This window comes from Elgaria multicarinata, chromosome 12 (assembly GCF_023053635.1).
Source record: "Elgaria multicarinata webbii isolate HBS135686 ecotype San Diego chromosome 12, rElgMul1.1.pri, whole genome shotgun sequence".
Classification (NCBI taxonomy): Eukaryota; Metazoa; Chordata; class Lepidosauria; order Squamata; family Anguidae; genus Elgaria; species Elgaria multicarinata.
The window spans coordinates 31855967-32429591 of NC_086182.1; the positions used below are offsets into that span (position 1 = coordinate 31855967).

Genomic DNA, 573625 nt, shown 5'->3' on the forward strand with positions numbered 1-573625 from the left:
AATGCACAAACACAACCTGAAATCATATACTAAGCCAATAATAAGAGATAGAAACACAGCACTGCTACCCACCCTAACTTTGGGGAACAACTGAAAAGATGTGGTGCAAGGGGATGAGCTCCCCTAGGGCATCCCATGTGGACGTGCCCTCGCTCTCTCCTGTACTTGGAGGGCCATCAGAGCCCTCCAAAGAGAATAACCCGGTGGAGCAATGCCTATCATGAGTTGAAGTGAGAGTTCTACTCCTCAGCTCTCGTGGTGAAGCAATGACTTTCATGAGTTGAACTGGCAGCTGCTTCCCCCTCCCCTGGGCACGTCCCCCTATTGCTGGTAAAAGACAGATATAGCCTTTTTAAAAAAGTTCTTCTTGTTGTTTATTCAGCAACACTGCTGCTTTTAATTCCAACCCTCCTTTGTTTATTTATTTATTTATTCCATTTTATATGCATTACTGGCTTATCCTTGGCTCACTTCCTTATGCCCCCAGAAATGTCTGCTGCCTGCCTGCCTTCCCTCTCTGCTCCCCTGCCCGCCTCGCAGGGATGTTGTGTGTGTCTGGCTTTGACTCAGGGGAGAAGTTCTTCCTGCGCTCACTTGGAGTTTTGGAAGTTCCAAATCCATTTTTCAAGTGTGGAAGAAGATTCATATAGGTTTATCTCTACTCCCCAATTCATGGCATGTTGGGATTTCCTTTGAAATGGCCCCATTGAGATGTCTGCAGGTTTAAGCCCCGCCAAAAAACAGGGGATGATGGGACTGCCTTGAGTCTGGGCGTGCGTGTGTATCCCTGGATAAGCTATCATGGTGGTGAGTTTGAGGTTTTTAACATGCAAATTGACGGAGCTATCGAAAGGGGTGTGAATGGGGTGTTGGATTTTCATAAATTCCCCAAAAATCAGGGGATGATGGGACTGCCTTGAGTCTGGGCATGCGTATGTATCCCTGGATAAGCTATCATGGTGGCGAGTTTGAGGTTTTTAACGTGCAAATTGACGGAGCTATCGAAAGGGGTGTGAATGGGGTGTTGGGTTTTCATAAATTCCCCAAAATTCAGGGGATGATGGGATTGCCTTGAGTCTTGGCATGCGTGTGTATACCTCCATGAGGTGTCATGGTGCCAAACGTGAGGTTTCTAAGCTTAATGCAAGCCTATGGGGGGGGGAAACGGAGCTCCGATCCGGATCCAGAGCTCTGCAGCGGAGCGGAGCGGACATAGGTGGAGCAGGGGCGGAGCGAAGCGGCCCAATCTGCAAATCGCGGATCTGGAAGTGAAGCAGAGTGGGGGGTCCGTGCACACCCCTATTGAGAACCACTGCCCTAGGTGATATACTTCCAGATGCACACAGAGGTCTAGAAACATGATTAGTCTTTCTGATGATGCCTCAGGACTCAAAAGAAGTGTGGGCTGCAACAAAGGAACACAGCCACCTGTTTGGAATACCAGCCCGAAAGGGAGCTGGCAGCTATCTTTAAAGCTTTGGGCAGCGCCTATAGAACCCAAGGCTTCCCCACCGTAATTGCCCTTGCTTATTTGTCCTCCTTTGCATCTTCTGCCTCCACTTGCTCTGAATCATTTGCAATTGAGCAAAACAAGGTGATGCATAAATAAGGAGGCCTGGCAGGTATTATTCCTGGCTACTTAAGAGGTGGAATGGGGAAGCAACAGGAATGGAGAACAGCAGATCCACCAAAAGTGGGTGAGAAAGACGCCTGCATGCCTTCCCTGGCCATTGCCTCACCTGAGATTCTGCAATCAGCCTCTGGCTGTCGTTGCCATGGCAAAGAACAAGAGACTCACCTGTATGTCATGAACTGGCCCTTGGCAATGTGAAGGGGGGGGTATCATAAATAGAATGGAAAATCACTCATTATGTAAACGAATCTAGAGGAAAAGTTAATGATCCGCCTCAAAGAATGAAGGGCTGATGGAGAGGTATAATTAAGCCTGGAGTGGAGTTATGGGGGTGGGGATGCTGCTGGTTTGGGAGATACTCTTGCCCCAGTAGGTTCTTTGGAGACAGGGTGGATATCTGGAAATCCACAGTGAAACGGTGGTTTTAATTTTCAAGCTGATACTGCTTTTGGGAAGGGCATCATCCTGTATGTGTGCATGCTGTGTTTATGTCATCCAGGGGTCAGTTACAACAGGCAACTGCCCATCCCACACTTTCAGCCTGGCCAGAGCTGCTGTGATGTCATGGAAATTCTGTGAGCGTTCCGGCTGCTCGGCTGGAAGTTGTCCTCAATAGAATGTTATCAAGTAGTGCAACTTCTGGAAAAGAGGAGGAGGAGCTCAGAAAAGGAAGGAGCCAACATTGGAGCTGCATTTGTAGAATATTGATCGCAGCTGGACCTGATAAACAGAAGAACAATATCTGGCTAAATATGGGGTGGCAGGAAGTCTTCTCCTGATGGACTTAGGTCCTATGACCTTTCACTGCAGGGTTGGTATCAGCCCATTCCAGTGCACTAGAAATAGCTGCAGGTTCCTGGTATGCAGCAGGAAGGAAGTTGAGTTCTTCTTTGGGTGCAAAAGTTGCTGGGTTTGATTTCCAGATAAGGCCTTGCACCAGTGAGAAGGATGGACCACACTTCTGAATAGTGTAGATGATGGCTAAGTTTGAAAAAGAAGTTAACTGTCTCTGAATAAGTCAACTTCCTACATTGCATATTTCTGAAAGAGTGGCAATAAATGTATGTGGTAATTTATCACCACTGCATGTTAAATGTGTTTTCTGAACATCAAAACCATCAGAGCCTCTCAGTTGCACTGGACAAGAACTGAAGCAAGAGAGATAGTCATCTTTATAGGGCCAAATGATGTTAAAAGACTGGAAATGAGTTTTAGTGTTCAAGTAACTTCCAGCATTAGCGCATGCTCAGGTATTGCCTTTTCGAGTTACATTTTAACCAAGATGTATCCTAATGAGAGTATTTTACCTGGGTTTGTGATATCTTTGGGGGTTTGGAGCTCTCACTTTTTTTTCTGGCAGAAGTCCTGTTCTTTTAACAGCTGTGTGACAGGTAGACATTCAGCAGGTGAAGCCATTAACAACTTTACATCTCAATCCCAGAGGAAAATGCTGGTGGGGGAGTAGCAAACCAAGAATTCACATGCAATTACTGTATTTTTTTATTTTAAAGAGTAGACCAACCTTCCATGCCATCTAGTGTCCTCCAGTTGTATTGGACTACAACTCCCATCAATGCCCATGCAGGGTGGGGATTATGGGACTATAGTCCAACATAACTAGAGGACGCCAGATTGGATATGTTCAACGTGACTTTAAACAGCCAATCAGGAACCACCCAGTCTGAATATTCCCTCTACTATGCACTCATAACAACCCTGTGAGGTAGGTCAGGAATTGCTTATTATCCATATATTGCACTGGGGGAGAGGGCAGGCTGAGAAAGATTGGTTTGCCTCCCTCCTCTTATAGCTAATTTCTCAGGCCTCCTTCTTTAATATACAAACATAAGAGCCTTGCTGGTATATCAAATCATAGTATATATAAAACATGAAAATCTTTTTTTTTAAAAAAACCCAACCTAAGAAAGTAGCAAAAACAAAGAAGCATTATATACAATAGGCTTAAACACATGAATGAAGAACAACATCTCAACCTGGCACATTAAAGTTTTTAAAGTTGGCACCAGATGAAACTCCTTGGGGAGGGGGGATGTATCCCAAAGCCAGGGCACCACCACTGAAAAGCACTCCACCCTTGTGACTTCACAGCACCTCTCTGGTGAGCAATACATTTGGAGCAGGTCTTCAGTAGACGTTCCGAGCAACGGTCTATGATCTAGTCCAACATCCTGTTTCCTGTTTCCGACAGTGGACAGCCAGGTCCCTCTGAGAAACCCCCATGCAGGACATGAAGGCAATAGCTCTCTCCAATTGTTGCTCCCCAGATATACTGCCTCCAAACATGGAGGTCCCATTTAGCTAATAGCCGCTGATCCTCCATGAATTTTTTAGTCACCAGAAAGCCATCTGAACCAGTGGTCATCTTGTAGAAGTGAACCACGTCAAGAAGTCCTTTGTCTTGCCTGTCCTAAATCTCCTGCCATCCAATTTCATTTAGTGATCCTAAATTCAAGTATTATGAGAGAGAGAGAGAGAGAGAGACAGAGAGAGAGAGAGAGAGACAGAGAGAGAAAGCAAGAACGTTCTGGGTCCACTTTTTCTCTGCCATACCTTTGTTTTCTAAAACTGGTTCATTCCACCACCACCACCCCCATAAACTTGTTTCATTTTCCTCCTAAACCAAATTATAATTAAATAATAGTACTAACCTACTTTACAGGATTGTTGGAAGCCAGCCATTCTCAACCTTGCACCTTCCATATGTGTTGGACTACAACTCCCACCATCCACAGCCATCGCCCCTGGAGGAAATGGGAGTTGTAGTCGTTCGGCACAACTGGAAGGCACCAGGATTGAGGAAGGCTGTTGTAATGCATGTACAGTTCTTTGAACACTATGCATGAAATAATATGTTTTTGGAATCTTCCATTCCTAGGCCTGGCTTTAAGAATGCTACATGCACAGACAAGATCATTCATGTCAACATCCATTTGTTTCCAGTCATCCCTTGTGTCTTGCTGCCCTAACTCAGACTGGGTCATTCAGGTGCTAAGCAGCACCTCCACACAGGAAGTACACACATCCAATGTGTCACCGCTATGAAACCTCCCACAGGTGAGGGTGTCAGAGAGACGAATTTGCATCATCCTGACAGTATAAATAGCTTGGCAAACAGCAGTCCCTCTTCAGATCTCCGGTGTAGGACTAGAAGTGAGTCTTGAACAGAAGCAATAAGAGGAGAAGCAAAAGGCTTGATCATGACTGCTGTCCAGTCCACGCTGCAGTTCCTCTTCCTTGGGGTGTTGTTGGTTTCGCCGGCATATCTTCAGCAGACACCTTGCGACATCGTCAAGAACACAGTCACACGAGGCTCTTTCAAGCTGGCAGTGGATCCTCCGTATTACAAGCCAGGTGCAATCTACACAGGTAAGTGGCAGCGCCTGCCTGGACTCAACCTTTTAAGATTTGTCTCGTTGGCTTCCTTGGCTCCTTGGCACACGGCTGTTTGCGTTCCGAGTTACGCTGTGTTCAGCTAAGTTCCGGCTTCGAAATTAACAAAAGCTTTGCTTCAGCTTCCATGTGGAGGATCCCAGCTCAGCCGATGGATGCAATGTTCGTTGAGATGTTAAACCTGTCTCTCTGAAGCAGAGCAGAGAAGCGCGGAAATAGGGCTGCCATGGCTTGAAGGATAAGAGAGTTTTTGGTGCATGCTGTTATGGGATGTTAAGACCTAGAGAAGGGGGATCTATTCTTCTCCAGACCGTGAGTAGGAGGGGGGTATTCTTCCCAGGGGCATTTCAGTTAGTTTTGGGCCGGATCTACACTACTGCTTTAAAGTGCTATAAAACTGTTATCAAGCGCTTTAAAGCAACAGTGTAGATCCGGCCTTAGTTACAGAAAGGCCAATTCTGAAGTAGCACAGCATGGTGCAATAGGGTCTCACTTGGACCCAAGTCGCTGACAATTGGCCTCAGTTTCCCATCTGTAACACGGGGAGATAATAACCTACCTCACAGGTATGTTGTTGTAAGGATGGATGATATGTGGTTTATAAAGGACTTGGCATAGGAGAAATGCTGTGCTCAAACAAATTGTAATGTTCTTATCAGTCAGTCACTTTTTTAAAGTTCCAGTCCTAGCGCTACTAGTTAAAACACATTTCTAGTGCATCTTTTCCTTCTTAACACATTTTCTGTGGAAAGAAAAAAAAAGATGGAAGAAGTGGTGGAAAGGCAAGAGAGGGTTACAAATGGAAGGCGGTGGTGTCTGGACCTCTTGTAAAATTCTGACAATGAGGCAGGGGGATTTCATGATAAAAGCTTAGTCTGGGAGCGCGCTCAACTCCGGTGGCAAAAGTCATATAAGTTTTGATGAAAACAAGCATAAAACTACAGTATGAACACCTGGAAGGATAAAATGGTATAAAACCCACGTGGACAGTATAGAAAGGGAACAAAATACTGACTTACACCTCCAGAGAATCGGGCCTAATAACATACCTATTGCATTATGCAGTGCCCAAAGAATTTCACAGCTTTGATTTTGCAGATCTGCACATACGAATTTGCCCAAGGTTTAACCGGCCGAGCAAGACATTTGAATCCGCTGCCAAATCCAATGTGCCATTATCCCTGCCATTTCCAATTTCCTTTTTTAAAAGTACTGCAGTTTTTAACCTCTTTGAATGGAAGCCTGACATTCACTGTTCAGGGCAGGACAGTTTGCTGACCAACTGATTGCTAGGTTGTGGGCCATCCTAGGTACAGAACTGGTCAGGGTAGTGCTGGGTTTCGTATATCAAGGCTGAGCCCTGAAACCTGTTTCTAACGCCAAAGCTTGGCATCATTGGAAGAGGTGATGCAATAGAGAGGATGCTTCTGAGCATGTGCAAAGTGTTTTCGACCGGGGCTCAAATCCTTGCTCTGCCACAAAGCTAACACTGTCACTATGGGGCATTCATTCTCTCTCTCTCTCATCTCACAAAAATGTTTTGAGTGTGCAATCCTACGCATGTTTAGACTTGAAAAAGTCCTGTAAAGTTGGGCTTCTTGCACAGGATTGCACCCTAAATAAATTTAATTAAGAGCCGCAGGCAGCAACTTCCTGAAATTCCCTCATTCCAAAGTTAAATACAAAGGTACTGAAAGAACATCATCATCAATGAAAAAGAACTCAAGGCTATTCAAAATTCATTCTGTACATTAAGACAGGTCAGTTTTATTATACCCATATTGCAGATACTGGAACTGAGGCCACCTAATAAGCTCATGGCAGAGGTTCAAACCAAGGGATGTTCCCATTCATAATAACTCACAATGCTACACCAGCTGTGTTTAGTCTGAGTCCAACTGGATCTCAATTGTTCCTTTTTGATGTTGTATACAAATGATGCTGAGTGGCCACTCATCCCATAACTATGCAGTGATTTTGCTTTAGCTGATTTCCAAAAGAACAAAAACACCCAAAAACAAACAAACATGATTTCCTGCCTTCCTTTTTCTACCTCCCCACCTCCCACCCCCCAGGATTCTTCTCCCAAACAGAGACCTACTGTGTTTTCCTGACTACCTGAACTTCTGTTCTCTTCCGCCTCCTAATTGCTACAGGGCTGCGTCTTCTCTCCAACCACTAATAGTTCTTCGTCAAATCCAGTGTTCTAGTTTGGGGATTAGCCATACCCTGTGAGTGAGATGCCCTCCCCACCTTCAAGGCCTATGGAAGGTGTGGGAGTCCAAACACATTTTAGGCTCTCTGGAATTTCCCTCCAGGATCTGAGCAGCTCATAGGTCTGCCACCCCACAAAGGCTATGCTGTCTGAGGGACGCTGGTGGCACAGCAGTCCAACATTTCTGGATGAGGCTAGAGTGAGGAAGGCCATCACAGGTCTTCTTCCCTGGAACATTTGACCATTTGCTCATTTCCCACTAAAAAGTACCTTTCTCTCACTCTTTCTTTCTCCAGTATCCATTACCGGGATAGAAAACGGCACCTCTGTTATCCTTCAAGCTGCGTCTTCCAAAAACAGTTCTGGCGGCCTGTGGGAAAGCGAAAATGAACCGTTGAGTTGCAGCGGCACCGAGAATCTCGCGCGGAAGAATATCTCCGGCAGTGGTACCCGAACCCGCTGGACGTCCCCCACCGATACTCATGTGACATCCGTGCTGATGAGGTGAGAACTCCAGCCGCTGTTGGAAGCGGTCATTTTGTAGACAGAAGGGTCCCTGCCTCGAGGATCCGGCAGCCTCACCCTTTAAATGTTCATTTCATTTATTTCATTTCTATATTGCTCAACAGTCTAAGTTTTCTGGGTAGTTTACAAAGATTGAAACCTTAAAAATACATCATAGAAAACCATACGCATACCAACATATAAGCAGACGACACACAGAGAGAAGCACATATATCTAAAACAATTTTAAACAATCAACAAGAATTCATTTTTATCTTTTTGTTTTTGCATCCTGCCCTTCCTCCAAGGTGTTCAAAATTGTGTACATGGGGTAGAATCAACTAAAGTCCTAGGGCTGGCCATTCCAGCCCAGTGGACTAGAGAGACCTAGAGCTATTGAACACAAGGCTGTTAACCGGCTGTTAATTGGCTATATCATCACAGAATTGAGATCTGAGCACTACACATGGAGCACTTTCTTTCCTCTTTTTCCTCTACATAACCACTAGGTGGCACAGAGCAAATACACACAGAGCAAAGAGGAAATCACACTTTCTTTTACTTTCACAATTCAATACTGCTTTTCCCAGCTTAAAAAACTCGCTGCAAGTGCTGCTTGGGGGAGGGGTCACAATGTCATATAAAGAAGCCATAACAAACTGTGCAAAGGGAATGCTGAGTGCATGATGAACGCCACATGTGGGGGGGGGGAAACACCTGGAGGGTTAGTGGGCTCTCCCTTGCTGGAAGTCTTCAAGCAGATGAAGAACATATATCTTTTGGGAGTGTGGTAGTGCTGGATTTCCAGCCAAGCTCCACTCCTTGGATAGCTCTTTTAGAGTTCTGACTGAAACCCAGATCAGATTCACCACCCCACTGGCATCAGAGCCACCAGCCTCCACTGAATTCTATGACTCATAAGCACAAAACATTTTTTTTAAAAAAAAAATTGCTGTGCAACACGTCGTTCTGTGTAACAAGAATGGTCTTTTCTAATGGTGCAGATGGCTGTCGTCCATCCAATAATTTTATGATTCATTTGTTTGTCTTTGCTCAACTGCAAGCCTAAAAACTGCTTTCCCTTGCTTCTCAGTGGCTGCAAAGAAACACAGTTAGTCCGTGGGTCAACATGCAAACATATTTACAAATAAATGTTATTGACGATCTCCCCCTTGGTCCTAGATGTAGAATGTTCCCGAAATAGAATGATATAGATATAGATAAAGAAGACATTGCTTTCCTAATGCCCCGATAAAATAGTTCATCATCACTATGCAGCAGTGGCCAGTACTCATGCTGGCTGGGATTATGGGGATTGTAGTTGAAGGAAGGCTGTTATAGCATCCACTTCCCCATCACTAAGAGTTGGCAGGGCTTGAGAGATGATTTCGGATTTCTCCCAGAATTCATGGCTTTCCTTGTTTCCCCAAAACAGAGCCTTCGTAACCTTTGCCAACGGAACAACCCTGCTGCAGACCTGGAGCCTGGCGAAAGGTAATTGGGCGAGGACACACCCGAGATCCTCTCCTCTCCCAGTTCATATCTTTCTCCCCCGCTCCCTCTCTTCCATATAAATAACCACAGGGAAAGAGAATGCGGGGAGCTGGTTGAAAATGTGATTCAGGGGACAATATGGCGGGGACACCCCGGGGCAGGGTCTGATGTAATTCCCCGTTAGCAATTGGAAAACAGGGAGCAGGCCTCTTACCCAATCAGACCTATGTCCACCTAGCCCACTACTGCCAACACTGTTGGCAATGGCTGTGAAGGGTTTCAGGCCGGAGTTTTTCCACCCCTACCTGGAGATGCCGCCAGGAACTGAACCTGGATAGGGTGACCATATGACCGGATTTGCCCGGATTTGGCCGGGTTTTCGGTGACAAATCCGGGAAGGGGAGGGGAAATCCGGATTTTTCCAGTCTTCCCCGGCCAAAGAGCAGCTCTAATGGGAATTAACAAAAATGCTTATAACTCCGTCATTTTTAAAGATAAAGACATGAAACTTGGCACGATGGTAGCTCTTAGGAAGGGCTTTAGTCATACCAAATTTGAAACAGATCCGTTCAGCCATTGATTTTTTTAGGAATTTTTTAATAATTGAGGTTTTAAATTATTATTTTTAAAATTGTCATTTTTAAAGATAAAGAGATGAAACTTTGCACCATGATAGGTTTTAGGTAGAGCTTTAGCCATGCCAAATTTGAAACAGATCTGTTCATCCATTGATTTTTTAGGAATTTTTTAATAACTGAGGTTTTAAAATTATTATTTTTAAAATTGTTATTTTTAAAGATAAAGAGATGAAACTTTGCACCATGATAGGTTTTAGGTAGAGCTTTAGCCATACCAAATTTAAAACAGATCCGTTCATCCATTTATTTTTTAGGAATTTTTTTTGTAGAACAGATTTATTATTATTATTATTATTATTATTATTATTATTATTATTATTATTATTTATATAGCACCATCAATGTACATGGTGTGTGCTGTAAAATCAGACATGAGACCAAGGCTATGTTTGGGTGGGCATGGCCCCCTTTGGGGGCCGACCATGTTGTCCTCCTTTTTGGTTTCCAGAATATGGTCACCCGAAACCTGGAGCCGTCTGCCTGCCAAGCAGGGCCTCTCTCACTGAGCATCAGCCTCTCCCCCACGAAGCCTGGAACACAGACATTTGTGCCAAACCATTTTGTGACAGTAACGCAGGCGCTGGGGCTTTGAAACCGCATCTCCCCCAAGTCCACCCCCAAACCCTTCTCTGCTAAACCCCAATGAGCTAATTGGATTTCCGTTTCGAATTCCAGATGTGACGACTTCCGTTGAGGCATCAACACTGCCCTCAGCCTCATCGCCTGCTGCCAGCAGTTCCCAGAAGCCGACAGTTCACAGCAACTCAGCCGACGGCCACGTCCTCCTCAACTCGTCGGCGTCCCACCACAACTTTGCTTCTTCCCACCAGTGGACAAAAGGCCCAACCGGCTCCGGCTCTGTGGCTCAAGCCAGCTCCTTCCTCCTAGCGGCCTTGCAGTTCCTCTCTGTGTCTCTCGGCTACAAGCTGCTCTTCTAAGATGAACCTTGTAAATAAATCTCCGCTGCTTCACGCATACTCCCAACTTCGCTTCCAACATGAAAAGTTGAGGGCTGATCTCTTCCTAGAAGGAAATATCCCCTCTCCCACCCACCACCCACCCTCTCTCTTTCCTTCCCTCTCCACTGCTAAGAAGTATGCATATTTATAATTGCACATTTCTTATATTCAGCCCTGCGTAGCCCAACTATCGGCACAAGAGATGTTACAGCAGGTAGCCATAGTGCGTGAGCCAAACACAGCACTGCGGTTTTAAAAAACGCCTCCAAACGGTGCCCCTTTTACCCCCCCACAGTGGTAAAACATAACAATAAACTAAGTACTCTACAAACGGCTGCTCCTAACTCAGTAATCTGAGCAGGCTGCCTCGATCTGCCTAACAGTAAGGCCGGCTCTGGATCCGATGGTGCTGCAATGGTTCAGTGGAAGAGGCAGGAACAGATTTTTTTAAAAAAATGTTTAATTTTATTTTATGAGATTGTAGATCAAAGAATAAAATACAGTCTTGGAAAAGGTTCCCCCCTAAATTTCCTTCTGCCCCCCAAAGTTCTCTGATTCTCTGAAGCGGAAGTAAGAAATGAGTCTATGCTTTGAGGATGTTTGATGTTTGAGCACATGGGGCGCACTAGAGAATGGGAGAAGAGGCTAAACATAGAAAGCGCTGCCATAGCCCACAGCCTGGAAGTGGAGCCAGCTTCCGTGGGGAGGTGTGTTGCAGAATTCCGTGCTCCAATTTAAACTCCGATTTGAACGTCTATGTGCCAAATGGTACCCTTTCCTCCCCTACCTAATCACCCGGAGATGCTCTGCAAAAGAATTTTGGGCAGCGGGGTGTGGGGAGAGAAATCCCTTCATTAACTTGAGCGGTTCACTTGTATTAACCCCTGCTGGCAGGGCATTCCCACCATGACTGTAAAATATTTCCGTTCCTCTAAAATGCCCAGCTAACTCTCAGTTCTCCCTGGAAAAGGTTGGACTTCCAAAAAGGGCTGGATTTGCTGCTGGTGGATTTTGTACAGACTGTGTTTCTTTGGGGAAAGTATTTTGGAAATCTATTTTATTCTAAAGACCCGAGTCCTAATAAAACTTCTTTGTAATGTCCCAAACAACTGTGGCCTCTCTATTTTGAGGGTGAGAACAACGGGGTGACCGCGTGAGTTCTTCGAAAAGGAACACGAGAATGTCTGAGGTTTGATTTTTCTCAAGGTCATGGAGGAAAGCGACCTCTGGAAAGAGCAAATGCGAAATTCCCTCCCCCCACCCTTTGTAATTATGCCTCTGTTCAAAGTCACAGACGTGACTTTGAATGGGTTTTTCCACCCTAAGGCTTCTGCTTGTTGCTCTCTCAATAACTACCTCCCATGCTAGTTCAAGCTAGAAAACCTCCCCGACCCGCTCTGTGTTGACATGCATCTAAATTTCAGAATAACAACTGGATTTATTGGCGCTGTGGAATGCCGGATCCATTTTAATGAGGACGACTATATTGCAGATCACTTGGGATCCCAAAGGAAATGGATACACGTCCCCTTGTGCTTTCAGTTCATCAGTCCATCACAATCAGGAAATACCAGTCACTGCTTACGAAATGGCTTTACCCCACTTATTAGATTTTTGAACGAGAAACAAGTTGTTATTGATTATTGGGTTTCATATTAATGCTCCCATCCCAAATCATCAGAATATCAGAAGAGCCCTGCTAGATCAGACCAAGGGTCCATCTAGTCCAGAACTCTGTTCACACAGTGGCCAAGCAACCGTCGGCCAGGGACCAACAAAGCAGGACATGGCGCAACAGCACCCTCCCACCCATGTTCCCCAGCAACTGGTGCATACAGGCTTACTGCCTCAAATACTGGAAATAGCACACAACCATCAGGGCTTGACACCATTGATAGCCTTCTCCTCCTCCAGGAATTTATCCAACTCCCCTTTTAAAGCCATCCAAATTGGTGGCCATCACTGCTTCTCGTGGTAGTGAGTTCCATAATTTAACTATGCACTATTTCCTTTGAAGCAATTCTGTTGGTTTTGATGGAATGCACTTTCAAGAAAGCCATTCTTGGGATTGTTTCGGACAGCCTTCTCCAACCGGAAGCTCTCCAGATGTGTTGGACTACAACTCCAGGGGTGGGTGGGGTGGGAGGATCGAACTTATTTCAGCCCAGGGGCCAGATTCCATTTCAGAGGAGCTCTTGGGGCCTGACATTCCAGTGATGGGTGTGGCCAAAGGCAAAGGAGGTGGAGCTAAAAACACCACCATATTGTAGCTTAAAACTCTTACTGCCGGTAACTAAGACTTCAGAGAAGCATTTCAAGCTTTTAGAATAGGGGGGTGGGGAGCACAAAAGCTGGGGAAATACCAAATTTTCCCAGCTTTTGTGCCCCCCAACCCCCAACCCCTATTCTATGGTCAGGGGATGGGGTGGGGCATCTAGAAAACCCCCAAAGGCCCAATTGGGATCCCAAGTGGGGCGGATTTGGCCAAGATCCAGGGTTTTGCACTTCTGCCTATGTGTAGAGTAACCCTTCTATGGATGGATCCAGAAGAGCTGGGTAATAACAGGGCTTGGAAAGCCAGACCTGGCCAAGTTACACATGAATTCTCCACTCCCAGCCCCAAACTATGCACGTTAATTCAATGCTTGTCCCATAACCATGGGTTTGCGGCCATAGAAAATTCACTGATGTCAGGCAGGGATTGAGGTGGTGGTGGGGAATCACTTCATCTCTACCACCCAATCTGATCACTACTTTCAACTAGAGGAAGCTGGTCCATTTCAATGAAGAACCTTCTGAGAGATTGTGCCCCAGATAAACATGGACATTTATTTATTATTTCATTTCCATATCACCCAATAGCTAAACCTCTCCAGCCAGTTCATAAGAATTAAAACCACAACGTGTAGCATAAAATGTGGAAGCTGAAAACCACAACCATGTACATTGATGGTGCTATATAAATAAATAAATAAATAAATAAATAAATAATAATAATAATAATAATAATAATAATAATAATAATAATAATAACATAAAAATTCGACCAGTATAAAACCGAGCAGCAGTGCAGAGAGTTAAAATACAGGCTGAAAACAGCAGAGATGAAAGACTAGGATGCTAAAATACTGGGGAAATAAAAAGGCCTTTATGTGGCACCGAAAGGAGTGCACAACGAATTCACACTGTCTCTCGCTCCGTCTCTCTTGCGCACACAGGTGTCGTTACTGGACAGGTAAACAACAGGGAGATGTTGCAAAACAGAGGATGAACAAGTGGGCTGGGACATTCCTTATCTTGCATTCCAATCTGGTGTCTTCATCAGCTTGGTCTGAAGTGAGTCAGGGAACAGCCCTTACCTCTGCTATTAAAGCCTATACCAGGGCTAAGGTGGTCACTTACCCACTGCCAAAAAAAGAGAGTAAAAGTTGGCACTGATCTGCATGAAATGCAGTGAAATCACGCCAGTCCATTTACAACTTCATTGGCTGCCAGTCCAGGTCCGGGCCAGATTCAACGTGCTGGTACTAACATTCAAAACCCTAAACGGTTTGGGGCCAGGTTATTTGAAGGAACGCCTCCTCCCATATGTACCTGCCCGGACCTTAAGATCATCCACAGGGGTCCTTCTCCGTGAGCTCCTGTCAAAGGAAGTGAGGCAGGTGGCTACTAGGAAGAGGGCCTTCTCTGCTGTGGCACCCCAGCTGTGGAACAAGCTCCCCAGAGAGGTTCAGCTGGCGCCTACACTGTATTCTTTCCGTCACCAGCTGAAGACCTTTTTATTTTCTATTAACTTAAATTTTAAACTTTGCTGTTTTAATTCCATATTTTAACCTATATCAATTTTTGCTGTGTGGTTTTATCCTGGTTGTGCTTTTTATATTGTATTTGTGTTTTTAGATTGTTGGTTGTTTTTATGCTCTTCATGGTTTTAATTTTTGTGAACCAACCAGAGAGCTTCGGCTATTGGGCGGTATAGAAATGAAATAAATAAATATATAAATAAATGTGCACATGTTAATTCATATGTATACCCACCAATTCAGGGATAATTGCTAACATGTCAATGGAAATACAATCCATTTCACTGTAGTGAGACGACCATAACTGACTAAAGGAGGCTAAGGGGAGACATGATAGAGGTGTACAAAATTATGCATGGCATGGAGAATGTGAACGGGGAGACATTTTTCTCCCTCTCTCAAAATACTAGAACCTGGGGTCATCCCATGAAACTGATTAGTGGGAGATCCAGGACAAATAAAAGGAAGGACTTCTTCACACAGCGCATAGTTAAATTATGGAACTCACTACTACAAGATGTAGTGATGGCCACCAATCTGGATGGCTTCAAAAGGGGGTTGGATAAATTCCTGGAGGCTAAGGCTATCAATGGCTACTAGCCCTGATGGTTGTGTGCTATCTCCAGTATTCGAGGCAATAAGCCTGTGTGCACCAGTTGCTGGGGAACATGGGTGGGAAGGTGCTATTGCACCATGTCCTGCTTGTTCATCCCTGGCCAATGGCTGGTTGGCCACTGTGTGAGCAGAGTGATGGACTAGATGGACCCTTGGTCTGATCCAGCATCAGGGCTCTTCTTATGTTCTTATGTAAGCTATGTATCTCAGTTCCAGGTGCTAACTGTGAATGAGCAACTCTGACACCTCTCTTGCTCTCCCTTCTTAGGGTTCTTTTATCTTTAAACCGGATGTGGACTGGACACTCCTACAAATGGAAGATGCCTTCAATTAAAGCCTTGGCCCCTAACAGCCCCACAAAGAGAGGACTGTCCTTCATGAAGTAGGGTGCACGTCCAACCTACTACAGGACAAGGGGGTCCTTGCCAAAGTGCCCCCTAGTGGTGTGCCCTTCAATCCCTCATTATCTAGGGTGACCATATTTGGGAAACCAAAAAAGAGGACACCTAGTGTGTGTGTGTGGGAAGCAGCTTTCTGAGTCCTGCAGAAAGTACGTTATTCCCCCGCCACCTTAAAGAACCCGATTGGAGTGGAGGAGGGGAAAGGATTTCATTCTGCACCACCACCATCCACTCCAATTGGGGCCTTTTCTATAATTTCCATGAATGACCCACTTTCCCCTTTAAGACCTCAATTGGAGCTCGGGGTGGGGGAATGATGTGCCTCAAGAAAGCATGTCATTCACTCCTGCCATGCTAATCACAGCCTTAAAGGGGAAGGTATGTCATTCCAGGACATTACTGAAAATTAAGGAAAATCCCCTGACACTATGGAAAGAACAAAAACCAGGACAAATCCGGGGAAATCCTGACAGTTGGTCACCCTATCATGATCTGGTTGATTTTGCCCAGTAGGCTGGAATCATCTTTCAAGAGAGAGCAAGCAACAGAACAACCAGCTTTTCGTGCAGAGGAGCAAAATAATAAACGTGGTCCCTTATTGCCTTGTAGAAGGTAAATTGTATTGATATATGTGCATGGTTGATGCGCAAGGGAATATGTACGGCACGTATTTTTGGTATCGGTTCTCCTCGCATTGTTATTGTAGGCCAATGGCATTCAGGATACAGGTTGAGTATGGGAAGGAGAACCCAGCGCCCTCAAGTTTTTCTATTTTTTTAAAAAAAAACTTTTTTTGAAGGGGGGAGGGAGCAAAGACTTGTGTGGGCACCACCGGAAGTGCCTGTGGGCGCCACGACACCCCTGGGTGCCACACTGGGGATCCCTGACCTAAAAGGTTGTGACACAGAAGAAGTCCATGACTTGCTCTTTCCCATCCGAGCCTGTAGGACACAAAATAACGTGCTTAAGTAACAGGAAGGAAGATTTCAGTTGAACATCAGGAAAAATGAGCTGAAGGTCACCGCAGTCAGACCACGGAACCAACTGCCTCAGGAGATGGCAGGCTCTCCGTCCCTGGATGTATTCAAGTAGAGTCCGGACAGCCAGCTCTCAGGGATGCTTGAGATTGGGTTCCTGCACTGAGCAAGGAGTTGGACTCGATGGCCTAAATGGCCCCTTCCAACTCTATGATGCTGTGGTCCCCAAAAAAGGTGTAGGGAAGGCACTCTGTTCATGCTCAGGGACACTACACCTTTATTATTACTGCAGATGTTTCCAGGACTATTTCTTTGGCTTTGGAAATGGGTTCTGGGGCTGAGGCCTGGCTCAGCTTAATCTCTGATAGAATCCCTTGCCTGTCCCATAAGCTTTTCTTACCTCCCCAATGCCCTGGGGCTTCTGCTCTGCCAACCCCTGCCCTCTCCATCAGAAGTTCTGATGCTTCTAAAGGGTTGCCCGTGATTTTGGCTGGAGGGAGGCTGCAGGCAGGCCCGTGGGTCAGCCACCAAGGGACCAAACTGCTTGGCCGGTGCTAACCTCCTTCAGGGTTGGTGGAACCTGTCCTGCAGCTCGCAGGGCTACTTCGTTAGCCTTAGTAGGAAGGAGCTTCTCTATCTACCACTGTATGATTTCGTCTCACGCGCTGTACGGTGCAGCCCTCTGATCCTGAGTGAAACCACGAGGCCTGCCTGGGCCTGCCGGCTGCATCCCAAACTGGTGATAGGGAGGGATGGGCAGGCAGGACTTGGAAGTACGATTAGCATCAGCTCATCTGCCTAGGGCAGGGCAGAACGGGACAGATGCCAGTCCGGTTCCACAGGCTTTGGGCTGATTGGAAAGTTACACTGGGTGGATCGATGACATAAGAATCAGATTAAAAGCACCACAAATACTATTTTAAAAAAAATAACGACATTCCACTACATTTAGGCTGCAATCCTATGCAGACTTCCCTGAGAGGAAACCCCACTGAACTCAGAGGGACTTACTTTTCAGTAGACAGGCAAAGAATAGCATTGTCAGAGGTTTTTAATGTGATACATTTTCCGCCCTCTCTTCCTGCAAGGAGCCCTGATTGGCATCAGGGACTCTCCCCACCATGCATATCTTATCCTTACAACACTCCTGTGAGGTAGAGAGTGACTGAGAGAGAGCGACAGGACCAATATCTCCCATGGAGCTTCAGGGACGAGTAGGGATTTGCCCCGGGGTCTCCACGTTGGCAGTCCATCATTCTCTCCACGGCACCAGGCTCCGTTTAGCTCTTGAGACCGTTAATACTAATAGTACCTGGGACGTTTCTTGTCCTTATCGTAAGCCCATGAAAGACTGTCCGACGCAGCACTTGGGCATCTCAGGAACGACAAAACGAAATGGGAGTGGGGAGTTAGTGTTGGCTTAATGCCTATAAAAGAAACCCCACCTTCCCTCCATGCCTGTCATCAACTGACTGCGTTGTGAAATTGCCGTTCCAGTCGCTGAACAAACCCACTAGCTGGATTGTCATCGTCTGGAGACAGGAGTAGAGAAGGTGATGCAACAAAAGCTTCTCCAAGTCTCCAAGCTTCTGCAGATGGAAACAGGGCCGCCTTTGCGATAACCTGTCGCGTACCACAGACCAAGCCTCGCCTCGCCACCCTTCCATGCCGCTGAAGGCGCTGCTCTTTGAATTGTGTCCATTTGCTCTGTGGTCGCCCGACCTACACAGAGTTAAAAACCAAGAGGGAGTTCAGTCTCTCCCTACTCAGAGAGACAAAGGGGGGGGGGGGGGCTGAGCCCTGAAGAAAGACACCTTGCTAGTAGCTCGAAGCAAGAAAAAGTAAATCAGGCAAATGCAGGGAGAGTGATCTATGAATGGCGGGGATGAGAAAAGACGAAAGAGGCCAGCCTTCTCCAACATGGTCTCCTCTGGAGATGTTGGACAGCAACTTCCATTGCTCCCAGGCAGCCTGGCCATTGATGGGAGTTGTAATCCAATGCACGTGAGGGACACAAAATTGGGGAAGACTGAAAAAGGGCTCTGCCTGATTTATTTATTTTAACTTTAAAAAGGGCAGCTTGAGCATAAGGAACAAAGTCACAGCTTTCCTGACCTCTGGGGAAGTATCATAAGAACATAAGAAAATCAGACCGAAGGACCATCTGGTCCAGGATTTTGTTCCCACATTGGCCAACAAGGTGGCACAATGGGAAGCCCAAAGGACCCTCCCGCCCAGGTTCCCCAGCCACTGGTAGACAGAGAGATACTGCCTCTTCTCTTAGAGGTAATATATCGCCATCACAACTAATAGTAGCAGCCATGGGGCTGAGGACACTCAGAGGCTGTACCTGCTGCTTCCCAGGAATGACATCAAGCCAAGGGGGAGACCGACCTGGTCCATCCATCAGCCAGAGAAGCAGCAGTTGCAAGGGGCTCACGTCCCCTTCTCTGCCAGAAAGAACACTCAGCTCTAACTGGTGCTTGCCGTGCTGGGACTGCAGAACTAAGGGGAAAGGACTCCAGCCCCATCCATTAAGGGCTCGACATCCACCCCCATCTATCGGCCTAAGGAAGAAGAGCCTCATTCAAGAAAGAGCACCAGCTAGGGAAGATCTGACCTGCCCAAAGTGCACTTAAACGCACACTTCTAGTTCATCACCCTTGCTTTGGCCTCAAAAGTGTGCATTATTATTATTATTATTATTATTATTATTATTATTATTATTATTATTATTATTTGTATCCCGCCTTTTGCCCAATACTTCCTTTTCCCTCCACACCCCTTCCCTTGTGTGCCTTGCCTTTTTAGCTGGTAGACCCGATGGGAGGGCCCACATCTCTCTCTTTCTCTTGCTGAAATCACACTAGACTTTTTATCCCGTAACTTAATGGTGCTTTTGCTTCCAGATCCTTTGCGGGACTAAGATCGGCTATTTTATGGGCTTTTATTCCAGGACTTAAATTGTCTGCAAACGCTACATGTTTCATTATACAGCCACTAGATAGCGATGCCATCTAGCGCAACTCCGTCATTACACAGTGCCAATATATTTTTTTTATTTATTTATTTATTTATTTATTTATTTATTACATTTTTATACCGCCCAATAGCCGAAGCTCTCTGGGCGGTTCACAAAATATATCAGATTAACGCTCCTTGCCACATTATTTCCAATCTTTTTAAAAGTGGGATAAAGGTCAAAATGCATGGGAGGTGCCCTGGAGATTGATGACATCATGTAAAGGACCCACATACTTCTGTGAGTGACCTATCACATTTGCGCAATAAAAGCATCATGTAGAAATGCTCTTATTGATTTGAGATGCTCTGGGAGACAACAACTATCTGAAAAGGAGGATAAAAATGCATCAAATAATCAATCAATCATGTTTGCTAGTTATATAAACTGGACTCCAATTCCACTCGCTAGGTCCAGGAGAGTCCCTCCCTGAAATCTCATAAGAACATAAAAACATATGAAGAGCCATGCTGGATCAAACCTAGGGTCTATCTAGCACTCTGTTCACACAGTGGCCAAACAGCTGTCAATCAGTGAATCTCAAGCAGGACATGGTGCAACAGCACCCTCCCACCCATGTTCCCCAGCAACTCATGTATACAGGCTCTCCTGTTTGTTTTCTAATGCCTCCTTCTCCTCTTTGATTCAGACCCAAAAAAGGGAGGCTAAAATCGTGGTGTTGACAGCTTTCCTTCCTCCTCCCAAGAGAATTCAACACCAGCATCGTTTGATCTGGATCACAAAAGACCCACGCACCACCTTGGCAAAAGACCCACCCCACCCAGACACCCACCTGCAGCTGGCTTGGCAGGTCTTCCCCTGCTCAGCGATTAGGAAAGTAAATCCCCAATCACAGCAACTGCCATTCATCTTCCTAACAGGTCTCTGGGGATCAGAAAATCCAGTTTGCCTTTTGCAATTTTATTTTATTTTATTTTATTTTAAAAAAGGGCTTTTTGTCTCTCCTGCATCACTTTTGCAAGGACCTCTAATGAGATGTCTAGAAAGCAGGAGTGACAGAGTCTTTTTAAAACCCGATGTTTGTTCAAAAACAGAGCGGCCTCTTTTATTCCGTTTACAAGCACAAAACATTCATCTGAATGTTGAAACGCTCTGGATCTTCCTTAAGGCCACGTCGATTCAAGTGTTTAAGGCTTTCTAGTACAGAAGACGGAGGGGGGGGGGAGATGACAGAGATGCATAGAATTACAAGCGGAGTGGAGAGGGAGGCATTTATTTCTCCTCCAGTTTATTAGAGCTCAGGGTCACCCACTAAAGCTGAAGGAAATCTAGGAGTGGCAAAAGGAAGCACTACTTTGCAAAACACATAATTAAGTTATGAAACGCGCTACAAGATGTGATGGCCCCTGGCTCAGATGGGGTTTTTCTTTTCTTTTAACTGATTCGGGGCTGGGAGGAGGGGGCAGACGTCAGCCTTGCAGAATCTCCTCTGTTATTGTTTTACTAGAACCCCGGGACCCACTGTGAACAAGACATGCGCTTTGAATGAAAGAATTCTGAGCCCAGGAATTTGTTTGGAGCACCAGGACTGAATGGAACTCACAGAACTTACTTACACACACACATACCCCACTTCTTCCGAGCTTCCTCCACTCCACCCCGGCTGCCTAATTTGAGGGAATTGTTTTGCTGCTGTTATTGGTACACAAAAGGCAGTCAGATATTTTCCCTGAGCTACTGCAAATCACCCCAGAGATCTACCGGGAGATCCAGAGCTTCCCTGTGGCCACTCCTTGGTTAGACCAACATGCATTCCCCAACCTGGCACCCTCCAAACATCTTGGGCATTCCCCAGCCAGCATGGCCATTGCATGGTAGCTGAATGGGACTTCAGCAGACTTCTCTAGTAGAAGCAGATGACAGGGGCGAGGAACAGGGCAGGGCCTTTCTCCTGCATGCTCTGGTTCTAAGCTCCTAAAGGAATCTGGCTGACCGCTATTGGAAACAGAATGTTAGACTCAAAGGACTCTGGTCTGAATCGTCAAGAGCAGTTCTTATGCTCTTCAGAATGGGGATGAACCAACAGGCGTGCATACAGATGGCAGGGCCAAGTAAACCTGTAGAGGATGCTCTTCCCCATATACCAGGGATGAGGAACCCCTGGCCCGTGGGCCGAATGTGGCTTGCGGAGATTTTGTATCCAGCCTGTGGAAATTTCTTTCTGAAGCACCGCCTCCTCCCCTGCTGTCTTTCTGCAGGGAGAGGGATCCCTGCTATCTCCAATCACTGTTTCCCTTTGTGGCTCCCTGCTGTCCAAATCAGGACATCAAGCAGTGCTCCAAGGAGGCACCTGGCTCAGCTGGCACCGAGAGGAGCCGCTCGTACAGATGGTGGCCAAGTGAGACGTCACATGCTGCTCACTGCCGTGATTGGGAGCCACGTGGCACACAAAGGAGGCACAAGCTGTGGACCGCTGTGTCTCTCTCTGCACGGAGGAAGGCAAGATGGGCTCGGGGTGGGGGTGGATGATGTCAGCAGGGGAGGCGGAGCTTCAAGGCAATACATTTCCATATGGAGAATTCTGCTCAGTCTGATGTCCAGGTGCTCCATATTAATGAGCAACATCAAGGCCCCTGCTCTTCTTTCCCTTCTGATGGTTCTTTGTCTTTAACCTGGACGTAGGGGGATTCTACACGTCGTACTGAGGGCGCTTGCATGCGCCCCCAGTGCGCCCCCAAAGCGATTGTGTAGCTTGCCTGTTCGAAGAGACGAGGAAGAGGCTTCCTTGCCGATGCCACCACTGATGCCACCCACCTACCTCCTCGCCCGCCGGGTCGGAGAGCTCAGCGGAAGAAGGCGGGGCGGAGAGCGGAAGAAGCCCTCCGACCCGGCTGACTCTTTCGCCGGCAGCAGGAGGCCAGCAGGGAGGTGGGCGGCAAGGACACGGCCGGATTCCCCAGCCGCCTCCTGCTCCGCCTCTTCCTCGTCTCTTCGAACAGGCAAGCTACACGATCGCTTTGGGGGCGCACTGGGGGCGCATGCAAGCGCCCTCAGTACGACGTGTAGAATCCCTCTTGGACTGAGCAACCCTTTAAATAGAAGACTGTTCTCTGTAAAGGTAGACATTGGGCCACCCTGGTACCATAAAGGTGAAGGGTGGTCTAAAGACATTTTTAATCAATAAATAAATTAAAGAGGCACAGGTGAAGTTCCTCCAGTGGAAAAGCAGCCTGCTTGCGCTCAGGAGATGCAAATACCTCAGTCTCTCTCATCAACCCAAGCTGCATGGTACTTCAGGAAACAGCGAGGATTTTTTTTTTTTTTTTATGCTTGGCAGAAACCACTGAAAGACAGTTAATTTGCCACAGAGTAATCATTTGCCGCAGGGCTACAGTGTCACTCTGACTACAACAAGCACAGCATTTTCCAGGGAAGGGGCCACTGGAACCTACAATTTGGCACTGTTTTTTGTTTTAAGAAGGCAGCTGACATGGTGTTCCACTTATGTTCCATTCATTTTAATGGGAATATTCTAAATATTCTAAAGCCTGTTACCCAGATATTGGAAGTCACCTGATGAGGAGACTGCATGCTGAAAACTGGGTTAAAAATATTTAAAATAAATATATAGTCCCAAAACTCAAAGTTTTTTTGAGGTAACCTTGGAGGTAACCTCCAAGTTAGATTACTGCAATGCGCTCTACGTAGGGCTGCCTTTGAAGATGGTTCGGAAGCTGCAGCTCGTGCAAAATGCAGCGACCAGACTGATTTCGGGAACCAGAAGGTTTGACCATATAACACCTGCTCTGGTCCGCTTGCATTGGCTGCCTGTATGTTTCCGAGCCCAATTCAAGGTGCTGGTTTTGACCTATAAAGCCTTAACACGGCTTGGGACCACAATACCTGACGGAACGCCTCTCCCGACGTGAATATACCCGGTCACTACGTTCAACATCTCAGGTCCTCCTCCGGGTGCCTACTCCGAGAGAGGCTCGGAGTATGGCAATGAGGGACAGGGCCTTTTCGGTGGTGGCCCCCAGACTGTGGAATGATCTCCCTGATGAGGCTCCCCTGGCACCAACGCTGCTATCTTTCCGGCGCCAAGTTAAGATGTTCCTCTTTGCCCAGGCATATGGCGGCACATTTTAATCACCCACATGTTTAGTTTTTTAATGGTTTTTAATGCTTTATGTGTGTAGGTTCTGTGTTTTAGAATTTTAAATTTTGTATTCTTGTTTTTATCTCAATTTTAGAATTTCTGTAAACCGCCCAGAGAGCCCTGGCTATGGGAGCGGTATATAAGTATAATAAATAAATAAAAATAAATAATAAATAAAGTCAATAATCTCAGCCATAAGTGCAACTAATTTTAGACTTGAAGAAATGGACCATGTGAATCCCGGTCGTATGTGTGAGGGAGATATGCCGAATTAACTGGCAAAAAAAGAAGAAGCAAAAAGTCATGGTCATTCAACTCGAAGTGAGTGCAGCTGCGAAATACGTTGTTTCAAGAATGAATCTACATCCGATTGGCCATTCTGCTGCTAATCATGTGATGACTTGTGAGTATATTTATTGGGGGGCCTTTGGGAGGGTTTCCATTTTTAGCCGTAGTTCAGCTCCCGACGGTTCATAAAAATGGAGTGCGTCGCAAAAAATAGCAAGCTGAATAATGCAGGCAAGATGACCTTCCTTTCGCGCACCGAAACCTTTGCAGCCGCCCATAGACTGAGCAGGTAAAGATGGGGCAGAAGGGTGGCAGGCTGTGGGATGTTTGGGAGAAATGTTTCAAATTTATAGGCACCCAGGTGACCAAGCGCCCTGGATTTTCCAGCCCTGGAACGAAGAGGGATGTAACTTGACGGCATACTGACTGTTCAGTGGACATTGTAATCCCTGATGCCTACCTAGCACATTGCCATAATTCTTTGGACGCATGGAAGCAGTTGGCCAAGATGGTTTCTCTGCCAACTGCAGCATTCAAAGGGTCAACGGGGAGCCAGAGTAAATTCTTAGCAGGCTTGGGGGGATTCCACACGTCGTACTCAGGGCGCTTCCATCCGCCCCCAGTGCACCCCGAAAACGATCGTGTAGCTTGCCTGGAAAAGAGACGAAGAAGAGGCGCCCTTGCCGCCGCCGCTGCAGCCACCCACCTTCCTCCTCACCGGCCGGCTTCTTCTGGAGTTTGCCTCTCCAAGGAGTTTGCCTCTCCAAGGAGCGCGCGGGGGAGATCCCCAGCCACACCAAGTGGCTGCGTGGAAGGGGGAGGCGGAGGAAGCAGGCTGGAGACACGCGCGCGCACACGCACACACGGACACACGAGGCAAACTGTTGCTGGCAGCGGAGGGCGAAGGGGAGGAAGAGGAGGAGGAGGCACGCGCTGCGTCAAGGCCTTTCCCGCGGGGAAGGATCTCTCTCTCTCTCTCTCTCTCTCCTGTCTTCCTTTGAATTTCGCGATCCATTGTCCTCCTCGCTCTCGCTCAGGGCTGCTCAGGTCACACACACACACACACACACACACACACTCCCACCGTGCCGGTTCCCCAGCTGCCACCTCCTCCACCTCTTCCTCCGTCTCTTCTTTCGCCGTCTACACCATCGTTTTGACGGTGCACTGGAGGCACACGCAAGCGCCTTCAGAACTACGTGTAGATTTGGCCTTGGTTTGAATGTTAAGAAAGGCTGAGTATATTTCAATCGTTCTCCACCCAACTTCAGGTAAGAGACCCATCTATAACCCTTTTTAAAAAAACGATGCAATCTAATGTTGAACTTGTTGATGCACTCCAGCTCTTCCCAGCATCCCTTCTCATTCCACCCCTCAACCACAGCGAGAGATAAAGACCCACATTTCGTTAAGCTGTGGGTTGTTGAGAATGAAGCAGGAGCAAACAAGCAGCCTAGCTCTTGCTAGTTCTAATTGCTTCTGCTATAGCCAGGTGGAGCTAAACAACCTAGAGATGTTTCATCCCTGGGTCGTTTATTGTGATGTCTGAACCTGGAATTCTGTGTTGTTGGGGGAGGAGGAACCAGGCTTGTAAATCACAATCTGCAATCCTGGCTTCAGATGCCAGAATAAACCCCAAGAACACAATGTCCCTGCTGATGCCTTCCAGAAGTTCTTGATTACAACTCCCATAATTCCTGACCATTGCCTTTGCTTATGGGACATGTAGTCAAAATACCTGCTTGCCTACCCTTGGTCTAAGAAGACTCAAAGGCTCTCTCATTGATTTCAGTAGGTTCCTGTTTTCAGTGAACTGAAAAGCTTCCTTCTCCATCCACTTCAGCCAACTGAAGAAAACTCAAGCAATGATCAACTGGTTAACCCAGGGGTGGGGAACCTTTGCCCTCCTCAATGTCATGGGACTCCAACTCCCGTCAGGCCCAGCCTGCATGGCCAATAGCCAGGCATAATGGGAGCTGTGGTCCAGCAACGAAGATAGGGGTTGGAGCAGGAAGACAGAGAGAAGGTCAAGAAGGTTGAAGAAGTGTAGATCATGTGTGAACGCTCTCTCACTAAGAACATTTATTAGTCTGAAACTGTTTGGCAGTAACATTAAAGGCAGGGATGTTTTGTGTAAAGGGAGGGTGATAGCCACAGAAGGAAAAGTGAGACTCTTCCATCCAAGTCAATCCTAAACGGGGGGGGAGCTGGATTCTGGGTAAGGCTGCCAAATGATGATGCTTTTCACGGCATAGAAATGAGCCTTATTACCTGCTAATACCTGCAGTTAAAGACATAGGACTAAGACTGATAGAAGGAAGTTGGCAACACTCGTTCTGGGGCAGAAAATGAATAAGAAATACTTTGCGTAGTCACAATGGTGCCCAGATCAGGGGTGGGGAACGTGTGGTCCTCCAGATGTTGTTCAACTTCAACTCCCATCAACTCTGAACACGGCCCATGCTGGCTGGGGTTGATGCAGTCCAACAACATCTGCAGGGCCACATTTTCGCCGCTTCTGCTCTAGACTGGAGCACCTGAGCCCAGGCTTGAAGGAAACACACGTCCACAATCATTGTTGTTCCCCGGTGTCTGGTATTTGCAGGGATACTGCCTCTGACCAGGGAAGCTCCATCTTTAGTGAGCACCGATGACGGCCCTCTCCTCCATGATTGCTTTGTGACGTTATATTGCTTTGCTTTTGCACCCCTCTGTGGATGGAGTTTCTATCTCACTGCCCAAAGTGTGAAAAGAAAGGGGGCTGGACATTTCTGTTGCTCTCCCTTGCTTGGCATTGGCTAATTCTTGTTGGCGGTTTTCTCTCTCCCCACACCCCTCTCTGCCTTCCAGCAAATCTCTGAATGAGGATGAGAACAGGAAGCTGTTTGGGAAATGCAATCAAAGCCATGGACACAACTATAAAGGTAAGGAGCGTGCCTACCAGAGGGCAATGCACACTGTCTCTGTATTAAGAGCAAAGCAAATCCCTATGCAGCTGAAGGTCCAGGGCAAGGGAAGTGCTTAAAAAGAGTTCCCCCCTTTCCAGTTCTGAGATCCCATTCAGGCTGGTGTTACGCACCCGAATGCTCTCTTATGGGGTGAGGGGAGACTCTGCATGTAGAAAACTAGTAGCATGTTACGCCAGCTGACCCTGACATGCTACTTTTCCCTGTGCAAGAAGCTGTTTTGTTGGGCGGGGCACGATCCAGGAAAAACATCAGCCACCCCACACCACCCCATCCAAGTCATGCCCGTCTTTTTCCTTATTGAAGAGGAGATGGGTTTTAGCTGGAGAAGGGATTTTTCCGACTCGTTGCTACCACCTCGTGGCACTGAAACGAGGATGCAGTCAATGCTGCTAACTACTTCTTGCCCGTATTTCCCCACCCCTTTGCTTTTCAGTGATAGTGACCATATGTGGAAAGGTAAGCATTTTTCTTCTTACCTCCTGTTTTATTTCGAAAACCACATTTTGTTTCTGGCCTTTGAGCCAGGCTGATGCCGCCGCCCACACGTAAAGCTTGCACAAAGAGGATGCCTCCCCTCCTGTCGCTTCTCTAGCAACGCTATGCAGAAGTATACTGCCTCTGTGAGAGGGGAGGGCGTCATTACCTCTATTACAGATGTTCAGGCTGTGAGTGTCAGTTCTTGTGTAGCCAAATTGGCACCAGAGAGAGAGAGAGAAGAGGGAGGTATCAGCAAGCTCAGAGAAACTTCCACCGGGTTGCAGGAATATAAAACATCTTTGTTAGAGGGTGGCTTTAACGGAGGGAAAAAAACCCTCCCAGACATCCCAGTTAGGACAATGGATTATTGGCAGGGGAGGCAGAAAACTGGGTAGGAAGGGAAATGGAGCACTGTGGAGCCAAGCAAGTTTGAATGACTGGAGCACTTAATAGGAGCACTTCACGCTACAACATTTTGTTGCTGATCCCATGTGTTAGCAAGCGGGGGAAAGGCTGTAACACTTACTTTGCATGCAGAAAGTCTCAGATTCAACCCCCAGCAACTCCAGGAATGGCTGGGAAAGATCTTGGACTGAAACCCTGGAAGGCCAGACAGTGTAGGCAGTGGTGAACTAGACAGATCATGGATCTCACTCAGTACAAAGTCACTGACAGATCTGTCCTTCATTGGGACGGTGTGGTGGTGCAGTTTAAGCCAAGCTAACAGCCATCATTGTGATATTTCCAAGGACTGGATTTAAGGGGGGGGGTGTCGTTTATTATTTTTAAAATACTCTTTTGCAGATTGACCCCATCAGTGGCATGTTCATGAATATTTACAAGCTTCAAGAATACATGCAGGTAATGGCTACAACAGCAAGAGATGACTTGCAAGCGTGCATGAGTCATGGCAGCCCTCCGTGGGTCACAATCCTGCCCTCCACAGTCCCTCCCCCCTTTCCTCCTGGCTAGAGCCCCTTCCCAGCAACCACCAATGGAGTCTTGTGGCTCTGATGCCAGTGGGGCGGTGAATCCGCCCCAGGTTTCAGTCAAAACTCTAAACGAGCTACCTAAGGAGCTATCAATCTCTACTGCTGGGCGGTTATTCAGCTCTTGTGCAGTCCCCCCCCCCCACACACACACACTCTAAAAGGTTAAGATGTCTCTCCTAAGGCTTAGCTACAGGCAGTAAGAGCTTTAAGCTACAATAGGCTGGAATTTTGGCCCCGACCACCAGTGGAATGCGGCCCCCAAGAGCTCCTGTGAAATGGAATCTGGCCCTCGGATTCAATGTGGTTCTGCACCCCTGTTGTATGTGGTCCTAATTCCAAACCTTAGGGGTTAGAATTTTTTTAGGGTTCTTTTGTCGGGGGGGGGGGAGAAAGAAAGAAAAAGACACCCATCTCCACTCTCCTCTTGTCTTCAGGAAGCCATCATGAAGCCACTTGATCACAAGAACCTGGACCAGGACGTGGATTATTTTGCCGATGTTATAAGGTGGGTACCTGGAAAGGGATAGTGCACGGGCCGCTCACACTCAGAACTGGTAAGCCTTGGCCAAGGAGGTGCTTGAGATCAGCAGTCAAATGAAAATGGACAGATAGAGGTAGAGCATGAAATACCATCTTCCCCAGTGGGAGGGCTCCATCCCCCCCCCCCAACACACACACACACACACACACACACACCATCATGGATTGTCAACTTCTGCTATTTCTAGCCTTGAGCCCCTTCTGGGACCCCTGGAGGCCCTTAAGCAAATAAATAGTGAAGAAAGAGCCTTGGGCTGTTTTAAAGATTTTGGCAGAATGTGGGCTGGTTATTATTTATTTATTTATTTATTTAAGGATTTTTATGCCGCCATTCAGCCAACAAAGGCTCTCACGGCGGCTTACAAAAGTATTTCTTGACAGTCCCTGCCCACAGGCTTAAAATCTAAAAGACATGACACAAAAGGAAAAGGGATTGGGAGGGAGGAGGAGGAGGGGGAAAAGGACAGCAAATTCAGGCACTACATTCTTAGTTGCAAAGTTCAGCAGTTACAGTTGATGGCAGGAGGGAGGGGGCTCTCAGCTGGAGCTGGACCCAGGCACGGTGGAGAGGTGCCTGGCTGCTGCTTCCTCCCTCATAGGTGGCCTCCCCAGAGACAGTTGGTAGCAGGAGGGAGGGGGGTCTCAGCTGGAGCTGGACCCAGGCACGGTGGAGAGGTGCCTGGCTGCTGCTTCCTCCCTCACTGGTGGCCTCCCCAGAGACAGTTGTTAGCAGGAGGGAGGGGGCTCTCAGCTGGAGCTGGACCCAGGCATGGTGGAGAGGTGCCTGGCTGCTGCTTCCTCCCTCACTTGTGGCCTCTCCAGAGACAGTTAGTAGCAGGAGGGAGGGGGCTCTCAGCTGGAGCTGGACCCAGGCATGATGGAGAGGTGCCTGGCTGCTGCTTCTTCCCTCACTGGTGGCCTCCCCAGAGACAGTTGGTAGCAGGAAGGAGGGGGCTCTCAGCTGGAGCTGGAGCCAGGCACGGTGGAGAGGTGCCTGGCTGCTGCTTCCTCCCTCACTGGTGGCCTCTGCAGTGACACTTGGTAGCAGGAGGGAGGGGGCACTGAGCTGGAGCTGGGCCCAGGCACGGTGGAGAGGTGCCTGGCTGCTGCTTCCTCCCTCACTGGTGGCCTCTCCAGAGACAGTTAGTAGCAGGAGGGAGGGGGCTCTCAGCTGGAGCTGCACCCAGGCATGATGGAGAGGTGCCTGGCTGCTGCTTCCTCCCTCACTGGTGGCCTCTCCAGAGACAGTTGACAGCAGGAGGGAGGGGGCTCTCAGCTGGAGCTGGACCCAGGCACGGTGGAGAGGGGCCTGGCTGCTGCTTCCTCCCTCACTCATCAAGTGCATATCTCCAGGGAGTGGAGTTTACAATTAAGGACAGTACAGACAGCCTATTCAAGCAATACATATCTAAGAGTGCAGGTCTTACTTTCATTTCCTGAAGCTTTTCCACATATTATTGCTTGTTATTGCTTGTTTTGGGGGTGGGGCGTGCTATTGTTTTACTGCTGGTAAACGATATGTGCCTGGCAGATTTCTTAGTTAACCTGGGTGGGGACAGGGGCATTTCCCAAGTTTTAGGAGTGCAGAGCAGCCTTCTCCAACCTGCTGCCCTTCCCGATTCTTTTTTGTACTACAGCTCCCAGCATTCCTGACCACTGGCCATGCTGGCTGGAGCGGTTGGGAGTTGGAAGTCCAAAATGTAACTCCTATTCCTTTCCTGTGACTAGTGGAATAAGTTATCCTAAATATTCGATGCAAAATATGTGTACACGATCGAGGTCTATCAGGAGTGAGAGTTGAAGCTAAATAAGCACCAAACAGCTATGGAAAGTCAGAGCAATTGATCTTTGCCCAGGGAACACATTGTTCAGACTGGAGAGCCAGGCCAGGGGCTTCTAGTTTAAAGGGCCAAGTGGAAACCCATTGGTCCCTTTGGGATCAGCTGGCTGCTGTTGAAGTAGAAGCTGCAAAGCCACCAACTGGCCCTGCTGCATCGTAAGTACTGAAGCCCGGTAAAGCTGACAGCTCCTCTTCCAGAGAAAGTACCTGGGTTGCCTTGTCAAAGTCCCAGCTTAGAGATACCAGGGGCCTGATCCACTTTTCCTGGCTCAGACAAAGGTTCCCTCAGCGCAAAATCTACACAGGCTTGATCTAAAGTCACACACAAGAAACGAGGTGCCCCTGCCGAGACAGATTTGTAAACGGTTCTGCTACCTATTTCATCGTCTGACGTCTCTTCCTATTCTTCGCCAACCTCTCTGCTCTTTCTTCAGCACCACAGAGAACGTAGCCGTGTACATCTGGAACAACCTTGAAAAAATCCTTCCAACTGGATGCCTGTACAAAGTCAAGGTCTACGAATCCGACAAAAACTTTATTGTATACAAGGGAAACTAAATATATATACACGTAGCAGGAGGAGGCACGGATAGGAGAGCTATTTCCCCATGTATCATATTAACGCTCATTGTGAGATCGAACTGACACTCCCCAATAAGACCCTTCAAACTATGCTGTGCCAATGGTAGGCAGATTACCAGGGGTGGGGCACAGTTATAGAGGCTAAACATAGCAGTGCAGATATATAGATATATTTAGCCTGGCAGTTAGACAGACCTGCAAAAACCACATCCCTGTAATCTTGCCTTTTGTTACAGCATTATGCAGCAAGGGGCCAGCTGTTTCCCCTAAGCCGAGCCACCTGGGCACGTACAATGCTTGTTGACTAGCCTTTCAATGTCTGGGCCTGCTCAGCTGTAAAGCATGGTGTGTGGAGGTTAAAGGATGCAAAAGTTCCACCTGCATTGTTATATCTGTGATTTGGGCAAAAGCCAGCAAAAAGGTCCTGCTCCGGTCACCGAGCCTCGTCCTTTTAAGGCAATCTGCCTTAATTAAGATGCATGCCTTGTACAGTTAATTGGGCTGTTTAGTAACACCAAGATTGTTAACACAATACGGACAACGCCAGAGGTTTTATGGAATTCTCCTTTATTTCTCATATTGAGACAGTAGCTAAATCCTGTCGTTTTTTCCTGTATAATATTGCCAGGATTCGATCATTTTTGTCTGTCTCTTCTGCCAAGACTCTTGTTCATGCATTGGTTATTTCTCAGTTGGACTACTGCAACCTTCTTCTCACTGGCCTTCCTTCTTCTCACATCAATCCGTTGGTTTCTGTTCACCACGCTGCCGCTAAGATCATCTTCTTGGCTCGCCGCTCTGACCATGTTACTCCACTTCTGAAATCTCTTCATTGGCTTCCAATTCACTTCAGAATCCAATATAAACTTCTCCTGTTGACCTACAAAGCTTTTCACGGTCTAGCTCCTTCCTATCTCTCCTCTCTCATCTCACACTATTGCCCCGCTCGTGCTCTTCACTCCTCTGATGCCATGTTTCTCACCTGCCCAAGGGTCTCTACTTCCCTTGCTCGGCTTCGTCCATTTTCTTCCGCTGCCCCTTACGCCTGGAACGCTCTTCCAGAACATTTGAGAACTACAAGTTCAATCACAGCTTTTAAAGCTCAGCTAAAAACCTTTCTTTTTCCTAAAGCTTTTAAAACTTGATTTTGCTCTGACTTTATACTGTTAGTTTTACCCTACCCTGTGCCTGTTTGGTGCATTCTCTTCCCCTCCTTATTGTTTTATTATGATTTTATTAGAATGTAAGCCTATGCGGCAGGGTCTTGCTATTTACTGTTTTATTCTGTACAGCACCATGTACATTGATGGTGCTATATAAATAAATAAATAACAATAATAATAAACAAAACTGAACACTGAATACTTTAAGCGCTTTTAAGCTCATGGATTCCAGCAGGCCTGGTCTCGTGGGAAACCATGAGGCGTGTAACACCAAGAAGGCATTTCCCCACCATCGTTGTGTCATATTACTTAATGAAGTGCATCGTTTTGCAATGCGGTTAACATCATGGCTAGAAAGAGGAGAGGAGTAACAAGTGCATGTAAATCAACCTATGCTTGGGCGGCAGCTCTAAATGAAAGGGGTTCAACATCCACGCCTTGAAATCCAAACATGCATCACGCTGGGCCTTAGCTTGTATTGCCAATAATCCACGCTAGCTCGGGGATCAACACCAGGGTGCTCAGTCTGAAAGATACACATCCATCATGAGATAACACACCCTGTTCGTTCCACATTATGCACATCACGTTTGGTCCTAATGGGCCAAACGAACCTAAGAAATCACTCACAAACAGCCACTACCTCTGCTATCGTGCATTGATCTATTTCATGTGCTTGGCTCTATGCATAACATCAGAGTGATGGAGCTTCTCCATAAGAGCAATTTATTGCACGCTTATGATTGGTCACTCGCAGAAGTTTGCAGGTCCTTTTCATGATGTCATCAACATCCAGTGCCTCTCCCACTGTTTTCAAGCGGGAATCCGCCATAAACCTTCGAAAAAGCAGCACTATCTGCTGGTGGTAAAATTGAAACATATTATGGGAATGAACTAGCAAAAACAGGGGAAGGGAGTACGTGTATTGTGACTATCCTTAAACCCACAAAGACTCCAGAAGTCAAAGTCCCGGTAAGTCTGCAGGATTTTTGCTAAATGTGGGTGAAGACTTAAGTCTGAAAGCTACACATCCACCATGAGAAAACAAATCCTGTTCTTTCACATTATGCAAGTCAAATTTTCCAGAAGAAGACCTCAGAAACCAATTACAAAGAGCCACAACCACTGCTACTTCAGACTTATTTATTTCGTGTGCTAGGCACTGTATTGCATCAGAGTGATGCAATCCTTGCTCGGAAGTTCATACAAATTAGTTTTCGGTGCATTTCATTCCATGTAGAGTGCACGGCATGTGGGTGTGTTTTTTCTTTCTGCAAAGTACATGCATAATAAAATTGCCTTGGGGGAGAAAATTTACCACAATTACTTACCTGTCGAGCAGACAATCCATATGTGTTCAATTAGTATCATCCTATGAGGATCAATGTTTCTCCACCACCATCACAGATTTTATACACAGGGAAGAGTGTCAGTAAGAACGACTCCGTGAGCACAGCTTACTTCCAAGTATAACCTGACGGGATTTGAACTAGCAATGACCAATCAAGAAAGAGACCTTGGGGTTGAGGTGGACAGCTCGACGAAAATGTCAACCCAGTGTGCGGCTGCTATAAAAAAGGCGAACACCACATTAGACATAGTTAGGAAAAGGACTGAGAATAAAACTGCCAATACCATACTGCTTTTGTATGAATCTACGGTGCGGCCACACTTGGAATACTGTGTACAGATCTAGTCTTGTCAAGCTGGAAAAAGTGCAGAAAAGAGCAACTAAAATGACCAAGGGACTGGAGTAACTCCCCTATGAGGAAAGGTTACAACAGCTGGGATTGTTTAGCTTGGAAATTTATTTATTTATTTATTTATTGCATTTATATACCACTCCCATAGCCAGGGCTCTCTAGGCGGTTTACAGAAATTCTAAAATCGAGGTAAAAACAAGTATACAAAATTTTAAACTCTAAAACACAGAACATACACACATAAAGCATTAAAAACCGATTAAAAACTAAACATGTGGGTAATTAGGATGTGCCGCCATATGCCTGGGTAAAGAGGAAAGTCTTAACCTGGCGCCGGAAAGATAGCAGCGTTGGCGCCAGGCGAGCCTCGTCAGGGAGATCATTCCACAGTCTGGGGGCCATCACCGAAAAGGCGGCTAAGGGGAGGCTAAGGGGAGACATGACAGAGGTGTGCAAAATTAGGCACAGTGTGGAGAATGCGGACAGGGAGACATTTTTCTAGTGATAAAAGGAAGGACTTTTTCACACAGTGCATAGTCAAACTATGGAATTAGCTACAAGATGTATTAAGGCTACCAATTTGCAGGACTTTAAAAGGAAGTTGAACAAATTCCTGGAGGAGAATGTGATCCATCGTGACTAGTCCTGATGGCTATAGGCTATCTCCGGCATCAAAGGCAGCCTGCCAGCATACACCAGTTACTGGGTGGGAGGGTGCTTTTGCACTCAAGTCTCGTTTGTGGGCTTCCCATTGGCAGGTGGCCGGCCGCTATGTGAACAGAACGCTGGACTAGATGGACCCTTGCTGTGATCTTGCATGGCTCTTCTTATGTTCTTATGCCCAAAGTCCATGGCAGAGCTATGAACCCAAGTACAGCTCCGAGGTGCAGCAACCACTTTTGTTGCTCCCTGTTTTACTGATATTAAGATTCTCAGTTATTTGGGTCAGAATGCAAAGATAAATATCAAGTGCAAGCAAGGAGGGCACCAGGCAGAAAGAAAGAAAGAGTGAGTCAGTATTCCTCCAGTTTGCTTGCATTTCCTTTCCTGAAAGCAGTATTTTCTCTCCCCAGACCACCAGCCAAGCTCTGTTCCCTTAACCTTATTATAGCACAATCTAGGACTTCCTCACCCACCACCCCAATCTTAGGTGAATGCATGCACACCCGTGTAGATGTTTAACTCTGCAGACTTATTTTGTGGGTGCTTTCACTGCAACCTCTTATGGTGGGGGATATCTAAACAGGGCTTTTACTCCGGTTCTACTGCGCCCCCAGGACACCGCTTACCGGAGCAAACCCAATTTCATGAAAATCCTGATGTGAACGGAATCGCCCCCAAAATTGGCTCTGTGTAGATTTGGCTGTGGTCTTTCAGACGAACATGGTGTGACAAACTCAACCTTTCCCTCCCCCTTACTGGGAATATCTCAGAACAAAGAAGATGCCCAGACATGACCAGGCATCTATAGGCACCCGAAATCTGCATTACTACACATCCCCTCTCCACACAACACCCATCACCCCTCCTTATTTTAAATAGGTACCTGCAGGAATTACCTGGGAGATGCACGATCAGTTCCTGCCAGGCCATTTAATTTCCCTCTCTTGAGAGCCTCCATGAAAATACCTTTGCTGATGAAATCTTCCTCTGTCCTTGAACGACTGACAGAGCCCAAAGAAACCCAAGCCACACTCTGGAGTCCCAAGTAGCCTCTTCCCTCCCCCCCCCCCACCTCAGAGCTTCTTTGGTGCGTTATTCTTGGGTTCCTCCGAAGTCTAAGTTGTCTAATTCTACGTCTCATTTTATTTTAAAATCAACCGACCATTTCTGAACACGTCTTTGCTTGGTTCTTTAATAAATACACCGAGTTGAAAACAGACGACGATTCCGTTATTTTTGCCTAGCCTGAAAGCTGGCCTTCTCCACATGCCGGGTTGCTTAGCAAACGTGCCATCAAACGGTCACATCGCTTCAACGCATGCTTTGCAACGGAGTCATGAGTGCACACATACAGGTGCCAGCATCAACGGAGTAGCAAGTCAGCATCGGTTACTTCCTGGCCAGAATCCTATACAAGACTTGCGTCCTTGCTTAACCCTAATGCTGTCTGGGAGCCCTGGAGTGCCGCAGGCAAGCTGCCCTCTTTAAGCCTTGTCAGGGGTAGGGATGACATCCTAATTCTCTCATACAGCCTCTGAACTTTTTGGGTGTTCCATGCAGAGTGAAATTGGGAAGGGGGGGAGATGTTGCCTCTGAACACACAGAAAAGCTGGCTTCGCACAACACGCTAATCCCTCACGGGTAGCATATGGTCAAGCTCACCTAGCAGCAGCTGGCACAGCTGGAACAAACCGATACCTGGCGCTGCGGCCACTGCAATGTGCAGCTGCAGCAGCAGGAGGGAAGGTGGTTACTGAGGGGGAAGGGAGGTTGGTTACTGAGGGGGAAGGGGGGTTGGTTACTGAGGGGGAAGGGGGGTTGAGGTAAAAATTTGTTCATTTCTGTATTTAAAAATTGCAAACTGCCTTAGTAGCCTTGGTAGAAAGGCAGTATAGAAATGTATTAAATAGGGCTGTGCTCCACTCCGATTCAGATTGCAAATTCGGAGCAGAGCGACCCAACCCAAGCCAAAAGCGGATCCGAATCAGATCGGGGGAGCTGCAGATCGAGGAGAAGCGGTTCACCTCCATCTGGAGCTCCGAATGCAGGTAAATGGGAGGGGGGGCTCACCTGGCAGCAGCAGCTGCACAGTCCATGTGGCGACGGTGGCAGAGCCAGGTAAGGGGGCAGTGCGGCTTACCTGTGTCTGTCGCGGTCTGGCGCAGTCTGGCCCAGGCCTCAGTTGAAGCACGCGATGGACTGCGACAGAAGCAGGTAAATGGGGGGGTGAGGGGGGGGCTTACCTGGCTCTGCCGTCGCAGTCCATGCGGCAAAGGCAGCGGAGCCAGGTAAGGGGGCAGGGGGGAAGGGGGCTTACCCGCCACGAAGTGGTTCGGGGGGTCCATGCGCAGCCCTAGTATTAAATAGATAAATAATAGCCATTTTCTACAAAAAATAAAATATTGGCCATCATCACACTTTGTGTCCTTTTCTTATTCTTATTTTCTCTTTCAAAAGAAGATTCCAAGACTATTAACAAAAACAACATTTAATGACTACTGGTCAGGAGAATTACATCTCAATGGAAACAACACACGACAATAATAATAAGTTACCATTTAGCTACAAATAGCAGTTAGCTTTACATATCTACTGGTCCATTCAACAACCCTACAAAGAAGGGTGAAATGATTCTCCCCGTATCGCAAGGGTGACGCTGAAAAGGTGGCTTGCCAAGGGACACTGACTGAGTTCATGGCAGAAGCAGTATCTTCAGATGAATTTTAAACCAAGAATTTTAAGTTTTGTTTTTGATATTGCATTGCTTTTATATGCTCTTTTAATTAATTTTATGTATTTGATTTTTATTATATTGTTGTACTAATATTGTTCCCCGCCTCGATCCAAAGGGAGAGGCAGGTAAGAAATTATATATTATTTATTATTATTATTATACATGTCTGATAGCCACACTTATCAGATATTCATTAATCCTCTGATTGATTGATTGATTGATTGGATTGACTGACTGGATTCTTCCTTCAACAATGGATCAACACACATCAAGAAACATTTCATTTCTTGTGAGTGCTCTCTTCTCCCTTGTAAACAACAATGTTCTTGTCTGTTTCGTACACTTTGACTTTATAAAGAGTTCCCTCAGGAAGGTGCTTCAGAAGGTTTTCCCAGATGAACACGGCAACGTTCTCAGTGGTACTGTTGAGAAAAACTGTGAGTTTAGCTATTCCGCCTTTCTAGTTACAGTTCTGACATCTACACCAAAACCAGCAATATGCCAAGGCTAGAGAGAGAAGCTGTTTATGCTCGATACAAGAGTTGCTTCGACTGATCATTACACAACCATCTGCAAAAGGCCTGTGCTGACATACACCAACATTTCCTTGAATTTTGCTCAGATTACTCTTGAGTTTCATAAAGTTAAAAGGTTTGGTGCTCATATGAGCATACAGGTATTTGCATAGTCATAAAAGAAATGCTTTTTGAAGTTAGCCCTCTCTGAGTACGGTGTGGTGTGTGATTAGGGCAGCATGGATACACAGACTAGGATAACTAAGAACCACCAGCTCAGAAAGGATATCAGAGCCTCAAAAAGTCCTCTAGAGAACTAAACACAGGCTTTGTTGGATTTAAAATAACCTTCTAGCCCTCCCCACTGACACAGGAAGTTTTACAAGTGTGTAGCCAATATGTGCCAGAAGTTATGAAATGAGAAGGAAAAACAGAGTAAACTTCTTTGTGGTTCTTCTGTTTTCATAAAGGGATTTACGCAAAAGGAAGGCAAATGACTTTAAAGGGCGCAAGCAACTTGGGTTTGAGTAAGAGAAACTCGACAGTCCCAGGTCAGCATCAGGAAGTGATCCTGCCAAGGGCAGGGACCTGAGAATCACCTACCTTACAACCTCAGCGAAGTAGGGGACATCCTTGTCCAGGTTCTTGTGGTCAAGGGGCTCCATGATGGCTTCCTAAAGGTGGAGAATTGGGCAGTTACATCCACAAACTTGTGCTCCAGAATGGAGGGAATGCCTGCTATGTTTGTAGGCCGTTGGTTCTTATTATACAGGTGTGACCATTTGCAGCCGTTTTAATGTTGTTGGAGACTTGTCTCGGGTACGAAGGCAGGAGAGAGGTATTTCCTTGCTTGAGTTGAAGACCCTGCCACTGCCATCACCATCATTTTGACAAAGGTTCAGAACACCGGTGCACTGTAGTTTCCAACTGAACCTTTTCCATTGGGAGGATTACCACACTCACATTTCAGATCTTGGAAGACAAGCAACTGGTCTGCCCTCCAACCCCCTAGCCTCAGTTTTGGAGGTTTCTGTATCTCCTGCCTCTTATCCTCCACCCCTTTGCTTCAAGAAGACACAAACACCTTCAGGTTGCACTTAACACCGTGTACATCCCCTCCATCATTAGATTTCTCTCTCATGGCAGCCTCCATGACACACTATTCCCCACCACAACCACAGGGCACCTTCGGCAAACACGACGACAACGCGGCGTTATTACCTCCATGTAGTCTTTAAGATCTGAAAGGTTGATCACCATCCCTGTAGTGGGGTCGATCTACAAGGCAAATACAAAACAGAGCCTGGGCTGCAGTCCTAAAAGCATCCTTGTTTGGAAGTCCCCAGTCACAAGGGTCAAGCTTAGCTAATGGTCCACAAGTTTGTGTAACAAGCCCACCCTCTGGAGAACATGAGGTGGAGCTGGTCTTCCTGCCAACCTTGGGATGAAACATCTGAAGGGCCTGTGAAGCCCAGACCAACTGCAGGAATGATCTCTGCACCTTGCCGAGTTTGAAAGCTGGTGACTCTTTGGGCACTGCTCTTCCAAGGCCATCTGAGTTTGGAACTGGGGAAGGGAGCGAAAGGTCCTTAAGAAAAAATCTTGGTTTGGCCACCAAGCCCAGCAAAACACAGTGAGCCCTTGCTTGGGATCCTCAGCGCCTAGTTTTACTGCAGTATGGCAGGCCAGGGTCCCCCCTGACCCCCTGAAAGGGGATGACCCGTTAGGTCCTTAGCCACAGTCACCATTTGCCACAGTGGTCTGCAGAATTAAAGGTTTGTCTGTGGACGACGAGTGAGTTGAGGCAGGTTCACCGCAAGAAGGTAGCAGTTGTGTGGAGAACACAGACTGCCACAAGCAGGTCCCCTGTTGTCAAAAAGTATGAATGTAACATGTATTGTTGATAAGAATTCACTGTATTTCATAGGAGTGCGCTTCACAATAACCTATGTATGCTAACTGCAAATTATTAGTAACAGTGTGATGCTATCTATGCTATAAGCTCACCATGAGTACTGGCAAGTATTCTTGGAAATGAGGCGAAGAACATTGCCACAAGTGGGTCAATTAATTCCAAGAAGTAAAAAACTAATGGCAAGATAAACTGTCACAAGGGTACTTCTAAAATCACCACTAAAACTTTAATGGTACATTAAGGAGAGGCCTTCCTGAGATCATGAGTAGAAGGTATGACTAAGTTCAAAAAGCCAAGAACCACAGATGTCTATTTAAAATTAAAGAACTAGCACTATTGTTAGGGTGAAATGGTAGAACTCGGAGTAGTGATATGACCACGTCCGAAACTTGGAATGAGGTCATCAACATAAGAGTTAGAAAAGTCAAGAGTTTGCTCCATTTTACTAAGAAATGTGCTAGCCATGGTGTTATGCTTTGAGTGATCCTAATTGCATTGTATGCTCTGCTTGTTTTAACATTTCAAAGTTGTTGTTTTTCTCTAATGCAGTTTTATTTTTATTTTTTAAAACCTTTCAGAGCAGGCGGCCTCCCACGGAAGCTTATGACCATACATAAAGCAGTATAGTTTGAGCAATAAATATATATATTTGTGGTTCCACTTTGTGTTATTTAGATTGAGAGAGGCTTCACGGACCACTTCAGGTCTCAGTCTAAATAAGGCACATATTTTGCTTTACTTCTCTTCTGATGGCCCCTGTTGAGAAACTAGCCCTGGCAGAAGGCCTGCTCACCTTCCTGAGACCCAAAACGTAATTATTTACGCACCCCACACTTTGTCACATAGGTTGGTAGGCAGTATATTGGAAAGGGCTGTGGTGTCCAGCAGCTGGTGAGAGAATAGGTAGTTCTACGTGCTGTGAACAGTGGAGATTTTGCACCCTGATGTATGAGAGATTCAGGGGAGGGATATGGGCAAGAGAATGGAAAGTTTCTCATGAAAGGCTCTTTTTCTTGCTCCTAAAACAAGGTTCTTCTTTCATGCATTTAATTTATGCTATTTGCTGCTCCCTACAAGTCACAGTTATAATTCTAACTGAAGACAAGATCCGTTCAAGGCTGGAGCATCAGGATGTTTCTTTCCGCACATTGGAATGAAATGTCTTCCTGATAAACATAACTGGATTTAAGAGGTCTAAGTTTAATGCCTGGTATTGCTTTTTAAGTTCTGAAAAGACAAAAACATCATGACTTTGGACGTGACTTTATCTTTGTGCCAAAAATGGGGAAACCCAGACATGTGGGCACCAAGAGGTCTACTCTTCCTTTTCATCATTATTATTTTTATTATTTATTTATATAGCACCATCAATGTACATGGTGCTGTGCAGAGTAAAACAAACCCCTTCATCACCTCTGATACAAAGCTGCCTTATACTGAGAAATTAGTTCATCTAGCCCAGTTTTGCCTACTCTGACTGGCAGGGTCTTTCCATTGCCTCCTACCAACAATCCTTCCACTGGAGATTGACTATGACAGGTGCTCTCTTAATGAGCCAGATAATAATTATTTATTTTATCTTATTTATTACATTTCTATCCCACCTTTTTTCCTCCAAGGAACCCAAATAATCCTCCTTGTCCTCTTCATTTTATTCTCACAACAACAACCCTGTGACGTAGGTTGGACTGAGAGTCTGCGACGGGCCGAAAGTCACCCAGTGGATTCCCATGGCCAAGTGGAGACTAGAACCCAGACCTCCCGACTCCCAGTCCAACACTTTAGCCACTACAGCACACTGGCTCGTCCCTTGTCTCCCTTATCTTTTCATCTCTGTGGTAACAACCAGCATGATACCAGTTTGTCAAATTTGAGTGATCAGGAAATAATTGCAAGCACCACAATATACAATATCTGTGATTGCAGCCTGCTTGGTGCAGAGGTAATCCACAGACTTCACCCAGCTGTTGTGGCAGATATTGGGTTTTGAGGTCGGGCATCACATCTTCAAAGCAAGGGAGAAATGGCCTGGATGTGTGCCATAACGTTTTGTGTTCAGATTTCAAAGAATCCAGAGTCCCAAGTACTCCCACCTCCACCAGTCATGACGGAAATCTCTTTAAATGTACTCAACACTAAGAACAACTTCCTCTTTCTAGGTCAAACTCCAAAAAAAAACCCAAAAGATGTTGAAAACTTTATTAGAGCTGATGAAAATTACACAAAACGAGGACTGGATAAAACCCTGGATAAAAACCTAGAAATCTGACATCTGAAACATATTTCAATCTCTGAGAACACCACACTTACCTCTCCACGTACAGTTACTTCAACTAGGAAAAGAAGAAGAAAAAACAGAAGCAGAAGTCATGAGATGGGCTTGAAGTTAAGATAACTAACTATGAACACACACACACAAGATACTGATCAACCTCAGCAAGGTCAATCTCTTTCCATTCATCTTCCTCTGTCCACGTTAATATATCATAGAATCATAGAATAGTAGAGTTGGAAGGGGCCTATAAGGCCATTGAGTCCAACACCCTGCTCGATGCAGGAATCCACCCTAAAGCATACCTGACAGATGGTTGTCCAGCTGAAAAGAATAGGTACCTGCCAATAAAAGGAAAACAAGTTCCCTTTGATTTGCTACTACTCTGAGGGGTAGGGGGAAGGCATGGAGACATAGAGTTGCTATTTCAGATAAAGTTCCTTTCTACAGAATTTAACTAGGGATGTATGTATTAGGATAAAGTATTAGGATTGTTGTGTTCTTTGTTTTCATTTTTTTGCAAGCATTCCCTTTGCATAAAAGCTATTGGCCTCTTGTGAGTACTCAAAAATGAATGAATGCACGCACAAGTGCGCACACACACAATTGCTTTCCCCTCCCCAACCAAAGGGCTCTTCCTGGGAAAACTGCTGGGGGGGGGGAGAGAATCCAATGAGAACATAAGAAGAGGCTTGGTGAATCAGAAGCCAACGAAAAGAGGACAACCATAAGGAATGCCACAAAGCCAAAAGCAAAGGAATAGACAAAAAGAATGCATTGGAAAGAAAAAGTTTTCAATGCATTTTGGACCACATGCAGGTCCTCCTTGAGGGAAATTTGTATAATGCAGTAAGTGTAGTTTTCCCTTCAGATGCCAGCCTCCTATGCTATGTCCATGAAGAAGGGAATATGTACAAACAAGTCCCAGCTTAGTAGAGTTTAAAGTCAGTATGTCTGGAGTCAAGTCCTATCCTAATGCTGCAAGTTTTAAAACCACACACCTCTGTGGCTGAACCTAAATGCTCAGGTTAGCCACTCCTCACCTCTGTAGTTGTGTCCATGTCCATTGGGGTTATTGCATTTCCCAAAAAGTTTCTGGTTTTCTTCATCACTCAGCAATTTGCTGTGGAGGCGAGAAAAATGCATTAAAATCACTGGCTGTTATTTCCACCAATTCAAGACGGAATTTGGCTGGGCAATACTGGGAGTTGTGGGGCTTTTTCTGTCTAAACATGCATAGGATTGCACCTTTAAACACGTAACTTAGCCCTCCGCAATGTAGTGCTCTCCAGATGTATTGGACTACCACTCCCATCGTTCCCAATTACCACAGCTAGCCATGCTTCTTGGGGCTACTGGGAGTTGTGATCCAACATACCTGGAGGACACTGTGTTGGGGAAGGCAGATGTGGCTCCTACACACACACCTACACACGAGTCACTGCTATGGCAGGACAACTTTGTCGTTGCTAGTTTTAAGGTTTAGCATAACACAAGTGAACTGCCCAGAGAGCTTTTGACTATTGGGCGGTATAGAAAGGTAATAAGTAAAATAAATAAGTTAATACAAGGGTTCTCCGACAGCCACTTTTAGCCTTATTTGAAAGATGGCCTTCATGAAAGATGAGGACAGGTTTCTTTTCTTTTGGCAAAAAAAGGTTTTCCTCCAGAAGTCCCTTTCCAACCATATTACTCTACAATGTTTAAATCACAGGGGTTCGGGCTAATTGTCAACCCACAAACATAGTGAAGAAAAAGAGAAAGCAATCAGGCTCTTTTAAATGACAAAAAAAATGCTGCTTGGCCAGCTGCAAAAATAATCTGGGGCACATTTTCACATTTAAGGCTTACATCCCCAACCTAAAGACTCAGAAGTAAGCCCCATGGACTATCGTCGAATATTTTTCAGTGGGGCGCAGGGACTGAAAGAGTGAATGCATCCGCACCCCTCTTCAGGGATAGGGGGAGGTATAAGTTCACCCCCCCTCCTCAGGCATTGGAAGGACATATGACTGAAAGTCACGGTTGGCTCCAGCTGGGACATTGTGCATTTTGAGACCAAAATCTCCGCCTTCACCCTTTTCTGTGTCTACCATGTACACAAGTGTATCTTCGTCACACTAGGAAAGTGAACAGACTGACTGCAGGCGCACAGTATTGAAGGGGGGGTGCATTCTGCACATGCTCAAACTCACTTTTCCTTCTCCTCAATGTCATGCTTCATGACTCACTTTGGGATTGCAGGAGATTCCAGGGCTCAGTTTTGGCATAAATGAAGTCCTAGGTAATTACCCCAACCCCAACGATTAAAAAAAACCCAGCAGCTTCATATTGTTCTGTAACAATGGGGTGGAATCGCTCTGCACATGCCCACAGGTACTTTCTGTTACCCTAAACTTCATAAAGCCAGCCCAGAGCTCACCTTTTCATAATGCAAAAATTCTGCAGTCCAGCCCAGACACTAACAAACCCCCGGATATTCATGCCCACCCCCACTCCAAGACACACACAGAGAGAAAAAGGAGGCAACCAATAATGTCTCTTTCTGATATGTATTGAGTACTACTTTGTAAACTAGAAAGCACTATTACGCACGCTTGGGGGTATTGTGTGGATAACCCACCCAAAACTCATTTAAGAATGTGTGTTGTTTAAACAGCGATTCCCTGTTGCTTATTTGCCCAGCACTCTACACATGTTCAGAGTCACTCTCTCCTTTATCATAGACTCCACGTGCCCAATGTCTTGCAAACACGACTCCCACTTGGGCTGAGACCACCCACACCCCCTGGAGCCCCGCGCATGCGCACAACTTTAACTCGCCCACCTCCCCAAATTTTGAGCGAGTGACCAAGCAGCCGGGGAGGGGGGGGTGTCTCCGTCCTTTCCACGCCCTCCCTTCACCTGTGGAGCCGGTGGGAGGCACTGAAGCAGAGGCAGCGTGACACTCTAGCCAGGCGGCTAGGCCCGGCGCAGCGCAGAGGCGGCGCCATAGCAACCCTCCGCTGGTTGAGCTCTCCTATCTCTTCTCCGCTGGGCCTAGTCATCAAGGTTCCGATTAAGCGGCACCGAGCATGCGCGAGACGCCTCGGAGCATGCTCAGTAGCAGCAACTGAAGCCTTTTCCTTCGCCTTCTCTCCACCCTTTGCCCTCTTGTGGAGAAAAGGAGGATTCTGTGGAGTGTTCCTTCACACAATCTAGAATATGTAGGGTGACCATATGGAAAGGAGGACAGGGCTCCTGTATCTTTTAACAGTTGTGTTGAAAAGGGAATTTCAGCAGGTGCCATTTGTATATATGGGGAACATGGGGGGAATTTCCTCTTCATCACAACATTTAAAGCTGCAGGTGCCCTGCCCTTTTTTAAATCTGGTCACTCTAGTATAGCTCCTGCAGCTTTCACTGTTGTGATGAAGAGGGAATTTCACCAGGTTCCCCATATATACAAATGACACCTCCTGAAATTCCCTTTTCAATACAACTGTTAAAGATACAGGAGCCCTGCCGTCCTTTTCATATGGTCGCCCTAATATGTAATTCTCTTCAGTGACTACTTACAAGAAAGCTACTGATCCTCCCATTTGTATCTAAATTAAGAGTTTTCATTAAAGAGTCTAGCTTCAATAGGAAGCTTTAACAGCTTAAAAATAAAGAAATTATGCACTAGTCATTTTAAATTAGGGTGACCATATGAAAAGGAGGACAGGGCTCCTGTATCTTTAACAGTTGCATAGAAAAGGGAATTTCAGCAGGTGTCATTTGTATATTTGGAGAACCTGGTGAAATTCCCTCTTCATCACAACAGTTATAGCTGCAGGAGCTATATTAGAGTGATCAGATTTAAAAGAGGGTGGGGCACCTGCAGCTTTAACTGTTGTGATGAAGAGGAAATTTCACCAGGTTCCCCATATATACAAATGACACCTGCTGAAATTTCCTTTTCAATACAACTGTTAAAGATACAGGAGCCCTGTCCTCCTTTTCATATGGTCACCCTATTTTAAATACATATATGTGCAGTTTTCTTTTGACCCAGTTTCCTCCCACAAGGCCATGTATTTGCTAGGGTTGCCACTTTTTTCTGGCAAGGCTCCTAAGCTTTTAGTAACTGGACTCAGTACTCCAGTTACATCAGAGAGTGATAAGCTTCAGAGAGTGGAACTGCAAATTTCCGTAATACAGATATTATATGCTTCCGTTAGCCTTTTTAGCAGCCGCATCACAGTGCTGGCTTATGTACCACTTGCAAAAAGAGAAGTCTTTCCTAGCCCTTGTTTTACCCGAGAACCTATTTGATTTCTATACTGCCCAATAGCCGAAGCACTTCTTTAAACTAGAGATGCCAGTGACTGACCTTTTAGCAGATCTAATTGGATTGAAACTCCCATCATCCCTCACAGTTAGCTATGCTGACTAGGGCTCATAGGAGCTGCAGTCCAACAACATCTGGAGGACCGCACATCCCCTACCCGACCTTTAGCATGCAAAGCATGTGCTTTATCACTACCCTCTGGGTAGATTGATTGGTTCCTCTCCCCATCCCGTGGTCTTGGCTTTCAGACTCTGGCATGCACGATTTTTCTCGGCTTGATCACATGGAGGGCAGCCTGTGTTTATTTATATTGTGGAGCCTGCACCACTATCATTAAGAGCATCTCTCCATCTCTCCCTGCCCTCCAACAACAGCTCAGCTTCGCTCTAGCAATGCAGACCCCGAGGGCTCCAGAACTTATGCTGGCGACCTCCCCTCTGAAGACAGCTGCCTTCTCCAGGATAGATACATTTAGTGCTTCCCACAAGCTGGCCTGGTAACATATTTCCTAATCTTTATTTATTTGCTTATTTACTGGCGACATTTATATCTTGCTTTTCTTCTCAGCAGCTCAAGGCAGCACACATAGTCCTGTCCCCCATTTTATCTTCAGGTAGGTTTGGCTATTATATCCACGGAGCTACATAGTTGAGTGGGGATTTGAACTTGGGTCTACCCAGTCCTAGTCGGACACTATCCACTACACCATGCCGGTTCTTTCACCTTTAGCAGTTTCTGACCATTGGAGGGATATATCTGGGATCCATAGCTATTGGCTGGAGCATTGGAATGGAGTGACTGAAAAGCTGAGGCCAAGGAATTTTGAAAATGAAAAATTGAAGGCTGGTGCTTTTAAAATTTGATGCCAGCATCTAGAAATTGGAAATACTATTCCCATCTGGATTGTAGTGGCAACAAGAAAAATAGCCTTAGCGAAGGTGCTTGTAGAAACGTTTGCTTGCTTGCTTGCTTGTTGTTTTTGTTGTTATGTTACACCATCAACAAACATGGCACTTTACGGAGTAGGATAAGCAAAGAAGAAAGATCTTTACTGCAAGGAGTGTACACTCTAGATTGCAATTGTGGGTTAGACAAGAAATAGGAAGAAAACAAATGGAGAAAAGGTGGAATGAAAGAGACAAGGGTTAAGAAGGTTGGCATGAGAGCCGGGGTGTCTATACAATGCTGCTTTGTAGGAATCCCCTCAAAACCCCACAGCACTGCTGCTGCGAGGTGTGAATGATAAATTTAGATGGCAGAAGGAAGCACGGACTATGCAGCTGGAAAAATCATAGCACCAGCAGCCATTCGGCTTGTCAAGCAAGCCCTTTGCCCCCTGCTCTGCATTCCCGTGCTTACCCTGGACTTGGATCAGTCCCCAGCAACACCCACTGGCTTAACCCAAACCGAGGCCACCACCGACATTCAGAGAAACAGCATAGTGACCTCAACACAACTAAAAAAGTCACGGTAAAACGATACCATGAAAAAACCCCGTTTCAGGAATAAAAGTCCATTGTGGCTGGGAGTTAGTGGCTGCGCAGCCACGACGGGGTAAATAGGCTGTATAGTTAGCTCTGTCTGCTGTTTTTCATTTTTACTCAAGAACGTTTCTTTCTCTTAAAGATGCCCTGCACTTTTCTCTTGCCTCCCAACATCAAATTACCTGTGAAATTGATTTTTGGAACAACGATAATATATACATAACATTTTACCCCATGCCCACTGTTTTGCTGGGGTATGGGAATACGTGCATCTCCTTCTGTTAAGTGAATGTATATGAACAGTGATGGAATGGCTTCGGCCCATTGGCACAGCCTTTGACTGGTCATTTGAAAAACTACCCATAAACCACCTGTGCTTGCCCAGTTCTTACGTGAGAACATTTTTTCCATGTGCTAAACAAACTGGCTCTTCATGATACCTCTTCAAAGTAAGCCACCCAAAGAAGCTACTGGTGGAATGTATAGCCCCCAGGAAGACCTGGCTAGGGCTGCTTGAAAGCAAAGACACCCCACCACCACTGATGTCTGTTCCTGGCCAATAGGTGTAATAGAAATTGCCCCATCTTAATTGTGACTCCACGTAGAGAGGTTGGGTGCTAGTCCTCAGCATCCTGAACTCCTTCAATGAATAATAGAGTTTGGGGGACAAGATGAAAATTCATAAGAGTAGGAAGGGACTTCTGAGGTCATCTAGGCCAACCCCCAGCAAAGGAGAATCCTCCACCGCCCGAGTCAATCTCTTCCATGGCTGAACAGCTCTCACTGGTAGGAAGTTTCTCCTCAAAATAAGCCCAAATCAGTTTCCCTGTAATTTCCACCCACTGGTTATAAACCTGCCCTCAGGAGCAAATAGAGTCTGCTTGGCTCCACTGAGGACTAGAAGTTTCTCTCCAAGGGTATCAAGAAGCAGCTGCTTCCACATTCACAGCAAGTTTTTCTCACAGAGGAGCTGAAAGGCTACATGAGTGGATGTCAGGCTCTTGACAGGCCTGTTGTAATGTGCAGCTGACATGTTGGGAGCTGCCAGTGCCAAGTGATGGAACACCTGTTTTTCTGCACGTTTAGTTGGGACCCCTCCAGGTGACAGAATTCTGTTTTCACTTGTTGCAGCAAAATAACCAAGTAAGGACTAAGTGCTTGGTTAGCAGGGCTGACTCTCATCTCATTCAATCACCAATCCTGCATCATTTTCCTTTCCAGCAAATCCTTGAGTGATGAAGAGAATAAGAAGCTGTTTGGACAAAGCAAACAGAGGCATGGGCACAATTATAAAGGTAAGGAACTGGACACCTTCACGTGCTCAGCTTACTTGCAATACCACCCAGTCGAAAAGGAATTGAGAATGGCTGCCTGAATTTCCACTGTCTGTTCATCTAACCACTGGTAGCCTTGTAGTCCTCTCCATCTGCAATGCAGACACAGAGTGGAGCAGCTGCAAATCCTAGTCGTCGTAGATGGCAAAAAGAAGTAGTGTTCTGAAAACCTAGAAAACCTCCAAGGAGATCACCATGCTGGCAGGATCGGTTTGTCTTGCTCTCAATTCTGCTATAGCATTATAGCATTTTTGGCACAAAAGCACAAATGTGCATTTCTCTCTATTGACACTGCAAGCTTATTTACTTATACTTTTACCAATTGTGAAATTGCACATTTCCCCCCATGACATCGCTGATCATTTCAATTTATTCCCATTAGGGAAATTGCTCATTTCCCACCATTGACACTGCTGATTTGTCTGCTAAGCGCTAAGCCAGCGAAGAGCAGAGTGGCAGCTATTTTGACCACTCATACTACACAGCTCTGTAACTGGCCAAAATAACCCACATTGACCGCCAGGTGACACAATAGCCCACAATGGGTTAAATAGATCTTACTGCAGACCATGGGTTATCAGAGTGGGTTATTTTGGCCAAATTATTATTGTTATTATTATTATTTATTTATATAGCACCATCAATGTACATGGTGCTGTACAGAGTAAAACAATAAAATAGCAAAACCCTGCCACATAAGCCATCGTGTGTTAAAAACAGATAACACAATAACCCACCATGGGTTCAACAAGCCACTGTGGCTTATTTAACCGAATGTGGGATGTTGTGATGTCCAAACCCAGTTTTAATCTGGAATAGCAGCAGGTGTCTGCAAATTCAAGCACGGTAGGAAAATTTGGGCTGGAACAGCAGTAGGCACTGTGAAGTCAGGATCAAGGTGCATGGTGGAAAAGTAGAATCCCGCAATATGGGGGAAATCCCAAGTTAAATAGTTGTCTGGGGGTGAAACTTGTATCTGTTCTTCCAGCCACCATCACGTCCATTGTCCATCCAGGTGCTGTGTTTGTTAGCAAACATGCTCCTGCAGTATCACCTTGATTTTCACTGTCCATCTTTTGTGCAAGTTTCCATTTTTACAGGCTTACCTTGAGATTGCAACTCTGTCCCATTCCAATACCTGCAAATAAGAACAAGTGAGCCAAGATGATCTGTAGGCCACACTGGTCTGGTGTGACTTGTTCTTTTCTTTCTCTCCTTCCTTCTAGTTGTGGTGACTGTCCATGGAGAAGTAAGTAAAGCAATGGGTGGGGTGGGACAAGGCCGATGGGTAGCTGGGTTGTAGTCTTCTAGACACAACTGGAGAGTTTAGTAATAACTCTTCTATAAAATATGTAGTGGAATTGTTTAGTAACACCTTTCTGATATTGTTGGTTGTAAATCCAGTTATCAAGTAAATTCAATTATAAATTAATACCAATTACAAATTGTATATAAAAATAATTAGTCCAGTGTATTGTGGCTGTTTCCTTGCACTTGTAGTGTACCTAAGAGCCCTCCAAAACATGGAGCCAGCACTGCTGGTCAGAGTGTCATGCAGAAGGCCCTTGAATTAATTGCAGAAGCCACTAGTCCTCATTCAGTGGGTCTTCCTTAGTCTTTGGGCTTTGCCCAGTTCATTTAACTTTAGTGCCTGCCGGCCCTCAGCCATTTCTCCTTGATAGCTGTAGAAATCTCCAGCAGCTGACTAGAACCCCAAGTGCAGTTTCTATTCTCCCAAATCTTCTGCCCACACATTGTTGAGATGCCCTCTGATCTTCTTTCTAGATAAATCCCATTTCTGGGATGGTGATAGACCTGATGGACTTGAAAGCATACATGACGGTAAAGACTCTAGACCTCCGGGGCACATGCATGGGAGTCTTGTGGCATAAAAATGTAAACGCACATGGGAGGTGGTCCTCTAGCCCATTTCTGCTCTGCATGTACCAGGTTTCACTGCTGAAAGGTGAATGAATGACTGTTATATATTAGAACTGGAATAGTAATCACAGAATTTGGCATTAATTTTGAGGGCAGATGGCAATTATGAAGGCTCTGCATTGACCTGCAAACCAACATCTGACAATTCTGAAATGCAAACTTAAATCTCTGCAAGATCAGACAGCATTGTAATGTGTCCCCCCCCTTGGGGAGATGGGATGGGAGGGAGAAATTAATATACAATTAGAACATAACTGCCCTTCTAGATCAGACCAAAAGCTTACTCCGTATACTCTCTGTCCCTATCCAGGAGGCGATCACAAAGCCCCTTGACAAAAGGGACCTGGATGAAGATGTCCCCTATTTTGCCAATGTTGTAAGGTAAGAAGATGGGATTCTTGGCTGCTGGAAATTTGCCAGTTGTCAGGCTTGGTCTGTATGAGTTAAATATAGTTGTGATAGTCATTTGCCCAAAGCTGAGCTGGTAATATTTTTGTACTACTGATCTGCAAGGCTGACTTGCAGTTCAAAATGTTTCCAGCGGTTAGTTCTTTCCTTCATTAAAACAGATTCACAAACCACTCAACACGTTCTCTTGTATTCCTTGAAGTCACATCCAAGAAAGATGCAGACAAGCCTAACATCTTGCTTTTGTCTCTGTCAAATCTCTAGTTCAACTGAGAATCTCGCTGTGTTCATCTGGGAAAACCTCCAGAAGCACTTGCCTGTGAAAACTCTTTATAAAATAAAAATCTACGAAACAGATGAGAGCAGTTTTGTCTATAAGGGAGAAGCAACAGCTCCATCAGCTTTCATGGATGCATGCACAGTGCCTGTGCTCCTAGCAGATGACCAAAGGAAGTTTTGAAAACAGTCCTAAAAAATCTGTCACCACCAACCATGACAGCACCCTCCCCACCAAGTGCTCAGTTTGAGTAGCTTTTTGGAAACTGTGGACCTGGGGGAAATTCACTGTTGCACTCACACTGCAGGCACTAATTTTTGTCTGTCTTGCTTTTTTGGGGGAGAGGCACTAACAAAGAAACAGGGTTGGGAATGGGGAGGGGACCAATGGCACTAGTATGCTTGAATAGACAGGAGTTGATATAATTTGCCGAGGCAGCTACAAACATCTTGTAAATAACTGTTCACCTGGCTAGGAAGCATTATCAAAATAGGGGATCCTTGCCCAAGGCCCTTCCCTAAACTGGAAGTGAACACTGGGAGTGGCCCAGCTTTGCTGGGAATGCTCCCTGTTGCAGCAAAGAGCTGGTTAGTGGGGATAGTAGAAAACCTATAGAGAAGGTAGACTCTGTTTTTTCAGCCTGCAGATGTCCTAATGATTTCCCCAAGAGCAACAGATTGAAGTTTGCAGCAAGGAAAAGGGAACTGAGGCATACAGTATCATCAACAAAACTTTCCAGAGGGGGCAGGATATTGAAGACAAGGCTGTTTCCTCTTTCCTCAACTTTATGCATTCAAAGTGATCATGATCAGATGCAAATGAGGATGACAGGGCTCTACCTTTAAGAGTTGGGTAACTGCACTTAAACAGGTGCAGTTTGTCACACAGGAGTAAGGAAAACTACATCTCACAACGTAAGAGCCTACTGGATCAGACCAAGGGTCCATCTAGTCCAGCATTCTGTCCCACAGCGGCCAACCAACTGCCCACAGGAAATCCAAAAGCGGGACTTGAGTGCAACTGGTGTACATAGGCATACTGCCTCTGCTACTGGAGTTAGTACATAGCCATTAGGACTAGTAGCCATCAATAGCCTTCTCCTCCAAGAATTTCTCTAACTCCTTTTTAAAGCCATCACTACATCTGGTGGTAGCAAAAACCATAGTTTGACTACGTGCTGTGTGAAACATGCCCTCTTATACGCAGCCCCTAGGAGGCCCACTGTTGCGCTTTGCATCTGTGCTCCTTCCAGATGAGCAGCTCCTGGCACTACTAATCATTGCTCTTCCCGTATAAGCTAGAAGCAGAATTGTAATCGGCTTTCCACACTTTCAAGCTCCTTGTATGGTTTCTGTTTATACCTCTCACGACGAGCAATTCATATGAGCACCCATTTAGAAAAAGAATCCAACCATTTTTTTTAATCAATGATTTAATGTGCTAAAATACTTATTAATTTAAGAATGATTACCTGATTATTGCCTGTGAAATGTAAAAAGAAGAAGAAGAATGAGAAGTGTTTGGCATTTAGATCAGAACTGTTTAATTAAGAAAAGCATGTGCTCACACTGCTAAAATGGCAGTGACCAGAAAGACCGGGGGTGGGGGGTTGTTATTATTAATTATTTTTGAAAAACAAAAGTAGCATCATAACACTCTGTCATTTAAGTGATATATCTTTGGAAAAGCATTTTGGTACTAATTAAAAGACTGGTTAAAAAATTCATGGGGTGATAAAATGGCATCCATCCACTTGAAAAGTTGTAGTGAAGGTGTGCTAAGTGTTGTATTTTTGCCAAACATCTTCCCTCAAAAAGTGCAAAACATTTGTTTTTACTGTAAAGTTTTTTAAAAAAATGCAGTAAATACCCAAAGGGCATTAATCACATTTATATAATTGAAGTATAACATATATAATTAATACAAAAATAAAGTCTACAAGATTAAAATTGCCAAAAATTTTGAATTTAAGCTTTATAATCTTTGAGTATCACTTAAAAAAAACCCCAAAACAACCTTTATATATGGTTAATATATATCTTATCCATCACATATATTTCCCCTCACAACATATCCGTGAATTTCAGCAAGCGTTAAGATTAAGAAACTTGCCCAAGGTCACAAAAGAGAAGTTTTAGGCACAGAGCGTCATGGAAATCCCATTTTAGTCTATGGTCACCAGCTAACAGTTTCTCAGCCTTTTGGCTAAGATCAAGTGTAGTGCAGTTAATGTGGAACAAACATGCCATGGAAGCCATAGGGGATTTGGACAGGAACTTCTGCCCGGGCCACTTCAGTGAAATTCTTAGCATCCAAAATGAGCAGGAAACTGCCTCGATTCTGAAACAAGAACAAAATCAAACAGCAATACTGAAGAACAGTGGTACTTTCCCACGCAAAACATTCCCTTACAATGCTCTTTTACATCGTTAACTTAGGAAGGTACAACATAGGGGAATATGGAAGCTATAGAATGAGTGGGCAACCGAAAGAACTCCAGATGTTGTTGGACTGCAGGCTCCATCAGCTCAAGCCAATATAACCAATGGTGAGAGGTGATAGGAATTGTGGTCCAACAACATCTGGACAGCCACCAGTTGCCCACCACTGCTATAGAAAGTCCTAACAATTTGCAGCAGAATATAGTATCCTAATCTATCCACATAGAATTCTGTGCATGCCACGGTTCACTATAGTAAAACTGGAGTTTAGAGGCCTTAAAATTAATTTTCAAACAACAGCCATTTACATAGACAGTGAGACTAAATTACCTGCTTGGGTGTGAGCACTATGGATAGAATGACTCCACTGTCTTCTGCAGCAGAGTTAGGTTCTGGAACAAACACTGGTTCAGAAGGGTACATTCCATCCTCTTTCCAAATCTAGCCAGCAAAAACAAGGGGTCAGAACAGACTTCATTGTGGCTTTTAGGGCTGGATTCCCCACTCCCAAACCAAAAATAACTGAGGTTACATTACAGAGAATCCCCATATCTATTCACCTTCATCTCCTTGGTTTCTATGTCAGTCTTGATCAATGAGTCTCCAACCATGTGTCCAAAGCCACAGCCATAGAAGAAACGGTATTTCTTCCCATTGCAACGAGCATAGTTAATTTGGGGGAATTCTAGCCCTCCTGCTTCCTTAAGGTTCTCGTTATGTAGACTTTCATGTGTGCACCAGATCTGGAAAAGAAATCAGCACATTGTAACTACACTGGAAGTTGCCTTATACCAGGTGAGACTATTTGTCTATCTAGTGCAGTGTTGTGATGGGCAGTTGTTGGATCTACTTGGGGGAGGGGGGCTTATAGGGAGAACCTCAGGACCCACCAACTACAAACAAGCACAAAAGACATACATGTAGAATTAAGGATCATGGTACCCCAGCACATTCTAAGCCTGTGGATTTGTTTTCAGTACCAGAACTGAACTGAGATCACACAAAAGTCCACTTCCTTAATTTCAGCAGCCAAATTTAGGTGGAAAATATAATTTTGTTGTGGCTATTATTAAACACCTGGAAATCAAAAACTTTTGCCAATCAAATGCAAATCACACAGAGATTCCCCTCTACGTTCTGCCCACCCCTGGACTACTCCAACTGGCAGTGGCAGTTCAGGGTTTCAGGCAGAGTGGACTTTCCCATCACCAGCTAACTGGTCTTTTGGAGATGCCAAGGAATGAACTTGGGACCTTCTGCAAGCAAGGCAGGTGCTCTACTATGGAAGTATGGTCCGTATCTGTAGGCGGTTTTCAGGTGAACTGAACTCAGTAACCTCATGTTCATCTTATCCAAAAGCAACATAAAAGGGCAGAAGAAAGGTGATGGGAAAACTTTGAAGTTTGTCCAGGTTTTCAGATTCACACTTCATTTCCACCAAGGCAATGATATGCCATCTTTGGTTTACAAGGGTCTTAAAAACAAGTTTCACCAAAGCCCCAAATGGTCCAGATTCTAGGCTCAGAATCAAGAATGCACAACAGGATGTTTGCAAATCTAGTTTGTTTGGTTTTTTTGGAAGAACTAAATGAAGACAAAAAAAATGATGAAGACAAAATGATAACTAAAAACTTCAGCACTCCACAAAGATTTCTTCTCATGAGAAAGACAGAAGCTCCCAGCAAGACATCCTTTCAGGAAGGTGACTGAAAGAGAACTGAGGATAAGGGCGGAACCCATGAGAGATGTACAGTGGATGGTGGGGATGGGTTCCCATCAAAAACATTTGCCTCAGCTAAGGGAGTTTCCCAAAATGAGTTCCGTACAGACGCAGAGCCCATATGTGTGATGCACAGAAACCACAAAGAAGAAATGGAAGATAGGCATATCAAAGGCTGTTTGCTGATTGACTTTGTTCACATGTGTAATTTTAAAACCTGTCAATAGGGTCTTTAGCCTAGTCACAGCATGCAACAGAACAAATTGGAATGCCGAAGTGGAGAAAAACAATAAATCTAAAACTGAGCTCTTTAAAGTGGGGAACCTGAGACAGACTAATTGTTTTGATGGGCAGGGTTGAGTGGGGAAAACGGGATAGTATTTCTGAGAATGAAAGATGAGGTAGTTTCTACTAATGTATTTGCAGTGTTCCACTATAGCACAGCACCACCTAGATGTTATGAAATGGAAAATGAGGAAAGGAAAAGCTCTTTGTGTAGAGCTGAGATCTCAACTCGGCGACGAAACCATAAGTAGCTACAGCAATTAAAACCTAGTACACCAAAGTTCAAAGTATTAGACCAGCCCAATGCAGCAGCCCCCAAAGCATCAATTGGGCACAGAGCACGTACCTTCCCATCAGCTTCTTTCACAGCGCTTGCTGACGTGTAGGCCAAGGGGCTGAGATTCTTTCCCACGGCTGTCTTGGGACTCACATTGATGGGCAGAACAAAGCGCCACGGATATGGCTTCGGTAATGAATTATACACCTGCCAAGGAGACAGGATGTCATTGCAAAAGGAAAAAAAAACTGTACTCTGCAGCTCTGGTGTGGAGATGGGGAGCAAAAACCAACCATTAGAGAGAAAACCTAGGCTTAATTCCACTAAAAGTATCTTTTCTTTCCCCAAACTGGAGCTTTGCAAATTCTCTTCCGGAAAAGCTGAACAGATGGCATAGCAAACACAAAGAATTTAAGGCTGCAATCCTATATATACTTACTTGGCAATGAGCCCTATTAAACACAGTGGGTCTTGCTTCGGAGTAAACAAGCCAGGACTGCACTGTAAATTTCATTAACAGGGCACCAAGAGAGGTGTCTCCAGGCACACTGATGCCTGCAGGCATCATGTTGGAGACTTCAGCTTTTCACAATGCTCCTGTCAGATTCCCTGCATTACCTTGAACACAGTGGCTGTTCCCTCATTAGAAAGTGGAGAAAAAGCACCCAAATCCCTGCCTTGATGACATTTTAATAGCCTGGCTGGTATGAGGATGCAGAAAATTCTCCGTATTGCATTTTAGAGAAAGAGTAGGAGGCGGCAGACAGAAATGTGAGAGACCATGTGTGCCTATTTTCATCTTCATACATGAATGCTGGCAAATGAGAAAGTGTGACTTGTAAGTCTTGAATACAACACCTCCAGATGTCGTATTTCCCACCTTTAATATGTCTTTTAACCAAATCTTGAATATAACATTGTCCGCAGAGCAGATTTACCTGGTCCAGAGCTTCCCCTGCTTTGTGGAGGTTCTGCAGGCGGTAGACGTCAACAGCGCTTCCATCTTCTTGACAGCAAAGATCAAGTACAATGCATCCTTGATCTTCAAAGGCATTGATTTGATGGAAAGACATGAGGGGCTTGCTGTGGTACTGCCCGGGCAACACCTGTATAAAGAACACAAAACATGCAAGTGAGAATCTCAGTCCTTCAGTGCCACCTAGAGAACATCCCACAGAATACTCCCACCGAAAATTTTCAATTATATTAATGCTGCTTGAAAGTATTTTAATACATGGGCAGAGCTGGGATATTGGCAAACCAGCCTCTTCTTTGCATCTTCCTCTTGCAGCAGGAAGTACCTTATGTACTTCTTTATTGGGGGTGGGGGAGACACAAAACAGTTGCCAATACTATGTGACAGGTATTTTGAAGCATCATAAACCTCACAAAAAGACAGCCAGGCAACTGCACATGAGGAACCTGGTTCCCCCAAAAACTCTAGCCAGAGTCTTACCGTGATTTAACCCTCAATGTTTGCAGAGTTTGTCCAGTGTAGTGATGGACAGCAACTGAACAGGGTTGCACTCCCCCTAAAGGATTGGGTCTGTAGTTTGGGGGTGCTCTTGGATCCAGAACTGTCACTTGAGGCACAGGTGAACTCAGTGGCAAAGAGCACCTTTTATCCGCTTAGGTTGATATACCAACTACGCCCTTATCTGGACAGAGATAGCCTAGCTACAGTTATCCATGCTCTGATAACCTCTCGTTTGGATTACTGCAATGCGCTATACGTGGGGCTGCCTTTGAAAACGGTCCGGAAGCTTCAGCTGGTACAAAACAGGGCAGCCCGTTTACTAACAGGGACTGTCTGGGCCCGATTCAAAGTGCTGGTATTGACATTTAAAGCCGTAAACGGTTTGGGCCAGGTTATTTGAAGGAACACCTCCTCCCATATGTACCTGCCTGGACCTTAAGATCATCTGTGGGGCCCTTCTCCGTGAGCCCCTGCCAAAGGAAGTGAGGCAGGTGGCTACTAGGAGGAGGGCTTTCTCCGCTGTGGCACCCCGGTTGTGGAATGAGCTCCCCAGAGAGGTCCGCCTGGCGCCTACACTGTACTCATTTCGTCGCCAGCTGAAGACCTTTTTATTCTCTCAGTATTTTAACACTTAATTTTAATTTTAATTTTACTGTTTTAACTCTGTATTTTAATTTTATATCAATTTTGCTGCGTGGTTTTTATCCTGGTTGTGCTTTTTACGCTTTTTATACTGTATTTTGTATTTGTGCTTTTAACCTGTTGGTGGTTTTATTATGGTTTTAATTTTTGTGAACCACCCAGAGAGCTTCGGTTATTGGGCAGTATAAAAATGTAATAAATAAATGAATTCAGTCCAATTGCTTTGCCAAAAATGGCAGATCTTGGCACTCTGGCAAGGGTTTGGCTTTTGGAGAGCTGTCTGCCAATCAACTAAAATATGGTTACGTTTGAAATGCCTTCCTAGCACTGTGTATCCAATGGGCAGCCAGAACCATCTGGAAACCCAGAAGTATGGCATGAAGGCAATTAGGTAATCCCCTGTTGTTTATTCTGAGAAGTACGTTTTGAAGCAACAACATTGCAACCATTTTTAAAAACAAAGCAGCATCATAAATAAATATACTCTGATGTGATTTTTTTCCTTCAGCACTCAAGAAGTTCACACTCTTGGCTACTGAGCGATTCTGCTACACCTGCTGCAGCAAAATCCAGCTTTGGTTGGCCTTGGGGGCTCTCTACAACAGGCACTAAGGAAAGTCCTAGATCATGAGTGGGTGAATGCAGAACACATACCTGCCCCGTGAGCTTGTTTATAATATGGAAGCGAGTGTTTTGCTGAGGCTCCCAGCTGATCCCATCCAAAAAGGATTTCCCAAGGCTCTTGCTTACAATAATCTTCCACAGGTTTATTTTGAGGGGCTGCTCAATAAAGATCACATAGTTTTCACTCATTCCTAGAAGCAGGAGATGACGAAGCTTTAGAATTCTTCTCATAGTGCTGCCAAGCCCTGCTACCTTACTTTCTGCTATGACTGCTTACCCGTGCTCCTCTGTGAATGCACACCTGCATTTCTTCATGCTGGCTTAATCATTCCTTGCCAAAATAATTTCAAATTATCCATCAGCCTCTATATAATGCCCAGCTTTTTTCATAAAAACAGAAGAGTAGCACAATTTCCACAGGTGTAGAGGCTGTTAACACTGTTCTTCCATCTTTGAAAAGGGGTGGAGTGTAAAACATGGCCAGTGACGTAATGGGAAAGTGAACCTATCTCACCTCAGCATATATTCATTCTAATACTTGCAGTGGGGACCATTTTATGATCCACTATATTCTCTTTGTATTGTTCTTTAAATTAGCACTAAAACTCTTCCCCAGCTATAATGTTTGTTTTACTGAAAGAGAGCTATAGCACTAGAACACCGTGATGCTAAAATGTTAATTTTTGAATGTTTTTTTTTAGAAACAACAACAAAACGTTCCTGTCATCGCCATTAATCATGTTGCTAAAATTATGGTGACTTGAAATCTTTTAAAATATCATTTTAAAAATATAGCATCATTATATCATACTGTTATAGCACTATAACACCATAATACAAAAAAATAAAATTACAGCTTTATGGTGATATCCATCTTTCATTTTCTAAAAGGAAATTTTAGTGAATGTGCTGTGCTTCAAATGTCTATCCACAGCAGCAGTGTGGACGGCACATAGAGGGATTTACGCTTAGAAAAAGGTACAATACTATTAACTCAATTGCAGTTCCTTTACAGCTCACATGAGGAGCAATGATTGTGTTGCACTAGAAGCCACCCACCTAGACCCAGCCTCAGAATGTTTTTTGTACAAGATATATATTATTTCTGCAACACAATATCCAATGTAATTAGTAAAGGAACTGACATGCTACATCAGACTAAATGTCCACTTGCTCCAGGACTCTATTTACAGATGTCTCTGGAAAGCTCACAAGCAATGTATGATGGTCGTGGCAATTATTCCTCACTGCCTCTGCAACTGACATTGAGCAATACACTGCCTCTAAACATGGAGGTTCCATTTAGCTATCATGCCTAATGCCAGCTGATAGACCTGGTCTCCCTGAATTTGTCTAATCATCCTAAACACTAATACTAATTTGGGTCTTCCCAGGCTTATGCTTATAAAACCAAAACTGCATAACCCATGCACAAGACAAAGGTATCAGCAGACTCAGGGGAAACTCAACATTTGCAGAATACCCAAAAGTCAGCAGGAAAAAAGCCCTAGGGGGGCTTGGAACCCATCCCACTTGGGAGCCCCATAACTCAATGACATGGAATGTTGAATGAGATGGGGAAAGACTGATAACTGGGCAGGAAAGGAGAATTGGAGAGCTGGAACAGAATTACACATGTGTGTGTGTGTGCGTGCACACGCACACACACACACACACACAAAGAACCATCTCATTATCGTGTTCTTATGACTTTGAATAGACATCTCTGATATTCTATCACAGGGAAAGTTGGGTAGCCCTCACCAAAGCTGTGGTAATAGGAGGGTTTCATCTTATTCTCTGGCTCAATGGTGCACAGCACTTTCGCACCCTGCAACGTGGCATCGTTGGAGCCAGGTGTCTGCGGGGGGACACAAATGATGTTATAGTTGGAGCCTGGAAGAGAGAAAGCACTTCTGTCAAGAACAATCCCACCAGCAGTCCAGTTGCAGATGGATTTTACGCATTAGTTCCATTCTTGGTGATGTGCATAGAGTCTTCAGAAATGACAGCCTGCTGTTAACATGCCTACATCTTAATAAATGAGAGTTGGAGTATGTGCACCTTCTGCCACCTTTTCAGACATGGCCACCAATACACCACAGGGTAGAAAAGGTGGACTGTCTGGGGAATATCCTATCTACTCCCTCCTGCCCCTACACAAAAAGGAGCAGCACAATGGCACCAGCAATTGCTACAGGCTCTCGAGACCTCATGTTGCAGCTTTTATATCCTGGAGCTAGAAAATGGCATAGATCCCCTGAGCTAGTGAACCGTGCAACTATTCCATCTTTCGCCTCTTGCACAATCCAGAAGGTTCACCCATCCATGCTGTCCTGTTTTGCCATCCTATTTTTTGTGAACCGCCCAGGGAGCTTCGCCTATTGGGCAGTATAAAAATGCAATAAATAAAAAATAATTTAAAAATAGTTCACACCCTGAGCCAAGTCACGAAGCACTTAGTCAATGAAGGTTTTCAGGGAGCAAAAAAAAAAGTACCTAAATTCCCATGCAGCTCAGATTGACTTAGTGATAATCTTTAACATCCTTGGGAGATGGGACCTTTATTTTTATTTTCCTTACGTCAGTCTTTAAACATCAGGCACAGCAATTTGGTTATATCAATCAATCGATTAATCATCAATGAGTTTAATTGCACTTGAGGCCCAGTTCTTTCTTCTTTCCTTTGTACCAAACCTCTGATTTGGAATACTTTAGGCAATAAATACAGATGAGAGCATCTCTGAGCATATGCGGAGTGCATTCTCCCCTTTACCACCACGTAGTCATCAGTCCACCTTCACACATGTGTGGCAGTCTTTCAGGCCAAGAGGTGTGTCTTGAAGACACGATTAAGCCTCACTTGTTTCCATCCTAGAAATCTGCTGTTGAATAATTGCATCCTATATTTATCCCAGTGGCAATTACAGATGCAACATTCCCAGAAACCTTTGCCCTCTTTAGAGGTGCAGAATTCCAAGAAACTTTATCACTGGTTCAGGCAACAAAAGCGTGGGCAATCAAAACATCAAAGGAGGCTGTGGGTATTGCACTCCCTCGCCTTGCCTCCAACCCCTGCCCCCGCCCCACCCCTCTTTGGAAAAGAGCGTCTTTGGAACAGACGCAGGGCAAATGGAACCAGGAAACATTGCAAACACTGATTATGTCTAAAACTGCACATGGAACTCATCATCCAGCCCTGGCACAGACACACAGGAATCTCATGCAGGTGTTAAGATGCTTCTCCAAGGAAGTCAGACAAGCCTGCCCTGAGCCATCTGGGGGTCTCACCATGTTTCCCAAACGAATTGCCCATGTTGTACGCTGTCCCATCTGGATCATAATGTGGGTGGGCAGTTGCACCATTCACTGCAATGTACTTTGTCCAATCCACCTGTAAGTGCAAAGATGTTTCTCTTTTCAGGGCCTGAGTGAAAACTATTGATTTAGAAATATTTTTCCAGCCCTGGCATAAACTGGCTGTGAACACTGTGAATTGAATATCTTTGCTAATCAAAATGTAGCAAATAGACCATTTAACTTCTTAACAGATGTATGTTGTGAAGAGTCCGTCCTGTTATCTCATATACACATACAGCAGACTGAGGCCCTTACTACACCTATGGGTGTAGAGGGAGGGAGGGGGGGTGATCCCGGACTTACCTGCTTCCAGGATCGTTGACATGTGTCTACATGGCTGCGCAACATCCTGGAAGTGGAGAGGGACGTCGTGCCCGTCATTTTTTTTAAAAAAAGAACAGGTCCCAGAGCGCACCTGCGCTTCAGCGAAAGTTAAGTAAAAAAGAAAAAAGCCCTGGCCCTGTTTCCCACCCCCACCCCCGATGTTCCTCAGCCTGGCTCCTTCCCTCTGCTGACACCTGCTACTTGGAGGGAGGAGGGAAGAAGCCGGGATGGGCACCCAAAATCTAGTCCAAAATCCTGTTTTGCAGTGGGGCCAGTCAGAGGCCTGTCAGAAGCACACAAGCAGGATATGAATGCAATAGCAGACTTCTGCTAGGGATGTTGGAAGAATCCATCCGGGGTGGGGGTGGAGCTTGCCAGGCTTTCATCAGCTCAGTCCCCTGGACTCCTGCTTGTTTCCCCTTGAGCTGGTCCGACTCAATCTGTATCGAGCCAAGCCAGTTCATGGAATTTCCATGGTCCCCCCTCCCCCTCCCCATAAATAGCAAGATCTGCAAATTGTGGCTGTAATGGCATCATCCGTGTAAATTCCAGCAAGAATTTGCAAAAATTACACAAATGTGACTGCAATTTGTTCAGCTTTCTATCCATGAGAAAGAAACTGGGGGGAAAACTTCTCAGATTTTGAAAAAAAAAGTGCCTCAGCTCAAATGCAAGCCAAGCCAGCTAGCAGAGGGGATCCCTCAGGCCCAAAAAGGTGTGGATTTGCAAACGACAAACATCCCTACCTTCTGCTCTTGTTCCCTAGCAACTGGTATACAGAGGTATGCCTTTTCTGAAACTGGAAGAAATACAGCTCAGGGGCAGAGCACATGCTTTGCATGCAGAAGGTCCCAGACTCAATCTCTGGCATCTCCAAAGCATCAAAAGGGTATGCTTGGACCACCTGGAGAGTGCTACCAGCCAGTAGCAGTGGTGTAGTGGAACCAACGCTTGCAAGGTCAAAGCCCCAGGACATTTTGATTAGCAGGATGATCATGTCATTTGCCACTATCACACATATCACAAGACTCGATGGCCTTGTAGGCCTATTCTATGATTCTATGATCCCCTTCAGATTTCCATGTTCCTTCTGAAGTTAGTGGTAATCCTCACATTAGCTAGGGCATACATGGATTTTCCCAGCAACACTATTGTGACATACCCCATGCATGCACATATACAAAATAGATACAGACATATGTAGATATGGATCAGCACAGCTACTTGCATTTTTGGACTCTCCTTGAGGGCATGACTAAGAGGATTGTCATAATGAGCTCCTGCACGTCAACGTTTACCATTACACCACTAGTCAGTATTAATACAATATTAAATGAGACTGACTACTAGTATGGCAGCTTTCTATGTTCTTTTACCTTCTCCTTTGTTTCAAGCGTTTCCAGATCCACCTTGTGCATTACGTTGGTCTCTGTGCTAACGTAATAGTCACCTTTGTAGATCACATAGTTCACATTGCAATTGTCTGTTGGTTCTACAACAACAAAAATACAGATTGACTTGATTTGTGGACATAGTACAAAACCCCCAGGCTCAGAGTGGCATAGATACATATAAATCACGCACTGAGCCTTCTGTGAGAAAGGAATTCCTGATGTTATCTCCAGTAACATTCACAGACTGCAAAACTGATCCTATAGGACACTATGAGAAGCTTGTGAACCTCCATACATTTTGGCCTATAACTCCCCCATCATCCCTCACCATGTTTTCTATTTGTGCAAGTCATTTATTTATTATTGTGCATTTATTTACTCTTATTTGAAAATTACCAAAGATGGAGCTCAAGGGCAGGCAATGAAAATATGGTCCGGGTCAGGTCAGGTTTGTATGACCTGACCTGGACCATCTCCAGCTCCCTGCAAGAGAAATAGCTGTACAATATTCCTTCAGCATTTCTCAAGAAAAACACCAGCATCAAATGCAGGATGAGGGTGGAGCTGATCTTAGAAAGATACTTACTTGGCATTTCAAATCTTGACATGAAACGCTCAAAAATGGTCTTGCAAGGGTCTGGCAAAGTTGTGGTTCCAAATTCAGAAACCATGATCCGGTTATTCTTGCTGTTAGTGACATAGGAATTGCTCCGTAGGAACTTGCTGCTGTATTTCACAACCCCATCCTCAATCTCAAACTGGTGCAGCAGAGCCATGCCATCAAACCAGTGGTTAAACCTTTGAAGGGAGAAGAGAAACCCAAATGAAGAAGAAGGAAGTGAGCTATCTAGACTCCCACTTTCCTTTTCCCAGGCTCAACGCCTGTCAATTTTTAAGCATCCAAGCACACCCATACAGCTCATTACAGATGATGAAAAGTATACATGAAGCAATGCCCAAATAAATTATACCATGAAGTAAAGGCAAGATCAGAAGCATGCTGCTTTCTACAATGGGCTTTGTTGAGGGCACACCCGTCTGTTCTCTTTCCAAGCAAAAAAGAGAAATACATCTCCCAAACTTGTGAATACAAGTTTAAATTGGGAGTTTTTTAAGGAGAGAAGCTTGCTTTTCTTCTTATTCCCTCCACCTAGACAAATTGGGGGCAGGGAGACTGTGGGGAGAGAAGAGCAAATGCATTTTCTAAGCTCTAAGGCAGGCGGAAACATCTTTCATCATGGGGGCCAAATTCAGTTTGGGAAAAGTTCTCCCCACCCCAATGCTGGGTGGGGCTCGAGGCGAAAGGGCCAGGGCCAAAATACCAGCCTATTTTGGCTTAAAGCTCTTTCTGCCAGTAGCTAAGCCTTGTAAGAGGCATTTCAACCTTTTAGAATGGGGGGGAAACTACACAAAAGCTGGGAAATCATGAAATGATTGGCAGTCGGGAGAAAGGGGATGAGGCAGAGGGAGGGATATGGCCACCTAGGAAACTCTAGAGAGCCAGATTGGGACCCCAAGAGCATGGGATTTGGCCCCCAAGCCTGAGGTTCCTCACCCCTTCCCTAAGGACAAGCCATGTCTGTTGTTAGTACCGCTAACATAGTTGCCAAAATGCCCTGTGCACCAGCCTTTTTAAATGCCACTTCACAGATCCCCCATGGCAATATTTGGTGGTCCTTCACAAACTATGGTTCTTTTCTTCCTAGGATACAACTGACTACCATACATATGGTAGAACTATTAACATGTGGCTTATCACTTTTTTTTTGGATAGCTTCTATGGGCCTGAGCCAGAAAGAGCTGCAGTCTTTGAGCTTTTCTACACAAGGCATTTATTGCGAGCTCATCATGCATGGTTGTTTACAGGTTCTTTAGACGGCATCATGACTCTCCAGTTTCGCTTCTGTTTGTAAACAGTACTATCGGTAAGTTTTTTTAAGAGCAGAGGGTTTTTTTAAGAGCATTCTTTCTGATGGTGAAAGAAAACACTGTTTCCACTTGCTTATTTGTACTACTCTGCTATACCACAGTGCCAATTAGAAATTATGTAGCAAAAAAGCAGGAAAGGAACTCTTCTTGTTTAGTGCTCCAAACTCAATGCTGTGACGAAACTGAAAGTAGATTCACCAGATTAATAGACTCATGTAAAATAACCCACTATCTTAAACAGGGCTGGGCAACTTGTGGTCCTCCAGATGGCCTATAACTCCTGTTAGCCCTCGTCAGCATAGCCAGTGATGAAGGGCTACGGGAGTTGTAGGCCAAAACATCTTGAGGGCCACAAGTTGACTACCCTAAGTAGAGAATTAATTAATGATCAACAAAGCATACAACAATAAAACAACAACAACAACAACAACAACAACAAGCCAAACAATCCTTACTTATCTTTTCCGAACTCAAACTTCCCCGGCCCATTCCTCAGCAGCTTGCCCTTGAGCCATTTGGGGACCTGCCCTTCTGCCTTTGTTGGGATAACTTGAGGAGTTTCTTCCACACTGGAGAAAAATGGTGATATACATTCCAAGCCCTTCCGGTGGCTAAAGGTGACTGGCTGCTGTTTCTGGTGCAACACCAGGCTCTCTAAAACTGTGGAGAGAATGCAAGAGGTCAGCAAACAGGGCATTTTGGCAACTATGTTAGCGGTACTAACAACAGACATGGCTTGTCCTTAGGGAAGGGGTGAGGAACCTCAGGCTTAGGGGCCAAATCCCATGCTCTTGGGGTCCCAATCTGGCTGTCTAGAGTTTCCTAGGTGGCCATATCCCTCCCTCTGCCTCATCCCCTTTCTCCCGACTGCCAATCATTTCATGATTTCCCAGCTTTTGTGTAGTTTCCCCCCCATTCTAAAAGGTTGAAATGCCTCTTATAAGGCTCAGCTACTGGCAGAAAGAGCTTTAAGCCAAAATAGGCTGGTATTTTGGCCCTGGCCCTTTCGCCTCGAGCCCCACCCAGCATTGTGTACAACCCAAGTGTTATCAGCGTTATAGTTCATATTATGCTTTCAATTCAACACACTTACAACAGTGGGAAACCATTCTAAAAATTGGATTTGTACAAGAGCGAATGGATTAATGTATGTCAAAGGGCATGATCAGATGAGCGTTTTATTGTACGTGCGTTACTGGGCACTCACCATTTCATTCCAAGGAGGAAATCTCCATAATTATTGTTAATTTACATTTCTCATCATATACGTAACTCATTCCAAGGTTCTTAATTCTGATAAGTACATTTATAGTACGCCCATGCTATCTTAACAACCATTAACTCTTGTCATTAAAGCTTAAATCCTTCAGTGATGTCTTTTGTCACTCTGGTAATCTAGCTCCTGAGGTAATGTTATTTTATGGCAGGCTTAACCATTGTTCTCTTCCGTCCCTAATTCTCTCCACTATTTGATTTATTTGTCCTTAAATAATTTCTCCTTTTACTCTACAGCAGGACTTTGAACCTTCTTTGTTCCAATACCAGTTGCTTCAGGGGAAGTCATATGAAAATATCACAAGGCAATTAAGAATTAGTTTAATTCCATGCACTGTTTCCCCAATCCTAGAGGCTGAGTCCAAGGACATCCTAATGATGACTTCTATGGATAGAAGAGCTAACTTAGTCCTGCCGTTAAGAGATAGGTACATAGGAATATAAGAAGCTGCCTCACACAGAGTCAGACCCTTGGTCCATCTAGCCCAGTATTGTCAACACTGACTGGCAGCAGCTCTCCAGGTTTTCAAGGAGGATTCTTTCCTAACCCTGCTTGGAGATGCTGGGGATCAAACCGAGGACCTTCTGTATGCAAAGCAGAGCCTCAACTACAGCACTCTGGTCCCTCCCGTAAGCAATATAATCTTACATCATATAGAACATGATGGCTTTTGAGAGTGGAAGCTGAAGAGAACTCTGGGGATTCATACAATACTGAATGAATTTGGGGAGGCAAAGAAGTATGGAATACTGTCCTTTCATGAAGACACATACAGAAGAAAAGCATGACCTCCTAATTTATTTATTATTTATTTATTACATTTTTATACCACCCAATAGCCGAAGCTCTCTGGGCGGTTCACAAAAAATCCAATTTGTCTCTCCTCACCTGGACAAGTAAGAAAATGGTGTCTTGTGCTTGAAGCTAAGAGTTGGTAAATATCCTTTACTCCTTAATTAAAACAAAAACAACTATTTTTCTAGATCAGTTATTATTGATTGTATATCAGCCTGAGAGGTTTTACTGATGGGTGGCCTAGAAATTATATATACAGTACATATAAACATACAACATCACACACACACACACACACACAAACACACAGAGAGAGAGAGAGAGAGAGAGAGAGACCACTTATGTGACTGAGTAGCTAAAGAGTTAAAGCAATTATCTCTTCAAAGTCTTCTCCTCTGCAAGTACAATTAGCTCCTGCCAAAATCCGATCTAATGCCCTGAATCCAGAGCACCTTTTGGTACAAGCATGATGGATTGGGAGGATGCAGCTTTAACATTCCTGGCATAGATAGCTAAAGGAATTAAAGTTAAAAGACCCAGTCCAGAGTATGTGAGTTGCAACTAATGTGCCATTCGTGACACTTAAACATGGGATTTTAAAATTTCTCCAGATTGGGACCAGAGTTTTTTTAGGTTTGACATATTTCGCTGGAGTTAGTCCAACAGTATGTGTGAAATTATATAACTTCATCATTTTGCTTTCTTGTTTTCAAAAGCACCCTCACCCTCTATGGCATGAATTCTTATTTCTTTGCAATTATCACTTTCTTTTATGAACAGAGTCATAGCAGCCTCAATGCATAATTGTCTTGTTGAGTGCAGCCTAGGCTAGTTCAATCGCCAAGCACACATTGCTCCAACAGAGAACAACGGTGAAATCCCTTCTTATATCTTTAAGGATCAAGAAGCTTGGAGAAAAAAATCCACTTGCAGGGTTAAAGCAATTATTCCTTCAGCAGCTAAGCTCTGGAGAAATATCTTTAAAGCAGAAAATATGATACCATGAATAATGATGGGAGGTGAAGCTGCCAATATAATCTAATAAACCATACAAGATACTTCGAAAGATTTCAGAACAATATATTTCAGATTTGCAACTTTGCATTTAAATTGGGCATTCTTCTCCCACAGGTTTTAAATAATGGGTTGGATCCTGATTTAGACATATTTAAAGTAGACCCATTGAAATCAATGGGACTTAAATTAGCCATTGATTTAATTGTTGGTCCCATTGATTTCAGAGTGGCTTACAAATATCAGTAATAAGACAGTAATATGCTTGCCACAATTCATCCAATCTTCAGATTTCTAAAGTATACCTTTTTGTTATGTATCTTAATTTGGAATAAATCCAAGAAGCAATAGTAGCATAATACCTTTATTAGGATCAGCTAAATGTTACAAAGAAGTGAGCAAGTTTTACTGAACTTTTCCTCAGTCTGAATGTTAAACAAGAAACAGGTGGGAGTGAAAAACACGTTGTTGATAAAGGACATGGTAGAAGGCTTGTCTACAATACTGAGAATAATTAGGAAGCAATTCGCAGAGTGATTTGGTTTGTGCCCAGTGCAAAAGATTTCAGATTACACCAAAGCATATTATGACAAAGAAGCAATGACCTTTGAAAATATAAAGGCCAGATTTATCTCTAGCATTAATCAGAATACAACCTTGTAATGGAGATAGCAGAAGTAAAGAAAAATATAGTAGTCCTTATAGTAGCAAAACTGGAGATTCACTTTAGGTATAAAAACTGAGAATGTTTGCATGACTAGAGTTTGGAGGAGGGGCATTTTATAAGAGAAAAGAAAAGTTTCAACAACTTCCAGAAACTCATTTGTTTCAAAAATTTGTAACATATGATAGTTATAGCTTTCCAGCAGTGTTTCCGTGTATGCATTGTTTTTGTTTGTTTTGGTGATCCAAATATACAAAAAGATGAAACAGCAAGTTTCCCCGAAAGGGTGAAAACTAAAGAAAAAAATAACTTGGTGAAGACTCACTTTTTAGATCATTTTTATGATTAAATGTTCCTTATCTCCAATGTAAATAATATTGCCGAGTTCTTGATCTCAAAAAACATTACACTGATGCTGAAGTAGAATCAGGCAAAACAATATAGAGGAAAATATATATATTGCTCAAAGCAGGCATTTGTCCTTATTTAAGCTTGCAACAATAGTAGTAGTGGACACTTACATAATAGCACCAAAGCTTGCTCTGAGCAGGCAAGCTGAATTCACTATCCATGGATAATTCCATAATCGCTTTCTCTCTCCATCCTGACAAAAATCTGACAGCAGGCAGCAATTTCACATCAGAACTCATCAACAAAAAGACACATTTGGTTGAGAAATCTGTCCCCAGTACTTTCAGCATAGCCCTTGGATAATAAGGCAACTACAGAAACCCCTGAATTCATCCCCTGTGATTCCAATGAGAAATGCATTACACATGCTTTTGACAGATCACTCCTTAAGGTATTTGTCCTGATATTTTCAGACTTCTGTGATGTGGAGTGTCATGGATTTACAATATGCTGGCCAAAACACCGACACGACTCTCAGGCAGCATTCACAAGCAAAAGCGCTTTAATTAGCAAGTCAGATACACCACCGCAGCGGAGCTCCTGTCCAACGTCTGGAGGGAGACTGAACTCCGCCTCAAAGCTCTCTATTTATAATGCCATACAAACAGCTACTCATCCTACCCCGAACCCCAGCCCCCTTGCATCTTAGTATGAAGGTATATACTAATGGTTGAGTTTCTTGAGAGACTCCTGTCTTCCTTATCAGGCCATAAAACCATTATGTCCTTCATTGCCACAGCAACACACATTTCTCTAGCTTGGAGAGGCCCCTTTTCTGTGCAACATCCCAGAAACTTCAACTACAAGTCCCATCTTAGAAATTCTACCACAGTTGTTAGTGTCAGGCACTATAACATAAAACAGTAGATTAAAATTCATTAAACATATTAAAATCCATTACAGGAGTATAGATAATAGTATTAGTTGAGTGTTATGTGTTTTGAACAGCTACACCCTTATAAAACAGTCTAGCAGCCTGGCTGCAGAGATCGCTGTTGGCAGCTGTTTACAAATGACATCCCAGTCACAAATCTGCATTTTCTGAATTAAAGAATCAGATATAATCAGTACATGCCCTCTGAAGAATATCTGGATCTTTCGCATAACATGCACTACCCCAGAGAGACCTCTACATCCAGTCCATCCAACAGTTTTGTTTAAAAACAATTCCTAGCAGGAGACGGGGAGAAAATGGAAATCTTACCTGGGATATATCGGAGCACAGACCAAAGAAAATGAGCCAAATTCTTAAACAGGAGGCTGATGAACAAAAGGATATGGGAAAGCATCTCTGTGATGTGGAACACAAATAAAGGCAGCAGATCCCAAATAATCTGCGTAAATTGTCTATGCCAAAGATGGCACAATGAATCTGGAACTGATGGGGAAACAGAGCAGGCTGGCTGAACACATCATTTCAGAATAAAAGCTTGGCTCAGCCTTTTCTGCACAGGGAGCAGGGATGAGGTTGCACAAAGCTGACAGAAGCGGTGATACCAGTATTTTATACAAGAACAGGCTACCGTGTTCCCTCTCTGCATGAAGGGCACACTGATGAAAGAATCATTCTCCTTTAGCAAGAAAAAAAGGACTAGCACATTTCAAATGATTTCAGAGTGATATATAAATAGAATCTCCTAATGAAATTTGCTATCGGTTAATTATTTCAAATAAAAAAATCTTACTGTGAGTTGTCTCAAAAAAGTTCAAATGTTCATCTTGTGGAAATTAGTAAGGAAGTAAGCTTTACTTTCTAGTTAATTTTCCTTTTATTTTTTTAGTGGGGCAAGTAGTCCAGTCCAGACACTAGGCTGCTATTGCTGCCTCTTCCTAGCTAACGTAAGGTAAACTTCAAAGAAATTTGGAATCAGTCTTGATTTAGAGGGGCAAGGGTGTAAATGGGGGGAGGTGGGGGGGGGAAAACAGGGTTCAAGCTCCCTCCAGATTTTTCTAGAAAGTCTCTGCCCCCTCCCTGAGCTGCCAGTGCAAGACAGAATTGGCAGAGTTATGCAGTGGGCCCAGTTCACTCTCTTTTTCATTTTCAACAACAGCTGCAGCAAAGGACGACATGGATCCATCAGGGTTGAAGTGGGGTCAGCATGAGTCGTCAATTCATTTTTAGGATTCTCCCTGTGACAAAATGAGGGTCTCCAATAAAATACAACTGTCTTCCTTGTCGTCAAACATAAATTAAAATCCATCCACTATTTAAAGAGATATTCATGACTTTGTGAATTTTAATAGTGGCCATCTTGATGACATCATCAAAATTACATGCCACACACCGTAGAGTTAAAACAATGGAAATTATATATCTAAAGGTAGTTTTGATCAAATCAAACCAATCACACATTTTTTTCAATAATTCTGCCACAAAATTACAATTGCTCCCCAACCAAAATGCCAGATACTGCTTACCAAATCTAAGAATCCAAGGGATAACTGAGAGCCAGGATACTGAAAAACCCAACTGTCATGCAACAACTGTGGGAATTTTTTGCTAATGGTCAGAGTAGCCACAATGGCCTGGTTCACACATAATGCTACTCATGGTTTGTTTAAACCATGGCTTGTTGCCCTAGCCAGGGTTTGTCAGGCAAATGATTGAACAAATTGTGGTTTCTCAGTCCCTGAGTCAGTTGGTTGTTTCCCTCCTCCTGCACCCACTCTTCCCTATATCACAAAAGTCTTAGTGGCACTGTAGTACTGGCATGTAGTGCAATCAGTTTTTTGGGGTTTTTTTTACCACTTCACACAATACAACAACCCACAAATCAACAAGTCATGGTTCAATTATAAGCCACTCTCAAACCATAGTCAACCCATACTCTGACTTGTCACGTTTTGTGAGTGCAGACAACCCATGATTTATACAACCCCACAACCCTAACAACTCTTTTTGGGTTGTTTATGGTTAACAAACTATGGTTTGTTAGTGTGGCTGGATTCGTACATCATGACAAACCAGAAATCAACAACCCATGAGTTAAATAAACCATGAGTCAGCAGGAGCTAGAGGCCTTATTAGAGAGTATTGTAATCTGCTGGGATGTGAAGTTTTTGAGCCAGTCAACAACTGTTTCTATTTAGTAAAGCTGCAGGTTAAACAATACGATGGAAAAGTTTAAATGGAAAAAGTAATTACCAGCTAAGATCTACTGGTCAGATGTGGCAGTTTTAATCCCAATTAATCTTCAATTCAAACCTCACCCACTAAAATAGGAAAGCGGATTACGGAAGGAAAAGTGATAGTCAGATCCTTCAGGAATTATATTTCTAAATGACAATGATAAACAGGTTTTAGGCAGTGTGACAGATGGAAATAACCACTTGTGGTTTAATAATATATCCCTACATATTGCATAAAATAATTTCCCCATTTTTAGAGACCAGTTTTGAAGATAATTAAGAAAACATGATTTTATTTGGGGACAAGCAAATCTGGCAAATAGTATGCAGAAGTAAAACAAGACAATTGTTTAGAAAACTCTTGTTTCCTTTCTATTTTCTTTTCAACGGCTGAGTCCCCCCTTCCAAATTCTATAAACTGGTAACAAAAAATACAAAATAATAAAATATACAGGAAGAAAAATCAGCATTTTAAAAACTATTAAGATGTGACAGGTATTTAGTCTTAAATGTGGATTTATCAAAATGTATTAAGCTCAAACCATCCAAAGTGAAACACTGTACAAAGATTCAATGTAACAAATGCATGTACATAACTCTCTTCTACTGAAAGCAAATGAGGCAAAAGTGCTCAATATGTGGTTGTGCCCACAGAATGGAAGCATCAGTCAAAATAAATCATTTTGTTGATAATATTTAGAATCAAACTGTGTAATGTACATAACTCTTTCATCCCTCTTTTTTACTGCACATTCTATTTAAATATACCAGAATTCTCTCCATTCTGTCCTAATATATGAGATTATCACTACTGGTCAGAGAAAAATCTACAACCAAACTTTTTTTAAAAAAAAAACAAAAACCTCTTATAGGCATGTGACTACTAGAAGAAACCCAATCCCAAGTAACTTCCCTAAATCAAATACCCTAATTACGATTTTATTGTAGCTACTGATTCTGTTTTTAAATAACACTATGCTGCTTTGAAAAGGGTTGGATAACGTAAATCAATTGAAGAATCAAGGCAGATAAAAGAGTGTTCCATTCTCAGGTATACAACTGTAAACATGCAGCCTGTGCCATAGATTTCAGTTAGATTTGTTAGATAGTCCATTTTCACTTTGTAGAGGGCCTGCAATCGCTGCAAACCTGTGCCTTAGATTCTCCCTTTTTAATTTCAAGTGATGTTCTACAGAAGAAGCTTCTTTCAGGATTCCTTGAAGCTCCTCTACAAACGATGCATCCATCGCTGCTCTCTCACTTTATTTACAAAAAAACAGAGAACACCTAGAGTTAAAATAGGTATCTGTAGATTTTTAATTTCTACTGAATTTGCTGATACCTACTCAGTTTGCAAGCATTTCAACAATCAAGTAGTTGGCTGTTAAAAAGCAAACAGAGCAGTATATTTTCTCAATGTTATGTCCATGTACCAAGTGCAAAATCAGAACACACTGAACTGAAGAATTCATTCCTGAAACTATACTGCCACATATCATAAATCTCAAATACAGCAGTTATTCCACTGAAAGTGTGTGTGTTTTTTAAAAAATGAGAAACAAATAGTTCATCTGTTTTGCTTTTTAATGAATAAAAGTGACATAAATACAATTTTGAAAATATCAAAATATCAGTTTACCTTATGGGTATAAATGCTGGAAATAAAATAAATAAAATAGTATACTTGCCTTAAAATATTAGCATATTTTGATAACAGAGCATTGATTTCTTTGCTTGTATCTGTTAATATAAATGTGTTTTAATTAAAACAAAGAGGCATGTGTCAATTGTAATATAGATAAGGATGGTTGATATTATTTTTAAAGCATCACCATTTAAAACTTTTTCCACAGCTTCAGTTTTATGAAGTGACTGGGAGCTTTCAGAAAGAGACAAGTCTGTTTTTTCAAAAGGAGACAACTGTGTTTTCTCTGAAACTTTGTTCTACAAATGGAAAACAAACAGCAAAACACTGGAATAATCTTTTCATCCTGTGCACACAGAACTCCACACCCACATATATTTGTATCTGTATATGCCTCAGAGGCTTAAAAACAACCAAACAACCAAAACTGAAATGGCAATAGCTGTAATTTTTAAAAATAAAAACACTGGCTAGCTCTCACCTTCCCTTCATTTTTACACTTACTTCTATTTTCATCAGATTTTACTGGGTTACTTGTCATTGTTATGTGGGAAATTTACTAAGTCCTTGAAGTACACAGACATAAGCAAAAGCTAGAAGTATCATTCTCTACTGAGAAAACTTGCACACCGCCATGCCTTGAAAAGAATAGCAACGACATTGAGCCTTGAAAGATCTAATGTGTATAAAATAACTGCTGTAACCACAGAACAGGGCTCATACTCCCTCGCTTGTATGGACTTGAGACAATTGCATAATAAACGCGTGGGTTTTTTTTTAATCTTACCCGCTTGTCCATCTCACATTGACTCTCAGCTGGACAACGAACTCCCTCCATAGGGAGAAGCAGTATTCCCGCTCTTACCAGTTACCTGATTTAAAAAAAATGCAGCAGCATGTTTGTTTATTTGTTTATTTACTGCATTTCTATACCGCCCAATAGCATAAGCTCTCCAAGCAGTTCACAAAAACTAAAAACATAAAGTACACTCACTCCCCAAAAACTGAAACAGAAGTTTTAGAAAAAGGTGACAAAATAACTTGTATAGTAGGAACAGAGAAATGTATTAAAAATGACTATCTATCCCATTATGTGAGCAATCAAGGACAGTATATAGCAGTCATGATTATTTTGTTACATTAATGGCACCAGTTGCATGAGTGTTTTCTAGAATCCCCCCAAACTGGAAATACTTACAGTTTGAACTACGGAGAAGTCCGAAATCAAGAAAAAAAAAAAACAATCGCAGGAAACAATGAAACAAACCTTATTTTGAAATAGGGCTGAGCAAGTTTATTTAACCTATCAATACTGATAATGAGATCTAACTCTAAACGCTACAGCACTTTCATATGTTCATCTGAACATACGTACAGTGGAGGGGGGATTAGGATTGCAGCAGCTGCCTTGCCTCCATCGTTCAGACCCATTTAATAGAAGTGTGACACTGTACATGTATATCCTTTATCTATGTGATTGGGGAACGTTTTGCACAGGGCTCATCTACACCAAGCAGGTTATTCCACTATGAAAGCGGTATGAAAGCAGTTTATAAAAGGCAGGATCCACTCAATTGCTTTATAGCAGTATTGAAGTGCACTGACAATTGGGGCCCATTGTCACATACCATATACCGCTTTTATAGTGTTATATCCCACTTAGTGTAGATGTGTCATGGGCCCCAACAGTTGTCAGTTCACTTCAATACCACTATAAAGCAGTAGTGTGGCTCCTGTCTTTTATATGCCGCTTTCATAGTGGAATATCCTGCTTGGTATAGATGAGCCCGGAGGCAGGGTCTGTGGTCATGCAGATATAGGCCACACACACACATAGTTTGTATGCATGTGGGCTCTTTCAAGAGTGTAGATCAGTGGTTCCCAAACTTTTTCAGCTAACTGCCCCCTTGGTTCCACAACCTCATGCCCAGTGCCCCCTCCTCAATCTACGCATCTATTAATACTGTTTAAGAAGAGTCCTTTTAATGGTGAATTGAAATGTTTCAAAAGCACCAAAACGCTAATAGAGACATACCCTGCTTGGTGTGCCCCACCTGCAAACAGACGCATTCGCTCTCTTTTCCCTCCCTCCCTCGGCAAGCCTGGGGCAGGTGCTTCTCATTTAAAGGGGCCGCACTCCTCTGGATCCTGCTGGTCTGGGCGCCCCAGCTGAGCAGCTGAGCTGAGGAGCTAAGAATGAAATGGGAAACACCCGCCACAGGTTTGCCAAAGGAGGGAGGGAAAAGAGAGCGAACGCCTCTGTTTTGCAGCCAGTGTGGCTCTTCATTATTTATTTAGAATATTTATATACCGCTCCCCATTGAAAAATTTCGGAGCGGTGTACAAGATAAAATGAAAATAAAAACAGAATAAAACAGTTAAAACAAAATTTAAAAGAAGCAAAAACAGAGATTCAAGGCTGCATATTAAGGAAAGGCTTCTTGGAATAAAGATGTTTTCAGGAGGCGCCAAAAGGTGTACAAGGTGTACCTTCAGAGGCAGGGAATTCCACAGGAGGGGCGCCACCACGCTGAAGGCTCTGCCCCTGGTGGATTCCAATCGGAGGACGGATCTACCGTATGTGGAACCATCAGGAGCAGGCCCCCAGATGACCTCAGTGACCGGGCAGGTTGGTAAGCGAGAAGGCGCTCTCTCAGGTATCCTGGTCCAAGTTGTTTAGCGTTTTGGTGCTTTTGAAACATTTCAATTCACCATTAAAAGGACTCTTCTTAAACGGTATTAATACATGTGTGGATTCTTCCCCTATATGGCTTCGGACCAAACTACCTTCTCCCATAAAAATGTCCCTGGGTTTTAAGACCTTCTGGAGAGGGGCTTCTCGGAAAAGACCACCTCGAGTGCCCCCCTGCCGCCCCTTTGCCTCTTAGCGCCCCCCTGCCACCCCCTTGCCTCTTAACGACCCCCCTATGCAATAGGGGGGACATTAAGAGGCAACCACTGGTGGTTGGGAACCACTGGTGTAGATAATGGTATTGATGGCCATGAGCGGGTACAATCTCACTCCATTCCTCAATGCATTCAGACGAGCATGTAAAAAGTGCTGACATCCCTTGAAAGAGGAGGATATCTCCAAAAGCAGCAGCAGGATACTTTTTTTCCTTGTGCATTTTCAAACAACTATTTGAGCCCTGTGGCTTTGACTGTCTATATTTTCGTGACGTGTAACCCAACTCTTGCCATCTTTGTGGCAAATTCTGGAAAATGTTGCTTACAGTCCAGCACCAGCCATTTATTTATTTATTTATTACATTTTTATACCGCCCAATAGCTGAAGCTCTCTGGGCGGTTCACAAAAATCAAAACCATGAGGAACATAATAAAGCAACCAACAATTTAAAAACCCAAATACAAAATACAATATAATCCCTACCAATCTTAGGATTTCTTTAAAACCACTACTATTCCCCCCCTCCTCCACTTCCCCTATTTTTTGCTATCTCCCAAGTTCTGGCTTTTGTATTCATTTTCGCCCAACCACAAAGCAAAGGGATGTCCCTTATTTCTCAATACCGCGGATTTGTAAAGAAGAGCAGAAGATCCCCTTTTCAAAAAATTGATCTTCAACACACCCACACCCTGCCCTGCGCAAACCACATAAAAAGGGGGAAAGTTTTAATAACAACCCCCAAAAAACTTCTTTGCACCCTTTACTTGGAACAAGCCTGAAAAGGGGGGGTGGGGAGGGATGACTCTTCTTAGCCAACTTACACCTTGCCCAATGAATACTCTTTGACTTTTAATATGTCCTTATGCGTTTGGTACTGAAAAGCTGAGCGAAGGAAGATAGATGCTTTTGAACTGTGGTGTTGGAGGAAAGTTCTGAGAGTGCCTTGGACTGCAAGAAGATCCAACCAGTCCATACTCCAGGAAATAAAGCCAGACTGCTCACTTGAGGGAATGGTATTAAAGGCAAAACTGAAGTACTTTGGCCACATAATGAGAAGACAGGAGACCCTGGAGAAGAGGCTGATGCTAGGGAAAGTGGAAGGCAAAAGGAAGAGGGGCCGACCAAGGGCAAGATCACTATGTGTGATTTTAAGGCAGCTTTAAAGACTAGCCTTTTCCGGCAGGCCTATCCAGATCAATGTTAAATCATGATTTTTTAAGGTGTATTGATTCCTGTTCTAATGTTGTTCCCCGCCTCGATCCAAAGGGAGAGGCAGATAAGAAATAAATTTATTATTGTTATTATTATTAAGATGGATGGATGATATTCTGGAGGTGACAGACTTGACCTTGGGGGAGCTAGGGGTGGCAACAGCCGACAGAAAGCTCTGGCATGGGCTGGTCCATGAAGTCAGGAAGAGTCGGAAGAGATTGTGGGAATGAAAATACAAGATACACCAAGTGTTGCATTACTCTCACTGCAAGAAGATTTTAAATGTAGTAAAGAAATTAAGGAATTGACAACGAATTTGTTGACAGCTGCAAGGTTAATCATAGCTAGGAACTGGAAGACTAAAGGTGATTTTTGTATTGAAGAATGGTATAAAGAAGTTTGGGATGTTGCTATTAATGATAAATTGACATGTAACATTAAAGTGAAAAGAGGTATAGCAAAAACGAATGATTTTGAGGGGATTTGGAAAAAGTTCCTAGTATTTGTGTTTTCTAAGGGAAGTGGGAAACCTCCAGCAGAAGAAACTATGAGTTTTTGGAAACAGGAATGAGATCCCGAGGTGGGGGATGCACTTTTATGTTGAGTATGATTATGTTGAATAGATTAAGCGTGAATATTTGATATGTTATTTTGAGTTTTTGTACTATGTATTGTTTTTTTTCTGTTAATGGTATTAAAATGTCAATAAATATTTTTTTTTTTTAAAAAGGAAGAGTCGGAAGCGACTGAACGAATAAACAACAACTGAAAAGACGGAGGGGAGGGTGTGAGTGTGCTCTCCCCATCACCTCACAGACACTTTCCTATTAGGCGCCACGTAACCCTATACGTCCTTTCTCTGACGTTTGGCAGGGCCACAACCCCACGTCCCAACTCTCCACGCCTTCGCCTTGTCTCGTGTGTGTGTGTGTATGTGTGTGCGCGTGCATATGACCTAGAAAGGTTTTTCATTGCCCTGGAAAGGTTTTCCGCCGTCCTTCCATCGCTTCACACACCTTCCTCGGTGTGGTGAAGGTGAGAAAGGCAGACGAAGGACGGCACAACATGCGCGCGCACACACACGCACGCACGCACGCACGCGGCAGTTGGATCGCGCGCGCGCCTCCTCACTCCCCTCCTTCTGCCCCCCGCCCCCCACCCGCCGGTGAGGCGACCGTTAACGGTCGTCTCGCGCTGAGGCAGTTCTGGCGGGAGAATGGAAAAGGTGGGGTGGGGGGAGGGGAGGCGCATCTTCCTTTTCTCCTCAGGTCCCGAGGTGGAGAGGTCGAAGCAGCGCAACCGGGCAAAGTCCCTTTGCGCTATATATTTGGGATATGAAATACACGTTTTTAACAAACAGTTGTGAACCCTTCCCTCAGAACAAGACAGGACTCCTTCTATTATTATTATTATTATTTATTTATTTGGGATATGAAATAAACGTTTTAACAAACAGTTGTGACCCCTTCCCTCAGAACAAGACAGGACTCCTATTATTTATTTATTTATTTATTTGGGATATGAAATAAACGTTTTAACAAACAGTTGTGAATCCTTCCCTCAGAACAAGACAGGACTCCTTTTATTTATTTATTTATTTGGGATATGAAATAAACGTTTTAACAAACAGTTGTGAACCCTTCCCTCAGAACAAGACAGGACTCCTATTTTTATTTATTTATTTATTTGGGATATGAAATAAACGTTTTAACAAACAGTTGTGACCCCTTCCCTCAGAACAAGACAGGACTCCTTCTATTATTTATTTATTTATTTATTTATTTATTTGGGATATGAAATAAACGATTTAACAAACAGTTGTGAACCCTTCACTCAGAACAAGACAGGACTCCTATTATTTATTTATTTATTTATTTATTTATGAATGGCGGCATAAAAATGCTTAAATAAATAAAATAAATAAATAAAAGGTGACCGCGCCCTGCGTCTATTGTCAGGTCTGCTACTTGCTCCCTGCACCGTGCTTGCAAGCAGTTAAATAAATCTATGTTTTGCCTCCACTCTTGTATGCTGGCTGATTCCTTAGGGCTTCAATCGGTCTTGCCCACAAGAGAAAGAACATGTTTTCTAACAGTTGTGAACCCTTCCCTCAGAACAAGATAGGACTCCTTCTATCCTGGAGTGTGATGTTACCTTGTATAAAGCTAGTTAAACACACACACACACACACACACACACACACACACACACACACAAGTAGTTTCATTTGAGATAGAGAGTCACAGTAAAATAATATAGTTTTGGAGCCAAATATATTCTGGGAACTTTGGGTCTAGTTCCCATCTAAGATTTTGACCCTACTGTTGTCCCTCAACCAGGGATTTAAAGGCCCGATTCCCCGGCGCGTTAGTAGCCAATCAAACACATGAGGCTGGAGAATACATTTAATCCATTTACTTCCAGATACTGCAGTATGGGGTGCTCTCCAGTTCCACAAAATGGAGGCACCCAGAACAAAGGAATCTCACAGTACATATAGGCCCTGACTGCAAGAGGGTGTTCGTCTCTTTCTAAGCTTTCTACTGGTCAGTTCTGGATTAGCAAATTAAGTTACATTCAATTTTCAAGTTAAAGTGCACAATCTCAATGAGTCATAGGTTACATTCGATGCTCTATTGGTCGAAAGTTTTTTCCTTTGTCTGCCAGGACACGATGTCCACCATTAAGGAATGTAAATCTAGCATGTAGCCACCCTTTGGCAAAGAGGCCATCTTTTAACCCTTGGCACATTACATTCATCAGAGAGATGAATGGTTCCTATCTAAGATAGCCCTACTGTGACTGAAGGAATATTTATATAATACCTAGGCTACCCTTGAGGGTGCAGAGCCAATAGCTGGGTAGCAAATTGTGGCTCAGCATCCACTGCTTCTATGTTTGTAAATAAAGCAAACATTGCAAACACATCATAGGTCTCTAGTGCTCTCTAAGGAGACGTTGCCCCTGGAGAGTCTCACTGCAGACGAAACAGGAGAACATCATATATATGAATAGCAAAGTCAATTCTTTTGAGTGCCAGAAACATCAGCAGGCTTGGGGGCACACACAAGTTTGCAGAAGTACAAATAAGGGAACCCCAAACTGCCCAATGAAGAGTAAGCATGCCCAATGGTTGCACAAAACACACTGACCAGGTTCGCACATAAGGACAAATCTTAGGTTAATTAAGCTAGATTAGCCGGACACAAGTGGGAGCCTCTTCCCGCTTCCACTTTCTGTAAACAACCTATCATCAGCCTGTTTGTAGGTTGCGAACATGCCATATGAACCCCGAGTGCTGGTTTACTGCAGGGTTACCCACTGGGTTGGAGTGTCTGGTGGGATGGGGGACAGAAAGTAGTATCCTGCAAAAGGTCATGGTCGGCTGGCACCCTGAATAGGAGTAGTCCACACTGCAACTGTTGTTGGAGGTCCCACTCATGTGATGCACAACTACGTTAACACAACCCCTATTTCCCCACTAGCACACCATATAACAAAGCTACACTCTTCTGTTCTATATTCATCAAGAAAACCATATAACAAAGCTACTTCTACTCAGCAATTCTATATTCATATTCACTAGAGCAGATTAGAATTTTCAACTGAGTCATGATCCAAAGCACATGAGTATCCCCAAACATGCTTTAACCACTCCTTTGTATTCATCACAAGTTGATTGTAAGCGCTGTAACAAGAAAGGATGATGATGATGATAGTGGAAATAAGCAAGCTTATGCATCATTGGTGAAGTGGGTATTCTTATCTGCATTAGTGACTGTGAGCTGAGAATCCATGGATTAATTATTCTAGATTAAGTCACACAAAGATTGAGAATATGATGTGTTATAACACCCAGTATCCAGGAGATCAGGTAAATAAAGCATGCAAGAGACAAATGACGTAGAAGAAAAGTAAATGGTGGAAGACAGAAGTATAAGCATACATTACAGGAATATACCTTAGTTTTAAATGTTACATATTTCTAATCAACAGGTATGACATCATTCCTAACGTTCCCCGATTAAAATATATTTGCTTAACATAGAATTGTTACAGTGTGGGAACACAACATAGATAAGACATATTTTAGCAGAGAAACAGTTTGAAACAATTTGAAAGAAACAGTGGTCACTACTTACTCCAAATGTATTAGAATACAAATATCCTTCAGACATATCCAGCTGAGTCTTAAATCCAGTGAGATCTTTTTGTTCCTTCTTATAAATGTTCCAGCGAAACTATTTTAGATTATTTTAGAGTATTTTAGATCTCATAATAGCTGAAAACAATCTTCTCATTTGCAACAGAAATATGCAGCCTTTGTAGGCAAAAGCTATTTATTTATTTCAGCAGTTTGCATCCTGCCTTTTCACACTGCAGATCACCCAAGTGGCCCACAACAACTAAACAAAACAACAGTAACCCTCCTTCCAAACATTACTATGAGCTCTCATCTAGCTTCTTCCTCCGCACACAGTGTGCACTAATTGTACTATCATAATAAGTTACTACCAGGCCAGCAACTAACATTTAGGATTGGGTTTACATCTGGAAAAGAAATAGGAGGGAAAACCAGAAATTGAATAAAAAATCAAGGCTTCTGCAGCCTAACAGAAAAATGGTCAAGCGACTCAGTCAGTAGGTCCTGAATAAGACCGGAGGACGTAACTACTTTATATGCTACAGACACTTCATCATATGGTAAGTGATGCTTGTTAAGATGTGAATATGAAAGCGGCATTTTAAACTAATTTGCAAACTTAATACAGTGGTAAAACAGCCCCCCTGGCATTTTAAAGATGCTTTCAAATGGATTTTTAATAGTCTCTCAGCTGAATAGTCTGCCACATTACTAATCTGTGGATAAAGTGTCCTCCTAGGAACCAATGCCAATATAATTATAATTGTAAATACAAATACTAAAGGGAAATTAAAATTTCCAGTAAGTGAGGTGAATATCTGGCATGAACTGCTATTATGGTGATCTGAACACAGACAGCAAATTCTCCCAACGCTATATTTTTTTCAAAGGAATTTCTTCGAAGGACAGTAATCTTAGAGACGAGGTTCACTGCTCCAGACAGACATTCCAGCTATAGGTTGATTACATCATAGTTTACAAATACAAAAGGGTTTATTGCTTATTGCCATTGAAAAACCATAATTTAAAAATCGCTATCAGTAAGACAAGGGAGTAGATACAAGGGTCTTTTATGAGACATGAGAAAACCATCCCTGTCTACAAATTCATTTACCACATTCCATTGCTGTCCAGAACATAGCGATACCTCCTGGATACAGAAAGACGGCAGTGTAAGCACACAAAACCAGCTACTTCCTCTCTTTCTTTCAGTTCCTTGTCAGAATGTTGTACCTTTGAAAACAACCTTGATTCCAGTAATATTCCCGCTCCTCCCCAATGACACAGGTCATATTAAAACACAATCACCCTGAGAACAATGATACATTGGCCCCGTTCAGACAACATGCTAAATCATGCTGCTTATTTTATTTTATTTATTTATTTATTTATTTATTACATTTCTATACCGCCCAATAGCCGGAGCTCTCTGGGCAGCATGGTTTTAGCGTGTTGTCTGAACGGGGCCAATATAACTTAATTTGACAGCCTAACCTGTTTAGCATCTGCAACTCCCATCACTGACACAAAGTCAGGAAATAAACAGTGAATTTAATAAGAAATGTGGATGTCTTTTCTTTAGTCGTATACTTTGAGATGCCCAAAGAACCAATACCCAACTTTCTTAGTACTTACCAGTTCATTTCTTCATGTAAAGTGAGTTGGAGATGCTAAATAGGTTAGACTATCAAAATAAGTTCTGGGACCAAACTGATACCTCTTATTTAAAGCATTTATTTATATGTACAGTCTGCCCTAGACCCCAGCAGGGCTCCAGGCAAATATTCACTTATATAGCAAAAGAATTAGAATTAATTGTTTTATGATGCACAATTTGAATTCAAAAGGTATATACAGAGTATAAATATACAGAGATAGGAAAGACTATATTTCTGCTAGTGATTTTGTGCAAATTCCCACTTGCTATCATGCTCTGCATATTCATGCATTGGTTATTTCTCGGTTGGACTACTGCAACCTTCTTCTCACTGGCCTTCCTTCTTCTCACATCCGTTTGTTGGTTTCTGTTCACCACTCTGCTGCTAAGATCATCTTCTTGGCTCGCCGCTCTGACCATGTTACTCCACTGCTGAAATCTCTTCATTGGCTTCCAATTCACCTCAGAATCCAATATAAACTTCTCTTGTTAACCTACAAAGCTTTTCACGGTCTAGTTCCTTCCTATCTCTCCTCTCTCATCTCACACTATTGCCCCGCTCGTGCTCTTCGCTCCTCTCATGCCATGTTTCTCACCTGCCCAAGGGTCTCTACTTCCCTTGCTCGGCTTCGTCCATTTTCTTCCGCTGCCCCTTACGCCTGGAATGCTCTTCCAGAACATTTGAGAACTACAAGTTCAATCGCAGCTTTTTAAGCTCAGCTAAAAACGTTTCTTTTTTCTAAAGCTTTTAAAACTTGATTTTGATCTGACTTTTATACTGTTAGTTTTACTGTTTGGTGCATTCTCTTCCTCTTCTTATTGTTTTATTATGATTTTATTAGAATGTAAGCCTATGCGGCAGGGTTTTGCTATTTTATTGTTTTACTCTGTACAGCACCATGTACATTGATGGTGCTATATAAATAAATAAATAAATAAATAATAATAATAAAGGTGATACGTAATACATCTATGGCCTTGCGGGGGCAGTACATGAACAAACTTAATTTTTCTCATAGAATTGCAAGGATTTGGGGGGGATTTAGAAAATACAACTCTGTTCACAGCATACTCTGTTCACTAATTTCAAAGAACAACTACCAGTAATGACTTCCATACTAATATCATTAAAATGTGTTCACATGTATGTAACCATTTTCCTGTTCTGGATAGGCATTTATGGATTAAGAAAATTCTAACTCCATTTAATTTGCCTGACTCTAAGTAAGAACCCCAAGGATGTTAAAATAAGGAATTATGGGCATTTAAAAATGCTGGTAAAGTAGAGAACTCTTTGTGTGTACTTAAGGGCAAATGCAGACATATGCTTTCTGTAACAGATTAAGAGAAAATGGAAGTTGACTGATGCTAGAATTAAATGTTATAGTAACCCAACGATGGAGACTAGGACTTCTCCACTGCTAATTCTGATATGTATTGACATCCTAGCTATTGTGTGACACCCTTGAGGTACCTGTATCTGCATACAGGAAAATAAATTCAGAAAGATATACAATCTGAACATGGAGAGACTTGTGAATGGAGAATTAAGAGATGCACTAAAGCCTGAACAATCACAAAAGCTATCAAAGAGTCACAGATCCAGGTTTGCCAACTGCTGTAGGAACTTTTCTAGTCAAGCTCCATCACCTCTCTTTTGAGAAATTAGCCACTCGTGATTTAATGATGAAAAAGATGAGCAGGGGGTAGATGTGTGTTCCAAGCAATCTGATCATCCAGTTTATGGATGAGGAGAGAAATCTGACGTCTGTGGGACCATCTGATGAGTAAACATTGATATTTATTTAATTTCTCCACACCATGTATAATTGTATACACCTCTATTATGTCTTCCCTTATTTACCTTTTTCCTAAGCTAAACAGTCCCAGACATAACTTTTCCTCACAGGGGAGTTGCTCCAACCCTTTGATCATTTTGGTTGCCCATTTTTGCAACTTTCCCAACCGGACAATATCCTTTTTTAGGTTCGGTACCTGGAACCGGACACAGTATTCCAAGCATGGTCACATCATAGATTTCATAGTGGCCAACTAGCTGTTGACCATGAACCCACACGCAGGACGAGGTGCAACAGCACCCTCCCGTGGAAAAAGGAGAGGGTGTATAAAGCAAAAGAGAGTGGGGAGAGAGCAGTAATAATGATAAAGTATATATTCCATCTCCCTGCACGCTAATGAAAGGAGTTTACATAAAAGGGTTGTGCTGAGCTGGGCTGGCTCCTCAAAATAAATATGGAAATAGAAAGCAAGTAAGCAGGCAAGCACGCCCAAGCCCACACACTTTCACTTCCTTCTCGCTCGCTCTCCCTCCCTTTTCCGCCTCTTTTTTAGGTCGGCTGTCCATCACAATTCCAAAACCTCGTTCTTGGCCAGTCACCGCTAGTTCTCAGATCCCATCGGTGGCGTAAAGCTGAAGCTGGGATGTTTTTGCCCCAGCGAGCATCGTTTATTCTTGACACTTGTTTACACTGAACCGCATCTGCCATTTGGATGTCCAGTCCCCCAGTTTGGAGAGATCCCTTTGGAGCTCTTTCCAAACCCCTCCCTTTTTTTTAACCACCCTAACTAATTTGGTGTCACCCACAAACTCGGCCAACTCACTGCTCACGCCTAATTCCAGATCCTTTATGAATAAGTTGAAAAGCACGGGTCCCCCTACAGATCCCTGTAGGACCCCACTGTTTGCATCCTTCCCTTGGGAGAATTCACCCTTCATGCCTACTCTCTGTCTTCGGTTATTTGGCCCGTTACTGATCCAGAAGAGGGATTAGCCCTGATCTATTCCAGGGCTGCTAAATTTGCTCAAGAGACTTTGGTCCGGCCCACACGCACAGTTATATTCCGAGGGAGGAGGAGGAGGAGGAGGCTGCAAGGCGTTCCAGGGGAGATCGCCTCGCCTCGCCACCCCAACCACACCCCAGCCTTGGGGGCGGAGATCGATCGCCAGCCAACCAGCCTGGGTGGGTCCCTCCCTGCAACGCCCCGCCAGCAGCGGGTTTCCCCTCGCCCAGCTGCTCACGCCGCATTCACACACTTCCCATTGCCAGTCGCCCGTCCTCGCTCGCCTGGAGCAGTTCCTGTCGGGTCTTCGCCTGCAGCAAGGGGCAAGTAGTAGGCTGGCGCCGCCACGTGTGTGATGTGTGTGATGCTGAGCCCGGCAGGAGGGCCTGGCTGGGCTGCCTTCTTGCGCGCAGCCCGGGGGCTGATTCTTGACCGCCGTGCGGGGTGGGTGGGGGTCGTCTCCGTGGCCAAAAAAAGAGGGGAAGGAGCTCTTTGACATTACTACAGCAGCAAACTACTCCCCCCCCCACGCACCCTCTTGGACAGGATCTACACTACTGCTTTAAAGCGCTTTATAATAGTTTTGACAACTGTTGGGGCCCAGGACACACTCCATATACAGTTTTCAAAACCTTTTCAAAGTGCTTCAAAGCGGTAGCGTAGATCGACTGTCCGGGCTCCTCATGAGCCTTCTCCATAGCTGCGCAAAGGTGTTCAGACTCGTTCTAGCTGCTTCGCAAGAAGTGGGTGCAATGCTGAACGCAGCTGGAGGCGCTGCATAAAAAGCAATGAGGAAAGATAAGAACGGAATTTTAAAATTCAAATAAGATTTATTTTTTAAAAAGTGAAATGTTAAATTCTTCTGAATAATATTAAAGAGTACTGGGTTTTGAATCATAACTAGGTTAATGTTCAATATTCTGGATATAAGCATGTTAATTCTACAATTCAGCTCTGCACTAAAAGTGCTTCTACCAAATACAGGAAGGCTTTTTTAAAAAAAGTAATTGAAAGGAAGAACCAATTTGATCAATTTCCAAAAATGAATATTGACAGTCTGCCTAACAAACACAGACATTTCATTTTCACCAGATGAAAAGAAATTGCTTTAGTCAGCCCAGTAACTATCAGACCTTGCTTCTTACCATCAGACCTGGGCATTTAATGTTTGCTAATTTTGTTTTTGTGAGCGTGGTTGGAAGGAAGTGAAAAGGAGCAACAATGGAAAGAAAAAGAGAAGACAAAATTGTCCAGTAGGCCTGTTCCTATATTCCCTATATTGCTGGCGGGTTATAAATGCTGTAATAAATATAAATAAATAAATACTGAAATTCACAAACTATTATAGGTGCTGGCCAGAAAACCCTCTATGGTAACATTTTAAAGAAATTGACTCAATGGGTTAAGTGGGGTGGGGGGAGAGGAAGAAAGAAGCATATACAAAGAGATGCAAGAACTGTGTAAATAATATTCTATTTAGTTGTAACTTACCATAGCTTAGTGGTCAGATTTGCACCACTGTTTAGGAAATGTATGAAGAACTTTCAATAAGAATCCTTATTTTAAAGCACCTTAATTTAAATCAGCTCACCATGATAACCAGACTATGAATCTGTTCCCCAAATCCAAGAAGTGCACTCCAGAATCCCTCACAAAGGATGCTCTAGGATATATCTTGGATTGTATATTGCTTCTTTGGCACGGATACAAATATAGGGTTCCCAAATATAGGCAGTCCCAAAGAACTGCTAGGATTCCTTGTGCAGTAATGCTGGCTCTGCAGTTCCAGGGAACACTATTGTCAAGCATTGGGGGTGGGGGCACAACTGGAACACTGGACAAGGAATTATGGGCAGTGTTAGAGATGTCCCATTTATTTATTTATTTATTTTATTTATTACGTTTTTATACCACCCAATAGCCGAAGCTCTCTGGGCGGTTCGCAAAAATTAAAACCATAATAAAACAACCAACAGGTTAAAAGCACAAATACAAAATACAGTATAAAAAGCACAACCAGGATAAAACCACGCAGCAAAATTGATATAAGATTAAAATACAAAGTTAGAACGTAGAATTTAAATTTAAGTTAAAATTAAGTGTTAAAATACTGAGAGAATAAAAAGGTCTTCAACGGGCGACAAAAGGAGTACAGTGTAGGCGCCCACCGAGGCATGGGCCCTGGATTTTCAGAACTGCCCCAGTTGCCATCATCTGCCTCAATACAAGCCATTTTCTTCCCTCTGAACTCACTAGCCTTGCAGTTACTAGGAGACCTTAGGACTCACTCCCTTAGCAAACTAATTTGGAATGCAGCATGAAGGCACCACCTATTATTATTCTTATTAATATTAATATTAGTATCCCGCCTTTTGCCCAATGATGGCAACTTTGTAAAATTAAAACATATACAGTTAAAACCTATAAATAGAAATATACAAAAGTTTAAAATATAATTAAATACGTTTCAATATTAAAACATTTAAAATACATAACAATTTTAAAGTCCTAGGCATAGATGGAGGTCCAGATTATTCGCCGAAGGTTTTGCCTGCCTCCAAACTAGAGGGGAGACTGCCGCCTTTCCTTTTAGAGTCTGCTCATTATTTTCATTGTCCAGAGTCCAAAATTGCCTAACAGCACCACTTTCTTGAAGCAATTGCACTGGGGAACATGGGTGGGAGGGTGCTGTTGCACTGTGTCCTGCTTGTGGTTCTCTGGTCAACAGCTCGTTGGCCCCTGTGTGAACAGAGTGCTGGACTAGATGGACCCTTGGTCTGATCCAGCAGGGCTCTTATATTCTTAAGTGGGTTTGCTTGCAAAAATGGTTTGAATTAGCAGCAATGTCTGAATTTGGGGCAAAGTAATGTATGAGTGCATGGCTTGCCCTGGTATGTTGGGTTGCTTGAGTGTGTCTGGAGCTCCTTGGTTCTGCAATCATCTTTCTGGAGGGTCTGTTTTTTGCATGCTCCATGTGACCTGATTCTGTTGGGTGCATGGTCCTCCTTGCCATCAGGGAGTTGCACTAGGCTAGAGAAAGGTGAATAGATGTGGGAGGAAGATGAGACTTGTCATTCTTTTTTGTTCAAAAGCCACAATATTTTGTGGCTTAAGCCACAATATTTTGTGGCTTAAAGACTAGCAAACTTACAGTGGTATAATAAGCTCATGAACAGGCAGCCACTGCACAGAAAGTTATTTTGAAAAAAAATGCTTTTCATATAACTGTCTGGCTTGGATCCATGTTATCCACATCTGGCTTTGCTACAAATTGGCACTTCCAACAAATTAAGATCCTGTCAGACTATTTTGAATCTCCCTGGTCAAAGGCCGTGACAAGCAAAATCAACTCAGTAGGGCTCTCATCTATGTTACTATCAAGGGATCTAGCAAGTGCCAAATCAATTGTGAATCAGAGGCTGCTCGACATAGGCCATGTCTAGGTGGGGCAATATCCCAGTGATTGCCCCAGGATCATCCCTGTGCATCCACATGATGCACAGGGCATCCTGGGAACAGGGAGGGACAATCCCTCCCTTGGCCCAGGATATCTCCCTACAGTTTAGTTCCAATTTTTCCGCGGTCTTGGGATGATCACAACAACTACCCTGTGAGGTGGATTGGGCTGAGAGTCTGTGACTGGCCCAAAGTCACCCAGCGGGGTTCCATGTCCAAGTGGGGAGTGGAACCTGGATCTCCCAAGTCCCAGTCCAACACTTTAGCCACTATACCACACTGGCTCTGCGTATACGTACACATATCATGTTCCTTGGTTGTGTATACCAGTAAATTCTGACAAATGGTCCAGTGAAGTCATAATAAAGAAGGAAACCTCTAAGCAGTCTGTGACAGAGAAGTGGGAAGTTAATTCTTTCTTGAGAAATATACAGCCACCACTTCCTAGTCATCTCCCTTCAATGTCCACATGTGTTGTCTGGGAAAAAAATATTTCTCACCAGAAGTTCTACCTTGAAGAAAGATGTGTGTATACTCACCAACAAATGTGCAATAACTTCGCATTTATTGCACAAGAGACCTGTCTGGGAAACGCCTAGCTCAAATAGATTTCTTGTATCTCTGACAGTTTTGTAATCAGAAATGATTGACAATCTATGCAAAGGCTTTTCTGCAATTTCCCTTCAAGATGGCATTGACCACAGGGCTGGAAATAAACAACTTTACTTCTGGCCTTATAAATGCTGTCAAAGGTGTCTAACAGTCCTGAGAACTCCTGCTCTCTTTCCATTGATCTGATTTAGTCTCTCTTCTTATTAAATAGTTGGGAGTCTAGAATCTTGGAGCTTGGGTATATTCTAAAGATATTGATGCTCAGCTGAGTGAAATAAAAGGAAGGGAGCAGAACTGGCCTAATGCTCCAGCCATGCCAGGGCCTTCCATACATTAGCCATAAATGTTATTTAAATATCCATGCACCACAAAAAGGAAGTACGTGTGAATTAGAAGCACCACTTATCTTTGGTTGCCAACATTTCTTTTTCCTATCAGCGCTTTCTTTTAATTGCTGCCTGATATTCAAAACTAAGTGGATAAAATTTCCCCCATCATTTTATCTTCATGCTAGGAAAAGCCTCATTAGCTAAAATTCTACATGTCAGCTACTGCTAAAAGCACAGGAGCAAGGCTAGTAAAATAGTTGGCAACCCTGCAAAGCAGGGAAGTGGGTATGATGACCTGCATCAATATTGGCCATATAATCCACAATCACAGCATTTCATCTCCTGAAATTCACAGTCAAATGATGTAGGTGTTACACCTTTCGGCAATTGTATCTACTGCCTTATTGCTATAGGATAGGGAAGCCATGTCTCTCCCAACATTGTTGGACTCCAACTGCCAGCAGCCACAACCAGCATGATTAATGGTCAGAGATGTTGACAGTTGTAGTCCAATAATACTGGTGAGTGGGGGGAGGACAGGTATCCTATCATTGCTGGACGGGATGCAGGAACCATCCTAGGATGAAGAAGCAAGGAAAACAACTGTCACAAGAGGTGTGGGCAGAAAGAAATCTGCATTCCACATCTCAAACGAATCCCAAATTGGGATAGTGCAAAAAGCAAACAAACACCACACCTGTCATCCTTTTATCCTAAGCTGTAAGATTCCATTTTAAAAAAGTTTTCCTTTCTCCAGGAACCCCAAAATAGAATCTTTGTGGGCATTGCATGTATTTAAATTTAATTTACTTATTACAATACATATCATTTGAAACACACACAAAAGTTGATCAGGGGAATTCTCTTTTAGTAGTTGACAGCCTTAGTACTAATTCTAGTTGTCCTGATTCTGTACAGCAGCCTCTCCCAAACCGGTGCCCTCCAGATGTTTTGGACTTCAGTTCCCATCAGCTCCAACCAGCACAGCTAATGGACAGGAATTCTGGGAGTTGTGGTCCAAAACAGATAAAGGGCTCTAGGTTGGGGAAGGCTGCTGTATAGTCTTCTCACTAGCTATGTCACAGGCGTTGTTGAGCATCTGTGAACCACCCAGAGAGCTTCAGCTATATGGCGATATAGAAATATAATAAATAAATACTAAATCTGAGCATCCAGTAGTGAAGTACGCTACATCTTCGGCCACTTTGGAGAGATCTGATATCTATTCCTCCTATCATATTCCTTCTCCCCACTTTCCTAGAGAGCAAAGATGAACGCTGATAGAGTTTGCATGTTTCCAGTGCATTTCGAAAATGGTGTGCTCTTCTTTTCTGAAGGTAGGTCAGGTAACTACTGGCTCTGCTGGTTTATTGAATTAGAGTCTGTGTCGGATGCAGTGACTTATCCTTCACCCTGTCATTTTGGTGGCACTGTACAAAATGGCATCCAACCACTGCTGCTCCCAGATATTGAGAATAGGATCCAGGCCTCTTGACACAGGCATTTTACACTGGTGCATTTGAACATTTGACATAGCCCTGAGAAGATCTGGTACCTAAATGCCTATCTATACCTATTACGAGGAACGTGGATGGGAGGATGCTATTGCACTCATGTCCTGCCTTTGGGTTTCCTGTGGGCAGTTGGTTGGCTACTGTGTGAACAAAATGCTGGAGTTTGATCTGATCCAGCATGGCTCTTCTTATGTTCTACACCAGGCATATTTGTACACCTTTCGTATGTCTCCCCTCGCTAAGGTGGGCTGATACCCTTGGAAGAATTGAGGGCAATATGAATAACATAACCAAATAAACAAAATAACCAATTTCCTGCCCATCGGCAAATGATTAGGGAGATGCTCTCCATTGCCCATGGATACTCAATCCATTTCTGTTGCTACTTGTTGCGCTTAGAAAAATGGTCTCACGCTTGTCATGAGTTAAGTTCCATGTCTGGCATTTCTGATTAAAGGATTTCAGGTAGTAGAACTGCAAACTAGGAGAGCTGGTGGTGATATTAGTACACATCACTGGAAATAGTCTGGGAATACCGTAGAAAGAGGAAGTTCTATTTCTGCCTTTGGTTGAAATGGGCTTTGTTTTACCCTCAGAGCCAGGAGGCTTAGAAATGTGCTTTGAAGAAATGAAAGCTAGCATGGAAGCAAGCCCTTTCCATTACTGATACAATTTCTTTGGGCTGCATATTTCTAAACCAAGTGGTGACAGGGAGGAAGAATGGAGAAGTGGATTCTTCCTTATTCTGGTGTGGGGTGGGGGGGATTAAGCTGGCCAGCAAATGATCACTTATCTGCAAGTAGCATTCTAACATCTTTTTTTCCTTTCTCTCACCCTCTCTGCACTGCTTGCATGGCTGGAACAAAGAGGACGAAGGTAAACATGAATCATCCTCTGCGACAACTTATGCCTTGATTGCTTGCCAGTTTTGACAAATCAGAGCTGTGTTAAGTTTTTAATGGTGTTCAATTTTTCTGTTAAAAAGTGTGGCTTCATAGGGCATTTTATCATCAAATCAGCAGAGTTCTCTGCAAATTTTGTGGAAAAGCAGTTCTTTTTAACACTGTGGATTGTACCATTCTTTCCATCATGTAGCAAACACGACGATGTTATAGTGCGATTTACAAGATGACGCAGTCACCAAACTTCCAGTCTATAAAATCACATAGGTCAGATTTATATACAGACTCTAGATACAATACTATCACTGAATATAGTGTTCTGTAACTAAAAAGACAGACAAAAATGAATAAAGCTTTACAAGAGGGGGGCTGAAAAATTTCCAAAGATGCCACATTAGCCCAGTTTAGATGTAATTATCTCAGCACCCCAACCCCAAACTATGATTTATTAGATGAGAACAAATGTTGTGCCTGCTTGCTCCATCCTCACTTACTCACTCAGCTTTGGCACGTCTATTGTGCTTTTATCAAACAGGGAAACTGGTTTAATCTCTGTAAGCAATCCAGGCCTGGTTCCTAGTTTCATATCCTGTATAATAATAAATTTCTAACTTGCCTCTCCATCCTGATCGAGGCGGGGAACAACAAGTATAAAATACATAAAATATTAATCAAAGCATAGTATACATTGTTAAAACTTCCTAAAAACATACTAAAAACATCTTAAAATTCCACTGGATAACCCTGCCGGAAGAGATCAGTCTTTATAGCTTTCTTAAATGCTAAAAGACTGTTACGTAAGCACACCTTAAACCATAGCTGCTGGTTTGAATGTAATGGGAAGTGTGGCTTAACAAGCCTGGGAAATTTTATACTATGGTGTACAAGAGAAGAGAAGGAAATACACCAGCACAATGCAAGTCTAAATAAAATATGGGTCACATGAGTCTAATAAACATGGTTTATTAACCCAAAGTTACTATGCTTAAACTGTGCACCTGAGAATAAATGAAAACAAAATGGAAAGAAGTAATCTCATTTCCACCTAGAATTAATCTCTGCTCATAATTTGCCCAGTTTTCAAAGGCATTCATGGATTATAAGAATCTACCGCCCACATTCTGACTTCATGTTTCATATATCTGTTCAAAGGTTTAGAAACTGATAGCTGGAGAAAATCTGCAAAATATGACAGCGCCCAAATCCTGCGAACCAAACAGAATGACATCCTCATAGCAAAGCCAGACGCGCATGCAGATTGCAAGGCAATATTTGAACCTATGACTGACCAAGAGATGCGAAATGGTACAGTAACTCTTCCACACCTCCCTGAAGTCTGAACAGATTTTATCTGTCCCACCCCAAATTTCCCCACGTTTCATGCATTTGAGAAACACATTTGGAACATTGATAACCGTAGTTTATTTATTACATTTCTATACTGCCCCATGGTTGAGCCGATGACCCTGCTAGCTGAGGATTATGGGCATTGCAGCCCCACCTCCTCACACAGCTGGAGGGTGCTAGTTTGGGGGATGCTCCGATAGCAGCTCACAAAACCCTCAATGGGAGTTTCACAAAATAGGTCACTGAGGACAGGGCAGAAAGCAAAGTTTTTAAACTATACAGATGAATAATGAGGTCATATCTCAGGAGGTAACTTCATAAGTATAAGAGCAGTTCAGTAATCAACCAAGGAGCCAAGGCGGTTGCAGAACCCCTTTCTTTGCAGAATTTCAAGCCAGCATAATTTAAGGAAGTGAATGCATTTGATAATCAACCAAGTATCTTAAACCTGCACATTTACTGGACAACCTGATAGTTAAGCACGCTAAAAGAGAGCTTTCAAGATACACCGGATTCTTCTTCAGATGCAGGTATTCACAGCTCCTGTCACCACACTCCCCTTGGCTTAATATGCATATATCAGATTGAGAAAAACAGTAACTTGATGCAGACATTTGAAGTCAGGCCCAATTCCACCTGAATCCACTTACCTCAAGCAAAGCACCACTGTGGTGTTGAATACATGCTCTGCCCCCCACTATAAAGTCCATCATCTAATCACATAAATGCCACATGTTATCTGTTGGCAGTCAAGGGCTTTTTTCAATCCCTGCTACAGGTGGACATAGTTGGAGATTTCTTGGTGCAGTAACGTTGGAGTGGGGGGCGGTTTGTATCCTAGAGGTCCAGGTAGGAAACCACAGGTGCAGAGGCCAAATCTAGCCCTTTAGGTTTCCCTAGAAAGCCATACCCCTTTCTTTGGCCCCAAACCCTGGACCATTGGGTGGTTTTCCTGGCTTTTCTGCAGGTTTTCTCCCATCCTAAAAGATTCTGTTACTGACAGTGAGTGCTTTAAGCTACAAAGTGCTGGTCACTTATTTTTGTACCCACCCATCACTGGAATGCAGCTCTCAAGAGCTTCTTCAAAATTGAATTTGGCCCCTACAGTGAAAGAGGTTTTCCCATCCTTGCTGTAGATCAAAGGAAGGGAGGGTGAATGATCTTGATAAGCAAAAACAAACAAGCAAAAAAATCAGCAAAAGTGGAGCAGTCCTAGGAGCCAAACTCCGGGCTTTGTTAGCTACTGCTAGATATTTTATGAAGAAAAGGAAGCCTGATCACTTGTCCTGTATATGCAGTACCTGGAATCAAATTCGACATCCACCGTTATGAAGACACCATGCCGAGAGGATTGCCAGTGGCCTTCACCACCATATGGGCCAATAAAACGTACTGCATGTGTGTCGTGAAAGGCAATAATAACATGAGGGTTGAATTTCAGGTAAGCCACTGCCAATTGCCATAAGCTCTGTTTTGAAGTACTGTAGTTTTGGGGTTCCTTCCCTCTTGACTCTAGTAGAAAATTCCACAGGTCAAGTATATAAACAAACAAACAAACAAAAACCTATCTACAACAATGTCTGAATTTCACTATTTGATTTTGTTAGTGAGCAATCAACTGTTCCATACTAATATTCTGTCCCACTTTGCTCACAATGTGTAAGGCGCCTTGAATGCTTTTGGAAAAGCCCAGTAAATTTTTTAAAATCAAATAATATCAGGTAGTCCCTATTGGTTCTATGTATGTGGTCATAATACACAGTGGTTTACATCCAGATTTAACCATGCTTAGAGTTGACCAACCATTCCTGAGAATTCATGAATGCTATCCCAAACAACAGCCTGAGAAAATGGAGCAACACCCAAACCATAATGTAACACCAAACTAGTTTGCCCAAATCAGTTTCTCAAATAAGGTTTCAGAGCTGGGTTTATTGGTCATCAAAAACCGTGGCTTGTCAGATGGCACTGGTTCAAGTATCACAACAAACCATGGTTTGGCATTACACCCAAACCATCTCAACGTATACACCAGACAGTCACAAGTATAGTCCATAGCAATATGGCTGCCATGGCCAATTGCTGTTAACTGAAGTGCTTAGTAAGCACAATACATTTCCATGTGAGTGTGTACCAAGGGATTGTCAAAACTGTTTGCATGGACAGGAACCTGCTTCTGAAACAATAGGCTTAATTTACAGAAATCAGGGGTAGAGAGTGTGGTTCACGGAGACATATTCCTCCTCCAAATTTTTAAATTAAAATAATATTTTTATGTTTTCTTATTAGCAGCAGGGATTGCAGCACAGCAAAACAGGAGCCTCTAGTTACTGCCACCTTAATTTCCCATGAAAGCTTCTGGACAGTTTATTTGCCCCTTGTGACTAGCCATGCACACCTATGGCAGCCATTTCATGGTTACCTCCACAACAGTTTCTCAAATTTCCAAATGTGCTCATGAGCCCAAAAGATTGCTTACTCCTGACAGAAATGCAGATGTAATTCAGACACTAAAATGCCCCCTTAACCATCAGATAAAGTACTTCATCAAACTGGCTGCTTAGCAAAGTCACGGAATGTGTTTGCTTTGAGAAGCATGCACTGCTGTGCCCCAGGTTAAATCGTCTGAGCCCTGTTTCAAGTGTTCTGTGATCCTGGCCTTCCCTTTTAGATAGCCAGACCAAGACTGTATTTCTCTCCTTTGCAGGAACGAGATGCTCCAAGACGCATTGACGGACCAACCAGCGATGTGATCTTCATCAAAACCCCATTTTCCGAAGGTGACGGGCAATACTTCATGTTTGAGACTGCACTGGAAAAAGGCTACTTCCTTGCCTTTGAGAAAAAAGAAAACGGCCATGCCAAAAGACTGATCGTAAAGAAAAAGGAAGCAATGGATGAAGTGGATGAATCCATAAAAATAAACCACTCCCCATTCCCCCTTCAAAGACAATGAAAATGGCAAATCGTAGTCAGGCCAATAATACAGAAAACTGAAATTTAAGAATATCACATGCTCAAGTGATTACTGATTATATATATATATATATATATATATATATATCAACCATGTCCACAAAACTTGAAAATAACAAGCTAACAATGTACAGAACCAAGTATAATATGGTTCGTATCCCTTCTCCCTATTACTTTTCTGTGTCGCTCTGGATGCTATGTATAATTTTGAGTTAATAAGCAATTTTGTATTAAGTATTTTGAAATACAATGTATTTCTTTCAGGGCCCAGAGAAGTGAGCGTAGGGAAATGTGTTGGACATTTTATAACTCTTATTAAACTTCCCTCTAGCTTCTCCAAGGACTTTGTCTCTCTTTTGGCTTGGTGGTGTTCTGGTGCAGTCTCATTTTTTCCGTATCCTTAATAGGCCAATATGAATGAATATAGGAGGAGCCACCATATACCAAATCAAATCACTCATCCATCTAATTCAGTTCCATCTCTTCTCCAAGGGCTCCACAACACACTAACCCATGATGGGTGGAACAACCCATGATGGGTTAGCGTGTTGTTTGTGGGATGTCTCCCCCACACGGTGGGTTATTTCCCCCCAATAAGCCACCCTGGGACCACACATTATGCAGTAAGGGTCATTTTACCTATGGTGGGCTAGCATGTTGTCTGTTGCGCAGTGTGGGTTATGGAGATCACCTGTAGAGCTGTTAGGCAAGAGTGCCCAAAAACTCTGACGCTGCTCTGCTCCTCTCAAACAATCTATATTCCCACCGCAAAGGAAGCTGGGATACTTGCCTGGCTGGGTGAGAGGAGTACAAGAGGAGCAAAGGGTGTGCGAAATAAACTACTCCGCTTGTTTGCCTGATCGTCTGATGAGAGCACAGTAAATTGTTTGTATAACCACCTACCCAGCATAGCTTGCCACCCACCATGGGTTAGTGTGTTGTGTGAACCCAACTATATTGTCCTTTCCTAGCCTAGTTACCTAAAATCCTTTTACTGGAGACAGAGCATATGGTGAAAGACCTAGGCTCAAACTACCACCCCCTATGGCCAATATTCCCTGCCCAGCTGCAGTGTCCGTTACAGAATTCCCCAAATACAGAACATGCTCTTAAGTATGGCACTTGGTATAAAAATGATTCACACACAGTTGCACATTCATCAAGCTGGGCGGAAGTGCTTTCTTATTGTAAACAACAGATATACTCCCAGTGACTCATGTATAACCCTGTTGCCTCACCCTTGAGAAGCGGGAAGGGAGAGTGACACTATAAAGCCACACAGAGCAAAGAAAATAGCACAGCTTCATAGCATGCTATGCCAAGCTTATTGCTTATGACTCAAGCTTATGACTAAGAACCATTCCAACAATCACGGTGAAGGAAGAGGCAAAGCAACACGCATATGAATGTAATGAAATAGCCCATTCAGCAAAAGCAACCGTCAACAGCAGGTCTTCTTCTGGAGAAAAATCAGCCCTGCAAAATTGATAGACTGGAAGTGCTTGGGCTGTTGTAAATCAATACACACTATTAGAACTCTGGCAAATAAGATGGGTTGATTTAAAATCGTGGTGGGAAACATGTATCTCTCCAGATGTTGTTGGACTCCAACCCCCAGGCAGCATATCCCATCGTGAGGGATGGGAATTGTAGTCCAACATTGCCACACATTGGTTTAAAAGTTATAAAGTTGTAGGATGACACGGCAGGCCTGGAAATTCCTCATGACAGCAAACTGTCTTTGGGATTAAGGGCTGGTCGTCGCAGCCTCGTTATCTCAGTATTGTCTGTTGTCTCGGAAGCAGTGCGTCCTGTTTAACTTCCAGATTAACCCGGGAACAAACATGAGAAAGCTAGCTTTGCACACAAAGGTGATAAAGAAAGTTGATTCAGCACGCAAACAGGACAATGGAAGTTAACTCATCAGAAGAGGAGGGGGAAGAGGAAAAGGGTATATAAACTCTCTGTATGTCATAATAAACTATGATTCTCATCACCTCCTGCCTCTCACTTCAGTGTGTGAGATTCCTTCATAAAGTAAAAAAATAATGATTTGAATCACAGAGCTGAATGGTTCCTATTTGAATGGCAATTAACTAATCACTAGTTAATTCTTATAAAAAGTTGGGGGGGGGTTCTAACCGGCTGTTATTGCCGCTTTGACATCTACCTGTCGTGTCTCTGGATCTTAGGCTGCCCTTTTATTCAGCAAAAACGTTTTGTTTAGTATCTATCAGACACTGCAACATAAGAGATTGCCTAATTTGGCTAATTGCTGGCGGTACAATGCTTATTTTAAATGTATGTTTTGGCAATGTTCAGTAGTTGCTTTTTGGGAGGTGGTTATTATACATAAAATTTTGTACTGCAACAGTCTTTAATATTCACTGATTTACATGTGTTGTGGAAATTAACAAATGGTCAACATAAATGGACTCTCCACACCCTTTTGACAGCTAAAAGTTTGATATTACAAAGTTGGAAGGAGAAACACTCAGCTCCTATAATACAATGGATTGAGGACATTACAATGCTTTCAGTATTTGAATGGGTGGCATATAGACACCACCTTCAAATGGACTTTTTTGGATGTTTAGTCCACTTCTGTTGAGGCTTATGTATAATTGCTTTCCATATGTATTCATTGCTATGGATATATACAAATCCATGTATGTATATTAAAAAAGGGGAGGGGGAAATGTGCAAGAAATTTTGTGGGTGCTTGTGGATGCCACATTGGGGATTCTTTCACAGGCACCAATGGAAATGCTCTTGGGTGCTATGGCGCCCATGGTCGCCCCACTGAGGATCCCTGCTCTAAAGATTCAATTTCATGCAACAGGTGGAAGAAATTATGACACCAACAAATTGGAATAACAATTAGCGCTTATCTAAAGGCAGCGTTGGAAATGATAGTCAACAACAATCCTGGGCCCATCCCTGGGCCCCGAATACAAAAGGGAGAGATTTGCAGTCAGGAACAAAGGTAAGTCAGCTATAAATTGAGGGTAAATGGGTGAATTAAGCAAATAAATGAAGTCAAAACAGAATTGCAATTCTAAGAAGCACTTGATACACATCCAGTGCAAATAAAACTTTCTATAAAGAGTTCTTGGCTCCCGGCACAAAATGTTCAGCGGACACCTCTAAACGTGAGGTTATTTATAAAGCAAGTTTCTAGACCTTGTGATCAAGGAGTTGTATGAAATGACAGACAGGCCAGAGGTTCAGTCTAAAGGTTCAGAGGTTTTTTGTGAACCGCCCAGAGAGCTCCGGCTATTGGGCAGTATAGAAATGTAATAAATAAATAAATAAAGCTCCATGCTGTATGTATGGTGATCCAGACATTACCAAAAGGAAGCGCTTTCTCATGTAGAGCTCAGCCAAGAGCATCAGAGCTGCTAGACCCAGGTGAACGTTGGGTGGGAGGAAGTTCTGTGGCTTTAATGGATGCATGGGCCACACGGATCTCGAGATAAAAATGGCATTGTTATCTTTGAAAGAGCTGAAGGATCAGGTAAACCACAAGCTATTTCCTGTATTGTAGACAGAGATGTTCTAATTTCCACAGCAGGCTGACTGCATCATTTTCAAGAGTTGAAAGTGTCTAAAAACGTGCAGTATTAGCCATAGATCATCATCTAGTGAATGTTTCAAACATTACTGAAAAGTTTGTTTGGCAGACACATTGCACCGAGCGCAACTAATCAAAGCAGGGTGCAGAACAAAAACAGACCAAGGGGTTGAACTGCCCACCGCCAGGCACAGCAGGCTGGATGATGCCAGTGGGCCATGCACAGGGATCCCCTCCCCACCCCTCCTTTTGCCTGAGTTCCAGGCCTCTCTCAGCATGGAGAAAAGGACTCGGCTGGTGCTGCACAGTGGCTGTTTATCCATTTCCAAGCTCAATTTAAACTGCTTTAATATCTCCTTTTAAAAATTTAACTCCATTATTTCAATTCAGGAGAACCAATTGAAAAACAAAAGGTGCTCTTAGCTCTCAGCCCTACCAATCAATCAACTAAAGTATTAGTTGATTAATCTATCCAATAAAGCTTGCAGCCCCTGCTTGCTCTGTTAGCTACCTAACGAGAAAGTGGTGATGTGTGTGTTTTTAAAAGGTGAGCAACAGTGACAGCTGAAGGAGTAAGAAATGGATTGCACAATCAAACAGGTGAGGGTTCTGTAAATTCTTTATTATACATAGATAAAACAACTCTTCCCTTTTGCACTGCAACTGTCTGAGTGCTGCATGAGATGCTGTGTACACGATTCACTAAATGCAACATCAGCACCCAAAATATGAGACAGTAAATCAAGATCAGTTTGAATCAAGCTGCCACTGGACTGGGAAAAGGCCAGCCACATCTAATGGCTGCCACTACAATCACTGTTGTGTTGCCCCCAATTAACGCTAGAGCATCCTCTGTGTGCTTTCTCCCCATTCTAGCCGGTCTCAAGAATCATTCTTATCCTGGTGAGAGATCCCTCGTGCTGTTCTGCAGCGTGGGACCCTTTGTGACGGTTTCTCCCTCATTCAATGACTTAGTAATAATACAATGAAGCAGAGGCAGCGGTGAACAATCGTCGTGTTTGGCCGGCAGGTTACGTTACATCTCAGAGGCTCCACAGCATGGCCACAGCCCTGCAGATGCCCACATCGTGGTAGTTGAAGTAACAGAGGCCAGCAAAGGTAATCGCTGAGAGCAGATAGAGGCCGCTGTTGGCCAGTTTAATAGATGTCTCTCCATGGACGTAGTCAGTCACAACCTGCCCAAGGCCCCTGCAAGGAAGAAAAGATATGAAAGAAGCAGGCTGAATATACAAACATCTGTGCTCTACAGACAGTTTCCGCAGGGAAGGAACTCTGGCTGAGCCTGAAGACAGCGTAACATTTGGTGACTTTTCAAGAGGAGTGTTTGCTGTCTTCACCACAGAAAAAGCCTCCTCCATTCCGCCATAGTCTTTGCATTTCTAATCGGACAGTTCATCATCACCACGCCTTTCCTAACAGTGAGCATTCCACAGACCGTGAAGGACAACACCACCACCCCCGGGAGCAGTTGCTTTAAGGCAGTGGTTCTCAACCTTCCTAATGCTGCAACCCTTTAATACAGTTCCTCATGTTGTGGTGACCCCCAACCATAAAATTATTTTCGTTCTTCTCTACACGATCCATTGTCATGGGATGGTTTGCTAATGAAAATAATACATAACAATAGCTTTAATAATACAAAAGATGGTACATGACATAGTTCAGTCAATACAGTTTCCTAAACCATCGGAAATATGTGTTTTCCGATGGTCTTAGGCGACCCCTGTGAAAGGGTCATTCGACCCCCAAAGGGGTCCCGATCCACAGGTTGAGAACCGCTGCTTTAAGGGATCAATTTCACTACTGGGGCAAAAGAATACTGGGGGTGGGGGGCTGACCAAGAGGTGAAAAGCTTACAATCGTCCATTTTCTTCTGCCGCCCCTTATGCCTGGAACGCTCTTCCAGAACATTTGAGAACTACAAGTTCAACCGCAGCTTTTAAAGCTCAGCTAAAAACTTTTCTTTTTCCTAAAGCTTTTAAAACTTGATTTTGTTCTGACTTTATACTGTTAGTTTTACCCTACCCAGTGCCTGTTTACCCTACCCTGTGCCTGTTTGCATTCTCTTCCCCTCCTTATTGTTTTATTATGATTTTATTAGAATGTAAGCCTATGCGGCAGGGTCTTGCCATTTACTGTTTTACTCTGTACAGCACCATGTACATTGATGGTGCTATATAAATAAATAAATAAATAATAATAATAATAATACAAACCCCTGGAATCCAGGCACTCACTACCAAGATGCCAAAGATGCAAAGCTTGCTTAGCGCAATCAAGCTAAGAGGCTTTTTTTTAAATAATCATTTCCCCAAAGTGATGTTCACAGAATCAGCTGGATTCATTTTTGGAAGTCAATATGCTGCTGGTTCTGAGTTTGGCGGGAAGATGGGAAACAAATGACAGGATTCCTCCCAAACGATGCCTTGAGTTAGGCTGGTGTGCTAGCCTTCAACAGCTGGTTTGTCCAGAATCATTACTTATGATGCAGCTGGGATGAAATGGGTCAAAGTGGCCAGGATGCAGTGTAATGCCTGGAGAACCCTGCCTTAGGGGGCTGGGGCATGGCTGCAGGGTGTGGACTGGCCAAGGTGATCATCATGTCTGGTCAAGCCTCGTGATCCTAAAATTATTGACCTGAGGTTGAGCATAGGTAGCTGCCTTATACTAAACCAGACTATTTGTTCCTGTGCCGTACTGCAACTGAGCCTGGAGCTGAACCTAAGCACATAGAAGAACACAACGTATTGCTGCCCTCTTACAGCTGTCTCCACTTCCTCTATACTTTCCCCGTCTCAACCTCCTCATCGCACCCACCTTTCTAGAAATGACTCTGAACAAAAAGCATGCCCAGACATGACCAGGCATCTATAGGCACCCGAAGTCGGCATCCTTTACACTTAGGCTGACCATTCTCCTTGCTCCATGACTTATGTTAAATAGGGACATGCTTGAAGCACCTGGAGCAGGGGTGAAGAACCTCAGGCACGGTGACCAGATCCAACTTCCCTGGGGTCATAATCTGTCCTCTGGGGCGGGGTGTGTGTGTCTCCTTTTCTGGGGGCCCACCCTGAACATATGTAGCATTTTCCTAGATTTTGTGCAATTCCTCCGCATTCTCAAAGGTTGAAATGCCTCTCTTAAGGCTTAGTCACTGGCAGTGAGAACTTTAAGTGAAAATAGGCTGTGTTATGCTGTATTTGGACCCAGCCCACCACTGGAAGGAGGCTCATAAAATGTATTTCAGCCCTCTGGCTGAAAGAGACTGAATACACCAACCTGGAAGATTCATGGGCAGGTCCTCCCAAGCCACTAATGGGTGAATTTGAGTTTTCTTCTCTGGGAGCTGCCCAACCTCTACAGAAATACCTGTGTTTAGGAAATCATTGATCTTCGATCAGCTGGCAAATATTAAAGACTGGACCTTGCCATGGTATGGAGCCCCAGGTAGGCCTACACATACACACACACACACACAGCTTTGGTGAGTTAAGCTTTAGTTAGAATTCTATGTTTCCTTGTATTTTAAAACCAACTGACCATTTCTGAACTACTCTCTGCTTGGTTCTTGAAATACACATACTCAATTGGAAACGGGAGTTGATTTAGTTCTTTTGCCTTGCTGGAATTCTGTTTCTGATTTGTTGCATTTCTATACCTCCCCATAGCCGATGCTCTTTGGATGGTTTGCAAAGATTAAAAGCCTTAAAAATACAGCAGAAATTTCAAAAACTGTTTACGTAAAAACACAGACAGTACACACAAAGATAACATATATCTAAAAACAACTTTAAGCAATCAGTCATAAAACAGACCCAGGACCTGATTAAAACTCATTGGATGCTGCCAAATTCCTGACAAATGAGAAAGGTCTTAACCTGGCACTGAAAAGATAACAGTGTGGGCACCAGGTGGGCCTTGCTGGGGAGATCACTCCATAAACCCTGAAGGTTAGATTTTAAAGAGTTTAAAGGAAGCTCTGGAAAAGGGAGCAATCTTTTTCCATAAATGCACCAGGCTGGATTCTGTACTGGATTCTGACGCGTCCAGTACATAACAGTTATTACTCACATAGGTGTACTTTGTAAATTACCATGTACACTGACAGAACTATACCTTTATTTATTTTGACATTTTCTATGCCACCCTTTCACCATACTACTACTAAACCAACCACAGTGTGCTTTGACGACTGCCGTCTCTCCAGGGACTCTGGCAGAAGGATTTCACTTCACCTGCTACACAATGCTTTTAGCTAGAGATACCCAGGGTCTGTAGCTAGGGCCTCCGGCATGGAAGCAGATGCTCTACCACTGAGCTACGGTGTCTCCCTGTCTCTGTGACCTAGAGATGAGCCATCTTGGTCAATCCTGTCTTTCAAGCCAAAAAGGGAAGTGAGAAAATCTCATTCACTTCTAATTTGATCTAGAGAAGTTGGGAAATAGGAGCAGCCAGAAGTTCAAATTCTGATTTCAAAAAACACAGCTATACGGACCAAGTTCCCTTTACAAACCACAGAAATTTCCCCTATAGACCATCACATGCATATCACCAGGATTCTAGGCTAGTCTGCTCCTACAAGCCGAGACTAGCCGAAGAGATTAGTCAGATGCATCAGACTTATTCAACATGTTATTTCGCCTTCAGAAAGAAAAGTCCCTACTCTGAGGGAGACACTTGTGGGGGTTTTCCCCCCAAAATGGCAGGCAGGAGATGATGAAATAGCAGTAACAGTCCAGTAACGAGAAAGTCCAGGAAATGATGTACACACACACAAAAAGTTAAACTCATGACCTGGATACTAGAAATCAGAGATGAGATGAAGCAAGTTAGTTCAGGCATTTGAGGTAATGAAAAAGGAATCTTGGATCATTACAAAAAAAACCCCAAAAAACAGCAACACCCACACCCACAGATCCTCCTGATGGATATAATTCAAAAGTGAATTTTCACACAGACTGCTGTCAGTCCAAGGCACGAGCCTAAATCATAAACGAAAAAATACTCATTTCCGGAGCAGTGGCCATGTTTGTTGCAGCAAAAAAAAAAAAAAAAAAAAAAAACTCCGGTAAAGAGCCTTGTGAAGCCTTAAAGATGAATACATTTATTCTGGCATACATTTTCGTGATTATAGCTCACTTCATCAGACCTGGAATACATTTGTGAACCACCCAGAGAGCTTTGACTATTGGGCGGTATAAAAATGCAATAAATAACAAATAAACAAATTTCCTCCTCTTCTGGGAGGCATGCTGGGGAATCATAGAATCATAGAATAGCAGAGTTGGAAGGGGCCTACAAGGCCATCGAGTCCAACCCCCTGCTCAATGCAGGAATCCACCCTAAAGCATCCCTGACAGATGCTTGTCCAGCTGCCTCTTGAAGGCCTCTAGTGTGGGAGAGCCCACAACCTCCCTAGGTAACTGATTCCATTGTCGTACTGCTCTAATAGTCAGGAAGTTTTTCCTGATGTCCAGATGGAATCTGGCTTCCTTTAACTTGAGCCCATCATGTATATCCAAGCCCTTCCCTGCAAATTCCTGTGAAATCCCCCCCTCCCCCGTTTTTGCCTCTACCAACATCAGAGCTATGCTGGAGAGGCAAAGGCCATGGAAAGGTCCATAGAGGCCAGGAGGGGAGATGCGAGGTTAGCTCTCCCCCCTCCAAGGTTGGACCCCTCTGGCTCTCTGCTCTCAGAAGGATAGATCCAAAGCATCCTATGACCCCTGAGACACCAGCCCAGGGACCAGAGGATTCTAGCCCAGGGCATGTTATAAAAAGATGCATTTCTAAAAGCAGAACATTTTTCCGGGTGAGGAGGGCGGGGTAGGATATATTAAAAGATATAGGATATATTAAAAGATAATCAGGTAGTGGAAGAGGCCTTGGACTGAGACTGAAAGAACTGGGCATGTTTAGCCTGGAGAAGAGAAGATTGAGGGGAGACATGATAGCACTCTTCAAATACTTAAAAGGTTATAACACAGAGGAGGGCCAGGATGTCTTCTCAATCCTCCCAGAGTGCAGGACACAGAATAACGGGCTCAAGTTAAAGGAAGCCAGATTCCAGCTGGACATCAGGAAAAACTCCTGACTGTTAGAGCAGTACGACAATGGAATCAGTTGCCTGGTGAGGTTGTGGGCTCTCCCACACTAGAGGCCTTCAAGAGGCAGCTGGACAAGCATCTGTCAGGGATGCTTTAGGGTGGATTCCTGCATTGAGCAGGGGGTTGGACTCGACGGCCTTGTAGGCCCCTTCCAACTCTGCTATTCTATGATTCTATGAGCCACTGGAAAGCTGCTGCCTGTCAGAATGGACAGGGCTTGCGAAGACGAATAGTCTGGGTTCAGCTTCCTATGTCTCCTACGAAGCATGGAGAACCCTGGGAAAAAGCACCTTGTGAGGTCTTGTGTGATGTATGGCGTCATTTTGCTCGCCTATGTTCAAGTAGCTTCAGGGGTTGCTGAAGCTAGAAATGCAACATTGGATGGGATGGACTAGAACCCCATCCAGGGGATAAGGGCTGTTGTTGTTTTAAATTGGAAGAGGAACATAATAGTTTCACCCCATCCTGTCCCGTTAGTTCCACAAGGCCCAGATTCACCAGAATACACAAGGAACCTGGAGACTCCTTCCCCCTCACTCTTATTTTATATCAAGCTTAAGCGAAAAAACAAAAAACAAAGCATAAATTTCTGCTGACACAATTGACAGAAGGCCCATTACTAACAAAAGGCATGAAATGACTTCCAGTTTCACATTTCTGGGGGGAAATTAACCCATTGTGGTGTAGTGGCTAGAGTGATGGACTGGAAATCGGGAGATCCGGGTTCTAGTCCCCACTCGGCCATGGAAGCTCACTGGGTGACTTTGGGCCAGTCACAGACTCTCAGCCTAACCTACCTCACAGGGTTGTTGTTGTGAGGATAAAAATCGAGAGGATTATGTACGCCGCTTTGAGTTCCTTGGGGGACAAAAGGCGAGATATAAATGCAATAACTAATAAATAACCCTTCAGAATTTCCACATTCTCTGGGCTGATGAACTTCAAGTCTGTCTCCTTCTTAAAGTTCCAGAGAATATAACAACTAGACAATTCTTCTAACAATTGTTCAGGATGGCAGGCGTACAGAACATGAACGGACCCGTTTTTCACCCCCTTGGAATGTTTCTTCAATTGATCCTTTCCAATGGATTTGGGCATTTTATTCTCATGAATCAGGACCACGTCATTCACCTGGAGCTCAGTGCTCTGCTTTGGGGAATTGATATAATGGGCAGATCTTAATTCCATGCCATATTCCCATCTCCAACTGTCCCAAAATAAATTCATCAAAGTTTGTTGCTCTTTCCACCCTGTGGAACATTTATCTAAAGTGCCATTTGCAGCCATGCCACTTTTGTTTTCTTGAAAAATAGTTTGTTAATCTCTGCCCATAAAAAAAATGACCTGGAGTCAGTGGGCATGGTCCTGGGACCCTTCCACCAAAGCTGGCTTTTTCTCAGGTCAACAGTCAATTGCCTTTGGGTATGGAGATAGAGGGACTGTCATCTCCTGCATGGTCCCAGCTTGAGGGACTTGCCAATTTCTGGATCTCAGTTACTCTGTTAGACCGTAAGGGTTTCCATTGCCTTGCAGTGGTGTGGATCCAGTGTAGGACTATCACAGAATCAGTCCACATTTCACCCTTTTATTTGAGAAGTTCTCTTCCATGCTTCACTAATCTTGCTCCAATCAGTGCTCCTATCAACTGAAGTCGTGGAAATGTCACCCTCTTAATGGAGCCACTCTGGATTTTGAAGTGACCCCACTTCTCCTTTTTCAGTCACATACCTTATGTGTTTTATATTCACTGTTGTTCCCCACCTTGATCCATTGGAGAGGCGGGTAAGAATATTATTATTATTATTATTATTATTATTATTATTATTATTATTATTACCACCACCACCTAAGGTAGACCACTGTGCTGTAAAGCCTTTTCACTGGCATCACAAAATGCATACAGCTGTAGCTTTAGTGGCTGTCTCATTACTGCAGCCAGAAAATACCATTTTCTGCTTAGTTTCTGCAATTTTGATCATTACATTTCTACACTACCTAAGAACTGGAGCTCTTTTCATAGAATCACAGAATAGTAGAGTTGGAAGGGGCCTATAAGGCCATCGAGTCCAACCCCCTGCTCAATGCAGGGATCCACCCTAAAGCATCCCTGACAGATGGTTGTCCAGCTGCCTCTTGAAGGCCTCTAGTGTGGGAGAGCCCACAACCTCCCTAGGTAACTGGTTCCATTGTCGTACTGCTCTGACAGTCAGGAATTTTTTCCTGACGTCCAGCCGGAATATCAGGAAAAACCTGGCTACTAAGTAGTTACCTGGCAGGTCGGGTCAGAATGGTTTCCATTATGGCCTCACTTCTTGTATCCCCCTTTCAGCTACAAGTTTGATCATTCCACACACCAGTGATTTCACTTTCAGGCCAAATCGTTTGGCAACACTTCATCCCATTTGAGACCTTCCTCCCACAGTTCCCGGAAAAAAACATTTCCCTCCGATCATAAATGGTGGCAAAAATCCAAAAGGGTCATTCTGCCAAAGCATTTGTAGTTCCATTTCCAGAAATCCATTCTGGCTCTGGTCTCCACATAAGCACTGTCAGTTCCTGATACGAAATCATCAACCTAAAGACATTCATCTGGCATTCTGCATGTCTGCCCTTTCCGAAGTTGCTCTTCTCACATGAGCCTTCCATGTGATCTGATCTTTATAACCCTGGTTATAATTCTGAATATGATTGAAGGGCAGACTAAAAATACTTAATTTAATCCAGCCCCAATACTAGCCACTACTCTTTAGGGCAGCAACAGAATTAACTCAGCCAGCCACACCAAGGAACCATTTCCCCCCCCAGGCGAAACTGAGGCTGCATGGAGACAGCACCTTCCAGACACCACTTCCTCTTATGTGGTTCCTCACTGCTGAAGAGTTGCTTTGCTTCTCCCTTTGCTAACACACAGCTGGGAAGCATCCTTTCAGAACTCCTCTGCTCCATCTCAGTCATCGGCCAAAGGATATCAAGGCATATCCATTACTGCGGCATCCACATCTGCCCTCCAGATGTGTTGGAATGCAATTCCTATCATTCCCCAGTCCAGCACTTCTGGAGGCCCACCAAGCTGAGGAAGGCTACCTTACTGCTTTTGTTAGAGTTGGCCAGCAGCCGGCATAGCCGGCCAACTAGAAAGAACACACAAGGATTTCTCTGTAATTCACACACACACAAGTAGCTGGGCACAGGCAGGGACTGCCAGAGTAGCACAGTGGTGAAGGGCATGAGGTGAGCGGTCCCTGGTTCAAATCACATCTCAGCCACACACTCACTAGCCTCTCTTTTTCTAGTCATGGGGCCACTCAACATGGGCCACAGAATTGCTAGTATTATTATTATTTTTAGGAAGAAGTTTAGACCAGCTTCTGAAAGGAGAGGTTTGGGGAAAGCAGCCTGCTGTGCCTTTGCCTTGTTCAGCTCCGGGGCCTGCAGAGCTTCCTCTTTGGAAGCAACACAGCCAGCCTGCCGCCTCTCTCAAGCTGCACATTTGCAAATGCAGATTTTTACAGAGATGCTTGTTGTCCCCCTTACAATGGAAACTGGCCCTGACCTTCCCATGGCTCAACAGAAGCGGGACAAAAACGAAGTGGAAAAGCAACACTTCCACCGATTGCGAAAGAGCACCGTCTTCCGTTGCTTGGAGCAAGAAAGTGCCCAGTGGAATTTAAACACAGAAAAGCCAAGAGGGGAAGTCTCGGTTTCTTCCCCACCGTTTTTAAGCATAAATGAATTGTTTTCGAAACTCTTACAACCTCAGCCTTGGCTGGCCAAGCAATAAAAAGTGACAAAACGCCACCTGAGTGAATCACCCACGCTTTGCGGCTGGAATACGTTGGACTTAGGTTAACCACCCACACAGAACAAAACTCCCTCCAACATACAGCAACCCATATAAGTTGCTGATGAGTCACCCTGAGAAGGGAAAAGCCCTCACTGGCCTGCCCCACAGTCAAGGCCTTCCCTTTGAACACACCTCATTTCCAAGAGAATTCTTCTCTTGTGGCGGCTGGGATAGTCGTGAGAAATTCACAAGGGCAGGAGAAGGCCTGGCTTGGAGATTCTTCTCCCCGCTACTCCCAAAGTGACTGGCGTGGCACTGTATGATGCTTTAAACTGTCCTATTTTGCAGTGTGACGTTTTGTTAGTCGCCATGGATGCCTGGGAACAGTCAGGGCGGCAGTATATAAATATTTTGTTTTAAATGTGTAAGTACATTCTGAGCCAAATTTGGTATTTCAAGAACGAAAGCACCCTCTAGCGTTGAACTAAAGAACTGACATGGAGAAGACTGGGTAAGAACGTAAGACCCAGTTGTCAAGCAGACAGCTCTGACAAGTCCACTAACAGGTCAGGAGCACAACACAACTCCTGCTGTAGCTCCTGAGCAATTGCCTCTGATATTGACCAGTAGCCTTTGATAGCCTTATCCTACATGGACATGCCGAATTCCTGGTACAAGGGGGGGGGATTCTCTCCCCCTTTCTCCATACCAGAGCCTCATATGGCGCAGAGTGGTAAGCAGCAGTTACTGCAGCCGAAACTCTCCCCACGGCCTGAGTTCAATCCCAGCGGAAGCTGGTTCTCAGGCAGCCGGCTCAGGTCGACTCAGCCTTCCATCCTCCCGAGGTTGGTAAAATGAGTACCCAGTTAGATGGGGGAAAGGTAATAACGGCCGGGGAAGGCAACGGCAAACCACCCCGCTATAAGGCCTGCCAGGAAAATGTCAGCGAAACCTGGCGTCCCTCCAAGAGTCAGTAATGACTCAAGTGCTTTGCACGAGAGGTTCCTTTCCTTTTCTCCATACCAGGTATAACTGTATACACCATTTTTTCTAAGCCAAAGAGCACTTTTAAGTGCTCTTTTAAGCATCTTTTCCAGCTCTAGAATATTCTGCTGGGAGATGAGGTGACTAGAACTGTATCACAGTATTCCAAACATGATCACTGTTCACAATGGGACAGTCACGGTCAGTACTTTCTGCACGGATTCCCCCCTCCTTAACCTCACTGTTTGCAATTCTCCCTTTCCCTATTATGTGTATTGCATATATAACTGAAACTCTCACTAATGCATCTGTTGGACTACAGTCCACAAAAGCTTATGCCATCATAAATTTGTTAGTTTTTAAAATGCCACAAGACTCTTCGTTGTTGTTTTCTCTGGAAAGACAGAACCTGAGGAGTTGTACACATCGGAAGAACTGCCTGTGGGATCCAATTAAGATCCTTGCTATTTCAGCATTCCAGTCAGATGTTCTGGGAAGCTCACAAGCAGAGCATGGGGCAAGACAGCTATTCCCTCTTTGCCCCTCAAGTATCTGGCAGTCAAGAGCCTGGTCCTTTCTGATAACCATGTTTCAGTCTAATTCCCGTTACATCCAAACTGGAATTATGGTTTAAACTCTACATTAACCAAGATCCAATCCTGGTTTCATATCCTGGTTAGTCAGCAGAAACTATGATTTTGTAGGAAAGCAGGTTACAAATATACTAAGTAATTAAAAGGAAACAATGCCATGGCCCATCTCTATGGAACTGAAACACAACCCTCTCTCAGGTTACAACCCAGGCTACTATTTACAGGCTCTTCCGATGAGCAACTTGGCAAGACCAAAAGCATCCGCAACCACGTCAAAGTACATTTTGAACTTACTACCATGTTTGAATGGCCTCTGGATCTCAAAAGGAACTCACTGGGTGGAGAAACCTCCAGAGTTATTATGTCAAGATTACACAGACACCAGGCTTGAAAAGCTAAGCTAATCAGGGCTTTGAACTAAGAAGACGACACACAGCAGTCCTGCCTGGCCATAGCTCAGTGGTAGAGCAGCTGCTTTGCATCCAGAAGGTCCCAGGTTTGATCCCCGGCTTCTCCAGGTAGGGCTAGGAAAGAATCCTGCCTGAAACTCTGCAGAGCTGATCCCAGTCAGTTTTGCCAATTCTAGGTTAGATGACCAAGGGTCTGATGCAGTAAAAGGCAGTTTCCCATATTCCTTCCCTCTTGACTTACCAGTGACCATGGAGTGTGAGAGCTGCAGCCAGTGAGTAGTCCACGGCTGGTCCGGGGTACAGGTAGGCTGCAGGCAGGAGCCCAAGCAGTAGGACACTGACTGCTCGCTCACCTGTCCAGTGCAGAGATGCAGCACTGGAACCAGCTACGGAGAAAGGAAGCATTTTTAATCTGGTGTTACTTGAGAGTGGGGAGTAAAAGTTATTTTTAATGGTTCAAAGTCTGCAAATGCAGGAAATATTGGAGAAAGCTAGAAGGACCTACAGGGTTCCCTCCATCCCTCCAAAAGGGGTGCTAAAAAATTTAACAGTGAGCTTTCTCATACCAAGCAGCAAATCACCTGAGCTTCCCCAAGTGGAAATGCTAACACTGTAAGGGCTGTCCCAGACGTGAGGCCAAACAAATTGATGGGGGAACGGGATAGGCGGTCCATATTGCCACAGAAAAACAACAACAGATTCCTGCAAAGAATAGGGAATGATTCTGTCCCCAGCTCCCATCATACAGGGAGGCACACAAAGCTATCTATGCCATGTTAATTGGGGTGGATGGGTAGAGACAATTCCTGTCTTCTAGTCCTTTTGAGACATACAGAAATTATCTGTTTCGGTACAGAAGTGTCCAAGATAGAGAACGGCAGGTATCTTGATGACCCCAAAAGCCTTCCCTTGCCCGTCCCCACCAAATTAAGAGCCCAAATTATGAAGGTTAATGTGATTTATGCAATTTGTTTTGCAATCATTTGCATGCGTTATTCTGAACCCAATAGTGGATATTTGCATACCTTTCTCTCTCTTTTTGGAGTTGTAGCAGGTTGGTGGCAGAAGCAAACATACAGGTAAGAGAGGGACAGTTGAGAGTGTCTTGGCAGAGGAACATGACTGGAGCTCAGAAAGGAGGGGCAGGTAGTCTTGGGAGGGGGAGTACACAAGCGTCACCCCCTGAGTAGCGAAACTTTTGCACACATGGCCTGCGTGTGCCCACTCACATCTCCACAACCATGAAGGCTAGAAACTTGCTTTTTAAAAATAAAATAAAAATGAGAAGCGAGATTTGAAAGAATCCAAGTTGCAAGCCAGATCACCAGATTTTATCTAGAATTCTGCAAACGGCAGGAGATAACAGCTTTACGGATGCAACAAGTGGAGGGATTTTGCCGCAACTACAACATATGGAACTCAAGAAGACACACTAGGAAAAATGCCAGCTTCATTCAAGACCGAGGATAAACCCTGCAGGAGTGTGGAGACCCCAAATGCGTACATTTTATTTGAGTTAATTGAGACACACACCACATAACGGACATGATTTACATTATACAACAGATCCTGAGTTTCCTGCCTCTTCCTCCCAATGGGAGACACAACATAATTTATACAAGAAAGACCTTGATTAAGATATCAGGTTTAATTACCAAATAAAACATCACATGGGACCTCAAAGAAGAGCAACATAAACCAGTGAGCCTCTAAAGAACTCCTCCAAAATGTACCCTTACATTAGCCTCGTTCACAGCATGGCTCTCGTGTAGCTCCCATTTATTTCAATCTACCTGGAATCCAAAAATCCACTTCCATGTCCCATCACAAACAGGTTGGAAACATCAAAGTTCATCACTGTCTATATACCTTTATGGTACACAAAGAAGTTGCACTGCCGTCAAGACGTACAAGTGTTTTTTTTTCTCAATCCAAAAGAGCACGCACGCACACACACACACACACACACACACACACACGCCTTTTTACAGAAGATGGCAGCTACCCAGCGCGTGGCTTGAACCTACAACCTTAGAGATTCAATTCAGTGCTCTGCATCTGTTCACCATTGGAGTTCAGAATAAAACGATGCAAATTAAGCAAAGTATGCATATTAATATTAGTGCAAATCATTTGTAATGCAATAGAAAACGCACACATTGGTGACAGGTTCGTTTTAGAAGAATCAGGATTTGTTAGTAACAACTGTGAAGCCTGAAGGCAAGGAAGGAATGGAAATTGGCAGGGAATGTTGTAGGGGATCAACATAGTCCAGGCAACGGATAGAAGAATGCTGAGAATTGGATTTCTACAAAGCTGTTCCCAACTTTCTGGTGTTTCAGGTGCTCCTTACCCATTCCCAAGCCGTCCTTTGCAGCTACGAGCCCACAACCCTAGCTGGGTGAGTAGCAGTGGAGTTTCTTAAGAACATCAGAGCCCTGCTGGATCAGAGCAAAGTCCTACCTAACCTAGCATCCTGTGCCCCAAAGTGACCAACCAGATGCCAGTGGGGAACCCAAAGCAGGACATCAGGGCAACAGCCCCCCCCCCCCACTGCTGATTCCCAGCCAGCGGCATTCAGGTAGGCTATAGTCATTGTGACAATTAGCCACTGATTCTTGTAATTATTGATCCAAAAGATGCTTTGATAATGCTATAATCAGCCCCAGACCAGGAAACGATAGAATAAACTCTACAATAAAAATGAAGTAAAACATTTGCCAGAACAAACATGACCTAGGAAACTAGAGAAACCGCTTTGTTCTCAGCATGCTTCAGGCTTCTTGTTGAAAGATGAGAAAAGTTATTGCAACGCCAGCAGCAAACAAGTTCGGCGCAGACACATGAAACAAAAAACACAGCAGGAACTCAAGGAAGACTTACCTAAACTCCTGGGGGATGTATGAATTTTGCACGCCAAAGTACGGTGCTCCTCGGTGGCAGCACAAGCAAATGCTGTCCTGGTCCACAGAACCTTTTTCAGGAAGACTGTGGGTAAAACAGAGGCATTTCACTTAAGAAAGGAGGGCTCTTTACTTTCCAGACTTTACTAAGTGTGCTAGATGCAATAAGAAGCACTAACAAAATGCTTACATGTTACAAAGAAAAGGGATTTTTTGAAGGGAGGCTCTTAGGAATAAAGGAAACAAACTCTGAATAGAACTTCTTAGAATAGAAGTATTTCTTCTATTCTAAGACACACTTTTTTCCCCATATAAACACCACACTGACAACAAAGATCCGCATAGTTAAAGCAATGGTATTCCCCGTAGCAACCTATGGCTGCGAGAGCTGGACCATAAGGAAAGCTGAGCGAAGCAAGATAGATGCTTTTGAACTGTGGTGGAGGAGGAAAATTCTGAGAGTGCCTTGGACTGCAAGAAGATCAAACCAGTCCATACTCCAGGAAATAAAGCCAGACTGCTCACTTGAGGGAATGGTATTAAAGGCAAAACTGAAGTACTTTGGCCACATAATGAGAAGACAGGATACCCTGGAGAAGAGGCTGATGCTAGGGAAAGTGGAGGGCAAAAGGAAGAGGGGCCGACCAAAGGCAAGATGGATGGATGATATTCTGGAGGTGAGAGACTTGACCTTGGGGGAGCTAGGGGTGGCAACGGCCGACAGAAGCTCTGGCGTGGGCTGGTCCATGAAGTCACGAAGAGTCGGAAGCGACTGAACGAATAAACAACAACAACAAAAACGGGATGCGTCTTAGAATCGCGGGTGTGTTTATTATTTCTTAGAATCAAAGCTTTTTTTCTGTTGGTGGTACTGAAATTAGTGTGCGTCTTACAATCGATGGCGTCTTACAATCGAAGAAATGCAGTAGGTCCACCAGAAGCACCAAGATGTCAAGAGGGCGAAGGGGTGTCCTCTCAGTGGCATGTAGTGCGGAGAAGAAGAGTCCCAGGATTTCCACATTCAAGTAATGAGCATGTAGGTGCTAGATGGGGTGCTAGATGTCTTTCAGATCCCACAATTTTACAGGAATTTTGGAAGCATTCCAAAGCCATAAGATATGACATCCGACATTACTGCATACTATACTACCAGAGGAGGGGGTGGATAATGTACCCATTGTGGAGGAGGGAATACCTCCCACAAGACATGATAACTCTTTGTGGATTACTCTCAAAAACAACCCATGGTGGGCTAATGTTATGTCTGAACCCAGCCAAAGAGAATGAATATGGTTAGGCCAGTCCACATCCAGTTTACATGCTCTTATTCCTACGCAATACAGTAATGCTACCTCCTTCTCCCATCACAAGCGTGGCCACTTTAGGGTAACAATTGTCAAGGAAGTGGCATGTCTTGGGGCAACAGAAGATCTGACAGGCTGATGTAAATTATCCTAAGTGTGAGTCACAAAATGTCTGCCAAGGCAGCAAGGACTTAATACTGTTTTTGCCTTGAGGCAGTCATGTTTTTAAGCCAATGACATGTAATTAGTAGAGCTGCATTTGCCAAAAATCTAGGTGTTTTTAGATCAAGTTGTTAAGCGCCACTCTCTCACATCTGTAGGAAAAAAACACGCTGTGTTGCCCTTATCTGCACAAGTCTGTTTGTCATTCATCCAATCGCCAATGAAAGAGGTGTTTTACTAACAGAGCAGAGAGAGATTTCCGCTTCTGTCCAAAGAACGCAATGCCATTCCTCTCCTGCTCCTTCAGGAAGCAGCATTACGTACCCTGCTCTAGAGGGGACCCCTCGGAAACCCCACCTGGAAGGTAGTGCAGATGGAGAGAAAGCAACGGGAAATGCAGCCACAAAACTGAAAGAGTCCGATCATAGCAAAATAAACAAACAAAAATCCACCAAACCCACAAAGATGGGAAAAGACTTCCTTAGGTGGGGAGAGAGAATGCCCCACCTGGACAACTCCTTCCAAAAAGCGAAGCTGCAGCCCCAAGCAGCAAAGCAAGCCTTTGGAAGCAAGAGCTGCAAACTGAGAGGAAGTTTGGAAAGGAGACCTGGAAAGAAGCTTCCTTGCCCCAAAGGTGATACATCAGGGCCAGGCCTATCATTAGGTAGAGTAAAGCAGCAGCCTCAGGCAGCTGATTCTGAGTATCGTGAAAAGGCAGCACAATGCGAGCTAGTTAATTTACTATCATTAGATTTTTATTGCCAGGGAGGAGGAGGAAATGCTTGTGGGATTTTCTGCCTCTTGTGCCAAAGTAACTTCACTGCCCTTGGGAACAATGCACTTTGACTTGTGTGGGTGTGTGCGTGATAGTTATTTGCTGCCTCATTTCTGTTAATTAAGGGCACCCTCTTAGGAACTTCCAACTCCAATCATGGATATTGGGGGGGGGGGAGCAGCAGGGTGACACTTAAATTAAGAAAAGCCACCAGAAGTCCTGCCTGTCCTGCTCTTAAGAGCTTATGTGATAGAGGATTGCTTGAGCTGCGGTTCCCCAACAGCAGAGCACATGTTGAGTGCACAAAAGATCCCGGGTTCAACTCCTGCCAGTGTTGCCAGCGTCTCCAGGTAGGGCCGGGAAAGTATCTCCCCGCCCCCTCCCTTCAGTCCCTGAATGGCCATGCTGGCTGGGAATGATGGGACCTGTAATCCAGCACACGTGCAAGGAGGGCACCGAACAGGAGGAGGCAGCTGTAGACAAGACTGCCCTAGAGGGGTCAAAGACCTGAGCTCAGTACAAGTCAGCTTGTTAGGAGAACCTGCTTCAGTCCTGGTGCAACCCAGAAAGTGGGGGTGGAGAAGGAAGGGGGAGGATTCCTGGGGCGCCACAATTAAGGCTCGAGCCTGCTTTAAGTGTGTGTGTGGGGGGGAGGGTGTCTGTGCTGCAACCAGGTGCAGGAGCTGCGCTTTCAGCAGTGGCTGCAGACTCACCCCCACCCCCCGCTCCTCTAAAAGTCACAAATGGGGAGGGGGAGAGAGAATAGCCCCTCCCTCCTTGCCGGGGGGGTGGAAGAAAGAGAAGACCCCCCACTCCTCACCCCACCCCGTCTTCAAGGGCGAAGATTGACAAGACGCCCCCCCCCCCCCGCCGCCAAGGACGTCCCGGAGTCCTTCCCGGGGGTGGGAATTGGGGGCGTGTCGGGCCCGGCCTCCCGCCCCGCGCCGCCCCGCCCCAGCAGCTGCCCGCAGCCTCTCCCTCACCGGCGCCCCCGCTTCGGGGCCTGCCCAGCCCGGCCCGCAACAGCAGCACCGCCGCGGCCATCTTGCCGAGGTTTCCCCCTCCTTCCTCTTCCTCCCGCGAGTGCCCCCTCCTCCGCCTCCGGGGGCCCCAAGGGCACGCCGCGACCCGGAAGCCCAACCCCGCGCCCCGCACTTCCGCTCGACGAGGCGGCGCTTCCGGTTGCGGGCTAAGAGGGAACCCGCCTCGCCTCGCCTCGCCTCGCCTGGCCGGCTGGGTGCGGCCCTGAGGAGACCCTCCGGAAGGGAAGCAGGCAGGCAAGCAGGCCGGCAGGACCCTTCGCCATGGAGGATGTGGGGAGGGAGGCCGACGTCTCCGAGCTGCAGCGCCTGGTGGCGGCCGAGGAGCAGCGGGCCCGGCTCACCGCCCAGGTAGACCCAGGCTTGGCGGCCATCCGCCTCCCCCAGCCCTGGCCCTGGCCCAGCCTCTCCGTGGGAAGCGGCGGACATCTTCTCCCTCTCTGCCCCACCCCCACCCCAGTCATACAGCTCCAGAACCCGCAGCAGCCCTTCCCAAGGGGGGACCTCTTGTCTGCCCACCCCTGTCATCCACCTCCAGAACCCGCAGCAGCCCTTCCCAAGGGGGGACCTCTTGTCTGCCCCCCCACCCCCCAGTCATCCACCTCCAGAACCCGCAGCAGCCCTTCCCAAGGGGGGACCTCTTGTCTGCCCCACCCTAAAAACCCGCAGCAGCCCTTCCCAAGGGGGGACCTCTTGTCTGCCCCACCCTAAAAACCCGCAGCAGCCCTTCCCAAGGGGGGACCTCTTGTCTGCCCCACCCTAAAAACCCGCAGCAGCCCTTCCCAAGGGGGGACCTCTTGTCTGCCCCACCCTAAAAACCCGCAGCAGCCCTTCCCAAGGGGGGACCTCTTGTCTGCCCCACCCTAAAAACCCGCAGCAGCCCTTCCCAAGGGGGGACCTCTTGTCTGCCCCCCCACCCCCCAGTCATCCACCTCAAGAACCCGCAGCAGCCCTTCCCAAGGGGGGACCTCTTGTCTGCCCCACCACCCCACCCCAAAAACCCGCAGCAGCACTTCCCAAGGGGGAACCTCTTGTTTGCCCCACCACCCCCCAGTCATCCACCTCCAGAACCCGCAGCAGCCCTTCCCAAGGGGGCCACGAGAACAGAAGCCTCCTTCTTGCAAACACTACCTCTGAAAAGAGCCTGTCAAACCTCCCCTTCTAGCTCCCTTTTAAGGATTGCCCCTCACCAGATCACATTAAGCTGCCAGTGGGCCTCCTTCCTTATTTAATTTTATTTATTATTGCATTTATATCCCGCCTGTTTTCCTGCAAGGAACCCAAGGCGGCATACATAATCCTCCTCCTCTTCTCCATTTTATCCTCACAACAACAACCCTGTGAAGTGGGTTGGGCTGAGAGTCTGGGACTGGCCCAAAGTCACCCAGTGGGTTTTGAGTGGGGACTAGAACCCGGATCTCCCCACTCTCAGTCCAACACTTTAGCCACTACACCACACTGGCTCTCTTTTTTGCCCTTTTCCTCCTCTCTGTAGACACCCCCCTATCCCTAAACAGAGCTCTCTTAACAGGTGATTTTAGACCCCTTAAATTGCAACAGAGGTAATATTGCCACGGTAATGGAAAAGACCCAAGAAATCTCTGTTGTTCCTCTTCTGATCAATCACCTTTGAAGGAATTGAGTATCAAATGACTCACACAAATCAAACTACCCGCCACTTACTGCCTTAATCAGGGGATCCACAAATGTTGGCTGCCCTTAATAGCCAAGCCAAAATTCTTGATAACCCAAGACCTGCTCCCGATTACAGATGCTTGTATTCATTCTTCCTTCCAGGTTCACAACTTCATGGAAGTTTGCTGGGATAAATGTGTCGACAAACCAGGCTCCAAGCTAGACTCCAGAACGGAAACCTGTCTGGCCAACTGCGTCAACCGCTTCATAGACACAACGCTGTCCATGACCAATCGCTTTGCACAGATAGTCCAGAAAGGAGGGCACTGACGACTGCAAAGAGGTCTATTTTATTTTAGTCAGCGGACTTAACAGTAACCCATCTTTCTTGGATCCCTGCTTGGTCAGAAGTTCTACCTCAGTGCAGAAATAGTTGACCAGCCACTTATGCAAGTCTGTAACTGTTCTTTCCTGAATGGCATTGAACTGGGTCATGTAGAACAACCTGCACTACATGCAGGCTAATAAACCGAGAAGAGTTGTCTAAGCACGTTGACTCCATTTAGCAGAAATTATGGCTGCTTTGCTTTCTTTCAACTGTAGGATAATAGGGATAAGATGTGTCCAAGAGGTAAATAGCTGGCTTTTAAAATTCAAAGTCAAAAGTATGTGTTTTCAGGAAACCATTGCAAACTATGGTTCATTGGAGTGTTTGCAAACTCACTGCTGAAGAAGCTGCCTTTTGGTCCCTATTTATTAACATACACATATAGACTGCCTATGTAGTCCTTCCTCTGGGTAAAGAATCAAAACTTGATTCACAGTTCAAAACTATCAAGTTAAAATTTGTACTTACTGTTGCTATGATTACAACCACATGCTAGATCTATTCAGGTGTGGCATTTCCATAGGCTGTAATCCTATAAGCCTCAATAAAATCAATGGGACTGACTTCTCAGAAGACATAGAATCATAGAATAGCAGAGTTGGAAGGGGCCTACAAGGCCATCGAGTCCAACCCCCTGCTCAATGCAGGAATCCACCCTAAAGCATCCCTGACAGATGTTTGTCCAGCTGCCTCTTGAAGGCCTCTAGTGTGGGAGAGGCCACAACCTCCCTAGGTAACTGGTTCCATTGTCGTACTGCTCTACACATGTATAGGATTGCACTGTAAGTCTATTTCAAAGGGACACAACTCTACTGAAACCAGATTCTTAATCAATACCAGTGAGCCTGTATAGCCCATTTCCACCCCTGCAAGCTGCACATTTTGGCCTAATACTGTGAGAGCATTTGGGGAGAGAGTTGGGGAATAGCATAACCACTGCCCGCCATATCACCACTATTTTCAGGCAGTGCTTTCTGGGTCTGTAGTAAGGGCCAATGACTATTCTGCAACTGGAGTTTTAAGATTTTCTGGCTTGCATTTGAAAGCCCCATAAGATCCACCCTTCCCTCGACTGGAACGTCTTTCCGGAACATTTATATTGCCCTGCTTCTCTCCAAATTCATTCTTTAAGACTGCTGGAACTCACAGTATTCACCACAAATGGGATGTAATCCTGAGCGCCTCCCCTTCATCCCCCAAATGTGTAAAAATTAGTAATGCTACAGCACATTCTCCACTTCGATGGCTGAAGTCAACACTGTTTATTCTTGCAGACCTGAACATATTCATGCCAGTATTTTGCACATATAAAAAAATAGTTCAATTTTGTACAAAGTACTTCCAATTGCCTTGCTTTTTATATCAACACATTACAGTTATTTTAAAAAATATGTTTTATATGCTGGTACCACAACACAGGACAGAAAACCTGGCATTCTGATCTTTGGAACATGATTCCACAGCCATGGAATGCCAGACAGTTGCCTTTACGGAGGGAGGCCGAGGGGTGGTTGGGTGGGAAGTGGTCAAAATGGCTGATAAAAAGTAAAGTTCCAGCAGCAAGTTACTGAGACAAGGAATATGATATGGGACCATTAAGGGTAAACAACTGGGGAGCCAGAAATAGGGAGGGAAAAGCCTGAGCCCCCATTCCAACCAGCCCATTATCCTGAGTTAGTGCCTTGTGTTTGCAACAGTCCCCTTTTGTAAAAGACAAAATATGGACATTATCAACTCTGCAAACAGCCGTTTTATAGCTGATTAATTGTCATGGCTTCCCCCAAAGTAGTCTGGGAATTGCATTTTGCGGAGAATGTGAAGAACTCAATGCTGAGCACCTGAGCTCTTTTGGGGAAGAGGGAATGACTGTTAACCAAGATAGGTCTGTGATGTACATATGCCACTGAGAGAACTAATGGGGGGAAGGGGGATTATGATTAATGTATGTTAGCTGTATGCTTGAGTGAATATCTCTGCAGCCACGAGGCTGTGTGGTGAGCTAAGCCAACCTTCTGAACAAATCCACCTCTCCTACTGCCTCCTCTAACACAAAGGTGGCATGTCTGCATTTGGAGGTTCGGAGGAGTTTTGCATGAAAGTCAACCCAGTCCTGACTAATTACACCATGGATCCTTCACGGATACAATTCTGTGTCCTAAGTTTAAATTTCCTAGAGAGGCATCCCACAAGGAAGGGCCAGACGGAGCAAGGTCCTGGCCTCTTCTGTGCTCTGAACTAAGAACTGCTGCTCCATCACTCCATCTGCTCTTATCATTCACTTCCTAACTTTTGCTTGGTAGTAGAATTCCTTGACTGCATGGCAAGAACTGCAAGAGAGAGCAGCTTGAACACGCACCAGTTCCCAGCAAAGACGACAACCATTTTTACAGACGGAATATAGCAGACAGTATCGAACACTTTCTTGCAGGGCCAGTGTGGCTCTGAGCTCCCATCTGTCCACAAGATGGCTAGCAGAGACAGTACACTGAAGCTCACGGTGGCGATTGTATGGTAGTTCTGCACCACAGTAGGTCTTACAGGAGCGTAGGGTGGCCACACGGCCCACGCTGCTTGCTCTCCGCTTGATCTGTGTACCTGTTGCCACGTCCTGTCCATGACCATCTGCTTCTCCACGCAAGTGACAAAAGGGTGTGTGGCAAATGTATGTTGGCAGCTTGGGGAAGCTTCTAACTTATTTCCTTCATTATTTATTGCAATTAGCTTTTACGCATTGGCCATTAAAAATACAGTCAGGTTTTTAAAAAGCAAAGGGGACCAAACGTCATCAAGTTCCCTTCTGTGCTGTCTCGAAGAGTAGCACTTTTTGATTTAAGAGTTCATACTGTTACGAACAGATGGGGTATCCAGACAGAATCTGGAGTGGACAAACAGGAGCTATCACTGAGAACTCTCACTTCCTGTCTAGTTTCTAATTGGCATGAAAGGCAAAGCTGTCCCTTGCAAGTTACCAAGGTTTGCAGAACTCGGATCTGAGAGTTGTTATGTGGCCAGTTCAGACTGCTGTTTGTTCCAAGGGGGCAGCAGTTGGGGGCCAGACCTGCTCTCTCCGAAAATAAGCCCCCCCCACAATCACAGAGCAAGCTGTTCCCTTTCTGTTAGTCCTCGTCCGAACTATCCTCGGAATTCTCATCAGCCGCCACTTTCCAGTTCTTCCTCTTGCTGCGCTTCTCCTGCACCCTCTCGCTGCATCTTTCTGACACAGACGTGTGACGTTTCCTCCTCTTTTTCTTCGGCTGCCTCTCCTGTTCCTCCTCTGGTTCGCTGTCTGCAGAGGTGCTAGAGGCACAGCTGTTTGCTTTGCTAGAGTCACTGCCTTGTCCTGAGGAAGAGGCCGGTGCCTTCGTGGAAGTCTTCCTGGCCTTTTTATGACGTTTCCGCTTCCTCTTCTCAGCGTCGCCCTCTGAACCTTCAGACTCCTGGGAAGAATCCGCTGCTGCACTCAATTGCTCCCGTTTCTTCTTCTTTCGCTTCTTGTGAGATTTCTTTTTCTGTTTCTTCTTATGTGACTTCTTGGCCTTTTTCCTTTTGGACAGCTCGAGAGAAGACTGCTTGCCAGGCTGAGATTTTCTTTTTCCGTTCACCGAGTTTTGTTCATCTTGCCCTTGGTCACTGTAAAACAACCAACATGATGAAAGCTTTGGGCTTTCTAAACCAGCCACCCACAAGTCATGGTCAGTGGCCGTGCTGTCTGGGGATGACGGGGGCTGTAGTCCCAATACATCTGGAGGTCACCAGGTTAGGGACGGCTGTCCCAAAGACTTGATGCCATTACTTTCCAAACTTCTAACAGCTCAACCAGTGTTGCTGAGAAGAGTTGCAAATGTTTGAGTGCATCTCGTCATTCTAATACAGCCAGGCATTTAGTTTCTTCGGTTGGGCTCAGTTTTAAACGGCGAAGGGATGGAGTGGGATGGAGTGGCTTCTTCAATTCAGCCATGGCGAATCTGGGGCGCCCTGCCCAATCCCTGCAGCCCTTTTTAACATATGAGAGGGGCTGCGGTTCAGTGCTTTGCATGCAGATGGTCTCAAGTTCAATACCTTACATCTCTGGGGTTCACTGCCGGGAAAGCCTCTCTGCCTCGGACCCAGAGAGCCACTGCCCATCGGAGGAGTCCAGGAATAAGGAGCCATTTTCAGCCTGAGCGCCGCATTCGTTTCTACATAACCTTCTGGGGGCCACATGCCAGAGATGGAAATGGCCAAAGCCGAAAGTGGGCATGGTCAAAGCAGGCTTTCCCCCCTCAGCCCCATCCCCCCCACTTCTCTCACTGATTGAACGCACACATGGTTTCCTCTCTGGGCACGGAGAAAGGGACTGTCTGTCTCTCAGTGCAGAGAGGAATGCAGGCGAACTGGCAATGGAGGGAAAGGCCAATATCTTCCTGCATCACCGGATCACTGGGAAAACATTGTCGAGGGGGCATGTCCTGGTGGGAGAGGTGATGGGTGAGTTGGGCAGGCAGGCTGGCTGGCTGTTCTCCACTGCTGGAGCAAACTGAGGTAGAAAGAGCAATGGTCTGACTCGACATAAGGCAATTACATAAGTTCACTCTATATTTCTATAGGCGCTTTAAACTTGGCCTCAGAGATGACCTAAAGAGATGTACCTTACTTATTTCGTAGCGCTGAAGTACAACCATGGCCCAGTTCAGGCATAGTCTGCCATCACGTGCACCAAGCCACTTTTAAGCCAACCAGAGTCCCTTGTTGCATACCAATTCCGTGAACCCAGGTTAGTGTGAACAAGCCAGAATCATAAACCATGGTTTGATCTTCACTTTTTGGAACAAACCATAGTTTACTCAGAGTTCCTCTGAGTTCTGACATAACTGGGGGACTCTGCTTAGTTTCGAAGCTTCTGATCTTGCAGCTGGGTCAGAGGAACTGAGGGCCAGGGGGAAGTCCAAGGCTTAATGCTGAACTACAGAGAAGCATTATGACTGAAAAGGCCTACTCGGGTTGTAGTTTCTTAGGAAGTCTATTTGCTTTACCTGTCTGTATCAAATTCTTCTGGATATAACTCTTTGTACCCGCTGTGGCCCCACCTGCAAGTAAACACCAAAACCGTCTAAGAGGGTCACAAACATACAAAGCACGTGAACAGAGAACCGAACAACACAGCAAAATCACATGATGCAACCTTTGTTGGACTCCCCAAAATCAGAATGTGTTTTAATGCCCCTGTTTTGCAAGATTGCTGTGGATGGCAAAACACTTTGTGGGACTCTGAAACCCTGTGGAGCTTCTGCCACTCGGTCAATGCAGCTAATTCTGAACTAGATAGGCCAGTAACCTGACTTGGCAGAAGACAGCTCCCCGTGTTCCTAAGGATATGTAACAGAACTTGCTCACATTCCTCTCTTGCTAGCCTTTCCAGCCCACCTCCTCAACACTGCAATTTAGATTGTAAACCCCTTATGCCAAAGGCCCGTCACCTAATTTTTCTCAGTAAAACACCACGCCCACTGATCGTGTTCTATTAACAATGATAAATAATCTTTTAAGACCTGTCTGGCATGTTAGCTTCACATTCATAGAGCTTCTTGTTCCAGTATCGGGCATGCCGAAGGTCATCTTCCATCGTCACTGACACAGGAGCCAAGTCCCTTGCCTTCCAGTTGGCTTGCTGGCTCTCCTCATCAAACCCATCACTGCGCATTCGGCTGCTGCGGAGACAAAGACAGTAGTCTTTTTACATTTCTAAGGAGAAAGCTTTCTATGAAACAAGGGTGGACTAATTGTGCCCCACCACCACCACCAGTTATTTTGGCCTACAACTCCTATCCTCCTGCATCATTGGCAATGCTGGCTAGAACTGATGGGAATTGTAGGCCAGAATATTTGGAGGGCTGTAGGAGGAATTCAAAATAGAGGCCAGAAATAGGGTCCTGCAGATGTTGAGCTTGAACTCCACACATGACCCTTGCCTTCTCAGAGATACATGCGTGGGTCACTCCATTTCTTCCTGCCCAGGGTGAATCCAAAGAGCTGTTCCACCATTGCAGCTTTCTCTCAAACAGTGCCATACTGAAGGGGAAACGTGCACCTCCCCAACTTCTCCCTGATGTAAAATTAATAAAGGATGAGATTGGGCAGTCTTTGCTAAAATAGTATTACCACTCCCAGGCCCAGGAATACCTGCAGTTTCTTTAAAAGTTCCTGTTTTAAGAGAAGCCTTGTCCCTTACTTGTCCACAATTCTGCCAGGGTCAGGCTGCCACGTCGTAGCACCTGGGACCAGCGCTTGGTGGGGAAAGGGAAGGGGTACTGAATAGCTAAAGGACCAAGAGGAGAGAAGAGTACAGCTAAGCATCTTCTAAGTCCCTAATGTTGATTCAAACAGGCACAGAGTCCTGAGCAATACAAGGTAGCCCCTAAATAAGAAGTAACAGTACCAATAGAAATGTCCCACCTGCTGCTAGAGAGAGGGGGAACATTTCCTGATAAATTGAAGTCCCACCTGGAACTAACTGGAAGCATTCTTTTTTCCTTGCCCCAATGTATGTCTTTGCTCTGCTTTTCCATCTCCCGTATTTTCCACATTTCCGACTCTTCTTGAATCTGGAGATAAATAAAGAAGGTACCAAACAAAGTGACATTTCTAAAAGAGTGATATGCAGCAGATTCCAATTTAACATCCCAGCCAGAGCAACAACACAAGACTACGCCGTACCTTGTTATGTGCGTCTGTGTGCCGAATGACATTTCGCAGAAGAACCTTCCCCAAAGGGACACGAGACATCCTTTAACGCGAGGCATAAAATAGGCAGGGAACGAAGCACACTGAAAGAAGTCAATGACAATTATATAAGACCTTCTAGGGCAGAAAAAATCCCTATTGGGAACACAAAGTATGTTAAAACTATTCAATGGCTGTTCAGAAAAGAAAATTACTACATAAATTACAGTGTTTGCTGCTGACAGAAACTTGCATTCTCTTTCCTAAAATATCTCTGCTTCTTTATGGATGCAAATTATCAGGCAGCCAGGAACCTGTCCTACGTCTACATGGGAGGGAAAGTACGAGCAGCTAGCTGTGTCCATATTCAGAGAAACCCCTACATCGTAAACTCAACAGCCTGCAATTCAAGGAGGTGGGGTGAAATAATATTTATAAGGATAAGTTGCACATTCAATTGGAAAATGCAAAGATGAATAAGATGCGAAGAAGCTGGTTTTCTGAACCCACCACTTACTTTTTGCCTTAATGTTGATGGGGTTTCCACAGGTTGGCTTCATTGACTGATCCCTAAATACTGGTCCTGCTCCCCTCCCATGAGGGAAATGCCTTCCTCCCCACTGCACTTTGCAGGAGCCCATGACAGCCTTCCGGGGGCTGAAAAGTACTCAGTTGGTATTTGCAAAGAGGGGATGGCGTTTCTCTCCTAGGAGGGGATTTATTTATTTAATTACATTTATATACCGCCCCACAGCCGAAGCTCTCTGGGTGGTTCACAAAAGCTAAAAACAGTAAACATTAAAAATATACAAAATTTAAAAACCATCAGAGACATAAAAACAACAGTATTCATTTAAACAACAATTCTGGGGTCTATTAAAAAACAAACTTAGCATATGTTGTTAAATGCCTGGGAGAAGAGAAAAGTCTTGACCTGGCGCCTGAAAGATAACAGTGTTGGTGCCAGGCGAGCCTCATCAGGGAGATCATCCCACAGTCGGGGGGCCACCACCGAAAAGGCCCTCTCCCTTGTTGCCACACTCCGAGCTTCCCTCGGAGTAGGTACTCGGAGGAGGACCTTAGATGTTGAGTGCAGTGTAGGGGCAGGTTCATGTCGGGAGAGGCGTTCCATCAGGTATTGCGGTCCCAAGCCGTGTAAGGCTTTATAGGTTAAAACCAGCACCTTGAATTGGGCTCGGAAACATACAGGCAGCCCAATGCAAGCGGGCCGGAATCGGTGTTATATGCTCAGACCTCCCTGCTCCAGCTATCAATCTGGCCGCTGCATTTCGCACAAGCTGCATCTTTAGGGTGACCATATGAAAAGGAGGACAGGGCTCCTGTATCTTTAACAGTTGCATGAAAAGGAAATTTCAGCAGGTGTTGTTTGTATATATGGGAAACCTGGTGAAATTCCCTCTCCATCACAGCAGTTAAAGCTGCAGGTGCCCTGCCCTCTTTTAAATCTAGTCCCTCTAGTATAGCTCCTGCAGCTTTAACTGTTGTGATGAAGAGGAAATTTCAGCAGGTTCTCCATATATACAAATGACACCTGCTGAAATTCCCTTTTCTATGCAACTGTTAAAGATACAGCAGCCCTGTCCTCCTTTTCATAGGGTCACCCTATGCATCTTCAATCAAACAAGTTCAATCACAGCTTTTAAAGCTCAGCTAAAAACTTTTCTTTTTCCTAAAGCTTTTAAAACTTGATTTTGTTCTGACTTTTATACTGCTAGTTTTACTCTACCCTGTGCCTGTTTGGTGCATTCTCTTCCCCTTTTTATTGTTTTATTATGATTTTATTAGAATGTAAGCCTATGCGGCAGGGGTCTTGCTATTTTATTGTTTTGCTCTGTACAGCACCATGTACATTGATGGCGCTATATAAATAAATAAATAAATAATAATCTTCAAAGGCTGCCCCGTGCAGGAGTCGCACTCAGGACCCTTAAGAGGCGAGTGCAAATCCCGCTTGGCCATGACGCGCATCTTGGGCCGGTCGTCTGCTCCCTGCCTGACCTGCCTCAGGAGGATGGAGCAAAGGCAGAGAGGGCTGCCTGCCTGCCTGCCTGCCTGAAGCCCTTGGGAGGAGACGTGGCTGGAAGCGCAGCAAGACAAAACACCTACAAGCGTCCCCCTCACCAGCCACCAGCGCGTCACCCCTGAACACGAGTCGCAGGCGAGTCCGCCATTCACACGTTCCTCCTCCGACACCTGAGTTCCGAGCGTCTCAGCGGGACACACGGGGCTGAGGCGGCGCCACGGAGGCTCGTGAGGCCGCGGAACCCGGAAAGCGCGGAGCGAGCGGAGCCGGAAGGCGGGGAAGACGGGGAACTTCCGCTTCCGGTTTCCGGGGAGGTTGCCGTGGAAACGGCTTGGGCCGCCGACGGGGAAAGGGGCGGCGCTAAGGTAGGGATGGCTCCTGTATTAGGGCGACCCTAGGAAAAGGAGGGCAGGGCTCCTGCTGTATCTTTAACGGTTGCATAGAAAAGGGCATTTCAGCAGGGGTCATTTGTATATATGGAGAACCTGGTGAAATTCCCTCTTCATCACAGCAGTTAAAGCTGCAGGAGCTATACTAGAGTGACCAGATCTAAAAGAGGGCAGGGCTCCTGCAGCTTTAACTGGCGTGATGAAGAGGGAATTTCACCAGGTTCTCCATATGTACAAATGACACCTGCTGAAATCCCCTTTTCTATGCAACTGTTAAAGATACAGGAGCCCTGTCCTCCTTTTCATAGGGTCACCCTATCCTATATGACTGCTTTTAAACACACACACATACGTACACACACATACACATGCACACACACACACATATTTATCTAGCACTTCGCATATGCTCAAACTCTCCCCCTTAGCATGTTATTCTGAGTTTTCTTCCTTGGAAGTGAAACCCCATTGAAGACAACGGGGCTTGCTCTCGAGTAGACGCGGTCAGGGATGGTGGTAGTGGTGGTGAGAGCCTTGAACTGGGTTTGGGGAAGTCCGGGTCCACGTCCCCACTTGGACCTGTGAAGCTCACTGGGTGACTTTGGGCCACTCACAGACTCTCAGCCCAGCCTACCTCGCAGGGTTGTTGTTGTGGGGCTAAAATTAGGGTGACCCTATGGGAAGGAGGACAGGGCTCCTGTATCTTTTAACAGTTGTGTTGAAAAGGGAATTTCAGCAGGTGTCATTTGTATATATGGAGAACCTGGTGAAATTCTCTCTTCATCACAACAGTTAAAGCTGCAGGAGCCCTGCCTTCTTTTAAATCTGGTCACAGTATAGCTGCAGTATAGCTCCTGCAGCTTTAACTATTGTGATGAAGAGGAAATTTCATCAGGTACGACATGCATACAAATGACCCCTGCTGAAATTCCCTTTTCAATACAATTATTAAAGATACAGGAGCCTTGACCTTGTTTTCATATGGTCACCCTATCCTATATGACTGCTGCATTCATGACAATCAAGCTGCTGTTTTAAAGGGACAGGAGCTCCAAAGAGAGCCATCATATTTTTCTTTCCCCCCCCCTCAGATTTTACACTACAAGCAAAGAGAACAGCGCTAGAAGGCCCTGCAGCACCACTTCTGAGACCTTAGATCTAACTGACCTCCTACATCTTCTACTGCTGATTTGTAAAGCTTTGCACTGCTTAAGAGACAATCATGGAGACCCTTTGTGACTCAGAGGACACGCTGGCAAAAGTGACCCAGCTCTGGACAATGCTGGACTACATGGCTGAGAGCAATCCTGAGAGTTATCACCGGTTCATGCAGCAACAGCTGAAGGATGCAAAGCAGTATTATGCACCTCCAGAGCCATACCTGTGCCTGAAGACCCATATTTTGGTACGTTGTTTAGCAAGAAGGAATGTCAAACCCAAAGGTCTGACTTCAGCCATCTCTGGATTGGGCAAACTTTTGCTTGACTAACAGAACACATTGTGCAGATGTGATAGGCTTAAGTGCGTACTTGATTTACATTGTATTGTCTGGTTATAAACCACTGGATTAATTTTTCCTAAGTATATTTTTATTTATTTGCAACAGGAACTGAAACACAAGAGATCCAATTGTGTGTGGTTTTTTCCAGTTCATTCAAAAACTCATGGTCTGTATCCATGACCACAAATACACACCAGAGAATGCCAACCAGCTGTTGACTGTGTTCCTGCATATATGAAACAGAAGTCCTTATCTGTTAATGAAATGAACTATCCTGCTTTAATAATTAACTGGTTTTGGATTTTTTTTCCAGGATCCTACTGAAAAATCATTGTTCATTAACCTCTGTATGTGGAATAAGGTCCCAGCACCCCACTCACCATCTGAGCCAGTGCCATTAAGTGCAGGCAAAATGGAGGAGGTGTCTGATGAATCAGGTCAGCTTTGCTTGTTGGGAGACAATTTAGCTTGCTGTTTAGCACAGTTGTTACTTCTCTGTAAAATCTCCTCCAGAATATTCTAGTGAACATTGTCCCTCTCCAAAGAGATGCTGAGGGTTGGCAGCAATATTTATTATTTATTTGAAAGATTTCTATCCCACTCTTCAGTCAAAAGTCTCCTAAAGCCGCTTACAAGAATCACCAGACTGTCCCTGCCTTCAGGGTCACATTCCTAAAAATACACAAAGAAAGGGTTGGTGGGTATGGGAGTTGCCCAGATGGATGGGAACTCAGTTGAACTCAACTATGCGCAGCATCTGTTCTTCATCTGGACTGGCATGTTGCTTGTGGGCCTGTTCCTCCTTTCTTTCTTCTCTTCTTTAGACTTCCTAATGTATTTCTTCTCCCATTCCCTCAGGGCAAAATCCCCTCAGACCCCCTTCTGTTATCAGTTGAGGGAGGGAGCGGCCATCCCTGGGAAATAGATGGTGGCTACTATAATGAACATTATATGCTGATAAGTCTTAGCTCCCAAAACAGCAAGATAACATGCACCCCAGCCAGAAAAAAGTATAATCTGACTTCTTGAGAATGGCAGTGTTTAAATTTATGCTAAAAAAATAACAGGTTTCTAGGCCTTGGTGCAGCAATAGTATTTCTTCTCACTGTTCTTGTAGAGCTGTTCAGTGTCCTTGATATCGCATACAATCCATCTGTTCTTGAAAGGGGAAAGGGTGACCCAGTAGAGAAGGACCAGTTGATACGCCTGTCGCTCAAGTATATCGAGGAGCATTACAGCATCACCCTGTCCCACTCCTACAGTATTGCAAAATTCAAACTGAAAGGAAGCCTTGAAAGGATGAGACAGAACTTAAGAAGAGAGCAGGCACCCGCGGTTTTGTCCCAGAAGAACACAAGGAAAGGTAAGTCATTGTCCAAGTCATTACCAAGGCTGAAAGAAGAGTGTGTGTGTGATAAACTTTGCCACATCATTGTCTGGGATGCGAGTTATATTCTCCAGAAGAGATACTGACAAAAGTCATACTGACAAAGGTCATCCTGGCTTGAGCATGACTCAGTATATTCCTCTTTCAATCAGTTGTTAAATTAATAGATTAAAAACAACTTTTAATAGACTGAAGATCCTTCCTCAATGAAATTTTTAATACAAATGATAAACTGCAGATGGCGAACAACTTCTTGCAAAAGGGACCCCTTTTCTTTTACAAAGGAAAATAAATGCTTCTTTTAAGATGCCTGCTATACACATGTGCATTATGTTGCTTCAGAACTATTGTGTTTACCTACAATGACACACACATAATTACAGTACAATCCTAGTCATCTCTACTCAGAAGCACGTAGTGAGTGCGAAGGTTTGCATAGGGGCTTGTAAGTGCACTCAGCCAAACACGCTTACACAGCTCCTGTGATTGGGAACTCCGGCCTGCTTGCATTGGCTGCCTATACGTTTCAGAGCCCAATTCAAGGTGCTGGTTTTGACCTATAAAGCCTTACATGTAGGGTGACCATATGAAAAGGAGGACAGGGCTCCTGTATCTTTAACAGTTGCATAGAAAAGGGCATTTCAGCAGGTGTCATTTGTATATATGGAGGACCTGGTGAAATTTCCTCTTCATCACAACAGTTAAAGCTGCAGGTGCCCTGCCCTCTTTTAAATCTGGTCACAGTATAATTGTAGTATAGCTCCTGCAGCTTTAACTGTTGTGATGAAGAGGAAATTTCACCAGGTGCTGCATGCATGCAAATGACACCTGCTGAAATCCCCTTTTCTATGCAACTGTTAAAGATACAGGAGCCCTGTCCTCCTTTTCATATGGTCACCCTACTTACACGGCTTGGGACCACAATACCTGACGGAACGCCTCTCCTGACATGAACCTAGCAGCTCACTGCACTCTACATCTAAGGTCCTCCTCCAAGTGCCTACTCCGAGGGAAGCTCGGAGGATGACCACAAGGGAGAGGGACTTTTCAGTGGTGGTCCTCCAATTATGTAATGATCTCCCCGATGAGGCTTGCCTGATGCCAACATTGCTATCTTTTCAGCACCAGATTAACACCTTCCTCTTCTCGCAGGCATTTAACAGCATATGCAGAGTTTGTTTGTTTTTAACGAACCCCAGAATAGCTGTTTTTATGAGGATACTGTTTTTATGCTTTTTATGTTTTTAACCTTTGTATATTTGTTTTAACGTTTACTGTTATTAACTTTTGTAAACTGCTCAGAGAGCTTTGGCTATGGGGCGGTGTATAAATGCAATAAATAAATAAAAGTCTGATGAGTCAGGATTCCTGATCACAGGGTTTCCAGATCACAGGAGCTGTGTAATTGTATACAGCTGAACACATTTACAACCCTTGCTAAGACCTTTGCACTTAATGCATGAACCCGGGGGCACTTGGGAGGTGGTGGAGCACGCATACTCGTACAAATGCCCATCCCCACTTGGGCAAACAACTGCATAGGGCTAGCGTGGCAAAGGAAAGGGGAGGTAGGGCAGACCAGTCACACACTTGTTTTGTAGCTACATTTAAATGTTTTTTAAAAAATATTTCCATGTCTGAAAATCATTACGGAAAGAGGTGACACTCAGCCAACTGGGAAATATTATAGCGAAGGACGATAGCAGTGAGCTTACTTTGCTGATGAACCACAGCGTGCCTTCTAAAACATGCATCATTGAAGAGATTTCCAGTACAGAGGCACCAGAGGAATTGTGCACGCCAGCCTATGAGCTCACCACCAGGAAGGATGTGAACGGGGAGCCTCTAAAGGTTGAAGTGAAAGTTGAATTGCCGGAGGTGTCCCACGTCTCTGAATGTAACCTGAGTATTTCTAAGGTGAGTCAGTCATGAATTACACTTTAACCAGCCTTTCTTCAGGCAAGCCCATACCCATCTGGCACGCTTCACTTGTAGGAATCGCATGTACGTCATTTACAAAGCATCTTCTATTCTCTTTTAGGATGACGTATTGATTGAATGCCCTAATAAATACAGATTGCAGTTGGATCTTCCAGAGTCTGTGAATGAAGAAGCTACAACAGCGACATTTTACAAGGGCAAACGTGTCTTGCGTATCACAATGCCTGTGTGCCATTAGAAGTGATGTTAGCAAAGCTGACGTGTGTGTTATATATTTATAATATACTCACTCAGCACTTCTAAAGATTTTGCACTGGTTAATACTAAGTCTGCTGGCTGCTTGCCTGTATTTTACTCCTCTATGCCTTTGAGTAGGAATCCCAACTGCCCTTTGGAGAGATGCAGAGGGTCAGTAACGTGCTGACGGAAGATAAGATATGTTCCCAAGTACAGAAGTGAAATGCCACACTAATAGAAAGTGTTCCAACACTTATTTTAAATATTTTCTTTAATGCATGGAGTTTCCACTGTGTTATGCAAACTGTAAGAGACCAACAAATGTGTGAAAACTTTGTAAATAATAAACTTCATATCTTGATTGAGTCCTCCGTGAACTGAAACCGTAAAAGGTAACCAACTTCTAGTGCTTTCAGTGATTTCTGAACTTAAATTGTGCCCCAACACCAATTTGAGGGTTCTCTAGGCTCAGTGCTCAACAGCAGATATAAAAACACATTTTCCCAGGGTACTACATAGATAAGGGATGCAGGTGGTTGATGGAGGCATGTCGAGAACCCAGAGCAAATGGATTTAGCTTATCAGTTGCTGCTGATCTCTTGAAACAAAAGATTGTTTACTTTTGAAGCTGAAGCAGCTCTTTAGAAAAAAAGAGTTTCCATTTGACTTAACTGATAAATCCATTTGCCCACAAGTAGTTCCTAACTAAAAGGCTGCTCATACAGCATCAAATACACTGATCCGGCAGTCAAAGAAGAAAAGTTAAAGAGACTGGTCATTCCCTGGGAATAGAATAGTCAGTAGGACAATGGTTCCTTGCGAAAAGCTCACTCAGGTTTTGGATTATTACAAAGCTTTAGTCAACGGATGCTAAAACTAGCTGGAAAACATTCAGAGCAGCTACGGAGTTAGTGGCCATCCAGCGCGCACGTGACAGATCTCTCCCCAACCCCTTGAGAGGACAAGGTTAGATTCGTGCTTCGTTGGTTCAGATAGGGTAGCAGCAGTGGGGGGTCAGCTCCTCACACCCCTCCGCTAAGAAAAAGCACCAGCGACAAGGAAAAGCAGTCTAATAAATTTCAAACATTTAATGGAACACAACCGGCTTAACGAACCGGTCTAGAACTCAGGACATTTAAGTGCAAGTTGCTTCTTACCAAAATGGTAAGCTTTTTAGGCATAACTGCAACCAAATCAAAAACACATTTGTTAGGTCTCAGAAAAATATTTAATTTCCACAGTATAATCTTGAGTATTATCTTTAGTGGATTTGGTAGCACGACTTTACAAGAGACAATACTTAATGCAATGCATATGGTACAGAATCATCTGGGACATATTTAACTGCCTACTTGGCTCTCCAGGTCACGTCACTTAGCAATTACATGATCCTCCTTTTTAAATTAAAATCTCCTTCAGAAAGCAAACAGGGGAGTGTTTTCTACTAGTCTATCCTCATTACTGACACAATCCCTAAATGTGTTGGGCCACCATTTCAAACAAAATCCCATTTCAAGCAATTTAATGTTTTTACACTATTTACAGGACTGAAGAAATTCTGGGTTGGGCAAGACAGCAAAGTATCAGTGGTCCTGTTCCAGAAAAAGGTAGCTGTGCCTACTTTGAAATAAACAGGATTCACGGCCAGCTTGTCCTATTCATTTCAGTGGGATAGTAAAGCACAACTAACTTACTTTTGATTAGGGCCAGTGGTCACAATTCACCAGGGCCTTCTTTTCTACACAACACTTGTTTAAATGAAGGAAGACTGTGACCTCATATTCACTTCAATGGGAGGACAAGTACCAGTTGGATTGCACCTAGTCTCAAAACCTCCTAGAGCTTCCTAGGTCAGACTGTTAGGGGGAGAGACCCTAATGATGGAGTTCAGATAATGAGGCCACAATGTTTTATATGTTTAAGTTTGTACAGAACTTCAGCAGTTCCCTGAATAATGACTCCTGCCTGGAGTGAAGCAGCATCCACTAAAGTAGAGGAAAGCAGTTTCTTAAGCATGAAAGATTTAATGCAAAAAGAAAAATAATATGGTGAAGTCATGAAAATTCACTTAAGGGGCATTTCGTTAGGAAGTATTTCAAAATGCAATTTTGACGTATAATTTTGGTTGTTTGACTGACGCTTCCCTTTTGCATTAAAGTGCTTTAAAAGGGTTCCTGTGGCTAAAAGTCTGAATAACTGAATTAAGAAAATAAGCTGAAAGGTGAACTGTTAGGAAGCCTGTTCTATACTATCCCTCACGACAGCCTGCTAATCTAAAGGACAGGAGAACAGAACACAGAAACAGCTTCACTTTCTGTGCTGGACTGGAGATTTCAGCCATTAGATACGCCGTTTTTTTTTCCCTTTGCTTTTACAGTCTGGCTCCCTGGTTTCTGACAACACAGAAGGAGTTATTCATTTTGCTGGGTGGGTCTGTGTCCCCTTACTCAGAAACATGAGCGCTGCCACATGATTTTAAAAGACTTTGGACTATTTAGAGGGGGGGAAAGTTTGCACATCCGTTCACTGTATAAAATACAGTATAGCTGTACTTGGCTCCAGGAAGCCTCTTGCAAACCATTTAAATCTGTACAATGGGTAATATAAATTACCAGCAACTGTATACATATATATATATTTTTAGATATATATTTTTTAAAAAATAAAGAAAGGAACATTTGTCTTAAGAGTCTAAACTCTAAATATATAAATAGCTTCTGTAGAATGAAGTGATGTGACCTAAGAAAGTCCTGGTGGCCCCGAGAGATTATAGCAGCATGGTGGCCGGCTTCTCAAGGAACCTTTTGAACTCGGCAAGCCACTGCGCTCCAACTGCTCCGTCCACAACGCGGTGGTCACAGCTAAGCGTAACAGACATCACACTGGCGACATCGAACCTGGGGAGAGAGAAACCATCCCAAATGCTTAACCCTCTTGCAAATTAATCAGTGGAAGTAACATATCATGGAATCACAGAGTGGCAACGAACCTCAGAGATCACCTAGTCCATCCCCCCTGCTCAATGCTGGTCCTAAAAATGTATGAGTCAATGCTATGTCTGCTCCCATTGAGTCCGGGCTGGCCTGATCACACGGCAGGGTGAAATGACCTGCTTCGCATTCGGGCAGATCAATAGTACCTGAATGTGAAGAAGGTGTTGTCTTTTTAAGTGTTAGCAATAAACCAGGGTAAAGGAAGGGGAAGCACACCATTCATGCTTTGATTTATGCAGGGAAATGTTTTGGGCCGGGATCGCCCTGGGTGCTGCTGGCCCAAAACCCTTGGCCCAGGTTGGAATGAACATAGGAAACTTCATAATACCAATTCAGACCATCTACAGCAGCCTTCCCTTTCCTGGTTTCCTCCAGATATTTTGGACTACAACTCCCAGCATTCCTGACCATCGGCTATGCTGGCTGGGGCAGCTGGGAGTTGAAGCCCAACACAACGGAAGAGCTCCACAATGAAGAAGGCTGATCTAAGCGCAGGGTTCCAGACGGGGTCTTCCCCAGCCATATGTGGACCTGCAAAGCAGGGACTGTACCACGGAGCTACGGCCCTTCCCATGCAGGGAACTTGGGAGTTCTTATAAAAAATAAAAGTAGATCCAGGAAGTCTAAAGCCTGCCCACCTCTGCATTAGTTACATATTTAAGCATCAATGCTTCAAACTACTTTTCTGGTTATCCTAAAGGAGGAGATAATTTCTTTTAAGTGTAATCAACCAGAGCTACTGTTCGTTATCTCCAGATGGGATTCCCTTCTGCCAGCCTTTCCCAACCTGGTACCCTCCAGATGTTTGGGATTCAATGGTCAGGAGTTATTGTCCAAAACATCTGGAGGGCACTATGTTACAGGAGGCTGCCTTTCGTGTTACCTCTTAAAGGAGCTATTGAGGAACAAGCCCACTTACTCACCCCTTTTCATTATCCGCTGGGACAAGCCTTTTCTCAGAACCACCAACTGCCAAAATACAAGCCTGTGGCGGATTGATGATCGCAGAGAAATTCTTAATGCCATACATTCCTAAATTTGACACTGTAAAAGTTCCTCCCTGTAAAGAAACACATACAGACGTTAAGGCTGCTGTACAAATCACTGCGCACGGCACATTAGCTGAAGAACATTTCTCTTGTCTCTGTGAAAATGCAGGAAAACAGTCACCGTTTCAGGAGCCACTTCTGCTCCAAGCTCCTCACCTGAAATTCATGCGGCTGCAGTTTGCCTTCGCGTGCTTTGGTTGCCAATGTCACAACATCGTTGTTAATGGAAGCCAATCCCTTTACGTGTGCATTAAATACAATTGGGGTTATAAGCCCTGCTGGGGTACTGACTGCAACACTCACATCGACTACGTGATTCCTGGAAGACAGAAAGGGGGGCACAGCAGGGTCGTCTACATGATTTATTATTTATTTATTTAGAACATTTATATACCGCTCCCCATTGAAAAATTTCGGAGCGGTGTACAAGATAAAATGAAAATAAAAACAGAATAAAACCGGTAAGACAAAATTTAAAAGGAACAAAAACAGAGATTCAAGGCTGCATATTAAGGAAAGGCTTCTTGGAATAAAGATGTTTTCAGGAGGCGCCGAAAGGAGTACAAGGTTGGAGCCTGCCTGACCTCCAGAGGCAGGGAATTGATGAGCCAAGAAAGATTCAAAACAAATTCAGATTTAAATATAGAAAAGCAATGGATACCGTTGTTTTTTATACTGTTTATGTTTTTTAATTTTGTATACTTTTTAACGTTCACTGTTTTTAACTTATGTAAACCGCCCAGAGAGCTTTGGCTATGGGGCGGTATATACTGTAAATGTAATAAATCAAATCAAATCTCTTACCATCTAATTGTGACTGCCTTCTACAATAAGCCAACCTCCCACTCCTGACCTCATTTAATTTAGCTCCATCCCAAAAAAAAAGGTGTTAAAACCGTAACCCCGTATGTTCTATATTACTGCAACTCCCATTTCTGCCAGGAACTCCAGCACGCTCTCAGATGCAACTGTTTGTTGCGAAGAACTTTACTGGCTACTTCACAACTGCACACTTACTGCCTAATGACTGTGTCCAACCAAGAGGAATTTGCTTCTGGAACCTTCAAACACGCCAGAGCTGAAGCCTTAATAATGAAGTCGTTGACAGAAAGCTTAGTGTTCTGCGGCATCTCCTGCAAAGACAAGACCAAGGAGAGAAATGCTTGCCAGTCACCACAGAAGGCCTGATCCATACAACCTTGTTTCCCAAATAATTACGACAACTGAGGAGAACTGCCATCCCAGAAGCATGCGCCTTGTTAGGAAACAACACAACTAAGAGTAGGCAGAACGTCTTTTCTAATATAGCCCAAGCCAACCAGACTGGGAAAGCTACTGCACTCAATTCAGAAAATGGTCTCCACGCCGCCTCCTAAATTTCCAAGCTGAACCCACCAACACCTGCCTAAGAAAGCTCCATTTTTCACCCTAATTTAAGAGGAGGGTTTAATTCCAAGAGTACTGTGCTACTCCCCCTTTGCTACTGTCCTAATTATGTCAGCTCTCTCAAGGGAGTGAAACCCATTCCACAGAATTGCCCCTGAATTAAGTCATCTTTCCTTTACAGCCTCTGATCTCTGTGATCTTGGTTGGGAATGCAAAGCTGTGGGGAACTCGAGGGACAGATGTGAACTTTTACACTGCTGGAGTATCCACGGGTAGCAGGCAAGGTACATAGTTTGCGTATGCCTCTAAATTCAAATAAATGAGACAAAAGAAGCAGCCCTCTGTGACATAGGAGGGCCGCAATATTGTTTATTCACTACCCACAATCTTCCTGCACACATCGTGTTACCTGGTTGAGTTCTTTTCTTAGCACCAGAATTTCTCCCATGTCTACATCGACAGAGAGATAGTAGTGAGGTATCGTTTGCTTAGACTGCATCAAACGCTGGGCGATCACCTGCATGTAGGAACACCAGGACAAGGGGTTAAGACTCAACGTATACTGCTAAGGGAGTGTCAAGCTAAAGTTAGATGACCTTCAATGAAGCCTTTAAAAAAAAAGGCACCACACAAAAGCTGTCCCCTCCAACTTTCAGTCAAGTGCTGCCTTTCTCACTTCCTTTAAATTCCTACGCATGACCCTTCAAATACTTAAAAGGTTCAAATACTCTTCCAGTACTCTTCAAATACTTAAAAGGGTGTCACACAGAGGAGGGCCAGGATCTCTTTTCGATTTGACACACGGAATAACGGGCTCAAGTTAAAGGAAGCCAGATTCCAGCTGGACATCAGGAAAAACCTCCTGACTGTTAGAGCAGTGCGACAATGGAACCAGTTACCTAGGGAGGTTGTGGGCTCTCCCACACTAGAGGCAGCTGGACAAGTATCTGTCGGGGATGCTTTAGGGTGGATTCCTGCATTGAGCAGGGGGTTGGACTCGATGGCCTTGTAGACCCCTTCCAACTCCGCTATTCTATGATTCACTATTCCTGCAAAGCCTTTGCACTAATCCCTTCATCCTTGCCCTCAACTGGAGAAAAAAAGCCTAGGAACACCCGCCTCCCTTTGCTCACATTAGCCTTTTAACAGCACCCCCTGCCCTCAGCAACCACGGAAGAGGTGGGGTCCACAAATCCTTCAGCTCAGGCCCTTACATTTTAATGATTCTAAGTAAGAGTTATTGCCTACTAGCCGCCTCTCTAAAGTGGGAAAGGTGATGATGCCTTACCTTTCGAATATTGCTGATTGGAGTATCTGTAAAGACGCCCGTGGGGAGGGCTGCGGTGGCAGCTGGTATAGGCGGAGGTGCTGCTGCTTCTGCTGCCCGGGGCTATATGTAGAAAAGGGTTGAGGGGGGGTTAGTTACGAGGACTGTGAAGACAAGAGCCAAAGGAGAGCGTGGAGGAAGAGCTCATTATCCTTCAGGTTATTCCAACGGGCGAGTTTTAAAGTGCTGCCATTGTCCCACATTGAAAAAGACAACAGCTCTGAGATGTTGCTACCTTCTCACGGTCTTATTTTTTACAGCGTGCAGAACCCCTGTGTCCAAATCTGATGTTAACTCAGTTAAACAAACTTACAGCCCATTTATGTGTCTTAAAATTTTCATCAGGAAGAGCTTGGTGCAGTTGGTAAGGTAGGATTAAAAAGGCAAGGGAAGTTTAGAGGTTTGAAAGCCAATACAAACAGAAGACAAAAAGGTAGATTAAAAGGCTGTGATGGTGAAGAGGCATGATTTGCATATTGATTTGATTTGCCCTACCCAGATCTTGGCCTGTAGAAACAGCTATTTACATTTGCACCCACAGTGCTCTTATAAAAATGCATATGCAGCAGTGGTGGTACGCAAATCCTTGCAAGGATATATCAGCACGTAACTCCACATAGCTACATTTAGAAAGACAGATGAAGGGCTCTATTCACATCATGTTATTGGTGAAGGACTTCTAAAAGGATGTCAGATTGGCACAGGAAGTGCAACCAGTTCTGGAGTTCTGGAACAAAGGCTCCAGGGCTCAATATCGCTGAAATTGTTGGGCTACCTGACGTTGAAAGACAGGCATTTGGAACACCCTCAAATGCATTTTCTCACACGGACACTAAAGTCAGGTCTGGGCTCAGAGAATATTTTGGAGATATCCTTCAGTAAGCGTTTAGGTTCATCAAATGAGTACATAACCTCAAGGCAGCCAAGGCAGAAGTAACAGGATGTCGCAGGTCTGCACACTACTCACCGGGGCAACCTTCAATGGCACAAATGAGTCAATGTCTTTCTTTGTTATCCGTCCATCTGGTCCTGTACCTGAAGGAGACAAACCAAAAGAGAAAATGCTTCACGTAAGAGCTAACCGAGTGAATTGGGGTGGAATGTCGAAAGTTCACTGTGAACAGTCACTCACCTTTCACCTGTGAAATATCAATTCCTTTCTCTGCTGCCAGTTTCTTTGCCAGGGGGCTGACTATTACCCTCCCTTTATGTGCAGGGCTCTTGGCTGAAGGAGCTGCAGGCCGGGATGGAGAGGAAGGAGAAGCTGCCACTGGAATCTTGAGAGGAAGGTTAGTAAGAGTGGCTCGCTAGATGCTGGTTCATGGATGCTTTTGAGAATTCCCCAAGTGCTCCCACCCATCCCATGCCTGGCTCTACAGTACAGACGGATGCGTGCGGGGCAAGGGGCACAGGGTGGACCCTCCCTCCAGGTACAATACAAAGCAAAATTATGCTAGCAATGGCATGGCCCAAGACTGCAGGCCCTAATGGGAGCTGGCCACGTAATCCATCATACTTGGAAGAGGCACAAGATATGATAGAAATGATTTTATAGAACAGAATTAACCCGTTTGTCAGGAAATGGGCTAAACAGTGTTAATACGTCAGAAAAGGCCTCCCAAGCACAAGATCTAGCAGGCAGTCAAATCAGCCTATTAGAAATGGTTTCCCTCTTAAATAACTTGTAGTTCCTTGCAATTATTTGAAAGGAGACATTGTAGAGGTGAGCAGGTTGCAGAAACAACCCTGCATCTCCCATATGAGGAATAACGTAGGGAGGCCATTTGCAACAGAGAGATCGTCCTGTATAGGTGAAGCCTAAAGAGTCTGAGCTCAAGGTGGCCACAGTTGAGGGTCCCCAACGCTTCTCTTTCCCTTCAGATATACTCCCAAGGCCGTACATACAGGACTAGATGGAGGTGGCATTGGAGGCTTGATATCTGCCACTCCAGCATCTCTGTAGTCTGCAAACGCAGGGATGTCAGCTTCCTTCTCCACGATGATACAGAGTGGGGCTCCTAAGGGGACATCTCTCGTACCTTCTGGCACCAGGATTTTTGCCAAGTAACCTTCTTCTTGCACTTCAAAGCCTTAAGAGGAGAGAGAGAGAGAAACTGTTTGGGGGAAAGGGAACTACTGAGATCAATGTTGGGAGACATCGCAATCCTACCACACACATTTAAGGAGTTTTGGGCTTCTGCAGTACCATCCATTGCTATAAAAAGGGGGGGGGAGTCTTGTCCAGATTACCTACTCTCCATGGAATGCCAACGGCCAAGCATCCCCCAAACGTTTACGCATCTGGATTTAGAACCTTCTCACCTATCGTAGCTTTGTCCGTCTCAATTTCTGCCAACAAGTCTCCTTCGCTCAGCTTCTCACCAACCTTTTTTTCCCATCTCTGAACTGTGCCCATCGTCATCGTAGGTGAGAGGGCAGGGAGAACAATCTAGGGAATCGGAGAGTGCAACACCCTTCGTTACTACATTTCTTGAAATCCAGCAGCGACAACCCCCAAAACAGTACTGCTACAGCTCTGATTTACCTTCCTTATATAAGTCTTGACTTAAAAGAGAGGAACCGAGGGCATAATTACAGCACAGACATTAAAAAAGGTCAATTCCTCCCCACCCTCCTCTACCACCACTTTAGGAAACGAGGCAGAAGGCATTCCTACCCACACGAATGGGAGTCAAAGAACCTTCCTCACCCTCTCATCAGCACAGCCAAATACTGGCGTGTGTTCTATCAGCAAGGAGCAAAGTCATCCAGTTGCTAGTCCTAGTTTCCCCACGCATCCTCGCTTGCCAATTGCTCAAGGGCAGAACCTTTTCATTCCACAGCTCTTTACAACCAATTAAAACGGGACACTTGCGCTCCTGCTGCTAGAACAAATGACGCTCATGGCTTGCATTGATTGATTCTGCAGCACAGAAATAGGTGTAAAACCAGAAGGCAAAGAAAAATAAACTACAGAGGGTACAAACACAGAGAGGGGATGGGAATAATAATAATAATTCCGTTAGTCACCTCAGTCACCGGCATCACATTAAAAAAAAACTATACGAAAACCCTTCAGAAACTGGGCCTACCAAGCTACAGCCGCAACATCATCATCCAGAAACTGGCCATAATTAAAACATGCTCAATTGTCAGGAAATTCTTGAATCTGCAAAAGACAGCATGACCTGACAAAGCCTGTCGTGTCCTAACCCTAGAAAAACAGCCATGAGTGAGAAATAATAATAATTATAAAATAATGATAATAATAAAAAAATAAGATTGTACCATACCTGCATATGAGGAGGATAGGAGCTACCTGGAGCCTGAGCAGAGGCTGGTGCTGCTGGTGGGGTGGGAGCTGCTGCTGGTGGAGGAGGAGGAGGCACTGAGGCTGGTGGGGCAGTTGCTGTAGAATCCAAAACGTAATTCTTAAAGGCATCAATAAGCTCAGGCCTAGGAGAAGGCAGGAAGGAGCCTTGAGCCAGTACAAAGAGACAACATGCCTAAAGGTGTAAGGGCCCCCCGCATCCACGCTAACATCGCAATGCACCAGCAAGACGCTCAAGTGTACAGCGGTGTAGAGCACAGAGGAGATGTACGGGATCAAGGGCAGGGGGCTGGGCTTGAAAAAGGCGACGCGTGGCTTAGTCCGAGTCCGTGTCCAGCGCTAGAAGACGTTTCATTGCATTGGAACGTTAACGTGGAACGTAAGAGTGCCTCTGCTCGTGTGCAGAGCGCTTCCTTCAGACCACTGCATAATGGCAATCCTCCTCCACACATCTGAAGGCGTTGGAGAAAGGGCTTCCAGATAGGATCCACAGTTTATATCTCTTGTTTCAGCGTTTTTAGCACTGGGGAGAGAACTAACCAATGCAAGGTAATGCAAGGGGTCCCAGAACGGTTTTAGCGCTGAACGGGGTTTGGAAGAGGTGTTTAATCTGAAAGGAGAGAACGATGGCTTGATAGAGAGGTGCTGCAGGAGGCTATTCTAGAAAATGGAATCGTTTGGCAAAGGTGAGGCAGGGGGCTGGGAAGGAGACTAAAGCAAATGGCAGCAAACAAGACAATTCTACAAAGATGCTCCCAACACAACTCACTTGTCCACAGTGATGCATATTATGGCTCCTATGGGAACATCCCGTGTTCCTTCCGGCACCAGAATCTTGGCCAGGTAACATTCCTCCGAGCTCTCAAACCCCACAGTCGCTTTGTCCGTCTCCACCTTCATACATACACACACAGAGCAATGTTACAGCAAAGAAATATGCAATGTACTTGGACTACATCTCATCAATGTCATGTTAGTGATGATGGCCATCAGAGAGAGAAAAACCCTCCATGATTCAACTCCCAACTCCCCTTCTTCCACAGCTGGCTGGGAGAAAGTATTTATGGATGCAGGAGACTGACATCCTTGCAGGATGTTCCTATAGTCTATTCTGAAAGCTTGTTCAGAAATTATCAAACAAACGTGGCATTAGCGACACCCTTTTGCCCCAGAGGAGGTGATCTGGGACCACATCTGGAGCAGGCCTACCCAGCCAATTAGTCTGTAAGGCTACTGACGAGCAGATTATGCCACTTTCAAGATACCTCTGCAATCAGATCCCCCTCGCTGATCTTATCCCCTTCTTTCTTCTCCCAGCGTGCGATAGTCCCCATCTGCATCGTAGGGGAGAGAGCAGGCAAAGGCACCTACAACGGAACAGGTTGTTACGAAGAGCAACTTTCCATCCTGAGCACAGACTGACTTAAGAGGGTTTTGTCAACAGGGAAGATGGCATCCCTACACAATCATTAGAGGATTACAAGTGACAGCAAAAACCTTTCAAAAAGTGCTAGGTACAAGACACTGCAAGAAAGAGGGTCCTATAAGCAAGGCCGTGGATATAGGCTGTCTGGTGACAGATAAGAAATAGCCTGAACAGAAGTCATGAAGTGCTCAAGACTGTTCCCCCGTACCCAAAAAGAGGCAAGATGCCCTCTTGCCAGGGAGCTTCAGGATCGAAAAAGAGAGGCCAGAACTCAAACCTATCTGGAAAGACTGCTTACTGACCTGAAAACCTTTCTTTCTCCATGTGTGGGGACTTCTCTGTAGTTCAGACTGAGAGGCACTAGCCTCTCCATGCGTTACTCATGTGAAGGTGGGCACCGCATGCTGAAAGGGACTGCTGTTCCTCTCCCTGACATCTGGCACGTTGACCACCATCCCCATCCCAGACGGCTATGCATTTTGCAAATCCGATGTTGGGGCCGGGGGCCGTAGCTGAGTGGTAGAGCACTTGCTTGCATACAGAAAGTCCCCAATTCAATCCTTGGCTTCTCCATTTTGGCCAGTCGGTGCCAACAATACTGGGCTAGAGGGACCAAGGGTCTGACTCACTATCAGGCAGCTTCCTATGTTCCTTCAGTATGTGGAGTTCATCTTCACATGAGTAACACCTGCTCAGAGTCGAAACTGGAAGCCAGGAGGGATGAGATCCAGAGGAGATTCCCCCCCCACTCTAAGCAGCACTTATGGGGTAGCTGATGGGAAAATACGATAAACAATCAATGCAAACAACTTCAATATATACGAATAATCCTCTCTGTATGTGAGTGTGCTCCCATTACCTTCACACGGTGACCAGGAGCCCCCCACCATCTACACTTGGCAACCAGAAGCCCCCCAATACCTTTAAGGGGTTCTTGGTCACCATGCATAGGTGTTGGGAGGGGGTGGGGTTCCCAGCTGCCTGGTGCAGGTGCCAGGAGCAGCGGTCACTCTGAGGAAGTGTCAAGGGGGGGCTCCCAGTCATCCCGCACAGGTGTCAGGTGAGGGGGCTCCCTATTATGATGTAAAGGAGTCAGGGGGGTTCCCAGTCATCCTGCACAGGTATCGGGGGGGGAGGTCTTGGTCACCCTGCATAGGTGTCAGGGGTGCTCCAGTCACCTAGCACAGGTGTTGGGGGGAGGGGCTCCCAGTCATCCCGCACAACTGTTGGGGGGCCTCTCAGTCATCCCGCACAGGTGTTGGGGGGGCTCCCAGTCATCCAGCACAGGTGCTGGGTGTGTGTGTATGTCTTGGTCACCCTGCATAGGTGTCAGGGGAGGCTCCCAGTCACCCCACACAGGTGTTGGGGGGGCGCTCCCAGTCATCCAGCACAGGTGCCGGGGTGTGTGTGTGTATGTCTTGGTCACCCTGCGTAGGTGTCAGGGGCGCTCTCAGTCACCCTGCACAGGTGTTGGGGGGGAGGGGGCTCCTGATCATGCTGTAAAGGTGTCAGCGGGGTCACGTTACCCTGGTCACCCCACGTAGGTGTTGGGGAGTCACTGTACGCCGGGTGCCCGGGAGCCCCCCCCCGTGTCCTGCGTGGGCGTGGTCCCTGCCCCCTCCTCACCTTCTGGTGGGGCGGGTGCCTGCTGCACCAGTGCCGGGCGGGGGCGGTGCGGGGCCAGGCCTCCCTCCGGGCCTGGTGCCGGAGCAGCAGCGCTTCCCCTCCGCGGCGCCCCCAGGAGGAGGAGGAGGCGGAGGAGGCGGCGAGGGCGGAGGCGGCGGCGGAGGCGCTGCCGGTGCCGCCCCACGAGCGCCCCCGCAGCGGCTGCCCGTCCAGGCGCGCGCCCTTCCGCGGGGCCGCGCACTGCTGGGCCACGCGCCGCGCCAGCACGCGCCACATCCCGCTCGCGCCGCGCCTCCCTCAGTCGAGGAGGAGGAAGAGGAGGAGGAGGAGGAGGAGGCCCCGCCGGCCGCTTGTCGTCGCCTCCGGCTCCGGCTCCGGCTCTCCGCTCCCCGTCAGGCGCCGAGCGGGACGACGCGAGCGGTGACCTCCCTCCTCCCCAGAGCGGGCAGCGCCGTAAGGCACAGACGAACGGGCCGGGGGCGCGCGACGGTGTCGCAAAAGGCAGCCGCCAAGCGCAGGGCGGGGCGGGGCGGCCGCGAAGACCTAAGGCGACCTCGCCCAGAGCGAGCGGGCTGCGCGCGCATCCGGCTGAGCCACTCACAGGGGCTGGGGACTGGGCGTTCCTGGGCTCCTGCCGCTTTTTCTTTTTTGAGCAGTAGGATTTGATGGCTGTTACGATTATTATGATTATTAATATTATTATTATTATCATCAGCATCATGGTTATGGAATAATGTGCCACTGGAGACTAGACAGGCTCCCACTCCCAATTGCTTCAAACGCCTTTGTTATTTATTTATTTATTTATTACATTTTTATACCGCCCAATAGCCGAAGCTCTCTGGGCGGTTCACAAAAAGCTCTCTGGGCGGTTCACAAAAACGTTTTTGTTTTCACAAGAGTCTGGGGAGGGGGGTGGTTTAAATTGGGGTTGAGGGCTTTTAATGGTTTGAGGGTGAGGGTTTTAATGGAATTGTCTAAATGTGGGTTGAGGGTTTTAATGGAATTGTTTTGTATGTTATTGTAAAGCGCCTCGATGCCAGAAATGGTGAGGCGGTGCTATAAAAATGCTTTAAATAAAAAATTAATGATATTGTTGGCTTCGATTTTTAAAATCGAGTATCAGAGGCAGTAAGCCTATATGCACCAGTTGCTGGGGAAAGACAGGTAGTGCTTACCTGTAACTGTAGTTCTTCGTGTGGTCACCTGTGCATTCACACCTGTCATGTGGGCTCTGCAGTGCCCACATGTGTGATGCACAGAGACCATGAAGAAGAAGCTGTTCTTATGTTCCTACGTCCTAAAATCTCTTCAAACTTTTTATCAAATTGGAACCAAGTGTACTGGCCTATATTTTTTTTTAATACACACACAGACAAATAACATACACTCACACCCATCCTTTTTATAGGTTATCCAAATTACATATTTTTACTCTTTAGGTATTGAGCTCCTTCTTAGCCTGTTTTACTGTAGATGATCCATAAGCATATCAATTACAGACTAATAATTATAATTAGTGAGTGCCTTTAATGTTCTTGATTTTTTATGTATGTTGTTCTTTGTTGTCTTTATTTTATTACAAAATAAAATTTCATAATAAAAAAAAAATCTGTTTGATGGCATGTGATGGGGGCATTTATACCTGTTGTTTCTCTTAGGTCCAGTATCTTATTGTGATGGTTTCAGCTTTTTAAATTGTTTTAAATTTTGTGTTCGAGGTTTTGTGTTACGGTTTTTATTTATATTGTGATGTGTATTTTTGTTATCTGCCCAGAGAGCTTCAGCCACATAGAAATTAAATCTACAATAATAATGTTGGGTGTGGGTTTTAGGCTGCAATCCCATACTGGTTGGGGAATGCTGGGTGTTCTAGGTCTATTTATTTATTTATTTTATTGCATTTATATACCACCCCATAGCCGAAGCTCTCTGGGCGGTTTACAAAAGTTAAAAACAATGAACATTAAAAACAAATATATAAAAATTTAAAAGCATCAAAATCATAAAAACAATATTGATTTAAAAACATGTGAGATATGATACAGGAATGCGTTGGGTCCTCTGTCCAGCCCCCAATTTTTCACTCAAACTTGCATTTCATCCTTAGCCTTAGTAAATGCACAGGAAACTTACTTATCGCATGGATTACAGTGATCACATGGCTTAGTAGAATTGCAAAAAAAGCCGGGCATAGGATTGCGCCCTTAATCAATTTCGTTTGATGGCCAGAGAGCTTGTTTATAAGGCGCTGTTTAAGCATAAATAATCAATGTGTTGCTCCTTTTGTGAGTCACGATGTCATTTGGTAGCCCTGAAGGGCCATCTGGTATCGCCTGATAAAGATAATTAAACTCTTATTGACTGCTTGGCAGCCTAAAAGTCTCCCAAGACCTTTTAAAGCTGAAATACAAAATGAAGCATAAAAAAGAGATACTAAGAGCAAACTCAATTCTCTGTGAACCAGTACTTACGTAAGCAAAACAACAACATCCTCCCCAAAGAGTGAAGGTATCAGGAGGCTTGAGGGTTTGCAGAAGTAATACCAAAATAAAACGTAAATCCTATGCATATTTGGCCAGGAAAAAAGTCCTACAACCCCAGCATTTCCAAGCCAGCTGTGTTGGGAGTTGTAGAACTTTTTTCCCCGTTTAAGCATGCATAGATAGGTTCACACTCTAGGGCAACCTTCCGAAACCACGCCTGAGATAGTAGCTTCAATATCGTTAACAGTATGTAGTAGGCACCTTTCATGTCACAATTTCTTGCAAAAGAATGGAGCAGGTGATTGGCACAGATACATTTAGGTGGAAAGTGGTTCCTCCCTTTGCCAAACTGTTCACACTTGCTCTCAAATCACGATAGAAGCCCCCTTTCTCACAGCTCCTCTATCTATTGCATCCTCAGAGGCTGCTGAAGTTCTCCCCTTAATACATCACGCACTGTACAGGTCTGTCTAAATGCAGGAAGGATTTCTGCAATCCCAAATGCACCTATAATAGTAAGACTCTCCACTTTTGCCCCCAAAGAAACAAATCAGACTTGGTTTGCAAACTCTCTTTATTGAAGGTTCTTTTCTTTTCCTTTAAAATCCTGGTCCACAAACCCAAAGTATGTCCAACTTTTACAGTACACGAACAAGCTTCAGGTCTCTCTTAGCCAGTGCGCAGGAAGATTGGGAGTAATCTTCACCTTAATAGGAATGATTGCAAACCAGCATTTGTATGCAAAATAGAGTATTTTATACATAGCTTGCGTGGCTCGTGCTGCAAGGAAATGAACCCAGAACAGGAATTTGAAAAGGAAGCAGAACAACACTAGGATGTCTGGGTATAAATCAGGTTTAAAGAGTTAAGGATAAAATTAAGAGAACTCCCTTCCTCCTCCCTTCACAATCCTTGGCCTCCGAGTCCCTGAATGGTTCATACTATTCATGGCCTATTTTACGCCTTACCTCTCTCCCTTTACCCATACAATGACGAGAGGGTAAATAAATGCACCTATACTACAAACCTATATAGGATTTAAAACCGATGTTAGGGCTTCCCCCAAAGAATCCTTGGAACTAGTTTTTTTGTGTGTGTTTGTATGTGTAAGATTCATTGTTAAAAATGCCTAGGCCCATTCCTGTAGTTCTCTAGGGAGAAAGAGTGGCAATTAAACCAGTTTTAAGATAACAGTGTAGATACACCCTCGGTATTACTGCAGGAACAAAGTCAAACCAGAGGTAGAGGATACAATGCCAACAAGGAGGAACGGGTTTATTCTTATGGAAATGCAAGTTGCAACTTCTGCCTTAATACTAAAAGATCTGGACATAAATCCTGCACACTCTTAGAATAAATCAATCCCATCAAAGTCCATGGGATTCAAACAGCAAAAGAGCATGCAGGATTGCAGCTAAACATATACATTTTAGTCATTCCTGAGATGACTTCCTTTGTCCCTTCTTCCTACAAACATCCCACCTCTGGCTATGAGCCTGTACAACAGAGGAGAATTACTTCAATTTAAATGATGTACGTTTGTGAAAAGTGGGTAAAGGTTTGACCTTAAAGCACATCTCTTGCTGAAACAAACTGGACAATTCTTTCTCTTTTCTTTTTTTTTAGTAAAGATTAATTCCATGCTGTCTTTTTGCAACCGACTAAAACTCATGCAACAGAGAAACCAATAATCCCACAAGAGAAAGGATGTTTTTGTTTATCCTGGGAGCTGTTCTAAATAACAACAAAGATTGCACTCTGAATGCTAACAGCGGGTGCAGACTCTTAACAAGTGCAGAGGTTAGAAAGGCAGCGCCGCTCTTTCTGTACACTCAGGGTGTGTTAAGACGAAAACCACATAAATGCTATCTATACAAGAAATAGCAGGCAAAATATAAAACCGTTAGGAACCTGTCATACCTTTATAGTAAAATAAAGCTAGTTATGGGAGCCATATGGGGCAGCATTAACAGGATGCTGTATAAAACATAATAGCATCCTCTAGAAAAATGGGTAAAAGACAGTACAATGTGCGCGCAGAAATATACAGGAAAAAAGCACTTGCACTGGTATAAAAATATACACTGTCCTTGAACAACGACAACGTAAACAGATACAAAATAATTCCAAAAAACAGGAACAAGTTTACAAAAAGGTAATGTTTAAATCTATAAAATGATAAAAGCTAAGTTGTCCTTCAAACTTTCAGCCTCACATGAGAAAAGACACAGACAGGCTGACACACAGACGTTCATTCAGAGTTCAAAAACATGCAGGCTTGCAGCCCCGGCGTCAAAGCGCAGTGCTGCGATGCAAGGAAGAGCGACAAAGCAGCATGGAGCTGGGCTGGTGGAAGCAGCAATCTGGGGTGGCTAAAGTAAAGTCACGACTTTACCAAACACCATCTGCTTTTCAGTTCAGCAATGCCAAGGGGGCACTAGCAGAAGATACACAACTGGAAAAAACCAGAGTCTATATCCAAGAAAAAGGACCATTTTGAATTAAACTGGGTGTGCCCTTCCCTCAGTACTGACTGCACTAACTTCGTGATAGCTCCAGTCTTCTGATAAGATTGCCAGGGGGACTGATTTGAGCTTGTATAGATGGATGAAAGTCAATGTATCTCAGGAAATTATGCTGGCATGCCCCCAAAAGTTCTTCCAAAAGCCTCACACTGAAATCATTCCCTCCACCGTGTCTTACTGCTGCCACCTCTGCCCAAATTTTATTATGCTCCGCTCTAGAGGTCCTCAATGGAGAGAGATAGAGAGAGTTTGTGTATACACTTGAGGGCCAGCTCATGCAATTGCCCAGCTCATGGTGCCCGCTGTGGATAAGACAACAGATGGACTCATTCACCACGAGCAGAAACTGCCAGTTTTGCATGCTACTTTTAGGGTGTGCTGGGCGGTGCTGGGCAAAACTGCAGATTCTGCTCGAAGCAAACAAGACAGATGAAACATCAGAAAGGGAGCCCCCACCACGAGCAGAAGCGAAAAAGCCAGCCACTGCAAGTGGGGTGGTTATAGGCAGCAGATTTAAACCAGGGGCCTGAGAGGTCCAGCGCCTGGCGCCTTCTCCCCTTTCTGCTCTCCCTTGAAGGTGGTTTCACACAGGCACCCCTCTCCCATCAGAAGTCCTGTGATAAACCCCCATGAACTGTACCTGGTGAAGGGTTCGATGTGATTCCACTGCCTAGGCACCAACCTCAAATAAATATTCAAATAGCAACCAGTGATCCCAGTCCCATGGGGGACTCAGCACAGGCTTCCTAGAAAGGAGCTCAGCTAGTGGTTGGGGAAGAGCTGTGTTGTGAATCAATCCTGAGCTGTGGAAAAATATAGAGAATCTGCCCTCTAAGGGTCTTGACCCTACACTTCCCTATTGTTTTGATTGGGGGCGGGGGGGGGAGACACAGTTTATCAAAGAGCATCCAGGGGGGCAGATGCACAGATGGGTCACTGTTCTGTTACAAGAACCCTAGAGAAATAAAGGTCAAAAGCAGAGACGCAGAACTTTCTGTGGCCTTCTTTGCTGACACAAAAACAAAAATTGTTCCAAGTCTCAAGATTTTCAGGACAGGCAGAAGCCACTATCCTGCCCTGATGCTGCCAAGTTGAGAATCTTTGACCTGGACCATGTTCCAAGCTGCTTGTCTTTCTCCAGAAGGTTCTGTTGGTTCCTGATGCTGACAAAACTGAGAGGACTTTGCTGCAGGGAAGTGTGTGGAGCACAGAGTCATCTGGAATGATAGGTTGGCGAGAGCTCCTGATACGGAGAATGTAGCTGCAACAGCTCTGCCTGTCTCTGGAGGTCACAGTATCTAGCTTTAGCCGCAAGTGCAAGGTTTCTTGTAATACTGTATGCCACCAATGAAAGTTCTCTAGATTACCGTCAGCGGAGGGATTGAGAGGGAGGGGAAAACACATAATTAAGGCCAACATCGACTGAATAAAGAGAGGTGGTTTGTTCCCCACAATATGGGACTTTTGAACTTCACAACTTTTGGCCGTGGAACTCAAGTGCCAGACATCCTTGCATGTGGCAAAACGTCAAAACCGTCATTTTGCAGAGAAGCCCATTCTTTTATTTTGGCAGTTGGGGTCAGATGCATCTCAGTTCACACGCTTTTTGGTCAGTTTCTGGCAAGTGCTGCAGGCGGTAGCAGATCTTCAGGGTAAAGAGAGTTCAGGTGTCCAATTAGTTCTCCCCATGGTCCTCCTCCACCCATGCCACGATCTTCCCCTCCCACCCAGGTATGATGTCGTCGTCATGGAAAACCTACAGGAAAAGCAAACAGAGAAGCCTTTGTCAATAAAGGGAGGGTCTCCACAAATGCTACGACAAATAGCCCAAGGACACAGGAGTGAGGCTTTTCCCTGAGGCTTTTCCCTGAGGCTGTGGTTTGAGTGGTCAGACGCTGGCATAGCAGAGTGGCTAAGAGTGCAAGCTGAGTGTTAGGAAGCTTTTCCGCAACCCACAGTCTCCCCAAGTGACTTTAGGGCAAACCATTGTTTTCTCAGCGTTAGCTCTATATCTGAAAGATGGGGTAATAACAGTAATCCAATTCACAAGTCTGTTGTAACAAGGGCTAAGATAATGTTTGTGGAATACTTGAAATGCATATATAAACACTTAATGCTAATACTACTAATACAAATAAAATGGTGATGATATGGTTCTCATGTTGACGGTCAATTGGGAGCTCAATGGGACAACCATTTATTAATGTCTTTCCTTAAGGATGGGTTACTGATTGTGAGCTGATCTACACCAAGCAGGATATTCCACTTTGAAAGTGGTATATAAAAGGCAGGAGCCACACTACTGTTTTATAGCAGTATTGAAGTGCACTGACAACTGTTAGGGCCCATTGACACATGGCATATACCGCTTCCATACCACTTTCATGTGTTTTATCCTGCTTGGTGTAGATGTGTCATGGGCCCCCAACAATTGTCTGTGCACTTTAGTACCACTATAAAGCAGTAGTGTAGATCCTGCAGTGCACTTCACTACTGCTCTAAAGCAGTAGTGTGGCTCCTGCCTTTTATATACCACTTTCATAGTGGAATATCCTGCTTGGTATAGATGAGGCCCCAGAGACACAATGACTTGCTCAAGGCCTTATAAACGGACTGCATGGCTGAGGGTGGGACATGAGCCCAGATCTTCCAGACACAAGCCCACCCTATCTCTATTCACTACATTCACTCGGGTTCTCTGTAAGAATTCAGACATCCAGAATTCTTCCCTTTCTCAAAGAGCAAACATTCTTTCACACAATCTGCAGCATTCCACAGGTTTTCCACCAGAGGCCTTTTTTTGCACGCTAAGCGGTGACTGGGGCCTTGTAAGGGCCGAAGCAGCAACATGTGAGGAGGTCTTGGCCCTAAGTATGACAGCCTAACTTTACTTAAGTGTTATAATTACGTAACCCAAGCAGAGTGCTGCCCTTGCGGCAAAACCATCTTTGACAAACTAAGACAAACCGGGGGGGATTGGGGGGTGGGGGGGATCCCAGCGCTTTGGCTGTCTATTGCCGGGAAACCATTCAGTAGCTGGTTTGTCTGGAAACTCCCTTTTCTTTCTGGAATCCACAAAGGGTGACTGTTAGATAGTCAGGTTGTATTAGGGCGCTTTAGGGTATGAGTTTCCCCACCCCACAACCATCATGCCATCACTGACCTTTCTGCGCCTGGGCTTCCACTTCATAAGATACAAGCCAAGCACAAGGACACAGAGGACACAAAAGCCCTCCACAAATGCACGCCGCTGGACATAATGTAACTGCATATACAAAACAAAGATGAAAGCAAGCCCTAACTAGAGACCACCACATACCTCCTCCTTGACTGTCCCGAATTCTGGATCCAGGGCTTTGAAGTGGTACCGGTGTGTTCCTTCCCGATCAATAGCTGCTTTAAAATCCCTCAGGGTCACCTCACCTAACCTGCAAATGCACAAGGCAGAAAAGAGACGCGTCGGCCTCACGGCTAGCTTGCAGCATGGAATGAGACTTTTGTGACCCAGCTGCAGCTGTCACAATGCATGCTGGGAGAGAGAATCCCAGAGGTGCACATTCTTACAAGGTCCCCCAAATAGGGGCGCAACGCTGAGCTGCCGGCCTCACCTCTTTGGTATGTTGACCATGAAAGGTGTGAGGGAGCGATCCGTGAAGTAGAGCACTTTGGTGCAGCAGGCACTGCTGCTCATCGCAGGGGTGCTGTGAGAATGAGGCAGTTCTGCAATAAAAGAAAGGAAGGAAGGAAGGAAGGAAGGAAGGAAGGAAGGAAGGATGGAAGGAAGAAAGGAAGGAAGGAAGGAAGGAAGAAAGGGAAGAAAGGAAGGAAGGAAGGAAGGAAGGAAGGAAGGAAGGAGGGAGGGAGGGAGGGAGGGAGGGAAGGGAAGGGAAAGGAGGAGGGAGGGAGGGAGGGACGGAAGGAAGGAGGGAGGGAGGAAGGAAGGAGGGAGGGAGGGAGGGAGGGAGGGAAGGGAAGGGAAGGGAAGGGAAGGGAGGAGGGAGGGAGGGATGGGAAGGGAGGAAGGAAGGAAGGAAGGAAGGAAGGAAGGAAGGAAGGAAGGAAGAAAGAAAGAAAGAAAGGGAAGAAAGAAAGAAAGAAAGAAAGAAAGAAAGAAAGAAAGAAAGAAAGAAAGAAAGAAAGAAAGAAAGAGAAAGAGAAGGAAGGAAGGAAGGAAGGAAGGAAGGAAGGAAGGAAGGAAGGAAGAAAGAAAGGGAAGAAAGAAAGAAAGAAAGAAAGAAAGAAAGAAAGAAAGAAAGAAAGAAAGAAAGAGAAGGAAGGAAGGAAGGAAGGAAGGAAGGAAGGAAGGAAGGAAGGAAGGAAGGGAAGAAAGGGAGGATTCAGCTACAACACCATGAGATGAGAACCTTCTTCCATCTAATTCCAAAAGCGACTGGAAGCCAGAGAAGGGAATCATGAGTGTCCACCTTCTCTCAACAGCTAGAAACCCCATACTGACAGACATTGTGTTCACTGACCTACAGAGGCATTTGTCTGTCACCAAACTAGGGTTTAGAGATGCTCTTAGCATAATATGACTGCATTACATGGAGTCCAGCCCACACAGTCCCTCTCTTGCTGCACCAGCCCTTAAGTCACCCCTGCCAAAAAAAAAAATCAGTAATAATTTTTAAGGGGGGAAAAGAGGTGTTTGTAGCACTATGGAGTGCCCGAGAGGTCAAATTTAGCTTGCAAACAAGCTACATTTGTCCTTTTTGGCACTCCATAGTGTTACAGACAGCTTTCCCCCATTAAATAAATAAATAAATAAATTCTGGGTTGTCCAGGGAAGTTGTCTACCCCTGTGCTATACAGTCATCCTGTCTGCAGCCTCTGGGGTTACTGGCAAACATCCAACCTATGAGAAATCAAGCACCCTGTCTTTGGCAATCCCAAAGCGCTACTCCTGCAATGCCCCCACTGACCCCGAACCCAATGCCACTTCCAAAGTGGACAAGCAAAGGACCAGCGTAGGGTGAAAGTGTGGGTGCACCTGCACTGGGCATCCGTCCCTCTCCGCCTTCTGAAACAGCCATGCTGGGAGTTGTAGGGCATTTTCTGTCTAGACGTGCATAGGATTGAGCCCTTAGGGGCTGAAAACTTCAGTAAATAGGATGCCTAAATATCTGAGTCAAAACAGTGTTTGAAGAGCAAGGTGAAAAGAGGCTGCACTACCAGCCATGGCCACTAGATGACGGAACCTGCTTGCAGTAAAGCCACGTATTGCAAGATCTCTGAAAAGAACGTGGTGATTTCCTGCTTGATCTTAAGCAGGTAAATATTAATTGCGGCTGTTAATTATTTATACTGCAGTAATGCCCAGAGACTGCAGCAATTCCCTTTGTGCCAACAAATGTACCTAGACAGGCTTCTAAAACCAAGCATAAATGGTGAGAAAAACAATCAAAGACAGGAGAACAGGGAAGAGGATGGGAGTGGTGAGCAAGACTGCCCTAGATCTCAGCACTCCATGAGGAGGGTTTCCTTTCTTGCTTTCCCACTATATAACATCTAGGTGGCACTGTGATGTAGCAGAATAGTGCAAATACACAAGTGCAAAAAGCATTTTCTTTCGCTTTCAGAAATAATACCCCATTTTCCCTACTCTAAAAAAAGCTCGCTGAAGGTGCTGTTTAAAAACAGACATGAAACTGGAGGGTCACAACATCATCTAAAGAACCTGTAAACAACCGTGAGTAGGAATGACAAGTGCACAATAAATGCTTCTAATACAAAAACTCTCCAAAGCAGAGCGCTCCTGGCAGGAATAAGAGAGGGTTTGGAATTGCACTCACTGGAGTTGGAGGGCCAGGATTCTCGGTGATCGCTCGTTGCGTGGCTGGCAGGCGACTTCCCTCGGACCTAGAGAGGAAAACCAGAGGAATGAGAAAAAGACACTCTGCACGTGCCCACTCTCTTCTCCGCTGTTAGTTTGAAAGAAACCAAGGGCAAGAGAGGGTTGTATATGAAATGTTCTTGTCTGGGGTATATTTCGGGGAAGCTTGGAGGACTGCTATGAAGCCCTATTCGAAGGCTCTACATCAGCTTTCCTCATCAGGGCGTCCTCCAGATATGCTGCACGACAACTCCCGTAACTCCCAGACAGGAATTATGGGAGTTGTAGTCCAACACAGCTGCTGGCCACCAGCATGGAAAGGGCTGATCTAAACTGACCGTTACGACGGGCGTCCATTTACTGGCCTTTGCATCCCTGAGCTGAGCAAGCCCCGTAAAGACTCAAGAGACTTCAGGGTTTGAGGCAGACATCAGTTTTGCCTGCTGAGCAACAGTTGCACGCGCACGACGCGCCACCGGAAAGGTCACCAAAGAGGGAAATAACAGATGGGGCACACTGATTAAAGGGCCTCGCGCAAGCGTGCGCGCCGCTCGGAGACAAAGGGGCCTCATGCCGTGGCGACGCCAGCAAGAGCCTGCTCAAAAATGACCCCCTCCCCCCCACAAGGACAACAACTGGCGAGATGAGGGGGGGATTAAAAAGCCCTGCGGCAACAGCAGCCCATGGCGGCTTTCTAGCAGCTTCACAGCTGTCTCCAGATTGCAACCGAGTTGTCCTCAGAGCATCCTAGAGGGGGAGGCTCCGGTGGGAAAGGGCCGAGGAGTCTGTCAAAGGGCACGCGGCAAGCTGGAACGGTCGTGGAAGCCAGGAGCAGGAACCAGCACGTGCCTGGCGCAATATGGCCCACATGCTACTATGCTGTGAAACCCCAAACGCACTTAGCATCCTCCATTAACCACAAAACCAAGGACGGTAGGCAGGAGTCCCAAACTCCCTCTATCTCCTTCCCACCCCTCTCCCTGACACTTATCTGGAAAAGACAGAGCTGGCGTTTAAAAGACTGGCTCAGCATGCATCGCCACCTCCTCTGACCCAAAGATCCCTCCGTGGTCAGCTCAGGGTTGCACAGGCCTCCCCCTGGGCCATAATGCAAGCTTCTCCTACAACTCTTTCACACGGTGCCTTTCCAGGTCTCCAGGAGGCACACGTGCCCTGCGCTGAGCCTACGCTGGCCCCTCACCTGCCTGCATGGCAGAAAAGGGACACGGCAAAGCCAGCCGGGACGCAAGCTCAAGGCTGTGATTTACGGAGCGGCGATTCCTCCAAGCAACCAGCGCAGGTGGGCTCACGAGCCATCCACGCTGCAGGGGGGGTAGGGGCGGAAGCTGCCCGGGTTTGACTGCTCCACCTGGCCCAGGAACGCCTCTTACCCTCCTCTCCTGCCTCTTCTGCATCTCCATGCGGTGCAGCCTCTCCATCAAGCTGGAGATGCCCTGCTCCAGGCTGTCGATGGTGTGGTGCTGGGGGTCGTGGCCACTGAAGCTGTTCCGCAGGCTGCGCAGGGCCTCGCGCACCAGCTGCAGGTCGTTGGTCTGTGCCGGAGACCCGGAGAAGGTCAGAGGAAGCAGGAGAAGGCGGGGAGCCTCCGCCCTGGAATCCCCCCTAAGTCCTCGAGGGCTCCTCTCCTCTCTGCCCACCCAGCAGGCGGTTTGGAAAGCCAAGGGTGCTCCACGGAGCGCCGAGAGAGGGCCTCTCAGTCTGGAGTCGGAAAGTACTCACCCCTCTGTGTGCTGCGGAAGCGGCTCCTTTCCCTGATGTCTGGAGGAAGCCGTTGCTCTGGGAGCCATGGTTGCTGTAGACGATCACCTGCTTTGCAAGGAAGGAAGGAAGGAAAGCTTTTTGTGGCAAGGCCCTTGCCGCCGCAAGCTCTCAAGGAGTCACAGCTGTGTAGGAATTAGGGCACCAGCCTCACGTGCCACCACCGATCCCGGCCAAAGACAGACAGAGCATGTTGAAAGCAATGGGGGGGCCCGTTTGGAAGCATCTTTGCAGCAGAAGTCATGCCGACCGGCTGGTGCCCTTGACGTCACCAAACAACCCCTCCCTCCCCAATTCCCAGAGCTGTTTTGCACGTAAGGTGAGATATTCTCCCCTCCCCTTTTAAAACGAATAAGGTGACAAATGAGTGGTGTAAAGGTACATGTGGTGGATTTGTTAAAAAGGCAAAGAACCTGCCTGGAGTGGGGCGGTGGGAGCCTGACAGCAGAACCAGCATTTAATTTGCTAGTATGCACATCGGTGATTTCAGGTTGCAGGGAAGATGAGCAGAAACCACTGCTGAGGGCCTTGTGGTAAGTTCTTTTTTTATATATGTTATGTCTCGTTTTGATCTTGTGATTTCACTACTGTGTCTACCGCAGCACCATCAGAGGTTTGTGCCAGAGCCGCAAAAGCGGCACCTGCAAGGCGCAAGCTACGAAGCCCTGCCCTCCTCCTCGTGCCAGCCGCCCGGAGGCCCAGGGCTGCCGCTTCCCCAAACCAAGTCACGGCGTACCTCCTCTGCATCCTTCTTCATGCACTGAGCCAGGAGGGCTTCTTTGTGCTCCAGCTCCCGCTCCAGCTCTGCCTATGAAGGGAAGGGGAGGGTCAGCAAGCAACGGGGCCAAGAGGGACCGGAGGGGAGCAGGGGCCGGTGGCCTCGGGAGGCAGGGGACACCAGTACCTGCTGATAGCTGGCCTCGGAGAGCTGCCGCAGCATTTCCTCCATCTTGGCCTGGTGCTGGTGTAAGTGCCGATCCTTCTGGCCCAGCTCCTTCTGCAACACAGTGGGAATTGGGGTCATCAGCAGGGGAAGGAGGCTCGCGCTGGATAGGAGCAAAGTGGAGGGGGGCAGAGGTCAGCACAGTCCACATAGCTCTTGCTACATGGCTTTCTTTGGGGGAAGGGAAGCTTGGATGCCCCCTGCCACGACACATGCTCTGAACACCAGACCTCACGGCTGCCACCACTTCTTATGGGGCGACACAGGCTCTGAACACCAGACCCGGCCGAGGCTGCTCCCTGCTCAAGCCAAGCACCACTGCTTGGTACGCCTGAGGCAAGGGATAAAACCCACCTTCCTCCAAACTATGTGGAGAAAGGGGTTTAAAATGGAGAATGGATTTTAATTTATATTATTATTATTATTATTATTATTATTATTATTTATATAGCACCATCAATGTACATGGTGCTGTACAGAGTACCATCAATGTACATGGTGCTGTACAGAGTATAATGCGCTGTGAGTTATATCTGCTTAGGTGAATGATTGTCAAAGTGGGTGTTATATGTGAAAACTTAAGATGATAAATGCCAAACAGACACGTGGGACTTTTGTGGTAGTTTAAAAACAAAACAATCAAAATTAATTTTTAAAAGTTCCTAAGCTTTGTTTCAAATAACAACATTTAAAAACCTTTTTGAAACCTTTCATACAATCCTGTCGCTCATCCACATACGCGCTTTCCTTTTTCTCAATCACTCTTGAACTTTCTTTATTATCAGTATTGATTAATATACTTCCACTACGTGCACACCACACTCTAAAGACACCACTCACTACACTGACCCTCAAATTTCCCAGAACTTAAGTACCATAAACACAGAGAGCACTACAGACTCTAAGAGTACCTAACAAGTCCCCCCGAAAAGTTTTCTCAATCCCCTCTGTCATTCCCTTATATATCCCTCCTCCCCCTCCCAAGACATTCTAACTCTGCCCACTCAGGCCAACATTCTAAAAACCACAGACTTACAAACTGCAGAATTGACTTGTGGGGTGTAACGCCACACCCCCCCACCGACATACTGTGCTGCATGGATACTGTATGAGCTCAGCACAACAGAGCCCAGGGTTTGGGGCTGGGGGAAACCACACGGAATTATAGTGGCACAAGAGAAGGGTTTCCAGGTTACCATACCTCTAGGCTGAAAGGATGACTTCCCCAATCCCGTCCCCAATGCTGGAGAGGAAGGAAAATTCTCTTACTTTGTATTCTGCCAGGAGTCGATTCCTCTCTTCCACCTTCCTCTGTAGATCGGCCTGCACAAGTATTATTATTTATTTATTATTTTTATTTTTATTTATTACATCTCTATACCGCCCAATAGCCGAAGCTCTCTGGGCGGTTCACAAAAATTAAAATCATAGTAAAACAATCAACAGGTTAAAAGCACAAATACACAATACAATATAAAAAGCACAACCAGAATAAAAACCACGCAGCAAAATTGATATAAAATTAAAATACAGCGTTAAAACAGTAAAATTTAAATTTAAGTTAAAATTAAGTGTTAAAATACTGGGAGAATAAAAAGGTCTTCAGCTGGCGATGAAAGGAGTACAGTGCAGGCGGCAGGCGGACCTCTCTGGGGAGCTCATTCCACAGCCAGGGTGCCACAGCGGAGAAAGCCCTCCTCCTAGTAGCCACCTGCCTCACTTCCTTTGGCAGGGGCTCACGGAGAAGGGCCCCTGAAGATGATCTTAAGGTCTGGGCAGGTACATATGGGAGAAGGCGTTCCTTCAAATAACCTGGCCCCAAACCATTTAGGGCTTTAAATGTCAATACCAGCACTTTGAATCGGGCCCGGACCTGGACTGGCAGCCAATGAAGTTGTAAAAGGACTGGCGTAATGTGATCTCGCCGGCCAGTCCCTGTTAGTAAACGAGCTGCCCTGTTTTGTACCAGCTGAAGCTTCCGGACCGTTTTCAAAGGCAGCCCCACGTATAACGCATTGCAGTAATCCAAACGAGAGGTTATCAGAGCATGGATCACTGTAGCTAGGCTATCTCTGTCCAGATAAGGGCGTAGTTGGTATATCAACCTAAGTACTCCAAGTAACATTGGAGTACTGAGCCGGGCGGGCAGCTTGTATCCCCACACTCCAGGGACAAGCACAGTACTCAGCGTGAAGCCTTCCTGCTCCCTTGTGCAGCAGAGGGGACAAGAGCAACACGTCCCAGGGGTCTGCCACTCCCCTGGCCCTTTGCTATGTGCTGCGGGCTCCTGGATGTAGAATTTGCAGCAGCAGGTCAACAGATGTGGGCTCCGGCAGTGGCACTGAGACAATGCAGGGCTAAGCTTGTCGCAGTTCTTTGGAGGGTTCTCTGGCACGGCATGTTTTCCTTACAGTGCACTATGACCTGGATGTGCAGGGCGGCTGGACTAAAGGACTCGCATGCCTGCGCCAACCCCTTCAGCCAAGGATTCTAGGAAAGCATTTCTCGCTTCCTAGCAGAGTTGGGGAATGCAACAGACAGCAGACACAGGGAGGAGATGGGCTATGGAAGACATCAAATAGGCCCCTGCGTTTGTAGCAGTGAGGTTCCGCCCACCCCCGTGTTACTGTGGGCCTTCCTAGTCCCCAAGCATGGCTGTGCCTTCTCAGCACACCCTCCCTCCATGTGCAGGTGCCTCCTTGCCCCACAGAAACACAGGAAGCTGCCTCAGAACATGTCATACTGTCCACCTAGTGCAGTATCGTTTACTCTGCCTGGCTGTAGCTTTCCAGTGTCTCAAGCAGGTGTCTTTCACATCACCTGTTACCTGATCCTTTACGTTGGAGATACTAGGAGACTGCCCACCCCCCACCCCCCCGGGGCCTTCTGCATTCAGGGCATGCATTATACTACTAAGCTACAGCCTCTGCCCCAAACCCCATAACCTCCAGTCTCCGCAGAAGCAGCGTCACAAGTATGCCACACAAACGGACACACTCACGTTTTGGCTATGCAGTTCTTCCTTGTCCATGCTGGTTCTCAGCAACTCTTGCTTTATCTGAAGAATCACAGCATCCTGCTGGGCCAGCCGTTGCTGCAAGGCATCCTGGGAAAACAAGAGCACCATCTTAAGGCTGCAATGCTAAGCACATTTACTACGAAGTAAACCTAATTGAACTCAGTGGGAGTCGCTTCTGAGGAAGCACGCTCCTATAATCACAGTGTAAGCAGACTACAACATGACAAAAGAACAACAGAAAGGGAGAAAGGAAGGGGTGTGCAGACGGCCCAGTGTGTACAGTGGATGGTTCTTAGCACTGAAGGAACAACCCAAATGAGCCATTTACACTGAACCTCCAGGATCTCGCAGCCACCACTCCTGTTGAACTCAACTTCAGCCCTGGCTACCAGCATCTCAAAAGCTACCTTGGTGCCCATGGTTGCTACGCTAGTTAAAGTGAAGAAATACAGGCAAGAAGATGCAGCCCTTGGAGGTTCTGCTGGGATGGCACAAGAGTCGAGTCCTACTATCATCACCCAGCTTCCATCTATGCCATCCATGAGTCAGAAAAAGGCAAACGTCAGCCAGGGCTGGGGAGCTAAGAACATGGAATTTTGAATGCTGCTGTACAAATTTTCTGGACGGTACTTTCTACGGAATTAATTGAACATGATGGCCTTGTTCTCACATACAGCAAATGAAGCGGTAAGCCTGTCTCCAGGCTGTATCACTTCAGGCTAGGCTACAATACAGCTCCCTGACACACTAGTTTTCTACATGCAGGTTTAAAGAATTAATAGAGGATCATAAAATTCTGTGAGCCCCACGTGTAGTCTAAAGTTGTACAGTCCAAACACAGGCTTATCGCCTTATCTACTATTTCTGAGAACTAGGTCTATGGGGGAGGGGGGGTGTCAGTCAGGAATTTGATCCCTAGTGATCCCGTTTTTGCTTTTTAAAAGTTTATACTGTTTGTTCTATACTTTGAATGGTTTTAATTTTTGTGAACCGCCCAGGGAGCTTCAGCTATTGTTTATTCATTCAGTTGCTTCTGACTCTTCGTGACATGAAGTCACGAAGAGTCAGAGGTGACTGAACGAATTATTTATTTATTTATTTATTTATTACATTTCTACACCGCCCAATAGCCGGAGCTCTCTGGGCGGTTCACAAAAACCAAAACCATTCATAGTATAAAACAACAGTATAAAACCATAATATAAAATACAATATAAAAGCTCAACCAGATAAAAACAGCAGCAATGCAAAATTACAAATTTAAAACACCATGTTAAAGTTTATTTATAGATTGTTAAACGAATAAACAACAATAGCTGAAGCTCCCCGGGCAGTTCACAAAAATTAAAACTATTCAAAGTATAGAACAAACAGTATAAAACCATGATATAAAATACAACATAAAATCAGCAGCAGTGCAGAAATATGAATTTAAAATACGAATTTAAAACAGCAAAGTTAAAATTAAACTGCAGCTTGGCTCACTTCCTTGAGAGGTCTGAATTTGTTTGACTAACATTTCCCTTTACTTCAGCATAGGATACATTGCTTGTTTGTTGTTTGCTTGAGACAGTTGTTTTGAAGGCCGCCTACAGGACCAATTAAGAATATAAAAATAACAATACATAAAATAAACCAATACAAGATGGATGTATTCATTCGCAGTAGAATTAATGTGAAGTGCGGAAGCGATTTAAAAGCTTAATGGTCCAGCGAAGAGTAAGGGCTTTTGGCTTGGATGAGCATGTCTAACCCTACTGCCCCTGTTTTGGGAGATGTTTCAAGTAATCAATCAGAATCAGATTCCGAACTAGAAGATGAAGCGCCAGACACCAGCCAGCCTGTACCAGTGGGGGAGGAAGCTCTCACGGGCGATTCCCCAGCTCGGAGTCAGCTCTCTCTAGTGCTTTCCTCAAGTGGGAAGTGAGCTTTCTTCTGGAGGAGAGCGTCCTGACAAGCTAGCTGATGCTAGAGTCCGCCAGAAGCTAAAACGCACAGAGCGGAAGGAAGGCGTGAGAAAGTCAGTTCGATTACGCCAGAACCTGTCTCCGCACCAGGCGCTCTGAAGTTACAGGCGTTTGAGAAGTGGCTTCCTGTTCTTCTTGAACAGACAATTGCCTTGCTTAGTTTGCATAGTTTTGCCTAGGGGGATGTTTCCAAGAGGTTATACTCCTTCAGGTAGAAGAGACGTTTGTTGCTTAATAAAAGCTTTGTAGATTACTTAGCAAGCCTGGTCATTTGCCTCCCATCGAAAGCAGGAGTGTTTTCGCTTTCTGTTTCTGTGAAGGCGATTCCTCTTTGGATCACTCTCATAGGTTTTTTTCCTACGATAATATCAAGCATGGAAGCAGCACTAAAAACACCTTTTGCTCTGGAGCCAATTATCACAGGGCTGGTGCAGCAGGATGTAGATCTAAGCAAGCAGGGATATAAACAAGCCCCAAACTGCCAAGCACAGCACCTGGATTAGTTGCAGAACCCTTTGCATGCTGCCCAACTAGTCGTAGACTGATCTTTGAAGCCAAGCCGTAGCAATTTCCTTCACCAGAGAGTACATAAATTTATGCAATCATATGCCCCAAACAAGCACTTGATCTTTGCAATTGCCCTGCAATGGGAACGTCACTGAACCCGCTTGTACAAGTGTTGGCTGCAGAACCCATTGCTTGATGCAGTCAATCTGGTCCCACCTGATCCCTAGCACATGGCAAACTGCAAAGACAGCATTTATTGGGGGGATGAATTGTCTGAATTCACCCAAAGCCCTCAATATCCTGTTCTCAGGGCTGGAAAAGTATTTCAGCTTCCTAGGTTCCATAATAGCACCTCATTTTTTGCCAGCAGCCTTATGGGGAGATAGAAAAAAATACCTGAGTTCTTAAAGGCTTGCTTCAAAAATGCCAGGGGCCTAAATGCCCAGCCCTGCCTATTTCAGCTTGTCTTATAGAAACTGAAAACCAGAACAAAGGCTACTTTTAGCAGTACAAACTGCTTGCAGAAATCCATGTCAACGTCAACAGAAGTATTTGTAATCAGACACATAAATCAGCATTTGCATATTCAGCACAAATGCAAATGCTGCTCACATTGACCTCGCCTTTTTCTATTCTTCACATTTTAATTTCCCCCTGGACAATGCACCAACAGAGAAATTGCAAGCTCACTAGACAGAATGCTATGAACAAGACAAGCTGCTTGAGGATTCTAAGACAAGATGCTAACGCAGCCTTCCTCAACCTGGGGCGCTCCAGATGTGTTGGACTGCATCTCCCAGAATGCAATCTCCCATTCTGGGAGTTGTAGTTCAACACATCTGGAGCGCCCCAGGTTGAGGAAGGCTGTGCTAACGGATTCTAGTGGAGAGAGAAGTCCATGACCTTCTTGCACATTTATCACCTGGAGGGCATTACAAATAGGTGCACACCTTTTATCTTATTCACACATTACAAAATATACTGGTATAATGAAACATTTATCTTCCTAGATAGAAGTATCTTTGCCCACCACCCATATATTCCAAGCTGGGGGGAATTTCTCACTCTCAAACTACAAACTTCAGTCTGCAAAGGTTGGGGTCAGAGGGTGGAGTTAACTGCATATCACATAATTTCAGAATAGGTCCTATGAGAATGACAGACCCAGAAGCAGAGCCCAAGGTTCCAGACCTCCAGTCTGCTGCTTCTCCCATGAGAATGGAAGTTATAAATCCTCAGTGGTTCTTTAAGACAACGTTCTCACAATACGCAGTGGGAATTGCTAAAGGGATTCCAGAAGCTACAAGGTGATGCCCTCCAGGTAAGTTTTAATGTTTATAACTGGGTCAGGAGGTGGAATTCTCCACGTGTGTCAGCAGGTGAGTTTTTCCTGCTGCCAGATTGGTTTCTTATTTATATACCAATTGTAGATGCTGCCTAAAGAGCAACATTCTCTAGGTGCCTTATATTATCAATAAAATCTTAAAATATTGATACAGTGGAAGAGCAGTTATAAAACAGAATGTAAAACATCTCAGAGTTTTTAAACAGTCTTAAAAGGCCTGGGGGACGACGAGACATTTCTCTGGTGCTGAAATGACCACAAATAATAATAATAATAATTATTATTTATATAGCACCATCAATGTACATGGTGCTGTACAGAGTAAAACAGTAAATAGCAAGACCCTGCCGCATAGGCTTACATTCTAATAAAGTCATAGTAAAGCAACAAGGAGGGGAAGAGAATGCAAACAGGCACAGGGTAGGGTAAAGTAGGTACTAGGCAAGCAAGCCTCTTTGGTGAGAGCTCTCCACAGCAGAGGTGCCACCACTGAAAAGGTCCTCTCTCCTTAGTAGCAACCTGCCATACCTCCTTTGGTGATGGGCACCTAGAGAAGGCCCTCTGAAGATGCACAGAAATACAGATGTCCTTGAAAAGAACATGTGATCCAACTCTGAAGATTAGATGAGCTATTTCTGTGTTCCTTCTCCAACCCCACCAAACTACAACAATAGGTCATGTCCATTACTAAAACCTTATTTTCTCACCTTTACTCCCTGCAGGTTTCGAGCTTCTTGTTTGTGCTTCTGCAACTCCTTCTGCAAGAACAACAAAGTTAGGTTACAAGGACATCTCCACGGCATCACCTCAAAATCAATCCCACCTCTTCCATCCCTTCAGAGTTCATCTTTCTCCCTCTCCGTGATTTAAAGAAACCATCTCTTGTGCCTAAAAGCCCAAACAAAATTTTGATCAGGGCCTGTTTTAATGACCCTGGAGGAACCAAGAAGAAGAAATCAATGTCAGCTGCATTGCCCGCCTGGGTACCCACGGGTCCCTTAAGCGCTTGACATTCAACGGCAAGCGAGAAAACCATCACTCCCTCAAATCTCTCTTTCAGCTCAGTGCTGAGAATGCAACTTCCGGCAACGGTCCTGGGCTCACAGCCAACTTCTGTGCAGGCCCCAGATGAGAAAGACATGACAGGGCTGTCTTTTTTTCTGAGCTGCTTTATCTTGCCACTGTGCAAACTGTGCTTGCGTTCAGACATGGTTAGAAATATTAATTATTGTCCTGGTTAGTTATCCAACTACAGAGCAACATTCAAGGATAATCCCGTTTCAAGAATGGCTTGAACAGCATATGCAGAGTTGGGCTTACTTCACTCGGTAGGTGAAAAGGGATGTCAGAAAGGGTAGGGGGAGGAAAGAGGGCGCAGAAATTTGCACGGCAACAATCGTATGGTGAAATTCCAGAAAGAATATAGAATGCCAGGACGCCAGCGGAACCCAGGACAAATGTGTCATCCTCATAGTTACCTAGGAAAATCTGAAAATACATGGGCAGGTTCCCCCCCCTTTTTATCAATTTGTAAAGAGATTTAGTGGGATACTGAGAGTGGTTAGATCCAAAGTGCTTTCAGAATTAAGAAAAAAATGATTGCGCAGAGAAGCCCATCTTTAGACTTAGGGTCAGTGCAGGCTGGTGGCTCTGATTTCAGTGGGGCTTTGAACCATTCTGGGTTTCAGTCAGTACCAGCCAGAACTGTAGAGCAGCAATCCAAGATGCTGAATTTTATCAGCAAGTCAGATTCAGCACGTTAGATAGGTTCTTTAGACTTCTGGCTGGTTCTGATTGAAACCCAAAATGGATTCATAACCCCGCTGGAATCAGAGCCACCAGCCTCCACTGCTTAGAGTTGTTTAAATTATGGTTGCCCCTCCTTCCACCATAACTTAGCAAAGAGTTAGCAGTGCTACACGTCTCCACACTGCCTGCACTGGGTCCTGCAAAACCCTAGGAGCCCCCGGCCCCGGGCAGCTTTTGTTTCCCTGCACTGAGCATTCAACTCCTCCCTTGTAAAGACAGGCGCTCCTTGAGAACTGGAAAATGCAAGTAAACGAAGTTTCCCACCTCACAGAATTATATGTTAAGTTTTGTAAAGAACACAAATGCCATTATCCCCTCAGCGCCAAAGACGAATGCCCAAACACTTCCCTTAACGGTCCCCTGAATGTTGGGGGACCAGCATACCTTTCAGATGCTGCCCCAGAGCTGCTGAGTTTTTTATAATATCCCCGGACCCAAAGAAACCAGTCCGTTCAGTTTAGCCGGCTGCCTCTTACCTTTAGCTCCTGATTCTCCTCCATGCTCTGGTCCAGTCGACCTCGGATTATGATCTGAATGCAAAATGTGGCGGTTATTTACCAGTTCCTACACAGAAATAACGCACAAAGCCGTCTCAGAATGGAACCTGGGAAGAAAAGGCATTCCTACTCACCAGCTGCTCTTCGGGGCAGGCCTCCTGTTCACAAAGCACAAACGATCTCTCTTGCTCATCCTCAGGTAACGACCCGTTGAGCAGCAAGGCCTGGCAAAACAACAATGGCAAAGGGAAATGCCTCCATGGAAACCACCAGGGAGAAATTCAACCCCGTCTGGAGGGGATCCGGCTGGGATGAAAGACTAGTCTGCTTGGACAACTGGAGCCTAATTGCACAAAAATGGATTCTATCCCTGGTGACATTAAAAACAAAATTCTAAAGGGAAGGAAACAGGCTGCTGCTTCAGAACCAGGCACTTTTGGGCTCAAGTCTGAAAAATAACCAGGAGAGAACAATATACAGACAATAAGACCCTATGATAAGCAATGCAAAGGTCTTCACTTATAATATGGCTTGCTAAGAATATAAGAAGAGCCGTGCTGGATCAGACCAACAATCCACCTGGTTCAGCATTCTGTTCACAGTCATTAACCAGCTGCCTGTGGGAAACCCGCATGTAAGACAAAGAGTGCCACAGCACACTTCTGGTCATATTTTCCAGCAACTGGTGTACATAGGCATACCGGAAGTAGTGTATAACCATCACGAGTAATAACCCTTGAGAGCCTGATCCTAGTTCCTTTTATCTATCCTGAATCTTCCACCAACCAGCTGCATGGGATAACCCCAGATTTTATTATTATGAGAGGGAGAAATTTTTTATATATATTTATTTATGATGGCATTTATATCTCACCTTTTTTCCTTCAAGGTACCCAATGCGGCGTACCTAACCCTCCCCCTCTCCATTTTATCCTCACAACCACCCTGTGAGGTGGGTTGGGCTGAGAGTCTGTGACAGGCCCAAAGTCACCCAGTGGGTTTCCATGGCTGAGTGGGGACTAGAACCCGGATCTCCCGACTCCCAGTCCAACATTTTAGCCACTACACCACAGTGGCTCTCCAGTCTCCCTATCCACTTTCTCCATACCATGTATGAGTTTGTACACCTCTATCACGTCTCCACTCACTTGCCTTTTTTCTAAGCTAAATAATCCCAGATGTTGTAACCTTTCCTCATACAGGAGTTACTCCAGCCCTGTGAGCATTTTAGTTGCCCTTTTCTGCCCTTTTTCCAACTCTACAATATCCTTTTTGCACACAGCATTCTAATTGTGGTTGTACTATAGAGTTGTATAAGGGCATTATGGTATCGGCAGTTTTGGTTTTGATTCCTTTACTAATTATGGCTAACTTAGAATTTGCCTTTTTCACAGCAGCCGCACACACTGGGTCAAAATTTTCATCAAGCTGTCCACCCCAACCCCAAAATATCTTTCTTGATATTTCTTGCTCTGTCCAGACTTGAAAGGTTTACTGGCCTTCTGAGTCTGCCCAGTGAAGAGTTCTGTGAAGTCTTGAAAGCTTGTGTAGTGCTATTAAAGTGTCCTTTATCTTGCAGACGGGATTTATTTTGACTTTGATCCCAAAGAGAGGTCTAGAAATGAAAGCGGCTGGCCGTTGACAAGGGCAGTGCAACTGAGATCCAGAGACACCACGCTCTGAAGTCCGGAGGTTTCATGCTCCAGCTCAAGGGAGGGGGAGGGGAGGGCAACCCTGGCAGAATGCCAATCCCTACCCATTTATCTTCCATATTTCCCAGAGGTCCCAGAGTTTGCCCAGCAGGATATCAAGTCAGGGCTGCTCCTTGTCAGGCTTCCCAAAGGAGCATACTAAAGCCCTGGAACTCCAATCAAACTCTCATGATCAAGAGGCTTTAAAGGGGGAAATTGACTATTCAGATTCAATTTTCCTGGTCAGCGGGATCAGCTGTTTCCCCCCCTCCTCCTAGGAGATAAGGGGCAGTAATGCCAGGCAGCTGCCATCCCCAAAGCCAGCTGCCTCCCTTGGCTCCCAGAGCATGAAAAAAACCCAGAGAGGAGTGTGATGATCTCAGAGGGTACATCGGGCCGCCAAATTTCACCAGGGCACCAAGCAGCCTTGCTACCTCCTTTTTAAGCCTTTTGTGTCTGGCAGCAAATGCACACACACACACACACACACACACACACACACACACACCGCCTGCCCTGCCTGATGCTGCCAGGACAAGGCTGCCTTTGTTTACTCATATATAAACATTTACAATTCAAAACCAGCACAGTTCCCAGTACAGAATGCCCTGTTGCTTGAGAGAGAGAGAGAGAGTTCAGAGTCTTTGCCACAAGGAGCAGAGTGCCGGATGAGGCAGAGGGGAAGGTGGGTCGTGTGGCCAGGGAGGGGCAGGAGGTGGAGCAACAACATCACGGTTCTGCACCAAAAACCTGTCAGGAAAACCACGAACAGAGCAATCCGACGCATGCTTTGCTCAGGAGCAAGCCCCACTGCGTTCCGCAGAGATTATTCCCAGGTAAGAGTATGGAGTATTGCAGCCTAAACTTCATTATGTACCTCGAGCTTCTTAAACCCTGGATTCTTTCTGGCCCTAAGCAACTACTTGAATTCCAGCACTTTGATCAGCTGTTGATCTGAGGAAAGTATCACCTCCTGTGCTCTACAGGTCTTTCTGTGTGTCCCTTTTTTCTTTTTCTAGCAGAATAACATGTACCTGGTACCCATTTGATATGCATAGTGCAGACCTCTTCACCTAAAAATCACACTTCTGACAAAGAGATATCACATTTACCCAGCACTTTGTATCTGGAGAACGCAATTCATCCCCCAGATAGCGCATCCAATCATTATTTGAAAATTGTTGAAAAAATAGTTGGTGTGGTGAATTATACAGATCCCCTAAGCCTCATGTCAGCATTTTGTGAATGTTTTCTTTGCATCTTGTATGTGCATGCATGCTACCTCAGTGCTGGAGAATTCGCTCAGCACATTTATGAATTAATATTGAAGTTCAAGGATTCTTCTCCAGACTGCATCAGTATTTCTAGAACTGCCTAACTCAGGACTGGCTGAAAGTCACCACTAAAGGCTTGTAGTTGAGCCAGGAACTGAACCAGCAGCTTTTGAATTCCATACCTATGGCTCACATGGCAAGACGAACTTCTACGTGGCTATTAAAGGTCGGCAAAGCCACCAGAACAAATGCAGGCTGAGGAGGGGAAAGAACTGATACCTGCAATCCTGAGATCATCTTCTTTGCTTCTTCCATTTCCTTTTCTAAGTGATCTTGTTGTTCCAGAAGCTGATCTTCCCATGAAGTCTCCAAGCTTACCGCCGGGCACCTTGCCTGCCACTCAGAGGGAAAGAGAGAGCCGGTCTCTTCTGCAAAGCAAAGCAAACGTTTGTTGAACGAATCTGGACTGATGCAACTTCAGTTTTCTCTGCACTTGAAAGAGTCATCACAATTTTCTATAAACTGCATCCTTTTGTTCACAAGCAGGATGCTACATCCTAGGGTGTAAAACTCAACTAGGCAAAGGTTAGATCTCAGGTGGACATACTGTCCTAAACTGAATGACTGTCTCACTCTAGCTACTGTATTTGGGAATCGCCAGGCGCTTAGGCCATATTCCCAATAACACAGTCTCTGTCCCACTGCCAAATATGCCAATTTACTCAAAGCCCAACAGCTGTGCTGGGTTTCTTCTCCTTCAGATTTTTCATCTGCAAGTCACTCTTGTTTCATTTTCTGGCATGCTGGTGTCTGTATTTGTACAGCTTCTTACTTTGGAATCTATCCCCCAGTGTCCCTCCTCCCACCCTTGTCTGGCCTATCTAATGCAGACTGTAAACACTCCATGTTATTCGGATTATAGATAAGGTAGACAGATAAGGTAAATGTTTGCTATCCCCAAATATGGCCAAGAGCTTAGACAGCTCAACGTGGGTGAAGCTCTGCTTCTCCAGGGCAAGTCTCTCTTAGCCTCAGGTCCCCACCTGCGAAATGGTAATCATAGTGGCCTTCCTCACAGGGTTATTGAGAGGCCAAATACAATCACAACTGTAAATTAAGCAGTACTATGTAAATGGAAATTAATAGCTGAAGAATTTGAGCAGATTAACCACTGAAATCAAACCATGCTAGCCATATATGAGTTCTCTGGAGAGAATAATATCTGCTTGAAACAAAGTAGGGACAGATGGGTGTCTGGGGATCTGGTATACTGAGAGGGCTACAGTCCTTTGTAAGATACTGATTTTTAGGGTGGCCTGCACACTGACTTTTAATGGCTGGAGGGAAGTCTCAGTGGTACATTAGGGTTAAGGTTAATCCTCAGGTTAGGATTAGGGTCGAGGGCGGACAGCTCCTCAGGCCAGAACCAGGGCTGCAGAAGAGCCCAGAAGGGCCAGACAGACTTAGTGAGCCACCAAGTGAGCTTACACAGTGACTTTAAATGGCTGGAGACACCTAGAAAATGCTTACCTTAGAGGACTGTTGTAAGCGTTACTGAGATAATAAAGTTGTAAAGTGTTTTAAATGTTCACGAAACCTTAATAGAAATTCTACATATAATTGTTTGTTTTTGTAATTATTGGAAAAATAAACCCAAACAAAGTTCAGTCCAAGAGCCACTCCAAATGACTGAGAGGAAGCCTCAAAAGACCCCAAGCCTCCTTTTCCCAGGCTCCATTTGAGCTCCTGTGCATTATAAATTCAGACTCGCTCTGAAGGGGGATTTCAGACTTTTGTTTTGAGGGTTTCCACCCTCTCTCCGCTTGATCTAAGCACAAAGCATCCGCCCCTGCACTGTGAATAATAAAAAGGGACTTCTCTGGGACCTTTTTTCTTTTCTTTTCATAGCATCAACCACACAAGACTCCCAGAGACTGCTACAGATGTGTCCCAGTTGCTGTGGGTTGGGATTTACAGTCAGATGGGTTTTTGCCCTAAATTCACATCATCTGCACGGAGTCCTTGCTGCAGTTTTCTGTTCCATCCCTTGTTTAGCCCTAGAATCTGGGAGAAAGCTGCGCAATTTATATCTGGGCCGACTGGGAGCTAGGGTGCTTCTAAAGGGATATGTCAGGATGCTTTGAAATGTGGAATGCATCCGTGGTGGATCTTATTTTTGTACAGCAGAAGAGAGACGTTTTCAAAATCAACTGCATATTCTAGCCAATGCAGATAATCTGAACTTCAAATGTGAGAAAGTTTTGAGAGGCAGTGTGGTGCAGCGGTTAGAGTGTCAGACTAGGACCATGGAGAACCAGCTTCAAAACTCCACTCGGTTGTGAATCCCTTGTCACTCTTTTACTCAGTTTAATCTCACTGGGTAGTTGTGATGATAAAGGAGCAGAGAGAGAATCATATATGCTGTGCTGAACTGAGCTCACTGGATAAAGCGCAGGTTACTCATTAAAACTAACCCCGGGCATTTAAAAAAATATTTTTGGTTCAGAAATATTGAGGACTATTCCACATTTTAAGCAGAGATATAGGCATTCAAGGGGGAGCTGCATACAGTCACGGCTCCCCGGCTTTAAAACATCTTAGCTTTACACTTTGCAAAATGCCATGTGGGAGAAGGCCCTTATAAATCTCAAATACTGTATTTCTGTGAGTGACAGTAATCCCAGATTATGGACAAGAACCCATCTTTGAGTCTTCTTCAGGGAAGGCCCCAGGCGACAGGTAAGAGCGGGTTTGGATCAAACGGCTAAAACCTGAGTGAGTCAAATAGCTAAATTCCCCACCCTAGGACCATTCTCCCCCTCTTCCCCACTCCAAAATTGTTGGCTCCCCCAATGAAAAACAGTGGGAATCACTGGTCATGGCTACAAGCTCTGAAAATGGTTCAATAATTTGTGTGAAGGTCAGCAGAGGTGCTGCAGGGTACTTACGGATCAACAGGAGGGCCAAAAAAGACGCCCAGGGTCCAGGCTCTATGTTTAACACCCCTGTCTTACTTAGCATTGCACAGATGTTTCATTACTGCACGGTATGTACAGTTCTCAATCAGTACAGTGCTCCCTCCTTATACCCTGCCCCCTGCACCTGGCTGTGGGGCAAGAATAGGGCTCCTACCCTGAACTGAGGTACCAAGAGGAGGGCAGTTACCTGATCAAAGAAATCTTAGTTGATTAATTGTATGTATACAAGTAGAAATAATAGTTTGGAAGCAAGAAGCATACTTTCCTTGTTTTTAGATGGCACGCCTGACGATACTAGGCATCTATGTATATGTGTGTGAGACAGAAAGAGAAAGAAAAAGAGAAGGTGGGGATGAAATGTGACATTTAAGATGGTCCTTGCTATCCGCAATTTTTATAAATACTTCTATTAAACGCTTCAGCCCTAACCAAGACCCAGAACCAGAGCAAATTCTCAAATAGTAGAAGACTGTAGCAGCACAAGTGACTGATGTGAATCTCCCACATTCAGTTAGGACCATTAGCTGGTTGGCTGTTCGCTCCCCTACCTGTTCTGGTGTCCACTTCTTCTTCACGAACAATGTCAAATCCTGCCTTCTCCTCTGAAGGTGTAGCACTGGACTCACTCTTTGCACTGTTTATCGGGCTAGGTGATGTGAGGCTGTGGGGGCAAAGAGAAGGCAACCAAATCTTTTCAGTAACTTGCAGCAACGGAATCATTCCTTCCTCTCTGGATGTGAAATAAGGTTACTTTGCAAGAACTTCAATTGCACCAAATACAATCCCAGGTTAATCGGGGGGGGGGGGGGAGAAATCCACCATGGTAATATCTCTTCACTCATTAATAATGGGGCATAATCCATCACCTTTGCAAGCCCCACTGCAAAGGAATGCACTCCACGAGTCAAATCTACGCATCTCCCATTCTACCACCCTTCTATTGCCACCCCTACCCAAAAGTATCCAAATGCTGGCAGCTAAACAAAGTGCAACTGGAGAAACTACTTTTATAAATATAAATACACACACACACACACACACACATGGGGTGGGGGTTCAGATGGACCAGCATATCTCCCCCCCGCCACCCCAAATTCAAGGAGCTTATTCTACACGATATGTCAGGGGGTTTGCTTACAATTACTTTTTGCTGCAACATTTTTTCCTTGGATGTTGAAAGTTGCTACCCACAGTATCTTGTTTCTCATTTGGTCCTTGTTTCTAAGGGCCATGTGCAACTGAAGCCAGAAGTCACATATATTATTTTTAGCAAATTGTGAATTCCCACGAGGACAAAGACACCAACTCATGATCTGGCTTTACATTCTTGAACTCAACCTTTCCTTTTTCTTTTTTTAAGTGCCAGTCAGTTCAGTCGAACTTTCTTTCCACCCTCCTCCAAATTCTTCCAGTATCCATCACCCAGACAACAATAAAAGGCATCTGAGACTCACTGACCCATTTAACATGTCCCCAAAGAATTTCTCCTTGCAAGTGTGAGCAAGAGTTAATGTATCATTTTCCCAGAGAGAGAGAAACAAAAGAGAGAGCAAACAAAAGGGAAAAGAAAAAAGAGTGGAGAAAACAGAATAGATTAAAAACAAAAATAGAAGATGGTTGCCAACTCACTTGCCTGATTTCCCAGCATTTTTGAGTTGAGCCCCACAGCTGGAATGGCAATAGCTAAGGCCATGCAGTATGCACGCATGCACATGCAAATGCACACACACACACACACCCCAGACTAATAATGTCAAAGCATCTCATAAATTTGGGATGAAGATGACCTGTAATTAGCATGTCCCACAGGGCAAGACTTTACCAGCCTTATTCCTCTTGAGTATCGTAATTCAAGAATTCAACTCTCTCCACTTATTCTATTGCAGGTAGGCTCAAGAGGCAGCTGGACAAGCATCTGATAGGTATGCTTTAAGGTAGATTCCTGCAATGAGCAGGGGGTTAGACTCAATGGCCTTGTAGGGCCCTTTCCACTCTACTGTTCTATGATTCTATGATCCAAGATCTTGAACACAGGTTTCCACACTGTTCCCACACTAAGACCAGGTCCGAAATGTAGGAAGTAGCTGCACAAAACAAGAGACACAAAGTTGTGCGTTTTGTACATCAGTCCCTTGGAGGGCTACTGGTGTGGACTATGCTGTGCCACCCCTACAATATGGGCTAGGAGGCTTCATGCTTATAGGTGCCAGATATGTCAAAACAGCACAGCTGAGTCACAAGAAACTCCCTCTATCCAACTCCAGAAGCTCCTTCAGGGTCAACCAACAGAGTAGCATGGATGCATAGCAGCAATACACAACGGAAGATTAGATGCTAGTTACAAACAACAGGACAATGCCACTGCCTTCATGTTCTGCTTGCAAGCATCCAGAGGCACCTGGCTGGCTGCTGTTGGAAACAGAACGGATTTGGTTCGGTTCCTTAAGAACAAGATATCTACATCTACGAGAGTCTACATCTCTCATTCTGTGGAATCAACGTGGAAATAACTTCCTGGTCTAATTGGGTAACACAGAAATAGTCATACAGGTCAGTAGGACAGCCAACTTTTTTTGATTTAAAGTAATATCTGCACATCAAGTAGGCTTCTATTAAAGGCAGAGGAACAGGAACAGTTAAAAAAGCAGCAACCCAATCAGACAGAGAAGGAGAAACAAGATAAAGGAGAAACAAAATGATGTTGGTACTAAACTTCAGAGGACATCTGCAAATGTTGGCCTACAAAAATAACACTTCTCCCCAGTCATGTAAGAGATCTGCCCCCTCCTTTAAAAAAAGTACCTTGCGATTAGCAGAGAAAAGGATGCTCAAGAACACTTCAAAATGCATCTACAGCAGGATTTTAATAGCAACCTTCCAGACACAGCTCAGTTTCAAGGTAGTTTGGCAGCGCATGAGAAAATTGTGCCAGTCTGGTTCTACTTACAGCTTTTTGGCCAATGGATTACCAGTGACAGTCATCAGACCATCCGGAAAAGAAAGCGAGACACAACGTCAGGAAGTGTACCTGGAGCCCAAAACACTGGTCAAAGGTCATCTCCATTCATCACCTGTCCTGCTAGTTAAGAGCTTTGGCATCAGCCTTGGCATCAGTTACCAAGACAGGCTCTGCACTTGATGCCTTCGAATTCCATTTCCTTTTTAAAAAAATTCCAGTTCGTCACCCAGCATTATAAATGCAGAGAAATTAGGTCTGGAAAATTTAATCAATTCCAGCAGGATTTATGGTGCATAATTCCTTCCAGCATTGCCTAGTTCCTCAGCTAAAAGAAAACATCACCCACATGAGCAGCTAATTAGGGACCACTAGAAGTAAGTCCGCAGCATCCCCTGCCCAAGTGACCTCTAACCCCCACCCACCCCCATTAAATGACAGTGACAACAGTCAGTGGCTCACCATTTGACCTGCTTCCCTCCCATGATCCCCCTTTGACCTTTGGCCTCACAGGGCCAGTCTCCTAAGGAGCCTCAGTCTTCCACAGGTCCCGTCCACAGGCATGCCTCGTCCCCTCACGTGCTCGGAATTTCTGCGCCAAGGACGGCCGTCTCCTGTCAAACTAACAGAGAAATGTTTGCCAGGCAGACTCCCTCGTGCGAGCCAAGAAATTCGCAGCAGGAAGAAGGGGGCGGCGGGGAGAAGAGCGCTGGTTCCTTGGCAGGAGCGGGTCGGTGATAAATCTGCAGCCCTCGAGCGTGCCTTGGGGAGGAGGCAGAGGCCAAAAATTCAGCCGCCTGGCTTTTCGGCTCTGCTCGGTCGCCGGTTGGGTGGTTGGTTGTTTTGCACTGTTGCATTTTTGGTCTGACGTATGCTCAAATTCTTTTCAACGGCAAGGGTATCAGTCTGGATGGCAAGCCTCGTTTCTCATCCCATTCTGATCAATTCGGCTTCTCAACAGCCACTAAGGAGACCCAAAAGCAAGTCACGGAAACTGCTCCTCCAGCCTCGGATCCTGTCTCTGAAACACAGTATGTAGCAGTCAGCCGTGTGTGTGTGTGTGTGTGTGTGTGTGCCGCCTCTCGCTTTGCTCTCTGCAGCTCCGTCTCCCTCCTGCTGTCACTAGGGCTGTGTGAGGCAGAAACCTATTCTCCGAGATGTCTAAGCTCAGGGTGGAGGAGAGGGATGGTCGCTGAGAGGGGAGGGGCCGGGAGGGGAAAGAGGGAGGGAGAGGAGGGAGATATGCTTCATGCTCCTGGGAAGAGCAGCATTATTTGGGCAATTCCTCCATGAATCATGTCTGCTGATTTTCCTTAGCAGTATCTTGTTTTTCCTCCCAGATATTGTGACATCAAGAATGCACTCACTCCGTAATGAATATATGCTCTGTGTGTGTGTGTGTGTGTGTGTGTCCAAGGCATATGATCTCTGCCCATATCACTGTCGGGGAATGGCCCAGAGGCTGTCCATCTATATAAAATAGATTTCAGTCTCTATTAAAATGGTGGCATGTCTTTTCCAACCGACTTTGAGTAACTCATTTGCTGGTGTTGATTTATTTCCTTTCGGGAGAAATTTCCATTTGGCAACCAGGATCCAAAAGGCATCTCCCCCTCTCCGCGTTTTAGTAAAAACAGCAACATGCACCAAGTATAAATACAACACTTCTTAAGACAGGATGATATTTGGGATCAAAACAGCAGACGAATCATGGACAGAAATTCAATACAGAAACACACATGGGCTTGTCTTGCTGCTAGCCCCTTCCATGGGATAGGCTCCAAGGATTTCGCAACCACCAGAGAGTTCGGAATCACAATCAGAGGCACTGTCCATGTTTGACAGCTGGGAAAAGTGAGGCACAGCGCTAAGAGAAATAAAATAACTTGAGCTTGGCAGTCACACCCTGTTCCTCAGTTAGTATTGGCAACAGCTGTACAAAGATCTCACAGAAAAGAGGTACACACCTGGGCAGGACCAAGACAAAAACATTTTACAGCTATGCAAAAGACATTTTGAGTACCCAGGAGGCCAGGCATCAAGGCAACCCCACAGACTGTATAAGAAGCCATTTGTATTTGGTGGCCAGGGATAGTGAGACAGTTGCAGCCACAGTGGTGTAATCACTTTGGACTTTAGTGTAATGGGTGCAAAACATGCTCACACGCCAATATGTTTTGTTTCTGCCCAATAGGACTACGGGGACGGAACCCAAAGCTCTATGCACAACGCGACATCTTAGAGAATTTGCAGGAGTTTCATCTAAACTGCCTTATACTCCTCGCACATGTGTGAAAGACTTTGGCACGTGCAGTTTTGAATGTGCACAAATGCTGTTTTTAATTCAGCTCGGGGTTATGTAGGAAAAAGGTGGGTTTGGGCCACATGACCACTTCCATGCACTCTGTGCAGGCTACCTATAAACAGATGTGCCCTGATAGAAGAGCTTTACCACCACAGAGCTCATTGATAGTGCCTGAACTAAGCCGTCGGGGTGTGTCTTCTCCTGCACTAACTGCAGCCAAACTTTATAGTGGGAGAAGTTATCTTGTCAACAGACGTTACGAGACGTCTTTCATGTCAATGGAACAAGAAAAACATGCCGTATACTTGAAGGTCTGCTCAGGCTAGGCCCAGAACACCATTGAATTCAACAGGTATTAGACAGCTAATCAGATGCTAGCAATAGAAGCCACAACAGGCTTAAAGAGAACGTGGAATCATAACGTTATTTGAAGTAGTGTGAAGTCCATGTCACTATGGGGACTAGTAGTACTGCTCCTTTCCCACTTTTTTGCCCTCAGTCCCCTCACCACAGAGGGGCTCATGAATAATGCAAATATGGCTCATGAATAGTGAATCCATCCGAAATCTGCATGCAGCACAGCCCTGCCCCTCTCTCACACGCCCCAATTGGTGCCTCCGTCCCCTTCCCCCTCCACGTGGCTGGGCTGGGGCCTGCCTCCGCGCCACACTGATTGGCCGAGCAGAGCTGTCCTTCATCCCACTGGCAGAGGAGCCGCCATGCCTGTTCAGCACGTAGGAAATTAAATTGCTATTAAAGCTATTAAAGCTCAAGCTTTGAACTTTTCCAAAGTTCCAAAATTTTCTGCACCTCAACGTTGCTCAAGCTTCAGTTTAAAACAAAAATGAGCAAAATCGTAATAAGCCTCACACTACCGTATTCTTACATAAGACGTTTGGAAAAAATGAGCTGAAAATATGTGTTGAAGGGTCATATCTCAAACTGACCTATGCCAAAACATGCAGAAAAGCAGGGTCCTAGGGGGATTCCACATGTCGTACTCAGGCCGCTTCCATCCGCCCCCAGTGCACCCCAAAAACGATCGTGTACCTTGCCTGTAAAAGAGACGAGGAAGAGGCGTCCTTGCCGGTGCTGGTGCCGCCACCCAACTCCCTCCTCGCCAGCCGGGACGGAGAGCTCGGCGGAAGAAGGAGGGGTGGGGAGCGGAAGAAGCTCTCCACCCCGCCTTCTTCCGCCGAGCTCTCCATCCCAGCCGGCAAGGAGGGAGGTGGGTGGCGGCGGCGGCAAGGACGCCTCTTCCTCGTCTCTTTTACAGGCAAGTTACACAATCGTTTTCGGGGTGCACTGGGGGTGGATGGAAGCGGCCTGAGTACGACATGTGGATGGGCCCCTAGTTACACATCTCCCTGTTCATGCAAGGAAATTGACAGAAAAGATGGGGCACAGGAATCTCTGTCATTGAGCCGTGTCCTCTCCCCTGTCACGTGCGGGGACATCCTGGGTGTCCCGTATTAATCCTGAAGAACTAGAGGTGTTAACCCAGATTAGAAACCATCCTTCACTTATAAGCATGTGTTTGAAAGAGCATGGGAGAGAAAAATCCATCCTTTTGCCATTTCATTGAAAATATGACGGGATGGTTAAAGAAGCGTGTTAAGGCGTAACTAATCTGCAGTAAGTGTTCTTGGACTATATGACCTAGATATATATTTTTTTTAAAAAAACCTTTCATCATGTTTAGAGGCATCACAAATCAGTCTTGATGCTGACTATACTTAAATTCTGTGTCTATCCTGCAGTCATTAGCTCCCCTAACCATATATATTTACACACACACACACACACACGTACACACACCTCCTTTCTGATGGTGCCTGAGAAAGATAAATCCTTTCCCGCTTGGCAGTTATTGCTGCAGTTTAAACGGGCATTCTGCCTGCCTGCAGTGGCTCTGGGTTTGGTTCCCAGCTTCAGATGCCTTTGTCAAGGAAGGGCTCTGTTGTCTGCCTCCTTTCACACAGAACAAGTTGCGTATCTGGCATTGCTGGGAGCCAAAGACATAACACGCCACGGCGTGGAGGTGGAGAGAGAACCATTCTGTGGGGTAGCCTACACCTGATGTCTCCGTCAGACCCTACTCTGGAGAAATGAATAGCATGTTTGCTGTTTCCCCCACACCCTGCCCGCACACAGAAACAACAGTTTCCCCCTGCTATAACGTGGACACAGTCCCGAGACCTTATCTCTCCCGCTTTCACCCTCTCTTGGGTCTTGCTACGTTTCACAATGCAATTTCTGCCCTTTGTCTGTACATAGTTACAAAGCCAGAAACAAATCCACATTTAACGGATGGAGAATATCTCCCATTCGCGAGACATTATGATTGAAATCTAATTACACATCACAGCGCAGCCCTGGGTTTAATTAAAAAGCATTTTACTCCATTTTGACATAATCTCCAATCAATTTCCTAGCAGGCTGTCAGTCCTTCTGTCTGCTTCTCAGCCCTGTAGGATTAGGAAAACTCTGGAAAATTTGCACTCTGGATCAAACCTGTCAAATCTTTGGAGTCTTCTCCAGTTTCTGATGCTATGAGCACAGCTGCACAGGAAGCAATGTGCCTGCACGGGGGAGTCAACAAAGCGCAAACGAATCATGGGGAAGTTCAGACAGCATTAACACCACCAGGAAAGGGTAATGTCTCAATACGAAACCCAGAATGGAAATGGTTGGAGTTTTGGTCCCTCTTTGCAATACATACAGATTTTGTCTGCGGAGCCAAAGCAAGATGTGACATGACATGGTCAAACCACCCAGTTCTTTCTTAACCACAATCACTACATGGCTCCTAACAGATGCTCAGACATGGAATTTGGTGTAAGTCAATAGGAAGAAACTTCCTGAACTTTGGAACTGCCACAATAATTGGAGGACATAGCCCAGGGGTGAGCAACTTATGGCCTTCAAAATGTTTAGGCCAGCAACTCCCATGTTAAGGCCAGCATAGCCAGTGGTGAGGGGTTGCAGGAGTTGTAAGCCAAAACATTTGGGGGACCTTAAGTTGCCCACCCCAACATAGCCGATCACGATTAACTACAGTAACAACATGGAACTTCCATCTACAGAGCACCTGTATTGAAAGGAAAGAAAGGAATTCTCGTGCAAAGCACTTGAGTCATTACTGACTCCTAGAGGGACGCCTGCTTTCGCTGACTTTTTTTGGCAGACTTTTGTAGCGGGGTGGTTTGCCATTGCTTTCCCCAGTCGTGGTTACCTTTCCCCCAGCTAGCTGGGTACTCATTTTACCGATCTCAGAAGGATGGAAGGCTGAGTCGACCTGAGCCGGCTGCCTGAGAACCAGCTTCCGCTGGGATCGAACTCAGGCCGTGAGGAGAGTTTCGGCTGCAGTAACTGCCGCTTACCACCCTGCGCCACATGAGGCTCATACCTGTATTGAAAACTAGGAACAAATTAACAATGGGGGGAGACCCAATGGGGGAAGACCGAAGATGGTAGTGCACGCGCTGGTAACTTCGAGGCTCGTCTTCTGCAATGCACTCTACGTAGGGCTACCTTTGCGGCTAGCCCGGAAACTTCAACTAGTGCAAAATATGGCAGCCAGGGGTGAACATATTACACCAGTTTTAAAATCGTTACACTGGCTGCCAATTAGTTTCTGGGTGATGTATAATGTGTTGGTTATTACCTTTAAAACCCTACATGGTTTGGGTCCAGGTCACCTGTGGGATCGCCTTTTCCTGTACAATCCGCCCCGCACACTCAGGTCCTCTGGGAAGAATTTACTTCAGCCAGCAAAAACTAGATTAACAACTGTTACCCAGAGGACCTTCTCTTCTGCCGCTCCCAGACTGTGGAATGGCCTGCAGGGAGAGATCCGCCAACTCAATCGTCTTTCTGAATATAAAAAAGCAACAAAGATTGATCCCTTCCAGCGGGCCTACCCAGTCAAATTTTAAGATGTCTGGCTGTTATTTTAATAATGTATTAGCTTTTATATGTTTTAATCAGTTTTATGTATTTTATAGTATTTTGTATTTTATGTTGTTCCCCGCCTCGATCCAAAGGGAGAGGAGGGTAATAAATATATTATTATTATTATTATTATTATTATTATTATTATTATTATTATTATTATTATTATGCTTCTTGCCTTCTGTGGAAGCTTTCAAGGTGCATCTGGCTGGAAGCTGATGAAACACTAAAGAAGTTCTTGTGGAACCCTTTCCCTTGTGTCCTCAGTATTCAAAAACTGCACAGAAGACACAACCAAGCAGATGCTCTAGAGAGAAGGACATGGGGGGGATGAACTAATATCTAACAATGGAGTGAATTTAGACATGTGGTAGCACCACGTTCTGTGAAAAGCATGAACATATTATCTACCAATCTACCGATATTGCTATGAAAAAAATCCCAAAGGCACTTTGTAACATTCCCGGATAGTGGAATCACCATGTTGCTTGCTAGCGAAATTCTCAGCCGCTGCTTACCAGCGCGATGGCAGAATTTAGATCAGGAAAGGGGGGGGGGAATTGTTGCCAATTAGACTGGCAGAGGGAACTGCAGGAGGTAAATTGTAATTACCCACCCTGGAATCAGGCCATGGCTCTGTGGGCCAATCACCCTAACTCTTGTGAAATGTGCCATGGAGTTTTTAATGAGCTCACATGAGCAGGAATTCCATTTTAATTCTCCTTCGGAGGATATTTTTGGTGGCACTGTCTCTCCTTACCCCACATCCCCTAAACCAAGGGGCAGGCACAGTTGCTAGGGAAGGCAGAAGAACTCTGGCAGATCCTTAACACACTGGGTTTTTTTTGTGTGTGTGTAGGCTAGGAGGAACCCTGCTCTACTACTTATCTTCCCACAAGTTGATCTCCATGGGTGGGTGGGTTGAGTGAGTGGTATCGCCTTAGGGGAGAAGGCTGGACTAAAGAACTGTTCTATAGGAATGGCAGCTGCGTACCTGCGTTGGCTGATGGTGGCAGTGACCACTAGAATAACTCCCTGAGGATTCAACCCCTTAAAGGACACCATATGATTTCCCTCTAACATGCCTGGCCTCAATGCCTGTCATAAAAGCTTCCCTGTCTATCTAGCCACCTATCCCCAGCCCCTTTTTAAGTTAAATTATTGGAAGCTCGTATTAGGCCGCCTTAAGGCCCAACATTGGGCAAAAGGCGGGATACAAATTATTATTATTATTATTATTATTATTATTATTATTATTATTATTATTACTGGGCTTAATGAGGCTTGTTATGACAATATCTGAGGATCACCTGCCCCATCATGCGCTCTGAAATAATTTAAGAAGCCTATACAGTGATGTAGAGCCAGGGTGGTGTAGTGGCTAGAGTGTCAGACTGGGAGTCGGGAGATTCAGGTTCTAGTCCCCACTCGGCCATGGAAAACCCACTGGGTGACTTTGGGCCAGTCGGAGACTCTCAGCCCAACCCACCTCACAGGATTGTTGTGAGGATAGAGGAGGGGGTTTATGTACGCCACCTTGGGTTCCTTGCCGGGAAAAAGGTGGGATATAAATGCAATAATAAATAAATAAATGCATACATACATACATAGCATAGCTGCATGGATGGGTTTCCAACCGGCCATACCGTATTTATGGTACTTGACAGAGAAGGAGGAGAGCTGCAACTCAAACCAGTGGACGTTTTACATTTGCATGTAGGTAAATGAACCTGACATGCAAAAATGATGAGCATTTCTTATCCCACCATTTCTCTTAACTATGTACTCTTTCTATTAACTCTTTCTATTCCCCAATGCTCATTGCGACCTATGTGGAAGCTCTGTGGACTACAGCTATCTCTCAGGATCAGAGCCCATAAGCTGCACTCTCCACTCCCAGAGGCCCACAATAAGAGGAAGAGAATCATAGAATCATAGAATAGCAGAGTTGGAAGGGGCCTACAAGGCCATCGAGTCCAACCCCCTGCTTAATGCAGGAATCCACCCTAAAGCATCCCTGACAGATGCTTGTCCAGCTGCCTCTTGAAGGCCTCTAGTGTGGGAGAGCCCACAACCTCCCTAGGTCACTGATTCCATTGGCGTACTGCTCTAACAGTCAGGAAGTTTTTCCTGATGTCCAGCTGGCATCTGGCTTCCTTTATCTTGAGCCCGTTATTCCGTGTCCTGCACTCTGGGAGGATCGAGAAGAGATCCTGGCCCTCCTCTGTGTGACAACCTTTTAAGTCTTGGAAGAGTGCTCTCATGTCTCCCCTCCATCTTCTCTTCTCCAGGCTAAACAGGCCCAGTTCTTTCAGTCTCTCTTCATAGGGCTTTGTTTCCAGACCCCTGATCATCCTGGTTGCTTTCCAACAGAGGTTGGAATACAGATTCTGACTCTTCCGCTAGGAACCGCGCAGAGTGCGAAGTCACTGTGGAGAGATTGCTTTCCGAGTGCAGACACCGTGTGCAACACACATCCACTGGGTGGGTCACACACAGCTCTGATGTGCATCTGAGCCGCAGACGTGCACTATTCCATTCACAGTCATAGCCCTATAAGTCCAGGAGAGGAACCAAGACTGAATTCAGCTGTCCCGCTTGCATAGGCCCACAGGGCACCCACTTTACCCTTCTTGGTCAGGCGGGGTCTAAATAAAAACAAGCTGTAATTACGGTCAAGCACCACATCCTGCACAGTCCCTTTCCCAGGGCCTCCCTCTCAACTACTGCCCTGGCTCAAACCTCAGTGAGCTTGCGAGGTCCTCTGAGTCCATGCTAGGAGGGCTATTTATAGCAAGATGTGAGGACTTCACTCCCTAGTTCCAAGGCTTCAAGGCAAAGTGCCTGCTACAGGGACCATGGGGAACTCTTATTTCTTCTTCACACAGGAGTTAAAGGAGAGGGGAACAGGGGGCTGTTCAGAAATTAATTACATGTGGAACCCGAGTCAACATGAACATCCAGAGGGGTGGGTGGGCTTCGAGGATCGCAGGGGGACAAGATAATGAAGAAACCAATATGGAGGAGGGCATCGTAGCAGTAAGAACAGCAGCTACGGCCCAGTTGCTTTCAGTCACAGAAAGGGAGTCACCCACCACCACACACACACACATACACACATACACACACACTTTTCCCCTCATCCTTTTATTTTCCTTTTTCGCAACAGTCTCTTTAATCAGCTTTTTCTACCCAACTGGGCCATGAAAGGTCCCTCTACAGGGCGTCAGACTTTCTCCACCCGGGCATCAAAGGTTCTTTCCCCTCCTCATGACTCCCACAGAGAGAAGGAAATCTCTTGTAAGAGCTGATCTATTACTGTGCCCTGTGAATTCTGCACCAAAAAAAAAAAAAGAAAATGCACGTAATAGAACCCTGGATTTGGCATGTAGCAAAAAGCCTAGTGAGCAGAAAATAGCATGCAAATTGGCAGATGTAGGGAAACTGATTAACACACAACATTCTGGGTTGAGAGGGCAGACTTTCTGATTGTACAATTGTGAGAAGGATTTCAACAGGGACTAAAGAGCAATGGAAACCACAGACAAAGCGCTGGGGAGGAGTTTTCAGGGCAATTATGGGAACGCATTTTGGGGGTAGGGTGGAGTCTGATCTGTGTCTCAGTGGAGGAATGGTGATCATATGAAGGAATCCTAGGAAAACTGGTAAACACTTATGAATAAAGATTGCTATAATTTGAACAGTCTGCTGTCTTTTGGGGTGGGATTATGAGCTATTTCTAGCAAAGTTTGGAGAGGTGGAAGGCAAAGAGGCTTGGGGAATCAGAGAGGAAGGGGCAAAGGGGCTAAAAGCTATGGGAGATGGGGAAAAACATTGGAAGCCCCACAGCATGACAACTGTGTGAGGAATCCTTTTGTTTCTGCGCCTTCTGAAAGCAGTGATCTTTCTCAAACATATATGTATATTCATGAGGACTAGAAAAAGCAAAGCAGAGATTATGAAGAAGCAAAAATCTACATCACATGGGAGATTCCATGCAGCTCACAGTGTGCACAGAAAAGACCCTTGCATATTTTTAAAAAATTAGCTCAGCACTGGCCTCTACGAAGGATAGAGGTGGATAAGCAGTGAGCTCAGCGGGTCCCTTGCCTCTGCAAGTAGCACACCTATTACCTGGAGGAGTGGGACTCCGAAGGCACACTTTGCTGTCCCTCGTATTGCTGTACCAGCGCTCGGACACTCCAGTACGGATGCTCAATCTCTTCATCCAGGCTGCTGTCTCTGAAGACAGAGATTGCATCACGAGTAAGCGCAAACAGGGTGAAATAAAGACAAATCCCCCCTTGGCTTCATTCTAGGCTGATTCTAATGAAGCATATTTGCAGGACTTGGACAGCAATCATTTCACCCAGTTTTGTGTTTTGTTTTTTTAAAGGTCACCACTCTTTTGCACATAGTAATTAATTTTAAAGTGTGCAACTTTAAAAACTGCTCATGGCCTCCCCCGTTATACCATCTGGGCTTCAAATAGCAGCTGCTACAGGAAGTGAAGGTTGCAGGAGAATGGAACGGTGGCAACCGTTGATTCAAAGTGAGGGGTTAATGGTGTGAATGGAAGGGGACAGGTCATCAATCCCACCTGTTTGAGAAAATAAAGCCTTGAAGCCTTTTAACCTCTTTCCATCAGCCTACAGCTCCAGTATCTCCTTTTCTTGGCTGACATGGCATTCTGCCTGCACAATCCACATCAGAGTGCCACTAGCAAATGGTAGGTGCAATGCAAAAAGGTATCTGAGAGACATAACTCTCCAGATGTCTCTAGCAAGAGAGGCAAGCTACCAGTTACAGAGGAAGGCACTTCTTCCACCCACCCACCCACCCAAAACAAGACAACTAGCCAATCCACATTCATTCCTGATCCCAAATATCAACAAAACCCATCAGCAAAGTATTCTGTTTGTGCTGCAGTCCTGAAGGTATCACCTACCTCCGTCTGTGCCGGAAAACGTCACGTCCCAAGCGCGAGACATCCTGACGAACATCTGCCAAGGCAGCCATTGCACCCTGGGCAACAGCAGCAGCTGAATGAGGCCTGTGATTGGCTGATGACAATCCTGTTCCCACTGAGGTCTTCCCCATCGCGCTACATGGGGCCTGATTGGCCGTTTTGCTTGAGCCGGGTTTAAAATGAGCAGCTAAGGCAAGGATTAACCTCATGATGCATTTCAGGTTCCCGTCGACGATGTCTACAAAATGCAATCAAACCCAAACAGCAAGGTTATGTGCCAGAAGCCAAATTGCGGCCCAATTGTAGTGACTGTATTTAAACTCAAGATGGGCATCCTAAAGCAAAAATGTCAAAAAGAACGTGGGACTGTCACCAAAAATGATGGCCCCGTGTTGAGCTCCTTCCTCACTCTCCATTACATGTAATCCAACTCACCCTGTGTCTTCATATCACTATATATGTATTTCCTGCTCCCACTCATAGCAGCCAGCAAAGAGGAATGGAAGCAGAACAACAACAACAACCCATCATCATAATGCTAGGACATAGACTTTAAGTTGAATTACACTGCATGGAGAGAGCAAGGGCTCATGATTTGGAGCTGCTGTTTTTGAGGCGGTCCCACGTCCTTCTTAACACGGAGTTGCACCCATTAGGGCTTATGAGAACACAGCTGAATAAGTGACACAAAATAAAATCAGTGACTGCCACCTACAGGACAGGGCTTTAACTGCGTGCCGTACAGTCAAACCTGCTGTCTTATGGGTAGAGATGTCAGAGAAAGCACTTGCAAGCCATAGGCTGGACCCAATTTTATAAACAAGAAGTTGGACTAATGCCAGAGGCTCAACTAGGTTAGGTAAGGCACAGGGACCTTTGACAATACAAACCTATGTACTGTTTCCCAAGACTCCATCTAAAATTGTAGGATGCCCAATCACTTGTAAAAGTGAAAAGAATATCCAGGTTTTCCAGGATGCCATGAATTGCCCAAATTGCCCTGATGCATCTTACATAAAAATGGTTGGATAACATCTCACTTAGCAAGGGGGGGGGGACTTGCAAGACTCCCAAGAGCACTGTTGCTGGCACAGAGAGAACCCTGTTTCTCGCTATTGCAGACAGATTCCATAACCTTCAGGGCTGTGCTCTTCTACTCCTGGAAAAAGCGAGAGAGTCATGCGCCTTCTGTTTCAACGGAAGCCATTGTGCCCCTTGTTGCCAACACCCACTGCCCCAAGGTAAAAATATATATTTCCACTGAGGACACTTAGAAACCACCAAGAGCCAGAGAACACCTCTCTGTCTATTCATGTCTAGCAGGGTCCGTGGCTTTTCCCGGCTGCTCGCTTACTCGCGAGTAGCTGGGGAAAGCCACGGACTGGGCACAGCGCTCATAGGAGCACTGTGCCCATCGGCCCGGGGGGGAATCACGGGGGGGGGGGGAATCACGGGGGGGGGAGATAGGGGCCGGGGGAAAGGCCGGACCCGGAAGGAGAGGGGGGGAGAGAAGAACGGGCACAGGCATCGGGGACGGGGGGTGGGGGAAGAAGGACAGGCACGGGCACGGCCATGGCGGACGGGGGAAAGAAGGACGGGCACGGGCATGGCAGACAGGGGAGAAGGAAGGACGGGGGACAAGGCATGGCGGACGGGGGGGAAAAGAAGGGCGAGGGACAAGGCATGGCGGACGGGGGGAGGACGGGCGAGTGAGCGGGCAGGGGGAGCATCAGGCATTGTGTGTGTGTGGGATCAGGGGCAGGGGGAGCGGGGGCCCTATGTTTTTTTTTAAAAAAAAACTACCTTCTCCGGTGGTGCGCTCCTGCGCACATGGCCCTTTAAGGTTAAAAAAAAATGGTGGACACGACGGGGCTTTCCCTTGCTCTGTCGCGTGTTACGTCTGGAAAAGGGCGATGGCGCACGCTAGCTGTAGCGCGCCGTCGCCCCGACTCCCAGACGGATTATCCAGTAGGTCTAGCAAGGCCCTAAGTCAATGCCACAGCAAGGTTGAAAACCATTTAGCAATGCCTTTTATGTCTCTTTTTCCACTGTACCCAGGCATGGAAATGATGGCAAACTTAAGAGGAACTGCTTATTTCTATTGACTGGAATTTATGTGCATTTCAGCTTTATATAAATAGGAATCAAAAGGTCTCACCTTTAGCCGATGTCTGGTGCATACGGATCTTTTTGGACGCCACAAATTGCAAGACTTTCTCCACATTCTCCTTCATTTCCTGTTGGCTGGTGGGACTGACCTGCACGCCACTCAGCTGTTCACCCGCTGAGAAAGAGAAGACTAGAGATGTAACATTTCTGGGAATTCTGAGGCCAAAAAAAAAGTAAAGAAACGTTTTTTTCCAGGTATTTTGGAGGAGGAAATGGAATCTTTGGAAACACTGAAAATTAAGCAATACTTTTTTCTTTTCTTTTCTTTAGCACTCTTTACAGATCTAAAGTCACTTCGTTGCTTTATGAGAACCTTCCCCAACCTGGTGCCCTACGGATGTTTTGGACTATTGTTATTTATTTATTTATAAAGCGCCATCAATTTTCATGGCGCTGTACAGAATAAAACAAAACAAGACTATTTGCCATATGGCTTACAATCTAAAATCACCGTAACAGACAGGGGAGGGAGGGGAAAAACCAACAGGAGCAGGGGACATTAAAACTAAATATAGACTAGTATGACTACAGTGCTCAGCATTCCCGACCATTGGCGATGCTGCCTGAGGCTGACAGGAGGACTGTTTTTGGAACATAAAGCAGTCTTTCTGTTCCTAAAGTTATTTTATGTATAACTTGGTTTGCTCATAAAATTATCATTATATTTTAAAACCTTTAAAAGTAAAAGTTAGTAAACTTGTAATTATTGTCTGAATAGATTAGAACTACATTAATGACTGCTGCAGCATCAGTAACACAGGGCTTTATAGAACAAAACCCAAACGGTCAAGAATGCACATTTATTGCCAGGAACGCATAATGGCAACTCTGCTCACATGTTGAGAAATTGAGCATAAAAGTCTATTAGTAAAATAGACTTTAGATCAATAATTTTAATAAGGAAGGAAAGAAATAGCTACGTGGGTAATTTTTCGGAGGGGATTAAAAAAAAATATTCCCCCATGGTGTCTTTATTTCCAGACATTTTACATCTCTAGTCTTTCTGTAAAAGCATTCTTTTTACATGGTTTTTAGAAATCATTTTGGGGAGAGTAAAAACTGGGCTGAAATTCTAAAAGAAAGCATGACAGAATCCAAAGCCTAATTATCAAGCAGAATGGTCCTGTGTAGCAATAACTACCTACTGTAGCAGTTACAGGTGGAGGGGGATTGCTGTCAGTCTCAGCAATTGCTTCCCCTATGTTGATGAGGGGAGTAAAAGCTGTGATTACGCCATCCTCTTAGGGCATGGAAAGACTAGAATAACTAGGCAGAGCGTATGCCCTGTAACGCAGCTGGCAAAGAGGGATCTTTCATTATCTGTTGTATCCGCTGGAGTTAGCCCATGTCCTCCTGCTGACATTCTGCACTATGAGGCCTTCAAAAAGAGTGGCATTAACTCACAGCCATATGTCAAACCCTACCATTTCCCTCCTTATAAATAAATATGGGTCTAGGAGGGAATCCAAGTTTTAAAATCTGGAAGAAAAAGAAAGGTTAAAGATATAACTTTCTGTGTCAGAGGAGTATTCAGAAAGGCCCTCTCTACACCTACGGGTTATCCCAGGAAAATGGAGGGATTGTCCCTGCCTGCTCCCGGGATTCCCTGTGTGGCATTTGGATGCACAGGAACGATCCTGGGACGATCCCGGGATATAGGGCTGGTGTAGACACGCCCACAGAAAAAAGTGGATATACTGTCTTCATTCTGCAGATTTTTGTGCGGCAAACTTCACTAGTATTCCTAGTCAACTCACCTACCCATACATTCCAATCCCATTCTGTCTCATCATTATATCCAACTCATCTTTTGGCTTGTAAAAACAAGAAAAAGAATCGTATTTCTTTTACACTTCTACAGTCCTGGCACTTTAACTGGCTCTTATTAAATGTAGGCAATAGTACCGCTATACTAATAACAGGCTTGGAAGTGAGGGGAATTCTTTCATCATTTCCTTAAGGTGGTTAGTCACTGAGAGCATTTTTGCATCTATTGCACACCACAAAACTCTCAAAATGAGCAAGGGATGCATAAGAAACTTGTGATACACAAGTTGTCATTCTTCTGACTGTGGAAAGCTTGAGCCTACCTGATGCTGAAGGAGCCGGGCCTGATCTGTCCCACCACCCCTCACATTTCTCTCCTCCCTTCTCAGCCATCACTTTAGGGTCCACCCTCTGCAGTCCAGGCACATGGGAGCTGTTCTGGACACAGTTCCCCTTGAGTGCCAACCAGCAATTTTCAATCCAGAGCAATACTGCTAGGGGGAGCACCATGATCACAGTCCTCTGCTGTGCATTTTTCCAGGTTGTGCTGCACTCTAGCCCAGCTCAATCCAGGCTACAGAGGAAGGCACAGGTGAAAACAACCCTAAAATGTTTGCAAGGAGTGACACGTGACCACTGTGTTATTCAAGGCCAGCATCAAGGGCAGGCATGGTCAGGCAGTTGCCCAGGACCCATATCCCAGAAGGGCCCCACTGACAAGAGCCTACTGGAGCTGCTCCTCCTCTTCACCAGACAATAGAGGTGGTGAGAAGGAGGAGGAGGGCAACCAGGATGTTCAGGGCTCTGGAAACAAAGCCCTATGAAGAGAGACTGAAAGAACTGGGCATGTTTAGCCTGGAGAAGAGGAGATTGAGGGGAGACAAGATAGCACTCTTCAAACACTTAAAAGGTTGTCACACAGAGGAGAGCCAGGATCTCTTCTCGATCCTCCCAGAGTGCAGGTCACGGAATAACGGGCTCAAGTTAAAGGAAGCCAGATTCCACCTGGACATCAGGAAAAACTTCCTGACTGTTAGAGCAGTACGACAATGGAATCAGTTACCTAGGGAGGTTGTGGGCTCTCCCACACTAGAGGCCTTCAAGAGGCAGCTGGACAAGCATCTGTCAGGGATGCTTTAGGGTGGATTCCTGTATTGAGCAGGGGGTTGGACTCGATGGCCTTGTAGGCCCCTTCCAACTCTGCTATTCTATGATTCTATGAGGAGGAGATGCCATGGCCTACTTGCTCAGTGGCTCTCTGCCTGTCAAGCAAACAATGGGAGCAGTTATGAGAAAGAAGAAGAGGATCAATAGCAGCTGATGCCAGCGTTGGCGAGAAAGTACAGTCATTGACAAAGGAGACCCATTGAGAGTGTCTTAAAAACCTTTAAAGGCCCTTAAAAACCTGGAGCCAGCACTGATGTTACTGACCTACAATCTCGATGAGAGAAGCCAGGACAACCCCATCTCGGAGATCCTGCCTCAGGTCCCGCACTGGCTTAACTGCTGGCTTCTTTTTCAGCTGTGAATTCACCCAGGCCACATATGCCTGCAGTTGTTGCTGGGGAAAAAAAAGGATTCAGAACATGCCATTATCAAGTAACAGTTGCTTGCAGCTTTGTATTTAAGCACCAGTCTGGTAGCAATAAGCAACCAGGAATTGCAAGCAGGAGAGCGCATGGTCTTCCACAGAGGTGAGTGAAATGGCTGGCAGAGGAGTGATGGAGCTCTTTGTCACTCCTCAAGACCCAGCGTATAAACCAAGTTGACTGCTAGAGGAAGGAATCCACTTCCTTTGCACCCAGCATAGAAATCTAGCTCACTGTCCTTCTGTCTATCAGCCTCAAATAGCTAGTGACATTTTTTTTTCAGGATAGTAATTCGGAGTGGGGTTGCATTTACAAGGCTGGTTGCTTGAACGGACTAGTAGGCCGCTCCTACCCTTTGCACAACTGCATCCTTACATAGAGAACAAAAGTAATAAGGGCTTCAATTCAAAATGCCATGTCTGTACTGACATACAAGATGAATTCATGTTGCACCCAAGGTTGGCTCCGCTCTCAGGCTCACCGGTGCACATACAACGAGGATAAAGGTGAGGTGCCGCTCCTACTATTTTAGTCATCTCTGAAACGCAGGAGATTAAATGTACACACTGGAGCTTCCATGTATGTAAGGAGAGTCTGGATTTTGCTGATGCTACCTTTCAAAGACCTTGCAGGAGAGACAGTTGTTTTTCAGAGTTGAAGGTGGGATGACAGAGGCGCTGTTTCTTGTGCAGTACACCACACACACGTGCACACACTCAAACACACACACACACTTCTGTTGTTCTAATGCTGTCTCTTGTCAAACAGAAGCTCTACAAAAACCTGTAAAATCTGTGAACAGAGACAATAGTGAGGTGAATGTACATTTCATAGGGAAAACATAGTTCTCGATCATTTATACCCAGCCTACAGTTACTGAGTGGTAAAGCATCAACTATACTTTTCATGGTGTCTGTGGTATGGGAAGTTCATCCATGTGTGGTAGTCAGGGCTGGAATGTATATTTTTCTAAAATGCATATTTTAAAAAATCCTTGCCTTAAAATAAAATGAACTTCCACATAGGTTAGGTAGGTCTTCCTCAGTGACCCTGCTTCACATGCTCCCCACAACATGAAGTACAGCAGGTGGGCCTTTTGTCGAACTCCCTCCCTCCTTATGGAACTCACTACCACAAGATGTAGTGATGGCCACCAATCTGGATGGCTTTAAAAGGGGGTTGGATAAATTCCTGGAGGCAAAGGCTATCAATGGCTACTAGCCCTTTATGGTTGGGAGCTATCTCCAGTATTCGAGACAATAAGCCTGTGTGCACCAGTTGCTGGGGAACATGGGCGGGAGGGTGCTGTTGCACCATGTCCTGCTTGTTCACCCCTGGCCAACGGCTGGTTGGCCACTGTGTGAACAGAGTGCTGGACTAGATGCACCCTTGGTCTGATCCAGCAGGGCTCTTCTGATGTTCTTCTGTTCCTTCTCTGTGTGTTTTTAGGTGCCAGATCAAGGTGAGTCTCTTTCAGAAGACTTTTGGATTGAACTGAACGTCATCCCAACCCCCATTTCTCCTGCTTCGATCAATGCTGGTGCCAATAAGTACGTTTAGGGCACTGGTACAGTTGCATATTTTAAATAGACTTTCATTAACTATCATATTGCCTTGGAGATTTTTAGTCCAAAGGTAGGTTTCAAACATTTTAAAAATAGACATATATAAAAACACATGCAGTTATCGGTAGTTAACATTGATGTGAAAATATATAATTTCCATCCTTCGGTACAGCAGCAATCCTATTGCAGTTGGAACTCCCTTGGGGCAGACACGCGCCTGTACCATTCAGGCGACATAATGAAGTTTATTCCTTTTACGGTATTGCCTCCCTTCCCGCTACGCTCCCCACTATTCTGCCGACATGGCAGGTTTTAAGCCTCGCTTCCGCATCATCTCCACAATGTCAGTCACAGTACACGCTTCCTCGCATCCCATCCACTGCAAAGTCACATTCTGATCACAGCACCACTTGTAATCATCCTGACAAGAGAAATCCAACTTCAGTCGTTGCAAGGCAACACAACTTGGTGTGCCTCAGCCACTAGTGTTTGTTGCGCTTGCTCAGAAAAAAACAGGGTGGGCATTGGAAGCAGGCTGACACGATCCAATACAATACAGAAAATCCAGAAACTGGAGGAGTAGAACCCTACAGAACCAGAGAGTTAAGAGTTGTTAGTCTAATATGCTTGGGGGCATGGGGTGGGGGGCAGAGGGAGGGAGGGAGGTTAGACTTGAACATATGTAGTCCTCCACAGGGAGCACAGAATGCAGGTATTGAGGTTAACTTCTTTGTTCAGTTCAAGGTGTTGGTATTACCCTTTTAAAAAATCTCAAAAAAAGCCTGGTCCCAAAGAACTGAATGGAACACTTTTCCCATATGAGCTCCACACTTGTGGGGATGCTCAGCTTTGAACTCCTAGTGGAGATTATGTTTGTTTCCCTTAGAAGTAGGACTTTCTCTGTGCGGAACATTTCCCCAAAATAGGCCCATTAGATCCACAGATGCCTTCAGAAAATTGGTTAAAACATTCATTTTCCACCAGACCCTTGCTAATGACTTATCCATTATTTTTGTGCTGGATTGATATGTGTGCAGTTTGGGCCAGTGACTGGCCCACAGTCACCCTGTGAGCTTCATGGCCAAGTGGGGACTAGAACCCGAGACTAGAACCCGGGTCTCCCGAGTCCCAGTCCAACACTCTAACCATGGCTTTATTGCTCATTACGCCAAGAAACATGTCATGGATTTCTTTCTTTTTTTAACCAATCATTTCTATACCTTTATTGTTCGTTGTTTTTTTTAATTTCATTTATATCCTTTGCATATTTCCACGTTATCCGTCCCTTTCAAAGGATGGCGACTTCCCCCATTTCTACTGAATAGCGATGCTCATCTCACAAAGAGGAGCTCTTGCTGTGGTCTCTTGTTTAATTAGCAGTTTGGGTAATCTTTCCCTTTCAGAGCACTTTGAGGCGTATTATGAATCCAGAAAACTCTCAGCACTTATGACTTTCCTGCAAGACTCCACAGAGATTTTGAATCCTACAAAAGGAAAGATTCCTTGCAACAGCTTGTCATTCCTGGCAGCCGAGAGATTAACAGGCAACAGAAAGAAGAAGACATTAAAGTTTAATGACCAAAGAATGGCAGAGTGGTGTTAAATGCACAGAAAAGAGGAAACCACAAAGCACTGGACAACCCTCATGATTTCTGAACTGTCAGACTGAAAACTATTCTGTACGACACTTCTTTAAATACTGTCCTCTGCATCTCGATTAAATTGTGACTATGTTAATACAGCGGAAAGTATTCTACGCGGAGTCCCTAAACTAGGAGCAGAACTTAAGGCTAGCTGCACCTTTATTTAAAATATCCATATGAATAAATACACCTTGCGTTCTGAAAGTACAGATACATTCCCGCATACTATGGAAAATGGTACCTCTCCCAATTTAAGCTTGGTCCATGCATGTGAATTCCTGCACCCTTCCATTCTAATGAGCACATGACTTGGCTTGATTTCAGCAAACTGCTCAAGAGGAAAATTTCTTGTCTCAGGCCTCTCACTTGAGACACACCTTCAGACACAACATGTCTCATTTTCAGTGTTTTGTAGTAACCAGCATGTCGCTCAATACAAGTGTACAAAACACCAGTTTTCTATCTGTTGTAACCACACACAGTCCTGTCCACTACCAAGCAAGGCCCAAGTTGTTTCCTTTTATATCTAGCAGGGGCGTACATCAGATTTAGCCAAATCCTGAATTCAGAAACAAAATGGGGCTGATGATGACAAATTTGAGAGATCTCTGAATCAAAGCGAGGATCCGCTGACACAGACCAAATTAAAACCAGGAAACTCCTGCAGTTTTGAGGATTTGGGGAGGTCACAGTGTGTGTCCAAGAATTTATACATTTCTAGCCAAGTTCGTCTTACAAGAAAAACATCAGGATGGGGATAGAGGGAAGGTAGATGACAGGTGGAGTTTTGTGATTTCAAAACAACAACACTGCACCTATCTTTCTGAAATTTTGCAGGTTTCTTAGCTCTATGCTGTATATCATTTTCATAACAACTACCCACAAAAACCATATGGAGATAAGCACATCCTTTTTTGGAAACCCCCAAACTGTAAAGGCTGCTCTTACATAAAGCTTCATGTACCTAGGCATCTGAAACTTGACAGACTCAATCTTGTCAGAAGGGACAACTTCCCCTGCAAATTTCATCCAATTTTGCCAAAAAAATAAAAAGGCTATGGACACTATCCTTTTTAAAACAATCCAAATTTAAAGGCATGTAGCACAAAAACCATTGAACCTATTTGTCTGAAATTTGGCAGGCATAATCCCCTCATAAAGGACTGCATGCTGCAAATTTCATCCAGTTCTGATAAACTGAAATAACATTAAAGCTGTTAGTTGATTTCCAATGATAATCAATGAGAGGCATAAAGGTTTGGATCTCAATACCAAGATTTGGACCTGAGTCAAAGTGGGCGGCCTCAGACTCTGTTCAAGCCAAATTGCACTGCTTTCCAAATTGCTGAATGAGGTCTGAACAGAAGCTTGTGGTGGGTGCACAGCCCTAATATCTAGCATTTGCAAATGAATGTAAACCTCTTCCATACACGATTTCATCTTATGAATTCATCATAACTTTCTTACATTCTAAGATATTTTTTTAATTAAAAAATTCCTTTGTATGTTAAACTGAGACCACTCAACTGTTTTGGAAATCACAGCAAACTGAGAAGAATAACAGGATAAAAAGGGGAAAAAGGACATCTATAATGTTCATTTGGGGATTATTAACCAAGATAACTAACGTTACATGATACTGGGATACAACTGCAGGCAATGACGAAAAAAGCCAGAGTCAGTGTGTAAGCTTCCGTTCTCATTATTTTTTTCTATCCCTAGGGAGGATTTCAACGCAAGACTAATTAGAAGCTTTCATCTTTAAAGCCTAAAAATTTACCCGCTGTTCTTTTTATTGGGGGGAATATGAATTCCCCAGAAGCCCTTACTTCCACAGCTAGTTATCTGGACCCAGCCATCTCCTTAGGCCAATATTCTGGCTGCCAATTGCCAACTACTTAAGTGAACATTCAGCAAGGAAATGCTTCGTATGCTGCGCTTTTACTCACTGAAGAGCTTCTAGCTCTCCCCACCACCACCCCTCAGCTCATCAGTGCACAACAGCACCAATTATTTCCTGCACGTCAGTGCCAATCTGAGGCATTCAGTACACATGCATGTGGCAATCCACAAGGTCCCTATACCATGTGCCATCTGCACCACCAACCTAAGGAGCTAAGCAGGTGCACTGCAGTGTAGCTCTAACCGTGATAAAAAAACGTGCAGAGAAGAATAAAAGATTTGCACCACACACAACTGTCTTCACCCCAAAGTGTCTGCCTTTTCTTATCTTGGCACATCTTTCACTTTATATGTACCCTGCAGACGGCTGTCCTGGCTTTAGACCCCTCTGATTGTCTGTAGATTGTGAGGCCCTGTCCTCCACAGCAAATGTATGACTAGAATCAGCACACCAGACAACACCTCTGCTCTCATCAGCCTCCTTCTTATAATGCATTTGTCAATCCCAGACCTCTCCCTCATCATACTGCCTATCTGATGCATACTGAACGCCCCTCTGGGCAGGTACCACGTCATTCCACTGCCCTACACAGCAACCAGTACACAGCTTGGCATTAAACAAATATCAAACAGTAACAGTAGCGATGGAAAAAGCTGAGGGATGGCATTGGACTGGCACAAAGAAAATAATATTAAGAAATCATAACCAGACAGCCATCTTCCTGCAGCTGGTTTAAATTTTATTCTCCCAACCACTCACACCATCCACCTATGTGAGTGGTTGGCACACAGAACTCCCTTCAGACCCATTGCTTGGTTCTTGCAACACGGGTAAACAGCCTGCTCTTTATGGACATATCTAAACAGCATCACATTTAGAAATTTAGATCCCCCTTTATCAGTTCCTGACACAATCAGACTCGCAGTGGTATCCAAGTGAGGTAGGGGCAATAGGGATTGGATTCCCCACTTTCCCTGACCTGCTATCTCCTTAGTCCTCAAAGATTTACCTAATTATCTGCTGCTGTTAATAGTACTGATCACTTTGAGCTTTGGCCAAAGACCAATCTGGGGCAGGAATGTGAGCCCCAAACCAAAATACATTTCCCCCTCAGCATCATTCTCAGCCCTGGAGTTACTATACAGGGCACCGTCTGCTGGGATTGTCGTGGGGTTAGGCGTAATCCTATTTATATTAACACGGCTTTGTGTTCCAAAAGAGGGCCTGCTTTACCTTAGCTCTGCAGATGGGAAAGTAGCTGTCCTTTTCAGGTACATGCTCTCAGGGAGCATTCCTTTCTCATATTTCACATGCGGCATGTGTTCTTCACACACCTTTAAGGTCAACATAAAAGTTTTAAAAGGAAATGAATCAGGGATCTCCTGTTGCTCCTTCAGTTGTTGAATCACAATGGATCGTTCTTCAGAACTTCAGAGAGCAAAAGGGCTCTGAGGCTCCAATTATTGCAACTGCACAATCCACTTACATTTGTATTATTGCTATTATAAATCCCCAGATGAAACAAGAAGTCAAAATTAGGGTGTGTCTGGACCACAATATTTCACATGATCTGCTGCTGACAGAGGAGGCATGCTGTAGGCCACATGCCGTGATCTGTCACTCTTTATGCTTCACAATGGCGCCGATTCACCAGGGGAAGGAGAGTGTGAGGAGGAAAAGATGACCAAAAAAGACACCCGACAGTTAAAGAGGAGAAGCATGATGAGCTATTATTTATCTGGAGCAATTTCATCCATGAGCTGCTACATAGCGCTGTCTTGATTCAGCACCAGTTGACTGATAACGGTACAAAACTAAGGTAAATGGGGGAAAGAGGAACTTTTCCATAGAGGATAAAGACTGTATAATCCCTTTTACTAACTGCAGGTGCTTCCTCTAGCCCACAGGTAAGCAACATGTGGCTCCCCAGATAGCTTGGCCTACACTTCCCATCATCCCTCACCACTGGCTATGCTGGCTAGGGTTAATGGGAGTTGTAGGCCCAAACAACTGGAGCAGGTGTCTCCAACACTCGCTTTTCAGAAACGTGAAATGATCCAAGTGCAGCAAAAAAAATAATGGCCGGTATTATGATTTCTGTGACAAGGATGATGATGGTATGTGCACTAGCATTATGGATGATCTAGACAGGAGGAGACTAATATGACAACTAAAGAAGAAGCAAAAGAAAAGATTTGTTTAGGATTTGTCCTTAGAAATGTTACACTGTATGGATGAGAGTGTGCAGAACTGGTAATAACATCCAGATTAAAAGCATGAATGGCAAAAAAAAACAACCCACCATTGACGGAAAAAAAACAAATAGGCAAGCAAAGATTTGGGGCTAACTAAAGCATAATAAAGAACACTTTAACTCGAAAGCATAAACCGCATTTTGTGGTCTTGGCATTTTGCCTTATTAACACTTAATTTTAACTTAAATTTAAATTTTACTATTCTAACTCTGTATTGTAATCTTATATCAATTTTTGCTGCATGGTTTTATCCTGTTTGTGCTTTTTATACTGCATTTTGTATTTGTGTTTTTAACCTGTTGGTGGTTTTATTATGGTTTTAATTTTTGTGAAGCGCCCAGAGAGCTTTGGCTATTGGGCAGTATAAAAATGTAATAAATAAAATAATAAATAATAAAATAAATTACAGGACTCAGCGAAATGAATGTTGAGCAGGGGAAAACATCAGCCCTTGCACATCAATATTTACTCCTCACCAGATACACTGCAAGTCAAAAGGCAAATGCCAACAACAAGGAAGGACAGAATTGTGGTTACCACACACACACACACACACACACACACTACATTCTGCAATGGGAAAATCCAATTCTGCAGTGGGAATAAATTACACCATTTACAATATAATCATAATAAATTCACTTAATATGTGTTCTTTACATTATGGTTCCATGCTTTGTTTTAGTGAAGTATGGATCTCTGAGTCTCTCCCTCTGCTCTGCATATGTCTGTCTTTCCAGCATTCCCGTGGATGATACCTACAAAACAAGCTTTGGTACGTGGCCAATAGATTTTGCATGTGCAAAGCAGAACAGGTTGATGTTTTTATGTTCATAGCATTCAGTGCCCTGCATGCCTACCACATTGAACCAAGCAACGGAGCTCACGGCATTAATTGCATCAGGCCATAATATGGCTAAGGCCTTGCATGATTTCTAAGCTCTTAGACATTATCTTAATTAGATGATCTCTGTAATCTCCCAGCCAGAGCTTGGTCAGTTTGCATTTTGGTTGTTTTTAAAGTAATGGGAAGGGGAGAACAGTTCCTCAAAGGCAGGTATGGAGGTATGGAGGAGAAAGACTGGCCTTCAAGTAAATATATTATGATTATATTGGGCCCACAAGATGAATCTAAGAATAATCTAAGTACCTGGTTGGAATTACATCCCAGGCACATCTTAATTTAACTAGTAAGCAAGAATGTCATCACTTAGCAACTCCTTGTAAAATACCCATATTTCGCAAGTGAAGATTGTTATAATTGTTACTGAGATAATGTATGTGGAACACTTTGAGCACATAGGAAAAGAGCTGTACAAGTGCCAAGTATTATTTTTATTTATTAAAATTGGTTGTGGGTCTATATACCCTAAAGAAGCAGAAGCTTTTCTGGATAATTTTGCTGTGAAATAGATATTATGTACCTTGTAGTATCACTTAGGTTACGTCCAGACCAGCATTCCTATCTTATCGAATTTCAGTTCACTTAGTACTTCCTGCTGTAGCTCTAACAAGAAAGAGACAATAGAAGCCAGTTAACATGACACAGCCGGCTCATCCTTGTTTATTTAACCCATGATGAGTTGTGGTGTGTTCGAAGCACATGTGGCCGCCATTTTGATTGTCAATCCCGAATCAAGCTGATTGGGGGTTGGCCGTGTCGTTCAAACCCAGTCATTGTGGGTTATTCAAGGGCTAAACAACACTCACTTAATCCCTACTGCAAATTGAGGGTTAAGCAAGAGCTATTTAAACACTGAATTAACCATGATGACCAGGTTCAGACAACACAGCACAAATCCTGATCAGCCTGATTGGGAGTTGTGAAATCAAAACGGCCGGCATACACCATCGCTCATCATAAATTAAATATCCCATGATGAACCAGTTCTATTGTGGAAACTGGATCTAAGATTGGCTGCAATGAGACCAAGAGGTCTGAGAAACTAATCCATCTCAGACTTTCTCCCCAGCCTATGATGATTCCAATTTCCTGTATTTCTGTTGCCTGACCACCTTGAGCACCGCAGTGCCTAGCAACAGGTTCTGTAAGTTTAAAAATAGCTGGAACATTTCCCACTGATTTTTAGTCTGTTTCCAAGGACAAGCATGCATAGGTATCAAATTTAGAGCTTTATCACCTTGAATCTGTAATAAATAATGTGAATGGTGTTCTGCATAAAGCCTAACAAGTTACATTAGCCCTTTCCCTTTAGAAAAACAGACAAATTCCAAGGCACAAGAGTCATGTTTTCCCCCGTCAGCCCCACTTCCATAAAAAAAAACCCAACCCCACTGTATTCTGGAAATGCTCTCTGTGTCTCAGTAAAAGCAGTTTGCATACACCTGTTAGCCCTATCAATCTGCAACAAGCAACTGTCATACTATGTGTTCCATTCTGTCTACATAGTAAGATAACCTCAGTGACTGAACAAGGTGAAAATCCCAAAGCAGAGCAGTTTATTTCTTTGCCCTTCCTCAGAGATTTCCCTTCTGTCAGTTTTTGAGGGTGAGGGTTATTTTGTTATCATCATCATCATCACTTCAAGCCTAAAGAATATTTCCATATTCCTGATTCAAAAAGAACAGGCTCTCTGCACTTCACAACCAGACTCCTCTAACTGGTTACTCCCTGTGCCTTGAAGCAAGGCCTTATTTCATCACAAATCTCAACTGGTTCCATCACATCAAAGGAATCAAAGGGCTATCTGAATGACTTCTAAATCACATCTCTGTCACTCTGGTGCTTTGGGGAAAGGAAATAATTCCTCTGCCCCTCTTTCCAAGTATGTCCAAGTCATAGCCTCATGATAAATGGAATCAACAGCTTTACAATTTAGTCATTTTTCCTCTCTCAGACAGCTCACTGCCTACAGAGTGAGGGGATTGTAGCATCATTAGTTATATATCACATTCACATCCTTTCTTTACCCTAAGGAGGTGAAGGTAGTGAACATAATAACCCTGTGACTGGGTTAAGGTCATGAGCATCATGGCTGAGAAGAGTTTTGGACTTAGGGGGTCGTCACACAGAGGAGGGCCAGGATCTCTTCTCGGTCCTCCCAGAGTGCGGGACACGGAGTGGCAGGCTCAAGTTGAAGGAAGCCGGATTCTAGCTGGACATCAGGAAAAACTTCCTATTAGAGCAGTGCGACAATGGAATCAGTTACCTAGGGAGGTGGTGGGCTCTCCCACACTAGAGGCCTTCAAGAGGCAGCTGGACAAGCATCAGTCGGGGATGCTTTAGGGTGGATTCCTGCATTGAGTAGGGGGTTGGACTCAATGGCCTTGTAGGCCCCTTCCAACTCTGCTATTCTATGATTCTATGATTCTATGACTCACAGATTCCACCCAACACTCTATCCACCCACTACATTGGCTCACAGCTCACTATCATAACCAAAACAGAAAAGAAAAAACCAACCCCCACTACACAAATCTATGTAGGTAAACTCCCAGCTGTATTTTTTTAATGGGTGATGAAGCATCTGCTTGGTACTTTATGAACAGATGGGCAAGTAACAAGCACAATTGATATAGCAAAAAAATCTTTCAGACTACACCACGAAAGAAAGAACCAAATAATAATGTCAACCGAGTTCCAATGCGATGAAACTGTGATGAGATCAGAAACTGAGACATTGTGGAAGGCCTCAGTAGAACCCAGTCACCAAACTGAAGTCTTATGTTGTATGCTCTTATATTTATTTTCTTTTGGGAGCTGTAATTTCTTGGACAAACCACAAATACAGAACTACAGCCAAGATCTTGCTTTCTAAGATTTATTTTTACCTTGCAACCTACCACTTACAGCAGCCGTGCATTCTCATGCCACAATCCCACTGGGAGACTGAATTATTAAACTGCCATAAAGTGATGAGGGCGTCCTTTAGAAACAGCAGGAAAGCACCCTAACTGCAGAACATAATCCACTAATGAACGAAGGGCTGGGGACTGTGCAATTCCCAGAAGGGACCTTCCAGCTCTTAAACTGCAACTGCCCTGATTTAAATGAGCTGGAGGCTCATTTAGCCGAAGGATGCTTAAAATCAAAGGGGCATATGCTACCCTGGACCTTGCTTTACAGGGTTCCTTGCAAGTCAAGGATTATGCTAGTGATTGAGAGTCAAACTACACTTTAAATTAAGCATGAGCACTACCACTTATTTTGGAAGGAAAATCAGCCGATCAGCAGCTGTTGCTGGTAAGAAGCAGTGCTTCCTCAACTGAGCTCTGACAGTTCAAGGCAAAGGAGTGTGCAAGCAAAAGAAGGCGTCTGCTGCTCCTACCCGCTCTTTCTTGCTCATCGTCTTTGGACATGTGTAGCTTGAGAAAACAGGTTTTGACAGGTACAGAGCAGACCCTCCTCCTAAAAGAAAACAAGCACCTCTTTCTCTTTCAGTCTCGTGGCCCTTCTTGTGGGTTAATGAGACTGGGCTTGTAGGAGAGACGACAAAGGGAATCTGTCCAGATTCCCAAACACCAACAGCAGATGAAGAGCGGCAGTGCAATGGAGGTGCACCGCCAAATCTTCCTGGAACCACAAGTGTATTTGGGCTTGAATGAATGTAGAAGCAAAGTGGGGTTTACTCGGGAGCCATATGATCTCTTGTGTATGTGCACACACAGAGGTCTCCTGTGTATTTGTATTTATGCACTTTTTCATTCATAAATATTGATATGTCTTCTTATTAAACAGTAAGTGTTTAGCCTTCAGGTCTGTATAACTATAGTTAACACACAGTGGCAAAAATCCTAAAGAAGCCAAATAAGGAAATGAATGTTAAAAAAGAGAGAGAGAGAGAGAGAGAGAGAGGGGAAACCCAAATTCATTTTTCCCACTATATCTAAGGCCTTAGCTAGACCTACAGTTTATCCCAGGATCGTCCCGGGGTCATCCCTGCCTGCTCCCAGAATATCCTGTGTGTCATTTACATGAACAGGGATGACCCTGGGACAATCCCGGGATAAACCTTAGGTCTAGCTAAGGCCTAAGTCTCTACTATCAGGCCTAACCTCAGAGCTTCACATCTGATGGCCAAAATTGCCAACTTTTGCAAGTTTCATGCAACAAGAACATCAACTACCTTTAGGCACTTGTCATGCTTATGAAGGCTGTATTTGAAATTTGCTAATTCCACTCCTGATGCATGTTTATGTGGCACTGGTGCTGGGCCACTTTCCTACTCCTGCTCCAACCATGCCCTGAAAGGTTCTCTCTTCTAGCAGGCATCCTGTATTGGCATCAGGCATTGTGATGGCACATCCACCTGAGGGACTGCAAATGTTTCAAAGCTAGGTGAGCCCAAGAATAAACTCCCTTAAGAAGGTACAATGGAACGAGTGTGGCAAATGTATCAAAGAAGGAAAACCAAACGGGAAGGGATCAATCACAGGAAGACAAGGGGAGGAGAGTTCTAGGTGCACAGGAAAGGGTTTATTGGGCAGAATAACTCTTTCTTCAGGGGTAGCATTGGAATAAATATCATTAAACTATGATACACATATGAACAAAATATGGCAAAACTTTGCACACTCTCATAATATGAACAGGATAACAGAAGAAGAGGATAAGCAAACTGTTTATCATTTGGAAATTTCCCATTGAAATACTAAAATATACAAATACACAGGAAATCAAAATATAAAAATGCATCTAAACAAGTGGATTACAAAATATAAAATAAACCAAACCATGCAACTATTTATTTTACATACATGATTCTGACAAGCTGAAACCAAATATTAGGATGACATCCTGATGACCTTGGTTGCGAGACCACTCCATAGGAGCGTCCCACAGGAGGAGGCTTTGTTGATTGTTGAAAAACCTTTGAAAAGAAGAGAAAACAGGCACGCACGCATGCTGCACGCACACACACACACACACACGTTATCTCCTGGTTGTCTGAGATTGCATTACAGAAGAATTTTTTTCCTTTCACTGATAAACTGTCTTAGCAAATCAAGGGAGTGGCTATGGGGCCCACCATGGCTCCAGAGATAACTTTATGTGACAGCAAGCGCATTTCCTCTTCATACAATCCATTTTTGCAATTGTTGCATGTGTGGTGGCATAATATTGATGATGTATTTGGGATAAGGTACCTTTAAAGTCTACTTTTTTAAAAAAAATGGGTCAGTTTCAGGGATATGAAGGTACATTTTCAGATATATTATGATGATATCAGTATGAACTTTTTGGATGTTTTGGTTATTAAGGAGGGAGTACATTTAAGTACTACTATATACAGGAAACCCACAGATACAAACACCTGTTTAAGATTTGATAATTCACATCTACATCACATTAGACACAGGCCTTAGCTAGACCTAAGGTTTATCCTGGGATCGTCCCAAGGTCATCCCTGTTCATGTAAATGACACACAGGGGATCCCGGGAGTAGGCAGGGACGACCCCGGGATGATCCCGGGATAAATCTTAGGTCTAGCTAAGGCCCCAATTTACCTTTCAGGCAATTCGTATAGCTCAGGTGGAACTGTTCCAATTTGAAGATTCAGAAGCCTCCCAATGACAGGATTCCCTTCTGATTAGAGATTTTGGTTATATGCCTACCATGGGTTTGTATTATTTACAGTGTTTGGCACCTAGAGCTCTCCTTCCTTTTTTTCCTAGTGGATGAAAGAACATGATTACAAATCACAGCTCCTTGTTTTTCATTCTAATTGTAAGTGTGATACCAATAGCCAAGCAGCCTTGCTCCTTATACCTGAGGTGTTGCACCTTAAAATGGGGGCAAAAGCTTCACTTAAAATATATTGCAAAAATGAATACCTATTTATCCCCAGCCACTACAGATCCAACAGGGAAGTGTTACATCACATCCAGGATATGCTCATGGTCTAGCTAAGACCAGCCTTTCTCAACCTGGGGCGCTCCAGATGTGTTGGACTGCATCTCCCAGAATGCCCCAGCCAGCAGAGCTGGCTGGGGCATTCTGGGAGTTGTACTCCAACACATCTGGAGCGCCTCAGGTTGAGAAAGGCTGAGCTAAGACTAACCAAAGGAAGAAATTCCACAGCTGGTCAACAGCCACCAAGAACAGCTATGTGTCCTTATTGTTCGAATAGAGTGTTTTGATGGTCTACTTAAGAGGATACTTTGGTCTGATTTTAGACATTGTGAGGGCATGGGGCCATTCCAGATAATCCACAACTGTTGTTCTTCATTTGCTGCAGGGGATCCAAATGTCTTTCCTGATAGCAGAGTTTCCAACTGAGGGAATGCTTCTGACAGTCCAACGACGACATTTTATCACTGGGGAAATGTGTAGACTAGGCTTGCAAATAGCTGTTCACCTGGTCAAATGTCATAAGTGGTCAGAACTGCCATCAGAGAATCAGGCAGGAAAACTTTACAAATTTGGGTCCCCCCTTCCCCACAAAAAATCCTTTTGGGCCACATAGGCACGTGTAGGAATGTAGACTAGAAATTTTGTGGGCTAATAGCTTTGATAGACTTATTTGCAAGACTTTCACATACAAATTTAAATGTTATTGGCAGATGCCTTGACTATTTGTCTACAGTGAACTCTGGCTAGCCTCAGGCAAGTCATTTTCTCCCATGAAGCCCATTTGTACGCATATTTTCTTGGAAGTAAGTGCCACTGTTTGTTACTATAAACGATGAACAGCAGATCTTGGTCAATGGCCACAGATCCTGGAAATATCCTTCAGGATTGCTCCGCTTCCTCCCTCACTATCCCAGAAGGTAGGGAGAAGGAGAAACTAAAGGGCAGGCTGCCAATAGAAAACATATAAATGGTAGCAGGCTATTCAGACTGAAAGGGGAAACAGCATTGAGAGAAAATTAAAGAGAGAGAAAGGTCCCCATAAAGTTTGAGGTTCTCCTTGCACAATTCCCAGCCCCATTTTGCTGGCTGCGCTCAAAAGAGATCTGTGTTTCTAATTAAGGGTACATAAACGTTCACGATGTGCAGAGACTGACAACGGACAGAAATGGGACCACAGGCAACCAAACAAGACACCAGGTTGAGTAAGCAACGCAATGCGACTTCCATCAGGTGAGGAAGGAAACAACTGCTAATCCTGATCATCGAGTATAAAGCGTATAAGTCTCATGTAGGTCTCCTGCCTTCTCGGCTTGCATACACACAAGCCTTTCCCTAACAGCACTGACTTAATTGTACCAATATCAGTGACGTTCCTTGGTAAAGGCAAGCAGCAAACAGAGAAGACTGAACTCATTTCGCTTCATTGCTTGGAATATGGACTAGGAGATGGCCCCCTCCACCGTCAACCCAGGGTCAGACAGGAATCTCCTCCCCCTACTAAGGGGTTTAACTTGTCTCACTGTGCTTGCAGACGCTGAAATAATTATTCTGAGTATTTTTCCCACTGGTTAGAACAAGATGGCAAAAGGATAAAAGCAACTAACACAGAAGCTCCTACTCAAGGACCTTGGATGCCCATAAAGTAGACTTTACAGCATTACTAGCAGCATTTCAAACACTAATCAAGGTAATGAGAACCTGCCAACTCTACAACGCTGCACTTTACTTACTGGACTTTACATTACTGCTGAATAGGACAGCAAAAGATACTGCTGAACCTTGGTGCATAAACAGATAGCTAGGAATCACTTAGACAAACTCTCTAAAACTAACGATGCCCTGCAAAGCATCAACGAGGCCGCCCGGTGCTTCCACCCCAGTCCCCCAACTCTCTCCCCCTTATGCTGAGGTCTGGATCTCTTTCCTGCTTCAATCACAGAGGACTTTGGCTTTGTGAGAGCTGCAACGGAAGGAAAAATGCTGTTTTATTTACCTCCGTGAAGCCCTCATGCAGAATATCCAATAAATTTCCCCGGGCCAAACAGGCAAGCATTCTTCAGAAGCCCACCCAAAGGGCTGAGTTCTCGCAGCATACAGAGCAAATCCTCCAGCCTGGGGCACGACCTCCTCCTCCTTCTCCTCCTCCTCCTCCTAAAGACAAAGACTTGCCGCTCATGGGGGACCTCGTTCATAGTCCCATATGTGCAGCCCGTTACTGCAAACAGGATACTTGAGCCAAAGTCAAGACGCGCACTGGGCATGCTCAGGAGGGAGCCACTGGGGGAGCAGCAAGAGAGATGTCGCACCGCTCTGTTCCTATAGAAACACTTCGGCTTAGCCGGTGCAGGCCCAGGAACTGGACAAGGAAAACATCTGAAACCTATTTCCAGAGGCTGGCCCCTCCATCTGACACAGAGCAGACTGTGAGCAGTGAGACGGAGGAAGGGGTGGTCGAAAAAGAAGTCAGGCTAAAACGAATCCCAACTCTGAACCTGCGGGGATAAACTTTGCAAAAAGCTGGAAACCAATGCACGCTCGTGCAGATGCAACAAACTAAATTACCTGATTCACAGCCATCTCTTCAATGAATACAACAACTAAAGGAAGCTGAAGTATAGTTAAAAACATTCTCCCAGACTCGGCCATTGCAATAAATTAGTACAGTACAGAAGGGCAGGGGAGAGGGGGAAGGGAAAAATTAAGCGTGTCCTCATCAGCATCCTTGTCAAGTTGCCTTTCATGTTACTGAAGTTATTCCTATGCGTGCTTACCTAAGAGTAAACCGAACTGAACGGACTGGGACTTACTTCCGAGTAAACATGCACAGTATTGCATTGTACTACTAACGTTTATCGCACATTTCCAACACAACACCTTTCCTTCACTTAGGATTTTTAAATATAGAGCTCAATTTGCAAAACTATAGCTGTGCGTGCATTCTACACCAATAAACATAATTCGGCAGCATACAGAAAGTGCATGGGGCTTAGTATACTTCTGTGAGAATGGGTGTTTCCAGATGACGCTTTTATAGCACCCATCCACCAGGTTTTTATGGGGGTCCAGTCAATGTTGTCTTCCATTTGTGACCCTAACGAGTTCTCCCACCACTTCTTCCATCTTTTTTTTTTTAAAGCATTTGTGAATTATCTGGGGTATAAAATTGGGAAAGTGGATATCTTTAAGGCACCAATGAGGTGGAATACTGATCTGGAACAAGAGTGAGTGATGAGCTGCAGCCAGCAACAGCTCCTTGTGATATTTTTAGGGCGAGATTGCGTGAAAACATGATGGTGCAGACAAACGCCTACTCTCCTCAACCAATGACTTCATTCCTCCTTCTCTTTCACTGAACAAAGTGGGATGGGGATACTTAACACTGCTTAAGTTTACAAAACCAGATGTGGTATTATGCAAGAATAGCTGTGGGACAATCCCCTCCTCGCGCTATTGAAGTCATTAGTTAACTATTTCACCATGTGAACTTGGCTGTACATTCCTGAACAAAATGACACACTTAAAATGGAGCATTTTTCTGCCTTTCAGTCCAATCCAATTCATGGTTACCCAGAAGAAACTCAGTGGGGCTCATTCCCAAATAAGTGTACACAGGATTACAGCACAAATATTAGAAACCACAAGGTAATGGAACAAAACCAAAAGTATGAATTACATACTGGTGTTGTTTCATAAATGTCCTATGCTGAGCACCCATAAAACAATTTAAAGGCTGTTTCCACACATTCACTTAACTTTGACCATTCATTCTCAATGTCACAATCAAGTTTTGTTTTGTTTTAAATTTGCGGCTGAGGGGTTAATAAACAAGACCAAGCATGAGGATGCGGGTAAGAAAAAAAGCATGTAAGAATATAGGGGACATAGGCCTTAGCTAGACCTAAGGTTTATCCCGAGATTGTCCCGGGGTCATCCCTGTTCATGTAAATGACACACAGGGGATCCCGGGAACAGGCAGGGAATAAACCTTAGGTCTAGCTAAGGCCATAGAATGACAGGAAATGAGGCAATGACAAGGGAGAGAACACAAGCTGAAGTAGTGAAATTCCATCTCCCAAGCAGCCATTTTTATTTTTATTTCTGGCATCTTCTAGCAGAAGTGGCCCAACTCTTTTGATACTACAAGGACTAGAAACCTGATTTAAAAAAGAAAAAGAAAACAAGACAAGAAAAATAAAAATGCAGAACTGTTGTTATGGCAGACTGCAAGAAGATTGTGCATTATATTTTTTCTATATTAGTGTATAGAAATAATGTTCTTAACAATTTTGGAAGTTTACCATTTTAAAATGCTCTATTTTCCATAAATTCTCCAATCCAGAGGCTGATATTTTCAGAGCGGGGAGTTTGCTTGGATAGCAGCCCCTGCCCTACATCAGAAGTATGGGGGGAAGGGGCAGAGAAGGAATAAACCAACCTTCCAATCTACAAAGACTGAGATAATCCTACTGAGTAATATTGATAGCAAAGTGATGAGGGAGGTACACACAGGATTTAATCCCTTCAATGCACTGTTCAAATTATGAAACAGAAGCAGCAGATCAGGCTGCTTATCAAACCAACATCTGTTGGGGATGAGCTTTTGGGCTTTGTGTACAGCTCCTTTTCAGGTAAAATGAAGAAAAGGTGAGCCAAACTGCCCTCTAGACGTGAATCAAGCTTTGTGCAAGCTGACACTTTAGGATGAGAATTAATTATCAAGCAATTGTTCTTATGTAAATGAGACATCAAAAGCAAAAGTAGCTGCGTGGGCCAAAAGAAAAATTCCAAAAGAACTTTTCCAAATTCCTTATCACCCTAATGCATGCGTTAGGCCAATTCAAAGGTCACAAAATACTGTGCAAGCTTTTGAGTTCACCAGAACCCTTCATCAGACAAAGGGTAAACAAAGCAATAACAACAACAGAAGGTGGATGGGGGAGTGGCTGGTGTTTAAGCCATGGAGTCTGCATTTGGTTACAGTTTTAAGCTGGAAAGTAGGAGGACTCTGTTGACATTCAGGCTCTACATTCAGGCTCTAATTAGGCTCTACAAAGTACAGAGATGTGTCCAGGTTGCACCTAGGACCCTCTGAAAGCTTGCTGGAAAGAAGAAACAAATAAACAAGGTTGATCCCATTTTGAAAATATAAAATCCAGCTGTTATTCAAAATCTATCCCAATCCTTAAGCGACACACACACATTCCTTGGTAGGCAGAAAACAGAAGCAGAGAGAAACCAGGCAGTTTGAAGAAAATATTTATTGCTCTTTACTGTTTTGGGGCAAGACCTCTCAGGAAGTTTTCCTTCACAAGCAGCTTTGAAATGAATTGGAGACCTCTGTTCATTTCAGTGAGGCTTGGGCAGGAGAATTTCCTAGAAAACCGTGCCTTTTTCCTGCAACAGGGACTGTCTGGCTTCATCCTACTATGCCTGCTCTGAGGACATTTGGTGAGGAAAACCACATGTTTTGAAAGACATGAGCAGCAAGTTCCAAAGGTCTCCTGAAAGACTTTTGTTGGAGCCATTGATCATGGCAGCTGTTCGGATATTTCCACAGGTTTTGCATCTGCTGTTCCACCAAAATTAGTGAGTTTTCACTGAGCATTAATGAAGCCCATTAATGAGGTTTCATCCTGTTGATAATTGTGGAAGTCCCTAGAGTCAGAAGCTATGCCTTTGATTATTAACTAGCGAACTGACCCGGCTTCATATTATTTATTATTATTTATTTACAATATTTATATACCGCTCCCCATTGAAAATTTCGGAGCGGTGTACAAGATAAAACGGAAATAAAAACAAAATAAAACACTTAAAACAGATTTTAAAAGAAGCAAATACAGTGACTCATGGCTGGACATTAAGGAATGGGTTGGAATAACGTTTCACTTGATACAGAGAAGGCTTCAAGGAAATTTATAGAGCTGTCAGAGTTGGACACGTTATGCCTGCCCCATCTGAGTGAAATCATGCCCACTGGCACCCCTAGGCATGGGCCCTGCCACGCTGTACCCCAATCTGCAGTGGTCCCAATTAGGCACATGGGGCAATGCACTCTAACTTTGTGAACCATAAGGATCGAACGCACTTGAACAATGCATTGCAACGTTAAAAGTTAGACCTGGTGTGGCTGTGCTCCAGCAGTGCTTCCATCCTACAGAGCAGAGGCAAGGAAACATTTTGCCTGACCAAAGCAGCGGATGCTGCCAGCTGCTCTGGAAAGCTTATTCTGCCGCTAAAGTTGCAGCAGACAATGTAACCTTTTATTCGGCTCTAGAAGTCATAATAAATGAGCTCACAGGAGAGAGACTCTCTGGCCTGTCTGCGATGCAAATTTGCTGTCAACAGAAGTGGAACTGGGAGGGGAGGGGGTAATAAACCATCTGAAATACTAATCCCTAGTTCTAGCATGAGGTCCCCATATGGCACGGTTGCCCAGAAAAACCTTACAAAACAGGGACTGCTGGACTGGAGGCAACCGTGGCTCCATGCCACCACACTCATGCCATTTCACAAGGGAAGCCAAGTACGCTAAGCCAAGTATTTTGTATTTGTGTTTTTAACTTGTTGGTTGTTTTATGATGGTTTTAATTTTTGTGAACCGCCCAGAGAGCTTCGGCTATTGGGCGGTATAAAAATATAATAAATAAATAAATAAAATACGCTATGCATGGAAATGCCTCATGCAAAAGGGACAGAGGCTACAATTATCACAGTGCTCCTCTGCTAGCACAAGGCCCCAATCCAATGGGGGTAACGAGCCCAGGGAGGCTCTCCTGGCACCTCCTCAGTTGACTTCTGGTTGCCAAGAAACCTTTTCTTTTCCCAGACCTTGAGACTCCCCCATTTTATCTGTGCCGCTTTTATCTGCAGTCTTTTGATTTTGTTGTTATTCGTCGTTATTCTAATTATTTTGTTGTGAATATTATTGTTCTAGTTGTTTATTTGTTTCATTTGCAAGACATCCAGAAAGAAGGAATCACGGTTAGCAAAATTAAATGAGCTGGACTCACTAAGGGCGAAACGAGACATGATGTCCTACACATCACCTGAAGTACTGTCTTCATTTTTGTTTTTAATAGTCGCTGCTTGAGGCCTGATTTTCATCAGGTCTGCAGCGCAGGAAGAATGATTTAAGCTTTTCTCCCCTGCCATTGCCCCGACAAAAATCACTCCCACCCCACTACTGCTATTTGCCCTGGGATGGAAGCCAATGGGGCTAATGGGATGGGATGGGGATGGTTTTCATCAAGACCACAATGGAGGAGGAAAAGGTTTTGTTTAAAAAAACCAACAACCTGTAGTCCAACAACACACACACACACACACACACACACAAGTTAGCTACTTAAAAAAAAAGACTCAACTTCAAGTGATGCATTTAGTGTTGCATCTGATTTGGCCATACACAGCCCTGGCCAAGTCAGTCTCTAAGCCTCAGTTACTAAACCCCAACAGACCCCCAAGGTGCTGTAACATTAGGAGCTTCTTTAAACAAGTGTTTTATAGCATGTTTGTGACTGGCCACTCACGGATGTTTGTGGATCATTTTGACGCCACCGTCAGCCTCCTGTGAGTCTCCCGCTCCATTCCCCAGTTTTAGCGGTAAAAAATAAACCTCAGAAAACCTGACTCTTCTGAAATACATTGGTATTTGTTGGGTTTTCCAGCCATGTACAGACAAAGTTGCGCTATAAAACACCCACTAGAGGGCGCTGTCCCATTCAAATGTATGGGCTGGATGGTCGCTGGTCTCTTCCTCATGCAAATGCAGAAAAGAAGCAGGAAGCAGAGCTATGGTAAGGGAACACAATTTCCCCCTGTCTAAAGGAGCTCTAGATCTTTAGAAGAAAATGATTAAACTGCTTAGAAGTTACAATGGCCAGAGTACCTGTTCTCTACTGACTTACCTAGTATCTGAGAAAAGTGTCATGCAATATGGAGTAAATATTTAATCAGCCAGTGGATTTTTGGTATGGTGTACAACCAGCTTCCACTATTAGAGAATTAGACCCTCATATAAGCTTGACTCTGTGTTTGGAATACAACACAGAATGTAGTGCTATCAATCTGGCACCCTGTTAAGACAGCAAAACACTGCAAATCTGAATTAGAGCTAAAATCAAATAACTTTCAAGCGCCTTAGAAATAATAAACACCAAAACAGATTTCAACTCTGAATACCATCTCTCCCAGACCCTGTAGCAGAGATAAGTAAACCCATTTATATATTTTACTGTACAAAAAAACAACTAAGAGAATAAGTTCTTAGTCCCTTTTCAGTGCTGGAAGGATTTTACAATCAAATGTGCAATAGAAAAATAAATAATGTGTGGCCTTGCTAATGCTCAGAATGTATCCAGATATAATATTACTTCTAGGTCAAGGATTTGCAGGATAAAACTGCAGAAGGGAAATGCTTTGGGAATTGTAAATGTGTTCTTGTACAGCTGTTCCAGCTGTTCTCCCCATCCCTGTTTGCATGGCAGATTTCAGTCTTTTTCAGTCTCCACATAAAGACCGCATCACCATTTTCAGGCATCCTGTACAACACCCACCCACAACAGAACTCCCTGTCCCATTCCCAGGCACAAGCTATAGCCCAAACGCACAATTACACAAAACTCCAACGTTCAGCTCTTATAATGAAAAGTCTTCATTATAAAAGCTGTCACTTAAAACAGCCACAAGTGAATACAAATATAGGAAATCAAGCAAGGGTTTTATGGGAGCTATTTTGTCTGGATTGGCCACCTGTGACCTTCCCTTCAAAAGAAAATTGCTATTGGTTGACGATAGTGACCTCTGGTGGCCAATTTCAAGGAAATGTATGTTCTCGCTCACTAATGAAGAACTTCACGTCAATCATGGACAAAATCTTTGCAAGTTATTTGAAACACAATGCTCTTCTTATTCCACGCATGACACTTTTAGTCCTCTCTCCTCATTATTAAACTACATAGTAGCTCCAGCTTCTCAGTTTATTCAAAGCATAAATTAACCTGCAAGTAATTCCCTCAAAAAATGATGTTGACTTTCCAATAAATGGCATCTATTGCTAGTTCACTCAAATACAAAACTGTATCTCTATGTGCAGAAGCATGATCTGTAGTAGAGTGTTGTACTAACGCCATGTTCATATCCAACAATGGATAAAGGTTGCTGTTGTGACTTCAGAAATCGCCCTTATGTCATTCAGTGCTTTCAACCGTAAGTATAGATAGCACCCTCGATGCAAGCAAGTGAAAACAGGACAAAGTACAAAATTGTTTAATCTTCTAATTGTGATATACTGTCCCATTGTAAGAACTTAAGAATTGTGTCACTGCATCAAATCAGGTCCATCTAATTTAGCATTCTATTTCCAAGAGTAACTGACCAGATGTTTCTGAGTGCTCATAACCAGGGCACTATCATCCCATTTGTCCCCTCATCAGGAACTGAGGTATGAAGAATCCTTGACATATGAAGAATCCGCTTTCCTATTAGAGCTGTAAACAAACCTAACCTCTTTGAAGATCCTGTATACACAAATAGTAACATAAAGAAAACCATTTCAAGTACCTTTGCCATTATCAACATCTGACAGTAACAGTGATCACTATTCACTAGCCTGTTTTGCACATCACAACAACCCACCATTTTTTAAAATTCTGGGTTATCGTGATGCTCCTCCTGTTGCAAGCTGGATTGGCCGAACAATCCACAGACCTTCCATCTATGGTTTACATGTGAACCAGGAACTTTATGAAAAACAAACTGAAGCTGAATCCAGACAAGACGGAGGTGCTTACTGTCAAGGGCCCTAACCTGGATTTGGAGATGTGTCAACCAGTTCTGGATGGGGTCGCGCTCCTCCTGAAAGACTGTGTTCGCAGCTTGACAGCCCAGTTAGATGCAACGGCCAGGAGTGCCTACTATCAGCTTTGGCTGATACACCAGCTGCGCCCCTTCCTAGAGTTGGAAGATCTAAAGACGGCAGTGCATGTGCTGGTAACTTCACGGCTCGACTTCTGCAATGCACTCTACATAGGGTTACCTTTGTGCCTAGTCCGGAAACTTCAACTAGATCAAAATATGGCAGCCAGGTTGGCCACCAGTACACCTCAGGGTGACCATATTACACCAACTTTAAAATAACTTCACTGGCTGCCAATTAGTTTCTGGCGAAGTATAAGGAAAAAAAGGAAAGGAACCTCTCGTGCAAGCACTGAGTCATTACTGACTCTTGGAGGGACGCCAGCTTTCGCTGACGTTTTCTTGGCAGGCCTTATAGCGGGGTGGTTTGCCGTTGCCTTCCCCGGCCGTGATTACCTTTCCCCCAGCTAGCTGGTTACTCATTTTACCGACCTCAGGAGGATGGAAGGCTGAGTCGACCCGAGCCAGCTGCCTGAAACCAGCTTCCGCTGGGATTGAACTCAGGCGGGATCGCCTCCTCCCATACAATCCACCCTGCATACTCAGGTCCTCTGGGAAGGGTTTACTCCAGTCAGCCACAACTAGGCTGGCAACTGTTACCCAGAAGACCTTTTCTTCTGCCGCCCTCAGGCTGTGGAATGGCCTGCCAGAGGAGATTCGTCAGCTTAATTCTCTCTCTGAGTTTAAGACAGCCGTAAAGACTAGTCTCTTCCAGCAGGCCTACCCAGATGAACTTTAAACCTAAGAATTTTAAGATGCTATGATTGTTATTTTAATATTGTATTGGTTTTATATGCTCTTTTAACTAATTTTATGTATTATATTTTATTTAGTGTTGTTCCCCGCCTCGATCCAGAGGGAGAAGCGGGTAATAAAATCAATAATAATAATAATAATAATAATAATAATGCTTATCTCTCCCACAACAAGCCAGAGGAACAACCCAACAAGAAACACGTCACAGTCCAACACCTACAGCCCAGTTTGTATTACTATATATTTTGGAAATGTGAGACAGTTGGTTGCCCTATGTAAATAAGAAATCGAGTACTTTTTGTGGGAAATAGTTCAAAGCTAAAGCCATTTTCTACTTATCTCTACTATACTATCTCGTTACAGAGAGATCGAAGACCAAACAAGGCAAGAAAAATTACAGTGCTTTGGATGGAAAAGTTATAAGATATATCCTTCAAACCTTTAATTCCCCCAATCCTTACCGAAGTTTCAGTTGGCTGTGACAAATTACGAGGTTCTGTTTTGACAGGGGTCCCCATTTCAGCCCTTAGGAAGCTCTGTCAGGAAGACTGAAGCACTGCTATTTGGAAGGAGTAACAATACTGCGGCAGCAAATAACAGTCCATTTTCAGTTTTTACAAGAGATGTCTTCTCTACAACCTGCAGCAAACAACAGGAAGACAAGGGGATGCCAGGGAGAGTGTAAGAAGATTTGCTGTGTTAAACTAACAGAACATACCTACATTCTTCCACATGCCTGACAAAATTCCCCTACTTTCAAACCCTATTCTCTGGGATTTGGCATATCTGACACCAGTGATTCAAAGTAAGAAGTAATTGATAAGACTAATTAATACTGAAGACTAGATAGACTTTGAATCCAGAGATCACTGACCTGGTTTACATGTAACACCAGTTCATGGGTTGTTCAACCCATGAATTGGCAGGGCCATAAGCAGGGAATGAGCGCACTGCCTTGCATTATTATTATTATTATTAGTAGTAGTAGTAGTAGTATTTATTTATATAGCACCATCAGTGTACATGGTGCTGTACGAAGTAAAACAATAAAATAATCACGGCCTTAGCTAGACCTAAGGTTTATCCCGGGATTGTCCCGGGGTCATCCCTGTTCATGTAAATGACACACAGGATATCCCAGGAGCAGGCAGGAATGATCCCGGGATAAACCTTAGGTCTAGCTAAGGCCCATGTGTTTGTCACTTCCGCTTTGAATCAACTTTAAACAAAAACCCATGCACACCCTGTTCCTGGATTGTTTGATGTGACATCCGAACCCAGAACTCTTGCTTGTTGCAGGCTTGTTGTGTTGTGTGAACTCAATCAAAAAATACATAACACTCATGCAGCAGCTTGGCTGTCACACAATTTTGACATCAACACTCACATTTCGTGGCTAATGCACAATATTCTTACATATATATACCAATACATCTTGATATTTTCAATATGCTCCCAAGAACTCTAAATATTAAAAACGTTAAACATTTCAAAATTCAGCATAGTAAAGTTCTTAGATTTGGATAAAAACATGGAAAACAGATAACTACTAATCCAGCAGCCGCATATTGGGAAGATGTGCACCAATGCCGGTATTACTGCATTGTTGTTTCTGTGTATTGCGAGTCATTTTTGAGCGCACTTTTCTGTGGGGAAGTGGAATATAATTTAAAATCGAATCAATCTTATATCTAGAGGTCATTTTGCATGCTTATATCAATGAGGATAGATAGTGCCTTTTCCAGCTAAAATACTCTTCATTGGAAAGAACAAACATGCCCTAATTTAATGAGGGGATGAGAAGTTTGTCCCTAGTATCCTTCGCACATATACACATGGATTTGTCACCTTCCATTTAAATTTTCCAGTACCTAATGTGTTTAAGTTTTTTAGGTTGCAATCCTATGCATATTTAGATAGAAAAGAAGTCCTACAGTTCCCAGCATGCTCCAACCGGCATGGAAGTTGTAGTAGGGCTTTTTTCTGTCTAAACATGCACAGGCTTGCGCCCTTAAAGGCTTTTAACTGGAAGAGTGTGATAGCAACAAGCTGAATATGAGCCAACAGTGCGATGTGGCTGCAAGAAAGGCAAATGCTATTTTGGGCTGCATTAATAGAAGTATAGCTTCCCAATCGCGTGAGGTACCGGTTCCTCTCTATTCGGCCCTGGTTAGGCCTCATCTAGAGTATTGTGTCCAGTTCTGGGCTCCACAATTCAAGAAGGACGCAAACAAGCTGGAGCGGGTTCAGAGGAGGGCAACCAGGATGATCAGGGGTCTGGAAACAAAGCCCTATTAAAAGAGACTGAAAGAACTGGGCATGTTTAGCCTGGAGAAGAGAAGATTGAGGGGAGACATGATAGCACTCTTCAAAGACTTAAAAGGTTGTCACACAGAGGAGGGCCAGGATCTCTTCTCAATCCTCCCAGAGTGCAGGACACGGAATAACGGTCTCAAGTTAAAGGAAGCCAGATTCTGGCTGGACTTCAGGAAAAACTTCCTGACTGTTAGAGCAGTACGACAATGGGACCAGTTACTTAGGGAGGTTGTGGCCTCTCCCACACTAGAGGCCTTCAAGAGGCAGCTGGACAACCATCTGTCGGGGATGCTTTAGGGTGGATTCCTGCATTGAGCAGGGGGTTGGACTCGATGGCCTTGTAGGTCCCTTCCAACTCTGCTATTCTATGATTCTATGAAATAAAATCAGGGCACAACCCTATGCACATTTAGACAGAAAAAAAGCTCCTACAACTCCCAGCATTGCAGCACTGCTGGTTGGGAAATGCTGGGAGTTTTAGGGCTTTTATTTTTCTTTCTGTCTAAGCATGCATAGAATTGTGCCCTAAGTAATTTTGCAGGAGGACAGAAAGGGAAATGCTGGAGATATGCAGAACCTTCCAAGTGCCTCCAACCCTTGTATTGCCCTTTTTCGTAACAATTTGCAAATAACATTTCGAGTCGGTGGTGGTGGTGTGGTGCTTTATTTATATATTTTGTGTGCAGAACTGTATAATCCACGCCACCCCACCCCACCCTCTTCTTCCTGCCCTTTCCCACCAGACTTCGTGCTGTTACTGATGGGGAAAGTTGTGCTGAGAGTTGGGTGGAGTGGAAGTGTTAGCAAAAGTGACTCCATTTTGGAAATGATTGCTGTGCATGATGGGTATGCCCTATTTGTAACCTTCTGCTGTTTTTCTCTTAGCTGCATCTTCAAAGTAGCTGGAGCCAAGTTAAGCAGAACGCTCTTCAAAGGAACAGGATGTAGCCTAGTACCTTATCTGGAGCTGCTAACAAGCAAGCATTCCAAAGTTGTATTATATTAGAGACTATGTCATAGCAATTAATCAATCCAATTAGTAAAAAGCACCTAGCTCAAACCAACTCCAGCCCGCCTCTTGATGAAACAAAGAGGAGGGGGAGGAAGGGGGATACTAGCTAGAAGTATAAAAATGTTTTACTATCTGTAAACAGGGTCCGAACTGCTTTTACTGCCCTTTGCACCAAAGTTTAGGGTGACCATATGAAAAGGAGGACAGGGCTCCTGTATCTTTAACAGTTGCATAGTAAAGGGAATTTCTGCAGTTGTCATTTGTACATATGGAGAACCTGGTGAAATTTCCTCTTCATCTTCACAGTTAAAGCTGCAGGAGCTATACTAGAGTGACCATTTTAAAAGAGGACAGGGCACCTGCAGCTTTAACTGTTGTGATGAAGAGGGAATTTCACCAGGTTCTCCATATATACAAATGACACCTGCAGAAATTCCCTTTTCAATACAACTGTTAAAGATACAGGAGCCCTGTCCTCCTTTTCATATGGTCACCCTAGTTTTCATAAGGTTTTTAAAGTGTTATATCCTGCTTGGTGTAGATTGGGCCCTGGTGAAATTCCCTCTTCATCACCACAGTGAAAGCTGCAGGAGCCCTGCCCGCTTTTAAATCTGGTCACTCTAGTATAGCTCCTGCAGCTTTAATGTTGTGATGAAGGGGAAATTTCACCAGGTTCCCTATATATACAAATGACACCTGCAGAAATTCCCTTTGCAATACAACAGTTAAAGATACAGGAGCCCTGTCCTCCTTTTCATAGGGTCACCCTACCAAAGTTGCAAATTTCAATAAATCTCTTATAATCTCTTTGGAGGTCTGTGCCTTTCTACGGGATCCAACCCTTGGAAGAAAGAACAAGGCTATTTGTCTAACAGAAGCTAAGGGGTCGCTTTATTGGGGGTCGCCTGTATTTGGGGGCGCAGTGTGCTGGCTCCTCTGGGAGATGTGGGGCCATGCCTGAGGGGAGGGGGGTCACTTGAGGGGGAGAAAGGCCTACACCCCGGCGTCGTGGCTACCTTACCCACCTTCGCGAAGCAGCAGCACCTTTCAACCGGGCCCCATGCAGCCTCCCTCCCGGGAAGGTGCTCGCTCACCTCGGCCGAGCTCCGCTCCCAGGCCGCAGCTCCGCCGGCGCTTTCCCGTCGCCATGGAGACGGGCGCTGCGGCCTAGTCCCCGCCTGGCGGCCTGCGAGGGTTTCGCTCCTCTGTGAGGCGAATGTGCGTGAAGGAATTCCCCGCCTGACAGACCAGACCCTCTGGCCTATTTCCAGAAGGCGCTTTTACATTTGTTTTAAAAATATATTTTTTATTTTCTACAATACTTAAACATACACCATTACAATTAAAGAAACAACATACTACATAAATGTTGAATAACATTAATATCATATCTATATAACATAATCAAACTTAACATATAAGCACCCCACACACACCTCGGGATCTCATTCCTGATTCCAAAATCTCATACTTTCTTCTGCTGGCGGTTTCCCACTTCCCTTAGAAAACAAATATTAGGAACTGTTTCCAAGTTCCTTCAAAATCATTTGTTTTAGCTATGCCTCTTCTCAGTTTAATATTACAAGTCAATTTATCATGAATAGCTATATCCCATACTTCTTTGTACCATTCTTCAATACAATAATCCCCTTGAATCTTCCAGTTCCTAGCTACAATCAATCTTGCTGCAGTCAGCAAATTCGTTATCAATTCCTTAATTTCTTTTTTACATTTTAAATCTTCAAATAGTGACAGTAATGCAACTTTTGGTGTTCGTTCTATCTTCATTCCCACAATTTCTTCAATCTCCAAAAACACCATCTTCCACAATTTTTGTACATATTTGCATTCCCACCACATATGTAAATACATTCCTTTCCCCTACATCCTCTCCAACAATTTGCTGAGTGCTGATTATTTAACTTATTTAATCTAACCGGGGTTAGGTACCACCTCCATATAATTTTAAAGTAATTCTCTTTTATTCTTACTGACATATTTCTCAACGCTCTTTGTTTCCATAGCGCTTTTACATTTTTAATGTTGTTTTCAGCCTTTGCATTTTTATTCATTTTATGTTCCACACCTTAGGTTGGATCCAGATCTTACTTACGTCATGCTTAGACCAGTCAGGATCTACACTACGGCTTATAACGGTTTATAAGGGTTATGACAACGGTTCAGGCCCAGGACACATTACATATACAGTTTTCATACTGTTTTAAAAGTGTGATATCCTGCTTGGTGTAGATTGGCCTCTTGAAATCAATGGGACTTAAGTCAGCCCTGACTAAGGGCTCATTTACACCAAGCAAGATATTCCACTATGAAAGCAGTATTAAAAAGGCAGGAGCCACACCAAGCAGGATATAGCGGTATGAAAGCAATAGATGGCATGTGTCAATGGGCCCAAACACCAGTGCACTTCAACACCGCTATAAAGCTAAGGTGACCCTATAAAAAGGAGGACAGGGCTCCTGTATCTTTAACAGTTGCATAGAAAAGGGCATTTCAGCAGGTGTCATTTGTATATAAGGTAGGGTGACCATATGAAAAGGACAGGGCTCCTGTATCTTTAACAGTTGCATAGAAAAGGGAATTTCAGCAGGTGTCATTTGTATATATGGAGAACCTGGTGAAATTTCCTCTTCATCACAACCGTTAAAGCTGCAGGAGCTATACTAGAGCGACCAGATTTAAAAGAAGGCAGGGCACCTGCAGCTTTAACTGTTGTGAAGAAGAGGAAATTTCACCAGGTTCCCCATATATACAAACGACACCTGCTGAAGTTTCCTTTTCAATACAACTGTGAAAGATACAGGAGCCCTGTCTTCCTTTTCATATGGTCACCCTAATAAAGCAGTAGGGTGGCTCCTCCCTCGTATATACCACTTTCATAGTGGAATATTCTGCTTGGTGTAGATGACCCCTAACTTGCTCCATTGATTTCAATGGGTCTATTCCAAGCACAACTAAGGGTGCAATCCTGTGCTTGTTTAGAAAAAAAAAGTCCTGCAACTCCCCAAATTCCCCAGCCAGCATTGCTTACTGAAATTGTTTTTAGTTATTTAAATGGTATTAAATTTTGAACATCGTTTTTTTTAAGACTGAGTTGTATTATAATGTAGGGTGACCATTTGAAAAGGAGGACAGGGCTCCTGTATCTTTAACAGTTGCATAGAAAAGGGAATTTCAGCAGGTGTCATTTGTATATATGGAGAACCTGGTGAAACTCCCTCTTCATCACAACACTTAAAGGTGCAGGAGCTATACTAGAGTGACCAGATTTAAAAGAGGGCAGGGCATCTGCAGCTTTAACTGCTGTGACGAAGAGGAAATTTCCCCAAGTTCCCCGTCTATGCAAATGATACCTGCTGAAATTTCCTTTTCAATACAACTGTTAAAGATACAGGAGCCCTGTCCTCCTTTTCATATGGTCACCCTGTTAATGTATTATTTAATGTCGTGTAATCTGGTTTAAAGAGCAGGTGCTTTGAATTTGCCCAACAACACAGCACAGACACTCAGCTGGTTAGAGTCTTTGCAGCTTTGATGAGCAGTAGTGTATTTTTATTTAAATTTTAATAATTATTTCTAATTTTACAGCTCCACATATTAGCACATGCATTTTTATGCAAATCTGTGTCAGATTTTGTCCTCTAAGTAACCACCATATTGAGACCAGACCCACTTGTTAGTGCCTTAAATATTTTGACCCATCATCACAATCCAAAGCATCCCTTATTTTCTCAGCTTTTCTTGGCCCCACAAAATGGATAAAAGGCAGTGGTTGATGTAGAAAAGAGTTGCTGGGGTTCAAACTACATGGAACCACATTTTTTGATACGAGTCTAGGCCCAGATGTTTAGGAATGAGTTGCAATTACCTCACCGTAAGGTTAATGCACTTTGTATGCACTCAGAGGCCTTCTTCTCTTTATAATCTTTGTCTTCTGGGTACCTACAACGAGGGAGAGGGCCTTCTCAGTGGTGGCCCCCCAGTTATGGAATGATCTTCCTAATGAGGCCCACTGGTGCCAACATTGTTATCTTTTCGGCACCAGGTCAAGACTTTCCTCTTTTCCCAGGCATTTTTAATCAATCCCAAATCTATTTTTAGGTTTGGCTGGCAGCTCAAAGTTGTTTTTAGATGTATGTTGTCTCTATGTATGCTGCCTATTTTTATGTTTTTAAATTTTGTATATCGGTTTTTAATGTTTTAATCTTTTGTGAACCACCCAGAGAACTTTGGCTATGGGTCATTATAGAGATGATGATGATGATGATGATGATGATGATAATCCTGTTTCACAACTGAACACTTGCATTCAAAATAGATTCTTGGACTCAGCATTTGTGAGGCTCTAATCAAATAGCCAGTATGCCTTCATCATGACAAGATTCAAAATAAAACCATATACATCATTAAGGTGATATCTTTTCACAAAGAGCAACCAGAAACCAGCACAATCTCCGACATTGACTATAAAAATATTTATTTCCAATAATAAAACGTGCAGCCCCTAAAACCAGGAGCCAGAAAATATTGTATGAACTATTTCCAATAATTTCATGTATAATTAATATAATGCAGAGGGAGAAAAAAATCCCTTTCAGAGACATTTTTTCGCAGAGATACTTTTGCAAAATTTTCCATTTCTATAACTCTTTGAATTTGATTATACTTTTCATTATACAAATCACTATAATAAAATAAGAATGGTTCCAGATATGTACAGATTTCTCTGCTTTTCAGTTTTACAGTTTCTGAAAACAAACAGGAATAGCTTTCCTTCATATAATATTTAACAGAGTAACAAACTGCTCAGTTCTACATTTTGCCAGTAGAAGCCAGTCCATAACTGCTACAATGTACCTCAATGTCATGAGGCCCATTTTATGACCCAGGAAGTTCAACTTTTATTCAATGCATGCATGAAAGTAAACATGAACAATAATGACAGGGACAAAAGAAAGAAAGACTTTCTGGATTTCCAGAAAAAGCATTTTAACTACATACATTCATCATAGAGCTTAGAGTACCAAAAACATGTAATCTACCTTTGTTGGTGTGCTTTGAGTCATTTTAGAGGCCATATATAAGTATTAATAAGGCTAGTCAGCTAAAATTAATCCATTGAAGGACCTCATATTGAAGGATCATTTGATGGAGGGATGCATTACGACCCTCCATGACATCAAGGTCACATTTCCTGAGCTACGTGAAAGCTGAGCTGAAAGTTTACATTAACATATAATTAACATGATTTAAATGGTGCTAATTCTCAAGTAAGGAACATCTTGCGCTGCTTCTGTGATACCATTTGTGCAATTTCCAAAATGGAAAAAGGTTTCAAAATGTTTTGAAGATGATCAGCAGCTGAGATCCTTTTACAGTTCAATGCCAGAAAATAAACATTAGTTTAAATACACATGGCACTACATTTGGTTATTATACTTTGTTCAAGGACTCCACTAACAGGTATGATCTATTTCTCAATCTTTGATGGCAATGCAGGTCAATTAACTCCAGCTACAACCATGATTCATCACCAAGAAGATATAATACTGTTGAAAAGCAAAGAAATAGTGAATCATATTGACCAGTTTATTGTAAACTGGGGAAACTCTTTTCATGCTAAAATTTCTCCAGTTTTCAACCTTCAGTAGCATTTTAGTTTCACTTAAGAACCAATGAAATATCTTCTCACCAGCTGCATCATTAAGCAAAAGTGTCTAAAGGCATATTATTGTGAATCCCAACTTTCAAAATCCAGAAAGTGAAATCCTCCATGTTTTTCCTTCTTGGTTTCTGAATGTTTATGTATTCCTTCTGCTACCTTGAGGACTAGAAGTACAGTCTCTTAAAAGTGAAATTTGAGATTGTCAGGAGGATTCTGGCTCATAACCCAAACAAAAGCAGATTAGGAACCAAATATCACCAATTTCTGGTCTGACCTCATTCTGGTTCTAGAAATAAATAGGTACAGGAAACCCAGAAGTATTACCTGCATGAGCTATAAAATTCAGTGCAAATAATAAAAATGAGATCTCTAGGTAAATTGTTTCAAAACATGTTAAATGTTCACATTTTATTTATTTAGTGCCTAATGAACAGGCAGAACTGCTGTGTTATTTCCCTTCCCCTGCAGAACATTTGATTATCTGTTAAATACATTGTACCTCTAAAATCGAGCATGTAATACTACATCCATCTGCAAGCTTAGAGTTCCCCTGGGCAACTGGAAATAAAATACAAGCCCTGGTTTTCTGTAGCTCATTCAAGGACGACTTTTATTCCTGTTAGTTCAAGTGCAGAATATAAAAAAGCCCAAGGCCCTATTTATCCAGTTGCATCAAATGACATGGCTGGAAAACAAATGTCCCATGTCCCATTTCTAGTTTCACCAGGCATGGAAGAACCAATTTATTTGTGACAACATAATGCAGTCCTACAACAGTGTGTAGCCAAGACCAGAATGAAACAGTGTGCAGGTGCCTTGTTTACATGGATTGCTATTCTATACCCCAAATCTTTTTCTAGGAGATTTCATCCATCGTAAAGACTAACCAGTCTCTAGGGCTGGTGAAGTTAGCAACATGTGGCAAGGAGGAGGCATTGTCTGGGGTGAGGGGATTTCTTTTTGAAAGACATCAGTTTGTGGATGACCCAACCACGGTCTGGGCCAATGTTGGCTCCATGGTTTGGAGCCCCCCTTGAGTGGGCCCAGCTCCTCTTCACCACTGCCACCACTGCTCATTTCATAGAATCATAGAATAGCAGAGTTGGAAGGGGCCTACAAGGCCATCGAGTCCAACCCCCTGCTCAATGCAGGAATCCATTTGCTTGCCCGCACTGTGCCCAATCCACATAACTGCCCAGAGGGAGAGTACAAGGTAAGTGGAGGGTGATGTCATGATCCCAAACCAAGATCCTTCGAAGGTAGAGTCCTACAGTAGTAGTAGCTCCAAGGAGGAGACTGAATCACTCTCCAGGCCTTCCTGAATCAGAGTCCTCACCCTAAAACCTGCATCTTTCCCTGAGCCCCAGGGAGGTATCACTACCATCAAACTCCAAGGAGTGGACATCAATCTCCTCTGTAGAGCAGCAAGGACCAGAGGAACATTCCCTGCCTAATATGCCACTACTCCAAATGCCAACCCCTAAAACAGAGATGGGCAACTTGAAGGCCTCCAGCTGTTTTGGGCCTAAAACAGGGATGGGCAACTTGCTGGCTAGAGCCAAAGAGGGTTATCAGTAGAAACACCTGAAGGGCCAAATGTTGCCCACCCTTGCGCTACAAAAAGCCAACAAAGGCATAAAAAGGCACTGGCCCTTTAATCTGATCAGATGTAGCACTCGGAGGCGGTGCAGCTTCGAGACTGACTCTCTTGGTCATATCATAAAGCCCTGGCAGTTGCTCCAGGCCAGTCCTGAGGTAATTTGAATTCTTGATGCAGTTTCAGGCTTGCTAACAGTGATGCTGAAACCAGCCACTGGCCTCTTGATCAGCACCTGTCCAGGGTCCTGACCATGTTCCTGCTTCAGTTCAGCTCCAACTCACAGCTTTGCCTCTCACTGTCTCACCACTGCCACCCTGTGGTAGTGGGATCTGTGGTGGATCAGGACAGGTGATGCTGCATGTCCTCATTCTTGCTACTGTGCTGCTTGTATGCTCAGGTAGGGCAGGAGAACAGGCGATGATGGTGACAGTGGAGAGCAACAGTAGGACCAGAAAGCTCCAGGAGTAGACAGTGAGTCCCCTGCATGGTTGTGGGCCTCAGCAGGTGCCTTATGATGCTAATGGTTCCCACACCTCCACTCTGTACTGCAGGCTTTTACTGTGTCAAAGAGAAGCGTATGCCAATTATGACGATCATTTTTTAGAAAGTAAGTCTAATGTGCAAGTTATCTCACTGTTAAATATTCCAGAACAGGGGCTGTAGTTCAGAGGTAGTGCACTTGCTTTGCATATAAGGACCCAGGTTTAATCTCCGGCTTCTCCAGGAAGGGTTAGGCAAAAATCCTGTCTGAAGCCCTGAAGTGCCAGTCAGTGGCAACAATACTGGAGGAGATTGACCAGAGGTCTGACTCACTAAGGCAGCTTCCTACATTCCCCAGAAAGGTAAACAGTTGCAAGGTTACTTCTGTGCTTCCTGCCAAAGTCTCCTCCCACCACTTTCCCTGAAATGATGTGTCCACTTTGCAAGTGTCCACTAAAAAACCAGAAGCCTTGTCAGACCTTCCGTCCCTTACCTGTACTAGAGAATAAGCTAATTTTAGGATGTGGAAACCTGCAATTTTACCTCATAATGACAAGACAACCTACCTAACTGCATGAAAACCAGGTGGGAAAGCCACCTTGCGGTGACCTTTCTGCCTCAAAAACTATTTTGTATATCAGCCCTATGTTGACACTGCCCAAACAACTCCACAGTTTCCATTTATTCTCTCTACACATACATGCTTATATCACAGAAAATGTACTAAGGTGCCAAAGATCTTGTCCACTCCTAACATTGGGCAAGGTGGATTTGTACCAATATATTCCACGCAGGAGGAGATGAGCCCTGAAGAGTCTAACAAATTTGACACTGCATCCCTTCCTTGCAAGAATAACTCCCTTGATGGGAATGGGATTTTATGGTTGAGATAAAGGCAACTCAAACGAAGTTTGTCCTGCAATATCTTGCCTTAACATTTTAGATTACGTTAGTGAATGTTTACTTTTTAACATTCAATCACTCTCACATTATTTCCTTAAGCTGTCATTTCAACTGGCATATATCATTAACATGGTAATGAAATCCAGCAACTATGGATTTTGGAGAAGAAGAAAAAATCTCACAAATGTCTATATTCTTTACTCCAAGTTTCCTGTTGTGCCCACTTCATCACGTGGCTTGTTTCCCCCATGATATCTTCATATTGTAAAAGGACACACAGGAGAGATTCCATTTTCCTCAGATGCATCTCTTGTTATCATGCCCCAAACGGTCCTTTTCTTGGCACACCCAAGGCAAAGGTTTTGCTCCCATTACAACAAAATTTCTCAACCGGAAGCAGCTGAAAGACGAAGGCTCTCTAAAAGTTTGCAGACCAAGAGAGCCCAGCTCCTGACATCAGGCATGAAATCCACAGCATCTCAGTCTGTAACATTCTTCTGTTGTCCAAGGGCTTCCAGGTCTTACACCAGGGTCCCGTTCTTGCTGTCGTACTTCAGTGTGGCTCGGGGAAAGTTGAGGGTGGCATATTCTGTGGCATTCTGGGAATGGAGGTTTTTCACCTCTTCAGCTGAACGCTCCCGGATCTTGCTGAAGACTTGAATGTCTGCGTAATGCACACTGGTGTCATCGCGCTTCATGTACTTGGGCTTGCTCACAGTGGCATAGACTGGGAAGTCTGAGACATCATCATAAACTGGAGCAACATCAAAGCCCTTCAGAGAGAGAAAGAGAAAAATATTAAAGAAAGCAAACCCCTTCCGCTAGAGCCCACCCTAGAAATGTTGGTGCACAAGGTGGAAAATCCATATGGTACTCCTATTTCATTAATTCAAATGGAACACAATCCACTGGAAAATTCTTTTGCTCGAGTCTCATTGAAATGCAGGGATGAAATGAAGCATTGGACAAAGGAATATAAGGGCTAATATACAAACTCTGGAATGATTCAAATTAAGGAGTCCTGAATCTCTATCACATAGTGCCATCAGAACTGCAGATAAGCGTGCAACCACATGAATGCAATAAAGCAGATGTATTGCAGCAATTCGGTTAAAAATGAACTGAACTGTGTATGTCGTCAATGACATAAGCGACTAAGCACACAGAGTTGTGCTCACATGGTTGTGATTCATAGCTACCCATCAGTCCAGTTGCATGTACAAATTTGGGCTGAGAGGAAGGGTGTTAGGTTGGACTACTAGGCAGCAGTTCAACTCAAGGTTTACACACATTAACATGGGACGGAGTCAGTAGTACATAACGCCTTTAGAAGCTGAAAGCAACTGCTTGCAATTGGTAGTAAAGTCTCCTGGGAGACAGTTTACCTTTTTGCTCTCTGGCTGCTGTATACTCGGTTTATGGATTCTTGTACCTGTAGAAGAAACAGCTGATAACTTAGATAGTCCTAAACAAATAATTGGAGCTTGAGGCTAAATTAGAATAGGATGACTCATGCAGAATCCTAAGAATGTAAGCTTTAACATAAAAAGACCAAGTTTCTAGACCTCAGGGGTTTGGGGAAGCCTCTAATAATATGCAGGCATTGTGAAGTTTCCAGTAGGGTTCCTGGAGTAGAATTTCCTCATTTAAACCAAAGTTCCCATCCATCTACCTGGACAGTGGATGGATGGAAACATAAATACTACTTATATATGTTCACCCAAAATGTTCGCAAATTGTCAAGCACATGGTGATGTTCTAAAAATGCACCATTTTTTTATCAAACAGTTTACATTAGCACATTTTTAAAATTGCCTGATACCACACTTTAGTCTATGGAGGGAAATTGTGCAACTTTGGAAAATATGCAAATTTTCTCCACAATTTTCGGTTCTGTTCGTTTTTTATTTGTGCAATTTTCTGTTCGATTGTTTTGGATTTGTGCAAAGCAAAGATCGTAAATGAGCTGAGAAGCTGATTTTCAAAGAACCTGGGTAAACACAAACATTGCTTGTTCACCCATCCCTAATCATGTTTTTTGAATAATGTATTGACAATCCAAATCCAAATATCACATTGTTTGAACAATGTATTGACAATCGCAGAATGTGGGCTTTCAGGTAACAGTATATGAGATTATTTTGCATGAATGTTGACCAGCCTTCCCCAACCTGATGCCCTCCAGATGTATGGGACTACAATCCCCATAAACCTCAGCCAGTCTAGCCATGGGAATGATAAGAGTTGCAGTCCAACCCATCTGGAAGTCACTAAGTTGGGAAAGACTGTTGCAGACCCTCAGTTAGTATTCGGTTATTTGAGGCTGAAGTGATCCTATGTCGTGTGTGAGCGCGCGCGCGCACGCACACACGCACGCACGCACGCACACACACACACACACCCTTGTGACCTTTGCCAATTTCTAATTCAGTAGAGGCACTGTGAGGACACGACTCACTCCCTCTCCCTTGAGAAAGCTCAGATTTGTTTCTTTTGCAGAAAGCTTTCCACGAGACACTGGGGTGCAATGGACTAGTGTCCATGGCAACATCAAGTAGGAGGAACTCAAGAACAGAGCTTTCCTTTCAAGCCCTCCGAGAAAACTTGGGAACATTCTGTTTATTTCTCTGCTAACTTTGCTGTTTGTCAAGGGATGTGTTTTGCAAGGCTAGGTCGACATTGGTCTGCCAGGTAGCTCTAGTGTTTGTTGCTGCTGGCACCTTCTTGCTTTTAGGATACAACGATGTCTTCATCTCTATACAGACAATCTGAGTGAGGATGTTCCTTTATCCTCACAGCCCAGTGCAGACGTAACACTCTGATCCCATCATATGCTCTCTCTGTTTACTTGGGACTTTCCTTATTTCTGGTCACAGATATATAACAGAAGGGTGGGAATGTGGAAAGGAGCCATCCTTGGGATATTATGGGCCTCTCCCAATGTTCATCTGAGAAAATGTTGGAGGCGGTGTCTCCAAACGTGGCTAATTGAGAGCATGGTGTGCGATCATGCACTTCCTCTCTCTTCCTTCTTCCCCTCTCCATCTTCTCATATCTGGACCCTTCCTCCACAGGGGCTAAATGAGGAGTTGGAATTTTTACCACTCATAGAATCATAGAATAGCAGAGTTGGAAGGGGCCTACAAGGCCATCGAGTCCAACCCCCTGTTCAATGCAGGAATCCACCCTAAAGCATCCCCGACAGATGCTTGTCCAGCTGCCTCTTGAAGGCCTCTAGTGTGGGAGAGCCCAAAACCTCCCTAGGTAACTGATTCCATTGTCGCACTGCTCTAACAGTCAGGAAGTTTTTCCTATGTCCAGCTGGAATCTGGCTTCCTTTAACTTGCGCCCATTATTCCGTGTCCTGCTCTCTGGGAGGATCGAGAAGAGATCCTGGCCCTCCTCTGTGTGACAACCTTTTAAGTGTTTGAAGAGTGCTATCATGTCTCCCCTCCATCTTCTCTTCTCCAGGCTAAACATGCCCAGTTCTTTCAGTCTCTCTTCATAGGGCTTTGTTTCCAGACCCCTGATCATCCTGGTTGCTTGACAGTTACTCCTGACAGTTACTCCTGTAACTGTCCTGTAGTTTAGATACATTCCCTGGTGTTTATAACTCAGTCCAGATACCAGAAGACCTGGAGTGAATTGCCCTGTCATGGTAACACCTGTAAGAAACTCAAAGATATATATTTTTTTGTCCAACAGTATAAAAAAACATAGCCTTCAGCACATACCATCTAGTCGCCAGTGTTTATAGCACAAGACAATCTGTTGTAAATAATTTCTGCAGGCATTGTTACAAATGAGTATGTAATAACTTAACCGTTTTAGACTATTTAAATACTTGCACAGGATTTGCTTGTAATGTGCCCCTTGAACCATTTATGTGTAGTATTGAAACTGTGCTATGGTTTACATGTATGAACAGGCCGTGTTTGCAATGTGCTTTTCTAATTGAAAATTATATTAGTTATGTGTTGTCTCATCTATGTTTTATAGATGTAGTGTCACAGTTCCTTGAAGAAGGCTTAATAAAAAGCAAGAAGCCGAAACACCTCAGGCTTTTCTCTAATAAATTTGTTTATAGCATCCTGACACTCTTCTCTCTTTTTGATTTCATCTTGGATGCTCACCCACCTTGCACCAGGAGAAGAAAGACCATCAGGAGAAAGGCTGGGGAGAATTTACCTGTGAGAGGATGGGCTTACAGCCTACTCCCAATTCCTCACACAAAACACAATCTTCATTGAAATAAACAGAACTTGCAAAAACATGTTGATGGCAACTCCCCTTCCCCTAAAGTTCTTAAACCAGAAGAAGAGTTCTTAATCTTCCGGAAAAGACCATGTTCAATGGTGCTACAAAAAAGAGCCCTATGCCTCGCTTACAACCATGCACTGTAAACGTTTGTCCGTGGGGGTGTTATATTTACCTGGCTTTTCTTTTTTTCTCTTAAAGGGTGAAGGACAGCTCCTAAAATAGACAGAGAGGTGCATGAACTTCAGAGGATTTGGACCCTCTGGGGATACTTTGAGTACTATTTCACAAATATTAATGCTTACAAGTAAGATGCGCAACAAAATGTTACAACTTCAAGATCTCCTGTTTGGCATTCCATGCCTACAGAACATGCTCAGAACTCATTGCGCCATTTGGGTTTTTCCTCGCTCCCCTGATGCTTTTTTCCCTAAAAAATGTGGGTATTTCTGCAAACTTCAGGATTCCCCCCACCCCCCAAAGCCTGCTGATGCTTCCTTCTTGTGCCTGTGTGGTGTCATTTTGGCTACATTAGGATAGGCACTCAAGAAATTAGTTATCTATTGGTATATACAGGAGAGACCTGTAACAAAATGTTGCAGTATGGAGTATGCTTCTGTTCAGTGTTCCAGTCGGTCAGCCATGCCCTCCTCCACAATACTAAATGCCATTCTCACCCAATGGTCAGTTAGCACTCTTTGGCTATTGAACATCCTCATTGTGCTGTTTGGGGGGGGGGGTGCACTCTCAGGGGGTTTCTTTTCTTTTTGTATTTCTGCAAACTTTGGGGTTCCCCCAAGTCTTATGCGTGGATGGTGCCATTTTTACTGCATAAGTACCGGCACTCACCTCTGAACATCAGAAAAAGAGGAAATTATGATTTGCCACTGTAATAGGTGCGCCCAAGATTCACAGTCTACTTTGAACTCAGAAGGATACAATCAAGAGGACTCATGCAGGATATATTGTGGATTGTGTAGCCTGGATGTCTGTTGATGGCTAAGGAGACATTCAGGAGGAACAATCCACTTGAAAGATCTCCTATGTGAGCCCTGTTTCTGTTTATTACTGCTTGACAGCTCTGATCTTCAACACACCAAACAGAAAGTCCCACAGTGCTAGGGATATTTGATGCACTTCTAAGTGAAAGGCTTTATTCTGTCTATACCGACTTTGTCCTCAGCTGTTTGTCGGGGAAATGTGTTTTGCAAAGGTAGCCCGGGCAGCTCTTCTGTTTATTGCTCTTGGCTGCTGCATGCTTGTTTTTAGAAGAGATGTTTTCAGGTCTAAAAAGTCTGAATTCGGTTGCTCCTTTATCCCCATCCATGGCAATATAGACCTCATGCAGAAACGTTACACTGACATTTCTTACCATGGCAAAGAAATCAGGAGCAGGTTGTGGGACCATATGCTTCCTATCCCATTCTTTTAATTTAAATAAGTTGGTGGAGGAAAGACCAGGAGGACATAAGCTACTTTCAGACTGGATTCCTGCAACACTTTTCTATGTGGGGCTGTCTTTAAAAGGTCTGGAAATTTCAATTGGTTCAAAAGGAGGCAGACAGATTTCAGGGGTATTCTGCATGAGGCGTCTATCATGCACTTATCATTCCCTACTTGTATTTTTTGTGAGTTCTTTATATGACATATTGATCCTCCAGTTTCGCTTCAGTGACTAACCAGTACTTTCAGCGAATTTTTTTAGAGAAGGAAAAATGAGGGATTAAATTCTTAAAGCAAAAGAAAACATTTTTTTCTCTTGTGTATTTCTGCTATTTCAGTATATCACAATGCCACCTAGTGGTTATATAGCAGAAAAGCAGGAAAGAAAATGCTCCTCGTATATAGCTCGGTTCTCAAGTCTGCCCCGAAACCAAAAGTCGATACAGCAGATTAATAGCCAATTAACAGCCTCGTTCAGAGAAGCTCTTTATCTGGAACTCAGGTCTTACATCATCTGCTGCACTATTTGTTTCCAAGCTCAATTAAAAGTGCTGGTTTTAACCAAAGCCCTAAATGCCTTGGAGCCAGGATACCTCAGGGACCCATCTGATCCCATATGAGCCTGTCCCTAGTAAAGATGATCATTCGAAGCTCTGCTACTGATTGCACCCCATATAAGATCAGATGTGTGCATGCTCATGACAGGGCCTTTTCAGTGGTGGTACTGTGAACTCCACCCCCACCTCGTGGAGATCTGTCAACTCCCTTCTCTTTTAACGTTTAGGTGCTTCTTGAAGGCTTCCCCACCACCACCCTCTACATGCCTTTGGTCTGCTAGATTTCTGCCATTACATCATTCTTGGTTCTGAATTTGCTATTTTCGATCTTGTTTTAGCTGCTGCCACCAGAAGCTCTTGACTGCTTTGCTTTTGTGACAACTGTGTATTGATTATCTTTTAATTCTCTTTTTAATTCTAGAAGTTGCTTTGCGTGTCCTTGGGACAGAAAAGCAGGATAAAAATAATAAATGCTACCTAATCTCCATTTTAAAAGTAAACAAACATGTACATAAATAAGCTCAGCAGGACTGAAATCCAAATAAATATACCAGAGGTCAAGATCTGTGAGCGACACAGAGGAGCCGAGAGTGAAGAGGCAGGCTTGATTTGCAAGCAGAGAGGAGGGACATGTGTGGGTTCTTTAGCACAGGAGATGCAGGGTAAAAGAGGCAATGAAGGTTCAGAGAAGTACTGGCAATCTCGTTTCCTGTCAAAGGATGCCATCTTTCCTCCTGGCAGGGTTGAAATAGAACATTTAGGTGTCTGGGCTGGGCCTGAAGTAGATTGGAGTCCAGAAATGGAGGCAGAAGATAGAGCTCTGTGTGTGGTGTATTTGGGAATGGGGTTGGAGCTTTGTCGGGTTTGAGGGTAGAGCTCAGTTGTGTTGTGAGTGGATCCTAGCATTTAAATGTATAAGAACCCCAATCTCTTTTGCACCTGATCACCTTCATCTAGTGGCAAAAATGACAAATCCCATCTAGCGAAGAGACACTTCCAGGCCAGAGTTGCTCAGCCTATGGCAGAGTTCCCCAACCCTGTTAAGTCTGTGGGCATATTTGAAATTTTGAACGTGTGTCATGGGCACTGTCACAAAATGGCTGTCATGAAGGTGGGGCTTGCCCATTCAGAAAATGGCTCCTATGGTGCACATGGCTGGTGGGCACGGCTGGTCACAGCCCCATTTCCCACATGGCCAACTGGTGAGTCTAAAATACAAGTTAACTTGCCCAAGAATGTGCATAAAAGATGGGTTCTGAGTTCCAAACAGCCACTGGGGAAATACCATGCTGCTCAACAGTTATTTGGATATTTAATTATGGGCTGGTGAAGTGGTCTTGAATGGCCTATGGAAAAACACAGTGGCAGGAGTGCAGTGACAGATAGGGAAGCTGTTGCTAAGCTACCCATCTCAAAAGTCATTTTTCCATGGAAAGGATTGGAAATGCCGAGTCCTGCTGGGCAGGGAGCCACCATTAGTGGCTCTGTGACCTTCTGCAGAAACAAACGCCCAGCTCTTGCAACAGCACCCGCCCTCTCCCTGGAAGCCAAAGAGGGGGTGAGCCACCAAAGCATCATACAACGAGTCCAGCACGGCCGCATCCTAGAAAGCGAGAAAGAGCAGCATGATCAGCCAGGCTATTACCCCTACTCTCCCAGTCCCAAAACTGTACACAGCCTTTTGTTACCAGCAAGGTTCCATAATAAGAATGCCTGCGCTCTTCTCTGCACGGGCACATGGAATAGGTGGTTCTGTAGCTGCGCTGAATTTCCAGGCTCAAAACCCCTGTTGAACCAGTTACACTGTCTTAGCCCAACCTACTACCCAGGGTTGTTTAAAGTAGAATCATAGAATAGTAGAGTTGGAAGGGGCCTATAAGGCTATCGAGTCCAACCCCCTGCTCAATGCAGGACTCTGCCTTAAAGCATTCCTGACAGATGGTTAGAATCATAGAATCATAGAAAAGTAGAGTTGGAAGGGGCCTACAAGGCCATCGAGTCCAACCCCCTGCTCAATGCAGGAATCCACCCTAAAGCATCCCTGACAGATGGCTGTCCAGCTGCCTCTTGAAGGCCTCTAGTGTGGGAGAGCCCACAACCACCCTAGGTAACTGATTCCATTGTCGTACTGCTCTAACAGTCAGGACGTTTTTCCTGATGTCCAGCCGGAATCTGGCTTCCTGTAACTTCAGCCCGTTATTCTGTGTCCTGCACTCTGGGATGATCGAGAAGAGATCCTTGTCCAGTTGCCTCTTGAATCGTGAATAAAGTGGGCAAGGGAAAACCGTCTATGTCACCCTAAACTCCTTGGAGGAAAAATGGCATAAAAATGTTGCTGCTGCTGCTGCTGCTGCTGCTAATAATAATACCACCTGCTTGGAAAATGAAGTGGTAACGCTTTCCCTGAAGTATACCACTTCAACCTGCAGGTAGGGGTTGTACTTGTATGTTTCAATGCCCATGAAAGAAAACTTAGTGTAGAAAGCTAGGGAGAAGAAATCCATGCCTGACATGCTATGTTTCTTCACGAAGGAAATTGTCCCATGGAGGAGCATTGACACCTAAGAGGGCCAGTGCAGGATCTGAACAAAGACCTATCAAGCATGCTTAGACAGAGGGGGGAAAAGTCCACCAACTCCCAGCATTCCCCAGCCAGGATTGCACCCTTAAGTGTTCTCCATCTAAGTAGCAATGACAGAGGAACCTGCTGTCCCCTTGGCCACATAAATGGAGCAGCATGAAAGATCCGCTGACAGCTCTCCTGCCTATCTCTCAACACCAACATCAGCTCATTCTTCTCTCTGCCCTGCAAGGCCATGCAGCGCAGTTGAAATAGCCCAGGTTTAAATATAATCCCTGCCCACCCACCCCTGGCCTCTTTCCTAAGAAATACAAGGCCCGGTATCGGTTTTCCAAACTGCTTTTCCCTTGTATTGCCTGGCAGAGTGAGGTGGTTTTAACAAGCCGCCTGCGGGCAACAGCTATTCCGAGGCCTGGCTGCGGGCTAATCCCTGGTGCAGCGTGACTTGCTAAAGATGGACGGTGTACCTCCCAGCCTCGGCCAGATCAGCTAGAATTAGAATGGACAAGACCTCTCGAGCAATTTGGCTCCTACTGCCTCTCCACCCCAAATACAGAATGTTCTCAGTAAAGCTTACCCTTTGAGACTTATTTCTACTCACACGCAATGTACACACCCTGTTTGGTTTTGGTTTTTTTGCATGGGAGCACTGCCCCACAGCTGGGACATTGCTGATATTGACATTTAAAGCCCTAAACGGTTTGGGGCCAGGTTATTTGAAGGAACGCCTCCTCCCATATGTACCTACCCGGACCTTAAAATCATCTACAGGGGCCCTTCTCTGTGAGCCCCTGCCAAAGGAAGTGAGGCAGGTGGCTACTAGGAGGAGGGCTTTCTCCGCTGTGGCACCCCGGTTGTGGAATGAGCTCCCCAGAGAGGTCCGCCTGGCGCCTACACTGTACTCCTTTCGTCGCCAGCTGAAGACCTTTTTATTCACTCAGTATTTTAGCACTTAATTTTAACTTAAATTTAAATTATACTGTTTTAACTCTGTATTTTAACCTTATATCAATTTTGCTGCGTGGTTTTATCCTGGTTGTGCTTTTTATATTGTATTTTGTATTTGTATTTTTAACTTGTTGGTTGTTTTATGATGATTTTAATTTTTGTGAACCGCCCAGAGAGCTTCGGCTATTGGGCGGTATAAAAATGTAATAAATAAATAAATAAAATAAATAAATAAATCTTGACTGCAGCGTCTGGCTGATTTCGCTTCCCCTAAGTGATGAAAGGTTCCTTTTCTTACAGCCATCGGGACCAAGCTGTGGGGCTGTTGCTAGGCCTCTGAATGTATTTCCTAGGACCCCGGTTCTGTTCCCCAGAGCCCCGAATATCCATTGGTGCCAATCAGGACGGGCCCACCCATGAAGCAAGGTGAGGCACCTGCATCGGGCAGCAGAGAGTGGTGAATTGTGCCGCTCACCCACCACTACTATCCCACCTCCTCCAGTGGGGGCTTTAGAGAGCACCGGCAGCGGCTCTCCCGCCAAAGCATTTGCCACAACGAGAGGGCGAACAGCAGGGCTCTCTGGAGCAGCCACCCGCCCGCTGCTTTCTTGCCGAGAGCCGTGCGGCTGGAAGAAGTGGCACCTAGGCTCTCATAAGATCTAGGCAGGTGCGACTTGTGGCCACACATTTTTCCTTAGAGCTGGCGTGGCTGCAAAGGTGAAGGGGTACAGTGTGGTAACAGTGGGGGGAAGGAGCATGGTATGTTGGTGGGTGATCTTTCTCACCTCAGACGGCAAGAGAGCTCTTCCAATGGAAGAGGCTTTTTTGTTTGTGCTAAACTTAATTGCCATGCAGGGGATGATTTTCAAGGGAGATTGCAGCTGGGGAGGGGAGGGTTAACTCCCCCCACCCAAACCACCAACCCCCACAAAAAAGAAATCAGGTTACTACCTGTATTTAGGTTCTGGCAGTGTTATGCATGGATATTCACCCTGCCACCACCCCTTACAGTTGTATGTTTAGGACCCCTCCCTCACTACAACATTTCTGGCTGTGGGAGGGGAATTTGGTTCAGGCCTACTGTGGCATGCAACTTTCTTTTTAGAAATGAACCCCTGAATTGAAAAGCTACCTCTACCCCAAATTTAGAAAACTTGTCAGTCAATCAGGGGGGAAATCCTACCCTGTCTCCACTAGATGATGCTATTTCTCTGTTCAAATGCGATCCATCAACATCAGAGCAAAACCAAAAACCAGGATTTGTTTTCATGGGAGCTTTTCCTCCGTCTACTTAAAGCAACCTGGCAGACGCTCACAGGCAAACGCAGGCATGCATGCTTTGCTCATCCAGGAGGTATTTCCACATTTGCCCTAAAAGGCAGACCTTTTCTTTCTACTGCTTTTTTTCCTACTAGTTAGGAGGCAAACACAACAGGGCACCTGAGATGATGGGGATACTGCTGTGTCCCCCCCCCCCAGAGATCAGCCTCTCTCAATTGGGACACAAAGAGAGGAGCCAACCCCCAAATCTAGGCTAAAGAAAAGAAACTACCAACACAGCCAAAACAGCTGATCCCACTCCACACCTAGTTAAACTTGTTCAGTCCCTCAAAGGCCCAAAATTTGGCTGGAACCCCCATAAAAGAGAGTGGCTAAAACACTGAGGAACAACCAGGAGGTATCAAGTTCAATTCTTGCCTCTTGTCAGCGTGGCACTCTTTCTCACGCTCAGGTCCTCGTCTGCAATAGGAGGCAAACCATTCCTTTTTCAAATCCACGAGATTTCAATTCCCACCCAGGAACTCAGTGCAGACCAATCACACTGGGTTCAGAGGGAACCTCCATGCTGGCGAGAAGTCCCAACTGACCAGCTCCCTCTCCCAAGCCCAACTGTGACCTGTAACTATGTTTTTCGTTGCCATGTGGTATGCAGAAACCAGCAAGCAAAACTTGCGGGCGTGGAGATGCCAAACACAGTCACCTGCTAAACTGTCGCAGGCACGGGAGCAGTGAAAAAGCTGGCAACTTTAACTTCAGCGATTCAAAAGGCTTGAACCCTGGCTGGGTAGCCAACCACCTGTTTCCCTCTCCCTCCGATGAGTGGCCAATGGTTCCAAAGGGGAGGTGCCGGAGCACAAGCCTGCCTTTCCATTTCATGCCCTTTGACCGCCTGCTCAGGTGCTCTCCAGGCATTTCGGAGCGCAGTTCCCAACATCTCCCAGCCAGCATGGGGAAGGGGTGGGTGGGGAGAACTGTAATCCAACACCTCTGGTGGGCATCGAGTCGGAGATGGCCGACGTGCAGCCTGCTGCCGTTGGCACTCTGTGCATGTTCAGCGCCTCCCTTGTCTTTAATAGGTAGTATTCCAAGGGGGGGGCTTTGGCACGAAAGCAGACTGTGTCTGGGGCTACGTGCCTCCAACTGAGACCCAGGGGGGACGGAAGCAGGGGGTCCCCACCATACAAGGATGAGCTGGGCTTCCTGATGCGGGGCCTTGAGCTTCCTTCTCCTGCGGCTGTCTACCTCGGGAAGCAGCGATCCCCAACCTGGATCCCTTCCCTCCCTCCTATCAGGGGTCCGCTGTGCTTCCCAGGTAGCTCACGCGCCTCTCTTACACGCCCCGGGGGCTCAGAGAGTGGGGGGCGGGAGGGATCCTGGTGCCAACTTGGGAAAAATCAGCCCCCCGTCCTCCGATCAGGAAGGCGCCTTCCTCGCCCGGTGGCACTCACCCCCTTCCGGCGCAGCCACAGAAGTTGCCCATGTCGTCGCGCCGGGAAGGCGAGAGCTCGCCTTTCCTGGAGCAAATCGGGAGCCGCACTGGAGCGCAGCGAGGCTGCATTTCCTGGTTCGCTCGCTCGCTCAGCCCCCGGCGGATCCAATCCAAGGGAGTGCCTCGGTGGACGTGTCGGGTTTCTCGCCGTCGAGCCAGGCAAAGCGCCGGCTGCCATCTACTGGGCGCGCGTCGCCCGAGGCGGCTGCGCCGGCGGGGTGGGCGGCTCGTTCCCCGCTTCTCCGCCTCGGCTTCGGAGGAGCTCGGCGCGCACGGATCCTTGGGGCTGCGAGAAGGGCGGGGGGCTTCCCTGCGCAGAGAGAAGGCACTCTACTTTTTGAAAATAAATAATAATAATAATTAGGCTGACCATATGAAAAGGAGGACCGGGCTCCTGTATCTTTAACAGTTGTATTGAAAAGGGAATTTCTGCAGGGGTCATTTTTATATATGGGGAACCTGGTGAAATTCCCTCTTCATCACAACATTAAAGCTGCAGGTGCCCTGTCCTCTTTTAAAATGGTCACTCTAGTATAGCTCCTGCAGTTTTAACTGTGAAGATGAAGAGGAAATTTCACCAAGTTCTCCATATGTACAAATGACAACTGCAGAAATTCCCTTTACTATGCAACTGTTAAAGATACAGGAGCCCTGTCCTCCTTTTCATATGGTCACCCTAATAATAATAATAATAATAATAATAACAATAATAATAATAATAATAATAATAATAATAATCTCTTTCCAAATATGAAGAGAGCCTCCAGGCCAAAACCTCATCAAGCGATTGGTGGGCTTGGCTTCCTTGGAGCATCTTGAAGATCATGAGCAGGGTTGGGCCCAGGGTCCTCCCTTCCTTTTCTCAAGGGGTTGGCGGGGGGGGGGGGGGGGGACACACACCCTTCGTTTAGAGCAGGGTGGCCAACTAGCCTCTAACTTTTCTTCCTTCCCTGCCGGGATGCCTGAGCAGCACCTGTTTGATTTCGCCACGATATATGTAGCTGTTAAAGGCACAGGAGTTCTTCCAGGAAAACAAAAAAGGTGGACCTCTGAGCTTATGCTACATACATTAGGGTGACCATATGAAAAGGAGGACAGGGCTCCTGTATCTTTAACAGTTGTATTGAAAAGGAATTTTTAGCAGTTGTCATTTGTATATATGGGGAACCTGGTGGAATTTCCTCTTCATCACAACAGTTAAAGCTGCAGGTGCCCTGCCCTCTTTTAAATCTGGTCACTCTAGTATAGCTCCTGCAGCTTTAACTGCTGTGATGAAGAGGGAATTTCACCAGGTTCTCCATATATACAAATGTCACCTGCTGAAATTCCCTTTTCTATGCAGCTGTTAAAGATACAGGAGCCCTGTCCTCCTTTCCATATGGTCACCCTAACATACACACACACAGAAAGAGAGAGAGAGAGAGAGAGAGAGATGTGGCCAGTTCTGAAACAAAGCCAGGGTTGCAAGCTGTTCAGCCTCCTCCTCTTCCCTTCTCGATCACAAACCAAAACTATCGTAAGAACATCAGAAGAGCCATGGTAGATCAGACGGAGGGACCATCTAGTCCAGCACTCTGTTCACACAGGGGCCAAACAGGGAACCAAAAGCAGGACATGGTGCAACAGGACCCTCCCACCCATGTTCCCCAGCAACTGGTGTATTACAGACTTCCTGCCTCTGATACTGGAGGTTGCACTTAGCCATCAGGCCTAGTAGCCATTGATAGCCTTCTCCTCCAGGGGAAGACCAGGCTATCAATGGCTACTAGTCCTGACGGCTGTATGCTACCTCCACTATCAGAGGCAGTGTGCCTATGTACACCTGTTGCTGGGGGACATGGGTGGGAGCGTACTTTTGCAGTTATATCCTGCTTGTGGGTTTACTATGGGCAGTTGGTTGGCCACTGTGTGAACAGAGTACTGGATTAGATCCAGCATGGCTCTTCTTAAGGGAGCAGGTGATTGGAACGTCCCTTTTCTGCCTGAGACTCTGGAAAGTCAGAATAAACACCACCAGATAAAACGACGGCCTGATTTGGTACAAGGTAGCTCCATATGTTAAGGATCGGGGCTTGCTCCCTCTCCCATGTCAGCAGAGGGGGAACTCAAGATGGTGCCCAACTCTCCATCAAGGCCTTGACGTCCCAGGCTGAGCCCTCAGCATTTTCAAGTAAGAACATAAGAAGGGCCTTGCTGGAGCAGGCCAAAGGCCTCTCTCATCCAGCATCCTGTTTCTGATAGTAGCCAAGCAAATGCCCCAACCGGGAAGCCCATTGCAACACAGGAGGGCAACAGCGCCCTCCCGCCCCTGTTCTCCAGCAACTGGTATTGAGATGCATACTGACTCTGAGAACAGAAGGAATATCATCACGAGGGAGGAAGAGCCTGGGAGGGCCTCGTCCAAGGTTCTTGAGAGCCACCTACCTTCAGTCAGGGTAGCCCTCCTGAGCTAGATGGTCTGATTCAGTATTCTAAGCCAGCTTGATGGGAGATTTGCCCCCTCGTCGTTCACTTGAAGATCTGCCAGTGTGCAGGCAGTTTTTGGAACAGATCAGCCAAAGCTAGACCATGCCTAGATGGGTGCAATGGACGTAGTTCCACTGGCGTTTGCCTTTTTCATTTCTTTTTTAAAGCAGGGGAGACGTGCAAGGCACAGCACACGGACCTCAACACGTTTCTGTGCTCTGGAAAAGGGCATCAGCTGATTCTGACTCTATACAACTTTTAGCCCAGCTTTTTCCCTTGGATTACAACTCCCATCTTCCCCTGGCTGCTGGTTCGAAAACATCTGGAGGGTGCCCGCTTGAGGAAGTCTGTATTAGAGACACAGAGCACCTGTTCATTTTAAAAATGCTGAGCCTCAGCTCTGTTTCCATGCACCCAAACTACAAACGATGCCCGAGTATACCCTGAATAAACCCTCCAGAAGTGTCAGGCTGTGCTTATATGAACGCATCCCCTGGATCTGTTTTGATATCAAAAATAACCCACCCACCCCTGCATCGAGACTCAGGAATAAAACAAACTCCAGGTTTGCAAGCCTGCTCCTTTAAGCCCCTCTCTGGACATGTGCTGGGTTTTGAGCTTGACTGGGGAAACAGAAAGGCACCAGAAAACACTCTCCCTGCCAGCCGATTCTTGGCTGCCAGTCCACATTCCCTTTTCATAACGTGTCTGTGGGCACAAAAGAGAGTCTGGGTCTCAGCGTCCAGGCTTAACAATGCAATAGTGTGGGGTTTTGTGCTTGGTTGACAAAAGTCTGGGGCTGCAATTCCAGGCTATGCATGGGGGCAGAAGTAAGCCCCACTTCTTTGGGGCCTGACATAAGAGGGGTGTGTGTGTGTGTGGGGGATAATCTGCCTAGAAAGAAATTTGACGCTGACTGGAGGAGGGAGACAGTGCCCAGCCGTGGCAAGTTCCATCCTAAAGTTTATTAGATCACACGGGACAAAGAAAGATGGGAGACAGAACTGCAAATACAAAACTGCCCTGGAAGGTGAATGGTTCAACTGACATTGCATGTATACAGACTGCAGTCCTAAGTGCATGAATAGAGTGCTTGGCTTTCGCCAGGAAGACCTGGGTTCAAATCCCCACTTAGGCATGAAGCTCACTGGGTCATCATGAGCCAATAAACCTTCTCTCTGCCTAACATATTTCACAGGGTTGTTGTGAGGACAAACTGGCGGTGAACAGTGTATGTCCACTGCCTTCAGCTTCCTGGAAGGAAGTTGGGGATAAAGATATTTTTAAAACTTGTGGGGAAGGCCCACTGAAAACTGGGCTGCTGGTGTTGGAATGGTGAGACCTGACCAAGAGGCACTCTCCAGGTGACTTTGGGCCGGATGTTCTCTGTCTGTGTGTGGGAATGACGAAGAACCATAGTTATATTGAGAGGGGAGGTGGCCAATGCAGGAATATTCCAAGCCCTGTCTCTGAATTTCCAGTTTGCTTTCTTTCTTTCTTTCTTTCTTTCTTTCTTTCTTTCTTTCTTTCTTGTTTTAAGTCTCTAGCCGCTTTTCACTTGCAGAAATGCAAAGGAAAACATTACTGCTTCCTACCCAACTGCTCTTGGATAATCCGTACATTCTGGCCTGGAGCCCTGGATATGGCAAACAAGCATGGCATGTCTTTTTAAAGTGTTATTAATTTCTTTTAATAACAATGATGAATGATTAAACCAAAATCCTTTAGCAAAACCCCTGGAACAGCTGCCTTTGCCGAGCTTCGGCCCCTGCTATCTTTGCCTTTGCCCTCCTCCACTCACCACCCTGTGCTGTCTCCCCTTCTGCTGAAATGTAGATTGCAAGCTTCATGGGATAGTTATCTTTTTTTAAAAAACCACTCTATAAAGCATGTATTTATGGAGCTGGCTTGGGAATGCTGGGCATTGTAGGACTTTTTTTCTGTCTAAACATGCATAGGATTGTACCCTTAGTACATTAAATAACTTCAGAAACATATGTCTTCTTGTATTCTTTTATGCTACTTCACATCAACTTTTGATGGCCCTGACCCCAAGTACCCTCAGGTCCCCTGCACTACAAAGGGCCTTAATAAGAGTGGCCCACCTCACAGGTTTGTCATGGAGGCAGAAGTCATTTAAGAGAGCAAGCTTGTTTTGAATGCGAAAGAAAGTTTTTTAAACATGAGAAACAGTTATACATGTGAAGGTGATCTGGCTGTGATATCTCTGACCCTACCTATCGCCAGGGTTGATTCAGCAGATCTGGCTCACTAGGCAGGGGTCCCCTTCCTCCCCCACTGCTCCATGTGCATCCCTCCAGAAGCTGTACACTCGGTGGAAGAGGATGACCATCCATAGAATCATAGAATAGCAGAGTTGGAAGGGGCCTACAAGGCCATCGAGTCCAACCCCCTGCTCAATGCAGGAATCCACCCTAAAGCATCCCCAACAGATGGTTGCCCAGCTGCCTCTTGAATGCCTCTAGTGTGGGAGAGCCCACCACCTCCCTAGGTAACTGATTCCATTGTCGTACTGCTCTAACAGTCAGGAAGTTTTTCCTGATGACCAGCTGGAATCTGGCTTCCTTTAACTTGAGCCCGTTATTCCGTGTCCTGCACTCTGGGAGGATCGAGAAGAGATCCTGGCCCTCCTCTGTGTGACAACCTTTTAAGTCTTTGAAGAGTGCTCTCATGTCTCCCCTCCATCTTCTCTTCTCCAGGCTAAACATGCCCAGTTCTTTCAGTCTCTCTTCATAGGGCTTTGTTTCCAGACCCCTGATCATCCTGGAGTGTACCATTCTTCAGTCGAGGGCACGTGATAGCTGCGCTCCCTTGCTAGAACTTCTAAACAAGCTCTCAAAGTCCACGAGAAACAGTTAAGCACTCAGCACAGCAGCCATGTGGTTCACACGCCCCAAGCTTTTAATTTTCTTATGAGCCTTCCAAATGATGTGGCTTACTGGATATGGCACGCATGTGCTGCCTTTCAGTTGTGGTTTTACGGCTGGCTCGTTCTCACAGCAAACTTATGTGAGTAAGCCGGAATATCCAGCTGAAGAATGCTTTCGCCCCATTTGAGACTGCGATGTGGATTCTTGCAACACTGAATATTGTGGGCGTGGTTACTTAGGGATGTCAGAAAAACCTGTAATAGATTCAAAATGGGTTTGGATTTCATAGAATCTGACCTGAAGATTCCGCCGTGGACCGGCTTTTTCCGAGTAACGCGGATTCTGCAGATTTCAAGACCAGTTCTTCACTGTTGAGAGGGCTTTGTGCTGACATTTACACAAGTGTGCATTAGTGCAAATTAGCACAAGCAGAACGAAATTCTGCTTTCAAAAAAGCCAGTTCCGTCAATGAGCGGGTGATGGAAGAAAAGACACCCGACAATCTGCGAAACACAGACAGAATGGATTGGGGAAAAATCTGTACATGCTTATAGTCAATGTAGCTCTCTGCTATCACAGCACCTTTCCCCGTCAGGTCCATGTAAGCACCAAGTCATAGACAATTAAACATTTTTGGGCTGCTGCATTTATTCACCCACAGTAGTATCCACATGGCAACTTGTAATGCTATCGGGGGTACATAGGTTTGTGCATAACAGCACCCAATTCTCTTTTTTTTAAACAACAAAAACACACAAAAACACATTTATTCAATCAGGACCCTTAATAATTAAACAGGGAGAGGGAGAGAGGTTAAAGACAATAGTGATATGATAGGGGAAAGAGTTTTATTAAAAACACAGGTTTCTATGCATGGTATAAGATGTCTTTTTTCTGTATATTTCTAAAGTCAGCTTAAAGTTAAGTTGATGTATTTTGTACCTCCACTTAACTGCTTATATTTATTTACTTACTTCCCCCACTCCCCCCAGTGTTATTTATCAAAACAGCTGGAAACATACCGTCTTCAATCTTAAAATCGCATTTAATTAATGGATGAGTAAAAGCAGCCAGGAAGAAAACAAGGTGAGTCTGGGACAGGGTGTGGAGATAGGGAGGCAACAGGCAATTTTAAGAGCATATAACTGAGGAAAAGTTTGATTTACTCTGGAGTTGAAAATAGTATGGGCACGTGATCAGTTGCCAAACACAAACCCACATCAACCCACCCACAACTTTTGTTATCGTGGGCGTGTGAACAGACTGATGAGTGAACACTGATAGGATGGTACCATCTTTAAATAATTGTGGTTTGTACCACAACAGCGGTGCTGTAACGGTTTGAGAGGAAATCGAAAGTTGATGTCATTTGGGGCACGTACACAATGGGCTCCCCTCCCTCTTCCAAGGGAGTCCTGGCAATTGCACTTATCCAAAAGAAAATTCTCAGCATTCCATCAAGCAACAGTTCCAAAGATTCTTTGGGAGAAGCTGCCATACTTGAACCGGAATAAAACTCACATACATTTCTAGAGCAGGTGGGGCCTGGGCCTACTAAACCAAACAAGTGGGCATTCCCTTGGTGGGCACCCTGGCCCTACCTGTGGCAGCAGCGAAAGATGTTTTAAGGCCGGGATTTCACCCCTGAGCTTCCTTCTTGCCCTACTGGCTGTTCTTGGCATGTGATTTTCACCTCGTTGATTTTGGCTTTCACTTCCTTCCCTGTCCGCAGAGCCTCTATGCTCAGAATGCCATCATGGGTCACCGTAGCTTTGACCAACAGAGGATCGACATCCAAAGGAAGGATGTAGGTCCTGGTGAACTCGCGGGAGATGAAGCCATGTCGGTCGGCTTTCTGTGGGTGCTGGGCCGTCACCTCCAAGAGATTGTCCACGGTGCGGACGGTGATCTCGTCGGGCGTGAACTGGCAGACATCGAGAAACACCTGGAATTTGTGGTCATTGAGGTTAACCTCCGAGATCCCTCGTTCCAACTGCTTGTTAATCCGAGGTCTGATGTAGTAGCCGTGGTATAAGGTGGGGGTCAGAATTTCTCCGGAGGAAATGCCTAAAAGGAAGAAGCGATAATCATTCACAGATTCTGCCATAACTGAGTACAGAAAATATAACTGAGTGCAATAGGGCAGGCAAAATGATCCAAGGCTGGCGCAGTTCCCCTATTTGGGGCTGTTCTGCTTGGAAAAATGGTGAGCAAGGGGAGACATGACAGAGGTGCGGAGAAAGTGGATAGGGATTAAAACATCTCTCTCTCTTTCTTTCATAATATTAAAACCTGGGGTCATCCCATGAAGTGGGATGGTGGACGATTCAGGACAGACAAAAAAGGAGGTCCTTCTTCACACAGCACAGAGTTAAACTATGGAATTCACTAACACAAGATGTAGTGATGGCCACCCATTTGGATGGCTTTAAAAGGGGAGGAGAAGGGCATCAGTGGCAACTAGTCCTGATGGCTATATATTACTTCCTGTATCGGTGCTAATATAGTACCACAGCATCATCTTTCACCATATAAAGCCATTGGACTAGCAGCCATCGATAGCCTCCTTCTCTATGAACCCTAGAAGGATCCCAAGGAAAGGAGGGAGGTGAGGAAGATTATTACAATTTAAAATGGTTAATTTTGTCATTTTATTATTTTTATGTTACTTCTAAGCCGCCTCGGTAGGATTTGTATCTTGAAAGGTAGCATATAAATAATTGTAGGAAATAAATGATAAATGGTTTGGCTCAATATAAAGCCCTATGTTCATTCCGTTACCAGGCTGGGGGGCAGGGGCTAGCCATCTCCATTTTTCAAGTCCCCAATTTGGAGAGGAGTGGGGAAGCCATCTCTTTCCCATGCTCTCCACTCCTCTAACACACTCTCTTCTGTCTTGCCTCCCCCCTCCCACTCCCCACCATTGCTGCGGTCCCTCCCAAGTGCATGGCCTACCACTGGCGTGGGCGCACTGCACCTTGAGCCTGGCCTTTATGCTAGGCCCAGAAGACAGAGAAGCATACAGTGGGCGCTAGGCATGCGGGACAATTCTGTTCAGTTTGGTTGGTGTTTTTTTGTTTTGGTTTTTAATGAGGTCTTACTAAAATCCGCAAATTTCTTCATTAAGGAGACAGAAAGAACTTGAGATTTTTTTAAAAAAAAAAGTGGGAGAAAGTGAAACTGACAGATTCGTCCATGGCTAGCAACAATCACTGACTGCAGCCTGGCACAAAGAACAAAAGCTCTTTTATGCATCACCGCTGCCATCCCACCAGTTTTTTTTTGGGGGGGTGCCCCCCTTTCCGCTGTGTTCTGATGGTGCTTGGAGGCGTGCTGAATAGTTTATTGCTGCCTTCGGCATTCTTTTCCGCCACGAGTCCAGCCGGGGCTTTGTGCACAACCCACCAGCTCAGCTTTTCATCGCTTAACTGGGCTTCCAAAAAGTCTGCGGTTGGCAGCATTTCCCTAAAGCGGCTTCTTGCCAACTGCATTCCACAAACTATCCTGGATCAGGGGCAGGAGGGGTGGGGAGGAAAACCTCATTCTTGGAAAGGGGTCTTTAGCCATCTGGCAGTCTTTTTAGCTTCTTGCAAAAAGAGAAGCGAAACCAACTGACCCTTATGGTCTCATCTTCATGACTAGATCCCTTTCTCCCTTGTGCCTGGAATGCCGTCCCTCTACTCCTACGATGTACACTCCAGCTCTTCCTAATTACCAGGGCCAGTTAGGGTGGGTATTTATGAATCACCCAAAAAATTGGAAATGCACCATCAAAAAAAGAGGACAATGATTTGCATAATATTTGAATACACTAATTCATATGTATAGATGTAAATTTAGAAATAATTATTGTAGTTTAAATAGAAATAGAGTACATCTCTCCATAGAGTGGAAAACTGTGTGACAGTTGACCTGTGTGCTTGGCTGTTCAGTGTGCTAACTAGTTTTTAGAATTCTTTATCATTTATTTATTTATTTATTTATTTATTGCCTTTTTATACCGCTCAATAGCTGAAGCTCTCTGGGCGGTTCACAAAAATTAAAATCATTCAAAGTATAAAACGAACAGTATAAAAGCATGATAAAAAATAAAATATAAAAGCACAACCAGAATAAAATCACAAGTTGGCTCTACTTCTGAGTAAGCACGCACAGGATCAGACTATCAGGGACCGTGGGGTAAATCCATAAAACTACAAGGTTTCCAATCTTTTTAGTTTTAGTTTTCAAAGAGTATCCTGCAATGAGCAGGGGGTTGGACTCAATGGCCTTATAGGTCCCCTCCAACTCTACTAATCTGATTCATCAGAACCATGAAGATTGCCACTACTACACTTCTGGTGCCCATCAGGGTGGCAAAAGGGTGGTAGAAAGACAGCCTCAACCACTCTTTCCATGCAAGCTCATAAGAACATTTCTACAATTCTGAATTCATCTGTGCATGATGGTATGGGGTGTGGGTGTTTTAGTCCAGATTTAGCAATTTCTCATCATCACAGACTTACAATCATCTTCCCACCTTTGGAGCAACAGCATGAAAGCATCTGTCTCCACCCTGACCATGTGAAATGATGGGGAAAGGACGGGTGGCCCAGCCATACAGCCTCTTCCTTACCTTCTCCAAAGTTCTGGTCATAAATCTTGCTGGGGTTGGCAAACTCATATTCTGCACTCATGGGGTGGGCATGAGGGACGGTGCGCTCCGCCATCGTGTCGGCTGGGAATGGACTTCTTCAAGTACCTGTTGCAGCCTCTCTTCACCAAGGCTGAAGCCCAGTTGCGACGTTTTCAGCGGGCAAATTCCACCGGGAGGAGTAAGTGATAAAATAGGGACCAAAATAGACAGGCAGGCCCTGGAACGCCGACCAGACCAAAATGCTCCTTGCTACATTCCATCCGAGACACACTTTTTCGCTGTTGGAAGACAGCATGCGGTTGCTGCTGCCGCCTCTGACAATGTGGCTGCAGCTGTTAGAAATGTCAGAAATTTGTGATTCTCTCAGGCCAGCAGCGTCTTGGTACAACTGGACAATCAAATCCCCAGGCTTTGCCTTCCCCTCTCATCCCATTTAAGCATGGCCATGTGTCCTCTTTTACAGAGGACAGTCCTCTGGTTGAAAGGCTGTGCTATCCAATTCCAGTTTAAAGGTAACGAACCATGACTAGAATGGTTGTCCGTCAACAGTTAGCCCCTGAACAGACTCCACGGGTCACCTGGTTTGCAGTCTTCCACGCTATTTAGTGATATATTTTATTTACTTACAACATTTGTATAGCACTCCACATCTAAACAGATTCTGGAGCGGTGAACAATAAAAGATAAAAAGAGTAAAAGCACCACACGGAAAGCTTTTTAAAAAAAATAAAAATAAAAAAGATGGTCAATCAAGGAAAGCTTCTTGGAAAAAAAGGTGTTTTCAGGAGGTGCCGAAAACAACACAATGTTGGTGCCTGTCAGACCTCCAGAAAGGGGGCCACCACACTGAAGGCTCTTCTCTGGGTGGTCCCCAATTGGGCCATAGGGCAACATGGAACTACCTGGAGCACCTTGTCTGATGACCTCATTGACTGGGCAGGTTGATAAGGGAAAAGGTGGTCTCTCAGACACCTTATCTATAGTCAGATGTAGTGTATTCTATATAATTTCTAAATTGCAACTAGTTATAAATTCAAAGTTGATGCAAACCACTCTCCTTTTCATTGGTGATTGATAAGTGGCCACCCTGACACATGGTGATCCTTGTGGTTGTCTCCCTGGGTGCCTTTAGTGACCCCATCCGTGTGGTATGTTCTCCTAGCAAGGGTACCCAGAGAGCCGTTCTGGGTGGCTGCTCCTAATGAAACAGAAATGTGCCCGTGCCCAAGCACTCTTTACAGACCATCTCAAGTGAGAGTACTTATTCCAGGAGGGGTTGGTTTTCTTCCTATATGGGCTCTGGCAATCAGCTTACCCAATGGTTCCAGGTTCGAAAATCCTATGCACAGTGGGACTTTCTTCTGAGTAAACATACGTACTTAGGGACATAGGAAGCTGGCTTAGAACCTTGGTCCACCTAGCTTAGTATTGTCGACAGTGACTGGCTGTGGCTTTCCAGGGTTTCAGGCAGGATTCTCTCCTCACCGCACCTGAAGAAGCCGAGGATCAAACCTGGGACCATCTGTAAATAACTGCTAGGTAAATGGCCATCTTTACCCAGCCAGGGAGACAGAGAGGAGATGTGTTCTGGACAAAGTGGCAGAAGGAAGGGGACATCTTCATTTCTAATCTCAGATAGGGGGGAATCCGCACGTCGTACCGAGATCGCTTCTAAGCGACCCCAGTGTGGCGTGAAAGCGATCGTGTAACTTGCCTTTGAAAGAGCCGACGAAGAGACGTCTTTGCCGCCGCCGCCCACAGACCTCCTCGCCGACCGGCGAGGAGAGCTCAGCTGAAGAAGGCGGGGTTGAGAGCGGAAGAAGCTCTCCACCCCGCCTTCTTCCCCAGAGCTCTCCGTCCCAGCCGGCGAGGAGGTCTGTGGGTGTCGGCGGCGGCAGTGGGAAGGACGTCTCTTCGTCGGCTCTTCCAAAGGCCAGTTACACGATCGCTTTCACGCCACACTGGGGTCGCTTAGAAGCGATCTCGGTACGACGTGCGGATTCCCCCCAGGTGTTACGCTCTTGCTTAGAAGCCTTGCCCCCCTAATTCCCAATGTGTGGGCCTGGCCTGTGCTAACCTGGTTCTCCTCTTTATCAAGATCTACTCCTGAATGGGTCTACCATCTAAGTTTTATTGTGTGCTGTATTAAACATTCACATGAAAAATGAGAAAACAGCAGACTAGAATGCAAGCACTGGCATCTTATATATCCAATACAGAACCAGGGAACACTCTCTCACCCACACATTCCTCCCAAAACGCACATTCCCAATGCTCTGTCATGACCACTGGGCCAGTTTCTCTCAACCTAATCTACCTCACAGGATTGTTGTGAACATAAACTGGACCACCCCCTTGCAAACTACCCTGAGCTCTGTGGAGGCAGGATGAGACACAAATGTGACAAATAAATAACAAGGGTTACCCCCCTCTCTTCAACAATATAGAGCAGCTTTCCCCAAGGTAGTGCCCTCCAGATGTTTTGGACTACAAATCCCATCAGCCCTAGCCCACATGACCAATGGTCAGGGATTCTGGGAGTTCCAGTCCAAAACATCTGGAGAGCTGATGGAGGGGGTCAGTGCAGACTAAAAATATTGGACCCATAGAGGAAACATGCATTCAAATTCCAACTCACCCAAACTTATTCTTGGCATCAGTTCCCTTCTATAAAATGGGCGTAACGGTAGCTGTCTACTCACAGGCTTGCCACAAGTATGGACTAAATAAGGAGTGTAAATGGCCTTTCGCTCTGTACTTTGTAGAAAACATTTTACAGAATGTCAGAAGAGGTCCCCACTTTTGCCTGCATAACATAATTTAATATAACCTTTTTAATTTGTTTTGAAGAAAGTACTCATGGGGTGAAACCAGAGACCTCTTGAACATCCTTTGGGGCAGCAGGTGCACAGACATCTTGTCTGCCTCGTTATTTACATGAGATGAAACTGGAGAAGGAAGCCTTCCCTCGACCTTGGTGGCTGCACTTCTCCTGGTCTCCTGCCTTAAGCTACCAGGCAGAGTGCTTCTCCCGTCCATCGTCCCCAACCTGATAGCTCAGCTCCATCCTGCTTCAATTGCATCTGCTCCTGGTTGTCACGAGACGGCTCGAGGGAGAGGCTCTGCTAACTCAAAACACAAAGAGCCCCGCTTCCCCAATGGAAAGCGCAAGTCTTCTCAGAAGGGCACAATCCGCCAGGAAGATCTCCTGCACAATCTTCATTGGAATGAAAAGGACTGTTCAACACCCCCGCTTCTGCTGGCGATGGGGAGAGGAGAAGCAACTGGATGTCGCGCTTGTTCAACCATCCATTTGGCTCCTGAGATTCCATCAAGCACTGTCCATCCACTCCCAAACATTCCTTTGCAGTCGTAAGAATGATCAACTTTCTCAGCAAGAAGTCGGTTGAGATTGTAGGATGTAGAACTCTGCCCCCGTTACCAAATTCTGTGCACCTGCGACATGCAGAGAATTGCAATACGCACACTTACAGCCCTGATGCCTCTACTTTAGATAGGATGCTGTCCTATCCCACAAGCTCCTGTATTTACGGCACTATCCCATGCAAGTCTACTCAGATGAAGTCCCACTGGAACACTCACCTTGGGTCAGTGTGTAGAACAGCCTTCCCTAAGCCCTAAAGATGCTTTGGACTTCAGCTCTCACCATCCCTGACCATTGGCCATGCTGGCTAGAGCTATCAGTGTTGTCCTCCAACACATCTGGAGAGCACCATGCTGGGGACAGCTGGTATATTAGATTGTTGAAATGGGGCTAACTGCACATTAGGCAAAAATGTGCCCATGTTGTCAGCTCCGTGGGCAGAAAAATCAACATGGGGGGTCAATCTGGAGCAGAGAAGCTGATGGTAAGCACCCGTCTCCCCTTCCACTTCAAATCACCCCTCCCCTAAAAGTGCTTTTCTTTTCTTTTTTAAATAGTGCAGAAGTTCTAACAAGCATGGTGTGTGTGTATGCATGCATGCATTGTCCACATAGGTTAAATTGTGTGGGGTAAAACTGAGTGTCCCTTGCTATGATATATTGTGAAATCTGACTGACTTCTGAGTAAACACCTGTCAGAGGATCATGCTCCTCAAACAAAGTTCATCAGGGCAAATGACTGAATTTCAGAAGTTATTACATAGCTTGGGGACAATATTATTGCCGAAACATTTATCAACAAGATGTAACACATTCTTTTAGTTTTAAGGTGATCCTGAACGGTGGACACAGATCCAAAATGGGGAAATGTTTCAAAGTTAACATTTCAGATTGAAGCTGCAAAATACCAGGCCAAATTTCAAACTGGAACAATATTTCAACTCAGTCCCTTCACTGAGTCAAAATGCATAAAAGCAAGCGAACGCTTAGCTTGATCTGAGGCGCATTTACTCAGAAGCAAGTGCCTTGAGTTAAGTGGGATGTTGCTATCTGATAAGTGTGCTTAGAACTGCAGCTTAAGTCCTAAGTAACGAAACATGGACAGGTGCTGCACTAACGCAGAGATTGTTTTCCTGGAATATGAGACCCAGGGTCTAGCTAGTTTTGCATCCTAATTCCTGGGGGGGGGGGCAGCCAGACACCTGGGAACCTTCTAAAGCAGGCCACGGAAGAGATGGCCATTGTTATGTTTTTTGCCCACCATGTGACATCTGGTAATGGAGATACATAGAACTTTCATTTAGCTATCGCAAGCTCAGGTTGTTCAGCACCTTTTCTTGGTACTTGGGCGTTACTCCTGGGGTGCTTAAGTCTCAACCATGACTACGGAAATAAACATGACTACTAATCTTACAAGAGGAAACTCTTGAGCTAGGGATACCACCAACACACTGCAGTGGTTACACCCATGGAGGGATGTGGGGGCGAAGAAAGAAGAACAGAGGCTGGAAACAGGTTCGGCTGCATTCATGTCATGCTCAGCTGGAGGGGGCGTAATGGCTGGCAGCAGCCCTGCATAGCCTTTCACAAGCCTGAGCAATCAGACTTTAATGCGCCAGTTTTAAATTTAACCCAGTGGGTTAGATGAGTCACCTCTTATTCTTAGCAGCCTGTATCAAAAGCGTTTGGCTCAAGGATGGGACAAAAGGAAGTAAACATGCCAAGGACTCGAGATCCAAATAGGGCAGAAGCGCCAACTGGATGCAGCCTGTGATGCCAAGCCTGTTGCCCTCCAGGCGGGCTGAACTACAACCCCCATCATCGTCTGTCTGGGGCTGATGGAGATTGCAGTCCAACTGATCTGGATGGTATCAGCTTGGGGAAAGATGGTGATAGCCGGTACCGTCTCTTCTCAATGAGCCTTGGAAAAAGAAAAGAAAAGAAATTCCTTGCTCGGTCCGTCTACTCCATCATTACATTTCCAACAATGATAGCCACCAAGTCCTATGGAAGATTATAAACAGGGCTGAAGATGGTGATTATGTCCCATTTGCATCCAGCATCAGATCATAGAAATTCTGGGTTTAGAAATCCTGGCTGATATCAGGGCCAGTAACCACCATGGATCAACCTAACCCCATTTCAAAAATCTGTCTAAGCTAGCAGCGATCATCACCACATCTTGTGACAGTGAATTTTATAAGCACAGTGCGCAGTAATTTCATTGGGCAACTCCGACTCATAATTCTACAAGAGAGAAGAAGAGCTCGCTAAGTAACTATTTCCTGCCATAACACAGCCGGAGAAGGCGGGAAGGAAGGACGAATGGACAGATGGATGCCATTGGGCTGCATCACAAGCCAGATTCCAAGCAACAGAGACACAGCGGTCCCTTGTTTCTCTGCTGGTGTGACCAAGATAGTAACTGCGTGATTCGTGTTGGCATCTGAAGTAGCAGAGAATGCCAGATCAGCCTGACTGGGCACTTTGAAAAAACAAAACCCAGAAAGGAGAGGGCTGGGGCAGTTTCATGCTGATCTGCCAAAATTTAGCTGCGTCCTTTTCCCTCAGCAACGTGGGTGCTGAGTGGAGTTTACAAATCTACAGCTAATCTGCCAGCCAGGGCTGAATGGTGCAGATGGGGGAGCAGGGATAATGAAATGCCTGACATCACTATTCCAGAGAGTTCAGCCTGGGCACAGCCTGGCACCAGGGAGCATATAAAGCCCAGCTCACTGCCTGTGGGAGTGCACTGCTGCCCACTGACTCCTTCGGGACCAAGCCAGATGGATATCACCGTTCACCACCCCTTCTTCCGCAGGCCACTGCTTTCCACCCTGCTGCCTAGCCGCATCTTCAACCAGACTTTTGGGGAACACCTTGTGGAATCTGAACTGTTCCCCAGCTCCTCGTCTCTCAGCTCTTTCTTTTTGAGACCGTTCATCTTAAGGAACCCAAGCTGGCTAGAGAGCAGACTCTCGGAGGTAATATTTCCTCTCGTTAAAAATGGGCTCTAATTCCCGGACGGGCCCATCCCCTTCAGAATTGCCTGCCCTTCATCCGTTAAATTTGTTGGTTGGGTTTTTATGAGAGCTTAAGGTGGAAATCTGAGACATGACCATTAAAACGGGGTCCTAGACATCCATAGCAAAACACAACATGTTCACTAAGACAAAAGGCGAAGGAAATCAACATCTTCCTTAACCTTGGTCAAGGTTAGTGATACGAAGGGCGTTTCCAGATGGAGGGCTCCTAACCCTACCCAACAAAAGGTGTTTTTCCTAGTTAGAAAAGAGATGGAAGAAGCAGTAAACGCAGAAGGGCTACAAACTGAAGACATCACGAGGATCCCCCATCAAATTCTGTGAACAAGATGAGCAATAACACAATTTAAAGCCTCGACTGGAAGCAACCTAGAAAGTTTTAGAGTAGAATAGGTAATCGGTGAACATTATTCACACAGGACAGACAGCAGAAAAGAGAGTTTAATATGCAAATATAGACTGTGTATGTGAATGATAAACCCTGGAAATGCAGAAATCGGAGTATGAATGGTTGCGTCAATGGCCTTGGTCATGTTTCCCTGCTGGGAAACTCTTGTCTGCAAGCCCTATTAAAATTAAGGAGAGCTGTTCAAGAGTATCCATTTCTATGCTGCTCATGCAGGAGAAGTTCTTGGTGGACCACAGCTCCAACCTCTGAAATACAACCAGGTGGGGGGGGGAATCAACACTACTGCTTTAAGGCGCTTTAAAACGTTTTATAACAGTTTTGACAACTGTTGGGGCCCAGGACACACTGCATATACAGTTTTCAAAACGTTTTCAAAGTGCTTGAAAGCGCTTTAAAAGCAGTAGTGTAGATCCCCCCCCCCAGGTTTAGGGTAAACCAGGTTTTCAAAGGAAGCAAATTCCACAGCCTGGGGGCTACCTCTGAGAATCTCTCAGGTGCAAGCAAAGTGCAGTTGACAGGAGCAAGGATTAAATCTGTGAATGACTAGAGTTTAGCAACTGTTTGATTGGCCATTCCTGTATTTAATATTGTTTGCTTATGGTTATTCATTCCATGCATGAAGTTTCCCAAGTTTGGGCTAATTTTATATTTACCCTTATGAGACTTTCAACTGCATCATGCACTCTTCTTCTTCTTCTTCTTCTTCTTCTTCTTCTTCTTCTTCTTCTTCTTCTTCTTCTTCTTCTCCTTCTCCTCCTTCTCCTTCTCCTTCTCCTTCTCCTTCTCCTTCTCCTCCTTCTCCTTCTCCTTCTCCTTCTCCTTCTCCTCCTCCTCCTCCTCCTCCTCCTCCTCCTCCTCCTCCTTCTTATTATTATTATTATAGTCTAAAATTGTTCGGTGCTGTACAAAATTTCACAAACAACAACAATGCAATACTTGCCCACTAGTTTATAATCTAAGAACATAACTTATATAGGGAAGAAGGGAAGATAAAATAAAAAGGAAAGAGCGTCAGTCCAGACAAGTCAGGGTGAAGAGATGTGTTTCAAAGAGGTGCTTGAATGTAAGCAGGAGTGGGCGACTTGTAGCCTTCCAGATTTTTTAGCCTGCAACTCTCACCACTGGCTGTGCTGCCTAGGGCTGGTGGGCGTTTTAGGCCAAAACATCTAGAGGAACACAAGTTGCCCACTCCTGGAATAGTGGAAGATAATTGAATGCCAGGTGAAGAGCTTTCCAGTGGTAGGGTTTTGCATGGGGAAAGTCATCCAGCGGGGAATATATTTCATTTTAGCTTTAACAAAAAGTTTGGTTCCAGCAGAATGAACGGACAAAGGAGGAGCATACTAAGAAAGCACATACCCAAGGAAAATTGAGTTTATGGGTATGTTGATGCATTGGTATACAATGAGAAATCCATCACATTTCACACACATCCCAATTTATATGCTTGATTAGAGTGTTCGCTCACAAGGGTGGTTCTGATCGTCACACTGGTGGATCTCCTCGGTCTTCCCATTTCATATTGTGGAGAGTTTGCACACCAGCACAAGAGCTCCTTCCCGAAGCTATGGTACTGGTGAGGACAACTCATCACCGTGAAGCCACGTCCCCTTTTCTCCATGGAATAATCATCAGAGCCTGGCTGGATCGGACCGAAGGCCCACTTAGCGCAGCATCCTCTTCCCCACGGAGGCCTCTGGGAAGCCCACATGCAGGAGGTGAAGGCGACAGCCTTCTCCTGGGCAGGATCTACACTACTGCTTTAAAGCGCTTTATAACAGGTATAAAGCGCTTTAACTGCTTTAAAGCGCTATAAAACTGTTATAAAGTGCTTTAAAGCAGTAGTGTAGATCCGGCCCTGGTATTCAGCACCATGCTGCCTCTGAAGAAGGAGGTTCTATTTAGCCATCAGAAGGAGCAGCCGGATCCTCCAAGGTTTTGTCTAACCCCCCCTTCAAAACCATCTAAGTATCTTGTGGCAACAAATTCTATACATTCATCATGTGTTGTATGAAGGACTGTTTTGTCAGCCCTGAATTTCCTGCCAGTCAATTGGATGATCCCAGTTCAAGTGGTGTGTGTGTGTGTGTAAGAGAGAGAGAGAGAAATGTCTCTGTTCATATGCAGAAGTTTACAAATCTCTCTCCCCCCCCCCCCACTTTGTTGTCTTTTTTTCTAAGCTGAAAGGCTCCAAATGTCTATGGCCCTAAAGAAGGTACTCTGCAACCCCGATAATTCTTCTCACCCTTTTCTGTATCTTTTCCATGCTACCAAGAAGATAGTAAGCAGGCTAGGCTTTCATTTCGGATACAAGGAACAACAAATAACCCCCTGGTAGACTGTAAGCCTACAAGCAGGGTCCATGTCTAATTATTTGTTCTATATGGAGCACCCAACACTTAGCAGATGTTAAATACCATTAATGCCTTACACCAGCTTTTTTTTTGTCAACAGATGCGACTGGATAAGGACAAATTCTCTGTCAACCTTGATGTGAAGCATTTCTCTCCCGAGGAGCTAAAAGTCAAGGTTTTGGGAGACGTGATTGAAGTTCACGGGAAACATGAGGAGCGCCAGGTTGGTCTGATCTTGGCATGAACAGGCCTGGCAGGTGATGGGAGGTGGGTGGGAGGTGGGTGGGAGGAAGGGCAGGACTGGCCAATTCTAAAGAAGGTTGGAGACCATCCTCCATCAAGGATGGAGATGCTAACATTGCCACGTTAGCTATCACAGAGAAGAGCCTCAAAAAGATGATAGCGGGCAGAGGAAATAGGAAGGCCCACTTCATCTCTTAGTATTTTGGTTTAAGCCTGAAAAGGCCAGAGCTGAAACATATGAAGGGGCCACGGGCCCATCTATTTATTTTATTTATTTATTTAAGCATTTTTATGCCGCCATACAGCCAAAAAAGGCTCTCACGGCGGCTTACAAAAGTATTTCTTGACAGTCCCTGCCCACAGGCTTACAATCTAAAAGACATGACACAAAAGGAAAGGGGATTGGGAGGGAGGAGGAGGGGGGAAAGGAAATTCAGGCACTACAATCTTACTTTCAAAGTTCAGCAGTGAGAGTTGACAGTTGGCAGCAGGAGGGAGGGGGCTCTCAGCTGGAGCTGGACCCAGGCACGATGGAGAGGTGCCTGGCTGCTGCTTCCTCCCTCACTGATGGCCTCTGCAGTGACAGTTGGTAGCAGGAGGGAGGGGGCTCTCAGATGGAGCTGGACCCAGGCATGATGGAGAGGTGCCTGGCTGCTGCTTCCTCCCTCACTGGTGGCCTCTGCAGTGACAGTTGGTAGCAGGAGGGAGGGGGGCTCTCAGCTGGAGCTGGACCCAGGCATGATGGAGAGGTACCTGGTTGCTGCTTCCTCCCTCACTGGTGGCCTCTGCAGACACAGTTGGTAGCAGGAGGGAGGAGGCTCTCAGCTGGAGCTGGACCCAGGCATCTAGCTCAGTGTTGCCTACTCCAAAAGGCAGTGGTTCTCCAAGATGGCAGGCAGAGGTCTCTTCAGGCAGAGGTCTCTCCTGGCCCTGCTACCTGAGCTCCTTCAACCAAAGAGCTTGGGGATTGGATCTAGGACCTTTGAATGCAAAGCAGGTGCTCCAATAGTGAACTGTTGGTTCTCCCCAAAGTATGTACACAATTCATGACGAGCTGTATTTGGTAATGCAGTTCTTTCCCCCCGCTCTCTCCTGCGGAAAGGACGAACACGGTTTCATTGCCCGGGAGTTCAGCAGAAAGTACCGGATCCCAGCTGATGTGGACCCCCTCTCCATCACCTCCTCCCTCTCTTCAGACGGTGTCCTGACAGTGAACGGACCGAGGAAGACAGCGGAAGTTCCTGAGCGCACCATCCCCATTGCAAGGGAGGAGAAATCTGTCTTACCAGCAGGGCAAAGGAAGTAGACGGCGCGTTGAGACCCACCCTTTTATATCCAAGAAAGCCTTTCCATTGGACACAAGCAGCAGACGGTGTCACTGGCCGGCTGTTCTTATTTATTTGTGCTTAGATGAGCAAATGTGCTTGTTTACTAACAAATAAACTAATGCGTCAGCATCCAGTGGCTTCTTCCCTCAATCTTAGGGGCGGGTTTCTTTTGAGACAGGGCTTGTTCCTAGAGAAGGGGCGGATCCGCACGTCGGCCCCAGAGCGCATTTATGCGACTCTAGGGCACCCCAGAAACGATAGTCTGTACTTGCCTGTAAAAAGAAACTAGGAAGAGACGGAGACGACGACGACGACGATGCCCAGCTCTCCCTGGCCGGCTCCTCGACCGGGACGGAGAGCTCGGCGGAAGAAGGTTGGGTGGACAGCGGAAGAAGCTCTCTACTCCCGCCTTCTTCAAAAAGAACTCTCCGAGCCGGCCGGGGAGAGCTGGGTGTCGTCGTCGTCGTCTCTGTCTCCTCCTAGTTTCTTTTTACAGACAAGTACAGACTATCGTTTATGGGGTGCCCTAGAGTCGCATAAATGCGCTCTGGGGCCGACGTGCGGATCCGCCCCAGGTAAACTGATCACTGAAAAAGAGAGTCTGAATCTGAGCACATGCAGAGGTCTGTTGCTGCTGAGCAACTACAACCAGGGGCGGATCCACACGTCGTACCGAGACCGCTTCTAAGCGACCCCAGTGCGACCCCAAACCGATCGTCTAGCTTACCTTTGGAAGAGACGAAGACAGCGGCGGCGCCAAGGACGCCAATTCTTCGTCTCTTCCAAAGGTAAGCTAGACCGGTTTGGGGTCGCTTAGAAGCAGGTCTCGGTACGACGTGCAGATCCGCCCCAACATTTTTTTTAAAAAAATACAAAACGCATTACTAGCTCTCCTACCCTCGGTTACACAGCTCAACAAACCAAATGGCCCAAATAGCCCAGTGACGAACAGCCCTTCACAGAATGGGAAGAAAAAGGGTGGTACCCAGAACTGAAACACAGAGAGATGTGAAGCCACAAGAACCACAAGGGATCCCCTCCTCACTCTGGTGCACTTTCTTTTATTTACAGACCGTTTGTGATTTGCTACATGGCAGCCTGGCTTTCCAGCGGGTGGGTCGGGAAGGGAGGTGGGGGCCAGTGAGTCTCACAAGCAGGGCCTTCCAAGCCACCCAGGAGGCCGAGGAGAGCCCCTGAGTGATCTCACTGCTTCAGCTGCGTCCCGTCTGGTTCCTTGGTCTTCCTGTCAACCATGCAGCCTCCCCTGCCGTGTGGTGGCTCGTAGTCGATCATGTAGCATGACCGAGCGGTTGGCTTGATTGGAGGAGGCTCCAGCTCTGGCTGGTGTCCAGGGAACCAATGAGCATCTCGGGTAACTCCTAAGAGCAGAGAGAGGAGAAGGCTGAGGTGCTCAAGGCAAGGCAGGAAGCTGGGGATTTGCAAGCCAGCCCAACGGAACACACACACACACACACTGAGCTAACCCGGCAGATGCCAAAGGCAATCTGAGCTACTGTCCATCTAAAAGGGATCTGAATACCTGAAGTCGCCTGTTAGGAAAGTGAAACAGGCTACCCTGCTTGATCACAATTGCATTGGGGTTTTTTTTTCTGCACCTCGGTGGCGGACGTCACCTACAGGTGGAGTTGTTCACCTTTCTCAATTGCAGTCCTGCAAAACCGCATCTTGCATGCTTTTGTTTCTTGCTTTTAAAAACTATGGGCTCTCTCATTCATGTTCCAGTACTCACTACTTTCTAAACAGGAACAGTCACCCAGGATAACTACTTTGGAGGGAGAGGGAGCGGAATAGTTCACTTGCATATCCAGATTGTTTGGCCACCCGGACGCATTTCACCGGATTGATTCCTGATTTTACAGGCTCCTTCTAACCTGACCTTTGGCCCCTCAAGCCACCCCAGATTATACACTGGCACTGTCTGTATTCTTCCCATTTGGACTATTCTGTTAGGAATATTTCAGTTCAGGAGGAATATTTTGGTTCAGGAGGATTCAATCCCGAGGGAGGGAGTAGATGCCCTCAATGTCTCCTTGCTGCCCTTAAATTCTGTGCCTACATTTCAGTTTCATGCACCTACTTCTTGTACTGTGAGGCTTTTCCTTGGAGTAGTCTGACGAGTAGGTGGACTCGAAGTAATGAGCATACTGAAAGGGAAAGCCCAGACTGAGTGCATGTTTAGTTAAGAAGACATCTTAATTAAATCAGGTAGAATCTTAATAGGAAAAGTCTTATCACTAGAGCATCTCCACTTGCAAACCCTTTCGTACATTGGCTCAGAGCTCAGCAGAAAGTAAAATCAGCTACCGGGGGGGGGGGGGGAAATATTAAATGACTAACACTGCAATCCTATGCATGTTTACTCAGAAGTAAATCCTGCTGTGTGAAATGAGGCTTGTTTCCACGGAAGTACACATAGGATAGCAGCCAAGGAAAATAAACCAGGAACTGCATAGAGAGAAGTAAGCAAGGGCAACAGAATACAGAGGAAAACTATCTAATATAACATTTTCTGCATTTTGCCTCCTCCTCCATGGAACTTTGAGCAGTATGCACAGTGATATCATATTTAGATACTGGGCCAGCTCGGATCCAGACATGCTTAGCTTTAAAGAAAAATTACATCAGAACAATTATTTTAATCATTTATGAATTATATTTGTATCCCATCTGTCCTCCAAGGGGATCAGAGTGCTGTAAGTTTTCTCTGCCCTGCCTCCACCTCTGCCTTTTCATCCCCATAACAATGGCATGAGATGGTTTAGGCTGAGAGAGAATAACTGGTCCCAGGTTACATAGAGAGGTTCATAGCTGAGCAAGAAGGTGAACCCAGTCCAAGAATCTGATTTCTCAAGGCTGGGTTTGAATCGGGAGGGTTATTTATTTTATTTATTTATTTATTTATTTCATTTCTATACTGCCCAATAGCCGGAGCTCTCTGGGCGGTTCACAAAATTAAAAACATTCAAAGTATAAAACAACAGTATAAAACCATACTATAAAATACAATATAAAAGCTCAACCAGATAAAAACAGCAGCAATGCAAAATTACAAATTTAAAACACCAAGTTAAAATTTATTTATAGACTGTTAAAATGCTGGGAGAATAAAAAGGTCTTCACCTGGCGTCTAAAAGCATATAATGTAGGTGCCAAGCGAACCTCCTTAGGGAGCTCATTCCACAGCTGGGGTGCCACAGCAGAGAAGGCCCTCCTCCTGGTAGCCACCTGCCTCACTTCCTTTGGCAGGGGCTCACAGAGAAGGACGCCTGAGGATGACCTTAGAGTCCGGGCAGGTACATATGGGAGGAGGCGTTCCTTCAGATAACCTGGCCCCAAGCCTTTTAGGGCTTTAAATGTTAATACCAGCACTTTGAATTGGGCCTGGACCTGGACTGGCAGCCAATGAAGCTGGAAAAGGACTGGCGTAATGTGGTCTCGTCGGCCAGTCCCTGTTAGTAAGCGTGCTGCCCTGTTTTGTACCAGTTGAAGTTTCCAAACCGTTTTCAAAGGCAGCCCCACATATAACGCAGTGTTAATGTAAGAAGAGCCATGCTGGATCAGACCAAGGGTCTATTGAGCCTAGCATTCTGCTCACTGGCCAACCATTAAACACAAAGTGGTAGAAGGTCAAGTAGGTCAGTGGGAAGACGATGAGCTCACCTGGGAAGGGAGAGGCTTGGGCTGCAGCACTTTCCGAATGTCATAGCGCTCCTCGTTCCAGTTCCCCAAAAGGGTTTTGTTAGTATAAGAGTCTTCATTGGTGGTGCACCTCCAGCCATACTGGAAGAACTTGGATGTGCTGTTCCAATCTGTCCACACTTCGCCGTGGCCACTGGCACGTAAGAGGGAGCCATGATGAGGGTTAAAGAAACAAGACAGAGACATGGTCTAGGAAGAGACAGCAAAACAAAATAAAAACAGGCAATGACAGAGGGCATTGCAACATTGCAAACATATTTGTTTTATACCACTTTAACTGCCTTGTCTTCACTCTAAGAATCCTGGGTAATGTATTTGAAGTTGTACTGAGAATTCTGTTAGAGATCCCTAGTTGCCTCCTCACAGAACTTCCATTCCTAGACTTCCCTAGGGAGAGGGAATAACTATTAAATAAGGTTAAGGCTGCAATCCTAAACACACTTACTAGGGCAGGTATGGGCAATTTGTGACCATCAAGGTGTTTTGGCTTACAAATCCCAGCAGCTTTAACCAGCACAGCCAATGGGGAGGGATGACAAGAGCTGTAGCCTAAAACATCTGGAGGACCACAAGTTGCCCACCCCTTTCGGTAACTCCCCATTGAACATAGTGGGATTTACTGCTAAGTAATCAGACACAAGATTGCACTGTATGCACACTTACTAGGGAAAGTCCAGTTGGAATTAGCACGACTTACATCTGAATAAATCTGCACTGCATATCTGTAGTGTAGATAAGCCCAGAGAAAACACAACGTTAACAACTATTCATAAAAGCACGTGTCTTCTTTAATTCTGCTGCTATTTAACATTTATTTAAGAATTCATGTCATGCAACCAAACGGGTTTATGAGAATTCCTTAAGGCCTGCTGTTAAATGAGATTTACTTCCGCATTACAATCAAGATTGTTGCCCAAGAATAACTATTTTTACATTTTACAGCTTAGGCAGTAACTTTGCATTCCTGAAAAATGTCTATTTCAGCCTTATGCTTCCCTAGTTCTTCTTTTACACCAACATCAGTCTGACTTCCTAACAACTGGCAATGATATTAACTGTTGAAAGATCTGATTTTAACTGAAGTACACTGGGGATAATTTCAATGTATGGATAAAACGGAAGCACATTGGTCACCATGGGAATTACCATTATATCATGAAAGCAAACTCAGATGCTATTCTGTAAAAATGGGAAGCTTGAACACATCCGAGGATGGATCAGACTGAAATCTGGAAGTGGGATACCTCTGAATCAGAAGTAAGAGTTGTAGTATATGTACTACTGATCTCATCGAAATCCCACATTTCCTTGCTCCTTTGTCTGACTCTTAGTTAGAATTCTGCCTCAGGATCTCAAAGAAATGGACAACCTCAACTGAGCAGATGTGAAGGCTGTAACTGATGTTAGAAGAGCCAAAGGCTTTAGCAGTTTTGACAAAGGGAGCAATTGAAGCTGTGATGAGAAAAACTGATTGCTTATGTTTGTGATGCGATTCCTTGATCATCAGCTAGGAGTGATGTCACTGGCCTCAGAACATCCAAGGGGTGAAATGTTTTTAACCCACACTGCTGCATTGGACTTCGTCAAAAGACAGAAACAAACTTCAAAGTGATCTTGATAGGCTGGAGTGCTGGGCTGAAAACAACAGGATGAAATTTAATAGGGATAAATGCCAAGTTCTACATTTTGGAAATAGAAACCAAAGGCACAGTTACAAGATAGGGGATACTTGGCTCAGCAATACTACAAACGAGAAGGATCTTGGAATTGTTGTAGATTGCAAGCTGAATATGAGCCAACAGTGCGATAGGGCTGCAAGAAAGGCAAATGCTATTTTGGGCTGCATTAATAGAAGTATTGCTTCCAAATCACGTGACGTACTGTTCCTCTCTATTAGGCCCTAGTTAGGCCTCATCTAGAGTATTGCGTCCAGTTCTGGGCTCCACAATTCAAGAAGGACGCAGACAAGCTGGAGCGTGTTCAGAGGAGGGCAACCAGGATGATCAGGGGTCTGGAAACAAAGCCCTATGAAGAGAGACTGAAAGAACTGGGCCTGTTTAGCCTGGAGAAGAGCAGATGGAGGGGAGACATGAGAGCACACTTCAAATACTTAAAAGGTTGTCACGCAGAGGAGGGCCAGGATCTCTTCTTGATCCTCCCAGAGTGCAGGACACGGAATAACGGGCTCAAGTTAAAGGAAGCCAGATTCCAGCTGGATATCAGGAAAAACTTCCTGACTGCTAGAGCAGTACGACAATGGAATCAGTTACCTAGGGAGGTTGTGGGCTCTCCCACACTAGAGGCCTTCAAGAGGCAGCTGGACAAGCATCTGTCGGGGATGCTTTAGGGTGGATTCCTTCATTGAGCAGGGGGTTGGACTCGATGGCCTTGTAGGCCCCTTCCAACTCTGCTACTCTATGATTCTAAAATACCCAAGTGCTAAGCAATAGCTACTGCTGCAATCCCCACAGACATACTAGTGAGTAAGCCCCATTGAACGCACTGGAAATTTACTTTTGATTAAACATGCTTAACAATACAGTGGTAGAAATCCAACTAAATGTTTGAAGCACTCACATCAGCACTGTAATGATGAGCCTTGATTTCAGAAGTTCTTAACCGTCTTGTTAGTTAAGGCTGCAGCCTTGTACCTTAGCAGCTTAAAATTAAATCCGCAACATCGTTTTCTATTATATTTACTTTCCCAGACCTATTAGGAATTACATAGAGAGGTAGGGGTGAAGTGTTGGGAGGCCAACCTGCCAGTGCAGCCAAGCCGTGTACTTGAAAGGATTCCCACTTCTGTGCAGGTTTTGACTTCTCAGAAATAAAACGGAAAATACTTTGCACATGTTCAAAGGCACATTTTTATCCTTTGCTGCTCTTTCGGAGGCACTTTTAGGGATGAGGTCCTACCTGATTGAAAAACTAGGGATGCAGTGGGGTGACTTTGTGGGGGAAGGCAAAGGATGAGTGAAGTGCACTCAGCTGGCGCTTCCAGGAGCCGGCTGAGCCCTACCTTCAGAAGGCTGCCAGAAGTGCCAGCAGAATATAATAACAATAATAATAATAATAATAATAATAATAATAATAATAATAATAACCCGCCTCTCCCTCTGGATCGAGGCGGGGTACAACACAAATAAAAACACCATAAAATACATAAAACTAATTCAAACAGGAGCCCTGTCCTCCTTTTCATAGGGTCACCCTAGGGCCAAACTGCCCCCTGGGCTCGAGGTGGCTCCATAGGGAGATCTGGGAGGGGGGTCTCTCTCTCCCCCCCCTCTCCCCCCCCCCCAGCCCCGAGGCCACGTGCAGCCGAGGCTAAAAGCGGCTCCGCTTACTCGTGGCTGCGGCCAGGCGCGCCGCTCTCCTCTGCCTGCGCTTTGCCTTCCTGGGCTGCCCTGCGGCGGCTGGAGAGGGCGCACGAACCGCGGCAGCTCCGCCGACCGAGTCGAGGGCTTCGAAGCCGGAAGCCGCCGCTCAGGCAGTCGCCTAGCAGCGCTCCGCCGCCCCGGAACGCATCCGAGCCTTTCCTTCAGCCCCGGGAGGGGGTTTCCCTTCCACCGCAATGGCAATTACAGGAGTCCAGCAACTGGGGTGGCGAGCTCTTATTTGCACACCACCCAGGGTGACCCTATGAAAAGGAGGAGAAAGTTGTGTAGAAAAGGGAATTTCAGCACGTGTCATCATTGGAATGCATGATGTAGCACCTGGTGAAATTTTGTTTTTTTCATAACAATAGGGTGACCCTATGAAAAGGAGGACCGGGCTCCTGTATCTTTAAAGTTGTGAAGAAAAGGGAATTTCAGCAGGTGTCATTGGAATGCATGACGTACTAGCACCTGGTGAAATTTTGTCTTCTTCATAACAGTAGGGTGACCCTATGAAAAGGAGGACCGGGCTCCTGTATCTTTAAAGTTTTGTAGAAAAGGGAATTTCAGCACGTGTCATTGGAATGCATGATGTACTAGCACCTGGTGAAATTTTGTCTTCTTCATAACAGTAGGGTGACCCTATGAAAAGGAGGACAGGACTCCAGTATCTTTAACAGTTGCACAGAAAAGGGGGTTTCAGCAGGTGTCGTTTCTATATATGGAAAACCTAGTGAAATTCCCTCTTCATCACCACAGTGAAAACTGCAGGAGCTATACTAGAGTGACCAGATTTAAAAGAGGGCAGGGCACCTGCTGCTTTAACTGTGGTGATGAAGAGGGAATTTCACCAGGTTTTCCATATATACAAATGGCACCTGCTGAAATTTCCTTTTTAATACAACTGTTAAAGATACAGGAGGCCGGTCCTCCTTTCCATAGGGTCACCCTACATAACAGTTAAAGCTGCAGAAGCCCTGCCCTCTTGACCAGATACAAAAGAGCGGAGGGCTCCTACAGCTTTAACTATTGCAATGAAGAGGGAATTTCACCAGATGCTGTATGCATACAAATGTCACCCGCTGAAAATCCCTTTTCTTTACAACTGTTAAAGATACAGGAGCCTTGTCCTCCTTTTCATAGGGTCACCCTAATACCGCCACTGAAACCGTACAAAGCCCTCTCAACAGTGAAGAACTGGTCTTGAAATCTGCAGAATCTGCGTGACTCGGAAAAAGCCGGTCCACGGCGGAATCTTCAGGTCAGATTCTATGAAATCCAAACCCATTTTGAATCTATTACGGGTTTTTCTGACATCCCTAAGTAACCACGCCCACAATATTCAGTGTTGCAAGAATCCACATCACAGTCTCAAATGGGGCGAAAGCATTCTTCAGCTGGATATTCCGGCTTACTCACATAAGTTTGCTGTGAGAATGAGCCAGCCGTAAAACCACAACTGAAAGGCAGCACATGCGTGCCATATCCAGTAAGCCACATCATTTGGAAGGCTCATAAGAAACAAATAAAAGCTTGGGGCGTGTGAACCACATGGCTGCTGTGCTGAGTGCTTAACTGTTTCTCGTGGACTTTGAGAGCTTGTTTAGAAGTTCTAGCAAGGGAGCGCAGCTATCACGTGCCCTCGACTGAAGAATGGTACACTCCAGGATGATCAGGGGTCTGGAAACAAAGCCCTATGAAGAGAGACGGAAAGAACTGGGCATGTTTAGCCTGGAGAAGAGAAGATGGAGGGGAGACATGATAGCACTCTTCAAAGACTTAAAAGGTTGTCACACAGAGGAGGGCCAGGATCTCTTCTCGATCCTCCCAGAGTGCAGGACACGGAATAACGGGCTCAAGTTAAAGGAAGACAGATTGCAGCTGGTCATCAGGAAAAACTTCCTGACTGTTAGAGCAGTACGACAATGGAATCAGTTGCCTGGTGAGGTTGTGGGTTCTCCCACACTAGAGGCCTTCAAGAGGCAGCTGGACAAGCATCTGTCAGGGATGCCTTAAGGTGGATTCCTGCAATGAGCAGGGGGTTGGACTCGATGGCCTTGTAGGCCCCTTCCAACTCTGCTATTCTATGATTCTATGACTTCTTTTTCATAGAACAGGAGCCTGGGCGTCACCCTCCTTAGCTCTGCTGCAGTTCTCACAGTAGCTGGGCGGCAGGGGAATGAATTTTCCCCAACAACAGCATATTATTTCCTGATATAATGCAAAGTATTTGGGGGTAGCTTAGTCTTGAATGGTTGGTTGAGAGACCCATTAGTTTTACAAAAGCTAATGGCGAAAATGTCAGGATGAGCATCAGCATTGAAAATACTACAACTACACCACAGCTAAAATGGCATCAATATCTTGCTGGAAGCATCATTGAATGGAATGGAAAAGGGTTAATGTGGAAGCACCTTAGTAAAATGTCCACATCATCCATTTAAATGACTCCCTTACATCAACGTATCCAACTCTTGATCTCTCACTGAGGAAATATTTCCCAAACTTAAGCTTGTGGTGGATTTAGCCCGATTCGAAGAGAACAGACAAGAAGTCCATAAAAGCAAGTGGAATTTTTTTAATGTGTCATAAAACCATGATGCTTTATAAATATCGCCTGCCCCACCCCCAGGACTTGGGAAACATTATATATTAAAAGAAAAACGAAACGTGCCAGTTCACAATGACTAGAATGCATGCTGAAAGAAAAAAGATTCAGTCTGATTTCACGCTGAATTAAAATATTTGCAGGCTCCGGCCTTCCGGTGAACAAAACTGCAGAGAAGGGAAGCGGCCGTTTCTATAGCAACCGCCCAAGCAAAGTGCGCCGGAAGCGGAAGTGAGGCTTGCCGGCGGAAGTGACGCTCAAAGCGGCCGCCCGGCTTCTGAGGCTGTCTGGAAGCACTCAGGTGTGTGAGAGAGCAAGAGGGGGATCTACTCGTGAGGAGAGCTTTCCCCGAGTTGGTGCCTTCCAGATGTGTTGGACTACAACTCCTGTCCTCCCCAGCCAGAATGCCCATGTCCAGCCCATCTCGAGGGCACCAGCTCACGCAAGGCTGACCTAGATCATTAAAATCTTTACTCTGGTTTGGGGGGGGGGGGCGGCGAGATGGGAATTGTAGTCCATCACATATGGAAGGCACCAGGTTGGGAAAGGGTGTAGCTAATTCCTTCCATTCACCGAACACAAGATATTCATGTTGCCTGGGGCACCTGAAGGGTTAAAAAGAAATGGAGGGGAGGGGAAAGAGAAACAGCCCCTCCCCTCATTTATTCCGTCTGCATGGGAGGGGTCTTAAAGGAAGAAGTGCTCCCCCCCCCCGACTCTCCTGTTAAGTTTAATTATTATTATTATTTAGGGTGACCAAATGAAAAGGAGGACAGGGCTCCTGTATCTTTTAACAGTTGTATTGAAAAGGAAATTTCAGTAGATGTCATTTGTATATATGGGGAATCTAGTGAAATTTCCTCTTCATCCCAGCAGTTAAAGCTGCAGGTGCCCTGCCCTCTTTTACATCTGGTCACTCTAGTATAGCTCCTGCACCTTTAACTGTTGCAATGAAGAGGAAATTTCACCAGGTTCTCCATATATACAAATGACACTTGCTGAAATTCCCTTCTCTTGGCAACTGTTAAAGATACAGGAGCCCTGTCCTCCTTTTCATATGGTCACCCTATTATTATTATTATTATTATCATCATCATCATCATCATCATCATCATTTATTGCATTTTTATACCGCCCAATAGCCGAAGCTCCCTGGGCGGTTCACAAAAACTAAAACAATTCAAAGTGTAAAACAAACAGTATAAAAACATGATATAAAATACACATTAAAACGGATTATACCATACATGATTAAAACATCCTGAAAACATTCTAAAATTTCACTGGATCGGTCTGCCGGAATAGATCAGTCTTTATTGCTTTATTAAATTCTAAAAGGCTGTCAAGTTGATGAATTTCCTCCGGCAGGCCATTCCACAGTCTGGGAGCAGCAGAAGAGAAGGTCCTCTGGGTAACAGATGTTAACCTAGTTTTTGCTAGCTGAAGTGGATTCTTCCCAGAGGACCTGAGTGTGCGGGAGCTCACATCTATGTACATTGTGTCTCCCCCACTTATTTTCTCCTCACAACCGCTCTGCAAGGTAGGCAGTGAGGGTGTGTTTGAGTGAAAGCGACTGACTGATTGATCCTTTAAATTCCTGGTCTGCCTAAAGAAGATTATTTTGTTTGCTGCCCTCCTATTAGCCATGCTGGCCGCTATGATGTTGTCAGAAGGTGCTCTCTTTGCAGACCGTTTCTATTTTAGGATGACAACATCTTTGAAACCAGCCTCACCTCTTACTTTCTCTCCATTTAAGACTTGGGCACCATGAGGCCTCTGCATCATCAACCATCCTTCCTCCTGGTTGGAGAAGGAAACTTTTCCTTCTCAGCCAGTTTGTGTGAGGTGAAGGGCTGTGAAACTCACATTGTTGCTACCTGCTATGAGAATGAAGACACTGTTTCTAGACAAGATCTTGCCAAGTCCAACATCCAATATCTGAGGGACAGAGGTAAAAAGAAAATTAAGAAAAAAACATAGTTGCTATGTAACTTCTGTTTGCTATGCTTGGAGAACCATTCTTCCATGTCAAATTGTTTTGGGACTGGGGAAAGAGTTGTTGATCATTCACAGACTTGTAAAGTTGCTGAATGAGCAACCACAGCTGCTTCAGCCCTGCTTCTGTCTCTGCTTACTCCAGCAAGCTGGACTTCAGTTTTACCGCAGGGCAGGTGAGAGGAAAGAGGCTGGATGAAGGGATTCAGGAAAGAAAGTGTGTGCAGGGAAAAGCACAACTGTGTTGTCATCTCTTTCTTCAACAGTTTCAGAACTATATAAAGCATTTTCAGATAGCAATCTGGCACCCTTACCTGGCCTTTCTTGCAGGTCCTTGTTGCAAGTGGTTGATGGGCGTTCTTTGGTCACCTGGAGGTGTTTTTTTTAATATATATCTGCTGTGTAATTGTGACCAATCTGGCTTCTGTGAGTGACTGCTATATAGAGGAACTTGTCCTGAGGCAAGGAATTGTGGTTTGGAGCAGGACACCTAAAAGCCCTAAGACCTCTGTGAATTTGTTTCCAGTCTTCCTCTTCACATCACCGGGAATAGCAAATCCTGTTGCTTTATTAATGTATCTCTGGATTTTTTTATACCACGGAATTTGTTTTTGTATTTAAAAGTTTTATTTTATTGATGTATTTCTTGTATTTTTCTTTTTATACTTACATTTTGTTGTTCATTGCCCTAGGTGAACTTGATCCAAAACTGTCTACTATCTAAAGTGATCCACCTATTTTTCCTTTAATATTTCAGGAGCTGAAGTTCATTTTTGTGTTGATTGCACAAAACTGAAAGAGTTCTTCTTGCCATCTGAGAGAGATTTTGTTCGCATTTATTTCAACTTCCCCCATTGTGGGAGAAAAGCTGGAGTGAAAAAGAACAGGGAGCTTCTTGCCAGGTTTTTCTATAGGTGAGGACAAGATAAAGCAAGACAATGCTCTCTTTTCTGTTACAGTGTGTGTCTGTGTGAGTTTTAGTGCTTTGGCTATTTGGACCAAAAGTTTTGTCCTCAAAATTCTCTTAATAAGAATAAAAGAGGAAGTGTGCCTTTCTGTGTGCACTATACCTCCTAAACCATGAAATCTGGACACCTGAAACCTGGCATGTACACTAAGGGGACCATAGGGGTATGCAGCTTGTTTTTTGTTTTTTTTTAAATGCATTAATTAATTTTAATTAATGTAAATGCTTGAAGCCTGCAGTAATATCGTCAGTCACTAGGCAGCAGTCTTCACTAAACAGCGTATAGCCGTGTCTAGGGGTGCCAGCGAACTTGGCTTCACTCAGATGAAGTGGCCAAAATGCATCCAACTCTGATAGATTTATAAGGCCTTGCTCTATCAAACAAAGGGCTAGTCCCACCCATAAGAAGTTGGGTGCCTTTGCTAGTAAGATCCAGATAAGTGTTTAAATTTACTTGTTTCGCACTGGCAAGCAGGTTCAGTTTTCATGCTTTATTTCCAGCCTGATCTTTGATGTAAGTGGAAGATTTTTTGCAAGGGCAGTGTGGCGGCAGGAGGAGACTGACAGTGTTGCAGTGAAGGAGGAGAACAAGCAGAGAGCAAAGACTTCTCCCACCAGGAGTTGCTAGTTCCTTTTGCAGCTTTTCCAATCTACCTTTTACAGTCCAGTTGCAGGGACTGTAAAAAGTCCATGTTTAGAGCAACATTGCTGAAGTCTAATGCAAAAATATAAGCGCTGCATAACTTAAGAAGAGCTGTGCTGGGCTAGACCAAAGGTGTATCTAGTCCAGCTTTCTGTGGCCAGCCAGATGCCTATGGGAAGGCTTCTTGGAAACAGCCCACTTGCTGCATCAGCCACAGGACAAAGCTACCCATCCTTTGTCTGTTCTTGTTCCAGTTGTGCAGACATCCTGGCAGAGAATGGAGAGGTCCATGTGGCACTTTGCAGAGGGCAGGGCGGCACCCCTGCAGACCAGCCAGTGAGGGAGTGGCACAACAGCTGGCAAGTCGTGGCCATGGCAGCAGAGGCAGGATTTATCCTGAGCGACGTTCATCCATTTAACATCAGAGATGCTTGTGGATATAAATGCACAGGTTACAGGTAAGCTGCAGGTACTGTACAACAGTTGATGGCATCCCAGATATCATCTAGAGTGTTGCCATAGTAACCACCATATTCGCTTCTGCTCCTACCTCTTGAGATGCCTCCTGCGATGGAAGAAATGCCATGCATGTTGTGTAGGCTAGGAAAATCATACACAATAGCCTTTCATTTGTAACTTGGATACTATAAAATGAAAGCTTCCTGTTGTTTAAGATGCTTTTTCCTCTAGCAGTAGAGTTCTGAAGACTTTGTTGATATAGACCCAATCCATTCCTTCTATCTCCAGTTAAGTTCTACAGAAATCTAGGGATATCAGGAAGGAATTTGAGATCCTTCATAACTTCCAATGTCTGTCTTTGAAGATCCCACCTTATGCTTCCAGACAATCTAGCATTTATCACCCAGGCATTTTCAGTCTCATTGGTTTACTGTTAGTCAATTCATGTAATAACTTAAATTTTAGGCTTTATGCTTATGCTAGTCAAAAGTGTCAGTTGATGTACCTCCAAACATTCTTGTCTTATTTATAGGAGTCAGGATAAATCTTTCTCTGTAGAAGGAGCTCTGAACCACATATTCACACGGAGTTTGCCTTTTCTGCATCCCAGACCTGTGATCTGTCAAACGGATCTGGAAGGCAAATTGGTTTCCTTCCTAGTTCCAGAGATATTTCAAGACAAGATTAACAGGTATGTGAGTTTCCAAATCCTTTGAATTTATCCACGCGCAACATCGCCACACAACTTATGACTATGGTTGAATGGAAAATTCAAACTGGATGCTATTACCTTATTATTAAGGGTATGCAGCTTACTTGTGGGATTGAAGTCTAATATTAAACTTTGTTCAGTGTAAAAGTGAGTGTGGCTTAATGGATCTCTGCTAGATTCAAGTCCTGGTTCATGGGATCTCTTTGTAACCTTGGGCAAGCTGTTAGAAGGGCTCCACATCACAGGAGCAAACAACCCAGTGTGGCTTGGTTGTGGAAGATAGGTTTGCAGCCAGAGAGTCTTTCCACCTGTGAAATGGAATTAATGATGAATGGGCAAAGGTTCATATAGCCCTTTGCACATTTGGGGGCTACATGAATAATATGCCGTTTTATAATAGATATGATTCTTGTGACTTGCCTGATAATATTGATTTCTTATATATTTTAATATTTTAAATAGGTGTTTCCTCGATAAGAATTTGGAGCATCCTGTAAGGACAATAAATGAAAAGCTCATCGATGAGCTTGGGAAATCTTTCCCAATTCAGAAGGTGAACTCTTCCATTTCCTTGGTGTTCCAGGACAGCCCCAACTCCCCTTCCCCTCCGGATGCCTTTTGGATGGTTCCTGTTGCCAAAAGAAACCCAGTCCCAAAGCCCATGGCTAACAAAACTGCAAAGGATACAGAAGCCTTTGCCTTTCCTTCTGGTTTTTCTAGCTGGGGTGGTAGTGATCACTGCCCCGACTTGCTGAGCTGGGAAAGCAACTGGGTCTTGGGACAGTATTACCTCAGACCTTCCTTGCTGCTTTCTCTTCATACTGTCGTACAGCAAGCAGAGTTCCCACCTGGGACTCTCTTGGTCCTCAGTGGACCGGCCTTTAGGAAATGCAAGCTCTCTGCTCATGCTCTGCCCATTTTTCACGAGACGGCCTTTATCTGTGTGGCTAATAAGGGCTCAGAAGCTGTAAGACTTTCAGAAGCCCTAGCCGGAAACCTCACAAGTACTTTAAGCTCGCTGCTCCAGCCTTCGGGTGTCACATTGGACTGCACGACAGACAAACCAGAGACAACACAACTAAGTACCTTTGTAACTACTGAAGCCCAGCTGCATGAATCGAAATATTTTATCACTGTGACCCTTGATGCTTCCGATCCTGACCCAAAGGAAATTTGTGTAGGGTCAGTAGGCACAGCTCCATGGCAGCCGAAGAGCATCGATCGAGAAATTGTTTGTGCTTCGCTGAACCTTGACCTTCTGGCTATGCAAGCGTGTGGAATCTTTGACTGGCGCATGCTCTGGACCTCTGACAAGCGTTTCCTGAACCGGTTCGCAGGAGGGCGTTTAGGCCCTTTCAAGAGCATTTCGCTCTATCCGCCTTCCTATGTGCACGACCTCAGCTTCTGGGTTCCTGAACCGGAAAGATTTAACGAAGCCCAGCTTCACACCATTGCCAGGTGCGTATCTGGAGAAACAGTTGTGTCTGTTCAACTGCTGGACAGCTTTCTGCACCCCGACACTGCACAAATCAGCCTCTGCTATAGGTTCACTTACCAGTCTTGTGACAAAGCGCTCAGCCGCCAGCAGGTGGCAGCCATGCAAATGAAGCTGAGGGAAGAAATACGACGTGGTTTGCACGTGACTCTTAGGTAAAGCTTCATCCTCACTCACCACAGACAGATTTTGCCAGAGACCATAATTCAGGAATTCTCAATACTACAGTGGGTGTGTGCATGTGCCTTTCATGCTGTGTGTTGCATCAGGCCAGACAAACGCCTTTCATAAAGGCTGAGCGGGCTTGAAAGGTTCATAGCACCCGGCAATTTCTCCCATTATGCTCCTTAATGTAATAAAGTTCATCTGTTTTACCCTTGTTTATCTGTGCCACTTTTGGTGGGTGGTTCTTCTTCTACAAAGTTCATTGTTGTAGGCTGTTGCGATTGCATCGAGTCCTAATCGAAGAGCTAGCAGCCAGTCAGAAAAGACAGCAGCTGGTTACATGGACCAGTGACCCGGCTTGGCGGCACAATATAAGACCGTTTTGTGCATTCCTTCTACCCTGTTTTGGTTATATTGAATGGCATAGATCTAAAACCTGGAGAAGAAACTTTCAAGCTGTACAGTTCACATGTTTGAAGGGTAATATTTCTCAAGTGGAGTTCTGGTGTCTTTAAGTGAAGCAATGAGCTATTTTTTAATTATTATTTTAATTGCATTTTATCCTGCCCTCTATCAAAGTAGTTCATGGTGATGTAGATGGTTCACTCCTTTTCTCCTTTGCAATAACATTGTGGGATAGGATAGGATGTGAGATGTGACTGACCTAAGGTCACTAAAGGGACAATCCTATGCATGTTTAAACATAAAAGTCCTACAACTCCCAGCATGCAGCTAGGGAATGCTGGGAGTTGTAGGACCTTTTTTCTGTGAAAACGCATAGGATTGTACCCTTAGCAGTCTTTGTGGCTGAGCAGTGATTTGAACCTGGGTCTCCCTCAACAGAAGTCCAACATTGCTTGTACTCCTTTCGGCGCCTCCTGAAAACATCTTTATTCCAAGAAGCCTTTCTTTAATATGCAGCCTTGGATTTCTGTTTTTGCTTCTTTTAAATTTTGTTTTTAGCTGTTTTATTCTGTTTTTATTTTCATTTTATCTTGTACACCGCTCCGAAATTTTTCAATGGGGAGCGGTATATAAATGTTCTAAATAAATAAATCACTCTCAGCCTCGCTCAAACTGGTGCCCTCCAGATGTGTTGGACTATAGCTCCCATAATTCCCATCCATCATGATGGGAGTTGCAGTCCCAACTCATCTGGTGTGTCAGCACATCTAAGCTCAGCAATGCCCGTACCTGTAGGCGGCAGAATGCAGAGAGAACGAGTGACAAAATCCGGAGATATTTATAACTACTGGCCTTTGAAAGACTCAAATCAAGTGCTGTCTCTTATTTTTAGAGAGGGTTACTGCAGTTGTTACTTCAGCTAAAATAAGAGGCAGTGGCAGAATCCTTTTGAGTCTGTTAAACTTGAGCAGGTCCAGCCATAACTGGAAAGAGAAGAATGGGCTACCGCTTTGGTCTGATGTCAGCCAGTTCTTGACTATTCTAGTAATTTTGTTGTTCAAAAGCTGGGATGAACACAGGTCTTATCTCAACTCAGTCCAATGGCTTAGCCAATACACTACAGTGCTTCACTTTTGCAAACTTAATGATATACTTGGTGTTGAACTGAAAAGTGCACATACAGGGATGCATACCATTAAAGGTGTGAACTTCGACAGTCTTACTAGAGAGTGCCTTGGACTGCAAGAAGATCATACCAGTCCATACTCCAGCAGACTGCTCACTTGAGGGAATATTAAAGGTAAAACTGAAGTACTTTAGTCACAATGAGAAGACAGGATACCCTGGAGAAGATGCTGATGCTAGGGAAAGTGGAAGGCAAAAGGAAGAGGGGCCGACCAAGGGCAAGATGGATGGATGATATTCTGGAGGTGACAGACTTGACCTTGGGGGAGCTAGGGGTGGTGACAGCCGACAGAAAGCTCTGGCGTGGGCTGGTCCATGAAGTCACGAAGAGTCGGAAGCGACTGAACGAATAAACTAGAGAATAAGCACCATTGAATATGATGGGAATTCCTTCCAAATAAGCATGCATAGGATGAGATTCCACTGCATGGTGGCAATGCTAAAGATAATTGTTTAAATTCAGTGGGGCTTCTGAGTAAATCTACATATGCTCAAGTTTATTTTTTTAGTTCGGCGTTTTTCACGGAGCCTGAATATATACAGACATGAAACACATGGAGGCACAAAACTATTTTTGTCTCGTTCATTGGTTTGCATGCAACAGGTGGTGTATGGAAAGCTTTAGTCTATAATAGGGACAGATCTCTTAACGATGAATAGGTATGCAGGATCCAGTTAAACTTTAAGTCATGCAAAACACCATAACAGTATGTTTACTTGCAACTAAATCCCATTTCAATAAGCAGGATTTTCCTTCCAGTAAATATGTATAGGATCTCAGCCTAGCCCCCTCCCCCGTATTTTTCTCCCACCATTTGAGGGCTTTGTAAGCCTATGCGGCAGGGTCTTGCTATTTACTGTTGTACTCTGTACAGCACCATGTACATTGATGGTGCTATATAAATAAATAATAATAATAATTTATTGTCACAAAATAAATCATAATCCTGAGTGTGTTTTCTCAGCAGTAAATCCTACTTTGGATGTGCGACTTCTTGTTTTGTTCTTCAATGTTTTTTGAAGGAAGATGGTGGATATGTTTGCACAATTGGAGCACACGCTCACTAAAGCTGCAGCTTAACAGCTCATCCCTATGCACATTTACTCAGAAGCAAGTCTGATTACTCTGTAGATTACTCTCCCAAGTAAAATGCACACAATTGTAATCTCCCCATCTACTAACATGGAAGCAGTTGTCACTGGAGTCAATCAGGCATACTTCCAAGTGATGTGTTCAGGGGGTGGCATGTACTGTGTAAGGCACCCTCAATGCAAGCAATGCATTTCCCTTGAAGGGGGGAGTGTCAGCGCCTTGGCAAGCACCACGTGACATAGAACATTGCTCAGAAGTGCGCTGCACATTGGGCAGTGAGGTGGTGGCATTCTGGACTCTGCTACAAAAATGCGGAGGTTAAGATCTTCGGTTACATTTTCGAATGGTCCATGTTTGTTTTTAATAACGTTCTTGCATGTAGTAAACTAGCACGTCAGGGGGAGGGCGACGTTCAAATACTAGCTTATTACATGCAAGGTGTACTTTTTTTTTTTTTTTTTTAAAGAGAGCATCCAAAAACTGACAGATGCACACACACCCATCCTCAACCCGGAATGGTACAGCCTAAAAGGCTACTACTACTGCCTCCGTGCTGTGTAATAGGTAGGCTGGACAGCGGCTCTTCGCATCTTCTTTCGGTCCTGCAAGAAGAGACACGTTTACCCGGCCGGGGGAACTAGAGGAGGACTTGCGCCTGCGCGTGGCTTTTGCCCGCACCCATCATGGCGGCGGCCGCCGCCTTCAGCTCTGACGTGTCCCGCTCCTGACTGCAGGGGGAGGAGCGCGCCGGCGAGGCCCGACTCTTGCCCGCACTCGGCATGGCGGCCAAGGGGGCCCGGCAGCGGCCTCGGTGGGGAGCCGGGGATGCGGCTGCTGCCTCCGCTGCCCGGCCGCGAGAGGAGGCGACCCCGCCGGCCCCTGAGGAGACCAAAGCCGAGTAGGTGGCAGATACTGGCAGGGGGGGGGGGGTGAGGAGGGAATAGGGAGGGGGGTCTCATTATGGGGGCGGACTGGCTTTATAATGTGGGGGGTGCGTGTGTGTGTCTGAGGTAAATGGCGGGGGAGGAGTGGAAAAGCCCCCTTGAGAAATGGAAGCTCAGGTAAATGGGTACATTGATGGTGCTATATAAATAAAATAATAATAATAATAATAATAATAATAATAATAATAATTGTGAACCTCCCAGAGAGCTTCGGCTATTGGGCGGTATAAAAATGTAATAAATCAATCAATAAATAAACCTGTAGAAGAAAAGGGGGGATCAGAACTTGATTTTGATCTGACTTTTATACTGTTAGTTTTACTCTCCCCTGTGCCTGTTTGGTGCATTCTCTTCCCCTTCCTATTGTTTTATTATGATTTTATTAGCATGCAAGCCTATGCGGCAGGGTCTTGCTATTTTATTGTTTTACTCTGTACAGCACCATGTATATTGATGGTGCTATATAAATAAATAATAATAATAATAATAATAATAATTTTAATTCTGTACAGATTTTAAGGGTCCCCCCTCAAAAAAAGATGTGTTCTATTGAACAAATATGATGGATTGGATTACAACTCCCAGCATCAGAGTGACAAAGGATCCTGGGAGTTGTAGTCCAACACATCTAGGGGGCACCTGGTTGGGGAAGGTTGCCCCCCCCCACCCATGGCGTCTCAGTCGGCCACTGGCCCAGTCGTTGCCATGAAGCAGGCAGACAGCATTGTCCCCTCTACCTAGAACCCCACAGGAGTCAAAAGAGTGTCTCCCTATCCTCTGCAGCCCCACAACCTATTAACCGCCCCCCCCCACCCGACCTCCACCCCAAATTGCAGCCTCATATAATTGTGAGAAGTGGTTTTTACAAAGGAGCCTTTAGCAACCCGTCCTCTCGTGTCCAGATCTCATCCCTTCTTGGTTATAGGCCAACTCAGGTTCAGTCTAGTCAGTATTTTGATGGATTAAAAATCAGTTGCCAACAACATTCACTGAGCTATCTGCAAATTGGGTCAAATTCGAACAGCAGCAGTTTGAGTCTGTAATTATCCAGCAATGATAGTTCTTAAAATGCATGCATATGGATGCATATTCACTTGTCCGTCTTTCTGGACGTGTAACAACGAATGCTCCATTTTTAAATCCAGAAGCCCCAGCCACCTTGTCACTTCTGTCTAATCCACTCCCCCGGCCTTATATCATCCACGAACTGGGCTAACACCTGTGTCTTTTGGGTCTTGCCTAGGCCGTCTGGGAGCAAAGCAGGGCATGTCTGGGCCCCTGAAGGATCAACAGCTTTCAAGTGTCTAATCTCGGCCAGGTTTTGTGCTGCCCTGCTGAGTAACATCTCTGACTGCGATGAGACATTTAACTACTGGGAACCTGTGAGTGCCTTCCCTTCCTGCAATGAAGTGTCTTGACGGGTTGCAAATGTGTAAATGTTTAATTTAGCTTCTGAATTGCTGCTGGATTTAAAGTTGTGATATCTCAGCTATATCCTCTGGTCTTGTGCGATGCAGAGTTGCAGTCCTGCATGTCCTGGCTTTCTCGGGACAAGAATGGCCATTGCAGATCCAGCCCTTTTCTTGACAAGACTTTGCCTATAACTGGCCTGGCCTTCAGCATTCTTATCTCTGTGTGTACAAGCACATATATGCTACTAAAGCAAGAATCAGGACACCTTCTGACTTGCATTTGCCATGCGTCTTCTAGATGCACTACCTCGTTTACGGTAAAGGCTTCCAGACATGGGAATACTCGCCCATCTACGCGATCCGCTCCTACGCATACTTGTGGCTCCACGCCTTACCAGCCTTGTTCCACGCCAGAGTTCTGCAAACAAACAAGGTAACCAGCATATCTTGAGTTCGTCCTTGTACTGGGTGGGATCTTTCTTCCACACCACTCCAGCCAGTTGCCCAAGGCCTTAGAAAGAGCAGTGACACATAGGCGGCCTTCTAAGCCACACCTGTTTCCTGTTCTATTCCCCAGTACCCAGGAGGAGGCCTTTGTACCCAAGCAGGCTATAGCTGCTGTTCCAGGCTGGGGGAGTGTCGTCATGCTCTTCCCCTCCAGGTTCAGTTGCTAGGAAGACCTTATTGGGCCTGTTCAGGAGACACCTTAAACTATGGCTTTAACCATGGTGGTTAAGCCAGAAAGTCAGGCTGTGTTCAGAAGACACCTTAAACCATGGTTTTAACCGCAGTGAATGAGGCCTTTTGCTTTATTCACCGTGATTAAAGCCGTGGTTTAAGGTGTCTTGTGAACACAGCCTGGCTTTCTGGCTTAACCAATGTGGTTAAAACCATGGTTTAAGGTGTCTTCTGAACAGGGCCAGTGTCTGGGCTGTTGTTCTCGTTGTGCTTCACCTGAGCTTGCCCCCTCCTCCTTCAGTCTGGCCATATGTGTCTCTAAACAGAAGAAATGGTACTTTTGGGGGGCAGGGATTTCACCAATTAAGTTGTCTATCCAGCTGTTCTGCCCCCAGAGCCCTGATATTGTTAACTTTTATTGTGGTTTAAACCCATGTTTATTTTATCATGCAGTGTGAAAACCATAGTAATCTTTCTCATACTATTTTCTTCGTGTGTGTGTCTGTGTGTGCGTGTGTGTTAAGCAAGCAGTCTACTAAAGGAAGCAATGTTTCTTTTTAAACAAGAAAACAACCATTGTAACTGGAGACTGGATTCTGCTTAACACTCAGGCTGTTCCTTTCTGCTACATGGGTGTAAAAGCAACCTACCTTCAGAGTTATGGTGGCAGCAGCATGTATGGCATTTAACACAATTTGCACATTGAATAAGGCCATGCTTAGCATTAGGTTCTGTCCAAAAAAAAACCTGACGTTGAAAGCAACCTTTGGTTCTTTTTGTTAACCAAGTATCCCGTGCTTTTAAAAGTCTGATTAGTCTATCTGGTCCAACCTCTGGCTTTATCATATCTTACCAGAAGGCGAGGAAGGCTGGTTTTAATTGTGTTTGCTTCTAAAAGCATTAAAACTGTAACCATTTATCCTAGGTTCTCATCTTCTATTTCCTGCGCTGCCTTCTGGCCTTCCTGAGTTGTGTTTGTGAGCTTTATTTTTATAAGTGAGTACAGAAAAATGCTCATTCTGTGACTTGTGAATAATACATTGTTGACGTGGGTGTTATCACAAGGGTATTTTGTGGTTCACCAAATTACCATTGCATGGTGAACCACTGGGACAAGTACATACCTACAATTCTTGGTATGTCATGATTCAGTTAAAGAATTTAGAGGCTGGAGCAGTTTTCTGGGTTTTCTTACCTAGGGAATGAAACAGTGTTATACTGTCGCATGAGAGAGCTCCACCCTCCAGCTGTCACTCAGAATTGTCGTATCACATAGCTGCTGCTTTTGGTAGCTCTCAGCTGCCATGTGGCTGAGGCCAGGATACTGGGAGACCCTGGGAATCTGAGAAAAAAAGGTATGAGGGAGTAGAGGCGATGGGAGCTGGCTAGAGAAATTTAAGGAACTTATTTAGATGCAGGTTTTAATAATACATAGTAGTGTGGTGTCACCTGCATAGACGTGTCAGTAGCTAGTATCTTAGTGTAGAATTGGCCCGAGGTCATGTTATTAGCTTCTCTTCCTATCACACCAGCAGCTTGGAGGAGTCCAGAGGGCTATAACATACGATGTTACCTTGCACTGCCCATGGGTACATCTAGCCCTCCATGGTCTACAGCAGCTGGTAGGACTTCTCCCAGGTCTTTCCTAGGCCAGACACCTCTCCCAGGAGATGGTCCTGGAGCTAGAAGGCTCATCTAAAGCTGAAGCTGCATTATACTGAACCATTGGCCCATCTAGCCCAGTACTGTTTGTTATGCTGTGAGTTCTCTGCTCTGGAACGATCTCATGTTCTGGCTCTCCTCTCTTTTCCTCAGGGCAGTGTGCAAGAAATTCGGGCTGCATGTGAGCCGTCTCATGTTGGCTTTCTTGGTACTCAGTACTGGGATGTTCTGCTCAGCAGCTGGTAAGTTAAGAAATGAATTGGGTAGGGAATCTGATGGGTAAGGAGGTGTGGGTTTTTTGGGCAGAATTTGCATTGTTTTGTTAGGGACTGGGATGGTGAAGACCGAGGGAGTTACATGGACCAGTGGGAGAGAGCAGAAAGCTGTGTGAGGGTGGAAATCACACTCCCTGCCTAAGCGAACTTTTCCTCCCCCTCTCTTTCCAGTTCCCTGTTTGAGTTTCAGCTAATACTGCATGTACTTCTCAAGTATTGTGTGGACTAGAAACTTTAACAAAAATCAATACTAAGTTGTTCAGGATTCTGAAAAGGGCTTTGGATTTTCAGTGCAGACTTCTGGACATCCAGACTCTGCAGGAAGGAATAGCAATGCACAAGGTGTATTTCTGGACTTAGTTTCAGCAGGAAAAGAGCATGAAGCCATTTATTTTGTTCACTGTGGGTCTGGATTACTTTTTGGAGAGGGGAAGAAATCGGCATGGACTCCTCATGGGTAGCTGTAATAAGTTCCTGCCTTGCCTCCTGAGCTCTCTACATCTCAGGATAGAAAAAGAGGATCTGCTAAGAAATATTTCCTGTGGTGAAGGAGGGTGGAGGGTCAGCAAGGAGATGCTTAGGAAACACCTTTTCCAGTGGAAGGATTCCAAGGGTTATTTATGTTAGGGCTTGTGTAACCTCGAGCAGAATTTGAAGTTCCTCCCCCTGAACTGCCAAAATACTGAGTGAGACCCCTGTATTGTCTGCTTTGACATTGGCAGCAGCTCTTCGGGGACTCATGCAGAGAGAGGGCTGTTTTTCTTGCGATCTGATCCTTTTACCTGGAGATTGAGCATGGAACCGTCTGCATGCAAAGCAAGTGCTCGACTTCTGAGCCACGGCCCCTTCCCCGCGTTGCATGTTCTTAGGACTGTGCTGGGAAAATCCTCCTCCTCCAGTCCTCCTGCGAAGGAGCCTTGATATGGCCTTGTCTTCCCTGTGTTCTACATGCTCCCAGTTCCTGACTCCCTTTTGCTTCTTTTGCATTTCAGCCTTCCTCCCCAGCAGCTTCTGCATGTACAGCACAGTAATAGCAATGACTGGGTGGTACATGGATAAAATCTCTCTGGCAGTCCTGGGCGTGGCTGCTGGAGCCATCGTGGGCTGGCCGTTCAGTGCTGCACTTGGGTAAGCAAAAGAGGATGAGGATGGAAACATCCAAGGCCTGGTAACACCGGGTGGGGACCAAACCAGCCAGAAAGGCAGTGGAAAGCCACTGATGTCCATCCAGGCCTGATCATATCTCCATGGCACTCAGATTCTAATAACTCTCCACATAAGACTGTGTTTTTTGGCTCTGCCTTCCTTGGGGATATAGCTGTGTAATTTCTCTAACTTGAGAGGTGTGGTGTTCAGGGGTTTTGGGGGTCAGAGTTGTTTGAATCCCTTCCCATCCATGCTGTATGAAGCTTGCTCACCTTTTGAAGACTCTTTTTAATTAAGATGTCTTCTAGCTGACGATCAGCTATAAGAAATGTCTGTCATCTCGTGATCTGCAGAGCTCTGAGCGGAGAGCTTAGAAGGCTGCCAGCGCAGGTTATATCTTAAGACACTCCACTGTACGTTATAAGCAGATTTTATGTCATAGTTGTAGTATTTCCCAAGAAAAAGAAGGCAGGAGGGGAGACAGCAAGAAACTTTTATCACTCCACTTTCCTAATAAAAACAGAATTCCCTCTGTTACTCCTAAGAGTCTTCTAACTTATCTCCCGCTTCTCTGCACCACACTCACATGTTCTCACTGTACTTCTTTTTGTCCTGTATTTGTATAGTTTGTTCTATCCCTAGGGTAGGGGTGGACAGAAGACAGATCTACCATATTTCTTCGATTGTAAGACGCCATCGATTGTAAGATGCACACTAATTTCAGTACCACCAACAGAAAAAAAGCTTTGATTCTAAGAATAATAACCGCACCCGCGATTCTAAGACGCACCCTGTTTTTAGACATGTTTTTATGGGGGAAAAAGTGCGTCTTAGAATCAAAGAAATACGCTAGAGCTCTCTCTAATTTGCAATAGAGTGGCATCGATTCCAGACTCCAAATGGTTTAATAATAGCAGCAACAAAATGTCGCACACACACACACCCTAAATTATACTGCCGAAACAAATAAAGCTTGCGGGGAAGCAGGCTGTATAACTAGAAGTGGATTTTTATATTTAAAAACCTGTAAGTGCTACTACTCAGTCTTCTACTCAAAACAAATCGCTGGGCTCTGAATTCTTCAATTTTATGTCTTTTAGCACCAGTCTCCATGTTGGTGCATCTTGGGATTCTATTACAAACAGTGTAGATTCTGCAAGCCTGAAATCTGTCCGCTACTGTTCTAGACAACCCTTTCCAAAAAAACCTCCCCTCTCTCTCTATTCCTTTTGACTGTCTGCTTTCCTGTGCTACTTCTCAGTTCCCACCATTTCTAAATTTCATGCCCTACTCTCTCTGCTGTTCTAAAAAGAGATTATTATTTTTTAAAGAAAAGGCCTTGAATATTTTTTTTTAAAAAATGGTCTATATTCCCAGGTAGGCACTTGATTAAAAGTCTCTGAATGTTTGGGTGCTGGAGGCTAAGGGAGTTTTCCCCAAGGGCAATCAATCACTGTTTTTAAACATCTACGTAGAGATTCAAACAGTTGCTGCAGTTTGTTTGAGAATGAGGGGGAAAGGGGCTTTTGATGACAAAAACATCTTCTCGGTGCTTCTTTTGTTAGGCTTCCAATTGCCTTTGACTTCCTGATCCTGAAAAAAAGGTGGAAGAGCTTCCTGAGGTGGTCTCTTGTGGCACTGGTGGTGTTCTTGGTGAGTCCCCCAAATTGGTTTTGGTTAGTGGGGGAAATGGAATGACGGGAGCAGAGTGTCGGGTTCAGTTGAGCAGTGGTACGCCAGCCTCCGTCTTTCCCTCAGTGAGGACAGAACAGGAGTAAAAGGTTTGTTAAACAAAGAAAACAGCTGTTCAGTGGCCTGAGAAGCTGGAGGAGCACAGGTGGTGTACACCTAGGGTTGGGGAGAGGAGGAGCTGAGCAGAAAAGTAGGGTTGGTGCAAAACTTCACCCAGGGGCTTGGGGAAAAACAGGCTGTGCATTCTTGGTAGAAAGGGAATAGGCAAGGAAGATGTAGAGGTCTGGGGACTGCAAGCAGGGAGCTAAGAGGGCAGAGGGGTGCTAGAATCATAGAATAGTAGAGTTGGAAGGGGCCTATAAGGCCATCGAGTCCAACCCCCTGCTCAATGCAGGAAACCACCTTAAAGCATCCCTGACAGATGGTTGTCCAGCTGCCTCTTGAAGTCCTCTAGTATGGGGGAGTCTGCTACCTCCCTAGTTCATTGGTTCCATTGTCGTACTGCTCTAACAGTCAGGAAGTTTTTCCTGATGTCCAGCCGGAATCTGGCTTCCTGTAACTTCAGCCCATTATTCCGTGTCCTGCACTCTGGGAGGATCGAGAAGAGTTCCTGGCCCTCCTCTGTGTGATAGCCTTTCAAGTATTTGAAGAGTGCTATCATGTCACCCCTCAATCTTATCTTCTCCAGGCTAAACATACATAGTTCACAGTGAACCTACTGTGTCAGCAAGCCCCCCCCCCAAAAAAAAGTGCATGTCTGTATGCTTTGGAGACCCGGCTGGCACCGGTGCTGACCTCATTTCAGCGCTTACTTAAAACATGGCTTTTTAACAAAGACTTTGATGGCTAAATTCACCAAGGCTGCAGTGGGGGCAGGGCAAAACACATTGCGATGATGTCACGACAGCGGAGAAGTCGCAGCGTGATGCAAGGATGCCATTTTCACTGGCAGTCCTGTGTCCGCCGTAACTTGTAGTTCAGCTCTAAGTTCTAGCCGATGCCTCTGTTTCGCTTTGTTCTATAAATATGGGAAATTCAAGTGTTGATGTGAAGTTGCCCAACGTGTGAAACCGGTTTCTAAAGGGTGTTACGGTTCTTCTTGAAGGGCCCCCTGGTGGCTGTTGACAGTTATCACTACGGGAAGCTGGTGATTGCTCCGCTCAACATTGTCGTGTATAATGTCTTCACGCCGCATGGACCAGACCTTTATGGTGAGTCTACCTGTAGGAGTTGGGGAAATGTTTTGGGGTGGTGGGTATACAGAGGTTGATCACACAACCTGTGCTATGAAAACTGGTGCATGCTCTGGTGGGTTTGTTTATTTATAACCTGCCTTTCAGCCCCAAACTGGGCCCCGAAGCTGGGGTTCTTAAAGAAAAAATATTAAACAAGTTCAAACGATGAACCAAATTGTCAGCAAAGCCCTCATTAAAACCTCAGAGAATAAGACTCAACCTATCTTCAACGCCTACTTTAAAACTCTGCAAAGATGGAGCCAGTCTCACCTCCCAAGGGAAGGAATTTATTTATTTATTTATTTATTTATTACATTTTTATACCGCCCAATAGCCGAAGCTCTCTGGGCGGTTCACAAAAATTAAAACCATCATAAAACAACAAGTTAAAAACACAAATACAAAATACAATATAAAAAGCACAACCAGGATAAAACCACGCAGCAAAATTGATATAAGGTTAAAATACAGAGTTAAAACAGTATAATTTAAATTTAAGTTAAAATTAAGTGTTAAAATACTGAGTGAATAAAAAGGTCTTCAGCTGGCGACGAAAGGAGTACAGTGTAGGCGCCAGGCGGACCTCTCTGGGGAGCTCATTCCACAACCGGGGTGCCACAGCGGAGAAAGCCCTCCTCCTAGTAGCCACCTGCCTCACTTCCTTTGGCAGGGGCTCACGGAGAAGGGCCCCGCAGATGATCTTAAGGTCCGGGTAGGTACATATGGGAGGAGGCGTTCCTTCAAATAACCTGGCCCCAAACCTTTTAGGGCTTTAAATGTCAATACCAGCACTTTGAATCGGGCCCTGGACTGGCAGCCAATGAAGTTGTAAAAGGACTGGCGTGATGTGAATTCCACTATTGGGGTTCTCCCAGAGAGAAGCCTCTGCCCCACGTTCCCACCCACCTGCCCTCCCTTTTAGTGGTGGGGCAAAGCTATTCCCAGGGCTGACCCAGTTTGTCGGGCTTCTTCAGACTGCTGTGCCGCACAGTCCAAGAACTGCACCCCGTCAGCCCTTTGCAGTGTTGCAAAGGTTTGCTAGAGCAAATGTCTTGGATTCCAGATTACTTGACTTGCATCCCTAAAAGCTTGGCCGGTCCGAGCCATTGCTTGAGTTGCTGATGCTGTCACGCTGGCTGCAAGGGAATCAAGGGCACCGAAGCATGCTCTCAGATTGGCATTTCTGCACCGAACTGGAAGCGTGGCCAGGAGGGGTGTTTTGGGGGGAAGGTGCGCCCTCTGCTGCCTCTGGCTGGGATTTCTATGTAGTGCTGGTCTTGTCACCGTGTGCAAGGTTCAGGGGAAGGACGTCTGTAGTCTGGGAGTTGGGTGCACATGGACGTATGTGTGTGTCCCTCCAAAACTGCGAGCGGGTGAGCCCCAAATGAGGATGCCCTTCATGCCATGGGCTGATAAGCAAATCTGTTTACAGTTGGATGTCTTGGCTGAGATAAAAATGGTTGCTTCCTAAGACACTGCCTTACCCGGAGTCAGACCACTGGTGCGTCTCTGTCGGTGCTGCGTACTCTGGACTAACAGTGGGCCTCCCAGGTTTCGGGCGGAGGTCTTTCTGGGGCCCTGAATTGGAGGCAGTTCTGTGCGGCGTTTGGCTTCCTGCGTCCGTAACGGCAGCTTGATCTTTGTCCTTCCGCCGGTCTTTCATCTCTGCAAAATGATTGCAGAACGCATCACTGCAAGGCCTTGGAGTGTCTTCCGTCTGCCAGTGCCTTGAGCCTGACCTTTCCACATTTCGTGCATGAGCATGAGCTGGCTGTGCTGTCCTCTGGGGGCCAGTGAATTCCGACGTGTCTTATTCAGAATGGCGCTTATGTAACATCTTCATGCTACGGAGAGGGCTGCTTTAATACCGTCTAGCCTGGAAACGCAACGAAGAGCAGAACGCTGTGGACGTTGAGGCAGCGTTCCGATGCTGAGGCACATGCTCGGAACGGCTCAAGGACGCATCCCTGCTTAGATGGGCATTCGTTTGTTTGTTCTGGCTTTAGATTAAACTTCCATGTCTGTCCCGCCTGTCTTTGGATCCACCTCTCAAGCATGGAATCTGGCGCGTGTTTGTTGTTTTAAAAAGCAAGCTTCTAGATCTCATGGCTGCTAATAAACATTTGAAAAGAGAAACCAAACAGGGCTTGAAAGAGGGTTTCCGATGGTCAGGAAAATAATATTTTGAACAGGGTGTGAGCGGAGGGAACGTTTTGGAAGTAATTTCTGCATAGAAATTGGGGCAGGGCAGGAGTGGCCTGAATGCAGCCCCAGCCACCCCACCCCGTCCTCCCAGCATGGCTCCCCTGAGGGCGAATTCAGTGCCAGCACAAGAGGAGGGAATCAGCCATTTTAGTGCTATGGAGCGCTAAAAGGCTGCAATTATAGCTTAAGAGCAAGCAAAATCGGTCTCTTTTGATGCGCTGTAGCAATTTGCTGCTGATTTCTCCCCCCCCCTCCCTTCCAGGGGCCTTGTGGAATGTACGCCATCCTACAGAGTGGGAGCTGGGGGGGGGTGAAAATAGCCCTTGGACTCCCCAAAGATGCTCACTCCTACAGGAGGGGCTTCCCAGCTTACCTTGCCCATCAGATACAAGTACTGAAGGGACACAGCAGTAGCAATGGCCTCATCAGTGAACTGCCCATTCCTGTAAACAGAAAAGAGCCTTGTGGCTTAGGGGAACTCTCCTGGGTTCTAAGGCCAGTGGGGAGGCTTGTAGACTCTCATCCTCTCTCATCTCACACTATTGCCCCGCTCGTGCTCTTCGCTCCTCTGACGCCATGTTTCTCACCTGACCAAGGGTCTCTACTTCCCTTGCTCGGCTTCATCCATTTTCTTCTGCTGCCCCTTACGCCTGGAACGCTCTTCCAGAACATTTGAGAACTACAAGTTCAACCGCAGCTTTTAAAGCTCAGCTAAAAACTTTTCTTTTTCCTAAAGCTTTTAAAACTTGATTTTGTTCTGACTTTATACTGTTAGTTTTACCCTACCCTGTGCCTGTTTGCATTCTCTTCCCCTCCTTATTGTTTTATTATGATTTTATTAGAATGTAAGCCTATGCGGCAGGGTCTTGCTATTGACTGTTTTACTCTGTACAGCACCATGTACATTGATGGTGCTATATAAATAAATTATTATTATTATTATTATTATTAATAATAATAATAGACTGATGATAGCACAGTTGATGCTAAGCCACCTTGGGGAAAAGTACATCCAGCTCCTGATTGCTTACAGAGGAGCAGGAGTCTTCTCCTCCTCCAGCTCTTCGGCTGTCAGATTTCGCTGCCGGCCCCTCTTTATGTGGGAATGGCTCCAGCATGTGACCCGTGTGGCAAGAGCACCGTGACGCAAGTCCCTGCAGGTCGCTCGGAAGTTCTGCGAGTTGATCAAACAGGGAGACGCGTAAATGGCCTTTGCGGCAGGCGGACCCTGAGTCGTAACAGCAGGACTGGATCCGCCGTCAGCCTGTGCGTTTTCTGCTGGCCAAGCGGTCAGTGTGTTCCACGGAGGCCAAGGCGTTCGTTGGGTGGCGCTTATGAAGCAAGTGGCTGGCGGCTTCCCTCGGAGCTAAAGTAGATATTCCCAAAGGACGCTATTCCTAAAGGCAACCCAGGGGCCGGCGTGGGCCTCCCGACCCGTGGCCTCCACCGCCAGGGGCCCGTGCATCTTTGCCAGCTGCTTGCTGGTCCAAAGGGCTCCATTTCCTAATTTCACAGTTCTCTCCCGCCTTCAGGGAGGCCAAGGCAGAAGAACTGGTTCGGCTGAGCGAGAGTGACATGTTCAAGGCCACCCAGGAAGCTTTCACGGCTGAGTGGGGATTGCTGTATTTCATCATGATCGCAGCCTGCAGGGAACGCGGTCCGGGTGGTACTGTGGTTCTCCCACGGACTCCCGGCAATTACCTTAAGCACGTCGTGACTAGCTGTCAGCCAGGCGACTCACTTTGAGCTTTCCAAAGGAAAAGCAGGATGGAGGCGTACTTAATAACAAATAAAGCCACCCTGCGAGGCGAGCCAGCCTAAGCGGTGGCGCCTGGTTCCCAAAATCAGCACCAGAGCTTTACGCTTGAATGGGGAATTGAGCCCTCAGTGTCCCAGATCCAATGCTCTGAGCCCAGCCTGCCCCAAACTACTGCCTTCCAAATATTTTGGGCTACAACTCCCATCATCCTGACCATTGCCCCATGCTGGCTGGAGATGAGGGGGGTTGTAGCCCAAAACATCTGGTATTTATTTATTTATTTATTGAATTTTGATACCACCCAGTAGCCGAAGCTCCCATAGTGGTTCACAAGTTTGGGAGAGGCTGCTCTTTAGAGGCCCTGCCCCAAGGAGATTACAATCTAAGATTTGACAGAGGGGAGGCGAAAGAAGGAGGGCAGGAAGTTGGGAGGGAAGGGTAAACTGCTGAAGAATTCGTGTTCCGATCTGTTCAGTTGCACGTACTTATTTGGGGGAGGGGGTGAGCCCTAAAACAAGCGTGACCTCGTTCGTGGCAATACGGGCTCCAGTCATGCCGCCTGTGCTTTATGGCGGCGTGACAGTCCACGTGACAGTGGCCGTGCTTCTCCGTCGGTGCCTGAACAGCATTGGGTTAACATATGCTCTTGTCCCTGGCTGCAATTCACGCCTCTTCTCTGTTGAAGGCTGTGTGCTGCTGCCTGCCCCCCCCCCTTTATAGTGGCTTCTCAGGGTATGCTCGCTTGCCAGGGAAGAGCGACGAAACCCTCGTTCCTCCTCTGTCAACCTCCTGCACCACCTTACGGCGGCCTCCTTCCCTCCCTCTGTGGGTACCCCTGGGTCTTCAAGCAGGGGGAGAGCCAGGGCGGAGGGGGGTTCAGGAGAGGGCGCCCACTTCGCCGCCTTCATTGTGCAGTCAGCTGCTGAATGAATTGTTCTCAATTGGGGCGGAACCACAAGCGCTTTCGTTCCTCGGGTGCTTTTTATAGCACCACATACGCAGTGCAGCGCGACCCCAGAGGTATTCTAATCCCTTGAACATCCTGCGCTTCTGCCAAACCTAAATGGGGAAAATATGTCTTTGCTGAAAATTAAGCAGGGTGGGAGGATCCATTCGGCGTCTTTTTGGCCGTGGGGAAGGCGTCTGCTGCCGTGGAACTGTGGGGGGCCTTGTGACGAATGTGCTCTCCGGTCCAGACAGGTTAAAGAAGGCAGAATAAAGCCCCACAAGTTACTGGGCACACTGACTTGAAAACTTAGGCTAAGGAAAGGGGGTAAATAAAATATTTGCAGACGCTAGGCTAGTTAAATTAGCAGGTCACGAAAAGCTATTCCAGACATTAGCCAGCAACAGATGTATTATTCATTCTTAACATTTCCGTATCAGCTTATCTGCTAAAAAGCCGTCAAGGTGCTGTTCAACAAATTAAATCAATAAAACAGTAAAAGCAAGGACATTAAAAACAGCAGTAACAGTAAAAACCACATATTTCAAAAGGCTAAATTGAAAAGATGAACCATTTCAGCCTTTCTAAAGGCAGAGAGGGAGCGGTGGTGGTGGTGGTGGTGGCATTCTATTAGCCCGCAAGCAAAAGCTCTTTCACGGGCACCCTATAAACAGGGCTGTGCAGGTACTATGCCCTCAAAAGGGCCACTCCGGCTGATTTTACTAACCAGGTTCATAGCGAGATCAGGGTCCCCTTAAGCAAACCAGTGTTCACCACTGAGTGTGTTCTCAATAAGGCGCTGCAGTCTATTCCGCCCAATGGCAAGTGTCCTTCTGGGATGTTTTCAGATCCTTCTCTGTCCCAGCTGCATTTTAGGTGAGTAGATAAAAAAAAACTATAGGGCAAAAAGAGCTAAAATACATAAATACACCTATATTTTAGGTGAGTAAATAAAAATACTGTAGAGTAGAAGTAAGCTAAAAAGAAAGTCGTGTGTGAGGATGGATGGCCTAATGGCTATTATCCGTGATGGGTATAGAGAGCCTCCGAGTCCAAAGGCAGCCTATCTTGGAATAGGAGATACTTGGGAACGATAGCGGGGCTTGTGGTCTTCTGGCCCTGCATGTGGGATTCCCAGAGGAGGCTTCCAGTAGGCCACTGTGGGTCTCAGGAGGCCGGTGTGGGTGGGCCTTTGCTCTGGTCCAGCAGAACTGTTCTTTCTCTTGCTAAGAGGGTCCAGAATTGGTTGATTTGACAACGTTGCTATTGCCCCAGAGACCATGTCCCTGCACTAGTGTGTGTCTGCTTCTTTGTTTAACGAGCCACATCCTGGTTTGGCGACCTTCCTCAGTGGCCCAGGTGGGAATACAGATCCTTGAAAAGGTTTCCTACAACTGCCTCCTTTTCTTTCCCGTAGGTACGGAGCCCTGGTCCTTCTACTTTGTGAACGGCTTCTTGAACTTCAACGTGGCTTTTGCCCTGGCGCTCCTGGCCTTGCCGTTGACGTCCCTCATGGAAAGCCTGCTGCAGAAATTCCATGGTAAGTGTTGTCTGAGGCGGTGGCTGTTGTCGGGAGAGCATGCTTGTGGGCACAGCTTTATGCAACGGCTCTGGCAGCCAGTGGGTGGTGCTAGAAGGCCCACCAGAAATTGGTCAGTGGCCCACGTTCTACTTTCTGCACCCCATCCCCCCCACCGCCCTTTGGATTAAAACAGTGGTTCCCAAACTTTTTCAGGTAACCGCCACCTTGGTTCCACAAACTCATGCCCAGTGCCCCCTGCGCACGGCCCCCTTAAATGGGAAGCACCCGCCACAGGCTTGCCAAGGGAGGGAGGGAAAAGAGAGCGAATGCCTCTGTTTTGCGGCCGGCGTGGCAGGGCACACCAAGCAGGGTATGCCTCTTCATTAGTGTTTTGGTGCTTTTGAAACATTTCAACTCACCGTTAAAAGGACTCTTCTTAAACGGTATTAATACATGTGTGGATTTTCCCCCTATATGGCTTGGGACCAAACTACCTTCTCCCATAAAAACGTCCCTGGGTTTTAAGACCTTCTGGAGAGGCGCTTCTCGGAAAAGACCACCTCGAGCGCCCCCTTGCCTCTTAACGCCCCCCTATGCAATCCCACCGCCCCCTTTGGGAACCACCGGTTTAAAACATGACAACCTGTACTTCTGGGAACACCCAGTAGAGCGCACCGATTCCCCGTGTTCTGCAGAGGGCCTGGCTGCCCCGTGGGACCTAGGCAGGCCTCTCGCCAGCCAAGCCCAGGAGCGGAGGTTGCTGTAACGACCCATTTCGTGCCTTTCTGCTTAGCAGATCGTGTCCCCAAGCGGCAGGGGGTCCCTTCGATCGCACGCCTCGTTCTCCCGGGCTTGTGAAACGCCGTGCAGTCTTGATTTGTTGAACACCCAAGCTTTTCCTTTTGGGGGCAATTCAAATTTTTGACACATATCGAGCTGCTTCCGCAACCCTTGCAAATTGGAGTAATTGCCGTTATTTTCAAATAAATGACTTCCTGCTTCATTTGAGGGGAGATGAAGGGTGTTTTCTTTTGTTTCTCAACAGAAGAAGAATGTACTTTGAGAGTTCTTGGCATACTCTGTTGCTACTGTAATGAAGCGATGGAGGGTTTGGAGGTGCCCTTCCCTAAGCAAAGCATCTTTGGCCTCAATATCTTAAGCGCCTGAGAGATTTCCCCTTTGGATGAACTTGCACAGCACCTAGCAGGTAGCTGGCATTCCAGAGAGCTCTCTCTTGTTTTTCTCCCCCTTCTGCCGGGCTTATAAACCTGGAGGCATTTCATACGTGGGACTTGAGAGCATGCATGTTAGTTAATTATCTATTTTTGCTTGGAATCGGATGGCTTTGTGTGCACTCAAGGGCCGCGATGTGCGCCTGGTGCTCCATACATGCAGAGCATCCCGACACTGAAGAGGAATGGAAGGAGCCCCTGCTCGTATGGAACTCAGGATTCACCCCTGAGTTCCATTAAGCTTTGAGTCATTCCCGAGAAGAACCCAAGAGTTGCCTTGCTGGTTTAGGCCACGGATCCACCTAGCCCAGTGTTCTGTTTCCAGCAGCAGCTGGCCAGACCTCTCTGAGAAGCTGGCATGCGGGGCGTGAAGACAGGGATCCCGCCCCTCTGCCATTTTTCTGGTCTTCCGAGGTCTGCTGCCTCTGGAACATATGAAACCTGCATCAGCTTCTCCACCTCTTAGCCCTTGTCACAGAGAGCTGAAAGAAACAACCGAAGAGGAAAGAGCTACAATCTCCGGCAGGGGGTGGGGTGGGGTGAGGTGGGGTCCTGAGTCCTCTGCCTAGGTGGGACCCTCCTCCTGGGATCCTCCATCAGCCAACCTTTTGTTTCTTCCAGTTCAGAATCTGGGCCGCCCTTACTGGCTGACGCTTTCTCCCATGTACATCTGGATCCTGGTCTTCTTCAGCCAGCCTCACAAAGAGGAGAGGTTTCTGTACCCCATCTACCCCCTTATTTGTCTCTGTGGAGCTGTGGGACTCTCTGCCCTCCAGGTGCGTGACGGGAGGGAGGGGATGATTGGGTGGGGCGCAAATGGAGAACGGGGTGCCTTCCTAAAAGCCGGCAAGGATTGCTAATTCTCGAGAATGTTCAGGCACGTTTCCACACGTTACATTTTTCCTACATGGGAATTAGGAGAAAACACTTTTTTTAAAGCATACCTAATCTCATTCAAACGCTGTATGCGTTTTGCCACAACTAGGCGTGTCCAGGCGTTGCTGGTGCTCACGGAGGTGTGCATCCTTCGCAAACCAGAAACGTATGTGGCTTTTCCCCCTTTGTGACGGTGTGCGCGTGTTTCGTGCGCTGCCTTTCCTGGACCTGTGTAGAAATCACATGTGTGGAGCAGCCATGAGAGGCTTCTTCTTTGAATCTTTCTTCTGCCTCCTTAGTTATCAGAGCGATCCCTTCTCCAGCCTGCCCTCTTTTAATCGAAATGACATTCATACCTTTCTTTTTTTTTTGTCCTCTTAGAAATGTTACCACTTCATATTCCAGCGCTATCGTCTGGAGCACTACACGGTCTCTTCGAACTGGCTGGCGCTGGGCATAGTCTTTGTCTTCGGGCTCCTGTCCTTGTCGCGTTCCGTGGCTTTGTTCAGAGGTTGGTTTTGGAGGGGCTGCCCGCACCCCCTATTTATGAGTTGCAGGAAATGTCTGGTCCTCGCCTGCAGCGATCTCTTGGGTGCACCACCTGCGTGCTACGTGGGCAAGGCATTCTTGGTGGCTGAATCACAACTTTGGAGTTTCCACTTCTGGGAGAGTTACCATAGTCTGAGTCCAGGTTTCTTTCGCCAGGGTGGGGGTGTCAGACTTTATTTCCCTGTACTGGTGATAATGATTAATACTGCTGGGAGGGTGAGATTTTAACATGTCTGCATCCCCCCTCTCCCATCCTTTGCTTTTATATTGATTTAAGGGTACCATTACCTGCCTAGAGCCTTGGGGAGTAGGTGGGCTGAAAATCCATAAAAGCTCTTCAGCGTGTCCTGAACTCGTTGCTAAGTCGTCCAACTAGGATGTTTAGCAAATCACATACAGGAGCTGGTATAGTGTGGTACCAAAGAGCGTGGGCTACAAATCAGGAAGTCCCTGGTTCGAATCTCGCCTGTGCCGTGAACCTTAGGCAACTCATTCTTGCTCCAGTGGCCCCATCTGTCATTTTGCAGCAAGGGCCGTGGCTCAGTGGCTGAAGAGCCCTTGCTTTGCAGGTAGAAAGGTCTCAGGTTCAAAATCCGGGGATTCCAGAGAGGGCTGGAAAACCCTTTGCCTGAAACCCTGGAGTGCAGCTGCTGGTCAGTGCAGGAAATACTTACTAGATCATCCTTCCTCAACCTGGGGTGCTCCAGATGTGTTGGACTGCAACTCCCAGAATGCCCCAGCCAGCTGGCTGGGGCATTCTGGGAGTTGCAGTCCAACACATCTGGAGCGCCCCAGGTTGAGGAAGGCTGTACTAGATGGACCAGTGCTGTGACTTGGTTTAAGGCAGCTTCCTCAGTATAAACTCTGTGCCATGTTTCTGGAGGCTTCACCTGGTTCTCCTCAGGTAGGTCAGCGGGAGGATGTCGTCACTAGCTCCTACTGGCTTTGAAGGGGTTGCTGGCATTTTCCTGCCCCGGAGGTCCTGCCAGGTGTTCTCATGCTGTTTTACCCGTGGTGTCTCTTCCCTGTAGGCTACCATGGCCCTCTTGACCTGTACCCAGAATTCCACAGGATCGCCACTGACCCAACCATCCATACGGTGCCAGAGGGGAGGCCGGTTCACGTCTGCGTAGGGAAGGAATGGTACCGGTTCCCCAGTAGCTTCCTCCTGCCAGAGAAGTAAGTTCCTTGACAAAACACAAGCAGACCTTATTCTGTAAAGGCCCACAAGGCTTCAGGTTCACATACACGTACCCCCGACATGTGGATGCCAAGAGTATAGGTGACAGCTCTTTTTTTCTGGATTTGGATTCATAGAATCATAGAATAGCAGAGTTGGAAGGGGCCTACAAGGCCCTCGAGTCCAACCCCCTGCTCAATGCAGGAATCCACCCTAAAGCATCCCTGACAGATGCTTGTCCAGCTGCCTCTTGAATGACTCTAGTGTGGGAGAGCCCACAACCTCCCTAGGTCACTGATTCCATTGTCGTACTGCTCTAACAGTCAGGACGTTTTTCCTGATGTCCAGCTGGAATCTGGCTTCCTTTAACTTGAGCCCATTATTCCGTGTCACACATGGCTGGCTGGAACAAATCCCCCACAAGGAAGGGTTACACCATCTTATGGCTGCCAGTACCTATGGAAAGGACGAGGGCCAGGCCTACTGGTTTCAGAAGGTGGGAGAGGACACTGGGGGCTGAATAAGCGATCCAGGGGCGCAGAGGTGGCAAAGGGCTTCTGCGGCTTGCATAGCTCATGGCCCCTCCCCACGCTAGTATCAAGTATGCAGGATAGCAACACTTCGCGGAATCACTGGCGCAAAGAAAGAGGCGCTATGGAAATGAGGCCAGTTTGTGCCAAATTTAGGTGTCTTGACATTGAATTTGGATTGGCAGAATTTTAAGAGTTTGGGCCTTCTCTTAAAAAAAAAAGGAAAAAAAGGGAGGGACGTTGGCTACCAACTGACAGAGTGTTGCTATTTTTTTTTATTTATTTGTTGCATTTGCATACCGGCCCATAGCCGAAGTTCTCTGGGCAGTTCACGTAAGGTTGTGTCAGAGTCTTCCCGGCAACGCGACGCTCTCGTCAGCCTACGCTTCTAACTGCCGCCGCTGTTTCAGGACAAGGCAGCGTTCCCTGCAGAGACGTTGCTGCGGCTGTAAATTCAAGGTTCTACTAACCTAAGGGCACCTCGATCATAAAGCGCCAGACGGGTGTCTTAAATAAAGGGAGAGGGAGAGAGGACGAGGCATGAAATCCCAGCCCCGTCACAAGGGAGCAGTTATGAAGAGGAACAAAACTCTACGTCAAAACTGCAGCACCGTGAAGACGAGCTGAGATTAGTTCTTGGCTTGCCGGTGATCAGGGCCCCGGCGGCCGCCAAAGGCTGCGTGCTTAAAGTCACTGAAGCGTAGGTTAAGGAGCGCGGAGAACCAAACGCCGGCCCCATGGAAGCTCCTCCTTTCAGGGCAGCACTGGCTCAGATGAGCCCGGAATGATATTTGACTCATAAACATTCCGTGTTACTTGCTGGTGAAATGTGGATTTGAAAAGGTCGTGTGCCAGCTCCAGCGTGTCCTTTTTTCCTTCTTCCTGACAATGGGGCTTTGTTCTGTCTGCGTTCCCGGGAACGCTTTTCTCTTCCCCCACCTCCCTGACCTGCCACGGCTGCAGCGTTCCATTTCTCCGTGTTTTGCAGCCCTCTAATGTAAGGGGTGGGGGAAAGCTGCTGGAATTCGTAACACAAAGAGCAGTTCAATGACTTGATAATGGGATTGGAAAAAATGCACCACCACCATTCCCCAGTTTCCCCACTAAGGCGACAAAATCCAGGGAACCGTATGCGCAGCCCAATCCCCCATGGTCTGCAAATCCCAGAGGGGACGTGAGCCATTGCCTAGCTGCCCTCTGGCAAACCCTAGCGGTGTGCACGGCCTTCCTTTGGCTAGGTCCCTGCCTGTGTCTTTTTGTGTGCAAGTTAACAGGGGCGGCGGAAAGGTTCTCATATGGTCTCCCCCCCCCCCGTCTTACTCTTGCAGTTGGCAGCTTCAGTTCATTCCCTCAGAATTCAGGGGACAGCTGCCAAAACCGTTTGCCAAGGGACCAGCAGCCACACGCCTCATTCCGACGGACATGAATGACCAAAACCGGGAAGAGCCCTCCAGATACGTAAGTGGCGGCACGGTCTCTTTCGTTTTGAATACTTTGGTGGCATCCCTGCCCCACCCACCCCCACCAAAAAACCCGTCATTCTGCCCCTGCCTGAGGTCATAGCAGGGGGGGGGGGAGAGCTGGAACTTCCTGTTTGACGAGTGGTGATTTCCTGTTTGTCCCTGCATAATTTAGAGCAATAGCTGGGAAATCGCAGCGGATTTAAATAACTTAGAAAGCGCTGTCCGTTACAAAAACTGGTTCAGCTATTGGTGCCTCGACTCGCAATGTTTCTAGCAAATTTAACTTCTGGGGCCACGTTGTTACGGGAAGCAAATGAGGGAAAACAAAGGGGACCTGTAGGAATCCAGGCTGATGAAACTGACGTGAGCTGCTGCCATTCAGCATCGATCAGAGTACATTTGCCTTGATCAAGCAGAACTGACACTTCTGGCCATCCAGACCAGCCTTCCTCATGCTGGTGCTTTCCAGTTTGAACTCCCAGCATGTGGGAGTTGTAGTCCAACCTGGGCACCAGAAGGCCACTGAAAGTGTCAAGGTTTTTGAGGAATCTTGTTTCCACGTATGAGTTAAAGTCGAGGGCTCTTTTGCACACCTCCGCTTCAGCTGCACAAGCGCACCCTGGCTGTTCCTCTTACATGGTTGGGGCAGGCAGGGCTCTTTTGTACCTGCCAAGAGAGAGCCCTGATGTTTGGGGCTGTGTCCCTCTTTTCCTACAGTTTGACATTTCCAAATGCCACTACCTGGTGGATTTAGACACCCCAACCGAGGCGCCCAGGGAGCCGAGGTACGCAGCTAACAAAGACGAATGGATCAGTATCGCTTACAAGCCCTTCCTGGATAGTTCGAGGTAAGAGACCGTCTTACACGCGGGAAAGGAGGGTTATAGAGGGCAGATTCTTCTTAGCAAGCATTGAAGACCTCTGGGAAATGAAAGCAGGGAACTTGTCCCCGACGGCGGTGAACCTGACCACTAAAATGGCTGCCCTTCACTGCACAGCCATCCTGCACCTGCTCCATCACCCACGCATACACGCTTGCTTTTGCTGGCTTGGAATGGCGATGGCCTGCACTCCTGGGGAGCTGGAAGCCTGACGCCATTTCCAGTCGTTCCCTTTTGGAAGGGCTCGGCACGATGTTTGAGCCACGCTTGAGGTCAGCCCAGTCGCGTCTCCGTGGTCAAGAAGGAACATTTCCCCCCGTAGAGAGGGCTGTTAGCAGCCAGCCAGCAGCTCTTCTCTCCTGCCTCCCCTCCTGCCAATCAGTGAGCTGTGAACTGCTAAAACCATTACCGGGGCGTGAAGTTAATCGCATCCCCTCGCTTCTAAATTTGCCTCCCCCCCCCCCGTGTTCCCTTCTTCCTCCCTGCCCACCCCACCGCGGAAATTGCTGAGCGACGCCTGCTCCGGCCACGGCTTTGCTCCCTGTCTTTCCATGCCAGGCTTCCTCCTTCCTGAAAAGATTTGCCAGCCCAGGGAGCTGCCTTGAGTTGGGAAAGGGGGAGGGGGTGTTCTAAAGGCTCAGTGCAATCCGCTCCTTCTCCCCTTCTCCCCGCCTAGCGGTGGTGGAAGCTCTGTCCCCAGCGCTTACCGCCTGTCTGACTTGCCCGGCGTTCCCCAAGTTTCTTTATACCGTATTTCTTCGATTGTAAGACGCCATCGAATCTAAGGCGCACACTAATTTCAGTGCCACCAACAGGGGAAAAAAGCTTTGATTCGAAGAAAAAATAAATTTCTCCAATCAGCCAGCAAAGCAATTTTACGGTACATACACGCAGCGGAGGGGGAGAGGAACAGGGAGCGAGCGAGACACAGACACGCGCGCGCGCACCCACACGCACACGCATAGAGGCAGGTTACATGAATGGGAAGCAGGAACCAATTGTCCCCTGCCTGGGAACGGACAGCCGCACATGCATTCAAAAGCTGGTCTGCACCATTCACACGGACGGGACGGGGTGGGCGGGCGAGCCCAACCAGCGCTGCTCAGGTGATTCTTCCGCTTCCCATCTCCTTAACAGAGGCGAGGCCGAGCTCTTTGGAAGCTCGCTGGCCTGCCGGAGCTGGGGTCCCTCCCAGCCGGCTCCCGGCGGCAACGTTTGAGATGCTCCGAGACGTTGCCCCTCTCCCCCCCCCCCGCTTCTCTCTCCACTCCCTTCTCTCTCGCTCGCTCTTCACCCCCTACCCTCTTTCCCCGCCTGTCCCGCTGCAGACTCGACAAATGTAGTTACCGTATTTCTTCGATTCTAAGGCGCCATCGAATCTAAGGCGCACCCAATTTTTAGAGCTGTTACTTTAGGGAAAAAAGTGCGTCTTAGAATCGAAGAAATACGGTATATACAAAAATACAACGCGTGATTCAGAATTGTTACCTTTTTATATATATAATAGCTCAATGAGTGGGTGGTTGGGAAGCAGGCACTGCGAGAATTTCCCTGGGGAAGGAGATGTGTTAATCGGTTCCCAGCTTGGCAGAGAAACCGGATTGTCGGCTCCGGGAGACGGCAGAGGGGTGCAACTGAGAGCACCGGCAACCAGGGCTGGCAGCAGCAAGCAGGCACCTGTGTCTCTGGCTACTTCTGCTGAGTCTAGCTGTGCTGTGTTTTCCCTGATCTAAAAGCTTCACGTGCCTCTTCTAGGGCAGAGTTACAGGAAGTCAGAGCTTTAAGCTGATGATATAGGGTGGTATTTGTGACCCCGGCCTTTTTGCCTTTGCAATGGAATTACACCCCCCTCCCCCCCCCCCCAAAAAAACTTCTCCAAAATGGAATTCAACCCTCGGGCTGAAAGTGGTTCTGAACCTCTGTTCTAAAGACATTAGGTGCCGCAGGTCGCATCACTGGGTGCGTGGAGAGCAAGCCCCTATGCTCAGAACGTTTTGGGACGTGCACTTCAAATAACGCGTCGCTAACAAAGATAGTCAAGACATTTCCAGAAGTGAGATGAATGTCTCCAGTATCTTAGTTTCTGCAAAGGAAGTGGTCCAAACTCAAGTCTGCCTGGAACACACACAACCCCGCCCCCCCTTCTACGCTGCACGCACCCAGGGGGATTCGTATCTCCATTACTTCATATGTCCCAGGAGAGAGGGGGCTCGCAGTTGAAAAGAGGTACTGGGGCTTAGTCCTGGCATAAATGCACTCTCTAGATCTTCCCAGAATCAGACATCCTTTCCTTTTTATAGGAAACGGTGGACAGTCCTCCGCTGACTTGCGTATGGCATAAAGAGCTGGTCTGCTGCCCGCTGTGCTCATAGTTCAGAGGGAGGGAGGGGGGGAGGGGGAAGAGAGAGAGAGAGAGAAAGAGCGCTCTGGGGGATGTTCGATTTTGGCCCTCTCTGGCAGCTGCTCCTTTGATCCCAACACAGTGGCTCCAAATAGAGAAAGGGGGGAGGGACTATTGGCTATTTTCAGGGACTGGAATTTGACCGGCGAGAGGGATGGTGGAGGGAGGTCACGTGGCTGTTGGCAAACAGACCCAAACCTCAGGCCGGCTGCCCCTCTCTCAGCCAGGCTGACCCCTGCCGCAGTGCAGCCCAGCTGCTGAACCCTCAAGGGGACAGTGCCTGCTGACAGCCTGCCTCCTTCCCCGCCACCCGCCAGGCCTTGCATCTGTCAATCAGCCCTTCAGCGCTAGGCTGACCACGGCTGCAGCCCAGGCAGCCTTCAGCGCCCTGGGTGCACTTATCCACAGGTGGGCCCGTTCGTTTGTGTGGCTGCATTCTACCACCGTTTGGAGCCACCGTTCGGGGCTTGGAATTGGCTGCGTAAAGACAGTGAAAGGCACCCAGGGGTGGCGCTAGAGAGCCGGCCGGGAGGGTGGGGGTTGCTGCTGCGCTGCCTGGCTTGCCTTCCTCCTTCCCGCAGCAGCCGCTCCGCTTCCCTGGGAAACAGAATGACCCCGGCTGCTGCTGGATTCACGCTTGCTCAACCAGAGGCTTCTGGGAGACAATGAGTCCCCCATTGACGTCAGCAAGAGCCGCAGTAACTCTCTGTTGGCTCTGACAAATGGTGCTGCTAATTGAATTAGAGAGCGCTCGGAGCCATCGACTAATTATGCTACTCAGGCTGCAGCTTTGTCCGGGTCCATTTAATTCTGCATTGGCTGAGCGCTCCAGTTCTGGTGGAGGAAGAGGCCGGGTGGATTAGGGCTCCCGGCTGAGGAAGGAAAAGCAATGTTCACCTCCCTCCCTCTCTCTCTCTCACACACACACACACACACACACACACACACACACCTCTTATAACAGCTGCTCAACTACCCTCCCCATTCTCCTGCTCCTGGAGGGCAATTTTCCTAGTCAGGAATGTTTGGGGTCATTGTCTTTTCATTTCCAAACTCAGCTTTTGCTACAGATTTAAGGATCCCCAGAAATCCCTACATTAACCTTCCCCAAGGTCCACATGTGCTGGCTGGGGGATGCTGGGAGTTGTTGTTCAACACATCTGGGGGGCACCAGGTTGGGGAAGGCGGCCCTCCATCCTTTGTGGGTGAGCCCGTTTCAGTGTCCAACGATAGATGTGGGATCGCTATGTTTGCTAGGTGAATTTATAGTGGCATGTCGTACATTTCGTTGAAACCTTCCTTGGTTTTCCAGGTCTTCAAAGTTGTTTCGGGCCTTTTATGTCCCCTTCCTCTCTGATCAACATACCACATACATGAACTACACCATCCTGAAGGCCCGGCGCTTGAAGCAAGTCAGGAAAAAAACTGGAGGCTAGAGCCTCCCAGGACCCAAAGAGAACCAGCCAGAGAAACTGGCTTCTGCTTCAGGTTTCGTAATCCCACCCGTCCACCCCTATTTTTGTAAGTGCGGCACGGGGTGGTGGCGGTGAGGAAAAACGTGCTTGTGAAGGTTTCCCGTTTTTGGCTGGCTGTTTTGCAAAGATATTAAGGAGACTCGACCTGCCGTTGTTTGGAGTTCTGTGCTTTACTTCAACCGACCAATCCCTGGTCTCTCTTGCTGAGGAGTTGACAGGAGCAGAAAGCGCTGTCTGTGAAGAATGGCCCTGGCCCTGGCTACGGCCTGGCTGCAAGATAGCACCGTGTTCTGGGCCTTTCAGCATTTCCCCTCCACCGCAGAACATCCTGCCTTCCCCGGAGGGAGTGGTGTGTGTGTGTGTGTGTGTGTGTTTTCCAGAGGCCTTTTTGGAGAGAGAATGCAGCAGCAGCAGGAATGCAAATGCTGCCGCGTCGGTCTACAGGGGAAACAGCCCTCTTCGACTCAGCGTGAGCAGGAATAACTTGCACTTTCGAAAACTGTGACTTTTGTTAGTGGACCGTGACTTCTGTGTGAGTGGGTTTTTATTTTAAAGACCTCCATCGTCTTTGTTGTCGGCTGCTGCCAAATCGCCGGTTTTTAGAAGCTTGCTTTTTACTCTTATTTATATCTTAGGCTCTTCGTGAAATGTCTGACCTCATAGCATTCCTAAATTTACAAAGAAGCGGAAAAGAGAGCTCTCCTTTTTGCTACACACCCTTTGCTGTTTCATTTGGCTTTACTGTACGATAAGGCTGTCTTTGGTGTTTATTAAAAAATTGGCTTTGGCCTCTCCAAACGCAGCGTTATGTATTAAGAACTTCTTCTGAGTCCTGTACGTAGAGTAGTGAGAGTGTTTCTCTCTCTCTCTCGTCTTCCTCCCTCTGTGCAGTTTATCCCACCCCCTCTAGCCGCATTCTCTGTGAACTCAAAAGGACATGAAAACCGTTCGCGTCACGCACGGGACTAAGCCCTCGGTGTTTGGTTTCATGATGTGAAATGGAGGCCGGCCCTCCAAAGCCGGAGCTGGCATTTTAAGTTTCCAAGGAGACTGGTCTGCGCCATGTGATCGATAGATGGTACAGCTGAGTGAGACACAGGAGGCGCTGTTCATCCTCAAATAATTTCTTGCGTTTGTTAGTTACAAAATAAGTTCCCTCTAGTTTGAGAGGGTGAAAGGTGCATCAGCGGTTCCCTGTGCCAGTCTACTTCAAATGTTTGAGTCTCCCCCCACTCAACAACCCCAGGATTTGGTAGTTTCTTGTGCCATCTTATAATTCTAGTTGAAGGCCCTCTTCCTCATTCTTACCCATTTCAAAGGGGCCCTGTGGTTTTCCGACCAGGCGAGGCACGATAGCACTCTTCAAGTATATGAAAGGTTGTCATGCAGAGGACGGCCAGGATCTCTTCTCGATCATGTTAGAATGCAGGATACGAAATGATGGGCTCAAGTTACAGGAAGCCAGATTCTGGCTGGACATCAGGAAAAACTTCCTGACTGTTAGAGCAGTACGACAACGGAACCAATGACCTAGGGAGGTGGTGGGCTCTCCCACACTAGAGACCTTCAAGAGGCAGCTGGATGGCCATCTGTCAGGGATGCTTTAATGTGGATTCCTGCACTGAGCAGGGGGTTGGACTGGATGGCCTTAGAGGACCCTTCCAACTCCGCTAGTCTATGATTTTATGACTGTTGTCCTTTTGCCCCTTCCAGATAACACTGGCTTCCCCCTGCTTACATGCCAAAGGAGGGCTCCTGTGCTTTTGAAGTTCCACACAAAAATCAAACATCCGACCCCCGCACTGCTGGGAGTATCTTATTACACAAACCAGTGACTTCTTAGACTAGTTTTCACACGTTGGGCTAAACGTCCACGTGGCCCTCTGCCCCACCCTTCCCATCTTCCCAGGGAGGAGTTGTACGGATGCTTTGCCATATACAGAAAGGCAAACAGAGCAGCTGGGAGTTTTGTAAGTCACGACGTCTCAAGCCGCTGTTCTGGAGAGCGGAGCGAGCCTCGCAGCTGGTTTATGCAACACGGCATGAATCATGCCATCAACAAGCTCAGGGCCTATTATTAGATTAGGAAACTGCAGCTTCGAGACAAGATTTGCTTATGAATATCGGTTATTTCTGCCACAGCTCTCAACGAGGAGACATTGGCGTAGACCGAGAAAATGAGAGGGGTCTTTGCTTCTCAGGATTTCCTCTGCTTCAGCTCCACTAACCTTCCAGTTCAGATCCCATTGATCCTTATCAATATTACTATCGGCCACTAATATCTACTTGCCGTGAAAAGCTGACGTTGCCCGCTTCAAATTTTGCTTGGGTGAACACGGAAGTCTTTGTGTGTATCTCACTGCCTGCCAAATACTGTTCAGGTGGTATCGTCGTTTTCCTTCTCTGCTACCATGTCTGGTGCGGAGAATGTAAACAGGGATACATTTTTCTCCCTCTCTCATAATGTTCTAACCCAAAGGGGTCATCCCTTGAAGCTGATGGGTGGGAGATTCGGGACAAATAAAAGGAAGGACTTCTTCACACAGCACATAATCAAACTATAGAATTCACTACTACAAGATGTAGTGATTTCCACCAATTTGGATGGCTTTAAAAGGGGGTTGGATAAATTCCTGGAGAAGGCTATCAATGGCTACTAGTCCTGGTGGCTATGGGCTACCTCCAGTATCAGAGACAGTATGCCTATGTACCCCAGTTGCTGGGGAACATGGGCGGGAGGGTGCTGTTGCAGCCATGTCCTACTTGTGGGTCCTTGGTCGACAGCTAGTTAGCCACTGTAGGCTGAATGCTGGACTAGATGGGCCTTGTTCTGATCCAGCATTAGGGCTCTTCTTAAATTCTTAACTCCCCAAGATGTCCTAGACTAGCCTTCCTCAACCTGGGGCGCTCCAGATGTGTTGGACTACAACTCCCAGAATGCCCCAGCCAGCTGGCTGGGGCATTCTGGGAGGTGCAGTCCAACACATCTGTAGCACCCCAGGTTGAGGAAGGCTGTCCTAGACTGTGCCTTTTACTTCTTCAGCACAAAGAATTGGACATCTCGGGACTCTCACAGATACTATCTTAAAACCATCGAAGTGCTGTTGACAACAGGTGGATTCATCCCAATAGGTGGGCTGTGCCTTCCCTTTGGCCTGCCTGGATCTATCGAACATAATAACACTTCCAGTTGCCTCTGGCTTACTAATCCAAGCAATGCAGCCATGGACGTCAGACGTTGAGCTGCAAGAGGCCAGGGTTTCTCGGCTAACATGCTGAGCAGGTTAGAGGCTCTTCCTATGGCTTTAAACATGTCAGTTCCTGCTGGGCTAAAGATTCATGGCCCCAGTGAGGTGAATGCAGAGGCACTTCTGCCCGTGTTACAGGGGCCAGGCTGTTCCAACGGAGCCGCTGAACCCCCACAAATGTCTTCCATCTGCTGCTCAGTGGCTGCAAAGCGATGACCCCTCTCTTTTGCATTAACAACACTAGATTGCATTTTAAGCCCTATCCTGCCTCCTGCTAGCATCATCCCCCCCCACACACACACAAAAGATAGCTAGGGGACCGTTTCCATTACTAAAGGATAACCCTATTTAGGTCAATTTCCGTAATTGTTTAATTTGGTTGTTTTGGTATAAAAGCAATTGGTTTCACAAATCAATCAATAAAGCCACAATAAGGGCGTTACACTGTAAGGTATCAGGAGATGTCTTGTCATCTTTCTATTGCCACGCCAATAAAGGTTTAAAATAGCAGAGAAATAGTTATTGAAGGCTACATAAAACATGCAGAGCTGTCTGCTTTATTGCCCGGCCCAATACAATAATTAAGTTTGACAGACAGCAGCCTTGGTGTTTTGCACCAAAGGAGCTGGAGGTGGCCCATCCGGGGGGCTTTGGCTACTGAGGAAGGAGTCTGCCAGACGCGTTCACCTCTTTCGATGGGCAGGGGAGCCGGAGTGCAAGCAATGCATGCAGGGGCTGGTTATCTGGTGCACAATGGCCATTCTTGACAATCTAAACACCCTCATACACAAGATCACACACGCTCCTTTCTGATGAACATGGAATAATTCACCACCCTGCGAATATTTGGCCCTGGTTAGGCCTCATCTAGATCAGCCTTCCTCAACCTGGGGCGCTCCAGATGTGTTGGACTGCACCTCCCAGAATGCCCCAGCCTGCTGGGGCATTCTGGAAGGTGCAGTCCAACACATCTGGAGCGCCCCAGGTTGAGGAAGGCTGATCTAGAGTATTGTGTCCAGTTCTGGGCTCCACACTTCAAGAAGGATGCAGAAAAGCTGGAGCGTGTTCAGAGGAGGGCAACCAGGATGATCAGGGGTCTGGAAACAAAGCCCTATGAAGAGAGACTGAAAGAACTGGGCATGTTTAGCCTGGAGAAGAGGAGATTGAGGGGAGACATGATAGCACTCTTCAAATACTTAAAAGGTTGTCACACAGAGGAGGGCCAGGATCTCTTCTCGATCCTCCCAGAGTGCAGGACACGGAATAATGGACTCAAGTTAAAGGAAGCCAGATTCCAGCTGGACATCAGGAAAAACGTCCTGTTAGAGCAGTGCGACAATGGAATCAGTTACCTAGGGAGGTTGTGGGCTCTCCCACACTAGAGGCCTTCAAGAGGTAGCTGGGCAACCATCTGTCAGGGATGCTTTAGGGTGGATTCCTGCATTGAGCAGGGGGTTGGACTCGATGGCCTTGTAGGCCCCTTCCAACTCTGCTATTCTATGATTCTATGAATGTCAACAGCGATCGCTTCATAAACAAGCCGGAGAGGAGACAAAGATTTCTGAGGCAGTGTTCCAGTAAGAGGAACCACCCGTCAAAACAAGCTCAAGCCAGCAAGAAACATTTTGCTAACAGCTTGCACGGAAGAGCAAATATTGAAGGGTTGACGGAATGAAGCATTTCCCATGTCCTCGTGGAGGCGAGTTTTTTGGCATGCAAGCGGGACAAATGCTTAGGAAAGGCAGGCCACGCGCGGAGAAAGTGAAGAGCAGGAAGAGAGCTCTGCAAGTCCGTGAAGGCCTCTCATTTGACCTCACCTGCTTATGACCCAGCCTCATCGCTGTGGGTTATGCTGACCAGATTAGATTGATTGGTGTGGTAACTCTCTGGTTCTTGACACTCAAGATGCCCAATCCCGAGGTCTGCTCTGCCAGGCAAAAGTGGAGAGGTTTAAGTACAAGAATCCTTGGTGCAAGTTGGTGAGTTCTGGTGTTGAACCAGTCTTACCCAGGGGGCGGGTGGAGGAAGCAGGATGCAAGAACAGAAATCCCTACACCAAACTGCTCTTTTCCAGGAAGCATTTGAGGCATCTCTGTAGTCCCAGTACCCCGTTGTTACTAAGACAAAGTACACGTAAATGAAATAACTGCTTATTCTTGGCCTGTTTGCTCCTACCTCCACCCCACCAGCCCCAGCCCCAGCATTTCCTCCATCGTTTCTTTGGGTCTATTTTTGATTGAAAGCCCCTTGCAGGTAGGCACATGGCAAACCTGTTCTTTTTAAAGCACCATGTACTTAAGAGGTCAAAGCAATCCAAAGTTAAAGGAAGCCGGATTCCAGCTGGACATCAGGAAAAACTTCCTGACTGTTAGAGCAGTACGACAATGAATCAGTTACCTAGGGAGGTTGTGGTCTCTCCCACACTAGAGGCATTCAAGAGGCAGCTGGACAACCCTCTGTCAGGGATGCTTTAAAGTGGATTCCTGCATTGAGCAGGGGGTTGGACTCGATGGCCTTGTAGGCCCCTTCCAGCTCTGCTATTCTATGATTCAAGTCACCCCACCACCAAGCCCTTTCTTCCACTCCAGGACTGGTATAAATGTTTGCAGCTGTGAAAGCGGAGTATCGATCTGACTTTTAATCAAGTAACCACACACACACACAAATTGTATAGAACCAAACCTTGTAAGTACAGGTGCCAAGAACCCAAATGGGCGACAGTTAAGTTTACTAGGAAAAAGAGATTTGAGGAGCTCTGTAGGTCCTCGAGCTACTAGAGGTAAAGATCAGCCATAGCTTTGTGCATTTCTTTACCCCAAAGGAAAAAGAGGGGAGACGGTACAAAACGAACAAAGAAAGGCAAAACCTCTTAGGTGCAGAAAAATGTGCCTTCATTTACACAGTGGTTTTATTTAACCCAATAACCTGCTGAGTCCTGACCATCTGGGGTGGGATTCTGAATCCGGAAGAAGGGAGGCCACCACAATCCAAATTAGTACACTGTGCCACAAGCACAAAAGAATAATTAGGAACACCACAGCCCGGACATCCCAAGTTACAAAACGTGCATGTATGAAGCATTTTATCAAGGAATTCAGCATCTGTAAAACTATTCTCTCCCCGCGCCCCATGCCCATGTACCCTTTTTACAGTCAGGAGTTCACTGGTGAAATTTAATTTCCTAAATAAGAAGAGCCATGATCAGACTGAGCAATGGGTTCACACAGCGGCCAACCAGTTGTCAACCGGGAACTCACAAGTAGGACACGGCTGCAACAATGCTCCCCAGCATTGCCCATGCTCCCCAGCAACTGATGTACATAGCACACTGCCTCTGAACCTGGAGGCAGCACGTAGCCATCAGGACTAGTAGCCATCGATAGCCTCCTCCCCCAGGAATGTGCCTACCGCCCTTCTGTTGTTTTCTCTTAACCTCACACAAGTAAAAGGTTAAACGCCAAGACCCTGATAAAATAACGGCACGGTAGCTGGACCACCTTTTAAAATAACAAGGGAGGCCGGGCGGTTCCTCCCCGTCCATTCCATCTTGGCTGCGACAAGGTTTGTTGGTTCTCAGTGTTCAAATTACTTCCACCTCCTAGTACTCGGAGAACCAACAAGCCTTTGAAGGAGAGGAGAGGAGAGGAGAGAGCACATCCCTGAAAGGCAGCAGGTGAGTGGATTTAAGGGAGCAATTCGGCCGAAAAGCGCACGTTGTTGTTTTTCGTCCGGGAGAGGCATTGTGTGCCTTTTGCTTTTTTTGAAACGCACACACACATGCCTTGACATCAATGTGGCTTCCAGAAGGCTTGACCTGAGGCTGCCTCTTGGGCAGGCACCAGGCAGCGTGAGCGGGAGGGCAGGAGCCAGCGACGAGGGCATTGCTGGGCCGCGGCTCCTTTGGGTAAATAGAGGGTTGCGTCATTGCACTTTGCCTTGTGACCAGGCAGCCGGGAGGAATGTGAGGAAACTTTGCCAGGCAGCTCATTGACTTGGAGTTGGTTTTGGCTCGGTCCCAGTCCCGGCCTCAATCAGCATTCAGAAGAGCTCTTGTTTTCTTTTGCATTCCCATCAGAGGGCAGAAAGGCAAGCCCTGCAAAGGCTTCGGCTAGCCCCAGGATTCTCTCTGTCCACACGCAGGGCCTGGCTGCTTCTGTCTAGAGCCGATGCTGATGTCCCCCCCCCCCCCGTGACGTTTTCCACGGGGGACGATCTGGTGGTGCAGCAGCCAGGAAAGAGGGAGCTCAGCCAACTGCCTCCTCGCATTAATCTTCATGCTGTTAAGAAGTCTTGCTCGAGAAAGAGAAGGAAGAAAAAAGCTAGTTTGGGGGCCTTTCACTGCTGGTAACTCCACCAGAGATCACCTCCCCCACTTTTAAATCCTCACCTGCTGTCAAATGTTGAATGCAATGTCATTGGGGGCAAGGGCATTTCTTCCTCTTCCTCCTAATTTTATTCACCAAAGCACAATAAAAATTGATGGTGCTGTATACATTTAACCATTATGCACAACTTTAGACAATCACTCTTACGCATTATTATCATTCCACCTGATAGAAGTGTACATTTATCTGACCCATTCTTTTAAAGAAAATAATATAAAACAAAAGGGGGGGACACATAGAGTTGCCACACTAATGCATGTTAAGTATAAAGAACAAAAGTTCCCTCCGCTCCAACTCATCCTTTCCTTCACCACTTGATGTGACCCACGTGGTGCCAGGATCCACCCCCCTTGGTACTGACAGGGAGAGAACATGCAATTCAGCCCTGCTGGCCGCTTATCAAAAATGTGCTTGTTTTCGAGAATCCACCAAGCCGGGGGGGGGGGGGGGGGCGGTAGGAAGGTTTTGGACTTTGAACTGGCACAAGGATAAATAAATAGCTGATAAAAAGAAGGAGGTTCAGGAGTCAAACAGGGCTTTGAAGTGCACTGAGGCCATGAGCTACGAGGAACAGGGTGAGGAGGAACAACAACATTTTACATCAGGGTAATCATAATATTTTGTAACCTGCAGGAGGAGGAGATAAATTTTTCCTTAGCCACAGAGTTCCTTGCTTTGTTTCTGGGAGCCACAAAGCCAAAATATCTTGGGAAATGGCTGAAGCATCCTGGCTTTACCCAAAGCATCCTGGGAATGTCAGCATCAATGGCGGTGAGGGTGGTATGAGAACTGGCAGAGATGCATGAACCCTTTCCCAACCTTCAGCTCCGGTTGTTGTTTATTCGTTCAGTTGCTTCCGACTCTTCGTGACTTCATGGACCAGCCCACGCCGGAGCTTTCTGTCGGCTGTCGCCACCCCTAGCTCCCCCAAGGTCAAGTCTGTCACCTCCAGAATATCATCCATCCATCTTGCCCTTGGTCGGCCCCTCTTCCTTTTACCTTTCACTTTCCCTAGCATCAGCCTCTTCTCCAGGGTATCCTGTCTTCTCATTATGTGGCCAAAGTACTTCAGTTTTGTCTTTAACACCATTCCCTCAAGTGAGCAGTCTGGCTTTATTTCCTGGAGTATGGACTGGTTTGATCTTCTTGCAGTCCAAGGCACTCTCAGTATTTTCCTCCAACACCACAGTTCAAAAGCATCTATCTTCCTTCGCTCAGCTTTCCTTATGGTCCAGCTCTCGCAGCCATAGGTTACTACGGGGAATACCATTGCTTTAACTATGCGGACCTTTGTTGTCAGTGTGGTGTCTCTGCTCTTAACTATTTTATCAAGATTTGTCATTGTCATAAACCCTTCCTACGAGAACACGGGTGGGGAGGAATCCACATTTCTCCTGACACGGAACTTAGTGTCTATGTGAGAATACACAACGTACAAACCAGCATTCAGAAATGGGGTGGAGCTACATTAGTTGAGTCCAGCCTCTTCAATACAATAAATACGAGCATAAAATAATGGCGACATACCAATGGCCAAGTGGGAATTTACCACGATATGCATGGAATTATTTGGCAAGGTGGTTCTTTAAACCCAAATCATCATCCAAAACTCCTGCAGGGCTGGGAGCGTTGTGGTCAGAGGGCACGGAATCATTAAAGAACAGCCGGAACACCCATAGAGGTAAGTTGATATATTTAAAGTTATTTACAGTGCAATCCTATCCATGTCTATTCAGAAATGTCCCACTGACTTCAATGGGACTTCCTCCCAGGCAAGCAGGTGTAAGAGTGCTGCCTTAATTGAATTAAATAGTAAGGCCATTTTATTTGGTAAACATTTCTTAAAAATAAAGCACCTCTAATGTTTAATGAGCCCACTGAGTAATTGGGTAGAATCCAATTGGGGGGAGTAGGAGAAGGAGAAGGAGGAGAAGTTCATTCAGAATGCATTTTGTCAAATTTCAAAAGAACCTGTTTCCTTGACAACGTCTGTAATCCTTGCTCTGGCAGGTGGGCCCTTCGGTTGAAGGTTGGGGGAGAAGAAAAGTAAGATATAGTAAGAAACGAATAATCTGGTTCAACCAGCAGATTGAAGGATGCTTCCTGGGCATCCAGTGTCTTGAATTCTGTCCCCTTTGACATTCCAAAGAGGAAAATGGGCTCACGTTCTACAAAGTGTTTATCTGGCAGTCCTAATGCTAACCCTGTTTATTGTCTCTCCAGTCACAAAAGTAATGTAAAACCAAATAGGCCTAAAACCCATTTTACAGATGAAGTACTGAGGCCAAGAGAGAAACCTGCCGACAGCCAAAGTCTGAGCCTTGGGGCCAAGTAGCCAGCCAGAAAGCAGGAAATTGGCTGCAGGAGGCTGCCCTACAATGCTCCCTTGGAGTAAAAGCTGTTTGAAGTGTCAGTCACCAGGTTTGGAAGCTGGAATGGCAATATGGCTAAAAATGCACGCTGTGAATCCACAGGTCTCCAGTTTAAATTTTGCCTCTGCAGTGAGTACACTAGGCTGGGTTTAGGGCAATCCACTGTGTCAGCAAACCCCCTGTATTAGGGGGATAACTGTGGCCCACACCTCACAGGGCTATTGCAAGGTGTTCTGGATCCACGAGCACTTGAAACGTCCGGGAGACTCAGGATTATTGCCGTCGCTGGGTCAAAGCGGCTCCCACAACTTCCGGTCCAAGTTATGTTCATGCACAGAAAGGAACTTGGATCGTGAAGAGCTGGGTAAAAGGATCCATCCAACGCAAGGAGCTCAGTAAACGGTCCTGACTGAATATGTGCTGATTTCCTTTGGTCCCTCTGGAAACATTCCCCAGTGGGAAATTTATTCATGCCCTGGCCGGCTGGCCGGCCCCTGGTGTGCGGTGCAGCCGCTACATGAAAGGCTGCCGAGAGGTTTATGAATTATTCACGCTAATCAAAGTGCTGCTGTAATGGTAATTGTGGGGGGGGAGAGAGAGAGGGGGGGTGGAGGGAGCACACAGGGGCAGCGGCATTGCCTCCTGCTCAAGGTGATTGCAGGCCAAGCACCGAGGAGCGCTGAACAGTGTCTCTCCTTGGAGCCGTTGCCGTGACAACACATCTGCCTAGGTGATTGCTACTTGTTGAAAGTTTGAGATGAATGAGCAGCCGGAAAAACGGTGCTGGGAAGGAGAACTGGCGGACTTAACCCTTCCCACACTCGACAAAGCCATGCAAAGGGCCTCTTATCACGCCACTCTCGCCAAAGGGCACTTCTCAAACCTCCAAGCGCTGCTTTGCTGCTGCAAACCGAAAAGCCCTGCATAAAACGCAGGACCGTTACCTGCAGCATCTCCATCCAGGGACCCATCAGCCACAGAACGGCCGGAGCCAGTATTCTGTGCCTTGCCAAAGCCAGAGGTGTGCGTATGTGTGTGTGTCCAGTTTTGGATGCCCAAACATGTGGCAGTATGGAGTCTAAAACTCCAAGCTCAAATCCCAAGAGCCGAAGGAGTCAGGCATTGTTTTGTACATTGGTTTAGTCTTGCTTACATTTATTCTAGGTTACCGAAAAACTGGACCAGGAAAGAGAGCAGGAGCAAGCAAGAGAGCTCTTATCAGAGGGCTGAAACAGAGACACACAAACAGATTCACCGTCATTGAATGTGGAGATAGATGAGATTCCATGTTTGTACAGGAAGTCTATGGGCAAATGGGATGGAGCCCTTGGAAACATAACTTCCCTGCTCAAAACTTTCCACAGCACCAGTGAGCAGGTTCTGCGTCACTTTGCCCACCCACCCCCTTCTGCTCATTTGAATTCCTACTCCAACGTACAGGACGTTTTGGGGGTTTAAAATAAAAAAGACCTGCGGGGCAAAAAGAGGCATCTGGTCTGTGTAGCGTTCTTGCTGAAAGGGTAATGCATACTCTGGTGATTTCAGTGCATGGTATTATTTACCCGGCTGACGTCATCGGCAGCTCATTCTCTGCTTCCATTCTCTCTAGAAGCCTCCAGGATATGAGGCACCTGATCATTTTACTGGCTTGAAAATGCTAGCTAACCCTTTACAGTGCACAGCGCACGACGCAGAGAGAGAGAGAGAGAGAGAGAAAATAAAAGCGTCATCCTGGATGGTTTGGAGACGCAAATACCCTTTGCAGTTTTAACAACTTATGCAATTCTACTTGTTGCAAAAAAACCCAGCAGCAGATGGGTTCTTGCCCAAAAGATAGGTTGCTGTCATTTCTGTTCAATATTTTTAGATTAATGTAAGACATCCTACAAGCATTTTCTGGAAATCCCAAATAAGTCACTTTTCTAACATAGGATGAAAATACAAACTTCAGACGATCAGGCCATTAGGACAGTGTGTTCAGAAAAAGGAACACAAATCGATTTACCTTAAATGCTCTAGTTTCAAACTAACATCTGCTGCAGAATTTTCATACTGAGAAACCTTTCCAAAGAACAGGCTGTCAGGATATAATGGAAAATGATGTGAGATACACCATCTTTTCTTTTGCAGGAAGCGACTGAATAGGATTGTGTAGATAGCTCCATATTTATTGAGCCATGTTTACTCCGTACTTGTTATTGTTAGCAACGTGTGCGCTGTTTTTAGGTGCTATGAAGAATCTTTAAGACTTTAATTTCAGGTGAGAAAATTAGTTACAACCCAGGCTTGAATGAGGAATGCAGGAAAGCCCTATGAAGAGGGACAGAAAGAACTGGGCATGTTTAGCCTGGAGAAGAGGAGATGGAGGGGAGACATGAGAATACTCTTCAAATACTTAAAAGGTTGTGACACAGAGGAGGGCCAGGATCTCTTCTCGATCCTCCCAGAGTGCAGGACACGGAATAACGGGCTCAAGTTAAAGGAAGCCAGATTCCGCCTGGACATCAGGAAAAACTTCTTGACTGTTAGAGCAGTACGACAATGGAACCAGTGACCTTGGGAGGTTGTGGGCTCTCCCACACTAGAGGCATTTAAGAGGCAGCTGGACAACCATCTGTCAGGGATGCTTTAGGGTGGATTCCTGCATTGAGCAGGGGGTTGGACTCAATGGCCTTATAGGCCCCTTCCAACTCTACAATTTTATGGTTCTATAAAAACAGCAGGCTGAGGGTCCTGCTAGCAAAACCCTCCTCCATATCCTCTTAAGGGATAGAGCTGTGAATGGGTAGAACACCACATCAAGCCCAGTCTCTGGAATGAAGTTAAAATGGGACAAGTGTGTGCGTATATGTGTGTGTGATCTGTCCCATTGGCAAAAGCAGGATACTTTTAAGTAATTCTGGCACAAAATTTCTCTGGGCAAAAGTTGTTTGAGGAAGGAGAGCATGATCTCCCTCCAGCTCCAGAGAAAAATCAATAACGTATTATATTTATTATAGTTCTATACTGCCCAATATCTGAAGCTCTCTAGGTGGATATCCCCACATTTGCAACTCTTTTGGTAGGAGGATACCCTGTGAGTGACACACAGCAATCTTAAAAATGAAGTATTTCTCCTTTCCTGTTATAATTGATGAACTGTGGAACTCCCTGCTATAGGAGACAGTGAATATTTGCATTGAAGTAGGACTGATATTTGGACAGAGGAACATTTATCAGTAGCTTGCAAGCCCAGCATGTTATGATTACTGACTTATAGGATTGAAAGAGCTGGTGGAAGGTACCCAAAGAACATCTTCCTTTTGGTTCACTCATGGCTGATTTAGCCTGCTGTAGGATGACTTCCTGGACACATTATTAATGCTTCCTTCCTTGCTCATACCATTCTTTCCATTTCTTAAACCATTTTCTTTCATCACAGTACATGGAGACACTACATTTTATGTAACTGCACTCAGATGCTGTTGCTTATCAGGTATCTCAAAATTTACTAGACACATCTTCTGATTAGTGTACGGCTTCTCTATAAATCCCGGCTCTGTATTGCATTGAAAAGCCTGAATAAAATTACCTTTCCATAATTAATCTGTGAATCAATTTGCAATCCCAGTGTATCAAGTGAATTGAATTATTCATATTCTAACAGGGGGCAGGTACAAATAAAGGAGCATCAATCCAATGTGCAAACTCATATTTTGCAAAAATCCGTATCTTCCTCCTGGTGACAATATGACATGAATTACACAACTGTGCAGCTTAATTCTTTGTTGAAGAACCTTGGTAAGAACGCGGGTTGTTCTTCATGGAAGTTGCACATCCCAGCCAATGGTGGCATTGGAGTGAAAATCTTGAGGGAATGAAGGACAACATGCTTTTCTGGGGGAAGGTAGGTGAGCTCTGCCCCACACATTTCGTTTCTGGAAGAGAAATAATGTATTTCACCTTAACACTCCCATTCTAAACCTAAGAGGTGGGTTGGAAGAGCTTCTGGTCAGAGTTTTCACTTCACTGCCACGATCATCCAGTACGGTCGACGCAACCAGTCATCCCTGCAACACATGCCCAATTTTGTTCTTTTGGAGTGGGAAGAGGTGAATTCCTGGCTTTGCTCAATCACAGCGACTTCGCAAAACAGTCCCAAGAGGAAGAAGGTGACTCTACACTGGGAACAAGGGGGATGCAGGCACCGAGAGAAGCTGGGACCCTCAAGATACGTTGGGCTACAACTCCCATGACCCCCCCCCCAGCTATCTATACTGGCTGGGGGATTATGGGAGTTGTAGTCCAACTCAGCTGGAGCAGACACATCCGAAGTTGCTGGAGTTGTGGGACCAGTGTGTGAGTGTAAACCCTTCCCATGGCCAGTTTCCAGAGACCAAAGTGACTTGCGAAAGCATTTCTGTGAAGGAAGCCCCACAAGAATTATTTCCCTGGATCTGTAAGCACAGGCGCCTTTGCTAACAGCCAGCAGTCGTCGTATGCTCAGAGGAAAGCCTGCCAAACATGGAGGATGGCCACTTCAGCGCACCAAAAACTTAAAAAGCGGAAGGTCCATGTTCTTTATTTTGCATGAATACACTGTAATCGCTTGTACAGAGTCCAGCATACCAACTGCATGTAAAATACTACAGATGGGGGCACCAAAATCGGCGCTCACAAAACTAGTGCATTTCTCCCAAAGCGAAGACTAAACCCTTTTAACTCTTTTTAAAAAAATACATTAAAGAACGTACCACACACACACGTATTGCACTTTTCTCCATGTGAAAATTTTTGTTTTAACCCCAGGTACATCTCACCAAAGTCTCTTCAAAGGAACTTGCATTAAAACTAATAAAGCTAGTAGTTGCTATACAGTAGGAGACACAAACCTTCTAACAACAGACACAGCAGACTCGACAGAAGCGGCTGTTTTGAAGTAGCACTAACACAAAGGGGGAGGCAGTGCTCTAGGGGTGCGTGTGAGTGTGGTGGAAGGAAAATGGGTGCTCCTCGGTTATGGTAATAGAAACGACACCAAATGTTCAGAGACACGGGCTGGGAAGTGGCAGGAGGAAAGGAGGGAGAGAGACGTCGGGTCTAGTTTTACATTCAGAGCTTCCGGCCCCATAAGCAGAGGTACGAAGCGATTGCCTACGGAAGGGATGCTTAGACTCTCTCTGCCCCTAGATACCTGCCTGTAGCCACCTCCGACAGTTGGGCTACAAGCTGTGCTCTGGGAGAGCTGCATGAAGCTAAGGTGCACCAGGCCCTCGGCAGCTCTGCGAGGCCTAGTTCCCTGGTCTTCAGTAGTCCTTGGCAAGTCCACACAAGCGGAGATGCAAACAGGCTGCAGCCTGCCTCCAAGCACCCGCGGAATGACCTCCTGCAAAGAGATGCCTGCTTCCAGCCAAGGAGGACCATCAACGCAAGGGGAAGAGTTTGGAAACCCACAGAAAATTGCTTTAGGGAGCCATGCTATGGGGCCCCTGGACAGCATCTGACGGGCCACAGGGTACTTCAGATTCTCAGCTTTGAGGATGGAGGAGGGAATCAGACCTCCCGGCCCCCTCCTCCTTGCAGCCAGCGTGGAAAGAATTGCTCCGGCTGCTCTCCCAGGTTGGGAACTCAACCTTGGAGGACAAGGGGGCATTTCAGTGGGCAGGCAGGGGAGGAAACTGGAGAGGCTGGGATGCGAGCTATCCTGTCACTCTTCCAGCCTCCTTCCCCTCCCTTCTGAAACGCCTTTGCTAGACAGGCAAAAAAGCCCATCTAGCGATCAAGGCAAGGTGGGGACGGGGACAGGGAGGTGAAAATCGCCTCCATAGCTCCTCCTGGTCTGCATAGGATGACCGTACCCCAACACAATAGGATTGCACCCTTAAGAGACTCAGTAGAGGTAGGCAACGTATGGCCTACAGTTTCTGTCCAACTCACTGAGGTTTTGGTTCACACAAACCAGTGTGTAGCGATGTCCTGGGTGAAAAGCCTTGGTGGGCTGGCTGTGGCCCAAGGGCTTTATGTTGCCTACCCCGGTTTAGAGAACCCCTCCTCCACGAAGCACAGAGGAGAGATGTGGCTGGCTTCTCTCCTCCCCCTGGAATAAAATTAGGGCTTAGCAGAAGGGTGGACAGGTCTCCAGGGCCTGCGGGGTTTCCTCTTGCTGCTTACAAGGAAATAAGGCTGTTTGCATCAGCTTGGCTGACATCTCCCCAAGCCCATCTGAAGTGCAGGGGGTGAAACAGGAATGATTTTTCTTCGGAGAAAAGCACTGCAGTTGTTTAAGAGGGCGACAAAAGGTTGTTCCTCCTGGCAAAGGAAATCTGGGACTGCAAAGTCCTGCTCCGAAGAAAACGGGCCATCCGCAGGAAGGAATTCCACAAGGGAAGAAGTCAGCGTCAGCACTGCGTGGGGGGAATGCGGTGGCACACATGCTAAAGTAGGTCGGGGTGGGAAGGGAAAGGAAGAAGTCCCCCCCCCCCCACTAAGATAAGGCCCAGTTATCATCTTGGCTGGGCCGCTTCAGGCCACAGGTGGGATGCTCCTCCATACCAATTTGGGATGAACAGGAAGTTCTCAGCAGAGACGTATTGGATGCCAAATTTGGGAAGCCGACCTAGACATCATCTCAGCAATGCTGATGTTTGTGGGGAGGGGGATTGGGGGAGGGAATAACCTCGGTGGTGACGTGTGTGTTTCTCTTCTTCTTTAAAACGTTTAAATGCGTATAGAACCAGCAGCACCAGCCCTCCTGCCGGCCACCTCGTGGGGTCTCTCTCTCCCCACCCACCCCGGAATGACACAGACACGCCACCGTCCCACCTGCAGTCTGAAGCGTGACAGCCCAGGCATGGATCAAGCCCATCAGTGAGAAGAACTGGGTCGAAGATGGCCTTAAGTCAGATCACCTTTGCTAGTCCATTGTTCTTTGTGCTTAAACAAATCTATGTTGTGCTTAAACCTTTTATCTGCTCCCACCAGGATGTTCGAGAACACCAGCGCCTTTTCCTCAACGTGGTCATTTTTTTTTAAAAAAAAAAAAAACAACTCTTATGTGACAGTTTTGAGAAATTCTCTATATCCTTCCTATGGATTTGAGGCCGGTATGTCACATCCCAAAGGTCTCGGCCAAACGCTTGGTAGAGCAGATGCCTGTTGATACTGCTTAAGAAATCAACAGTTATTGATCCTAAATATTGCTGTAATACTTTTTTTTTTTTTAACATTTCAGATATATAGATGAACAAGTCATAAACACTCCAAGAAAATGTTAAAACCTGCATTCCACATGGTGGAACTTGGGCTCTGAAGGGACTTTGGTGTCAGCACAGACATCAATGGGGTATTTTCTACTTCAGAGAGAGAGAGAGAGAGAGAGAGAGAGAGAGAAAGAAAAGGAGTCTCAAAAAGAACCCAGAAAAGGCACAGCACTATCACTTCACATGGGTTTTCTGATAAACTCATCTTGTTTTGTCCTTAAAACGCTACATCCCTAAATAATTGTCCAAATATACAAAGCCTAAGAAATCACCAGCAATGCACACTGTAAAGTCCAGTTGCTTCTTTCAAAACAGAAAAGCAACCAAGGGCAGCTTATAACAACTTCTCCAGTGATCAGCTTCTCCCCAAGCTTCCATGAGAGGCACCACAGAGTTGCCTTCGCACCCCTACGGTCTTTCCCCAGGCCATTCGCCCCCCCCCCCCTCACCCTTGCATTCTCTGTTCACTGATCTTTGGAGGACCTCCCAGCACACTCAGTTCCATGGAAATCCTGGACATTAGCTTCATCTTTCGTTCAAGATAGATATATGGACCCTTTCATCAAAGATCCAGGAAGTTGTCGTGGTGCGTATAAAGACTGGGGGATGTCCTGGCAAGAGTCACCAGCCAACAGAAAGAAGTGGAGACAGAGAGGGGTGCGGGGTGTCCTCTTGAGGGTCGTCTGCAGTCTAGCTCAACGTCAGCAGTTCAGAGGCAGGTAACGTTCCGGATTTGGTCTAATGTCAAACCAAAACGGTGCCAAGTTCCAATGAAAAATGTATTGCTTTTATTGCCAAGAAATATGGTCTGTCCCATATTCACTCTTCTTCCTGAATTCTGCCAGGCTTCCTCTGACAGGGGTGACATGGTTAGCAGAATACCAACGATTCTGGAAGGCTGACCCACCCTTCCTTCCTTCCTTCCTTCCTTCCGGCTGTCGGTCTGTCCTTCTTTCCGTCCTTCCTTCCTCAAAGTGTTGCCTCTTTCCCTTCAAAGTTTATTCCTTCTTTCATTGAAAGTGCAGTATTCATCTCCAACCCACTGCCAGCAAGCTTTCTCACAGAGCGATATTCAGTCATTCCCTGCTAGTACCAACTAGGTGGGTTTGTATATTCATCCATTAAAGTTTCAAGGGTTGGTAATAAGCCATGAATTTTAGGGATAGGATGTTAAATGGAAATCCACACGCCTTTGATGTCCTTCACTTCGACCAACCAACCAACCAGCCTTCCGCCCAGAACGCTCCCACGCCTGCTAGTTCACCAAGACATAGCCGCCATGCTGGGGGTCAACGGTTTCCATCATTTCACAATCAAAGAGCCCCGGCAACTCCACCAGGCCTAAGGCCTCGTAGCCGGACTGGGACCCAGGAGGTTCGGAGCTCCTCCGGTGGTCGGCCGCTGCTACGCTGCCGTGCTGCGCTGGGTCCAGGGGATACTGATGCTGACTGGCATAGTCCGGTTCAGGCGGGCCGCCGACAGGCAGTTCGCAAGTCTGATAGGGATACTGCTGCTGCTGCTGCTGGATCCCGGGCATCTGCGACGGCAGCCGAGGCGGGCTGTGGATGGCAGGCGAGGAGGGCTGGTCCAGTTGCAGCTTTTGATACTGACTAAGGAAAGGGTCGTATTGCATCTGTTCCGCAGCGGGCTCCATGACGGGGCTCAGGGGCTGCACCAAGCTGAACGGCGGAGGGGGCGGCTGGGGCGGCGGCGGCTGGTGCTGCTGCTCTTCGTGACAGGGGAGGGGGAGCTGGCTGGACCTGGGGTACGTGCTCTCCGCGATTTGCATCTGGTTGAAGTACGCTTGCAGCTGGGACTGCTTCTGGAGAAACAGCCGCTTCTGGTGTAGCCTGAATCAGGGGAGAGACCCAGAAACGTTAGCTCGGCCTCTCCCGAAAGCCACAACCCTTGTCCCGTCACGCCAAAAGTGAAGGCGGGCGGCGTTGGTCAGGGTCTTCGCATCGGGGAGGGGGCTGCAGAGATGCACAATGGGCTCCCCCAGGTGGTGCGGCGGTTTGTTTGCACGTGATTGGTGACCTCTGGATTGGGCCTAATAGAGTAATAGAGATATCAACACTACTTTGAAGAAAGCTTCCAAGTCTGGACAGCAGGAGAGCGTCAGCCTGGGGCACGAGCAGCGGTAAGCCCTGGCGGAGTCGTCCACCACCACCACCACCACCACCCCGCCTTCTGAGGCCGGCCCCCAATTCAATTCTGAGCAAGGGCAGGGTTCACCCACCCATCTCAGACTTGTCTTCGTAGAGCTCAGCATGCCGGTCCCTCGCTGCCAAGACTCAAAGGAGCAGAAAGGAGCAGCTCTCCTCTCTCATGCTTAAAGAGGGGCGGATGAGTGGGGGGGAGGGAGGGAACAGTGCAGGGCGAATGGATCGTGCTGGCTGAGGATGATGGGAAGCGTGGGCCACAGGCTAACTGGGAGGGCTCCTGTGACTTTTGTGGTAGTTTTTGATGGCTGCGCAGGGATCAGCTCTTGGGGAAGCCCCCCCCCCCCGCATCTGCACTCTGCCGGTGGGGCTGGTCCTGTTGTTTGGAGCTGGTGGTTGTCCCGGTGTCAGTCTGCTCACACTCAGCCTTTCCTCACTAGGCTCCCTATGACTCTTACCACAAGATGAGATGCCCACATCAGCGGCACCTGCCTTCTGGCTCACCTGTGCTCCTGTAACTGCTGTTCAAGGCTCCGGGGTAACTCCTTGCAAAAAACCTGGCAGGCGTTCTGGGCTTTTGAAAGCAGGCTGGGCTTCTGGAACAAGGTTAAAGAAAAAGAGGTGTTGTTCCACCACATGCACAGCACTTTACCACCCTGCTGGAAGCATTTAAAAATCAGGGAATCAGCTGCCGGAGAGCCACAGCGGCTGAGTTGGTTGGCCCGGGGGGGGGGGGGGCTGCCCACTCCCGCACCCCTCCCCTGAGAAAACGGACGCTTTGGGCGGAGAGGTGCACAGAAGACAACGCTGCCACCTCAGCCTCCCCTCCCCTCGCATCAGAGAACACGAGGAAGGTGCGGAGAAGAGAGGCTTATTTCTGCCCTGGTCCATTTCACCTGGGGCAAGACGAGAGGGAACGAGAGGCAGGGGCGCTCCCTGCAGGCTTCAGTCTAGTTTGGACTGGCGTAACGCTTCACAAGTCGGCACTGTACCTGGAGCCGGTGCTGCAAATACTGCGTTTCTAAGCTCTGCCGCCTGGAGAGCAAGTGGGGGTGCAGGCCGTTCGGGAAAGCGGAGGCAGCGTCCTGCTGCTGGGATGCCTCTTCCTTGGGAGAAAAAGAGGAAGGGGGACGGGGGGAGATGAAGACACTGTGGAGACCCCCCTCTGCCCTCAGGCATCATAGAATCATAGAATAGCAGAGTTGGAAGGGGCCTACAAGGCCATCGAGTCCAACCCCCTGCTCAATGCAGGAATCCACCCTAAAGCATCCCTGACAGATGCTTGTCCAGCTGCCTCTTGAAGGCCTCTAATGTGGGACAGGACACAACCTCCTTAGGTCACTGATTCCATTGTTGCACTGCTCTAACAGTCAGGAAGTTTTTCCTGATGTCCAGCCATGTTCTGCTTCAGCCCAACCAGGAGCCAGGCAACTGGCTAGAAACCTGGAAGCAGGAGCGGGGGGGGGGGGGGGGAGAACACCTGTGCCTGACTCTCTTCCGTCCACCCAGAGCCAAGGCTGGAAAGGGGGGGGTTCAAAATCCCCAAGGTGCCGTCATTGCACTTGCAGCTGGCAGGTTTGCGGCGGAGGCCTGGACACTCGCCAGAAGAGTCAGGAAGGCACCTTCCAGAGAGTAACATCCACCTGGCCTGCAGAGCTCCCAACTCCTTCTCAGAGGAGCCCCCTCCCACTTAGGTGCATTAGACCCTTGTTCCCACACCACCGTAAACACCCCGGTTCCAAGGCACCCCTTTTCCCAGCATCCCAAACATTATGAATCGGAGGAGGGGGGGTGCGCGTGACCAAATACAAAGTAATAAAAACCAGGTGAGAGCTAACATCACGCGTGCATCCAGCTCAGCTTCTTCCTCGGCCTCCTGGGTGGCCTGGTGGCCCGGTGGCCCAGCACGCTTGCCCCCTCTCCCCCAACGCCTTCCAGCACCTCTAGACTCCTCTTTGGTGCGGAAGCGGCCGAGGAAGGCTCCCCAGCGCCCCGACCGAGGGGCTGGGGGCGCTCGCCAACACCGTACCTGCTGGGGGCCGCTCCCCAGGCCTTGCAAATGGGCAGAGGTGAAATCCAGGGCAGGCTCTTCTTCCGACCTCATCTGTTCGTACAACAGCTGGACTTTGTTCAGCTCTAGGATTCCTTTGGTTCGGGCCAGATTCTGAAGGTGCTGTCGGAAGGCTACAATTCCTAGGTCAAGAACAGGCAGAACAAAAAGACAATAATAGGCCGTTACGGAGAGTTCTCTGTTTTAAAACTTTTACATTTTGTTTAGGGTTTTCTCTTTGTTCCTGCGCTGCTCTTCATGTGTTTCCAACACACACACACACACACACACACACACACTTCTTTTAAAAGGCAGCCATTAGAAAACACCAAATGGTTGTAGGGAAAAAATGGTGATGAACACTGAGGCTATGATCCTACACGCTCGAGAGTAAATACTACTGAACTCAATAGGATTTACTTCTGAGTAGACATACGCAGTACGATGGGAACTTGAGTTGTAGATAGAAGCAACCCTCCCTCTCCTTGCCCCCTTCAAAAAATATTAAACAACTGGACATTCCAGATCTGGGGGGAAAAAGAAGGGTTCAAGAGAAAATCCGGCATGAGGAACGTTGAGGTGATCGTGTTCAAACAAAACCAAGGACGTTTGGGGGGGGAACTCAAGGCCCGCTTTCACGCTCAGAATGCTAATTGGCCGATGGCACAGGACGGAGCGTGGCTCGCGCAGTCCACGTGTGACGCTTTCAGGTTAAAATTACCTGAAAACCTGCAGCAGCGTATTTCTGAGCACCCCCACCATATCCACACACGTGGGGCACCCACCCACCCAGCCAGCCTGCCCCAAAGCACGTGACATGGCAACAGAACGGACCCGTTGCCAGCCGTTACCTTGTGTCAGAGATGTGTCCGAAGCTCTGCGTCCCTCTCGGAAACTGACCGGCGAGCGGTTGTGGGCCTCTCGCTTGTGGGAGGCCAGAGCCTGCATGGCTGGATTAGTGGGTCTCAGGCCTATGAAAGGAGGGGTCATCCTTGGAGCTGGTGGATTGGCCAATACCATTTCCTTCAGGGAGGGGGTGTCTTCCAGGAAGTTAAGATCCCTCTGGATGGATCCCATGTCATATTCAGAGTCGACGCTGCTCAAGGATTGGTTCTCGTCCATGGAAAAGACTTTCCCTTTAGAAGCCAGGAGAATCCACAGTAAATAGAACGAACAGTTATCTACCAAAGCCAGAAAGCCTCTGTGTCTAAAGCCCCTACTGACTAACTGGAACATAAAAAAGGGCCTACAAAGGGCCACACCCACACCCACCACTTTCTAGCTCTGCAACGGTCAATTCACATAAAGCTGTGACTCTCCCATCTGCAGAGGTGTCGGACTAACTCCCCCATCGTCCTGCACCAGCAGAGCCATGGGCCACGTTGGCTGTAGTCCAACACATCTGGGGTCACCGCGTTGGGGAAGTCTGGTCTAGGCTGTCAGCGGTGACCTTGGGGAGGGGGCAATGTCTTCCCGAGTCTACCAGGGGGAGCTTTGTGCTCGGCTGCCTGCCAAGGCAAGAACAGCGAGCGAGGCACAGCAGACTCCCAAATGCAGCTAACAGGAAGTGTCAGGGTTAAATTTCAAGCCTTCGCTAGGCTGGGCAGGAGCGAAGTTCCCCCGAGGCTGGTTCTGGGGGTCACTTCCACTTTCTATTTCAGTTCTGTGTCCACTTGTTCCAAAACAAACAGTTTGCAAATTGGGCCTACGAAAAGGAAGCAAACTCTGCCTTTTTTTCGCTTCAACGTAAGGAACTGAACACTGAAGAGCCCTTAAACGTAGCAACACTAGATCTCTCAGCCCCTGGATAATGACACACTGGGGGAACCTCACTGATACTCTTTTAGGTCCGAAAAGGCATGGGTGAGGGGCAAATACTGAGCAAGACCCCCACCTACAGCGGCTCGGGGACCCCTGGGGGGTTAAGCTTCTCCTTCCTGTTTAGCCTTCTATCGTTCGTCTTCAGTTCCCCCCCCCCCCCTTCCTTTAAGCCTACTGTGACGGGCAGGACCGCTAAACAGCTGCCTTCCAAAAGTCAGCGGAAGCAGGAGGAAGGCCGGCGTACTGGGTGGGCAAGAGCAGCGTTTGGACCACGAGATGGTGCCAGGTGAAGAGGAAGCATTTGGGGGTGGCTTGCTCTGGAACGGGCCACTAAGACCCATCGGCTTCACCTAAGAGCTGCTCCTGACGGAGAGGAAAACTGCTAGAACGGGTGTGTTGGTAGGGAGCCACGCAGCTGCCTGCCATTTTGGACTCTCCTTGGGGGCGTGGCTCTGGGGACTGTCACGATGAGCGCCTTCACTGCACACGTCACCACCACACCACTGCCTTTCAGAGAGTCCTGAGCTTCTGCACATGGTCTCAGAGTTGCTTATCAGACCGTGGCGGGGGGTGGGGGAGAACACATTGTGTGCCCCGGCCTTACAGGGCACCTGAAAACGTATCTGTTGGTTTACAGCCACGACCCTCTTAGTGGCCCAGGCCGGCTGATTGCTCAGCAGCAATTTTGGCGGGATGCTGCTCGCTGCATCGCCGCTGATGGTTTTTCGTTTTTTTTTTTTTTAAAGCAGCCAACACCTGGGTGGAAGGGCTGGGATTTCCTCCTTGCAGGCAACGAACATGTCCTGCACACAGCTTCCAAGAGGCCGTTTGCATGGGAAAGACCGAGAGTCACTCTCTCCAGTTGTCACCATGGCCACTTGAACATCCGCGAGCCGGACACTGTTTGCTCTTCCCAGCCTTTGCACACTGTCATGAGATCGCTTGGCAAAACAAGCAGAAGCCATCTGTATGTTTATTCCTCTTATCTTCCTACAAAGCAAATCCATTGTTGGCTCCAAGGTAATAAAACGCACACACACACACACAGGGCTTCTCTTTGTTGGCCCGGGCGTTCGGTGGGATGTAAAACGGAGCCAGAGGCCTCCGATCCACCCCTGAGCTGCCTGCAGCCCTAACTGCGCTTCCCCCCGCCAGGAAGCCTCACACAAATCCCTGCTTGGCTCCTGGGGGGGGGGGGGGGCACAACGGGAACCATATGGATGAAGCTGAGGAATCGTATTGATTGATTGATTGCATTTTTATGCCGCCCAATCGCCGAAGCCCTCTGGGCGGTTCACCACGTGGCCCCTGTCCTAAGGCAGGTGGCCTGTGGCAACCCTTCAGCACCACTCTTCAGTTCTTCAGCACCTGTACCTGTGCCTGGCATGACAACCAGCTGATTGGTGACTTCTGCCAGAGTGTGACGCCTCTTCCCGCAGCGCGTGGCTTGCAGGGCCGCAAACGCTCGAGCTGGGTCCTCTTCGGACTCCCCCTCTGTCTCGATCCCTTCGTCAATGGAGGTTTCCATCATGCTGCTCGGCAGGGGCTGGCCCCCTTTCCTCCCCATTATAGGGGGGAGAGGATCCAAAAGGCAGCCGTTCACCTAGCACCAGAGCAAAAAAAGGGGACACTCAAACACACACAATATGACCCACGTCTCTACAGAGGCTCCCTGGCATTCGGCATCTCTGCGAATCAAGCGACAGGCAGTTACACAACAGAGGGGCAGGCTTCCCCCACCCCCCAAAAAAGAGCAGATGCAATCTGCCACCTCCCAGGAAGCTGATTGTCAAAAAGTCAAGATTAGAACTGGCAAGGAACATCAGAAACAAAAACCAGTGAGGTGACCTTTCTGAGGGCCACCTTCTCCTGGTGAGAATGGGCAAGCTCCCCAGTTCAGCAGAGCCTTTTCATCCCTCTACCCAGACCGGTAACAGAAGTTAATCCAACATCAGCCGTCTTTCCCCATTCTCTGGGACCTGCGTGGCAACTTCATTCTGGAACAAGGAATAGAGGTCAGCCCAAGATGACCGTCCAACTGAAGACTGCAAGACCTTCTCCACAGGAACCAGAGACCAGGGGACACAATTGACTGGGAATTCTCCTGAGCAATCCCGTGAAGCAGAACAGGCAGGTGCTCTTATCCGATGGGGATCTGCACAGGAGACGCTCCCAGAAGGCCGTGCCCCAGGTGTGCTGCTCTTAAAATAAACAGCTCTTCCAGCCAGTGGATGAGTGACCTCGCTGCTCTTGACTAATTCCCAGTCATTTAAGCAGCTGCTTCTGAATTCCATCAAGAAAACTGTCTCATGGGATCAGCTTCAAAATTAGTTAATTGCTAAACTGCTGGCACTGGGCCAAGTGTCCACTTATCTAAGAGCTTGCACGGAGGCCTAAAAACCTGTGTGAGTTTTACTCTGGTTTATCATGTGGGAGAAAGTTTCTTAGGCAGCACTTCAGCGAGGGGAGCAAACTCTCCGTGAACAGGCACCCGACAAAACAGGCACCCTGGCCGTGAAGCTTGAAACAGTACGTCGCAGAGGGTTTCAGCATAGAGAAGGAATCGCATCAGCTTTGTGTATCTCGGTTTTGGTCCTTCCAACTTCCAGAGGGGTTGTGGACCATCGGGGTGAATTCCACATGTGAACAACCGCGTTGCAAATCAGTGTGGAGGAGCGACTCTGCAACGTGTGAAGGGGGAAAAAGAAATGCAGAGCAAGTATGCACGTGGTCGAAGGGAGGTTCTCAGGTAAAAAGGTGATCACCTGAGCTTCACCCTGTCATGAGTCTGTTGCATCAACTCCAGAAATACCTGTCGGGCTGCTCTGGTGACTGGTTTCAATGCAAGTGATTTTGATGCAAGTGAAAGTTCTCTCTAGATTCTCTGCCTTGTGATGGATCTCAAGGATCTCTGTGATGGATCTTTCATTGTCTTTAGGTGCAGGGTGCTAAATGATTCACTGTTTCTTCGTTTTTTGCTGCTGCTTAAAAAACCACCTAGGTCTAATCGTTTTAAAGGTTTTTTTTTTAATTTTAAAAAATCACCTTGTACAATAACTCTTTGGACGCTCCTTAGGCCCTTAAGCAAGGAGGGGCAGCCCTTCTTGCCTCGAAAAGGACTCCCCTAGCGACACAAGGCACAGGGGACACTAGTCTGGGATGCTGACAACGATCGTGGGGCCACCACCACCACGACCTCCATTCTGTACTTGCCTTTGCCCCAGGAATGACTTTTTGTTGTAGCTCTCTGTACTGAGAGGCTGAAATACAAACAGAAGCAGCTCCTGCGTGTTTCGCTAACGCAAATAGCACAGCCCTGCACTTTGCCAACTGCTGCAGGCATGGACATTTCAGAGGCAACACAGATCTCGCTGCCAAGCTACAGGGGGCTGCACAGGCCATCAATGCACCATCAAGGCACCTCCAGCTACAATTATGTTTATGACATGGGGAAGGGCATCAGCACCGCATGCATTTCCCCAGCTCTGCAACGCCTTTGCCTAAACACGTTGAAGGGGGAACTAGGGCTATATGCGTTGCTGGTGTGTCCACCCCATGGGCCAAGGGTGGGGAACCCAATTCCCATCTGCTCCTGCCTGCATGGCAGCTGGAGCTGCTCAGCAGCTGGAGGGCCCACAAGTTCCCCACCCCTGTCTCAAGACATGACAGAGGAGGAGCAGGCTGTGTGCACGTCTGTACATGTGAAGACATCTCTGGGGGAAGCTGCTTGCTTCTCCGTCATAAGAGCAGGGAACAAGGCCAAGGTACCCCAGATGACTGCAAGAAATACGGTAAGCGGTGTCAAGCCCTGCTGGCTAGATTGGATCTGACAATCCAGCAGAGAAGACAAACAGGTTTAAGACAACACCTCCTGCATGAGCAGGTCCTGGTATTTTAAGCAACGCAGCTGCAAAATGAGAGAGTGAGCTCCATACTTTCTCCCTGGAGGCAAAGTTGCGTTTCTCTCAAAACTCTACAGCTGCTAACTCAGCAGTGGGGCTTCTGTTAGGTGAGGCGGGACCCTTTCTGGAGCATCGAGCCAGCTGCAAGAAGTTCTGTAGCTGGCACCAGGCTACTATCCGCGTCACAAGAGCACGGAGTTATCTGTTAGCAGCAGGGCTGGGTAAGCAGCAATTGCAATCACAGCCAACTTAATTAAGTCAGCAGAGGTGACACGGAACAAATAATTTGGTGGAACGGCGTCCCCGTTTCAAGACAGGTTTCCCAGCTTTTACTTTTCAGATGGTTTGTAGTAAGTCAAAAGAAAACAGCTTTTGACTTGCCTTAATAGCTGTTATAAAGAGAAATCTTCCTGGATTAACGGGCCTGAGTTCTTTTTGCCATTCCAAAGTGTACACGGGATTAAACCAGAGCTTGCCAACATCCACGGTCAGGATGCCACATGATAAGAGCCCTGTTCAAATTAACCCAGCCTTTTCAGAGACAGCCCGTTCTACACACCACGAAAGCACGGGAGATCTCCCAATTCATCTCTTGACCTACGTACTCAGAAGTCTTTTATAAGGGTGAAGCACTCTAAGCGCCCTTGTCTTGGGATGCTTTTAGGTGGAGGATCATTTGGGCGTCGGGCATAGTGATACACACCTGACACCCAAATACATGGGTTTATTCCTGTGGCAATTCCTCCTAGCCCAAATAGCAAGCAAAGGATTTCTTGGATCGCCTTAGGCAGGGTAATCAGTGACCTCATGCTACTTGGGTGACTTTTCTGGGCAGGCTCCAATTCGTGCTCTTCTGTTTTAGTACTGCAACCCAAAGCCAGCTGTAGGAAATGCAGCCGTCGTAACAAGCGCATAGGAAAATATATATAAACCATGCAAAAATGAAGCGAATTATTATAAGCCACCTTTGCGTCATCTCCTGTTAAAGATAGTGGGCTAGACAGGCCAAGTCCGTGCTCCTCTGATGTAAATATAACAACCTCCCATACTGGCAATCAATGAATCAGACAGAATAAAAAACATGCCAATTTTAATGAGGCAATGAATGTGCAAGAACAGATTGCGTTACTCGCTACGTAGGTATACACACACTATATAAACATGCATTGGGCCAATTTGTGCTCAAGCCGCAAGAGCGCCAGAACGTTTCTCTCCTGCCAGCTCACATACATCTTCGTTATCTCCCACTTTCCTTCAGGACCCATCAGCACAGAACTCCGAGTTTGATGTGTGAATGTGCAAAGCTCATTGGAGCAACTGTCTATACAAATTTTCCTGTATGAGCTACAGTAAGCAGAACCAAAGGAGAGTTCTGCTGAACTACAGATTCTCCTGGGTAGGCTGTGAATTTCTAGTTGCAGGGTGGGAGAGAAAACAAGAGGAAGGCATAGAGACAGAAAGGCTACTAATATTTTTCGACAACTTGAAGGTCCCAGCAAGCTTGTTACTACTCATGAAATGAACTAAAAGCAAACGCTAACAACCCCGTTTCAATTAAAGCGTCGTGCTGCGGGCCAAGTTTCCAGCGTCTCACAATGTAAACAAGGCAGGAAAGCAACTGCCATGATAGCTGAAAAATGACAAGGAAATTCTCGGCTCAAAGGAAACTTGAGGGCTAGTCGTTTTCAGCACACATTTGCAAGTTGACAGGCTGTTCGAAACGTGAGGAAATCTAAGACTTGCTGCAAACCGGCCGCAACACCATGCGTCTAAACCGAAATCCATCCAACGGTGTCCTTTCCAGCATAAATGACAAAGAGTCTTACGGCATCTTTATGATTTAGCTTATGCTACAATAAATCTGCAAGTCTTTAAGTCAGCCTTGTTGCTCAGCCTCTGAAAAGTAGTAGCTTTCAACTTTTTTTTTTACTCATTTGCTTTTTATTCACAAGAGAGGCTTGTAAAAACTTAAGGGCAGTAGCTGGCTGAGGAGACTTGGAAAAACCCCGCCCCCCTTTCCCAGACTGCTCTGTGCTGGACATGCAGAAGGCAAAGGCGCTTCTTGCGTGCCCAGTATAGAAACAGGGCGGGCTGGTGGCGAAGGCACGGATCACTCCCGGCTGCTTGATTTCTACACTAGACATGCGGCAAAAGCCATCACCTCCTGCGTGTGCAGCCTAGGAAGGGCACCATCCTTACTGGCTTTCATATTGCAACCAGCACGGAGGCGGATTCGGCAGGTGAAGGAGGGATGGGTTGCTCTTTCGCCAGCCTGCTCACTCCTCGTCCAGAGAGAATTTCACGCGCTCACCTGTGTGAAATTCTTGGTCTCCAACTGCAACCAGGTGAGTGGTTAAAGAAAATACTACTTTACATTAGGCTCGTCATTGTTTATGCTGCAACAGATTTAACATGACTGGCGCCCTCTCTGCAAACCTTTCGGCATGAAGTTTCACATTTTGCAGAGAAGGAGGAAACGTCTATGAAGTAAGTTAAGAACTGTCAGCACTTCTGCTTGAGATCTACTTAGAAAGGAGGCATCAGACAGAGAATACTAGAACCGAAAAACATGGTAGGTTCCCTCACACCACAGCTGAATTCTATCATCTCTCTGTGGCTTCCCCGTATGTGTTCCACAGCGACGGCCAAGTGCTAGGTGCATTTTCACTACGCGCTTCTGACCACCTTTTCCATCTTTCTTTTCACAAATTTTCGTTCCAAATTTCCTCCCGTTTAAACGTCTTCTCAACTACCTTGTCGAAGGCAGAGTTGTTAACAAGGCATTAAACACTCGTGAAAAATGAATACAGGAAGATCCAGTCACAAAAGAAGCCTTTCCTGAAATGAACTTCCTTCTCTGGCTTTAAAAACATTTGTTTAGAGCACAAGTTAGTATCTCGGAAGCATGTGAAGACCTGCCAATTCACCTGTTCCAAGAGAGCCTTTATCTGTCATGTGGCAAACATCACGTTCACAGGAACGCTACGCCAACTTTATTGTTTATAAAAAAAATAAAATACCAACGTTCGCTCCTGCCTTTGGCTCACAGTATATTTCTCACACGGGCCCCTGCATTAACACAGTCCCTGTTCCTGGGTAAGAGGAAGAGCTGCCACTCGGAGAGGGCCTTTCAACAGGCCTGGCTTTTCAAGAAGCCCTTCCTGGACACTTAGTCAGGTGGTTCAGGTACTATGTTTATATTGTGGCATTGGAAACCGCACCGCTGGAAATCTGAGGTCTTTTCTACCCACACGATCCGCCCTGGAAAATACCTGTGGGTCTCCCACTTCCTTTTGCTATGAAGTAGCCAATGAATCCCCCCTCTTACATGCCTTTTATTAGCAACCCACTTCTGATAGCAGAAACATTTCTGGTGGTCAACCACAGCGAAAAGAACACCCGCACAAGCACCATAAATAAATGGGAACCGTTGTGCAATGCCACAAGGAGATTTAACACTGCTTCTGCCATGAGCGAGCTGCGAAAGGCGGCGGCGGCAGCCACAGCCCACAGCCCAAAAAAGAAGAAAAAGCCTAGTCATGGGTTTGTTATTTTTTTTTTTTTTGTGATTTGAAATATTTCGACCTGGCTTTTTTCCAGTGTGGCTTTTCTCCACCTCAATTGACATTAATATGAATCAACACTGCAACGTCCTGCAACAGCGTTCCTCAACCTAGTGCGCTCCAGATGTGTTAAGAGGGAGGGAGGAAGCAGCAGCCAGGCACCTCTCCATCATGCCTGGGTCCAGCTCCAGCTGAGAGCCCCCTCCCTCCTGCTGTCAACTGTCTCTGCAGAGGCCACCAGTGAGGGAGAAGCAGCAGCCAGGCACCTCTCCACCGTGCCTGGGTCTAGCTCCAGCTGAGAGCCCCCTCCCTCCTGCTACCAACTGTCACTGCAGAGGCCACCAGTGAGGGAGGAAGCAGCAGCCAGGCACCTCTCCAACGTGCCTGGCAGGTAACAAATAAACAAATACATTATTATTATTAGATTGGTGCTGCCCCATCTAGAACAGGCCAGCTCCTTGGTCAACTGTACTGCCAGTCACCAGTACCATCACACAACTGTAGAATAAACTGCAGCTCTTCTGCACCCACTTATCAGAGATCAGCAGAAAAATGCTTCTGTTATTCCACACTTGCCTCAATGGCCAGTACCTTTGCAGCTCCACAGTTCCGGTAGACTCGAAACGTGGCATTTGAGAAATCTAAAACATACCTTTGGCGTGTCAATTCTCTCTTCCTCCATGAAAGCGGATTCTGCATGGCAGGCAGAAGGGGGGAAGGAGAAGGCTTCAGCGGCGGAAGTCGGCGGGAGGCCGGGAGACCGCAGCAACCTTATGTTCTGGGGACGCAGGTTCACAGGAGCCACTGCAGCCTGGGCCTGTAAGAAGTTAAGGGAAATGGGGAAGGAAGAGCAGTTGTTTCGCAAGGAAAACACAAATGGAACCAGGGGTTTAAAACATGGGATGGAGAGGGCGCAGTAAAAACACCCGAGAGGAACTAAGTGGTTGGACACCAACAAGTCTAACCTGAAGACAAGACAAAGGAAGACAGAAAAGACCAGACTGCTCAGAGCAGGTGTTGTCCCCCCCCCATCCCATATTGCCCCACATGGCACTTGCATGTGAGGCAGAATGTTCTTGAGAATGTTTCTGTTCTGCCCAGAGCTCTCCACGTTTCTGTATTTCAGGCTTTGCATGCCCAGACCCACACACAGGACTCCACAGAGGCCATAAAGAACTAGGGCTTCTCCGAAGGCTAAAGTTAAGTTGTACCTTCTCTGTTATTTTAAGTGTGTGCTAGTTAATGCTCATTATACTGGCGTCATGCTGATTAAAGGAAGACGGAGAGGCAGCAAGGAGGCTGCCACATCAACATTACCCACCAAGGTGCAGTGCAGATCCCAGGCCTGCAGGCAGACGTTGTTCCCTTGTCTCCAGCATCGCACACTTGGATTAGATAATTTAGGGGGGGAGGGGAAAGGACACACACAAATACAAGTTTGTGAAATAAGAGCAGCGTTTGGGGATCTACTGGGAGCTCCAACCTACCGTTAATTCTCATATTTTGCAAGGTCCATGCTTACTTTTGAATGAAAGAAGTTCTGACGCCATCTAACATTTTGCTCCTAGTGTGTGTATGGCTCACGCAACATTGAGATGCAACGACGTCAGGGATTCCATCGTTGCTTCTGAAGCAGAGGCAAGGCCAGCAGGAATGTCATGCTAAGCATCCCCCAGCGCAATGCAGTCAGCATGTCTCACCAACGAGTTTGAATGCGTTTTAACAACCTGCCTGCTTTCTAGACAATCAGTCGGTTTAGGAGGATGTTAATGTGGGCCAGTGCGGACCCTGCAGCTCCAGATCTGGCACTGTTTGTGACTTGGATGTCACACCATCTCCCCAAGGCAGAATATGGCATGATTAGTAGGGAAAGCCATTAGTGAGTTAATAAGCATGTCTATAGCACCTTGAAGCGGTCAAACAGCTTCACATACGTGACATTAATCCTTACAGTGACCTTGTAAGGAAGGTCAGTATTATCATTCCCATATTGTAGATCAGAGCAGGGAGGGGGGAGCGGAGCCTGAGAGATGTTGGCCTACCTAAAACCATCCGGAGAGTTCGTGGCAGGCTTGAACTTGGGTGGGTGGGTGGGTGCTTATCTCGCAAGCTTAACCGATATGCCAGCGCTTATTAAGGAGCCTTGAAACAGAAGTGTCTTGCCTTTACCCATATTTTGTTGCATCTGGGAATGCTCAGCTTCAGAAAAACCCACCGAGAAAAGTTACTGGGCAGTAGCCTAGGTCCCTCTTACTAATTCTCTTATCATGGCAACAGACAGCACCAGCCTCTGGAACTCATCAGAGGAAAAATTGATTCCACATCAAAGGACGTGCAATGGGTCAGAGCAGACTTTTGTGACATGCACTGGTTATTTCTCGGTTGGACTACTGCAACCTTCTTCTCTCTGTCCTTCCTTCTTCTCACATCAGTCCACTGGTTTCTGTCCACCACTCTGCCGCTAAGATCATCTTCCTGGCTCGCCGCTCTGACCATGTTGCTCCACTTCTGAAATCTCTTCATTGGCTTCCAATTCACCTCAGAATCCAATATAAACTTCTCCTGTCGACCTTCAAAGCTTTTCACGGTCTAGCTCCTTCCTATCTCTCCTCTCTCACACTATTGCCCCGCTCGTGCTCTTCGCTCCTCTGATGCCATGTTTCTCGCCTGCCCAAGGGTCTCTACTTCCCTTGCTCGGCTTCGTCCATTTTCCTCTGCTGCCCCTTATGCCTGGAACGCTCTTCCAGAACATCTGAGATCCACAAGTTCAATCGCAGCTTTTAAAGCTCAGCTAAAAACTTTTCTTTTTCCTCAAGCTTTTAAAACTTGATGTTGTTTGGACTTTACACTGTTAGTTTTATCCTACCCAGTGCCTGTTTACATTCTCTTCCCCTCCTTATTGCTTTACTATGATTTATTAGATTGTAAGCCTATGCGGCAGGGTCTTGCTATTTACTGTTTTACTCTGTACAGCACCATGTACATTGATGGTGCTATATAAATAAATAAATAATAATAATAATAATAACATGCAAACCTTTTGTGCAAACAGCCAAGATCCAGGATCTAAAACCAGGGATTTATAAAATGGGACTCTCTAAGTGGGGGGAAAAGCGCTCTGACTGAACGCTGGCTTGTGTGCCGGAGTTCAGTGGCAAAGCACCTGCTTTGCACATAGACGGTCTCAGGTTCAATCCCCAGCAGCTGCAGTAGGCCTGAAACCCTGGAGCGCCACTGCAGGTGAGCATCGAGGGCACCTCCTTACGCTCCTGTCTCTGCCAGAACAGGGACTTACCTTGGCGACTGTTTGTTCCGCGATGGTGCTCGGCCGTCGCTGGCGGGGATCCAGCCGTTGCTCCACGGGGAAGCTGCTGCGATGTGACTTGAGCCGCTCTATGAGCAAGTAATAGATAGCAGCAAAGTGGTTGTAGCTCTTGTTTTGCAGGGACTGAGAAGAGAACAACCATCCAAGTGTCAGAGCGTCTGTTACCTTTCACGTTTCTCTGGGGCAGAAGGGGCCCGCCACAACTGTGTGCGTACCGAGAGGGGCAGAATTCCACCTAATAACCTGGCCTTTGGAGACGCAGGCGTGTGTGTAATACTGATTTTCTTTTTTACAAGCAAACTGAACATACCATTAGCTATTAAAAAGACAGGCGATCACAGAAGATCTAATAGAAATGGCCAAGTTCAAAAACTTGGCCACTCGCTCAGTGATTGATTTGTCTGTATTATAAAGTAAAAGAGACGTTAAAAATTCAGTAGGGTGACCAGGGAAAGATTGTAAGGTAGGGGACAGAAGATCATTTCTAGCCCCTAGATAAAATCTACAAAACAGTAAAACATGAGATACAGTTTCCACTTCAATATTGTTGCAGGGGCAGCATCTGTTGAGCACTGGAATTTTACTACACCTGCCATCCAGAAATCTGGAGGGAAGGACATTAAGCCTGGCTAATGAAAATGCTCTCCTGTATTTAGGAATAGTCAACCAGCGCAGGTAAGGCGTACCGAGAGGGGCAGAATTCCACCTAATAACCTGGCCTTTGGAGACGCAGGCGTGTGTGTAATACTTATTTTCTGCTCAGATTCCAGCTGAGCTGCATACTGGTGGGTTGGGAGGTTACTGTCACAGACAGATTCCTACCCCCTGAAGTTCACTACCCTATGTCTGTGACAGTAACCTCCCAACCACCAGTATGCAGCTCAGCTAGAATTGTGTTCTTGGCTCACTTTTATGGAACTGCATCAATCTGTTTTCTGTAAGCACGTCCTACTGTACCATTTGGGTGGGCAGTTGGACAGGATGCTCCCAATCCCTGCCAGCTCAGCGTTCTGCTACCAGCCCAAAGGGGCGGTGAGTATTGGGCGCTGGGGCTCTAACAGCAGCTTTATGAGAGCATCTGCTGCAGTGGTGAACTCATCGGCAACTTATGCCTGGGACTCGAGTCTGCCTTTGGACCCTCGCAGCAGCAACAGCAACAAAGGCCGGCGCGAGCCATTCCAAATTCTGAGCCACAATGGGAAATGCAGCTCTGGGGAAAGAACGGCCCAAGGTTTCATTCCCTGCCCCCTGCTACTTTCTGGCAGGAAGCATTAATACTGCAGACTCCACACGGGCTAAAAATATCGACCATTCTGAAGGAAGTGATCACACAGACTCCTCAGGGAGCATTTTAGCATTTATTTCTGGTAAGAGGCTTGATTTGGAATCCTAGCTGAGAAACCAAAAATAAAGAGGCAATTGCTTGCTTCTCTAAGGATATTTTTTTTTTCTTTTGTCAAATCTCACATTTCAGAAGCTTAAAGCAAAAGGGAGGTTATTTCCTGTTTTGCTCTTCTCATTATCCCCACTATCTCTCAAAACGTGCCCAGTAAATACAATGGAAAATAAGCCCACCTGAACATTCCCTCCTTCTTTAGGCTATGAAATATAGGAAGGCTTGGTAGAGAAGGTTTAGGAAAAACAAACACCTTTACAAAAAGAGAGTTCTTGCCTTAAAACAAAACAAAACATGAGGATGACAACATTTTAAAGTATTTAAAAGTACTCCCTTTAATACTTTAATTTTAAAGTATTTAAAAGAGTATTTTAAAGTACTCTCAGTTTGGCCCATTTGAAAAGATAAAATACCAAATCCAGGTGGGGTGGGGTGGCATGGAGGTAGCCCCTAAAACAGCCTTCCTCAACCTGGGGCGCTCCAGATGTGTTGGACTGCATCTCCCAGAATGCCCCAGCCAGCTGGCTGGGGCATTCTGGGAGTTGTAGTCCAACACATCTGGAGCGCCCCAGGTTGAGGAAGGCTGCCCTAAAAAATAGGTAAGTCCTTGCCGCTTTGTTCAATACTGATTTCGATCCAGAGTCCATATTGGTATGACACACTCTTCAGAAGCATCATCACCATTTGTACCCTGCCCTTCCTCCGAATGGAGCATAGAGCAGCAGACAATATTAATACAACTACTAGAAAAACAACAATAAAATCCTGCTATCACAACAAAACAATGTAAAATATAACAATAACAACGTAACCTATAAACACCAAAACCAACAAATCAGGAGCAAAATATTTTCATAAGTAAGGTGGGTTTTTTTAAAAACTTACGTTTAAAATATTCATGAGTGGAGGCAAATTCCATCTCTCCTAGGAGGCAGTTCCATAAACAGGGGGAGTGCCACCCCACCCCTCTCACCTCATTTATGGGGGTGGGCTGGGGAGAAGATAGCAAGCAAAGCATTTCCTGCAGATCAAAGGGTCCTAGTTCACTAGTAACGGTTGGCCAACCACCAGCCGACTTCGCTGGTAGCATCTCACCTACGGGCACCGTGCATTTTGCTGCCATTGCCAAGAGCTGTACAAAGCCACTGGGGAGCGGTCATTAGGGGATTGGGAGCCAAGTGCCAGGAGTACGCTGATGACACACAGCTTTATTGCCCTGCGGCATCCGAATCAGGAGAGGCGGTGCAAGTCCTGGATCAGTGCCTAGACGCACTAATGGATGAGGGCCAATAAACTGAAACTGAATCCTGGAAAGACGGAAGGCCTTGGGTGAGTGGACCCCGATTCCAGGAAATAGGCTCATTGCCTACTTCTGGATGGAGTTGCATTCCTTCTGAAAGTTCAGGTCCGTAGTTTGGGGGTACTCTGAGATTCATCATTGTTGCTGGAGGCCCAAGTGGGCATGGTGGTTCGAAATCCCTTTTACCAGCTTTGGCTGGTTCCCCAACTATGGCCTCTCCTGGACAGGAATAGCTTGGCCACAGAGGTACAGGCATGAGGAACCTCAAGGCTGGATTACTGCAATGTGCTCTATGTGGGGCTGTCCTTGAGGCTGCTCCAGAAGCTGGAGCTAGTGCAGAACGCAGCAGCTCAGCTGTTGTTAGAAGCTGCCTGTTTTCAGCATGCATCGCCTTTGCTGAGAGAATTGTACTGGCTGTCTATTTGCTACAGGGGCAGGTTTAAGGTTTTGGTAGGAGTGTACAAAGCCCTAAACAATTTGGGACCAGGATCCCTGAGAGCGTGCCTTCTCCCTCACCAACCTGCCTGGCCACTGAGGGCATATGCCTTGTGGTTCCACATGGATCTATGGCCCAATTAGAGTCCAGCAGAAGAAGAGCCTTCAGTGTGGTGGCCCCCTCCTTCTCCTTCTTCTCCTTCTCCTTCTTCTTTATTTATATAGCACCATCAATGTACATGGTGCTGTACCATGTACATTGTTCTTATGTACATGGTACATAAGTTCTTATGGCACTCCCTCCTGTTGGAGGTCAGGCAGGTACCAATGTTTTATTGTTTTGGGTGCCTCCTGAAAATATTGTTCCAAGAAGCTTTCTCTGAATGACTGGTCGTGGTCCAATCTGTACCTGTTCTTTTAAAACGTAATTTCTAATGATGGTTACATTCTGTTTTTATTCTTTTATCCCATTTGTCCACCACTCCGAAACCCTTGGACAGGCAGCAGTATGTAAATATTGTAAATAAATAAAATACCTCAATAGTTTTTTGTTGGTCTATTCCCAAGCTGTGCATCAGTCGCAAGACTTGCTCATTGTATTCCCCAATTGAGGGCTCGTTCTCTTGACCTTGGGGGTACAGGACGGGCCTCTGAACAGGAACCTCTACTACCATCCACTTGTGCTCCTTAATCTGAGCAATTGTCAGCCTCTTAGATGGGTCCAGGACCAGCATCCTCCGGATCAGATGTTCACACTCTACACGGACAAAGAAAGGGTGAAGAGCCCAACTCGATATAGAGCTCATATGGGATCAAGTTAAGAGGTCATTAGTCCAACACCGATTGATACAGGCTATTAACAATAGCCAAACTGCTTAGTTTTAGATGCCAAGTAAATTCTTGTTAAAAATAAAAATAATCTTGAAGTCAAGGACTTTAGTTTTGTACAAAGCACAAAATCCCTCTCTCCCACAGGTGAGCAAATTAGGGGGAACAGCACAATTATTTCTAGCTGCAGGCACAATAAAAGGAATAATAATAATTATTCGCACCCATGGGTCCAACGGATGTTCACAAAAGCACTACAACTGCATTAAGCAGTGGAGACTCAGGACCGAGGCATAAAATATCTGCATTTGAAAAATGATGTAACATAACTAAGGACACAAAGGAGTTATGTGGCAAAGAACGCTGCCTTATTCCACAATTCAAGCTGTGGTGGGTGGGCGCCATGGCTTATCGTGATGTATGAACCCAGGCAGGCTGGCTTGTTGCCAAGGTTAACAAGCCACCCCAGAATTTTATTGCAGCCCATGCGTTCTGGGTGGCTTGTTACCCATGGCAACAAGCCACCCTGCCTGAGTTTACATGTCACAAAAGACTGCAGTACCCACCCGCCACGGCTTGAATATTCATAATGGCAGCCAGCATGCACCGCAACCGATTGCGGCTCATTCACCAGCTCATACAAAACAGGTGGAACAAGCCCATTTGTTCATCACGGCTTAGCACTGTTAAATACGACATCCTAGATCAGCCTTCCTCAACCTGGGGCGCTCCAGATGTGTTGGACTACAACTCCCAGAATGCTGGCTGGGGCATGTTTCAAAATGCAAGTAAAGTTTATTTAAAGCTTACCCAAAACATATGTAACCCAGAACAGCAAGACCATAAAGCAATGCTACCAAAAGCACCTCCAATCCTTAGAAGCCCATGTCTAGGTTTTAATAAAGTGCTGAAGCCTGATTTGGGCCCTATATTTCTTCTTCCAGAATTCTGCAAGAAGCCTATCTAGACTTCATAAAAACGATTCACTCTTGCGTAACTTGGCTGTAGAAGTTGGGTTGCATTTCTGTAGTATCAAAATAACCTGGCTGGGACAAGCTAGACCAGCCTTCCTCAACCTGGGGCGCTCCAGATGTGTTGGACTACAACTCCCGGAATGCCCCAGCCAGCTGGCTGGGGCATTCTGGGAGATGCAGTCCAACACATCTGGAGCGCCCCAGGTTGAGGAAGGCTGTCCTAGCTGCTGTCTACAGCACATCAAAGAGCTGGTTTGTGCTAATATAGATGGCTTAGCAGTGGCTTGAGTGTTATTAGGAAGCTGTTTAGGTCAGTGGTGAATCACGGAGCCAACAGAGCCCCTGACTTCACATCACATTTCATGCATGTTACAGCTGGCGATGCGTCACCCAACTGGTCCAAGAATGGTGCTCAGCTACTCATATTTTATCACATGCTAATACAGCTGCACAATGGAGCAACCGGACGACAAGTTGACCATGCAGCCAGCTGTACTGGGCATTACCAGATTTGTTTATGTTTGTTTTCAATATTTATACACAGCTTCTCATCTGAAATAATTCCTGAAGGGGTGTATAAAAGAATAAAAACAAACAGAAACTACACACACAGATATATACGCATGTAAAATAATATCATGAGGCTGGTACAAAGATAGCTCATGGCTGGGGGAAAGCCAAAGTAAACCGGTATGCTTTCAAATCAATCCCTGAAACATACCAGTGTTGAGGCCTGACATACGTCGGAGGGGAGATTGTGCCACAGGGAAGGTGCCACTGCAGACAAGGCCCGTCTCCCCGTCACCAACGTGAATTTGCAGCCATCCAAATTGACCTTTAGCAACTTTGCTTTCTGTGTGGTCAGAAATCATGTTCTTCCCGTCCAAATTCCTCTCTTTTTTTGCCAGAGGGATAAAATGGAATTCCTTTCAGGACTTTTATTTTATATACACGCACACACCATCCCTGCAGCATATGATAATCAACAACGGAAATCACAGCGAAAGGATCTCTAAAGCTCTGGTACACGTAGATATTACCTTCAGACATGAAATAGGGGATCCGGAATCTTCCTTCCAGCACACGTTGCCTCAGGATGGGGAGCGTTGGTCCATCGAAAGGCAGCGCTCCGCAGACTAAAACATAGAGAACTACACCCATGCTCTGGAAAATGGAAGAGGCATTCTAGGTTTGCCTTGGAAAACATGTAGACCCTGCCCTTCGTCACGCCAAGGTGTGCTAGCCCAGCCACACTAACAATGCATTTCTCAAGGTTTAAACTAACATCTGCATGTTTCAAAATGCAAGTAAAGTTTATTTAAAGCTTACCCAAAACATATGTAACCCAGAACAGCAAGACCATGAAGTAATGCTACCAAAAGCACCTCCAATCCTTAGAAGCCCATGTCTAGGTTTTAATAAAGTGTTGAAGCCTGATTTGGGCCCTATATTTCTTCTTCCAGAATTTTGCAAGAAGCCTATCTAGACTTCATAAAAACAATTCACTCTTGCGTAACTTGGCTGTAGAAGTTGGGTTGCATTTGTTGTAGTATCAAAATAACCTGGCTGGGACAAACTAGACCAGCCTTCCTCAACCTGGGGCGCTCCAGATGTGTTGGACTACAACTCCCAGGCTGGCTGGGGCATTCTGGGAGATGCAGTCCAACACATCTGGAGTGCCCCAGGTTGAGGAAGGCTGAGCTAGACCATTCTCGGCCATCCAAGAGGAGGTTTTTGACACTGGTCAGAAATAAGAGAGGAAAGAATCCATTCGAAGTCACTTCTGCTAGCCTGTAAACAACTCACAACCTAGTGCAGTGGCTTCCCCATCCTCTGTGTGCTTGTGCTCTAACTACCCACTCGTGGGTTCCATTTTATCATCTGGATCTATCTGGCAATGACCTTTTGATACTAGTACTCAACAGCAGGGTTGCCATTGCACGTGGAAGAAGAATTCTTGAGCAGGGCAACGTTCACCACAATGCTATGACAGGGAAATGTACTACTGTGGAACTAGCATCTTCCACGGAATACTTAACAGAACTGATGCCCTATCCTGGATAAGTTGCAGTGCCCCAACTATCCTGTCAAAGGCTATAAGGCATGCTCTATCCAAACTGGAAGACCTTACAAGAATTTCTGCACTCCAGGAACTGCAGCACAGACTAGACCCTGGCTGAGACTGATAAGGGACGTTGGGATCTAGAGGCCAGCTTGACTCAAGAAAATGTAAGCCATCTTTAACAGAGGTGTAAGTATTCTTAATCCACGTCTGAATCTGACTCCAAACTTTGCTTGGATTCTCACTGCTCAGAATACACAAGTCTGATCCTCTCCAGTTCCCAACTTGTAAAAGCTTAGGGGAAGAAATCCCTGTGAAGGTCAGGATAAGAGCCTCAGATCCTGATTCTATGCAAAGCCCGTTAAAGAGTTATTACATAAGAGGGGGGAGGAGACTGGGGGAAGAAGCAAAGTCAAAGTATCAGCAACTTGCCAACTGCTGAGCTCTCATTTGAAAGTGTGCACATTATCAAGCAGCATGAAGTGAACGTTTTAAAATTTGCCCTACAGATTTTAATGCCACCCAGAGACTGTGGTGGTGTAACTAAAAAAAATCCATTGATTTGTTTTTTGTATATGTGTTATATATGTAGATTTGAAATACTTTTTAAAACCACTTTCCTTCTTTTAAATGTTCTTCCCAGCACATTTTTGCATTCTTGGAAGAATGCTCCTTTGGAGGGCTTGGCCCAAACAGATTGGAGTTTTGGGGGTGGGGGCAGATGCAAATCCCACCATTGTGCAGGACACGGAATAACGGGCTCAAGTTAAAGGAAGCCAGATTCTGGCTGGACATCAGGAAAAACTTCCTGACTGTTAGAGCAGTACGACAATGGAACCAGTTACCTAGGGAGGTGGTGGGCTCTCCCACACTAGAGGCATTCAAGAGGCAGCTGGACAACTGTCAGGAATGCTTTAGGGTGGATTCCTGCATTGAGCAGGGGGTTGGACTCGATGGCCTTGTAGGCCCCTTTCCAACTCTGCTATTCTATGATTCTATGATAACAGTGGGAACATTGGCCAGTTTTGCCAAAGATACAGGCTTCCCGTTCCTTTTTTTTAAAAAAAAAGAGCCTTTACATTGCAATGCAAATTCTTTTCTTCTGGTTTTCACAGCAATCTGGGGAAGTCAATAGCTTCCACAAATATTTCCCAAAACTCCAGCTGTTCTGGCACATCCTAACACAGCATTGGGTGCTGCGAATGACTGGGTGTGTATAGGGTGTGTACAGAGTTCATTTGGAAGTTACTGTGCAGCCGATGCAACGAGGTGGCTATTGTTTCCCTAATAAAGAGCAAGGCTCGTTGGAATGTGTTGATTTGTGAAACAATGTGGACCTCTTCACATGGCAGAACGTAAGCACTGATGTTCTGCCTCGTTTCTGAAGAGAACGGAGACGAAGGGCCAATTCCCACACATGGCAATTTTCACTCGTGGGAGTGCATCACAATAATACACCCACAGGGGGAAATGCCACCATCAGGTGGGCTTAAGCCTGCCACAAACAGGCAGAAGGTATAAGGCCTTCAGATGTTAATGTTTTCCCCACTGGAGTGGCTTGCGGGAGGCATGCTCCCATGACTGCAAACTGGTATCAGAAAATGCCAGGCTATGCATCTGTGAGATATTCAGTCTGACAGGTCTGAGCCCCCAAAACCTGCAACCATGACAGACTGCAAAATCATGCTGCGTGTGCATTGCTAATACCAGGAGACACTAAGACCCAATTACAAAAAAGAGAGAGAAATGAATGAATGAAGGGCAGCTTGCTTGGCAATGCCTTAAAAAGTTTAAGGAACCTGGCCCAGCTCATTCTGGTTTCTGGATGCCCTTTGCAAGATTTTCTTGCCACCCTACATGTCCTTTCCCATTAGAGTAGCATAAAGCGAACGTGCGTGTGGATACAGATACACACACACACACACACACACACACACACACACATTTACTTTAACTCAGCCACATCCACTAGCCTGCAGCAGCAGCAATGTTCAAGGCAAACCGCCTGTCCTCTCAACAAAAAGAGAGGGCAGTTAGCAGCCATGTGCAAATGACTCAGACAATCCCTCTGGACTTATAAAGACTTTGGTCTGAACTCTCAAGGAAGGAGGAATTAATGTGCTAAATCACAGCATGGGCACTTGAGCACAGTCATGCATGGATTCAGTAGGGAGCTGGTCAGCTTTCTGCATCGGCTGAATAGATGCAGATTTCAAAGGCACAAGTTCGCAGTTTCAACGCTGTTAGGCCTTTGTGACGTGTCTAAAGAAGCCAGAGCAACTTATCTATGGGCTACGAGAGAAAGGGAACATAACTAAAGGTTAGCAGGTTCTTTAGAAAAAGAAGCTTTACTTAATACGATGAAAATACCCAAATATCCAGCTGTGGACCCTCGTATTGCTGGCCTTCAAAGACCTCTGGAGCTGCGTATGGGGGGCTTCCACACCATGTCGTAAGAGGCTCGCCACTTTTGTAGAAGTTTCCAAACCCAAAATCTGTGAAGGGGAAAAAATGGGTAAGAGATAACTTAGTTCTACTTTGAAGCCCCGTTACGCACTAGCCAACAAAATGAAAAGGGGCCCATAATATTAAGCCCAAGAGCCCTCTGGGCTCTTTGCATCTCCAGTGACGCTGTTTAGGCGTAATCATACACAGGAAAAAATCTCTCCTTTGTCACCTCAAGAGAATTTCTGTAACCGCTAAATAAGAGCTGAGGTCCTGCAAAGCAGTCAAAATCCTGGGGAAGAGAATTCAAGTGCTTGCAGTCTTCTTCCCCCATAACGTGTTAACCAGACTCCCTTCCGTAAAATAAAATAAAAAAAGTTATATTATATTAACTTCATAGCAAGTGCTGCCAAATGTTACCCTAGACAAATGAGAAAGAGAAATCTCCCTTTTTCTTCTTGTTACAAACCCGCCTTAGGAGTTGCATTCAACAATCAAAGAACGGGTTGCTGGTCTGCCTTCTAGGCCTTCAGTTTGTTTCATAAGGGTCTGCATTAAAGATTGCTTGCACAGTTATTGCGCCTGAGTACAATCATGTATTGTGATTTATCTGTGGGGGGTGCGGTGTACACCCCTGGCTTTTCTATTGTATCAGTCACAGATGTCCAATTCAGGTTGTGTTAGACAAGAGGTTAAAGCAAGAAATGACATGTAATTCTATAACAACAGGCACACGTTTTGTTTGATCCTGTGAAAAAGCATTGTTCCTGGAAGTCAGGGCGGGAATCAGATTTTAACTCTGACCCTGAGAAAAACTGCTGTGATCTCAGAGTATGAAGCTGCCATTCAGCGTCATACTCTGCTCTGTGTGGGTCTCTGCCGTGCATTCTAAACTCTCAACAGGAAGCTGCAACTGAATAACTGCTACACTCGTTGGCAGCCTCCAGCCCAGCTACACATATGATCCGCTCCCAAGGAGTGACTGAAGTCGCCCTGACGTAGAGAGCCTTAAAAACAGCGAAAATGCAACATGCATTGCAAAAACAGCTTAAAGGGGCAAAATGAACAGCTCAAGGGCAAAGAGGAGGTGAACAATTAAGTCGCTAGAGGAAGAGGACACAATGGAGAGAACACAAGGAGTCTCTGTGTGCCCTTTCACATTTTAATGTCACCTGCATAGCTAGCATGATGGTGGAAACAAAGGAGCACGAGGGCGTTGATTTGCACCAGCACGGTATTCCTGACTTAAAAAGCCTGCAGGAGACAAGCAAGTGTTATGTTTCCAATTCTCTCGGCACTTCATTCCGTCAAATACTGGTGCCAAAAGTATAACGTACATAGATTGCGTAGCATTCCTAATGTAAGATCTGTACAGCACGGCTTCATGCACACTTACTATTAGCATAGCACGGTGCTCAGCCTATCACTTAATGGCCTCTCTAGAGGAGCTGCCCTGACTACTTTTCTACAGAGCGCCGAGGTGGCACAAGCTAGATTTCCCGCTGTGTCTTTGCAGAAAGGAACACGTCCCAGAACATCAAGCCAAATGCCTTCCTGCATGCAATCATTTCCTTGTGAGGTTTGTGGAACCTTGTGAGAGCCTCTTAGAGATTTTGGGAACAGACGTTATCAGCAGATAGCAAAATGCTGCCATCAGGAGACACTGTACTGAACCAGTATCCTCAAGTCTTCACTTTCCCCCTGCGATGGGCATCATGACTTTTGCTGGAGAAAGGTTCCAAAGTTACCCCACACATCCTGTGCTACTAGACGGAGCTGGAAGTGGGATTTAAAGATGTCTGCACCTCCACATAGCTTTTTGGGCTATCCTAAAACCATGCAAACAGATGGAGTCTCTCTCTATGCAATCCAGTGTATGGAGGCCTAGTGCAAACATTCATTTGTCCTAAAAAATCATCCAGAAAGCCTGTCCTCTCTTATAGTTGGTCAAATGGGCTAGGCAACCCCAGTGCCCTCCAGATGTTTTAGACTACAACTCCCATCAACCCCAGCCAGCAGAGCCAAAGATCGAGGATTGGGGACAGTGTAGTCCAAAATATCTGCAGGACCTACTCTTGCCCCAGAAAGAAAAACAAAAAGATGGCCACGTATGGTTAAACAAATAAATGTGGGACCCCATGTTGCAGGTTGTACTTAAGGGGTCAACTTTGGGTCTGAGAAGGTTCAAAGCGACAGTGATGGATGGAGAGGGAGAACTTGAACAAGGACTGCCGGCTTTTCACTTTCTCCCCACCCCTGAAAACAGAGAGTATGGAAGCTCAAATAGGACTCCCGTGTTATGGAGGCCCCCAACAAACCTAGTCTCTGGTTTCCTCTCCCAGATCCCAAGACCTGCTTTTTGCTTCTGAGACTAAGTACTAAACATACCAGATTGGCCTGAACATTAAATTTGCTCTGTAGACGAAGGCTGCCATGTCCTTCACATGCTCCATTGTTGTTATTGTGTGTGTGTGTTTTTTTAAAAAAGGTTTCAAGTTCCCAAATTAGAAAACACCTTTGTCCAAAAAGAGCAAATGAATTAAAGAAAATGGATCTGTTTGTTAGCAGAAGTCAAGTTACTTGACTTCATTGGGGAGACGTCTGGATCTTTTGTTATTTGGTAATGTGAGCAAGGCTGCAATTGCGGAGAGGTGCTGATAAAAGGAAAGGAATAAGGGGGGGGAGAGAAGATAAATAAGCCTGCCCCACTGCAGGAACTGAATACTGATCACTGATCGCCCAGGTCTGACGTCAATGTATGTTATACAGTCCACCAGCAGCAGCAAAGTCTACCGTGCACCCTTTCAAAATAACAGTCTCTTCTGTACCCATTTTCCTTCGAATGACCCAACTGCAATCAGATCTTGGGGATCTCTGCTGCGCACAGCGTCACTCTGATGTTCAAACTGCTCTACTGGGCTTAACCCTCTTGGCCTTTAAAGAGGCTAATGTGGACTTTATGGAGTTAGACTAAGAATACACGAAAGAGCATCTCTGCAGGCTCAAAGGTGCTGCAATGACCACCAGGCCCACACTGCTCTGTCCTTTTGTAAAAGGGCCTCGCTGAAGCAAGAATACTGTATTACTACCTTCACAGGGCATGGAAGATAGATAATGTTCACATAACTCCTTATAATGCTGCAAAATCTAAGCAGAAGAGTATTTTCTCAGAACAGCCAAGTAGACGCTATCCTTTCCCAAGGAATCTGAACTCTGACAAAAAATATTAGCTGTCCTTTCTGCCACACCCACCCCATCCCACCGGAGTACTGACATAGAATTCAGACAACCATTTAATAATAAACCCACCGGAGCACATATATTAGAGGTTGCTCATTCACTCATCCACATTGTCCTCACGAGTGTTAAGAGAATTTCACCAATCTAATGTGAACCGCCCAGAGAGCTCCGGCTATTGGGCGGTATAGAAATGTAATAAATAAAATAAATAAAATAAATGATGACGAATCTGGGGCAGCGGCATGAGACCGATAAAAATCACCACACAAATAATCAGCGTAGGAACTGGCTACATGAACCACTGCAGAAAGATACCATGCGGTAGTTTGTTATCTGCATCCAGACACTGCATTTTTGGTTAATTTCCTGGTCATTATTATTATTTTATTATTACTACTAGCAGTAACAGTAGAAGGAGTAATTTGTTTTTGTTTATAAATAACCTTTTAGACCCCGTCAAAGCAACGTACCATTTTAAACATTGCAGTAACACAATACAACCACCACAGAATAAAAACAGAAACAAACATTCTTTAAAACAGGCCAAAACTAATCCACCAAAAGTCTACCGAAACAGTAGGTTTTACTGCCTCTCTAAAGCTCAGTAGGGACGAAGCCAACCTAACTTCCTTTGGGGTGGGGGTGTTCCACCAAACTAGTCTCTCTTGGTAGTTGATAAATAAACTGATGCTGCCTGCCGCAGAAGAGAGTAGGGAAGGTTCTTGTCACAACATAAAATACACAAGTTCATTGATACAAACAAGATATACGTTGGTCTTTCCCTCTGTACTTTTGCTATCCTTCAAACCTTCCTTTTCTTCCCTAAGAGGTGCGTAAAAGGAGATCTGGAAATAGTCTAATTTTAGCTAGCACTGCAAACTATATAGTCTGAGGAACTGAACACTTCCCCATTTCCCAACTTCTGCTTTACAATGTAAATTTCCAGTCATAATGGGATGAATATATATATAAAATGGTGTTCAAAGCAGTTCTTTATATGTCAGTGATCCATTTGCTTCAGAGGTACAAGAACAAAATTCTGACTATTCCACCTTCCCTGCAAAAGAAAATCTCATTCCAGTATTAAGTAGCCATATTACGGTAGAAACGAATTTTACCTTCTTCCAAAGCTTTCAGTGTTAAGATTAGTGCTTCAAAGCTTTATCATCCACTGAACGTCACTAAATTGTTTCTCAATATAGCACTTGTATCCCATTTCTTGCCCAATGTATATTGCCTAGGATCTACTGCAGCCTTCCTCAACCTGGGGCGCTCCAGATGTGTTGGACTGCATCTCCCAGAATGCCCCAGCCAGCTGGCTGGGGCATTCTGGGAGATGCAGTCCAACACATCTGGAGCGCCCCAGGTTGAGGAAGGCTGATCTACTGGCATGCAGGTTCTAAGTCCATGGTTTCCCAAGTGTCAAGAAACCCTTTAAAGATAGGAGCAATTTCTAAATGAAGGAGAAAGCCTTCCGTGAGACCTATCAAGTCAGCCCCAGGTATGTGTGTTCGCTCACCATATGTGGTGAGTTAGTGTTTGACAGCAGCACTGTGCTAACTTTAGTGCAAACTTTTCTTTTGCTGCAGCTGTTTTCCTGCCGTTGTCTATCCCTACGTAAGTAAATGCTAAGAAGTCTTAAAAAGCCATTATTCCCTCCTCCTTGGAGCTAAACACCATCTGGAAACATTGCCAGACATCTTTTATTCCAAGAACTCCACAGTTCTATAGAACTCTCAGCAGCTTAAAAATGTTCTGCCTTAGAGTGTCCCTCGTTTTTGAAATTCTGGTCTGGCAATCCAAGGATCCTTCGCATTATACTGAGGCAAAAAGAAAATTATCCTATGCAAGGAACATCTGCTGTGTCTAAATTTGTAATTAAAATTAAATCAAGCGTGCTAAAATAACTCAGAAAGTTTCCATTTTGAGCTTCTTCTTCTTCTTTTTAGTCCTGAAGAATTATTTGATTAATTTGATTGTAACCTGCACATCTGGAAGTGCTAGCAAGTTGTCATGACACTATGAAAATTAATAAAACCCTACAAAATTACTGCCTTTTTCCCCGAGGGAAAAAAAAATACAAGTAGGGGCTATTTTTAGCAAGACCATAGTGCCTATTACACCCATAACACAAAAAGCGTGATCAGGCAAGCTTCTCCATCTTTCTTCTTCCTCTACTGTTGCCACAGGAAGTTGGCAAATGTCACCTGGAGGAGAGAGAGATTTACACCTCAAACCCGAACGACGACAAAAAAAAGAACAACATTTTTGGGGTACCTGCTATTTTAATATTCATGTTATTATCAAGCAGGAGATTTTCAGCTTTGAGATCACGGTGCACAATCTTCCGGCTGTGACAGTATTCGACGGCAGAGAGAATTTGCCAGAATTTGCGCCTGGCCTCAGACTCACTCAAACGGCCGTGGTTAGCAAGGTAATCTGTGGAAAGAAAGATGAATTTCGAAGGGTTAATCACATGGAAAGTCTCAAGACGCCTTTTTCAAGCACTTAGCACAGGTAGACAGTGGAAAGAGTATGCTGACCTCTTTCCCAAATTATCTGGCAAACCATACTGTGGTAGAATCATAGAATGATAGAATAGTAGAGTTGGAAGGGGCCTATAAGGCCATCAAGTCCAACCCTCTGCTCAATGCAGGAATCCACCCTAAAACATCCCTGACAGATGGTTGTCCAGCTGCCACTTGAATGCCTCTAGTGTGGGAGAGCCCACAACCACCCTAGGTCATGGGTTCCATTGTCGTACTGCTCTAACAGTCAGGAAGTTTTTCCTGATGTTTTGTCGTACTGCTCTAACAGCCAGGAAGTTTTTCCTGATGTCCAGCCGGAATCTGGCTTCCTGTAACTTGAGCCCGTTATTCCGTGACTTGCGCTCTGGTATAAGGCAGCTTCTGAAGAACCCCCTGGGTTCTCCAGAACAGTTTTGAAAATCACTTAACCTAGCCCACTGCAGACGTGTGGATGATGGGGGAGAGAAAGAAGCCATTAGTACAGAGCTGCCGCCGTATTACAGTGGTAGTTGCTCACTGTTTGAGGTAGCATGTTTGTTCTAAGGTTTAGTCACTAGGAGGAAGTCCTTCCACATTCTTGTTTGTGGCTTCTGGCTTTGACATGCCCCCAAAACAAAAGACAACTCCTCATCTACGAGAGACTGACTGAACATTTCACCCTTCCTTCACAGTACATTCTGTACTGGCTGTTTACTAGAGCAACCAGGAGTCCTGTCTTTGCATGGGGCCTACCTGGGATTTCTTAGGCACAGCACGAAGAGAGAGAAGAGGTAGTCTGACAAGCATTTTCCTTTCCTTACCAAAATAAAAATAAAAAGGGGAGGGTGCAAAGGAAGGGAGCAATCTGGTATATTTTCTATCCAGTTTCAGTATGCTGAAATAAAGGGCCTCTGTTATAGTCCAAGCAGGCTGAAAAAAATGTTAGGTGCCAATATGAAGCTTTGGGTAACCTTCCCTGATTTTCAGAACTATGGAGTGAAGGAATAATGAGACAGTAATATACAAATGGGTGTCTGACAGCACACTGATGGGGCTCAGTAACTTGCACAAAATCCAGTAGAATCTGATGCCATAAACATTAGGATGCAGCTTAGCTGAAGAGAAATATTATTCACATAGGAAACAAGACCCGGAGAAAGACTTTGCGTGTGGAGTTTTGAACACAAGCTTCCACGGCGCTTGACAGCATTCTTTGTACTTCAACTAACACTGTGTCTCTCTCTAAAGCCAGGGGAGAAAGATGCAGCTAATTTTAAAACACATTCCTGTTCATCCCTCACTGCAATAAATGGCGGCATTTCTTTATAACAAAGAGGAAATAACTTGAAGTCAGATGTTTCTCTGTTTGTCCCCTCCTGGAAAGGAACCGAAACATCTGCATGTGCGGCCTCCAGAATGAAGAGCCTTTCTTAAAGCAGGAGTTGGCAACCTAAGGTCTGTGGTCACGTGAAGCCCACAAAGATTTGCTTCCCAGAAGCTGAAACACAGAAAACAGTTGCAAGTGAAGAAGGGGACTGGTTTGTATCGCATAGCAGTTTGTATTGTTTTGTGGTTTAGAAGGCTATGATGAGAAATCCTACTGATGAATTGTAGATTCAGATTCTTGTATAACCAATATTTCTGCTCAAGCGACAAGGATATAGCAGCTACAGATTAAAGGATATATATATATAAAGAATCTCTTGCTTGGGAATAGCACATTTCATTGGCGAAGAGGAGAAATAGCCTATGAAACTGAATGAATCAACAGCAATAAACACTCAGGCCTCTAAACAATAAATAGGCCATATCTTATGGGAGTAACGCTGTCGGTCTAACTCTGGGTATACACTCCTTAGATGAAACATGAAATATTTCATTATTTCCTCCCCAAATGATATCAACATACTCAGCAGGACTTCTGTGGTAAGAGGAATGAGAAGAAATGCAAGACAGAAATGGGGATTGACCAAGCCAGCCTACTAAGAGATCAGCTATTACATCTACTATCATAGTAAAGTGTTCCTTTAGCCATGCACTGCTAATCAAAAATATATTTTTATTTATTTACTTATTGCTCTCTGAGTGGTTCAAAAAAATACATAGTTGGTTTTGGAGTGGTAGAAGAAAGCTTGCACTTGGGGGTGCTCCCATATGGCTGGTACAGAAAAATTAAGGCCTGGGGAAAAATAGGAAGGGGAGTACTAGAGATTTCTGATCCCCCCCCCCATTTTTGCCCCTAGGGATTCTTATCTCTAGGCTAGCATATTCCTTTACCTGAAGATTCCATGCCCATTCTGAGTCCCCCCTTTTTTTGGGGGGGAAGAAAGGTGGTATATTATCAAGCAAAAGAAGAAGTATTTAAGAAGTGCTTGAATCATTACTACAATTTAGGTGATCTCGGCAGGGACAAAGTAATGCACCTCTTCACAACTTGAATCCTTCCCAGTTCCAAACTGGCCCTTCATCTTCCAAATTAGCGCTTCATTAGCCCTTCAATGCAGCAGTTGAACAAATTTTCCAACTGTCTTATAGACAGGCTATTATCTTTCAATTATTAACTGCTGACTGAATACCTGTCTTGAAAATAACCATTCACAAGCCTTCATGTGTTCAGTTGCCCTGTAACAGAATCAAGGTTGCTTCTCTCTCAGTTCCTTCTTAGAAATGAAACAGCTCCATGCCCTGCCTTCATCTAAGAGAAGAACTCCCAACCCTTGATTATTTGCAAGGGTGGGATAACAGGCATCTGAAAATGAATATCCGGTTCTTAATGACCACAATAACAACTTTCACATGCAATTGCTTTATTTCATCCCGGCATGGCCATGACAGAACTTGTTTTAGGTCTGCCACATATTCTCACACACTACTGCATGATTGGAAAAATTACGAAGCAAAAGAGTCAAGCTCATATTATTCTAGGGTAACTGAATAAAGCTCCAATTTACCATCAAAGCAGATCTAATACTTCACATTTCATTTATAAGGGCATTTTCAACAAAGTATCGCATTGCAATTCCCTTTTCAATCCATGGTTAAGTCGTCTGCCTACCCATGTGGAGAAGCAGATAGAAACTATGCTTTGTAACTTGCATTTTTAATACCAGGCCTGAAATGCTAATTCAATTCGATGATTAAACTTCTGTGAATCAATTAAACAAAAAATAGGTCCGCAATTAATTGGGCACTGCCCTCAAGCAAACTGGTTCCAATTCAAAGTGTCATCTCTTCTTGTTTTCTGGAGCAGAGATAAACTTGCATCTCTCTGGTGGATCCTTGCCTTGGAGGGCCCAACAGGAAGTAACAAAGCTGAGATCAACATGAAGTACTGTTTGCTTGTACAAAGTAAGAGTCAGACTTGAGTGGTGGGAAATGCAAGCAAGGTCTTGCATACTACGTGCCTTGTCTTCCCTGGAGGAGGACAGTGAGGTCAGTACACCCGTTCTTTCTTCTGGGAAGTGGGGCGGGGGGGGGGGGGGGGAGAAGAGGACGAGACCCAACAAAGCATCAAGGTAAGTATTATATCCTTTATCTTTACGTCCTTAATTATTATGTGTGAGAGTTGCATTGTCTGTGGTGAGGAGTGGGTCGCACTGCTCCCACTGAGAACACGATGCTATAGAACAGTGGTTCCCAAACTTTTTCAGGTCACCGCCCCCTTGGTTCCACAAACTCATGCCCGGTGCCCCCTGCCTATACTATAAAAATCATTATTCCGAATAGCAGTTTTCAACGACCCACTAAGGAAGATAATAACAATAAAAATCAAAACAGTAACAACTAATTGAATATTTATTCAAAATCCAATTACATTTTTTTAGTTTATTCAATTAAACATAATTGATGAACTTGATCCAGTGATATCACCTTTTCAAAGTCTTGATAGTCATTTAGAAAGAATATTAGATATCACATTTAGTAACTAGGGTAGAGTATCTCACTATTCTGCAAATTCTTAATGTGATGGATGGGCTTGATGAAGTAATACCAGTTTCCCAATGTCTGGTTTAAAGTCACTTAACATGAGTCTTAAATCACCATGTTTAGTAATCTGGAGTCGATTTCTTTGCTTGGAGAGAAGTAGGCAGACCACACTAAAAGCACATTCCACCAAATATGATGTTGGAAATGCAACCAGGAGCTTCTGAACCACTCTCCATAGTGGAGGATAGTGATCAGAAATTTCCTTCTGTAACCAAAAATCCTGGTATGGAAAAGACCACCTCGAGTGCTCCCCTGCCACCCCCCTGCCTCTTAACGCCCCCCTATGCAATCCCACTGCCCCCAAGGGGGCGGTACTGCCCACTTTGGGAACCACTGCTATAGAAGGAACAGTGCAGAGGAACAACACCTCTGAACTTTAAGGCCTTACCAGTGACTAATCCCACCCCATCGAATTTAGACTTTTAGTCTGAGGGGTCGGGCAACCTCTACTGGTCTGGGGCTAATTCCCACCCCCCTCAACCCAATTGGGTTTGCACCCTTCCCTGCTGCTGCAATTGCCACTGCTAATACTTCTGCTGAACTTTGGCAGTACAGGAATGGCAAAGAAGCAGCACTTTCCCTTCAAAACAAGGAGTGCAATTCCTGGGATGGGGTGGGTGGGTGCATGCAAATCTATGCAAATGCAAATCAATCAACTGTCTTGTCTTTCATATTCAGATAACAGCACTACTAAATGCTCCATTCCAGGTTCCATTTCGCCCCTTACCCTCAAGGAACTTAACTGTTCTTGCTTTTCCAGTCACCAGGAGGTGATGAATGCAGACTTAATAATTATTAGATGGAAGACTGAAGTGCTTTAAGATGATATGGACAAAAAGCTGTAATCCCCATGATGCTGGAGGGGAAATTTAGGAGCAGAGAAAAATATTTTACATCTTGGAATATGCGTAACGAGGTTTAATACGCACAGAGGAGGAACAAACATTTTCCTCTGGCAACATTTCAGAAAAACAAAAAATATGTCAGAAGAACACATCAAATTTACTGTACCAGTTAAACTGTTAGTTTGTGGCACAGAACGTAATGAAGGGAACTTAGCTGGCAAAGAACCACATGGAACCAAGGCTGAGAATCCAGTGCAACCCAGTTGTTATAGAATAGTTGTGCTGGACTTTAACTGTATGCATTCCAGACTAGTGAATTAGGGTGCACAATACAGAGAAGTATTTGGCTCTCAATGTCATTGTCACTTGCAAAAGATGAATCAATACTAAGCCTGTTGTGGTCACGCAAACCTGTTCAGCTCAAATCCTCATAGTATTTTGCTGGTGGATATTTAGATTTCTTATAAGTGTATATTTAGTAATAAGAATGACAATGACTACACTGGATTAGAATCTCACTTGCTTCTTAGAGAAATTTGACGGGGATTTTCCAAAATGTTAGCCTTCCTTTTTACAAAGTGTTTCTGTAATCCATGCAGGTAGCAAACGCTCAGAACCCTCATCCTTCTGGGAGCTCTGCAGGCAGGATTTAAAGAAAATGGATGACTTAACAGGGTAGTTAAGTCATCCCAGCCTTTTTAGAGCTTTTTACAGTCAAATATGCATGCCATTTTTGCATCATTCTTGCAACCACAACAAAAACGTTCCAAATGTTGAGTATGCAAACATGCGTATTTCTTTGATTAAAATACGAAGTTAGAGCAGTACATTCACACAATCAGGTGTAACATTAGAACTCCCAGAAATGGGGTACTAATTAGGGATAACGTGTACCTCGAAGTTATATAGAAAATGTTAGGCTTTAGCGTCAAATTATATTTGAACAGTATACAAAAGCCCTGGATTCCTAGTTAGAATCCTACTGTTATAAGCACTGTATGAATGACTAAGACAATATCTCCCTCTTGATTTATATTAGAATGCAGTCTTATGACAAGAAACAATCCCAGATGGAGATGTGTGCGTGTATGCATGCAGGGAGACATGATTTTGGTAATAACTACATAAGATGATTTTATAAACATCTTTAAAATTAGGTCAGTGCTAAGAGGTTTCAATGAGAAGTCTCAGCTGGTATCGGAGTCCATTCAAAAACAACCTCAATACTAAGGGGTCACGGGGATGAAATGATGGAAAGTATCAGTTAGAACATAGCACATTAAAAACAACAACAGCGAAGTGCTGTTCATCAGTTTGCTATTAATGTGATGGATTTGGGGGGGGGGAATCTACATTTTTATATGCTTTATGCTCTTTACAGCATAGCCATCAGTACAATGCAATCCATGTGGACAGTGCTTTGCATGGTAACAAAAAAGCAGCTCTCAGGCAATTAACTTTTTTTAAAAATAATAATCTAAAGTTCAACACAGGAGAGTCAATAGAGATTGGGGGAAAGTAATGGCGGCGAGTATAAACAGGGGAAGAATATGTTCTGCTGAGTTACAGATATTTTGGCTTAGTTCAATAGGGGATGAGAACTAAGGGATTGTGCCAAAAGCTTTCCACGAACGGAGGGGTTTTTTTTGGCAAGAGGGATTTCAAGGAATAGAGAGGCAGCATCATAAAGGTGTTATGAGAGGCAGTTCCAGGCAGAAGAGCCAGCAAGGGCAGAATCCCTTAGGGTGCAATCCTATGCATCTTCAGACAGAAAAAGGTTCTATAACTCCCAGCTTGCCCTAGCCAGTAGTTATGTATCTACTATGTTTTTATCTGCTTCTGGTTTTTATGTTTTGGGCCTTTGGTAAATCACCTTGGCTGCTCTAGAAAGGCAGTACAGGCATACTAAAAATAAATGAAATAAAAATAAATAGCATTAAGAAAGAGACAAAACAGATGCCATCCCATGCACACTAAATTCATTTCTGGGGGTTTGTCATGTTAGGTTTTTTTTTGCAGAAAAATTCTTCGGGCACCTTTAAGTTTTACGTTTTTGTGGACTACATTGGATGCATGAAGATCTTGAGTTACAGTGTGTGTGTGTGTGTGTGTGTGTGTGTGTGTGATAGACACACACATGGTTGTATGGATTGTAAAAGTATGGTCAGAAGGCAAAGAAGTGGACTGTAAGCCACGGTAGGTTATGCCATATGTTAGTTTTTAAGGTGCCACAAGACTTGTTGCTTCCATTGAATTAAGTTTCAGTTGTTTACCAATAAACATGCATATAATCATACTATTTATGCAGCTTCATGTGAAAACTTACAAGAAAAACACGCACCATTATCCAAGTGTGTTTAAGAAAACAATGACTTCAGTCCCTGTTACATCGATGCTTTTTGGTAGCATCCTCCTCAGCCGTGCAGAAAGGGGCTTCTGTGTGTAGTACGGACAGAGGCCATCCTCATACACAGAGACCCGGCTTGTACATCACGGTGGCAAATCGTGGGTTATAACAAACTATATTGTTAACAGCTGAGTCTTTAGCCCCTACGCAACCCATTGGCCTGGGTTCTCATGTCACGCTGACAATCTCCACCCAAACCAATTGGAGGTTTTTATAGAGAACGAAAGTGAATCACACACAGTGCATGTCCCGGCAAATAATTCCTATAAGTATCAATAGAAAAGCCACTGAAAATAAATGTACTTTTGGGGGAGGGGACATTGAAATCAGGCGTCTGTTTTATGGACACTAATTGGTTTCAATGAATCTTTCCCATTTTCTAAGATGTTCTTGTTTTTTTCAAGTCTAAAGCTTACGCATCTTTCACCAACTTAAAGTCTGCTAATTAATAATCTTAATCTTTTTTCTCTTAATAATTAGGACCTATACAACAAAATTACATTCCAAACCAAGTGTTCTAACCAGGAAGTGCAATTTGAAAGTAAAATGAAGGCCGACATGTTCTGCGATTAATAATTTGTTAACATGGTCTTTCATTAGATAGATATACTTCAAGCTTTGCAGCAACATTTTGGCTACTACATCAAAAAGCTCCATTAATTCTCTTTTTGCTCACTACTATAAGGCATGACAAGGTTTTCTACATTACTATCCTTCTCTGTCTTTCAGGTGCTGAAAGAAGATTTATTCTTTCATTCAAACAACTTTTAAAGTTGTCATCTTTTTCACAACTAGGGTTCATTTACAAAATTGAAAGAAACATGACACAGGTCAAACTACGTGGTGGCTTTTGCCAGAAATAATGAAGAGGTAACACACGTACATCCGTGCGCACACACCAATCTATTTATGCCAAATAAGAATTGCTTGCTCCGAAGTCTTGATGTATTTTGAAACAGGAGGGCACATTCTTATGCTGCAAAACCAAGGGTTATGTAGCAGTTTCTCGTGCTCCTGGTTCAGCACTTCAGCAACCCAGAAGCACAGGAAACATGGCACAAAGAAACAGGTATCTCTTAAGACCAAGTCTTTGTGCAGCAGCATGCAATAATACCCCACAACTGTGTCTCTAACCCAGGCAGAAATATACTCACACATATACATACAGATGTTTGTGTGCGTGCGCATAATAGAAGGTGGGGGAGAGATCTCACATTCAGGTTTTTGTACAATAGGTTATAGATACCTTTAACTGTTTGAAAAGACTAATGTAGAACAGTCCAAATGTTGACTTCCAAACAATTCTTTTAAAAATCTGTGTTCTACTAACTGACTTGACCTTACTCTAGTAATTCTTATTTCTAGATCTTTCAAATGACTACTAGAATATTTAGTGTGGGCAAAGCATTTTCATGTATACCAGTAAGCAAGAATTCCTTTCAGTCAGGAAAAAAACATACTCAGGAAGATTTGGGAGATACATTAGCTATGACTTACACAAAAAGGAAACTTACACAGATCTGGTATGTCCATGAGTTATACTAACACAGAGAGTTGTTGTTCCCTTTGGATTACTACTACAGATTGTCAGGACCAAAATTTTATTGAACAGATGTTTATTTATTTATTTAAAATATTTATATCCCGCCCTATATCACTAAGATCTCAGGGTGGCATACAGATAAAAACATACAGTATAAGACAATAAATATACACAGTTAAAAACAAATTAAACCATGATCCAAGTTAAAACAATATATAATTTAAAAGCAATAGATACAGTTAAAACAGTTAAAACAATGTGCCAGTGAGTTTAACCATCAAAGGCTTTGTTAAAGAGCCATGTTTTTACTTGGCGTCAAAATGAACTCAATGTTGGTGCCAATCGGGCCTCCAAGGGGAGGGCATTCCACAGAGAAAGCCCTCTCCCTTGTCCCATCATAACGTATATGTTGCATTGGTGGGATGCGGAGAAGGGCTTTATAGAGTCAAAGCTCTCCATAAAGGATGCAAGTTGTGGCCCCATCGCTAATAGTGGAATCTATACAACAACCTCCTCGCATGATGGTACAGGATGAAATGAGAAATGTAATAGTGGCTTCAGATTTGCATTAATGAAATCTGGTATGCATTGCATACACAGTGAAGTGCACTTGGCATTTAAGGTGTGGTTTTTAAGATGATGCTAATTATTTTGAATTGCCTTTTAAAGCACTGGGAGAAATGTAATCTGCACACTTTTGGAATGGACATTCCTTTTTCTTTTAAAATATACTTGGCATTTAGACCAGTGCGTTTTAGGCTGAAAAATACACTTTCATAAACAGTACTGTATAAAGACACTGCTCTGACACTGGCAAGCTACTAGTACTGACATAGGAATTATAATTTTCCTCCACAAAACCTCAGCTGAATTCACATGAATAGGTCAAAGCATTTGCTTTTTAATGTAAACAAAGGGAGATGATGTAATGATGGATGCAAGCCCGGCTTCTGTTTGTAATAATCTCATCGTAAGATCTGATTAATGGTTTTACTTACGGATTTCAGTCAAACTGGTTATGTAATTGCAATGGGCCAAACAGGGCTGTCCTAGAAAATTTAATTTCTCAATAGTGACAGGTTTGGGAAGACTCAAACTAAGAAGGCCAATTTTGACTGAATTAATTCATTGACATTCTGTCTGAAATATCTCCCTGCACTCTGCATTTTTCCCTCTTGTGATCCCCCCCTTTTTATTCCCCAAAACTTTAGATCAAGGATGCAAATACCAAGAAATTACATATGAGGTTAACTCCTCCACGAATTAGATATTCAAGTACTGCACCCATAGCTCTATATGGTTCGGGTCCAGGTTATTTGAAAGCCCGTATTCTCCCTTATGAGCCTGCCTGTGCTTTGAGATCTTCTGGAGAAGCCCTTCTTTCAGTCCCACCATCTTCACAGGCGCGCTTGGTGGGAACATGGGAGAGGGCCTTCTCGGTGGCTGATCCAGTGCTCTGGAACTCTCTTCCCGGGGAAGCTAGGCTGGCTCCCTCCTTGATGGGCTTTCGGAAGCAGGCTAAAACTTTTTTGTTCAAGCAGGCCTTTGGAGAATAATCCAGCCCTCCATCTATGTTAATATCTTATAATTTTGTTGTGTATTTTTTTAATTGTTTATGGTTTTGTTTCCCCCCTCCCCATGTATATTTTAAACTTTGTAAGGCCGCCTTGAGGCCCAGCATTGGGCAAAAGGCGGGATACAAATAAATATAATAATAATAATAATATAATAATAATTTTTCACCATAGTGTATTAATTCTACTTCAACTTGATGATCATCACTTCCACAAATTCCTCTTCCTGATCCCCACCGAGCGCTGCCAATGTTTACTTCCTGGGTTATATCCCAGGCAACAAAAACCCTGCAATGGGGGGGGGAGACTTGGGCTTGCTGTAGAAGCTTGTGTTAAGTACACAGAGCACCACAAGAGCCATTTCTACACTGGGTCTGATTCTCACCAAACATGTCCATCCTGCCACGTGTGGCTTCTTACCCCTGAAGGGTATTTAAATGGGTAGAATCTAGTAGAAACATCATCAGCATACGCTGGAGAACCTTTGCACAACTTCAGCTAGTGTCACAGCTGCACACTCTCCTGGTCATTCTACCTGTCCTTTGGTCATGCCGATTTCGGACTACTGAAACATGGTCTATGTGAGGCTGTTCTTCAAGTGTTTGGAAGTTTCAACTGGTGCAAAATGAGAGTGCCAGCTTAGTATCTAGACCCATTTTTATGCAGCATCACTTTGGAACCATTCCCACTAGATACCAATACATTCCCATGTACAATTCAAGGTGCTGGTCATTATCTATAAAGCTTTAAATGGTTTGGGAGCAGAATACTTGAAAAGCCCACCTTCTCTAACAGGAACTGGACCACTCAGTTCCTGCATTTGTCACTGGAGGCCTTGCTCCTCATCCTGTTATCCGAGGTCTGATTGGCTGTGTGCAGAACAGTGCCTTCTCTGTAGTGCAGGGATGCAGAACTAGTTTAAGGCGGAAGGCTGAACTGCCCCTCCCCAACGACATCAATGAGTACAGCTGCAGCCACATCCATAATCACCCCACCTATTCTCCTTTCTCTGTGCTGGGAGAGGCACAGTCTCCAGCAAGGAGAAGAGACTCAACCGGCATTGGGGGAAGTGGCTCCTGTCAGCACCAGCTGCCTCCTTCATGTGTCTTTCACTGTCTCCACTGGGGACGTCAAGAAGTGCACAAAGGACATTTGGGCTGGTGCAAGTCCCCCACGGCTCACATTCATGCTGTTATCTCCAATCTAAGCTTGGTAATAATAACAGTAAGGATTCCTCCTGGCCAGGCTCTGCTCTCTGGAACAACCCAATGAGGCTCCGTGGCCCAGAGGTTCTATACACCAGCTGTAGTAGTACCCAGGTTGTAAAAACTCCTCCCCAATAAGCATCCACAATATTTCCATCTAGATCAGCTGTTAAGATCAGTGTGTTCCATTGTGCCTTCAGTTCGTTTCCCCCCTCTATAGTAGCATATTTCTGCTCTATCCTGTTAAGTTTTGTTTCTGTTCTTATTTTATATTATTGTACTTTAAGTGTGGGCAGAACACAGTTTGGGATCTACTGGTGATTTGCAGTGGGATCAACAAGGATTTCAGGCTTGTAGTGGTTAACAGCAGCAAAACTAAAACCCTTTTCTCTTTCCTAATTTGTTTATTTATTTGATTTGTATCCTGCCTTTCTACCCCCAAAAATAGCACCTACGGTGGAATTCTTTATTATTTATTTCATTAGTTATTTATCAGGCTGCAAACCTCAATTTTGTGAATGGCCACCATTAATAAGCAAAATAAGCATGTATCACTGTCTGTAGCTTCTGCATTCAATTTCCCTCTGACTTTGCTGTTTACTCATCTCTACCCAAGGGACCCTGCAGGTCAGAAGAACACTTTGTGCATCTGACGAAGTGGACTCCAGTCCACAAAAACACATCCCATAATAAATGTGTTACATTTTAAGATGCCACAGGACTCTTTGTTATTATTTTTTCTGCAGCATAATATCACAGCTATCCCTCGGGAAGGAGTAGGTTTATGTAAGAAAGAATTCGCTTGTAAGCTCAAGTTCTGATACTGAAGACCAATTCCTGGGCTGACCACATCCTCAGAGAGACCCCTGTACCACAATTGTATGTTTGCCCTCGTAAGCCACTATTTTGCACTATTGGTAGACCTTGGCGTTCCAATGAAAAATAAAGTAGATCCCACAAGCCTAAAGTCTTCCCACTTCTGTTGTAGATTGTTTTGAATGTATGTTGTGAGCTACCTTGAGGGCCTTTGGATTGAAAGGCAAAACAAAATATTTCAAATACTGGGGAGTTTCAAAGGCTAAGATAAAGCCCCAGGGTGGAATTCAGCCGTGTTCCAATGCTAGTGACACTGCGCTAGCATAAACCAATGCTTGTGCAATATAACTAACACTTCTTAGGGTAATGGGGAAAAGCAAATCACTGCTTTTTCCTATTACCCTAGCACGTGCTAGTCACATTGTGCAAGCAATGCTTTACCCTAATCTAATGTCGCTAGCATTGGGACACAGTTGGATTCTACTACCAGCTTTAGGTATGGTCCCTATCTAAAATTATAATCAGCATACATTTATTTAGCACCTACCATGCACTAAATGGCACAGTCCTCACTCCGTAGATTTACATTGGCCCCATTCAGAAGTCACCTTCAACCAGGGCTTCAACCATGGTGGTTAAGCCAGAACACCAGGCTGTGTTCAGGTGACACCTTAAACCATGACTTTAACCATGGTGAATAAGGCTTTTTGCCTTTTTTTATTTTATTTTTTATTTAAGGATTTTTATGCCGCCCTTCAGCCAAAAAAGGCTCTCATGGCGGCTTACAAAAGTATTTCTTGACAGTCCCTGCCCACAGGCTTACAATCTAAAAGACATGACACAAAAGGAAAGGGGATTGGGAGGGAGGAGGAGGAGGGGGAAAAGGAAAGCAAACTCAGGCACTACAATCTTAGTTGGAAAGTTCAGCAGTTACAGGTGACAGCAGGAGGGAGGGGGCCCTCAGCTGGAGCTGGACCCAGGCACGGTGGAGAGGTGCCTGGCTGCTGCTTCCTCCCTCATTGGAGGCCTCTGCAGTGTCAGTTGGTAGCAGGAGGGAGGGGGCTCTCAGCTGGAGCTGGACCCAGGCATGACGGAGAGGTGCCTGGCTGCTGCTTCCTCCCTCATTGGAGGCCTCTCCAGAGACAGTTGGTAGCAGGAGGAAGGGGGCTCTCAGCTGGAGCTGGACCCAGGCACGGTGGAGAGGTGCCTGGCTGCTGCTTCCTCCCTCACTGGTTGCCTCTGCAGAAACAGTTGACAGCAGGAGGGAGGGAGCTCTCAGCTGGAGCTGGACCCAGGCACGTTGGAGAGGTGCCTGGCTGCTGCTTCCTCCCTCTCTGATGGCCTCTGCAGAGACAGTTGGCAACAGGAGGGAGGGGGCTCTCAGCTGGAGCTGGACCCAGGCACGTTGGAGAGGTGCCTGGCTGCTGCTTCCTCCCTCTCTGGTGGCCTCTGCAGAGACAGTTGGCAACAGGAGGGAGGGGGCTCTCAGCTGGAGCTGGACCCAGGCACGGTGGAGAGGTGCCTGGCTGCTGCTTCCTCCCTCACTGGTGGCCTCTCCGGAGACCATGCCTTATTCACCATCGTTAAAGCCATGGTTTAAGGTGTCTTCTGAACACAGCCCGTCTTTCTGGCTTAACCACTGTGGTTAAAGCCGTGGTTTAAGGTGTCTTCTGAATGGGGCCACTAAATTACAGACATGAACAAAGATGAAACTATAGGCCAGGCTATGTAATGGGCATAGCAAAAATGGAAATGAAAGGTTATGTGGCAACTGAAAACAAGACTGGCCGTTTTGCTTATGAAATCAAATTTCAAGATGCTACCAGGACTTCTCAGCTTTGATATCTATCCTAGATTAAGTTTCCAACTACGATGGAGCTGTTGAGTGTTAACTTGTATTACAAGTACAACTGAACAGGATTCTAGATAGAAGCCAACTAGTAGGTTCCAATGACAGGCAGCTACTGTTCACAACAGGCATTTTGACACACCAGCTGGACCTTGCTCTAAGGAGATTTGGAAGGGCTGACTGCAAGATAATAATTTAAGCTCCAGCTTTTCTCCAGGGATGACGGCTCGCTTATTAGGGATATTGTAAAACCAAGTCAAAGTACTAGTTTGCCAATACATACAGGCAGGGAAAACTCCAGTGATGAACCAACCCCTTCTCCGCCCTCTGATAAAATGGCAAGTGAGCTCAGCGATACCCTTGACCATCTTTTAGTGTAGTAAGCAATTTCAGTACAAAGAAAACATATTCTATTTAATATGTACATTTCATTTATTTATTAACTTCGTATCTCCACACACCCCTTAATGCATTTCTAAAAAATTCTATAGGTTATCCAAACAGGAAGAGATAGACAAAACGTATTATATAAAACTACAAGACATCCTTTCTCAGGGGGACTAGAATAAAGCTTTTGATGGAGTTTTAAACCACTTTTTAGAATTGATTATCCTCCCAAGGCGGTTGACAATAAAAACACAATAAAATCACAAAGAAAAACAACCACAGCACATAAGTTGATACCTTAGGTAAAACAATCTGATAAAAAAGCAGCAAATAAAAACACTGAAATAGTGGTTGCAGATAAAACAGTTACAGCACCACAAATCATCCAAAAGTTGACCTGATTTGCACCCTCCCTCCTTGACTCCTTTTCCTTGTGTGTCATGTCTTTATTAGATTGTAAGCCTGAGGGCAGGGACTGTCTTTTTTGCAAGTGTAAGCCGCTCCGAGAGCCTTTTTTGGCTGAGGAGCGGGGTATAAGTATGATAAATAAATAAATAATAAAAATAAATGATCTGCCTATTAACCTGCCCAGGCGTAGACTTTCGTGTCATTCGAACCCAGGCAAACAACCCTCAAATAATCCATGGCATATTGTTGGCTTGTTTAATCCTAAGTAATCATGCGAACCTGCCTGGTGTCTGGAACAAAAAATGTCTTTAGAGCCCACTTACAAGGGAGCCAAACCTATTTCCCTGAGGACATGGGGCCATGACAGAAGAATACCCCAGTACTCGCTAGTCTAACATCGTTTGATGATGGGCCAGAAGGAAGGGCCTCAGCTGCCAATTTTAAGGTTCATGGAAGTGCGTATGAGTGCAGGCGGTCCTTCAGATAACCTTTAATACACCGGGCTCAGAAATTAATAGTCAGCAAACTTAACTGGCACAGAATACGTGTAACGGGATTCAGAATGCCTAGCTCCCACAGGCATTCTTGCTGCTGCATTTTGCACCAGCTGAACTTTCTGAACCATCTTTAAGGGCAGCTCCACAAAGACTGTATTACAGCAATCTAGTTTGGGTGTAATCAATGCATGCACCACTGAGGTGATCTCTTTCCTCTTCCACACCAAGTCCAGGAGTACTTCCAAACTGGGTACTAGGTCCTTTAAGGAGAAGCAAATCTGTACAGGACAGGTTGTTAACAACTAATCTAGGTCAACATTACTCAACGTTACACTTCAATTGCAGCAACTGGGCCTTCCTTTCTTTGCCAGGTAGCTGGTGTATTGCAACTAGACGTCTGTTTTTAGAAATCTAACGGCTGTCATTTTACACTTGCATTATGGACGCTTGCATTGACCTTCTCCTTAAGTTGTTTTATTTGGGGTAATTCAGTAGAAACTGGAAACCTCCTCAGACTTAAAACAGAACAATAGCTGGAACAAACAGGCCTTTCACTTGGAAGTGAAACAGCTTCCTGTCCTGTTTTCATCAGCATGTTCCTTATTTGGAGGAGTAAAACATGTGGAAGGATTTGGAACCGGCTGATATTTCAAAGCACATGATCCAACATAAATCAAGTCCAATGGACAAACTAGCAGTTGGGGCTTTCTTTCGTCAAGGATTTCTAAAGCCTTTTTCATGCCAGTATGCATAAGCCAGTCAGGGAGGTTTGAGAAAGCGTTTGTTGCTTAAAGAATTGAGTGCATGGAAGGTGCTTGGTGTAAGCAGAGTTCTCCAGGGCATCTTCAACGTCTGAGAATAATTTGGTGGTAGCGCTTTTAAGGCTGAAGAATGCTATAAGGACACTATGCGGCTATCCTCACTCACACGAAGCTCTGAATCATGCACGACCATACTAATTTTCATTCTGGTTATGTTCATGTGAACTACGAACGGCAGCCTTAAGTATTCACGGCATGGCGGATTGAGAAATTGGCTTGATTTAAATCACGATGTAAATCAGTAAGGAAAAAAGGGCCAATTTATGTCATTAATTTAAATTAAGTTTCCCATTGATAATTCATGTATTTCCTAAACGATGTTGCAAACCTGACCACCAAAACCTGTTCGTTTATAACTAGATAACACACCAATTAAATGTTCAGCAGAAAAAAAGAGGAGGAAACCTTTCAAGTGCAAAATGCAATTTTATTTTCTTTGCTGACTTTTTGCTGTTATCAACAGCAGCCTTGCTTTTGGGCTCTTATTCAAAAAGGAAAATAAAGCTTGTACACACGTGACTGATGAACACCCAGGACGCTGAAGTCTACAGCTCAATGACAATGCTTTTGAGGAAATATAGACAACTAGAACTTTTAAAATTGCTGCAAGTTCAGCCTCACTCAAGAGCCAAGCCACTAAACAAACAGGACGTGTTCATCTCAGCCAACCTCCACCTCCTCTGTTCTCCAATAACTAGAGGTTTTTCTGCCACAATCCAATGAACTTTATTCCAGTTGCTCTTCTTGGTGGTCAACAGGTCTTGTTTCCATCAAGCCAGGCCCTCCCCCAGCCCAACGACTAGAATCTCCACCAAATACCTACAATTTATATTAATGACAGTTAAGTTAACGATATTATCAATGCTGCAGTGTCACGTTGCCCTTTCTAGAATATCTAACACAGATCAGCAAGCAAGTAGTTCTAAGACGTGCAATCAATTTTTAAACAGGAATTCTGGAATGAACGCTGCTGAGTCTATTCTGTTCTTGGGATGGCATAACTGCTTATTCTTAATCCATTTTAGAAACACCAATATGCAAAATCTTTTCTTGAAAAGATTCAGAGTTTTGTTAAGTCATCTCATCTCCACTGCATTCATCTCTTTGCCTTATACAAATTAAACCCAACTGACAGCTTTTTAATTTGAAATTTTACACTTGCATGCAAGGGGGAAATTTTTTTTTTCTAAAGGAACTCATACCAAGTGAGGGAGGAAGCAGCAGCCAGGCACCTCTCCACCGTGCCTGGGTCCAGCTCCAGCTGAGAGCCCCCTCCCTCCTGCTGTCAACTGTCTCTGCAGAGGCCACCAGTGAGGGAGGAAGCAGCAGCCAGGCACCTCTCCACCGTGCCTGGGTCCAGCTCCAGCTGAGAGCCCCCTCCCTCCTGCTACCAACTGTCTCTGCAGAGGCCACCAGTGAGGGAGGAAGCAGCAGCCAGGCACCTCTCCACCGTGCCTGGGTCCAGCTCCAGCTGAGAGCCCCCTCCCTCCTGCTGTCAACTGTCACTGCAGAGGCCACCAGTGAGGGAGGAAGCAGCAGCCAGGCACCTCTCCACCGTGCCTGGGTCCAGCTCCGGCTGAGAGCCCCCTCCCTCCTGCTGTCAACTGTCTCTGCAGAGGCCACCAGTGAGGGAGGAAGCAGCAGCCAGGCACCTCTCCACCGTGCCTGGGTCCAGCTCCAGCTGAGAGCCCCCTCCCTCCTGCTACCAACTGTCTCTGCAGAGGCCACCAGTGAGGGAGGAAGCAGCAGCCAGGCACCTCTCCACCGTGCCTGGGTCCAGCTCCAGCTGAGAGCCCCCTCCCTCCTGCTGTCAACTGTCACTGCAGAGGCCACCAGTGAGGGAGGAAGCAGCAGCCAGGCACCTCTCCACCGTGCCTGGCTCCAGCTCCAGCAGAGAGCCCCCTCCCTCCTGCTGTCAACTGTAACTGCTGAACTTTACAACTAAGATTGTAGTGCCTGAATTTGCTTTCCTTTTCCCCCTCCTCCTCCTCCCTCCCAATCCCCTTTCCTTTTGTGTCATGTCTTTTAGATTGTAAGCCTGTGGGCAGGGACTGTCAAGAAATACTTTTGTAAGCCGCTGTGAGAGCCTTTTTTGGCTGAATGGCGGCATAAAAATCCTTAAATAAATAAATAAAAATAAATACCATTGTGTATAGTTTGTCAAGTCATTTCATAGGTATGATATTACAGCTGAGTTGTGCCTTCGAATAAGATAACAAACCTGAGCCTGATTTTTTTTTGCTAACAATTTATATAAAGGATCTGAATGATAGCAATGCAATAATTTCTACAAACAAGGGGATTCAGACATATTTTTCTAGAGTATCCCCCACCCCACAAAAGCTGCATGACAAGACACATAATTCAGAGAGGCTTCAAAAGCAGTTTGCAGAACGGAAAGGGTTTCTACTGCTCAAAGAAATGGGTTGTTCTGACAACAACACAATTGCATGGTTTCTTGTTGCAGGGTGGTTTGTTGTAACCCGTGAACTAACCCATACAGTCTGCTAGACACACTGATCCAGTTCACACATCACAACAACTTGAGTGTGCTAGTTCTGCTGTCTAATTGCTCTTGCTACAAGCAGGAAGACCTAAATAACCAAGGGACACTCCATTCCCTGGGTTGTTAAGCGTGATGTCTGAATTCTGAGTTTCCTCTCCAACAATGCAGCATTGCTGGTTCACACATCATGCTTAACAACCCAGGGACAGAGCATCTCTAGGCTATTTAGCTCCTGCTTACAGCTTCATTCATAACAACCCTGGGTTTTAAAAATTCCTGGGTTGTTGTGACATCTGAATTGGGCCTCTCTCATATCATGTTCAACAATATATAAGTACAGTACTACGCACAATAATATTGGTAGTTACTATACTTGCTAATAAATTTCAGGAAGCCTTATTTACACCACATGGATATAATCCAACAATAATCACTGCAGAAGAAGATCAACTAATCATAAATAAAAGAACATTAATTTTTGTCCTTGCACGCAGGCTGAGGCCCTCATTCAGGAATTTCCTCTCAAGAGATTTCTCTTGGAGCACTGAAGATTCATATTGCATTTAAGAGGTAACAACTGGGGCTTGCTCAAACGCTCTCTTAGTGAGCTGGCACTAAGGAACCGTGTCTCCCGAGCTCTTCGATTGGAACATGAGATGGGGAGAGGTAAAAATAAAGACAAGAACACACAATAAGATCTCACCCATTAGAAGATACTAAACAATACCATGAGGCACCACACCCGTAAGCCTGCCAAAGACAACCTGGAGTGCAGCCCTCCCTGCTGCTGAGGAAGTGAAGGCATGACATAAATAGCTTAAATTCTCCCATTTTATGCTATACGGAAATTGATATGAACAATTTGCATTGTTACAACTGACAAGGAGAACATTCTCATCGTGGACAGTAAAGGAAAACATCAAATCATCCCATTTTCCAGGAAGAGCCCCGGTTTATTATTATTCTTTTACTCATTGTCTTTTTATCCACCTTCCTCCAAAGACCTCGGGGTGGCATACATGCCTCTCCCCACACCCCTCCATTCTATACGAACAACCTGTGAAGTAGTCTAGGCTGAGGGATGGCAACTTGCTCAAGGTCACTCACTGTGCTTCGTGGTTGTTGAACTCTGGCCTTTCAACATTCTAGCCATTACACCACCATGCCTTTATTCGGGTAAACTCAAGAAAGCTACTCTGAAATGGGAACAGATATGCAGCACTTCTAACACACAATTATTCCCAACGATGTGTTGGGAAGCATACTGTTAGCATACTGTTAGTTAATATGGGAACTATACTGTTAGTTTTACTCTACCCTGTGCCTGTTTGGTGCATTCTCTTCCCCTCCTTATTGTTTTATTATGATTTTATTAGAATGTAAGCCTATGCGGCAGGGTCTTGCTATTTTATTGTTTTACTCTGTACAGCACCATGTACATTGATGGCGCTATATAAATAAATAAATAATAATAATAATAATAAGCATCGTCATACAAGACGTGACCAAGGCATATGATATATGAAGAAGTCTCCCTTAGCTAAATCATCCATCATCTTCCATCCTTTGCACAAACCAATGGTAAAACTGTGAAGTCTGGAAGGCACCCAAACGGTTTTCATATCCAGCTACCACACAGGGTGGCTGGATTAATTAGATTAAAGCTATCTCAAACTGATGGGGGAGGGAGGGAGGAAATACAGCTCATGAGTACAGCGCATGGTTTGCATGCAGAAGCTCTTGGGTCCAATCCCTCAGCAGATCCAGGTAGGGCTGGGAAGGAATCCTGACGGAAACCCTGGAGAACCTCTGCTGCCAGTCCGGGTTGACAGTACTGGGCTAGATGGACCAAGGGTCTGACTCAGTATAAGGCAGCTTCCTATGTTCCTGTGATGTTTAGGCACCCTTTCCCTAAAGCAGGGACAGGCAGCCTGCTTCTTTAGAAGTTTCAGACTACAATCCCCATAACCCCCAGCCACCATGGTGAATAGTCAGGGCTTATGGGAGTTGTAGTCCAAAACATCTGGAGGACACCATGTTGCCGACCTCTGCCGTAAAGGCTTCCGTAGTTGCTTGATACATCTTGCCCCATGGGGATGGGAGGAGAAACAGATTAGGCTTGAATTCAAAAGAAGAGAAACTGCAGAAGAGCAGGAAGAAAAGAAGAACAGGCCAGCAAAGACATGCCAGCCCCAAAGGACAAGAGATTCAAGTGCAGACCTGCGTGCAATTGGTTCCAGAATAGGTATATCCCCATCCATCTGGGCAAGTGAATCAAGCATCATCATCATCATGGCTTTTTCCTCCTCCCTCCCAATCGCTTTCCTTGTGTCTCTTGTCTTTTTAGATTGTAAACCTGAGGGTAAAGACTGTCTAATTATTGACTCTTATAAGCCGCTCAGGGAGTTTTTTGACTGAAGAGTGGAATAAAAACACTATGACTGAATGAATGACTGAATGAATAAATAAATAAATAATACAGCTTGTTCCCTTACCCAATTTGATATCTTGCAATCTGGAAGTGCTTACTACAGTTCCATTTAAGTCTGAACTGGTGCTACATAAATTCAGTGAGATAATAAAGACAATACCCCAGAGTCTACGCAGTGTTTTCCCCTCACTGCTGAGTAACCTCAAACTGGCCACAGGCTGCTGCAAAAAGGCAAGGGAGGAAAATGTTTCTAGGACAGACAGCCAAGACTTGCACAGATGTGATCCTTCTTCTAGAAATTAAATGCTGCCTTTGAAAAGCACGGGTTCAGAGTTCACCTGGGTCTCTTCTACCACCACCACGGCCAAGAGATTTGGCTTCTTAGGAATTTCTCTTGAGACCCCAAAGCTGTGCCTTTGCTTACAGCTCCAGGGCTGTTTTCTGGGCTGTAACCACAAAACCCTGCTACTACTGAAATGCTAAATGCTATAAGAATGTATCACTTCACCCCAAAACTAAAGCACAGGTCAGTTTGTCCATTAGGCAATGCGTGGTGTAGAGTGCTGGACAAGGGACTCAGCAGATCCTGGTTCTAGTCCCCAGATAGTCATGAAGCTCACTGGGTGACTTTAGCCCAGTCACTGACTCTCAGCCTAACCTACTTCACAGGGCTGATGTGGGGATAAAATGGAGGAGGAGGATAATCGAAGCCACCTAAAAGGTAGATATGTATGCAATCATAGATTTAAATATAAAATAATTTAATATTTTTCTGTGATAAAGAGCACCAAATAAATTAATTTAGTTACTCATTTAGCAAGAGGCAAAGCAATGCTCATGAATAAGTTTAATACAAAAGCTTCCTTTAAAAGAGAAGTTTAGTCAGTCTCAACAATACTATTAAATGTTACTTTAAGGTGCAGTACAGATGTAAAACGTCTATTTTTAAATATGAAAACAATCCCCAAATACGTCATACCACACAGTCATTGGAATAAACTAGTAAGTTATTTTTAGAGTGAGAAGGCTTACCAAATATTTCTCCATTTTTGGCATATTCTGTCACAAGGTACAACATGCTTTTGGTCTCCATCACCTGTTGATGGATAAATCATACATTAGCTTAATTCGGGAAAAGAGGAAAAACAACAAAATCTTGGCAGAGAGCATAGGGCTGGCACTAAATGAAAGTTCAGTTCAGTTCGACTGTTAAGATAACCAAGGTGGCTTGTCAATTAAAAATAAGGCAGGCTAGGAACGTTTTGATAAATGTAGGAAGCTGTACCTGAAGCCAGAAGTATTCTTTTTCAGGGTAACATAAAAAAGCATATGCAAAATGTAGGCAGGTATGTGGAAGCCACCAATTGTGACATATTTTAGGCATCAGTTCAAGACCACGGGGTTGAGCGGGGATCATCCTGACAGATGCACAACAACCCTGTCCCCAGTCCAGTCACACGGTTGATAGGAAGTCTAGGATCCTAGGCAGATTTTTAAAAACTGAATCTCAAAATGTAGCATTATTTCTACAAAGCAAATGAAAAAGTCACATTAATCTTGCTCTTAGTAGTTCCAATTTCCCTTATTTATTTATTTTAAAAAGGAACTATTATATATACATATCATGAAAAGGAGTGAGATACCCTTGATCATTGCTCAATGTGAGATTAGTTAACAAACATTCCTTAACTGCGTGTTTGTTGACTCTTATTAGCTAGCTGACCTCTGAGTGTTATCACACATGTGTGGCCGGGGTTAACCCATAATAAAAATGTAGATCTGTTAAAGGTGACTGCAAAAAGAGCATTCGTTGTAGCTAGCCACTTCCACAGCAAGATCCCAGAGTATTCTTTTTCACTACATGAAAACTCTCTCCTTTCTGCATTCCAAAGTGAAAAAGCAAAGTAACATGCTTGTTTCGTGTTATCAGAATTATTCTCATGATTTATAGGGTGCTGTCAAGATTAAGACATGATTTAATAAAATTGAACCAGTAGACTGTTTCCGCTGGTAAAATTAAAGCTAACAAGACAGACCTCATTAAATCAGATCTTTCCTCTTTAAATAGCAGGAAGGTTCCCATTTTGCTTAAGGCTCAACACTTAATGGGGGCAATCCGTTAATGTCACTGAGACATTCTGAGGGTAGCTCAGAAGTGGGACTCCGGTTGAAATTTACAATGGACACAATCCGCTGGGAACTTATTCGACGAAACTGTGTTCTTGAGTATACTGTTTTATATTGTTGTTTTATACTTGAATTGTCTTAATTTTGAAAACCGCCCAGAGAGCTTTGGCTATTGGGCGGTATAGAAATTCAATAAATAAATAAATAAATCTTCAATTCATTTCACTGAGCAAGGCACAGGAGTCATTCCAGAACTAGTATATTGTTTGCCCATATATTCAGCATCTAAATTCAATTTTGATTTACTCTATGGTGAATTTTTGACTCAAGTGAAGCACCACGTGTAAAATAAAACTGCAAAATCTGAGTATCAACTCTCAGCTTTGGTTCTATGCTTTGCTCCCCATTTCAAACACCTGCTTACCTAACCTAAAAGCGAAAAGCAGTCACACTTACGAATCAATGAATGTTTCTTTATAAGAGACAGCAAAATTAGTACCTGACTGACTAATATTTTGGGCAGTTTACAGAATGTGCTGCCCTTATAAATGCCATGCTACCATTAGATGCATGGGTTCTAAAGGAGGAGACATGGCCCTAGAAAATCTTTGATGGATACTTCTAGAACATGTATCCAATTAATGGTACGATGAAGTGCTTGCTGGTATATGTTTAAAGAGGAATGAAAGATAAAGGCATTCCAACATGATCTATTTAAAAAGTTTCAAACCGGTTTACTTTCATAGCTCTCCATAAAGGGAACTTTCTTTTTGTGAACCAACTAGGGAGGTGTACAGAAGAATTCTCAGAACCTTGACAAACAATTCACAGATACTTTGGGGGAAGCATTGGCACTTAAAACACATTCCATACCAATTCATATTTGTAGAGTAGATGTGCCCTTAGGTTCCGAATTAAGCATCAGCAACCCAAACACTCCAGTGGTCTCTGACTAACACATGAAAAACAACTGAGTCACCCCTGAAAGAGTGATGTTTTCCTCCCACTTCCTTACTATCCAGGTCTAGAGCAAAAGCTAAGTACTGTCATGGTGAAAAGTAAATCAGACACACTAGGCAGATTTTAAAAATAATAATTTCCCCCAATTAAACCACACACAGTAACATAGCCCACATTCAAAGCTTTAACCCATCTTTAAAAGTTCAGTTTCACACAATGACATTTACTGAATCATGTATTGCACTATTGAGCTCCTAGTCACAGGGGTATTCAGAACAAGCTGCAGACTAGACAACAAACAGGACCCCATGAAAGATGAAGTCTGATTGATCCACCTGACCTCATGGCAGCTTACGGTCTAGATAGAGGCAATACATTCAAGCAATCAGCCACGTTCACACAAAATGCTAAGAAAGATCCCTCATTTATTGTTCACAAGTGAGCGTGCTGATGCACACTACTACCCGATCACTTCCACTTCCCCCTCCTGCAAGTAGAAGTGGCTAAACAGGAAGTTCACCAGAATGGAAAACTTTAGTGTTATGTCTGAACCTGGGTTGCTGCTCCTCTAACAAGCCCGGATGCGGAAGCCAACTTCAAACCCTGGTTTGTTACAGAAGCAACAAGTCAGGAGTCCCAGTTTGGATGTAACAACCACCTTTTCTTCCCTGGTAAGTTCCTGGTTGGCTTAGCCAGTTCCACTTGGAAGAGGAGCCAAGTGGGAGCAATCAGGCAGTGTGCAGCAGCACAGTTGCCCGTGAATGATAAGTCAGGATTCTGAAGAATTCTGGCCTAGCATTTTGTGAGAATACGGCCACTGAGTTTCCATGCTGAGCAGATTCCCTGCAGCCTAGCCTAAACACTACAGAGGTTGTTCCTGTCAACAAGAGTCTTGCACTGACTGAGTAAACTGTCAGTTGTTTAGTTCTCCTTGCCTCTGGCTGTTCAAGTCAAGGGAAGTTCAGCCCTGTGAATTAATGAATTATTCAAGGCCATTCAGATGTCAACATTCGCAAAGAATCAAGTAAAAAACACACCCGAAATATACAGATTTTACCAATTATTTTCAGATTCGTGAACCAGCATTCATTTAATTACCACATAAAAACAACTGCCGGACAAACATACAATACGGGACTTCACTGGGCAAGGAGCTTCATTCCGACAAATCCTTAACTCTTAGGCCTGGCAAGCAAGAGTGCTACGCACCTGATAGAGCTTGATAATGTGTGGGTGGTCCAGCATCTTCATTATCTGCACTTCACGATAAATTTTTTCCAGGTTCACAGAATCTAGCTGAGATTTGTCAATGATTTTTATCGCCACCTAGAACCAAATACAAAAAGAATTTGAAAGTCACTTTTGCCAAACCAGATTGCCAAGGTTGCAAATAAATGGCTACAAACCCATTCTCCCATTATTTAAAGAGATGCACTTGCTATGCTCTAGCATTCAAGTGTTATTGCACTTGAATGCTAAATTAGGGCTGTGCACGGACCCCCCGATCCACTTCGGATCCCGATCTGCAACTTCCGGATCAGGTCTGCTCCGCACCGATTTGCCAGTGGTCCGCTTCGCTTCGCTGCAGAGCTCTGGATCCAAATTGGAGCTCTGCAGCGGCGGTGGCAGGTTAGGCCCCCTCCCTCCTCCTCCCTTACCTGCGTCCGTCTGTGATCTGGCGGCTGGTTCAACTGAGCCCGAGGACTCAAACAGGAAGACCAGGCTGCTATTTGAGTCCTCGGGCTCTGTTGAAGCCGCTGCCGGCCCACAGACGGACACAGATAAGACCCTTCCCCCTTACCTGGCTCCACCTCCGTCACCACATGTGGCGGCGGCAGGGCCAGGTAAATCCCCCCCCTCGCGCACACCACTTACCTGGCCTGTCGCAGCCCGTCGCCAACTTCACTAGAGCCTGTGGCTCAACCTGGAACTGGGGCCTACACTTCCAGGTTGAGCCATGGGCTCTAGTGAAGCCGGCAAAGGGCCGCGACAGACCAGGTAAGACCCCCCTCCCCCCTTACCTGGCTCTGCCGCTGTCGCCGCATGGGTGGTGGCAGCAGCATCAGGTAAGGCCCCCTTACCTTTTTTTCGGAGCTCCAGATCGAGGCGAAGGATCCGCCTTCATCTCGATCCGCTCCGTGACGCTTCACTGCCCCCCCGATCCTCTTCGCCTCCGCCTTAAGGGGAGGCGAAGCACCCCGATCCGCTTCTGCTTCTCCGACCCAAAAAGAAGCGGAGCACAGCCCTAACAAAAATGAAATATTTTGGAGGGAGTTTGGAAATACCCTAGCATTATAGTAAAGCCATGTTGAACACTTCTGATACAACAGAACAAACACATCCAGACTCTTGGCCAGAACTTTAGTAAGAGCAAGTTTACATTTATTTATATGCAGGAGAGTCTATTTACACACTTTGTTTGCGCTAAGGAGGAGCAGGATATTTTAAAATAAAACACTTAAGACTTGAGGTAGATGGTGAGGGCAGAAATCTTCTAGGAGAAAGATTTGTCACAGAAATGAAGACCTCCACAGTATTTTCCCCTATGCCTTTTCATTTTATCTGTTGCTGTTTGTATAATTACGCTGATGAAGACCTGATTTTCTTGCTTACTCTTACAAGAAATGTAAGAAATCACCAAGCCTGCCATTTCTTGCCATACTGGAAATGGCCAAGAAACATCAGTCAAGTTGCCTTTTGATTAAAAATACATAATCTGACGTTGTAAAAAGACCAAAAGACACGCTCAATAGCAAACTTTAAAACACAGGATGAAAAAAGAGGAACCACAAAGGTCATCACTATTTAAGTTCTTCATATCATGTTTTAGAGCAGAAACAAAAACCAAGCACCTCAGTAACATCACAAAATGTTCTTCAAAAATGTACCAGCACAGTGAATAATATATACACGGGACCAGATCCAAAAAACTGCATGATTCAGTCTACAAGCTTAAGGGGGGCTTGAATCTGTGTTCCTTTAACAGTGCCCAGGCTATTTGAGAAATCTCCCATGAAACTGGAGGGAGTTTCCAAAGCAGTTGAGGGTCTGTTGTTGATTTGCAGGGGTGGGAAGCAAAAGCACAGACACATGCACACACAAACACACAATGATGTCAGGGAATGGACACACACAACCCCAAAGTAGTTTTTGGATCCCAGTCAAAAATGCCTCAAAGCCTTTTCCCACTAGAAATACATGACTTTATTTTTTACAAAACAATCCCAATGCCCACTCTACCATTAAGAAGAATCCCCCACCAAAAAGAGAAAGTGTTCTTGAATGCAAAATACAATTTAAGCACATGCTCACGTCATATTCAGTCAGAAAATAAAATCAATGTAGTTTGAATTATTGCACGCTCTCCATTTTAACTGTGATTCATATATAAAAAAATCACACTACTGAGACTTGAGTGTAAACTCTCCTTAGGGAAACCCAAACCACTTGAACCCACTAAATACAGCTCAATTAATCTACAAACTAGTTTTGGGCTTGCAAGACCCCCGATTCTCTGCTAATGTTGGAACATTAAGAGTTATAAAGAAATGCAGTTACAGGTTCACAGATTCATTTTAAAGGCAAATGAAAACAAAAAAAGACGTGAGAAATTTGCAACTGAAACGCTACGTGGATCACTGCGTGACCATTATTCCAATGACAGAGCGGAATGACCAGCGGAAAACGGTAGCAATGGTTAACACCAGACGTACACCCACCCACACCCAGGCAGTCTTGGTAGCACAGAACTGCTTTAATAGAGAATGCCAGGGGACCACAAATCTGGACAAAAGGGGCGTACAAACATATGGTCAGCGGCCCATCAATGGTGGCACACTCCCTCCACACTCACTAACCCCCCCAAATCTTGGGGTCTTAGGCTGGCTTTTAGGCAGTGCAAGTCATGATGGCTTTTAAGTATGAAGACCTTACAGAGGTTGAGGTTTGTTTATGGTATGTTTTGTTTCAAGCTGATTTTAACAGAATATTTGGTTCACATGTTTCCCCATGTATTATTATATGCCCCGTGCCTTGGATATGGGGCAAGATAGAAAACTGAACCAAAAAGGAATGGCGAAGGATTGATAGAAGAATTGCTAGCACACATCTATCTGAATTTCCATGATTCCCTCGGTCCTTTTTATAGTATATACTATAATATACTAGCTACAGTTATCCATGCTCTGATAACCTCTCGTTTGGATTACTGCAATGCGTTATATGTGGGGCTGCCTTTGAAAACGGTCCAGAAACTTCAGCTGGTACAAAATAGGGCAGCCCGTTTACTAACAGGGACTGGCTGGTGAGATCACATCATGCCAGTCCTTTTACAACTTCAATGGCTGCCAGTCCAGGTCCGGGCCCAATTCAAAGTGCTAGTATTAGCATTCAAAGCCCTAAACGGTTTGGGGCCAGGTTATTTGAAAGAAGGCCTCCTCCCATATGTGACTGCCTGGACGTTAAGATCATCCACAGGAGTCCTTCTCCGTGAGCCCCTACCGAAGGAAGTGAGGCAGGTGGCTACTAGGAGGAGGGCTTTCTCTGCTGTGGCACCCCGGCTGTGGAACTAGCTCCCCAGAGAGGTTCGCTTGGCACCTACATTGTTTTCTTTCCATCGCCAGCTGAAGACCTTTTTATTTTCTCAGTATTTTAACACCTAATTTAACTTAAATTTAAACTTTGCTGTTTTAATCTCATATTTTAACCTTTATTAATTTTTGCTGTGTGATTTTATTCTGGTCGTGCTTTTTATATTGTATTTTGTATTTGTGATTTAAATTTGTTGGTTGTTTTTATGCTCGTCATGGTTTTAATTTTTGTGAACCGCCCAGACAGCTTCGGCTATTGGGCGGTATAAAAATAAATAAATAAATAAATAAAATATTTAATAAGTCATACTATCTTATTTGGCTGTGGAGAAATTATGAGTATTATGAATATCTGTCATAACACCAGAACATTTGGTTGTCCAATGAATGGTGGAAGATTCAAGACAGACAAAATAAAGTACTGCCAAAGGAAGTGAGGCAGGTGGCTACCAGGAGGAGGGCCTTCTCTGCTGTGGCACCCCGGCTGTGGAATGAGCTCCCTAAGGAGGTTCGCTTGGCACCTACATTATATGCTTTTAGACGCCAGGTGAAGACCTTTTTATTCTCCCAACATTTTAACAATCTATAAATTTTAAATAACATGGTTTTAAATTTGTAATTTTGCATTGCTGCTGTTTTTATCTGGTTGAGCTTTTACATTGTATTTTATATTATGGTTTTATACTGTTGTTTTATATTTTGAATGGTTTTAATTTTTGTGAACCGCCCAGAGAGCTCCGGCTATTGGGCGGTATAGAAATGGAATAAATAAATAAATAAATAAATACTTCTTCACGCAGCACAAAGTTAAACTATGGATCCCGCTTTCACAAGATGCAGTAATGGCCAACAACGTGGACAGTTTTAAGAGGGGATCAGACAAATTCATACATGATATACTGCTATCAATGGCTACTACTTCCACTCTTAAAGGTGGCCTAAAATACTTTTAAATGAATGTAAATAAAATAATGAATATATCTTACCACCGCATCACAGTCAGTATACGTTTAAATACCAGTGGGTGGGGTACATGAATGGGAGGGGACCATTGCATTAATTTCCTATTTGTGGGTTTCCTGGTCACTGTAGAAACAAACTGCTCGACTAGATAGGCCTTTGGTCTGATCCAGCAAGACTTTTCTCATGTTCTTATATCAAATAATCAGAATTTTTAGTACAGGCAGTCTCCTGATTCAGCGAAGGACCTGTACTAGAAATGAATGTATGGGTCTCTTATGATCTTACAATTCCTTCATGAAATTTTCTTGAGCAAAAATATCTGAAAGAGTATATTTAGCATGCTAAAGAGATCATTTTCCATTTATAAGACATCTCTAATGGCTACTGAAAAATTCCACAGGTGCTACCCGACCCACAGCAAATACACCAAAGGAAACAAAGTTCTTTGGAGGTGGACAACAATTTGAACCTGATGGAATGGAGGGAGATATCTTTCTCTTACGTGGGTGAAGTGCTGCTAATTGAAATGACTTCAGTGTCTGTATATCCACAGCTTAAGGCTCTGACCCTGCAAAGAGATGCTTAAAGGCTTATACTTTCTTTGTGTAAGATCATGCATGCATTTAAGAATAGTGTAATTCTTCTGAAGAGGAATAAAACCCACACATCCTTTGTTTACCCAACAGGTAACCAACCTGAGAAAATGTCACAATATATTATTAGGATTAGCACTACTTTTAAAGCAGAATAAAAGATAGATGAATCATGAGAATATCAACATTTACTAGAAACAGGTTAGAATAGAAATTCTTATCCATTCCAGACACCTTGCTTGTCATTCACCCAACATATCAGGGAAAAGAAAGGGTGTGGAAGGCTTTACCCCACAAAGATTTAAAAGCATTTGATTTGGAGTCACAATAATGCTCAGGTAAGGCCTGTATCTTGTCAGTAGCAGTCCTGGATCTCAAATAAGAGGCCTTTTCCAGCACTGCTATCAATGAAACTAGGATCTGCCCTATGTCCATCTCTGACCCATAATACACTTTCCCCTCTGCTTGCTTATATAGATGGCAGGAACACACACCAGCAACTGGGCTACCAATATGTTATATTTCCCAAGCTGGGAGTATGGCTGATGATGTCACAAGATTGCCAACTCTCCTCCACCCCACCACAAAAGTACAGTTATAACTATATTACAGCATGAAAAATGGCCATGGGCTTGACTATATGCATACTTATCACAGGAGAAAGACCATCGCATCATTTTAATCAGCCTTACTTGAATGAATTACACATACAGCTACTAAACACCTTTGCTGTAGGGACGCTAAGCTACTGCAGGAGATTTGGGGATTGCCATTGCTTCTGCATAGCAATTCTAAGGCATTATTTTTCATTCATATTCATGGCAGCTGATCCTCCATTATGCATAAAAGCGGGGTGGCAAGCAGCGTTGACTTAAAGGTGGTTGCAAGCCAAGTAAAACTCAGAGGGCAAACACAACCATTTGCTCTTGTTACTTTGGAAGCAGCTCCTGATGACAAAACAAACCCTAATTTACCCCCCCCCCAATGCAATTATTTATAAATGTTTGGCATAACAGTTTCTGCACATAGAGCTTAGTAGTTCCCAAAGTGGAACATGGTTACGTCTATGCCTTCTAAGATGTGTAATAAAAGCCTTACTCAAAGACGATGTGGAGTCTCCAAAAAATTAGGAAGGTATTTCTTGATGACCCCATCTAACTTGAAAAGAGTCCAAAATAAGTAGCCGATGAATAAATGCTATGATAGAGGAAGTGTAACTACCAAAGAGGTAACCACAGGTTTAACTTCCAATTCAGAACAGTGACGAAGATAAAGACAGGATTCCAGGTGAGGTATAGATGCTGCAACAAAAACCGAATTACTGAATCGCTTTTTAAAGCCACAGTTTTGAAAAATGGCCTAGCAGTTAAGCAGACTGAAAATGCTGCACAAAGGGGAACGTGGATTTGGGGATAACAGCTCTGATCTGCCCAAATGCATTCTAATTATATTCAAGTTCATTTATATTTTTGATTCAAATACAATTTCAATGGGAGATATTTATCTTCTCAGCATTTATTTGTGGCCAAGTCCACAAATAAAGCTTCTAGGAAGAACCCCCCAAAAGAGAGAATATATTTAAAAAGAGCGGAGGCATTAGTTTTGCTGTAAGCCTTGGTTCCCGTTTCACAGTGTTAATCCAACTCACTGCTACTCCTTCATTCTCTCCACACTGCAGATATCTGCTACCAATATAACCTTTCCAAACAATGACGAAATAAATTATTTCATCTGAAGGTCTGCAAGCTATGCAGTTCCAAGAAATTCAGTTCTCAGTAAGTCAGATGCTTCTCAGCAAATCCAAGTCAGCCAGCGTCACTGGCCTTCCACATATTTCCTCAACTGTGGAAACCTAGAACGGGGTGGGGTGGAAGACTCCCTACTAAATTAATTCCACAGCATTTTGATTATAACTGACTTTCTAGAAACTCTTCTGTAATTCCAGCCTTCATTGTCAAATCTTTCTTTACAGAACACTCTGCCACCTTCGTATTTTTGTATTTTATTAACCAGCCTGTCATGTTCACTTTTCATAGTGTTCCAGTACACTTCAAATTTCTTTTCAGAAACATTGCTAGACATTACTGAAGATAACACTTTTTCAGCCTAAGTAAAGTAGCAGCAGCTATGAAGCATCACTTTTTGCAAATGTATACCTGATCTGAGTAACACAGTACCAGGTGCTTCGAGTGTTAACAGTCCAGTGTGCATACATAATCTAAATAGAATTCGCCACTGTAACACTTAACTCCACCAAATGCATTATTTTAGCTTTCTAAATCCTTTCCTGATGAAGTTTGTCAATTCAATTCTTTCCACTGTTTAGGATCTCATTCCTTACAGAGACAAATCTCCTCCGGCAAGCCATTCCACAGTCTGGGGGCGACAGAAGAAAGGTCCTCTGGGTAACAGTTGTCAGCCTAGTTTTTGGCTTACTGAAATAAGTTCTCCCCAGAGGACCTGAGTGTGTGGGGCGGATCATACGAGAGAAGGCGATCTTGCAAGTAACCTGGACCCAAACCACGTACGGTTTTAAAGGTAAATACCAAGCAAAATACTGGCCAATATCCACCAACAACCCTGACAAATGCAACCAACACTCTGATTTGACAGGCAAGTTCTATATTCTTAATAATATATAATACAATATGTAGTTGATGCAGGGACTATTTCAAAACCATGCATGACTCTGTCTAAATAGCAGCTTCCCATACTGATGGTTACATGATTAAGCGCAAAAGTAGAAGTTCAAAAAGCAGTGGGGGTAGAAATAAAGCAGAGTCATGGATGGTTTTGTTCAACCATCTTCCTGCCTGCCAGCCAGCGATCCTTTGCTCAAACTGCCATCAATAGTGAACCCAAGAATCCCCAAGATGCCATTTAAACCACGGCGAATTCGGTACAATCATTGTGCAGCTTACAGGTGTCAGGTACACTGCCAAATAAGCATGTTCGATACCCAGAAGAGTTCTCCGGAAAAACTACAATTCAAAATTATTTACCTTACAGACTGTCTTCTGCCAGGCACACAATCATCACATATCTACATCACATGGATGTGCTTATGAATCAGTATATTAAAACCTCCAAATTTCCCTCCACAAAGTGTGCATTGCCATTGCATAAATAGTTTCTGAACATAAAACACTATTGGACACTTCTATTAGCACACACATGCTTCCACTTCCCTAAACAACATAGAAATGGGGTGTCGTTCATTATATCCAAACCCAGAAACTCTGCGCTGTTTAGGGGTTAAACAACCCAGAGTTAACCCAGAGTTTGTTGTTGGGTTAACTCGGAGTTGTTTAACCCTTAAACCAAAAAATTCCAGGCGGATGTAACGATAACTCAGGGATGGGGAATTCCTGGGCTGTTTAGGAAAGTGGAAACAATGGGCACACAGGAGGTAGTGCACTCACTCGTTACTACACGGCCACAACTAACTATTATTCATTATTATTATTATTATTATTATTATTATTATTTCTACTTAAAAAAAGGCACTTGGGGCGATTTACAGAACCAATGAAAAATGATTAAAACAATACATTAAAATGCAATAGAATCACAACAATTACAGAAAACTTATTATTAAAAACAGCACCCAACCCACCAGACCCACTTATAGGTTAAAAGCCTGCTTAAATGAAGCAGTTTTTGCCTGCTGGCAGAAGGACATTAAAAAGGAAGCCAAGGGAGCCTCTCTGGGAAAGAATTAAACAATCCATAGTCAGCCATTATGTGTGAACTCAACCTTCCCGAACCTTTTGCCCTCCAGATGTGTTAGACTGCAATTCCCATCATGTTGAGCTGTTTATAACTTCTATTATTTTTCACTGTCTTGAGAAAATAATTTAACTTTTTTTTGACAGCACTACCTAGGAGCATAAAGCTCCAAAAAAGGATATGGTCAGTAAAGGTGAAATGCAACACAAAATTTAAGGAAGGGAGTATTAAAAATAATATCCAATAGCTACTCAAAATGTAATCTAGAATGTGCAGTTCAATAGGTTGGACCCTGACTTAGTCAAGCTTAGAGTATACTGAGTTGTAGCCAGATTGCATAATGCTTAGAGTAGACCCATGGAAATCAATGGGACTTATATTAGTCATGACTAACTTAGATCCAATTGATTTCAACGGATCTACTCTAAACATTACGCGGCCTGGCTACAAACCAATAGGATCCTCTTTTCTTGACATAGTTTATTGAGTGATTGATACCAAGAAAGAAAAGATATCTACAGTTCTTAACCCCATTTCTACCTACCTAAGCAAATGTAGTAATTGTGAGGGTTTCTTTTTAAAATGTATATAGCTCCTCAATCTTATTTGGGACTTTCAGGAAGCATAAGGTACTACTTTTAAAACACAAATAACTGTAAAGCCACATAAAATCGGCCTGGGAACTAATCTCCATTATGAACAAACTTTCAGATGCTTAAATAATAATAATAATAATAAAGCATATGTTTGAGTTTAATATAATCCCACTAAAATGGCTTCAACCATTCATTTAGTATGTAACCCAGCTACCTATTTATCAAATAAACTGTCATTACATGTGCCCTCTGCTTTTTTTCTCCTGTTTCTTGTATTGTATTTAATGTGTAGCTTGCATTCAGAGAGACTCCTTTGGCCTTAATTTAGTACACAGACAGAATGATTCATAAGATTGGAAGGTAAAATAGAACCATCCTTCTTTAAGTTGACTCCAGGTCAAGGGAAATAGTTTTGTGATCTGCCCACAATGGATGCATAACTTAACACTTTGAGGTTTGACTTTTGTGATTTGTAATAAACTAAGGTCTAGTTTACACAGCTGCTATCATTCCTGTCCAAGGAAAAAATTGAAGAATGAAGACAACTGATTCGTAGCGTGCAACACAACAAGCACTTCCACCACCCTGATTCCAATATGCACCCACAAATTAGGCCTGGGGCATGCTAGGAGCAAAAGAAGAAGTAAAGTTTTCAAGGTCTGCCAGCATGACTTGCTTTGGAAGCTCTGAGAAGTAAAATGAATCACCTCTCCTCAATTCCTCTTCTTTCCCTAACTGAGCAAATAATGCCACCAGCTGAAGAAAAACTGGCAGGACTATGCCAAGACTAGTCCAGGCTTGGGGTAGGTTCTTCACCTCCTTTGCTGTTGCTATGAAAAAAGGCACAAAGGAAGTTATATACCCCACTCCATTCCAAGCTACTGGAAAGGAAGCGACTGTGGTCAAGGCTACGAGGACAAAGGGAAGGCACAGTTCAGCTATGCCTTCCAAGAGAAGAAGCTATTAACAGCATTTGGCAGCTACCTGGCTAAGAAATTATAACATCTTCCAGAGTGCCAGCAGAGGACCGGTTCCTTTGGTGCCAGGAATTGTCCTGGTGGCTGGCAAGACACACCCACACCTCTGACCTTGCTGCATCTCTTATGCTCAGGGACTCCACTTTAAAAAAATAAGTTCTCTTCTCTTTCCATGCCAGAAGTCTATCCTCCTTTTTAAATTACAACACTCTTTCGTCATGCAAGGCATCCCCTTTCTCAAACAAACCTCCCCGTCTCATGTCCCCCCCAAACATGTACCATGATCAAAATCATCGTAAAGCAACCTTTCCTCTAGGTGTAGTTGCCTTTCTGATTCAAAATCCTTTTAAGTAAGTTAAAATATTTATATACTGCCCTTCATCTTTAACTATCAGGGGTTTGCAAAATGTGATTACAGTTTTAAAAGAAAGCCAAGTATCCTTTTGATAGGAAAGAAAATAATATTTTTATCACCCTATGCCTGCTCCTGCATTCTGGTGGACCTCTTTATCCATTCCCTCCCCCTCGCTCTAGTACTAGTTCCAGTCTTTTAAGCTACTGCTCCATTTACAAAAGGAATGCTTCAAATTTCTCACTGCCGTGCCCTCACAAGACGGAGCACCTTTTAGAGGGGTCAACCTTTCACCAGAACACTGCCCGGCTCCCCACGAAGAGGGCAATCTCACAATTTATTTATTATTTCTTACATTTATATCCTACCTTTTCTCTGGGACCCCCAAGTGGCTTACATGATCTTCCTCCTCTCCTTTTTATCCTCAGAACAATCCTTTGAAGTAGGTTAGATTGAGAGTCAGTGACTTGCCCAAAGTCAATCAGTAAGCTTCATGGCCAAGTGGCAACATGAACATGGGTCTCCTACACCATAGTGGTTCTCTACTATTATTCTTTGGCTATTCCAAACCCTTTCTCTGGGGCTCTCTCAACTCCAAAACCCCTCCACACACAAGATGTCCCTTGTCCTAAAAGGTCTCTTTCACCTTTTCTTCTGGGTACACTGTTTCCCTTTCTTTGAAGAAGTAGTCTGTCACCTTTTGAAGAACACTGTTGATTACCCACTTTGGAGGCTCTTGACCTCCTTATCTGGGTCTTCTGTGGGAGGACATCACAGTGAGTCCTGCCACACATACCAACTCCATCCCCCTTCCCCTTCTGATAAGGCTCATCCAGTTTTGGGAGGAGTTTGTGGGTCCGATCTCTCTACCCCAATGTCCTGTAGACCATCACCTCTGCACACCATGCTTCCACATCCAGAAGATGTGTGTTGCATACAGGTAATTTCCTGGATATAATGCTCCACTCTCCAGACTGGGAGGAAGGCAGAGACGAGGATTCTCCTTCCCGAGATGAAATATATCTTGCATTACTATAACCTTTCTTTCCAGGGTACAGTAGTACTTATTCAGGAAGCCAGATAAAATGGGCAGGTACCTGTTGCTCTGAAGGGGGGGGGGGCTTGTGCTAAGGAAACACTTCCTCTTGGGGTCACCATCACACATATTATTTATTTATTGCATTTCTATACCGCCCAATAGCCGAAGCTCTCTGGGTGGTTTTCAAGAATCATGCTCTGCTGCCGTAATGGCGTGTGCACCCTTCCCACTGAAAGGAGTACCACTATTTATGAGGTGAGCATATCCTTGAAGGGATATCTCCTCTCTGGTGAAGGCAACTCTCTCCTGAAATTCCCCCTACTCTTTCCTAAGGAGCCGCTTTATTTGGATGGCTTCCACACTTCCAAGAAAAAGGAACGACAAGAGACACAACAGTTTTAAAGGTCTGTTTAAAAGCCAGCAAGTATAGGGCCATATGTACTTTCTTCAGCAGATATGGCGCCACCACTGAAAAGGCCCCATGTTTAGAACTTGCCAGTTTCATGGACTTCGATAGTGGGTTTGCACACAGGACTCTGAGGCTGCTTTTAGGGCAAGGGCAGTGCAAGTGTTCCTTCAAATAACATAGCCCCAAACTATTTGGGGCAGCCTACCCCAACCTGCTGCTGCCCACCCTCATCATATGAATGTAGTCATGCTGGCTGAAGATGATGGGAGGTCAGCCTAACACATCTGGAAGCCAACAGGTTTATGGCTTCAAAGATCTAAAGCAGCATTTTAAATTGAGCCTAGGAACAAATAAGCAACCTGCATAACTGGTACGGTATTACTGTTAATACGTTCTGAAAGTATTAACACAAGCATTCTATCAGTTTTATTCTGTAGCCATCTGAAATGCCTAAACTGTCTTTAAAGGCAGCTCCATGCCGAGCACATTGAGGTAGTCTAGTCTGCATGTAAACTGAGCATTTGTAACTGAGTCAAGGTCTGCTTTCTCCAGAAAGGATCACAGCTGGCAAACCAGCCTCAGATGGTAAAATGCACTCCTAGCCATAGACACCTCATGCACCTCCACAAATTGTGCTGCATACAGGCGACAACCCTCCCCCTCGCCAACACACACACACACACACCCCAAAGTGTGCATTTGATCATCTAGCGGGAGTTGCAACCCATACAAAACCAGTTGTAAACATCCAGTCAAGTTCAGATCTAGTTTCAGTTTGCCCTCACCCATCCCAAAACTGCCTCCAGACACCTGCTCTGGGTTTCCCGAGCCTCTCTTGTTGTAGCAAGTCAAACAGAGAGGTAGAGTTGCGCATTATCTATGTACCGATGACACTAGAGCACAAACCTTAGGATGACTTCTCCCAGTGGGGTTTCATGCAGATGTTGAGAGAGCATATGGGACAAGATAGAGACCTGAAGCACCCCAAAGGTCAATGGCCGGGACGGGGAACAGAAGTCCCCCCCCCCAGCACCACTTTCTGGATTCCGCCCCCCCACCCCACCCCACCAAAGCACCCTGTTGTATAGGGGAGGGAGAAATATCTCCTTGTCCTCTTAATCCACCTTTCTGATAATAACAAAACGCAACAATGAGACTTGTGGCGCCTTGAAGACGAACACATTTATTTTGGCATCCTCTTTCCTAGATGGGACCTTCATCCCTTTAGGGGTGTGTGTGTGTGTGTGGGGGGGGAAAGTCCTCTTCCTTTCATATTCTTTTACTTTCCAAGGGAGAAAGGTCAGGGAGAGAAAGGTTGCATGGAGGAAGTGAGAGGTGGGGAGAAGAGAGAGGGGGGGGGGAGCGCATTTACTTCTCTCCCCCCCCCACATACCTATGCAAGGAAGGGAGAAGAAAAGGAGGAGGGGGAGAAGAAAACCCCCCGTTGTTTTGAGGAAGGGAAGGAAATTAGGCGGGACACACACCAACGAAGGGGGGGGAGAGAGAGAGAAACGCCCCCTTGCTGGGAGAGAAGGGGGCAGCGTTCACACGTTGCACCCCCTCCCTCCCTCCCTCCCGCGCAACACGCGTGTTCTTCTCGCGCCACCCCGGTGCGGCCAGCGAGGGAGAGAGGGCGGGCCGTGGCCTGGCCGCGTCCCCTCCCGGGCGCTCACCTCGCTGCGCGTGATGCGGTGCCGGCCCAGCTTGACCACGGCGAAGTTGCCTTTGCCCAGGGTGCCCTCGATCTCGTAGAAGCCGACGCGGACGGGGCCCGACCCTCCGCGGGGCGGCTGCAGGAGCAGCGCGGCGGCAGCAGCGGCAGCAGCATGAGGGGGAAGCCGGCGGGGCTCGGCCATCACCATGCTGCCCGGGCGGCGCCCCGCTCCTCACCCGCCGGGGCCGCTCCCGCTGCGCTGCGCCGCGCCTGCCCTCCCCTTCCCCGCCGCTCCGTCTCGCACCAAGGACGGAGCAGCCGCCACTGAAGCCCGGCGCCCTCCCAGCCGCCGCCGCCGCGCTCGGCCCCGCCCAGCCGCCTCGCGTCACCGCTCGCGTCAGCCGGAGAGCGGCGGCGGCGGCGGGGGAGGGGGGGTGCGCGTCGCCACGGCAACCGCAGCTAACCGCGGCCGGCGGGTGCCAACGGCCGGCCCCTCGCCCCGCTCCCTTCCCCCCCTCCCCCACACACAGCCCAGTTCAGGGGGCCGCTGCCGGCGCGCGCACGAGATCTACCCCCATCAGCCCCCGCGCCATACTTAAGGGGCTTTCCTGCCGTTTGTGCGCGTGAGGGGAGAGCCTGTCTGACTGACTGACAGGACTGCTCGCGCTGCTTTCCGCTTTAGGGCCGCAAAGCTCTCGGCCGCCTCGCGCGCCTTTTCCAGCCGAGGAAGCCGAGACGCTGCTGTTGTGCCTGAAGAGTGTGGTCTCCTTCTTGTCATCGAGGCGACCATTTCCCCCCCCACACACACATAATTTTACCTCACGTTTTACCACACGCCCGGTCTCATATTTTTTTACCTCACGTTCTGCCTCACCTATTGCCACAGATCACCATTATCATCATCATTATTAACTTATCTAAACTGTCCCATAGCCGAAGCTCTCTGGGCGGTTTACATACGATTAAAACAATATACAATCAATACATAACGTTTAAAACCACAAAAACACGCAACATCTATAAACAACGATACTATCCCATAGCCGAAGCTCTCTGGGCGGTTTACATAAGATTAAAACAATTTAAAACAATATACAGGATTTAAAAGCACAAAAACATGCAACGTACACAGAAACACATCTAAAAACAACTATAAACAACTTTATAAACAACTATAAAAACAGATCCAGGATCCATGAAGCTCATCACATATTGCTAAATGCCTGGGAAAAGAAAAGTTTTAACGGTGCTGAAAAGATAGCAAAGTTGGCGCGGCCTTATTGAGGAGATCGTTCCAAAATTGGGGGGCCATCACAGAGAAGGCCCTATCCCTTGTTGCCGCCTTCCAGGCCTCCCTCAGAGTTGGCACCCAGAGTGCCAACATTTAACCTTAGATGTTGAATGTAGTGTATGGGTAGGTTCATGTCGGGAAAGGCAGGTATTGTGGTCCCAGGCTGTGTAAGGCTTTATAGATTAGAACCAGCACCTTGAATCAGGCTCAAAAATGTAAGGGCAGCCAATGCAAGCGGGTCGGGGTCTGTCTCACATTTCACCACATGGTTAGTCCCACATGTTGCCACACATTTTACCACAGCTGGCTCAAACGTTGCCATATGGTCTGTCTTACATTTGGCCACACATTGGCTGAGTTCAGATGACATGCTAATCAACTGGGGTGTGTGTGTGTGTGTGTGTGTGTGTGTGTGTGTGTAATAGAAACAGAATGGGAAACAACCATTGATTAGCGTGTCATCCGAACTCAGCCATTCTGTCTCATATTTTACCATGTGCTCGCGTAATTGTACAACTTTTTTTGCATCAACTGATATGCAGGAGATGCGATGCGCATGATACAGCACTCCAAAAGCAAAACAAATGACCACTAGTGTTTTTGGAACACTTTTTCTGCCTCACATTTACCACAATTCTGCACCTGACATGTGGTAACCATTCCCCTTGCCACATGGTAGAACAATGCCAATGACCAAGCTGACTATCATTAGATGACAGAGCTCATGTTGGGGCAGTCTGGTCATCTGTTGCCACATTCTCAGTGGAAAGAAGAGGGAATGTGTTCCCCTCTCTTTCATTTGGATATCCCTTTTAATATTAAAAAACCAAAACATTTGAATGTGATGAGCTACTTCCCTCACTTAATGCCTAATAAATGTGGCTAATATAATTTTATGGGCACATTTCGGCGGATGTGCATTCTTTGAAGGGAGCAGCTTCTTTCCATGGGGCTGTTTACCTCACAGGGAGAGCCTTGGGTTGGAAGTTGCAAAATTTGCTTTGGCCTGACTAAGACATTATTTTATGGTGCAATCTTATATATATTTAGACAGCAAAGAAGTCCTACAAGTTCCAGCAAGCTGGTGTGGAATGCTGGAAGTTGTAAGACTTTTTCTTCTTCTTTCTAAGCACGCATAAGTTTGTGCCCTTAGTGTAGTAAGCCAGGATATCTGGATGGCCACAAGTTGCTCATGCCTGGTTTTAAGGAAAGCCAGTGCAGGTGCATAGAAGAAAACTTTCCCCGAAAGACAGTGTGTCCATCAATAGTGATCTTTCCTTGTAATGTGTTGCTGATGCAGATATGCAGGGTGATCATGAAGCTCAACAGGCTGCCCTGTGCCCCACATATACCTTGTGGTTTAGAACATGCCTCACAACCCTCTGCAACATGCTGCATTCCTGTGGTGGCAGATGTACTGGGCAGAAGATAGACCACTATTCATCAGTGGACCACTGGCCAATATCCAGTAGACCACGTGCTGGTTGATAGGACTCCAGCCAAAAATCCTGAGATATCGGGTCTTAGTCTGATCCAGCAAGGCTCTTTCTATGGTCTTACATGAGAGTATAGACTCAGAATCTCTTAAGAGTTGTAATATAATTAATCGTGCTTTGTGAACTTAAAACACATCAGGGAATCACAGGGCTCCGAGCAAAAGGGAAAAAAAAGATTATACAAGACTGCTTTAACTCATAGGCAATAATTGCCACGTATATTTCTGGATGGGTGGGTATGTTTTTTTGAAGTGCTAGTGGGCATCCTGTTACCAGGTTTTGTGGTTTTGGGGCACCACTACAAAAGGAGCAGAGAGACAAGATCACTTCATTGCTGAAGTCAAGTGCCTTTCTACTTCTAATCATATTGGCGTCATCTAGAATAGATACATTGACTTTAGTGGGATTATGAATGAGTAAGTATTCATAGCATATAATTTCAGGATTTGGGTGAGTCATGGAGCTGAGTCGCAAAATACACAAAAGGGGAGTTTAGGAGAAATGCTACAGTAGTTTAGTTACAGAGAATATCTCAGCTCAACATCCTAATCTAAAGCAAAATAGCAGTTACCCTTGAAGGACAATAGCAACCTTGCAGAATGTGACCTGGGTCTGTATTCTATAATGCAACATAAATACCAATCAGTAGGATCATGGCGTTTTGCAAAAGGGAGAGAGGAAAGGAAGAGGGATCATTCGCTTATGATGTTGGAAGCTGTAGCTCTTGGATATTACAGACATAAGCCAAATAAGATGGTTGCTTAACAAAGAAAACCAGTCTCTAACTTGCCACAGCATTTTTTTTTAATCTTTGGTCTTGATCCTATAATTCCTGAAACAATTAATTCCTGGCAGCCTTTGTGGACTCAGAACGCATTTGAATGATTGCAAAACTATTTCCAATTATAAGGCAACATTGAGTCAGTGGTGGTTTGGAAAGGATTAAAACAGTCTGGCCTTGAGGGGATGAGGGGAAGCATGAGAGAAAATTTCATGTCGAAGATTCTTCAGACATTTAAGAAAAATAATATAACATTTCAGAAAGTGCTATACATAGTAGGCATTTGCCTTTGTGCCATTGTTTGAAAATCCAAAATAAGTAACTATGGAAGTACTTCTTTTGGTCCTGCTTTGTATGAAATCTTAACAAATGTGTAGCACATTTTAATTATTGATTGTTTGATTATACATTGCTTATGCTAATTTACCCACAGAGGTGTTGAACTGGATGGGAAGGAAGTAGATGATCTCTGGTAGTGGTAGCCAGCTCCATCCAAACAGAAAGTCTGCTCTGATTGTTTTAATCCTGAATCTTCTCAATTGGGAGACAGGAAAGATTCTGCAATGCTCTCTCTTCTAGCAAAAGAACATGTGTTAGATGTGGACAGACTACACTGTTTGTCATCTAACAGCCTAATCCTAGGCAGACCTAAGTTCCTTTATTTTAATGCTTAGGGATATGTAATTATGTATTCGATCAAGTTAGTACATCTAGGTTTGCCTCCAAGCAGACATGCTTTGATATTTTTTAGTTCCCCCACCTGTAAAATAGGAAATTACAGTGGTGCATCTTGTGTGGTTGTTGTGAGGGAGAATGAGAGGACAAAATATAATCTACCTTAAGCCTTGGAGGTCAGGTGGGATACGGAATCTAAATAATGGATATTCTCTTTTGACAGCTTTTGTTCCTTTGATGTATTTCATATTTCACTCAGATTCTTATTTATTTATTTGTTTATTTTATTTATTACATTTTTATACTGCCCAATAGCCAAAGCCCTCTGGGTGGTTCACAAAAATTAAAACCATAAAGAGAGTAAAAACAACCAACAATCTAAAAACACAATCTCTGTTTTCAAAATCTTGTTTAATTTTTCCCCCAGTTGTTACATTTCTGGATGGGGAGAAGAGCCAATAGTTAATTTACTTGTGCCCATTTATTTACATATATGCAATTATGAGTCCTAGCCACTGAACCCCCTCTCCCAAAAGACAACCAGGCCAGAAGGCTGTTGTGAACCATGTTAGAGTTACCTTTACATAGCTAAATCTGACAGGGGGCTGGGTCAGTTCTTGCCAGCAGCTGAATTTGTCTTGTATATTCTCTTAGGAATAAGAGGATAACTCACTTGTGGCAGTGAAGTTCACACTGGTTGTCTGGCATTGAAGATTACATTCACCTCCACCACTGTCATCCTACCAGTCAATCCCCTCCTCAAAAAGATGACCTGTTACTTGAAACTCTCCAAAGTATATATTTGAGGTGATATTCAAGGATTTATGGATCCCACAGTAAAATGAGTGCCCTCACCTCAGATGTTGAAGCATAATATTGTCCACTGTGCATAGCTTGGCTTTGCCCTGGTCCATGCAGCTTGGGTATTCCTCCCACCTTCCTTGGTTCAGTGCTCCCTGTTTTGGCCACACTTGTGACCTGTGGCATTTCTCAGAATTTCTGGCTTTTCTGCTTAACTTAAAGTTTCCCTGATGATTGGGCTGGCAGCTGTTTTTATCCTCCACACTTCAATGGATGTGACCTTAACAAGCCAGTCCTCTGCTGAAAACAACCTTCTGTGGTCATCCAATCCATAGGTTTCAGTTTGGTAGCAAGTCTTGCAGCATAGCCAGCTGTTCCGGTGTATTGGTTAAACTGTACAATTGGCCAAATGACAGACCTTCAAACTACCTCTCCACTCAGCTCCCCACCACACACACGAACTATCAAGACTTTATTAAGAAGCCTCTCGATAATTTCCTTCTCAGCACTCAACAATGCAAGACCAAAACAGCTGAAATGCCCCCAACATCTCCTAAATTCCATCATAAAACTCAAATAATCTTAGAGTTTCTTGGCTATCCCACGGATTTGTTGTACGTTGAGCTCATATTGCAATGGATATAAAAGGGTGTTTGGTCTAGTTCTACCCACTCTTCTCTAAAACATTTGGGAGGTTATTTTAATTCTGGACATTTCTGACAGCAATATTACCCTGTTATGGCTAACAGTTGCTTTATTACCTTCCGGATTTATCCATTATGAAAAAATCCAGTGGATGAGGAATTGCTGAGTGTTATTAGTCAGACTTCCACATTCTGGGATGGCTGATGTAAGCAAGAACAAGCTAAGAATAGTCCCTATCAGGCTATGATATGTTACCAGACGGTCTACTCAATTCATAAACCCATTCATTATCCCTTCTCATAGATCGCTGTCGTATTTCATTCAAGGCACTAATCTGTAATTATTCTTTCATGCTTCCAAAGTGACTCTGAAATGTTCCTGCAGTAGATCCCCCAAACTCAGCTTGTTCTGTAATTCTAATTTAGGTACACATTTTTAGAAGCATTTGATTCAGTCTGATGACCCTTTATTGTCGGTTAACATAGGTGCCCAAAATCAGTGATCAAAACGATGGACCCATCCTTAGTGGGTCAAATGAAATGTTGTCCACCAGTGTACCCATTCATGGCATTCAGTAAACATGAAGGATCAAATGACAGCATTTTGAGAGAGAGAGAAGGCCTAAGCCTCCTTCATATAGATGGTTTTAATGCCCTATAAAACTATTATTTTTGCAAATACTCATAATTCTGCTAACTAGAACTCTTAAACAGTCAAGAATATGACCTTTTATCTACGAAATACTCAGGAAATTATGGCCCCAACTATATATGAAATATGAAACATAGGCGCCCTCTAGTGACACATGTTCTCCCTCTTCATGCTGTGTGTTTGCCAGAGCTTCACAGGGCTGAACAAAAATGGTCTTCTAAAATTCTCCATCCTATTCGCAGTAAGTCAAATGCTTGAAGTGCTTATGAAAACTGCAAACGGCAAGCACCATCTTAAAAGAGGTAAACCTTCTTTTCATGGAGGACAAGGCCATCAATGACTACTAGTTATGATAGCTGTGTATTACCTCCAGTATCAGACACAGTATGCCTCTCAGTGCTAGTTGCTGGGGAACATGGTGCAATTACTCATGTCCTTCTTGTGACCTTTCCATAAGCATCTATTTGGCCATTATGGGAAAAGAATGGTAGACTTGATAGTCTTTTGACCTGTTCCAGCATGGCTCTTTGATGTTCTTTTAATTTCTCACATAGGAGGAAATGCCTTCTGTCCAGTCAGTACCTAAAAACATAGGAAGTATGCTCCTTCTGAAATTTTGTTTCTTTAGACATATGCAAATTGAATAATTGAGTAACTAAAACTCTTATATTTGATTAACATTTCTTTAATTGAGTTGCAGCTCTAATTTTAAGCTCTTTGGCAGAGGACGTCTGCTTTGTGAACTGCCCAGAGAGCTTCGGCTATTGGGCGGTATAGAAATGTAATAAATAAATAATTTGAACAGTACCCAGCACACTGTTGTTCCACTCATCTATATAGAAAGATAATTCCTGAGTTCAGTTTCTTTGAAACCCTTAAGCAGGATCAACAAATGGAATTCAAATCATGGCTATGAGGCTAGAGGCAGGCAGACTCTTCCCCAGACTGTGCCAGGGTCCCTATAATATGCAAATCCTTATTCTGTCCCCACTCTGTGCACTCCCAATAATGTAACTGTGAAATTTACAAGGCTGCTTCTCTATATCAAAAAAAGAAAAGAAAAAAGAAATCTCTGGAAAAGGCAATGTGGTGATGACACCACAAAAATAATTGTATGGAATAGCTGATTTGTTATTTGTACAGACAATAAGTCACCAGCATTGTCTAAAAATGCTGCCATCCCACTTTAAAAGTGATTAATAAGACATACAAGGATTGGAGCCTTAGCTTTTCCCAGCACAGTTCAGGCTTCCTGATTTTCCTAAACAAGTAACAGATGATCCTGGATGTCCTAAGAAATAAATGTTGATGAGAAATGCTTAAAACGTTTTAAATAAACAACCAAAAAGCAAATGCTTTTAACAGCTTCATAAAATGTACAATTAGTATAGTAAAGACTGGGAAGGCAGCCATGGGCTTTCACTCAACCAGCTTTCATTTCTTTAGTGCCACTTGGCAGCCGGTGCTTAACTTGGTTAAAACTTCTTGTAGCGATTCCTCTGGCTCCCAAGGCCGCCCTCCCCCCCGGTGCATATGGTCATGGTTTTCTAGAGAATTTTGTGCCTTGGAAGATCTAGCCGGCAACAGGCATTACTCAAGACAGCTAACTAGGAAAGACAGAGTCACAGACTGATGCTGACCACCAGACAATGGCAATGGAAAAAATTGCAATGACTGCAGAGCGATAGGACTTGGGTCCAGAGAACGGGTTGCCTTAAGTGTTTATACTGGCGAAGCGAGATCATCAATGTACCGCATTCACTTTTATGGCTGTTTCACTCCCATACAACACACATTTTTCCAAAGACAACGCCATATCTCGGCTCCCTGGTGGCTTCTGGGTAATGGCTTTAATTCAGCCTTGTGGTTTAGCTCTCTCTGATGCAAAAGGAAATAAAATGCCAATCAAATTAACGAGGTCAGTATCGAATGAGATTTCAGGCACTTGGTAAGTATTACTTGGTTGCTGATTGCATGCAAGGGAGTAAGATGAGAGGAGGTGGGCAACTGTTTATCAATGGGCAGAAACAAACGGGGCACTAAAGTACCTTATTTGTATTCCTGTTTTATGGAGAATAGCTCATTGCACATGTGGACAAACATGAGAAACAGCTACAGGGAACATGGGAAATGCACAATGCACATTTGTGGGACTATAACAGACCTAAGATCACATGCTGCTTGTTAGTTTGGGGAGTTTCCCCCCTGATTTTCTGAAAATACTAGACAAAATCTAACTGGGTGCTTACATCCCTGCTGATTCTCTTGTGCCCTGCTGATTCTGTTGCGCAAGCAGTGCGTCCCACCAATTGCGTTGCACATGCAGGATTTAGCTCTTTCCAGAGGAAGCCCTGAAATAAGCAGAAATGATTGTTTCCCGATTGGGATAGGTCTCTTATGTGAGCTCCGCTGATCTGCCTTGCTCCTTAAACAAGTATTTTCACTCATTTTCCCCAGAAGCACTAAATCTTCATTCTGCAAGCGGTGGGCACTACTTGCAGATAGGAATTGGCAGAATGCAAGAGACTCAATGGGGTGTAAGCACCCTGTTAGATTTTGTCTCGTATCTTCAGAAAATCAGCCCCCCCAAAAAACTCCCCAAACTAAAAAGCAGCATGTGATACTGTTAGAATCCCACAAATGTGCATTGTGCATTTACCACATTCCCTGTAGCTGTTTCTCATGTTTGTCCACATTGTGCAATGAGCAATTCCCCATAATATCAGAATATAAATAAGGTACTTTAGAGTGCAATCCTATGCATGTTTAGTTGGGGAATGCTGGGAGTTGTAGGACATTTTCCTGTCTAAACAAACATGGGATTGCACCCTTATGAATGCTTCCAGATGAGGCTTTTATTGTGCAACTGCCTTGCCCCAGTCACGGAAGTTAACAGGAAGTCCAAACGTCATTGTTTTCCATCTGTAATCCTCTCATGTTTTCCCCTTGCTTTTTCCACCCCCTTTGCTTTTAAGTAACACAGGGCTGATTCCTACATGCATATTTATTCCTTGCTCAATGTAGCGCCATGGGCTGATCTGCATGTTGGAACTGAGCCATCACAGATCAGACTCAATGCACTTTAATGTAGGTTGTTCACACATTCTGCAGTAAGTGTGAACTATAATTAAGGGGTGGCCAGGACTCAGCCCACTGAAGCAGATATAGCCCAAACGTAACGAATCCTTGTTGTGAAATTCCAGCAATCTGTTCTCCTGTAAAACAAGTTTATTTTCTGATAAATGACACATAAGATTGCATTCAGACGTGCAAAAGGGAAACATGACAACAGCGCAATCTATGTCCAGGATAACATGGGATATAACTGAAACCACAGTGAATGCTTGTGGCTGTTCCAAGACATTACACTAGTAGGTAACATTGTTTTGTCAGTCATGAAATTGGAATGTGCCTAAAGGCTATCTAGACCAACCCCAAACCCCCACAAACATTAATCATCCTACAACCTAACCCCTATAATCTGGACAAGGAATTTCCCTTGCAGGTGATTGTCATAACTGATAATATGTGAATGGATTGTGCATGTCTGACTGCTCCCAGATCTACCCATTAAGATTTAGTTAGCAATCCTATATCAGAAATAAGTTCCATTGAGTTCAATGGGGCTTACTCCCAGGTAAGTGGGTACAGGATTGCAGCATTAATGATTAAGTGCAGGAAGCAAATGCTGTATTTGAGCCATTCACACAACGTATCTACCAGTTGTCATATTTCTAGAAACCATGCAGTGCAAATCAGTCTTTAAAGCAAAGGGCAAATTCCTTGACAGCAATTGTGTCCTCTGAGCATCCTGCTCATAGGACACAAAATGATACAATCTGGGAAGGATTGCATAACTCCCTTTCTTCTATGCCTGGACCCACAAATTACAAGCCTCCTAAGCATGCAGGCAGCCCCATCTGTCTTCTTGGCTAATCTTTTCCTCAGCTCCCTGCCTTTACCACCCTGGTTCTCATGACAAGAGAGTCCACTGTGGCTTAATTTACCCATGGGGGTTGATGCATCGTGCTGGGCACCCATGGGCACCCAGCTTGCCATGTAGTGTGAACCCAGGTGGCAGGAGTTGTTTGAAGGTTAGACAACCCTCAAATAACCCATGGCTTGTTTCACTTGGTCTCTCCTTTTTGGTTCACAGCCTGCTGTATCCCAATTACTTTAGCTACTCTGATTCTCAGTGACCCTCTCCACCTCACCCCATTCCCTATCAAGATAATAAATGTGTTTTCTGCCTTTCATCTTTCACATGTCAAATAACAAAGCAAGACAAACAAAAATATTTGTCTCTGACCCACATCTTCTTCCTTGGAGCAGCAGAATGGGGAACTGTGGCACTCAGGTTAAAAAAGAAAACCTGAACATGGCAACAAATAATGTATTGGTTGTTTGGTTTTGTTCGTTTCCAGGAATAACAGCATGGAATTCAATAAGAAAACGTTCAACATCATTGTGCAAGCAAGAGATACGTGTTGCTTATAGCCATGGTCACCATGTTCCTTTTCCCATGTGGATTTCCCAATATCATTCACTGAAATGTGACGGAAAAGAACTCTGTGAATGTTATTACATTTTCCAAAACCTGCATCTGTTTTCCTCCATCTTGTATTGTGATTCCAAGAAACAGAAATCAAACCTGTTCTTGGCTCTGGATGTGGTCTTGTCAGTCTTGGACCATTTCCAGATCAAATGTAAATCTCCCACAAGAATCAATGGTTAAAAAAAACACTAAATTAAAAGGATAAGGTATTTAATGTTTGATGACAAAGGAGAATCATTTCCCAATGACTGCCAGTTCATTCCTCTCAGATACATTGCTGTCTGGCTTTGGATGCTAATCTCAGAAGAATGTAGTTCATGAAGATTTTGGGCACCTTTGCTTTTAGCCACCTCCATCACTTGTATATGTGCTGTTGCTAGGCTCCTCGTGGTTTCTTTAAACTCTTTTTAAAACGGCACTGTAAAACACCGAAGGAACAAGAAATACAAATAAGAAAAGAGGCTAAATGCACCGAAATTCCTACTTCCCATCCATCCTATTCAGGAATCCACCAACATCCCAATAAATAGCTTTGGAAGTGTTGTAACAACTATGTAACTATGTAAGTGTTGTAACAACTAAGTGTTGTTACAACTATGTTGTAAATGAGAACTGAATTCAATATAAAGGCACAAACCTATAACAAATGGAAACTAGGCCTGTAACTAGGGACATGCCTTGTTGCCACTGGCCAGTGAGGATGTCCTTGAAGCAAGCAGTCCAAGAAACTTTAGGGAAATCATGGTTTTTAAAGGCCATATACATGTATGATCATGTACTTTCCTCTGGGGGTGTATCCACACTTCCAGGAGCAGAGATTTCCTTTCCCCCCTGCTCTTCTTTTGCCTCTACCCATGGTTATTATTTTCCTTGGGCTAGTCAGCATCCTTGGAGATCCTGACTAGCCTAGGTTCCTAATTCAGGCAAGGGCCCCATTTCTCTTCCTCTTGATATCATTCTGGATCTAGCCTTCTCATTTCTCTGGAGCCCTCCCTGCACCTTATTTGGCAAATTGTAACCACCACCACTCCGCCCATCTTCTCTTGCTCTATCATGGTCATTAGGAATAGTCTGCCAGTCCAGTGCTGGTCTGGGGTGAGATATACTAACCAACACAACCTTTCTGTAAAGATTTGTGGTGAAATAAAAACAACAACAATCCTCTGATGCATATTAAAGCTTTTGTCAGTGTTCTTGAGTTACTGTCACCATTTTAGTCTAATTCAACACATAATCCGTCATGTGCACAACACATCCCTGGTACAAGATCCTGGTATTTCTCTGTCCGTCAAGTACACATGTACAAATGTGAGTAACCTCAAATATCAGCAAATTTGAGGGACCCCCAAGATTTACAGAAGTTTGAAAAAGTTCATGAAAAAAAACCCTGTAAGGGCAGGAGAAGAATCTCTAAAACAGCTCAATACATCCTTGTTGGGCATGGAATACTGACTGATTTTTTGGGTGGCGGTGGAAACGCAATTCCAAGTGGAAGGGGGAGTGGAGTGGCCAGATATTTTGAACAAGAGCAATCCGCACTGCAACCTTTGTTGAGTTCCAGCTGCTAGAGGAAAACAACAGGGTAGAGTTTTTATTTTTAGTTATGTTATTATTTATATCCCACTTTTTTTCCTCTAGCAAGGAAGCCAAGGTGGCTTACATAGTTGTCGTCATCATCTTCCTCCTCCTCCTCTCCATTTGATCTTCACAATAACCCTGTGAAGTAGGTTAGTGTCAGTGACTGGCCCATAGTTACTCTGTGAACTTCATAGCTGAATGGGGACTAGAACCCAGCTCTCCTGAGTCTCAGGCTAACACTCTCACCACTACACCACACTGCCTCTATTTCCTTCATGTCCTGCTTGTAAGCTTCCCAGAGGCATCTATATGGCCACTGTAGGAAGCTGGATGCTGAACTAGATGGATTCTTACTCTGGCATAGCAGCGCTCATCTTACATTCTTGGGTTTTTTCCTCTGTCTTTTCATAAAGCAGCAACCTATGCTGTAATCTGCAATAGGAGGAGGCATATTAATACTTGCCTTTTTGTTCATTTTCCACTTCCAAATTGCACTACATCCCCTGCCCTCCAGGCTGCTTTTAGCCCTGGGGCAGGAAGGGAACAGCTGCCCATATCTTTTGCTCCATGGGGCCAAAAGCAGTGGTTGGAGCAATTTGGAGGTAGAAAACCAGCAGAAAGGAAAATTTGTAAAGTCCCACTTCCTTCCCAGGTTCTGGCATCCAAATGAAGCTGCAGCCTGGGCGGCTGCTTTACATTTTAAGAAGTGTGCGTGTGAGTCCATGTGATTAATACCATGTGTACCTTGAAATAGAAACATGTACATTTTCCCCTGTGGGGCAGATAGCAACTGCAGGGGAAATTCAGATCAGGAAAACTGCATGGCAAAGGCATAAAACCCTCCTTTTAAGTGTCACAACCCTGATCTGAATTCCTCCCCACTCCAGTGGCTGCATTTACAAATAAATAAATAAATAAATAAATAATAATAATACGATATCTGATCATGGAACTTCTGATGTCAGTTCTGGTTTGACCCTAAGGTGACACACTGGTGCATCAACCCTGGTTTCTGCCATAACTGATTATTACAGGTTGTGCCGCTGTGTGCGTCCAATCCACATTATTTATTTATTTATTTATTACATTTCTATACCGCCCAATAGCCGGAGCTCTCGGGGCGGTTCACATTACATTCACTAACCTTTCGTGGTAATCCTACCCACATCAGGACTTGTAGGAATACAGCTGTGCTGGTTTTCCACACGCTTGCTGGCAGCTTGCAGGGCAAAAGAGCCAACAGTATGTCAGGAGGTGGTCACTTGTTTCCTCCAGAATTAAGTGACCGGTGTTCAACCTTTCTGTCAAGGCAGACGAGCAAACCCAACACAGAAGTCTATTGTACAACAGCCTCTAAGGACACTTTAAAAATGCCTTCTTGACAAGGGCTCCCTTCAGATGCAGATGTTTCTGATGTTTTGGGTTTAGCAGTATCTTTCCAAATGACTGGGATAGAGAATGCAGTCATTCCTAGGGTAAAATGCATTGCCTATGCAGACATTGTAAGTTCTTTCATATTTCAGGTCCTTGGAATAAGTGTTTTTGTTTAATGTCCAGCGCCCTGTACAGACTGTTTTATTGGTTTTGATGGAATTTGTTTCCATATCATGCGTCATGAGGGATGGAGAATAAGAAAGTAAACCGGGTGGATAAGAAAAGCAGAAAACGACAGAGGAACAACCCCCTCCTTGCTGGAAAATCGTTGACTCTCAGGCTGATAAAACAGGTAAAGCTGGGAACTGGGCAGCTGGTAAAAGCCAGGTGGTGATGGAGACAGCCTGCTATACCTGTAGTATTTTTAGCTGTGGAGCTGGAAAAAACACCACAAATCCCATCTGGGATTAAGCAATTAAAAACAACAACACAGGAGTTTTAATTTAGGTGCATGTTGTTACGATGCAGAAATACTGTCAAGTTGTAGATTATTAGGAGATGATGTACATCTGACAAGGAATGGAATCGAGATCCCAAAAGGCCATTTCTTCAATTGAATAAAAGCTCTGCATACATATATAAAACATGTTCCCTCGTGTTCCACTTTCAGGAAAAAACACACGTCCTCATAAAACCCTAAGCATTGCCAAATGCAGACCCACATTCCTTTGCATACAAGGGACATGTCTCTGTGTGTCAGAGCTGGTGTGAATGGGATCATTTCCCTTTGCTTCGTATCCCAAGTGTCATCTTTAGTATCCATAGATTTCATTTTCTACCCAGGCTGACTCCTTGCTTCGCCCTACTCTGTCATTGCAGAGTTCATATATATCATTGGTGACAAATCCACTTTCAGTGCTAGCCAATGTCACAAAGCCACTCTCTGAGTTATTGACAGCCATATTATCATAGTCTCCAGAAAGATCATCAGGATTATCTTCTCCATGACGGGCCCGGAAAGAAGAATTCTTCATTTCTGGTCTGGTCCCAGCAAGATCGGCTTCTGATTGTTTTCGAATTACATTGTGTATCTCTAAACTGGGGCTGGTCTGCCTTTTGGGGGACAACCAGGTGTCACGTTCCTTCATGTTCACCTCTGTTTGCTCCCGTCTCCTTGACAGGGAAAGAAATAAAATGTATTAACTTCTGTCCATCTTCCACTGTAGCATGTCATACTTCCTTAGCAAGAAACTAACGTAATGGTGCCATTGCAGAGAAAGCAATAATAATAATAATAATAATAATAATAATAATAATAATAATAATAATAATATACAAGATTGATGACCATGTAAAGGAATGGTCACTTCTGTGTTGGAGCATGATCCAACAATTGGACCTTAAAAGCAGCAAGGAAGGCAAGGCAAGAGATTAACATTCTTTATCCACAAGCAGAATTTGACCATGGGCATGTCTACAACAGCCCTATATCCCGGGATTGTCTTGGGATTGTTCCTGTGCATCCAAATGCCACACAGGGGATATCGGGAGCAGGCAGGGACGATCCTTTCATTTTCCTGGGATAACCCTTAGGTGTAGAAAGGGCCCACGGAATCAGACACAAGCTAGCAACAGGGAGGACACCTAGCATTAATAACAGCAGGAACTTCAGTAGTACAGGAACTGGGTGCTGGCCAAGGTGCTGAATCACATATACCTGTGTGAGAATTTATCCGGTGCTTTGCAGAACAGGATCGGTGCCATGCCAAGGACATCTGAAAGTGATTCCCTGGGCCACCTCACTTGTTTGCCGCAACGAAAACATTTTACCACTTTATGTACATCTGCAGCTCACCATGGGCACAACCACAAAGATGTCTAATGGGCACTAGTAAAACGTTTTGCATAAAGCCTCGCACTTTGACTTGCCTCTTTGCATAAAGCCAAAAGATGAAAATGGCTGTGATGACCAAGAGGAGCAGCAGCACAGGAATGATGGGGACTAAGATGTACTCAAGGCTCCAAACGGATTCTGCGGGAGAAAAAGAAAAAAAAAGTTCTGGCACTTAGGGGGTGAGGGGAATATGTACGGCATTGATTTCCATGAAAGTTGATGAGCTCCAAGTTTTCTAACGGCAGAACTTTGACATTTTTCATTTCAATTTTGGAGAGATGTGTGTGTGTGAGTTGGGGCAGGGGAGAGCTGGCCATCCAACATAAGACATAATGAGCACAACTACCAGTATGCTTTAAAAATCTCTGCTGCGTAACAAAGAAACCCTTCCATTCTTTGGGTAATGGAGAACGGCAATGAAGGAGAGAAATGATGCTGGCTAGTGTTTACCTTTCGCATCTTTGAGGGTTGTATTTATCATATCTTCTTGAGTGGGTTCTTCTGGAGAAGTGAGTGTAGAAGACTCCCTTACAATCTCTAAAAAAGAAATCTGGGTGTTAACAATACAAGCAGTTTTCTTGGACAATGAATCATCTGAGAGGAGGAACCCCTAACATTTATGGGGAGGGCCTATCTGGAAGGCATAGCTTGGCAAGCTATGCCTTTCAGATGTATTGGGTTGCATCTCCTATAATTCCTGGCCACATGGCCAATGGCTGGCTGGGAATTAAGGGAGTTACAGGCCAACACATCTGGAGGGCAACAGGTTGAGGAAATCTGGGTTAGTGGTAGAACCCACATTTCACATTGCATCTCCGGTTAAAGAATGCCCTCTGGTAATACAGCTGGGAAGCGCTCTCTCTCTCTGAGACTCTGGAGAAACTCAACCAGTCTCCATCCTTGACTAGATGGATCAATAGTCTGGTAAGGTGGCCACATATATTCATAAGGATAGATGAGACGAATGTCCTTCCTTTTCTATATGTCTTGGCCCACAGCCATCATTTGGATTGGGTTTAGATTGGAAGAAGAAGAAGAAGAAGAAGAAGAAGAAGAAGAAGAAGAAGAAGAAGAAGAAGAAGATGAAGAAGAAGAAGAAGACAACCCTAAACGTGTCAAGAGAGACAACCCCTGCATGCACTCTTACTGATGTAAAAAGAAATTACCTGGTTGAGAGGTGTTCATTTCAGAGGCAACAGTTGGCTTTTCTGCAAGGAAACAGACGCACACAAATACATCTTTTCTCCTACAGTTGGTTACAATATGAGCTTTTAAAGCTCAGCTAAAATCTTTTCTTTTTTCTAAAGCTTTTAAAACTTGATTTTGTTCTGACTTTTATACTGTTAGTTTTACCCTACCCTGTGCCTGTTTGGTGCATTCTCTTCCCCTTCTTATTGTTTTATTATGATTTTATTAGAATGTAAGCCTATGCGGCAGGGTTTTGCTATTTTATTGTTTTACTCTGTACAGTACCATGTACATTGATGGCGCTATATAAATAAATAATAATAAAATAATAATAATAAACATGGAGAAAAACCAATCAGCAATGTTGACAGCAAGAATCGAAAGCTCTGCTTTTCAGAAGCCATTCTAGATTGTGAAGGTGCAGATTCAGCCCAAGATATTTTGCTAACTCAAACATTGCACTGGCAAACTTCATCAGTACCATGTTCCCAGTGCACTGGTGTGGGTGGGTGTATGTATGTGTGGGTTGGAGTTTTTCCATGCCCAAGCTCTCTCACTCTTGAAAGGAAAACTGCTTCTGAAAAATGACTCCCTTTGGGTAACTGCCAAAAGTAGAGCTGGCAAGGGGAAAGCTATGTTTGGGGGACCTTTCAGTAGGGACCCGAAACCCAGAATACTTGCCCGTATCCTTAAAATGGGCAACTGAAAGGTGGAAGAATTTATATAAGTTGTCTCGTCAGACTTTCTGTCTGAGCTGCAAGGTAAAGACTTTAGACAGAGAGCAGTTAGGGAATTGGTCTAGCTCTTACTCAAGGCAAACTGTCACCCCTCTGCCCAGGTCTCTCTGGATCCTGCTATTAGCCGGAGGCAGCCTGCTTTATTGGTTTTGGCGATATTAGGCCCAGCTCTAAGAGCTTTGGTAGGGCAGCAGATGGCTCACAGAACATGTCTTTGAGGGGTGGGGTATTTTGTGGGGGCCTCTGGAAACTATATCTATTAAGCTTCCCATAAAGCATTGGGCACAACCCCCTGGTAAAATTCAGTTATATGTTTTTATGTTGCGTAAAATATAGTTACATGATTTTGTTGCATTAGTGTAAACTGCTTAGAGATTTTATTATATTAAGCGGTATATAAGTAAAGGGCCCATTCAGAAGACACCTTAAACCATGGCTTTAACTATGGTGGTTAAGCCAGAAAGCCAGGCTGTGTTCAGAAGACACCTTAAATGACTGCTTTAACCACTGTGAATAAGGCTTTTTGCTTTATTCAACGTAGTTAAAGCTGTGGTTTAAGGTGTCTTGTGAACACAGCCTGGCTTTCTGGCTTAACCGCTGTGGTTAAAACCATGGTTTAAGGTGTCTTCTGAACAGGGCCATAATGAATAAGAACGAATGAATGAAGTCTCCATGCCCTACTGTAACTAATAACCACAATAATTCTTCCCTGTTGAGCCCAACTTCCTTTCCCTTCCTTTGCTGTCTCCCTTGCGTCGATTTCTCGATTGCAAGGCCCTCAGGGCAGAGACCTGCCCACTCATGCTTCATAAAGTGGCATATACCTGAGTGGTGATATGTACATAAATAACTAAGTGAAGAAAAATGAGAAGGCTGTGGTTTAGAAACAACAATAGTATAATAAGAGTGATAACACTCAAACCACAAAAACATCAAAACAACTTTCATAGATGAATAATTCAAAAACTTTACAAATGTACAAAGAACAGGCACATCAACAATATTTCTAGGATGTTCACATCAACATTCACAACAAAGCCTGCAATATAAACTCCTAATATACGTATAATGAATTATTCACAAATAGCGTCTATATATATATATATATATATATATATATATATATATATACACACATACACAGTAGTCCGGTACAAATAGCTGTTTCGAAGACTCTTCCTCAGTATGATGCAACTGGTTTACAAAAGGAGCCACGGCTACACAATTAGAAAGGAACCCACCAGGGTTTATCACCATATCATTACGTCCTCAAAGCCGACAGTAATGCTCTCAGAGTAATAGTGTAGCCGTGGCTCCTTTTGTAAACCAGTTGTGTCATACTGAGGAAGAGTCTTCGAAACAGCTATTTGTACCTACTGTATATATATATAGTATATATATGGACTACTGTATATATATATATATAGAGAGAGAGAGAGACGCTATATGTGAATAGTTCATTATATGTATAATATTAGGAGTTTATATTGCAGGCTTTGTTGTGAATGTTGATGTGAACATCCTAGAAATATTGTTGATGTGCCTGTTCTTTGTACATTTGTAAAGTTTTTGAATTATTCATCTATGAAAGTTGTTTTGATGTTTTTGTGGTTTGAGTGTTATTACTCTTATTATACTATTATTAACATAAATAACTAAGCAGCAGCTTATTAATTATTACAATTATTATATTTGGTTTCGATGGGTCTATGCTCTTGGGCGGCAGGGAAGTAGTAGTTTAAAGTTGAGTGTGTTGGTCTGTTTAATCCCCTCAAGAAAGCCACTTACATCTCCTTGTGTGGCCTTTGTTTTTGGTTGAGAAGGAGGCTTCACAGCCTTTTCTCCCTGTGTGGTTGTTTTGTCTCTGGGCATCTGGCCAGAAAACAATTATTTGGAGAATAGGCAGGAGGCTGTATCTAACATAGCGAGGGGAATGCTTTCTTCTCTTTTGCCCTTGCCTTTATGTATGGGGTGATGTTATGCTTGATTTTAATATACTTAGGGTGACCATATGAAAAAGAGGTCAGGGCTCCTGTATCTTTAACAGTTGCATATAAAAGGGAATATCAGCAGGTGTCATTTGTATATATGGAGAACATGGGGAAATTCTCTCTTCATCACAGCAGTTAAAGTGCCAGAGCTATACTAGAGTGACCAGATTTAAGAGAGGTCAGGGCACCTGCAGCTTTAACTGTTGTGATGAAGAGGAAATTTCACCAGGTTCTCCATATATACAAATGACACCTGCTGAATTTCCCTTTTCAATACAACTGTTAAAGATACAGGAGCCCTGTCCTTCTTTTCATATGGTCACCCTAATATACAGTCAATTTCAAAATGCCCTATACTTGGTCATGATTTGGAGTAAGTGTCAAACTCCAAATATTTGGACACAAAATTTAACATCTTTTGAAAATTGCAGCTGATAAAGTGTTGCTTTTCACTATATTTCAAATTATGGTCAGACGTGCAAACAAAAGCTATAAACATGCATAGGGTTGTGCCCTTAATGTAGGGTGACCCTATGAAAAGGAGGACAGGGCTCCTGTCTCTTTAACAGTTGCAAAGAAAAGGGAATTTCAGCAGGTTCCCCATATATACAAATGACACCTGCTGAATTTCCCTTTTCAATACAACTGTTAAAGATACAGGAGCCCTGTCCTCCTTTTCATATGGTCACCCTACTTAATGAGAACAATTTTGTTCTTGGGGGAACTCAAGGGATAGAATATACTGCACTCTTTATAGGGAGGCCAGAAAGAGGATGATTCTTCCTTCATTAAGAACTGTAATTGGAAGATCCATAGAAACTTTATATCATTTAGTTTAATTCAGGACTTCAACTACGTTACTGATAAAGTAACTAAACTCCTTCTATCTTCCATACAAATTAGGAATAGATGGTAAAATAAGAACTTTTTTTGAGTACTTAATTTTGGTAAAAATTATCTGTATTCTTTTCAAAGTATTTTTTTCTGTTTGTTTAAAATTTTTATTGTTTGAGAGCATAATATATCTGGGAGTCTGGTTTAATGAATTCTCTTCATGGGACAGTCACTGAATGGCTCTCAAGAGTCCTGACTTTTAATCTGTTCAGGACATTAAGAGTGCCATCCCATGTGTATCTACTCAGAAATAAGTCCCACTGAGTTCAATGGGACATGGTCCCAGGTAATTGTGCAGATGTTTGAAGTCAATTTCCCCCCTCTAGGAAGGGCTGGACATTTGGTGACTATTAAAACCTTTCTGGGATAAGTACTTGCCACAATATTATATGGGGTTGGTTAGGTGTTTGGTCTGACCAGCGTGGCTCTTCTTATGATCTTATTATCCCTTGGATACAAGAAATATCCCAAACCACAAATGATCGAGCACTGCACCAAATTGCACCACATTTACCCTGGGAGTATTTGCAGATGAAATTGTTCCTCATGTTGCACCTGTCGTCGTTCCACTGAAACATGTAAGGGCCCCCATCGCCGTCGGGTGCAGAGGGCTGGTGATACATCACAACACAGATTTCACCTCCACAGGAGGGCTCATCTGCATACCAGTTACTGGGGAAACAAAGGAGACGATCCGGTGAATTGTTTTCCCCTGCAGGATCAAATTCCTCCCCGTTAAGGACGTATCTCAGAGCAGAGAAATGTAAAATGAAGCAAATCCATTTGCAGGAACTTTTTTTTGCTTGGTACCTGCTCCACTTATTTATGTCAGTCTTCCCCAACTGGGGTTCTTCAGGTATGTGGGACTACAACTCCCATCACTCAGGCCAGTATGGCCAATGTCCTGCTAGCTGGAGATGTGCCAGGTTGGGGAAGCCTTGTTTATGTGTATGAAAGAGAGTGGTGGGGGTGGCCAGGAGCTGTCAAAGCTAGCAGCAGGAAGCCACACACCTGGGCACGGCTACCCTGTAGGGCTACAGGTTGAAGCATCTCCCTAGGCAGGAAAAGGTTCCCAAGAACTGGAGCAGCTCCTCCCATTCAGGCTATTGGCTGTCCTCAACAGGAAGGCCTATAAAAGTTTCCTGTTCAGGCTGGAGATTAGCTAGGTCAAGGCTGGGGAACATGTGGCTTTCCTGGTGTTGATGGCCTGGATCTCCCATCAGACCTAGCCAGTATAGCCAATGGGGAGGGATGAGGATGAAGATTTACTACATTTCTATTCCACCCATTAGTGAAAGCATTCTAGGCGGTTTACAAAAGATTCGAAACTTAAAAATACAATATAAAACATAATATAAAAACTATTTACATAAAAAGCCCCATTTATAAAACAATCAATACTAACAATTTCCAGGATCAGTAAAAGCCCTATCAGATGCTGTCAATTGCCTGGGAGTAGAGGAAAGTCTTAATCTGGCACTGAAAGGATGACAACGTTGGTGGCCGGTGGATCTCATTGGGGAGAGTGTTCCATCATGGAAGTTGCAGTCCAAAAACATCTGGAGTGCTACATGTTTCTCATCCCTGGCCTAGGCAATAGAGCTCTTTTCTGGCTTAGCCTTGAGAACAGAAGTCTAAGGGGAGATAGGATAGCACTTTCCAAGTACCTAGACTCTAGGGTTTTCACACAGAAGAGATTGCAACCTGTTCTCTAGCATCCAAGCCTGTGGGGGGGGGCACAATATAACAGGCTTAAGTTATGGGAGGGCAGAGTTCAGGTGAACATCAGGAAAAGAATTCCTAATGTGAGAGCTGTCAGACAATGGAACCAACAGCCCGGGGAAGTGGTTGAGTTCTTCTGTGCTGGAGGTCTTCAGGCACAGACTGAACAGCCATCTGTCAAGGATGCTTGAAACTAGTTCCCTGCATTGAGCAGGGAGTTTGACTCAATGGCTTATATGGCCCCTTCCAACTCTATGATTCTACAAAGTAATTTGCCTCTGTACCTCCTGAGGTCCAGGGAGCAGAGCTCCCCCACCCAATTGGGTCATCACATCACATCAGTCCATTGGTTTCTGTTCACCACTCTGCTGCTAAGATCATCTTCTTGGCTTGCCGTTCTGACCATGTTACTCCACTTCTGAAATCTCTTCATTGGCTTCCAATTCACTTCAGAATCCAATATAAACTTCTCCTGTTGACCTACAAAGCTTTTCACTGTCTAGCTCCTTCCTATCTTTCCTCTCTCATCTCACACTATTGCCCGGCTCGTGCTCTTCGCTCCTCTGATGCCATGTCTCTCACCTGCCCAAGGGTCTCCACTTCCCTTGCTCGGCTTCGTCCTTTCTCTTCGGCTGCCCCTTACGCCTGGAACGCTCTTCCAGAACATTTGAGAACTACAAGCTCAACCGCAGCTTTTAAAGCTCAGCTGAAAACTTTTCTTTTTCCTAAAGCTTTTAAAACTTGAATTGTTCTGACTTTTATACTGCCTGTTTGGTGCATTCTCTTCCCCTCCTTATTGCTTTATTATGATTTTATTAGAATGTAAGCCTATGCGGCAGGGTCCTGCTATTTATTGTTTTACTCTGTACAGCACCATGTACATTAATGGTGCTATATAAATAAATAAATAATAATAATAATATACCAACTCCATGTTAGGTAGGAGAAAGCAATAACTGAGTCAGGAAGTAAAGGGCCTGACAGGGGCCTGCATTCCCAACATGGCACTGTAGTCCACACTGCGGATGTGGGAGGGCTCTCTGGAAGGACCAATATCTTTCCTACGAGGACATTTCTGTCGGAAACTTGCACAACTCCTGACATCCTTCTAGTCAGCAAGGACAGGCAAGGGAATAGAATAGCCTGAACACCTCCACACAGTATGTGCCAACTGAAGGATCTATCTGCACCCAGAAGGCATGCCTAAACAAAGCAAGCAAGACACAATGGCAAAAGCCCAAAGGCCTTCTCCAGGGAGTTGCATGAAAAAACCAATGCTTCCTCAAAGGATGAAGCTTATTTACAAATGGGAAAGAATCTCTGTTTTCTAATCCCTCACGCTATTACTTGCTAAATTATTGGGAGAAATCTTACTCCCACTTCCTAACCATGGACTTACTGAAATGTGGATGAACTCCCATCAGTCCAGGAGTACAAGCTTGGGCAGTCAGTGCTGTTGCCCAGGTCATCTTCTCTTGTAAGTCCAATCCAGAAATCACCATCAGAGGCTGATAAACTCCCAATAATCTTCTCTATCAGTTTTTGTTCCGAGTGTGATTCAATACTGACTAGGTCTCCTCCGTCTCTTCTGCAGGACTGAAGGGCTTCATTAAAGCCGACCCTGCGCAGGACATTATGAAAGTAAACAAATTTGTAGCATGGTCTCTGGGTTCCTCCCCGGCAGATGACTTGACCTGCACAAAGAGAAACAAACCCATTAACTGAGATTGGGAGGAAAAGATAGTGAACAGTTGTCCCCGGATGAATTGCATGTTGTATGGAATTGGTCTTTCAACACTCAAAAGGAACTAACATTGGTTTGAGTGGCTCCAAAGAGCTCAAATTCTGCATATTGAAAGAGCCTATTATGAGCAAACAAGTGCTATTTGATTATTTAGGCTCATTCAGTCTCGTTCACATTTATGGACATTTCATGGGCTGGCCCTACCATTACGCAGAATGAATCAGTCACCTTAGGCAGCAGATGCTAGGAGATGGCAGCAAGGTGTGTTATAAGAAAGACCTGTGTGACATATGGCTTGCTCTCCATCTCCAGGTGCAGCAGAGGATGCTGTCCCAACATGAGTGTTGAAGACAAATTCATGTGCCAGTTGGGTTGGCTTTTGTATGGGCCAGGGTTGCCGTCTTGTTCTTTGCCTGAGGCAGCAAAATATCTTGGGACAGAGTGAGTTTTGTATGTAGAAGTTTCCAGATTCAAAACCTGGCATCACCAGGTAGAGCTGAAAAGGTACACCTGAATGAAGCACTGGAGAGCTTCTGCTAATCAGGGCCAGATCTACACGTCGTTGCGAAGGCGCTTCCGTGCGCCTTTTTTAAAGACGTACCTAAAAGAAGCGCCTCTTCCTTTACTGTGTGTACTGTGAGCTAGGCAGCGCCGCCCATTCAAAGACGCTGCTCTGGCCACTTTCCCCTCGCGTGTTCTTCCATTCGAATAATCCCCCCTCCCACCCGGAGGCTCTTCTGGCGTGTCCCGGCGGCGGCGGCTCCTCCTGCAAAACACTTCTCTCCCTTTGTGTGTTTGTATTCGCGTTTGCGTGTGCGTGTGTGAGCACACACCGAAGAGAGTCCCGGGGAGATGACACCGCGGGGGAGAGCGAGAGGCAGGAGCTGAACTCGTCCGCCGCGCACACGCAAACGCAAATACAAACACACTGAGGGAGAAAAGTGTTTTGCAGGAGGAGCCGCCGCCAGGACGCGCCAGAAGAGCCGTTGGGTGGGAGGGGGGATTATTCGAATGGAAGAACACGCGAGGGGGAAGCGGCCAGAGCAGCGTCTTTGAATGGGGAAGAGATTCTTCCGCAGGCGGCGCTGCCTAGCTCACAGTACACACAGTAAAGAAAGAGGCGCTTCTTTTAGGTACGTCTTTAAAAAAGGCGCACGGAAACGCCTTCGCAACGACGTGTAGATCTGGCCCAGGACAGACATCGCTGAGCTAGTTCGTCCAATGGTTTGACTCAATATAAGCCTCCTATACCTCAGTATAAGGGACCTCTAAATATATATCATCAGCTAGTCTCCGCCTCATGTATTTCACAATATGCATCTATTTATTTACTTACTATATTTAGTAGACTCCCAACAAATGTCATTCTCTGGCTGACATACATAGGGAAAGTGATGACACATCTGTCGGAGTGGGTCATTTTAATTACATCCCATATGGCCAAGCTTACCCAGTGTTTATTTCTGCTGAGGCAAATGGTTCTGCTCTGGGAAGCCAATCGCAGGATGCGCGTTTAAAGACAAGATGTTTGAAATCTCAGTGGTGCAAATGGGTATTTCTAAACTAGAATTTGAGGGGGGTCTCTGTTCCCCCTCTTCCCCAAAGTATAAAGCTGAACCCGCACGGCACTCCATTCCATCCCAAGGTTCTGAATACAATGCAACACCCTCATCTGATTACTTGGAATTACTTGTGGAAGGCAGACCAGAGAAAATGCTGAGCACAGCAAAAAATAGCCTAGTCACCATCGATAATGTGACACACATGCAGCTTTGATGAAAGATGCTACCGCGGAAGAATCAGAACAGCAGCTGCGAAGAGAGCCACAAAAAGGGACCATTACTTTAATAGAATTGGCATCAACCGAGCCTGCAGAAAAGCCACAGCTAAAGAGTGGGCTGCTTTGGAGCAATTCAACTAATTCCCCCCCCCCCCCCCCCCGCAACAACCTGGCAAATCGTCTGTGTTTTATCAGCGAAATGTGAAGTTATTTTTAGCAGAGGCAAGAATGCAATGCTGGCGATTGCAGACCAGACAGTGCTACAAGTCCAACTGTCCAACCAGTGATCTCACTTTTCCACATATTGGAGAGAAATCCACAAAGCTAAAGATATATTGGGTTGGATCCAGACTTAGTTAAACTTAGACTTCAGTGGGACTTCATTAGTCATGACTACCTTATGTCCCCTTGACTTAAAAGGTTTAGCCTGAGCATGATGGAATCTGGATGCAACCCACCCATTTCCCTGTAAAAATCCAAGCTTCTAACTGGTTCCTCTAGAACAACAATAGGGCAAGTATTTTAGTGCTAGCAGCACAGGTCCAATTCCCTGCTTTGAGTGAATTTGGGGAAGTGGAAGAAAGAAGGAAAGAAAAATCCTGGGCTACCTCATATTTATAAGTAGGAACACCTCCCCCTCTCCTCAAATATTTTTGAAATTTGCCCACTTGCAGAAGTCAACAAATATTGCTTCCTTTTTCATGGGCCACCCCACGGAAGTGTGTGTATGTGTGTGGATCTTCAGCTCAGCTTTATGCCAAAAGCACATTGCTTGTGTTGTTTTCACCATGTTCCAAATGGTAGCAGTTACTGGCTATGTATCTTCTGTTCATGAATGCCAAAAGCAAATGCCTGTAACATTTAAATTAATGGGGCGGGAGAAGAAAAGAAGAAATGATGACTTTTAAAAAGAAAAATGTATTAATCAAATAATTTTAGCTTGCGCTATTGCGTTACTCTGGATTGATTTTTACATTGCCTACATTTCGTTTCCCGATTCTGCAGGCTGCAGGCAGGCTGCAAGAGACACAGGCAGTTTTAGTGGTATGGGAAGGGCAGGCAAATCCACCCAAAGCAGGCAGTTCTGCCTGACGAGTACACAACAACTGGAGAAACTTTGGTAGCCTTTATTTTCAGATGCTTCGCATAGCCAGCGAAGAGAAAGAATTTATTTAAGGAGTCTTAAGAAGGGAAGCAGGAAATAGATGTATATTCTGAGAAGATGCCTAAAATGCTGTTGTGCTAGAATGGTCAGCCCACTGTAGAATATTTCTAGCTGGAATAATTCTGTGTGGAGATATTTCTAGCACTGTAGAGTTACTATCGTTCTCGCTAAAGGCGCGCCATTTCCAGTGGCTGATTTCTGAAAATTCCTGGAACTCTCAAATTTGCAAAGGAAATGAAGGCCTGCATACTGAATCTAGTAGCAGTCCTGAGAGTAGAGGAATAGCGCAGGGATGCAGAAGCTCAGGCTGTGGGGCTCTCAAGATGACCACATTCCTTCCTCTGACCCCACTCTCTTTCCCTCAACCACCAATAATTTGGTGGTTTCCTGGGTTTTGTGAGGTTTTTTTCACCTTCCTAAAAGCTGGCAATGCCTCTCCTGGGTTCACACCACACCACACTCGAGAACTGAGTATGTGTTGAGTGTGTGTTGTCGTTGAACCGTGGATTGTTGTTGAAACACCGATTATCGTGTTGTCTGAACCCTGCTATGAAAAACCATGGTAACCAGAAACAACCCACACTTCACAACCCGTGGGTTGTTTGTGGTTAACAGACCATGGTTTGTTAGCATGGCTAGGTTCAGACTTGATCACCCACATTTCAATGACAACCCATGGTTCAACTCCAACCCACACTCAATCCTTGAGTGTCGGTTATCTTGTTATGTGAACCCAGTCTTGGTTACTGGCAGTATGTGTTTTAAGCACTGGCGGTTTTGCCCCTCCCCCTTTTGCTTTTGGCCCCGCCCATTACTGGAAGGCTGAAAGAAGTCCAACGGCCCTGCTAGAGTGTCTCAGTGGCCCTGGAGAGGCATTCTACGTGCACCTGTGCCAAAGAACATCTTACTAGCACTTTGTGTGCTAAACAGCACTTGATGGAAAGGCCCGTACCTCGGTGGTGAAGCACCTGTTTGGCATGCAGCAGGTGCCCCACTTATTTATTTATTACTGTACTTATTAACACTATTTACACATCACTTCATATTAAGAACATCAGAAGTGCCCTGATGCTGGATCAGGCCAAGGGTCCATGTAGTCCAGCGCTCTGTTCACACAGTGGCCAACCAGCCATCGGCCAGGGATGAACAAGCAGGACACGGTGCAACAGCACCCTCCCGCCCATGTTCCCCAGCAACTGAAATATATGTATCTCCAAGCTGTTCAAACGCCGTCACCTCCAGCTCCAAACGGATTCTCATGCAGACCCTGGAGCTGCAGCATCAGCATCAGCAGGGAGAGCCGACATGGGCCAGGAGGTTGACTCAGTGTAAACAGTTTCCCTGTTCTTTCTTCCAGTGCGGATCCCCAGAATTGAAAACAGGTTCCTGGGCTTGATCTCAGGCTCGCATCAAGCTCCGCCAAGAGTGAAGGTTGCCCACCAAGAGGTCCTGGAGAGTCTTCCCCTCTACGTGCCAAGGACAGCAAAGCCCCTGGCGCCCTGCCCTTCCCCTCCCCTCGGCCCAGGCCCAGCCTGGGGCTGCAACACCCCACCCCACCCCACTTCGCCTTCCCCGAAGCAGCAGCAGCCCGGATTGGCGCCTGGAGGGCATCCCAGTTCCTCGGCTGCGTAAACACCCAGGGCTTCCACTGGGGTTCGGAAGCGCAAGACTTTCTGCAGCAAGCCCCCCCCTCCAGCCCCCCCCCCCGCTCTCTTTCAACCCAGGCGCAACCCCACTTGGCGCATCTGCCTGACCAAGCCCCGCCAGCCACATGGGCCAGGGCGCAAGCCAAGGCTCCCTCCCCACTTTTCTGGAGGCAGCCCCGCGCGCAGCTCGGGCGGCTGAAGGCTCGCGCCTGGCTTCCACCGACTTTGGAATGGAGTGGGGGGGGGGGCGCGTCACCGTGCGTTTCGTCGCCCCCTCCTCGCCGCGCAAGGCCGGTGCCGTGGCCGGCCAGCCCTGGGGCCCACGCCCCGCAGCTCGCTTCGATCAAGGGGACCTTCAGCGAACCCGCCGCGGCAGAGAACACACGCAGGGACCGGGGAGGTGGGGAGGTGGGGGGACGGACGGGGCAGGCGGGCCAACTCCCCTGTGGCAGCACCGTCGATGTGCAGTCATAAAAGTGGCATCGTGGGTGGGGGAGGGGCCTGCCCCCCACTTTGGGCACGGAGGCGGCTCTTCCCGCCCCTCTCCTCCGCCCCCCTTTCTCAGGGCTCCCTGCCCCGGCCCCCCTCCCGCAAGGGACTGGTCCCCACCCCCCTCCCCTCTCGGCTCCCCAGTCCAGAAGGGGCGGCAGCTGCCGAGTGTCCTCCCCACTTCCCGGGGCGCTGCCCCCCCGCCTCTCCGCGCACCCCGATCCCCACCGCGCAAAACGGGACTGGGTGTGGGTGTGGGTGTGTGGGAAAGCCGCCCCGTTCTTCCCGCCCGGGACGCCCCCCTCTCCCGGACGCGCTCGGGACCGGGACGGCTCCGAGGCAAGGCACTCACCGCCGGGCAGCCGCGTCCCCTGCGCGCTCGCCGCTCCGCACACTGTGGCCGCCGCCGCCGCCGCCAGCAGCAGCAGCAGCAGCGCCCGGGCAGCGCGCCCGCCGCCTGCGCCCAGCCGCATGGCCCGCCGGCGGTGCAGCGGCAGCAGGAGCAGCGGCGGGGCGAGAGCAGCGCGCCGAGCTGCAGCCGAGCGTCTGGCACCGGCCGAGGCAGCAGCAGCAGCAGCAGCAGCAGGAGCGGCGGCGGCGGCGGCGGCGACTCCGCCTCCGGGCCCGGGGCCAGGCGCGGGGAGGAGGAGCTCTGGCGGCGCGCCACCCTGCCCCGGGACGGACGCTTCCCAGACGGCTTGCTCCCCGAAGCGGACTTCTCGCATCTGGCCGAGCTGATGGGGAGGACCGAGGCCCCCGGGTTCCCACGTCCGCCCTGGCCCACAGCAGCGGCGGACAGCCAGCCAGCGAGCGCCTTTCTGCAAAGCGCATTGGGCAGCCAGCTCCTCCGGGTCTTTCACGCCGGGGTTCCAAAGCCGGAGTGCAGCTGCAGCTGGCAAAAAAAGCAGCCTAGTTTGCAACAGGTGAATAGGAGACTCCTGAATCATCCCTCAGGCGGCGGCACTACTAAGTTGAGGCCGGGGCACATAAGCCGCAACCAGGGCTGGTGCCAGACTATTTTGCGCCCTAGGCAGGTGAGCTGCTTTCACCCACTCACCCCCACCCCAGCGTACCTGGGTGCGGGGCGCCATCTCGCCCGCCTAGCCGAAGCAAAGCCAGGACACTGGGGTGGGGGCAGCGGCTTCGGAATGGTGCGCCTGGCCGGAAGCCGTTCTGGGAGAGTGACTTCTGGGTGCGCCGTTCCAAAGCCGCTCGCCCGCCCCAGCGTCTTAGCTTCACTTCAGCTGGGCGCCCACCCAGCCAAAGCGAAGCCAGGATGCTGGAGTGGGGCAGGCGGGCGTGGCTTCATTTTGCCTGGGTGGGTGCCCGGTCGAAGCAAAGCCAGGACACTGGGGTGGGTGGGCAGCTTCGGAATGGCGCACCCGTAAGCCGCCCTCTCAGAGCTGCTGTGGGGGAGCAGCTTCTGGGTGTGGCATTTGGCACACCCCTTACCTTGGCGCTCTAGGCGGCCGCCTGAGTGGCCTCTATGGTAGTGCCAGCCCTGGCCATAACACCATGTAGGGCATGTCTACACCAGCCCTATATTCCGGGATCATTCCTGTGCATCCAAATGCCACACAGGGGATCCCGGGAGCAAGCAGGGATGATCCCTCCATTTACCTGGGATAACCCATAGGTGTAGAAAGGGCCTCTGTCAACAGATGCAATCTGTGCAAAGGATAGAACAGAACTCCCCGTGCACCCATAGAAATTGAGCCTTTTCACGCCACCGCCGGTGACCTGGGCTGAGTGGATGCGCTTGGAGGGCTGCCTTCTGTGGCTGGTCAAGTGGTCCTTCAAACCATGTGCCACAGGTCCAGATCATGCTTTGCCACACTGCATAAAGCTTTGGGAAGCAGGCCGAGCTGAGTGGTCCGAGGCACTGAATTAGTTTGGTGAACTAATCCCACAGTGCCAGGAGCAGGAACTCCACCCTCACTCACACAAACTACGTGTCACGGTGTACTGTACACACCATCATGTGAAACAGCCCTCGGTCCCACCAGGTTTCTCTATTGCATGATGTATTTTATAAAGTGATTATCTTGAATGGGGTCATCTAAAAAAGGCCCTGGAACACGGCACCTTGTTCCAATTTCTGTTTTGGAAGCAGGAGGGAAGAAAATACATGTGTGAAAAGTTATCTTAACAACGCTTCCAGTGTCCGAATGCTGACCTTGCATTTCTCCTGCTTATTTCCTGAGGGTTCGGAAACTGCAGCGTGCTTGCTTCCTGGCTTCCCGGCCAAGTTTCCGCTTATCCAGGCTTGGAAACAGTTTTTAGATGCCAGAGTAAGGACAAAAGCAGGAACGGCCTCAAGCTGCTAACTGTATACTGCACGAGAGCTTTCAAATAAAAGCCTATATTGCGGGACTCAGTTTAAATAAACTTCCAAAGTGGACCATTTCACTTGAGGTACAAGTCGGATCTGTTGGGCTAAACACGCAACAAGGGCTGTGTGTGAGAACTTTGTAACAGATGGGGCATGTATACCGCTAGTCCCAGTAACAAATTCACACAGATAACTGGATCACTCCAACTTTGGGTAGGAGTCAGGCCACGTTCCTTCTGCTTTCCCCCCAAGATTGCTTCTCCAACCAATGACAGTAAAGGCTACTTTGCTCATAAATGCATATCGCTTGATCTCTTCTTCTTCTTCTTCTTCTTCTTCTTCTTCTTCTTCTTCTTCTTCTTCTTCTTCTTCTTCTATTTATTTATTTATATAGCACCATCAATGTACATGGTGCTGTACAGAGTAAAACAGTAAATAGCAAGACCCTGCCGCATAGGCTTACATTCTAATAAAATCATAGTAAAGCAATAAGGAGGGGAAGAGAATGCAAACAGGCACTGGGTAGGGTAAACAGGCACAGGGTAGGGTAAAACTAACAGTATAGAGTCCAAACAACATCAGGTTTTAAAAGCTTTAGGAAAAAGAAAATGTATATGTGTGTATGTGATCACAAATCTCTTATGATTTGTAATCAACGTTAGAAGACTGTTAGCTAAATGTGTGACCTGCCTTACTGGAAAGCACTGAGGCTGGATTGATATCTGATGCTCTAAAAGTTTCATCTGTGGTGACTGGTGGGAATTTGCTCTCAGCGAAACTGCAGAGGCAAAAATGATGAATACCAGTCATTCTCACCATCTCCCTATTCATATAGGAGGAGTTTCTTGGAAAGCCGTGCCTTAACGGCTCCAAAAAGCTAACATTAAAATGCTGCCACACATTCCCTGGAAAGAAATGTCAGCAATTTTCTAGACGGGATCCTGAATTATGAACAGGGGTTATATATATATATAGTGCCGCTCACTCATCACTAGCTCCTGCTAAAACACATGCAAGCCTGACCTGTGGGTGTGCTGCAAAAGCTGACAAGCAGAAATATTAATTAAGGTTCTGCTGATTTTGACAGGGAGAAAAAGGCAGTGAGTGTTCCAAGGCTCACCGGGTTTTTCTTTTATCAAGCATGACGCAGACAATTTGAAAATCTCACATTCGTACAGCCCTTGCAATAGATCTTAGCAAATTAGACACTGTGGGGTTATGATGAAAAAGCATTACGTAACGTTTCGCTTTAACTAATTAATTGCAGAGATGAAAAAAGAATACAATGTTCCAGGCAGCCTCTGCAAGGCAAAGCCTCAGTTGTCCATCTGTGAATTGGAAAGAATAACAAGCCTCTCTAGGAGATAAGATTTAGAGACACTTACAATGTGCAAAAACACTTTATAAACGATGTATAGTAAACGTTCCCCCTTCAATATCTAGAAATATCTGTGTGTCTGTATCCTCCATTACTATTTTAAGAGTGTAAAATATTGCTAAAGCCAACCTTTAAAAGACAAAGTGAAAAAGCTCTTGTGCCGACTCACGGAATTATTTCCTGAACACGGAGAACGAGGGAGTGGATTCAGTTCTTGCAAATTTATCTCAGCACATTAATGCCAAAAAAAAAACCCAGAGGAATTACAACACTTAAGCAAAACTCCTAGGCAGAATTCATTAGGCCATCATAGAGAGAAAGCTGGTTAATATGCTGTGAAATCCTATGCATGTTTATTCAGAAGGAAGCTCCATTGAATTAAATGGATTTCCAAGGAAGTATGCACAGAATGGCAGAGACATAATCCCATAGGATATAAACTGTAAAAAATGAAACCTAGCTCTTAGAAATTGGAGTATTTAGTTTGATTTAGTGGGTAAGTCTTTTCCTGTTTCTGTGGAGAGACATTTCCTTAAAAGTGTACTTTCTGGGTCCCTTATTACCATTTTTGCTGCTTCTGGTTTTATTCTTGGAGGTGAGGCTTCTTCCATACAAGGAACTGATAGAAATATCCTCCCAAAACACAGAAAGATGAACATTTCAACACGCATAAACCAAGCTAGTGTTTCATAACCAGTTTATTGCATTTAACATTTCCTACTGTACCTTATTTGGCATGACAAACCAAGAAATTTACTAGCTAAACTGAAGAATCCATTAGTTTTTGCCAGAGAGTACCGTCTAGCTCTCTAGTGAGAAAGTCAGACAAGGAATCACACAGAACTTATGCGCCTGAAGAGTAGAACACGATGAGGAACAGGATAGGAAAGGAACAAACACTCCTCTCTTCAAACACAAACACTTCTTTTACATTGACCAAAATGCTCAAGTTAATGCCTTTACGCTTTCTTGATCCTCAAGGTCGGATTCTGATATCTTTAGCTTGCTGAAACTAAATGAGAGAAAACACATTGATTAAGGGTGCAGGTTAGTGACTGCGAATGCTCGTTTCAGTCCCTCTGAGTTTGGGAACGATCTTTGGATTTAGCCCTTGTCAGTGAGGCATGTGCAGAAAAAGTCCCAGTGGATTGTGCATGTTGGTGTGCAACTGTAATTTGAAGAAAGGAATGGTGGGATGGCTGTGCAGACAACTGCACTGTTCTGAGGGTGGAGGGTTTAAAAATATTTAAGGACCTCTGAAATCCAATTCCAATTTTTTCAATGAACCGTAAGTGTGCCCGATACCCTCTGGATTAGGCCCAGTATGCTCTACTCCTTGGTTGCTCTACCAAGGGGTAAGTGATGTCCTTGCCTCCACATAAAGCTTCCTGCTGAGAATCTGAGAAGGGAATATACAGCTCATCTTGAGTACAGCAAGAGGGCAGATGGCAAATACTTCAGGATAAAACTGGTTTATTCACAGGTACATTCTACAAATGTAATAAATACGACGACAGTAATGTGCTTACAGTGTTAGCTTTTTCAGAAAATATGATTGTTGTAGCTATTAGAATGGCTGAAACCCTAAAAAGGCTTACGCAACACAACAGCAACTGGGTGTCACCCCTCTGGTCATACTTCCTGCTGTCAACCAAATTAAACATAACACATCTCTCTGTTTCCAAGATGAAAATGAAAAGAAAAAAAGCCAAAGCTGGAGGCAAGAGGTTTTTAGAACGTCAGGCAGATTTGAAGGATTCGGATTTTTCAGGAAGTGCTGGTGTTACGTGAGATAGAAAGAGCTTGGGCACTTCCACAGACAGATCTGAAGGTGATCAGCGTTCCGAATCAGAGCACTGGTCAACTGCAATCCCCGAGTTCAAGGGGTGATCCCCATTCTAACAGCTGCAAGTCCTCAGACATGTGAATGCAGCACAATTGCACTTTGCCTTGCTCCAAACTCCTGTGGCATGGGGAAGGAGGAGAGGCAGTTTCTGTTAAGTGGTGGAGCGAAGGGAAAGTGATTAACAGGAAGTCAACTGTTCAGTCTTGGCTATATTTAGCTTGAGGACACAGCTAAGTGAGCATCTGTGAGGAACGTCCAGTTTAGACAGAAAGAATGAAGAGGAGGGATCATTGAAAAAATGCAGCTAAGGTTTTTGAGCAACAAAATCCATCCCATTTGTCTGTCCATGATATGGAAGGATTTTCATGGGCTGAATTCCCAAACGCTTTAGTATGAGGATGCACTCAAGGAATGGTTCCTTTGTTTGGTGACAGGGAGCCAGTATCTTGTTCTGACTTTTCTTTAGCATGTCGACAAACCTCCCATAGTGCATTGGTAGGGCCAATGTCCAATGAGAGACAAGTATTTCTCTGCATCCAGTACTGGGAGAATTAACACAAGCTATTTTTGATGAAAAATTGGATTGCGGGCTGGGGGGAAGAGACAGAAAGGAATAGGAACAAGCATGTAGAAGGGGATATAATTTTGGTTCATTTGATTGGAGCTGCTTGGGGCTCCAAGCAGAAACACCACTGAATGAATGCAGGCTGTGTGTGGAGACTGATCGGAGAAGAATGTTTTCCAGAAAGGGAGCCTGGTAAAGAAATGCTGAACTCCAAGGAAGTCTTGAACTCCAAGAAATAAAGAAGGGATTCTCTGTCATCCGTCTTAGCTAACATTGCTTACAGGGAAGACCACCACTGCAGCCTCCCCCCTCCCCAAAGGCCACAAGCCCTGAATCAAGACATATATGAAACTGGCATTATCACAGCATCTATCAGTGACAGTTATCAAGAACACTATAAGGGAAAAATCCATAACCATTCGAAACAGGGCTGTTGGTACTCACGTCACCGATAATGAAGTCTCCAACTGTGCAATCCTATGTATGTTTATTCAGAAGTAAGTCTCATTGATTTCAATGGGACTTAACTCCCCTAGTAAACTGGTTAGGAGTGTAGTCCCAGAGAGCTTGACCCAGAAACTGAGGGCAGATGGAATGCCAATATTTTAAAGAAGGGCTTTAATATTGCAAGAAGCTCGGTTTGAATTGCACTTTCTCGTGGGTCGTAAGTTGTCATGTCTGAGAAAAATGCTGTCAATTAACACATTAAAATGAAGAAATTGCTGAGTGAAGGAGTGTGAGATGCCAAGTCAGCTTTTCCAGAGAGGCAGTTTTTAAAAGGAGTGGCTTTTAAACTCATAAGGCTATATGAGGCCCCATTGCTCAATCTAAGCCCTGCCAATAATAATTATTAAGACTTGCTAATACATTATGTGAAAATTGGATTAGCAATCACATTTTTTCTAGTCCATGTTGGGAGGGGGAATGTTACGTTGTCTTGTAGAAAACACTCTCTGGAGATGTGGGCATTTGATCTGGAGTGTCCCCAAAACTTTATTTATTTGAATATATTTCTTAGCCACCTTTCAAGACTGTAGTCTTCCAAATTCAGCTTACAATATAAAACACTGAAACGCAAGAACGCAAGGAAAATTGGAAAAGTTTCACGTCAAAATTGTAAAAATGCTTCACTTACACTACAAGGAATAAAAGCTACAAATATGGTGAAATCCTTATAAATTATATTACCTTTCCTGTGTTTTGATTTTTGGCTTATGCAGATGAGATACCGTCTCTTTCTGGGAAATGAACAGTTAAAAAAAAACATTCTTAAGTCACTTCTTCCATCTCTTCTTATTCCCCATTTTCTGCATTCCAGGCAAGCATCTACACCTGCCAAAATCTTGCTCCTTATAACTGGGACAGCTTCTGTCCACGGAGTCGTCACCTTAAAATAGTTCTACAAAAGCCACTTTCTTCCCCAAATCTTTTGTTGAACCAGAACAGCCTGGAATCACTCGAGGCAATTTTTCATCTCTTCCAACTCTACACAGGTTATTTATCAATTGTGGGGACTAAAAAAAAATCAAAATAAAGTAACATTACTGGCACATCAAAAGTGTACCATTTCGTGTTATAGGTTGCATACTGTGACATGCACCTCAACCCGAAAGATTTGCCCTCAAGAGATAAATTTGGAAAATGATAACACTCCATCTCACCATGATCCTCTCTTCCCTTTGTTTCCTCAGCAGTGCTAATATTTCTTCTCTCTTCTTGGCCTGCAAAAAACACACACCCATGTTTGCAATAATTAATTGCAGAGAAACCAATTCGGGGCTCTTTCACAGGGCCTCATTCAACTTGGCAGGGTAGGAAAGTGGCCATATGGGGCAATAAATATTTCGATAGACCTCGTTCCAGTTCCACGCATCATTAACTGACGGGTGAGCCAAAGGCACGCCAGCGATCCCCCTGCCTCAAACTCTCCCAGGCCGTCACCTGAGAGAGAGCTGGAATGTCTCGGTGGTTAAAAACTATTGAGGAAGCCCTAGTTTCAAATCTCTCCTCTGCTATGAGCTCACAAACCGGCGTTAGTCAAACCACTCTCTCTCTCCCTCGGCTTCTGACCTTATTCTTTGTTAAGGGTTACAGCTGGAGCACAGAACCTCTTTCAGCCTGAGGGATGAATTCCATTTTGGAGAAGCCCGGAGGGGGGGGGCACATTCCAGAGGTGAGGAGGGCCAAAGATACCCAAACTGCTAGCCTCTCTGAGCTACAAGCTCTTACTGCCATGAACTAGGGGCACTTCAACCTTTTAGAATGGGAAAAATAAACACACAACATCTGGGAAAACACCAAATGGTCACTGATAGGAGGAAGGGGATGCAGCCGTCTGGGGAACCCTGAAAGGTGAGACTGGGACCCCCAGGGGGCCAGATCTGGCACCCAGGCCTGAGGTTCTACGCACGCGTGCACACACACACACACACACACACACACCAGATTACAGGGTAATGGGTTGGATCCAAACTAAATTAGTTGAACGTAAATCCCACTGAACTTAACACATTGTTCTACCACTAGAGCAGTTGCTCCCAAACCTTTTCAGGTAACCGCCCCCTTGGTTCCACAAACTCATGCCCAGCGCCCCCTGGGATTCCAATGGGGTTGGGGAGGGAGGGGTTAACGGCGGCAGCAAGCCCCGTGCCAAGGAGCGCCCGGAGGGGCCAAAATGCTGCTGAAAGAGAACGCATGTGCTTAAAAAGCAGGTCAATCACAGCAGTATCCTAACTTAATTTTTTTTTAAAAAAAACTCCATTTTTTGCAAACCTCTGCTAGGAGGAGGCACTTTGAAGAGGGCCTTAGATGACGAGTGTAGTATATCTGGGTAGGGTCATGCCGGGAGAGGCGCTCCATCAGCCCAAGTTGTCCGGAGCCGGGTTGCCAACAAGACCCTCCTCAATCCACACATGTATTAATACCGTTTAAGAAGAGTCCTTTTAACGGTGAATTGAAATGTTTCAAAAGCACCAAAACGCTAATAAAAAGACATACCCTGCTTGGTGTGCCCCGCCATGCCAGCTGCAAACAGAGGCGTTCGCTCTCTTTTCCCTTCCAACGTCGGCAAGCCTGGGGCGGGTGCTTCCCATTTAAAGGGGCTGCGCTCCTCTGGATCCTGCTGGTCTGGGTGCCCAGGCTGAGCAGCTGCGGTGGCGCCCAGGTGGAGGAGCTGAGCTGAGGAGGCACGGTGGCGGCCCCTTTAAATGGGAAGCTCCCGCTGCAGGCTTGCCGAGGGAAAAGAGAGCGAACGCCTCTGTTTTGCAGCCGGTGTGGCGGGGCACACCAAGCAGGGTATGTCTCTTCATTAGCGTTTTGGTGCTTTTGAAACATTTCAATTCACCGTTAAAAGGACTCTTCTTAAATGGTATTAATACATGTATGGATTCTTCCCCTATATGGCTTGGGACCAAACTACCTTCTCCCATAAAAATGTCCCTATGTTTTAAGACCTTCTGGAGAGGGGCTTCTCAGAAAAGACCACCTCGAGCGCCCCCCTGCCGCCCCTTTGCCTCTTAACGCCCCCCTATGCAATCCCACAGCCCCCAAGGGGGCAGTACCGCCCACTTTGGGAACCACTGCACTAGAGCTAACGACCTAAACCAATGCTTAAGCAACATAATTACTGCAATGGAAGAAGTTTATTTTCTGCAGTGGTTTATGCTAGCACAATGCATTAGCGCTAGTCCTGGCCCACTACTGACTGCTACCCACTGATTTCAGCAGGAGCTAAGTGCGATTACTTCAGTCTGGATACAACCCAGTGGCCTGGTTTGCATGCGATGACCACCCTGTTTTAAAACACACACACACACAAAACCACAATGGGTTACTGTGAGCCAGCCAGCCTTTGTTCTTGGCTTACAGTCCTAGCTTGTCAGCCCAGAGTCCTTGGCTTGCTTAGTTGCTCCCACTGGCAAGAAGAGCCAAGCAAGAGCCATTGAACCATACGAGCTAGCATGCTGGCTCGCTCAGAGTAACCTAGGAGGGGGCGGGGTTGCTGGGATTTGCAAACCCTCTCAGCATGTTGAAATGCTACGCATTATTTTTTGGATCAGAAGAAAGCTAGGGGCTCAGTTGGAGCCGAACACCGGCCCTCCAAACTGCCACACCCCAAATAGTATTACGCCAAGTTAAGGAACCTGAATTGCTCTTCTGAAAAACAGTTTTGCTCCGTATGAGATGGAATTTAGATTTCTCACGGAGCGCTATTCTGCCCTGGTGATCTGTATTTCAGAGGATACACACTGACAATAGCTCTCCCAGTTGTGCATCAAAAGCAGAAATTTGTTCTGGCAGTTGCTTGCAGAAAACGAAGTAGCCTGGAAAACTCTCAAGCGCAAGAGGAAAGGGAATGAATTCATTCTTGTGATGATTGTCAGCAAATGTAGTTTCAGTGGCTTTCAACCAGTCATAGAACAATTTTTGCACAGACCCCTTTTGAATGAGATGCTTGCAATGATTTGAGTCCATCAGAGCCAAGCTAGAAGTGACGCCTAGAAAACAACTTGGCACCATTGGGGGAATTTCCTCCCAATGCAAGTAGCAGTTTCAGAGGAGTGAGATTTGTCAAGACTATAGCAGTGAAGGAAAGGGTTAAACTCCCCTCCCCATCTGCTCCATCCCTAATAATAATCAGTCTCCGCCCTGCCTGGTGGCCACATTTTAAAAAACATGCACATTAATTCAAAGATACATTTAAATCCAGTCTAGTTTGGTCCTTATTCTCTTTAATTTCAACTTGTAACAGTGATATATGACATATGTATAAATTATAACCATCCTATCCCAGGTTCTGAGTAAGTTATAATACATTCCCATCACAGCCACCACGACAAGTAGATCTGGCTAATCAATATATCATGCAGCTCTATAGAATTATTTCCTAGCCAAAATTAAATAGACTTGCCAATGAATGATGATGTGGAAAGCTGAACAATTTGAATTCATCTCTTCGTTGCAGAATTATTTAACAAAATAACGGAATAATCGGCGAATACATTCACTTCTCCTGATCACCTAATTTCAACAAGGTAGGTTTAATAGATGCTAGTGGATGGAATCCATTATGTGGTTATTAATTACAATAAGTAGGAATGCTAGCTTGCAAGAAACAGCTGCAAACCTCAGCATTTTTCAGGCCCTCCTTGTATCTGGCTTCCTTCCCGGGCTTGATATAAAATAAAGCTTTTTATTTTTTAATAAAAGAGGGAAAAGTCTGACACATTATTAAAATTACAGAAACACCCCCTTGTTCCAGGATAGTAGCTCTTCCAGAACACTTGAGAGCTTTTAAAACTCAGCTAAAAACTTTTCTTTTCCCTATAGCTTTTAAATATTGAGTTTGTTCTGACTCTATACTGTTAGCTTCACCCTACCCGGTGCCTGTTTACACTTCCCTGTGCCTGTTTGCATTCTCTTTCCCTCCTTATTGTTTACTACAACTTTATTAGATTGTAAGCCTATGCGGCAGGGTCTTGCTATTTACTGTGTATAATCTGTACAGCACCATGTACATTGATGGTGCTATATAAATAAATAAATAATAATAATAATAATAATAATAATAATAATAAATAGCCTGAACACAATACTGTAGCATTATTTGGGTTAGCTAGAAAATAACGTTACTTATTCCTATCAATCAGTTTAATGATAAATTAATGCAGCAGCGAGTCACAATACAAAAGATGCATAGTTTCGAAGCGTTCTTCAGGAACTAATTAGTAAAAAGCCATCCTGGTGATTCTCCATCAAGGTATATACAACTGTGGTCAATTTCCCATTATATTAGCTGCAGTATCATAAATGATGTGGTCCCAAGAACTAACGTAAGTGTTGCTTCTGAAGAGAACAGACTTTGCTTCCAACATCTTCTGCCAGCAGCTTACTTGAATTTTGCCAGCCATCTCTTCTCTTTGATTGTCGGAATCTAATAGATTTTGCTGCCAAATTGATTCCCTATTTTCTATCATGCTGGCTATAAAAACCTCCCTTGACAGCCACAGAGTAGATACTGCTCTAACTTAGAACTTCTGATTGCTCCTCCTGCTTTGCTTCTGTGCTCAAACTTGATTTCCAGAATCAAAACTTGAATTAAACCAGCAGCATCTATTCTTGGACGACTCCTTATAACCAACAGCCTAAATTAGACACAAGAATTCCATCAAATTTGACCTGGACATCCATACCGGAAGAACCAATCTTTTGGACCTGAAAATACTTTTGCATCCCAATCCATGTTACTTGGAAGTAAGATCAATTTTAATAAAAGTGCTTCGGATTGAAACTTGCCTTCAAAAAATTATGCCGTAACAAATTCGTTAGTCCTTATGTTACCACAAGAGTCTCTGTTGGTTTTTCTGCATCGGACTAACAAAGAGTTGTATATAAGTGCCCAAATGCACACACTACACTCCATAACCAGGGCTGGGTGCATACTGGAATTCCACCAGAGAAGGAAGAATGTGCAGGATGTCTTAATGAGCACAGAATTCAGCTGCCTGAGAATCTCAGCTTTCATTTTTCTTTTAAATACAAGTTTCTATCCCTTATGGCAGCAAATATATTGTTATTGGGTTTGGGTTGGTCTCAATGACCTTTCAAGGCACCCTTATATCTCAGTGCTTACGGCTGCAAAGAGATTTGGGATCCCTTCCAATACTGTAATATTTGAATGCAAGATTTCTGTAAATACAGCTATTCATGAGGGTGCCTTGGGGCAATACCTCTTAAGACCTGGCGCTGGACAGTTGATAGCCGGGGCAGATCTACACCAAGCAGGATATAACACTTTTAAAACGGAATGAAAACTGTATATGTAATGTGTCCTGGGCCTGAACAGTTGTCATAAACCTTATAAACCGTTATAAGCAGTAGTGTAGTGATGTGTTTCAGTGGGGTCTAGGATAGCCCAAGAAGGCATAGAAGGTGGGCAGAGAAGACTCATTTTTCTCCCCCTGTCCTAGACAATGGGGGTGGGGGGCGACTGAGGTTTGTTTCATGTAGTAGAAGGTCAGTCTGTGGTGGAATTGGGTCTGAAAAAGCAGGCAAAGAGCTGACTTTGCTATGGCACTTTGGATTCCCCTGTACATCTGAATGGGAGCATGAATCCGTTGGGAGCGTGAATGCTGTGAACCCTCATTTTAGGCTCAGCCTGTACATACGTGTAAATAAATCTTACATCATAGAAATGCCTTAAATCACCAGCGACTTTCTAAGGAATCCTTGGGTAAGATTTGGCACCTGTGAAACTCCTTAATGCTCAGAAGTGAGGGGTGTTAACAATATGCTTGAGAGTGTGCGGACAATGGCTTCTGAACTCTTCAAATCCAGAGGATCTGAGTAGGATAAGTGCACAAATTATACAAATTGCAGAAGCTAGTTTTTCTCGGATTACCTGGGTGCAGAATTTAGTTTTCTTTCCTTTTTTTAAAAAAATAAATAAATACAGCCCTGTATGTAACTCTGAAGTGCTTGTTGCTAGGTCGTGTTGGGCCTGTCTGGAAAAATACATTTCTGCCCCCAAATCTCTGTCTGGGGAAAAGGGTGTTGCTCAAGAATACAACTCCAAACATTTGTTTTTCCTTCGAAAACACTGCTGCAGTAGAAATGTTGAAGCAAGGCCATTTCATTCTTTTCCAATTTATGTTTCTAATCCAATGCACTTGTATATCTTCCTCTCTTTGAGATTTACAATGCAATTTAATTATCTCAATACCCCTCTCTGAAAGAGAAAATCAGACAGAAAGCTTTCGAGAGCGAGGCTAAAAGGTAGGCTGCATTTCAGGGCTCCAAAGAGTCTCTGCAAATCTGCTGCACAATATATAAACAGTTACTTATGTACAATGATATGCCTAAATTCTAATCTTTCCCCAGAAAATCTAAGGAGTGCTGAGAGAAAGATCTAAACCCCAAATACAGTTGATTCTGAGTGCCTGGGAAGCCCACCTCACCTTTTCTAGGTAATGCTCTTTCACATCGCTGTTTTTGACTTCAATAGCTTCCAGGAGTCTCTCTTCTTGTATTCCTAAATAAAGCAGCATAAAGTAAAACACTGAAAAAGAGAGGGCTTTACTGAATTATTCAGAATTGTTCAGACTCGCAGTCAAAAGTGTCAGAGTAAATGGTGCTAAGATATAAAGACGGCATTTAACGATGAGAGGGCCAATGTGCGCTGGGCCTTCTTTTCATTCATCCAGCTAGCTGCCTTGATTGTTTTTGCTGCTTTTAAATTATATACTGGTTTTAACTTGATTAATGGTTTAATTTGTTTTTAGCTGTGTATATTTATTGTTTTATATTGTATGATTTTATCTGTATGCCGCCCTGAGATCCCAGTGATACAGGGCGGGATACAAATGTTTTAAATAAATACTTTTTTCTTGATCTTTGCACATGCTCAGTGTGCCCCACTCCTGCAATATTTGAACCCTGGATGAAGAAGGCCACGTCCTGATCCTAGGGTGACCATATGAAAAGGAGGACAAGGCTCCTGTATCTTTAAAGGTTGTAAAGAAAAGGGATTTTCAGCTGGTGTCATTTGTATGCATGCAGCACCTGGTGAAGTTCCCTCTTCATTGCAATAGTTAAAGCTGCAGGAGCCCTCCTCTCTTTTGTATCTGGTCAAGAGGGCAGGGCTCCTGCAGCTTTTACTGTTATGAAGAAGACAAAATTTCACCAGGTGTGACATGCATTCCAATGACACATGCTGAAATTCCCTTTTAAAGATACAGGAGCCCTGTCCTCCTTTTCATATGGTCCACCCTACCTGATCCCCCCTGATGTGAGTGAGGGGAAGAGCTCTCTGCACACGCTCAGGGGCACTCCTCTGATTTCTCCCACCCTGACTGGAGCCGGCTAGGGCCATAGGAGAAGCCTGCCGGCTTGGGGAAGCAACAGGCCGGAGGCTGAGGCGTCCATCGAGGGCATCCTCACGGCAGTCGGCGTAGGAGTAGCGCTGCCCGGCCGCTCCTACGCAGGAGCCCTTCCTGGAGTTGGACCCGCTGTTGCAGACCGACTCGCGTCGCGGGGCCAGGCGGGACTCGAGCGGCGGCTGGAGGGTGGCGGAGTTCCAGAAGGACTTGGCCAGCGTCTCGTCGTGCTGGCTGGAGCCCGAGAAGACCAGCGGGGAGCCCGGCGGAGCCGAGCCCGGGGGCGACGCCATCGGAGGCGGCGAAGGCGCCGTAGGCCTCGCCTCGCTGCGCGCCGTCTCCATGGCAACCGCGCCGCGAAGCGGGGAGGAGGCCGCCGCCGGCCGCTCGCCTGCCCGCCCGCCCCGGCCGCCCGCGGGGAGCCGCCGCGGTGACGCCCGCGAGCCCCCCGTTCCTTCTCTCGCCTTCCACGCAGGCGAATCGAACAGCCGAACAAACATTCAGCACAGAAATATGCTGACGTTTATGGATATTTTTTTTAAAATAAAGACTTTAATGTATGGTGACCCTATAAAAAGGAGGGCAGGGCTCCTGTACCTTTAACAGTTGTATTGAAAAAGGAATTTCAGCAGGTGTCATTTGGATATATGGAGAACCTGCTGAAATTCCCTTTTCTTGCCCCAGTACATTTATTGCCCCAGTACATTTCCTACTGTACCTTATTTGGCATGACAAACCAAGAAATTTACTAGCTAAACTGAAGAATCCATTAGTTTTTGCCAGAGAGTACCGTCTAGCTCTCTAGTGAGAAAGTCAGACAAGGAATCACACAGAACTTATGCGCCTGAAGAGTAGAACACGATGAGGAACAGGATAGGAAAGGAACAAACACTCCTCTCTTCAAACACAAACACTTCTTTTACATTGACCAAAATGCTCAAGTTAATGCCTTTACGCTTTCTTGATCCTCAAGGTCGGATTCTGATATCTTTAGCTTGCTGAAACTAAATGAGAGAAAACACATTGATTAAGGGTGCAGGTTAGTGACTGCGAATGCTCGTTTCAGTCCCTCTGAGTTTGGGAACGATCTTTGGATTTAGCCCTTGTCAGTGAGGCATGTGCAGAAAAAGTCCCAGTGGATTGTGCATGTTGGTGTGCAACTGTAATTTGAAGAAAGGAATGGTGGGATGGCTGTGCAGACAACTGCACTGTTCTGAGGGTGGAGGGTTTAAAAATATTTAAGGACCTCTGAAATCCAATTCCAATTTTTTCAATGAACCGTAAGTGTGCCCGATACCCTCTGGATTAGGCCCAGTATGCTCTACTCCTTGGTTGCTCTACCAAGGGGTAAGTGATGTCCTTGCCTCCACATAAAGCTTCCTGCTGAGAATCTGAGAAGGGAATATACAGCTCATCTTGAGTACAGCAAGAGGGCAGATGGCAAATACTTCAGGATAAAACTGGTTTATTCACAGGTACATTCTACAAATGTAATAAATACGACGACAGTAATGTGCTTACAGTGTTAGCTTTTTCAGAAAATATGATTGTTGTAGCTATTAGAATGGCTGAAACCCTAAAAAGGCTTACGCAACACAACAGCAACTGGGTGTCACCCCTCTGGTCATACTTCCTGCTGTCAACCAAATTAAACATAACACATCTCTCTGTTTCCAAGATGAAAATGAAAAGAAAAAAAGCCAAAGCTGGAGGCAAGAGGTTTTTAGAACGTCAGGCAGATTTGAAGGATTCGGATTTTTCAGGAAGTGCTGGTGTTACGTGAGATAGAAAGAGCTTGGGCACTTCCACAGACAGATCTGAAGGTGATCAGCGTTCCGAATCAGAGCACTGGTCAACTGCAATCCCCGAGTTCAAGGGGTGATCCCCATTCTAACAGCTGCAAGTCCTCAGACATGTGAATGCAGCACAATTGCACTTTGCCTTGCTCCAAACTCCTGTGGCATGGGGAAGGAGGAGAGGGCAATAAATATTTCGATAGACCTCGTTCCAGTTCCACGCATCATTAACTGACGGGTGAGCCAAAGGCACGCCAGCGATCCCCCTGCCTCAAACTCTCCCAGGCCGTCACCTGAGAGAGAGCTGGAATGTCTCGGTGGTTAAAAACTATTGAGGAAGCCCTAGTTTCAAATCTCTCCTCTGCTATGAGCTCACAAACCGGCGTTAGTCAAACCACTCTCTCTCTCCCTCGGCTTCTGACCTTATTCTTTGTTAAGGGTTACAGCTGGAGCACAGAACCTCTTTCAGCCTGAGGGATGAATTCCATTTTGGAGAAGCCCGGAGGGGGGGGGCACATTCCAGAGGTGAGGAGGGCCAAAGATACCCAAACTGCTAGCCTCTCTGAGCTACAAGCTCTTACTGCCATGAACTAGGGGCACTTCAACCTTTTAGAATGGGAAAAATAAACACACAACATCTGGGAAAACACCAAATGGTCACTGATAGGAGGAAGGGGATGCAGCCGTCTGGGGAACCCTGAAAGGTGAGACTGGGACCCCCAGGGGGCCAGATCTGGCACCCAGGCCTGAGGTTCTACGCACGCGTGCACACACACACACACACACACACACACCAGATTACAGGGTAATGGGTTGGATCCAAACTAAATTAGTTGAACGTAAATCCCACTGAACTTAACACATTGTTCTACCACTAGAGCAGTTGCTCCCAAACCTTTTCAGGTAACCGCCCCCTTGGTTCCACAAACTCATGCCCAGCGCCCCCTGGGATTCCAATGGGGTTGGGGAGGGAGGGGTTAACGGCGGCAGCAAGCCCCGTGCCAAGGAGCGCCCGGAGGGGCCAAAATGCTGCTGAAAGAGAACGCATGTGCTTAAAAAGCAGGTCAATCACAGCAGTATCCTAACTTAATTTTTTTTTAAAAAAAACTCCATTTTTTGCAAACCTCTGCTAGGAGGAGGCACTTTGAAGAGGGCCTTAGATGACGAGTGTAGTATATCTGGGTAGGGTCATGCCGGGAGAGGCGCTCCATCAGCCCAAGTTGTCCGGAGCCGGGTTGCCAACAAGACCCTCCTCAATCCACACATGTATTAATACCGTTTAAGAAGAGTCCTTTTAACGGTGAATTGAAATGTTTCAAAAGCACCAAAACGCTAATAAAAAGACATACCCTGCTTGGTGTGCCCCGCCATGCCAGCTGCAAACAGAGGCGTTCGCTCTCTTTTCCCTTCCAACGTCGGCAAGCCTGGGGCGGGTGCTTCCCATTTAAAGGGGCTGCGCTCCTCTGGATCCTGCTGGTCTGGGTGCCCAGGCTGAGCAGCTGCGGTGGCGCCCAGGTGGAGGAGCTGAGCTGAGGAGGCACGGTGGCGGCCCCTTTAAATGGGAAGCTCCCGCTGCAGGCTTGCCGAGGGAAAAGAGAGCGAACGCCTCTGTTTTGCAGCCGGTGTGGCGGGGCACACCAAGCAGGGTATGTCTCTTCATTAGCGTTTTGGTGCTTTTGAAACATTTCAATTCACCGTTAAAAGGACTCTTCTTAAATGGTATTAATACATGTATGGATTCTTCCCCTATATGGCTTGGGACCAAACTACCTTCTCCCATAAAAATGTCCCTATGTTTTAAGACCTTCTGGAGAGGGGCTTCTCAGAAAAGACCACCTCGAGCGCCCCCCTGCCGCCCCTTTGCCTCTTAACGCCCCCCTATGCAATCCCACAGCCCCCAAGGGGGCAGTACCGCCCACTTTGGGAACCACTGCACTAGAGCTAACGACCTAAACCAATGCTTAAGCAACATAATTACTGCAATGGAAGAAGTTTATTTTCTGCAGTGGTTTATGCTAGCACAATGCATTAGCGCTAGTCCTGGCCCACTACTGACTGCTACCCACTGATTTCAGCAGGAGCTAAGTGCGATTACTTCAGTCTGGATACAACCCAGTGGCCTGGTTTGCATGCGATGACCACCCTGTTTTAAAACACACACACACACAAAACCACAATGGGTTACTGTGAGCCAGCCAGCCTTTGTTCTTGGCTTACAGTCCTAGCTTGTCAGCCCAGAGTCCTTGGCTTGCTTAGTTGCTCCCACTGGCAAGAAGAGCCAAGCAAGAGCCATTGAACCATACGAGCTAGCATGCTGGCTCGCTCAGAGTAACCTAGGAGGGGGCGGGGTTGCTGGGATTTGCAAACCCTCTCAGCATGTTGAAATGCTACGCATTATTTTTTGGATCAGAAGAAAGCTAGGGGCTCAGTTGGAGCCGAACACCGGCCCTCCAAACTGCCACACCCCAAATAGTATTACGCCAAGTTAAGGAACCTGAATTGCTCTTCTGAAAAACAGTTTTGCTCCGTATGAGATGGAATTTAGATTTCTCACGGAGCGCTATTCTGCCCTGGTGATCTGTATTTCAGAGGATACACACTGACAATAGCTCTCCCAGTTGTGCATCAAAAGCAGAAATTTGTTCTGGCAGTTGCTTGCAGAAAACGAAGTAGCCTGGAAAACTCTCAAGCGCAAGAGGAAAGGGAATGAATTCATTCTTGTGATGATTGTCAGCAAATGTAGTTTCAGTGGCTTTCAACCAGTCATAGAACAATTTTTGCACAGACCCCTTTTGAATGAGATGCTTGCAATGATTTGAGTCCATCAGAGCCAAGCTAGAAGTGACGCCTAGAAAACAACTTGGCACCATTGGGGGAATTTCCTCCCAATGCAAGTAGCAGTTTCAGAGGAGTGAGATTTGTCAAGACTATAGCAGTGAAGGAAAGGGTTAAACTCCCCTCCCCATCTGCTCCATCCCTAATAATAATCAGTCTCCGCCCTGCCTGGTGGCCACATTTTAAAAAACATGCACATTAATTCAAAGATACATTTAAATCCAGTCTAGTTTGGTCCTTATTCTCTTTAATTTCAACTTGTAACAGTGATATATGACATATGTATAAATTATAACCATCCTATCCCAGGTTCTGAGTAAGTTATAATACATTCCCATCACAGCCACCACGACAAGTAGATCTGGCTAATCAATATATCATGCAGCTCTATAGAATTATTTCCTAGCCAAAATTAAATAGACTTGCCAATGAATGATGATGTGGAAAGCTGAACAATTTGAATTCATCTCTTCGTTGCAGAATTATTTAACAAAATAACGGAATAATCGGCGAATACATTCACTTCTCCTGATCACCTAATTTCAACAAGGTAGGTTTAATAGATGCTAGTGGATGGAATCCATTATGTGGTTATTAATTACAATAAGTAGGAATGCTAGCTTGCAAGAAACAGCTGCAAACCTCAGCATTTTTCAGGCCCTCCTTGTATCTGGCTTCCTTCCCGGGCTTGATATAAAATAAAGCTTTTTATTTTTTAATAAAAGAGGGAAAAGTCTGACACATTATTAAAATTACAGAAACACCCCCTTGTTCCAGGATAGTAGCTCTTCCAGAACACTTGAGAGCTTTTAAAACTCAGCTAAAAACTTTTCTTTTCCCTATAGCTTTTAAATATTGAGTTTGTTCTGACTCTATACTGTTAGCTTCACCCTACCCGGTGCCTGTTTACACTTCCCTGTGCCTGTTTGCATTCTCTTTCCCTCCTTATTGTTTACTACAACTTTATTAGATTGTAAGCCTATGCGGCAGGGTCTTGCTATTTACTGTGTATAATCTGTACAGCACCATGTACATTGATGGTGCTATATAAATAAATAAATAATAATAATAATAATAATAATAATAATAAATAGCCTGAACACAATACTGTAGCATTATTTGGGTTAGCTAGAAAATAACGTTACTTATTCCTATCAATCAGTTTAATGATAAATTAATGCAGCAGCGAGTCACAATACAAAAGATGCATAGTTTCGAAGCGTTCTTCAGGAACTAATTAGTAAAAAGCCATCCTGGTGATTCTCCATCAAGGTATATACAACTGTGGTCAATTTCCCATTATATTAGCTGCAGTATCATAAATGATGTGGTCCCAAGAACTAACGTAAGTGTTGCTTCTGAAGAGAACAGACTTTGCTTCCAACATCTTCTGCCAGCAGCTTACTTGAATTTTGCCAGCCATCTCTTCTCTTTGATTGTCGGAATCTAATAGATTTTGCTGCCAAATTGATTCCCTATTTTCTATCATGCTGGCTATAAAAACCTCCCTTGACAGCCACAGAGTAGATACTGCTCTAACTTAGAACTTCTGATTGCTCCTCCTGCTTTGCTTCTGTGCTCAAACTTGATTTCCAGAATCAAAACTTGAATTAAACCAGCAGCATCTATTCTTGGACGACTCCTTATAACCAACAGCCTAAATTAGACACAAGAATTCCATCAAATTTGACCTGGACATCCATACCGGAAGAACCAATCTTTTGGACCTGAAAATACTTTTGCATCCCAATCCATGTTACTTGGAAGTAAGATCAATTTTAATAAAAGTGCTTCGGATTGAAACTTGCCTTCAAAAAATTATGCCGTAACAAATTCGTTAGTCCTTATGTTACCACAAGAGTCTCTGTTGGTTTTTCTGCATCGGACTAACAAAGAGTTGTATATAAGTGCCCAAATGCACACACTACACTCCATAACCAGGGCTGGGTGCATACTGGAATTCCACCAGAGAAGGAAGAATGTGCAGGATGTCTTAATGAGCACAGAATTCAGCTGCCTGAGAATCTCAGCTTTCATTTTTCTTTTAAATACAAGTTTCTATCCCTTATGGCAGCAAATATATTGTTATTGGGTTTGGGTTGGTCTCAATGACCTTTCAAGGCACCCTTATATCTCAGTGCTTACGGCTGCAAAGAGATTTGGGATCCCTTCCAATACTGTAATATTTGAATGCAAGATTTCTGTAAATACAGCTATTCATGAGGGTGCCTTGGGGCAATACCTCTTAAGACCTGGCGCTGGACAGTTGATAGCCGGGGCAGATCTACACCAAGCAGGATATAACACTTTTAAAACGGAATGAAAACTGTATATGTAATGTGTCCTGGGCCTGAACAGTTGTCATAAACCTTATAAACCGTTATAAGCAGTAGTGTAGTGATGTGTTTCAGTGGGGTCTAGGATAGCCCAAGAAGGCATAGAAGGTGGGCAGAGAAGACTCATTTTTCTCCCCCTGTCCTAGACAATGGGGGTGGGGGGCGACTGAGGTTTGTTTCATGTAGTAGAAGGTCAGTCTGTGGTGGAATTGGGTCTGAAAAAGCAGGCAAAGAGCTGACTTTGCTATGGCACTTTGGATTCCCCTGTACATCTGAATGGGAGCATGAATCCGTTGGGAGCGTGAATGCTGTGAACCCTCATTTTAGGCTCAGCCTGTACATACGTGTAAATAAATCTTACATCATAGAAATGCCTTAAATCACCAGCGACTTTCTAAGGAATCCTTGGGTAAGATTTGGCACCTGTGAAACTCCTTAATGCTCAGAAGTGAGGGGTGTTAACAATATGCTTGAGAGTGTGCGGACAATGGCTTCTGAACTCTTCAAATCCAGAGGATCTGAGTAGGATAAGTGCACAAATTATACAAATTGCAGAAGCTAGTTTTTCTCGGATTACCTGGGTGCAGAATTTAGTTTTCTTTCCTTTTTTTAAAAAAATAAATAAATACAGCCCTGTATGTAACTCTGAAGTGCTTGTTGCTAGGTCGTGTTGGGCCTGTCTGGAAAAATACATTTCTGCCCCCAAATCTCTGTCTGGGGAAAAGGGTGTTGCTCAAGAATACAACTCCAAACATTTGTTTTTCCTTCGAAAACACTGCTGCAGTAGAAATGTTGAAGCAAGGCCATTTCATTCTTTTCCAATTTATGTTTCTAATCCAATGCACTTGTATATCTTCCTCTCTTTGAGATTTACAATGCAATTTAATTATCTCAATACCCCTCTCTGAAAGAGAAAATCAGACAGAAAGCTTTCGAGAGCGAGGCTAAAAGGTAGGCTGCATTTCAGGGCTCCAAAGAGTCTCTGCAAATCTGCTGCACAATATATAAACAGTTACTTATGTACAATGATATGCCTAAATTCTAATCTTTCCCCAGAAAATCTAAGGAGTGCTGAGAGAAAGATCTAAACCCCAAATACAGTTGATTCTGAGTGCCTGGGAAGCCCACCTCACCTTTTCTAGGTAATGCTCTTTCACATCGCTGTTTTTGACTTCAATAGCTTCCAGGAGTCTCTCTTCTTGTATTCCTAAATAAAGCAGCATAAAGTAAAACACTGAAAAAGAGAGGGCTTTACTGAATTATTCAGAATTGTTCAGACTCGCAGTCAAAAGTGTCAGAGTAAATGGTGCTAAGATATAAAGACGGCATTTAACGATGAGAGGGCCAATGTGCGCTGGGCCTTCTTTTCATTCATCCAGCTAGCTGCCTTGATTGTTTTTGCTGCTTTTAAATTATATACTGGTTTTAACTTGATTAATGGTTTAATTTGTTTTTAGCTGTGTATATTTATTGTTTTATATTGTATGATTTTATCTGTATGCCGCCCTGAGATCCCAGTGATACAGGGCGGGATACAAATGTTTTAAATAAATACTTTTTTCTTGATCTTTGCACATGCTCAGTGTGCCCCACTCCTGCAATATTTGAACCCTGGATGAAGAAGGCCACGTCCTGATCCTAGGGTGACCATATGAAAAGGAGGACAAGGCTCCTGTATCTTTAAAGGTTGTAAAGAAAAGGGATTTTCAGCTGGTGTCATTTGTATGCATGCAGCACCTGGTGAAGTTCCCTCTTCATTGCAATAGTTAAAGCTGCAGGAGCCCTCCTCTCTTTTGTATCTGGTCAAGAGGGCAGGGCTCCTGCAGCTTTTACTGTTATGAAGAAGACAAAATTTCACCAGGTGTGACATGCATTCCAATGACACATGCTGAAATTCCCTTTTAAAGATACAGGAGCCCTGTCCTCCTTTTCATATGGTCCACCCTACCTGATCCCCCCTGATGTGAGTGAGGGGAAGAGCTCTCTGCACACGCTCAGGGGCACTCCTCTGATTTCTCCCACCCTGACTGGAGCCGGCTAGGGCCATAGGAGAAGCCTGCCGGCTTGGGGAAGCAACAGGCCGGAGGCTGAGGCGTCCATCGAGGGCATCCTCACGGCAGTCGGCGTAGGAGTAGCGCTGCCCGGCCGCTCCTACGCAGGAGCCCTTCCTGGAGTTGGACCCGCTGTTGCAGACCGACTCGCGTCGCGGGGCCAGGCGGGACTCGAGCGGCGGCTGGAGGGTGGCGGAGTTCCAGAAGGACTTGGCCAGCGTCTCGTCGTGCTGGCTGGAGCCCGAGAAGACCAGCGGGGAGCCCGGCGGAGCCGAGCCCGGGGGCGACGCCATCGGAGGCGGCGAAGGCGCCGTAGGCCTCGCCTCGCTGCGCGCCGTCTCCATGGCAACCGCGCCGCGAAGCGGGGAGGAGGCCGCCGCCGGCCGCTCGCCTGCCCGCCCGCCCCGGCCGCCCGCGGGGAGCCGCCGCGGTGACGCCCGCGAGCCCCCCGTTCCTTCTCTCGCCTTCCACGCAGGCGAATCGAACAGCCGAACAAACATTCAGCACAGAAATATGCTGACGTTTATGGATATTTTTTTTAAAATAAAGACTTTAATGTATGGTGACCCTATAAAAAGGAGGGCAGGGCTCCTGTACCTTTAACAGTTGTATTGAAAAAGGAATTTCAGCAGGTGTCATTTGGATATATGGAGAACCTGCTGAAATTCCCTTTTCTTTGCAACTGTTAAAGAGACAGGAGCCCTGTCCTCCTTTTCATAGGGTCACCCTACATTAAGGGCACAACCCTATGCATGTTTATAGCTTTTGTTTGCACGTCTGACCATAATTTGAAATATAGTGAAAAGCAACACTTTATCAGCTGCAATTTTCAAAAGATGTATGGTGACCATATAAAAAGGAGGACAGGGCTCCTGTACCTTTAACAGTTGTATTGAAAAAGGAATTTCAGCAGGTGTCATTTGGATATATGGAGAACCTGCTGAAATTCCCTCTTCATCACAACAGTTAAAGCTGCAGGAGCTATACCAGAGTGACCAGATTTAAAAGAGGGCAGGGCTCCTGCAGCTTTAACTGTTGTGATGAGGAAATTTCACCAAGTTCCCCATATATAGACATCTCTGAAAGGTATTAAAACTGATATATTCAAATGTATGCAGTCATAATTTGTTTTTGTTTCCTTGTTTTTGTTTCGTTTCGTTGACATTTCACAATATTGTGTTTAAAAACACCCACATTCCTTCTCTCCTTCAACAAAAGCAGACCAAATGGCCACAGAAGTATTCAACATATACCCGTATTTCTTCGATTCTAAGACGCCATTGATTGTAAAACGCACACTAATTTAAGTACCACCAACAGAAAAAAGCTTTGATTCTAAGAAATAATAAACGCACTCGCGATTCTAAGACGCACCCCGTTTTTAGAGATGTTTATATGGGGGGAAAAGTGCATCCTAAAATTGAAGAAATATGGTATGTTGAAGTTTATGTATAATTCTTAGAAAGTCATATTATATACACACCCATATGCATGCATTGAAATTAATATATTCAAATTTATGCAGTCACGTTTTTCTTTTTTGTTTTGTTGGCATTTCACAATAAAATAATTTTTAAAAAACCACGTTCCTTATTTCCTTCTGCTATGGATTAAGGGGAACCTGGAATGGATCTCCCCTTCTGCTTTGGGGTTCGAAAGTGATCCAGGGGAAGCTGTAATAACTTCCACTTTACACACCCTGCCCCCAAAAGAGGAAATACATTGCCAAAAAAAAAAAAAAAAAGAGGACATGGGTTTGCCTCCGTGTGCTAATTTATATTTATAGATGCAAATGTGGAAATAATGACTATAAGTAGAAAAATAATGTTTCTCACCATAGTTGGAAAAACTGACCATATGAACTGCATACCTGTTTTACAAGGCTGTTTTACAAGGTGATACAACAAGGCTGTTATCTTTAAAATGGCAATTGACAAAAGGAAGGGGGGAAAGCCCTACAAAAGCGCTAAAAGGGCAGTGATGAAGCAGGTGCCAAGTGTACCCTAATCCTGGACAACACGTCTCCTGTCGACAAACCTTATTTGACGCAGATGAGTATTGCTCACGGTGACTTTTCTGGGCAGGCTTTGTCACTGGGGCAAAAGAGGCAGGACAATATCAAATGGTGTCTTCTTATTTTCGGGGATGGGGTGGGGGGAAGAGACCATGTTTCAAGAAGCACATCTTGAGAGCATTTCCAGACAGTCCAAAAATGCTACCTGTCTGAATTTGCTACTTTTATAGGCTGTGCCATATCCTTAAAGTCATCTCACATGTCGGCCTACATCTCAAAAATCTCTCAACAGCTGTCAGTAAGCTGTGAGCCCCAGAAATCATCCCCGACTTTGGGGAGGAGCGAGGTGAAGCTGCAACCTCTCACACCCAAAGTCACCTCACTGCTTTGGGTAATGGCAGATGCCCAGTCAACACCTCCCCCCCAAATTATTCCACATTCTTGGACAAGACCAGACTCTCAGAATCACCCTTTACCAGGGCCAGGTACCTATCTGAACTCCCAAGAAAGTTACCACTTTCCCTTGTCCAGTTTTATTAGCAGAAGTTTAAGATAGTGACAGAGGTAGCGATCCCTGGCAGGTAAGAATACTGGGCAGGTGGTCAGTCTAAATATGGTATCCTGGGGGCAGAGAAGCAGACAGTGACTCAGGTGAGAGATTACCTGGGGACTGGTAATAGCAGGATCATTGATGGGTATGCCATTGGAGCTGCTGGAGGAGTCTGTGCGCTCTGGCACAGTCTTGCATGTTGTGCATGTGCTGATGCAGGAGTGTGGCTAAGAGCATGTCCTTGTTTAAGTTCATTGGTTTGTACCATGCGCAGGCAGCATGTGGCCAATGTCGTCATCACACAGTCCCAAACTGGTGGGCGCTTAAGGGTCTGATTGACAAGGGTCTAGCAGTTAAGAGTGCACTGTTTACGAAATGCTCACTGTGTACACAGTGTGGCAAAAAGCTTTTGTCGGAGGTGGATCTGGGTTTGCAAAGGGGTGAACGTCTGAAGATGTGATGTGATAAAGGTATATATTTAACCTAACTGCTCATGACATTAGCAGGCAGCCACTGACATGATCATGAAGGGAGGGCTTAAAGAACAGAGTCCAGGGGCAGGCAGGCATTTGGGGCCTGCGGGCACATTTGGCAATTTGAGCAGCTGTCCTGGGCACCATCACAAAATGGCTGCCATGGGAAGTACAGCTAGTCACAAAGCACAATAACCTGCCCAAGAGACTGAATTCAAGGAAGAGGGGGCGGGGGTCTGAGCCCCAACGCACTAAACAACTTCTTTGAACCCAGAGTTTGCAGCACCAACAAAAACTTCTTTTACAGAAGGCAACCCTTTTTCTCATCTGATGAAGTGGACAGGGTCCATGAAAGCTTATGCTAGAATAAATGTGTTGGGTCTTTAAGGTGCCAGAACATATTTTGTCCTTTTTCTCATGTCATAGTCCATGAGGAAGTGGAACACGGCTAAGTGGATAGCAGAAATGGCTTAAGACATTGCTTAAGATCTGAATAAAATTGTAGTCACGACTCACGAGTTTGTGAACTCACTGATTAGAATTCATTCCTTCTTCTCCTTCTCCTTCCTCCTCCTCCTTCCTCCTGTGGAATTTCCAGTATTGATTTACTCACATCACTACATTGGTTGGACTATTGCAGAACAGCATATGGAATAGTTTGCAGCTTTGTGTCCTAGCAGAGTGACACCTCTAAGTGAGAACTGTCAAACACAATTAGCTCCAGTTGTGTTGATTTAAGACAAAGTGGCTCTTAGCATGCTTTTGAAAAAGATTCCCTGATCAACAGACCCAGGACAGACTGCCTTTTCCACCATCAAAGCCCTGCCGACCAAAAGGCTTAGGTCTTGCTTCCATCCAAAGGTCAGAGGAGTGGCCATTTCCCTTTGCTGAAGGTGTCAAGTTAGTTTGCAATGAGTCATTGCCATTTGGCAACTATCCCCTGTTGTGGTTGGGGTCAATGCATCGTATTGTATGCTAGCCTTGTGGGCCAAAGCATTGTACTTCTAAAATTGAGTACCTTTCCCCTGACGTGGTTTGGATTTCTGTTCCTGGATACATGGTCTATATAACCCTGGTGAACCCTTACATTCATTGGTGTCAGTATTTACATAGGCGTATTGGCCAGGGACACGTCTTCTGTTTTCCCACAGTGTTTGTATTTTCTGGTGGTGTGTTTTCCCCTACCCATTCCAGGCTGAGCATGCATTGAATATGGTGCCATTTGGCTAGTGTAGCAACAGTATATCTTTGATTCCGGTGTAGTATGACTATAGGATTGCTGTTATTTACTACTATTTGTAGCCCAAAACGTAGCATCTGTGTTGGGCCATGAGAACAATTCCAAAACTGATCCAGATAAAGGCAATGTCCTGTTGTGGATTTTGGAATAGTTCTTGTATAATACTGTTCCGCTCTCTCCACTTCTCCCAGTGTTGAGATGTCGCATGAGTGGAACACTTACTTGGGTTTGGTTTCCTTTGGAAGATTACTGGACACGTATTGGCATTTTGTAATATTTGTATTTATTTACAAATATACAAGTTGAACATAAGTGGAGGCATATAATTTAAACATTTCAGCAGACAGACAGAGCCCACTGTTCCTACACCAGATCTTCAAGGAGACATCTAGCACTCTTACAATTCTGACAAAGCACCAACACTCAGCTCTCTGTGTCCACATGTCTTCAGTTTTCATCATTTGTTTCCATTCACACAAAAACCTAGCTTGCTTCCTCTCCCTAGCTAGAAGGGGTAGGGGAAGAATGTGGATGAGTAATTTCTTCTGATCGTCACATAGTCTTCCTGGGCCATCTTAGCTCCCAGAGAAAGATATCGCCATCACCTGACTATTACGGGTCATGTCCAAGCTATTACCCCAGGCCAATTACGCTGATACACCTACTCCCAGAAATCTCAGAGCAAACACGTAACAGTACTTTAAAAATGCAGAAACAAAGATAGATGTGTTGGTCCTTGAGAAAAACAATCCAAAATCCATGGTGCGGGCAATGCCTTTATTAGGACTAAACAAAATTCCATAAAATTGTGCAAGCTTCCAAGTTCTCCAGAACTCTTCATCAGGCAAAATGGTACAAAAAGCAGGATGGAGCGAAGAAACAGAAAGTCCAACTGTACTACTAACCATCCAGATGCATAACCTTCTTCTTAATTAATACGTAAAAAAATCAGAATGGAGAAAGATTAACAAAATTAATAGTTAAGCAGAATGGATCTCAGGTGTATGAAGTAAGGCGGTTTACTAATGTTTTACTTGTGTGGTATAGTTACGGCCTATTCACAAAAGAATTTGCATCTCAAACCTTTACATTAACTAGCAGGCTGCCGTAATAACCGAGAGCATAGGTGGCATCTTGGTGGTTGCTTCTGCTCTTAGCCCTGTATGTATGTTGCTTTGCAAAATGCCACCTCCAGGCCTTGGTTGCCAAAGCATTCCTGCAGATAGTGGAGTCTTCCAGCCAGAGGGGAGGCAGGCAGGCCATTTTACCTGGCTGTGTTGTTAGTGACTGTTGCTTTTGTCAATCAGCTAACTACACTGCCTGGTAACGAGGCTGGGGTTCAGGCTCACGTCCAGCAGCCTTTTCTCCTTCTCCTTGCAGCTCTGAGCACCCCTCACATTATCTTTTAATAGCTAGATTTAAGCCTACTTTTCCTATTTTGATCTAATAGATAACATGTCAAATCCATGGTTAATTTCCAAAAAGAAAGGCTCTGGGGCTCAGGCTGAACTCCCCTAAGGAGTCTCCTTGTCCATGAAAGCACTTAACGCCACAAAATGGTACATTTGCACTAAATGTAGCAACTGTTCTCCTACTTTCTGTCTTCACTTTAGGAATACATGCGAAAGGCACAAACCTCTTTACTTCAAAGAAGATGCAGGGATGCTGTTGCTATCGTTATTAAAAAAAACCCCACAACAAATGCTCTTTAAAGATGCTGCTTCTTTGCTATTCAATTGTGAATTTAAATGGATATTAGTATATGGATCAGGCTCAACAGACATTGGGAAACTCCTAGAGAATGACAACAAATTGGGGACCCTACTCTGTGGTTTACATAGCAGAATAGTTAATCCAGCCCTTAGTATATTACTGTGACAGAGTAGCTATCTTCAGGCCAAATTTCCCCAGATCAAGTGTGAATTTATAAGGCACCTAGAGCCTCAAGCCAAGAGGTCAGGTTCTAGCTAGCACTTTATCGCCCATTTGGCGAGGCATCATCTGGGCTGTATTATAAACCCACCAGCTGTCCTAGCACCCGGTCAGGTGACCCAAGGGACCAATGTGCTTCCACGGGGCTTGATATAAATGTTTTGCCCCCATGGGGTCTGTTCAGAGTTGCCTGGCAGGCTGAGTATCTTGTATGCAGCCATTCTGCTGCTTTGGCACGCCTTAGAGTCTTTCCAACAGCAGCCTTAGAAGACTCTTCTCCCCTACCTCAGCTGGTTGTGGATTCTGACCCTTCCCTGCACTGCAAACCCTGGCAAAAAAATTTCAGCGCCATCCAGTAGGGTTATGTCTCGCCCAACAGACTGCCACTATTAAAGTCCCATTGTGGCCTCTGAGATAAAACAGGATATTATGAACAAAGACAGTAATTCTTCGGATTCAAGCAGGGAACTGGCCTTCCGGATGTTTTCTGCAGCAGGGAGGTCGGCTGAAGGGGGGATCCCGCGCCTTGTTTTGATGACAGTGAAGCTAGTGATTGCCAGGGAAATACACAATCAGCTAACTACACTGCCTACAAACCAAACGCTACACTGGCCGGATCCAAACCTGGAAGACAAAAAGCATTTTCAGCGATCGCACTTTTCAATTCGTGATGTGTCATGTTGTGAAACAACAAAGACTGACAAATGCTGGATCACAGTCAGTCAGGACTTCGATGGATTGTTATCCTGCTATCGCAAGTGCTATCACGATTTCTGTCTCCAAACTCAGGTAGGAGATAACAGTGGAACTCCCGCTGTTATCTCCAACATTTGATTGGAGATAGCAGCAGGATGCTTGGCAGGAGTTTTTTTTTTAAATTTATTTATTACATTTTTATACCGCCCAATAGCCGAAGCTCTTGGGCGGTATAGGAGGCGTGGCTGCATTTCCCCCTGTGTGGGTGATTCTCAACCCTGACACGAAGAAAGAAAAAAGGGGAGGTGACGTCAGGGACAGGGACAGGACCCCTGACATTATCTGGCCAGCAGGGTGTAGGATGGAAGGTAATCAAGACCCCCACTCCAAAACAGCTCTGCATCCCTGATCTATAGCATTCTTCCCCAGCCTAGGGCCTTCCAGATGTGTGGGACCACAACTCCCATGCTGGCTGAGGGTGATGGGAGTTGTAGTGTATCTGGAGGACACGAGGTTGGGGAAGACTGGTTGACACAATCTTGATCTGATTTACCCCCATAACAACCCTATGAGGGTCCTCAAGCCTTAGCATAGGCAACTTGTCCAAGGTACCCAGTGACCTTCAGCGTGGATTTTAACCAGAGTGTCCCTATCTCCACACATCCAACATAATTGTCCTCTGTAGCACACTGGCTTTGTGTTCAAGCCCAGGTGGAATTCTGCCAGAGACAAAACAGCAGCAGTATCATCAAGAAGAGGGCAGCTGATCACACACTCCTCGTACGTCTCAAAAGTCTAGTTTACATACGATAGGCTGCCTCCAATACATGCCGCTCGCACAAGATACAGAAAAGAAACTGTAGAATTTCTCCATAAGAAGCTTACCTTGTAATAATCCTGGTGGCAGAACCTACTTGGATAATTAAATACAACAGCCTAGAATCATTTCAAAACTTGAGCTGGGAAGAAAGAATCAATGGCGCCTTTGAATTTCTTGCCTGATGGATAATCTCCCCCATAATCTGCATTTCAGTTTCTTCAAGATGCAAATCCCCGCAAATAAAGAAGGGTTTATTTCTGGGTAAATTTGAACAGAATCATTCCATAAAAGTAGCTTGCCCCTCCAGCACCCCCCCTCCCAATCTATTAATTTTCAACCTGAGAACATACAAGAGAGAAAAGTTCCAAGATCCTAAGAAGGTTCTCCCTATGCAACAGACCTTGGCTGTTACACCTCTGCTTTCACGACCCTTTGTACTAGACTGGCCCAAGCCGAGTTGTGGGTCATTCCCAGTTTGGCATTTGTATGTACTCTGTAACCATGGATGCTCAGGTGTGGCTTATGAATGGAGCACAGCTTCTGAAAGGGGGTAGATTTGACTTTGCTATACAGTGGCTTTATTAGGCAACGTTTCCATGGGTCACCCCACCACAGAACACCACTGGAGCAGGAAGAAGCACTAGCCGCACCCTTAAAACAGGGCTGGCTTCAGATTGTAATTCAACATAGTTAGGGTGACCATATGAAAAAGAGGACAGGGCTCCTGTATCTTTAACAGTTGCATATAAAAGGGAATTTCAGCAGGTGTCATTTGTATATATGGAGAACCTGGGGAAATTCTCTCTTCATCACAGCAGTTAAAGTGCCAGAGCTATACTAGAGTGACCAGATTTAAGAGAGGTCAAGGCACCTGCAGCTTTAACTGTTGTGATGAAGAGGAAATTTCACCAGGTTCTCCATATATACAAATGACACCTGCTGAATTTCCCTTTTCAATACAACTGTTAAAGATACAGGAGCCCTGTCCTTCTTTTCATATGGTCACCCTAAACATAGTTATTCCGCATGGTGGCACCCAGAAAGATACCCCCTACATTTTAAAGAGTTGTCCCTTGTTTTGGACTCACAGAAATTGAAGAGTGCCACTTTAGTTCAAAATGAAAACTCGGTAAAATCCCCCAGGCCCCCTTGTTCTGGAAATTTCAGCCGGGTGCTGCCAGCATGTCTCGTATGGAACAGTCCTTCTTCTTTGATTTCTCATCCCACCCTCCCCACCCCCCCAGCCGTCTTACCTGCAAGGACATGCCATGCTGTGCCCTTCACGTCTTGGTCTACACAGATAAAAAGTCCTCTTCTATGCAAAAACAATCTTTCTTCCCATTTCTGGAAAATACAGTCCGGGCAGGAAGAGGGTCCATGTGTCCAGGTCAGCTTGTATGCTTTTGCTACAAGAAACCCCCAGCAGAATTACCGGCCACCATCTTCCTGTGTCCGGGAGAGTAATGTTTGCTTTGGGCTAGGCCTGCAGTTGCTAGAGAACTGGTGGATGCCTTTTTTTCCTCAGTCGTGTCTGGGCTTGCCCGGAGATCAGGGAGACCCATAATTTAATCTAACAAGGAATGTTTGGGCTGAGGTAGGGACCCCATCCAAACCCTTTTGATAAGGAGGGAGATCTTCCCTCTGACGGTGTCAAGCTTGGCATAAGGCCCATAGTACCTACTGATGTTCAGGAGGAACACCCTTCAATAACAACAACAACAACAATAATCTGTAATGTTCAGGGTAACTGTTTGTGGCATTCCTGGTGGAATGACCCTTGGGCTGGGCTATGTCATAAACCTAGGGGTAAACAGATTGTGGCACCTCCAGATGTTTTGGCCTACAACTCCCACTATCCCTCACCACTGGCTATGCTTGCTAGGCCTGATGGGAGTTGCAGGCTAAAACATTTGGAGGAACACAATTTGTCCACCTCCTGCCATAATCTTATCTGCCTCTCTCTACAGAACCCCTCCCCAACCTGGTGTGCACCAGATGGGACACCTCTATTGGTGCCCACCAGGTTCTTTGCGCCTGCAGATTTTTATTTCTTAAGATATTTTTGTTTTTTAAAAATAGTTTTTAACTGGGAGGCTGTTCTGTTGCAAACTCAAGTGCTGTCCTCCGGGGTCATCTTCATTGGGGTTCGAAAGAGTGATTTTATGTTTTGAAACTCAGAACCCACCTCTGTCTTGTACTTAGGTTTTTGGCAGGTTTGGTTTTCTTTTAGTCTTGGTAGATTGCCTTCTGGGAAATGAGCGTTCTCTGATTTGGGCAAATGGTGACCATTTTATAAATGGGCAACCCCACCCCATCCACCCTGCCCGATGGCAAGTATTTTGTGAAGGCACACACAGCACAACACCTGGACAGGAACCGGGGCTTCAGAACAGCCTGGTAGGGTCTGACAGACTGAGCGGGCCACTAGGATGGCTTGCATAACGACTTTTAGTGGCTGGAGTGAAGTCTCTGTGGTACATTAGGGTTAGTCCTCAGGTTAGGGCTAGGGTTGAGGAAGTACCACTCCCTGGGCTGGAATCGGGGCTGTACAAGATTCTAACCAAGCCAGACAGACTGAGAGAGCTACCTGGAGGGCTTGGATTAATCCTCAGGAGGAAGAGTTCTCTCACTCCACTCTGCTCAAAAATTAGTTCTGGAAAAGAGAGTTGACTTCATTACAGAGTTTGCCAGCATTGGTAGTCAGAAATTCAACAAGCGAAGGTTCTCCTGCTGCTGCTCCTTTGCTTAAAAAGTTGCACCTGTTGAACTTCTGCCTCTCACAGCTCTGTTAAAGGCTGAGGATCTACACCAGGAAAAAAAGGTCTGGAGAAATCATCTTCATCCCCTGTTTTCAAATAATAATAAATTCTCATAAAGGTATTCCCACCAAAGGCTTGCTAGATGTTCAACAGGGCAATCCTAGGCATGTCTACTCAGGAGTATGTCCTATTGGGTTCAATAACAATTACTCCCAGATGAGTGTGGATCAGGTCGCTTCCTAAACTAGGGTGACCATATGAAAAGGAGGACAGGGCTCATGTGTCTTTAACAGTTGCAAAGAAAAGGGCATTTCAGCAGGTGTCATTTGTATATATGGACAACCTGGTGAAATTCCCTCTTCATCACAACAGTTAAAGCTGCAGGAGCTATACTAGAGTGACCAGATTTAAAAGAGGGCAGGGCACCTGCAGCTTTAACTGTTGTGATGAAGAGGGAATTTCACCAGGTTCTCCATATATACAAATGACACCTGCTGAAATTCCCTTTTCTATGCAACTGTTAAAGATGCAGGAGCCCTGCCATATGGTCATCCTACCTAAACCACACCACATCTTTCAGTGGTTGGAATCACTGTGTCTGTAGCTAGCTGCCTTGCTGGACATCCCTTCATACGCAAAAGAAGCAGGTGGAATTAAAAGATCTGAGCCAAAGAGAAGCGTCTGCAATGCTGCAGAATCAGCTGGTTAGCAATTACAGGAAACAACTCTTGCATAGTAAATTTTTAATACAATTATTACAAGGAGAGTATATTGGATCCAGAAAGCTGAGACACACCTTATCTTGTCTGTACTTAAGGCTTCAGTCCTACGTGCACTGGTGGGAGAGTAAATCCTATCAAACAAAATGGGATTTACTTCCAAGTAAACCTACATAGGATCATGCTATAAAATGGTTTCTGTCTCTTGGATCAAGCCCCCTGGTTTTGTACCTCTCTTCACAACTGAGACACGGTTTGTTGTTTGCCAATGGAAAGGAATCTGTCCCAATACCAGGGGAAAATGTGGTCGGCCTACATGCAGAATCACAGGCTAGAAGCATTGCCACCACTGACCGGGAGGGCTTCACAGGCTTAATTCCTGCATGTCAGCCTGCTGTTAAAGGCACAGGATTGGGACCAGTAGAAAAAGGGGGAAATCTTAAGACTGCAATTCAGTGCACACTTATTTGGGTGCAAGTCATAGCCTATTTAGCAGGGCTTATTTCCAAGTAAAGGTGCAGGTGATTTATTTGGGAAAACAACTCCCCAATGATCTTTGAAGAGAGCACTTGTGAGGCTCAAGAACTGATCTATTTAGAAACTGACCAAGAACAGAAGGAAAGAAACTACATTGTAAAATAAATAAATAAATAAAATCTATCTGTCTAATTTCCTGATCTTCTTGCGTTATATGCACTCAACTCTATGGCACACAGCTGCCTTGAACCCCGAGCCATTTCACTCTGACTTATATAAACCAGAAGGCAAAACAGTAACAGCTGTTTAGCTATCAGATTAGCTATAGTTGGTTAGATAGTGCAAGAGCTGTAGGAGTAAAGAAATAACATGCAAACTATCTAAATAGCGTCAAACTTTTCAGATTTTCTCCTTTTTTCTCTTTGGGGACTCTTAACTCTTTGAGCGTAGCTGGTGTGCGTCTGGGTTTTGTTAACGTAGCTAGGGGTTGAGTAATTTGTTTTGGAGAAGATCGGTTCCTGAAGGTAGTGTTTACTGGCTTCTTTCTAAGACTGATGTATTGTCACTATATGTAAGAATTAATTATATTGATGAGGTATAAGTTAGCTGTAAATTACTAGGAAAGAAAACTTGGTTCCTAAAAAGTGTTAACCCAATGAGCTGTGGCAACGGAAAAAGGGAAATTTAATGTTAGGGAAAGGGATTGCAAGTTAAGAGGAAAAGTATCATGATGATATTGTAGTGCTGTTATATCTAGAACAGGCTCTTTATAGAATTGCTATTGGAATTAATAATAATAATAATAATAATAATAATAATTTATTTATTTCTTAACTGCCTCTCCCTTTGGATCGAGGCAGGGAACAACATTAGAACAGGAATCAATACATCTTAAAAATTCTTGATTTTACATTGATCTGGATAGGCCTGCGGGAAAAGGCTAGTCTTTAAGGCTGCCTTAAAATCACAGAGAGAGTTAATTTTACGAATCTCCTCCAGCAGGCCATTCCACAATCTGGGGGCAACAGAAGAAAAGGTCCTCTGGGAAACTGATGTCAGCCTCGTTTTAGCTGACTGAAGTAAGTTCACCCCAGAGGACCTGAGTGTGCAGGGTGGACTATATGGGAGAAGGCGATCCCGCAGGTAACCTGGACCCAAACCATTTAGGGCTTTAAAGGTAATGACCAACACTTTGTACTTTGCCCGGAAACTAATCGGCAGCCAGTAGAGTGATTTTAATGTTGGGGTAATATGCTCACCCCTAGATGTACCGGTGACCAACCTGGCTGCCCTATTTTGAACTAGTTGAAGTTTCCGGACTAGGTACAATGGTAGCCCTATGTAGAGCGCATTGCAGAAGTCAAGCCTTGAGGTTACAATTGCTATTAATACAATTAAGGAGGTGGAGTGTTCTTCCCTTTAAGAGCAGCCTTCGCCGACCACTGCCCTCCAGGTGGACTTTAACTCCCATCATCCCCAGCCAACATGGCATCCAATGGGAGTCATGGGAGTTGTAGTTTAACACATCTAAAGGCCATCAAATTGGGGCAGCATGGCCCAGGCTGTCTTAACAGTCTCTTAGCATTTAAGAAAGCTATAAAGACTGATCTCTTCTGGCAGGCCTATCCAGTGGAATTTTAGGATGCTTTTAGTATGTTTTAAGCAAGTTTTAACAATGTATACTGTGCTTTGATTAATATTTTATGTATTTTATTCTTGTTGTTCCCAGCCTCTATCAGGATGGAGAGGCGGGTTAGAAATCTCCTCCTCCTCCTCCTCCTCCTCCTCCTCCTTCTCCTCCTCCTCCTCCAGACAGAGTGGCTGCAGTCCTAGGCACACTTACCTGGGAATAAGTCCCGCTGAACTCAATGGGACTTTCTTCTGAGTAGACACATATAAGTGTTGTGCTGTAAAGAGAGGCATGATGAGAATCTTACTAACCCATCAAAGGGGTGGACAGAGCTCCCTCTCAGACAGGTTGAGGACAAGCAAAAGGAGGTCTCTCTTAAGTATTCACTTACGGGACCCCAGTGGGCATTTTTCATTTAGATCCTTTTAGATGACCCTGTTCAAACAACACACTAAAGCCACAGTAGTTAAGCATTTTGAGCTAAACATTATGGCTTAGCATGTTATGTGAACCATTCCTAACCGTGGTGGCTTCATAACCATGGTTTAAACATGCTCACTAACCATTTACTGCAAAACAGTTAGCAGTCTAACCATGGTTTAGTGTGTTGTCTGGACAGGCCCAATCTGTCTTATGATGCTGTTTTATCACTACTGTTCTGCCTATTGTTCCCTTGTTAAGGATTGTATTCTAGCTTGTCTCTGATCATATGTTCCATGTGCTGCCTTGAGTACAAAGCTGGGATATAAATACCCAAATAACGCACTACTGCTAGATGTGATGGCCATCAAGGTAGCCAGCCTTTCTCCACCTTCCTTTTTAAAAAGGGTTGGGAAATTTATGGAGGGCTGGTCTACCAGCTTCTATCCTCGATGCCTTATCAGCAGACACTGAAAACACAGTGCTAGGTGACGCTGGCTTCTCCAGCAAGATTGCGCAGTTTGGGATATGGATACACACTAAAGGTTCATCCATGCATGGACAGCTAGCTCTAGAAATACAGAACTCATCCCAATTCTGAGTTGATGTGGCTGAAATCCTCAGTGGGGAAAATCAATAATGGATTCATTGAAGGGCCTCTCTAAAAATGTGGAAGCTTTGCCGGGTAGGCAGAAGCCAAGAAAAGTGATGAAAACCTAGGGTGACCAACTGTCAGGATTTCCCCGGATTTGTCCTGGTTTTTGTTCTTTCCATGGTGTCAGGGGGGATTTTCTATAATTTTCAATAATGTCCTGGAATGACACACCTTCCCCTTTAAGGCTGCCATTAGCATGGCAGGAGGGAATGACATGCGTTCTTGAGGCACATCATTCCCCCACCCTGAGCTCCAATTGAGGTCTTAAAGGGGAAAGTGGGTCATTCGTGAACATTATAGAAAAGGCCCCAATTGGAGTGGATGGTGGTGGTGCAGAATGAAATCCTTTCCCCTCCTCCACTCCAATCGGGTTCTTTAAGGTGGCGGGGGAATAACGTACTTTCTGCAGGACTCAGAAAGCTGCTTCCCCCACACACACTAGGTGTCCTCTTTTTTGGTTTCCCAAATATGGTCACCCTATGAAAACCAACAAGCCTCTGATCTTCTTTTCTCCCCCCATTTTGGTGTCTTCCATTTCTACGACCAAAGCAAGAGGTTTTGTCTTGTGCCTGGAATTCAAAAGAAGACATGAAAGATGAAATAGCTACTATGGTGTTCTTCATCACACGCCTGGTGAAGAAGCACAACAAACTGAGCAAGGCCCAGCTGGAGATGTTTGCATCCAAGCTGCTGACGACTCTGTTCGAGAGGTACAAAAACCACTGGTACCCTGACAATCCCTCGAAGGGGCAAGCTTTCAGGTAAGTGTCACAGGTGTGCCCCTCACTCATTTATTTGCCCAGTTTGTCTGCAAAATGGGGACTTGTTTTCCTCTAGAAATCCATTATTCCTGCTAGTGCTGGCTCTGGGTTTTTGAAGGCCCTTGGGTGAAGACACCCTTCATGGGCCTCCTCCTACAGTGGGTCTTCCTTCTCAACATCATTGTGGCCTGCTGCTATTGCTCCTGATCCTCTTTGCTACCCATTGCTTGCTTGGCAGACAGAGAGCCAGTGAGCAAGTAAGCCATGGCATCTCTTGCTCCTCCTCACCACTTATATACATGACAAAGCATATAAGTTTTGGCATTACAAAAAGGAGGTCCAGGATCTCTTCTCGATCATCCCAGAGTGCAGGACACGGAATAACGGGCTCAAGTTACAGGAAGCCAGATTCCGGCAGGACATCAGGAAAAACGGTTAGAGCAGTACGACAATGGAACCAGTTACCTAGGGAGGTGGTGGGCTCTCCCACACTAGAGGCCTTCAAGAGGCAGCTGGACAACATCTGTCAGGGATGCTTTAGGGTGGATTCCTGCATTTAGCAGGGGGTTGGACTCGATGGCCTTATAGGACCCTTCCAACTCTACTATTCTATGATTAGGTGAAAGGAAAGAAAGAAAGGCAGGCTTGCACCAGAGAGCCGGTGTAGTGGTCAGAGCATTGGACTGAGATCCAAGAGATCTGGATTCTAGTCCCCACTTGGCCATGAAGCTCACTGGATGACTGTGGGCCAGCCTCTGACTCTCAGCCTAGTTACCTCACAGGGTTACTGTGAAGATAAAATGGAGAGAAGGATCATGTAAGTCGCCTTGGGTTCCTTGCAAGAGGAAAATGGTGAGATAGAAATGGAATAAATAAATCTCTGTGTCATGTAAAATATGCACAGCAGTCAAAGGGGGGTTAGATGTGCAGCCAAAAACACCTTACTTGCACCCTGTTGCCAACGCATGTTGGAGACTTCAGCCAATGTTTCCTCCCCTCACTCCCAACTTCCATACAGGTAGAGTTAATATGGGCTGCATGGCATTGCTGTTCTTGATGCTAAGAGAACATTGAACTGTGTGGAACAAGGGTGTAGTGGTTAGAGTGTTGGACTGGGACTTGGGTGACCCAGATTCAAGTCCCCACTGAGCCATGAGTCTCACTAGTTGACTGTGAGACAGTCACTGACTCTTGATCTAATCTACGTCACAGGGTCATTGTGAGGATAAAATGGATAGGAGGAGGAGGACTGTGTAAGCTGCTGAGGCTTCCAAGGAAGAGGAAAAAAGATGGGATATAAATGTAATAATAAATACTAATAAAATGACAGGCCCGGCCTGGCCATGTTCCACTTCTTGTACAGGTGCATAAGGATAAACCAATTCAATGCTAGAGATCCTTTGCTAGACCAAGCGTGTGCAGAGAGCAATGTGGACTTCAGGAGCCTTGGCTTACCGAAGGAGTTGACTGTCTGGGTTGATCCATTTGAAGTCTCCTGCAGGTGAGCTGTTTGGAGGGAATTAAAGCACTTTCCCGGAGAGTGGATGAAGCAAGGGTTGGCTGATTTTGGAGAAGGCCTTTTAAATATAGCCTCCTGTGGGTAGTTCTATTCTCTTGCACTCCAGTGGGCTCAGTGGCTAAGCCTTTTGGGTGGAACCATGGGGTGTTCAATGCAGAATCAATGGCAGGTTGGAGCCCTGCTCATAGTTTACATTGGGGGAGGGGATTTCCCCACTCCATAGTGTCTGTGGGCGGTGAATCCACTCCGGGTTTCAGTAAGAGCCAGTCAGAATTCTAAAGGAGCTCGCCAAGGTGTGACGCCCAGAGGACCACCCAGAGGGCAGCAGGTACTGAAGCAAACTCCATTTTATTCTTGCACTCAGAACGGTGCCATAATGGAAGTAAGTTGCGCAACTGCATATGCTCATCCGTTTTATTTGTTTGCGTACATCAGAATTTGCCAACAGTTTTCTTGTTGTGCTAGCATCTCAGGAATGTCAGAATGGCCCTTGAAACGGGTACGGAGGAATGTTAGCGGAAGTAATACAGATGGCTATCTAAAATCATGAAGTCCAGGGTCTAAAATTACCTAGTAGCACCATGAACATCTGCTCTCAGATGGATTTGGCTGCAACTCCCAGAATTCCCCAGCCAACGTAGGTTTTCTGAGAGTTGTAGGATGGGAAATGCTGGTGTAGTGAAATGACTAAGAAGCTGAGCTATGAATCAAGGAGACTCAGGCTTGAAATTCTCTTATGCCGTGAACTTACTGGCTTGCTTTAGTCCAGGAGTTCTTAACCGGTGGGGTACGCCTCCCCAGGGGAGATTTGGACTGACTCCAGGGGAGGTGGGAGTAGCCTCTCAACTATAAATTCTTTATTTTATAAGTACATAGCAGCGCAGCTTGGCCCAACCTTATTTCTTTCTACTTATCTTGGGAGCTACGACGTAGCTCATTTGTACACCACGGGCGTTATCGTAGTTATTGTTACCTGCTACATGTGCGTTAGCGTTCATGAAGAACAATCAATCTTTCAAGGTAAGTGACTGCTTTGTTCCAAGTCACTTCCCCCCCCCTCCCCCCCGGTTTATTGCAAAAAGTTGAGCTGGGCCGAAAATGTTGATTGTTCCATTTTTTGGCATTTCGTGGAGGGGTGGGAGGAAAACGAAAACTCTGGACAAAAAGGCTTGGGGAAGGAGAAATTTTCAGAGAATTTCTCCTTGGGGAAAGTGACAGGGTTTCCACCTTTTGAAGTTTAAGAAGTTGTTCCTTTCTTCTTTCAATTTTTTAAAAATATTTTTAAAAGCGCCCCTTGTGTTGTGCCCTTTCCCCCAATACTAGGGTGACCCTGGGGAAAGGAGGACAGGGCTCCTGTATCCTGTAACAATTGCATAGAAAAGGGAATTTCAGCAGGTGTCCTTTGTATATATGGAGAACCTGGTGAAATTCCCTCTTCATCACAACAGTTAACACTGCAGGAGCCCTGCCCTCTTTAAAATCTGGTCACTCTAATATAGCTCCTGCAGCTTTAACTGTGGTGATGAAGAGGGAATTTCAGCAGGTTCTCCATATATACAAAGGACACCTGCTGAAATTCCCTTTTCTATGCAATTGTTACAGGATACAGGAGCCCTGTCCTCCTTTCCCCAGGGTCACCCTAACCTACAACTCCCAGCATAGGCTTCTTCTCCCTAAACTTGATTGGATTGTGCGGCTGGGATCTTCCAAGTGTTGAGGGGTGGTTTACAAACAAACAAACAAGACTCCTCCACAGTCGGCTACAAAATTATTCATTGCTTGTGTTTGTGTTCCTTTCATTGAATATGCATTTTTTTTAGTCCAGAGACAGAACTAAAAATGCAAACTCGTCCTGCCTAAGCCTAAATTTTGGGCCGTTAACACATGGGAGGCGTGGGCCGTAAGATTTTTCACAAGGGAGGTGTGACACCAAAAAGGTTAAGAACCACTGCTTTAGTCAATCCCGTCCCCCTTCAGTCTCCAAGCCTTGGTCCTTGAACCCTGGGCCTACCTTACAGGACCGTCAGAAGGATTCCTTCTAGATTGTGTTATATGAAGTGCCCTGGCTAGCGAGAAAAATGGCAGGTATTTGTGCTAAGTAAGGGCACACCTTTGTAAAACGGACTCGCTTCATGCAAACGGGCACAAATGGCTTTGCGTAGCTTGTTGCAGAGGGGAGACCCGCTGTATCCCAAAAGGAAGTCTAGTAGCTCCTGGCCCGTTGCTTTGGTCGTCATACCTGCAGCTGCCTGATGCCTTGCCCAATGAACCCCTCTGTCTAGATACGGTGAGAAGAACCTGCCTTTCACGGTGGCTCACTTTGAAGGCAACGAAGAGGACCACGACATCTCTCAGTGCATCCGCCAGGCTGTGGATAAGGCCCTGACATACGACCACCAATCGAGCACTTCCTCTGACGAGGAGAGCTCCATCACGCAGCCCAAAAGCATCCCTACGGTTAGCAACCCAAACAGTGTGTACCAGGTGAGTGGGCTGCATGCTATGGATGAGTGAGCAGATCTGGCTCTGTGCCTAGCTCAGCCGCCACGGACTCCCTTCTCTCTGTGTTTTTTTTTGCCATTGCTAGAATGACTTGGACAAAAGACTGTAATGGTGGGGGCTGGCTAGACATACTGATATCTCTGCTCTAGAGGGTTTACAGTTTGAAGAAATGCATGCTGAAGGGGGGATCCTGTTAAACGAATACTGAAGGGCAGGGTGGGAACTTCTGTGGTCTTGTTTTTAAGTTGCTGAAAGGATTACATAGAGGGGGAAGGACAGGAAAGCAGATATGTCTTGGGCTGGCACAGAGAGCCTTAGATGGGAGTGTATAGTATCTTGGATCCGATGGGGCAGGCTGTTCTCTGAGCTGGCATTACACTGATCACACTAACATCAGGCATCAAATATGAAATGTCATAAATTGTCACTCTGCAGTGATATTTAATATTTAATACTGTATGTGATGTAAAGCACGGACATCCAGAATGCCGGGATGATAGTCAGCATGAACATCAATACTGAGAGGAGAAATTCTGGCTGCAGACTCATCCCCACCCCAAATAACTTAGGGGTATCCCTTAAGCCAAGGTTGCCTGAAGCTCCTGACCATGTTGAAGTTCAAAGCAGGGTTGGGTTGAGTTCTTCTGTACTCTTTGGAACAGCACAAAACCAACCTACTTTTCCACCTCTTCAACTTCTTTGTCTGGTCCCAGTGTGGCGAGCCATTCCACATCTGGGCTCAGTACTCTCGCAGGAAAGTGCACGGCCCTGATGGAGTCCACCCAAACCCAGCCAGTGATTGCTACCTTCAGTACAAGGGCTACAAGGCCTGCCGGCCATCAGCCGCGTTCGCTGGTCCTCGTATAGACAGATACCACTGGGTCAACTCCAACCGATAATACAGGGACACTGCCTTCCTCACTGAATTGTGAACCCTGGGGAAGAATGAACCTTTGTAGCCTGGAAGGACGTTAGGAGCTTCACCAGGAGAAAACCCTCTTCAGTCATTTATTACAATTCTTGTCTCTTCCTGTCTCCACCTCTCTTTTTTAGAAATTCCTTTTCGTGTTTGCAACTTTTAAAATAAGCACTCGATGCTAAAGTCTCTTTTTTAAAAATGATTTTAATGTGTTTTTATGGCACGATTGAAAACCGAACTGCAGAATTACACTTGTGGAAAACTTAAAAAGGAAATCCAGTTACTAATAAAATGAAATGTGTGGTTTTTTTTAAAAAAAATTGTCCTGGCATCTTGATCAAGAGGGGAGGACAGGAACACTGAAAATGTGACATGGCTTTCTGAAAGGAATTTGTTAAGGGGTGTGTGTAATAGGATGACAAACACACACATTGCATGGACTCTTTTTCCTGTGGGTCAGGAACCATGAGATGTTCATCAGAACTAAGGTACTTCCAAGTGGAGATCTCCTGGCGATAGCATTCAAAACCCATCGTGCACCTATTCCATCTTTTGTTTCCCTTGAAGAAACTGTGGAAGAACACAGGTGGGCTATAAGTGGAAATCTATGTGTGGACCTCTCATAAAATTCTGTGAATAAGGCTTGCAGTTGAACACAAAAAAGCCTTGTCTGGAAGCATCTCTTGTCCTTGAACTGCTCAAGACAACATGGGCAAATTGGATTCCAATCTGGCTTCAGGCCTAGTTGTGGGTCAGAGACTGATTTGGATGCCTTGGTGGATGATCTACACTGTGAACAGAGCAGTGGAAAGATGTCCCCGTCGGTTCTGCTGGACCTTCCAGTGGCTTTCACTACCATTGACCATGATATCCTTCTGGGGTGTCTATCTGAGATGGGACTGGGAAATGCTGTTATATGGTGGCGCCAGCCCATCTTGGAGGGGCAATCTCAGAAGGTGCTGCTGATTGATTCCTGTTTGACATTGTGGCTGTTAGCCTTGGTGTCCCATCTTATCCCCTATGCTATTCAACGTATACCTGAAAACCCTTGGAGAGACTGTCTGGGGTTCAGTGCCCCCGGCATATTGGTGACACCCAACTCCATCTAAATCCAAGGAAGCTGTTCTAGTTCTCAACTGGTGTCTGATGCGAGTAATGGACTAGATGACGGCAAACATATATAAGCCTAATCTAGACAAGACAAATGCTGCAAATCTTTGCCTCTTCATAGTTCTCTCTCCAGTTTGGTTTAATATATCTTGTCTGCAGGAGCCATGGACATTAAGTGATATTGCCCCGCTCTTGTAAGGTTTACTCCCCACTTCCTTGTTCTAAAATGCAACAACCATGTTGCCAAGGTAGCACGTGAAAACAATCAGAAATGCAGTTAGCCACTTTTTAAATTCTTTTATTGTACTTCCTTGTGGTCTATTGCTAGCCGTATCTCTAAGTCCAAACAGCAGCAAGATGGGGTCAGGAAGGAAGGATCTGGTATGACTTATAAGAGACCCTTCTCTTATAATTGCAGAGTCTTACTAACCATTTCTTTTTTAACTAGTGAACAGATAGTGAACCGCCCAGAGAGCTCCGGCTATTGGGCGGTATAGAAATGTAATAAATAAATAAATTAAATAAATAAATAAATTTACTATCCCTGGACTCCTTGTGAGGAAGGGCAGGTTATCAATCATATTAATTGCTCAGAGAAACAATTGAAACACATCCTCAACTCACTTCTGTTTTCTTCCCTCCATCCCTGGTTGCTCTTATAAGGCCACTGGAGACTCACTCAGGCCTCCTTGCCGCCAGCATTTCTAGTTCCCTCAGCAAGGAGTCCTTCTCCAAGCTGATGGCCTCAGCCTGATCAAATGCTGAGTTTCCATAAGCGGAACTCCTGAAGTCCTGCTGTTCCTTCTCCAGGAGTTGCACCAATTTCTCAGTTAGCCGGGCTAGCTGGTCTTCTGTGGTTATTGCTTCAGTAATGGCGGAAGGGCAGCTTTCAGCTGGGGAACTGATGAAAGAGAAGCATACAGAGTCAGGCTTCATTCTGTGTGTGGTCTCGCAGTAAATGGATGTAGCTTTGAGCTGGGAACTCTTGTGTTCACCTTTGCCTTAGCCGTGGACTCGCTAGCACAGCCTATCCCAACCTGGTGCCCTCCAGATGTCTTTGTCTCCAACAACTCCCATTGTAGATGGGGGATTTTGGGAGTTGTAGTCCAATGCATCTGTGGGGGGCACCAAGTTGGGGGAGGTTGTGATAGATGGCTTTACCTGAGATTTTAGTTTCCAGACCTCATTATCTACCATACATAGATAGTGATAGTGGCCTACCTTAGAGGGTTGTGTGTACAGATGACTGAGATAATGTAGGTGGAGCATTTAAGGAAAATGTTATAAACACTGAATATTATAAATAATGCAGGGCTCCCACACCTTCATGCCAGGTGCCGAGTGCACAGGATCTCTCCCTCTTCCCCCCTCTCCTTTACTTATTCCATAGGGCTGTGGGGAGGATACAAGGGACTTGACCATGTAGGCCACCTTGAGCTCCTGGAAGGGCCAGTTCAGATGACATGAAAACCCATCGTGGATTAATTAACATTCAAGGTGCCATGGCATGTGCCATTCTCCATTATGAATATGCAACAGCCCTTCCAGGGTTTGCTGTGACTTCTCGTGTTGTTTGAAGCTGGCTGGGGAGGGTTATTTGAGGGTTAAACAAGCCTTGCATAACAGACTGTGGGTTATGCAAGGCACGCGCTGCAGCTCCTTGTGGGTAAATTCATTCACAATGGGCTGTGGTGTGGTCCAAACCAGGTCAATAAGTCGGTTCAGGGGCAGATATATGGATCTAAACAAATGGGTCAGTCCTAACCCTGAAATAGCTGTGCAAGATTTTTAGGGCCAACTGATACCACATAACTAAAAGAAATGTTGAACTAGTGGGATAAAGCAAACCACTTGCAGTGGTGGTACAATTGCAATAGGCTGAGTGGGGGGGGGCGGGTGATGCCACCCACCAAGCCCTCCATCATGTAAGGGGCGTGGCCCCATGCCTGATGTCATGGATGTGGACACACACCTGATGTGGTAAGGGGCATGGTGGCCATGCTCTCAGACATAATTGGGACCTGGTATGTACACAGGATTTATGTTACACACAGTGCATCTGCCAGGAACCAGCTTGGCTGTGCATGGGGCAGCCACGTGGCTTTGCCTGCCCCACGCCTTCTCCCATTGGGGAACGGGTGCGAGGCAGGCGAAACTGCTCAGCCTGGCTTTGCTCATCTTTGGTCTCCCTACCCAAGACTGGGGTGTGATGGAAGGAGGCTGAATGGGGAGGGGGCACATGAAACACACGGCCATTAACATATCACCATTGCCATCACTTGTAACTCTCGCCATGCTCACCTCATCGTTGGGATGGCCTCTTGCATGTTCGAGAAGGCGCGGGAGCAACATTCCTTTGAGGACAGTTGGGTTTCGAGTGAATCCTCGAACTCTGCGTTGAGCGATAGGCCCTTGTGCTGCTTCAGGCGCCGGGCGTTATGCATGCAAAGGAAGGCGAGATGAGGCGGAATGGGTTTGGTTCTCCAGTGCCTCATTCACACGGGCAAAGAGAGATGATATACGAGAGGCTTCGACCAGGGTGATATAGGAAGGGGGGTAATTACAGCTACCCTGGTTACATGAGCGGTAGGGAGAGAAGCCCATCCCTCCACTCTTCACTCCAAAGGGGGGGGGGGAGCTGCCTTGGAAGATCTCTTAGATCTGTGCAAAACACAGCTGCTAGGTTAGTAATTGGGACGAGGTAAAGCTGGGGTGTTGAACCTCTTTCTACCCGAGGGCCGAATTCTATTTCAGAGAAGCTCTTGGGGGCCTGTGGTCCAGTGGTGGGTGGGGCCAGAGGGAAAAAGGGTGGGGCCAGAAATACAAGCAATTCTGGCACATTGTAGCTGAAAGCTCTTACTGCCAGCAACTAAGTCTTTGGGGAGGGATCCCAATCTTTTAGAATGCGGGGTGGGGGGATTGGGGTGGGTGGGGAGGAACTGCACAAAATCCAGGAAACCATTGCTGGTTGGGGGTGAGGGCAAGGGAACGGGGGCATGGCTTTGTGGGGAACCCCAGAGGGCCGGATTCGGATCCTGCGATTCAGCAGCCCTAAGTTGAAGGGAAATCCTAAGGCACTGTGGGTTCCCCTAGAAGTCTCATGGGGAACAGGAATGTGTTGGAGTATTTAATATTATGAGTCCCAATCTTATGCTCATCCTGCACATATGTGTAAATTAACATTATATCACAGAAACATCCTAAGGGCGCAATCCTATGCATGTTTAGACAGGAAAAAAAGTCCACAACTCCCAGTATGTGCCAGCTAGCATGCGGTTATAGGACTTTTTTTGTCTAAACATGCATAAGATGCACCTTAAGTTTCCTTCTAAGGAACCTGAACTCGTATTATGCACTGGCACTCTGAAGTGGGCTTCACGTACATAATAATACATAAGTGCTTAGTGGTGCTTCCGGAGAATATCACAGCGTTCTCCGCAGCTCTTCTTTCTAGAAAGAAAACCAGGCTTTCTGTCTATGTTAGCTCAGGGCAAGCTATGGAAAAGTGGAGAGAAGGCTGGTGTGCGTTTTGTGTGTGCCTAAAGAATTACCTTGTCCAGGTCTGCGGAAGGCTTCACCTTGGCATCAGAAAGCCCAGAGAGGAGATTGATTTTCTCATCTGTGATCACTTCGCTCTTCAAGAAAGCCTCGTTAATCATCTTTGCAGCAGATTTACTTTCCTCCAGAATTGCTGACGTCTGGAGCCTGAGGGAGAACATTTCACCCAGGCAGGCCTTGAGTGCCTTAGAGGCAAAGATAAATTCTATGGTTAAACATGCTCCATATACCCCCCCTCCCCACCCAACACAAATGTGCTTAATGCAGACATTATTTCAGGAAAGCAAAAGTGAAGAGAAGTGATAAGTGCAAAGGAGGGGCAGACAGAAGGGTGGAAAAACGAGCGAGGTAACTTTTCAGCTGGGTTCATGGTATGGTAAAACTGTTGGCATCACTGGAACGGTTTATGTTGCAGGTAAATCACCAGTAGGAGATAGTACAAACACACATCTATAAACAACCTCATCAGAAAATAATCTGAAGGAAACTGATTCAGTCCTAGATGCCCTTCTGGGTGTCTGAAAAATTAATCCAGATAGTTCACTGGGGATCTCTAAACCCTCATGGACCAATGATTCTAGCCAGATCTAAAGGAAAGGAACCTCTCATGCAAGCACTTGAGTCATTGCTGACTCCTAGAGGGATGCCTGCTTTCGCTGATGTTTTCTTGGCAGACTTTGTAGCGGGGTAGTTTGCCATTGCCTTCCCCAGTCGCAGTCACCTTTCCCCCAGCTAGCTGGGGACTCATTTTACCGACCTCGGAAGGATAGAAGGCTGAGTTGACCTGAGCCGGCTGCCTGAGAACCAGCTTCCGCTGGGATCGAACTCAGGCCGTGGGGAGAGTTTTGGCTGCAGTAACTGCCGCTTACCACTCTGCGCCACACGAGGCTCAAGCCAGATCGAAACAAAGCATGATATAACACTTTGAAAACGCTTTGAAAACTATACATGGAATGTGTCCTGGGCCTGAACAGTTGTCAATACTGCTATAAGCCATGATAAAGCAGTAGTGTAGATCCTGCTCATGCCGCAGGGAGTCAACTTCAATGTAAAATGTTATGGTCCCTGGGGTAGGCCAGGGGGCGGATCCTCTGATGGGCCAGGGGACCTTGGATATCTCCTTTAGAGTCCTGACTGGTTCTGACTGAAACCCGGAGTGGATTCATCGTTCCACTGACAATGGAGTCACCAGCCTCCACTGGTTAAAACAATTCAGGTGCGTTGGAGTTTTCTGGAATCTCTTGCCCAGGACTGCAGAAGCTCCGACTCACAGTACAAACCAGTCCCCTCACTCATCCCCTTTCGGGGTCCCACCCCTTCCCCCTACTGCTGATCATCGGGTGATTTCCAGTCTTACTGGCAGTAAGAGCAGTATGCTAAAACATGGTCATATATTGGGTATTTCAGCCCATCCCCTTTGCGCCTGTTCATCAAGGGGACACGGCTCCTGAGACGGAATTCGGGCCCAAGGCTGAAAGATGTTTAACACCTCTGCTCTATATAGAATACTAGTCCAGGTCATATCTAAAGTTCCTGTTGAGATGTAACACTATAGACCCATCACTTAAGAATGCAAGAATTGCCGTGATGAGTTAAAGCACTAGTTGACTAAGGTTTTAGCCATCTGTCTTTTGTGAGTCTAGGGGACACCCTTATCAGCTTCTTCCTGACAGAAATGAATGGACTGGTACCATATCAGTGCCTCATTCCTGCCCGCTCTGCTCACTGTCTGGTATCTCTGAAGGAAAAGCTGATTGGTGGGAGATTCAGGACAGATAATAGGAAGGACTTCGTCACACAGCACATAGTTAAACTATGGAATTCTCTACCACAAGATATCACGATGGCCACCAATTTGGATGGCTTTAGAGGGGTTTGGAGAAATTCCTGGAGGAGAAGGCTATCAATGGCTTCAAGTCCTGATGGCTATGTGCTACCTCCAGTATCAGAGACATTAAGCCTATATACTCTGGTTGCTGGGGAACATGGGTGGGAGGGTGCTGTTGCACCCGTGTCCTGCTTGTAGTTCCTTGGTCGACAGCTGCTGGCCACTGTGTGAACAGAATGCTGGACTAGATGGACCTTTGGTTTGATCCAGCAGGGCTCTTCTGATGTTCTCATTCCACCCAGGATGGCACAGTTCTTCACTGCCATTCCTCAGAAGTGGCACTGAAATGCCTATGGGTTTAGAGCTAGGAAAGATTCTGTACCTGGTAAAAGAGTCTCCGAAAAGCTGGGCTGGAGTCTTGGCTGAGGTCGTTGGCAGTGATGTGGGCCAGGCAGTGGACGACAAGCAGAATGAAGCTTCCCACACAGCTTAGGCACTCTCTTAAAATGAAGAGTTTGTGGCCAGGATTCTGGGAGGGTGGGGAGAAGGCAAAATGATAAATGACCAGATGAGGAAGGAAGACTGAGGGCTGTTGTGGACTGATGCTTTTAGCTTCATGTCCTTCAACTTCAAACATCCATGGCAGGGGTAGACAACTTGCAGCCTAGGGCAGCCACGTACCCATCACCAAAATGAAGAATGTGCCACCAAAAAGGAGGACCAAGGACACACATTGCACAGGTTAATTTATATAAATTTTGCACAGGCTAACTTAAGGTAAAGAGATACATATCTAGAAATTGCTAGAATTTGAATCGAAAGGCAATGCGTGTAACCATAGTAGGGATGACAGTGATCTGTGTGTTCAGATGGGCAACTTCATGGCCCCTGCTGCTCTTCTTTCTTAGGAAGAAGGGCTTGGTCCAGACAGCCCTTGAAAGAAAGGTCTCTATTTGGACAACCCTCCAAATAGAAGACTCTCCTCTGTAAAGGAGGACACATTGTCCCCTGATGTGCCCCCAGATGTTGCTGGACTGCAACTCCCATCAGCCCTAATCAGCAAGGCCAATGGGAAAGAATGATGGGAGTTTCAGCCTGACAATGTCTGGAGAACCACAAGTTGCCCACTCCTGTTATAAAGTTGACGAAGCTCTACATTCTTGCATGCCCAACTAACTTTCCTCTCTCTTTTTCCTTGACACTTTCCTCACCTTCACTTTCTCCCATTTACAGCATAATTCCCTGGTGCAGGCTTTCTCGCCGGCCTAGGTGTTGAGCAGTGGGGCATCTTCAGGTAAAAAGACCTCAGGTAATAGGGCTGAGAAAAGAACTGGCCTGAAAGACCGGGGCCCTGTCTACACACCGTACTGAAGGGTAGACGGCAGCCCAGAAGAGACGGAGTTGGCGGCGGCTGGGGAACTGGCCACGTCCTTGCTGCCGCTGCCTCCCCACCGGCCTCCTGCTGCCGGGGTAAGAGCGACCCGGGTCGGAGAGCTCGGCGGAAGTGGAAGGGACCCGGGTCGGAGAGCTCGGCTTCCGCTTCCACCAAGCTCTCCGACCTGGGTCGCTCTTACTCCGGCAGCAGGAGGCCGGCGGGGAGGCGGCGGCGGCAAGGACGCGTCTGGCTCCCCAGCTGCCGCCTCCTCCGTCTCTTCTGGGCTGCCATCTACACCATCGTTTTGGGGTCGTACTGGGGGCACATGCATGCGCCTTCAGTACGGCGTGTAGACAGGGCCCGGGTGGATGAATGGTTTGACTTGGTCTAAGGCAGGTTCATACATTCCTATTTCTTCATAGACCATTATCTGCTGTGTGTGTTTTGGAGATTCCACCCAAGATGACGTACCTGATAATAAAAAGTGTTTCGGAAGGCATTCCCTGGTGCGTTACTGGAAGGAATGCTGGAGGCAATGCACAAATCAACCTCTGGGCCCTAAAATGAACAGAGGGAGAACAATCAGCACGATTCACTGCAGATTTGGAGGGTCAAATGGATGGAAATTCTCTTGGAAATTGCTTAGCCTTCTGGTTTTTTTTTGATAACCAAAGCTCAAGTGATGTCTTTATTATTGCAGATTTCAAGGTACATCTGCCTTCCCCTCCTGGTGCCCTTCAAATACGTTGGACTGCAGTTCCCATAATTCCCCAGCCAGCTCTCATGTAGATGAGCCAAAATACATAACGCTCATCCCTCAAGGTGATTCCACCTGTTCATTAATTGCAGATATGAAATCCCAGCTTAGCCAATTTACTCAGGGTTTAGGAAAGATAATTTGGATTTATGGGGTGTGTGCATGTGGGAGTAGTAGGTTTCTTCCTAAAAGTTTGCAGAAGAAGGGCTGAAACTCATGAAAAAATGAAGAGGGAAGGGAATAATTCTATAAGAGGAGGAAAATGTGAACTCAGAGTCAGGTGGAATAGTTGGTAGTAGCGTTAAGAGAAGAGATCCTGTTCTTCAAGGCTAAAAATGGCCACCATTGTCTCTATTTTCTTTGCTTTTGGCATTGATGGGATGGAAAAACATAACAGGAACATAAGCCTAAATTATTATTATTTACATTTATATCCTGCCTTTTTTCCTCCAAGGAACCCAAGGTGTCATAGAGAATCCTCTTCCTCTCCATGTTATCCTCACAACAACAACCCTGTGAGGTAGGTTGGGCTGAGAGTCTGTGACTCGCCCAAAGTCACCCAGTGGGTTTCCATGGCCGAGTGGGGACTAGAACCCAGATCTCCTGACTCCCAGTCAATCCAGATCCATTAAAATGAATGGAGTCCAACAGACAACATACGTTCAGGTTTTACTCTGGAAATGTGGGCTTTGAACTTGCTTTTTAAAAATGAACAAACACAGTGGAACAAAACCAGAAGTTGTGATTTTTCCAGATTCTGGCCAGGTCTGGCTGTTGGTCTGTGATTTCTCCACTTTTTGACAACTTACACCAACATGAGGCCTGAGGAACTGCAGGATGACAATGCCGTATTGGTATATTACAAATTCCCTTGCAGAAAGACTTGAGGTGAGCAGAGGTTCAAGCTGCTTGGATTTTGGAGTCATCTGAACGTCCATTATATCCTGAAAAGAGCTTACTGCCTCTGCAAGAAAGGGAAACATGAGCCCATTCATTTGTGCCCCTGACTTGCGTTATGGAACTTCCATGGTTTTGTAATTGTTGAGAAAATAAAAAAATGGACTGAGTGCATCTCACCCTCAAAGTCCATGCCGCCCCAGAGACAAGCCCACAAAGACTGACAACAACAATAACAACATGTTTTTATACTGTTAGTTTTATACTTTGAATGGGTTTAATTTTTGTGAACTGCCCAGGGAGCTTTGGCTATTAGGCGGTATAAAAAATGCAATAAATAAATAAATAAATAAATAACAAATTCTGCTGGAAGAATAACCGATGCAAATGAAATGTTTATGCATAATTTAATTTGCTTTTGCGGGTCAAGTTTTCAAGTAAGTTGGAATGGTATGAGAAGAAAGGCGAGCATGAAGACCATAGCAGCAACCAGGTAATCTTTTTGAAGATGCAGATGTCAGACACTGGAGCTTTTTAACACACACACATCCCAATGGCTTTTGTCCTACTGCCCATCAGGTGGCCTCCAATGGGATATTGGATCCCTGGGAGTCCCTGATATGCCTAGAGAAAGGCCCAGGGGTGTAGATGCACCACCACCAGTATTCCCACCAGTGATAAGACCCAAAATTGGGCATTCCATGAACACAACAAGGGAAGACCTAGATCTACAGGCTCCAAAGCCCCCTTATTCCCTGACTTGCCCCCAAGAACTACATCAGTTCCAGAGCCAGTGTAGTTTTCCTTTCATTGGAGTCGTTTTTTTGAAAGAACTACATTTTCATATGTTTAGGGCAATTTTTACTGTAATGTCGTTATCAGCTTACTAATGTGGATCCCAGATTATATTGCGAAATGTGTTAGATGTAGGTACGATTTATATGGTACTGTTGTACCTCTCTATTGATGAGTTGTGTTTCTTCTTGCAATGCATAATTAACCAACAGAGTCATTTTCCATGTTGTCTGTTGACGGTCACTGACTCAGACAGGTCTGTTGTTTTGGGGCTAAACTCCCAGAGGAGAGGTCTAGGAGTAGTTATGAGGGCTGAATGGAGCCTCCATATTCAGACAAGACCAGATGTTTGGGACAAATGGCAGCAAAAGTCCAGCACCATCATGGCCTGATCATAAGCCTTTCAATGACATCTAGCTGTCCATTGCTGGAAAGCAGGCTGGGCTAGAGAGATGATTGGGCTGTTCTAGTAAGGCGATTCTTATATTGTTAGGAGATGTGTCCAAATTTATATTTGCTGCCATGAGGACTAGACACTTTAAATATCAAATAGGAGCAGAGATTGTCAGGATGCTGAATTTCTTGGCAGCTAGTGTAGGAAACCTTTGGATGTGTGTAGAACACATGCAGCTCCATATATAGTAGCCAATAAGGCCCAATTGCCTGTTCTTCTAGTTACCTTGGTTGTTTCTGATGCAGCTGCATTTATGACAGACAGACAGACAGACAGAGAGACTGGCTCATGGTGACCCAGTGAGCTTCATGGCTGAGCAGGGTTTCCTCTTCTAAGTCCAACACATTCACCACTACAGCACACCTACTCTCGGATCCTTATGCACTTTGCACCTCGCTCAGGCTGCAACTGCAAAACTGGCATGAGGATGGGGGAGCCCTGTGTCATTTATAATATTCAGTATTTATATCATGAGAACAATGTCTCCAAGGGTAATAACTTGAGGTCCTAAGCCTGCTGTTGATGCAGTAGCCTCCCTCCCTCTAAAAAAAGAAAAAAACTGTCCATGGTGCTGAATTGGCATCTTTGCATGTTGAAAGCAGAATAAGGCGTTACCACGTTCTGGAGGATGGATGTCTAGCAGTCCAACGGCTGCTGCACACTTTTGGATCTGGCAATTCACATCTTTCAGAAGAGCAAGGAGCTGGGAAGACATTATACCATCGGCTTCCTTACCATCTACGCAAACTGGAATAAAAAAATTAAGTGCTTTTTTAACGGATTTATTGGCCCAGTTTAGATTTTTGCAAAAGGCAAAGACCTGTCAGAAGAGTAGCTATGTTAGGGTCAGTCCCAGAATGGACACGAGACCCCAATCTATCAGAAAAGCCAAAGACAGGATCAGATGACATGACCACAATCCCTTTGGAAGCCTTACCAGGCAGAAGTGGTCTAAACCGAGGATTCAGGAGAGTGATTCGTACGGTCAGCAGCAGTTCACTTTGCTTCAGGATCTTGACATCTGTGAGAGAGCAGCATTAATCTCATCAGTGTGGCCCAGGGCTAACTCACGAGTATCCCCTTCCCCCCCTTCCCATCCGAGGTGTGACCTCAGATGGTATTTAGATGGTAGATCTGGATACAGCCTAGCCTGTATACCTGATTTCCATAACCCTTGGGTCAGCTCTGACAATATGGGATCCCCTGACCAGGTAAAGAACTATCAGGTCTGGATGTTGATTTGAGATCAACTCAAAAACCAGCAGCTTTAGTGATAATCAAGCAAGGTATCTCCAGTTGTGCCATCAAAGGCTCATCGCTTTGTACCGATTTTATGTCAAGAGCACCGACACCACCCACGGGGCTACGGATGAGTGTTTCTAGAAAAAGTAACAGGGCCAGCTGAACTTTCTCTTAGCTGCCAATGAGACCTACTTTCTGCCAAGAGAAATTGAACTCTGTCCTCCTCAGTCAGGCCAGGCTGGGTTTGCCCCTGAGAAGTTGCAGCTTCCGACGTTGGAGGGTTTCCATCATGTTGACTAGAGCATTTCCCCCTTTGCTCTTTCTCCATCCTTCCTCTAAGCTTGTGCATATCTTGTTGAAATGCCTTGTCCAGGAAGGAAATCGTCTCTTCATGTTCTCTCATCAGTTTCTAGCAAGAATAAGGATTAAAAAGGGAGGTTGATGTCTGCAACTGAGCTCTGCTCCCTTCGAGGACCACCTAGCTCAGCCTTCCTCAACCTGGGGCGCTCCAGATGTGTTGGACTACAACTCCCAGAATGCCCCAGCCAGCGGCTGGGGCATTCTGGGAGGTGCAGTCCAACACATCTGGAGCGCCCCAGGTTGAGGAAGGCTGAGCTAGCCGCTGATCCCAGTCTCTTCAGATCTGGCCTCCTGTCCTCCTGCTCCCAGAAGGCTTCTATTCATTCATTTTATGATAGTTTTAAACCACCCAATAACCCAAGTTCCCTGGGTGGTGTACAATATCTTAAAACCATAAAATACAAAACAATAGATAAAAACAGCACATAATCATTTTGATCCGATGGAGCATTCTCACTGGCCGGATGGGGGAAGGAGGTGATTTTGTGTTTGTGCAAATTCCCACTTCCCCATAAGTCCTCCTGAAAATCAGCTCTAGTGGGTTGGGGGAATCCTTTGCAACAGCAAAGGGGGGTGGGTCCCCAACCCAACAGCATGGGAGGTGGTGCTAAGTGGATGCAGGGAGGAAAGGGAATGGGCAAAAATCACCCACCCACTTGTCTTAAAAACAGTACTTTTGTCAAAGAATGCTCGCACCAGTGGGAGCAAATTTGGGATCCAGCCCATCATTTCTCTCACCTGACCTGGTGACACAGGGGTTAGGGATGTGGGAAATCCATTTTACTGAGCTTTGAATGATGTACTTAACATCTTCAAATGGTTGGACCCCTTTCTTGCGTCATCTCATTCCAAGCAATGCATTTTGCAACTCGAATCTCACCTCCTTGGACCATTTCTTGATTTCTCCCCTTTCCAGCTGATCCTGCAGTTTTGCTTTTTCCTCCGATATTTGCCCCTTATAAGATTCCTCCAGCTCTGACAACTGAGCTTCTTGGAAATCCTTCCACTTCTCTTTCCCTTTTTTCTCTTTATCTTCTTTTTCTAACAAGGAACTTTCACTCTGTAGCGTGGGGAAAAATTCAAAACCATCAGCATGAGAACGACATTTTACCCATGAAGGAATGAAGCCCATGATGGGGAAAAAAAAGTTCCCTACACCTGGTTTGTCAAATCATTCATCATTAAAAAAAGTTCACTGTGCAGTAACTTCTCCCTGTTGTTCTTCCAGGGTGTTCTTCCAAAGGATCATCCTCATGATCAGATTTATATTTAGGCTGCAATCCTATACACACTGGCACTGTCATCCACCTTCTGAAATACTGGTGAGATGCAAATCCAGCTACAGAGTGAGGATTATTAGCATTGTGTAGCAGTCTTTCAGAAGTGGGCTAAACATAAATGATCTTTAATACCCTTTTTCAAAGGTATAAACATCAATGTGTGGGCAGATTCCAAAGGAAGCTTCATCATGCAGAAAAATGTTTCACTTTGCAGTCCTACCTGCAGCGGACTGAGGTTGTCAGAGGTTGTTTTTGGACTACCCAGGAAATTCCTCAGCTGCTCTTTCAGTTCTTTGGTTTTCTGCTGCCTGAACTCCTGCAGTTCACCGGCTATCTGGTAAGAATCCTCCAGATGCTGCAGTACAAAGACCACGTTGAAAGTACAAAGACCACGTTGAAAGAGATAGTAAGGCAAAAAAGAGAGCATGGATACACAAAAGCAGAGGATTTGGCAACAACGACCATTATTTATTAACTCTTTATTCAGCCTATGGTATGGCAGATCCACAAAGTGATGTATGATAAGGATACCACACAGTAAAATCAAAATCAATTCTAAAACAATACAGCCATGTTTTAAAAACTGTAATGTGTCCCCTTTTATGGAGGACGGTCCTGTGTTTTGAAAGCATTCTCTATTTGACGGGCTGCTCAGTCCAAATCAGGTTTAAAGACAAAGAACTCTCAGTAGGAGCAGATCTACACAGAGTTGTGAAGGTGTCCTGAAGGCGCTTGCGTGCACCTCCAGGACGCCCCGAAACTCTTTATGTAGATCCTGCCATTACCTGTCCAGAAGAGGAGGAGGAGGAGGAGGAGGAGGAGGCCCCGCATTGCCCCTCGCGGGGACGGGGCGAAAAGTTCCAGGGCTCGGCGGCTTCGCTGGTGAGTCCTTGCCGCCGCCGCCCACTTCCCTGCCGGGCTCCTGCTGCCGGCGAAAGAGCCACCCTGGTTGGAGAGCTCGGCGGTAGAAGCCGCCGCACCGCCTCCTCCTCCTCCTCCTCTTCTGGACAGGTAACGGCAGGATCAACACAAAGAGTTTTGGGACGTCCTGGAGGCGCACGCAAGCGCCTTCAGGACGCCTTTACAACTCTGTGTAGATCCGCTCTAGGATGAGCAAAAGGGCCATGAAATTGCCCATCACCATCACCTGGACAGCAGGCTGAGGAAGACACACAGCTCACCTGGTCACATACTCTTCCACATGATGGTGAGATGCTATTTAAATGTTAACAATGCTTTCTAAATTCATGTCTATACATATAAATTAGCACGTGCCATTTTTATGCAAACCAGCGTTCAAAAGTAGCTACCCTGACCACGCCAGCAAAAAGTGCGCCTTTGCATCCTTAGGCCAGAATGGGGCAGCCAATATTCCCCGACCCCTAGAAACACTTCCAGGTCAGCAGGCGTCTTCACTGTGCTGAGCAAGGAACCCCTCTGTCTTTGTCTGGCTCATCTCACCCTCTACTAAGCCTGAAACAATGACCTGTCATTGCATCGGCACCTTGTCCGAAGACTGAGCTCTGAGCATCTTGACCATCTCCTGAAACTGCTTCTCCCTCAGGTGTAGCATCTGTGCTGCTTGTTGTAGCTCCAGCAGAGACTGATCACAGCCCTTTTGCTCCTTCACCAGCTGGACGATAGCTTTCATATCTTCATCCACCAGCTGCTCCTGAAACGCAAAGTCCAGATTCAATATGACTGCAACCATTCTGGATTCAGCAACAACAACAACAACAACAACAGGAGAGCCCTGCTGGATTATACCAAAGATCCATCTAGCCTAGCACCCTGTTTCCAACAGTGGTCAGCCAGGTACCTCTTGGAAGCCTGCAAGTAATCATAGAATCATAGAATAGCAGAGTTGGAAGGGGCCTACAAGGCCATCGCGTCCAACCCCCTGCTCAATGCAGGAATCCACCCTAAAGCATCCCTGACAGATGCTTGTCCAGCTGCCTCTTGAGGGCCTCTAGTGTGGGAGAGCCCACAACCTCCCTAGGTAACTGATTCCATTGTCGCACTGCTCTAACAGTCAGGAAGTTTTTCCTGATGTCCAGCTGGAATCTGGCTTCCTTTAACTTGAGCCCGTTATTCCGTGTCCTGCACTCTGGGAGGATCGAGAAGAGATCCTGGCCCTCCTCTGTGGGACAACCTTTTAAGTCTTTGAAGAGTGCTCTCACGTCTCCCCTCCATCTTCTCTTCTCCAGGCTAAACATGCCCAGTTCTTTCAGTCTCTCTTCATAGGGCTTTGTTTCCAGACCCCTGATCATCCTGGTTGCCCTCCTCTGAACACGCTCCAGCTTGTTCAGAAAGTATAAAGGCTTCTTTGCCCTATTATTTGCATCCAGCACCTGGAAATATATGGCCTCTGAACATGGAGTTTCCATGTACCTATGAGGGTTAATAGACTCTGGGTGCTTTCAGATGAGACTTTTACATTTTTGTGAAATGTCTACTATTGGGTGGTATAGAAATGCAATAAATGAATTAAGTTAAATTGATTGTGCAATCACCTTGCCTCATTCACAGAATGATATGGGGTGTTCGGACGAATTAAAAAGCTATGGATATTTTTTAAAGCTATAGGTTTATATAGGTTTCATACCAGTTTATGGGCAGTTTGGTAAGAGGACTGAGAATTCTCCGTTAGAGATTCCCTACCCCTCTGTCCCAAAGATTTTCTAGGAAAACCAGGTTTTCCTAGGAAGAGGGAATGACCATCAAATCAGTTCACATCTGTGGTGTAGAAGACACAGGCCTAATCTGCATGCATCGCGCTTTATTCCCTCGTCCTCCAATACAATACGCATCTGACCTGTGGCATCTACCTAGCAATGCACTACTGCCTGGCATTTTCCTCCATAATCAGGTATCAAAAATATCTAGAGATCCTCTAAGCCAGCCTTCCCCAACCTGGTGGACTCCAGGTGTGTTGTACTGCAGTTCCCATGAACCCCAGTCAGCATGGGCCATGCTGGTTGGGAATGATGGAACTTGCAATCCAACCCAGTCAATTGGTACGAAGAAAGAAATCCTCTTACATCCAGAGTGAGGTCTTCTCCGGAGCTATCCCCACTTGGAGTTCTTAAACCGGCTTTCTGGAGCACAAGGCCACTGGCCAGTACTTGCACTGCTTGCCGTAAATGCCGCTGCATCAGCAGGAAATACGTCACGTGTTCAGCAGGGAGTCCTGGGGACTGCTTTGCCGCCTCTTGCATCGCTTCTGTTTCTTTGGCTTCCAGCTGGAGAGAGGCAATATGGAGAAACTGCCTAAGCGTTTTGTTTTAAACAATATTCAGAGTCAGAGCTTGGAATATTCCAGGACTGGGGTGTTGTTGGACCACTTTCAGCCTTGGGGGAACGCAAGGGCCAAAATACCAGCCTGTTTTAGCTTAAAGCACCTACTGGCAGTAAGCAAGCCTTAGGAGAGGCAACTCAAGCTTTGCAGAATGGGGGCAAAACTGCACAAGAGCCTGGAAACCATGAACTGATCGGTGGTGGGGTCAGGGAAATGGACGCAGCCATTTGGGAAACCCTACAGGGCCTACTGCAAATTTAGCACGCAGGCGTGCTGCATCTGAATTTGGGAAGGAACATCTGGATACATCCCAGCAAATCTGCTACAATTCTTGTACCTCCGCCGCTATCTGCGCTTGCAGCTCCGTTCGGATCAGTGCCTGAAGCTTCCTCAGCTTGGTTTCATCCCTGCCTTTGAAACCAACGAGCAGGTCCCTGTCCTCATGGTCCTTTTGGAGGAAGGTCAGAGCTCTCTCCACCTGATGTGCTTCGGCCGATTGGGCCACCTCCCGGGCCACGGTTTCTCCTGTGACGGTGTAGCGTAAATTGTCCAGAGCCTGCAATACATCCTCGGGGCAGGACCGTCTCTTGGGGCACAAGACAGAGAAATGGACACCAATGTCAATGGAAGCGTCTCTGCTAGAGGAGTTGCTACTGACCAAAGTTAGTTAAGGGCACAATCCTACTCATGTTTAAACAGAAAAAGGTCCTACAATTACCAGCAGTCCCGAGGCAGCCATTGCTGGCTGGAACATGCTGGGAGTTGTAGGCCATCTTTTTCTGTCTAAACATGCATAGGACTTCACCCTAAATGCATGAAGGCAGAACATGCAAGCATGAAGCAATTGCTTGTTCAAAGAAGGGAGAAGGGTGGATTCCTGCATTGAGCAGGGGTTTGGACTCGATGGCCTTTTAGGCCCCTTCCAACTCTACTATTCTATGGTTCTATAAGGAAGCAGAGCCAGAAGGGGCCTGGATGTACCTGGAAGCTGTTGTAAGAATCCAGAACTCTGTGCATGCACACTTGTTTTGCAGCTTCTTCCTTCACCATCTTGACCACTGTGGTTCGCATTTTCTGAGCCACTGAGCCTGCGCCGAATTTGGCCTCCAAACTATGAGTTTCCTGTGAAGTGAAGGAGAACATGACAGTCTATGAATGGGGAAGCTCTACAAACATGGGTGTGAGGTGAGAAGTTTAGGTGCCATACACGGCTCATCAAAGTTTAGGCATTGGGATTCTTTGACGTGCAGAAGAAGGAAGTCCAGCTGGTGTCCCCTCCGACAGTAGCCCTGTTAGGTGGCCGTCCAAACTCTGCTTAAAAACCTCTAACGAAAGGGAGTCCACCACTTTCCATAGCAGTCTGTTCCACTGTGAAGCAGTTCCTGCCATTGGGACATTCTACTTAATGTTCAGGCAAAGTCCTCTTTCTTGCAGTTTGAACCCACTGGTTTGGGTCCTACCCTTGGGAGCATCAGCCTTCTCCTATGTTTGGATTTTTTGTTCTGTGTTAAGGGTTTGTTTCTGCTGTGGCCTCTTTTCCTTTTTTTTTTTGGATGCTCCCCTTAACTACTGGTGTTAGAAGGGTAGAGGGGTTGATGATTTGGCTAAGCTTGGGGGCAGTTGGGTGTGTGTGGATTTCATAGAAGGCCTCCTACCTTTTCTTTCCTTGATACTCTGAGCACGGACTGAATCCAACCCACCTGCCAAGTGTATTGATGGATTTCATAGAAGGCCTCCTACCTTTCATAGAAGGATATGGGTTTCATAGAAGGAAGACCTCCTACCTTCCCTTCCCTCGATACTCTGAGCACCAACTGAATCCAACCCACCTGTCAACTGCATTCACACCTGCCTGCCACAGATGAACCAACATCATCTTCCCTGCAATGCACCAGATACAGAGAGAAGGAAGGGAGTTGCCTGCAGAGCAGAGAGCTCCAGAAGCGTCTCTTGCTTCAACTCACGCCGTTCTCTCTCGCAAGTTCGACTCTGGCGTGGGAGTCTGCCTTTTGCAAATTGGCACCGAGCGAAGCGAGATTCTGCAGGATGTCTTCCAGAGAGAAGAGGATTCCACCTTTGAGGGTCACTTCACCAGGGCTAATGCCGGCGCTTTTCATTTCTTCCCATTGCTGCTGGCCAAGGTCTTCTTCAGCATGCCGGTGATGTTGAGCTAGTTCCTTCAGGAGGCTGTCCCACTCCCTGGTTGCTTCCAAGTTTTGGCTACGTGGCATTCCCTGGAAATAGGACAACATGGTCTCATGGGTGGGCACCTGCCAAGGATCCACACACCAGCAGGGTCCCACGGACAAGGACCCCCTGGACCTGCTCCTCCTCTTCATCATTGCAACCTGCTTGTTCACCTGCCACTTGCTCTGATGCAGATAACTATGGCGGTGAGGAGGAGGAGGAAGAGGAGGAGGAGGAGATACCCTTGCCTACTTGCTCCCTGGTTCTCTTCCTACCAAGCAAGCAAGTAGGAGCCATAATGAAAAAGAGGAGGAGGAGCAAGAACAGTTGTTGACATGGGTGGTGAGAAAGTCGACTCATTGAGGGAGGAGGCCTACAGAGGGGGTCTTGGCCAAAGGTCTTCTGAAATTCAGAGCTGGCACTGGGTCAGTCCCTGCTCAAAGGAGTGAATGGCCAGGAACTCTTCTCGATCCTCCCAGAGTGCAGGACACGGAATTACGGGCTCAAGTTACAGGAAGCCAGATTCCAGCTGGACATCAGGAAAAACTTCCTGACTGTTAGAGCAGTACGACAATGGAACCAGTTATCTAGGGAGATTGTGGGCTCTCCCACCCTAGAGGCCTTCAAGAGGCAGCTGGACAACTATCTGTCAGGGATGCTTTAGGGTGGATTCCTGCATTGAGCAGGGGGTTGGACTCGATGGCCTTGTAGGCCCCTTCCAACTCTGCTATTCTATGATTCTATGAGATCTGATAGGAACGTCACAGGCTGCCATGGCGACAAATGACAAAATATGTAAAAATGCGTGATTGCATTTGCCCTGTTGTTGTTTTTGCTAAATTGCTGCTGCAAGGGACCCAAATCAGAATCAGAACAGTAACACGAATAGAAGGTTGTCTTGAACCCCTTTCCCCCCATACCACAGTCCTGATTAGGGCCGCCATGATTGCTTCTTTTAACAAACAAATAATAACCAGGCATGTTTAAACCAATCACATATTTAATATATCACGTAGTTTGGCCCCGCAACGCTTGCATTTCTTGAACGTTTGCTTCCACTATTTTCAATTTCTTTCTCTGTTCTCGTTTGCGTGTATGAATGCGTATATTTAGACAGAGAAGCATAGAGCTGGCTCATTTGCTAGCTAACGCTCCATGTGTCTAATGGAGTTGGCTCTGGGCCCTGGAAATGTCTGCCACAATAAACCTGCTTGTCTTTAAGGTGCTGAAAATGTTGTTTTTGTAGCAACTTTGTTTCATGTAATTCTGAAATCGGAGACGACCACATTTTCGAATAACTGAGAGCACCTTAGAGAGCTTCTTTAGAGTTCTGACAAAGTGGATTCACCACCACACTGACATCAGAGCCACCAGCCACCACTGGATGCAGGACCCCTTTGACCACATGTAAAGTATCTTAGTTTTGCAAACATCAGAGGAAACTCCCCAAAGAAAATCTTCCTGGGCTCAATTTAATTCATTGTGTATCCGTCACATTTACATCCCGGCTTTCCTCCAAGGAGCCCAAGGGAATGTACATGATCCTTTTCTGCACTTTGTCTTTGCCACAACCCTGTGAGGCTGAGAGTCAGTGAATGGCCCAAAGTCACCCACTGAGCTTCAGGGACCAACGGGGACTAGAACCCGGCTCTCCTGAGTCCCAGTCCAACACTCTAACCACTACACCACATCGGCTTTCCAGAGGCATTTCTCTCACCAGGTTCTTCTTCAGTCCGGATGATTCACAGAAGCAAGAGATCATGTCGATTTCTTCCGCCAACAAAGACAGCTCAAGGTGCACCATTTCGCTGGCCTGCTTCTCCAAGAAAACCCTGCCCAAATAAAAGCAAAGGAGGGGGCGGGTGTACCTGTAAACTGTTTTTGTGGGAATAAAAGGACTAGATCTTCCAGTTACTAAAATGGGGTGTGTAAAGAGGCGGGAGCAAAGACCATTTCTTACATTTATCCATGTTTCCCTCATATTCATCCAGCATCGCTGGCTGGGGGATACTAGGAGTTGTAGTCCAGCTTTCGAACTGACAGCCCCGCCCTGCTTTTATTTATTTATTTATTTATTACATTTCTATACCGCCCAATAGCCGGAGCTCTCTGGGCGGTTTCTCCCCTCTAACACAGCCAAACTCAAAGGAAAACTTTCATCCGCAGGATCTCACCTGGCGTGGATTTCTTGCAGGACCTGCGGCCTGTTTGGCATGGGCTGAGGAGGCGGCGGCCTTGGCGACAGTGCTGCAACAGGAGCCATCTCCTGCCTGGTTTCGGTCCTCGGTGCTTCGCCGGGAGCTTCAGATACCTTCAAAGTGCTTCGGGATGAGTAGCCTTTAAGAGGAGTGAGAGGTAGCGAGAGGCTTTCACTGAAGGATTGTAAACACGCCTTCCTTCTTGGCCTGCTGTTGCCAGCACAAGAGGGCAGGGATGGATTTAGATTGGAACCTCTGTCTTGAAGACCAAATGTCCTCTTGTGCATCCCCCAAAGTGTTCTATGGGGGCTAAATTTGCCCACCCCTGCCTTAAACGCAGGACTTTTAGTTCAAAGGAAATGCTCATGCTGAGCCAATCCAAGCCAATCCCCCCTCCCCCGAGTGTTCCTGGGGATGTGGGTACAGAGAAGCACTGTGGCCCGTAGGGTCAAGGCAAGGCAGGGCTCTTCCCTGGGTGAACATTGGCTGGCCAGGAGGAGGGCCAACGCACACCTGGAAAGGAGGAGACGCATCACTGGCTCTGGCCATGTAGTTGCTCCATACCTTCCAGGGGTGGCAATGTGGGATTGCACAACCGAAAAATGCACCAGGGAGGGAAGGGAGAGGCTGATGGCTCTCAGAGGCTTCAGCTGCAGGGGACGGTATTCTCCAAGGAGTCTTTCCAGCAAACCCCAACCCTTAAGAACCATGGTGGGTTCTTCTCGATGGCAATGGATTGTGAAAAGCCATTCCGGGGAGACTAAGCTCTGCTCTTTTGTTCCTGCCTCCTCTGGGCTTTGATTCATCCATACTCTGAGTGGCGTGGTGGGTGCAGAGCGCCAGAAGCACACAATGGCAGCAGCGCATGGGGCAGGGGGCGGGGCGGAGTTTGAAGCAGCTGCTAGACTACTTTTTGGCCAGGTCAGCAGAAACTGCCTGCCTGTCTGTGCCTCTTCCCAGTCCCCGTCTACACATCCCCAGCTCCAGCCTCCTGTTGTCTAACAACAACCCCCACGCTAAGATCAATGATGTAACTAAAAGTCTGGTTGTAGCGCCATTGATAAACTTGGATGCCCAGGGGCAGGGAGAGTAAAAGGGTGGTATCGATTTTTCTGGCCGCCTGCTGCCAAACTGAGGATGTGAATTCTGCCCTAACAGACTCTGGTTATATGACTGAAGAAACTGAGAGGGGAATTAATGCAGAGCTAAGTGGTTTCGGTGCCGCGTTTATATTGCCTTCAAATTAAAACCCTGTAGTGGGGGGTGGGGGGTGGGGGCAGAGGAGTTTGGACAATGCAAGAGCACTGCCCAACAGCCGCTTCTCCTGAGCAACTCCGCTCTGAAATCGTTGGGAGCTGGAGAGAAGCCAGGCTGTGCAGCGGAAACAGCACGGAGGCAAACGACACAGCAGATTTTTCACTCCAGGCTCAACTGGCACAAAGTATTCAAAGCCGCCACTGAAACATCAAAGTGGCTTTAATGTTGTTTTAATGTTTCTTGTTTTTTCTTTAATGCAATACTGTTTTTAATCGTAGTGTTGTATGCGGCTTGGTGACATCTGTGAAAATGTAATATATAAATATTATGATAAATAAACCTCTTTGATATCCTTTTATAAAACCTCTCTGATACCTGCTGCATCCTTAACCTGTCAGGAGGCTGCCTCCTGCCATTCCCTCCATTCTAACTCTGCAAGGGTGAATTGGACAGCGCCAGTGTTCCCTGCTTGTTTATTTCGTTAATTGACAGCAAGTGGCCATGTTGCTTTATCCATTCGGTTGTGGGAACCCTCAAGTCTAGTCTAAAGAAAGGATGCCAAAGGAGTACCCCCGCTTTCTTTAGCCCCCACAAGAGGGGTATGCTAATTTATAGTGTCAGCAGACCGGGGGGAGGGGGGATTGCATTTTCCTTCCATTGCTTGGGCCTCCTGCTTCTGTCCCACAATAGCTATGAACAGCTTCTTCTTTCTTCACATGGGGAAGAAAGACGAAGCAGCAACGACCCCATGGCTCATTCACTGGGCGTTTTTATTGCGCTGCTTCTCCTGCGTACAACAGGAAATGGCAGCAAGTTTCACCTCAAAAAAGAAAAATCAGATTTACTGGGTCTTATTTTGTAATGGAAAAAAAGTCCAGAAGGAGCGGGAAATGGATGGCGTTGTCAAAAGGACCCTCGAAAAACCGTGAGTGGCTAGTAACAAACGTGTGATAAAACGCACGTCTGATGTCGCGTTTAGAGGAGGGAAGTGGCTGGATAGGAAAGTTTAACCCCTCCTCCATCGTGGACCCAATCCAGACTAGAGTAAAAGGAATTAGGATCAGCTACACACTACATATTTAAAGTAGCATGTACGTGGTGGCCAAAATTGTGGGCACTTTTTGAAATTTTCATGTTTTGCAACTTTGCAACTTTGCATGCTTATAGAAAATGTTGCTTCACAAAATTCAAATGTTTATATATCACTTGAAAGAGAATTTAATGCTGAATTCAATACAAAAAACAGAATGCAAATATCTGCAGTACAAAAAAAGTTATGCCTACTTTAGTCTAAAAGCAAACAGGTGCAATTGAGTGAAGAAGTGGATTGGAATTGCAAAACCTACTGGCCAATCACAGTCCTTGTTCTGGGGACCAATCACATGGCAGTAGCTGCAATACATCATGTTTCAAATTGGGGAAAGTCAGTTTTGCTGTTTGTTCTGTAACTAAAGCGCAATTGGAGATTGTGTGAACATTTGAAGTATTTCTCAAATTGAAAGTGTACGTACCTACATCATAAATAGAGCAACGGTACCAAAGAAAAGAGTTGATTGGACACCCAGGAAAAGAAGCAGGATTGTTGTATTATGTGAATCAGGTCTTTTAATAGATATATAAACATTTGAATTTCGTGAAACAGAACATTTGCTATAAGCATGCAAAGTTGCAAAACATAAAAATTTCAAAAAGTGTCCACAATTTTGGCCACCACTGTAGTTCAGCCTAGGGCTGTGCTCTGCTCCATTTCGGATCCCCAAATCCGAAGCGGAGCGGGCTGATCCGGACCTCTGAAGCACGGTTCCGAAGCGGATCAGGGGAGGTCTGGATTGGCGCAAAACAGTTCGGAATGGTCCAAACCGATTCGGACTGTTCTGAAGTTCTGGATGCAGGTAAATGGAGGGGGGCTTACCTGGTGCCACCGGAACAGTCCATGCGGGGACGGTGGCAGAGCCAGGTAAGGGGGCAGGGGGGAGGGGGCTTACCTGCATCCATCACGGTCTGGGCAGCGGCTTCAACTGAGGGCCAGGCCTCTAGGCAGAAACAGGCAGAAAACAGGGCAAAATGGGGGCTGAATCTCGATCCAGCCCTCCGGATCTTGCTCCGGATCCGGTTCCGGATCAGATCAGGGGAGGGTCGGATCGACCCGAAGCAGTTTGAGCCCAATCCGGGATGTCCAGATCGGGCCCTGAAGCAGTTCGGGGTGGTGGTACACAGCCCTAGTTCAGCCCTCCTTCACGGGTCTGCATCACAGGTACGTGGCTGCTCAGATTATGGCTTCTACTGAGCCTGAACTGTTGTTCTTTAAAGTGCTGCAAAAAGAATGACACAGCCAGACGTACCTTCTCCGGATCCGAGACCTAGAAGTGTCTCGGGGGATGACGGCCCCCTTTTGACCTCCTCCAGTGCCTGGACCACAGACTTGAGCAAGGGGATCAGTTTTCGATGGATGACCTCCCAACTACCGTGGGGTGCGCCAGCCGCGCCGTAGAACCTGGCGCCCGGATAGTTCAAGAAACACTGGGGCGATCCAGAGAGACGGTCCTGGGACAGACAAAAGAAATAACTTCCGGCCTGTTGCATTTGCCTCCCGAACACGGTGCCTGGCTCTAGGAATCGCTAATGGAAGTAATCTCTCAAGTGGAGATTTAAATGTGTGAATAAGCCCAATTTGGGAGAAGTGTTTATTTTCACGGCATATGGTTGTTGTTTGCAAGACAAACTTCTTAGACCAGACTTTCCCAAATTGGTGCCCTCCAGATGTGTTGGACTGCAACCTCCATCATTCCCAGCCGCTGGCTGGGAATGATGGGGCTTGTAGTCCAACACATCTGGAGGGCACTACTTTAGGGAAGGCTGTTTTAGGCACAACTACATTGTGTTTTGGTGCCTACGTGCAGAGGAACCCCATACCTTTGCCTGCAGGGCCAGCGTATCTGACAAGTATCGGAGGTATTCAAGCCTGGAATAAGCGCTCTTTATGCTGGCCTGCTCCTTTGCGATGTGTTCCTGGAATTCAGCCACGAGATGCAACGTTGTCTGGAATCATAGAATCATAGAATAGCAGAGTTGGAAGGGTCCTACAAGGCCATCGAGTCCAACCCCCTGCTCAATGCAGGAATCCACCCTAAAGCATCCCTGACAGACGGTTGTCCAGCTGCCTCTTGAAGGCCTCTAGTGTGGGAGGTAGGTAACTGATTCCATTGTCATACTGCTCTAACAGTCAGGAAGTTTTTCCTGATGTCCAGCCAGAATCTGGCTTCCAGAATTTGAGCCCATTATTCCATGTCCTGCACTCTGGGAGGATCGAGAAGAGATCCTGGCCCTCCTCTGTGCGACAACCTTTTAAGTATTTGAAGAGTGCTATCATGTCTCCCCTCAATCTTCTCTTCTCCAGCCTAAACACGCCAAGTTTTTTCAGTCTCTCTTCATAGGGCTTTGTTTCCAGACCCCTGATCATCCTGGTTGCCCTCCTCTGAACACGGGGAAGGAATAGGGGAATACGTTTGCAAATGGGCACGCTGTCTGGTTTTAACTCCTGCTTCCCATTCTTCCTCTGCCCTCCGGACAAGAATGCTTGAATTGCATTTTTTTTAAAAAAAATGTGCATCAGAGCCAGATCACAGTAGTTCATACTGGGAATCTGCTGACCTCACCTTCCGGGATTTCTCTTTGATGGCCTCCTCAGCGCGGAGGCTTCTGCTCCATTGCCGCTCCGCTTCCTTCAACTGTAGCTGGATCCGCCCTTCTTCCAGCTGTACCTTTCGAATGAACTGCACCAGTCTTTCCGGAGTCTTCCTGAGCAAGAGACGAACCCTGGCATCCTGGTCTCTCTCGTCCTTTTCTGCTGTAGCCAGCAAACACAATTCTCTCAATGAAGAGCAGTACTGGAAGCCCCGAAAGCACGTTTGACAGGAGAGCTGCACGAGGAACTGGCTGCTTAATAGCTCGTCCTCATGTGATTTGTTTTGTACTAGTGTACAAAAAGAGAGAGTACATAATATGCAAGGCCGGTGCTACCATAGAGGCCACTCAGGCGGCCGCCTAGAGCGCCAAGCTAAGAGGGGCACCGGGCACAACGCAGCACTCATGCGCGTTGGCTGTCAGCGGGCCTGGCCCGAGGATTCAGCTGGGCCTGGGTGGGCGAGATGGCGCCCTGCGCCCACCCAGCCAAAGCGAAGCCAGGGACGCTGAGGTGGGGGTGGGGCGGCTCCACGTTCAGACTTCCAGAACGCGCCCGGGAGAGAGAGAGAGAATGTGTGGGTGAATGGGGTGCATGGGGCCTTTGAGTGAATGCATGTGTTCATGCGTGTGTTTGTTTGGAGTGAGTGATGCTGAGTGTGTGTGTGTGTGCGCACGCGTGTGAGTTGGGGGGGATGATTTGGAGGTGATATTCCTACTAAATAATGCATTTTAGACCCATAGACGTTCCTTTCCAATTTGTTTGCTAGAATTGGCATGATGTATTTCTTGCACTTTAAAATAAATTTAGCAGTTTTGGTGCTTCTTATTTTTTCCAGGAAACATATGTTCTTAAAAATCAAAGTTGGCATTTTTGGGGGCGGGGTGTGTGTGTGTTAAAGTAGCTCACCTTGCCTAGGGTGCGAAATAGTCTGGCACCGGCCCTGATAATATGGTACGAATGGCTGAATGAGAGTCTGCGGTTGTTCTTTTAAACCCTTGATACACTGGAAAGTTAACACTTGCATTGTATGCTTAATAATAATAATAATAATAATAATAATTCCGTTAGTCACCACAGTCACCGGCATCACATCAAAATACTATACAGAAAACGTTCAGAAACTGGGCCTACCAAAATACATCCACACCAACATCTGGAAAGAGGTCATAATTAAAACATGCTCAATTATCAGGAAATTCCTGAATCTGTAAAAGACAGCATGACTTGGCAAAGTCCGTCATGTCCGTCTAGAAAAACCGCTACAGGCAAGAGATGATGATGATAATAATAATAATAATAATAATAATAATAATAATAATAATAATTCATGGAGCTGTTCAGAGTGTTCTGTGTATTTCACATTCACTTGGTGACCCTTATAGGGAAGGCAGGAAGGATGGAACAACACGTTATAGCCTGGAATGGTCAAAAGGGCTCCATCCTGCCTTGACGCCCAGACTGAAGGTGCATTTCCTTACCTCTTGCTTGCAGAGATTGTTCAGGGCCCCACAATGTAGTCAGCACTCTACCGGCTCTCCTGTGAGTTTCCTGGGCTGAAGACTCTTCCAGGAAGCGACAGATTTCATCAACAGGTTTTAATTTCTCCCTGTACCTTAACTGCAGGGAGAAAACATCAAGAGCACCTAGCTAAAATGACACTGAGCTTCAGGGTATGGGTGAGAAGAAAGAGAGGAACCCTAGCTCAGTGGGAGAGAACACTTATTTTGCATGCAGAATATCTCAGGTTCGATTCTCAGTGTCTCCAGGTAGGTATGAGCTTCCAGTTGGCCAGGACCTAGTGGTAGCACTCCAAAGACACTGTGCAGCTATTCCATCTTTTCTTACTTAACAGATTTTCTATGGTAAGAAAAAAGGTAGAAGAAGCCATGGGGGGAACACAGGAGGATTACAAATGGAAGACCATGTCAACTCCCCACTCCCTCCTAAAATTCCATGAAGTAGGCAGGGGCATTTGCATAATGAAAGCCTCCCTTGGAAGCACCCTACGTCTTCCTAGAAGCTGGTGTCATACACAAAAGCAAGCGGCACCTTTTTCATCTTGCCCTCGTTGGCTGCATCCAGGATGTCGTGGCATAAAAAATCCAACTCTTTAAAGAGCTCCTCTTCTTTTCCCCTCTGACAGCACCAGTATGCTCGCTTGGCCGTTATCTCCTTATTCAAGGCAGCCAGCTGTAAAACAAAGCTTTCCTTTAACAGGTTGTGTCAACCAGTTCTGGATGGGGCTACACTCCCCCTGAAAGGCTACGTTCGCAGTTTGGGGGTGCTCCTGGATCCATCGCTCCAAATGACAGCTCAGATAAACGCGACGGCCAGGAGTGCCTACTATCAGCTTCGGCTGATATGCCAGCTGCACCCCTTCCTAGAGTCAGAAGACCGAAAGATGGTTGTGCACGCGCTGGTAACCTCAAGGCTTGACTTCTGCAATGCGCTCTACATAGTGCTACCATTGTACCTAGTTCGGAAACTTCAACTAGTTCAAAATATGGCAGCCAAGTTGGTCACCAGTACATCTAGGGGTGAACATATTACCCCAACATTAAAATCACTCCACTAGCTGCCAATTAGTTTCCGGGCAAAGTACAAAGTGTTGGTCATTACCTTTAAAGCCCTAAATGGTTTGGGTCCAGGTTACCTGCGGGATCGCCTTCTCCCATATAGTCCACCCCACACACTCAGGTCCTCTGGGGAGAACTTACTTCAGTCAGCCAAGACTAGGCTGACATCAGTTTCCCAGGGGACCTTTTCTTCTGTCGCCCCTGGATTATGGAACGGCCTGCCGGAGGAGATTCGTCATATGTGATTTTAAGGCAGCTTTGAAGACTAGCCTTTTCCGGCAGGCCTACCCAGATCGATGTAAAATCAAGAATTTTTAAAATGTGTTGATTCCTTTACATTTCACTTTTACTGCCAGCAGATGGCACTGTTTTATAGTGCATTTTCCATGTAACGATTTATTTTGGGGGGTTTATAAAAGGGAGGATTCCCGCTTGAAAGTGGCAGGGGAGGCATCAGAAGTTGACGACGTCACGAAAAGGCCCCGCAAACATCCATGAGTGATCAATCACAAGCGTCGCTAAATCGCTCATGTAGAGAAGCCCAAAGGACTTTGACAAAGAAGGAAAACCGTTTTCTTTTAAAGCGGAACAAAAGGGGCGGAACAGGGTATTACCAGATCTGAGTCTGGAGTTCCTCTTGGTAAACTCCCGAGGGACTGGACTACAGGAATGACAGCATTTGTCCAAGGGTTGATTTGAGCCCCGATGACCGGACCGGTCTCACCTGTGATGGGATCGATGGTTCTGGAGCCAACCGCAAGAGGAGCCAGACCTACAAGTGGCCAAAGGAGAACATTGATTTTTAGACATAAAAACTTAGGAATTCCTGTAACAAGAACCCATACCATTGTGAAAAGAGTTGGGCTATTTGACAAGGAGAACATACTACAATGGAACCCTTCCCTAACTGATGCCCTCCTGATGTGTTGGACTGCAGTCTCCATAATTCCCAACACATCTGGAGGGCACCAGGTTGGGGGAAGCTGCACTACTCACAGCCCTCCCTTAAAATTCCTGGATTCCCCTCCCCCCTCCTTCCAAGCTGGGGTTTGAACCACAAAGGGACCCAAATTTGGATCACCTATTCTTTTCCCACACTCACCATCTCCTCTATCAGGCGGTCCTGTCGGTAGGAAAAATCCCCTGTAGCTGCACCCATTTAAACACTCATTCTTTCTCATCTTTGGCCATGGCTTTAAGGATCCAAGCAGGCAGAGATATTCCTTTAGGTATTGTTAGGTCCTTACAATGAAACACCAGGACTTTCTTCCAGGGGGGATGGCTTGGGGGCCTTGGCACCCCCCTCTCTATATATTAAGCATGCGCCACCCGCCCCACAGCTTTCTAAGAACACAGTAAAAACAAACAAACAACTATTCGGAAAAACGAGCCATGAATGAGTGTACTCTCATATGCCGATAGACCCCCATACCATTGCTGTAACAAGGTAAGTATCTATGCTACCTCCAGCAGTAGAGGCAGTAAGCCTATGTACTAGGGCTGTGTACGGACCCCCCGAACCGCTTCATGGCTTGATCTGAAACTTTCGGATCGGGCCGATCCGCTTCGGGTTGATCCGCCCCTCCCCCGCTCCGCTCCTGGGACTCAGTTGAAGCTGGCGCTGGACCGCAGCGGACACAAGACCGCAATAGACCGCAACCCCCTCGCCCCAGCCCCCTTACCTGGCTCCGCCGCCATCGCCGGGGTAAGCCCCTTTCCCTCCCCACTTACCTGACTCAGTTGAAGCCTGTGCTGGACCACGATGGACACAGGTAAGCTCCCTCCCTCCTGCCCCCTTACCTGGCTCGCTGGCACCAAGTGATCCCCCCTCGCCCCCTTACCTGCGTTCGGAGGTCCGGATGGAGGCGAACCGCTTCGCCTCGACCCACAGCTCCTTCAACCCGATTCGAATCCACCTTTGTCGAAGGCGGATCGGGCCGCTCCGCTCTGGATTCGCGATTCGAATCAGAGTGGAGCACAGCCCTACTATGTACACCAATTGCTGTGGAACACGGGTGGGAGGGTGCTATTGCACTTGTGTTTCATGCTTGTGGGTTCCTGGGCAACAGCTGGTCGGCCACTGTGTGAACAGAATGCTGGACTAGACGGACCCTTGGTCTGATCCAGCAGGGCTCCTCTGATGTTCATTGGTAACTTTATGCCAGTGCTCATAGCTGATGGCAGGTCTACCACTTCTACCATGACCACTAGAAGCAGAACGCTGCCCTGAGATCCTAGTGATGAAGGGCGGGATACAAATGTTTTAAATAAATAAAGGTACAGAGCACTGCGGCCACCCTACCTTTCCCATCGGCATCCTCTATGGTCCCAGCTAGCGGTATTGGCTTCCCTGTCTTCCAGTCACATTCCACGCCTAGGATTGGTACCATCAAGCCAGAACCTCCAGGATCTGGGATTTTCATCCCAAACACGGCAGGGAGCCACATTTCTGTGCTGGGATACTTGATCATCCCTAATTTGATTTTAACGATAAGAAGACCACTGAGTCAGAACTGAGTCATGCCCTCTGTGAAGAAACTGAGGTAAATGCTGAACTTTCATGTTTTGTTTCAATGACTAAAGCACCGAATGGGTTAACAGTAGAAGAAAAATATGTGCTTTTTACTCCAGTCTTGTGCCTGTGGAGAGTTATATTGTAAATCTGGTGGGCTGATAAAATGGCAGTTACTATTACCACTGAGAGGGAAATGAAGCCAGGTTTCTGACTTTATATATGGAAAGGTAGGATCAAAATTGGTACCATCTGATTGCTCCCTCAGGAGAATTATTAGAGGGTTATTGCCCTTATATCTTGGGATATTTTTGGCATAAATATAGATCTCAGTGAAAGACAAGTGCTTATATAGCAATCTTACAGACTAGAAGATGAAAATGTAGATTTCTGACAGCCCATCAATGAAACACAGGTTCCATTTATTTAAGAGCCTTTGTGTGATGCATTTACTACAAGGTATTAATTCTAGGGCTGTGCTCCGCTTCGCTTTGGTTCTTAGAACCGATAGCAAAATGGCCTGATCCGCCTCCGACAAAGGCGGAGACGGATCGGGTCGGGGGAGCTGCAGATCGAGACGAAGCGGATCGAGACCAAGCAGATCCTTCACCTCGATCCAAAGCTCTGAAAAAAAGGTAAATGTGGCGGGAGGGGGGCTTACCTGGTGCCGCCGGAGTCCATGCGGTGATGGCAGCAGAGCCAGGTAAGGGGGCAGACCTGCCTCTGTCGCGGTCTGGCGGCGGCTTCAACTGAGGCCTTGGGCTCAGTTGAAGCTGTTGCCGGAATGCGACGGAGGCAGGTAAGTGGTGAGGGGGGCCTTACCTGGCGACAGCGCCGCAGTTTGTGCGGCAGCGGCAGAGCCAGGTAAGGGGGCATGGGGAGGGGGGCTTACCTGCCTCCATTGCATTCCAGCGGTGGCTTCAACTGAGCCCGAGGCCTCAAACAGGAAGATCAGGTTGAGGCCTGGTCTTCCTGTTTGAGGCCTCGGGCTCAGTTGAAGCCACCGCTGGAACGCGTTGGAGGCAGGTAAGTGGTGAGGGGGGAGGGGGGCCTTACCTGGTGCCGCTGTCTATGGGGGGGGGAAACACAGAGCTCCAATCCGGATCCAGAGCCCTGCAGCGGATTGGAGTGGACTGTAGGTGGATCAACGGGGGGCAGAGTGGACCCAATCTAGAAGTTGCGGATCAGGGTGTCCATGCACAGCCCTAATTAATTCCACCATGTAATTTCAACCTTCCAGCATCAGAGAAGACCAAATATCCTTCACAATACATGAAATTAAACCCAAACAGATGCACAACACACTAAATGTACCCATGGTGCAAGTTGGCACCAACATAGAAAAAAGTTGGCTTATCCATAAGTAAATATTTCATGTGCTTGAGCTTGAAAAAGCACACTTTTCATGGCAACAGAACACAGCAGAACATTCTGAAGGTGCCCATTGGTCCCAAGTTGGCCACACCAAAGCTGATTGGCTGGAGGGTTCTGACTGGAGTGAATATAAGGACCTGTGGAAGGCATTTGGGGGAGTCTGTCAGAGGTGTCTTCACGAGATGTCTTCTTGAGAGGCTGGGAGCCTGAGAAAGATAACAGCTAGGAAGAAAAGCAGCCACAAGACTGGGAAGCTGAGCTGAGGACACACGAGAGAACCTAGGACATGTAGACCACTTATGTTACATGCCATCTCTGTATACATTTTCATCCAAATACCTACCCAGCTTACCACCGGTGCTCTTGAGACTCAAAGCACAATCTCGTTGTTGCTCTAGGTTTCGTAGCCAGTACATCCCATAATCCAGCTTCCGGTTGAGGGCTGTTATCATGTCTTCTTCTGCAGCTGTGAGGGCTTTCTGCCCATCTCCATCAGGGCACAGATCCTCGCAAAGGGAGTCTTTGTACTCTCTTAGTGCTTGAGCCACGTGGATTTGAGTTACAAGTACGTTGGCTTCCAAGACCGCCTGGTAACCTCCTGCATGGGGGATCATCTTGTCCTGCTGAAGGCAAACGCCTTGCATGCGAACCATCTTCCCACTCAGTGGTTCAGTGAAGGAATCCCCGATAAGCAGGAGCCTCTCTGAGGGTCCTTGTAAGCCCCCCACTGGAAGTACATCTCCTGCATTCAGAGAATAGCAAAAAAGGTCAATCAGGATATTGAAGGCCTCTAAGCCTGGTAGAACCCTACAAAGGGAGAGTAGCAGTTGCCCGTTGATGGTTTGCAGCAGACTGAGCAGGTACACAGGCTCACAGTTTTCCCCACTAGGATGAGATGTAGCATATTTCTGTTTTAAATGATAGCCATTGATCCTAAATTTGCAGCTATGCATATTCATTAGCAGGTGTAAATGTTATGCAGATCTGTGCCCTCTTTCTTGGTGATGCATTTCCTCTGGTGATGCACCCTATCACTGAGCTACATTCCCCCCCCCACATGATCGTTCTCGCAGAAGTACAACGGGAAGATCCAGAACACAACAGGGGAGCATTGCACCTACCCGAGTTGTTATCCAAACCGACGCCAAGGATCGGAACAATTTTCCCTCCCTCCGGTGCTCTCATGGGTCCCCCGATTTCGAGAGGTGTCACAGTTCCGGTTAGAGGATTCAGGTATGTGCCACCCAAGGACAGCTTTTGGCCAGTTTGGGGGTGAATGGTAACGGCGAGAATCGGCACCTCTATCCCCGTAGCCGGGTCTTGCATAAGGCCTCCCAGTTTAAATAGCTTCTCTGGTTGGAGAATCGGTAGGTTAGTCTTCACCGGTAGACCAGTGCTGGGACACATGGGATATGGAACATAGGAGAATATGGGGACCTCCGAGTGATGAATCTCTCCTAAGCAGAGGAACCAATGGTGGTCACAGATGGTACAAAAACACCTTCAGATTAAATGTTCTGTCACACTCACACACACCAAAATGGACATGGCAAAAACACCTTGTGATGGTTTTGGCTTAGTCAACTCATGCAAGAGAAACAGATGGGAATGATGTGGTAGAATGGACAGTGCCACTTGAGCCTGCAGGTGGGAAATTTCAGTTCTGAATGTCCTCCCACCATATAGAAATCCCTGCAAACAGAAAACTGGTGCAGCAGGGAGTAAAATCCTATCTCAGCTCCTTGACGGAAATGCTGGTTTTCTATTTGCGAGGAGGGGAACATTTAAAAATGTGATCAGCCACCCACAGGCTGAAGCGGTATGGTGCTTTTCTACCACCTCAACACTCTTATCACCTCTTTCTGCAGCATGTGTAGCACACTGGCCTTGTTGGCTGGGAATTATGAGAGTTGTCTAACACCTTTGGTGGGCGCAGTGATGGGGAAGGCTGCATTAGAGAGAATGCACCAATCTGAGTAGACGGACCAATGGCGTGACCCAGTATAGGGCAGCTTCTTATGTGGTTCTCCTTTGGCTTTTGGGGTGCAGGTCTGGTGAACAGTCATGTGAAAACTGGATTTGTCTGTGCCTCATCATGGAATTAGCGTGCAACCAGCCTGAGCACAGATCACATATGATGGCTGGACGTGAGTATACAGTTGAATAAGGAAAGGAAAGGAAAGGAACCTCTCATGCAAGCACTGAGTCATTACTGACTCTTGGAGGGACGCCAGCTTTCGCTGACGTTTTCTTGGCAGGCCTTATAGTGGGGTGGTTTGCCGTCGCCTTCCCCGGCCGTGATTACCTTTCCCCCAGCTAACTGGGTACTCATTTTACCGACCTCGGGAGGATGGAAGGCTGAGTCGACCCGAGCCGGCTGCCTGAAACCAGCTTCCGCTGGGATCAAACTCAGGCCGTGGGGAGAGTTTCAGCTGCAGAAACTGCTGCTTTACCACTCTGCGCCGTTTAAGGCTGATCAATAAAATTAAGAACATAAGAAGAGCCATACTGGATCAGGCTGAAGGCCTATCTAGGCCAGCATTTTGTTCACCACATGCCCATGGGAAAATGACAAGCAGGACATGAGTGTAACAGCACCCACCCACCCATATTCCCAAGCAATCGGTGCATATAGGCCCAGTATTGGGCAAAAGGCAGGATAATAATAATAATAATAATAATAATAATAATAATAATAATAATAATAATAATAATATAGCCATACTGCCTTTGAAATTGGAGGTAGCATAGAGCCATCAGGACTAGTAGCCATCGATGGCCATCGCTAGCCTTCTCTTCCAGGAATTTTTCAACCCCTCTTTCAAAGTCATCCATACTGGCGCCTGTCACTACATCTTGTCGTACTGAGTTTCATAGTTTAATTATGCACTATTTATTATTTTATTGATTTATTTAATTACAGCAGTTGTATAGTGATCCACATCCAAAACAGATTCTGGAGCAGTGAACATAAGACGTTAAAGTAGTGAAAAGATAAAAAGAATTAAAAACACCACATTGAAGTTATTCTTTTTAAAAACAGAATGTCAACTATGTGAAGAAGTATTTCCTTTTATCTGTCCTCAATCTCCCACCAATCCGTTATAGCCAAACCATGAAGTGTGGTTCCTACCAGATGCTAAATCAACCACAGGAATGAGCTTCGAGTCGATGGCATTGAAGCCAACATTCCCAGCTATTGGGAGCAATTTCCCAGTGTCAGGATGCAGGAAGTGACCCTTGGGTGCAGGCTTCATGGATTGGTTGGCCAACAGCACAACAGCCTCTTCGTTGGGCATTATCAGTCCAGTGGTAGCATCTCGGTGCAGAACGTCATGTGCCTTCACAGAGCCATCTGGCCCTGAGGACAGACATGGAAACAAGGAAGAAATAAACACAGACCTGTGATGTCTCTGAAATGTCAAGCCTGTAGTCTTTCATTCAGTTGACAGTCCAGAGGAGGGATTTGCTTGGGTGCACATGTGTGAAAAACGCATCTTAATGGAAACGGCCCTAGCCGAATTGCATTCATTTTCGTTGCCTCCATGACATACTTGTCTCATTTTCTCAAACACTTACCATTAAAAAGAAAAGAAAAAGAGCCATCTGTTTTGATATCTTTTGAAGCATCTTCAGGTGATAAGCTTACCACGTTGTGCAGCATTGCTACAACACTCCATTTGGTCCTTGGAATCTGATTGGCTGATTAGAATCACATGATATGGCTTGCAGAAGGGGATGCCAAATCAATAAAGAAGTAGGAAAAGGAAACCAAACTAATGCCAAGCTTCAAATAGCCAATCGTCTTTGCGTAGTACTTTAGTTTAACATGCACATAAAAATAGTACAGGATGTATACATCATACATAAAAGGACAGAAATTAGTTACTAAAATGCAAAGAAAGTCAGAAAAGCCGAAAGTCTAACTGTTGTTTCAGCTACAATGAGAACAAACCTAACATTAATAAACTGACAGTGTAGGACATAATGTTTAATGTCCTGCACGTGCCCCTGGAATAATCTCAGTCCACTATTCAAATAATTCTTATGTGAATTTGCCAATGTGCAATAGAGAGGCATACTAAATTAGAGAAACTGTAAGTTCTGGATAGCAAAATAAATGCAGCTGTCTTTACAGGACACGTCAAAACCTACAGATTTAAACCAGATTGTTTAAGAGCCATGGTTTCCAGTTAAGAAATCCTGGGAATCATAATATCATAGAATAGTAGAGTTGGAAGGGGCCTATAAGACCATCGAGTCTAACCCCCCGCTCAGTGCAGGAATCCACCTTAAAGCATCCCTGACAGATGATTGTCCAGCTGCCTCTTGAATGCCTCTAGTGTGGGAGAGCCCACAACCTCCACAGGTAACTGGTTTCATTGTCGTACTGCTCTAACAGTCAGGAAGTTTTTCCTGATGTCCAGCCAGAATCTGGCTTCCTGTAACTTGAGCTCATTATTCCGTGTCCTGCACTCTGGGATGTAGTTCTTTCAAGGTTGTCTAATGAGGACTCTTCCAGTTGCAAAGAACTACAGACCCCATGGATTTTGGGGGAAAGCCATGACTCTTATACTACTTCCAAACTGAATTATGTATGCGTTTGTGTGTATGTTGTGCAGATGTGCCTTTCCTAACGATGAGAACAACAGTGAAGAAAGACTGCAAAGCAAACCGTTTTTAAGAGTTTACATTTACCTACAAGTTCCTCCTTGGTGAGCAACCTGGTCTTCTCTACGTTTACAAGGTGAGCTCCTGTTCCTTCTCCCAAAACACCCCACAGAATGAGCCTATGGCTCTCCTTTATGACTGTGCTGGACATCTGGTTGCTTGCAGCATCTAAGAGGTTTAATAACCTGAAACCACCACGATAATGAGAACAATACAATGATAAACCTTCTTGAAGTCAACCATTCTAGCTAGGAAGGTTCTATGTGGACATACGAGGAAGGAAAGGAACCTCTCATGCAAGCACTGAGTCATTACTGACTCTTGGAGGGACGCCATCTTTCGCTGACGTTTTCTTGGCAGGCCTTATAGCGGGGTGGTTTGCCGTTGCCTTCCCCGGCCGTTATTACCTTTCCCCCAGCTAACTGGGTACTCATTTTACCGAACTTGGGAGGATGGAAGGCTGAGTCGACCCGAGCCGGCTGCTTGAAACCAGCTTCCGCTGGGATCGAACTCAGGCCGTGGGGAGAGTTTTAGCTGCAGAAACTGCTGCTTTACCGCTCTGCGCCACACGAGGCTGGACATACGAACAGTCGCCGAACACTCGCCCAAAATAAGCAACAATTATGATGGTTTTGTTGCCATAAACATAAAGCCATAGCACTCAGATTGTTAAAAGTACTGGGAGTTATTAAAAGCGTAAATATTGCATTTTCTTGAGAATATATAAATGTGATATTTGTTACGTGTCCAATCCTATGCATCACAGAAGTAAGTCCTACAACACCCAGCATCCCCCATCCAGCCATGCTGTGTGGGGGGTGCTAGGAGCTGCTGGATTTATTTTCATCTAAACATGCATAGGATTGTGCCTTAAATTTCCGTTCGTTTGCTGATGCAGTTCAAGGATGAGAGCAGACAGAGGAACTATAGGTGGGTGTTCTGCTCTCAATACAGCCTGAACCTGCTCACTCCTCCTGCAGGGTTACATTATTAGATCATGTCCAGATTATAGTGAAATCAAAGATTTAATGCTCTGCAAAGCCACAATGCTGACAAGTTCTGGTCTGTTGGGAAGTGTTGCTCTTACCTGTGGTGTTCTTGTTCAGAGCCTGAGGCTACACCTTCTCCAGGAGACAGCGAATCCGCCAGGGCCCGCGTCAACCTCTTTGCTTCCTGGAGAGTAGAATGAAATGCTACCCAGTGCTCTTCTTGGTGTCTCAGGTCTTGATTCAGTAAATGGAGCTGTCTGCTCACACTCTCTTCGTATTCTGATGCCAGGTGCCTTCGGCGCAATGTCTCCTCCTCTGCCTATTCGCAAAGTTAAATACAGACACAAAATACAGACACAGAAACAAAGCCCTATGAAGAGAGACTGAAAGAACTGGGCATGTTTAGCTTGGAGAAGAGAAGATTGAGGGGAGACATGAGAGCGCTCTTCAAAGACTTGAAAGGTTGTCACACAGAGGAGGGCCAGGATCTCTTCTCGATCCTCCCAGAGTGCAGGACAAGGAATAACGGGCTCAAGTTAAAGGAAGCCAGATTCCAGCTGGACATCAGGAAAAACTTCCTGACTGTTAGAGCAGTATGACAATGAAATCAGTTGCCTGGTGAGGTGGTGGCCTCTCCCACACTAGAGGCCTTCAAGAGGCAGCTGGACTACCATCTGTCAGGGATGCTTTAGGGTGGATTCCTGCATTGATCAGGGGGTTGGACTCGATGGCCTTGTAGGCCCCTTCCAACTCTGCTATTCTATGAGTCTATGACACGACTTGTGACCATGGCTTGAAAAATAAAGCCTTTTCCTTCCCCGTAAACTAGCCAGCTTCCAGCGGCAATGAGCTTGAATGTTAGAGAACTGGTTTGGGCCCCACCCTGACATCAGAACATAAAAAAAGACCCATGCTGGATCAGACCAAGGGTCCATCTAGCCCAGCTTTCTGTTCACACAGCGGTCGACCAAGCCAAGAAGTAAGACATGAGTGAAACAGCAACCCTATGCATGCTCACACTGCAGTTACTTAGTGCAAATGATGCAGGCATTAAGCCAGGGGCGACAACCTGTAGACCTAGGTCAGTAGGTGGCCCTCAGCCTAATTTCAAAAGCTCTCTGATTCAATTGGCTCAGACCACTGGTAAGAGCTACCTGTCCCCTCCCTGGAAGCCTGCTGGGTGGGAAAGAAAGGGGGGGAGAGAAAGGGGGTAACAGAAAGAGAAAAGGAGGTGACCTCTAGCGTGCTCACCACTGGCTGTACCCTCATTCACCATTGATATGTGCCTCCCCTGGCCATGAGGGAATGCAGTCCTCAATAGCAAAAAGGTTGCCCATCCCTGAGTTAAGCTGTTCTGGGAATTTATTTAATCTGAAGAATCCGATCATCTGGACGGGACTTTTGATTCTTCCACTCCTCTACCTGCTGTTTTGCTTTGGCGTAGCTTCCCATTAGCGCATCGTCGCCAGTTTCCGCTCTGTCGGGGATGCACATCTTGGCTACCCAAAGGTCTCTGAGGGAGGCGGTTTCATCCAGAAGTTTGCGGTACAAGATTTTCAGCTGCAAAGGAGATGGAAAATGCACCGAAGGATCAGGTTGAGCTCGTTGGTCGGGCGTCAGTTCTATGCCTCCAGGACACCAGCCCTGGCCATCCTTTCTAAATAGGCTAAATTGGAAATAACAGAGCAAATAACCAGCATAGGCATGCGCAGCACATCGCCTTAGGATGCGCACCCAGGGGAAATTATTTATTTTTTAAAGGCGAACATTTATTGAATAATCATAAAGGACATTATTCTTAGGTTCGCTGACCGTGTGACAGTAACACACGTGTCATGTTTACAGTTACATGCCAGACTACAGTCAGACGGCAGGCAGAACGGAGGGAGAGGGAGCAACAGCATTTAAAACGGGAATGGGGGACCATGTGTCCCCTTCTCAACCTGCACCGTCTCCTCCACAACACCCCCCAACCTCTTCACAGTGTCTTGGCTTTTTAAACAAAGCTTCTATTGATGGCTCTATATTTGGGGAAAATGGGACAGTCACCCCCTGCCTGTCTGCCCCCCACCCGTGGTAGAGAGATCACCCCACAACCAGCTTCATTTGCTCCACTGCTTCCAAGTACCACATGCGTTCTCCTCCTGTACTCCTCCAGCAAGCTCAGTAGAATATGGAGCATCTTCCTTCTCTGTCCCACCAGCTGCCTCTGGTGTCAACAGTAACTTTTCTATAAGGCTGGTACTGCAGCTCTGAGCCCTGCAAGGACGAGGTGGCCGAAGGAACCAAGAACATCCCGTCCCACTTGGCTCTATAAAGCTCCTGTCTCAGGTAAAGGTTGAGCTACTCAAAGACCAGCTATCCCTCAGTCCTTCTATTTGCCCCGCTATCCTCTTGCCTCCAGGATACCAGCCCTGGCCATCCTTTCTAAATAGGCTAAATTGGGGGGGGGGGACAGAGGAAATAACCAGAATAGGTGTGCGCAGCACATTGCATTAGGATGTGCACTCAGGGGAAATTATTTATTTATTTTTTAAAGGCGAACATTTATTGAATACTCAATCATAAAGGACATCATTCATTCATTCATTCATTCATTCATTCATTTAACGCTGTAGACACTGATCCCCTACTCCACGTTCAGCTTGCCTGACCAGGGGAGAGCCACTGCAGGTCATGGGGGTAAGAATGAGGAGACACCCCTCAAGCCCCCAAATTGGTGGGACTTTGTGGTGACGTTGGCCGGAGGAGGGTCTTAGGAGGAGATATTAGCCTTCAGGGGGCCTCTCCCTGGCCTCTTTGAAACATGGCTTCCGGCAGAGAGACATTATTGCTTGAAACATTAGAGTGCGCCTGCCTGGGCACACCCTGCACACCCTTTGCACATGCCTATGATAACTAGTAAGTACCTCTTCTTTGAATTGGCTCAATTTGGCTGTAACTGCCATAGACTGGGCAACCAGAATTTCAAAGAAAGCATTGGTGTTGAATGAGTCCAGGTCCAGTTGTTCTTCGGAGTCCCATATTTCACATTTACCTAGGAAGAGAGCTAAAATGAATGCTTGATTACTGGCATAAACAGGAATAGGATAGGAACAATGGCTACATGGTAATAATAGTGATAGGGATGCAGGGAATGCAGGGAAGGAGAGGTTAGGACACAACAACCATCATTTCATATGCAATACACTGAAAAGGAAAGGAAAGGAACCTCTCGTGCAAGCACTTGAGTCATTGCTGACTCCTAGAGGGACGCCTGCTTTCGCTGACGTTTTCTTGGCAGACTTTGTAGCGGGATGGTTTGCCATTGCCTTCCCCAGTCGTGGTTCCCTTTCCCCCAGCTAGCTGGGGACTCATTTTACCAACCTCGGAAGGATGGAAGGCTGAGTCGACCTGAGCCGGCTGCCTGAGAACCAGCTTCCGCTGGGATCGAACTCAGGCCATGGGGAGAGTTTCGGCTGCAGTAACTGCCGCTTACCACTCTGCGCCACATGAACAATATAAATAAATTCTTTTTAACATGTTTACTTGGACATCTCCTAGGAATAAACGGACACTGAAAGCCAGTGTGGTGTAGTGGCTATAGTGTTGAGCTGGGATTCGGAACATCTGTGTTCTCGTCCCCACTCAGCTATGGAAACCCATTGGGTGACTTTGGGCCAGTCATACACTCTCAGTCCAACCCACCTCACAAGGTTGTTGTGAGGATAAAATGAAGAGGGGACGGATGATTATGTATGCCGCCTTGGGTTCTTTGGAGGAAAAAATAATAAATAAATAAATACTTTTCAGAATTTTCTCCATGTTTTCTTTACCGTTATTTTATTATTGTTGTTTTTTGTGATGGCTGCATTCCCTCCCCTTAATGCCCTGGTGTGATGCTGGGTATATGGGGCATTGTGGTAGATGCAAAATGGAGGCCGGGCTGACAACACAGTTGATGCTCTTGCCACTTGCAATGGCAGGGCAACCCCCCCCCCCCAAATGATAGGAAAAAAGAAAGAAGCTGTTCTACAACCCTTGCCAATGGTGATGCCTACCTGTGAGAAATTGTTGGAGAATTTCTCTCCCCCCGCCCCCAGGGAAATTAAGTGAAATTGTCTTCCCAATTTCTCTGCTTACAAACTGGGTGGAGAATTTTGAGAGGCTGTTTTGCACACAGCTCCAAAAAATTAGTCATAGGATCACAGCGGTTTTAAGATAGGATCTTAATAGATCTCCTATGATTAAAATTTTGAAGAGTGAATTGGCAACACGGAGAGAATATATGGTACATCTTGTGATGCAGCATTTTCTAGTGAAAGCATCCATCAAATTTGATTCATTTCCTCATCTACATGCAACGTCTTTGTCACATACTTTTCTCTTTTTCGTTATTCATCATACCTTCTCTCTTCTCCATGTGGCTGGAATTTTTTTCCGAACCACCCATTTTATATGTCCCAGGGTGATATTTTCTGATGGTAATGACCTTGGATTCTTTGGAAGAATATTTATCTAGATTATATTTCAGCTGCAGCTTCCGGAAGAAAGGGTGAGGACTTGCTTTTCTGGACCACCCAATGCCTTGACAAAGAATCTGCAAGATTTAAGGCCAGAGGTTTTACAGGTGTAGAAGCATTTCCATATTTCCAGGGAAACCTTGACACACACACAAATTTGTGGTTGTTGTTGTTTACTCACAATTAGTAGCAGACAGACTATGAGGAGAAAGACAAGTCCTATTACTAGCCCAAGAATCACTTGCCAATCGGGTTTCAAAACGATGTCCGGGATCCTTGCAATACCCACTTGAACAACGTGCCTGGGTGTAGATGGGAAGAAGGGGCCCTCGTCGTAGCACTGCCCACCGTATGGCATGACCCGGACGTACTTCACAAAACCAATGTACAGACACAGAAAATCCAGGTCAGTGGCACACATCAGGGAGATTCCCACAACCATCCAAGAACAGCGGTGACAGAAAGGTGGTTGTAGGGGGGAAAGGGTACAGCCAGGGGAACTTGTCTGAACTAGGGCTGTGCATGCTCCCGATCTGCTTTGTATCCCGATCTGGACCTTCCAGATCGGGCCAAAACTGGTTCGGGTCAATCCAGACCCTCCCGACTTGCTCCGGAACCAGATCCGGAGCGAGATCTGGAGGTCCGGATCGATATTCGGATGCCATTTTGCCCTCCTTCCCCCCTTCCCTGCCTCCGTCACCATTGCCGCACAGACCACAGTCAGTCACGGCGGAGCCAGGTAAGCCCCTCCCCCACTTACCTGCCTCCGAAGCGTTGGAACGGTCCAAATCGATTCGGACCATTCCAAACCGCTTCGGGTCGATCCGGACCTTCCCCGACCTGCTCTGGAACAAGGTTTAGGAGGTCCAGATTGGCCCACTCCGCTTCGGATTCGGGGATCCAAAATGAAGTGTAGTACACCCCTAGTCTGAACCCTCCGCAGTGCATGTGAGTCCCTGACAAGGCCCATCTCCACCCAAAATTGGGAAGGTGGTGACTGGAACGAGAAGGTCTGTTTGGTCATGGCTTCCCTAGGAAACTTCTCTTTTGGTGCCAGGCAAATACTTTTTTTAAAATTTTATTTGCCCAGGCACCTCAGTATGTTTTATAAGTCCGTTCAGTTTTGTGACATAGCGCTACCAGATTCTAATGTTTTCACGGCTGCTGTTTCTGTGCTTTGATCTTTGTGTTTTTATGCTGATTTATTGTGATTTTATCATTGATTGTACTCTGCCCCGGGAGTTCGATGCTGGCAGGAAGGTCTAGAAATTATGTCAACAAAGACACAAACAAATAAAACGTTGAACGAGGGGCCCACCCCTGGTACACCACCCACTTGCAGGTGTTATCGGACCGTGTTGGAAACCCGACTTTGTAAGCAAACATGCCGTGACATGAAACGAACCATTCTTTTGTGCTGGTTGCTGCTGAGCCTCAGGACGTAAGTTCCGGGATCGTGGAACTGGTAAAAGAAGAGGAGGAAGTTGGAGGAGCTGGAGGCCAACTTAGTTTCCTCGGCTAGGCTGCGGAAACCTCCCCAGTCAAACCCCGGGTTGGTGTTGTAAAGGTTGTTTCTACGAACAAACACAAGATGAATTCATAGAATCATAGAATAGCAGAGTTGGAAGGGGCCTACAAGGCCATCTAGTCCAACCCCCTGCTCAATGCAGGAATCCACCCTAAAGCATCCCTGACAGATGGTTGGCTACATGGGCCAGTGGCCTGACTCAGTGTAACGCAGCTCCCTCTGTTCACAGGAGCCACATATTCTTCCTGAGGGATACAGAACAAGGGACCAGCCAAGCTCTCATGGGTTCAGAATTGGTACTTACACATCATAAACTGGATAATGCTCTTTAGAAACCAGGAACATGACGATGTCGTGAATTCTGAGGCACGTGGTTGGGTTAGAGATGCCAGTAAACGTAAGTTTCAACGTCGAGTTAGAAGGCTGCTCGAACGGTAACCTGTACAATCTAGAACCTTCTTTGCCAGACGGTCCTGTGAGAACATAAAACCACACTGAAGTAGCATCGGCACACTGGACAGTGGAGGCTGGCGACTTCGATGTCAGTGGGGCCGTGCAACCGCTCTGTGCATAGTCTGCCAGGCCCTGTCACTGCAGGCTTTTAGGAAGGGCTTGGACAGCTTCTTTTCTCTGGCCTTCCCCTCTAACCACTTAGAAATATTTTAAAATATGAACAGTGGCACATGCATCTATTAAATAAGTAGATAAATAAAATAAAATGACCCCTTTCTTGGACTGTTTTGGTTTGTAGCTGCAATTGTGTCATAGGTTTTATTATTGCCGAGGCTGGATGATTTATTGCTGGTGTTTGTTGTTTTTATGAATTTTTGCTGTTTTTTTATCACTATCGGTTTTCACCATGTGGGTTTTTATTGTAAGGTGTCTTGGGAGGCTCCTGTCCAGGACTACAACCTAGAAATATTTTACATAAAATAAATACTAAATAATAATAGAAAATAGAATGAAAATCAAATTCCTTTTAGCTTGGTGGCCTGATTCTTTTTTTGGGAAGTCAGCCAAGAGGCTACTGGAGAGAGGGCCTTGTTGGTGGCGGCACTGAAATTATAGAATCCCCTCTCCAGACATGTGTGCCTGGCAGTGGAAGCTGTAAATCCACTCCAGGTTTCAGTCAGAACCAGTGTTTTAAAGCACGTTAATGCTTTCCGCATTGCAAGGTGCCTTGGGGTCATCTAGCCACAGGCAGGATAGAAATGTCATACCCATACATCTCCACATATCTGCATATGTCCGTACATATATGAAATACCTGAGGGGGCTGTGGTACGCAATGCATTTTGGGAGGCCGATAAGATCCCATTTGAGGTAAGGAAGTAGTGTAGTAGCTCAGGTTCGGGATCGTATACTCCTAAGAATCCTCTTCCTGAAATGATATACCAAAAAAATAACAAGAGGTCATGCGTTGCTCAACCCACATTTTTCTGCCTCACTTCAGGCACATATTTGGAGCATGAAGGCCAAATTGGTGAGCAAGTCCCTTTTGAACTAGTACATTGTCTCCAGAAATCAATCATGAAGCCAAAGTAGGTTACCTGCATGGTCCAAAACCAACAATGGTGTTTGTTCATTCAATGACAGATTGATCTAAATTGTGACATTCAGTCAACTTTCCCTATTATGGGAGGAAACTCAGTCAGAGGGAACAATAAAAAGGTGCTGAAAGGTATTTATATATAGCCTTTGTATTTAAAGAGATATTCATGAGGTGAGGTTAGGAGGGGAAAAGGTAGGAGCAAAAGATGGGACTCGTTCCTTACCACTTGTTTTTACCACGTATACAGGGCGGGATCCTTTGTTCTCCTCTGAGATGCAATAATCTGGAGTGTGGAGATCTAACACTTGCAAGGAAGCTGTTACTTCTTCCAATAAAATGTCAGCCTATAAAGAATTTAAAGGAACAATCCAGTTAACTTGCGGCTCACACCTTGGCAGTGGAACCATCCAGGCGGGACTTTGGGGCAAAAGCCCAGGGCGCCCCTCATCAGGATGAGCGAGAGGGGCCCCAAGCAAAGCAGGGCTGGACCACCACACTGCAAAGTCGGTCAGTAGTGGCTGGTGGCTCCAATTTCAGTGGGGCAGTGAATCTGCTCCAGGTTTCAGTCAGAACCAGACTGAACTCAAGGAGCTACCCAAGGTGTGAAGCTTGGGGGGATTCCACACGTCGTACTGAGGGTGCTTCCATGCGCCCCCAGTGCGCCCCCAAAGCGATTGTGTAGCTTGCCTGGAAGAGACGAGGAAGAGGTGTCCTTGCCACCGCTGCCGCCGCCACCCACCTACCTCCTCGCCGGCCGGGTCGGAGAGCTCGGCAGAAGAAGGCGGGGTGGAGAGCTTCCTTCGGCCGAGCTCTCCAACCCGGCCGGCGAGGAAGTAGGTGGGTGGCGGCGGGTGGCGGCAAGGAACCTCTTCCTCGTCTCTTCCAGGCAAGCTACACGATCGCTTTGGGGGCGCACTGGGGGCGCATGGAAGCGCCCTCAGTACGACGTGTGGAATCCCCCCAGGATTCATTGACATCAGAGCCACCGTCCTCCATGGCAACATGCCCCTTGGGAGGGTGGCTTCTGACGTTGGCCCATTAACCCACTCCTGCCCTGCCACAGCAGCCTTTCAGCAAAACTAGTGGCTAAACATTTGGCCTTTTCTTTCTTTCTTTCTTTCTTTCTTTCTTTCTTTCTTTCTTTCTTTTTTACCTGGCTTCCATTTCGGTAAGTCACAGAAAGCTGGGCTTGTTCTTGGTCACAGACAAAGTGCAAAATCCTTCTTTGCCGCCTCCTGCACTGGGGGTTGCACACACTGTCCAGAGGGTCTGCTTGACAAAGGCAGAGGCCGAGAACTTTGTCATAACCCTGATGGTCTTCGGGAAGAGAACACACCTGGCAGAGAAAGTGAGATGAAATTAAATCAACTCGGATTCCGCAACCATTCCTATAAAGAAGGGGGTCAGAAACTCAGGCCTGGGGTCCTAATCCAGCCTCCCGGGGTTCCCCATATGGCCACACCCCTTTCCCCACGTTTCTCCCCGTTCTGAAAGGTTGAAATGCCCCCCCTTAGGGTTTAGTTACTAGCAGTAAGAGTTTGAAGCTAAAATATCCTGGTATACTTGATCCCGCCCCTTCTGCCTTTGGCCCCGCCTGTTCTGTGTTTGGCCCCGCCTGTTCTGTGTTTGGCCCACCCACCATTGGAATATGGCCCCACAAGAGCTCCTCTGTAATTGAATTTGGTCCTCAGGCTGAAAGAGGTTCAGCACCTCTGCTTTAAAGGAACAAGATGGGGGATACTTGGCTCAGCAATACTACAATACTGTCTTTTTTGCTAAGTGTAAGCCGCTCCGAGAGTCTTTTTTGGCTGAGGAGCGGGGTATAAGTATGATAAATAAATAATAAATAAATAAATACAAATGAGAAGGATCTTGGAATTGTTGTAGATCGCAAGCTGAATATGAGCCGACAGTGCGATATGGCTGCAAGAAAGGCAAATGCTATTTTGGGCTGCATTAATAGAAGTATAGCTTCCAAATCACGTAAAGTACTGCTTCCTCTCTATTCGGCCCTGGTTAGGCCTCATCGAGAGTATTGCGTCCAGTTCTGGGCTCCACAATTCAAGAAGGACGCAGACAAGCTGGAGTGTGTTCAGAGGAGGGCAACCAGGAGGATCAGGGGTCTGGAAACAAAGCCCTGTGAAGAGAGACTGAAAGAACTGGGCATGTTTAGCCTGGAGAAGAGAAGATTGAGGGGAGACATGAGAGCACTCTTCAAATACTTAAAAGGTTGTCACACAGAGGAGGGCCAGGATCTCTTCTCGATCCTCCCAGAGTGCAGGACATGGAATAACGGGCTCAAGTTAAAGGAAGCCAGATTCCAGCTGGACATCAGGAAAAACTTCCTGACTGTTAGAGCAGTGCGACAATGGAATCAGTTCCCTAGGGAGGTTGTGGGCTCTCCCACACTAGAGGCCTTCAAGAGGCAGCTGGACAAGCATCTGTCAGGGATGCTTTAGGGTGGATTCCTGCATTGAGCAGGGGGTTGGACTCGATGGCCTTGTAGGCCCCTTCCACTCTGCTGTTCTATGATTCTATGATCTCCAAAGTCTTATCATCTGGCTATCTCTTATCTGGTCCTGGCATCTGCTGCGATCTTGACAGGGCTTCTCAGAGAGGAAGGTCATGAGAGCTAGAGTGGTGGGAAGTTGCTTGGGCTTTGAAGTCAACTGGCCCAAATTTGGGTGAGACATGGAAACCTTATTTTTCCCTGTTTGTAAAGTCTGATCCAGGAATCTCCTGTTTAGCTCGCTTTCAAAGGAGCTAATGTGGAGTTGAGAAACTTTGCTCAACCTGAGCTGTTAACTGTGCCCAGTTGAAAGCTTTGCAAGACCTTAGGTCTGAGTTGTCCAGCAGTTCAGATTTTGTAATGCTATTGTAACTAACATGCCAACAAGTTGCAGAACTTACCATGGAGCTGAACTATGTTTCCTTCTCTTCTCCCCCGCTCAGTTCTGGCCAGAACTGAGCAAAAACTGGAAGATCAGTTACCAAAATGGGGGCATAAAATCAAATTTCACACCAACCCACCAAGTGGGAGTTGGCTGATCTGGATTAACAGACCAACCTACTTGGCGCACCTTGTGGGCACAGTAGTGGGCCCATTCTTCCTTGGTTAAGCACAGTCCCTCTTGGTTTCGGACAGCATCATCTCTGCAGATATCGTAGACGTGCTTGACACAGTCCCATCTCCTGTCTTCTGTAGGGCTCTTATACCCAGGAGCACATGGGCAATGAGCATCACTCGGCTGCAATAAGACAAAAAGATGTGTTCGTCATGCCCCACGCTCCTGGAGGAATTCTATTTGGAAGATGACCTGGTGTCCCCCACCCCATGAGCCAAATGTTGCAGCCTGTGTTGAAGGACCTTGAGTCAGTTCAGGCGTAACCCCAGGTCCTCAGGAGAGATGGCACTCAGCTCTTTCCTTCAGAGGAGGAAAGCTGCCTCTCCGAACTGGAGGTGGGCACTGACCAGCCAGGTAACCCTAGGAAGCAGAGGTGTCCAAAAGTGCAGGCTTGGTCAGCTGCCAGACACAGGAATGCCCTCTTGAGGACTCCTAGTGAGTAAAGGGATAATGAGTAAGACTCTCCTCATGACTAGACCATTGCTCAGGTGACACTGATGGCCTGCAGCTGTGCTCTGGGTGGGGCTCTGAAGAGGGTTGAAAGCCTCCTGTGTGAGGGACTGAGTGCTGGAACAATTTTATGCATCAGTTTCCGGCCTTGTGTTTCTCCTGTGTTGCCTGGCTCTTCTCTGGGTCCCCGGGATTTGAGCCTTGGGCTGCCCTCAGACCTTGCCTTTGGTAATACTGACCCGTGCTAATTCCTAGCTGCTCTGTCTTTGCACTGCCAGAAACACGACGGTATCCCGCTAGAATTTGAAAAAAGGGCAAACAAAACGAATGCAAGGCGGCGGGAAGGGTACAACGTTCGGGGTTTTAATTTAGAAAAAGGGGTGGGTGTCAATGGGGGGGAGGAGGTTTGACGTTCATGAAACTATGCATGGTGTTCAGAAAATGGATAGAGAGAAATATCTTCCCTTCTGTCATAGTACTAGAATTTAAGGGCATCCAATTGAGCTGCAAGAGGCTGAGGGCAGACAAAAGGAAGTACGATTTCACACCACACATCATTGGTTTATGGCATTGGCTGCCATCAGATGTTAGAATGGCTACCAATGTAGATGATTAAGACAATTTCATGGAGAGTGACCCTGAATATGAAGAGCTGGAGAGTGTCAGGAGTGGGCTCAGAGGTTCTGAATAGATCCAGAACTTTTGTTTAGTTACAATGCAAAGCAGGATGCTGCATTAGGTGGCCATTGGGTTTGACTCTTCTGAGGTTCTTATTAGCGGCCTCCATCCAGTACCGCTTCTTCAAATCTTTCTTTGCTTAACATCACATCTTTGGCTTGCCTGACCGATATAACTTGAAGTGTCTCAAAAAAACCATGGGCCGATTCACATACTCATTCCTGTTGCCTGATGGCTACAACATCGATGGATGGCTCACGTGTGTGAATGGGACGTGACTCAGAAAGACGTGAGGTCCGTACCTGAAACACTCGGCCTTCCCGAAGGCAGATGCACGCTTTCTGGCCTTCCTTGGGTTGCATGGCCTCCGAGCCACAGGGGAAGCAAGCTGTTTGGCCAAGCTTAGCATTGAAGAAATTAACGGGGCAGGCCACACAGCGGTGCGGAGGAGAACTTCCTGCAGAGCGAAAGGTGCCTTCTGGGCATGGAACAGGGGGCGACTCGGAATCAGGGCAGAAAAAGCCTTGAATCAAAAAGCATGGACTGAAATCAGTTCGAATATAGGGATGTTAAACATATGAGTGTTTGTTGAAAGTGAACACGAGAGCTGGAACAAACATTCACAAAATGGGTAGCATCACCATTCAGATTTTGAAAGTGAAATTTCATTTTTAAACATGTTTATATTTTCCGCATAACATGCACAAATATTGTCTTAAAACACATACTTATGCCAGATGCGATTTACTGTTTTACTCTGTACAGCACCATGTACATTGATGGTGCTATATAAATAAATAAATAATAATAATAATAATAATAATAATAATAATAATATTAAGCCAGCTTCTTTAAATTTCACAGCATCCTAAATTCGTTTTAGGTGGGCTAGATCCAGAAATCTTACACCTGATGTAACCCCCATTGACTTCAACGCCACTTATTCCCCACGTAAATGTGCTTAAGATTGCAGCCTAGGTTAATTGAATGTAAGTCCCATTGAAAGGAATGAGACATGCTGGGCAGGACTTAACTAAAGCTGCATTGATTTCAATGAGAACTAACTTAGGCCTTAGCTAGACCTACCTGGTAGACTGCGATGGAGGAGGGAAGATCTCGCGTTGCAATTAACACAAGATCCCTCCTCCGTTTACACGCGAGGCGCGACGACCTCAGGAAGAGAGGCGTCGAGGGCGCCATTTTTGTTTTTTAAAGGAAGAGGAGTGTATGAATGCTTGCGTGCTAAAGGTAGGTGCTTTTAAAAAAAAATCATTTCCCCATTTCCCCCACCCTGCCCCCGATGGGCGCAGCGCACCTGAGGAGCACTGCACCCCGTGCGCAGCTCTGCATGAGTAATCGCAGCAACGGGCCACACGTTCCACGGTCTCAGGCTCAAATGGGCCCAAAGGGGAGTGCTCTATCCCAGGGCAAGGGAGGGATGATCCCTCCCTGATCCCGGGATCCCCTGTGCGTCATGTGGACACACAAGGACAATCCCAGTGTTCGCCCCATGATAAAGCCTGGTCTAACTAAGGCCTTAGTCTGGATTCAATCTCTGAGCCTCTAACATCAAAATGCAAGGGCTTTAGATGTGATTGGTATCAAATAGGACACACCATAGTTGGTCAACTGTCAAATGCTGTCAGATGCTATAAACCATTGCATGTCATATGCTAAATGTCATTGGATATCAAAAACCGATATCATATAGCTGAATTTTCTTGGTAAACTCTTGAACACTAAACAAGCATCTGGAGACTATTTGACATAAAATTCATAGAGGAAAATGTGTGGAAGGAAATTTAGTTTCAATTGTAAGGGAACACAGTTTAAACTGAAGGTGTAGTATAATTCTTCCGGCTAAAAAGCTCTACTTCATAATGTTCATGTTCTGGACATTAGTTTTCTCACAGAATAACTAATTCTTATTGGAGCGAAGTCAGTATTCCAACACTAAACAGACAAAATTTGTACATTAGACTTATATTATGTAAGTAAAGACCATTGCTCACTGGATCTGTGTCTTAATCATCTTCCATGGAAATAAAAATCCTTCATAGTCTTAAGACTACCAATGCTTGATGTAATTTATCTGCAATTTTCTGTTATCATAGTTTGGCTGTTAACATACATGGATAGTGAGAAGTTGTAAGAATACAAAGCTATTACAGCTTTTGTTCTTAAATTAGGCATTTCAATCAAAAATGTGTCTACAGGAAAGTGTAACAAATGTAGCAAACAAAGTTTAGTAAATACAGCAAAATAAACACACAGGAAATCACTCTTTTGCTACTTCTTTGTACCTGCGGGACAGGTTGATAGATTTTCCCGTCTTCTTGTGCAGTTAAACCCGTTTTCACAACCTTCTTGTTGCTGCAAATTTCCAGTACGGCAACACATAAAAACAGAGAAAATGAAGATAGGACCAAGCATCTTCAGAGCAGAAAAGCACACAGTCCTTTGAATGTAGACGGATACCCTGAAAGTGACAAGCTTCTGTTTTAAATATTTCATGGCTAGGGGGTGGAAATGAAACCACAGGGAACCGGATCCCATTGTGTTCCTCTGAGGTTCAGATAACAAGTGAGTTGCTGTAGAATATCAAGGGAAATCTTTTAGTTTTGGTGGATTAATTGATGCCAAAGCAATTTGTGCAATTCACACCCATGCACACCCACCCACACCTACCAAACACTTCTTCGACTTCATTGCCCGCTTAAGTTTGCATGAGTCCTAGACCTGTACGAGCATCTGATTAGGAAGCGAATTCATCGGCTTGAGCTGTGGGAGTATTATTTATTCATTTAAAACATTTGTATCCCGCCCTATATCATTAAGATCTCAGGGCGGCGTACAGATAAAAGCAAACAGTATAAAACAATAAATATACACAGCTAAAAACAAATCAAACCATGAGGGTGGGAAGAAAATTCAGCCACGCTCGTTCTGCAATTTGTCAATTGCCTTGTCCAGTAGGTGGCAGCACTATTTCTCGCATGGTGCATGCAAACAGGAGAACAGTCTTCCCCAACCTGGCGCCCGCCAGACGTGTTGCAGTACAAGTCCCAGCAATGACCGTACTTATTTCTAAATTGGCAGCCGTACGTAAAATTAGCATTTGCTGTTTTTATGCAAACAAGTGTCCTTTTGTGCGTGTGTGTGTGTGTGTGTGATGTGTTTCCTCTTTTTTGACCATAAGTAAGTGGGCACTACTCTTGAACAAATAGCAATTACTCTTGAACTCATTCACTTTTGCATGAGTATATTTGCTACTGTTAATACTAAGGGATGTTTTGAACTGTAATGACTTGCAAGGTTTTCTTCTGCCTCTTATAAGCCACTTGTTTTAATGCATGCATCTATATTTCTAATATATTTCAATTATACCCTCCTCTTTGTCATGTTGAGGGCCCATTGGTTCCTTCGGAGCTCTTTCCTGAGGGCTCTGCTCCTTTCCCCCTTTGCAAGGTAAGAGGAGCCATGCTGGATGAGGCCCAAGGCCTGCCTAGTCCACCATTCTCTTCCCACAGAGCAGCAACCTCCTCCCACACATGTTCCCCAGTTGAGGGTGTTGAGGGCCGTTGTACCTTTGTTAATAATGGAGGTAACAGACAGACATTCAGTGAGCTTCAGGGCCTTGCTAGACGGAGGTTTAGCCTGGTGCTTGCCCCGGGCTCGCCCCTGTGCGCCCAGATGATGCACAGGGGATCCCGGGGTCAGGCAGGGGTGAAACCTCCCTGGGCGTGGGGTAAGTGAAACGCCATTTAGCCCATTTTTTCCCACGGTCCCGGCCTCAGCCCAACCTGAGGCTGGGACCACGGGCGTGTGGATCGTTCTGCCGCTTTTCCCAGCAACTGCACTTACGTGCGAGTAGCCAGGAAAAGTGGCGGACGGGCCACAGGGCTCCATAGGAGTGCTGTGCCCATTGGGCCGGGGGGGGGGAGAGCGGACCAGGCAGGAGAGATGGGGGGAAGAGCAGAGCCAGGGTGGGGAGATTGCGGCCGGGTGGTGGTGGAGGGGGCATCGGACATGGCGAGCGGGTGGCCGGGCGGGCGAGTGAGCGGGGGGTGGACATGGCGAGCGGGGGGCTGGGCAGGTGAGCGAGCGGGGGGGGGTGGACATGGTGATCGGGAGGCCGGGCAGGTGAGCGAGCGGGGGGGGTGGACATGGCGAGCGGGGGGGCCGGGCGGGGTGAGCGAGCGGGGGGGGGTGGACATGGTGAGCGGGTGGCCGGGTGGGCGAGTGAGCGGGGTGCGGACATGGCGAGTGGGGGGCCGGGCAGGTGAGCGAGCGGGGTGCGGACATGGTGAGCGGGGGGCTGGGCGGATGGGCAAGCGGGTGAGTGAACATGGTGAACGGGGGGCTGGGCAGGGGGTGGATGGGTGAGCGGGGGGGGCGAGCGGGTGAGGGAGCATCAGACATTGTGGGGGGGAAGTCGAGGGCAGGGGGGAGGGGGGAGCGGGGAACCCTTTTTTTTTTAAAAAAAGACTTAGCTTATTGTTGGTGCACTCCTGCGCACACGGCCCCTTTAAGTTGAAAAGAAAATGGCCGACGCGACGGGGCTTTCCCTTACCCCGTCGCATCTCACATGTAGACTGGGGCGACGGCCTGTGCTAGCTGCAGCGCGGCCTCGCCTCTACTCCCCACCGGATTAACGGGTAGGTCTAGCAAGGCCCTCAGGCTCCTCTGCCCTGCAGCTACCAAATGCCTGACCAAACAGGACCCGCATTGGGCTTCTTAATCCTGCCAATCAGACCTTGAAGAGTCAGCTTTGTATTTACCATGTCAGGTGGGGCCCTGGTGTTTGGCCTGCCAAGTGAGCCACTGGGCTGCAGTGTGGGCTTTGTGTGATATAAATGTAATAAATTATTAGAAGAGCCTTGCTGGATCAGACCAAGGGTCCATCTAGTCCAGCCCTCTGTTCACACAGTGGCCCACCAGCCGTCGGCCAGGGACCAACAAAGCAGGACATGATGCAACAGCACCCTCCCACCCATGTTCCCCAGCAGCCGGTGCACACAGGCTTCTGCCTCGAATACTCAAGATGGCACACAACCATCAGGGCCAGGAGCCACAGATAGCCTTCACTTCCAGGAATTTCTTGCAGGTGTTTGTTGTGCACACCAGCATCTATTGACAACTGGCGCTGGACCAGAAAGATAAGGTTTTGTTGTTGTGAAATCGATTTCACTGCTTAGTTACCGCCGGCTGTTGCTAACAAACAGACCCAATGCCTTTTCCTCAGAACTATCACACCCACTGTAAATCAATCATTGCTTGAGAAGCTGTTGACCGAGATCAAGGCTGTGGGTATTACTGTGCAGAATTAGTCATAATGAGAAAAGTTGCTTTTAATAATAATAATAATAATAATAATAATAATAATAATAATAATAGTTTCTGGTCCTCATGGACACAAAGACTCACGGCACTTCCAATTGCCCCTTTCACAATGAGTCTACTTTCTCACCATCATTGTCACCAGCTTCTTCTCTTCAATTCCTAATGATTGCTATGACTTGCTTGCTTGCCAGGTAGCGAGCTGGTGAGCAAGTCAGCTGTGGCATCTTCTGCTCCTCCCCCTCCTCCTCCTCACCACCACCACCACCACCACCGTCGTCATCTGGGCCAGAGCAAGAGGCAGCTGAACAAGCAGCTAGCAAGTTATAGGAAGATAAAGGAAGCCTCAAGTTAAAGGAAGCCAGATTCCAGCTGGACATCAGGAAAAACTTCCTGACTGTTAGAGCAGTACGACAATGGAATCAGTTGCCTGGTGAGGTTGTGGCCTCTCCCACACTAGAGGCCTTCAAGAAGCAGCTGGACAGCCATCTGTCAGGGATGCTTTAGGGTGGATTCCTGTATTGAGCAGGGGGTTGGACTCGATGGCCTTGTAGGCCCCTTCCAACTCTACTATTCTATGATTCTATGAAAAGGAGCTGCAGCTCCAGGAGTCTCTTGTGAGTGGACCAGTGCTGGAGTGTGGGCCCTGGCGTGTGCCCAGCCATGCCCAACCCTGATGCCAGCCCTGATTAGATACCCACTAGTTAGCCATGCCAGCGAGGCCTAGTGAAAGGAGGTGGTTTGGACCCGACTGCAGTGCGTATGCGGCCTCTTCATCTTTGGGACCCACCTAGGGCTGTTGTTATGATACAAAGTGCTAGCCCTGCCGCCGACTCCACAAGCTTTCTGCGTCAAAGGGATATTTGGGTGTTCGGCATCTGCAGAGCAAGAGGCAAAGAAGCCTCCACCTTGGCACCTGTAAGCATTGCATGCCCACGGGAGCGGGAGTGTGGGCTCGCGAGCGTGCGTGCGTGCGTGCGTGACAGTAAGTGGTGTGCGCTGCCAGTTCTGCCTCCCGAGGTCTCCAACCACTGTGGGTGGTGATGAGGCTTCAGGATGCAACATGCCTTAATCCACGTTACTAAGACTCTCAGAGAAATGGTTTATCTGATATTCCATCGGAGCGATGAATGCTTTTACAGGTGAGTCATCCTAATGCAAAGGTTATTCTGTTATCCTACAGCACAAACACGCCTGGAGGGCTTTGGAGCACCGCGTCTCTCTCTTTAAGCATTCACAACAAGGGATTATTGACGTGACCTTTGGGGCCGGTGGAAGGGGAAGGGCTTTCTGCAGCAAGGACCAGAGCTATTGGCATGAGAGTGTTGGGCTGGGGCTCGCGGGGTGACTTTGAGTCAGTCCCTGACTCTCAGCCTAGCCTACCTCACAGGGTTGTTGTGAGGATAGAATGGAGAAGAGGAGGGGGACCTTGTAGGCCACCTTGGGCTCCTTGGAGGGAAAGAGGAGGCATAACTATGAGAAAATAAATAACAAATAAAATAAGCGTCACACAGCTGATGTAGATGCCCATCTGGGTGTCGCTGGACTGGATGGCTGTGCCTTCTTATGTGGATGGGCTTTTGTTGCCAGGGGCAGTGGCTCTTTTTTTTTTTAGCATTTGCATTAATCCACCTTCAGACAGTGGAGGATGGTGGCTCCGATGGCAGTGGGGCAGTGAATCCGCTCCAGGTTCCCATCAGAACTCTTAAGAAGTATCCAAGGTGCTCAGCCTCCAACTGAGTCAAACCACTGGCCTTTTAACCTGGAATGGCCTACTCAAGCCTTCTCCAATGTGGTGCCCTCCAGATGTTTCAGACCACAGCTCCCAGCATTCCTCACCATTGGCCATGTTGGATGGAGCTGATGGGAGCTGAAGTCCAAAACATTTGGAGGGCACAGAGTTGGGGAAAGCAGTGTTTCTGATTCACAGTGGCTCTCCAGCCACTTCCTGACTGTTAGAGCAGTACGACAATGGAATCAGTTACCTAGGGAGGTGGTGGGCTCCCCCACACTAGAGGCCTTCAAGAGGCAGCTGGACAAGCATCTGTCAGGGATGCTTTAGGGTGGATTCCTGCATTGAGCAGGGGGTTGGACTCGATGGCCTTCTAGGCCCCTTCCAACTCTGCTATTCTATGATTCTATATGCAGGTCAAAGTGTATGCTGTCGCTTTATCTAAAAAGCTCCATCTTTGATGAAACTCCCTGATATTGATTCTTTGTGATGGATTTATGGGAGCGGCCACTTCAAATTCGATTTGAAAAGCTGCAGCCCAAACGCCACACTGGTGCCACTCCCCAAAAGGAACGAGGCATTGACAGTTCTTGCAGAACGGCTTTGCAAAGAACGCCAAGAGGAAGGGCTCCAGGAATCAGGGCACTGAGTCCCAAGGCCACCACGGCAGGAAACGCTATGTTGCCAGTGTCATGCTGATGAGATGCAAAGCGAAGTCAGAACAGGCAAGGGATAGACAAGATTTACGGGTTCTGCAGACAGCAAAGACAGACCTATTTGCATTGGGGTGAATTGGCAGACGAGTGTAGAGTTCTGGGGTGTGGTCGGCTTGAATTTATAGACAAGGAGCTGCTTCAGTGAAGCTGACAAGACAGAAAAGAAAAAGAAAAAGAAGCAAGCCTCAAAATGGTACAGCTTGCCTCTTTTTCATTTCTTTTTTGTTTTGTTTTTTGCATTTGGTGCTGCCCTCTTTCTTATTCTCAGTGGGGTGACAATAAATCAATTGGGAGAATGGACTGCACCAGCAGGTGAAAAAATTCAGGTTTTAAATGTTTCTCTGTGTGACCAAAACCAACCTCCCTGCAAACAGAAAATGAGCACAGCAACAAGAAAGTTTCTACCGTAGCTCTTTTCCTGTTGGGCTGATATTTTCTATCTGCTAAGCGTGTTTGATGTAGGAGAACATATTAAAATACGGCCATCCACTTGCAGTCTGATTCTATTGCATGTGTAGTAGGTCAGTCCAAAAATAAAGAGTGTCAGTAAAGCATAGAGGCAGTCATTGCACGGCAGAGTCAAGGTCAAAGTTGCTTCCACACCAGCTCTATTCTCCGGAACGGCCATCCTCTGTTCACTCCCTTTTCACAGAGATTCCAGATGCCATCATTGCCAGGACGTTGCATTCCAGCATTTTCTGGGTTTGGCTTCCAGTGTCCCGATGGCAAATTGTTTCCTCAAAAAATAAATTAAAAAAATACAGTTGCAACACTAGCCGGTACGAACAAGCAAAGCACTCGTGTCGTGACGCTTTTCAGGGTAATTGTTCCTTTAGATTGAAGGCCTCCTGTTTGCAGGTTCAGTTATATTTATTACTGCCCTGCTTGGCTCTGCAAGGGGGGAGAAGTGATGAATCGCCTCTTAATTAGCCTGCTTTTTGTCCCCTGCAAAGCAGGACTGGTGGCACCGGTATAAAACTACGTGGTATGGGTTCCCCCCCCCTATTATGTGCCACCCATTGTTCTTCCCATTATAGCACTGTTTCACTTTAATGGAAGGATAAGTGCAAAATAATGATGAAAAGAAACAAGTGATTTAAAACACACCACATGGGAAGCAAAAGCTGAATAAGTAAGGGGTCAATTCAGCACTCATTCCCTAGCCCAGTGGTGGGGAAGCTGTTGCCCTGTGGGCCAGATCAAGCCCATGGTGGGTTCCTGTCCAACTGGCGGTCTCTCCCTCTTAAGCCGACCATATTTTGGAAACCAAAATGGAGGACAACATGGCTGCCCCAAGGGGGCGTGCCTACCAACATGTCCGGTCCCCACCAACATGCCCGGCCCTCAAGGGGGAAATGGGGACAGAGATCTCTCTTCCTGCCTAGGCACCTTGCAGGGCAGGGAGGAACAGTAAAGTCCCTCATCTAGAGTACTGCGTCCAGTTCTAGGCTCCACAATTCAAGAAGGACGCAGACAAGCTGGAGCGGGTTCAGAGGAGGGCAACCAGGATGATCAGGGGTCTGGAAACAAAGCCCTATGAAGAGAGACTGAAAGAACTGGGCATGTTTAGCCTGGAGAAGAGAAGATTGAGGGGAGACATGATAGCACTCTTCAAAGACTTAAAAGGTTGTCACCCAGAGGAGGGCCAGGATCTCTTCTCGATCCTCCCAGAGTGCAGGACATGGAATAACGGGCTCAAGTTAAAGGAAGTCAGATTCCGGCTGGACATCAGGAAAAACTTCCTGACTGTTAGAGCAGTCCGACAATGGAATCAGTTATCTAGGGAGGTTGTGGGCTCTCCCACACTAGAGGCCTTCAAGAGGCAGCTGGACAAGCATCTGTCAGGGATGCTTTAGGGTGGATTCCTGCATTGAGCAGGGGGTTGGACTCGATGGCCTTGTAGGCCCCTTCCAACTCTGCTATTCTATGATTCTATGATTCTAAAGGAAGGAAAGAGAGAGAGAGAGAGAGAGAGAAAGGAAAATGAGGACAGAGGTCTCTTCCTGCCTTGGCACCATGCAGAACAGGGAGGAAACGGGACAGAGAGATCTGTTCCTGCCTTGCAGGACAGAGAGGAACAGTTTGTAACACCGCTTCTCAGAAGTCAGGTTCACACTAGAGGTGAAGCCGCTGCTTCCTCATTGGAGTCACTTTGCACCACTGAAGTTGTTCTTTCTGAAATTCGGTGGGAGTGGGATCGAAATGGAGGTTCCACGCAGCATTTCATGCTTGCGTTAGTTCAGCCTCCCCCAATTTGGCGCCTTCCAGATCTCTTGGACTACGGCTGGGCAGGAGCGGGGCACCATCTCGCCCGCCCAGGCCCGGCTGAATTCTCGGGCTAGGCCGGCTGACAGCCAAGGCGCATGAGAGCTGCGCTGTGCCCGGCGCCCCTCTTAGCTCGGCGCTCTAGGCGGCCGCCTGAGTGGCCTCTATGGTAGCACCAGCCCTGCATCCTAGAGCTACACTTCATTTTGAAAATGTTTTTATCTCTTCTTGGGAGTTAACAGTCAGCCAATTATCCCTGCAGTACGAAAGATCCCTCGAACGAAACAAAAACAAAACATATTAGTAAAGGAAAAGTCTGTTTGTTACACCGTTCACAACAAATAGATCAGTTAAAAAGAAAGAATACACACAGAGATTTAGATTAAAAATCTATTTTTTTGTATCACATAAAGGCAAGGCATGAGTCTCTCAGTATCTATTCCATAAACATCCTTATAGGAATTTCCTGCCAAGGTGGATTTGAGTTTCACATGAATAATCCTGCTGTTGCATATGCATTTCTGTTCCTCATCTCACTTGCGTGCACATCATTTGTAGGACTGCAGCCTCAAAATCTTGATGTACAATTTTTAATTGCTAATCCTGGCGAAAATGTTTACACAGCTATAGAAACAAGATGATTATTTCATCCCTTTTAGCGGAAGGCACACCTTTTAGCAAAGTATCTGCTGCAGGAATTAAACACAGCAAGTAATCGTTAAAGATTACTTTAACAAAGCTAAATCATCTACAACAGCCTTCTCCAACTTGGCAGCTGCTGGATGTGACAGACTACAATTTCCATTATCCCCAACATGGGTACACTGGGTGAGAATGATGGGAAATGTAGTCCAACCTATCTGACAAAGGTTGATCTACAAGCACCAAAGCCCATTCCTTAATACCACAATAATGACATTCATGAATATTTACCAATCGCAAGGCTCATCCTGTCATTATAAACCATTTTTGAAAAATCAATCAAACAAAAAACTTTCCCATTGACTTCAGTGGAAAATCTGTATGTTTACCAAATGCTCAATAAGCTATGGCTTTAAAAAAAAATGAACAAAAAGCTGTCCATATCATATTGCTCCATATGTAGCAACCCAGGAAGTTTCACAGAAACCAGCGGCTTAACAAGCAAAGTTTAAATAAAAGGACTAAATCTGGAACTGGACATAGATCAAGTGGAAAAGAGCCTGATCATCAGATGTCTCTCAAACAAAAAGAAAAGGATCTCTTCTCGATCCTCCCAGAGTGCAGGACACGGAATAACGGGCTCAAGTTAAAGGAAGCCAGATTCCAGCTGGACAGCAGGAAAAACTTCCTGACTGTTAGAGCAGTACGACAATGGAATCAGTTACCTAGGGAGGTTGTGGGCTCTCCCACACTAGAGGCCTTCAAGAGGCAGCTGGACAACCATCTGTCAGGGATGCTTTAGGGTGGATTCCTGCATTGAGCAGGGGGTTGGACTCGATGGCCTTGTAGGCCCCTTCCAACTCTGCTATTCTGATTCTATGACGTAAAGCTGTCTCACATAATATTGATACAGATTCAATGCACAAACATTATATGGAAAGAATTCTCATGCAGAACAGGTGAGTCACTTTTACAGCTCTATCATTACATTTCCAGACAAGTAGCAAGACCATTTGTTATACACACGCGGACAAAACTTTGATTGTATCAATAACAAGGACTTTTGACTTTGCTGGAAACGCATATTTGCAGTGGGTTCCTTTTTGCATGGTTTACTCCAGGTTCACACCAGCCTTGTTTGTGACTTATTTTGTGAACAGAATGTTGGTCTAGATCAGCCTTCCTCAACCTGGGGCGCTCCAGATGTGTTGGACTGCATCTCCCTGAATGTTTAGCTCTCTTTTGAATAATAGTCTTTGGATTGTGCTGAAATCAGGGGAAACACACAAACAGCATTCCAGCCAAGAGATTAGTATGAAGTCTTCTGACCTTCCAGTGTTCTGGGCAGTATGTACCAAGGATATCTATCAGGCATATGACACTTTTAAAAATATATTCGGTTAGTCTACTTTAGATATGCTAGACTATTTGTATTTAGGGATGTTTGAGTTCAACAGGTTTTCCTAGGTTTTGCCCCCCCCCCGAACTTTTCTCCAGTTCTCCACTGTGGTGCCCAACTTCATCTGCAGAGAGTTGGGTTAGTTTACGGGTTTTCCAGCACCCTGTGCATTTTTTTCAGAGCTTCCACAATCCGCACAAATTTCTAAGCGATATGCACAAATTCGGGCATGATTTATGCAAATCGCTAGAGATTTGCACGAATTGCAGAACGCACCAAAAGGTGAGCGAAAAAGGTTCCCGGAGTTCAGAGAAAAGCCCACAGCTCAGCTAGCAAATACCAGTTGAGCTGTACATGCCACGCAACTTCATGGAGTAGAACAACAACAACCAGATCTTCTAGTGACGGACAGCCCTATTTGAATTTCAGTGTTTTCTGTGTGTCTGTTGACATATGATGATCAACTGTTGCACCTGTGGGAACCCCCAGCATAACATTTCTCCTCTTGGCCTATGGAGGTGAACTCAGGAAGGAGGCAGCCTTCTGTCGAGCCAGACTATTGGTTCGACTGGGTCAGTATTGTCTTTTGTGATTGGCACTGGCTCGCCAAGGTCTCAGGCAGACCTCCCCAAAACCTTTTAACTGGAGACGGCAGGGACCTAGCCCAGTCCTTCTCTGTGCAAAGCAGGTGCTCAGCCACTGACTTATGGGCCCTCTCCTACTGGCAGAGCAACCATCCATGCTCATACATCACTTACTCCAGGAGATGCCAACCTTTCTATCTCAAATCCATTTAAAATTATTACTACGCCGCCTTTCCGGGCGGAACGCTCTCAAGGTGGCATACCGAGATAAAAAACCGCACATAGTGGATGCCGTTTTTTAAAATCCATAAAACCATGTTTCAATAAAATCTGTAAAAACAGTGATTGCCAATGAAAATCATTAAAAGCTAAACTTACCAATAAAAAATAACAGCCCCTGTCAATCTTTGTGAGCTTGTGGGCATATTTTGCATTTTTTAAAAAGTGTCCTAGGTACCACTACAGTTGTCTTTTGCAGAGAGGTGGTGGTGGAGCAAATCACAAAAATATCAGAAGCACCTCCCTTCTCTCTCTCTTTCTCTCTCTCTATAACTCCACTTTCCTTGTCTTTTCCTTGTCTGTCTTCTTTCCCAGCCTACAGAGTCTTCCTCTGTAACCTCCTTGCAGATGTGTTTCCAGCAGAGCCCACGCCTAGACAAGTTCCCAAGCTGTTCTTTCACCAACAGCTTAGCAGAGATGAGATATCAAGCTTCTTGGACTTCATGACCGCCTTCCATGGGCTTTGGCACATCTAGTATACAATACCAGCCTACCAAAGCACGTCAGTTATACCGCTGCTAACGTACTAGGAAATCCATGACTGCCTGGTGAGCACAGGCTCTGCTGTTTACATGGCATCTTCAGGGAAATGTTCAAAGAAGCTCAGAAATGGGGTCATCAGTGGCTGTACATCTTCTCCTTGTAAATACAGAAGGGTGGTTCCTTCTGGTCCAGGGACCGAATCCTGGACAAAGCAAAGTATTCAGTGCAGTCAAGCATTGTGTTGTCATGGGCTATAAGCTAGGGTTCTGCAGAACCATAAAAAAGCTCCAGAATGTGGAATGGGATGAGGAAGGTCAGTTTTCTAAGGACCGCTGTTTTCATTTAGTAAACACAGGAAGTTTCTACCCTTGAAGGTGTGACATATTGCATGTACCCCTATGGAGGCTCTAATGAAACAGTCTAATTTCTCCCTTGATGCTTGCTTGGTAGGGTTTAGTCTCATTGGCTGAGGCTCCAGTTTGTTCTGGTGTGTGTGTGTGTGTTTGCACACATGCATGTTCATGCACTCTGGTCACTTTGCAGGAGGAGACACTATTCTGGACCCACAAGGACTTGGCCTGGAATTAGGACCTCTAATGTATGTTTAAACACATCCCAAATCAAGTTGCATGTCTAAGAAGAAGAACTGGATTTCTCATAAGGAGGTTCCATTGACTGTGCAATATAACCGTGGAAGCTGGTGGCTATGATGTCAGTGGCGCGGTGGATCTGGCTGGTTCTGACTGAAACCTGGAGTGGATTCACCACCCCACTGACATCAGAGCCACCAGCCTCCACTTCAATACCATACATAGAGCTTCTCGGCACTTCCTCTTTCTTCCCATAGGGGAAAGAGGAAGTAAACAAAGACCACGTGGCCCATTCAGAGGCTGCTTTTATCGTGCCACTTTTCCTGCACGCAGCAGGAGATCACGGCACATGCCGTTAAAAAGAAAAAAAGTCAGATTAAAAGGGGTCTGTTTTGCAATGGAAAAAGAAGTGGAAGGAGCAAGAGGCGTGCGGGAGGCAGATGTCAGAGTCTAAAGGACATACGCCCATCTGTCAGTGGGCAGTAGCGAGTGTGTGAAGAAATGCTTGTATGATAAACCATATTATACACACACACACGCTTCAAATTTCTCACAATCCATTAGAAAAACTGTGTTAACTACCCTTGAACGCCTTTTAGTTTATAACAGTTCTATGGAGGGGTGTGTCTGGAACGCAGGTTAGTTCTGTCTTGCAAGACAGTTCCTATGCTTGTTTACTCTGAAATAAGATTCGCTGTGTGTTTAGTAGAGCTTACTGCCTAGTAAGTGTGTTTAGGATTTATCTGAAGACACCCATGGGGTGCAGATACCTCTCTCAGGGGATCTGATGTGGGCAAAGCAAGCCTGTAATCATCTAGGAATGCTTATGCAGTTTCCTTCTTGCATTTTGGTAAAGAAATAGAACACCCCGCTAAAAAAAAAGCATGTTTAGGATTGCACACTTAGTTCTCTTTTCTTTCTCTCTCTCATTCACGGAATTTAATGATCACAAAGAAATGGCAAAGAAAGCAACCAAGAATCTGGAAACAAAGCCCTCCGAAGAGAGATTGAAACAACTGGGCATGTTTAGCCTGGAGAAGAGAAGATTGAGGGGAGACATGAGAGCACTCTTCAAATACTTAAAAGGTTGTCACACAGAGGAGGGCCAGGATCTCTTCTCGATCCTCCCAGAGTGCAGGACACGGAATAATGGGCTCAAGTTACAGGAAGCCAGATTCCGGCTGGAAATCAGGAAAAACTTCTTGACTGTTAGAGCAGTATGACAATGGAACCAGTTACCTGTGGAGGTTGTGGGCTCTCCCACACTAGAGGCCTTCAAGAGGTAACTGGACAACCATCTGTCAGGGATGCTTTAGGGTGGATTTCTGCACTGAGTGGGGGGTTGGTCTCGATGACCTTATAGGCCCCTTCCAACTATTCTATGATTCTGTGAATTCTGCAGTCTACCAGCCTCCTTTTCCATTAGTTGAATAGAATTACCTCTTGCCATTTCGGCCTGTGTGTGTCGAAAACACTCATCAGTTCGTTATCTTCTTGGACTTTTGCAAAATAACTCGAAGCTTGACTTGAACATTTTGCTCCCTGGGAAAAGAATAAGAGGACAGTCATAGTTGTAGAGACATCACTGTATTTGTAAGCTGATTTGCCGTATAGATTGCCCTTGGAGCGGATCACAACAAACATGACAAAAGCAATATGAATACATCAAGAATAGATCACTATCTATTATAGATTCACATCATCTGAGGGCCTTGTTTGAGTGGCCCCACCCAATGAGATACGACACGTGGCTACAAGGGAAATAATCTTTTCAATAGTGGCCCTCCAGTTTTGGGTGCCTCCCCAAGAGAGGCCCAACAGCTCTAATGTCTTTTTGGTACCAAAGGCCACCTAATTTTCCTATGCCTTTTGAACTATGTTGTGGTTTGAATATTGATTGGCCCTGTAGATTTTCATCCCTCTGTTTTAAACAATGTTGTTTTTAGGCCAGGTGTCCTACTTTATAGAGGACAGTCCTCTAATTTGAAGAGCTGGCCGAGTCCTCTGTTTGAAGGTGTCCTCTCTTTGATGGACTGCCCAGACCAAATCTGGTTTCATGTCAAAGAACCATGAGAAGGGAGAGCAGCAAAGGCTAGAAAGTTATCCATCAACACCTGGACAGCAGAACACAGGTCACCTTGTCCATCTTCTCTGCTCTGGTGAGAAGTCTTCTATTTCTACTTAAATTGGAGTTACTATTTCTAAATTTCCACCTCTACATATAAATGGTAATGGTAATGGTATTCAAGCAATGGTATTCCCCGTAGTAACCTATGGCTGCGAGAGCTGGACCGTAAGGAAAGCTGAGCGAAGGAAGATAGATGCTTTTGAACTGTGGTGTTGGAGGAAAATTCTGAGAGTGCCGTGGACCGCAAGAAGATCAAACCAGTCCATACTCCTGGAAATACGCCAGACTGCTCACTTGAGGGAAGGGTATTAAAGGCAAAACTGAAGGACTTTGGCCACATAATGAGAAGACAGGATACCCTGGAGAAGAGGCTGATGTTAGGGAAAGTGGAAGGCAAAAGGAAGAGGGGCCGACCAAGGGCAAGATGGATGGAGGATATTCTGGAGGTGACAGACTTGACCTTGGGGGAGCTAGGGGTGGTGACGGCTGACAGAAAGCTCTGGCGTGGGCTGGTCCATGAAGTCACGAAGAGTCGGAAGCGACTGAACGAATAAACAACAACAACATATAAATGTGATATAAATTCAAATGTTATGCAACTTCTTCTTTTGTCCTCTATTTTTCAGTGATGCGTTTCCTCTGTCGTAGTGATGTGTAAATGTCCACCCTACTGGTTTACTTCCTTACTCTCTGTTTGAGTGGAGTGTTTTGATGTCATCACTGTGTTTTTATTAGCTGCTTTTATTGCAATGTTATCAATGTCTGTTATCAATGTTCCCAAAGAATGCTTGTTATAGAGTAGCATATAAGTAATTGCAAATAGGTACAATAAATAACAAAGTAGTAGGTGTTTCCACAGGAACACCAAGACAGAGTGAAACGCCCTTCTGAGAGGCTTATGTGGCAGCCAGCAGAGCCCGATTGGTTATAAAACCAACGTATGTATCCATTTGAGGTTGTAAACTTACTTGCAGCCAGGGGTCTGCTCCCATTTGAACCAAGCAGTTGATGCCATTCAAGATCTGCTCCTTACGCAGACCCTGAACCTTCTGAGCTTCAGGAGAGAGATGGCGTTTTTTCAAGTCCATCGAAAGGGTGGAGTGAGCAAAAGCCGCACATTGTAATGGCGTTAAGCCTGTGTGGGAAGGCACAAAAGAGCGTTAGACACCAAGGAAGGGAGTGGAGGCATTGCGAAACGGAGATGATATGAAATGATATTCTTTCTTTCAGTTACAAGTTGATCAAGGGAGCTGCATACATCCCTATCTCCAGCCCCAAATCTATTGTCTAGGGCCCTCGGACTTTTACCCAGAGCCTGGAGTGTCCATTGGTGCCAATGGAACATTTCCCCCTCAGCTTATTTATTTATTTATTTATTTATTTATTTATTTATTTATGTATTACATTTCTAAACTGCCCCATAGCCCAAGATCTCTGGGTAGTTCACAAAAATTAAAATCACAAAATACAGCATAAAATAAAATTACGGTATAAAAGTACAACCACAATAAAAAAAAACCTAGCAGCAATGCAGAGATTTAAAATACTATAGCAGATTTAAAACTTGTTAAAGAACATGATGTCAATTTCAAGGCAGATCACAACTGGGAAGAGAAGGGATCAAGCTCCCCATCTCTGGTGCTGCAAAACCCCCCCCCCCCATAGCTTGTGAATTAAGTTTAGAAGAAGAAAAACTGTCCATTGGTGCTAATGGAGAGTTCCCCCCTAAATTATATTCCATGGGGTGAAAGTGCTCATAATAAAATTTACCAGCCACCCTTTTCGATGCAGTGTGTGTGTGTGTGTGTGTGTGTGTGTGTGAATTTTTCTCAACACTATTAACGTTCCTGTTGTAATACAAAGTATTTTTGGAGCGGCCTGGCCTTGAATGGGCAATTAAGACCCATTAGCTTTGCAAGCAACCTGCCCTGGTGAAGATGAAACCAGCTAGAACTGGTTTGTTGATATGGATCAATGCAGCTATCTAAATTTTGGGGCTCTGCTTGAGGCCGTGGCTATGGGGACTGTCACGGCAAGTACCTACACTTCAACATCTACCACTACACCACCGTTCGCCCCTTTACAGCTTGTCTGATTCTTGAAAAGTGCCTTCCATCTTGTAGGTAAACAGATCCCGCGGCAAAGCAAAACTCTTTTCAACAGCCGCTTCTCAGCATACCTTGGTTGTCAGCTGCGTCCACTTCAACATGGATGCCCCTTCCCTGACAGTTTCTCAAGACCTGTCATAAAGAGAGAGAAGCTTACAATACATATCCTGACTTATATTGTATTTGGTTTTTGTGTTTTTAGGCTGTTGGTTGTTTTATTATGCTTTTCATGGTTTTAATTTTTGTGAGCTGCCCAGAGAGCTTCGGCTATTGGGCGGTATAAAAATGTAATAAATAAATAAGTATTGGGTCTGCAAGGGAAGCAAAGATATTTCTAATATGGACCACTTAACGGTAAAGCTACCACTACTGGGTGAGGAGCTGGAAACCCTAAGGACATATTTTTAAGTACTGCAACGTAGGTAAGTAAATAAAAGCAGACAGGATCTCTCTTTCCTCTCATTCATTTACGACAAATTCCCCTGTAGTAGGGTGACCAACTGTCAGGATTTCCCCGGATTTGTCCTGGTTTTTGTTCTTTCCATAGTGTCAGGGGGGATTTTCTATAATTTTCAATAATGTCCTGGAATGACACACCTTCCCCTTTAAGGTTGCCATTAGCATGGCAGGAGGGAATGACATGCTTTCTTGAGGCACATCATTCCCCCACCCCGAGCTCCAGTTGAGGTCTTAAAGGGGAAAGTGGGTCATTCGTGGACATTATAGAAAAGGCCCCAATTGGAGTGGATGGTGGTGGTGCAGAATGAAATCCTTTCCCCTCCTCCACTCCAATCGGGTTCTTTAAGGTGGCGGGGGAATAATGTACTTTCTGCAGGACTCAGAAAGCTGCTTCCCCCCCACACACACTAGGTGTCCTCTTTTTTGGTTTCCCAAATATGGTCACCCTACCCTGTAGCAGCCACGTAGTCCTAACATCTATACCAAATTGAAAACCAGGACCACCACTCGGTTAATCTTAGGCCGCTTCTACAACTGCCTTTTTTCCTGGGATCATCCCTGTGCATTCCAAATGCCACACAAGGGATCCCAGGAGCAGGCACAGACAATCCCTCCATGTTCCTGGGATAATCCTTAGGTGTAGAAAGGGCCTTAATCGAACAATTGCTTATTCTATCATATTTATCCAGTAGCAAGTCTTTCTGTGCACAGTGTGACTTACTCCCAGGTCAACGTGTATCTAAAGTCAAATGCTCTATTGATTAAATTTGACTGTGTACAAAAAACATAGTTCTGAAGCAAGGATCACACTTCCTTTACTTCAGGATGATGTACAGCTGTGTCACCTGAAAGGATCATTTTAGAAGATGTAGTTAGTCAGAATCATAGAATCATGGAGTTGGAAGGGGCCTATAAGGCCATCAAGTCCAACCCCCTGCTCAATGCAGGAATCCACCTTAAAGCAATGTTGTCTGAGGGATCCCATACAGTCCTGTGATACTTGTTGGTACGATTGGGGGTTTCATTTGATTTTGAGCTCGGAATATGAGCTGGTTTTCTTGGCATGTAATCCTGTTTTTTTTTATTACTTAAAAGCACATCGAATGAAAAGATGTGTATAACCCTTTCAAGGTCCACTTACTTCCAGAACTCTCACATAACCCTTCTCTGCACAGAGATGCAAGGGGGTCTTCTCCAAGCCATCCTTTGCATTGACACTGGCTCCCAGAGAGATCAGGTCACTGGCTATAAGATGGTGATTGTTTTGAGCGGCTAAGTGCAATGCAGTCTTTGAAGGGTTAACAAAAACAGAAAAGGAAGGAGAGAAACATGAATGATTCACAAAAGGCCCTTACAACTGGGCCTTTGATAACAGCACCTGCAGCAGTTTAGCAAGCAATGATATTTCTAGCCTTCCCCAACCTGGTGTTGTCGGACTACACTGCCTATCCTCCCCAGGGAGATCAAACTGTCCTCTACAAAAATCAGAACTTGTCTTCTACAAAGAGCAGAACTTTTTTTCTATGTTGGCTCTGGAGTTGTAGAATACTCTCCCCTGGTAAGTAGGAATATGTTTTTAAGTTATTTTTAAAAGTTGCCAGGGATGAAAGTAAGAGCTGACCATAGGAATTGATGTGGAAAATTAAAGATTTGCCTATAGGTAAGATTGGTAGCTTCATCACACCAGGGTTATACTGTGCAATCACTGCGAATTGTGTGCAAAGGACTTCGAAGTTTTCCAGCTTATAATCTTCTTTTGTTGTGAAGTACTCCCATGCATCCTGCTTTAATTGTGCTATAAAGCCAAAAGAACCGTCCTATTTTACTACCCCTTTAAGAGCGAATCTTTTGTTGTTCTCCAAGTGGCCACTGGGGGCGCAGGAGGCGGATTTGATATGTTTAAAATACAAATTAAACAAATGCTTACGTCTGCGTAAGTTTGAAAGATAAAGACATCAAAATTGGCACAGTAATAGATATTAAGGAGGGTTTTAAGCATACCAAATTTGAATCGGATTAGGGTCATCCATTGATTTTTTAATGATTTTTTTTACATTTCTCCCCCTTAAACCCTTACCTGGTATGCAAAGGATCTTAGGAGTGCCGCCGCCCGGGGTGTGATTTAGCTAACAACAATGACAGCTTTATGCTATGGGGATAATTCGAGGGAAATGGGTACGTGGGATGAAGCTTTAGGCACAATTGCATCCACTCCACTCCACAAACACAAAACAAATGGAGCTATAATTGCATACAAACATTTTTTTGTTTTTTTGGGAGGAAGTATGATAAACCTATTGGTAAACCTATTGTACATACAAACACATAATAACAAGGCTTAGTACTTTAAAAAAAAGCGGTTTGTGGTCTCAGCCCTGGTTCCTCCTGGCTGGAATTAAACCTTGAAATTCATACCTGTTTTGCTGCATCCTTCTCATCAATTCTGTTCAGATATGCAAACCTCCATGCCAGCACATAAGTCAACGCCCTTTTCCCTTGTGTAACGGCCACATGCAGAAGCCTGGGAGGGGGAAAAAAAAGGAGAGGAAGTAATATACAGAGGAAAGATATTTCTAAAACAGCAAGGGAGGAGAAACAACGTAGAATCAGAAGTGAGATTTGGTCACTGCTAAGCAGACGCAAAAGGGATTTTGTATTATTTTTCTACGTGTGTGGTTTCATCACTGCGGTGTACATTAACCACAAACAATACAATGTAGAATAATTGGCCCTGTTGAAGAAATTAAGCTCATCAGAAGTGACATGCTAGTTAGTAAGCTGGGAGGCACCTGATCTGGATGGTTAATAAGTTATTAGGGCTGATTGCACACCCTCCTGTCATAAGAACCTGGTCAGAGGTTCACTTGTCAGCCAGGACCATACTTTCACTCCAGCTAACCTCCAAAAGAGGAGATCCCCTTAATTTTACATCGGAGGAACAAATATTTGCTGTTGAAACACAACTTGTTCTGCTGAAGTGACTCATAAAAGGTTACCACTTTCATTTTAATTCCTGTGAATCAGTTGACTAGTTCTGTGGAAATGTCCTTAAGTACACATTCACAATAAAGTAAAAGCAGCACATGATGCGAAGACTAACAATCAATAAATGATAGTAAGCAATCCGAAAGTCAAACACTTGTTGAAGGAGAAATGTCTTCAGTCGCTGGCAGAACCCAGATGAAGAGGAAGATGACCTAACCCAGGGGAAAAGGCTTACCTCTGACTTTAATTATTGGGAACACGGCATAATCAAGGTTCCACCACTGAGAAAGCCCTCCCATGGTTGTCACCATCTCTGCCTCTGTAAGGCATCAACCTGCGTCAGATCGTCGCAACAGCCGATTTTGGTATTTTGAAGCTTGTGTACACATCACTACACTTGCCAGGGGCATTGCTACAGGCCGTTTCTAGGGAGAGGCAAAGAGGGTGGTCGCCTAAGGCACTCATATACTTTATGGTGCAGGCACCCAATGAGGGCATTGGAGTGGTTAGAGGCCTGTCCTCTCACTGCTCCAGGGCTCTTATTGGCGGTGTATCCCCAAAGCAGCATCTGACTGGTTCAGCTCATTGTCACTCTCATACTAGGGCAAATGTTGTGATATAAAATGGTGTGCAAATACTGGCTAATACAGCATTACCTGAACTGTGTGCCAAGTCTTGCTTGGTCACTACTGCTGCTGCTGCCTGGATCATTTGGAGGATTCATAGAATTCATAGAATAGCAGAGTTGGAGGGGGCCTACAAGGCCAATGAGTCCAACCCCCTGCTCAATGCAGGAATCCACCCTAAAGCATCCCTGACAGATGCTTGTCCAGCTGCCTCTTGAAGGCCTCTAGTGTAGGAGAGCCCACAACCTCCCTTAGTAACTGATTCCATTGTTGCACTGCTCTAACAGTCAGGAAGTTTTTCCTGATGTCTAGCTGGAATCTGTCTTCCTTGAACTTGAGTCCATTATTCCGTGTCCTGCACTCTGGGAGGATCAAGAAGAGATCCTGGCTACCACGACCACCACGACCACCAGCACTTGCTCCCAGTACTGATAAGGGGGCAGAAGACATGGTACAAGCCAGGGGCCAAGGATGGAAAAGATGGGGACCCATTTCTTCTCTGCCAAGTGATGAGAAAAGCAAGTGACTGACTGACTGACCAGGATAATATGCCGATTTCTGTCCCGTGGGCCTGGGCCTCCAACCATTTCCGTACCTAGCAATGCCCCTGAAACTTTCTCGTGTTCATTTCCTCCATCTCGCTTCTCCTTTCCCTCCTTCTGTGTTCTCTATGACTACTGGCACTGGACTGCATGCATCACTCTATAAAGCCCAATGGAGGCTGATGGTACCTATCAACAACATACGTGAATTGCAATGGAGTGAGAGAAAGGCTGGGGAAAAGCAGTTTGCAGTAATCAAGGTGGGACATAATCCTTGGATCATCCAAGACCTTAGTAGCAGAGAAGAGTTACAAAGGAGATAGATCCCCCCCCCTTTGTAGTATTATCAGAGAACCACTGAGGACGCACCTGTTCCCATTTTTATCTGGTGCAAGCAACCTGTCCACTGAAATGCCCCTCAGCCTACTTTCCTCGTGGCAGAGCTGGAACTGGAAGAAAGAAATGGCAGAGGAGTCCTGCTTCACAAAAGACCTAGCAGCTGGCTTTATCCATCCCCCATTATACACGGTGGCTGTGCCATCTTCCAAAGTTTCCGGCATGGCATGCCCTGCCGGATTGCAGCAGTGAGGCATGCTCATGTCCCTGGCAAAGCCTTGGAAGCTCGCCATAGAATCCACAACAGCACCGTCGCCTTGCTGCTGTCCTTCTTCCTCGCATGAGTTTTGGAGTGTGTTGCCAGAATTCAGATGCCGTCGCAACGTTCTGCAATTAAGCCCGTTGAAATTCTCTGTGTTTGGAAGCATGAATGTGGCTGCATTGAAGAATGGGCAACGTGGCTGAAACCGGACAGGTTCCCAGCTACTTTCTGCTTGTGGGCCACCATCAGCTTCCCAGCACGGAGGCTGAAATTCTGCAGCCCTGTCCTGATGGCCCGGCATAGCCAACGGCAACTCTAGCTTGGAATGGCTCTCATTGAGGTCTTCTTCAAGTACTTCAACCAGGATGTCCAGGTCCTCCATGCTTTTTAAGGCTGCCTGAGTATGATGCCTGCTCTTTAGAAAGGAAAGAAAGGAAAGACCGTGTGAGGTGTGCCGCATGATTTGATTGAGAAATGCTGGCTGCAGAAGACGGAAAGTATCCCCACGTACTTTTTTGTTTTGCTTTTCTGAGTAAGCTCTTTTTTTTCCTGTATAGGAAGAAGAAGAAAAGAAAAGAAAGAAAGAGTATTCAGTATCCAAAATGATTAACACACATATTTATATATTGGATGCAAGAGCATGACTGCACAGGTGAGAAATCCAAGCAAAATAATAATAATAATAATAATAATAATAATAATAATAATAATAATAATTTCTAACCCGCCTCTCCATTCTGATCGAGGCAGGGAACAATGGCGAGTATAAAATACATAAAATATTAATCAAAACACAGTATACATTGTTAAAACTTCCTAAAAACATACTTAAAGCATCCTAAAAAACATTCTAAATGTCCACTGGATAGGCCTGCCGGAAGAGATCAGTCCTTATAGCTTTCTTAAATGCTAAAAGACTGTTAAGTTGACGAATCTCCTCCAGCAGGCCGTTCCACAGTCTGGGAGCAGCAGAAGACAAGGTCCTCTGGGTAATACCTTTCACCCTAGTTTTGGCTGGCTGAAGGAAGTTCTTCCCAGAGGACCTGAATGTGTGGGTGGATTGTACGAGAAAGGTGATCCCGCAGGTAGCCTGGACCCAAACCATGTAGGGCTTTAAAGGTGACAACCAACACTTTATACTTCGCCCGGAAATCCAAGCAGTAGCTATTGTACAGCACTTAAGGTATGCATGAAGAATGATTTCAGTTTCCCCGGGGCACCCTGCTGCTTATAGAAAGCCACAATTTGAGAAGAAAAGAACTTCAGAGGGGGACTCCTGTGTGAAACTGTTGCAGTGGGATTTATTGGCAAATTCAGTCCTATTCACTGAGGTCTCAACTGACACCAGGGTTCTCTCACTCTTATTACGGATGTTAAATTAGCACAGCACCCTAGGAAAACCATATTACCACTCCTCCAGTTATATAGGACTTTAGCTCCCATCAGCCTGAGTCAGCACGGACAACTGTCAGGCACACTGTGAATTATCATTCAAACATCTGGAGGGCATCTGGTTGGGGAAGGATGCTTTATCTATTTGAATTTTGCAGAGGGATGTTGCAGGTGGTACCTTTTGTATTTCATGGCCTTTTGACTGTTAACCATGTTAACATGTAAAGCAGCCCTCTTCAACCTGGTGGCCTCCGGAGGTGTTGGACTACAACTCCTAGCATTCCCAGCCAACACAGTTGCACCAGTTTGGGATGGCTGGTTTCCATTGTTGTATGTGTGTCTGTCTTAGTAGTGATAGTATTAAGCACTTGCTTAAAACAGCAGTATTTTAGAAACATAGGAAGTTGCCTTATATTGAGTCAGATCATGTTCCTATCTAAGCCCAGTATTGTCGACACTGACTGGCAGCAGTGGCTCTCCAGGGTTTCAGGCAGCAGTTTTTCCTGCCCTAGGTGGAGAGGACAGGGATTGAACCTAGGACCTTCTGCATGCAAAGCAAGGTCTCTACCACTGAGCTACAAGGGGGCCAATGAAAATGCATAGTCCAGCATCCATTGATACTGCAGCACCACTCCGGGATCATACTTTGCTCACAGTTACTTGTGGTCCAAGCAGTAGTTCTTTACCTGTAGTTCCAGAAGCCCTTCTGATACCTTCTTCTACAGGTGTTTCCTAAGGAAAGGAAACAAAACAATGCATTTGGAACCTTATCTTCAATTGGATAGATCAGTCTTTCCCATCCAGTCCTCCGCATGGGTTAGAGACTACAACTCACACCATCCCCAGGCAGCCTGGCTGACAGTACATGACAGGATTTGTAGTGCAGCACATCTGGAACATTCCAGGAAATACTGAGATGGATGGTCTGGGCATGGACTGGAAGTTCTTTCTTGACCAGTGCAAATTGGACATAGCTTTAAAAAGTCAATGTGGCTAGATGAACAACAGGGAAAAGGTCATGGAGCCTTCAGGTAATGCCTTCCTGAAAAGTGATGGTGGTCATCTTTGTTCTTGCAGGGAAATAGCCCACATTTTTAGCGTGAATATCCCAGTAGACTGGGTAGATTTCCATACAGAATATACTGTGTGTTGGAAAAGTGTGATATACGACGCAGCGACCTTTAGACTTTTAAGACCAAAGAGCAATAATTTACCAACAGGAATAAAAGCATTTTTAAAAAGGCAAATGGGATGATATCACATGTCAAGTAGTGGATTCTAGTCTGTCTGTCTGTCTCTGTCTCTCTCTCTCTCACATACACACACACACACTAAGGATTGCATATTAAGGTGCAATCGTATGCATGTTTAGACAGAAAAGAAGTCCTAAAACTCCCAGCATTCTTGTGACAGTTTCTTGGCTTCTCTACATTTTCCCCCTTTCTAAAACATTGAAATGCCTCGTTTAAGGCTTTATTTATGGCCTTAAGAGCTTCCAGCTGAAATGCGTTGGCATTTCTGGCCCCGCCCACCACTGAAATGTGTACCCAGAAAGGTTCCCCCGAATGGAATTCACCTCTCAGGCTGAATGAGGTTCTGCATCCCTGTCCTATGTGACCAAACCAGAAAAGGTGCAGCCAACATTCCCACACTAGCAACAGCCTGACCAACTCCACATTCAGGAGCAGGGCATGCATCTAACCTTGTTGTTGTTGGGATGTATCCCTTTGGAGAGCCGCACTTTCCTCAGCAGTTCTCGCACTGGCATTTTGACCCTCACGCCCAGGTATTGCTTCCGTAGGGTACCGGTGGTGAAATCTGGGGGAAATCAAAAGACAATGACCCTTAAGTTAGGGTGACCCAATAGAAAGGAAGACAGGGCTCCTGAATCTTTAACAGTTGTATAGAAAAAGGAATTTCAGCAGGTGTCCTTTGTATGCATATGCAGCACCTGGTGAAATACCCTCTTCATCACAACAGTTAAAGCGGCAGGAGCCCTGCCCTCCTTTTCACAAGGTCACTTTACTTAAGATGATCATTGCAAGTTCTGTGCTGTGCATGAAGTGGTACCTTTTGGATGGAGGAGAGGAAGCCTGCCATGCTTTGGTATGGGCAAAGCTTGGAGAATGCTTAAGGTGCCAGGATACTTGTGCCTGCTAAACCAAATCAAAAGAGGAAAGTTTGGTAGGGTGACCATATGGAAAGGAGGATAGGGCTCCTGAATCTTTAACAGCTGTATTGAAAGGGGGATTCCAGCAGATGCCGTTCGTATGCATGCAGCACCTGGTGAAATTCCCTCTTCATCACAACAGTTAAAGCTGCAGGAGCCCTCCTCTCTTTTGTATCTGGTCACTCTAGCTAAAGAGGGTGATATTAAAGCAATAAATATCTGAAGCACAGATGCACCCTCAATGTTGGCCAGATATGTCCTTTGGCACAGAATACCATAATTATTAAGAGGTTATGATCCACCCTCCGGTTCCTGTGACTGGAAGAGGGCATGGTTTACAAACTGTGTGCCTCAGCACCAGCCAAAACGCAAGCTCCCTGCCACATGGCTTTGTTTTCTCTTGCCCAAGTGAAGGAGTGAAATGTTTGAACGCCAATAAAGGATTGCAGAGGGCAGGGCTTGCGCCACTGGCACTGGGTATTCGCTGACACAGTGGGAAATTCCTTGAAGTCTTGCCAGTATCAAACTCCATTTCATGGCTGTCGTCATCACGGTGCTACGATTTAAAGGAGCTTAAAATGCAAAACTGCACAGGAATGTAGAGGCGGTTTTAAAGCACAGAACGGCATTTGGGGCAGTAGGAAGAGAAATGTGGGTTGTGTGCTTCACAACTGCAACAATACGCAGAGCCGTCTGAGCACCCACGCACCCACCCCCAAGCCATTGAGACCAGGGTCTAAAATTGGCTAGCTGCACCACTGAGCAACTCCTGTTAATTAACTCTCCCTGTCCACCTCCCGTCCCAAAATAATTCTAGGAACTGGGGTCATGGGGATCAGATCAATTGGCTCAGACGCTGTTTGGAATCCAGTCAAGGCTATGATCCTAGGCATACTTCTTTGGGAGGCTATTGACCTAAGTAGGGCCTACTTCTAAGTAATGATGCGTAGGGTCAAGCTGGAAGCTTCTGCTTCAGTATTCTCCCTCCGCTGTAATGCTAAGGGCTGATCAGATGACCAAATCTCAGTTTTCGAATGAACATGCTTGGGCTGTCATCCAACAGCATCCTGCAGGTTTTTACATGAACATCAGAAACGGCCCTTTTGTGTTCTTTGCAAAACACCTTTGGGGTTCCCCCTGACAGTGAAAGTTGACAAGGTAAGGATTGTAAACATGGGAAGCTGCCTTACACTGAGTCAGGCCACAGGTCCATCTAAGCCCAGAATTGTTGACACGGACTGGCAGCCCTGCTGTCCAGGGTTTCAGGCAGGAGTTTTTACCAGCACTACCTAGAGACACTGGAGATTGAGCCTAGGACTTTCTGCATATGAAGCAGGTGCTCTACCACACATAGCAAGGGCCCAATCCACCTGAGAATGGATCCCACCCGGACCCTGAATGCAGGTTTCACAAAAGCATTGCTACGTGCATAGCTATCAATCTATTTTCTTGCCTAGAGAAATTCCTGCAAAACATGTCTCATGACGACAGTGAAGCATGCACAAAGAGAGTTTGGTCTCACCTCTTCTCACAGCAGGCAGCTCCTGAGTCTTGTCTGGAAATGTATGCCAGGTCATCGAACTCCCGTCACTGAACTCAGTTAATCCAGAAGCAGGCAAAGATGGGCTGTGCTGCAAATAGCTTTGGGGACTGGCGGTTTGCCCTGGAAGAGGAGACCATTGGCCTGTTCCGGCATAGCCATAAGCCTCCTTGGAACAAACACTCATTGGTTGTGGCTTCTGCTGGGCTGTCTTCTGCTGCTTTTCCATTGTGCGGAAATATGCTTACATTACCACGAGAAGTCTGGCTTTCCTATTCATTGCAAATGATGCATTCCACATGCTGACGTTGCCATCTGAGCTCAGCTCCCACCAATGGAGAGGAATTCTGGATGGCACCCAACCTTAAGTTGTCTGCTCCCCAAAGGCAGGAGCTGGTAGAAGCAACATCTTCTTTCTTGACTTTGCTCAGCTAAGGAGGAGGAAAATATTGACAGGAGAAAGTCAACCTGGATTATATCCTGTCAGGCTCTGGAAAATACTTCTGGGTGTTTCATAGCTGGTTACCTGCCTACTTTCTTCTTCTTCTTTTTTTACGACCAGGTACAGCTGGAGGGACGCCAGTTGTCAGTGGGAAACCACACCCTTGTTCCCGATTAAGATGTACAAGCAGCTGGCTGAGAGTTCACTGGGGCAGAAAAACGTGCTGAAACTCCAGGAAGACAAAGGCTGAAATCCTGTACAAACTTACCTGGAAAGCAGTCCCATTGAACTCAATGGGGCTTGTTTCTGAGTAGACACATATAGGATTCCCCTGTCAGTGGCATTCAAATGGCCGAAGGAAGATGGGTAACTGAAATATTAAACAGCGGAAAATAATCTTATTGGGCTGTTTCTGTAGGGGCACGCAGATTGATTAGGAACTGTTCAGCGAAAGCTGAGATTTGTGGGTGTTGAAATGAACCAGCTGCCTCCTCCTGCCCTCCAGCAAACCTGATGTGGGAGCAGCACTTTTGGAGGTGTCGAAGTCATTTTAGCTGTGAACAACCCCCCTCCCCAACCAATGCTCAATGGGTTATTTGTAAAGGAACTCAAATATTACAGAATGCCAGTGATAGCTTCATCTCACATACTGGTTTCCTTTGAATTATCCCCTACAGCAGCCTTCCTCAACCTGGGGCGCTCCAGATGTGTTGGACTACAACTCCCAGAATGCCCCAGCCTGGAGCGCCCCAGGTTGAGGAAGGCTGCCCTACTGTGCTGTAGTTGCTGCTAGCTAAATCACACCCCGGGCGGCAGCGCTCCTAAGATCCTTTGCATACCAGGAAAAGGGTTTAAGGGGGGAAATGTAAAACCATCATAAAAAATCAACGGATGACCCAATCTGATTCAAATTTGGCATGCTTAAAGCTCTCCTTAATATCTATTACTGTGCCAATTTTGATGTCTTTATCTTTAAAACTTCCACAGTCGTAAGCATTTGTTTAATTTGACGCTTGAAAGTATCAAATCCTGCTCCTGCGCCCCCAGTGGCCACTCGGAAAACAACAAATGATTCGCTCCAAAAGTAGTAGTAAAATAGGTCGGGTCTTTTGGCTTTATAGCACAATTAAAGCAGGATGCCTGGGAGTACTTCACAGTCAAAGCAAATTATAAGGTGGAAAACTTCGGAGTCCTTTGCACGCAATTCACAGTGATTTCACAGTATAATGCTGGTGTGATGAAGCCTTCAGTCTCCTATGATTTCATTCCAGAAGACACCAAATCCAGGGTAGATGAACTCCTGAAACTCGCCAATTCACGGAGAATTGGGGTGGGGGCATATTTTATCAGCCCATCTGGTATTGTGATAGACACTTCACCTCCTTGAGCGGTGAGACATTCTTGGGCACCATTCAGCTCGATTGGAAAACTGTGAGTTCCAGTATTGTGAGTGAAAGAAAAATCTCCTTATCTACTTTCTCCATATCATACATAATTGTATACTCTTCTATCATGTCTCCCCTTCCTCTCTTTTTTGGATGAAGCTACACAGACCCAGACCCAAATGGGAAAATGCCACATATAGTATTATTAAAATTCATAATATAATCATTTATTGTACTTTTAAGCCACCCAATAACCCAAGTTCTCTGAGCAGTGTACAATACATTAAAAACATAAAAACAAAAAACAAAACAAGGATTAAAAACAACATATAAACAAACAAGATAAAACCAGCAGCAAAGACTAAAAAATACTCTAGCACATAAAACCAAAGTAAGAAACACAGTATAAAAGTAGAGGGATCTACAAGCACAGAAGTGTTCTTTAAATGTCTGGGAGAAGAAGGTGGCCTTCATCTTGCACTGAAAAGACCATAATGTAGGCGCCAGAGGAGCTTCTCTGGGGAAGGCATTCTAGACTGGGGGGGCGGGAGGCACCACTGAAAGGACCCTTGTCTCTTTAGCTGCCTGCTATCTTCTCATTTTTCACTTCTGCCAAGGGAAGAGAGCCAGGCAGAGCAACAGGGTCCAGGTCTTGCAGCACTCATTGTTGGATGGTCTCTGATAATGGGTTGATCTAGCTGTGAGCTGTCTACTCTGGCTGGCGGATGTGGCACTCCAGAATCTCAGGTAGAGAAGGGAAGCAATGCCCAGATTTAAACCAGGGGGTCTTCTGTGTGTAGAAGGTTTGCTCTGCCACTGAGCTACGATCTTTGGGGGCAGCTGCAATTAAGTGTCAGGTCATGGCACTCTGCACATGTTCAGGGGCAGGTTTTACCTCTGCCAAGCCAAGCTGCCTGACACCATTTATCTTAACTACGACAGGACGCCGAGTAGAGGGGGTGAATTGACAAGACTCTTGGCTGTTTTATGCCAACGCCTTTTGAACCCTCATGCAGTTTACTCCTCGGAGATTAAATTACAAAGTTATCCATCTGGAAGCTGAGAAAATTCCTTCCTGAATTTGCATCGCTGGTTTCACACGGGTCAGTTTTGACTCCACACTTGTAAGTTAATAGTAGCCCTTGGGATAGGACAGGCCTGGCGGAATTTCTGAATTTCACTCCTACTGGACCTTTCCTCAAGAAAAAACTCAACCATTAAAGGAAGAGGGAAGTGAGCCAATCTAAGAACTATTATTGCTTCAGGATGCTTCATACCCGTCTAGGACTCACTTCAGTTATAATTGTCAGTTTGCGAGTATGGAAATAAGGTTAATGTACACTTAGAAATGCATTTTTAATTTTTAACTTCATTTTATATGACATATTCCTAAGATTAGAATTCGAGTTTTAGCTGTGTTAAGACTGTGCTAAGGCTATTATTATTATTGATTACTGATATTATTGATTCTGTTTATTTTGGGGTTGTTTTTTTTATCGGCCACGCCCCAAACTTTGAATTGTTAGTGTGGTCGTGGTTCAAGACTTTCTAGTCCTATAAATTGTCCCTATTCAGCTCCAATTCAGAAGGTTTCTAGTGTTGTTTTCCCTTCTCCCCTACTTCCTTCTAATACTGAAAGTTGATAATTGATAAATCAGTATTAAAATACCATCATATAACATGGTCAACACCCGAGCCCAGCTTCAGAAAGCCTCATGTAAGGAACCTCTGCCCAACCTAGTCCAGAAATCAATATTGGATTATTATGACTTTAAGTCAGGAGAAACAGAGTCAGCTGAGAATGAGTACTGGATAGATCCAGATACCGCAGTCTCATTTTTAAACGAAGAAGACGGTACACCAAATGGTGCCTTCAGAGAATCAATGGTAGGGGACATTACCTCTCAGGAGGAAGTCTCAACCGTATATTCCTCTAATGAGTTTTTAATAAATGAGACAAATGATCCCGTACTCATAGAGAGAGGAACAGAGGGTCTTTCACCCTCAGAAATACAAGCTCCCTTATATAAAGAGGCATTAAACACGCTCAGAAAGAGTTTAGGCAAAGCTGACTCAGTAAACCCAAAGAGTGACTCCACCACCTTGTGTGGGTTATTAAGAGATCAATGTTTTTTATCTAAACAAACAGCAGAGAAAATATTCCTCAGAATGGATGTGCTACAACAGGAAGTCTCTGGCCTGAAAGCCATTATTGGAACTTTGGTGGGATTAGTAGAGCTTGGTATTCTGGCTGCAGCACCCCAGACGGGTCAGACGTCCCAGGGAAGGCAGATGGAAGACAGCCTGGAGGACTACCAGGGCAGAGGCAAGCAAAAGGATGACAGGCTCTCCACCGACTTAGTGACTAAAGAGCTAAATAATATATTTCAAGATTGGAAAACCAATGCAGAAACACTTTCCCACCCCAATCAAATGGAGCACGAGGCCAGCTCTGATAGCTCCTTCTCCATTCTCAATTTAACTCCATCCGATCCAAGACTGCTGCTAATTGATGAGTTTCCCGGTGAGGATTTAGACATTTCCCAAGTGAACAACAGTACCATGTTGCAATTAGGCCCAGATCATACATCATTAGACTTGGATATTTCACAGGAGCCTCTCTCCTTCTCAGCCGAGAAGGTAGGGCAACCAGCTATACCTCAAATCTTAGAGAATAGGGGGACAAATTCTCCCCTGGAAAATGGCTCTCCTCGGGAGAGATCTCTAGATGATCTGCAGGTAGTCATACACAATTGGCCACTCAGGAGCTCAGGGCGGATAACAAGATTAGAACAAGAACTCATAGCAGAAATTCAGTCTATTCTGGGGACATCACTGGACATAGGAAGTAATGTACGTTGTAAATGTTTGTCACAATATGGGGATAGTGGCAGTTTGGAATTAACTTTTTCGGACTCTGATATGCGGAGTAAATTTTGGTCCTTACTGCACAGGTTCACTGACAAGGAGCTATTGTTTGAACTAAAACAACCTCGATACGACTCAGGTGGGCTAGAAATGAATTCCACACCATCTCTACAAGAGAGAGGAAGAGAAATCCACCCAAGAGCTGGAAATGAGGGGGTCAGGAGCTGGGTGAACCACAGATATAAGATCCCTTCCTTTATCACCTACCCAAATAATATACGAATATACGATTACAGAAATGGAAGGAAGATCACACATTCCAACTCAATCACAAGCCATGGGAGATATCTGAAGAGACCTGAGGATCAAAATCATCAGCTCATATCAAAATCTTCCCACAGAGTCTGGGCTGATCCCCATAGGCCGAAACCTCCAGGAAATCCCAGATCATGGGATAGTTACAAAAGAACAAACTTTCAGGAGCTAGAGACTTATAAATCAGTCCGAAGACATCAATTCTGACTAGGCACAAATCAAAAAGGGCTGAATATACTATCTTGGAATTTAGCTGGCTGGGGAAATAAATTGGTGGACAAAGAATTCGTTAGAATGCTCCAACAATATGACATAGTCTGCCTGCAAGAAACTTGGTGCCGCGAACATAACCCCCCTCATCTCCAGGGCTATATATCCTTTAACCAACCAGCCATAAAGACAAGAAAAAATGGCCGAGGGAGCGGGGGCTTAGTAACCTTTATTTCGACAGAATTGGCAGGAGAATCCCAGATGGTGGACTTTGGAGTACAAAATAATCATCTTTTACCCTTACAAATTAAAACCGAAGATGGAAATATCCTCCTCTGTATAAATATTTACTTCCCCTCTACAAACTGCCTACTGGTAGTTGACAAAACATGGAAGGATTTAACATTCCTCCTGGAACAGATATCCCAGAAGGTTCCGAGCGCACTTATCTTCATCTGTGGGGATTTTAATGCACGAATAGGAGCAGTCTCAGAGGGGCTCCTGCAACCACTCGGTATAGAGTTGGAAGATATTTTTCTAACAGCTCACAGTTCCATCGATAGTAAATATAACAAGCAGGGAGTAAAGTTCCTAGAATTCCTATTTCATCACAACTTCTACACTCTCCATGGGAGCCCCTTGGACAAATCAAGAGGCCACTTCACTTACCTGTGCAGAGGAGGAGGCAGTGCCATTGACCATGTAATGGTCTCTCCAGCATTGTTCCCTTCAGTAAGCTCTTTCGAAGTGCTGGACCGTCCTGAAAGTGACCACCTCCCAATACGAGTATCATTATCCCCACTAATTGAACGAGCAGCATTGACCGAAACCGTAACTCTAACTGGAGAACTGCTGGGAGAGAGAAGACTAAAATGGTCCATAAAACTGAGTAGTGATATCCAAGAAAAATTACACAGTCAGCAAATGATAAACCTACGCCAAGTATTCTGGGATAATTCTGCAAATCATTTAGATGCCTTCCAACAAATTACTACAGAGCTGAGGGCTTTTCTGGTAGCACCGGCAAATAAAAGCCAACCGACAGCCTACACTGGCTGGTTTGACGCCCAATGTAAAGCGGCTAAGAAAAACCTGTCTAGGGAAATAAGGGAATTCCGCAACAAACCACCTGAAGAAGCCTTAGGAAGCCTTATAAAATGTAGGTCAGATTACAAAAAACTGCTTAAAAACAAGAAAGAACAATACACTAAAACTCAATGGCAGAAACTAGAACAGGCAATTTCAGAGCGGAATGAAGGCAAATTTTGGGACCTAGTTTCTCGGGGCTCAAATGAGATAAGGTCAACACTGGACGTATCTATCTCTGCACCAACTTGGGTCAAGTATTTTTCTAATATATTTGATGCCCAACCCTGGCAACTGGGTGAGCCAGGGGCACATCAAGAACTATCTAACCCACCTGAATGGCAACCGGTCACTAGCAGGGAAATAAAGACTCTTGTCTCACGTTTGCAACTTAAAAAGGCTCCTGGGGAAGATCTCTCACCTCCGGAGCTTTATAAAGAACACTCAGAATGGTGGATACCAATCCTTGCTGCTCTGTTTACCAGGATTAATAACACTGGACAAATGCCCCCTGGATGGAAAGTGAGTATCATCTCCCCAATTTATAAGAAAGGAGACAGGAATGATCCAAAAAACTATCGGCCGATCAGTTTGCTGGACGTCTCCTCAAAGTTATATGCAAGACACTTACTTCAAAAATTACTTGATTGGCTAGAAACGAACCAATTTATACATGAAGAACAAGCTGGTTTCAGAAGCGGATATAGCACCATTGATCAGTGTTTTACTCTGAATTACATCATCAGGAAATATACCAAGAATATCAAGAGTCATCTATATGTAGCCTTTATTGATTTTTCAGCCGCCTTTGACTCAATAAATAGAAGTAGATTATGGGAAAAACTACAAAACACCAATATTGACCGTAGACTATTGATGCTGATAAAAGAGCTATATAGTAACACTGAAATGAGGGTTAGAGTTGGCCTAAATGGCTTTCTAACAGAATCCTTTAAAACAACCCGGGGAGTTAAACAAGGTTGTCTCCTGGCCCCTTCCCTCTTTAACATCTATGTTAACGACCTAGTGTCACAGTTAGCCCAAGTAAACTCCCCTTCCCCAGTAATCATGAACAGAAAGATCTTTACTCTAATGTACGCAGACGACATAGCACTAATCTCTCTCTCGCGTTTGGGCCTGAAAAAGCTTTTAGGTACTCTCAGCTCTTATTGCAAATCTGAAAACCTGGCAATAAACTATACTAAGACAAAGATAATGGTCTTCGGCAGCCGCAGACCTACACACAAATGGACTTTGGACCAACAGGTCATTGACCAGGTCCGCTCATTTAGATATCTGGGTATTCTCTTTAGTGAGTCCCTCTCATGGAAAGGGCATAGGGAGGCAGTGAAATTGAAAGCACAAAAAACTATAGGGGCTCTAATGAAGTTTTATTATAATAAAGGGGGACAGTTGATCGAACCTGCCCTAAAAATCTTTAACACCAAAGTAATACCACAGCTGCTTTATGGGTCTGAAATCTGGGGGTCTGACAACACCACAACCGAAGCCTTGGAGATTGTGCAGAACAACTTCCTTCGAAAACTTTTCTCTCTTCCATCTGGTACCCCTGCAGCTTTTTTGCGCACAGAAGCTGGTAGTCCTTCAGTTAGGGCAAGAATTGAGAGTGCGCAGCTAAAATATTTTAAACGAATCGCCATCTTGCAAAATGAGCGTCTTCCTACCAAGTGTTTTCTAGAAATGGATAACAATTGTCATTGGACAGTAATACTCCAAAAGCTCTTGTATAGTTATCATCTCCCTGAATTGAAGTTTGCTCTAAGCATGGATAAGAAGCAACTAAGGGATTGGTGTTTTTGGGTAGATTCCAGGAGGGACCTGCAACTTATTAAAAATTCTAAATTCTCTCGGTGGTTCCCTCTTCTAAAAACAGAACACTATAGAGCATGTTATCTGTCCAAATTGAGGCCACTGCCCCTGAGAAATGCTTTCATTGAATTGAGGTTTCAAGTGATGCCAACTGCAGTGCTGGATGGACGCTACCACAAGGTACCATTTGAATCGAGATTATGTATCTGTGGTCAACAACAAGTGGAAGACATAGCACACTATATGTTAACTTGCCCTCTGTATAGGGACCCAAGAGAGAGACTCCTGAAACCGCTGCTGACATATGGAGGCATGAATGCCCAAGCAGAAACAGTTCTCTTCCTCCTTAGCGATTCCAACAGTTATGTCACTCATAAGGTGGCCCTGTTTGCACTGGCAGCGAAAAAGATTAGGAAGAGAGAACTAGATAAAATTGCTATAAACTGCCACGGAGACTCAAAGTGCTGAGTGAAATGAGTGCTTTAGTCACAGTAAATTTAAGCTTGTCTGTATGGTTCTCTTGGCTATTTTAAACTGTTGTGTACTTTTATAGTTGTATGCTTTTCTATGGATGTATTTGTCATGGCCTTTGGCTAGCACAATAAACTGATGATGATGATGATGATGTTCAGGGGCAATTTGCCATTGTTTCACAAGTGCAATGTGCTGAGGGCTGGCACAGTAGACTCACTCAGACCCAATTCCTTTTATTACAGTCAACAGACCAATAAAACATATAAAAACACATAATAAATATTTAAAATACATGAAATTAAAACAGAGCATGATTGCATGAGCCTCCTTAAAGTTCTGTGCTAGAAGCAAAGGAAAGTCCTGCCACCATAACTGATCTGGTAAGGATTGCGTGATTAAGAAATTTAGCAACTTGTTCGGTGGTATGCTTTAGGGATGTGCTCTGCTTCTAATCGGACTGGCGAATTAGAAGCGGAGCGGGGGGCTTCGCCTGCCCTTAAGGCGGAGGCGAAGAGGATTGGGGGGCACAGTTTCAAGCTGTTGTTGTGATCCCCAAGTTAAAGATGATGAGGATGAGGATGATGAGGATGATGATGATTTTCATTTCTATACCAGCCAGTAGCCAAAACTCTCTGGGAAGCTCTCAGAAATGGCAAACCACAAATACAAGATGATAATATTAACATAATATAAAAATGTTAACATGCAAAATTTAAAAACGATTTCAACAGCTAAAAAACAGTTACAGTAAGATACCGGGTGTGAAAAAAAGGACACGTGACATAAATGCCCCACCATATGCCATCAAACGCCTGGGAGCAGAAGACAGTCTTAACGTGGTGCCGAAAAGATGCCTGTCTTGGTGCCAAGTGGACCTCAGTGAGGGGAATAGAAGCACCCGGAGAAAAGCATCAGATGTTAAACGTGGTCTCCGGGTAAGTTCATGCCAGCTTCTAAAATAAACTTCAGAAGGAGAGGTTTCGGCAGGGTTCCTGCGTTCTCATTTAACAGTCGCTGACAGGCAGAAATTCAGCAGATGAAACTTTTGTAGAATCAAAGCACCTCCGTCCTGGGAACAGCATCATCAAATTTCTATCTGCCCTGGAGCTGTTATCGGCATGAGCCCTGCCAGAAACACACACACATGTGTACACACACACACACACACGGCAATCCTATGTGGTGGTGGGTAGGTGCAGTATTTCCAAAGACCCGCAAGGTGCTCATTTCACTTTGGAAGCAGCTGAAGAAAGAAAGGCAGCTATGGTTTCTTGGCTGAGAAATCTGTCATAACGTTTGCGAGCATTTAAACCTGTTGACCGATTCTCCCTTTGGGTTGTACACATGAAGCCAAGTAACAGCATGTACCAGTTCAGAAGGCTGGTGGCTGACGCGGAGTTCTTCTAGGAATCGTACTGCTAGAAGATTCCTACCAGTGTCATCTTTCTTTACACAGGATGAGACATCACACCGGTAGAGTATTTTAATCACTCTGCGAGCAAATTCAGATGGGGGTGGTGGTGAACCGCATTCCCCTCCTGTAACTTTGCCTCATGCTACCATCCCACAATAGGGACAAGCAGCTTCCTCTTTCTTCGCATGCTGAAGAAAGAGGAAGTAAACAAAGACCACGTGGCATGTTCGGTGGGTGTTTTTATAGCGCTGCTTTTCCTGCACACAGCAGGAAATGGCGTCCCATTTCAATGTAGGAGAAAAAATTAGGATTTTCTGGGGACTGTTTTTAAACCGGAAAATGACCAGAAAGAGTGGGGGGCATGCAGGAGGTGGGCGACGTTGTGAAAAAGGACCCCATGAATATCCGTGAAAGCCCAGTAATAAGTGTGTGATAAAACACTCATCTGATGATGCGCCCTATGACTTTCAAGGCCTCATCTCCTGTGCCAAGAGTTTCCAAACGTAATTTTAAAAAATCCTTGGACTGTAATCCTATGCACACTTACATTGCAGTAAGACCCATTGATCTCAGTGGGCCTTATTTTGAGTAGATATTTATTTTATTTATTTATTTATTTATTTATTTATTACATTTTTATACCGCCCAATAGCCGAAGCTCTCTGGGCGGTTCACAAAAATTAAAACCATCATAAAACAACCAACAGGTTAAAAACACAAATACAAAATACAGTATAAAAACCACAACCAGGATAAAACCACGCAGCAAAATTGATATAAGGTTAAAATACAGAGTTAGAACAGTAAAATTTAAATGTAAGTTAAAATTAAGTGTTAAAATACTGAGAGAATAAAAAGGTCTTCAGCTGGTGACGAAAGCAGTACAGTGTAGGCGCCAGGCGGACCTCTCTGGGGAGCTCATTCCACAACCGGGGTGCCACAGCGGAGAAAGCCCTCCTCCTAGTAGCCACCTGCCTCACTTCCTTTGGCAGGGGCTCATGGAGAAGGGCTCCTGTAGATGATCTTAAGGTCCGGGTAGGTACATATGGGAGGAGGCGTTCCTTCAAATAACCTGGCCCCAAACCGTTTAGGGCTTTAAATGTCAATACCAGCACTTTGAATCGGGCCTGGACCTGGACTGGCAGCCAATGAAGTTGTGAAAGGACTGGCGTAATGTGATTTTTAGAATTGCACTGTGTGTGTATGTGTATGTATGTTTTTTTAAAAAAAAAAAAAATATTGACCCCCATTTATCTGAGCATGAGAAGTCTCAGAGGCCGGGGTCGTCCCGTGAAACTGATTGACTTCTGAAGGACTTCTTCACACAACCCAGAGTTAGACTATGGAATTCACTGCCACAATATTTATATCATCCCTGTTTCAGGGGCCACAAACAACCACAGGAAGTGCTTCCACCAGTCTTCTGGGTAACCAGGAATTACTGCATGCCTAATTCATATACCTGGGAAAATAATACCTGCCTCTCTGATCCAGACCATCCAGCAGTGCAAAAACTTGAGAGCTGTTTTGTTTTGTTGTTAAAGCTAGGCAACACCTACACTATCTATGACTAGCCCAAGATCGTTTTTGCTCTAGGCCTAGGAAATATGATGACAGTAGAGGCTGGTGGCTCCGATGTCCGTGGGGCAGTGAATCCACTCCAGGTTTCAGTCAGAATTGGTCAGAACTCTAAAGGAGCCCTCCAAGGGGTGAAGCACCTCCCTGCCTTGTGAAGTACATCATGAAAAAGAGCCACAAACTTCTGCGAATGACCGACCACAAGTGCATGGTGAAAGCCCTGTTGGGAAGAAGGCTAAAGTGTGCTTGTGATGCTCTTGTGGGTAACCAGAAAGTGCCGTTTGGCTCTGTCTATCTCACGTGAGTAGAAATCTTTTTTCCTCTCAAGTCCAGGTGCAGGGGGATATGCTAGGTTTCTGAAAGACCTGCAGGACAGCATACCCTAAACATCTGGCATCTTGTTCTCCATGTCACGAGAAATGAAACGGGATGGGGCGTGTGTGCCTGCCCCTTTCTGCTGTTTCTAGCAATAAGGGGGATCACGTCTAGATTCTGATCTATCTAACTTTACATTCAAGGTGGATCAGCTGCATAGATGTTGCAGGCATCACCTACTGGGGGAGGAAAGTTAAACCCATAGGTGGAAATTAATTAGTCAGCGTTGCATAAGATCGTAAACTTGTGAGACCAGATACAATCTATAATAATGTTTATGCCTGTGAGAAGGAATATAATTTGGTATGTGCCAACATTTGACATATATGACGGACACATCCCACATTCAGGGCACAATCCTATGCATGTTTAGACGGGGTGTGGGGGGGAAGTCCTACAACTCCCATCATGCCCCAGACAGACAGACTGGCCTTCACCAACCTGGTGCTCTACAGACTTGTTGGTGTTCAACTCCCAGCATTCTCCAGCTAGCCCATGCGTTCTTTGGTTCATTTCGTTTCGACAACCCCAATAGCCAAAGTTCTCTGGGCGGTTCACAAAAATGACAAAGCAAAAACGTAATATGAAAAACTTAAACGTACCAAATCTAAAAACAATTTTAAACAGCTAAAAAAAACCCAGTTACAATATGATACCAGGAGCGGATAAAACAACAGACATTTAAATCCCATCATATGTTGCCAAACGCCTGGGAGTAGAGGACAGCCTTAATCTGGCACCGAAAAGACGACAATGTTGGTGCCAGGCGGACCTCAGTAGGGAGAGTGTTCCATCATCAGGAGCTACCACCAGGAAGGCCCTATCCTTTATTGCCATGGAGGAGGAGACACATGGAGCAGGGCTCAGATGATAAGCATAGTATATGAGTACATTCATACTGGGAGAGGCGTTTCTTCCAATTAAACTGATCTTCAGATGGAGGTGGATCTTGATTTTTCATGGGGCTTACCTTTAGCAGGTAGGATAAAAACAATTAGTAACTGCCTCATGTCCCTTGCATGCCAACTGGGTCAGGCTTAGCTTGCTTTACCAAGGATGGTTCAAACATGTTCCTGTTGAGTGCTGAACCTTCCCCGCTGGGCAAAAGGGGTGCTGCCTTTCCCGAAATAAACAGGAATGAACAGCTTGTCCCTGACTTGCATGTGTGCCTTATGAAAGCCAGGAAGCATGAACTTTTTCCAGGTGAATCATCCATCCCATCAAAGCTTTTGCTCCAGATACTTTAGCTGGGGTTTGTAAAAATGGTCGTTCACTGGTCCAGTCTCTAAAAAGAAGCCAAAAGAAAAAAGAAAAAAAAGAAAAGAAAAAGATGCTCACTGCTGAAGTCTGAAGGAAAACTGCCTGCTGTTCAGCAGGAAATTTGAGCTCTATTAGATGAGCATTTTATTGCATGCTCATTACTGGGCACTCATGGATTTTCGCGGGTCCCTCTCACAATGTTGTCTGCTTCCCACATGCCTCCCACCTCTTCTAGCCTTCTTCGCACCTCAAAAAAAACAGCCCAGTAAGTCCAACTTATTTTTAAAGACAGAAGTTGCCACTATCTCCTGTTGGGTGCAGGAGAAGCAACATGAACAAAAAGGCCTACTCAGTGGGCCACGTGCATGTTGTTTACTTCCTCTTTCAAAAGAGGAAGCCATGAGGGACAATCGCGCGGACGGAGATTCCCCCCTGTGTGAAGACGCTCTTTAGCTCAGAAGTTGGCTATCTATTTTTGACAGGGCTCTCTTTTTGTCATACTGGCATGGAATCACGGGCCACCAAGATGTGTGAAATATTTCTAAACTTATTTGATTGCAAGGAGCTATGATGAGGCTTGTCTGAAAGTCTCAAAATTGACATTGCTTTTTCAGGCTACTACTGTACAAGTGGTCAAGTGCTGTTCCAACATGCTGTATAAAGATTTTGCAGCCCTACCCAGGAAATTGCTCCCATACTTGCCTTTTATCTGCCTGTATGGTTTTACATGGTTCTCAACCAAATGCTGATCAAATACCCTGCAGGTAATGGAGTTTAATGGATGTTATTGTGACTCACATAGTATAGACTTTGTCCAGTTGAACGTCTGAAGGTAGAAGCCTGGGGCCACTTTTTAATTTTTTGGAATGCTGATTGTGTGTAGGTTTGAGGACTTGGTACCTTGACCCTCCTTACTGCTGGCCTTAGAGATAACCGCCACCCCCTTTTAAACAAAATTCTGTTTTTATTGGCTAGATCACCATGTGACATATCACACTGTTAAATGTGTCAAGCTAGTTCTGGAGAAGGGGAAGTTCTTTATTTCAACAAATGATAACATAGATCATTGAGCTATTTTAATGAATTTAATAGTTTTTAGTATATCAATCAGTTGTTAATGGCTTGTTAAGTTATCTCTCTCTCTTTCTCTCTCTCTTTTAATCATTAGTCTGAATTCTTTGTATATTGACATTTTGTATTTTTCTTGTTTTGAGTTTTATGTTGATGTGTATGCAAAAGCCTGCTTGACTACTGAGCAATAAACTGAACTGAACTTTTATATATATATATATACTGGCTCTATTCATGTGCCTTTCAAAGCAGCCTAATAAATAGAAATTCAGTGGGTGAAGCTTTCCCTAACATGGGGAGAAAAGGATGGGAGATGTTTTCATGGAGAATAAGCTTATCAGTTGGCATCATCATCATCATCATCATCATCTATATATTTATATGCCTCTTTTCCACAAAATTGTGCCCAAAGCAGCTCACAACATAACAAATGAATAACAGTAAACATAATTGGTAATATATCATACAGCAATAAAAACGTTCAAAAATACAATAGAAACAATTAGAAATAACTATTTGTGAGTCAGGCTATTGACAATCAATATTTATTTATTTATTTATTTATTGCATTTTTATACCACCCAATAGCTGAAGCTCTCTGGGCGGTTCACAAAAATTAAAACCATCATAAAACAACCAACAGGTTAAAAACACAAATACAAAATACAGTATAAAAAGCACAACCAGGATAAAACCACGCAGCAAAATTGATATAAGGTTAAAATACAGAGTTAAAACAGTATAATTTAAATTTGTTAAAATTAGTTGTTAAAATATTGAGAGAATAAAAAGGTCTTTGGCTGGCAACGAAAGGAATACGGTGTAGGCACTGGGCGGACCTCTCTGGGGAGCTCGTTCCACAACCGGGGTGCCACAGCAGAGAAAGCCCTCCTCCTAGTAGCCACCTGCCTCACTTCCTTTGGCAGGGGCTCACGGAGAAGGACCCCTGTGGATAATCTTAAGGTCCGGGCAGGTACCTTAAGATTGGGCTTCAAACGGCCCCAAACCGTTTAGGGCTTTGAATGTTAATACCAGCACTTTGAATTGGGCCCGGACCTGGACTGGCAGCCAATGAAGTTGTAAAAGGACTGGTGTAATGTGATCTCACCAGCCAGTCCCTGTTAGTAAACGGGCTGCCCTGTTTTGTACCAGCTGAAGCTTCCAGACCGTTTTCAAAGGCAGCCCCACGTATAACACATTGCAGTAATCCAAACGAGAGGTTATCAGAGCATGGATAACTGTAGCTAGGCTATTTCTGTCCAGATAAGGGCGTAGTTGGTATATCAACCTAAGCTGATAAAAGGTGCTCTTTGCCACTGAGTTCACCTGTGCCTCAAGTGACAGTTCTGGATCCAAGAGCACCCCCAAACTACGGACCCGATCCTTTAGGGAGAGTGCAACCCCGTCCAGGACAGGGCAAACATCACCTCGCCGGACAAATGAACCACCCGCTAACAGTACCTCCGTCTTGTCTGGATTGAGTCTCAGTTTGTTAGCCCTCATCCAGTCCATTACCGTGCCCAGGCACTGGTTCAGAACAGCCACTGCCTCACCTGGGTTTGATGAAAAGGAAAGGTAGAGCTGGGTGTCATCCGCATATTGATGACACCTCAGTCCACATCTCTGGATAACCTCACCCAGTGGCTTCATGTATATGTTAAACAGCATAGGGGATAAGATAGAGCCCTGTGGAACCCCATGGCTTAGGTGCCATGGCACAGAGCAATAATCCCCCAGCACCACCTTCTGGAATCGGCCATCCAAGTAGGAGCGGAACCATTGCAACGCAGTACCTCCAACTCCCAGCTCAGACAACCTATCCAGAAGGATACCATGGTCAATGGTATCGAAGGTCGCTGAGAGGTCCAGGAGAACCAACAGGGTCGCACTCCCCCTGTCTCTCTCCCGGCAGAGGTCATCCCACAGGGCGACCAAGGCAGTTTCCGTTCCAAAACCAGGCCTGAAACCCGATTGAAATGGATCTAGATAATCCGTTTCATTCAAGAGTGCCTGGGGTTGTCCTGCAACCACCCACTCAAGCACCTTGTCCAGGAAGGGGATGTTCGCCACTGGCCTGTAGTTGTTAACATCCTCCGGGTCCAGGTTAGGAGTGGTCTAATTAACGCCTCTTTTAAAGAGGCCGGCACCACTCCCTCTCTCAAGGAGGCATTTACAACCTCCTGGACCCAGCCGGCGATCCCCTCCTTATTTGATGTAATAAGCCATGAAGGGCAAAGGTCAAGCACACAGGTGGTCGACCGGACTTGGCCAAGCACCTTGTCCACATCCTCAGGCCTCAATAACTGAAACTCATCCAATAAAACTGGCCCAGATGGCGCTCTGAACGCCTCTATTAGTGGAACTGCATTAAGTGTGATGTCAATAGATGTTAGATGTTTGGTACTACCACCTTAAACAGTGCCCAGCTACAAAGTCTTCTAGAAAAGGTCAAGTAAAGTTGTATGCGTCTGTCAGTTTCACTTTTTCATGCTTTTGAATTTCTTTACTTCCACATTCTTTCCATTCTGTTTACGAAGAAATTTACGAATCTTGTTAAGTTCTTATCACTGCCCCCACTTCTGTCACACAATACTCCCTCTTTCTTATGGAGAAGAAAGAGGAAGTAAACAATGACCACGTGGCCCATTCAGTGGGCGTTTCTATCGCGCCGCTTCTCCTGCACACAGCAGGAGATCATGGCAAGTTCCATTTCTAAAAATAAATCGGAGGCAGACAGCGTCATGAACAGGACCTGCAAAAATCCGTGAGTGCCCAGTAACGAGTGTGCTATAGAACGCTCGTCTGATGATGCCCAGGGAATCAAATCCTGACTTTGCAGAGCTAAGCACTTCAAGCCCTCTGCCTGGATAGATGAATCTGTTAGCTTTGCTTTCTCCCACTTATTTTTTTTTTTAAAGTCCCAGGTTCTTTCTGTCTCATTTATGGAGAAATTTGCAAAATTCAACAAGTTCTTATAAAAAATGAACCAGAAACATCAAGTTGCTATGTTCTTCTTCTACGACTCAATATCACCCCCAAGTGGCTCCCTGAAGCATAGTATCCTTCTACAGTTTCTATGGCTTTTCATTCAACAAGAGGACGGCAGCTAAGAACTGGCAATCTCAAATAAACATGTAATCAGATTCTCTGTCTCTCTCTGTCTCTGTCTCTGTCTCTCTCTCTCTCTCTCTCTCTCTTTCTCTCTCTCTCTCTCTCTCTCTCTCACACACACACTCTCTCTCTCTCTCTCTCTCTCTCTCTCTCTCTCTCTCTCTCACACACACACACACACACACACACACACACACACACACACTCTCACTCTCTCTCTCTCTCTCTCACACACACACACACAGAGCACCTTCATTTCCTAGGCCCTGTCTGCGTTTCTCTCTCTCTCCCACCCAAACTAACATTTTACTTCCCTTACAGAAGCTGTGCTATTTGCTGACATTCTGTCCTTGACACGTGTGCTCCCCTGATCAGTTAGAATGTTTGTGGACATTCCATGATATCCACCCCTCCTCCAGCCCCTGTTTTGGTCATTGGCCCCTCCTCTGTGTACTCGTCAAGATGAAGGAGGGGGGAAAAACACTATGCAAATCCAATGAAAAAGAAGAGTCTCTAGTGTTGGAAAACAGAAAAGGTTTTTATTTTTTGCTACATATGTCTTCAATCTTTAAAAATTGTATTGTTGTAAAAGGACTTAATGTATAAAAAGCTCGATGTTTTGGATCTCCCGATCCTTCCTCAGGAGCTACAGATAAACGTGAAACTTTTTTTTTATTAACACATACAATACTTGCATTGAATTTTGTCATAGATTGTATGCACATTAACAACATTAAAATATGCAAAAAGCAAACGAAAAAGGAGGAGAGGGATGGGAGGATAAGGAACAACCACCACTAGATGGTGCTGTGAATTCAAGGAAACAATTATATACATTTGCTCCAAAGAGTTACACATGACAATGGGTTAAAACAATGGAAACTAACAGTATGGAGTGCTTGGTCTGTGGAAACCTTTGCAATCCTAAAATCATATACTTTGGAGTTGTTCTGTTATTTGCGTGCACAGCCTAGTAACTTTTATTTTAAGCTCCACTTCTCCATTTGGACATTAAGGATTGCGTTGCTGCCATGCAGGGTACTGAACTAGGATGCCCTTCTATCATTATTGCCAAATGTATCCCTATCCTTCAGATATTCAAACCCTGGACTCACTTTTCACAAAACGTCATGACCCTCAGCCTCCTTCAGTGCCTATTACTCTTTCCTCCGCCTCGCCTTCCTGACAACCCCACACAGGGCATCATGTCCTTATTCTCTTTGTGCATTTCTTCCCCTCTTGTACCCAAACTGACCTTTCATTCCGTTCTCAGAAACTGCACTTTTGCAAACATTCCATTGCTGACATGTTTCACATACACACACAGAGTTAAAATGTTTGTGAACATGCCATGACACCACACCAAGCCAAAGGACGGCAGAGAAGTAGCAGGCAGGCAAACACAACAGGCAATTTGATAGGGTTAATGTGAGCTGAAGTTTGGACTAGAAGACACCTTATGATACCTTCAAACTCAAACCTCTGCAGGAAAATTAGACAGTTGATCAGAAACTTCCTTCATCACTTCCCTCCAATAGATTGATGCAATAACAAAGAAGCTAGCTTACATTGGCATAGGACAGGAGTTATGTGAGTGGCGGTAACTCTGCAACATGATTATATGGCAGCAGAAACAGGATTTAGGTGCCAAGGAATCTTTAGAGCAAGTTGCAGCAATATATGTACTGCCCATATTTTAGTAAAGGCAGATGAATCCACAGACCCTCTAACTACATGAAAGATTACTGGCCAGTTATCTCAAACCAAGCACAAGCTCAGTCTGGTT

The 573625-nt window shown here is 45.5% G+C and overlaps 21 protein-coding genes across 31 annotated transcripts; 9 read left to right on the top strand and 12 right to left on the bottom strand.

Moving 5' to 3' along the window:
- Window positions 1-24252: 24252 nt before the first annotated feature.
- Window positions 24253-31557, top strand: LOC134407538 (6-pyruvoyl tetrahydrobiopterin synthase-like). The gene is made up of 6 exons (XM_063139392.1): window positions 24253-24369; window positions 26931-27004; window positions 27483-27505; window positions 28331-28387; window positions 28953-29023; window positions 31333-31557. The coding sequence occupies exons 1-6, from the start codon at window positions 24272-24274 to the stop codon at window positions 31454-31456; spliced, it is 447 nt and encodes a 148-aa protein (XP_062995462.1). The 5' UTR covers window positions 24253-24271; the 3' UTR covers window positions 31457-31557.
- Window positions 31558-37479: 5922 nt separating this feature from the next.
- PTS (6-pyruvoyltetrahydropterin synthase) lies at window positions 37480-45503 on the bottom strand. Its single transcript, XM_063139191.1, has 6 exons — window positions 45350-45503; window positions 43489-43568; window positions 42484-42506; window positions 39480-39536; window positions 38862-38932; window positions 37480-38165 (listed from the first exon to the last, which is right to left on the bottom strand). Exons 1-6 carry the CDS (start codon window positions 45490-45492, stop codon window positions 38024-38026), a joined length of 516 nt encoding a protein of 171 aa, XP_062995261.1. The 5' UTR covers window positions 45493-45503; the 3' UTR covers window positions 37480-38023.
- A 1571-nt stretch (window positions 45504-47074) lies between these two features.
- LOC134407535 (6-pyruvoyl tetrahydrobiopterin synthase-like) lies at window positions 47075-52638 on the top strand. Its single transcript, XM_063139388.1, has 7 exons — window positions 47075-47253; window positions 49463-49536; window positions 50802-50824; window positions 51361-51417; window positions 51827-51897; window positions 52189-52345; window positions 52424-52638. The coding sequence occupies exons 1-7, from the start codon at window positions 47150-47152 to the stop codon at window positions 52595-52597; spliced, it is 660 nt and encodes a 219-aa protein (XP_062995458.1). The 5' UTR covers window positions 47075-47149; the 3' UTR covers window positions 52598-52638.
- A 991-nt stretch (window positions 52639-53629) lies between these two features.
- Window positions 53630-121177, bottom strand: BCO2 (beta-carotene oxygenase 2). Of its 2 annotated transcripts, XM_063139386.1 has the most exons (13): window positions 121068-121177; window positions 117824-117928; window positions 67130-67334; window positions 65332-65543; window positions 64728-64843; window positions 62959-63061; window positions 61432-61563; window positions 59698-59858; window positions 57863-58030; window positions 56994-57131; window positions 55203-55385; window positions 54973-55083; window positions 53630-54541 (listed from the first exon to the last, which is right to left on the bottom strand). In XM_063139386.1, the coding sequence occupies exons 1-13, from the start codon at window positions 121126-121128 to the stop codon at window positions 54428-54430; spliced, it is 1809 nt and encodes a 602-aa protein (XP_062995456.1). In that variant the 5' UTR covers window positions 121129-121177; the 3' UTR covers window positions 53630-54427. The 2 variants fall into 2 exon arrangements, with proteins under 2 accessions (XP_062995456.1, XP_062995457.1); XM_063139387.1 differs by lacking the exons at window positions 117824-117928; window positions 121068-121177 and adding an exon at window positions 72039-72257.
- On the top strand, window positions 68865-99499 carry LOC134407536 (interleukin-18-like). 3 transcript variants are annotated; one of them, XM_063139391.1, is made up of 5 exons: window positions 68865-68884; window positions 93990-94074; window positions 96297-96449; window positions 97790-97932; window positions 99199-99499. In XM_063139391.1, the coding sequence occupies exons 2-5, from the start codon at window positions 93999-94001 to the stop codon at window positions 99445-99447; spliced, it is 621 nt and encodes a 206-aa protein (XP_062995461.1). In that variant the 5' UTR covers window positions 68865-68884; window positions 93990-93998; the 3' UTR covers window positions 99448-99499. The 3 variants fall into 3 exon arrangements, with proteins under 3 accessions (XP_062995461.1, XP_062995459.1, XP_062995460.1); XM_063139389.1 differs by lacking the exon at window positions 68865-68884 and adding an exon at window positions 88586-88658 and having other exon boundaries at window positions 99199-99498; XM_063139390.1 differs by lacking the exon at window positions 68865-68884 and adding an exon at window positions 88598-88658 and having other exon boundaries at window positions 93994-94074.
- On the bottom strand, window positions 74858-76407 carry TEX12 (testis expressed 12). Its single transcript, XM_063139428.1, has 4 exons — window positions 76396-76407; window positions 75796-75907; window positions 75652-75703; window positions 74858-75223 (listed from the first exon to the last, which is right to left on the bottom strand). The coding sequence occupies exons 1-4, from the start codon at window positions 76405-76407 to the stop codon at window positions 75052-75054; spliced, it is 348 nt and encodes a 115-aa protein (XP_062995498.1). The 3' UTR covers window positions 74858-75051.
- Window positions 121178-121277: 100 nt separating the features above from the next.
- Window positions 121278-123309, top strand: TIMM8B (translocase of inner mitochondrial membrane 8 homolog B). The gene is made up of 2 exons (XM_063139043.1): window positions 121278-121475; window positions 122922-123309. The coding sequence occupies exons 1-2, from the start codon at window positions 121389-121391 to the stop codon at window positions 123087-123089; spliced, it is 255 nt and encodes an 84-aa protein (XP_062995113.1). The 5' UTR covers window positions 121278-121388; the 3' UTR covers window positions 123090-123309.
- A 1076-nt stretch (window positions 123310-124385) lies between these two features.
- Window positions 124386-132150, bottom strand: NKAPD1 (NKAP domain containing 1). Of its 2 annotated transcripts, none has more exons than XM_063139090.1 (6): window positions 131989-132150; window positions 129841-129950; window positions 129628-129728; window positions 128676-128834; window positions 128160-128213; window positions 124386-126777 (listed from the first exon to the last, which is right to left on the bottom strand). In XM_063139090.1, the coding sequence occupies exons 2-6, from the start codon at window positions 129907-129909 to the stop codon at window positions 126264-126266; spliced, it is 897 nt and encodes a 298-aa protein (XP_062995160.1). In that variant the 5' UTR covers window positions 129910-129950; window positions 131989-132150; the 3' UTR covers window positions 124386-126263. The 2 variants fall into 2 exon arrangements, with proteins under 2 accessions (XP_062995160.1, XP_062995159.1); XM_063139089.1 differs by having other exon boundaries at window positions 131974-132150.
- Window positions 132151-133501: 1351 nt separating this feature from the next.
- PIH1D2 (PIH1 domain containing 2) lies at window positions 133502-137576 on the top strand. The gene is made up of 5 exons (XM_063139161.1): window positions 133502-133684; window positions 134094-134217; window positions 134898-135143; window positions 136825-137084; window positions 137209-137576. The coding sequence occupies exons 1-5, from the start codon at window positions 133502-133504 to the stop codon at window positions 137344-137346; spliced, it is 951 nt and encodes a 316-aa protein (XP_062995231.1). The 3' UTR covers window positions 137347-137576.
- An 842-nt stretch (window positions 137577-138418) lies between these two features.
- Window positions 138419-150797, bottom strand: DLAT (dihydrolipoamide S-acetyltransferase). Its single transcript, XM_063139591.1, has 14 exons — window positions 150484-150797; window positions 148697-148798; window positions 148201-148325; window positions 147394-147556; window positions 146423-146549; window positions 146006-146190; window positions 145233-145377; window positions 145068-145135; window positions 144062-144163; window positions 143183-143290; window positions 142405-142520; window positions 141544-141706; window positions 141262-141398; window positions 138419-140242 (listed from the first exon to the last, which is right to left on the bottom strand). Exons 1-14 carry the CDS (start codon window positions 150757-150759, stop codon window positions 140113-140115), a joined length of 1947 nt encoding a protein of 648 aa, XP_062995661.1. The 5' UTR covers window positions 150760-150797; the 3' UTR covers window positions 138419-140112.
- A 5565-nt stretch (window positions 150798-156362) lies between these two features.
- On the bottom strand, window positions 156363-466140 carry DIXDC1 (DIX domain containing 1). Of its 4 annotated transcripts, XM_063139351.1 has the most exons (21): window positions 466131-466140; window positions 215020-215190; window positions 198688-198817; window positions 195479-195604; window positions 193300-193558; window positions 192486-192593; window positions 179685-179797; window positions 176438-176586; window positions 173328-173417; window positions 173173-173226; window positions 171595-171645; window positions 167051-167155; window positions 165319-165372; window positions 164011-164103; window positions 163843-163914; window positions 163068-163154; window positions 162719-162880; window positions 161287-161353; window positions 159103-159214; window positions 158814-158922; window positions 156363-157250 (listed from the first exon to the last, which is right to left on the bottom strand). In XM_063139351.1, exons 2-21 carry the CDS (start codon window positions 215077-215079, stop codon window positions 157170-157172), a joined length of 2082 nt encoding a protein of 693 aa, XP_062995421.1. In that variant the 5' UTR covers window positions 215080-215190; window positions 466131-466140; the 3' UTR covers window positions 156363-157169. The 4 variants fall into 4 exon arrangements, with proteins under 4 accessions (XP_062995421.1, XP_062995420.1, XP_062995422.1 ...); XM_063139350.1 differs by lacking the exon at window positions 466131-466140 and having other exon boundaries at window positions 215020-215255; XM_063139352.1 differs by lacking the exons at window positions 198688-198817; window positions 466131-466140 and having other exon boundaries at window positions 215020-215053.
- Window positions 231570-248286, bottom strand: C12H11orf52 (chromosome 12 C11orf52 homolog). Its single transcript, XM_063139192.1, has 4 exons — window positions 248210-248286; window positions 240127-240167; window positions 237080-237126; window positions 231570-236467 (listed from the first exon to the last, which is right to left on the bottom strand). The coding sequence occupies exons 1-4, from the start codon at window positions 248239-248241 to the stop codon at window positions 236216-236218; spliced, it is 372 nt and encodes a 123-aa protein (XP_062995262.1). The 5' UTR covers window positions 248242-248286; the 3' UTR covers window positions 231570-236215.
- HSPB2 (heat shock protein family B (small) member 2) lies at window positions 255001-258402 on the bottom strand. Its single transcript, XM_063139082.1, has 2 exons — window positions 258223-258402; window positions 255001-255674 (listed from the first exon to the last, which is right to left on the bottom strand). The coding sequence occupies exons 1-2, from the start codon at window positions 258314-258316 to the stop codon at window positions 255232-255234; spliced, it is 537 nt and encodes a 178-aa protein (XP_062995152.1). The 5' UTR covers window positions 258317-258402; the 3' UTR covers window positions 255001-255231.
- CRYAB (crystallin alpha B) lies at window positions 264166-269134 on the top strand. 2 transcript variants are annotated; one of them, XM_063139313.1, is made up of 3 exons: window positions 264166-264621; window positions 267542-267657; window positions 268780-269134. In XM_063139313.1, the coding sequence occupies exons 1-3, from the start codon at window positions 264288-264290 to the stop codon at window positions 268981-268983; spliced, it is 654 nt and encodes a 217-aa protein (XP_062995383.1). In that variant the 5' UTR covers window positions 264166-264287; the 3' UTR covers window positions 268984-269134. The 2 variants fall into 2 exon arrangements, with proteins under 2 accessions (XP_062995383.1, XP_062995385.1); XM_063139315.1 differs by having other exon boundaries at window positions 264170-264611; window positions 267535-267657.
- Window positions 270209-274029, bottom strand: CFAP68 (cilia and flagella associated protein 68). Its single transcript, XM_063139430.1, has 4 exons — window positions 273970-274029; window positions 272687-272914; window positions 271104-271170; window positions 270209-270384 (listed from the first exon to the last, which is right to left on the bottom strand). Exons 1-4 carry the CDS (start codon window positions 274027-274029, stop codon window positions 270209-270211), a joined length of 531 nt encoding a protein of 176 aa, XP_062995500.1.
- On the top strand, window positions 280471-285355 carry FDXACB1 (ferredoxin-fold anticodon binding domain containing 1). The gene is made up of 5 exons (XM_063138893.1): window positions 280471-280661; window positions 281463-281619; window positions 282570-282773; window positions 283307-283465; window positions 283949-285355. The coding sequence occupies exons 1-5, from the start codon at window positions 280478-280480 to the stop codon at window positions 285138-285140; spliced, it is 1896 nt and encodes a 631-aa protein (XP_062994963.1). The 5' UTR covers window positions 280471-280477; the 3' UTR covers window positions 285141-285355.
- Window positions 288589-314690, top strand: ALG9 (ALG9 alpha-1,2-mannosyltransferase). Of its 2 annotated transcripts, XM_063138894.1 has the most exons (15): window positions 288589-288727; window positions 290017-290155; window positions 290484-290618; window positions 291789-291859; window positions 292679-292767; window positions 293793-293928; window positions 295512-295599; window positions 296744-296849; window positions 303201-303323; window positions 305159-305313; window positions 305795-305924; window positions 306994-307141; window positions 309001-309130; window positions 309853-309983; window positions 313730-314690. In XM_063138894.1, the coding sequence occupies exons 1-15, from the start codon at window positions 288609-288611 to the stop codon at window positions 313851-313853; spliced, it is 1824 nt and encodes a 607-aa protein (XP_062994964.1). In that variant the 5' UTR covers window positions 288589-288608; the 3' UTR covers window positions 313854-314690. The 2 variants fall into 2 exon arrangements, with proteins under 2 accessions (XP_062994964.1, XP_062994965.1); XM_063138895.1 differs by lacking the exon at window positions 290017-290155 and having other exon boundaries at window positions 288673-288727.
- Window positions 328443-402628, bottom strand: SIK2 (salt inducible kinase 2). 2 transcript variants are annotated; one of them, XM_063139311.1, is made up of 15 exons: window positions 402429-402628; window positions 388718-388834; window positions 385454-385517; window positions 362916-363077; window positions 357324-357448; window positions 353932-354055; window positions 351626-351846; window positions 347929-348081; window positions 345286-345450; window positions 338543-338771; window positions 336199-336483; window positions 335327-335490; window positions 334290-334403; window positions 333802-333893; window positions 328443-332985 (listed from the first exon to the last, which is right to left on the bottom strand). In XM_063139311.1, exons 1-15 carry the CDS (start codon window positions 402615-402617, stop codon window positions 332391-332393), a joined length of 2799 nt encoding a protein of 932 aa, XP_062995381.1. In that variant the 5' UTR covers window positions 402618-402628; the 3' UTR covers window positions 328443-332390. The 2 variants fall into 2 exon arrangements, with proteins under 2 accessions (XP_062995381.1, XP_062995382.1); XM_063139312.1 differs by lacking the exon at window positions 328443-332985 and adding an exon at window positions 333016-333185.
- On the bottom strand, window positions 415166-432453 carry LAYN (layilin). Its single transcript, XM_063139431.1, has 9 exons — window positions 432174-432453; window positions 431859-432038; window positions 426082-426376; window positions 423475-423632; window positions 419317-419358; window positions 418601-418687; window positions 418186-418288; window positions 416027-417429; window positions 415166-415314 (listed from the first exon to the last, which is right to left on the bottom strand). Exons 1-8 carry the CDS (start codon window positions 432451-432453, stop codon window positions 417069-417071), a joined length of 1506 nt encoding a protein of 501 aa, XP_062995501.1. The 3' UTR covers window positions 415166-415314; window positions 416027-417068.
- A 4351-nt stretch (window positions 466141-470491) lies between the features above and the next one.
- Window positions 470492-475584, top strand: BTG4 (BTG anti-proliferation factor 4). Its single transcript, XM_063139354.1, has 4 exons — window positions 470492-470664; window positions 472028-472165; window positions 474466-474667; window positions 475399-475584. Exons 1-4 carry the CDS (start codon window positions 470492-470494, stop codon window positions 475582-475584), a joined length of 699 nt encoding a protein of 232 aa, XP_062995424.1.
- Window positions 475585-539185: 63601 nt separating this feature from the next.
- On the bottom strand, window positions 539186-549334 carry LOC134407452 (NF-kappa-B inhibitor zeta-like). Its single transcript, XM_063139236.1, has 7 exons — window positions 549090-549334; window positions 546983-547088; window positions 545709-545855; window positions 544180-544240; window positions 542969-543135; window positions 541313-541414; window positions 539186-539484 (listed from the first exon to the last, which is right to left on the bottom strand). Exons 1-7 carry the CDS (start codon window positions 549317-549319, stop codon window positions 539368-539370), a joined length of 930 nt encoding a protein of 309 aa, XP_062995306.1. The 5' UTR covers window positions 549320-549334; the 3' UTR covers window positions 539186-539367.
- Window positions 549335-573625: the final 24291 nt, after the last annotated feature.

Coding starts and splice junctions, on each gene's coding strand:
- LOC134407538 (XM_063139392.1), top strand. CDS start 24,272: ATGGAGTGCGTCGCAAAAAATAGCAAGCTGAATAATGCAGGCAAGATG. Junction 24,370..26,930: donor GCCGCCCATAGACTGAGCAG/GTAAAGATGGGG, acceptor TCTGCCTTCCAG/CAAATCTCTGAATGAGGATG. Junction 27,506..28,330: donor TAGTGACCATATGTGGAAAG/GTAAGCATTTTT, acceptor ACTCTTTTGCAG/ATTGACCCCATCAGTGGCAT.
- PTS (XM_063139191.1), bottom strand. CDS start 45,492: ATGACTAGGCCCAGCGGAGAAGAGATAGGAGAGCTCAACCAGCGGAGG. Junction 42,507..43,488: donor ACATGGACACAACTACAGAG/GTGAGGAGTGGC, acceptor TTCTTTTCCTAG/TTGAAGTAACTGTACGTGGA. Junction 38,933..39,479: donor ATCTTAAAGACTACATGGAG/GTAATAACGCCG, acceptor CTCCACCTTTAG/GAAGCCATCATGGAGCCCCT.
- LOC134407535 (XM_063139388.1), top strand. CDS start 47,150: ATGCAGACCCCGAGGGCTCCAGAACTTATGCTGGCGACCTCCCCTCTG. Junction 47,254..49,462: donor GCTTCCCACAAGCTGGCCTG/GTAACATATTTC, acceptor TTTCCTTTCCAG/CAAATCCTTGAGTGATGAAG. Junction 51,418..51,826: donor ACTTGAAAGCATACATGACG/GTAAAGACTCTA, acceptor GTCCCTATCCAG/GAGGCGATCACAAAGCCCCT.
- TEX12 (XM_063139428.1), bottom strand. Junction 75,704..75,795: donor TGTGGAAAAAGTTTTAAATG/GTGATGCTTTAA, acceptor TTATATTAACAG/ATACAAGCAAAGAAATCAAT. Junction 75,224..75,651: donor AAATATGCTAATATTTTAAG/GCAAGTATACTA, acceptor TTGTAAATAAAG/TGAGAGAGCAGCGATGGATG.
- LOC134407536 (XM_063139391.1), top strand. CDS start 93,999: ATGAACGCTGATAGAGTTTGCATGTTTCCAGTGCATTTCGAAAATGGT. Junction 96,450..97,789: donor TGACCAAGAGATGCGAAATG/GTACAGTAACTC, acceptor CTGTATATGCAG/TACCTGGAATCAAATTCGAC. Junction 97,933..99,198: donor ACATGAGGGTTGAATTTCAG/GTAAGCCACTGC, acceptor TCTCCTTTGCAG/GAACGAGATGCTCCAAGACG.
- BCO2 (XM_063139386.1), bottom strand. CDS start 121,128: ATGGCCGCGGCGGTGCTGCTGTTGCGGGCCGGGCTGGGCAGGCCCCGA. Junction 61,564..62,958: donor CAATTCGTTTGGGAAACATG/GTGAGACCCCCA, acceptor TCTCTCTTCCAG/GCTCCAACTATAACATCATT. Junction 55,386..56,993: donor TGAAAGAAGCTGATGGGAAG/GTACGTGCTCTG, acceptor TTTCTTTTCCAG/ATCTGGTGCACACATGAAAG.
- TIMM8B (XM_063139043.1), top strand. CDS start 121,389: ATGGAGGATGTGGGGAGGGAGGCCGACGTCTCCGAGCTGCAGCGCCTG. Junction 121,476..122,921: donor GGGCCCGGCTCACCGCCCAG/GTAGACCCAGGC, acceptor TCTTCCTTCCAG/GTTCACAACTTCATGGAAGT.
- NKAPD1 (XM_063139090.1), bottom strand. CDS start 129,909: ATGTCTCGTGTCCCTTTGGGGAAGGTTCTTCTGCGAAATGTCATTCGG. Junction 128,835..129,627: donor ATGCTTCCAGTTAGTTCCAG/GTGGGACTTCAA, acceptor TTGTCTCCGCAG/CAGCCGAATGCGCAGTGATG. Junction 128,214..128,675: donor GAAGCTAACATGCCAGACAG/GTCTTAAAAGAT, acceptor GTTTACTTGCAG/GTGGGGCCACAGCGGGTACA.
- PIH1D2 (XM_063139161.1), top strand. CDS start 133,502: ATGGAGACCCTTTGTGACTCAGAGGACACGCTGGCAAAAGTGACCCAG. Junction 133,685..134,093: donor GCCTGAAGACCCATATTTTG/GTACGTTGTTTA, acceptor TTTTTTTTCCAG/GATCCTACTGAAAAATCATT. Junction 134,218..134,897: donor GGAGGTGTCTGATGAATCAG/GTCAGCTTTGCT, acceptor CTGTTCTTGTAG/AGCTGTTCAGTGTCCTTGAT.
- DLAT (XM_063139591.1), bottom strand. CDS start 150,759: ATGTGGCGCGTGCTGGCGCGGCGCGTGGCCCAGCAGTGCGCGGCCCCG. Junction 142,521..143,182: donor TAAGAAAAGAACTCAACCAG/GTAACACGATGT, acceptor TTGTCTTTGCAG/GAGATGCCGCAGAACACTAA. Junction 141,399..141,543: donor TGCAGCCGCATGAATTTCAG/GTGAGGAGCTTG, acceptor GTTTCTTTACAG/GGAGGAACTTTTACAGTGTC.
- DIXDC1 (XM_063139351.1), bottom strand. CDS start 215,079: ATGCTTGCCTGTTTGGCCCGGGGAAATTTATTGGATATTCTGCATGAG. Junction 173,418..176,437: donor AGATGATCTCAGGATTGCAG/GTATCAGTTCTT, acceptor TTGTTTTGCCAG/GCCTTGCTGCTCAACGGGTC. Junction 173,227..173,327: donor CCTGCCCCGAAGAGCAGCTG/GTGAGTAGGAAT, acceptor TTTTGCATTCAG/ATCATAATCCGAGGTCGACT.
- C12H11orf52 (XM_063139192.1), bottom strand. CDS start 248,241: ATGGGCAACTTCTGTGGCTGCGCCGGAAGGGG. Junction 237,127..240,126: donor GAGAAAAAAAGAAAAGCCAG/GTAAATATAACA, acceptor TTTCTTCTACAG/GTACAAGAATCCATAAACCG. Junction 236,468..237,079: donor AGCAGCCAGAGAGCAAAAAG/GTAAACTGTCTC, acceptor CTCTCTCTGAAG/GGCTTTGATGTTGCTCCAGT.
- HSPB2 (XM_063139082.1), bottom strand. CDS start 258,316: ATGGCGGAGCGCACCGTCCCTCATGCCCACCCCATGAGTGCAGAATAT. Junction 255,675..258,222: donor TGACCAGAACTTTGGAGAAG/GTAAGGAAGAGG, acceptor TCTTCCTTTTAG/GCATTTCCTCCGGAGAAATT.
- CRYAB (XM_063139313.1), top strand. CDS start 264,288: ATGCCTGACATCACTATTCCAGAGAGTTCAGCCTGGGCACAGCCTGGC. Junction 264,622..267,541: donor ACTCTCGGAGGTAATATTTC/CTCTCGTTAAAA, acceptor AACAGATGCGAC/TGGATAAGGACAAATTCTCT. Junction 267,658..268,779: donor GGAAACATGAGGAGCGCCAG/GTTGGTCTGATC, acceptor TCCTGCGGAAAG/GACGAACACGGTTTCATTGC.
- CFAP68 (XM_063139430.1), bottom strand. CDS start 274,029: ATGTGGGATTTCGATGAGATCAGTAGTACATATACTACAACTCTTACT. Junction 272,915..273,969: donor CTCTTACTTCTGATTCAGAG/GTATCCCACTTC, acceptor GTCTCTTCCTAG/ACCATGTCTCTGTCTTGTTT. Junction 270,385..271,103: donor AAAGCCTCACAGTACAAGAA/GTAGGTGCATGA, acceptor CTCTGCTCTTAG/GAGTTACCCGAGATGCTCAT.
- FDXACB1 (XM_063138893.1), top strand. CDS start 280,478: ATGAGGCCTCTGCATCATCAACCATCCTTCCTCCTGGTTGGAGAAGGA. Junction 280,662..281,462: donor CCAATATCTGAGGGACAGAG/GTAAAAAGAAAA, acceptor TTAATATTTCAG/GAGCTGAAGTTCATTTTTGT. Junction 282,774..283,306: donor TATAAATGCACAGGTTACAG/GTAAGCTGCAGG, acceptor TCTTATTTATAG/GAGTCAGGATAAATCTTTCT.
- ALG9 (XM_063138894.1), top strand. CDS start 288,609: ATGGCGGCCAAGGGGGCCCGGCAGCGGCCTCGGTGGGGAGCCGGGGAT. Junction 307,142..309,000: donor AGCTTCCTCCTGCCAGAGAA/GTAAGTTCCTTG, acceptor TTACTCTTGCAG/TTGGCAGCTTCAGTTCATTC. Junction 309,131..309,852: donor GGGAAGAGCCCTCCAGATAC/GTAAGTGGCGGC, acceptor CTTTTCCTACAG/TTTGACATTTCCAAATGCCA.
- SIK2 (XM_063139311.1), bottom strand. CDS start 402,617: ATGGTGATGGCCGAGCCCCGCCGGCTTCCCCCTCATGCTGCTGCCGCT. Junction 357,449..362,915: donor CATGAATATTAAAATAGCAG/GTACCCCAAAAA, acceptor TCCCCTTCACAG/ATTTTGGGTTTGGAAACTTC. Junction 338,772..345,285: donor AGAGAATTGACACGCCAAAG/GTATGTTTTAGA, acceptor CTCTGGTGCTAG/GTGAACGGCTGCCTTTTGGA.
- LAYN (XM_063139431.1), bottom strand. CDS start 432,453: ATGATTCAGGAGTCTCCTATTCACCTGTTGCAAACTAGGCTGCTTTTT. Junction 423,633..426,081: donor GGGAGTTCATCCACATTTCA/GTAAGTCCATGG, acceptor TTGTTTCCCCAG/TAACTGGTATGCAGATGAGC. Junction 417,430..418,185: donor TTTTGGCTTTATGCAAAGAG/GCAAGTCAAAGT, acceptor TTCCCTGTCAAG/GAGACGGGAGCAAACAGAGG.
- BTG4 (XM_063139354.1), top strand. CDS start 470,492: ATGAAAGATGAAATAGCTACTATGGTGTTCTTCATCACACGCCTGGTG. Junction 472,166..474,465: donor CCATTTGAAGTCTCCTGCAG/GTGAGCTGTTTG, acceptor CCCTCTGTCTAG/ATACGGTGAGAAGAACCTGC. Junction 474,668..475,398: donor ACCCAAACAGTGTGTACCAG/GTGAGTGGGCTG, acceptor GTCTGGTCCCAG/TGTGGCGAGCCATTCCACAT.
- LOC134407452 (XM_063139236.1), bottom strand. CDS start 549,319: ATGAGCATGCCTCACTGCTGCAATCCGGCAGGGCATGCCATGCCGGAA. Junction 547,089..549,089: donor CCAGATAAAAATGGGAACAG/GTGCGTCCTCAG, acceptor TCCCCCTCCCAG/GCTTCTGCATGTGGCCGTTA. Junction 543,136..544,179: donor GGACGCAGCTGACAACCAAG/GTATGCTGAGAA, acceptor CTTCCCACACAG/GCTTAACGCCATTACAATGT.